The 576,716-nt window shown below is 41.0% G+C and overlaps 4 protein-coding genes across 16 annotated transcripts in view; 2 read left to right on the top strand and 2 right to left on the bottom strand.

Annotated features, from left to right (window-relative positions):
• Positions 1-173,406, top strand: part of LOC134357700 (cadherin-20-like) — a 196,663-nt gene extending 23,257 nt beyond the window's left edge. The window contains exons 2-12 of the mRNA XM_063069324.1: positions 99,640-100,073; positions 103,172-103,466; positions 109,728-109,847; positions 112,012-112,179; positions 122,368-122,555; positions 126,302-126,555; positions 143,738-143,874; positions 151,244-151,365; positions 157,799-157,916; positions 163,922-164,173; positions 171,165-173,406. Of these exons, the coding sequence (XP_062925394.1) occupies positions 99,852-100,073; positions 103,172-103,466; positions 109,728-109,847; positions 112,012-112,179; positions 122,368-122,555; positions 126,302-126,555; positions 143,738-143,874; positions 151,244-151,365; positions 157,799-157,916; positions 163,922-164,173; positions 171,165-171,661 (2,373 nt within the window). The 5' untranslated portion in view covers positions 99,640-99,851 and the 3' untranslated portion in view covers positions 171,662-173,406. The remainder of the gene's footprint in view (positions 1-99,639; positions 100,074-103,171; positions 103,467-109,727; positions 109,848-112,011; positions 112,180-122,367; positions 122,556-126,301; positions 126,556-143,737; positions 143,875-151,243; positions 151,366-157,798; positions 157,917-163,921; positions 164,174-171,164) is intronic.
• An 83,238-nt stretch (positions 173,407-256,644) lies between these two features.
• rnf152 (ring finger protein 152) lies at positions 256,645-265,475 on the bottom strand. 3 transcript variants are annotated; one of them, XM_063069657.1, is made up of 3 exons: positions 264,744-265,475; positions 261,006-261,073; positions 256,645-259,672 (listed from the first exon to the last, which is right to left on the bottom strand). In XM_063069657.1, the coding sequence occupies exon 3, from the start codon at positions 259,478-259,480 to the stop codon at positions 258,863-258,865; it is 618 nt and encodes a 205-aa protein (XP_062925727.1). In that variant the 5' UTR covers positions 259,481-259,672; positions 261,006-261,073; positions 264,744-265,475; the 3' UTR covers positions 256,645-258,862. The 3 variants fall into 3 exon arrangements, with proteins under 3 accessions (XP_062925727.1, XP_062925726.1, XP_062925725.1); XM_063069656.1 differs by lacking the exon at positions 264,744-265,475 and adding an exon at positions 264,077-264,373 and having other exon boundaries at positions 261,006-261,183; XM_063069655.1 differs by lacking the exon at positions 264,744-265,475 and adding an exon at positions 264,077-264,373.
• A 36,316-nt stretch (positions 265,476-301,791) lies between these two features.
• Positions 301,792-452,549, bottom strand: pign (phosphatidylinositol glycan anchor biosynthesis, class N). 4 transcript variants are annotated; one of them, XM_063069654.1, is made up of 29 exons: positions 427,198-427,270; positions 423,926-423,968; positions 422,980-423,101; positions 421,805-421,903; positions 419,503-419,609; positions 419,053-419,177; positions 411,982-412,112; positions 410,545-410,661; positions 407,607-407,647; positions 403,340-403,399; positions 398,278-398,370; positions 396,853-396,908; positions 368,625-368,703; positions 363,897-364,079; positions 363,513-363,655; positions 361,839-361,938; positions 358,820-358,912; positions 354,807-354,898; positions 350,824-350,938; positions 348,809-348,917; positions 344,571-344,673; positions 339,318-339,420; positions 332,450-332,536; positions 329,843-329,898; positions 329,483-329,558; positions 319,888-319,961; positions 319,734-319,776; positions 316,371-316,423; positions 301,792-303,195 (listed from the first exon to the last, which is right to left on the bottom strand). In XM_063069654.1, the coding sequence occupies exons 4-29, from the start codon at positions 421,815-421,817 to the stop codon at positions 303,072-303,074; spliced, it is 2,376 nt and encodes a 791-aa protein (XP_062925724.1). In that variant the 5' UTR covers positions 421,818-421,903; positions 422,980-423,101; positions 423,926-423,968; positions 427,198-427,270; the 3' UTR covers positions 301,792-303,071. The 4 variants fall into 4 exon arrangements, 3 of the variants coding, with proteins under 3 accessions (XP_062925724.1, XP_062925722.1, XP_062925723.1); XM_063069652.1 differs by lacking the exon at positions 423,926-423,968 and adding an exon at positions 452,414-452,549 and having other exon boundaries at positions 301,793-303,195; positions 427,198-427,458; XM_063069653.1 differs by lacking the exon at positions 423,926-423,968 and adding an exon at positions 433,143-433,224 and having other exon boundaries at positions 301,793-303,195; positions 427,198-427,458.
• A 359-nt stretch (positions 452,550-452,908) lies between these two features.
• Positions 452,909-556,685, top strand: relch (RAB11 binding and LisH domain, coiled-coil and HEAT repeat containing). 8 transcript variants are annotated; one of them, XM_063069649.1, is made up of 30 exons: positions 452,909-453,318; positions 466,484-466,573; positions 485,244-485,315; positions 485,411-485,475; positions 488,066-488,179; positions 492,077-492,274; positions 492,923-493,011; positions 493,480-493,809; positions 499,206-499,281; positions 502,575-502,670; positions 502,836-502,856; positions 514,834-514,946; positions 517,357-517,447; positions 526,159-526,230; positions 526,315-526,455; positions 526,578-526,742; positions 531,599-531,746; positions 532,482-532,638; positions 533,212-533,335; positions 536,201-536,249; positions 536,878-536,963; positions 537,060-537,166; positions 539,406-539,505; positions 540,567-540,649; positions 541,969-542,032; positions 542,839-542,977; positions 544,297-544,413; positions 552,001-552,089; positions 553,025-553,095; positions 555,510-556,685. In XM_063069649.1, the coding sequence occupies exons 1-30, from the start codon at positions 452,925-452,927 to the stop codon at positions 555,628-555,630; spliced, it is 3,582 nt and encodes a 1,193-aa protein (XP_062925719.1). In that variant the 5' UTR covers positions 452,909-452,924; the 3' UTR covers positions 555,631-556,685. The 8 variants fall into 8 exon arrangements, 7 of the variants coding, with proteins under 7 accessions (XP_062925719.1, XP_062925715.1, XP_062925714.1 ...); XM_063069645.1 differs by lacking the exon at positions 540,567-540,649 and adding an exon at positions 541,463-541,545 and having other exon boundaries at positions 492,920-493,011; XM_063069644.1 differs by having other exon boundaries at positions 492,920-493,011.
• The last annotated feature ends 20,031 nt before the right edge of the window (positions 556,686-576,716 follow it).

Here is a 576,716-nt window from a genome sequence, read left to right as displayed (position 1 = left end):
CAGTCATATTTTCCATCAAGTTTCACTTCAGGTCTTTCTTCTAGATTCCAGAATCCATCTTGCTCCTTAGCTGAGTTGTTGCGTGTTTTACAATCATCTTCCAAATCAAAATCTCAGCAGGAAACTTTAATGTGGAGTTGCGTTGTTTTTGATTAATCATGCACAACATATCAGAAATTCCAACCTACACACCCTTCTTGAAGGCAGTGGTGGAAAGTTAGTTCCTTTGCCTAAAATGTCATGATGCCCAATGATCAAAATGTAAACCCTATTCTCCTCCTTATTTTTATAAAGTCAAGCTAAAATCAGTCACAGATTACAGAAGCATAGCTGAAGTATTGCCAAGGGTTTCGTAAGCCAACATTTGCTGTTAATTTAAGTTGATTCATTGTTTGTGCTGTAAGCAAGAAATATCTCAAATTGATCTTTTATTCAAAACAAAATACTGTTTGCTTTAACAATGTGTATGCACCTTGGGCAAAAGCCAATTCCAATTGATCATTATTTAAATAAAATTTGATTGATCCTTTAAGTAGACTCAAATAAATTAGTTCAAAATGATCTCATCAAAAGATTGCATTAAATCTCAAACTCAAAACTGACTCTCAAAAAAGAGAAATAAAATTCGTTGTTCGTGATAACCTTCTGCCCTATTGTTTTACATCCCCTCAAAACAGATGACTTGGCTGCAGCACAGGCTTTGCCCCATTAGGTTTTACTGGGAAAAAAATTTGCTTTGTAATAATATCACTAATGATATTTTTGAAGCTTCTTGTCATGAATTTTAAATACCTTCTCTCCTATCATTTCTCTAATTCAGTCTCCTTCCATGAAAAACAATTTGATTCTCCAATTGACAGGAGGTTTCTTTATATTTATCATTAATGTCCAATCAATAACACTGAGCTAAGGGAGTAGTTGCCAGTTTATGATTTCTTTTGCATCTGGCAATTTGGAGTGGGTTTGATTTTTATACTGGGATTGTGGATCAAACTAATGGCATCAGATGAGGCCTCATGGACAGATACTATGCTACTGCTAAGGTTTAATTAGCACTGGAATTCATGATTTTGCCATGGGCAGATCTGTGTAGCCCTGATTACAAGCGAGAATGCTTCTCAGATCTATTTGTGTAGTCAGCAGGCTCAATTTTTCCTGGGCCATTTTCAAATGGTTTTCTGAGTGTGGTCAAAACCGAGGACTTCCATCCTTGAGTCTTATCGCAAAGCATGCTTTTTAGGACAGCATTTAACCAAGAGTGGGGTTATTTTGTTGAGGGTAAATTTATCTTTAGAAGAATATTGACTATGTTTCAGGAAGGTTTTACTGGATTCGAGAGACATTCATGGAGCGTTCCAACTAATTTGGCAAAGGGTTGGGAAACTGAGTGATAGGGCTGAGGATGGGGCAGTTGGCATACAAGCAGAGGCAGTGGGTAGTGAGGCCATCTGGAAGGACAGGCAGATGATAGAGCAAAATTACAGTAGGTGGGATGAGTAGCAGTGTATCGGGGGACAAAATTGAAAAGGGTGATGAACACAGATCTGAAGGTGTTACATTTGAATGCAAACAGTATACAGAATAAGGTAGATGACCTGGTAGTGCAGTTAGTGATCGGGAGACTTGACGTTGTGGGCATCACTGAGTCTTGGCTAAAGGAAAATTATAGTTGGAAGCTTAACATCCAAGGATACACATTGTATCAAAAAGACAGGCAGGTAGGCAGAGGGAGTGGTGTGGCTCTGTTGGTAAAATATGAAATCGAATCGTTAGAAAGTGATGCCATAGGGTTTGAAGATGTAGAATTGTTGTGGGTAGAGTTAAGGAAATACAAAGATAAAAAGACCCTGATGGGAGTTATATACAAGTCTCCGAATAATAACCAAGATGTGGGCTGCAAATTACAACAGGAGATAGAAAAGGCTTGTCATCTGTAAAGGGCAATGTTACAATAGTCATGGGGCATTTCAATATGCAGGTAGAATTGGAAAATCAGGTTGGTGTTAATTTTGGATCCCAAGAGAGAATTTGCAGAGTACCTACAAGATGGCTTTTTGGAGCAGCTTGTTGTTGAGACCACTAGTGGATCAGCTATTCTGGACTGGGTGTTGTGTAATGAACCAGATTTGTTTAGGGAACTTAAGGTAAAGAAGCACTTAGGTAACACTGATCATTATATGATAGAATTCACCCTGCAGTTCGAGAGGGAGTAGCTAAAGTCAGATGTTTCAGTACTAAACTGGAGTAAAGGGAATTAAATAGGCATGAGAGAGGAGCTGGCCAAAGATGATTGGAAGGGGACACTTTAGCAGGGATGATGGAAGATCAGCAGTGGCTGGAGTTTCTGGCAGCAATTCAGAGGGCACTGGATAGATACATCCCAAAGAGGAAAAAGTATTCTAAAGGCAGGATAATGCAACTGTGGCTGTCAAGGGAAGTCAAAACCAACAAAAAAGCAAAAGAGATATATAATAGAGAAAAAACTAGTGGGAAATTAGAGGATTAGAAAGCTTTAAAGCCAACAGAAGGCAACTAAAAACGCTATAGAGAGGGAAAAGACGAAATATGAAGATAAGCTAGCAAATAATATCAAAGAGGATACCAAAAGATTTTCTCAGATATATAAAGAGTAAAAAAGAGGTGAGTAGGTATTGGACTTCCAGAAAATGATGCTGGAGAGATGGCACTGGGGGACAAAAAATTGCAGATGAACTGAATAGATATTTTTCATCAGTATTCACTGTGGAAGCCATTAGCAATACAACAGAAATTCGAGAACAACAGGGGGCAGAAGTCAGTGCAGTTGCTATTACTAGGATAAAGGTGCTTAGGAAGTGGAAAAGTCTGAAGGTAGATAAGTTTCCTGGACCAGATGGACTACACTCCAGGGTTCTGAAAGAGGTAGCTGAAAAGTTTGTTGAAGTAATGATCTTTCAAGAATTAGTAGATTCTGGCATTGTTCCAGAGGACTGGAAAATTGCAAATTTCCACTCCATGAAGGAAGAAAGGCAGAAGAAAGGAAGCTTTAGGCCAGCTAGCCTGACCTCAGTGGTTGCACTCGATTGTTACGGGTGAGGTTTCACAACACTTAGAGGCACATGACAAAATAGGCTATAGTCAGTTTGGTTACCTTGAGGGAAAATTTGCATGAGAAATCTCTTGGAATTCTTTGAGGAAAGAACAAGCAAGATAGCGAAAGGAGAATCGGTCGATGTTGTGTACTTAGATTTTCAGAAGGCCTTTGACAAGGTACCGCATATGAGGCTGCTTAGTAAGATAAGAGCTCGTAGGAAAGATACTAGCATGGATATTGCATTGGTTGATTGGCAGGAGAAAAAGAACAGAAATAAATGGAGATTTTTCCGATTGGCTGCCGGTGGTGAGGGGTTTCTGTTGGGGTCAGTGTTGGGAATTCATCTTTTCATGGAATTGATTGCTTTATGGCCAAGTTTGCCATCAATATGAAGACAGGTAGAGGGGCAGGTCATGTGAGAAGGCAGGGAGGCTGCAGAAGGACTTGGACAGATTACGAGAATGAGCAAAAATGTGGCAGATGGAGTACAGTGTCAGGAAGTATATGGGCATGCACTTTGGTAGAAGGAATAGAAGTGTAGACTATTTTCTAAATGGGCAAAAATTCAAAAATCTGAGGTGCAGAAGGATTTGGAAGTCCATGTGCAGGATCTCCTAAAGATTCATTTGTAGATTGAGTCAATAGTGAAGAATGCCAGTGCAATGTTAACATACATTTCAAGAGGACTAGAATATAGAACGTAGAACATAGAAATTACAGCACATTACAGGCCTTTTGGCCCATAATGTTGAGCCGACCATGTAGCCTACTCTAGAAGCTGCCTAAAATTTCCCAACCACATAGCCCTCTATTTTTCTAAGCTCCATATATCTATCTAAGAGTCTCTTAAAATACCCTATTGTATCTGCCCCCACCACCGTTGCTGGCAGTGCATTCCACGCACCCACCACTCTCCGTGAAAAACTTAACTCTGACAACCCCACTGTACCTACTTCCAAGCATCTTAAAACTATGCCTCCTTGTGTTAACCATTTCAGCCCTGGGAAAAAGCCTCTGGCTATCTACGCGATCATTGCCTCTCATCATCTTATACACCTCAGGTCACCTCTCATCCTTGGTCACTCCAAGGAGAAAGGCCAAGTTCACTCAACCTATTCTCATAAGGCATGCTCTCCAATCCAGGCAACACCCTTGTAAATATCCTCTGCATTCTCTCTATAGTATCCACACCATTCCTGTAATGAGGTGACCAGAACTGAACACAGTCCTCCAAGTGGGATCTAACTAAGGTCTTGTATAGCTGTAACATTACCTCACGGCTCTTGAACTCAATCCTACAGTTGATGAATGCCAATGCACCGTATGCCTTCTTAACAATGCTGTCAACGTGCCTATGGACACAGACCCCAAGATCTCTCTGATCCTCCACACTGCCAAGAGTCTTACCATTAATTTTATATTCTCTCTTCAAATTTGACCTACCAATATGAATCACTTCACACTTATCTGGGTTGAAATCCATCCGCTACTTCTTAGCCCAGTTCTGCATCCTATTGATGTCCCACTGTAACCTCTGACATCCCTCCAGACTATCCACAACACCCATAGCTTTTGTGTCATCAACAAACTTACTAACCCACCCTTATACTTCCTCATCCTGGTCATTTATAAAAATCACAAAAGAGGAGGGGTCCCAGAATAGATCCCTGCGGAACACCACTGATCACCGACCTCCAAGCAGAATACAAACCATCTACAACCACTCTTTACCTTCTGTAGGCAAGGCAATTCTGGATCCACAAAACAAGGTTTCCTTGGATCCCATGCCTCCTTACTTTCTGAATGAGCCTGGCATGGGGAACCTTATCAAATACCCTACTGAAATCCTTATACACTACGTCCACTGCTCTACCTTCATCAATATGTTTTGTTACATCCTCAAAGAATTCTATCAGGCTCATAAGGCATGACCTGCTCTTGACAAAGCCATACTGACTATCCCTAATCAAATTGTGTCTCTCCAAATGCTTATAAATCCTGCCTCACATGATCTTCTCCAACAACTTGCCCACTACTGAAGTAAGACTCAGTGGTCTATAATTTCCTGAGTTATCTCTACTCCCTTTCTTGAGCAAGAGAACAATATTTGCAATCCTCCATTCCTCTGATGCTTCTCCCGTCCCTATTGATGATGCAAAGGTCATCGCTAGAGGCTAAGCAATCTCTTCCTTCATTTCCCACAGTAGCCTGGGGTTTATCTCATCCCGACCCAGCAATTTATCTAACTTGATGCTTTTCAAAAACTCCAGCACATCTCTTCCTTAATGTGTATAGGCTCAAGCATTTCAGTCCACTGTAAGTCATCCCCATAATTGCCAAGGTCCTTTTCCCTGGTAAATACTAAAGCAAAGTATTCAGTAAGTATCTCCGCTACCTCCTCCGACTCCATGCACACGTTTCCACTATCGCACCTGATTCGTGCTATTCTCACACGGTTCATCCTCTTGCTTTTCCCATACTTTTAGAAGGCCTTGGGGCTTTCCTTAATCCTACTCATGACCCCCTCTAGCTCCCCTAATTTCATTCTTAAGCTCCTTCCTGGCAGCCTTGTAATTTTCTAGCACTGTAACAGTACCTAGTTTCTTCAACCTTTCATAAGCTTTTCTTTTCTTATTAACCAGATTTTCGATGTTCTTTGTACACCATGGTTATTTTACCCTACCATCCTTCCCCGGCCTCAGTGGAACATACCTACGCAGAACACCATACAAATGTTCCCTGAACATTTGGCACATTTCTGCCATGCATTTCCTTGAGAACAGCTGCTCCCAATTTACATTCCCAAGTTCCTTCTTATTAGCATCATATTTCCCCCGACCCGAACTAAATGTTTTCCCAAATTGTTTGCTCCTATCCATATCCAGCTATGGTAAAGGAGATAGAGTTGTGATCACTACCTCCAAAATGCTCTCCCGAGAGATCTGACACCTGACCAGGTTCATTTCCCAGTACCAGATCAAGTACAGCCTCTTCTCTCGTTGGCTTATCTACATATTGTGTCAGGAAACCTTCCTGAACACACCTAAGAAACTCCATCCCATCCAAATTCCTTGCTCTAAGGGGATGCCAGTCAAAATTAGGAAAGTTAAAATCACCCATCACAACAACCTTATTATTATTGCACCATTCTAGAATCTGCCTCCTTATCTGCTCCTTGATGCCTCTGTTATTATTGGGGGGGGGGGGGAGGTCTATAAAAACACCTAGTCAAGTTATTGGCCCCTTCCTGTTCTGACTTCCTCCCACACTGACTCAGTAGGCACTTCCTCCTTTTCTGCAACCGCAATACTATCCCTGATTAGCAATGTCACACCCCCACCTCTCTTGCCTCCCTCCCTGTCCTTTTTGAAACGTCTAAAGCCCGGCACACTCAGCAGCCATTCCTGCCCCTGAGACATCCATATCTCTATAATGGCCACAATGTCATAGTTCCATGTATTGATCCACGCTCTAAATTCATCCGCCTTGTTTATGACACTCCTTGCATTTAAACAGTCATTGTCTCAAGCCATCTGGCTGAGTGCATCTTTGCTCTGTCATTTGCCTATCCTCCCTCACAAACTCCCTAAAAGCTGTCTCTACTAGTGCGCCAACCACCCCACCCTCTGCTTCTTCACTTTGGTTCTCACCACCCTGCAACTCTAGTTCAAACCTTCCCCAACAGCATGAGCAAACCTCCCCCCCCCGCCAGGATATTGGTTCCCCTCCAGTTCAGGTGCAACCTATCCCACTTGTACAGGTCACCCCTTCCCCAGAAAAGGTTGCAATGATCCAAGAACTTGAAACCCTGGCCCCTGCACCATCTCCTCAGCCACTCATTCGTCTGTGCTGCCTTGCTGTTCTGACCTTCCCTAGCTCCTTGCATCAGGAGTAATCTAGAATTATCACCTTGGAGGTCCTGCTCTTCAACCTCCCTCCTAACTCCCTAAACTTACTGTGTAAGAACTCTACCCCTCTCCTGCCTATGTCACTGATAATATAAATATAAAAACAAGTATGTAATGCTTAAGCTTTATAAGGCATTAGTGAGGCCTCACGTGGAGTATTGCGAGCAGTTTTGAGTCCCTTGTCTAAGAAAGGATGTGCTGATATTAGAGAGGATTCAAAGGAGGTTCATGAAAATTATTCTGAGAATAAAAGACTTATCAGACCACGAGTCCTTGAAGGCTGGCTCTAGACCTGTACTTGCTGACATTTAGAAGAATGAGGGGGAATTTCATTGAAACCTATCATATATTGAAAAGCCTAGATAGAATGATGTAGAGAGGATGCTTCCTGTAGTGGGGGAGCCTAGGACCAGAGGGCACAGCTTCAGAATAGAGAGATGCCCATCTAGAACAGAGATGCAGAGGAATTTCTTTAGCCGATGAATGGGGAATCTATGGAATTCATTGCCACAGGTGGCTGTGGAGGACAGGTCATTGGGTGTATGTAAGGTAGAGGTTGATAGATTCTTGATTAGTCAGGACATGAAAGGTTACGGGGAGAAGGCAGGTGAATGGGATTGAGAGGGCAATGGAACAGCCATGATGAAATGGTGGAGCAGACTCAATGGCCAAATAGCCCAATTCTGCTACTATGTCTTCCGGTCTTATGGTCTTATCATTTAAGCTGCTCTGACATATCAGAAGTGCCTCATTTACTCCTAGTTGGTGTTTGTGAAGCTTTGCTAGCAGCAAGAACACACAGTGTCTCAAGACTGTAAGACCTTGGAGCAGAATTAGACTATTAGGCCCATTATATCTGCTCTACCATTCGATTACGTCTCAAACCGATTCTCCTGCCTTCTCCCTGAAACGTTTGACACCCTTACTCATCAATAGCCTCTCAACCTTCAATTTAAATATACCCAATAACTTGGCCTCCACAACCATCTGTGACAACAAATTTCACAGATTAGCCACACTCTGGCTAAAGAAATTCCTCCTTATTTCATTTCTAAAATAATGTCCTTGTATTCTGAGGCTATGCCCTCTGGTTCTAGGCTTCCCCCCTATTGAAAACATCCCCTCAACATCCACTCTATCTAGGCCTTTCAATATTCCATAGGTTTCAATGAGATCCCCTTTCATTCTTCTATACTCCAGCAGGAACAGACCAAGATCCATTCATCACTCCTCATACATTAACCTTTTTTTTTCCTTGGATCATTCTCGTTAACATCCTCTGACTCTCCTAACTGGAATGGGCTGCCAGTGACGGTGGTGGAGGCAGATACAACAGGGTGTTTTAGGAGACTCCTGGACAGGTATATGGAGCTGAGAAAAATAGAGGGCGATGGGTAACCCTGGGTAGTTTCTAAGGTAAGGACATGTTTGGCACAGCTTTGTGGGCCAAAGGGCCCGTATTTTGCTGTAGGTTTTCTATGTTTCTATGTTTTATTGGCACAGCAGCAAGCATCTGGGGCCTAAATAGTGAAACTTTCTGAACTTTGTTAGGTGTCTTTTTTTTAACCAAACATCCAACAGCTATCCTGATGACAGCTTGGCCGAGTATTTAAAAATTCTCAGTGAGCAAACTAAACAAGAAAGAACATTTTAATTATCATTTTATATATTAACATATAAATTGAAATATTTTACATTTTGAAATATTTATCTGAGGGAGTAACTATTTGATATACAAAAATAGTTTTCAAGTCCAACAGTTTGCTAAGCAGTAATTATGGCCTAGTACACCATTTAAAAAAAAACTGACTTTGATCTCATGCAACAAAGGGAAGATTTTCAGTGCATTTTATAGAGGGCTTAAATTTACATTGTGTTGCAGGATGCTGCAGGAAGAACCACTTGCGGAGAGCATTGAACTGATGACAGTAATTTCAGGTTTTCCACATTAAACCACTCATGTACGTAATCCCAAAGTTAGATAGAGAGACTCGTATGGCATGGAAACTGTCTATTTGGCATATCAAGTCTTTGCCGAACATCAAACACCCATTTTAAATTAACTGGATACTAATCCCATTTTATTCTGCTTGCATTACTATCACTGCCCATCTGCCACCCATTTGCAGACAACCCGCAGAAGCCAAATATCAACCACATATCTCTGACTGTGGGAGAAGACTGGAGCACCCAGAGGAAACCCTCACAGCCACAGGGAGAAAAGGCAAACTCCGCGCAGAAGTGTTGTGACTATGAACTGAGTCACCTGGGAGAAACTGAATTGGGTTGATTCAAGGTTTTTATTCATCTGGACAACAGGTGTTCACTTGGTGACACTCTCAGTAGCTTCTCCTCAAACTAAAAGCATATCAAATTTTATATCCTAAAAATACAAAGGTAACAGCAGGTAATTCAGTAGTTATAATGGCATTCTTCACTTTCATATTTTGAATTTAACTATGCTTTCTTTGGATTACATATCTACAATGAGAGACACCTCTAAATGTTCAAACACATTTTCTGGGACAAAGTAATGTATATGGATAGTCTAACAGTCTCGGAGACAGAGATCCAAGATACGGAGAATTACTGCTGCGAGAGTTGACTCTGAGTAAACCAATATCACATCCACTGATAGAGCAAATGTGCCTGTAACTAATTTGATGTACTTGAATGGCAAAATCAGTCTGGTCTGGAAGCTTTCTTGAACTCAACCGCATTGGTGGAAAATAACTTGCCTGGTTTGATGTAGACTTGCGTCATTGTCCTGCATTTGGCTGATGCAGGCACTTAACAGATCATGGTCACTTCACTTTCCAAGCATGTCTCATTAGCTACCAGCATTCTGCTGTGGGCCTGTAGTCTGTGCTGTACAGACAATACTGTTTGTTTACAAAGCTGCCTTTTAAATTTCAAGCTGGATTACTGCTTTGCAATCTACATTAGGAACTAAAGACTAGTTCTTGTTTGATTTAATGCCTGGTATATACATATAATTCCACAACTGCGGAATCCCCAGCAGAAGGTACTGGAGGTCAGGGTTGAGCTGTCAGCTCTAGAGCAGTGAAGCAACAGCTTTAATAGCTGCGGCACTATGCCACTCATGTTGTCAGAATGGAGTGAGCATTTGCATCATTCATAATTCAATTCTGAGTTAAAGTCTTCAGAAGGATGCTATGTGGTTGCTTTGTCCAGAAAGTGTCACCAAATACAATCCTCAATCCTCTCCCCATTAAGATTTACTTCAGCGTTCGCGAGCTACTCTAAAATAATTCTAAAACGTACAAATTCTTTAATCACTGAAGGTGATTTCTTTTATTTGCTGCTTTTGTTTAACACAGGGAAATAAAAATAAATGCTAATTATCTTCAACAATGAACAAGCCAGCCTCGCTCAGTGACTATTGAAAACTGAAACCAAAGTACATTCATTACTCATTCTTATCATGAGATGCATTTTTAGTTACTATTTATGTGCAGTTTGGGCAATGTATCTAACTGATATGAGATATATGCCATTGATATGCATTCAAAATAATTCTTGCAATTTTTGTGGTAATTTTATTGTAATCTTCAACTTAATTCATTGTATCAGCTCCAAATTTAATATTTTTATATTTTAAAAGCAGCCAACAGCAACCAGGGACAACTTTGCAGCTGTTTGTAACCTTCTATTTCAAGTGCTTTAAGATCTGTTTCACCTATTTCCCAAAGTGTTTTTTTCATTCCCTTAGATAACATAAATCTGACCAAAGAGGTAAATACATGGTCGGGAACTAAACTCATAGATACTGAAGTAAACATATCAGTAATAATAACTTGAATTTCTGTTGTGCTTTTAATAACTGCTGTAAAACATTTCATAACAGCTCCTACCAAATAAAATTTGCCACTGAGGTGATAGAAGGTAAGTGACCATAGGCTTTATCAAAGTGTAAGATATTAAGGAACACTAATCAGAGAAAGAGGGATAGAGAGGCTCACAATCTAGAGCTTTGGCTGATGGCAGCTAACAGTGGATTAATTTCAGGATAAGTGGGGGCTTTTTAAAGTCAACTAGATTTCAGGATTTCTCCTCCATTAACGAGCATTTTAGCCAAAGCATTTGGTTCTGAAGAGGAAGCGATTATCTGAAATATCTTGGGACTGGGCTTGCAGTGTTAAAATCTACTACATTGTTTTCTCAACTGGAATCTGTGAAGATTCTCAGACTGAGGAAGAGTTAATTTAGAACTGTGAAATAACTCATTAAGAAGCTTCCAGCTGGACTGACATTTTGCCAGATAGTGCAACGATAACTGTCCCTTTGTGCGGTTCTGTCAATATTTTAGTGCCTACTCGGAACTCCTTTGAATTCTTAAATATCCTCCAGTCTCCAAGCCCCTTGTACTAAAGCCATTGTAAGATAAACATTTTTTTAAACCTTTCACCACTCTCAACACAGTCTTTATACCTACCTATCGGGAATTATGTTTTTCCAAAAATGTATATCCTAAAATGCATTATCCTAAAACTCAGCACTGAAGTCCTCAAAACCACAATTACATTGTCCACATCAAGGAAGAGGAGGATATTCTAAGAGACCTCAGAGATTCTGTAATCCTGACCATCTTCAAGATAGGAGATGAGTTTGACTGTGCTAAGTGCAAAGAGATCTCCTTGATGTTTGTCACAGAAAAAGTCACTTACAGGATCTTCTTTAACCGCCTCTTGCCAGTAACCAAAGAGCTGTTCCCTGCATCATAGTGTAGATTCCATCCATCTAGGTGCAGAGTGGGGTATGACCGTCACCATGCAACAACCTCAAGAAAAATACAGTGCCGGTCACTTTCCAACCACATAAATCTCTGACTCTATTAGTTGGGGAGGGGGACTATGGAACACCCTCCTCAAATCCAGCATCCCAAAGGAACTCATTCCATGGTAGTATACAAGCCATGTTACTAAACATTGACTCCACAATAGAACCAGCTTCACTGAAGACCTGCATTAAACAATGTAATTGTTGTTACTTTTCACTTGCAACAATGAGGTGCTGTAATTCACCTACATCAAACCTCTCAAGGCAGTGAAGCTTACAGTGACTACATTCCAGAACCGAGTCACTTAAACTTCAGTAGTTGTGCTGCAGTGTGCAGATAACACTTGTGTTTGTCCACACTCGAATACAGAGCTCCAAGACACTGCAAGCTCATTCACCAAAGCATACAAGTGGATAGATCTTACACTCAATATTCACAAGACCTCATCGTCTACAAATTTCATCTGTCCCTCATAAGACTGCCCTGCGGCAATAAAGCAGCAAAACGAGACCGCAGAAAACATGAACATCTCCCCACATCAACCTTACGCAAAGGCAGACTTTGTTGGTGAAACTCCCAACTACCTTCAGTGCTCCAACATAGCCTTTGGTCGTTTGTGGAATAGGGTACTGGAAGATCAGGAGCTTAGCACTAGCAGAAGACTTGTGATCTACTAGGCAGCAGTAAGCCCTGCCCTCCTCTACACTGCTGAGACCTGGACTCCCTACTGCAGGCAACTTAAGGCACTGGAAAAATACCAGCAAATACTCTTTCCTTAAAATCCTCCAAATACATTGGAAGAAGAAACAAGCCAACACCAGTGTTGTTTTCCAGGCCAATTTTCCCAATATTGAGGTTCTAATTAATCACTATTGGCAGCTCGAGACTGAACATGTCACCTGTATGCCCAAAACCAGACTCCAGAAACAGACCCTCTGTTCTTCCATTACAAGCTCTGTAATGGAAGAAGATTACCAGGGAGGCATGGGAGAAAAATGAAGGATGTACTCAAAGCCTTCCTGAAAAAAAAACAAAATCCCCACAGAGTTTCTAGGCTCTGACTGTTCAAAATAGAGAAGGGTATGTAGGGTGGTACTGAGAATCTCAACATTATGGATCAAGTGCACAGACAAGCCATGCATAAACAGTGAAGGACATCTACCCAACTGCCCATCCACTAGTCCCTCTCCTGCCCCACACTGGCCTCATCAGCACAAATGAAACTGGAAGCAAGTCATTCTCAATGCCGAAAAAAAAGATCTACTTTCATTTTGCATTCTTATTAGTGTCTGTTTTTATTTGACTCTTAGTAATCTCACTTTCAGTGTAAAATTGTCTCCTTGTTATTAGTTAGGAATTAGAATCAGGTTTTAATATTATTGACATACGTCATGAGATTTATTGGTAATCATCAACAACTCGCCTTCCTCAATAAAATAAATTTAAATGGCGATAATAAAATTCTGAGTCAAATCTAAAGAGAACACTTTATTACCAAAGTATCATGTGTTGGAATTTCAACTGCAACATACCACACAACATCCTACAGACAGACAGCTGCAGGTTTGGGTCATTAATAGATGAAGAAGACAGAGTCATCCAAGTTATGTTCCTGTGAAGAGTTCTGTCATATTTCCAGTGCAACTCCACCACCAGGTAGAGTACAGTATCAAGTCTGGCAAGCCTCCGCCCCCACCCTCTAATTTTGGATTGGTTAAAGTGTCAAAGTGGCATAGTGACTATTATTGGATATTAGTGATTATTATTGGTCTATTGATCCAGAAACAAAAGTTTGAATCCCACTTTGGCAGCTGGGGAATTTACTTTCAAGTAATTACAAGATCAAAGATTATCTCTATTTGTCACATGTACATCAAAACATCAAAACATCAAAACATCAAAACATTCAGTGATATGTGTTGTTTTGCATTAATGACCGGAAGAGTCCTAGATGTGTTGGAGGCAACCTACAAGTGTCACCATGCTTCTGGTGCCAACAGCGCATGCCCACAACTTACTCACCATAACTGTACTTCTGTGGTGTGTCAGAGGTGAACTGGAGCACCCAGAGGAAACTCGCGCAGTCACGAGGAGAACGTAAAGTAATCCTTCTGGACAGCAGCGGGAATTGAACCCTGAGCACTGTAAAGCATTATGCTAAATGGTTTAGCACTGTGCTGCCCAAATAAAATTAAATAAAAGTGAAACGATGGTATCAATGATGATCACCATGTCAGAGGCAGAGGCCTCCATCAGTCAGATTTGACCATGGATATTGCATTCTTGCTACCTAGATATGCAAGCCTGGGCAGTACAAAATGGAGAGCAAGCTGTTGCACATATAGTGACCCTCTCCCCACTCCTCCACGCATCTGATGAACCCAAACCCAAAGGAATGGCATAGACCGATACAGTTTGGTACCAGCAGCATCACAGGAGTTGTCAGCCAGCATTGAAACTCAATGTAGGACTGCCAGCTTTGGATCTTTCCTTCGGGGTTTGCTCCCAAAGCCTTCCCCTGGTATAGCCGCAAGGCAGTGGAGGTTTGAGATCAGAGTTTTCCTTCTCCTAGGTGAGCTGCTAACCACAGCTGACGAGCTCCATCTACCCGAAGCTATCAATTTATTACCAAAGTCTGTCTGGGTCACTGATAACCTCCAGAAGAAGGAACTGGTCCACCCTCACCTGGTCTGTTCTATGTAACCCCATCAATATGCATGACCCTTAAATGCCCTCTAACCTGTCAGCTCAGCAAATAATCAGGATTGCTGCGAAGCTCATAAAATTCATTGACTAATTATTTAAATGGGGAGAGAATTCAAAGTTCTGAGATGCAACGGGACTTGGGAGTCCTCGTGCAGGATACCCTTAAGTTTAACCTCCGGGTTGAGTCGGTGGTGAAGAAGGCGAATGCAATGTTGGCATTCATTTCTAAAGGAATAGAGAATAGGAGCAGGGATGCGATGTTAAGGCTCTATAAGGGACTGGTAAGACCTCACTTGGAGTACTGTGTGCAGTTATGGGCTCCTTATTTAAGAAAGGATGTGCTGACGTTGGAGAGGGTTCAGAGAAGATTCACTGGAATGATTCCAGGAATGAGAGGGTTAACATATGAGGAACATTTGACCGCCCTGGGACTGTACTCCTTGGAGTTTAGAAGAATGAGGAGGGACCTCATAGAAACATTTCGAATGTTGAAAGGCATGGATAGAGTGGATGTGGCAAAGTAGCTTCCCATGGTGAGGGAGTCTAGTAGGAGAGGGCATGACTTAAGGATTGAAGGGCGCCCATTCAGAACAGAGATGCGAAGAAATTTTTTTAGCCAGAGGGTGGTGAATTTGTTGCCACAGGCAGCAGTGGAGGTCAAGTCATTGGGTGTATTTAAGGCAGAGATTGACAGGTATCTGAGTAGCCAGGGCATCAAAGGTTATGGTGTGAAGGAGGGGGAGTGGGACTAAATGGGAGAATGGATCAGCTCATGATAAAATAGCGGAACAGACTCGATGGGCCGAATAGCCAACGCCTGCTCCTTTGTCTTATGGTCTTATGGTCTAAATTAAGAGAAAGTACTTTACGTCCATCTTGCTGGGCAATCCTATTCCAATAAATCCAGTCTTGACTTGGTGTTATTTTTTGGCTGGTAGTTCTCCTTGAAATGACTTGGGATACTTTACTGTATTAAAGGTGCTATATAAATGCAAGCTGCTGTTTCAATTTAGTTCCAAGTACCTGTTAAGCCATACTGTCACTTCAGCCCTTTAACAATTATCATTTGCTTCCCACAAGGGTTTAAAAAATCAGCTAGCAAATGATATTTCCTCTCAAGTAGGTTCTGCTATCTGGTAGATTTTTACAGAGAATTGAAAATCCTTTATACACAGGAATAAATTTTAACTAAATGGTTCCATAATGTGAAGCTGCCACATTCATGTCATACTGAGTGTCTATAATTCATCGTGGGGTAGCTGGCTGCAGCTCTTTGGAGAGTTGACGTCATTCCAATGCATATGCGCTGTGCACTCAAAAGTATAACTCATAGTTCATCATGGCTCCTCTGTGGGTTTGTAGATTAAACCCCTTAAAAATTTGACTTTGATACATAAGGTGGTTTATAGTGAATGAGAATGAGTCAGTAGTGTTATGTAGCGTGGGCCAATGTTCTAGGTCGATGAAGAGAACCTGGCCTCCAGGCAGTTGTCTCCCTTTCATTTGTAGGGTCTGTTCCAGCCAGGTGGTCAAAAGAAATTTACCAGATTATCGGACTTTTTTGTAAGATTATGAAGACACGTAGTCCCCTTTTATTGTCATTTAGTAATGCATGCATTAAGGAATGATACATTATTTCCTCCGGTGTGATATCACAAAAACAGGACAAACCAAGACTGAAAAAGCTGACAAAACCACATAATTATAACATATAGTTACAACAGTGCACAATACCATAACTTGATGAAGAAAATCCGTGAGCACAGTAAAGTTCAAAGTTTCTCAAATGTCCCACATCTCACGCAGACGGGAGAGGGAAGAAAAACTCTCCCTGCCATTGCTGACCACAATCCGACTCTTAGTCATCCGAAAACTTCGAGCTCTGGTCAGCTCTCCGACACCGAGTACTGAGCGCCATCTCTGTCGAACGATTCGACCTCCTTCTCGGTCGCCAAAAGCAGGCAAGGCCTGGGATTTTGAGGCCTACCCTCCGAAAGATTCCCGACCACACAGTAATGACAGCAGCAGGTGGGTGTTTCAGAAATTTCTCCAGATGTTCCTCTGTGATTTCACGTCCGTTCTCCATCAAATCAGAATTGCCCACGGCCCCTATTTAACAGATACGACATCATTTTTCACTGGAGAGCTGCGCACGCACGGCGTGCTGCCACCTTCTCCTCCCGCCTTTGAGGATGAGGACAACATCACTAGTGTCCAGGATCATAGCGGCATTAGGACAGCCTTCTCCTCCCGTGTGCACATCAAAACGAGAAATTATACAGTCAACACAATGAGGCACACTGCCCCATTTCTTGCTCTTTGCAAATACAATGTTGAACCCACTGAACCACTACAAGATGCTTTCTGACATGAAAGTGTCCCCCCGCCCTGACACCAGTTTTCTGAATGGACGACGAACCCATGTACCTCACTTTTTTCCCTTCTCTTTTTGCGTATACGATATTTTTCTCATTGTAATTTATAGTGTTTTTATTATGTACTGCAATGCACTGCTGCCACAAAACAACAAATTTCATGACATATGCCAGTGATATTAAACCTGATTCTGAAACTGATCCTGCCAGGATTATCATCTGAGGATCTTTGGCTCACCAGTACTTTCATATGTGAACTGACTGCAAAGACTGGTGGTTTGCTGAGTACCTTCAAAGCTTTTCAGAGTTCCCATCTCCGAGAATATGAATCCGACCTGAATTCCCAATGCCTCTTGAACAGCTGTAACCAATAGTAGCATGAATGGAAAACAATTAAAAATTAATATCTTACGTAACAAAAATGAATTAATTATCTATTTCATGTGATGTACTGGCAATGAATTTCAGAGCAGCATGGAGACTAAATATTCTATTGCAGGATTTTAGCAGTCTGTCCATCTCTGGCAAGGACTCTACTTGAATGAAATTGACCATCGTAAGCCAGTTACACTGGTACACCAACTTAGCACTGTGATCTGAAATCTAAACACTGGCATATGAATACTGCACCGTACTTTAAAAAAAAGGGATCCATTACTTGCAGCAAGTTGCTGTGCTGTGAACCAGGTACAAGCCCCTGTTTCATCCTCGCAGCAGTCAATCAGTGATCGCAGCTCAACGAGCCACCAAGGCCAAGTGCACTGGATGCCCCTGAGGCAAGTGCTACAGCAGCTTAGAGCTGAGGTGTGGGGCTCAAAAATGCACTCTGGCTAGTGCAGTGGGTGTGGAATACTGTTCGCAGCTGACAGTGGCTGCCCTGTGTGTAGGCTGACTGCCCAGATCCTACCGTCGCTGTCATTGCCTCCTGTTGGACATGATCAGAAGCAGCCCCCATCCCCGCTCTCCTTGCTTGGCTGAGCAATCCGCCCTGTTCCCAGCTTCTCTGGTCTGTCAGAGCCTTTTTAGGAGCCAGGACTCAGCTCTACGACACCTTGGGCCTAGTGATCATCCAACCTTGCTGCTGGACAGAGAAGGTCCAACTCTGCAGGCCCCTCTCTACATCTAGTCGAGGGACAATGGGATTCTGAGCACTGAGTTTCGTTCAACCGAACCCAGCCCACTGTGTTATGCTAAGAGTGGTTGTTACTGCCTGTTATGTTGCTGGCGTTTAGGGCAGCAAGAAGATCCTCCATTTCTGGTGGTATTCTAGGCTTCCTCCATCATGTCAGTAGCTTCCTCTCAGTTTTCACTACTGTCAGTCATGCAAATCCTGAGTGGAGACTCAGGAATACCATCGCACTCAGATGCTCTTCCCATAACAATTTTGTTTTACCAGCCAGGGTTGTTAGCCCTGAGCTGAACCACCACCCCACCCCACCCCCAGCCCAACCTGGAGGACCAGTGGATCACTCTTAGTCTGACCTCTACCCTTTGACCTGTTTGGCATGGGTGACCCTACCAAGAGCCAAAGCATAAAGCCCTGACTCCACCCAACACAGCTCCCCAGGTCATTGAGGCACACACAGGCCCCCAAACCATGACGGTCATGGTCCTTTTGGAGGGTTAAGAGTGGTAAATCATGCAATTTCTCTCTCACAGGTCAGATATTTTTTCACCCATCAGTATTATCATTTTATGATTTACTATAAGTTTCACTGCAGAATTCAGTGAAATACAAGAATACTGTCTATTATGCCAGCCAAAAATAGATATAGAATAATCTACACCTTCTGTCTCTTTATCTAATAACTGACTTAACTCCCTTAAATTATGAAGATACATTTTGCAGCACATAAAATGATTGAATGAAAAATAAGATAATGATAGGGAGCTGCCAGACTGCCTAGATACTTGTATTCATTATGTCATGTTTATTTGTATGCTTAAATAATGAAGCAAAGTCAATATTACTACTTTATGCTGCATCACTGCCACTGTTGCCTGGGGATATCATCACATCCGATCATTAAGGCTAATATGATCCTTTGTGCTGCACCTAAATAGCTTTTCTGCTGAATTTCCAACCCAAATCTCCCCCCTGCATTCCTTTTTCTTCAATTATGTGGTGTCAGTCCAGCCAGGAAAGGAAATTCATCACTGTTAGTCTTGGCGAGGCAGGCCAATTCAGAGTACCCACTGAAAGTGTTGCATTTTGTATCCTTGTTTGAATACAAATTCTGCCTTGCTCCCTTTGGGAGTTAGTTGAGTGAACTACGTATCAGTAAAAGATTTAGGGAATTCAAGCCAGAGAGGTGGGACTGCCTTTTGATCACTGGTGAGATCGCTCCACTGCCAGAGAGGGGAGAGCCTGCTGCTGTGCCCGGAGAATGTTACCTAGATTTTCTGCATTATGGATATGGACTTGGACCGTGGACCTTTCTTCAATCTTATAGCTATTTATATTGTGTGTATTTTGCCCATTCTCATTTTTTTCGTGTGTGGGGGAGGGGAATTTAGTGGTCAATGTGCCTGTTCCGTTTATGTTCATTTTTTTTTGTGCTGAGAGAGGGGATTTGTGGGTTGATGACCGTGCTAACGTTTCTTTGCTTTCTTGGTTTTGTGGCTATCTGGAGAAGAAGAATTTCAGAGTTGTATACTTTGATAATAAATGAACCCTTGAACAGTGAAAAAAACAGATAGTTATCTCTCTTCTGTGCAACTCTCATTAATACATTGACCTGGGTTCATTCTTATCTGCACAGCTGATATTTGCAAATTCTCCCTGACAGTAGGTGGCCCATTTTCTTCCCATGTACCAAAGATGTGCTCATTGGCCATAGAAAATTATTCCTCACGTAGGTGGTTAGTGGGAGAATCAGGGTGATGTTAATGGAAACATGAGAGAGAATGGATACTGGGGAATAATTGGAACAATGGGATAACTCTGAGAGCTAGCATCTCTCAGTGGGCTGAATTGTGAAAGGAAATGTGGAAACGTATGAATATTCTGAATTTTGTTATTGTTTTCCCTTGTACTACCTCAATATGCTCATGTAATGAAATGATCCGTATGGATGGCATACAAAACAGTTTTCACTGTACCTTCGTATATGTAACAACAATAAAGCAAATTTGTTAATTTATTTATTTTATTGAAATCAATGAGAATTATATTTATGAGATGTTTGAGTTTGATAACAGTTACACACACTGGATTCTTAGATGTTTGGAAGCCTCAAGAATGATCTTATTGAAACGTATAAGGTCCTAAGGGGGCATGGCAATATTGATGTCAAGATCTTCTCTTTATAGTGAGAGAACATAGAGCATAGACCATTACAGGACAGTACAGACTATTCAAACCACAATGTTATGCTTACCTCTTAATCTACTTTAAGATCAATCTAACCCTTCCCTTCAACATAGCCCTCCATGTTTCTATCATTTACCTGCCCATCTATATGTTTATTTTATGCCCCTGATGTATCTGCCCCTTACCACCACCCCTGGCAGCGCATTCTTCACACCCACCACTCTTTGTATAAAAGTCGGGCACAGATCTTGAACAGTAGGTCCTTCATTTAAAATCGATGTTTGGCCAAACTTCTTCTTGCAAAGGGTCACTGAATCGCTGAAACACGCTACCCAATGGGGTGAAAGGTGAAATATTTAAGGGGACATGAGGGGGAACTTCCTCACTCAGAGGGTGGTGAGAGTGTGGAATGAGCTGCTAGCGGAAATAGTGGACGCGGGTTCGATTTCAACCTTTAAGAGAAGAGTGGATGGCCGAGGTGTGGAGTGCTGTGGTCCCGGTGCAGGTTATTGGAACCAGGCAGAATAATAGTTTGGCATGGAATAGATGGGTTGAGCGGCCTTTTTCTGTGCTGTAGTATCCTATGACTCTGGAGATTTATAGGGCTACATCATTAGAAGTATGAAAAGTGGAGGCAGAGACCTCTTTTTTTATAAGATCAGTAAGTATGGGTATCTGGCACTGAAGAGTTGAGCCATGGTCATATTGAATGGCAGGGAAGGGTTGGAGAGAGCCAAGTAGTCTTCGCCTGCTTCTATTTTCATGTGCTAACATCCTGGGGCAGGGTTGATTTATCTCCAATAACCATACTCATCGTTCTTTGTGCAAGGCATTACTCCATCTGTTGAAGTGTTTTCCTCTTGATGCCCATTGATTTTGATTTAACTGGAGCTCTTTGATGCTCTACTCAGTCGATTTTTTATTTTCATATTAATTTTCTGGATCTGACTGTTGCTAGCAGAAGAAGCATTTATTGTCCATTGCCAAATACCCTTGGGAAGATGGTGAAGAGCTGCCTTTTTGAACCTCTGCAGTGCTTCCAGTGTAGATCCTCCCACACTATTGACAGTACAAGATCCAGCCTTGAGCAGAGTCAATTTGATGAAAGCATTTTGTTTTTATTTAGAGTGCGGAACAGTCTCTTCTCACCCTATAATCTCCGCTGCCCAGCAACCCACCTATTTAGCCCTAGACTAATCACAGGACAATTTACAATGACCAATTAACCTCTGGACTGCGGGTGGGACCTGGAGCCCTCTGTGGAAGCTCACACAGTCATGGGGAAAACGTACAAACGTCTTACAGATGGTACTGGGATTGAACACCGAACTCCCATGTCCTGAGTGTAATGATGCCACGCTAATCATTATGTTACCATGGCATCCTGGTAGTTCACTGTTAAATTCAGCAAATCCTTTTCACTTAGAGACACAGTATTTTTCAAGTCTTATATTTCCACTGCCACATTTATTACCAACTCATTGAAATCTGAAAAAAGAAATGAGGAACTTTAACCTGAAACACTGCTATCTACTAATTCAAAAGAGCAACTTATTTACACATAACTCATTTCTCAGAAATGACTGAGGAGATGCAATATATAATCCACTGCCCTGAACTCGACAGATATTATGAGTCAAGTGTCAACCAACAGGAGAAGATTTAATTTTGATTGGGGGTTGTCTGACCCCAAGACAACTAAACAGTGTCTTTATAATTTCACTCTTCTTCAGAAGACCTTTCGTGGTTGGTTTCTGCCCCTGCCATAATTTATCCTTTGTCCTATTTTATCATGCATGAATAGATTGAGAACTACAAAGAAAACAGCCATTCAATTTGAAATATCAAATTCTCCAATTTAGTTAATCCAGGGCAAAAAATGAAACTCTTTCTAAAATCAAAGAACTGCCCATTCCATCTTCCTGACATTACCATTAAGCATTTACATTCTGTGGCCACTTTATTGGGAACCTCCTGTACCTAATAAAATAGCCACTGAGTATATGTACAAGTTCTTCTGCTGCTATAGAACATCCACTTCAAGGTTTGACGTGCTGTGCATTCAAAGAAGCTCTTCTGCACACCATTAGTGTAATGTGGTTGTTTGAGCTACTGTCACCTTACTCTCAGCTTGTATCTGTCTGGCTATTCTCCTCTGCCCTCTCTCATTTACAAGGAGTTTTTGCCTACAGAACTGCTGCTCACAGGATGTTTTTATGTTTTTTGCACCCTTCTCTGTAAACTCTAGAGACTGGTGTGCATGAAAATCCCAGAAGACGAGCAATCTCAAACCATCCCATCTAGCACCAGCAATCATTCCAAGGCCAAGATCACTTAGGTCGCATTTTTTCCCCATTCTGATATTTGGTCGGAACAACTGAACCTCTTGACCATGTCTACATGCTTTTATGCATTGATTTGCTGCCACGTGATTGGCTAATTAGATATTTGTGTTAACGAACAGGTGTACAGGTATACATAATAAAGTGGCCACTCAGTCTATATTGAATATCCTTGATATGTGAGTGATAAAATCTCTGCTGTTTGTTGGTTACAGAATACACGAGCTCTTTGGAGTATCAATTCAATCACGTTAAACAGTTCCTCATAATGGGTTGAAGTAAGTGAAAAACACACCAGTAAAGCACTTCAATTAAATCTAAAAAAAAATAGACATTCTTGAAAAACTAAAAAAATTCATAGTGTTTTCACTGCAATCAGTACCGTCAATGTAAAGTTGCTGAATGGCATAAAACTGATTAAAGTTTATTTTCATTTTCCAATCTCTAGTGGTTCATTAGATTAAAGGCTTTTGATTAACATGTTGTCACTATCAGAAAACAGACTGTCAACCCAAGCGGAGACAGGTTTGGATATCCCTGACGAAATCATACAGGGAAAATTGAGAATATTGACTTTAATTATCATCATTTCTTTCTTCAAATGAGAAACAGTAACATCCTTGGAAAGGCTTTGTCAAGTGATTTCGCTGTTAATGAAGTTATTTAGCTGTCTCGTCACTTTGAAGGACTAACACTGGCAAGCTTTTGAATTTTTTTTAAATGTCTTCTTGAACTATTATATTGCAAGGGCCCAGAAATAAATCTTTATGATAAGAAGAGATTTACTTGAAGTTTAGAATGATCATTGATGAAAACAGATCTCTTAATTTCTCTTCTTGAAGTAGATTGAAATGTTGAAAGAAGCGACATCAAAAGTGTCCAACTTTAACCAATTGTTTGAAAAAATATTTGATTTTCCTAGGAACTGTATTGTAATTTTTGCATACAAATTTAAGAAGGACTCAACAAAGAGGTTCTTGAGTCATTGCAATATTTACATTCCAGTATTTTAAAAAATCATTCCGTTTTATCAAAACTGCCAAGTTTCTACATAATTAGCTTAAGGTTAACTTCCTTGGATATTTCATGTGTTGACACTTCAGATAATGGAATTTTAAATTTCTGTTAATCTTAATAATCTAATAATTCATAAGTAAACTCACCAAGTTAGTTCTTCATTTTACTATAAGCTGCACTCTGTATAATCACTTCTTTAAATGAGCTAATAGTGTGGATATGAAAAAACTATTTCTATCTGTGGCAGGGTCAAGAACCAAAACCATAGTCTGAATATTTGAACAGTCATTTCAATAATGCAGTCATGAAACATTTTGACATACAAAATGTGACAGTGATTTGGAATTCTCTCAAGTATGTGACAATCTATGCTCAGTCAATTGTTAAGTTTAAATCTGATGTTGCTAAGAGTTTTTGTTGTGCCAGATGTGGAAGCAGAGCTGTGATCTCACCTGAAAGCAGAGCAGGCATATAGGACTACATTTCTACAAAATTGTTTCTCCGTTTCTGTTTTCCTGTGTACCAATTCCTAAATAGTTTGTACCAAGAACTCCGTATATGATTTTGTTCTCAATACAAGATGCTGATGTACAAAGATATTTCAGTATTGCCACACATTAAATGCAGACATTTAATACACAAACCAAGAGAAAATCTGCAGGTGCTGGAAATCCGAGGAACACACACAAAATGCTGGAGGAACTCAGCAGGCCAGGCAGCATCTATGGAAAAAAAGTACAGTTGATGTTTTGGGGTAATATGCAGGTACAGGAAATACTTAGGAAGAAAAATGGATTATTGACCCTTATTGCCATGGGGTGGCTTATAAAAGTTGAGAAAACTTGTTTCAGCTATGCAAGGCTACACCTGGAATATAATAAACAAGAGAAAATCTTCAGATACTGGAAATCTGAGCAACACACACAAAATGCTGGAGGAACTCAGCAGGCCAGGCAGCATCTATGGAAAAAAGTATAGTCGACGTTTTGGCCTGAAACCCTTCAGCAAGACTGGAGAAAAAAGGCTGAGGAGTATATTTGAAAGGCGGAGGGAGGGGAGAAAGAAAAATGCCAGATGAGAGGTGAAACTTGGAGGGGGAGGGATGAAGCAAAGAGCTAGGAAGTTGATTGGTGAAAGAGTCAGAAGGCCAAGAAGCCACACCGGGAGCACCAAACACAGTATCTGACCCCAACAGACTCACAGGTAAAGTGTCGCCTCACCTGGAAGGCCTCTTGTGGATCGGGGAGACCCGATGTTGATTGGGAGGCCACTTTGTTGAGCATCTACACGCCGTCCGCCAGAACAAGCAGGATCTCCCAGTGGCCACCCATTTTAATTCGACTTCCTATTCCCATTCCAATTTGTTCATACTGTCAGGATAAGGCCACACTTAGACTGGAGGAACAACATCTCACATTCCATTTGGGTAGCCTCCAACCTGATGGCATGAACACCGATTTCTCAAACTTCCAGCATTGTCTCCCCCACCCTCCATCCGTTCACCATTTCCCATCCCCTTGTCCCTCTCTCATGTTACCTCCTTGCCCGCCCATCACCTTCCTCTGGTGCTCCTCCCCCCGCCCCCTTTTTTCTTTCTTCCATGGCCTTCTGTCTGTTTCACCAATCAACTTCCTAGTTCTTTGCTTCATCCCTTCCCCCTCCAAGTTTCACCTATCACCTGGCGTCTCTCTCTCTCTCTCTCCCCTCCCTCCACCTTTCAAATCTACTCCTCAGCTTTTTTTCTCCAGTCCTGCTGAAGGGTTTCAGTCCGAAATGTCGACTGTTTTGTTTTCCATAGATGCTGCCTAGCCTGCTGAGCTCCTCCAGCATTTTGTATGTGTTACCTGGAATATGAAGTTTTCGTTTTCGTCTCCATATTTAAGGTAGGAATATACCTGCATTGGAAGCAGTTCAGAGAAGGTTCACTAAGTTGATTCGTGAGGTAAATAGGTTAATATCAGGAAAGACTAAACAAGTTATGTGTGGACTCTTCGGAATGTATAAGAATAAAAGGTGATTTTATTAAAACAAAGTTCTGAAGGGACTGGACAGGGGAGATGTTGAGAGAATATTTCATTGAGTGTGGCGGAGTTTCAGAATTAGATCACCCACTTAAGAGAGAGAAGGAAGTATTTCTTCTCTTTACAAATTGTGAATCTTTGGAATTCTCTAACCCAGAGAGCTGTGGAGGTTTAATCACTAAATACTCACAAGGCCAAGATAGCTGCTTCATAGTGTGTAGGGGGGCAAGTGATCTGGTGAATGCATAGTAAATCAAAGTACAGACACATGGTAAACCATATATATGTTGTAACTGGGTTAACTGTCTGGACAGGCCCCTCTGCTGACTGCCCCTGTGGCTCCTCCCACAGATCCCTGAATAAAGGTGATTTCGCCTTGCCCCTCCCCCTCAGTCCAGGGGCGGACACTCATAATGGAAGTCGTGTCTTACTGCGAATAAAAGCCTTTCAGTATTTACCCCACTTCAGTCTTTTGGAGTTATTGAAGGTGCTTCAAGATAAAGGTCAAATCAAACATGGTTTGGCTGAATGGTGGAGAAGGCTTGAAAGGCCATGCGGCCTCTCCAGCACCTGTTGCTCCTATTCCTATACACATGTCAGGGGGCTCTCCGAGATTAATGGAGAATTAGATCATTAAGTATTGTTCAATTCTTTCTACACTGTACTTCAGTCCTGTGCTGATAATGACTGTGTGTTATTGTATAATGCTTCTGCATTCGGATGCAGTACTACCCAATGGGAAAAAGAAACAAATTATGGAATAATACAATAAAAAGGATGTTCAGCATGTAAGCTATGCCAATTATTTTCATTCATTCCATTCTACTGCCATGTCATTGAGTTTCGGAGTTTAGTTTTGCTCCAATTTCTCTCCAGATCCCTTGTTGAATCTGTTCCCATTTAATGCCTTTCAGGCCATACATTCCAGGCCACAATGGTCACTGAGCTACTAAAAAGCATCTCCTCGGACTAATTCCAATTCCTCTGTCAAATCACCCTAAATCTGGGTCTTTGCTACCATTGGAAACAGATTCTCCTTATTCTCTTTCAGAGCCATCCAAGATTTTACTTGCATATCAAAGCTTATCCTTGCCTCTATTTTCTGAAAGGGACACTTTCTTCTTTGAAGCAGAGTCACCTTCAGTATGTGTAGGCAGAGAAAGTAGACCTTACTTCTGTTGGATATCATGGGAGTAAATGAGGCAGAAGTTCCAGTTACTGTGGCCGAGCCTACTAGTCAATACACAGATTGGCCAGCAGTTCCAGAGAATGAAGAGTTACACCTCAGGTTATGAATCATCAGAATGTAGATGCTTTTCTGTACTTTGTGATTAGCTTTACATAAATGCTGTCTTGTCCACAACTTCTCCCTTGTTTTTGTCAACTTGCTGGAGATGTGCATCGTCATCAATGGGGCAGCAATCTCTTCCTTCACTTTCTGTAGCAACTCGGTGTATATCCCATCTGGCCCCAGGACGTATCTATCCTAATGTTTCTCAAAAAGTCCAACACATCCTGTTTCTTAACCTTAACATGTTGCAGCACATTAGCCTGTTCTATTCTGACCTCCAAATCATCAAGGTCCATCTCACTGGTGAATGGTGAAGCAAAGTGTTCATTAAGAAACTTTCCTCTGACTCCAGGCACGTTTCCTCTTTTATCTCTAATCTGTCCTACCCTCACTGTGGTTATCCTCTTGTTCTTCACTTACATGTAGAACACACTTAAGCTTTCCTTAACCCTACTCACTAAGGCCTTCTCTGGTCCTTTTTCACTCTCCTAATTCTTTCTTAAGCTTGTTTCTGTTTATCTAATAACTTTCAAGGCCCTGTCTTTACCTTGATTTTTAAACCTTAAGTATGCTTCCTTCCTGCTCCTGACTAAACGCTCCGCCTGTCCTGTCAACCATGGTTCCTTCACCCTACCATCCCTTGCCTGCCTCAATGGGACAAATATGTACAAAACCCTATTCAAGTGCTCCCTAAACAACCTCCATCTTTCCATGCAACACACACAAAAAATGCTGGTGAACGCAGCAGGCCAGGCAACATTTATAGAAAGAGTTACAGTCAACGTTTCAGGCCGAGACCCTTCGTCAGGACTAACTGAAAGAAGAGATAGTAAGAGATTTGAAAGTGGGAGGGAGAGGTCTAACCTAATAGTATGATAATTAGCCCTCACCCTAACTAAATATGTTCCAATACTGTCTGCCCCTTTCCTTATCCAAGTCTATGATAGGGATCAGGGAGTTGTGATCACTGTCTCCGAAATGCTCTCCCACCGAGAGATCTGATACCTAAGCATGTTCTTTGCCTTGCACTAAATCCAGTATGGCCTCTCCTCCAGTCAGCCTGTCCACGTATTGTGTTAAGAATCCTTCCTGGACACACCTACCGAATTCTGCCCCATCTAAACCTTTTGCACTGAGGAGGAGCCAATCAATATTAGGGAAGTTGAAGTCTTCCATAATGATCACACTGTTATTTTTTGCGCCTTTCCACAATCTGCCTACTGATCTGCTTCTCAGTGTGCCTGTTGCTACAAAATACTCCAAATAGAGTGCTTGCTGTCTTGAATCCACACTGACTCAGTGGACGTTCCGCCCACTCATCGCCCCTTTCTGCAGCTATAGTACTATGCTTGATTTGTAATGCCACTCCCCCACCTCTTTTACCTCCTTCCCTATCCCTTTTGAAATATTTAAACCCTGGAACATCCAGCAGCCATTCTCGCCCTTGTGACAGCCAAGTCTCTTTGTGACAGTGTTGTCATTCTATGTACTGATCCATGATTTAAGTTCATCACCCATGTTCCTTCTACTTCTCACATTAAACTGTGTGCTCCCAATGCATTATATGGAGGTTTTCAATGGTATCCTGAATGCTGCTTCGCAATTTGAGCAGACTTGATCAGAGCTTCCCAGGCGTCAGTGGAGGTGTTGCATTACTTTGAGGAAATTGAGCATATCCTTGATTCCTTTGTAATTTTCCACTGGTAATCTTGCCATGCCACAGGTTGGAATAGTTGGTCACTTTCAGGAATCTGTTCAGGCTTGTAAACAAATTAGCCTGTTGAATATAGCCAATGAGGATAAATAAGTCCTTGAAACTGGGAAGTAACACGGACAAAATGCTGCAGGGCTGATGAAAGCTCAAAACGATGATTGTTTATTCCTTACCATGGATGCTGCCTGACCTGCTGAATCTTCTCAGTGATTCCAGCATCTGCAGAATCTTTTGTGTTCTTGGTACGGGGGATGTTAACATGGGAGAGGATAGAGTCATTGGTTTATTTCTGCTTCCAACTTTGCAGAGGAAGTGTGGCTGGTACTTTTCTAGTGGCTTTAGTTGGCAGCTGTTAGTGGTCCAGATCTCAGAAGGATTGAGATCACGGCCTGGTAAACCATAATTTAGTGTCAGGTCAGTGCGATCATGTTTGCTGTTGTGTACTGGGGCAGCAGGCTGAGGGTAGCAGACACCAACAGAATCAACAAACCCATTCGTAAGGCCGGTGATGTTGTGGGGATGGAACTGGACTCTCTCACGGTGGTGTCTGAAAAGAGGATGCTGTCCAAGTTGCATGCTATCTTGGACAATGTCTCCCATCCACTACATAATGTACTGGTTGGGCACAGGAGTACATTCAGCCAGAGACTCATTCCACCGAGATGCAGCACTGAGCATCATAGGAAGTCATTCCTGCCTGTGGCCATCAAACTTTACAACTCCTCCCTTGGAGGGTCAGACACCCTGAGCCAATAGGCTGGTCCTGGTCTTATTTCCTGGCATAATTTACATATTACTATTTAATTATTTATGGTTTTATTACTATTTAATTATTTATGGTGCAACTGTAGCGAAAACCAATTTCCCCCAGGATCAATAAAGTATGACTATGACTATGACTATGAGATCTTTATCCGTGAGCGTTCCCCAGTAGAGTAAGGACTGCAATAATGCATAATATGAATTTCATCATCAATGTCTGCCTTCAGTGAAAGTTAACTCATGGGCTAAAAGAAAATGGTCCATGTTAGTACAAGTACCTTTTAAACAGAATAATAGTTGCCATTGCAATGTAAATCAGCCTCTTATGCTCTAAAGTGAACAGAGTATTCAACCTCATTCTTGCAAGTAGTAAATTGTTACCAGAGATCTTTTTAAATTCTTTCTCTCTGTCTTCTTGTCTCTTGGTCTCCAGGGATGTAGCCCTGAATCTTTACTGTTCACTGCTTAGAAGAGTAATTCTCCACAGGGACACAGCTGATTGAATATCTATGACAAAGCATTAAGTGGACACTGTCCTAGAACAGGCAGGCCATTGCTCATTCAGTTAATATGGGTAAATCTAATGTGCCTTAACTAATGGCTGGAACAACTATATCAGCATTCATAAACTGAAGAAACTCTGACTTCATCAGTCAAGATCAGACTTGCCTAAGATATACATTTTTAAATTCATTCATGGGATATGGGCATCTTGAAATCCATTTCAAATACATTCCACGAATTTGTCCTCCAGCATGTTATCAATACTTTGACTTGTGCAGTTCTATGATTACTGTTTCCCCTAGAAACTAAAGATTAGCTTTATTTATTTGTGCCATTGTGTCAGATCGAATCTGCGAGGATTGTGTTGCGCAGTCTGGCGCTGACATTGAACACCCAGAACTTACTAATCCTAATCATATGTCTTTAGAATGTGAGGGGAAACTAGAGCAACCAGAAGAAACTCATGGGGTTATGTGAACATAATAATACCTAATAGACAGCAGTGGGAATCAAACCCCCATCACCTTTACTTTCCTGATTTATGCTTACCCAATATAACAACCATCATTTGGTGGCCTATAAATGATCCCTACCAATGTTTTCTGCCCCTTGCTGTTTATTAGCTTCACCTAGACTGACCCTAATTTCACACTATGACCCACTGAAATCATTTCTCACCTCTAGACTGACCTTGTTCCTTAATGGCAGTGGTTCCCAACCTGGAATGCTCAAACCTTCAGAGTGAGGTTGGGAGGGAATGCTAAAGTTTACAACAGCTAAGTTAATGTAATAGTATTCAAACAATTTAATTTGCAAGTCCATTAAAAACTATCTTCTTAAACATACTAGTCCATGATGTCATTATAGAGAGGCACGAGAGACCAAGCTACTGAAGTGGTTCTATTTTACAACTTCCTGGCTTATCCGATTCCATCATCTGCAGCTTTTTGCTGTCTCTACCTATCACCTCTCAACCTCCCTCCCTCATCTGACTCCATCTACCTCGCCCCCACCTAGATCCCCACTTGCCCTACTTCTCCCTTTCACCTCTTTCTATTGGGCTATCTTCCTTCTACCTTTCAGTCCTGATACAGGGTCTCAACATAAAAGGTTGTCTTCCCATTTCCCTCCACAAAGCTGCTTGACCTGCTGAATTCCTCCAACACTTGTCTTTTTGCATGTCACTGTAGAGTATAGGATATTTTATGAGCATTATGAGTAGAAAGAAGTGGGGTTTTCATTAAAAACATTAGAACTGACTCCTCTCGCTGTTTTAGTGAAGGAAAGACCGTGGGTTTGGTAGGGGCTATTGAAAAAACTTTGGTAAGTAATACTAATTAGACTATAAGAAGTCAACTATTTCATCCTGGTGGCCTATGTTAACAATCAGCATGATTTTCTGATTCAGGAACTTTATAGTTTCCCTGGGTTGATTTCTATGAGAAAGAATGAAAATTATCCATTTTTGACTTTAAGAACAGTGTAAAACCCAAGGCAGTAGCACTTACTAATTCAACAATCTGCCAACTACTGTCAGTTTTATTGCACTTGGTAGAAACAGAATTTGCATCAGATAAATAGGGAAAATAACCGAAAGGAGTAATTTAATGAAGAGTAATGATAATCTGCCATCCTCAGGACTTTGGTGGTGGAGACAGATTAGCATCTTTTCAGCTATTAGATGCTATTCATATCAATACCCTAATAGGATTTTAAACCTTTTTTTAGATGTTTTCCAGTATTATATAAATTTCCCAAGTCAACCGGGTAAGTTTAAAGGAGGACAGGAAATGGGACTCTGGTCACTCAAAAAAAGGCCTGAAAGCTAATTGGGGCCTAGGCAAGTGGAAAGAAGCATGAGAGCCTGACATGACAATCTGTAAGGGAGAGTGGTGACTGGAGTGCCAGCAAACCGAAAGGAATTGTGGGAAACAGGTGCCACAACAAGTCAAAGACGTGCATAAGCACCAGGACCTGATGTGTACAGGAAGCTCGGAAGCATTACTTGGTGAGCCAAATGGTGAACCATTGGGGACCATTAGGGTGACACGGTAGCATAACGCTTTACACTGCCAGTCACCCAGTTTCAATTCTGCCTCTGCCTATAAGGAGTTTGCACGTTCTCCCCATGACTACAGGTTTTTCCAATGTCAGCTTCAATTCCAAAGACATACAGGTTAGGGTTAGTAAGTTGCGGGCTTGCTAAGTTGGCTCCGGAAGTATGGCGACACTTGCAGGCTGCTACCAGCACATCCTCGGACTGTGTTGGCTGCTGACACTGTCTGTTTCGATGTACATATGTTCAAAGTTCAAAGTAAATTTATTATCCAAGTACATATAGTATAGAGTGTGTCACCATATACACCCTGAGATTTACTTTCTTGCAGGCATTCACAGTAAGTACAAAGAAACATAACAGAATCACTGTAAACGTGCACCCAAACAACAACGGTCAAACAACCAATGTGCAAAAGACGACAAATCGTGCAACTACAAAAAGAAAAACAAAATAATGTAAATAAATAAATAATACACAGTACTGCGAACTTGAGCTGTAGAGTCCTTGAAAGTGAGTCCATAGGTTGTGGAATCAGTTCAGTGTCGGGGGTGAGTAAAGTGATCCACTCTGGTTTCAGGATCCTGATGGTTTAAGGGTAGTAACTGTTCCTGAACTTGGTGGTGTGGGAACTAAGGCTCCTGTGGCCCCTCCTCGATGGCAGCAGTGAGAAGGGAGCTGGATAGTGGAGGTCCTTGGTAATGGATGCTGCTTTCCTGTGACAGCGCTCCTTGTGCTCAATGATGGGGAGAGCTTTTCCTCTGAGCGACTCTGCAGCATCCACCACTTCCTGCAGGCTTTTCCATTCCTGGGCATTAGTGTTTCCGGAACAGGCCGTAATGCAAGTAGTCAATCTATTCTCCACTGTGCACCTGCAGAAGCTTGGCAAAGTTTGAAATGACACGCCGAGTCTTCGCAAACTTCTCCGAAAGTAGAAGTGCTGCTCTGCCTTTGGGGTGGCATTTACATACTAGACCCAGGACAGATCCCCTCAAATGATATCGCCAAGGAATTTAAAGTTACTGACTCCCTCTGGTGACAAGTAATGCTAATCTTTCATCTTTAATCTTTGGTTGAATATCAGATTATCAGAGTTCTACTGTAAGCACATGTTACAAGGCCAGCACTGCAGAAATGTGGAGGAGAAGTGGAATCTTGCTCTCCTCCATATTTAAGCTAATTAAACAAGTTGCAGTGGGAGCTGGATTCTGCTGTATATAAACAATTGTTAATTCTTCGCAACCTGCCAGATCACCCAGCCTGCCAAAGTGATAGATTGATGCATGTGCATGAATTGGATTGGTTCCAACATCACTGTTGTTGATTTCAGCATTTTCTGTGGCCAAGGATGAAAACTAGCCTAGGGTGTCAACAAAAGCAAAATTGAACATACAAATCCCTGAAGCAAAATTTGCGTATTCATACTGATACAATAACATTATTCAGGTTCAGACATCAATGCCCATCCTTAGGATTTTTGGTCTAATTATTTGCTTTATGTTATGACTGCTTACGGTTTAGATTTGGATGAGATGGTAATGAGGAAAAATTGCAAATTGATTTCAGTCTGAACTCATCAGGGACTGTCAGGACATCAGAAGAAATCAAGTTTGTGGAGACCAAACAGATGCTTCTTGATTTATTATTACCATTAAATGAAGGGTACATTTTTAATACATTTTAATTTATTTTCATTAGCTATTTGCATTTCTTTGGGGTTTCCAACAAGAGATCTGATTTGAACCATGAGAAATTCATAAGTTGCGGGGGTAGTTTTGACTGACAATGTCAATAAAGCTGCTCATTTAACACACCTCAGGTTCATTTTATCTTTTAAAAATTGGGACCGATGTAAAACAGAAAGCTGAATCAATATGGCTTGCTAGTCAAAATGAGTTTGTGTGGGACTCTGGATTTACTTTATGGCTCTTAGCTATTTGTTATACTCCTAAAGCAAGTGGCTCAGTTAGTAACTACTTTACAAATAAACTCCTCTTGGACTTTCAACTGGGTACAGGTATCGATTATAACCAATGTTTCGATGGCAAACTCTGCTTCTGGGATGACGCCTGGGCATGTCTAGTCTGGTGGTATTAAACCTGAATTCCATCCCTCCTGGTTGGTTAGTCCTCGTCCAATCAGGTTTCCACCCTCCCACATTGTATACAATCAAATTCCACTTCGTACTTAGAGCGTGACCTTCGTCCTTGTTAAAACTCTTTCCCTCCAGTTTTATTTCAATGGCTTCCTTTACTAGATGGTCCTAAAAGCCATTGGCGCAGCAAAGTAGTTTCGTACCATCAAAGTCAATCCTATGGCCATTGCAAATGTAGTGTTCTGCTACCACCGATTTCTTTGGATACACCTCCTGTGCTCCCTGATTTGGGTTTCCATTGTGTATCCCGTCTGGCTGATATACGCTGCTCCGCATTCACAGGGAATCCTGTAAACACCAGCCGACTTGAGTCCCAGGTCATCTTTGACCCACATAAGCTGTGACTTGAACTTCCCTATGGGTAAGCTCTAAGTAAGAACTGGAATTCAAGAAGGGTTTATTCGTTGGGAAAGCACTAGATCCTTTTTCAGTAATTGCATTGTTCATTGAGAACTCTCTTCTGTGTTTCATGATCAGTACTTCAAAAACTACAGTTATCAGGGTGACAGCACGTCAAAAACTAGTTAACTCACCCCATGTTCCTTCTCTCAGTTATTGTGCAATAGTGCTTCACCAAGAACATGTAAAACATAATGCAAAACATGCAGATACACTGTAAAAAATACAAGAAAAAAACTCCCAAGTAATCCATAAATTCAATAGGCCAGGTCTATTCTTTAGAAAAGGGAAGATCTTAACCTGGGCTTCCTGGGGCAGATTTCTGTCCAGGGGCTAAAAGGAAGGCACATTGGGATGTATAAAATTATGGATCAACTAAAGCGAGAAGTCCGATAATAAAACCTGTTACGTGTGGACTTATTTCTTTTAGAGCAATGACCACCTCTCCTTAGCACTATGTATTGATCTGTTGTCTGTGCATGTGCTGTTATCTACACATGGGCATTGTTCTCTCACTCTCACTGCAATGTGAATACACCAGTTAAAGCCATATCCCCAGTGTGTGTGTTTATTTAATTGATATGTAGTTGTGCACAAATTGGCGACAAGTACGAACCTGAATGTCAGAGAATATTACAAAACTGCACCGCCAGTTACAGGACAAAACAGCGAGAGTTAAGCAGCATGAGAAAGCTGGAGGACACATGAGTAGTAGTGAAAAACGCACTGAATTTAAAGTGAAAGTAACATGGCAATGGCTTCAGTCGGGGAAGTTGACAAATTTGATAGCATCAATGATGGTCGGGAATCCTATATCGAGAGTGTTGAATTGTATTGTTACACGAACAACATGGAGGAGCTAAAGAAAGTCTCTACACTTCTTAGCTTAATGGATGCAAGATGGTGCCAATCTCCTAGACAACCTAGAAACCCTGCAAAGTCAGCAAACAAGACGTTTGACGAAATTGTTACAATTTTGCAAAATCACTTGAGCCCTAAACTACTGACAATAGCTGAGAGATTTATATTTTACAAAAAGAATCAGTGAAAAGATGAAAGACTTTCTGAATAAATAGCAGAACTGCGCAAACTTTCCCAGTACTATGACCTTAGAGATGGACTTTCTGATGCGTTAAGGGACAGGCTTGTATGTGGCATGCATAGTCAAAGCACTCAAATGAGGCTACTGACAGAAAGAGATATTTTCCATTACAATATTGTTACGGACTGAAGCAAAGGATGCAGCAGAACTACAGAAAAGGATGTTAGAATGTGAAATGAACAAAATGTCCATGAAGTGAAAAGCCTCAAACACAAAACTAAGCAAATGCATAAAGTTACCGAATGTAAAGCAGAATCAGACAACACAGAGTCTACATAGTGAACTGTCATGCTTAGAACTGCACAGTATAACACTAAAATCATCTGGATCACAATAGATGTGTCTGGTGTAAAACTGAAAATAGAGCTGGATACAATCTCCCAAAGGCAAACTGAAAGTAACATGTGACATATGGAGACCAAACACAACAGTTAGCTCTCTATCTGTTGTAAAGTGGAGGGCCAGTGCTTTTCAGACATGAATGATTGAGAAAAATCCAACTAGGCTGGCACTCAATCAAAGTTCTCAGTGTGGCAATTGCAGCCCAAATGGTAGCACTAACCAGATGCTTGCATGGCTGGTTGACGCTAATCAGAAGATGTTTAAGAAGGGAATAGATAAACAGACCAAACACTTGGCCAAAAAGTTCAAAATTCATCCCCACAGGCAATGTTACACCCGTGGGAGTGCCCATCATCACCATGGCAAAGAATACATGTTAATTTTGCTGGGCCACTCATGGCCTCCATGTTTCTGATTGCTGTGGAAGCTCATTCGAAGTGGCCAGAGGTTATATCAAGAAGTCAGCCACCTCAACAAAGACTGTGTCTGTTCTGCGGATTGTCTTCACCAGAAACGGCTTACCAGAACAAATTGTGAGTGACAACGGGTCACAATACACTTCAGAAGAATTCCGACTGTTCATGAAGAAAGATTACGTCAGACATTTCAAGTCAGCTCCTCACCATCCAGCAGCAAATGGGGTAGCTGAAAGCTTTATCCAGACCTTCAAGAAGTCCATTAAATCAATGGATGAGGAGGACATTTTTCTACAGCACAAGGTGGAAACTTGCTTTTCATGAATCCGACCTCTGCTCATGCAACAACATATCAAACACCTGCATGGTATTCTTGAACAGAAATCTATATCTTGCATAAATCTCCTGAAACCAGATCAAGGGAGGGAAGTGCAGAATAAACAGTTCAGCTAGTTGCCAAGTGAAGCAGCAAGGAGCTTCGAGATTGGACAGGACGTCCTAGCACTTGATTACCAAGAAGACAAGTGGATATCTGGTAGGATAGCTACAAGAAACGGACCACTGATGTACACAGTGGATGTTGGAGATCAGACGTGGAACGTCTTGTGGACCAGCTCACTGGATGCTCAACAGAAGAACACACCTGAGTCGATTGTATCCGACAAGACGGACACATTACAGTCACCGGACTTGCCTCTCAGTGATGGTCATGTCACTGACAGCAACATGACACCAGAAACCAAGAACGTTGTCTTAGACAAGACACCTGCCAAACCTGATGCCACTCTACAAGTCCAGAGGCGCTATCCTAAAAGAAACAGAGCGCCACCCAAAAGACTGATTCTTTAGAACTGTGCAGTTAGTTATGGACAAATGTTGAGAAAGCATCTTAATTTGGAATATATATTTATGAAAGGGAAATTGAGTGTTTTGTACATATACAGTTTTATTTTGCACTGATCTAAAGAGGAAAGAAATGTAATGTATGGATCTATTTCTTTTAGAGCAATAACCCCCCCCATCACTGAATATTGACTTGCTGTCTGTGCATGTGCTGTTGTCTATGCATGTGCAATGTTCCTTTTCTCTCACTCTTGCTGCAGTATGAATACACCAGTTAAAGCCATATCCCATGTGTGCTTTTATTTAATTGTTATGTAGTTATGCACAGACCCAACAAAACCTGTACAAAATTTAACTGCCAACTGCTACTTTGTGGCCAGTAAAGCCAACCACTAGGTGTGAGGAACTCATCAAGTCAGGCAGCATCGATGGAAATGAATACAGTCGACTTTTCGGACCGAGACACTTCATCAGGACTGGAAAGGAAGGGAGAAGATGCCAGAATGAAAAGGTGGGGAGGGGAAGGAGAAAGAGCTAGAAGGTAATAGGTGAAGCCAGTTTTGGTGGGGGAGGAGGAGTTGAAGTAAGAAGCTGGTAGATGATCATAGTCATAGTCATAGTCATACTTTATTGATCCCAAGGGAAATTGTGTTTCGTTACAGTTGCACCAACCAAGAATAGAGTATAATATAGCAATATAAAACCATAAATAATTAAATAATAATATGTAAATTATGCCAGATGGAAATAAGTCCAGGACCAGCCTATTGGCTCAGGGTGTCTGACCCTCCAAGGGAAGAGTTGTAAAGTTTGACGGCCACAGGCAGGAATGACTTCCTATGACGCTCTGTGTTGCATCTCGGTGATAGGTGGAAAACACAAAGGGCTGGAGAAAAAGGAATCTGATAGGAGTGGAGACATGGGAGAAGGAGTGGACCATGGGAGAAAGAGGGGCGCCAGAGGGGAGGTGATAGGCAGGTGATACATAACTATGCTAGTGAATCTGGGTGAGCACATGCCCAAAGAGTTAGAGGGCAGCAAAGGGTCACAGAGTGGGCGCAGAGAGAAAAGGTCTCAACAAAATTCTGTCAAAGGGAAAATTTAAACTTCTTCAGGGTAGGCATACCTCAAAGAGTATTCAAGCTATGCCCAACCTGAAGAAGTTTACGCTGAAGACATTCTGATACCGTCTCATTAAAAGTACATAGGGAAAGACAAAAGAAACATGTTTCCATTGTTAAAAGTGTATCCCTGCTAGTCAAGATCTGTTCAGGCACTTAACCTTCTGGTTAGTTATATATTCATAGAACCATCCCTCAAAACTGTAACAAAAGGGATATATTTGGGTGCCGAGATTGTACTCACTGTTAAAATTAAATAGGGCATTATAGCAATTGGAACTCTAGTTAATCTTTTATTGTTGAAGAAGTATAAAACATCATGTCAGGAGAGTGGGGTTCTCTTGGACAGCCTGTCCTGAAGGTTTGCTGTGTGAATACAGAGTTTTATATTCTCCAGTTACAGCTTCTATACGGCTTGGTTTTAGTCAGTTACACCAGAGAAAATGGTTTGATGATCTAGACATTGTCCTTCATAGAGGAGAGCAGAACTAGGGGCTATTAACTAGGAACATCACTCGTGAATCCTGTTGACATCAGCAAAGAGTGATTACATTGCAGAAAGTGCTATCACAATTACTAATTCAGGTGGACAGAACAAAGACATTTAAGGGGATGTAGTTGAGACTTAACTAAAAAAGATTGAAATGCTGTTGTTAAGATTGGATAAAAAAGTATAGAAGGAGACCTGTGTGAAATATAAATATTGACACAAAGCTGGTTGACCGAATAGGCTGTTTTCTTTTCTGCTTTAAATACCATATTATACAATAGGTGTCAGGTGGAGACTAATAAGGTTTTAGCTATAATCAATAAACCCAGCACAGAATCTGGCATTCTAGTTTCAATTATTTAGTACTGCAACAGGTGCTGGCTTTAGCCTCTTCCCCTTTGGGAAAATTAAAACGTTTCCCTTGCCAAGTGTAATCTTTTACTCATGATCTCTTTTAGAGATTTTTGGCATTTTCCTTTGAGCTCAGCAGCCACGGGCTTGGCACACATCTCTCAGCCTCTGTTATTAAAATACAGAAACAAGAGAAAGCAAGCCTTGTTTTTGGATCAAATGCAAAATATAATTAAGCAGTTTTTGGTGTTTAAACTTGACCCGAACAAAGGGGGAGAAAGAAAATCCTCTGCAGAGAGAATTTAAAAAATCGCAGTATTGAGCATATTGGTAGAAATAGTCATTTTTAAACACCGGTATGTAAAAGCATCAACAGTCACTGTACTCTCGTGAGCCTAGGTGTGCAAAGGTAAATTGTACAGATTGCCAAAACATTCAATCCAATTTGGCATTATTCTTCTCATCACCTACCCATCAGATCCCTCTGAAACCCCTCCTCCTTCCATTCTTCTACTGTCCTCTCCGACTAGATTCCTTCTTCTTCAGCCCTTTACCTTTTCCAGCTATCACCTCCCAGCTTCTTTCCTCATCCCTTCTCCGCCCACCCACTTACCTAGCCTCTCACCTGGTCTCACCTATCACCTGCCAGCTTGTGCTCCTTCCCCTGCTCCCCACCCTTTCATTCCAGTTTCTTCCCCTTCCCTTTCCAGCAACGATGAAGGGCTTCAACCTGAAACTTCGACTGTTTACTCCCCTGCACAGATATTACCTACTTGTTGAGTTCCTCCAGAATTTTGCTTGTGTTGCTCAGGATTTCCGGCGTCTGCAGATTCTCTTGTATTTTACAATTTGCACAGTACCTTCTGACAGCCTCTGATCATTTCCAAGTGTTCTGTAGTCGATAGACTATTTTTAAAATACTATTGTTGTGGACACTAATAGCGGTACAATAATGCATTGTTTTGGTAATGTTGAGGGATAAATATTGAATAAGACAAATAGGATAGCTCCCCAGAATTTTCTCAAGAATCAAGGGAAATTTTACCTCCACCTAAGAAAACAGTTTAAGCCAATATTTGACATCATATCTGAATGTTGGTACTGCAGTCAGAACAGCATGTCTTCTCTTCTCAACCATGCTGCTTTCTTAGTGTTGAAATTTGTCTACCACTCTGGCTCATGAACACTGAGAAAGATTGTGATGTTCAAACTACAGACCAGTGAATACAAAGCAGGTCTCACTGAACAGTGCAGTTACCAATTTATGTATATAAAGAATATCTTGGACAGCCAACCACCATTTAAAAAAAAAATCAAGGAGTCCACACAAGTTTACACTTTGGGTGACACAGTGGCCAGAGATTATTACTGCTCCCGAACAGAAACAGATCCTAGGTTTGATCCTGACCTTGGGTGTTGACTGTGTAGAGTTTGAACTTCTTCTAGGGACTGTGTAGGCTTTCCCTGGCTGCTTCATTTCCCCCCCACATCCTACAGATATTTAAGTTGATTAATTAGTTCTGACATGTTGCTACTCATGTAGCTAGCTGGCAGGAGAATCAGGAGAAGTTGATAAACATGAGAAAGACAAAAAATAGCGGTGAAAATAAAAGTGGGTCATAGAAAAGATGGGAATTTTCCAAGAACCGACAAAAAAATCCTTAGACCAAACGGCCTCCTTTTATGTGATAAGAAAATATGAGATATGAGAAAAATCTCCAGAGAGTGACTTTGAATTCATTACCTTTTGACTTAAAGGCAGAGATGCAAAACAAATGAGTCTTATTTTATATGGTGTAACCTCTGGTTAATTGGATGCCCATGCAAGTCATCATCGGAATCTGTTGCGGTCATTTCAAATACAATGTTTTGCATTAGCTCTGTAGGGTTGCCGTTTGAATAATTGTTAAAACTCCAATTATCTGCTCTGAAAATAGATAATAGAAAAAGCAACACAGCAAATAGAAACGTAAAAACTTAATAGATAAATTATTGCAACACGTACAAAATGCTACAGGAACTCAGCAGGTCAGACAGCATCACCAAAACATCGCCTGTCTATTCATTTCCATAGATGTTGCCTGACACGCTGAGTTCCTCCACCATTTTGTGTATGTTGCTTTAGATTTTCACATCTGCAGGCTTTCTCATGTTTAAGATAAATTATTGGCCGGCCAGAGAGTGTCAAAACTTGTTGATTTCTTGTCAGTCATTGCCCCTCTGCCAAAATTTTCATATGAGGCCAAAGCCCAATCTTTGCATATTTTCAGAATCAACATAGCGCTGCTGTTGTGCTTTCCCCAGTTTCAGGGTGTTGGCATTGTCAAGAACCAATGTATGCTTTGCCATTGGAGATGGAGCAATGACTATGGAAGGGTTAGGATCGGAATCAAATCCAGTATTGGTGATGGTAAAATGATTTGGGTGGGAGAAATGTGATTCAGACAAATCAATGGTTCGGATTGGAGAAATGGTTGGAAGCGAGGATGACAGACGAAGACCTGAAATTTGAGTGATCAATGGAGTGCTGATGGAGGTAAGGGGCATTAGTGAAACCAAGATATTCACTCACGCTGCAGATATCCAGGTTCAATGCCGTACTCATAAAAGCATTGCCCTGGAAAGCTGTTTGCAAATACCTTCAGGGTCACAAGGGCGTGACCCACCTGAAGATGTCCTGTTGAAATTCCAGAATGATGCAAAAATGGTCATTATTGCGTATCACTCAGACATTAAAAAAAAACTTCTTTCAATTGCATAATGAGAAAAAAGTATTTACCCAGTTAAATTTCTTGTCATGGAGATTATAAGTAATCAGAATATTTTAAATCCAATCAAAAATGAGGAGATCATCATTCAAAGCAGAAGCAGTGTCCTGATGATGGATTCTCTTTGAAATACTGAGTAGCAGCTGCATGTATCCAACGAGAAGATCCAATGTATTTCATGTCAGGTCCCACGTGTTCCCTGCCGCCACCAGGTAGCAGTCGCAGGAGGTGCACACCAGGTCAGTTACCACCTGAATCCACCATTAAGGACCCCTCCCCCCACCCCACCCCCCTACCATCACCCAGGATGTTGCCTCTTCTCATTGCTACCATCATACCATCAGCGAAGGGGGTACAGAAGCCTGAAGGCACACACTCAACGATTCAGGAATAGCTTCTTCCCCTCTGCCATCAGATTTCTGAATGGACGTTGAGTCCATGAACACTACCTCACTACTTTTTTTGCACTCCTTAATTAAGTTAAATAGATACATCTACTGTAACTTACAGGTTTTATTATTATATATTGCAATGTACTGCTGCCACAAAACACAAATTTCATGACATATACCAGTGATATTGAACCTGATTCTGATTCTGATTGTGAATAACCCTTCATCAATGTTCTGACATAGCACTTAATTGATACTGAAAAGTTGGTTTAAAATTTAAGGGCCTGTCACCAAATTTTCAAAAACAGCTAGTTTCTTGATGTGATTCAAGTTGAAAGCAACGCCGTCAAGGCACAGTGGTAGTCGGTTGTTGCCTTGGCAACATTTGGAGTAATTTATGGGTCTGGCAAGGCCCAAAGGGTGCGATAACAGCAAAGTTTAGACTGAGTTCACGTTGGAGGACAACTTCAGCTCAGCCGATTACCGCACAGTCAGCTGAATTTCTATCATTAACAAAGTTAAAGAAGGAGTTACCAGTAATTATGACAATAAAATCGAGTCTGAATGTGTGAAAGAGGACATTTGGTTTGTAAGATTGAGAAGACATACTACAAGCACAATTTAATGGGATGCAAGGTTAGCAAGACCTGGAGAAGTTAATATGCAAATTCCTCAATGTGACACATCTTTAGTTGAGTCCTGACGAAGGGTCTCGGCCCGAAATGTCGACTGTACCTCTTCCTATAGATGCTGCCTGGCCTGCTGTGTTCTACCAGCATTTTGTGTGTGTGTTGCTTGAATTTCCAGCATCTGCAGATTTTCTCGTGTTTACATCTTTAGTTAGTAAGTTTCAGGATAGGGTAGTGACATTGTGGCTAAATTACCAGAATAATAATCTGGAAGATTTAATATTTGTAAATTCAACATCAGGTTGACCTATCACTAAGGTGCCAACCTAGCAAAGATGTAATATACAGCATGCTAAACAAGAGAAGTATCATCCATCTAAATCTATGGCCAGTGGGTTCCAATGAAGATCTGCAGTCCTGTCACATTGAGGTGTGAATGACGGCAGACACCAACAGGAGGTGGAGGTGGAGGCTCAAGAACACCTCTTTCAACATTAGTGTGGCCCAGCATGTGAGTGCTAAAGATGAGGCTGGTGCATTCACAACTATTTTCACACAGAAATGCCATCTCAGCTTCTTCCTGAGATTTTTTTTCCCCCTCATCACTGCAATCAGTTTTCAGCCAATTTGATTCATTCCATGAGACGTTAAGAAATGTCTGGAGCTGGTCCAAAAAAGAGTTTGTACTAAAGGCCCGCACTCCACAAGAGGTCATGTCTCTAACTAAGCTGTTCCAGTACATTTACAATACTGTCCAACTATGTGGAAAATTTCCCAGGCATACCCTATATATGAAAGCAGGGCAAATCAATCAGTTAATTACCAGTCCAAATCCCAAACATCAGCAATATGATGGAAAGTTTCTTAAACAATGCAATCAAACAGCATTTACTTGCTGATAACCTCTTCACTGATGTTCAGTTTAAGTTTCATCATTACAGTATATCACTGCCTTAGACTAAAATAGACCAAATTGCTGCATGTATTCCAAAAGTGAGAGTTACTGCCCATCATTGCAAGACTGCATTTGACAGAATGTAATATGAAGCAGCCTTGCTAAAACTGAGGTCACTGGGCATCAAAGGGGAAATATGCCAGTGCTGGGAGTCATATCTCCCACAAAGGAGGGTGCTTTTAGCTGTTAAGGTGAAGAATGTTCTCCCCCCACATTGGTTCCTCAGATCAGTGTTCTAGGTCCAACCATTTTCAGTCGGATCATCATTGATTTTGGGATGAAGCAGCTGTGGATAGTTATGAGTAGAATATGCACTTGAACAATGATTCCTTGAGCAAATTGGACTCCAACAATCTCATCCATCTTTCTTTGTCACAATAACTGTCCAACTTTCAGGTAATTGTCAGTGAATATTGCACAAAGTTTAATTCCATTCACAGTTCCTCATCAAATGAATTCCATACGAGCATGTTGCAAATTCTAGCTGGCATTGGGCTACTGGCTGTTAAGCAGCCAAGTGACAGAAATGTCCAACAGATTTCCCATGACAACAGCATCATAGAGGAACTAGATAAATACCTGAAAGCAAAAAAGAATGAGAGCACAGACTTAATGTGGCTCAAGCTATTCTTGTCAATAACCCACTCACCATCAATCATTTTGGGTTCTAATGTGACCATCTAGCTAAAGATTTCATTACAGCCTTAGTTCAAGGTTGATGAAGAAAGAGTGAAATTATCTGGTAGTTGGACCATTATTGTGACAAAGAAAGATGGATTAGATTGTGGGTGGCCACCATGCTGAAGATATTATTGCTCAAGTTTGTATTCTGGTCACAACTATCCACTGCTGCTTCATTATAGCATATGGTCAGGAGTGAGCTGGCTGCATGCTGGTGATTATATAGATAATGAAACAGCCCATAGCCAACTGCATCAAAGCTTGGAGAATATCCGCGCTAAGGTTGAAGAGTAGTGATCAGTATTCATGCCACAGAAGTGACAGAAAGAGACTTCCTAACCACCTTTCCTCGACTCTCTGTTGTGTTACCATTCAGGCAGCACAACGGCGTTAACAGTTAGCATGATGTTTTACAGCAGCGGTGACCCCGGTTTCATTCACGCCACTGTCTGTACGAGTTTGTATGTTTACCACATGACCACATGGGTTTCATTCACGCCACTGTCTGTATGAGTTTACGTTTACCACATGACCACATGGGTTTCATTCACGCCACAGTCTGTACGAGGATGTATGTTTACCACATGACCACATGGGTTTCATTCACACCACTGTCTGTATGAGTTTATGTTTACCACATGACCACATGGGTTTCATTCACACCACTGTCTGTACGAGGATGTATGTTTACCACATGACCACATGGGTTTCATTCACGCCACTGTCTGTACGAGGTTGTATGTTTTCCACATGAATACATGGGTTTCATTCATGCCACTGTCTGTACGAGGATGTATGTTTACCACATGACCACATGGGTTTCATTCACACCACTGTCTGTATGAGTTTATGTTTACCACATGACCACATGGGTTTCATTCACACCACTGTCTGTACGAGGATGTATGTTTACCACATGACCACATGGGTTTCATTCACGCCACTGTCTGTACGAGGTTGTATGTTTACCACATGAACACATGGGTTTCATTCACGCCACTGTCTGTACGAGGTTGTATGTTTTCCACATGAATACATGGGTTTCATTCACGCCACTGTCTGTACGAGGTTGTATGTTTTCCACATGACCACATGGGTTTCCTCCAGGTGCACCATTTCCTCTCGCATTCCAAAAGGCGTGCAGGCTAGTAAGTTGTGGGCAATCATGGCGACCCTTGTGGGCCAACCCCAGCAGATACTCAACCTCTGTTAGTCGTTGATGCAGAAGACACATTTCAGTGCATGTGACAAACAAAGCTAATCTCTGAAATCTCCCATCATCGGTATCTCCTAGGTCACCATTAACTGGACATACAACTGCCGACAGAAGGAGGGAACAGGTTTAGCTATTCCACAATTAGCTGCCCAGATAAGTTCAGTCACAGTAAGCTCGACACCATCCAGCATAGATCAGACAGTGCATTCAGCAACTTCCTCACCAGTCTATCTGCTTTACACCCGTCCAAAATGGCTGCAGCCTGTACCATCTATTACATGCATTACAGCAGCTACAGCTTCCTCACTCGCACCCCTCCAACTCCACGACATCCAACAACTAGGAAAATAATAATAACAGGATCAATTTGCATACAGAACACATTTTTAATGCAGGGAAATATTCCTAGCTGCTTCATAAGAGTGTTTACAAATCTTGACACTAAGCACATAAAACTTTCATTCATAAATACATTTTTCAGAAGGGGTTGGGTAGAGATTTAGAGAAGCAGAAATGTTTGGAAATGGAATTCCAAAGCTTTGAAAGCCAAAGGCGCAAGTGTCAGTGACGGACTGATTAAAATCAGGGGCGTAGAAAAGGTCATAATTGGGGGAGTGCAGAGACCTTGAAGAATTGTATAGTAGAAGACCTTACGGAGTTAAGAAAAGGTGAGACCATGAGGGAATATGAAAACAAGGAAGATAATTTTAGAATTGAGGTGTTGCTTAACTGGGAGCCAAGCTAAGTTCATAAGCCAAGCTAAGTTTATAAGCCTAGGATCATGACTTGGTAAAAGTGCAGCAGAGTTTTCAAAGTTCAAAGTAAATTTATAATCAAACTACATATATGTCACCATATACTACCTTGAGATTCATTTTCCTTCAGGTATTCTCAGTAGAACAAATAAATAAAGTACAATCAGTGAAAAACTACACACAAAGACTGATAACCAACCAATGTGCAAAATAAGACTATCTATGCAAATGTTAATAAGCAAGTAAATAAATAATATAGAGAACATGAGTTGTAGAGTCCTTGAAAGTAAATCCAACAGTTCATTGTTGAGGTGAATGAAGTTATCTATGACTTGACGAAAGATGGCGGCGCGAAGCAGTTCAAAGTGGCCACTCCGGTGGCGATGTCTGTTATTTGTCAAGTAGGGTGCCGTGCACAGTCCTGATTTGATGGAGACGGACGTGAGAGCACAGAGAAACATCTGGAGAAACTTCTGAAATGCCTGCTTCGCTGCTGCTGCTACTGTGTGGTCCAGAATCTCCGGAGGAGAAGGCCCCGAGTCCTCGGCTTTGCTTGTTGCTCGAAGGCCGGGGCGAGGATGGTGCTCAGAGAGGCTGTGTTAGAGGGACTGGTCGGAGGCTCAATGTTTTCGGACGGACTCAGAGTCCGCTGCGGTCGGGTGCTTCCAATGGTGCTGCATCGGCGAGTTGTCGGCGCTTGGAAGTTCATGGCGGAGAGAGTTCCTCCCTTCTGCCGCCTGCGTGGGATGATGAGTCTATCTGGACCTTGAGACTTTTTTTTAACCGTGCCCACGGTCTGCTCTTTATCAAATTATGGTATTGCTTTGCACTGTTGTAACTATATGTTATAATTATGTGGTTTTGTCAGTTTTAGTCTTGGTTTGCCCTGTGTTTTCTTGTGATATCATTCTGGAGGGACATTGTATCATTTTTTTAATGCATGCATTTCTAAATGACAATAATCGAAACTTGGTACTTGATTCAAGAGCCTGATGGTTGTAGGGTAACAACTGTTCCCAAACCTGGTGGTATGAGGCCAAGGGTTCCTGTACCTTCTTCCTGATGGCAGTTCTGAGAAAAGAGCATGGCCTGGATGGTGAGAGTCTAGATGATGGATGCTACTTTCGTGAGTCAGCACTCCTTGCAGATGTGCTCAATGGGGGTGGGGCTTTTCCTGTTTTGCACTGGGCTGTAGTTACCACTTTTTGTAGGTTTTCTGCTCTTAGGCATTGGTGTTCCTATACCAGTTTGTGATAAAACCAGCCAATGATTGGAAGGCAAGAACGACAGATGCATGAAGATACCACCATTTGCTAAGTCTTCCTTGAGATAAGAAAAAAAATCCAAACTTAGGTAAATTTTGGTCTTCCTCCACCAATGTCAAACCAGATCCCTTATCTCCCTGCCAGAAAGCACTACTGGAGTACTTTCACCATTCAGGATGCAGTGATTTCTGAGAAGATCCATCATCATATTGTCAAGAGAAATAAGTACTCACCTTGGCAATGCTGTCTGCATCTTAATAATTTACTAAAAAAAGACAGGCAATTGAATAGCTCATGACTCTTATTTGGCCCAGACAGTTATAAATGTTAATACTTGAATTTAAATTTGAAGTAGTGGCCCTAGATTTGGCTTCCACAACTGAGTGAAATCTAACTCTTAATAATATGTGGGTTTTCAGTTCTTTCGAAATGTTATTTCACTTTCTAGGCTTCTCAGCAGTTAATGAAATAACCACTGAATCAATTGATTCATATATTTTTTTAAAAAACCTGGAACATTAACCTTGATGTAATGTTGAGTGCAATGTATTAAAACACTTTATTGAAAAGAAACTTTGTGAATACACCCACAAACTTTTTGTGAAATATTATGAATGCACAATAATCAATTTTTAATTGAAGTTCACATTCCATTTGCCTTTTAATCCTACAATGGCCACCTCATCTAGAACCTCCTTTATACAGTTTAAATTAGTAGAGGGTTCCTCCTGCTGTTTCTAAGTAAAATATATTTCCTGCCCCGAGATCCTGTGTTCATTTTAATTAACTTCGGCACATTTTAACTAAGAGTTTTTCACAGGCATTAAAGACAGGTGCTTCTCACTAAGCATGCTACCAGGTGCAAAGACAATAAAGTGCATGCCTTACAGACTGCCTCTGATGTAACCTTTGCTTATGTGTTACTTTGACAAAACGCCAAATAACCTTGCCTGAAATACAGATGAAAGAATTAATTCTGACATATATTTATAAATGTAATTACTGCATTCTTTCTTCTGGAGCAATCAAAAGGGTGCATCTGCGCAAACTGGGCTGCAACCAACAGTAATTATTACTTCAAAACTGCCTTATACATAGAAATCAATTAAAAAGAAAACAATTACAGATGCTCACAGTAGGTTCTTGATAAAGCAATTGTAATAGTTAATTTGTGTGAGACATTTTGTTTCCAAGCTCTGTGAACCATTGAATGTAAAATATTTTTTGCTATAAATGAAAATATGAGATTATCAAAAACTCTGCTGTGTCCTAACTCACAGCAGCTCCTGAACCTCCAGTGTCCACTGACTTAAAATGGCTCCAAGTTAACCAGCACCTCCAATCTAAAATGTTCATGCTCATTTCTCTAATCCTCCATTTTCTTGTCCCTTTCCTTATAGTAACCTCCGGTGTTGTTATGCTCTGAAATTGTCATGTTTCTCCAATTCTGATCTCTGCTTATTTCTGAATGTAGATTAAGGCATCCGTTAGTCTTGCGAGACCATGGATCTGCACCTGGAAAGTCTTCACTCTCCAGGGCACAGGCCTGGGCAAGGTTGTATGGAAGACTAACAGTTGCCCATGTTGCAAGTCTCCCCTCTCCACGACACCAGTGTTGTCCAAGGGAAGGGCATTAGGACCCATACAGCTTGGCACCGGTGTCGTCACAGAGCAATGTGTGATTAAGTGCCTTGCTCAAGGACACAACATGTTCCCTCGGCTGGGGCTCGAACTCACGACCTTCAGGTTGCTAGTCCAATGCCTTAACCACTTGGCCACGTGCCCACACATCTGAATGTAATCACACTAATATTTGTGACTATAGTATCAACTGCATAGATCCTAAGCCTAATATTCTACACCAAACACTTTCCCTTATTTTTAACATTAAGATTCCCACAAAATCTATATTTTAGCCTGGACTTATAAGGCCCTAATATCCTTTTGTGGCTCAGTATTAATTTTTGCTCAATAATTTTTCTGTCAAGTATCAAATATTACTATGTAAGACTTAGAGTCTAGAATGACAGACGCTGGTCAGGATGATATTGATAAAGTCAAGGAGGGTGTTAACAAGGATGTGGATAAAGGTTTCTACAAACGATCACCTGAGGGACACTATTAGAGAAGTGAAAGTAAACAGCACTAATGAGGGCATGGGCATGCAGTGTGTTGAAATCCATGGAAAAACGTGCTGTGTCTGTGGTACATGTCACTCAAAGATCTCCAGCCTACTGCCTGGATGATATTATAAAAGCACAGTGAGTTCCATGATCATATTAGAATGCCTCAGGGTCAATGAATGACCTTTCAAATGTCACCACTGTCAATATGTATGGAAACACTGCGTTTATTTTAAAATACCTTATGTTGCAAATGACCTAATAACTAATAGGCTGCTTGATTGTAAACCTTTTTTTTTGAAAGACCTTTATTTAACAAGAAATAAATGATTTTGGAACAGTCTTTCATTCAAAGAGATTTCAATCAGCCCTTTTAGTGAGAAGAGTTATTGGAATACCTGCCAACATGGAAACATAACAAAATCTGACCAACATGTTGACAGCTCAAAAACTGTCTGAATAAAAGTTTGCAAGGTGCAAGAGTACAGTGAAAATGAGATTTTAAGTTAGTTGGATTGGACGCAGTGTTATTTAGATATAAGGAAACATGAAAGGGCTTACAAATGTGAATCTTTGAAATATATTTTCCTGATTCCCAAACATAACTTTAATAAAGGCTTTCATTTATAATATACAAATCAAAATCTCACAGACTACTCAGAACATAGAAGAGTACAGCACAGGAGCAGACTCTTCAGCCCATGATATCTTCACATTTTTATAACCAAAATTTGACTTCTTATTATGGCTTTTTGTAACATCTGACATAACAGGGCAATTGACAAACTTGGTTGAAGTGAAATGATTTTTTGCTGCATTTTAAAAGAGAGACATAAACCGACAAGAGCAACATTGATCAAACAACAAATGAGAAAGCTTTTGAAAGAACTGAAAGACAGAGGTTCAATGCACAAATGCCCCAGTATTGCATGTTTAGTACATGCAGTTAAAGGCATATCTTAACTTCAATGCTAGGAAATTAAATAATTAATTTCCTTCCCACCACATTCACAGCTATTGGAATTTGTATTTCTACATTTGTAAAAATGCCAATGATATTTTGAAAAAGTTGGATGGCAGGTTAAAGGAGAAGATAATAAAAATGACAGTCAGATTCAAGTGGAGGCACGAGAGACTGCAGAAGCTGGAAATTTGGGGTAACACGCAAAATGCTGAAGGAACTCAGGGGATCAGGCAGCATCTGTGGAGGGAAATGGAGAGTTGACTGATCCTGATCTAGAGTCTTGACTCTGGGTCACTGACTGTTCATTTCTTTCCATAGATGCTACCTGACCCACTGACCCCCTCCTGCAGTTTGTGTGCTGAACCATATTCAGGTACCAAATCTTATTAACGGTTTTAAAGGAAGAAACATGGGTCATTCCAGAACTTGGCCAAATTTATCATCATGCTTGCAGAATATTGACTGACAGCTTCTGCAAATAAGGGTCGTAAAGGTAACTTTGTTATTACTGCAGCATCAAGACAATAACCTCCAGCTGCATGCTTTACTGTACATAAGACCATAAGATAAGGAGCAAAAGTAGGCCATTCGGCCCATCGAGTCTGCTCTGCCATTCAATCATGGGCTGATCCAATCCTTCCAGTCATCCCAACTCCCCCACCTTCACCCCATACCCTTCGATGCCCTGGCTAATCAAGAACCTATCTATCTCTGCCTTAAGTACACCCAATGACTTAGCCTCCACAGCCACTCATAGCAACAAATTCCACAGGTTAAGAGGGAGTTAGGTATGGCCCTTGTGGCTACGGGGATCGGGGGTATGGAGGGAAGGCTGGTGCAAGGTTCTGAGTTGGATGATCAGCCATGATCATAATAAATGGTGGTGCAGGCTCGAAGGGCCGAATGGCCTACTCCTGCACCTATTTTCTATGTTTCTATGTAATCAGATGTTCATTATCTCATTGTCGAGGTGCTAGGATAATGAAAGATAGTGAGGGTGTAACAAACACCATCCTTATCTAGGCTAAATTACTTCAGATGCCCAGTATTTTTTCATCTTTTATTTTTTGGAATTGTTAGCATTTACCTAAGGGATAAGTATAGTCTCGGTTTAAGGTCTCATTCACAGGATGCAAAAGGGTAGCACCTGACTAGGTTCTTGAACTTTGGTCTCCAGAAGAGCCTGGGCCCTCTGACGCAGAAACAAGCGTTAGAAACAAGTGTGAATGTTAAACCACACTGACATTTAAAGGAACCGAAATCATTTTGAAGTTGCTAACATTGCGTGCAGTAGAATCTGACTGCTGCAGGCTTTGGTTGCTTCAGTTGTGGATTTCTGCATGAAACGAGATGACACCTCAGTGCAGTTCTGGGAGAGTGCTGAAATGGTGAACGTGCTGCTGTTCAGCTGCATGTTGAACCAAGTCCCCACCTGCTCTCCAAACGTTTTGTAGAATTATCAATGGAAAACAGTTTTTCCTTTGGAAATACACCGCAGTAACAGGCTCTTCTGGCACGACACGCGCACTCCGCCCAATTACGCCTATGTGACCAATTAACCTTCTAACACATACATCTTTTCATGGTGCCAACAGTCCTTCCAGGTGAGGCGACAATTCACCTGTGAGTCTGTTGCGGTCACATACTGTGTCAGGTGCTCCTGATGTGGCCTCCTGTGCATCAGTGAGACCGGACATAGATTGGGAGACCGTTTCGCCAAGCACCTACGTTCCAACCGCCAGAAGAAGTGGGATCTCACAATGGCACCCATTTTAATTCCACTTCCCATTCCCATTCCAATATGTCCACCATGATCTCCTCTTCTGTCCCAATGAGGCCACACTCAGGTCAGAGAAACACCACCTCATATTCTGTCAGAGTAGCCTCCACCCTGATGGCTTGAACATCAATTTCTCTAACTTCTGGTATTGTCCCCCCACCCATCCTTCACCATTTTCCATCCCAGTTTTATGCCACTTTTCACATAGCATTCAGCTGTATCCAAACCTCTTTTGGGAAAACAAATCTATTTCATCTGACGGAAAGATGCCACACTTGCAGGGAGCTGGTAGAAAAGCTACTCTTCCGTCTATTAACTACTTTGCTGTTGAAGTTACGAAGAAAGGCATTGATAATAAAGATATTCTTAGACACCACCTGCAATGTGCTGATCAAATCATTGCATACTGCAGGTGGCTTCCAAAAACATCTTTACTATCGATGTCCCTTAATATTAATGCAGCAATAAAAGCCCTAATCTATATTGACAGTCTGTGGACAAAAATACTTCCTGAAATTCAATTGAATGTAAATAGTAAGTGATGAATATTCAAAGCTGGCAAGAATACAGTGTTGCACACCTGTTAGAAAAGCCAATGTTTAATTCCTCTGGACAATTACTGTTTATATGTGGACTAATATAATCTGTCAGAAATTCAAATGGGTTGGTACTCCCTAGCGTCATTTTCGAGTGCTGACATTTCAAGGTTGATATTCACCCTGGTGCAGTCTCTGATGGATCTGTGGAACTCAATTTGAATATTTAAACACTAATTAGTGAGACATTTCGGAACATGTTTTCCCAGACTCTCATTTATATTTAAAACTTGGACACAAGGGTTGATTGAGAATGAAGGTTCTGCTTAGAAAAGGTAACAAGAGAAGAAATAATAGCCAGAGTCTGCTCTTCAAGCACGATTGCTGGAAATGCCGAGAAGGACAGAAAGATTCATTTGCCAAGTTTGCACTGCTACTGTGATATAAAACTGTGCTGCACAACTTGTAGTCTTCTTGCTCTGGGGACCAGCAAGACATGGTAATGCATTTATTAACATTATGTTCACCAAGAATGATGGCTGTAAGGTTGGAAAAAAGTTTTTAAAAAACGCACTAACAGCAGACAAAATTCTACAAACTCCAGCTTAGTTGGTCTTTCAGATTTGATCAGTCCAGTTAGCTCCTCACCTGTCGAACGTGTGAAGTTAGTGCTGACAAGAAGGAATGGTAATATACTGTATAGTGGCCTATTAGAATACGCCAGTTCTTTATGCATGTAGCTCAGCGGGGTACGCTGAGCGCATTAGGTTGTGGATTCATTTCAGGCACATGAGCAGAGGAAATTAGACAATACATCAGTGCTGTTCTGAGTGAATGCTAAACTGGTAAATATGCTGCTGTTTAGATGTAAAGCTACACTAAGCCCCATCTATTCTCTTCAATGTTTGTGAAAGATCGCATGGCACTGGTTCGGAAAAAGTGCAGACGAGATTTTTCCCAGTACGTCGACCAGGCCAGCAGAAACAAATTGTTGGAGGAACGCAGCAGGTCAGGCAACATTTATGAAGAGAATAAAGAGTCGATGTTTCAGGCCAACTTCCTTCATCTAGCCTGGCCTATTATTTATCCTACAATCAAAAGCATAAAAACACATTACCTCTCATTGTCATCTCACTGTAAGTGAAATTTTGGGCTCAAAATTCAACTGCCATGCAACTATCTTCCAATAGTGACTGCATAACGGAAGTAATTTATTACTATAGAGCACTCTGTTGGGGTGGTGGGGGGAGGTGATGCATGGCCTGAAATGACATCACAGGCACTATCTAAATGTACACCTCTCTCAATTTGTTTCAGTCTTTGCAGTCCAAAGTAAATACACTACTATACCATTTTTACATCAGGTTCATGCCTCAGGTTAGTGAAATTTCCTGCTAATCATTTTAATTCCAATTCTGACAAGTTGGTCCATGGCCACCTCTTCTGTCATGACAAGACCATGCTCAGGTTGGAGAAGCAACTTCACATTCCGTCTAGGTAGCCTCACCATGATGGTATAAATATCGACTTCTCTGAGTTCTGAAATTTTTATCCCCTCCACCTTCCCCCTCATCAATTTCCCACTCTGGCCTCTTACACATTCGCCTCACCCGCCTATCAACTCCCCCTGGCGCCCCTCCTTCATCCCATTCTCCCATGGTCCACACTGCTCTCCTGTCAGATTTCCCTTGTCTCCAGCCTTTTGTCTTTTCGACCTATGACCCCACAGCTTTTAGCTTCAAAACCCCTTCCCCACCCACCTGACTTCACCTATCACCTTCTAGCTTGCCCTCCTTCACTTGCCCCATGTTCTTATTCTGGCATCTTCTCCCTTCCTTTTCTGTCCTGTTGAAGGGCCTCAGCTTGAAACATCAAATGTTTATTAATTTCCATAGACACTGCCTGACCTGCTGAGTTACACACATCTTGTGTGTGTTGCTTGGATTTCTAGCATCTGCAGAACTGCTTGTGTTTATGTTGGCCGTGTTAGATTATTTGTTTAAACTTCATTTATCGTCTTGGAGAAAGAACTCCATTGTTAACATATAACCAACACAATGCATTAAATCTGTACAGATGAAAGAAGCATTAGAGGTGAGAAAGACTTTCACAGGCTGGGAATCGGAATGCATCTATTTGTGCTGACAGGCTTCATACTGAGAATTGCTTTCAGTGCTCTCCTGCCTATTCAACTGGGTGCGAATGACTTCATCACTCTCGTTGAAACAGAATAAGGTGTCAGTAGCAATAATCTCTGATCTGTTCTCCTTTATTGAATGCTGGAGTTTGAGTTGTCAGCTGACTCATTTAGATGCTGCTGAACACTAGTCAATCCTATTGCTCCATTGGCTCATGGACTGTATGAGTAAAAGATTGCACAATTTGACTTGTGCAATTGGAAAGTTAATGAGCAGAAAAACTGCTTCCAAAAACCATTGCTAACTCACTGTTAACCCCTAGAATGGGCAACAAATCAGACCCAACTATGGACTCATACTTTACTTCAACTTTACTTCAGTTATATGTGAACTAATGAAATCATCCTGGAAATGCAGGCTGTCAGGAGAACTTGCTAAACATACTTGGCTTCTTTGAAGAAGTGATTTTCCACATGAACCATGAGAGGTAAGACCTGCAAAGACTGAAAATGTTCCAAGCAAAATAATCCATTCGCCCTAAGTTTGTGACCAATGGCACCTAGCACTCATAGCCTGACCTTGAAAGAATCATTAATCTTCATGGCAAGAATTTCTGTGCTCCCAGAGCTTGATGCTGGCCAGCATCACTTCATTAGGACCATTGTCATGTTATTGAGCACATTAAAAAATTCTGATAGAGATCAAACCAGAAAGCGAACTATCAGTATTATAAAGATTGAAATGTGCACTTAAGTAGAAGCTGAAATATAATAAATAAGTTTTTAAAAATTAAAATCTGTTACATACTGAAATATTCATGTAGAGAAATTGCAAAGTTTGAAACTATATAATTTTAGGCCAGATATGTTACTAAATTCTGACTTGCAGACCTCAAATCATAAGCGCAGTATTTCAAAGGGAGTCACATTGAGAGGTAGACTGAGTGAGATAAATTTCTGAATCTGCTCTCTAAAAGCCTATCCTCGGTCTATTATAATTGATCTTAAGGCTAGTTATTGCAGATGTATATTGGTTCACACCAATTTGAATTTGTCACTAGTGTCTAATGCAGAAGGAACCCCAAGACACTTTGCACTTGTGAAATCAAACAAGTGTGCGTCAAAGACAGCAATATCTATTAGAATAAAGGTGTGTTTTTGTGTCAGAACTTAAAGGAGTGTGAGGGGGCAATCCTGAAGACATCAGTTCACCAAAGAGATTCAGAGCTTCAAGCTTAAGCAGATGCTGAATCAGCCCTTATTTGTTGCTTTATGAAATTAATTAGATATATTTTCACACATCCAGTATGATATTGGTGGTACAAAGGAAGGAAAAATGAGGGGATGAGATGCACAGGATTCAGACAAAGTTGAAGTTCTGAGCATTGTTGGGTAGGAGGAGGTGGATGAAGTGGAAAGTTGGGCAAAACCACGTAAGGGGTTACGTGTGTGGAACTGGATTTTAAATTGGAGTCGTTAAGAGAAGAGGAGACATTGAAGATCAGGGCGGTGGGTCATTAGGACTGAAACATAGGAGCACAGGCTTGCAATGATATAACTGGAGCAGGGAAATCCAGAGATAGCAAAAGCACAGAAGTTCCTGCTAGCTCAGCAGAAGCTCACTGCTTAAGATCAAAGAGGTGCAGAGACGTGCATTTTTGCACAAGTGGCTTAGACATCCATCAGCTAAATTGGCTAGACTACATCAAGCACCACCTGACCTAGAATAGGGGAACATTAGAAATTAAAAAAAGATTACATCATATGGTTCCTTAAGCCTGTTCCACAACTCAATAAAACCATGATAACTACTACATCAACTCCAATTTTCCAGTCAATCCCCAGTGCCTAGAATTCTGTTACTCTCAGTCTTGAATATGTTCATTTATACAGTAGTCTGGGATTGAGAATTTCAAAGATTCACAACCTTACTGATTGAGGAAGTCTCTTTTCATTCCACCATGAAATTGTCAGCCACTTATCCTGAGCCATTGCCTTAGCTGTAGCTTTCTGTCCACAAGGAACTTGAACACTGAACCATTTGGCTGTAGGACAGTATGACCAGCCCAGCCTCAGCTGACACCGTTAACCAGCCACCAGCTGGAGTATCATGGACAATTCCTGGCCCCCACTTCAAGAGTGGCTGGTAAAGGAGTTAACCACAATGTTAACAGGGTTGAAGGATTGTCATTGCAAGAAGAGGTTCAAAAAGTTAGAACTGTTCTTCCCTGGAGTACAGTGGTTAAGAGGTGACCTTATAAGATGATTTCAACATGATGAGCAATTTTGATAGAGAAAGGAATTCCCTCTGGGTCAGAAATGGCAGGTAATAAATTTTAAATCATTGGCAAAAGATCTAGAGGGGAGATGAAAAATTTCTTTACTCAGCAGGTTGTCATGATCTGCAGTGCTCGACATGGAAAGCTGATTCTGTGTCGCTCATTCCATAAATTATTTAAAAGGAGAGCCAGGCAGATACTTGAGGAACTTACAGGATTATGGCCAAAATCAAGGCAGTAAACAATTGCACTTTGAAGGCCTCCTCCTTTTCTGTGGCTTTCCTTGATGCCATGCCACAAAGTGTACCCTGAGACACCACCGCCCCCACCTATCCCCATCCTTCCTCCCACTGTCCCTCACCGCCATCATGTACAGCGATCAGCCATACAGGAAAAATCAAGTTTCCTGCCTTCTCTGATTGCAGCTTCTAATATGTAAACGACAGGCCCCTTTCAGGCTCTTGTGCAAGAACTGGAGATGGTTATATACCGTAAATTATGCATCACCTCACATGAGGCATGCTTGACAGAAGCGTGAACTTGGGTGCTCTCCTGCTAAATTGGATTGTTGTTTTATCCTGGCTGGGACTACTGCCAATTAATTTAACACCACTTGTCTTTTTTATATGTATGATATTAAGTACCATTGCAAAGTGTAAGCCTGTAGTTGATCATATACAGCACATACTTACTGGCCCAACTCTCACCTTTATGAATTGCACTTTGTTAATTCTCAGTAGACTGGCTCAATACTTCATTACCCTTTGAACATCAGAGTCTAGTAGATCTGAATGCCATACTTATAAATGGGCATCTCATCCTGAGAATAAAAACTATTAACAGGCACAAAGGGCTCCATCAATGCCACATGAATTATGGACACCACTGACAAGACGGTCACCATATTGTGGGGGCAAAGACAATCGCCCCGTAGAGGCCAGTAAGACTTCTCTGATAGGTGTATCCCCAAGAACCTTCAATCGAAGAGGGGACATTCATCCACCATCAGGTATCATTGATGCCTAGAAAGTGCCAAATATTTATTTGTTTTAAATATTACTTGTGTGAGAACATCCAGTGCTGATAGCTTCATCATTCAGATTCAGCTGCATCTTAAGGGGCTCCCAAGTTGTTGAATTGTGTGCACAGATACTATACATAAAGTAGGTTTGCATTCCTAGGGATATAAAAAGGTTAAAAGGTGATTATTTGAGGAATTGGGATTCAGGGAAAATATCTGTAGGAGAGGGAGAGAAAGACTGAGGGGGAGGGAGAGAGAGAGAAAATGAGAGAGAGGGAGGAGGGGAGAGACTGAGAAAGGGAGAAAGAGGAAGGGTGAAGATGGAGAGGGAAAGAGAAGGAGAGAGCAAGAGAGAGAGTAGAACTCCCTTCCACTAAACAAAAGGGTGATAATTTGATTACTAATTACAATAGTCTGTGGATTTTTTTCCCTAGGACAGGAATGCAATCGGCCAGATTACTGGAAGTGACAGTTGATTTGGGGATTGGGAGATGTAGCAGGTTAAATATTCACTGACACTTTCTTCAGAGCTGGAGTAGATCAGCAGCCTAACTAGTCTCAACTGAATCCCAGGTTCCTGGTATTCTTCGAGCCATAGTTTCATCTTTCCCCACCTCAGCCTATGAACTTCTTCCTCAGATCTATGGGACTAAGGGTCATGGAATTATGCAGCACAGAAACTGTCCCTTAGGCCTAACATAACCATGAAGACCATCAAGTACCTCAGAATCATAGAATGGCAGTGCCACACTGAAACTGGCCCCTTGGCCACCTCCTTGACATCGAGTACCTATCCATGCTAGGTGCAATTCAGCGGTTGAGAGAGCAAATACACTTCAGCCATTATTTAGCTTGAATGTTACTTGAAAAAGGAATTGCTTTTAATATGAAAAATAACTCCAATTAAAAAACTTTAGTTCCTGGGTGGAGACAGAGGTACACTGGTGGTATAACCAACCAACTTGCTAAGTTTTTGTACCAAACACAAACATAAGCCAATAGTTGTTCCAAGAAATAGTGTCGATGTTGTCTGCTACAAAATTGTGCTCTTATTAAGGAGCTAGATCTAGCCAAATTTTAACCCAGTTATAACATCAAAAATTGCCAACAAAATTAATAATAAATGATTATAGCCAACTCCCCGTGTGGTTTTCTGCCTCTTCATGAATTTCAGATTGGATCAGAAATGATCAAGTCAACTCATGCATCAGCAGAGGCTTAGCTGGCAACACTCGTTGAATCATGAAGCTGTGGGACGTGCGCCAAAAAATCTGACTAGCACTCTAGTACAATCCTGTAAGAATGCAGTACTGGCCAGAATATCTCTTACAACTGGGATGTCAAACTGATGGCCATTTTCTGCTCTCAATCAGATAGAAAAGATCACATGACAACATCTCGGAGAAGAGCAGGAGAGATATTCCCAATATGCTGACCAACACCTGCAGCAGCTCCTGAGGGCAGGTTATCAGATTATAAAAGTACTACTCGGTGGATAATTGTTAATTGATTTATTATTGTCATATGTAGCAAGGTACAGTGACAAACTTTCTTTTACATGCCACCTATGCAGATCATTTCACAGTATCAGTAGTCCAATGTAGAAATGATGTGAATTGATCTGTGCGGAGGGCGAGCAAAAGAAAGCTTTTCACTGTGTGAGAATAATAATACAAGTGCATGCTGTTTTTCCTGCAGAGGTAGGCTCGAGAAAAGACGTGTGCCGAGCTCTGAAAGATGCCATACAGATGTGAGTCTTTCTTTCCCACCTAGTGGAACAATGCAATCAAACCTCTGGATAGGGTGCAGGGACGATTACTGAGAATATCAACAAGAATTAGAGATTTCAATTACAAGGATAAACTGGAGAACCTGGAAGAGTCAGTTTGGATCAGGAAGGCTGAGAGCAGATTTCTTAGAGGTGACAAGATTCATGATAGGCTTTCAGAGGGTGGATAGAGGTAAACTGTTCTCATTAGCAGAGGACTGAGAACTGGAAGCCGCAGATCTTTATTTGCAAATCCAATGGTGACGAGGATTAGGTGGGCTTTTTTTTGCAGCAGGAAGCTGTGATGTCAAAAATGCATAGCCTGAAAGTGTGGTGCACATGAATTCAATTCCAACTTTCAGAATGACACTGGATAAATCATTGAAAATGAAAACAAAATTGCAAGACTGCAGGAAATGACGGGGAGTGGGACTGGCTGGATTACTCTGCAAAACCTGGCAGTTTACAGAAATTCATTCTATAGGACAGTGTCACCACAAATTAATCAGGCGCAGTCAGTACAGATTTGTTAAGGGCATGTGTTGTCTGACTAATTAGAACCTTTGAAGAGGAAACATGAAATGTTAATGAAGGCTGTGCATTTGACCACATGAAATTCAGCAAGGCTTCAGACAAGGTATCACATGGGAGCCTGATCCAAAAAAAAGGAAAGCCTAGGAAATGGCAAGCTGAGCGAATGAGAATCAACTCAATGGCAACAATCGATGTTTTTTTGTGGCTGGAGGAATTCTGTATTTAATGTCTCAGTAGTATAGTAAATATATTGTTTAATTAAGCATTCTTTCTTGCTTCTACAATTCATTACATGTTACACGTAAAAGTATGTGAATGGTGTATGTCACTGCACCACCACAAATTTCGCTAAAGTAGAAATGAAATATACACATTCTTCCGGGCTCCCGTCTTTTTCTTTCAATTAGCTTTGTGTTCCAGAAATATAAAACATAACAATTGCAACAAGAAAGTTTTAAACAAACCCGAGGCACAACCTAATTGTTGAAGAGCAGTGAGATGTTCAAGTAAAATAACCACAGCGAGTTTAAAAAAGGGGCAAAAAAAATGCATGGGTTCAAAAACAGTGAGTAACAAGTGATAATAATAAATTTTAAAAAAGCAGAAATAGCTGGCTACATCAAAAAGATAGATGCTTTGATTGCACAAGAAATAACTGGAAAATGTATACTGAGTGAATTGAGCAGTATTTTAAAGCAATTGGGATAGCTAATGAGAAATGAATGCCAGCTTTGCTGAGTGAGATTGATGGAAGAGCATACAGTTTATTTAGAAGTCTGACTGCTCCAACTAAACCACACATAATGAGTTTAGCTAATATCGTGAAAGAAATGCAGGAATATTTAGAACCAAAACCACAGTGGATTGATTGTAGACTGCTTCAAGTTTCATAGATGGAATCAAAAGGAAGGGGAGCCCATTTCAGCAAACGTGGCTGAGTTGAAGAAGTAGTCAGAGCATTGTCTGTACAGTAATGAATGACAGAGAGATCATTTAGTTTGTGGAATCTTTCAGGAAACGGTTCAAAAAATGGCTCCTGACATTTAAAAGAGCAGCTGATTGCACAATTGAGGTACAGTCAGGAATGAAAGTGAGTGTGAACAAAATTACAACATCCTGCCCGCTGCCTTATGGAATTTGTACGTTCACTCCATGATTCGTCTGGGTGCTCCGGTTTCTTCCCAAGATGTACCGGCGGGTAAGTTAATCGGTAATTGTAACTTGTCCTATGATTGGCCTAGGATTGAATCGGGGGTTGCTGGGCATTGTGGTTCAAAGGGCTGGTGGATTGTCCGGTTTACCCCGAGAAAAGGAAATACTGGAAAAAATTTACAAAAGAGGACCCTCCTCTTGATGTATTCTCCCGAATGCAAATTGAAAGGCTCCCTACTACAGGTCTACATGGCGATGCAAAATGGCTGGAGCATGCAGCAGAAATTCCAGTTCCCCATTTTTACCAGCAGCAGGATGAACTTGCCCTTCACAGGGGTTGCCTTATAGTGCGATAAAGGGTGTTTCACCACCATGCTGAGAGATGAAGTGTTGGAAAAGCTATATGCCAGTCATCTAGCTGTGGTCAAATTGAAAGCATTGGCTTAAAGCTCTGTCTGGTGGCCTAAGGTAGATCAGCAGATTGAGTACCTTGCCATGCACCATTCAGAATGTGGAGAGAATGTTTCCTATGGTGGGGGCATCCAGAACTAGAATGTACCACCTCAAAATTGATGGGCGACCCTTTAGAATAAAGGTAAGGAGGAATGTTTTTAGCCAGAGAGTACTAAACCTGTGGAATGCTCTGCCACAGTCTGCGGTGGAGGCCAAGGCCTTGCGTATATTTAAAGCAGAAGTTGATTGTTTCCTGATTGGTCAGGGCATCAAAGGCTATGGCAAGCAGGCAGGTGAATGGGGTTGAGTGGGATCCAGGATCAGCCATGATGGAATGGCAGAGCAAACTCGATGGGCTGAATGGCCTAATTCTGCTCCTATGGTCTTATGCTCTCAGGTAGTCCAGTAGGCAAGAGAATGTGTAAGGAATGTATGGCCACAAATCCTTAATAAGTGTCAGAAAGTTCAATAATCTAGTTGAATATGCATAACTGATACTTTCCTTTATTAACTAAGGCATAGACTCTCAGACCAGGGAGGTTATGCTAAAAATGTATTCAGCATCAGTCAAGCTGCAGCTTGAGTATGGCAGGTCACATTCCAGGAATGATGTGATTAAACTGGGCAGGGTGCAGAGGAGACTTACAAGACTTAGAAAATTACAAGTATGAGGAACACTTGATCGGCTGAGGTTTTTTTCTTTGCAACAGAATGTGTTGAGAGGGCTTAAATAAGCCATGTAGCATTATGAGATAAGTAAATGGGAAGAATTTATTTCCTTTTACAGAGGGGCAAAAACCAGAGGGCATCAATGGTGAAACAGACTCGATGGGCCATATGGCCTAATTCTACCCCTATGTCTAATGGTCTCAGCTCTAGTAATTGATAGGATTAGAAAGGAAAAAAGAAAACCTTTCTTCACCTTTAAGTTGGTAGGCACCTAAACCTCATTGCTTGGAAGGATTGTAGAAGCAGAAACCCTCAATCACATTTGAAAGGTACAAAAGAACCAGCAAGTTGGCGGTGCTGGAGGTTTACCATCTGCGTGAGATGATGGGACTTTCGAGAGACTTTGAGCTTTTTACTGTTCCATGGTCTGTTCTTATCAAATTACGGTATTGCTTTGCACTGTTGTAACTATATGTTATAATAATGTGGTTTTTGTTAGTTTTTAAGTCAGTTTGTCATGTGTTTTTGTGATATCGTTCTGGAAAAACGTTTTTATCATTTCTTAATGAGTGCGTTACTAAATGACAATAAAAGGGGACTGCATGTCCTCATAATCATATACTGAGGGAGAGTGAAAAGCTCATCTTGCAGGTCATTCATGCAGATCAATTCATTGGGCTAAATGTCAGTAAAACCAAAGAACTAATTATTGACTGCAGGAGTAGGAAAACGGAGGTCCATGAGTCAGTCCTCATCAGAGGATCCGAGGTGGAGAAGGTCAGCACCTTAAATTCCTCAGGGTTATCATTTCAGGGGATCTGACCTGTGTCCAGCATGTAAGTGCCATTACAAAGAAAAGCACAACTGCACCTCTACTTTCTTAGAAGTTTGCGAATGACATTGACAAACTTCTATGGATGGACAGTGGAGAGTATACTAACAGTTTGCATCACAGCCTGGTATAGAAACACCAATGCCCAAGAATGGAAAAGCTGACAAAAAGTCATGGATCGCCCAGTCCATCACGGGTGAAGCCCTCCCCACCACTGAGTACATCTGTAAGAAGCGCTGTCACAGGAAAGCAGCATCTATGATCAAGGACTCCACCACACAGGCCATGCTCTCTTCTCACTGCTGCCATCAGAAAGGAGATACAGGAGCCTTAGGACCCACTCCACCAGGTTCAGGAACAGTTATTATCCCTCAAACATTAGGCTCTTGACCCAGAGGGAATGACTTCACTCACTGTTTCCACTGTCAAGGGCACTCCATCTCATGTTCTCAATATTTATTGCTTTTTGTTTTTTTGTATTTGCATAGTTTGTTGTCCTTGCACACGGGTTTTTTGTCAGTGTTGTTGCACGTGGCTCTTCATTGATTCTATTGTGTTTCTTTGTACTTACTGTGAATTGCCCACAAGAAAAAGAATCTATGGTGACATATAAGTACTTTGATAATAAATTTACGTTGACCTTTGAACGTTGAACAGGTTAAAACAATAACAGAGAGCTGTATAAGGTGTTACAGTACAGAGGCAGATAGACAGTAAGGTTCAAGATCATAATAAGATAGGTTGCGGAGCTGTGTCCATAACTTTCTACAGGTCCTTGCAGTTGTGAGCAGAACAGTTGCTATTCCAAGCCATGATGCATCTGTGGTGTATCCAAAACGTTGGTGAGAGTCAAAGGGGACATGCCAAATTTCTTTAGCCACCTGAGGAAGCAGAGACATTGATGACTTTTCTTAGCGATGGAGTCAATGGGTTTGCAGCAGGATAGTCTAGGAAACTGAAACTCTCAATCATCTTGACCTCAGCACCATTAATGTAAAAAGGAGCATGTGCACTGAACACTACCACCTGCCCTTTCTGAAGTCATTGTCTGTTCGTCTGGTTGACATTGAGGAAAAGGGTGTTGTCATGGCGCCATGTCACTGGCTCTCTATTTCCTTTCTGTACTCCGACTCATCAGTATTTGAGATTTTGCCCACTATGGTGGTATCATTTGCAAACTTGATGAGCTGTGACCTGTAAAACTACAGACTAGGTGGGGTTAGGGTAGATACGTAGCCCTTTTGACGAGCATGGGCATGGCAGACTGAATGGCTTGCTTCAGTGTCATAACCTATTTCTGCTTTTAACTTTGATGTGCCAAACGTCTCCTTATGTGCATAAGTTATTTGATTCTAATCTTTTTAAATGTTGGTACTTCTCAGATTTCTGCCCAACCTTCCATTCTCTTTTGGTTTTAATATGTGAACTTACCTAAATTGTCTTTTACTATGGGCTTAAACAGCAATGATTTTCAGTCCATTCTTATACTACATTTGGTCTTGTTCTTCATTTGCCTCTCTTTTCATGGTGACAAGAGAAGGCTCGAAAGGGTCTTATTCAATTTGTTCTGGCAGTGATTAGTTTGCCTCCACCGTAAAGCAAGGAATGCCCTCTAGATCAGAAGGCCAATCAACCACACCATACAGAGCTGAGGAAGTTTGCTGGAGGGCGTGATTGAGAGGTAAAGGGACACAATCCATTCTGATGATTCAATCAAGCATATGGAGACAGATTGCCTGGATCAAAAAATCACTTGTTACTTCCCAAGAAAACAAAATTTGAGGAGTGAACAAGAGAGTCTACAGAATGAGATAAACTGTTCAAAGGAAAATATTTGATCAATAAAGAAGAATTGAAAAAATTAAAGCACTTGACCAACCATCACTCTCTGATTGCAAGGCAATTTGGAGGCCATTATCAGTGTTTTGACTTCTATGACATTCTAAATGACTACTTTGTGCAGCTCAAATTACTTTAGGAATAGAAGACCTATCGTTCTGGAAAAGGGAATTGTACTGTCTAACAGTTCAAAAAGGGTACTGTTTCTGACAAGATTGTGAGAAGATCGATATTTAGAATCTTAAAAGCAATTTTGTTCCAAAATGTTCAGCTTGTCAGAATACAGTTTCATTCATAAAGGCCAGTTATACATAATAAGAGTTATTTTGTTTTACTGCATACTAATGAAACACTGGAATAACTCACATCATTTCTCTGTGATGTGGCTTCTGAAATGAATGGACAGATAATGAAAGGGCTTTGAAATAGGATGGTTGGAAGATTAGAACATTCTTGTGATAAATGTTTGAAAACGTGACATGGTTGACAGGCTGATGTTTTTTTTTCTTTCTCATCTTTAAGTACTTTAAACAAAGGAATCAAATCAATGGACATTTCCTTCACTTGACTTGCAAACTCTTAAACATGGAATAGACTCTTTTGTTTCTTCTGACTTCCTAAGACACTGTTTTTTTTCTATCATTCTGCCTTTAGCTGCAATCCGTGCATCTCTGAATGTAGTTTGCATCTAAACTTTTCACTAATGAACCAAACTAAAACAGTTCCCTCCCCCTCCACCACCTCCCCAGCACCGCCCCCCCCCCCCAACTCTTCCTCTAACCTTAAAAATATAGCTTGTTCAGACTGGTTTTACTTCAGGGAACACTTGTCAAAGGAAGTCAATTTGATGATCAAATGATAGCAAATTATTTCAAAGGCAGCTGCATTAATGGTCTGCAGAGCAGCAGAATGCTCAGGGTAGTTGCTTCCAGCCAGAACCCAGTGATAAATGATGTGCTGCAGAGAAAGAGCCACTTGTTTTTGCTGAGTTCCTCCAGCATTTTGTGAGTGTTACTTGTTTTTGCAAGCATGATGGTAAAATGAAGGCTTTCTTACTTAACCCAAAATGAACGAATTTAAGATCTCCATCCGCTAATATCCCATGAGGTAAGAATTAGTTCTTGCATTTTAACAAAAAAAAAGCCGTAATATTGAACTGGGTCCTCAAGAGAGAACTTTGAAAGTTTCGTGATTGTTTTTATACCTTTATTGTCTTTTAATGGATTAATAGGATAATGTTATGAAATTGTAAAAATCGTAAATATTTCTCACAGTATTCTGAATAGGTAATTTGCAATTAAAGACTCTCTAAATGAGGATTGAAATTCACAGCTGACTGTTCAAAGCTTTTGACATTAAGAAAGGAAAGTGGAAAGGCAGAAATAAGGACCACATGCTGAACAGGGGTAGAATGAAATAAAAGGATGGAAGAAGGATAAAATTGGGATATTAGAGAAAGCAGAAAAAATGGTATTAATTGAAATGAAGAACAGAGATAACTTATTAATAGTAGCTATCTACACATCTGTGGTATCACACACTTGAGGTCTGCCTTACTGACCTGCTGTTGAAACCCCCACTTATGCTCCCATTATCCCTGGAATTGACCATTCTCATAAATTCTGTAAACTTGAAGCTGTCCAAAATATGCTTCTCATCTCCTAATTTGTATGTTAGAACACATCTATGTTCACTTCTGTTATAAGATTCTCACCATCTTTTCCGATCCTTTCCTACCTCGGTAATCACCTCCAGAGCCAAAACCCTAGAACATACCTGTACTCCTCCAACTCGAAGCTTTTCAGTGTACCTCAGCCTAATTGCCCCTCCATTGGTGGCCATGCCTTCTGTTTCCAATGCCCTAAACTGTGGAATCCCTCCCTGAAGATCTCTATCTCTCAAACTCGTTTCCCTCCTTTTAGGTTTTTCAAGATTGTTTAATGTTTAATGCTATTTCCAGTACACAAGTGTCAAGGAGAACGAAATAATTGTTACTCTGGATTCGATGCAGCACAAAATAAAACACACTAAGCTACAGAATATAATAATAGACACTACTCAAAGCCTGATCCCCGAAGAAGCTTTTTGTTATCGTCCCAATCCCTTCCTTCACTTGTCACTTTGGGGTCTTTGGTTTATTTATTATTGATTTATTGGTCTATTACTGTCACATTTGTCAAGATTCAGTGATAAGTTTTCATTTTACAGGCCATCCAGGCAGATAATGCCAAGCATCTTTACACTGAGATAGAAAAAAGAAAACAGGTACAGAATATAGTATCGCAGAGAAAGAGAAATGCAGACTGATAAATAAAGTGCAAGGGCCACAAGGAAGTAATTTGGGAGATTGTCTTTTAGCATATGAGAGGAATCTGTTCAATGTGAGATCAAAACTGTCCTCGAGTCTGGTGATACATGCTCTCAGCCTCTTATATCGTTTGCCCAAGGAGAAAGGGAAGAAGAGAGAATGGCGGGAGGGGGTCTTTGATTATGTTAGCTTCTTTCCCGAGTCAATGGAGGGGAGCCTGGTTTATGTGGTGGACTGTGCTGCATTCACAACTCCCTGCAGTTTCTTATGGTCTTGGGCAGAGCAGTTGTATACTAAGCTGTGGGATGCTTTCTATTGTGCATCTACAAAAACTGGATCCAAGTCATCAGAGATGTGTTAAATTCCATAGCCTTCCGAGGAAACAGAGGTGTTTAGATGTCTTCATGGCCACAGTGTTCAGATGGCTGGATCAGGACAAAGTCTTGTTGATAATTTAACACCTAGGAATTTGAAGTTCTCAGCCATCTCCATTTCAGCATGATTCTGCCATGCAAACCTCACTGTATATTGAGTGCCCTTTTTATTAGTCGCCTCCTGGACCTAATAAAGTGGACACTGATTGTATGCTTGTGGTCTTCTGCTGCTGTAGCCCATCCACTTCAAGGTTCAATGTGTTGTGTGTTCAGAGATGCTCTTCTGCACACCACTATTGTAACACATGGTTATTTGAGTTACTGTCGCCTTCCTCACAGCTTGAACCAGTCTGGACATTCTCCACTGACCCCACTCATTAACAGGGTGTTTTCACCCACAGAACTGCTGCAGATTGGATGTTTTTTGTTTTTCTCACCATTCTCTATAAATTTTAAATCCAGGAGATCAGCAGTTTCTGAGATACTCAAACCACCCCGAATGGCACCAACAATCATTCCAATATCAAAGTCACTTACATCACACTTCTCCCCAATTTTCATGCTTGATCTGAACAACAACTGAACCTCTTAACCATACCTGCATGATTTTATATATTGAGTTGCTGCTACATGATTGGCTGGTTAGATATTTGCAGGAGTACAGGTGTACCTAATAAAGTTGCCACTGAATATATAATTGAGCGCCATTTCTCACTAGATCACTGCAGGAAGGTGCTAACAAAATTGCTGTTCTTTAACTTGCTTACCCATCAACCCCTAAAACCCCTCTCCCTTCACTAAAGGCAACAAGACCATCAACCCCCAAACCCCGTCCCCTTGCACAAAAAAGTGGAAAGGGAACGGGCAAGAAACACAGAACATAAAAACCATAAGTCTGAAAAAGTCTATAGCTCATAAATGCAATAGTCCAATCCATAAACTGAGAACTACGGTAGCATCCTCTGACATCACCAACATCATCGAAAGAGAGTTCCTTCATTATTGGCATTAAGCAGAAGTGCTGTTGGAACCTCTCAGTATCTGTTCAATGGGAATATATAACTCCTTTAGGGGCTATCCTCTGGATAGTTTTATGCTAATAAATATTCTGGCTGACATCACTTTATGTGATTTATACAGTTGGCTCTAATCTGCTAAAGGCAGTGCCAGTCTTTTGACTTGTACTTCCTCATACTAGACAGAATTGTTGTGAACCGGAATCGTACCCTCTTTGCAAACTAAAACTATGGTATTCCTGCTATGATTTACTAAGGTTACAATCATATTAAATCTAAAAGTTAGCACTGTGTCTTATTTTGTTATCTTGCCAAGCTGGTTTGAACTTTGCATGAATACGGGTTAGGTGCGGTAATATTGTGGCTGCATCACTGGACTTGCAGTCCAGCGTCCTGTTATGGTTTCATCTCACTGCTGCTACACAGAGACCGAAAATCGTTCCATCAAATCAATTCTGAATTTTAAATATCAGTATCTGTAACCACAAAAGCACCAGCTTGCTATTAACATCCCACCTGCCACATTAATGTCCTTTACAGAATTAAATCTGCTGTCCTTATCCATGGAGATACAGCCTAGCAAGCCACGGTTATATTAACACATCACAGGAACATCTTCAAAACGTGGTTTACAGTGGTGCCAAAAGGCAGTTTACCATCAGGAAAGTAAGCTGCACTCATCTTGTAATTTTATAAAGAACCAAACTCCATTGATTTTCCATACTGCTGAAGTTTCCCTCATTCAAAGCTTCTATTTTGAGTCAGCAGATTTAACACCTGGAATGCCTGGATATTAAATCACACTATCAGTTTAACAGTGCGACCTTATCAATATTCTAAAGCACAGACTTAGCAAGAACCCACTTACTGTCTTATAAATAGTATCAATACATTACTGTACTATCAGTATCCCATTTGATCATTTTATCAATATCTACTTCCAACACTTTTTATATCAAATTGCACCATCTTATCAATACTCCACTTTTTTGGTATATCAACAAAAGCACTCACAAATTTCTACAAATGTATTGTGGAGAGCATTCTGACAGGCTGCATCACTGTCTGGTAAGGGAGGGTGGGGTGGTGATTGCTACTGCATAGGATCAAGTTAAGCTGCAGAGAGTTGTAAAATTAGTTCGCTCCGTCATGGGCACACATCTCCATAGTATCCAGGACATCTTCAAGGACCGGTGCCTCAAAAAGGCAGAGTCCTTTCTTAAGAAATCGATCAGCCAGACATGCCTTCTTCTCATTTCTATCATCAGGAATGAAGAACAGAAGCCTGAAGGCACACACTCAGTGATTCAGGATCAGCTTCTTCCCCTCTGCTATCTGATTTCTGAATGGACATTGAACCCATGAACGCTACCTCTTTACTTTTTTTATTTCTGTTTTTTTTGCACTGATTTAATTTAACTATTTAATATATATACTTACTGTAATTCAGTTTTTTCTCCCTATTATTATATATTTTATTGTACTACTGTCACAAAGTCAGCAAATTTCATGAGATATGCCGACGATATTAAACCAGATTTTGATTCTCTACCATCAATGATTTTGCACTGCCTTATCAATCTAATTATTATACAGTTGCAACACCCCTTATCACCGTGTTATTGATAGCCCACTGTACCTTCAGGTTACCATCACTGTGTGCCAGGTTATCATTACCCATTGCACCATCTTGTCAATATTCCACTGTGCTACCCTATTGAAATTGCATCGCATCATCTTATTGCCAGTTCTTTGCTGCTTCCTTCAGTCCTCAGCATTATTTGCTTTCTATTTTACTGCAGATTTTGTAACTCCTCTACCTGGCCATATGTCCAAGTTAATCTGAACAGACATGGCCCTGGAACTCATCCCTTTAGGACATCATAACCATCTTAGGAGTTACCTTTACTCTTGTATCTGCTGTTCTTGATTCTCACTACTTTCTAATCCTTTTGGCTTATTTTCTCTTTGTTGTGATATTTTTCTTTATTTAGTTATTTATTTATTGAGATACAGCATCAGCCCTTTACCATCTCCAACTTCTGATGCCATTTCCACTCTCTCCTTTATCTGCATATCACCCCTTCTCACCTGGATCCACCTATCACCTGCAAGCTCTTGCCCACCCCTTCACTCCTTTCCCTCACCTGTTTATGCTGGATACCTTCCCTCTATCTTTCAGTCTAGATGGAGGGTCTCAACCCAAAATGCCAGCTTCAAATTCCCTGTACAGTTGCTGCCTGACCCTTTAAGTTCCTCCAACAACTTGTCTTTTATTTTGTTCCAGCATATGTACAGTACTGAACAAAAGGCTTGGACACACACACACACACACACACACACACACACACACACACACATATATATATATATGTGTGTGTGTGTGTGTGTGTGTGTCCAAGGCCTAAGGCCTTTGCACAGTACTATATTTGTCACCGTGGAGTGGAGAGCAAGGTTGTAAATCTGGCAGGAGCAAAGGATGTTGGGAATGGTGAGGGTGGAGTGCCACATGAGGGGTGTGGGATAGGTGGCAGAGAAGGAGTGCCAGGGCGGAGGGTGGTGCATGTGCAGACACACCCAGCCCTAAGACACCAGGCAAGGTCATTTGACTCCGAACAATTGGCTTATTGGTCATTGCAGAATATCTCTCTGGTGTTTCCCACCCTCTCTCCTCTCCCTTGCCCTTTTCCCAACCATGATTCCCCTCTCCCTGCCCCATTCCCATTCCCACTCCCAGTCCACAACAGAGACCCATATCAGGAACAGGTTTATCATCACTCACGTGTCATGAAATTTGTTTTTTTTTAACAGCAGCAGTAAAGAACAATACATAAAATTACTACAGTGCTGTGCAAAAATCTTAGGCACCCTCACTATATATTTTTGAGCCTGAGACCTTTGGACAGTACTGTACAACCTGATCTCTATATAAGCATATTCTTGACTACCTTTCCTCTTGATTTCTCCTACCCCCACCCCCCCCCAGTTTATCAAACCCACCTCCTACTCCCCTGTTCCCATTCGTCCTGTCTGATGTGCCTATTGGAAGTATAATGATATGAACAGGAGTTTAAACTGGACTGGTTTTGGCACAGCATATTAAAAACACTTATTGCATATTTCACAGATACACATACCATCAAGAGAAACTCTTGCCTATTTCCTCCGGGGTGCCTGTCCTATGTGGGAGACATCTTGACTACACGTATTTAAATGGGATCTTTTCACTTTGTTACTGTTTGTGTCGGCATAGAATTCAAACGTGGCCAGGTTCGTTCTCCACTCAATGCTCGCTCGTGCTTTCCTGCTGCACGTCCATTAGATCACTCCTGTAATCTCTTGCTTCATCACAGGTTACTCGACTAGCCAACAAAAGCTCCTTATTTTGTGCGAGAGAAGAAATAGACATTACTTCCTAACATCCTTAATATATTGTCAATTCAACATCAAAACTAGAATTCTGCCTGCCTCTACACTGTACATTGCAATATTTTACAGAACTGTGTTACATTTCGTTCCATTCATACGAAATATTTCTAAACTAGAATAAGGAGCAAATTAATATTTATTTCTTCCATGCATTAGGAATATCATTCTGCAATCAAAATACCATCATCATCATCATTACATGTCGTGTCCTATGACGTGGGTGATCATGGTCAATGACCATGATTGTTCTTGGCAAATTATTCTCCAGAAGTGTTTTGCCATTGCCTTTACAAGATGGGTGACCCCAGCCATTATCAATGCTCGACATTACATGTCGTGTCCTATGACATGGGTGATCATGGTCAATGACCATGATTGTTCTTGGCAAATTATTCTCCAGAAGTGTTTTGCCATTGTCTTTACAAGATGGGTGACCCCAGCCATTATCAATGCTCTTCAGAGATTGTCTGTCCAGCGTCAGTGGTCGCATAATCAAGACTTGTTATATGCACCAGCTGCTCATACGACCATCCACCACCTGCTCCCGTGGTTACGTGACCATGATCGGGGGGGGGGTGTTTAGCAGGTGGTACACCTTGCCCAAGGGTCCCCTGCAGGCTAGCGGAGGGAAGGAGTGCTTACACTACTTTGGGGAAAACCTATCTCGATCCCACCACCCAAATCAAAATACATAATGAGGAAAAGGAAATGGTCTTAATTGTAGAATTTTAAAGTGCGGCGGGAACAGAGAAAAACTTGAAGGCATACATACTCAAGACTTTTAAGATAGCCGGACAATCTAAGAAAACTGTTAAAGGCATCCAAAAGATTTGGCTTTATAAATAAAAGTACTGAGTGCAAAAGCAAGAGAATTGTACAAAACCTTTACAAGCTAAAAAATAAGCCCCAGTTAATACCTGGACACCAGACTTTAGGAACCGCATCAAGGGCTTAGAGAGATTTATTATGAACGACTTTGGTTACATCAAGCAACAGTGGTAGCAGTCCTCAGAGTATAGACAGTTTATCAGAGATTTGATGTATTTGTTGTTTATGTTTCCTTAATCTTTATTCAAACTGTTTGAAATGAGCGAATAAGAAGGAACTATTTACAGTAGCAGCATGGTCAATAATCAGTGGAAACAAATATAACATAATTGGGGAAAGTTACCAAAGGCACCAAAAAGGAATGCTTCATACAACATTGTTGTGACTTGGGATGAAGATCATATAATAATTTGATAGAGAGATCTAGATGAATGCTTGAAAGGGAAGAATGATTTCAAAGAACATAGAGGGGTAGGGGGTCACTGAAAAGCTCTGTTGGAGCTGACATGGACATAAGATTGATTGTCCTTCTGTCCTGCACATCTGGGCCTGCATAGTGATTTAAATAAAGCTGGCTTCTGTAAAGCTACCTGCAACTTCCCCTAAATCAGCGTTTGAATCAAATCAAGTCAGCGCAGGTTTATGCTGGGGGCAGCCCACAAGCTTCACAATGCCTCCGGCGCCAACAGAGTGCCCGCGACTCACTAACCCTAATTGGGATATGGGAGGGAACCAGAGCACCTGGAGGAAACCCATGTGGTCACGGGGAGAACGTACAAACTCCTTGTGGACAGCGGTGGGAATCCTGTAGCTGGTACGAGAGAGCAATGTGCCAGCTCTAAGAGGAGTGGCAGAGCATTTCAGATCCATAGATTGCTGTAGTGTGACCTCTTGAGTTGAGTATGATGTTCTCCTGAGGGGCTGTCTATTGGTGGGTCCTCGGGTGGCTGTAGAGGTTGATCCAGGATCCACTATATTCTGGTGCAGAGTGGGCGAGAGTAAGTGGTGGCTGTGGTTCGTGGTTGTGTCTTTTCCATGGAATGCACTCTCTGCACCACAGGGAACTCCGGGGCTTCCTTTCTCCAGGGACAATAGTTGTTGGAAATGTTGTCGACTGGAAAGCTTCAGCACTGGGTTTTGGAGCTTGTTTCTGTCAGTAAAATTCATTCATAAAGTCAAATCAAGTCCAGTTTATTGTCATTTAATTATATAATCATGTATATAATGTATTTAACATATACTGTATCTAGAAATGAGGCATTTCTCCAAATCAGGGTGTAAAATACAGTAGTACACATAATATACAATAACTTTTGAAGGTAAGGATAAAATCTACAGAAGAAACACGCATAAATGACAAACTAAAGTGCATAAATTAAATACTGTAAGGTACGGAACAGGTTAACCAGTGACACTTCGAAGGCGATGCGGCAAGGAGTTCAGAAGCCTAATGGCCTGAGGGAAGAAACTGTTTCCAATCCTGACCTCTCTTGTTTTTATGCATCGGAGTCTCCTGCCTGATGGTCGGAAGTCAAAGAGGATGCTGGATGAATGGGTGGGATCCTTAATGATACTAAAAGCCCTGTGTATGCAGCGCTCCTAATAAATGTCCCCGATGGATGGTAGGGAGACCCCTATGGTCGTCACAGCTGTCCTCTGGTCTTCTGGTCCGCCGCTCGGCTGCTCCCATACCAGATGGAGGTGGACCAGGTAAAGTGAATCTTTCCCAAAGAGCATGGTTCAGGAAGTGGTTACCCTACACCTGAAGAGAATGCAGGCAGAGAGGAAATGGGTAACCACCAGACAGATGAAAAGAGGTGAGAAATAGCTAAAGAGACCCCTAAGGGTACTCTCAATGGTAGCGGTGAAAACATATCCAACTGTATTTAAAAGGGAGATGGATGACTATCTGAAAGGAAACAAGTTGCAGGGTTATGGGGAGGCAGAGATTTTTTGAAATTAAGGGAATTAAAAGATAATAGTAAGAAAGTGCTGCTAAATGATTAACAATGAAAATATTGACTGATGGAGAGCCAAAGGCACCACTGCTGCATCTAGTTTTTTTTAATCTACCGATTTTCCCTCATCTACATAATGTGTGTAGATGAGGGAAAAATAAGATAATTGGTAGAATAATGTATGTGCTTCAAACTCAGGACTAATACTTTAAAGGCTGATATAGCTTTGACAAGTCTTTATCACAGTAGGTAAAGTGGATAACCCTCAGAGCAATTGACCATGATCGATTTGTTGGCTTGGTAACATAATGATAGCCTCTGAGATCAATGTGGGAAGAAAAGGTAAAGGCCAGCTTCATAAAGTTCCAATAGTTACATTCATAATCAGTCACTGGAAACAATTAGGACAGCATTGAGAATGACTTGCCATTAAGCAGGGGCTGTATAGGTAATGCAAATGCTGAGAATATAATTGTCATCAAAGTACTGGAATGAAAAGAAAACACACTAATCTGTGATTGGAGAACAATATTTACTGTTTTGTGGGCATTGAGAGAGAAGGATTGCACATTGGTTTAATGGCTTCATGAACTTGCTGATGAAACATAATTGCTGTTAACAATGCAAACACTATGGAATTAGCCTAATATTGACTTAAGGCTGTATCACAGTTATTCCACATTGAATTCAAGTAGCATTAGGGTTACATATCAACTGTGGATCAATTGTAGTGATCTCACCATTGAATAGCAGGCCAGAAGTTCAAGTCACACGTAGGGAATCTGTGTTCAAGAATCTTTTCTACAATTCTGTCACTCTACTGAGAAAGTGCTCTGTTGTTGGATACTGAGATTGAAACTTGACAATTCACATATGTCCTCAACTCAATAGAATTAATCCTGGAGCTCTGATCAATATTTATCCATCACAATATTGCTAAACCACATAATTCGCTTCATGTCACACCTGCTCCTTGTGGGAGTTCCTTGTCTGCAAAGTGGTTGCTTCTTTGTATATTACACTTTTCAGTACTTCATTGGCTTCATTGACACTGGAAGCGAAATGAAAGTCATGAAAATGTAGGATTTTTTTTAATGTAACAGCTGTTCAGTAAAAAGATTAAATCTGTACAGGTGGTTATTTTTTAGATGATCCCTCGTGAAGGTGGCAGATATTCACACAAAAAGTGGAGCTAGTTACAGACAACAGAACAATTCATGTGTTTCCCTATCATTTGTGATTTATACAAACATTTGAAAATGTTCAATGGTAACATTTTTAACACTTTGTTCTGTGATTTTATTAATGATTCATTCAAATATTCATCATATTCCTATATCAACAATCCATAGCTTGTTCAGTGCTGAATATATATTTTGTCAGAATTGTTACTTCTCATTACCAACAACAATGAAATCCATGGTAATCTTTGTAAATATGGAAGTTATTTAATTTTATTTTACTTTGGACCAGTTTACCTGGAAGTGATTGCTCATTTTTGTGTTGCATCTCAGCTTGTGCCTTGCATTTTATGAATTTTATTTCCTTCATAATATCTTGATTTGAAAAGACTACCTCTGTGTGACACAGGAGGGAACTGCTTAGTTGTTATGGGTTCTAATCTGCCTTCACGCATCAGATGTAGAGATTCCTTGAGAATGAAATGCTTTATTAAAGAAAGAGAAGTAAGGTGTTGTTGCTTATCAATCATGGGTCTTTCAACAGTTACCAGGTTCAGTCCTACAAGATGAGGCATGCACGCATTATTATGATGACACATTTATAACTTGTCTTAGATCAGAAGCTTGTTGCTAAGATGGTTAACAGAATTCAAAGGTGTTAGTGTCCAATATTTATGGTGTACTTTGGATCTTTATTTTTCTTCACAGTCCCTTAACGTTTATTGTGAAATTGCACTGAGCTTTAAAACAGACCTTTGCTTTAAAGACAGACATCATATTTATTGCCATCTGGTGGTGTCTGCCAACTTCTTTATATCGAAAGGCCTAGAAAGAGCGGACATGGAAGGGATGGTTCCGCTACTGGGAGAGTCTAGAACCAGAGACCACAGCTTCAAAATGCAAGGGCATCCCTTGAGAACAGAGATAAGGATGAGTTTCTTTAGCAGAGGGTGGTGAATCAGTGGAATGCACTGCCACAAATGACTGTCAGTGAGCATATTTAAAGTGGAGGCAAAAAAGCTTCTTGATTCATAAGGACATCAAGGGTTATGAAGAGAAGGCAAGAGAATGGGGTTGAGAGGGATAATAAATCAGCCATGATGGAATGGTGGAGCAGTCACAGTGGGCTGCATGGCCTAATTCTGCTCCTATGTCTTATAGTCTGGTCTTCCTGGCACATAAAACAATTCATCTACTCACTTCATCTGATTTTCAATGGAAGCACAGAACCAAGCAATCTTGCCATCAGTAGCCCCACAACTATAGTGATTTGCCCATCACATCCATAGCAGCATTAGTAGTTAGCTGATGGACACACCTATTTTGGTTGGGTTAATTGAAGCATTTACATTTGCTGAGTTTGCCTTTGATTCGAGGTGATAATGGACCGACCACTGAATGGGGACCAGTGAAAAATACTTGTGTGTTGCGTGAAGCTCTGCAGGTACTGGGCATTCTTTCTATCTGTTGCCCCAGTCATGGATACACTGGGAATAATCAACAGGAATGGAAATTAGGTGGAATATGGGGTAAGTGGACAAATCCTTATTTGCATTTGCTGAAAACACCATTCCCAAAACCATTAATAAATCAGATAGAACTAACAGTTTTTAAAAATGCATAAAAAACATTTAAAATCAACCCTAGCAGATTTGGAAGCACAATGATCTCAATCAATTGTACACATCAGGACATGATGAATGAATAGCGTATTTGATATTTGTCGCTGCTTTTATTTTCTTTAACACTGATGGGAATAAACCTCAATGGAGACATTAGATAGATTTTCCATTGGAATCGAAAGGCACATCTGTTATGTTTTGTAACTCAAAAATGTAGAACTAATTTAAAGGAAAACAGAGAACCATGAATAACGTTTTAGTTTTGTTTTCACTTTAAATGAGGCACGCACATATCACGTGGTAGCGTCATGACGTATGCAATTCACGTATTTTTACATATATCCCATAATTATCTAAATAAATAAAGAATACATACTCAAACAATATACTTGCAATATTACTCAAATACGCGCTTTCCAGCTCAGGTATAAACTCCAACTGAATACAAAATGTATCTTGACTATACACACAGTAGACTATGTAATACAACTACTATACAGTCATCCACAGCATAGTAAATTTTAAATTGTCCCATTCAGGCCAAAAGATTTAATCACGGTTGAGAATTTCTTACTCTTGTGGGATAACTTCTTTCCTGACAAGGGGGATGACTCTGTTTCACAGGTGAGGCTAGTGGTTGTGAAAAAATCTCAGTTTCTGGGGTTCCTGCCTAGTTGTAGTAGCTGTTGTCTCTGAGACTGCAGCAAGTGGTTCTGACTGCTCTGGGCACCTTTCTTTTCCTTTTCTCTTCTTTCTCTCCAGATCTACTTCAATCCCTGCTTCTCTCCTGGTCCTGGTTTCTTTCTCTCCGTTTTTTTCTCTCTTTCTTTCTAGGATGTGCATCTTGATTTTGGGTAGGTGCATTTAGTTCACCGGAGTATTCTCTTATTAATCCTTCTATTTCTCCTTGAATAAACTTATCTCTCCTTTTGGTTTCCTCATCCACAACATCATCTGACGAACCCTTTGTTTTTGTATCTCCATTGACTCCTTTCTTTTTGGCCTTCCATACATCCAGCTGGGCTTTAGTCTTTGATATCTACTTTTACAAGCAGCTTTTTATCTCCCACTTGAAGTTCATGCAATAACCTTAATGAACGCAGAGCAGATTCTTAATACTCATGAAAGCCAAATGCTTGTAACTTTCTTGAAGTTCCTTGAACTCTCTTCCAGCTTAAACCATGCCACTTTTCAAATTAAGTGCCTGATTAACATATCAGAAGCTTTCTCAAATATATTGCCTCCAAAAACTGTTTTAGTCAGACTACTGCTTTCGTCACTTTCAAGATTTCTCTGAGCAGCATGGTCCTTCCTTGGTCCAATATGTTTTCCAACTAGAGGCACAGGGGTAGGCACTGACACCTGTTTGTTCACCGTTGGGCAATGGTTCATGGTGTACTGCATGGAGACAGCCGTGGCCTCATCCAGTACCTTTCCTAACTCACTTTCAGTTGATTCTTTTACAGGGGATGTGGCATGCAAATGGTGGATGGACCTCCAATCAAGTTGTAGTTGTCTCAGTCAATCATGTCCCCATAATGCTAACCCTCCTGTTTCTACCACATTCAAGCTCAAAATGGCTTATTGGTTGTTGTATTTCCCTGTTACAAATGTCATTCCCACAGGAGTCATCTTTTATCCAGTATGGGTTCTTAGTTGGATATCGCAGGCTTCAGCTTAGTATCATTAAAGTGCCACTCAAACTTATTTTGTGGAATGACTGAAGCAGCTGAGCCAGAGTCCAATTACATTTTAATTACTTTGCTGATGTAAGCCATATTGCTTGTATGTTGTTAGCTTTCACATTATAAATCTCAAGGGTACTCAGTCCTGTGTCACTCTCATCAGCCTTTTCATCAACAGAATGCAGATTAGTGCTCTTTTCCAAACTGTAACCTGAATTTTCATCTTTTTCTCTTGTACAGTCCATTTATTTTTGTCTGTCCAACATGGTCTTTGTATGTGTCCAACTTTGTTGCATTTTCTGCAAGCTTCACCTTTAAACCCCAATTGGTCTGGCGTATGTGAGCTCCTGCCACAACAGTAGTACAATTGGATCATTTAGACACTGCAACTTTGTTCATGCTCACTTTCATTCCTGACGGCAACTCAGTTGTGTCAGCTTCTGCTGTTCCTGCTGACACAGTTATTTCAATAGCTCTTTTAAGTGTAAGTTGTGCTTCAGTTAGGAGCCACTTTTGAATGCTTTCTTGTAAGATTCCGCAAACTAAACAAACTCTCAGTGCATCATTAATCCCATTTCTGAACTGACAATGCTCAGTCAACTTCTTCAATTCAACCATGTACATTGAAATGGACTCCTCTTTTCGAGTCCACTTATGAAATCTAAAGCATTCTGCAATCAACAATGGCTTCAGTTCTAAATGTTCCTACATTACTTCCATGATATCAGTGTTAAGAGACCCAACCACACCAGCTTCTGGGGTTTAGATGCTCTAACTCTCTGGAATATGAATAGCTGGCACAGTCCCTTTAAGGATTCAGGACCATCCCATTAATTGACAGCCATGTTTTGGCACCAGGATAGCAATACTTAAGGAGCACCTGAATGGAGGTTCAGTGCTCAATCATCAGCTCTACTTGGGTTATCGTCTAGTTTAGTACTCTGTTCTTGTTTTTGGTCTTGCAGCATACCTCAATTCCCATCTTGGATACTCCAGCTCTTGGGTCCATCCATCCTAGCCCAGGTCGCTCATCACAATCAACAAAACTCATTTCAGCTGGTTTAATTGGAGCAGCCAAACTTCCAAGCAAACTCAATGCGCTCAGCAAAACTGGCACACATTTCTCTTTGGCTATTTCATTTGCTTCAAATTACTGTTTAGAAACATAGAAAACCTACAGCACAATATGGGCCCTTCGGCCCACCAAGTTGTGCCAAACATGTCCCTACCTTAGAAATTACTAGGCTTAACTATAGCCCTCTATTTTGCTAAGCTCCATGTACCTATCCGAAAGTCTCTTAAAAGTCCCTATTGTAACCGCCTCCACCACCGTTACTGGCAGACCATTCCACGCACTCACCGCTCTCTGAGTAAAAACTTACCCCTGACATCTCTCTTCCATATTGTAAGTTGTGCGACTGGAAACTCCATCATAAAGAACACCCTGAAGAACACCATTAGCCACTGGCAGCCAACCAGAAAAGGCTTGTTTTATTTCCACTTGCTGCCTCCTGCCTGTCAGCCATTCCTCTCTCCTGCCAGTATCTTTCCTGTACTGCCATAGGATTTTATTCATTTGATTCACTCAGTATACAATATCCAGTTATCTCTCGTGTAATCAAACACGTCAATATTTCTAAGGTGGTCAGCCATTTCTGCTATTTTTCTATGATTATTATCACATGGTACTGTTTAAGAACCCATGAATTCTTCAGTTTTCTGCATTTTATTTAACTGGATCGTCTTTCCTTTCACAAAGAACGCTTGCTATTCCGAAAGAAAAAGAAGTGCCACCCTGCTTTTTTTTTAAATTAACCATTGCTTGCTGTGCTTTTTTTTAACTCTAATGTTTTGCTGCACTTCAATAGGTAGGTAGCCATCTTGGGTTTGTTTAACAAATGCCTGACCACCACTGTTATGTTTTTTTATCTCCAAAATATAGAACTAATCAAAAGGAAAACAAAGGAGCTGGGAATAACATCTTAATTTTGTTTTTACTTTAAGCAAGGTGCGCACGTATTACATGGTAGCGTCATGATGTATACAATTCATGTATTTTTACATATATCCCGTAATGAATTATTTAAACAAATAATGCTTATGATACATTTACAATATTACTCAAATATTACTGAAATATTAAATACACAACAATAAACATTATGAGCAACCAAGCCAATTTCACCATTTTACACTGTTGCCAAATAGCCTACATTGGCTAACTTGTGTAACTTCTTCATTGATGAGAAACATAGAAACATAGAAAATAGGTGCAGGAGTAGGCCATTCGGCCCTTCGAGCCTGCACCGCCATTTATTATGATCATGGCTGATCATCCAACTCAGAACCCTGCCCCAGCCTTCCCACCATACCCCCTGATCCCCGTAGCCACAACGGCCATATCTAACTCCCTCTTAAATATAGCCAATGAACTGGCCTCAACTGTTTCCTGTGGCAGAGAATTCCACAGATTCACCACTCTCTGTGTGAAGAAGTTTTCCTAATCTCAGTCCTAAAAGGCTTCCCCCTTATCCTCAAACTGTGACCCCTCATTCTGGACTTCCCCAACATCGGGAACAATCTTCCTGCATCTAGCCTGTCCAATCTCTTTAGGATTTTATACGTTTCAATCAGATCCCCCCTCAATCTTCTAAATTCCAACGAGTACAAGCCTAGTTCATCCAGTCTTTCTTCATATGAAAGTCCTGCCATCCCAGGAATCAATCTGGTGAACCTTCTTTGTACTCCCTCTATGGCAAGGATGTCTTTCCTCAGATTAGGGGACCAAAACTGCACACAATACTCCAGGTGTGGTCTCACCAAGGCCTTGTACAACTGCAGTAGTACCTCCCTGCTCCTGTACTCGAATCCTCTCGCTATAAATGCCAGCATACCATTCGCCTTTTTCACCGCCTGCTGTACCTGCATGCCCACTTTCAATGACTGGTGTATAATGACACCCAGGTCTCGTTGCACCTCCCCTTTTCCTAATCGGCCACTATTCAGATAATAATCTGTTTTCCTATTTTTGCCACCAAAGTGGATAACTTCACATTTATCCACATTAAATTGCATCTGCCATGAATTTGCCCACTCACCCAACCTATCCAAGTCACCCTGCATCCTCTTAGCATCCTCCTCACAGCTAACACTGCCGCCCAGCTTCGTGTCATCCGCAAACTTGGAGGAAAGGAGGATAACAATTAAATGCAAATAGTTTGACAAACAATTGTCAAACATTCCTTTAATCCAGAGCAAAATACAGAGAAAACAGGAGCAGGAGTGGTCTATTTGACCCTTCAAACCTGCTGCTCCATCCAATATATTAGTGGGTTATTACAATATTACTACCCTCTCCTCATTCCACTTACTTGTGTTTACCTCATTCATAAATATTTTCAGTAATTTGGTCTTTTCCATTGTCTGCACCAGTGAATTCTACAAGTCCATCATTCTCTTAATGAAGAAAATTATTGAGTCATAGAAGATTAGAGCACAGAAACAGGCCCGTTAGCCCATCAAGACCGTGCCAAGCTATTAATCTGCCTAAGCCCATCGACCTGCACCTGGGCCGTAGCCCTCCATATCCCACTCCCCCATCCAGGTACCCATCCAAAGTTCTCTTATAATTTGAAATCGACCCCCATGTCCACCACTTGCACTGGCAGCTCGCCCCTGTTTCCTCTCATATTCCCCTTAAACATTTCTCCTTTCACCCTTAACCAATAACTCTTGATTTTTTCCAACATCAGTGGAAAAAGCTTGCTTACATTTACCCTATATACCCCACATAATTTTGTATATCTCTATCAAATCTACCTTCATTCTCCTATGCTCCAGGGAATAAAATACTTACCTATTCAGTCTTTCCCTATAACTCAGGTTTTCAATTCCCGGAAACATCCTTGCAAATTTTCTCTGCGCTCTTTCAATCTTATTGATATCTTTCCTGTAAGTAGGTGACCAGAAATGGATGCAATACTCCAAATTAGGCCTTATGTCTCATACAACTTCCACAAAACATCCCACCCAATTCCTGTACCCAATACTTTGATTTATGAAGGCCAATGATCCAAAAGCATTCTTCGTGACCCTAGGTTCCATGCTCTGCCAATTCACTTTTTATTTGAATGCACTTTGAATTCCTTATTTCTGTTGTAAATATCTCGCCTTGGATCCTAAGGGATCCTAAGACATGGAATCCCTTGTTCTATACCCCCAGCGAAAGGAAACATCCTTCCCACATCCAGTCTGGTTATCCCTGTCAGAATTGTGTACATTTCAATGAGATCTCCAATATTCCTTTTAAAGGTCTAATCTCATCTCACTATTCCAGGAAGCAAACCGATAACCATTTGCTGCACTCCTCGATGGCAAGTTTATCCTTTCGGAGGCCAGGAAACAAAACCTGCGCAAAATATTCCGGATGCAGTCCGCTTGCATAATTGCAGGAAGATGTGCCCTGTACTCAAAACCTTTTTGTAGTGGAGCTCAGTTTGCTGCCTGAACTGTTTTTTGCATCTGCACATTTGCACTCAGAGACTGGAGAACAAGATCGAGTTTAACGTCCTGTGAGCATTTCTGCATAGATGCAATGAAAAAATTACTTGCAACAGCATCGCAGACATGCACACAAGGGCACCCAGCCCCTTGGTTTAATAATATTTTACAGTCTATCACCGTTTAAATAATACATGTCCTTCTATTTTTTTTCTGACTGAAATGGATAACTGTACATTTATTCACTTTATTCTGCATGTGCCCACTCACGCAACTTGTCTCAATCACCTTGAGGCCTCTTTTCAACCTCCTTACAACTCACAATCCTACACAGTTTCATGTTATCAGCAAAATTAGATGTACTGTACTCAGTTCCTTCAATTAAATCACTGATGCATAATGTATAATAGCTGAGGCCCTTGAACTGATCCCTGTGGTACCCGATTAGTTACCATTTGCCACTTCTAGTCAACTCCGTTTCTTGCCAGTTAACTAATTTTAAATTCATGCCAGTATGTTATACCCTATGCCACGTGTTTTAATTTTAAAAACTAACCTCTCATGGGAGATTTTATAAAGGCATTCTGAAAGTCCAAATACACAATGCTCATTGGTTCTGCCTTATCTATTCTACTAGTGACATCCTCAAAAACGTCCAGTAGTTTTCTCATATTGTTCGTCTTTCATAAATCACTGTTGACTTTATCAATATTTCTGTGCCCCTTTATCACATCCTTTATAATATTGTCTAGCGTTTCCCTACTAATAGGTTATATTAACTTGTTCGTAGCTTCCTACACACTCTCCCTGTAGTGGGGTTATATTTGCCATTCCCCTGCCCCTCTCCCTTCCTACTGCAAAATGGAGAAACCATTCCATTATCATGAAAACAAATGCATCCACTATTTCCATGGTTACCTCTGTTAATATTGTGAGATATAGATCATCCTCCCCTGGGAATATACTAGTTCTCAGTGCTATTAATTTCTCCAGCAACATTTCTTACAATTTCTCTTTCCCATTCAGCTCCTGTTTCCCCAGCACATCTAGGAAATTATTTATATCCTCTTTTGTGAAGTAAAAACCAAAGTACTTCTCTACCATTTCTTGCTCCCCTCTTTAAATTTCTTTGTCTTTTGATGTAAGAAATTTGTATTTGCCTTCATTATTCATTTTTGTTTTAAATGAGAGTTAAATAGCTAATAATTCTGTGTAGATCTACCAGCTATCAAACATTTCCTGTCCTAAGTGTGCCGGATATCAATCTGTGTAGGTGTTAAAATACAAAATCTGAGGTACCTTCATGCCAGGATTTTCAACTTGCAGCATCGCCACTGGACTCACTATAGAATCCAACATCAGAGCACAGAATCACAGAGCAGGGGCTCTGAAAGCACTTTCCATCTGGCCCTTGGTTTTACATTAGAGAGGTCTAATATGGAAACAGCAACCCCATTCATTTGAATGGATTGCCAACCATTGACAAGAAGTATGTGCTTTATTTATTTATACTATATTAATGTATTTAATTGTAAAATTAGTATTTAATTGTAAAATTAGTCTTTAAATGTGCTTAATTATTTTAATCATATTAATTACTTTAATCAATTGGAATACTTCTTAAATGCCTCTGAGAGACATTTAAAATTGCCACTGCCTCACTACTTTTTTTAATCTATGCCCTACTTATTTAATTTAACTATTTGATATACATCTACATACTTACTGTAATTCACATTTTTCCCTGTAAGAAATTTCACAACATATGCCAGTGATATTAAACCTGATTATGATTCTGATTGTTCAAAAGTCTTTATCAAGCACAAGTTTTCAAAGGCATGTCAGGGTTTTGGGGTGGGACCTAAATTTACACCAGCTCAGGTTTGGTTCATAGATCTCAGCAAGCATTAGATATTAAGGTCAAATCATTCAGCCCTCCGCATATGGGAAGGCTCTGGTGGGCAGGAACCATGGCAGCAAGTTTGGTTAGAGGGATGGGCCCAGCATACTGTGTGCTTCCTGTCTTTCTGTTTTGTCATGATTGGCATCTACTGTTCAATAACGTAATTTAGTTCTTAAAACACTAACCATAACCAAGTGTTGCAAGCTAGAAATAGAAGCTAAAAAACTTCTAAAGGCATCTGCTCAAAATACTCTTAAGAATGTAGGAATTTGGAAAAAGTATTGGCAAGAGTGTTCATCAAAGCTTCCAGTGACTTTTTCATTCTTTTTCCAGAATCCCTTCTTATGGCACTCTCAAAGGTTTACCTCCTGTCTGTGTTTAGGTCACCAATTCACACCGAAATTAACCCTCTACACAACTAGTTCAAGCAGCAGTCCCCCCCCCCCCCGCCTCCCACACTCAATGTTGCCTCAATATACCAGCAGTTTTCCCTCAACATACACAAGGGATGGTGATGAGACCCAAAGCACTTACAAAGCAATTAAATATATCAAGATATGTTTTTCCTTTATGATTTTCTTCTCAATTTAGCTGATCATAAAAGAATCTCTGACAACATATGACTATAGAAGGTCAGAATGCAGACATGATCATGGACATGAAATACATTTTGGGATTTTGTATCGCACCTTTCACAAAGCCAACACTTCACTCACTGAAGCAAGAACAGAAGGAAAACGAGCAGCTATATCCCACGAAAAGTAATGTTACCATGTCCAATGTTGAGGGATGAACAGTGACTATGCACCACAGGAAACTTCCCTTTTTCACAACATTCCCATATTATGCTTTGGATCATGGACGGGTAGACAGGGTCTCAGATCCAGACTGCCAACAAGTCAAAATATTGCAGAGAAGCTTTGGCTGGAGTTTTCTGCTCAAGTCTGAAGTGAAAGTGAAAGCCATAGGCTTCTGACTGAAATATGAGTGTGTTGCTCACCGAGATATTGATCAGAACAAACGGAAATAGTCGTATCTCCTTCATCTGTTCATGTTATGGTCTGTTCCTAGATTCTGGTTGCTCCCTTCTTAGTCGCTATTTTGGGCAATTTTGATCAGGGTGGCCTGCAGATAATGAACACTGAGCTGAATTGAATATACCTGGACTCCTTCAATTTTGTGTTTTATATTTTGTGCTTCTCATTTTTTTTTGTTGTCATTTGCGCAATTTGTTTTTTTACACATGGGGGGGGGGTTGGCATTTTCTTTGAGCTTTTTCCCCTCTGCTCTCTGATTTCCAAATGGACACTGAACCCATGAACACTATCTCACGACCTTTTTATTTATTTCTTTGTTTGCACTACTTAATTTAACGATTTAAAAGACATATACTGTATATACTTACTGTAGTTCAGTTTTTTTTCTATATTTATTTATCATGTATTGCATTGTACTGTTGCTGTAAAGTTAACAAATTTCATGACACATGCTGGCAATCTTAAACCTGATTCTGATTCCTGGTTCCATGGTTTTCTTTGTTTTATGGCTGTCCATGGGAAGACAAATCTCAGGGTTGTATACTGCATACATACTCTGATAATAAACGTACTTTGAATCTTTGAGTAATTTCATTCCAATGGGAAGATAACCTTGTGATATTTGATCGTTCACACTACTTAAATATCGTAAAAATCTTACCAACAAATTGTTCCAGAAATTTAACAATTCCAAATATTCTACTGCTTTTCAAACACTTAAACTTATTTAAAAATTGACAACCTCTGAAGATGGAAAAGGGTGAAAACAGATTTTTTGCACCTGAGGAAACTAGAAAGTTTTCAAGTAGAATATTGCTAAAGACTTGTGAAGAAATACGTTGTTTACAGGATTTGTGTTTAGAAAGAAAGGCTAGATGGCACCCCCTTGTGTTTAAGACGTGCAGATGACATCTCTGCATTGGCAGCCTGAATCAGTACTATGTGAGCACTATTTAAATATAATACACATGATTATATTTATATTATATCACCTATTTATATTATATAATATTTATATTATGTTATATTACATCACCTACTACTGTAGGTGAAATAATCATATTAATAAAGCTTTCTTCTGCTCACTATTTCATAAAATTTATTAACTTGTTTGTGTTAAATCGGTGACTATCTCCATTAAATTACAAGTAAAGAGATAAGAGTAAAGGCTGATTTATACTTCTGTGTCAAATCGACGCCGTAGGTACAGCGTTGCCACGAACCCTACACAGAGCCTACGCGGATCCCTACGCCGTAGCCTGACACGCACCTCTCCCAAAATGTAACTACGCGTCACGGCGATGCAGACCGCAACAACTGTGATTGGTCCACTTGGTAGCATCTCATTTCCTCCTACGCTGCAATAGCTTCCTGTTGGGCGACTGAGGGCAGGGAAGGAACTCTGGCTGCAATGCTTTCCAGAAAGCTTTACAGACCTCCGAAATTATGGAGGACACATTTCACTTTTACGAAAAAAGACACTCGCTTTAAACCTGTTTACCCCGAGAAAGACTACCATGACCACGAAGCCTTGCGTGGGCAGGTGTGTGCGCACGTGCGACGTGCCAGAATTGCAGAGCGACGTAGACACTCCAACGCACGAGTATAAATGCTCACAACGCGCGGAGGCCACTTGCATAGATTATGGCGTCCATTTGATGCAGAAGTATAAATCAGCCTTAAGGCTTGCAATTCAGAAAAGTCTAAAGTGCTACGTAGCTGCTTAAGTACATTTGAAGAGTAGCCACGTTAATAACACAGGAAAAGTGGAGCCAATTTTTACAGGTGCCTACACACAACTACATAATTTGTTTAAGAAACACTAATTCAAAACTAACTATTGGCTGTGGTGTTTAGGCTAACTCCCCAACTGTTATAAGTAGCACCATGAGATCTCACATCGCAGCCAAGACAGCAGATTGGGCTTCAGTGCAACATCTCACACCTCGAAAGCAACACCGCTAATAGTGTAACATTTCTTTAGTTCTACACTGGAGTTGAGTGCAGATTTTTGTGCTTGAGATAGCTTGAATCCACAACTTGATGACTCATAAGCAAAGGTGCTATCAAATGAGCCACACATTAAGGATCCAATTTACATCTTTATCTTGCATAGTTTCTCAGGTTACACCAGCTCGTCACTGGTACTGTGCCATTTTACTTTCTTTCCAAAATATTTTTAAAGATCTTTCAAACTCAATGCTGACTGTTTTACTTTCAGAACAAAATGTTAAGACTATTGTGCAGCTGTGGCTCAGAATTTGTTGGACATGGATGCCCTGTGGTATTCAATTGTACTAGATGGATTCATTTCTGCATCCTTCATATTTAATTTTTTGAACAGCAAATTATTGCAAAGCAGGTTTATAACGGTTTAGAGAGTGCAAAGAGCCACTCAAGGGCCCGTTGAACTTCCTCGACATAAGATTCACAGATGGTGAAAGATTTTGAAAATCATTTTGAGCGATCACCTGTAAAACTGTGGGTTCAATTTCAAAACTTAAGAGAAATTTGGGTAAGTACACGATTGAGAGGGATATGAAGGGCTATAATCCAAGTGCAGTTCGATGGGACTAGACAAAATAATAGTTTGGCATAGACTAGATGGGCCAAAGGGCCTGTTTCTGTACTGTGGTGTTCTATGACTCCAAAAGATAAAAGAAGTAAAGAATAAATGGATGAAGAAAGCACAAACTGGAGTTAGAAAGGAAAAGCAGAAAATAAAGTATGCAATCGCCCAAAATAATTTACTGTGTTTTCTTCTAAATATTCATAAGTTCTGGATGTTAGGACAAGGCTGACAATATAAGCCTATTTTGGAATGCTCTTTGAGCTGAATGAATTGCTAGATATTTTCAGATGGCAATTAAGTGTTAACAACATTGTGGGTCTGCATCACATTTAGGCTGTAAGTAGTAAGTATGGCCGATTTCCTTCTATAAGGTCACCAAGCAACCAGGTAGCTTTTTACAATGTCTAGTTTCCTGATCACTATTACCGATACATGCTTTTCACAATTCAAATTCTTTTACTGGAATTGCTCCCTGTTGATTGGGAAATTTGAATTCAAGTTTTTATCTTCAAATCCATAACATGAGCTTTTGGATACTTTCCCAGTAATCTAACCACTGTAGACCAGTAAGAAAAAAAGTCTACAAATCTCTAATTGTTGCCTCTCTGGACCTTCAATGTCGTGATATTTCAGTTCTAGATATCTAACTACTAAATACAAGATATGTTAATTTGTTTTAACTGTTCATAATACAGAAGAGGATAGAAAGCAAAGTATCATCTTGTGAGGCTACTAATGAAGCCACACACATTATTCAGTCACAAACAAGAGAAAATCTGCAGATGCTGGAAATCCATGTGTGTGTTGCTGACATTATTCAATTACTTGAGGGAATAGTTAGTTTACAGAGTATCTATTCTTGACCACAGATTCATGAGTTACCTACTCACTGAGATTTACAGGAAGATGCTTCCCACTCAGTGTCGCCTCCTGCCGCATCTCCAGCAGTGCCCTGAGGTCAGCTGCAGAGTCACCAGCCAGGGACCACCGCTCACAGACGTTTCGCTCCCTTAACCCTGGTACGTCTCCTTATGGCGGAGCGATGGCAGTGATGTCTCCTTGCCGCCCCCTGCCGCTTTCGATGGGTTAGTGGGTCCTCCAATTTCTGTCCTTCTTCCTCAGCCACAGCCAAAAGCTGCACTTCTCTGCCTCTTTGGCCAATTGTCCAGTGGCTCCCCTGAGCCTTGCTCCAGTCACCACCATATCACGGAGAAACCTTGTCCTCGATGTACCTTAAGCATGTCTCTTAGCTTCTACCGTCTTTTTTTTTGGAGAATTTTGGACCCATGATTCCGACATGCATGGTCACATGCCTCCTGACTGATCAATTCTGAATCCTGCTGAAGGGTCTTGGCCCAAAACGTTGACTGTACCTGTTTCCATGACCTGGCCTGCTGAGTTCCTCCAGCATTTTGTGTGTGTTTCTTGGATTTCCAGCATCTTCAGATTTTCTCTTGTCTTTAAAACCAATCACACTTAGCCCAGAGACCAGCATGAGGAGAAGAGAATCACAAACATTAATTTTAGTTATTCATTGTCATACTGCTAAATATTTCAGCTTATCTGACCTACAGTACTCTGCATTGCAGCGAATGGTAGGCAAGAGGTTTGTACTCAAGGTTCTAATGCTGATCTTGAATCCTACAAATCAAGAAGTGCAACTATCTGAGCTATGGCTGAAGCAGATGTTTTAATTCACCCATTTCAATTTGGCTTCACATTCCCATTCTGATTTGTCTGAACGTGGTGCCTTCAACTACTACAATGAGGCCACACTCAGGTTGGAGGAACAAAGTGTCATATTCCATCTAGATAACCTTCAACTTGATGGCACGAACAATGATTTCTTTAACTTCCATTAATTTCTTCCCCCCCTCCCCCTTCACTTCTTTTTTTCCGTTCCCCATTCTGGTTCCCCTCTCACCCCGTTTCTTCTCCTCACCTGCCCATCACCTCCCTCTGGCCCTCTCCACCTTCCCTTTCTTCCATGGTCCACTGTCCTCTCCTATCAGATTCCTTCTTCTTGAGCCCCTTACCTCTTCTACCTATCAACTCACAGCTTCTTACTTCGTCCCTCCTCCCCGTCACCCACCTACCTCCCTCAGCTGGTCTCACCTGTCACCTTTCTCCTCCCCACACTTTCTAATTCTGGCTTCTGCCCACTCCCTTTCCAGTCTCTTCTGCCTAAAACGCCAACTGCTTATTCACCTCCTCAGATGTTGCCTGACCTGCTGAGTTCCTAGCTCGTGTGTGCCACTTCTTGTCTTGTATTTACAGAAGCATTTCTCATAAAGTGAGGTACCAAAGCTACAATCAAGCAGAGTGCAAAAGTAGTACTTAGCAGGTGCCACAATTGTGCATTAAAATTCACTTGCTGGTGTACCAACTCATCGGTTGACAGAGTGGCTCTGGTTTCATCCATGTTTATCAGTACAGAAGAAAATCAAGTTCTTTCCAGTATATAAATTGAGGCGGATGTTCTCGTGAGGTGGGGTTTGCTTTGGTTTTCTTTTGCTCCAGTGACTCATCATGTGGGTCCCCATTCTTACACAGTCAGCAATAACCAATTGACCCAAGTGTGGTTTGCTTGTACAAAGCCTATTCAAATCCAAGGACATGCAGATAGAGGATGTTTTGTCTATGCTGAATGAATAATAAGTTTCACTGAGCAGAGCAACAACAAAACACAGAAGAAAAGATTGTGCCCAAACCAGCTAAAGTCTCAGGCTAATTTGAATTGATCTCAACAAAAGACTCTCAGCCATTGAGAAACTGTTCTTCTTGAGACTAGTATTGCTATCAGGTTAGAAAGTTGCTGAAGGAGAAATATGTTAATTTTCACAATGTATAACTATCAACCTCCTGGGGTGGTCATTATTCAGCGATTATTATGTATCGGCATGTACTTTCATAAAATTTTCCATGAATGCTATATTTCAAAGTGTGTTGCATTAAAGGAAAAAAACTTAATGAACGTTTCTTTTTACACAGAGCTATCACCAAATTGAAATGCATTACGCGATGTGGATAATTCCTCATTGACAAAAATGTTGTCCTCCCTTCCCAAAAAAAAGTTACCAAGGGAACTGCAAAACTGCACTTTTGATCAAATCAGGCTTTTGAAATAAAATGGATTAAAATATTTGTCAGATTTAGTACGTAAATCATCTTAAGTTCTTTCTTTCAGGTCCTCTTTATTTCATTAAATCCAAATTAAATCACAGACTAATGCCAGGAAAATATATCAGGCTTGCTAAACATTCTAGATAGCATATAGATTATTCAAGGAGAACAGTAAGTCCATTTTTTTCTGGTCTCTGCCTCTTTCATTTTGCTCTTTATTCAGCTCAGTGTTAAATTTTATTTGATATGGCTATGGAGAAACAGCATGTGGTCTTTTTACTGTATTGATGAAAAATATAATCCAAGCTGTTGTTGATGCAGTTGTACAAAAGACAGCCCAGCAGTGTGCTTTTCAGAGTAAAACAGTCAAATACTTCAAAGTGCAACAATCGGTATTAAACCTGGTCTACAGCTCATAAAAACACTCCTTAATTCAGAAGCTGGATTCTTTAAGGTAGGAACTGATCCTCATCTTCATCGTAAAATCCTACAGTCCATCACAGGTAAAACCCTCCCCACCATTGAGCACATTACACGGAGCTCTATCGCGGGAAACCAGCATCTATCATCAAGGACCGCCACCACCCGGGCCACGCTCTCTTCTCGCTGTGGCCATCAGGGGCAAGGTACAGAACCCACACCACCAGGTTCAGAATCAGATATTACCCCTCAACTATCAGGCTCTTGAACCAGTGGCGATAACTTCACTCACTTCATCAGTGAACTACCTCAAACTAAGGACACACTTTCAGGACGCTTCATCTCATGGTCCTGATATTTATTGCTTATTCTTTTCTCTTGTATTTGCAGTCTGTTGCCTTTTGCACATTGGTTGTCCATCCTGTTGGGTGTGGTCTCTTATTGATTCTATAAAAGTTCTTGTTTGTACTGAGTATGCCCACAAGAAAATGAATCTCAGGGTTGTACGTGGTGACATATATGCACCTTGATAATAAATTTACTTTGAACTTCGAATTTTGAACTTAAGTTTTCCACCATCAGCTCAAACAAAATTTGTTGCATTCAAGTAAAACAGAATTGCATTGTGAAAACTTAATCTGCCCCATTTTCCTTTATGACTGCCTTATTTAATATTCATTTCAAGGGAAAAGCAGTATAAGAACAGGGGAATCCTTCTGAAATTGTAGTGTGTTTTGGTGAGAATATACCTGGAATATTGTCTGCAGTTTTGTCCTTTGCACCTCAGAGAGAATATACTTGCTTGGAGTCAGTTGCCTCCTGAGGCAAAGGAGAAGCATACGAAGAGGGATTGAATAAGAGTAGCCTTTGCCCGCTGAGCAGGATTTACTGGGACTTGACGGGCATGCCTGGCACTACAGAGTTAGGGGGCATGGTCTCAAGATAAAGGATCAGCTAATTAGGACAGAATTAAGAAATTGATGTGCTGAGTTGATTTTCAATCCTTGGAATTTTCTACCTCAAAGGATTGCAGTTGTTAGTTTGTTGCGTATGTTCAAGGCCTTGATCAATACATTTACGAGCACTAAGGGAATCAGAGATGCAGGGAATGTGTGAGATATCAGACTAAGGTCCTAATGTTATCTCAGGTTAACCCAAGATATTCCACTGGGTACTGATCAATTCTTATCTATTTTTCAGCAAGACAAAACAGATTATCTGGACATAATCTCATTGCAGCGTGTGGAAACTCACTCTACACAGATAAACTGCCATATTTCATGTATTATAGCAGATGACCACATGTCAAAACAGTATTTTGTTGGCTGCTAGCTACTTTCAGACATCCGGAGGTTGTGAAATTCAACAGTTGAATTCAGGCAACACACATCAAATTTGCTGGTGAATGCAGCTGGCCAGGCAGCATCTATAGGAAGAAGTACAGTCGACATTTTGGGCCGAGAAGGGTCTCAGCCCGAAATGTCGACTGTACCTCTTCCTATAAATGCTGCCTGGCCTGCTGCGTTCACCAGCAATTTTTATGTGCGTTGCTTGAAATTCCAGCATCTGCAGATTTCTTCGTGTCTGAGTTGAATTCAGGGGCATGTCTGAGTGTGTAGGGCTGGGATGTTGTTTTGCAGATATGCCAACCTTTCCACAACAATCTGATGAGATTATAGATGCGCACATGGACTTTCACCCAATAATTTCTCCTCCAGTAACTTGCAATAAAGTTAAAAGTCCTGTAAACACCCTGTACAAGTGTAAATCTTTCTTTTTGCTACTCATGGAGACGTAAGAGAACTGCTCTGATATTGGCCATGTATATTCCAAAATCAAAATTACCTGCCCTCCCTCTTATAGTTGGTCATACAAAAGCTGCATTAGATGCACAAATTTCAACATGATTTTTCACTGTTAGGTCAATTCACAACACTTCTCCGAATTAAATTAAGATCACGTGAAGCATCCAAAGACACAATGCAGTGGTTCAAAGTTAATGTTGAGTCATCATGTGTGGCTCATTTTTGAACAATGAAGTATTTCTTCTATAGACATTCCCGTACAGTTTTCCATGCAAAAACATCAAATCCAACACTGCTGCTGTAGTCTGATATTCTCAGAAATGCTTAGTTGTAAGTTTAGTGGGGTTTTCAACTTGCTGCAACAACTTGCCTGAGACTTTCTATTCAATAAGCAGAGATCAGCCAAAAAAAAATTGACAAAATCATGGCTAGGCAAATTGAGCACTTCAATGCATTTTAAGTAGATTTAAAGCATAGACCAGTTACAGTATATTGGGCCACACTTCAGTGAAAAGAATTTAGTTGAAATATTGCATCCAAGCTGTGCACTCTAAATTCTTTAACCATTCCTTCAATTCTCTTAATGGCATGAGATTATTCAGAGGAGGCACTTGAAATGTAGCAAAGATAAGATTAACCTCCAGCTTTTTTTCTATTCATATCTGTCTCATTTTTGTTTAAATCCCGAAGGATTTTCTTGTATTTATCCACAAATGTGGTGCTGTTGGCATTTTCCACTCTCCATAATCATTCTTAAGCTGATTGGCTTGCAAGGCCATTTCAAGTCAATTGAAAGTCAAACACCTTGACCCAAGTTATATATAGGCCAGACCCAGACTCAACAAGGGCAACAAATTTCAATCCAAAAAGGGCGTTTTGAACTGAATTTATTTTTTTTACTTCTATAGCTTTGTGGTTGCCATTACTAGCGTAAGTTTTAAAAAATAACCTTAGCTCATTTAACTACTTAAATTGCCCAGCCACTATGGAGGGATTGGAAAACATGTCTAGCCCACAGGATTATTAACCCAGCAGCAGTAACTTGATTGGAGCAAAGTATGTAATCTATATTGGAGGAACCAAACAGACACTCAGTGGCTGCTAGCCCGACCAGCTCCATTCAGCTCACTAAAAAGTTTCAGTTACCCGTCATTTTAATCCATCGATCCACTGCCACTTTGAACTCTTTGTCTTCATCCTCCTATATTTCCCAAATGATACTCAACATAAACTGAAGAAATGTTAGCTCTTCTAATTAAATCACTCATTATAACAGTTGGGACTTAAAATTATATTTATCAACCCTAAATAACCACCTTTTTAATTTATCTTTAGTTGTGGCTGTATCTTGCAGCTTCATTTTGCCAGTGAATGCAGCTTTGGTCTGCACCCTATCACAAACATTTTCTCTTTTCTCTCCACCCCTACCCTTCTCTGCAACTTAAAGCACATTTGCTTTCTCCTTTTTCCAATGCCAATAATAGGTTCTTGGGCTGAAATATTGTCCCAAGGGCTCTTCCTGACCTGCTGAGTGCATCCAGCATTTTCTGCTTTTGTTTAGCATAACCGCACCCTAACTCATCATGGCTAAGGTGATACTGATCTTTAGGTTTGATTGGGTAAACAGGGCAAGGTGAAGGTTGGCAGCTGGTAGCCCATCTGTGCTTCCACTGAGAGGAGGCTGTGCATTGGGACTTGACTGGGAGAAGAACTCACGTGGAAGCGGCAAACAGAGCCTAGGCAGATGGCCATGGGGACTGAAGCTGAGGGAATGTGAGGCTCGATGGAGATGTTACTAGGTTGTGCATTCAATGCACGTGACAGATTATACATTTCCATCCCCATATTCTCTCACAAGACAACAATGAATTTACTTGTGGTGATAACTGCAAAGGTCACAATTGTTTACTGCTAGTCAGTAAATGGACAGACGAACCTCTGGTGGCTACTGAAACCTTTTGAGTCATTTGATCATGAGGTGTAACTGCTGAGTCAAGGTATTTAGAAAGGAAAAAATGTAACTGATTTGAGTTAACACAAATAATTAATCAGGATAAAATATAATAAGAAGGACTGCACACATTGACAACACCATAAGTATTCTTTCCTTAAACAGTGATAAGATTGCAAATGAGTACCGACCTCAATAGCAAGAGGGAACTAGGGGAACATTAGCACTGCTACCATCATTAACCTCAAAATGCTGCAGTATCATTAAGTATGTATGTTAATTAAGCTCCATCTAACCTTAAGTTAATCATATAAGACAGTCCTCACCTAATCCTGCTAGTTAAAAAATAGCAGAGTCATAAATCTTTTTAGTTTTTTTGTCTTTGTGAAAGTGATTTTGAAAGTGAGGCTTCCACTTGTAAGTGCCAGAATATGTGTCCTAGGAATTAATAGGCTATTTAATCAAAGTTGAGAAAAAGACATTCTATTAATTTATGTGAAATATTATTGTTACTCTCATGTGCCTATTGAGTTTAAGGAATGCAATAGAACACTATTTAAAGCATTTTTATGCATGTAAGAACAAAAAGGAATTGCACAGTATATTCTTCTAAATATTTTTATTATGAGTAACATTTATTTTGATATATAAAAAACAGCTTCAGAATTGCAAACAGAAAAGAAATGATTTCCTTCCTCAGTGGAAGAATTGAGGTAAAAAGGCAAATAAAGTAAGTAGACTCTCTAAGAGATACCGAACACAAACTACCAAGGTGTCACTTTTACAGTGAAGGTACACTTGTAGCCAATAGATAGCAATTTACCGCGAGTAAGAAATGTTGTTGGATTTAAGCACCTTTCCAAGACTTACTGACAACAACCTGACTGATGCACCAGTGCAGTACTGAGGGGGAATGTAAGACTCTCCAAGATGTGATCTTTTGGACAAGTTAAACCATCTGCCCTCTCAAGAATTGCACAAAGTACCATAGTCCTTTATTGAAGAGGAGTTTTTGGCTGGTAGTTATAGGCTGAAAAGGAATTGTTACATTGCTATCTGTGTGTAAATTGACTGTTGCAATTCCTGCATTACGATAATGACTATTTACAAATTATCAATGTTTTTAAATTTTATTAGGACATTTAAAAATTTCGCATGCAAGGGAAAATATAATAATTTTTGACTATATGAAACTATCAAAAAGTATATGGTTCTCAGCTGCATTTTCAATGGAAAGTCTAGGAGCTTCTCCCAAGTTAAGTCCACACAGATATGTAGCACTAGATGACTAAAGGAAAAATCATTTGCATTGCACTCAATACTGCCTTGCCTTTGTGAGATGCTCACGGCTCCAAGAGGATTTTGTGATTGTACAAAGAACATCCTCCTGACCTCACTGCCGTTGACCAGGTGCAACATGGTGCCACCTGTGAGCATCAACCATGCCATAGACAAGTATCAAGGCACTGCCCAATGACCACCCTGATAAGCTTCTGATGATACAAAACTGTCAAAATTCTCCACTATTTCAAGCGTTTCTGATGATGAGTCTTGCAAATAAATGAAGAGCATGAGGCAAAGAGTTCAGTGCACTGCGGAACCACTGATGGACATGGGCCTGAGTCCAGTGGCAATTCCATTGAGGTTAGGTTGTTTTTTTTTGTATTGGAACAAAGCCATTATATGCCAGAAGGTGAGAATAGATTCGAAAAAGGTGATGACAAACTCACTAGTTGTGCTTTATGAACCCACCTCTTATCTTGCTAAAAGACAGTGACCTAGATGGCACCATCAAGCATTTTGGGGCTTCCCTGCTGCAGTGACCAAGTGCAAATCTGGAATGCAAAGGGCCACTCAATGTAGTTAGCCATCAGTTCACTATGAAGCCACTGCCTAACAGATAGTGCAAACTGGCTTGGTACATTGTCCATGGCCAGCCAAGGTAGATTAAAAGGATATTCAACAGTCTTTTGTCTTTCTTGTTTCCACCATACATGTGTATTGTTGGGAATGCATGCTTGCTTTTCTTTATCATCCCCACAGATTCTTCACAACTACCTTGTGTTTTTTTTTGCAGGTCGAGGACTCCTTGCCATCAATTGGATGAACACCTTTAGCTTTTCCTGGCAACCAAGTGAAGAGTTCTTCTCTTATGAAAACCACCTCAACCCAGCACTCAATAGAGATATTATTTGACCAAAGACTGTTATGCCTAGTTTCCAAAAACAGTTTGCAAAGTCTGAGCTCCTTCCCTTTTAATCTTCACCAACTTTTCTTGTAACAATTGGCATGTTAATTTACAATATAATGGGTAGTAAGTATATACAAGGATCCTGCCTACTTCTCTGTCTAGTTGATTTAGTGCAAGTACTGAATGTTCAGCCAGCAACCACAGTAGGGAACAACCAACATGATAAGATGCTGCATCATCGTGTGAAGAGAGGGTGGGTATGGAACCAATTTTTTGTGTTGGAAGAATACACTGGAACAGAACCTTTATACGTTGGCAAGGTAAGAACAGGATATTGAAAGCACAAAGATTGATGTTAATTTCATTAGCTGCTTTTTCTGAGCCCATCTTTAACCTTCTAGAAAGACAGAGACCAAGATTTATGAAAAATCATTCGCTGCCTTCTGCACAGCTGCCAATAATTCCCTATGTATCTAATGGGGTCTTTGGGATTTTCAAGCAGATCCTGAAATCCTGAAAATTTTTGTTAGCTGTGTGAGGTATGTTTTCACAACAGAACTTGGACATTAATGACATTCAGTGCGGGAGCGCAAAACTGTGGCAATTTACCAGCTATTATAATGAGGCATCTATTTAAACAGTCTGTGTTAGGTAGGCAATGGAAGATGCAATGCAGATAGATTCTCCATGGATTTTAATGGAGACAAGTGCTAGTCGGCCACTAAAGAATTAGTATTTTCATAATATTTTTCCAATCAATTAAGCTTTGTTAAATGCTTGCCATATGGATTTTAGCAAGGCCTTTGATAAGGTTCCTCATTGCAGGCTGGTCCACCGGGTTAAATCCAGGGTGAATAAGCAAATTTGATACAAAATTGCCTTGGTGGTAGGAGGCAGAGGGCAGTTTTGGAGGGTTGCTTTTCAAATTGGAGATCTGTGACTAGTGGCGTGATGCAGAGGTCAGTGCTGGGTCCTCTATTGTTTGTCAGATATTTGATTTGGATGCCAATGTAGGTGAGAAGGTTAGAAAGTTTGCAGATAGTTCCAAAATTGGATAGGGAAGAAGTTTGTCTAAGGTTACAACAGGATATGGACCAACTGGGAAACTGAACAAAGGAATGGTAGATGGAACTTAATTCAGACAGGTACAGAGTGAAGTTAGAGTAAGGAACATCATACACCATGAAAAACAGAGCCTTCAGGGGTGTTGCTTCAAAGAGAGATCTATGGGCACAAGTACCTATTTCTCTGAAAGTAGCAACATAGATAGACAGGATACAAGGTGTATGGCAACTGTTGGTTAGGCAACACTTGGAGTATTGTGTGCATTTCTGGCCACCACTCTATAGGAAGGATGTGATTAAGCTAGAGAGGGTGTATAAAATATTCACAAGGAATGGAGATCTTGAGTTAACAGGAAAGATTGAATAGGCTGGATCTGGCTACCCAGGAGCAGAAGAGGACGAGAGGTAAATTGATAGATGTATTTCAAATTTTGAGAAACATAAATAAAATATACAGCCAATATCCATTTCTCATGGTGTGAGGATCCAACCAGAGGGCATAAGTCTAAGGTGAGGGGGAGGAAGTTTTCAGGAGCTATGAAGGGTCAGTTTTTCACACAAAGAGTACTTATTCTCCAGAATGAGTTGCCCGAGGAGATGGTGGAAACTGGAAGAGTAATAACATTTAAGAGGCATTTTGACGGTACTTGACTGAACAAGGTATAGAGGGATATAGAATGAATGAGGGCATAGGGACATAATGGGATTTTGTGTTTGGTGGGTCATATCTACACAGTCTTATAGAGTTTTTCGAGGAAGTTACCAGGAAACAATGAAGGCAAGGCAGTGGATGTTCCCTTTGACAAGGTTCTACATGGGAGGCTAGTCAAGAAGGTTCAGTCGCTTGGCATTCAGGATGCGAATTCAATTTCAACATTTAAGAGAAATTTGGATAGGTACATGGATGGGAGGGATCTGAATGGCTACATAATTAGGCAGATTAATAGTTCACCATAGACTAGATGGGCCAAGGTGCCTGTTTCTATGCTGTAGTGTTCTATGACGCTAAGAATGCAGACAAGGTGGATTGGTATAGCCAGGCCCAACGCTCAGCATAGAAGCCATGGGCCAAGAGCCTGTTTTGGTGTTGTATAAAACCAGAAAGCACTGAAAATGCTCAACAAGTCAGCATTTTTGTAAATTTATACATTTAAATGCATAAACTCAAGAGTTTCTGCAGATGCTGGAAATCCAGAGCAACACACACAAAATACTAGAGGAACTCAGCAGGTCAGGAAGAATCTATGGAAATGAATAAACAGTTGACAGTTTGAGCCGAGACCCTACATCAGGATTTCATGGATGCTGCCTGACCTGCTGAGTTCTTCCAGCATTCGGTGTTCATTTAATTGCATACCTCTGTTTTCCCTTCAAAGTCTCGGCACTACAATTCCTTCAATAATTTACCAAGATATCTTTTGAGCATCACAAGTGAACCTGCTTCCAAGTATTGCATTCCAGATCACAACTCAGCATGTCAAAAGATGTTCCTGTTGAGACCTCCAGTTGCCTCTTAATTACTTTAAAAACATGTCCTCTAGTCATCAATCCTACAGTCACCAGAAAGATTGCCGCCTTTTTTGACTCTATCAAAAAAATCTGATTCTAAAAATTTATCCTCTGAGGTATAAAAGGTGGGGGTCAAATTTTTGTACATTGAAGATCGTGAACACAGCGCAGCACATCACACAAACCAATCTTCCGTCCTTGGACACGAGGAATTCTGCAGATGCTGGAAATTCAAGCAACACACATCAAAGTTGCTTTGATGTGTGTTGCTTCCGTCTTTGGACTCACTTTACACCACACGCTGTCGGAGCAGTGCTGCCAGGATAATCAAGGACACGACCCACCCAGCCAACACACTTTTCGTTCCTCTTCCCTCCGGGAGAAGGCTCAGGAGCTTGAAGACTTGTACGGCCAGATTTGGGAACAGCTTCTTTCCAACTGTGATAAGACTGCTGAACGGATCCTGACCTGGATCTAGGCCGTACCCTCCAAATATCCGGACCTTTTTGCACCACCTTACTTTCCATTTTTCTATTTTCTATTTATGATTTATAATTTAAATTTTTAATATTTACTAATTTTTACTATTTTTAATTTTTTAATATTTAATGTTTGTAATCCAGGGAGCGGGAAGCACAGAATCAAATATCGCTGTGATGATTGTACGTTCTAGTACCAATTGTTTGGCAACAATGAAGTGTAAAGGAGCGAGGGACTCTGTTTCACAGCCTCCACTGATATACCTACTGAGAGTAAAAGGAAGACAGAGGGGTGGAAAATAATGAGGAGATAAAAAGTGAGGAAATCAGTTTTAATAAAACCAATCTATCATTGTGTACTTTCAGCTTCATTCAGACATGGACAAAGGAGAAGGGTCTGTCAGATACATCCTCTCTGGTGATGGAGCAGGTACTGTTTTCACCATTGATGACAACACTGGAGACATCCATGCGGTACAGAGATTGGATCGGGAAGAGAAATCTCACTATACTCTGCGTGCACAAGCCTTGGACAGATGGACTGGTCAACCAATGGAGCCAGAGTCTGAATTCATCATAAAGATCCAGGATATCAACGACAACGAACCAAAATTTCTTGATGGACCTTATGTAGCCAATGTTCCTGAAATGTCTCCAATAGGTAAGGAATCATTCGTAAAACAGCTTCTTTAATGGAAGTTCTAAGTTTAGGATGTTCCTGTAAGTGACCATATAAGCCAAAACAGAATTTCTATTCATGTTATTTTAACAATATTGCAAGTATAAGAGAGATAGCCAATGTAACTTGTAAAAGTTAATTGAGCCTGTATCATACATACAATAAAAAGAAGAAATTGCTGTAAATACTCAGCAGGCCAGGCAGTATTTGTGAAGAAAGGGAGTTAACTTTTCAGTTCAGTTACCTTTTAACAGGGCAAAGATAGAAATGAAACAGGCTTGAAGTTGCAGAGAATGTGGAAGGCATAGGTGGGAAAAAAGGAATGCTCTTTGACAGGGTGAGACCAAAAGAGATTGAATAATATAAAAGTGAGTGAATGATAAAAGGAATATCATTGGAAAGCAAAAATGGGAGGAGATGGATGAAATTTGAGATAATAAAAACTATAAATGCTGGAAATTTGGGGACAAAGTTGGAATGGCTGATGATTTGAAATCGTTGAATCAGTATTGAATCAGGTGCTACAATCAACTCTTGTTGAACAAGCAGGTACCTGAAAGTAGAGAGGGAATTGGTTCTGAAAGAAGAGTGAACTCGAGCTTCCAAGAAACAAGAGTCATGTGTCTGGTATTAAAATTTACAAAAGATATTCCTTTGAATATGAAGGCTGCTGAGTTGGAAGATGAGGACTAGGTCCTTCCTCTGGGTGTGAGTAAAGAGAGTAAGGGAAGAAGTACAGGAAATAGAGGGGATGTATCCAGAGCATCATCAATTACGGTAGAGGAAGAATGTCAGCTGGGGAAAATGGAAAGCATATTGCAAACACTGAAGTGGAAAGTTGTCGTTGGTAATTAAGTGAACACTAACAATTCATGTTGACTTGTCAATCACACTTCTTTTACTTGTTCACAAGGAGAACATTTCAGCCCCTCACCAAATCATTCTGAACTTTTTTGTGGAGGTGGGTGGGGTTGGGGGAGGATCATTGCTTGGTGGGTGCATGCGAGGAGGGGTGGGGGTCTTTAGGGTTGTAATGTTTTAACTATCATTCATTCTTCAGAGCACCCTTCTGTTTTTGTGGATGTCTGCAAAGAACAAAAATTTAAGGATGTATATTGCATACATTTAAACAAAGAAATGTCATTTTTATATAGAAATTGATGAGATAGATACCAATATTGATTAAATAGAAAATTTGTGCACTTCTGAATCTTAGCATTGCATATTTAAGTACCAATTACAACACATGTTTCAGGTGTTAATAACCAATTAAATCTATGTGTTAAAGGCCAATACCTCTTGAGAATTAGGAAGGTACTACCCAATAATAAGTGTGGCCTTGGAATCCTTCATTTACGTCTTTATCTTGTCTCAGTATGCTTGGTGACCTTGGTTCCCAGGTTTGAACAGAAAGGCTGTACAAAGGAGAGTATGGCTTTCGAGGGCCATGTTCAGACTGGATGAGGGCATTATGACTGCTCACTGTCTCTCTCAGCTTATCATCTTGACTCTTGCCTTACTGAACTTCCACACTATGCAAAGGGGAGTTCAACTCTCAAATGTTTAGTTTAGCTTGAGACTATACAGTGTCTGCACTCTATTCAGTCATCATACCATATTAACCCTTGCCTTGCTGCAACATCCAGAAGGTGACACCCAATAGAGGTGGGGAAACTGGGAGAATGCAATAGAGTTCTTGTCGGAAAGGTGGGGTGGGGGCGGGACATGTAGTGAATGCAGCTGTAATATTTTTATTTCTCTTTACAAACTAAACTTGGTGCACTCAAAAGAACTGTTGCCTTTTATAATGTTAACCCTTTCCTTCAGCTGCATATCACACAGTGCACCCTGTTTAAGAATGAAAGTACATTTGTGATTGGAGTCAAGCATTCCTCAGACCTAACATTCCTTTCAGTTGTATTTTGCCCAGTGTTCTGGCATTCCAAATTATAGCGTCACACTCACAATCAATGTTTCTGGTGGTATTTTAATCCTTTCAAGAGATGTACGTTTCATTGGCAAGGCTAGAATCTAATTGTTCTACGTTGCCTTAAAATTTGCTGCAGCATTTGCATCAAAGAGACTCTCACAATGCTATTGGGTGGAGAGCTCTGGGGTTTAGACCCCACAATGATGAAAGAGTGGAAAGGATGCATGGTTGTCCCAGAGATATAGGTATATAGTCCCAGAGAGCAGTTTTGGACCCTATATCTGAAAAAGGATGTGCTAGCATTGGAAAGCGACCACAGGAAGTTTACAAGAATGATCCTGGGAATGAAAGGGCCAACAATATTAGTGGTTAGTGCAACACTATTGCAGCTCAGGGTGTCAAAGTTCAGAGTTCATTTCTGATGTCCTCTGTAGGGAGTCTCTGTATGACCTCCAAATTGAATGCATGGGTTTTCCCTGGGTTTTACCGCTCATAGTCCAAAGACATACCAGGTAGGTTAATTGGTCATTGTGAATTGTCCTGCAATTAACTTAGGGTTAAATCAAAGTTGTAGGGGATTGCTCGGATGGTGCAGCTCAAAGAACCAAAAGGACATATTCTGCACTGTTTCCAAAATTTAAAAAAGTAAATAAATTATAGCGATACGTTATCAACATTCCATACAATTGATTGCATCTAAGGTTGAAAGTAGAAAGTAGAAAGAGATCAATAAATTCTCTTTATAAGATGTTTGCTACTGTTGTGGAATTAAACACAATCACACAATTCAGCTTCTCTTTGCTTCAAATATTGCAACATGTCATCCTTCTTCTCATTTGATGACCTATTCCATTTGTTGCAATGTGACTCGGTAGTGAAGTGGTTAGCACAATGCTTTACAGTACCAGCGACACAGGTTCAATTCCCACCACTGTCTGTAAGGAGTTTGTACGTTCTCCCTGTGACCGCGTGGGTTTCCTCCGGGTGCTCCGGTTTCCTCCCACAGTCCAAAGACGTGCCGGTTGGTGGGTTAATTAGGCATTGTAAGTTGTCCCATGAGTAGGCCAGGATTAAATTGGGGGATTACTGGGCGGCGTGGCTGGAAGGGCTGGAAGGGCCTGTTACACATTGTATTGCTAAGTAAATAAACAAATTATGGTTAGAGTTAATTCTATCTCTGGCCATCATGTTAGAACATAGAACAGTCCAGTACAGTAAAGGTGTTGCACCAACTTTTTAACCATTCTTTCACTTCACATGGGGTTGCTGAAAAGGCTTTTTCTATTATTTCAAAATATGTATACTTTTTATGAATTAAGCTATTCTTAAGTTCTGTTAATTACATTTTTGTAAAGCATGTAAAGTAGAAAACGTCAATATTTTCATTACAACTCATTAATGTTAACATTTTACTATTTAGCATTTGTTTAATTTGTGTGCACAGTCTGGAAGGCCTAGAATCTGGCCCTTCACTTTGCAGTAGCTGCACCGACCTTCAGTACATCCCTCAGCACATGGTCTTGTACCTGAGAACATGACAGTTTGCAGCACTCATTCATGGACAACATCTTGCTCTGGAAGGTGAAGAGTTTCAGATGGACCAGAGGGCATCTTCATTGCGATGATCGTTCCCTAGCAACTGATGAAATTTCAAAAAGCATACTTAACAGTGCAGGGTCCCGTGCCATTCTGGATAAATCTCCACAGACATCTCTATGCCTTTTCCCAGACCACCTGGACAAACTCAACTTCTCCAAGGAGCCAAGGCTGGCACTTATCACCCAACTCTAATTGCTCTTAAACTACAAGGCATGCTAGGCCTCTTCAGAGGGCACTTAGAACTGATCACATTATCATGCACATAGATCAAGTCTCAAATACACTGGGTGAAAATTATTGACTTTCATCTTCATAAGATATGATTAAACCAGACAGGTTTTATAGTAATCCACTAGTTTAATGGTCATTACTGATGTTAGCTTTGCATTTTCAATTAGTCAATCGCATCTGTAATTCTTTGTTATCCTAGTGAGATTTGAACTCTTCTCCAGATTCTCAGGTCAGGCTTCTGGAACAAAAATTGTAAATACTCTGGTCCCATTCATTGAAGGTCTAATGATCAGCAAGTGAGTTTAATTTCAAGGGTTACTATGCTATCAGTTAAAGGTCTGAGCTTTTGATGGTCATGTCTTCACCTATGCTAGTGAGCTTGGAGCAAGGGGTGTAAGAGCTCCTACTGTGGGCCAGGTTGTGCTAAGATTCAAGATTATTGGTGTGGGTGAGCAGGAAGAAACAAGAGAGGACAGGTGTGGTTCAGAATATTCCTGAAGTCAGAGACTTCATATTCCTCCTGAACTCACTGATGTCAGCTGTGGCTCAGTTGGTACACTCTTTTCCTCGAAACTAAAAGATTCCTGGTTTGAGTTAAACTTCAAGGTCTTGAGAAGAAAATAAAACCAACCTTGGACCTCAAGCCTAGAGACATGATAGTGTTACCCTTTTGGATAGGTTTCCTCAGAATAAGATTTAGGTTTATCTTTTTGATAGGCGTTCATAGTTCAATGAAGCTTGAATTTCAGCAGTAGATTTGCTAACACATATGCCACTGTTTCAATTAATTAGTACCTTTGATGCAGGACAGATTTTTGTCTTGAAGAGTTTGCATTAGAGGAAAGGCAAGCCCATGGAAGAATTTGAAAGGCAGGATGAAAAATTCAAACTTAAGACGTTGTCAGTATTAGTCAGAAGTGATGAGTGGGCAGGGGGCAAGGTGTCAACTTGTCGACAGAAAGCAGACATTCAATGTGACACAGCAGAGGGATTAAGGCTTCTCAAGGAAAGTACTGGACTAGTGAAGTCTGCAGGTCACCAAAGCATGGGCAAGGGTCATATTGAAACTGAGGTGTGGCATGGTTATGTTATCCAGATGGAAGAAGACAATATATCTGTTGGAACTGATAGGTGCCACAAATCATGTCTGCCTTGCTTATGAATTAGAGAATGATCACTGATGGCCATCACAGAATGCAGTACCCAGATAGGTAAATAACAAAAATGGAATAGGACTTATTAAGCCACCATGAAGATTTTTCATTTAATTCTTGTATCTCTTTGGACCCCGAGGTAGAAACTTGTTTTTGGTCACGTGTACTAAATGCCACGGCTTGATATTCATGAGAAGTAATAAGATGCCTGAAGTAATTATAATTGGTTTGACAAACACCGAAGAAATGTTCCATGGCTCCTGTCAGGGATAAGTGGATTGATACGTGATTTTTCATCCTGTTTCTGTTTTCCAAAACTATGTTGCTCACCTTAAGTACTTATTATCAATGTAAATCGTAAAAATCTACAAAGGTTCAGATTTATCACACGTACATCAAAATATATAGTGAAAGGCATCATTTGCATTAAGAGCAAAAAAGAAGTGATGGGCAAGCCACAAGTGTTACCACACATTCTGATGCCAATACAGCATGCCCAGGATACTCAGCAGAGCAACACAAGCAACAAAATAAAGCAAGACAACAGTAGCAAAACCTGCCCCTTTCTCACCCTCTCACCCAGTCACAGGCACAGATGGGACTCCAGCACAGGACAGCCCACCACTCAACCTGCAGTCCTTGGCCCCAGACTCTCAGACGCACATTCAGATGTCATAAGAATTAAGCTGCATCATTATTTGACGTTGTGATTGGGGCCAGAAAACCTTCTTTCCAAAACAGGCAATTAGCCTCTGCATTCTACAAAGATTTAGAGGATGAATTAATGAGAAGAAGCCCGAGGGCCAGATAAACTGTCTCGGTCTAAAATGTCGACTGTCCGTTTCCCTCTAAAGATGACGCCTGACCCATTGAGTTCTGCTGGCAGCTCATTCCTTTTGCTGCAGGGGAAATGATAACAATTCACCGCCGCCTGTTTTACAGGATAGTGTCATCGAAACGTCTCCAACAATTTCCTTATGCTAACCAAGCCAAATAAACTAACCAATAGAAGGATGTCAATTAGAACAAAGATGAGGAAGAATTTCTTTCGCCACAGAGTGGTGAATCTGAGAAACTCATTGCTACAGATGGCTGTGGAAGCCAAGTCATTAGGTATATTTAAAGGAGAGGTTGTGAGGTACTTAATTAGTAAGGATATCAAAAGTTATGATGAGAATAGAGTTGGAATGGAAAATAAATCAGCCATGTTGGAATGCTGGAGCAGACTTGAAAGGCTAGTTCTGCTCCTATGTCTTAAAGGAATTCTCCGGTACATATTCTTCCATTCCCAAGTTAACAAAACTGTGCCTGCCTTTCTTCTCTCCTTAGGTACGTCAGTAATACAACTGACAGCGAGTGATGCTGATGACCCCACATATGGAAACAGTGCACGAGTGGTTTACAGCATCCTTCAGGGACAGCCATATTTCTCAGTGGAAGCAAGGACAGGTATGCAATAACTCAGAGTTCAAGAGTAAAGAAATGTGCGGTGCTCTTCACAGGTCCGCTGTGCAAGCACATTAATAACCTTTTAAAAGGGATAATGAGTGTAAACTCCCAGAACAGGACTGACATGCGGAATGATTTTCGGTGCCATAAGATTATATACAAAGCACCGGTGCCTGTAAATGTTTGGTGTAGCGATGTTGCACCATCCATAACATGCAAAACATCATACGCAGTAGAATCAAACTGCCGAGGTTAATCGCAGACAAGATGCATGGCTCAAACCTTCTGCCACAGACTAGCCATGAGTCAGGTGTCAGACCAACGAAGCCTTAAGCACCAGCTTCCACAGTTGATAGGACATTGGCTGTTGGAGGTGAGCAACTGTGTCACAGGAACATAGAAAACCTGCAGCACAGTACAAGCTCTTCGGCCCACAAAGCCATGGCGAACATGTCCTTACCTTAGGAATTACCTAGGGTTACCCATAGCCCTCTGTTTTTCTAAAACCCACATTGTCAGGTACCACAATGGGTAGGGCCCCCTACCACTACCAACTACAGAGACTAGACGGAGGAACGTCCCCATCCAGCAGTTGTTGTCTGGGAGGAAGGTAAAGGAGACACTCAACAGTTCAGACACCTGTTCTGCCCTCTGCCATCAGATTTCGGAATGGCCCATGATCCATGAATACGATGTCCTTATTCCTTTTTGTTTGCATTATTCATTTAATTTGTAACTTATACTAATTTTATGTTTTTTGTACTTGACTGCGGCTGCAAAACAAATTTTACATCACCCTGATAATGGTAACAAACCTGACTCTGAGTGTTCGTAAGTTGTCAGATTCCTAACCTGGGATGAAGAGTGACCCCCCCGCCCCCCACCATGTGAGGACCAACGTTCCGGCCGGGACTTTGCTGAGTGTGGCCAGCTACCCATACGCTCTGCTGTGTTATTCTGTTTCCTGAATAGACCATCATCAACACCTCACCTCCTCAGGAGGCGAAGAAACTTCGCATATTTCCTTTGACCATCACCAATTTGTATTGAGGCACCATTGAAAGTATCAAATTTGGATGCATCACAGCATGGCATGGCAACTGCTCTGCCTGTGACCACCAGAGGCTGCAGAGAGGTACGGGCACAGCTCAGTACCTCACAGAACCCAGCCGCCCCTCCATGGACTCTGTCTATATGTCTCACTGCCTCAGTAAAGCAGCCAGCGTAATCAAAGACCCCACCCACCTGGGATGTTCCCTCTTCTCCCTTCCCAACAGGCAGAAGATACAAACAGCTGAAAGACACAAAGAAGATACAAAAGCATGTACAACTAGGATTAAGGGCAGCTTCTGTCCCACTGTAATCAGACTATTGAATGGACCTCTTGTACAATAAGATGGATTCTTGGCCCTCGCAATCTGACACATCATGAATGTACACTTTATCATTTACCTGCACTGCCTTTTTTTGAAAACTTTTGCCCTTTATTCTGCATTGTTACTGTTTTATCCTGTTCCAGCTCAATGCACGGTGTAATGATTTGATCTGGGTGAACAGTATGCAAGACAAGCTTTTCACTATACCTCGATACATGTGACAATAATAAACCATTTTCAGAGGTAAAAGTCAGCCACATTTCTGTGAGTCTGACGTTGTTTTAGCCAGACTAATAAAGAACAACAGGTTCTTTGCCTCAGTGGTTTTACCACAACAGGTTATTTCATGGTCAGTATTGCAGACACAAGCATTTTAATTCAAGATTGTTTAACTCAATGATTTTAAGTTCCCCAGGTGCTCTGGTGTGTGACATCTCATCATCAGTAATTCAAGTCTCCATATCATTACTCTAGCGATATAATCGATATGCTACCATGCTAACTGGACCATAAGGCAAACCAGCAAATCCCTCTCAGCAACGCAATAGCTCACATATTCGACACTTTTTAAAATTTTAAACACTTCTGAGACTTTTATCGCAGTTTTACTGAAAATTGTCAATTTGATAGCAGTTTTCAAGGTTTGCTGAACTAAATTGAAGTGAATTTATTCTCTGCACTGTTGTTAATCTACTACTTCCCTGAAGCAGTAAGGGCGCCCTCTGCTGGTTGGTTCTCAAAACAGACCTTGTTTTAGTAGAGAAACAATGTCTGTCTTTTTTCCCCAGGCATCATCAGGACAGCTTTACCATATATGGACAGAGAGATAAAGGATGAATACCTTGTGGTGGTGCAAGCCAAGGACATGGGTGGACAAATGGGCGGATTATCAGGCACAACAACTGTAAACATCACCCTGACAGATGTCAACGACAATCCTCCAAGATTCCCTCAAAGTAAGTACAGCTCTTATTTGGATCAATGGTTCTCTAATGAGAAAATGCTTATTGGTTCCATGCTGAATTTACAAAATCTTTTGTTGTTAATTGTAATCCACAAAAACTTTCATCCATAATATTTCACCCTATCAACACATCACTCTATTTCTTTTTGCCTTGCAGACACATTATTGTTCCTCATATCTTCTGAAGTAAATGATATTCGTACCATAAAGTCAGTTATTACAATCAGGCTGGTCAGTGAAGTCTTGTCCCAGCCCTTCTGACAACTAGCTGGCTACTTGTTATCAGTCTTCCTCTGCAATACGGCACAGTGCTACTTTATCAACACTGGTGATGCAAAAGGTCATTTCCCATAAGCTCGAGTCATAACTGATCTCTAGCTACTGACATCACATTCCCCCAACAGGATAAAGAACTTACCAAGTACAAAATACAAATAAACTATAAAGTAATTTATTATCAAAGAACATATATGTCACCATATACAACCCTGAGAATTGTTTTCTTGTGGGCATTCAGAGTAAATAAAATCAATGAAAGACCGTACCCAACAGGAAGGGCAAACAACTAATGTGCAAAAGACAACAAACTGTGCAAATACAAAAAAAAAGTAATAAATTGTAAAATTCCTGTAACATCTGAAGCAGCATTGGCACAAAAACCAAAAAAGGACAACCACTGTTATCAAAATAAACTGAGGTATTTTCCAGAGCAACTCTCTAAGTCCACTACGGCTTTGTTTAGCTTTAAACCCACTCTGTAGTTTACTGAATAGGATGAAAAAGCGTTATCAAATCAGAAACAATCAAATGAATTATACCTCGACACACTTTCTATACAAGGATGGTTTGAAATTATACGTGCCTTCATCAGCAAAGTTAAAGCAATTACTTTTTCTTTTTCAATCTTTTTATTAAGTTTCAAAATTAATAAACATATTAGTAGTAATGATACAAAGAGATTGGGATTACATTAATCCCGGGTTAACATGTACAAGCACAGATTCCAAGTAACAACTATAGTTTAGCCTCCTAGTCTCATAGTAACTAACCATGAAAAAGATATTTTATAAAGTGAAAAAAAAAACTCTAAACTAAAAGAAAACAACTAAACTAAAAAAAAACAAAGATTGGGCTGTCATATTACATCAGCTAAAATTATTATTTGTCGTTAACTCCGCTTCTCTATACATGAACAAAAAATTACTACAAAAGATTCAGAAAGGGTCAACTTACATCATATGAAAATATTGAATAAATGGCCTCCATGTTTCCTCAAATTTAACCGAAGGATCCATAGTACCGCTCCTAATTTTTTCCAAGTTTAGGCATGCTATCATTTGGGAAAACCATTGAAATGTAGTAGGGGGATTGGAATCTTTCCATTTAGGTAAAATGGATCTTCTGGCTATCAATGTAACAAATGCAATTAGACGACAAGCTGACAAGGATAAATGACTAGAGTCTATCACTGGTAGTCCAAAAATTGCAGTAATACGATGAGGTTGTAAATCAATATGCAGAACTACTGAAATAATATCAAAATTATCTTTCCAATATTTTTCTGGAAGAGGACAAGACCAGAACATATGTTCCAAGGAAGCTACCTCAGAATTACATCTATCACAAACAGGATTTGTATGGCAGTAAAAACGAGCTTGGACATAGGAGCTCTGTGAACCACCTTAAATTGTATCAAAGCATGTCTGGCACACATTGAAGAAGTATTAACCAGTTGAAGAATTTTCTCCCATTTCTCTGTAGGTAAGGTATCTGAAGTTCTCTTTCCCACTCATTCTTAATTTTATCGGAAGTACCTAAGCGTATTTTCATAATTAAATCATAAATAAATGATATTAAACTCTTCTGATAGGGATTTAAACTTAAAATTTTTTCTGTAACCTCGATTTGATGTGATATCAGAAAGGTAGGTAAAATAACATTCAGAAAGTTTCTAATCTGTAAATATCTGAAAAAGTGTGATCTAGACAAACTATATTTATTAGACAACTGTTCAAAAGACATAAGACAATCATCCATGAATAAATCATGAAAACATGTTATTCCCTTTGTTTTCCATAAAAGAAAAGCTTGATAGATTCTAGACGGTTGAAAGAAAAAAATAGATATAATAGAACCTGACAGGATAAATTTATTCAGTCCAAAAAATTTACGAAATTGAAACCATATTCGTATTATATGTTTAATTATTGGATTTATCATTTGTTTATTCAATTTAGTAAGTGCAAAGGGAAGCACTGCCCCTAAAATAGAAGCCAATGAAAACCCCTGTACAGACTCACGCTCAAGGTTAATCCATCATGGACATTGAGTTTCAACCAACTCTTGTGTCCAAAACATTAAATATCGAATATTAATTGACCAATAATAAAATCTAAGATTCAGCAAAGCCAAGCTGCCTTCCTTTTTTAATTTCTGTAAATATCTTTTACTTAACCTAGGAATTCTATTCTGCCATATATAAGAAGAAATTTTAGAATCAATAATATCAAAAAAAAGATTTAGGGATATAAATTGATACCACCTGAAATAGATACAGAAATTTAGGTAGAATAATCATCTTAATAGCATTAATTCAACCAATCAAGGATAAGGACAATGGGGACCATTCAGTAAACAGTTGTTTAACATGATCAATTAAGGGTAAAAAATTAATTTTAAGTAAATCCTTATGCTTCTTAGTAATTTTAACATCCAAATAAGTAAAATAATTAGTAACCAATCTAAATGGTGATTGTCTATAAATTGAGACTTGCATATTTAATGGGAAAAGCACACTCTTATTGAGATTCAATTTATAACCAGAAAAACTACTAAACTGAGCAAGTAGTGTTATTACTGCAGGAATGGATTTCTCTAGGTTAGAGATATATAGTAACAGGTCACCTGCATATAGTGATACTTTATGCATCCCATTCCCACGAATAATGCCAGATATATTGGGTGAATCACAAATAGCGATTGCCAAGGGCTCCAGGGCAATATCAAATAGTAAGGGGCTGAAAGGACAGCCCTGTCTAGTACCTGGGAAAAGCCTAAAGAAATGGGATCTCTGATTATTAGTGAATACAGAAGCCAAAGGTGTATGATATATCAATGGGAACCAAGGTATAAATTTTGGGCTAAAATTAAATTTCTCAAGTATATTAAATAAATATTCCCATTCAAGTCTATCAAACACCTTCTCGACGTCAAGCAAAATAACACATTCTGGAGTCTTAGGTAAAGTAGTGTATACAATGTTCATTAACCTCCTAACATTAAAATGTGGATAATGGTTTTTAATAAATCCTATCTGATCCTCGCAGACAATTTGTGGCAATACCTTCTCCAATCTAATTGCTAATATTTTAGAAAGGATTTTCGAATCCACATTCAACAAAGATATAGGTCTGTATGATGCACATTCAGTGGGATCTTTATCTTTTTTAGGAATTAAAGAAATAGATGCTTCATAAAAAGATTGTGGTAATTTACCTACAAATAAAGCATCTTTAAAAATTCTGCATAACCAGGGAGAAAGTAAATCTGAAAAAGATTTTAAAAATTCAGCCGTATACCCTTCCGGACCAGGTGCTTTACCAGAATTCATCAAAAAAATTGTAAAACAATTAATTCAAATAGTACAACTATTTTCTAAAGCTATAAACATGAACTTTGGACTGGATAAATGCAATAAGTGCAGAACATTAAACGTAAAGGAAGCTGCATTAGAGTTAATAGAATACAAAACGGAGCAGCGGGATATGACACAACCAATGGATAAACATGAAACACATAAGTTTCTGGGATATCAGCATGCAAAGAAAATAGATCATAGTGCAATAAAGGGAAAATTTACAACAGAATTTACTTCAAGGTTTAAGAAAATATGGCAAACAGAGCACAGTAGTAAAAATATTACAAAGACCAAAAACACTTTTGCTATACCCACGCTACCATATTCTTGTGGCATAATATCTTGGTCTGAAACTGATCTGGAAAATTTTCAAAAAAAAAAGAACTGAAATGACAAATTTTAGAGAACACTACGTACACTTAGATTAACACTACCAAGAACAGAAGGAGGAAGAGGAACAACAGACAAAAAACAATTTACACAACAGTCAGATAAAATTTCTAAGGATAGATTTTCATCAACAAAAACAGGATTTAGCACTCCACATAAGCAAACGCAATTCTGATCAGAAGTAAGCAACACTAAACTTAAATAAAAGCACAATCCAGAAAAATGAAGAATTTATCACTATTGAAGAAAGATTTAACTAAGGGAAGAGCATGACCCTTCATGGAAGACATCCCCACAATCTAAGGAGACTAGTTGTCAACTAGAAAGCGTCAAACACCTGGCTCACAGTTGGAGCCCTCTTCCCAGAAACGGTGGGTTTTCTTGTAACGACACAGGACCTGGTGGTTAACGCAAAAAAAAAAATTGTCTAAAGTACATAATAAAAGACCAACAAATTCAAGATGATAAATGTAGAAAATCCAAAGAAAAACCAGAAATAATCCAACATGTTACAGGATCCTGCAACAATTTAACTCAATCTGATTACTTACACAGGCACAATCAAATGACAAGCACCATTCACCAAATTCTTGCTTTAAAATACAAACCCATAAAAGACACCCTACCTTTCTATAAATACAAGCCTAATACAGTTTTAGTGTCAGAGTACTACAAATTATATTACAACCAATCCATTAATACAGATAGGACAATTCATAATAACTCTCTGAATATAATAATACAGGATAAACAAACAAGAACAACTTATTTAATAGATATAGCCAATCCAAACACACATAACATACAGAAATCAATAAGAGAAAGACACCAGAAATATGCAGAACTGAAAGAGGAACTTGAAAGACTACGGGACGTGAACAGGGTATCCCACTCGTAATTGGGATGATACCAATTGATATCATCCGAAAGTCACTACACAATAGCTTTCAACAATTAGGCCCAAACAGAAATATTTATGTAAATCTCTAGAAAGTGACAATAATAAGCACCACTTGAATAGTTCAAAAGTTCCTGGCAACTGAGGAATGAGTTTGCATGCTATGCCTGTACATCAGGTTTTACCAGCTTGAACTGAGAAAAAATTAAAGTACAATAATCATAATAATAATAATAATAAATAAGTGATAAAAATCAAGAACATGAGATGAAGAGTCCTTGAAAGCGAGTCTATAAGTTGTGGGAACAGTTCAGTAATGGGGTGAGTGAGGTTATCCCTTCTGATTCAAGAACATGATAGTTAAGAAGTAATAATTGTTCCTGAACCTGGTGGTTTGGGTCCTGAGGATTCTGTACTTCTTTCCCAATGGTAGCAGTGAGGACAGAGCCTGGCCTAGAGCGTGGGGGACCTTGAAGATGGATGCTGCTTTCCTGCAACAGTTCTCCATGTAGGTGTGGGGAGGGCTTTACCCTTGATGGACTGGGCTGTATCCACTATATTTTGTGGGCCTTTCTGTACAAGGGCATTTGTATTTCCATACCAGGCTGTGAGGCAATCAATCTATATACTCTCCACATTCATAGAAGTTTGTTAAAGTTTTAGATGACATACTGAGTCTTTGCAAACTTCTAAGAAAATGGAGGAACTGCCATGCTTTCTTTGTAATGGCACTTACGTGCTGGACCCAGGGCAGCTCCTCTGAAATGATAACATTAAGGAATTTAATATCCTTCAATGAGGACTGGCTCATGGGCCTCTGGTTTCCTTCTCCTGAAGCCAATAATCGGCTCTTTGGTCTTGCTGACATTGAGAAAGAGATTGTTATTATAGCACCACTCAATCAGATTTTCAATCCACTCTTATATGCTGATTCGTCACCACCTTTGATTTGGCCAACAACAGCGCTGTCATCAGTAAGCTTAAATATGGCATTGGAGCTGTGCTTGTCCTCACAGTCATAAGGATAGAGCAAGTAGAGCAGGAGACTAAGCACTCATAACCTGGACTGATGGCGATTGTGGACGAAATGTTGTTGGCAATCTGAATTGACTTGGGTCTGCAAGTGAGGAAATCGAGGATCTGTTTGCACAATGAGGTATTGAAGCCTTGGTCTTGTAGCTTATTGAATAGTTTTGAGGGGATAATTGTATTGAATGCTGTGCTGTAGTTAATGAAGAGCATCCTGATATATCCAACTTCACCGTTCAGATGTTCCAGGGTTAAGTGAAGAGTCAATAAAATGGTATTTATTGTTGACTTTGTGATGGTAGGCAAATTGGACTGGATCCAAGTCAATTCTCAGGCTCCATCACCAGTCTCTCAAAGCATTTTATCACAGTGGATGCAAGTGGATGCTAGCCACTGAGACAGATTACCATGTTCTTCTTAAGCACTGGTATAATTGAAGTCTGCCTGAAGTAGGTGGGTACCTCAGACTGCCAAAGTGAGAGGTTAAAGATATCTGTGAACTCTCCAACCAATTGATCAGCGCAGGTGTTTAGTACTTGGCCATATACCCCATCTGGGCCGGATGCTTTCCATGGATTCACCATCTGAAAGATGGTGTCACACCAGCCCCAGAGACTGAAATCACAAGGTCTTTGACGGCTGTGGGTGTTTGTGAAGGTGCCTCCACATTTTGACAGTCAAGGCAAACATAAAAGGCATCGAGCTCCTCTGGGAGTGAAACTTCATGGTCACCTTTGTCGCTTAGGTTCACTTTGTAGGAGGTGATAGCACTCAAGCCCTGGCCACAGCTATCGAGCAACCGTCAGTGATTCAGGTTTGGTCCGGAATTGCCATTTCGCTTCTGCGAAGGCTTTTGCATTTTACTTGGTCTCCTCTTGTATTTCACTTCCCCTTAATAAATTTTAAAGTGTCTTAAAATATAGTCCTAGAAAATGAGTTAATGGCAAATAAGGAAGGAGCTTTTAGCTTATATGAAGAACTTTGACTCTCTTCGTCAGGAGTATACAGATCTCCATGCTAATGTGCCACCTTTTAAACTGCCCACTCCCCTCCTATTGTGTTTGTTTATATCTATACTGTTAGTTGGTAAGCATTTTCAATCGTATTAAGTTCTGGATACTTATTTTCACTTTGGTCGAACTGTTTGGACAAAGCATATTCCTAATACTGTTCCTGTTACTTCTTGATGGAGGCAGGTCTAAATGTTATTTTATGCTCATTCTGATTTTGGTTTTCTGTATTTTCTAATTTGAAGAAAAAACTGCAAAATATAAGTTAAGAGCATAAGATATAGGAGAAGTACGCCATTCAGCCCATCAAGTCTGCTCCACCATTCAGTCATGGGCTGATCCAATTCTTCCAGTCATCCCCACTCCCCTGCCTTCCCTCCATACCCTTTGATGTCCTGGATAATCAAGAACCTATCTATCTCTGCCTTAAATAAATTCTCTGATGTTTTCTATTCCAAAAATTAATTTGTCCTGTCTCAGATTATAATAGGCCAACATTAAGGGGAACCAACCTTGTTCTTTTTAAATATCTCTGAAAAAGTTTACATCTGCTTTTATCATTCTCATTAAATCATTCTCCTATTCAACTTTCCATTCTCGTTGGTTATTCTTTCCCGAATTCTGATATATTCCAAATCCAAAGCTTTATTGCTTTTCTGGCAACGTCTTTTCTTTTTATCTATAGCTTGGTTTAACGTCCATTGAAAGTAGCTGCTGTATCACTGTTTTCAGCTTTTGTTTTTGCCTTAAAGGAATATGGATTAATTAAAAATCATATGCCGATGTTTTATGTGAAAATTACTTATTTTTTGTCACACCAATCTACCATAGCTGACTTGCATCTCTTTCCCTTACAGCTTGCTTTATTCATATTTTAGATCCTTGTTTCAAATTGACCTAAATTAGTTCCATATTTCATTTAAAATTCTATCATATTTTGGTAACTAGAAGGTCCCTCAGCTATCAGATCACCAATTAACATTTACTTATTACACAGTACTACAGCAAAAAGAATCATTTCTCCTACTTAGAGGACATGCTTTTTTTCCCAAAACAACAACAGCCAAAGTCATTTTGCAACTTGCATCCATAAGGGCTATTAGATCATTCTTATTTCCTTCTATTTGTACCATAATTCATCCATCTGGTTACAAGTGCTGACTGTACTGTATGTTCAGATAGAGCCCTTGGTTTGTCTTTCTACCATTTTTCCCCAACTCTGACTCTTAAGATTGGCCCTATCTCATCCCTCCTCATTCCCTGATTATCAAATCATCCATTTTTCTCTTATTCACTATAGCCTTGTCTTTTCTCTTTAACTTTCTCTGGATAAGAAAATACTTATTTTAAAATAAGAACACTTAATATTTATATTGGGCCAGAACTTTCTGGCAGCGACAAGCCACTGTTGCTCATCTTTGACCTAGGTTTTAAAAAATAATTACCTTTTCCAAAAATTGCAGTGCCAACTTGCTTCCCAGTCCTGTTCAGTTTCAAATGATGATACCAGAACAAGAACAAATTCCATTCAGGGAAAAAAAGTATGTCTGAAACCCAATGTACCATGATACCAGATGTGACATCGAATGTGCCAAATGTGTCTCAAAAATTTGAAAGAGCTTTAGGATCAGATGACCGAGGCAGAGCAGACTTAATGGGCCGAATGGGTTAATTTTGCTCTTATGTCTTATGACTAAGGAGGGCAGGTCTATATGGACTTTAGTAAGGACTTTTGTCAAAGTCCCTTGAGGTAGGCTAGTCTGAAAGATTGGAGTACGGGGTGAGTTGACAAAGTGGATACAAAATTGGCTTGGAGGCAGAGCGTATTAGTGAATAATTGCTTTTCATTCAAATACGTGAAAAATCTACTGAAGTTCAATAAAATAACTTTTTTTTTTAATTACCTTAAAGTAAAATACATGTAATCACATTCAATTAATTTTTTAAAATAGTAAATTATCTTATGGTAACTTTGCTCCCGAACAGTTGTTCCTCCACATTCAAATTAAAGCTCTTCCAGTGAACACACACAGAACGCTGGAGGAACTCAGCAGGTCAGCAAGAACTCAAACGGTGGGAGTGGAGAAGGAGGGCCTATTCCCCACTCTGGTTGCTTATCTCTTCTCCTCACCTGCATATTGCCTCCCTCTGGTGCCTCTCCTTCTCCCCTTTCTCCATGGTCTGCTCTCCTCTGCTATCGGATTCCTTCTTCTCCAGCCCCTTTACCCTTCCCATCCACCTGGCTTCATCTATCACCTTCTAGCAAGTCCTCCTTCCCCAACCCCCCACCCTTTTTATTCGGGAGTCTTATCCCTCCCTTTCCAGTCCAGAAGGAGGGTCTCGGCCTGAAACGCCGACTGTTTCTTCATTTACATGGATACTGCCTGACCTGCTGAGTTCCTCCAGCATTTTGTGCGCGTTGACTTCCAGCATCCACAGAATCTCTCGTGTTTATAAGGCTCTTCCAGTACCAGGTCTAACCTGCTGCAGTTACAGCAAGCCAATTCCCCAGTGCGTGTGCTGAGAAAATGCGGCATTAGTGCCGCAATGCTGAACTCCATCAGGAGTCCAGTGTCAGGATACAATCAGATCATCGCCAGTGGTTCTGTGTTCACATGGGAATTCTGTACTTTGTATCTCTCACAGCTTCCATGCGCAAGCTGTTTGTTATTTAACTGCCAGAAATTCCCAGCAAGTTTCGGCCTTAGAGTGTCTCTAAACATCCCAAAGTGCTTCAGGGAGATGCACAACAGTTGAAAGCAGTTTTTAAGAAGAAAATCACAGTACTTTAGAAAAGCTACCCTTTTGAAGTTTTAGATGTGGTGTTAATTTTTGGAGGGTGAAAATGATAAGAGATTTCCTCCAGTGCCACTGGGGGGAGATCTGCTACCATCACTGGCTCTGTTCCCCCAAATTAGGTTTCATTTCTATTATAAACATTGGCTTCCTGGAACCAACTGGGCAGAGGAACGGAGGTTCCCTCCATAAAGAAAACATGATTGCATCTCATCATTTAGTACCAAATGTTAATGGCCCATTATTTTAATGGGAACTTCCTCATAAAATAAGAAGCCCAAATTGTAGGCACAGAAATCTGCATCAAGCATTAAAGTGAAGCAAAGGATCCTTGACTGGACGATAAAGGTTTACAATATGAAGAGCAAATCCTTGACCATAACAATTTGCACCTATGTGTACCATTTTGCCCTGGCACAGAGCTATACCAGATGAACGTGATGGAGACAGCTTTGGTTGGCTCAGCGGTGGGAAGAATTCTAGCTAAGGACGCAGATGAGGGGCTAAATGCAGAATTGAGCTACAGCTTCATCAATGGCGATGGGATGAACGTATTTGAGATCATCACAGATGAAAGTAACCAAGTTGGGATCATCACCTTAAAGGAGGTAAGGATTTTGCCAAAGAGAGCTCAGTACATTACAGAGGGGTGGCAAAGTCTGGACCTCTGACGTGCTGTGCCTTTCATATTTACAAATTTATCCCCAATGACTTCTCATCTCATCTTGCTATCAGCAACTTGCACTGATGCGACACCTGTAACAGAGCGAATCATCTTAACCTGCTTCATAAGAATGAAATTTTAAAAATTTAGCATTGCAGTAGTGAGTTGCCATGTGCCCACTGGGGCTCGTGCAGTGGGGAGACTAGGGACTTGGACAAGGCATGGGGCAGTGATTCACGGTGGACGGAATCAGAAGAGTATGGCGATTTCTGAAGTTGATAGAGCCGGCAAAGTTTGCAGAGAAGGGTGATATAATGGAGATATCATGGGTGATACCATGGAGAACTGAAGTAAATAAATTGAGCCTCATGGGCAAAACATCTTTGTGAAATTGGGACATGGTAAGCAAGAATTAAAGAAAGTGAAGGAAGAATTAAAGAAGGGAACAATCTGCCGTCCTGAGAAAAAAAACACTGGCAGTCCAGTTTATCTATGTTTCTCATGATCTTATACACTTCCATCAAGTCACCACTCACCCTCTGTCGCTAGAAAAAGAAATGCCCTAACTCAGTTATACTAATGAGGAATGCAGGCTTGGAGATTTGCTCCCTGGGGGTGGTGGGGGAAGGAGGCACCAAGTGGAATTTATGAAGGACGTTAGTAGCTTCCTGTTGGAAGTGTGTTTAAGCCTTGTGAAAGTGAAGGGATCTGGCCATCAAACTGGGACATTGCGAGAAAGTGGTCCATAAATCACACCCTGGGTACAGAGATCAGGGCCTTCCACGACATGTCCAGGAATCAGCCTCTGGGTCTGGAGACAGGGATTTGGAAACCATGACTCAGTGAGGTTCTACAGAAAACACCTTCATTCCCGATGATAGATACTATAGAGAGAGTGCAGAGGAGATTTACAGGGATGGTTCCTGGATTGGAAACCATGCCTTATGAGAATAGGTTGAGTGAACTTGGCCTTTTCTCCTTGGAGCGATGGAGGATGAGAGGTGACCTGATAGAGGTGTATAAGATGATGAGAGGTATTGATCATGTGGATAGCCAGAAGCTTTTTCCCAGGGCTGAAATGGCTAACACGAGGGGGCATAATTTTAAGGTGCTTGGAAGTAGGTACAAGGGTGATGTCAGAGGTAAGAGTTTTACACAGAGAGTGGAGGGTGTGTGGAATGCACTGCCAGTGACAGCGGTAGAGGCGGATACAACAGGGTCTTTTAAGAGACTCCTGAATCGGTACAAGGAGCTTAGGAAAATAGAGGGCTATGCAGTAGGGTAATTCCAGGCAGTTTCTAGAGTAGGTTACATGGTCGGCACAACATTGTGGGCTGAAGGGCCTGTAATGTGCTGTAGATTTCTAAAAAAAAGATATCAGACCCTTGAATAGATCTCTCACGTTGCTGAAGGTAGATCCTTGATCGCCCTGTCCACTTTGTCATGGCCTTTGTACTCTGTTTATCTCCACAGCGCTTTCAATACAGCTGCAACACAGTATTCTACAGTCCCAATGATGGTTCTCACTCCACAAGTTTATTCCCTTTCATGGATGCTGCCTCAGCTGCTGAGTTCCTCCAGCATTTTGTGGGTGTTGCTCTAGATTTCCACCATCTGGCAAATCTCTTGTGTTACTGTATTCTACATTCTTTTTTTTCTTTTTGCTATCTCGATGCAGTTATGTATGGCGTGATGAGTTTGGATGGCATGCCAAGTTTTTCATTTTACCCGGTACACTTGCCAATAATAAACTAATAATGGTGAAGGGGCTTGTGGTGGGAGTAAGTGAGTTAAAGAAAATTAAAAGAGCTTACCTAGGGCATGTTGCCACTGCAGGGCTAGGACCTGCTCCAAGAAGCCCCCTTAAATGGTGTTGTTACAGTGAGTTGGTGACTTTCCTTGGAATGACCAATGATACTCGCTCCTTATAATCTGACTCAATTTTATGAGCAACAGGATATGATGTCATCACGTGTATATCTCAGGCCTCTTTGCTGCAAAGGTAATTTTGTGATTGGAGTTGACCAATCAAATTTCCACACTTGCATGATCCAACCCATCAATCCTCACAAGCATGTGCTGCTCAGAAATAAGTAATTTTCAGCACAGAGCACTGAAGAAACAGTGCAACCCACTTGAATTTCCCGGCCATGTAATAAATCAATGGCAAATTATAGAACATAGAATTTCTTAAAAATATTCTATCAATAAATTACCTCTGTGAGTTTGAAGTACTGGAGTCCAAATTATCTCAATGAAAATAGCACCTGTGTTTTTCCTGTTTTTTGAAATGCATCTTTAGATTTTAAGTCACCTCTCTATGTTGAAGGCAAATGGCTGCAATGTAATATCTAACACAGAGATGTATTCCTGGACCTCAGGGTTACATCCTTATGTTACCTGACTTTATAACCATTTGCCATCAGCTAGCTTACATGACTCAAATGCAAAATCCTGTCTATTATGTTTCTAACTCGAACTCCCAAATCTCATAAGCGTAACTAATACCTTACAACCCAGCTGTTTATAAAGTGAGAAAATAAACAAACGCAGGTCTGTGCACTTGTCAAGTTAAACAGACATGGGAATTTCACTAAAATCATTGACCCCTTCATTGCAAAGAGAAAACAAAGCAATATTATCACCTATCACATCTATGATCCACATCCAGAATACAGAATGGTATCGCATGGAGGAAGGTTATTCAGCTCAAGTCTTCTATAGCCCGTACAGAACAATGCAAAAATGGGCATCCAGGCCCTATTTCTGAAGGAGACCTTACTTGTTTATTGTGTACTTTAACAAGGAAAGGACAGAGGAGATTTATTAGAATGAGGGACTGGATAAGATATTAATATCTGAAAAGGTTGTAGAAAATTAGTGTTGTTCTCTTAAGAAAAGATTAGGGAGCATTTTAATCAACATGGATTCATTGAGACACACAGGACAGATTCAGTTTCTTTGGCCCACCATGTCATTGACAGCCGTCAAGGGACTACCCATATTCATGTCATCTACTGTCAACCTGTCCATAACCTTCAATGCCTTGGCACAAGTGTTTGTTTAGAGATTTCTTAAATATTGTGAAAGTATTTGCTTCTACCATGCACTTAGGCAATGCAGTCCAGATTGTAACCACCCTCTTGGTGAAAAAGTTCTTCAACTCCCCTCCAAACCTGTTGGCCCCTTAAACTACCCTTATAGTCTCTGGTTTTGCTATGTAAAAATGTTTCCTCTATCTACCCTATCTATGCTTCTTATAACTTTGTATATAAAAATTTGTATCTGAAATTATTTTGAGGTTTGCCAATTCTAACTCAGTGGCGTGAGTATTGATGATGAAGACCCAAGGTAATATGAAAAATTCTTGTCTCCTGCCAAAGGGTTTCGGCCCAAATCGTCGACTGTACTTTTTCCCATAGATGCTGCCTGGCTTGCTGAGTTCCTCCAGCATTTTGTGTGTGTTGCCAATGAAAGTGTATTCAAGGATAACTTCCAAGAATCAATTGGATAATAGCTGAAATGGAGAGGTTTATAGAGCTTTGGAGGATGAGAGAGAGGCCTTAATCGGATTGCACTTTCAAAGAGTTGGCATGATCACTATAGGCTGAATGAATTCCTTCCATATTGGGTGATGTCAGGATTTCAGTGGATGAATACCTAATGTGATTGCTTATCTCTTAATTCCAGCCATTAGATTTTGAAACCAAGGACAGCTACATGTTGGTTGTAGAGGGCACCAACACCCACCTAGATCTTCGCTTTCTGAACTTCGGTCCATTCCGAGATACAGCCAGGGTGCGTCTGACAGTTGAGGATATGGATGAGCCTCCACAGTTCGATTCTCCCTCCTACATGGTGGAGGTGTACGAAGATGTCACGGTCGGAACTACTATCCAAATCGTTTCAGCAAAAGACCCAGATGCAGCGAACAACTCCATCAGGTATGAAATGACTATAACAATAGGCTTGTACCCTAAGCTGATCACACGATGGTCAACATAAACCTAGCATCCCAATTAATAGATGTCCTTTCATTACAGCCCCACTGAGCTTTGACCAATTTTGTACATATTTTCCCACAAATGCAATGTACAAGCCATAAGGTACTGTGGTTTATGTTGCTCTTTGTGTGCAACATATAAAGATTAGCTTTATTTGTCACATGTTCATTGAAAATGACGGAACATAGCGGTATGCGTCGTTTTGCGTCAATGACCAACAAGGGCCAAAGATTGTACTTGGGGCAACCTGTAAGTGTCACCACACTTCCAGTGCTAACATAGAACAGTACAGCTCAGGAGCAGGCCTTTTGGCCCACAATGTTGTGTCAAACCAATTAAGTTAGTAATGGAAAGGCCAATTTAACTAATCCCTTCTGCCTTCAAAATGTCCATGACCTTCCATTTCCCTCATATTCATGTGCCTATGCAAACATCCCTTCAAAGCCTCTAATATGTCTGCTACTCCCATCACCTCAGGCACCCACCACTCTCTGTATAAAAAAAACTTGCACCTCACAACTCCTTTGAATTTACTCCCTTTCACCTTAAAAGCATGCCCTCTGGTATTAGACATCTTAACCCTGGCAAAAGATACTGCCTTTGTCCTTTATTTGAGCTGCTCATAATCTTATGTACCTCTATCAGATCTCTTCTCGGACTTCACTGCTCCAGGGAAAACAACCCAAGTTTGTCCAACCTCTCGCTATCAAATGCCCTCTAATCCAGGCAGCCCACATAGCATGCTTACAACTCACTAACCCAACTGTACACCTTTGGAATGTGGGAGGAAACGGGAGCACCCGGCACAAGACTACCCAGTCACAGGGAGAACGTACACACTCTTTACAGAGAGTGGCAGGGAATCGAACCCTGTAAAGCGATTGCGCTAACTGCTACAGTGCCATGCCGCACTGCACTTCCCATTTTTCTGCTTGGTCACAGACCTTAAATATCATTAGTGTGATCAATGCACAGATACGCTCAACAAGAAATTTTGGCTGCAGATTGTCAGATTCAGATTAAGTATAATGCGATCCCAGTTCCCACTGCCTCCTTTCTGGCCTTTCTCCAGATCCTCTGTAATTTATGACACATTGATATGTTTTGCTGCGGTGTCTTTCCGCTCTCTATTTACTCCCATGCGGCACAATACAGAGGATGTTAATAATGAGCTTTTCCAACACCTCTATCAGTGCTGTGCTGCAATCACTCCCTAGGGCTGTTACCACAGTGTCTCCAACAGCCTAACACTTGATAACGTGCTCCAGATTTGTCCTTCCGTTGTGTTAGTCTCTTTGTTTATATAACCTTTCAATTTGCGGTGTTCATGTAAATTAACTTGCCACCAATAAACCCAGGAAATATTCATTACTCTTCCTGTAGTAATCCCAGCATAAAATATATAACTGGTCAACAGCTCGAGATATTGTTAAGATCATATCTCGAAATAAGTGATCTGTTAGGCACAACTGATACCATGAACGGACTTGAATCTTTGCACAGAGAAAACAAAGCAGATTGCTTTGCGATAATGAAGGCTGACAAGATTGACCTGGGCATGTCTTGTCTTAGTAAAACCGACGCAAGTACTCTCTGCCCCTGGAGCATCAAAAAGGAAAAAAAGATTTGTAAATAATCTTGGCATTTGCAGTGATTACTCAAAGCCAGATACTTTATCTTTGTAAAGTGTTTGTGTATTTGTGGTGCGCAGTGTCCTCTGACCATTGATGAGGTAATTTCAATAAGAGAGTGAAGAAGAGTTTCAGACAGTTATTTGTATCTCTCACTTGCTGTCTGTCATTTTACGAAAGGATAGCCACCGCCAGCCTACCGCTCCTGAGAGTTCAACTAGCATGCCGTCCAGCACACTATACAATATGCTGACAGCTATTTCATCAATACAGACACTAGCCTTGTTCTTCATTGGAAAATCAGTGCCAGAACTTCAGAGCTGCGATGTAAACTAGCAGCTTTCCTATTCCCAGAGTGAGGTGTGTCAATTTTAAGACTACACATTGTGTAAAATCTAGAAGCTACCTGATGAATTTGCTGTTGATGTTCTGCCAGGATCTCACTACCATCGTTTTAATTCACTGTTCTCATCAGATGATGATATTTCTCTGCAGTAAGTGGGGGTGTGTTAAATAGTCAGCAGCAGGTGGCACACAAGCACAAACTACTACTACTACGTCGACTCAGGCCTAGGGGGCCGGCGTCGGGCACGATGACGGACTCTCCACTTCTCCCTCTCCCTCATCAGTGTGTTCAGTTCATCTACATTAGCTGCGCCGCTGTCTTCTAGGAGTGTGTTGACCATAGTCTTGGGAGGGCACTCAGGGTTCATCCTCCCATGCTTGGGCTCCCATATGATGACTAGGCTGGCAGGTAGCTCAGGGTGGCGTAGACAGTGCCCCGCTAGTTGCAGTCTTCTCAACTCGATTTTAGTGGTGAGCATCGGTAAGTCATTACAGAGCTCGATGTTCGTCAGGTACTGTTGCCAACTCACGTCAAGAGCCATCCAGAGCATTCGTGTATAGCAACCATCTAGAGACTTTCGCATAGTCTTGGTGAGTGTCCACGTCTCGCATCCGTACGTGAGAATGGACTCTATGACTGCTATGAAATCCTCTTTTTAAGCCCTCTGGTCAGGTTCGACTTCCAGATTCCATTCATGTCGTTCATAGCCCTCCACGCCAGCACCTTCTGTATCTTTATGTCCTTCTCCGAACTCATCATTCTTGACCCAAGGTACATGTAGTCAAAGACTTTCTTAATGGTATCATTCTCTACATCTTGAGAGTACCTCATAGGCATATGTAAACCATATGAATTAGATGTGGTCACCTCATCCCTCAAGCCCTCTAAGGTGCTTAACAAGATTATAGGTGATATGATTTTAAATTCAACTTTGCATTCTGACATACTAACCCGCCCCCGTTTATCATGTTTGTGTCTATTTTTGCTTTATCAATGTTCAAAAATTGTTTCCACTGCTGCTTGGGGAGCAAGATTGAGGGTTTAGTGGCCTTCTTCTGTCCTAGGTTATTTAATTGTATGTTCAATGACTTTATTGAGAGAAAGAATTCCAAAAATGGAACAATTATATCCACCTCCTTCAATCCCTCTGGTAGTTTGTTCCATATACCAACCAGCATCAGACCCCCTTTAAATTTTACTCCTCACACCTTAAACCCCTGCCCTCTTGATTTAGACTACCCTACTCTGGGAAAAAGACTGTCTTTCTATTCTGTCTATGCCCATCTTCATTTTACAAATTTCTATAATGTCACCATTTAGCACCCTTAGTTACAGGGAAATCAGTCCCAGCATATCCAATCTCTCCTTATAACTCAAGCCTTCCAGTCAAGGCAGCATTTTTGTGAATCTTTTCTGCACCTTTTCCACTTTAATCATATCTTTACTGGAGTGTGGTTACCAGAATTGCACTCAGTACTCCAAGTGTAGTCCAATAGAAACCATAGAACCATAGAAACTACAGCACAGAAACAGGCCCTTTGGCCCTTCTTGGCTGTGCCAAACCATTTTCTGCCTAGACCCACTGACCTGCACACGGACCATATCCCTCCATACACCTCCCATCCATGTATCTGTCCAATTTATTCTTAAATGTTAAAAAAGAACCCGCATTTACCACCTCATCTGGCAGCTCATTCCATACTCCCACCGCTCTCTATGTGGAGAAGCCCCCCCCCCAATGTTCCCTTTAAACTTTTCCCCCCTCACCCTTAACCCATGTCCTCTGGTTTTTTTCTCCCCTTGCCTCAGTGGAAAAAGCCTGCTTGCATTCACTCTATCTATACCCATCATAATTTTATATACCTCTATCAAATCTCCCCTCATTCTTCTACGCTCCAGGGAATAAAGTCCTAACCTATTCAACCTTTCTCTGTAACTGAGTTTCTCAAGTCCCGGCAACATCCTTGTAAACCTTCTCTGCACTCTCTCAACCTTATTTATATCCTTCCTGTAATTTGGTGACCAAAACTGAACACAATACTCCAGATTCGGCCTCACCAATGCTTATACAACCTCATCATAACATTCCAGCTCTTATACTCAATACTTTGATTAATAAAGGCCAATGTACCAAAAGCTCTCTTTACGACCCTATCTACCTGTGACGACACTTTTAGGGAATTTCGTATCTGTATTCCCAGATCCCTCTGTTCCACTGCACTCCTCAGTGCTTACCATTAACCCTGTATGTTCTACGTTGGTTTGTCCTTCCAACGTGCAATACCTCACACTTGTCAGTATTAAACTCCATCTGCCATTTTTCAGCCCATTTTTCCAGCTGGTCCAAGTCCCTCTGCAGGCTCTGAAAACCTTCCTCACTGTCTACTACACCTCCAATCTTTGTATCATCAGCAAACTTGCTGATCCAATTTATCACATTATCATCCAGATCATTGATATAGATGACAAATAACAATGGACCCAGCACTGATCCCTGTGGCACACCACTAGTCACAGGCCTCCACTCAGAGAAGCAATTCTCTACCACCACTCTCTGGCTTCTTCCATCGAGCCAATGTCTAATCCAATTTACCTCCTCTCCATGTATACCTAGCGACTGAATTTTCCTAACTAACCTCCCATGCGGGACTTTGTCAAAGGCCTTACTGAAGTCCATGTAAACAATATCCACCGCCTTCCCTTCATCCACTTTCCTGGTAACCTCCTCGAAAAACTCCAACAGATTGGTCAAACATGACCTACCACGCACAAAGCCATGTTGACTCTCCCTAATAAGCCCCTGTCTATCCAAATGCTTGTAGATTCTGTCTCTTAGTACTCCCTCCAATAACTTACCTACTACTGACGTTAAACTCACCGGCCTATAATTTCCCAGATTACATTTCGATCCTTTTTTAAACAACGGAACAACATGAGCCACTCTCCAATCCTCCGGCACTTCACCCGTAGACAGCGACATTTTAAATATTTCTGCCAGGGCCCCCGCAATTTCAACACTAGTCTCCTTCAAGGTCCGAGGGAACACCCTGTCAGGTCTCAGGGATTTATCCACTTTAATTTTCCTCAAGACAGCAAACACCTCCTCCTTTTCAATCTGTACCGTTTCCATGGTCTCACTACTTGATTCCCTCAATTCCATAGATTTCATGCCAGCTTCCTTAGTAAATACAGACGCAAAAAACCTATTTAAGATATCCCCCATTTTCTTTGGTTCCGCACAAAGCCGACCACTCTGATCTTCAAGAGGACCAATTTTATCCCTTACAATCCTTTTGTTCTTAATATACTTGTAAAAGCTCTTTGGATTATCCTTCACTTTGATTGCCAAGGCAACCTCATGTCTTCTTTTTGCCCTCCTGATTTCTTTCTTAAGTATTTTCTTGCACTTCTTATACTCCTCAAGCACCTGATTTACCCCCTGTTTCCTATACATTTCATACAACTCCCTCTTCTTCCTAATCAGAGTTGCAATATCCCTTGAGAACCAAGGTTCCTTATTCCTATTTAATTTGCCTTTAATCCTGACAGGAACATACAAACTCTGCACTCTCAAAATTTCCCCTTTGAAGGCTTTCCACCTACCAATCACATCTTTGCCAGAGAACAACCTGTCCCAATCCACGCTTTTTAGATCCTTTCTCATTTCTTCAAATTTGGCCTTCTTCCAGTTCAGAACCTCAACCCTAGGACCAGATCTATCCTTGTCCATGATCAAATTGAAACTAATGGCGTTATGATCACTGGAACCAAAGTGCTCCCCTACACAGACTTCCGTCACTTGCCCTAATTCGTTTCCTAACAGGAGATCCAATATTGCATCCCCTCTAGTTGGTCCCTCTATATACTGATTTAGAAAACTTTCCTGAACACATTTTACAAACTCTAAACCATCTAGACCCCTAACAGTATGGGAGTCCCAATCAATGTATGGAAAATTAAAATCCCCTACCACCACAACTTTATGTTTCCTGCAGTTGTCTGCTATCTCTCTGCAGATTTGCTCTTCCAAGTCTCGTTGACTATTGGGTGGTCTGTAATACAATCCCACTAATGTGGCCATACCATTCCTGTTTCTCAGCTCCACCCATAAGGACTCAGTAGACAAACCCTCTAATCTGTCCTGCCTGAGCACTGCTGTAATATTTTCCCTAACAAGGGAATCGATTTATCGAATGCTTACGTGACATCCCAACTCTCCTACTCAGTGTGTCAGCCAGTGAAGGAAATCATGCAATACACATTCTTCATCAGCTTGTCGACTGGCATTGTCAATTTCAGAGAACAATGTACTCACACCTCTATGTTTCATGGTGCAAAAACACTCGTCAGGGCCAAAATTTAACTTTCCAAAATGCACCATTTTGCACTTGTCTAAGTTCAATTCCAACAATTATTCTTTCCCCATCGTCCCAGTTGACCTAAATCCTGTTGCAGCATTAAACAACTTTCTGGCCACTATACAGCCAATTTTGGTGTTATCTGCAAACTTTCTTATCATACCGTCTATATTCTCATCCAAATTATTCATATAGATAACAAACAACAGGAACCTAGCACTGGTCCCTATGACACACAAGAATCAGTCTGGAAGAAACAACCAACCTCAACCACTTCCGCAAGCAAATTTTGTATCCAATTGGCGAGCTCACCCTGCATCCCACATGATCTCTCATACTCTGTCAGTCTGCCAGGAACAACTACGTCAAAGGCCTTGCTGAAGACTAGGTAGACAATGTGCACCATTGAGACCTCATCAGCCCTCTTAGACACCTTTTCAAAAAACTGGATCAAGCTTGTGGGATTTGATTTCCATAAACAGAGCCATGTTAACTATCCACTATCATTCCTTGCCTTTCCAAATGCAAGTAATTCCGATCTCTCAGAAACTCTTTTGGCACATTTTACCACCATTGATGTAAGGCTCCCTGGCTTGTCCTTAACAATATTAGCCACACTCCAATCTTTGGGTCCCTCACAAAGATACAACAATCTCTTCCAGGGCCCCAGCAAATTCTTCCCTGACTTTTCATAACATCCCAGGTCTGGCCCTATCCACCTTATGTTCCTTAAAGTTTGCCAACACATCCTCTTTCCTAATGTTGATAACTTCCAGGATATTACTATTCCTTGAACTCAGTAGTCTTCACGCCCTTCTCCATGGTGTGTACAGGTGAGAAGTATTAATTTAAGACCTTGCTCTTCCCCCACGGCTTCACACAAAGATTAGTAAACAAATCCTTAAGTGGAACACACAAAATGCTGGAGGAACTCAGTAGCTTGGGCAGCATCGATGGAGAGGAATAAACAATCGAAGTTCCAGGCCGAGACGGGTCTCAGCCTGAAATGTTGACTGTTTATTCCCCCAACAGATGCTGCCTGACCAGCATTCTGCATCTGTTACTTTGGATTTCCAACATCTGCAAGATCTCTTTTGTTTATGATCTTTATAATCCCTCTAGCTACCCTTTTAGGACTCTCTAGAAGGCATCCCACCAATGGGCTTTATAAATGGAGTATGACCTCTACACAAGCAATAACATCCTGTTAACCTCCTAATTACCCACTACACCTTCACACTACCTTTTGTCAGTGGTTGCATTCGATACAGATCCCTTTGTGTCTTTGAGCTCTTCAGTTACCCAATATTTACGTAATTTTGCCCTTTTATTTTTATGTCAATATGTTCCATTTTACATTGCAACACTATACTCTATTTACCAGACTTTTACTCAGTCACTTAGTTCATCTATATCCCTTTGCAGCCTCCCTGCATTCTCCTCACAATTTACATTTCTCTCTTCACAAATTCAGCAAACATTATCTTCCATTTCTTTATCCAAACCATTTTATCCAAATGGGTCCTCTTCCTCAGCATGCCACACTACACTTGTTCAAGACAAATTGAATTGAGTTGACTTTATTTCTAACATCCTTCACATAATAATAAAGGCACCCTTTAGTCTTGCGAGACCATGGACGTGCGCCTGGAAAGTCTTCACTCTCCAAGGCGCAGGCCTGGGCAAGATTGTATGGAAGACTAGCAGTTGCCCATGCTGCAAGACTCCCCTCTCCACGGCACCGATGTTGTCCAAGGGAAGGGCATTAGGACCCATACAGCTTGGCACCAGTGTCGTCGCAGAGCAATGTGTGATTAAGTGCCTTGCTCAAGGACACATCACGCTGCCTCAGCTGGGGCTTGAACTCACGACCTTCAGATCACTAGTTGAATGCCTTAACCACTTGGCCACATGCCCACACATAAGGAGTAAAAATCTTTATGTTACATCTCCGTCTAAATGTGCAATGTGCAATTTATAGTAATTTGTAATAAATAGTATGTACAACAGGACAGTCAATATAATATAGAAATATTGTATCAGCATGAATTAATCAGTCTGATGGCCTGTGGAAGAATCTTTCCTGGAGCGCGTTGGTCCCGGATTTAATGCTATGGTACCACTTCCTGGATGGTACCAGCTGGAACGGTTTGTGGTTGGGGTGACTCGTGTCCCCGCTGAGCCTTCTTTTTTCACATCTGTCTTTGTAAATGTCCTGAGTAGTGGGAAGTTCACATCTACAGATGCGCTGGGCTGTCCGCACCACTCTCTGCAGAGTCCTGCGGTTGAGGAGAGTACAGTTCCCATACCAGGCAGTAACACAGCCAGTCAGGATGCTTTTACTTGTGCCCCTGTAGAAAGTCCTTAGGATTTGGGGACTCATGCCAAACTTCTTCAACCGTCTGAGGTGAAAGAGGTGCTGTTGTGTTTTTCTCACCACACAGCTGGTATGTACAGACCACGTGAGATCCTCAGTGATTTGTATGCCAAGGAACTTAAAGCTATTCACCCTCTCAAGCCCTGATCCGCTGATGTCAATAGGGGTTAGCTGTCTCCATTCCTCCCATAGTCTACAACCAGCTCCCTTGTTTTCGCAACATTGAGGGAGAGATTGTTTTCTTGACACCACCGTGTCAGGGTGATGACTTCTTCTCTGTAGGCTGCCTCGTTATTATTTGACATAAGGCCAATCAATGTAGTATAGTCAGCAAATTTAATTAGCAGATTGAAGCTGTGGGTGGCAACACAGCCATGGGTATACAGAGAGTAAACGAAGGGGCTTAGGGCACAACCCTGAGGGGCACCTGTGTTGAGGGTCAGAGGGGCAGAGGTGAGGGAGCCCACTCTTACCACCTGCTGGCAATCTGACAGGAAGTCCAGATCCAGCTGCACAAGGCAGGCTGGAGGCCGAGGTTTCTGAACTTCTTGTCAAGCCTGAAGGGAATTATAGTGTCAATTGCTGAACTGTAGTCTAAGACAGCATTCTCACATAAGCATACTTTATACTTTATACTTTATTGTCGCCAAACAATTGATACTAGAACGTACAATCATCTGCGGTTGTACTGCTAACGGTATATGATTCTGCGCTTCCTGCTCCCGCGATTACAAATCGATAGCAAATATTAAAAATTTAAACTATAATTCATAAATAGAAAATAGAAAAATGGCAAGTAAGGTAGTGCAAAAAAACCGAGAGCCAGGTCCGGATATTTGGAGGGTACAGCCCAGATCCTTCTTTTCCAGATGTGTAAGGATGGTGTGTAGAGCTGTGGCTATTGTGTCATCTGTTGATCACAGGCAAATGCTATGAGCATAGGAAGCATAATAGACAATCCTCAGAAGGTAGTTTATTTAAAAAAAATAACAAGAGCGTAAACACTGTGCAGATCAGGTGCAATTTTGTGAAGAGAGAAATAGTGTTAACGGTTCATGTCCTTTCATTAGAATCTTTTACAGTGCTATTTCTGCAGACTAGCAGGGTTAATATCACCTCCGCTTCACCTTGTCAAAGCCAGGCAGGAAATTGAAACCACAGGTAAACATTATACCTGGCTGGGCAGAACTAAGGCCAAACCTGGTAAGACCTGGTAAGCTACAGAAGATGGGCATTGTTAAAGGAAGATGAAAATGGGTTTTGTGGTGATTCAACAATAGAAGTTAAGGGTTGGGCATTTGATATTTGATTAGCCTCGAATTTAAATGGGTAGAAAGAAGAAGATAGTTAAAGTACTCCAGTATAGTCAACTTGAGAGGTTTCTGAAGCAGGATGAGGGTTTCAGCAGCAGGTGAGCTGGGGCAGGATCGCTATCACATTGTTTTATGGAAGTGGCTCTTAGTGTAAATCTATGTGTAACCTAAGTGCATAATCTCGTTGGGTGACTGCGGTTGTACTGCTAACGGTATATTAGAATCAAAAGGATCTCTGGAGACAGCTTATCTACTGATGTCTACTTTAAGCATACTGACTCTCACAGCTATCTGGACTATTCCTCTTCTCACCCTGTCTCTTGCAAAAATGCCATCCCCTTCTCGCAATTCCTCCGTCTCCGCCACATCTGCTCTCAGGATGAGGCTTTTCATTCCAGGACGAGGGAGATGTCCTCCTTTTTTAAAGAAAGGGGCTTCCCTTCCTCCACCATCAACTCTGCTCTCAAACGCATCTCCCCCATTTCACGCACATCTCGTCTCACTCCATCCTCCCGCCACCCCACTAGGAATAGGGTTCCCCTGGTCCTCACTTACCACCCCACCAGCCTCCGGGTCCAACATATTATTCTCCGTAACTTCCGCCACCTCCAACGGGATCCCACCACTAAGCACATCTTTCCTTCTCCACCCCCCCCCCGCCTTTCGCAGGGATCGCTCCCTATGCGACTCCCTTGTCCATTCGTCCCCCCCATCCCTCCCCACTGATCTCCCTCCTGGCACTTATCCGTGTAAGCGGAACAAGTGCTACACTTGCCCTTACACTTCCTCCCTTACCACCATTCAGGGCCCCAAACAGTCCTTCCAGGTGAGGCGACACTTCACCTGTGAGTCGGCTGGGGTGATATACTGCATCCGGTGCTCTCAGTGTGGCCATCTATATATTGGCGAGACCCGACACAGACTGGGAGATTGTTTTGCTGAACACCAATGCTCTGTCCGCCAGGGAAAGTAGGATCTCCCAGGTGCCACACATTTTAATTCCACATCCCATTCCCATTCTGATATGTCTATCCACGGCCTCCTCCACTGTAAAGATGAAGCCACACTCAGGTTGGAGGAAGAACACCTTATATTCCGTCTGGGTAGCCTCCAACCTGATGGCATGAACATTGACTTCTCTAACTTCCGCTAATGCCCAACTTCCCCCTCGTACCCCATCCGTTATTTATTTATATACACACATTCTTTCTCTCTCTCTCCTTTTTCTCCCTCTGTCCCTCTGACTATACCCCTTGCCCATCCTCTGGGTTTTTCCCCCCTCCCCTTTTCCTTCTCCCTAGGCCTCCTGTCCCATGATCCTCTCATATCCCTTTTGCCAATCACCTGTCCAGCTCTTAGCTCCATCCCTTCCCCTCCTGCTTTCTCCTATCATTTCGGATCTCCCCCTTCCCCTCCCACTTTCAAATCTCTTACTAACTCTTCCTTCAGTTAGTCCTGACGAAGGGTCTCGGCCCGAAACGCCGACTGTACCTCTTCCTAGAGATGCTGCCTGGCCTGCTGCGTTCACCAGCAACTTTGATGTGTTTGTTCCTCGTGTCTGCTAACGATATATTAGAATCAAAAGGATGTTTCAAATGTTTTTTTTTAAACAAGGACTGTGGTTAGAATCATAAAATCTCTGCCAAAAACCGCTGTTGTTGCCGCAAACATAAATTATTTAAACAGGGAATTCAATAGCTGTTTGAAAAAGAAGGCATAATAAATAGTATCAGGAGCCAGCAGGGGTATGAAATGAGACTAGGCAGGACCCTTGGAGATAACACTTGATGTACTTGATTGGCTCAAAATGCTCCATGGAGTCAATTTTTTTTTAATGACTTTTGCCTCTGGGACTAATGGTTATTTCATATTGAAATTCGAAGTCTCTGTTCCTCTGGCATTTCAATTGGATGTTTTAGAGACGACACTTAGGGTTGAAGTAAGGGTCTCTGTCCAAAAGAGACAGTCCCAGCATTTCACTGACAGCAAGACTGGGGGATGAGTACAGTCCCAGACTTCCAGACACAATTTCCTGTGCTTTACAAGTCTACAGATCTCTCAAAGTTGGCACGCAAATAGACAGGGTTATTAAGCAGGTGTATGGATATAGGTCTTCATTAGATGGAGTCTGAGCTCATGAGCCACAGGGTAATGTTGCAGCTCCTTAAAACCCTGGTTAGACCACTCTTGGTGTATTGTGTTTAGATCTGGTCACCTCATTGTAGGAAGGATGTGGAAGCTTTAGAGATGGTGCAGTGGAGATTTACCAGGATGCTGCCTGGATTGGAGAGCATGTTTTATGAGGGTAGGGTGAGCAAGCTAGGGTTTTTCTCTTTGGAGTGAAGAAGGATGAGATATGACTTGATAGACATTTACAGGATAACAAGAGGCATGGATGGAGTCGATAGCCAGCGACTTTTACTCAGGCTGGAAATGGCCAATACAAGGGAGCATAATTTTAAGATAATTGGAGAAAAGTATAGGGAGGGATGTCAAAGGTAAGTTTTTTACACAGAGAGCGGTGGGTGTGTGGAGCGGCCTGCCAGGGGTGGTGGTAAAGGCAGATACATTAGGGACATCTATGAAATAGATGATAGAAATATTGAAGGCTATGTAGAAGGCAAGGGTTAGATTGATCTGAGAGTAGGTTACAAGGTCAGCACAATACCATGGGTCAAGAGACCTGTATGCTGCTTTGGTGTTCAATATTCTATGGTCTATGATAGGGATGCCAAAAGAAACTTCTAACTGTTCAACATCACCCCACCATGCCACATATCTTACTTTGATCAGGTTTAATCGTCGTTATACTCACATTATAATGAGGAGTGTATTGAGAACCAGGCAGAAACAGGCACCTCATAGAAAATTTTCCAGCAACATCACGGAAAATGATCTCCCCTGTACCTAACTGTTAGAAGATCTTGAGGTGACAAGACGAAATTTTAAAAAAGCATGCATCAAGCATACTCACTGCCTGAAGTGGGGGAGTGATGGCAGACTCAATCGTAAAAGATCGTCTCTGCTTCAGCAGCTCGGGGAAAGTATGTGAGGAGTTTGCAGCTTTCTCCCTGTCGGCCTATGTTTTCCCAGGCCAAAGATCAACACATTGTTAAGTGAGCCTATAAATTGCTCCAGTGTGGTTGGGATGGGGCAGAAGAATTGCGGGGAGGGGCTGACAGGAATGGGGAGGAACTATACAGAATGTGTGGAGAGGTGTTTAATAGTCAGCATACACATGATTGGCCAAAAGGACCAGCTTCTGTGCTGCATGATCCTACAACTCAATGACCATGACTTGGAAATAAATTACACGGTCGTGTGGAGAAGCAGGAGAGTTTTTTTTTATTAATTAATATTTCAGGATGAGTGCGTCCTTGAGAATGCCTGCTCTTGTTGCCCGTCATCAGTTGCCCATGAGAATGTTGTCGTGACACGACTTCTTAAATCACCACAATCCTCCTGGTCCAGTCGCTCTCACAGTACTGTTGAGGAGGGATTTCTCGGACTTAAACATGGAGAAGAGTAGGAATCTGGAAGCTCCTTCTTCAGGAGCAACAAACACCTGCTGGAGGAACTCAGCATCTATGCCGGAAGGGAATGGAACTGTCAACACTTCAGATCAAAACCCCACATTAGGACAGCTCAGAATGTTTCCAAGCTAGGACTGAGTTGTCAAGTTCCTTTGCCTTCTTGGTGAGAGAGATCACGGGTGGGCAGGAGTTAAGGGAGATGTCCATTTTGTAGATAATATAGGGCCAGCTCAACAACTCCTTCAAAGGGCCACCTATACCATGAAGGTCCAAATGTTCGGCTTCTGTAATATTCTGGAATTCTATGATAAAGGGACCATGAAAGGAGATGTTGCTACTCTGAGCCACATGGGGAAATTCAAGGTCCCAAGTGCCTCCCTCTCAGTTACCTGCTTATTGAAGAGGTCTACCTGCAGTGATGGTTGCTGGTTACTAAGTTCCTTGGCCTGCCTGCTGGACAATTGAATAATGGAATGTAGATAAAGCGTAAGCAGAATACGAGCTGCTGCTCTTCTAGTTTTTGTTTGACCTCACCCTGGCAGTGGAGGAGGCAGAGGACAGACAGGTCAGTGAGGAAAAGGGAAGAGAATTAAAATGGCCTCCAACCAGGAAGTTCCAGTTCGCCATTGCAGCCGGAACACAGGAGCTTGGCAGAGCAATCACCTAATCCGCACTTGGCCCCTCAAGACCACCAAAAGCAGTAAGTGAAGTTGGAGGAGACACACTGTTACAGTTGAAAGGGGAGGTGCTGAGGGAAGGATGAGATTAGATTAGCTTTATTTGTCACATGTACATTGAAACATTAAAACATACAGTGAAATGCATCGTTTGCATCAACGACCAACTCAGTCCAAAAATGAACTGGGAGCAAGTGTCACCCTGCTTCTGGTGCCAATAAAGCACGTCCACAATTTAAGTTACATCCTTGGAATGTGGGAGGGAACTGGAGCACCCTGATAAAACCCACATGGTCAGAACGGGCTGGGAGGGGAAAGATGTGACAGGTGGCGGGATCTTTTTGTAGCTGGTAGGAACATTGAGGAATGTGTAGTGGATGTGGAGGCTGGTGGGGTGAATGGTAAAGACCAAGGGAACTCTACCCCTGTTTCGTCTCTGGGGAGGCAAGATGAGAGTGGAATTATGGGTAATGAAGATGGGGGGTGAGGGTTTGTAATAACTGTCACTGAATGATTTGTCTCCTGAGCTGGGAACTGAAAGAGAAGAAAGGAGAGAGAGATGTCATAAATAGTCCAAATGTCAGGATACCTACATCAGACTGTTGTTTATCAATACAAGTACCTATGTCAGGGTGCTGTTTATTGACTGTAGCTCTGCATTTAACACCTGATCGAAAAGTTACAGATCTACACCTCCCTCCACAACTGGATCTTCCACTTCCTAACTGGAAGACCACAATCTGTACAGATTGGAAATAACATCTCCACCTCAGTGACCATCAACACTGGGATGTGTGCATAGCCCACTGCTCTACGCTCTCTATACCCATGACTGTGTAACTAGGCATATCTCAAGTGCCATCTATAAACTTGCTGATTATACAGCTATTGTTGGCAGAGTCTCAGATGGTGATGAAAGGGCGTACAGGAGTGAAATATACCAGCTAGCTGAATGGTGTCATAGCAAAAACTTTGCACTCATCGTTTGCAAGACCAAAGAGCTGATTGTGGACTTCAGGAAGGGTAGGACAAGGGAACACAGCCAGTCATCACAGAGGGATCGGAAGTGGAGAGAGTGAGCAATTTCAAGTTCCTGGATGTCGATATCTCTGAGGACCTAACCTAGTCCTAACATATTGATACAGCCATAAAAAAGGCAAGGTAATGGCTATATTTCATTGGGACTTTGAGGAGACCTGGTTTGTCACCTGAAACACTCGAAAACTTCTATTGATGTGCTGTGGAGAGCATTCTGACTGGCTGCATCACTGTCTGGCATGGGGGCCGGTGTTGGTGGGCCACTGCGGCGGATCAAAGTAAGTTGCAGAAAATTGTCAAATTAGTCATCTCCATCATGAGTACTAGCCCCTGTAGTATCCAAAGCATCTTCAAAGAGTGGTGCCTTAGGAAGGCGATGTCCATCATTAAGGGCCCCCACCACTCAGGACATGCCCCCTTCTTATTGATACCATCAGGAAGGAGGTACAGAAGCTTGAAGACATACTCAATGATTCAGAAATAGCTCCTTCCCCTCTGCCATCCAATTTCTGAATGGATATTGAACCCATGAATACTACATCACTATTTTTTTATTTCTGTTTTTTGCACTACTGATTTTAACATAACTATTTAATAGATATATACAGTACTTACTGTAATTCAGTTTTTTCCCATATTTATCATGTGTTACGTACCCCGTAACTGGGTTGCCAAACCAGCAGAAATGGATCACTCAGTTGGAGTCTGGATTACTAGAACTAAGAAAGTTTTATTAAAGAAACAAGCAACACAGTAATCGAAAGGATAATAAATGCAACAGTTCAGCAATGATAAACACACATGTGCGCAGAATTAAGATAACAGCATCAATCAAGCTCTATCATTGTCTAGGGGTAAATGACCAATTTCAAAGTGACACAAAGTTCAGTCCAATTTAGTTCAGTTCACAGTAATCGTTGCCATGGCGATGGACAACGTGGGGGGAGGGAGAGAGAGAGAACAAGAACGACTGATCATTCAGAACGGCTTCCACTCACAGACCGGCGATATTGCTCACAAGCAGCTTTCGGGCGGGTCCTTTGTGATGCCACCTGAGGTCACCGACTGTGACCCCTCCTCCAGATGCGGTCAATCCTCTGCAGTGAACCCGGCACCCAAGCGAGGGTGGACACACACCGGGTTCCCGCTGATCGTACCTTTCCACCCTGCGCGTTTAAGGCTGATCCCCCGATCAGCCGTCCAAGAGCTTCCCACCAACTCGTGAGAGGCGCACCGCTTCCAGGGTCTCATTACCTCGAGTGTCGTGTGTGTGTCCTGCCTTAGCGAACCTGTCCCTTTTTATCCCCCTGCTGGGGTATCGCCTGTCCATCACTTCAAACAGTTCAGGGTTCAAAGGGGGAGCTGCTCTAGGCAGCTCTCTCTCCCGTCCCTTCATTACACATCTCCAGATGCTGCTTCATTGTTCCTTATCTCTCCTTCCCCTGAGGACAGGTGGCAGACCAACTGCTGATGCCACTGATGCAAGCCCAGGCCAGCAAACATCTTAATTTATGTGTGTTCTCGTCACACATGTGAAATGAATTTGAGGAGAATTGAAGAATGTAAGTTTATCATAATCATGTAGTGCAGTTTATTGAGAGCAGTGAAAATAGGGAAGTTGATTGAAAGACATCAATCCTGTTCTTTTCATAATCTTTCTTAATATTTGCAAATGAACAACCCACTGACTTCGAAATGACAGGAAACAAAATTAGCATGAAGAAGTTTGGAAACAGTAGTGATTACCTAAGCTTCATTCTTAGTGACTTTTCTCTGCATTTTCATTTTTAAAAATTAAAGCATCTTATTAAGAAGGTATTTTCTTCCTTTTCTCACTTCTCATTGTAAGGTATTCAATTGAGCGATCCACTGATCCTACAAGATCCTTTTATATTGACATCGCCTCAGGAGCTCTAATGACTGCAAAGTCACTGGACCGAGAAGATCTTTCTTGGCATAATATCACAATCCTTGCAATGGAAATGAGTAAGTATCTGCTTGATGTCTGGTTCAGAATCATATGCTCTTTTCATTGCTGACATTCTGTTTAATTAAGTTGAACTTGCCAAATGGCAAGCAAGCCAATAAGGACAGATGGGGCAAAAAATGTATGAGAGTAGGTGAATTCTCAAGGAGACCTTCAAGTATTATCTCAGATTCAGATTCCAATTTATTTACCACATGAACATGGAAACACACAGTGAAATGTGCCGTTTGTGTTAACAACAAACATACCTAAGGATGATTTGTGGGAGTTTGCACGTGTCGCCACACATTCCAACATCAACGTAACATGCCCACAATGCACAGCAGAGCATCACAAGACACTGCAAGCAACAAAGCAACAGCAAGAAAACAACTTGCTTTCCTCCCTTGCACCCACCCACATGTACAATCTCTAGGCTTCGGGCTTCGGGCTTTGGGCTTTGACTTCCAGATTTCCAATTGACCTTCAGGCTTCAATCTTCGGTAAAGAACCAAACTCCAGGCACGCCACCTTACCGGCCCTCAGGCCTCCTCATCCCTCTTCTCGCACAGACATCCAATCCTGGGAGCCACTGACCTGGGAGAGCCTGACGGATGTCCTTCATCACCCGTCCATGTCACTGGAGCAGAGATGCCCACATCACTAGCCTTCAAGTGCTGAGCAAAGGCCCAGACTGTGGATAACTTCATCACCAGGACTTTGAATGTCGAGCAGAACCAGAAACCTGTCTTCCAGCTCCCTTGCTTCCCTGTCCCTTCTGTGCCCCAGAACCATCCCTACAAGCTTAAAAAAAAACAACAATCTTGACGTTCATGGAGTGTGAACATTGCTGATACATTATTGTTCGGTTAGAAACATTCTTGAATTGAGTGACTTGTTGACCAATTTTCGAGGGCAGTTTGAAGTCCGCCACATTGCTCAGCATCCAGAGTCAAGCGTCAAGCAGACCAAGCTGGGACTGCAGATTTCCATCCCTAAGAATGTGAATAAACCAAATGGGTTTTTGCAATGACCTGCAAGTTTTGTAATCATTATTGCTGTATTTTTTTAAATTCCAGATATAATTCATTGAATAAATTTAATTTCTCTAGGGACCGTGATATGATTTGAACTTCCCTCAATGGGTCATTCAGTCAATGCCACTAGTTTACTAATCCAGTTAATTAACTCCCTTTCTATTATAGCACAGAATTTGCAATAATTAACAATTATTCAATTTCATAAGTAAGGCACGGGTATGGATAGAGAGTTTTTGATTGACAGTTTGCAATCTGGCTGTGTTGAAATTAAAAGCCTGTGTACTTACAGTGTAATGTGCCTCTTGGGGGGGTACATTATATCCTTTTTAATGATCTTGTAAATTTCATGGATTTTCACAACATGGAAACAGTGCCCTCAGCCCACGAAATCTTCACCGATCATTAAGCACCCGTTTGTATTAATCCCAAATTATAATCTCCCCCTTTCCCATCAATTCCTGCCCTCCCCCCACCAGATTCCACCACTCACCTACACACTACAGATAATTTACAGAAGTCAGTTAACCCACCAACCAGGAGGAAACAGTAGCACCCAAAGGAAACCCAGAGAGTAGCAGGGAGAATATGCAAACGCCACAAAGACAGCTCCAACATCCAGTGCTGAATTAGATTACTGAAACTGGGAGGTAGCAGGGCTACGAGCAACACACAGAATGCTGGAGGAACTCAGCAGGTCAGGTAGCATCTATGGAAATGAATAAACAGTCAGCATTCTGGGCCGAGACCTTTCTACTATCTGTGTCACTGCACTATTCACGATGGTGTGAATCTACCACTACCACTTACTCAAACCTACTCTGTAAAAGCAACTGCAACGTTGAGAGCCTTCTCCATTAAGAATTTAGTGCAGATATTCCAATTGTTTACTTAGAGATACAACATGGCAACAGGCTCTTCCGGCCCAGCCAGCCTGTACCACCCCATGTGATCAATTAACCTACTAACCCATGTGTCTTCGCAATGTGGGAGGAAACCAGAGCACCAAGAGGAAACCCTTGCAGTCATGGGGAGAACATACCATACAAACTCCTTACAAGCAGCCATTTTGTTGTCAGTGATTAAGTGCCTTTCAAAAGCCTACACCAAACCTGTAACCTTCTCAGGGAGATTCCTGAACTGTCCATGAAGCCATGAACACTACCTCACTGTTCCTTTTTTACACTATTTATTTTGGTTTTTATTGTAACTGATAGTATTTTTTACTTTACTATCGTATGTGGTGCACTATACTGCTGCGGCAAAATATCAAACTTCAGTGATGATAAACCTGATTCTGATTCTGATGTGAATTTCAGCTATGCTCAAAGTAGGCATGGTGTAATGTTCTCTGGAAACATTTGTTTATATGAAATCATTCACTGAAAGAATTATTCTCCCATATGTGTATTATAATTTCCTGAGATGAATATCAATAAAGTAAAAGGTTTTTAATTTTTTTATTAATTATTTATAGTTATATACTTTAATCATTTGCATATGTCCCAATCTATACTTTACATTCTGCATAAAGTTTTAATATTCTTTGAATATTGAGGCTTTTTGCTTCCTAGTTTGCTGAATGTGAGGGTTCTTTAATGTGATCGGTCGTTGAGCCAGTTTGATAATGTCACTCTGCAGGGATGCTATTCAATGGACATCTGACAGAAGAATTAAAACAGGGGAAGCTCTCTTTATAGGAAAACTCTCTTCATTGGCTTTTAGTGCAAGTGATAATAAGGTCAAGATCACAAATGTAACCCCAGTGGAAAATTTTCTGTTTTAGAAACAATATGGTGAAATTTATAAAATAGTGTTCTGGCACACAGCTATGCACAGGTTTTGAGACTAGCACATTGCAGGTTATGCAATAGAAATCAGTAAGCCTTGCACTGGGAAAATTGATTCCTAAAATGTCCCCTTTAAGTGCTTCTGAAGCTGAAGGCTTCATTCCACAGCAAAAGCAATAGTTTTCTCTTGTTCCTTGTTACATAATATGTAAAACACAATGGTTCAATAAGCAAATGATCAAGCAGTATTTTGTAACTTCGGAGGACCAAGTCCTCATGTGCTTATCTCTGTTACGTGTAGAAAAGGTTCTTATTACCAGCACATAACAGGAATGGTCCAAGAACATCACCTCGCAATTTTGGTCTCTTTTTACACTACGTATTTATTTTTTATATATTTCTTCTTGTAGCTTACAATATTTTTAATGTATTCACTGCACTGTTGCCTCAAAACAGCAAATTTCATGACATCTGTCAGTGATTATAAACCTGATTCTCTGATTCAACTGCATGCTGAGGCCAGGCATGACCGTGCGCAGAGAATCCTGATTAGCATCTGTGTGGGTTTCCAATGCCTGCATGGAGAGCCAAGAGCATAATATTGAAATTATTTTGATCCCTGAGACAAGTTATTTGACCTGCTATACTTTAAAGACAAGATTGCAATTGGACAGCAGAAATACTTTGAAGCCAGAAGGTAGTGGATTCGATTCCAGCACTGAAGGCTTGAGCCTAGATTTAAGGCCTTCAATGCCAGGAAGATGTTATTGTTTAGAATAAATGTTAAAGATTTTAAATGACATCTGAGTTTGCAGAGGCAAAATTCTGGGCTCACAGGGATTGAACAGAAGTGTCTGCAAAGTGATTACTATATTTGGTCAACGCAGACGGGAATTAAACTCATCTGCTCTGGAGATTTCCTATCCAGTGCCACCAATCTCATGATTCCCTTGCCCTGCACTGATCTTTTCTACCTCCTACCCAGGATCCAGAAACCCAATTGTCTGGGTCCTTCTCCAGCCATACTGAGCTCGTGACTGCATACCTTGACTCCATTTTATCCCATTTGGTTCAATGCCTCCCGCCTGTATCCGCAACACTTCACACACTCTTAATCTCAACAACTTTCAACTCCCTGGCCCTGATTGCCTCATTTTCACCATGGATGTCTGGTCTCTATACACCAATATCCCCCATCAAGGAGGCACTATAGCTCTCCACTTCTTTCTCAAAAAGAGACCTGACCGGTTCCCTTCCACCACCATCCTGCTCAGTATGGCAGAACTAGTCCTCACCTTCAACAATTTCTCTTTCAGCTTCTCCCACTTTCTCCAAACTCTAGGTGGAGCCATGGACACCTGCATGGGTGGCAGCAATGTCTGGTTTTTTGTTTGCTACGTGGAATAGACCATGTCCCAAGCCATCCCTGGTAATGTGCCCCAACTGTTCCTTCATTACATTGATGACTGTATTGGTGCTGCTTCATGCACCCATGCTAAGCTCCGCAATTTCATCAACTTTACCACCAACTTCCACCCTACCCTTAAATTCACTTGGTCCATTTCTGATACCTCTCTCCCCTTTATTAATCTTTCTGTCTCCATCTCTGGAGAAAAACTGTCTACCTATATCTATTATAAACCTACAGATTCCCATGGCCATCTTGACTATAACTCTTCCCACGCTGTCTCCTGTAAAAATGCCATTCCCTTTTCTCAGTTCCTTCATCTTCTCTGCATCTGATCCCAGGATAAGGCTTTCCTTTTCACTCCTTCTTGACAGAATGGTGTTTCCCTTCCTCCACTGCAGAAGCTGCCCTTACCTGCATCTCCTCCATTTCATGGACATTTGCACGCAGCCCATCTTCCTGCCACCTCAACAGAGATAGAGTTCCTCTTGTCCTCCAATACATCCTATGAGCCTTTGTATCCAACACACCATGCTCCACAACTTCTGCCAACATCAATGGAACCCTACCACCAAACACACCTTTCCCACCCCCTCACTCTCTACTTTCCGCAGGTGGGTAAATTGTTGGAAAGAATTCTTAGAGATGGTATATATAATTATTTGGATAGACAGGGTCTGATTAGGAACAGTCAACATGGATCTGTGTGTGGAAGGTCATGTTTGACAAATCTTATTGAATTTTTTGATGAGGTTACTAAGAAAGTTGACGAGGGTAAAGCAGTGGATGTTGTCTATATGGACTTCAGTAAGGCCTTTGACAAGGTTCCACACGGAAGGTTAGTTAGGAAGGTTCAATCGTTAGGCATTAATATGGAAGTAGTAAAATGGATTCAGCAGTGGCTAGATGGGAGACGCCAGAGAGTAGTGGTGGATAACTGTGTGTCAGATTGGAGGACAGTGTGTAGCGGTGTACCTCAGGGATCTGTACTGGTCCAATGTTGTTTGTCATATATATTAGTGATCTGGATGATGGGGTGGTAAATTGGATTAGTAAGTATGCAGATGATACTAAGTTAGGAGGTGTTGTGGATGATGAGGTAGGTTTTCAAAGCTTGCAGAGAGATTTAGGACAGTTAGAAGAGTGGGCTAAAAGATGGCAGATGGAGTTTAATGCTGAAAAATGTGAGGTGCTACATTTTGGTAGGACTAATCAAAATAGGACATACATGGTAAATGGTAGGGCATTGAAGAATGCTGTAGAACAGAGGGATCTAGGAATAATGGTGCATAGTTCCCTGAAGGTGGAATCTCATGTGGATAGGGTGGTGAAGAAAGCTTTTGGTATGCTGGCCTTTATTAATCAGAGCATTGAGTATAGGAGTTGGGATGTAATGTTGAAATTGTACAAGGCATTGGTAAGGTCAAATTTGGAGTATTGTGTACAGTTCTGGTCACTGAATTATAGGAAAGATGTCAATAAAATTGAGATAGTACAGAGGAAGTTTACTAAAATGTTGCCTGGGTTTCATCTTCTAAGTTACAGAGAAAGGTTGAACAAGTTAGGTCTTTATTCTTTGGAGCGTAGAACATTGAGGGGGGACTTGATAGCGGTGTTTAAAATTATGAGGGAGATTGATAGAGTTGACGTGGATAGTCTTTTTCCATTGAGAGTGGGGAAGATTCAAACAAGAGGACATGAGTTGAGAGTTAAAGGACAAAAGTTTAGGGTAACATGAGGGGGAACTTCTTCACTCAGAGAGTGGTAGCTGTGTGGAACGAGCTTCCAGCAGAAGTGGTTGAGGCAGGTTTGATGTTGTCGTTTAAAGTTAAATTGGATAGATATATGGACACGAAAGGAATGGAGGGTTATGGGCTGAGTACAGCTCGGTGGGACTAGGTGAGAGTAAGAGTTCAGCACGGACTAGAAGGGCCAAGATGGCCTGTTTCCGTGCTGTAATTGTTATATGGTTATATGGATCACTCCCTTCATAATTCCCTTGTCCATTCATCCCGCCTGGCACTTATCCCTGCAAGCGGCAGAAGTGCTACACCTGCCCATTCACCTCCATCCAGGGCCACAAACAGTCTTTTCAGGTAAGTAGATTTCACCTGTGAACCTGCTGGGGTCTACTACTGTATCCGGTACTCTCGATGTGGCCTTCTCTGCATTGGTGAGATCCAACGTTGATTGAGGTACTGCTTTGTCGAGCACTTCCAATTCATTGGCAAAACTATGGCGAACCATTTTAATTCTTATCCCCATTCCCATTCTGACATGTCAGACCATGACCTCCTCTTCTGCCATGATGAGATCACCCTCGGGTTGGAGTTGTAATACTTCTTATTCCATCCAGGTAGCCTCCAGCCTGATGGCAGCAACATTGATTTCTCCATCTTTCAGCATTTTTCCCACATCCCCTTCGCCTTTCTTCAATTCCCCGCCCTGGCCTCTTTAGATAGCAGTTACCATGACACTATTACAGCTTGGGGTGTCGGAGTGTGTAGTTCAGTTCTGGTGCTGTCTGTAAGGAGTTTGTATGTTCTCCCCATGACTGCATGGGTTTCCTTCGGGTGCTGTGGCTTCCTCCCAAAGTCGTACCGGTCAGTAAGTTATTTGCTCATTATAAATTGTTCAATGATTAGGCTAGGGTTAACTAGGTGGGCTGCTGGGCCACGGTGCTCAAAGGGCAGGAAGGGACTAATCCTCACTGTTTTTCTAAATTACCTCTTCTCACCTGCCTGTCACCTCTCCCTAGTGCCCATCCTCTCTCCCCTTCTCCCATGGTGCACTCTCCTCTCCAGCCTTTTCCACCCATCATCCTCAGCTTCATTCTTCATCCTCCCCACCCCAGCCAGCTGGCTTCACCTAACACCTTCTAGCTTGTCCTCCTTCCCCTCCCCAACCTTACTATTCTGCCATCTTTCCCCTTTCCTTTCCTGTTCTGATGAAGGGTCTCGGCCTGAAACGTTATCGGTCTATTCATTTCCATAGATACTGCCTGACCGTCTGAGTTCCTCCAGCATTTTGTATGTGTTGCTCTGGATTTTCAGCATCTGCAGAATCTGTTCTGTTTATGAATCATGATCAGTTTTGTGAACTTAGTTAAATATTCCATTTGGATTCCCACTTGTAAAAGTTCGTTTCCTTTCAGAGAATCCCACACAAATTGGAAGTGTTTCAGTCTCAATTAAAGTCCTTGACATCAATGACAATCCACCAGAGTTTGTCAGGGATCATGAAGCCTACATCTGTGAAAATACCAAACCTGGACAGGTAAGCAAGGGGAAGGGTGTGTTTCTTACATATTCACAAACTTATAATTTGAATTATGCAACAGAGCTTATAAAACTGACGACAGGACTTTCTCACAAGGCAACATAATGAGGAGAGGTGGTTTGCAGATTTTGTATGCAGGATTAATTTTTTAAACTTCGTTTCTGGTACATAGAGCCTTTTCTCCCAGGAGCCCATACCTGGAAACTACACATTCACAAAGCAGTTCTGTCCTTGAACAGAGAGTTGTTGGCTGAGAGCCTTTAGCTAATGATTGGTGATTCTGTTGAATTCATTGCCACAGTCAACAGTGGAGGCAAAGTCACTGGATATATTTAAGTAGATAGATAGATATACTTTATTGATCCCGAGGGAAATTGGGTTTCGTTACAGCCGCACCAACCAAGAATAGAGCATAAATATAACAATACAAAAACCACAAACAATCAAACAACAAAATGCAAACTATGCCAGATGGAAAATAAGTCCAGGATCATTCTGTTGGCTCAGGGTGTCTGACCCTCCATGGGAGGAGCTGCAAGTTCAATGGCCACAGGCAGGAACGACCTCCTGTGCCACCCAGTGTTGTATCTCGGCGTAATATGGCCGAAGTGAGTTTGATAAGTTCTTGATTAGTAAGTGTGTCAAAGGTTATGGGGAGAAGGCAGGAGAATGGGGTTCAAGTCAAGTCAAGTCACTTATTATTGTCATCTCGACCATAACTGCTGGTACAGTACACAATAAAAATGAGACGACGTTTTTCAGGACCATGGTGCTACATGAACAATACAAGAACTACACTGAACTACGTAAAACAACACAAAACTACACTGGACTACAGACCTACCCAGGACTGCATAAAGTGCACAAAACAGTGCAGGCATTACAATAAATAATAAACAAGACAATAGGCACAGTAGAGAGCAGTAGGTTGGTGTCAGTCCAGGCTCTGGGTATTGAAGAGTCTGATGGCTTGGGAGAAGAAACTGTTACATAGTCTGGTCGTGAGAGCCCAAATACTTCGGAGTCTTTTGCCAGATGGCAAGAGGGAGAAGAGTTTGTATGAGGGGTGTGTGGGGTCCTTCATAATGCTGTTTGCTTTACGGAAGCAGCGTGTGGTGTAAATGTCTGTAATGGTGGGAAGAGAGACCCCGATGATCTTCACAGCTGACCTCACTATCTGCTGCAGGGTCTTGTGATCCGAGATGGTGCAATTTCTGAACCAGGCCGTGATGCAGTTGCTCAGGATGCTCTCAATACAACCTCTGTAGAATGTGGTGAGGATCGGGGGTGGGAGATGGACTTTTCTCAGCCTTCACAGAAAGTAGAGATGCTGCTGGGCTTTCTTTGCTATGGAGCTGGTGTTGAGGGACCAGGCGAGATTCTCTGCCAAGTGAACACCAAGAAATTTGAGAGGAATAATAAATCAGCCATAATTGAATGATAGAACAAAGTCAATGGACTAAATAGCCTAGTTCTGTTACTATTCTTATGGTCGTATAGCTGAGTGTTCACTATTTTCAAGTGTTGCATGTGACAGAGCTCCAATCACAATATCTTTTATAACTCAATCCCTGGATAAGACCCAATGTCACATTATCTTGAGTTTTCCTCAGGAAGAGAAAAAAAATGATCGAAGGGGAAAGGGGACTGGAGTGGAATTAATGGGATTGTTGTATGACAGAAGGCTGAGTGGCCTCTATTCATACGGAATCTTATTGTGTTTCAGTGAATCCCTTGATTCCAGCTTCCTCTTTCTTGCAGTTTAAAACTGAAATGCAACATATCTTGATTTAAATAAGAGCAAACATTAAAAACTACAGAGCAGAAATTTGCCCTCAGTGCCAGTAATATTTGAATGCAAAACAATGGGTCATCACATCCACTCACCTCCCTGCTTTAGTTTCTTAAACCTCAAAATGGCTGAATTTACACTGGGGAACATGATCAACATCTGGTACTTATAAGCCCAAAAAGCACTAGTGTCTGAACACTAGTGTATTTCACCTCTGATTTATGTAAAATATGTGTGAACTACTATGGAGGCATGTTGTTATCACAAATCCAATAGATTCTGATACTTATTGGCAGAAGAAATATTTGTTCAGCTCACCTGCTCTGACGGTCAGCTGTTGAGAAATAATTCCAAACCAAATTTTTTAGCATCTTTCACATTTGGTTGGAAGCCACCAAATCAGATGTGGCTCTATGTTTGACAAGCTGCCCAAGGGATTGAGTTTCTCTTCAACAAATATAATGCCTTCTTTATTCCGTTAATGAAATCGAAGGAGTAGGGATCTCACAAGTGTGCTATTGATCTGATAAAATAATCTAATTTCCTGCTTCTTTTGATTAATAGAAAGATTCCTTCCTTTAAGAACAATATGGTTACTTTCTTTGCTTTTCGAAGAAATTCAGAGAGGAATTTGAGACTTGCGTTAATTACATAATCTGGTAAGATACTTAGCTGCACAGAGCAGAAGACTAGAGTCAGTTCAGGAATTTCCTGCACTTGTTGAACCCAATCAACACAACAGTGGGGTTCAGTGCCACCCGATTGGAAAGTGGAAAGTGAGGAACATAAGCCACACGCTATTGGCCAGGCAGCAAGAAAGTGTGGGCATTGGGTCTGTTTAGGTTTAGGCCCAGTTCTAGCTCCATAACTGGTTGGTCAATCAATCCAGCAATCTCTTTCTGTATCTCAGCATGAAGAAGGAAAGCAAGCCAGAAGGACACAACCAGCAGTCATGCTGACACATCCTTGCAAGAAACGCTGCAGAATGCAAACTGGTCATTGGAAAAATGCGGCTGAATAGGGGTACAAATGAAATGGTAGTCCAGAGAATGGAGAAACTAGTAAATGAGTTCTACAACTTGAAATGTCCTGGCCTCCTGATTTTAATATTTCATTACTGGCACTTTATCATAAATTATACAAGAAATAGGAGCAGGAGTAGGCCATCCGGCCCATAGAGCCTGCCCCGCCATTCAATAAGATCATGGCTGATCTGTCCGTAAACTCAGCTCCATCTACCTGCCTTTTCCCCATAACCCTTAATTCCCTTACTAAGTAAAAACTTTTCTAATTGTTTCTTAAATATATTTAGTGAAGAAGCCTCAACTGCTTCCCTGGGCACAGAATTCCACAGATTTACCACTCTCTGGGAAAAACAGTTTCTTCTCATCTCCGTCCTAAGTCTTCTCCCCTGAATCTTGAGGCAATGTTCCCTTAGTTCTAGTCTCACCTACCAATGGAAACAACGTTCCTACTTCTGTCTTATCTATCCCTTTCAAAATTTTATATGTTTCTATAAGATCCCCTCTCAATCTTCTGAACTCCAGAGAGTATAGTCCCAGGCGACTCAATCTCTCCTCATAGGTTAACCCCTTCATCCCTGGAATCAACCTGGTGAACATCCTCTGCACTGCCTCCAAAGCCAATATATCCTTCCCCAAGTGTGGAGACCAGAACTGCACACAGTACTCCAGGTGCGGCCTCACTAGTACCCTGTCTAGTTGTAGCATGATCTCCCTGCTCTTGAATTCAATCCCTCTAGCAATGAAAGCCAACATTCTATTTGCCTTCTTAATAACCTGTTGTACCTGCAAGCCAACTTTTTGCGATTCATGCACAAGCACTCCCAAGTCCCTCTGCACAACAGCATGCTGCAATCTTTCACCATTTAAATAATAATCTGCTCGTCTATTATTCCTCCAAAGTGGATGATCTCGCATTTACCAATGTTGTATTCCAACTGCCAGACCTTGGCCCACTCACTTAACCTATCTATATCCTTCTGCAGACTCTCCACGTCCTCTGTACAATTTGCTTTTCCACTCAGTTTAGTGTCATCAGAAAATTTTGCTACACTACACTCAGTCCCCTCTTCCAAATCATCAATGTAAATGGTAAACAGCTGCGGGCCCAGCACCGACCCCTACGGCACCCCACTCACCACAGACTGCCAACCCGAGAAACACCCATTTATACCAACTCTCTGCCTTCTATCAGTTAACCAATCCACTATCCGTGCCAATACACTTCCTCCAACTCCCTACATCCATATCTTATTTATAAGTCTCTTGTGCGGCACCTTATCGAACGCCTTCTGGAAATTAAAAGCCAAGGTTGCTAAAACCTGGGAATCAAAACCAATTAAGATTAAATATTGAAGTAACATCAAAGATACACATATTTTTGTAATTGCTACACACATTTGGTATTTGATTTGAACACCATAAAGGTTTCCCATTCCACCAGGTAAAATATTCCAATGTGAAAAAGCTTTGGTGCATTGCAAATCTGGACAATGTATGTCTTATCCATAGTTCAGACCTGAGAGAGACAATGCAGTTTTTTTTGTGTTTAAATAAGCATTGTTAGAATGCTTCTGAAAGAAATGCCTAATGCGGGAGTTGTTACAGGAAAAACAGTAGCTAAAGATGGGAAAAATACAATTATTCCTCTCAAAAATTCTCTTCCATTTTTAGAATATTTTTCTTTCAAAGTCCTGAATTTTGAATATAGAAGACGTCAGTATCATCAAAACTTTAAATTGACAATACACTAGGTATTTATAGGTGCACTCTATATATTTAAGGTCATCCAAAATTCTGTTGTCTGGTCCCAGTTCATCCTAAAAAACCCCATTCACCCATCATAAGGCTTCTGGTCTCATTGACACCCATCAGGCAATATCTCAGTGGTAAAGTTCTAGCCCTTGTTTTTTGGACCTTTCCCCACACATAACACCCCCTCCTACCCTTCCCCCTCACACACACTCTTATTTCACTATCTTTGTAAACCTATCCAGTTCTACAACCATTTCTGATCCCTGTATTCTTCCTATTTGGCTTCTTGTTAATGTCCAAGTGTAATCTTTCCGCGACTGGCAGATGTGCCTTTAGCTGCTTAAACCTCCACACTGCAGAATTCCTTCCTTAAACTTCTCAGCCTCTCTGTCTTCCTTTCCTCTTATGGACAGTCCTTAGTGCTTATCCTTGACTAGCCATTTGGCTTATTCCCTCATATGGCTAGGATCAATGTTTTCTTTGATAACATTCCTATCATGTCCCTTGACGTGTTTTTGTTAAAAACACTTTTGATATGGAAGTTGTTGTTAGATGAGCGAGCTTTATAGGCTCTGTAAATGAAATGAAGCAGGTTAATCATATTTCATTTTTGAAATCAGATTTTTATGGAAACAATGCCATTTGATGAGAGACTGCTACTTTTATATGATACTGAGAATAAATGCCCAATGGCAGTGGATTGAGCTGATAGCTGGTTATGAGACACAGTTGGAATATCATTATCTTAGCTTCAAGAAGAATGATATGAAATTCTTTCTTGCAGTGATACCATACTGTCAGTTGCAGTAATAGACACTGTGTTATAGGCTCTGAGACACTCGACCAGCATACATAATTGCTTGGAGTGAATTAAAATCATTCCATTGTGAATAAAACAATATGCACAGAACTAAGCACAAAAATCTTGAAGAGTAATGAGGTGGTTCTGCACTAGGTGAGATGTTATATCAAGGACAATATCTACTCTGTAAGATATCGCAACACTAATTCGAAAAGGAAAGGATTTCTCACCAAAGTCCTGGTCAATGTTAATCCCTTATCGGGTTATGATCACATCAGTGTTTGCGGGAAATGTCTGTGTACATATTGCCACCAAACTGAATTACTACAGCAATTATATTTAGCACTCAATTCAAGAGTGTTTAATGCCATTTCCAGGACACAGGTGTAATGGAGAACAAAATAATTGTTACCCTGGATCTAATGCAGCACAAATAAACACAATAAGATAAAGAACACAATAATAGAAAGCAAAATAAGTATAAATACATAGGATAGCTTATATACATAGACTGTATGTCCATAAAATGAAGCTAGGCACATAAGTGTCTGTACGTAAGGAATTGATAAAATAGTGGTGGGGGGGATGGGTTAGCTGATTGATCTGCTGATGAGCCTTACAGCTTTTGGAAAATAATTGTTTATGAATTTAATTAATTGTGATTTTGGGATGAAGGGGCAAATTAGGGTCATTGTAGTGTAGCAATTAGCACAATTCTATTACAGCTCGGAGCGTCAGAGTTCGGAATTCAATTCAGACCTCATTGGTAAGGAGTATGTACGTTCTCCCCATGGAATGCATGGGTGTTCCCCAGCTGCTCCGGTTTCTTCCTACAATCCAAAGACGTCCCTGTTGTTGGTTAATTGTAAATTGTCCTATAATAAGGCAAGGGTTAAATTGTGGCGGCACGTCTCAAAGGGCTGGGAGGGCCTATTGCACACTTTATCTCAATAAGTAAATAATAAATAAATAAACTTCCTTTTCCTTTAGAGTGAGGTGTCTTATATTGATGCAGGAATGACAAATGAAGATCAGTTTTGGTTTGATTCCTTTCAACAGCTGATTCAAGTGGTCAGTGCCGTGGACCCAGATAACCCTCAAGAGGGTCATCACTTCTACTACAGTCTGGCTCCCGAGGCAGCAAACAATGCGAATTTCACCGTGCGGGACAATAAAGGTAAATCAAGATCCTCTGTCCATTTCATTCATAACATGTCATGGGTTAGCTGTTCAGTGAGTGATGAACGGAGGAGTCATACAAATATACAACATGGAGACTGACCGTGAATGCTGCACTGGCTGTCAAGAACCCATTCAACGCTAATCCTACAATAATCCCATTCTACTCCCTTATATATTCATCAGATTGTACCACCTGTCTATACACTAGAGACAATTTATTGTTGCCTGTGAACCTACCAATGACACATGGTTGGGACGTATAAAGAAACCAGATGACCTGCGGGACACCCATACTGAATTCAGAAATCAGATGTGCAAAGGGACTTGGGAGTCCTAGTGTATGATTCCCTAAAAGTTAACTTGCAGGCTGTTTCAGTACTAAAGAAAGCAAATGCAATGTTAGCATTCATTTCAAGAGGACTGGAATATAAAAGCAAGGATGTTATACTGAGGGTTTATGAGGCATTGGTCAGACTGCACTCGGAGTATTATGAACAGTTTTGGACACCATATCGAAGACAGGATGCGCTGGCATTGGAGATGGTCCTGAGGATGTTCCCAAGTATAATTCTGGAAATGAAAGGGTTAATATATGAGGAGCATTTCACGGCTCTGGACCTGTACTACTTGGAGTTTAGAAGAATGACGGGAGGATCTCATTGAAACCTACTGAATATTGAAAGGCCTGGATAGAGTGAGCATGGGGAGGATGTTTCATATAGTGGGCAAGTTCAGGACCAGAGGGTACAGCCTCAGAATGAAAGGATGTCCCTTTAGGACAGAGATGAGGAGGAATTTCTTCAGCCAAAGCGTGGTGAATCTGTGGAATTAATTGCCGCAGATGACTGTGGAGGCCAAGTCAATGGGTATATTTCACCAGCAACTTTGATAGGTATACTTAAAGTGGAGTTTGATAGGTTCTTGATTAGTGAGAGCTTCATAGGTTACAGGGAGAAGACAAGAGAACGGAGTTGAAGGGCAAAATAAATCAGTCAAGATTGAATGATAAGGTTCAATGGGCTGAATGGCCTAATTCTGCTCTTCTGTCTTATAGTCACAAGGAGAATATGCAAACTCCACACATTCAATGCCAGTGATCAAGAGTGAACCAGATCACTGGAGTTGTAAATCAATGGCTCTTCTAAGTTGTGCCAGTGTCAGCCCAGAGAGAAAAAAAAAATCGGCTGTGCATTGTATCCATTTTTGAAATTCACTTAATGAACAGTAGTTGTAGCTGGTGACACACAGCTCCAGTGACCTGAGTTGAATCCTGACCACAGGTACTGGTTGCGTAGGACCTGCATGTTCTCCTGTGATCCTGTGCATTCCCTCAGATGCCCCCGTTTCCTTCCGCATCCTAAAGACATACTGGAAGGTTAACTAACCTCTATTAGTTACCCTTGGAGTTGGTGGGTGACAGGACAACAGGGATTAGGAGTGGGGGTAAGACGGGGAGAGCCGATGTGCTTGTGAGAGAGAGTAGTCAAGGAAATAAATGGGGGTGTGGGTAAGGTCTGAGGGACAGCTTTGATTCGATGGGCAACATGGCTTCTTTGTAAGCTGTGGGTAAATATATAACCAGCCAGCATCTCTACTTAAGCTAAGCACAAGTTACCAAGCATGAATTTGTATCCAGACACAAGAGGCTTTACAGATGCTGGAAACCTTGGGTAACACAGACAAAATGCCGGAGGGACTCAGCTAGTCAAGCAGGGTGAAAATGGGCATTTGACGTTTCGGGCCAAGTCCCTTCATCAGTGCTGAAACATTGAATGTTTATTTCCCTCCGTAGATGCTGCCTGACTTTCTGAGTTCCTCCAGCACCTTGTGTGTGTGTTACTCATGAACTTCTATCCTTTTGTCACAACCTGAAATGCTGCCTCTGTGCTCCATCTCAAGATACTACCAAACCCATGGGATTTAGCATTTTCCGTTTTTATGACCTTGTTTGTGAAGTTCCTTTTGAAATATTTCTGATATTGTTGTTTCTTTGTCTCTTTTACTTGTTTTAGGAAAGGTGATGGAGACTATTTCTATTCTGTGGGGAATTATGCTTTTCCTTAAATCCTATATGGCATTTCCTCATGATTATCTGTATAGTTAAGACTGGCAATTTAAAGCAGAGTGTTATTCGAGAACTGAAGAGAAATATGAGTTTCTAAAGCATTGGCAGTTTATTTTGAATAAAATGAAGAGTGGGTAGAAGTGACCCAAAGGAAAATATTCAAGTTTTTTGTAGTGCCAAGGAACAAAAGTCATGCGTTCCTTATCACAGTACCGAGCACGCAATGGCATTTAATCACTGTCATCATCATACTGAGTTGGATTTCTCAACCTTCATTGTCAACTGACTTGCAGAATTGTGGCTGTATTTGGAATCGATATCTCACTACTTTTACTGTTACCAGAAGGGACTGGTAATCTCATTCTATAAACAAGTTAATGGCTGTTTACACAAAGCAATAGAGTAACCTTAAAATGAGCTTTTAGACATGCAGCATAAAGGTTATTTTGTGTAATATGTTTGCTTTAACTTTGATTTTTTTACTCTGCATTCATGTGCACATTCAGGTGGAAAAAGCTTGTTTTTTTTCAATCATCTACCCAACAGAGAACACAAACATTTGCATTACTGATCCATTGATAATCACTTTGTTGTCAGAGCAATACCACTGTGAGTTTTTGACAAAATGTTGGACCAACTAAAACAAGTCTTAATGATAGTTTTATTCCCAAGGCCCTCTAACCTAATTAAAGGCTCAGATCCAACTTATTTACGTCATTTATCTTGAAAAGGAGTCAGACCTTGCTAGAGAAAGCTTCAGCACCAACTTCAGTCAGAATAACTATCTGTGTTTATGTAATGGTTTTGGGATCCACCCTGTTGGATCACTGAAGTCAGCATTGTAGCCACTCCTGGTTCAACCCATACCCTACCTGGTATGGTCTCAAAGTCCAAAAACAACTGAAGCAAAACTACCATTGGAGCTGGAAATTTCACAGGGTAAGTGGTACAACCAGGGCTCCAATATTCAAGATCAAGATTCAAGTTTATTTGCCCCATGCACATCAAAACATACAGAGAAATGTGTCATTTGCGCTAACAACCAACACACCTCAGGGTGTGCTGGGGACAACCTCCATTCTAGTGCAAACATAGCATGCCCACAATGCCCAGCAGAACAATACAGAACACAATAAGCAATAAAACAACAACAGCAAAAAATGAACCCCGTTCCTCCCTCCCACCTGTGGTCCTTTAACCCCGGCCAGGCCTTCAGTGGACCTGGGCCTTCGGACATCAGGTTTTGACCTCCCCAGTTGCACACTTGGCTCTGGCCAACAGGCCTCAACTTCTATACATTCCATTTGACCCCCAGGCCTCAAACTTTGGCAACAATCCCAAGACATGCCAATCATCTAACACTAGGCCTCAAACTCCTAACTTGCCAATGATGGGACCCCGAACATTAGGCCTCGAACTCTGGTCTCAATGACTTGCATACCCTCGGGGGTCAGTGGAGCTTATTCCTTCTGCTCGCACAGATCTTTGTCTCTGAAACCCAACAACTGGAGGTGGGGCCCTCATCCACTCTCTGCTAGTTTGACAGCCAACACCTGAGCAGGAAATGTTCTATATCCACATTGCTGGTCTTTGAAAATGGAGACTCCAGCCTGACCCCTAGTTAGCCCCAACCCTGTCCCTAGATCCTAACTTGGTCGGTAACTCCACCCTTTGTCCCCAGAGCTATCATTATGAACCCCCCCCCAAAAAAAATTAAAAGAACAACTAAAGTTGAGCTACGACTCAACGGAGGTCACAGCTTGGTGACTTCTTGGATTTTCATGACTATGATGAACCGGGTTTGCAAAGGACACAAGAAATGAAAGTAGGAGTGGGCCTTGAGCTGTTCGTGCCCACTCCGCAATTCAATAACACCATAGCTGATCTTTTACCTTTGTGTCATAACTCTTGATTCACCTAATGTCCAAAACAGAAGAACCCAGCCAATGTGTACACCTCTATATATATGCTTAGATAGCTTCATTAAACCATCTCTGCATTTGGGTTGAGATACTTCAACCATATCACACTAAACACAGCTCCCAGTAGATGTCCCTGATACTTTGGAGTGGCCTAGTAGCATAACAGCATAACGCTGTTGCCACACCAGTGATTAGGGTTCATTTCCCGCCACTGTCTCTTTGGGCCGGAAGCACCTGTTGCTGTGCAGTATCTTGAGGTATATATAAAAAAAAAGTTCAGGGTGACTGTAGGCTGGCTTTTAACTCACTGCTACCATCTAACAGCCAATCTGGAATCCACTGCAACAAACGGTCTGCTAAAGCACTCAGTAAGACAAGCACTCTGATCAATTTGCAGTTGTCCTGCTGTAATATGAATAACAGTGAAAGAATAACGATTAATAAAATAAAATTCATATTGAAATTCAAATTGTTTTATTCAATAAAACAGTTTAACTCTTTTATTCACTACCTGGTTGCCAATGAAAGTCAAACCAGTTAGAGTTTGTGATTAGGTAAGGAAAACGTTAGCTCTTCCAATTAAAGTTTGGTTAATCAAGGTTGACTCTCCCCAGTAACACAACCCCAATATGTCAGTGCAATATTGAAATTGTTATACCTTGCAGTTTATTGTCAAAACTAATTCGCAGCATTACTGTAAACAATGAAGGCAAACTTTGTAATGTATCATCCAAAACAAACATAATATAGGCAAGGCTCATTGAAAAGCATAAAACAATCCTTATTTCCATCAGTTCTAATTTTGCAGATGCAAGATCTGCATTCAGCATGTAAGATATGATATGAAATGCTGAGTAGAGTACAGGAAAGCAATGAGAAAGGAAGCCTTAACTCTCATTTGGAGTTTAAACCAGGCCAGGCCAATGCTTTGAGTGTTCTCCTGTCATTGCCACCAGCAACAACAGCAATTTAAATTGACTCATCCAGTCACAGGTATGTATAGGTTTACAGAAGGACTGATCCTCAGTAGATAATTCCTTTGAGGGATGAGTCCTGCCTGATATCCTAAAATATTGCATTAGTGGGTCAAGGGGAGATACTCATCTGACAGGGACTGAGCTGTGTCAGTATTATTCCAGTCTTTCGCTGACCCTACAACAATCAGACTCATGAATCATCATGGACAACTTCACTCACCACAACTCTGAACTGATTCTATGGCCTACAGACTCACCTTCAAGGACCCTTCTCCACTCATGTTCTCAGGATTATGTTTCTTATTTACACAAGTCTTAGGTTTGTTAGTCTTGTATAGGAATGTTTTTTTCATTAATTTTATTGTACTTCATTATTTTTCTTGCAAATGCCTGGAAGAAAATGAATCTCAACTTAGTATATGGTAACATATTATGTACTCTGATAATCCATTTTCTTTGAACTTTAAACTTTGATGTAAGAGACTTGTGACTATTGAATGCTGAAAGTGAGGAAAGGACATCATACTGAACACAAAAACCCATTTTAAAGCAGGCAAGCATTTCAAAAATGAACTAAACCATTGTTAACTGAAAACAAATCTATATATTGACGGAGTTAGGTGAAGAGGTGAGCGGAAGCTGTGTAGGCTACAAACATAAGCCGTTCTGACCAAGTGAGTTCATACTCCCTTACTTCCACCTCTCTTCATGTATTCCTGTCAAAGGAACAAATTGTCTTCTTCAATTATTCATCCTGTAGTTCCCTAAATATATCCATCTTGCCTGCCTCAACAATTGGCTGATCTTGAGGTTCACATTCCAACTGCTCTCTAAGTTAATTCACTTTTGATAACATATTAATGGTTTCTAGTTCTGGTGTGGAGATGTCAGATCTTTGTCAACTCTGAATACCATGATAAACCTAACGAGTTAAGTGACCTCAATATGTGCTGCTAAAATGTAGTTACTTGCAGTGCTTTGTAAAACATTCATTATCTATATTAGATATTCCATACCATTTTCTTTCCTCTTTCAGATAACACTGCCTGGATCCTGACCAGAAGAGGAGGGTTCAACCACCAGGAACAGGGCACCTACTACCTGCCAATTCTCATTGCGGACGATGGACTTCCAATGCAGAGTGGCACCAGCACCCTGACAATTCGAATCTGTGGCTGTGATATAGATGGAAACGTTAGGTCCTGTAATGTCGAGGCCTACAGCCTTCCCATCAGCCTCAGCAGAGGAGCACTTATTGCAATTCTTGGGTGTATCTTCATCTTGTTGGGTAAGCATGTCGCTTTTATACCTGGATCCATGTTCAAGTTCAATTTTATATGTCATTCAACCATACACATGAACTCAGTCAAATGAAACATGGCCAAGATGCAAAACACAGTACCAACAGTCATACATAGTACAAAGTACATATAGCATATGTAATTACGATAGCAAAGAAACATGCAGTCCCAAAAAATAAAAATGCCCAAATCCCTGACTGCCATGGCCTGTAGATTAATGGGGTGTGGGATGTTGTCCTGGAACCACATTTCTGCAAGAACAAACACGCAGCACTTCTCATCACACACGAGTGCAGTCGCAGACAAACACAATCCAGCGTATCTTCCACCGAGTGAGCACTGGAGGGCAGCACTGATGGGAGAGTCCAGCCCCCAACCCAGCTCGGGCTCCAGCACGCCCACCACACCTCCACTCTCCCTTACATGTGTGTAAATTTCAATAACATATACATAGGTAACAGTGAGCAAAATTCAAAACTGCCTCCCAATTTATTGTCATCAAGTTGATAGCACAATGTAGGTTAATAGTGATCTACTAAAAGTTTTATGAAATTAAGGAGAATTCCTTAAAGAATCTATTTTCACTGTTGTGAAACTTCGGGCTTGGGAGATTGGTAGAAGTGATAGATGAGATGTTGTTTATTAGAGCTTGGCCTTTCAAGAGTGAAATTAGAAACCTCCTCCACAGAGGAAGGGTAGTGGTGCCTGGAAGGCCTCTTTCACAGATAACAATTTATGGTGGATCTAAATTTGATGAGTAGATTCTTTTATTGTTGCTTGTTGTAAATCCTGGCAAATCTGTCAGGATCGTACGAGTACCTTCACCATATACTGTTATTCAAGAAGGAAGCTGATCTCATCCTTTTCATAAGCAACAAGGAAATAAAAAAAAGTTTTGACCTTGCCAGAGAATACAAAAGACAAAAGTGTTAACCAATACAGGAGGAGAAGGGTTGTGGCAACCTGCTTTTACCACTATGTTTACTATTGCATTTGCAACTCCTGTAGGGATAAATGCAAATAAAACAAGATGCCATATTATTACAGTAGTTCAGTGGAATCTTTAAACCTGTATCTCACAAAATAATCCATGACTGATCTTCCAAATGGTCACAAGGGAGAGGATGCCCAATAGCAGCATCCAGAACCCAGTTAATATCACAAGAATATTAGAAACAGCATTGCAGTACTGATATTCTGGGATTAACTGTCAGTATTACATTAAGTAAAGTTTGAAACACATTATAAAGAGGGGAAGTATATAATTACTGGATCAGGACACCTCCACATTTGCTCTTCCTTCCAGTCTAATTGGATTTAGAACTCTGAATAAAGGAGTCTGGGAAGAATTGGGTGAAATGCTCTCTGAATTATTGCTTGTAGTTGTAGCTTTGTTCCTTCAGAAATGATATACTTTCCTTCCAGCGGCTAAAACAGAAATCTGCTAAATTCAGACCTGCAAATAAAAACTCATCCTTTGAGAAGAACTTGAGTAAGATTGGACCATGTAATGTAGTTTTAGAAGGATGAGAGATAATTTCATCAGAACATTGACAATTTATTGAGCTTGACTTGTTAAATATCCAGAATCTGCTTCATCCAGCTGGGGAGTGTGTAACCAGAGGTCATAATTTCAGAATAAGAGAGTTATGCCTCTAATACAGAGATATGCAGATGTGTCTTTGGTTATGAGCCTTCGGCATGCTCTACCCTAGAGGGAACTTCAGTATATTCAAAGATGAAATCAATCAAATTTTAAACACCAGAAGAATCAAGAGAGATGGGGGTAAATTGGGAAAACAGAACTGATTGGAAGTTCAGTGCAGATATTTCCAGTGACACTAGAAACCCAAGGGGCCATTTGGCCTATTCTGTCTCTATTTTCATAGGTCTTCTGATGAGTTAATTAGCCTTAGCAGATGTGAAAAATGAATGATATTGAATTTCTGCCTAACTTCTACTGACTTCACTTGTAATGAAGTGTTACATTCATACTTATTATGATGCAGAGGAACACCATCCAACACATCAGCTGAATATGTATTAGGTAGTGTTTGTCTACTTTACACTAACATATAAAGTGAATATATTTTCTTTAATCCAGAGTTTAATCCAGTCGAGTATAAAGTGATGAATTTAGGGGATCAAAAGCAGGAGCAAAATATACAGCAAACACTGGGCCTTTTGGAGCACTAATTACAGAGGGATCAAGGGATACAAGATCTTCATCAATGTTCCCTCTCATTTGTAATGAGCAGTGCGTGCAATTTTTGGCCAGTGACAACAACATGTGTGCACTGAATAATTTCTCCAATAAAAATAGTATAAATAAGCCAGTTATAAAATCTGCAGACAAATCATTGTCAATACCGTCTGCATCAGAAACCGGAAGAAGAAATGTGACTGTGTACAGCCTTGAACTACACTTAACATCGCAACGAGGTAGAGGGTGACAACCTTCTGTGTGCAGTTTAAATTCCTTTGTGTGCTAGTAGCAAAAGATTTGTGTGCGCGCAAATGGGCACACCTTAGAGGGAACATTGATCTTCATAGTTCCCTGAAAATGGCCATACAGGTGGATAGACTGGTAAAGAAGGCATGTGGCATTGTTACCTTCATCATTGTCATGTTGCAGCCTTATAAAACTTCAGTCAGGCCACATAAGACATAGAGTAGGAGCAGAATTAAGACATTTGGCCCATTGAGTCTACTCCGTAAAGCAAAATGTGGATCGAACCCATCACCTTTGCATTATTAGTACCACATTCTGACCAACAGAGCTAACCATCCTGCAATGTGGAATACCACGTTGTAGCAATCACTGTTGGAGTGGGCAGTGTTAGAGTGGTCCAGCTTTGGTTCAACAGGCCTGAGCGAGAACAGACAGAGGCTCTAAGTACATTTCCAGTAGGTGTTTTTTTTTCTTTTAGTACATAGCTAGTGCACAGAGAATGGGTTCAGAGTTCCTTGTGTGAGATGTAGGAACTTTGGGAGACCTCCGGTCTCCTGGGTAACTACATCAGTACAAAATGCACCAACCTGCAGCTCCTCAGAGACTGTGTGAAGGAGCTGGAGCTGCAGCTCAGTGACCTTTGGCTCATAAGGGAGAATGAGAAGGTGATAGATAGGAGCTACAAGGAGGTAATCACTCCTCAGTTGCAGGAGACAGATACCTGGGTGACTGTCAGAAGAGGGAAAAGGAATAGGCAGCCAGTGCAGAGTACTCCAGGGCCTGTTTCCCTCAATACTAAGTATACCGCTTTGGGTATTGTTTGGCGGAGGGGGAGAGGGGTTGGGATTGACCTAGCAGGGAGAAGCCATAGCGAGCAATCTCTGGCACTGAGTTTGGATCTGTGGCTCAGAAGGGAAGGCAGGAGAAGAGAAGAACTGCAGTGATAGAGGATTCATTGGTTAGGAAAACAGGAAGGAGGTTCTGTGGATGAGAACAAGATTCCCGGAAACTTTGTTGCCTCTGGGTGCCTAGGTCAGGGACATCTCAGATTGAGTCCACGGCATTCTAAATGGGAGGGAGAGCAGCCAGAAGTCATGGTCCACGTCAGTACCAATGACATGTTTAGGAGAGGTGACAAGGTCCTGCAAAGTGAGTTCAGGGAGTTAGGTGCTAAATTAAAGGACCTCCAGGGTTGTGCTCTCAGGACTCTACCCATGTCATGTGTTAGTGAGGCCAGAAGTAGGAAGATTGTACAGTTTAGCTCAAAGGAGTTTGTACACGAGAGTGGGCTTCAGGTTTTCATTTCATTGGGCTCTCTTCCAGGGAAGGTGGGACCTGTACAGAAGAGACAGTTTGCATCTAAGCTAGAGGGGGATTGATTCCCTAGAAGGAAATAGATGGGGGTATAGATAGGGTTAATGCAAGCAGGCTTTTTCTACTGAAGTTGGGTGGGACGACAACCAGAAGTCATGGGCTAAGGGTGAAAGGTGAAAAGTTTAAGGGGAACATGAGGGGAAACTTCTTCACTCAGAGGGTCATGAGAGTGTGAAATGAGCTGCCAGCACAGGTGGTACATGCGAACTCAATTTCAACATTTAAGAGAAGTTTGGATAGGTACATGGATGGCAGGGAGAGCTATGGAGAGTTATGATCCTTGCGCAGGACAGTGGGAGCAGGCAGTTTAAATGGATTCAGCATGGACTAGATGGGCTGAAGGGCCTGTTTCTGTTCTGTACTTCACTATGACTCTAAGGAAGGCTTGCTAGGATGGGGAGGGGAGTTAAACTAGAGTTGCAGGGAATGAGAATCAGAGCAACAGAACAGATAGTGGAGTGGTTGTGCAGAAAGATGTTGTTAAGCTGCCATACAAAGTCAAGAATCAAAAGGTTGTGCATGGTTGGGCGGATGTTCTAAGCTGCATATAGTTCAATGCAAGGAGTATTGTAGGAAAGGCAAATGAGGCCAGGGCATGGATCAGCACATGGAAATATGGCATTGTAGCCACTAGTGAGCCTTGCAGGAGGGGCAGATGTGGTAGCTCAGTATCCTGGGATTCCATTGTTTTAGATGTGATAGAGTGGGAGGGATTGAAGGGGGAGGGATGGAATTACTAGTCAGGGAAAATGTTATGGCAGTGCTCAATCAGGACAGATTGGAGAGCTCGTACAATGATGCTTTATGGGTAGAGGTGAAGAATAAGAAAGTTATGGCCATGTTAATGGGATTATGTATGTTACAGACCATCCAATAGTTTGCAGGATTTAGAGAAGCAAATTTGTACAGAAAGTGCAGACTGCTTAATGAAACATAAGGTTTTGATAGCAGGTGATCTTAACTTTCTGCATATTGACTGGGACTTCCATACTGTAAAAGGGCTGGATAGGAAATAGTTTGTCAAATGCAATCAGGAAAGTTTCCAAGTACATAGAAGTCTCAACTAGAGAGAGTGTGATACTAGCTCTCCTATTGAGGAATGAGACAGGACAGGTGACTGAAATTTGTGTAGGGAGACACTATGCATCTACCTTCAAGGTAAATATAGAAAAGGATAGGTCTGGTCCTCGAGTTGAGATCCTAAATTGGAGAAAGGCCAATTTTGAAAGGATCTTGCACACGTGGATTGGGATAGGTGTTTTCTGACCAAGCTGTACTAGGAGGCCTTCAAAAGTGAAATGTTGAGAGCACAGAGTTTGTACGTTTCTGTCAGAATAAAAGGCAAGCAAGCATAACAAGTTTATGGGACCTTGGTTTTTGAGAGATATTGAGGTGCTGGTTAAGAAAAAGAAGGAGGCAGATTGCAGATATCAGCAGGGAGGAACAAATGAGGTACTGGAGTATATGAAATGCAAGAGAACACTTAAGAAGGAAATCAGGAGGGCTGAAAGAAGACATGGGGTTGTCCTAGCAAACAAGATGAAGGAGAATCGTAAGGGCTTCTACAGATATATTAAGAGAAAAGTATAGCAAGGGACAACATTGGTTCTCTGGAAGATCAGTACAGGAATTGGAAAGTTATTTGAGACATTATTGAGGTGTTATTTGGAGTATTGTGTGCTGTTCTGGTCACCTAACTACAGGAAGGATGTAAATAATATTGAAAGAATGCAGAGAAAATTTACAAAGATGCTGCCAGAACTTGAGGTCATGAGTTTTAGGGAAAGATTTAATAGATTAGGACTTTATTCCCTGGAACGTAGAAGATTGAGGGAAATTTGGTAGAGATATACAAAATTATGAGGGGTACAGATAGAGCAAAAGCAAGCATGCTTTTTCACTGAGGTTGGGTAAGACTATAATTAGAGGTCATGGGTTAAGGGTGAAAAATGATGCTCAAGGGGAACTTGAGGGGAATCTTCTTCAGTGAAGCGGTGGTGAGAGTGTGGAATGAGCTGCCAGTGCAAGTGGTGGATGAGGAGTCAATTTTAACATCTAAGAGAAATTTGGATGAGAGGATGAGATTTTGGATGATTATGGTTTAGGTGCAGCTTGATGGGACTAGGTAGATTGATGGTTCAACACAGACTAGATGGGTTGAAGGGCCTGTTTCTGCACTATAGCGTTCTATGACTATGACTCAATGTGTATTTCTAGTCACCACCTGAAAGCAAGGATGTTGAGGCTTTGAAGAGGATGCAGAAGAGGCTTGTCAGGATGTTTCTGGGTTGGACTGTATCAGCTATTAGGAGAGGTTGAACAAACATGGGTTGTATTCTCTGGGGTGTCAGATGGATAGTCAGAGTCTTTTTCACAAGGTGGAAATGAGAGAAGCTACAGGACATGGGTTTAAGATAAGAAGAGGGAAGTTTGAAAACGTGCAAGGTCAGAAAGTTCTAGATAGCTAGGCCAATCAAAAGAGCATCAGACATTTAATCTGAGGATCCAGGGTTCATCTCCCTGTTCAGGTGCTATCTTTATGAGGCTGCAAGGTAGCATAGTAGTTAGCACAATGCTTTAAAATACAGGTGACACGGGTTCATTTACCATCACATCCTGTAAGGACCTTGTACTTTCTCCCTCTGACCATGTGGGTTTCTTCAGGGTGCCCTGGTTTCCTCCCACAGTCCACAGACCTAGTGGTTGATAGGTTAATTGGTCATTGTAAATCAGGGAAGGATTAAATCGGGAGATTGCTGTGCAGCATGGCTGGAGGACTGGAGGGGACTAATCCGCAATGAATCATAATAAAGTAAAGATAATTTACACTGAGTGCACTAGGTGCCTGGAATTCATTGCCAGGGAAGATGGTGCAACCAGAAATGTTAGCACCTTTTAAGAGGCTTTTAGACAGGTATGTGAACAGGTAAGAAACAAAGGGATACAAGCCATATGCAGGTAGATGAGAGCCAGATTAGCAACATGGTCAGTGCAGGCATTGTAGGCCGAAAGGCCTATCCTTGTGCTGTCAGTTCAGCGTCCTATGTTCTTTTTTGGATCCAGGGCAGTATTAATGTTTATTATTGTCCTTTTTTAAAATAATACAAAGGGCAGTCTCAGCTAACGTACCAATTCTTCTGCTTCCCTTTCAGTATTAATATTGTTAATTTTAACAATGAGAAAACACAAGAAACAATCCCTTATTGTTGACGAGGAGGAAAACGTCCATGAAAATATTGTAAGATACGACGATGAAGGCGGTGGCGAAGAGGACACAGAGGCCTTTGATATTGCTGCCCTGTGGAATCCCAGGGAAGCTCACTTGACAAAGTCCAGGAGGGACATGCTGCCAGAAATTGAAAGCCTGTCCAGGTATGTCTCGCAGTGCAGATCGGGTGACGACAGCATCAACAGCTACATTCTGACAAAGTTGCACGATGCCAACACGGACCCCTGTGCTCCCCCTTTTGATTCCTTGCAGACTTATGCATTTGAGGGGAATGGCTCTATAGCAGAATCACTGAGCTCCTTCGAGTCGACCACAACAGACTTGGACTTCAATTATGATTATCTCACCGAGTGGGGACCTCGGTTCAAGAAACTGGCAGACATGTACAGAGGCTCCGAGAGTGCTGAAGACTCATTGTAGCTGGTGGGGAGTGCTTCTTGATTAATGGCAGCCTCTGTTATCCGGCATGGATCTCTGCCTGTTTTGGTCAGAAAGCCCATCGTCAAGATGAAGCATCTTTGGGGTTTCAACTGGGATTGAGCAAACCATGTAGGAAATAGTGAATCTGCAGACTGGCGGCTCAGACAGGCAGAACACATGACAGACAGGACAGGGGAAAAAAAGCTTGAATCATTAAAGTCATTATCTGCCTGTATAGAAGGACAGAAAATAAAAAAAAATTAAGGTATCTCAGCCTCTGAGGATAAAAGTGATTATGTCTTGCCTCTGTAACACTGAAATCTATTCTAACACTGAGCAACGGCAGCTCACACACCATCCCAGCCCGCACTTCAGTAAATCAGAACGAGACTGACCTATATTTGAGACTTGCTTGTTCATTTTCAAAACTCACTGTAAATATCTAGGCAGGGACGTGGGTTATTAATCAGGCCACCGCCGCAGTCACAGTGTAAACAGGTTTACATTTTACTTGGAAGTTCATGCAGTGTCATTCTGTGACCCGGTGGATTGTTGAGCTATGAAGAGCTCTGCCTTTCTGGTTTAATCACGTCAAAAAAAAAGACGTCGTCTTTATCTGTGAAAGAATCCTATAAACTGATGAAGTGGCTATGCCTACGTCTGCTGAAAATCCAGCACGATTCCGGCTCTCCAACTGAATACACAAAGGAGGTTCATAACTTCAGCAAGAGAGCCCCTCCCCCCACAACTCACCCAACATCCATAGATGATGGCAAATCAGAAATTGCAAGGGAAGCAATTCTGGATCCTTCGCTTCCTTAAAATTTGCTTCGCATCCATAGTCAAACCCTCAGAATTCGCATTACTCAGCAGCAAGCCAGAGAATGGAACTGAGGAGTGGATTCATAGGCGGAGAATCGCAAGCCTCAGCCTCAGAGATAATCTGTTAAACAGCAGTTTACAGATGCACTGAATTCAAGACACTCAGACCTTGGCTGATTGTCTAATACGGAAAGGAAGTGCAGATCAAACAGATACACATTTTAAAATGTAACAGAATAGATTGTATTTAAAATAGGATGCAAAAATAATGACATTTAAGTCGGTGTGAAAAAATGTTAACCCATTATTTCCCTGACTGTGCATGCAGTTAAAACTATACTGGAATCAGATACCTGTAAATAGATGAGCAATGCTTTAATGAATTATTGATTCCATTGTCCTGAATACAGGATATGTGTCCAATGGTGGCCAATGCCTTTGAAAATGGCTACTAATCCATTCAATATGACTGGACCCGGTTACGTTTTGAAAACAAATTGATTTAGTCTGGATTTACAGTGCACATTGGAGACAAGAGATGTTTGGTAGACAGGGGCTGCTGCCTTTGGTTTTGTGTACTTGCTGCACAGAGACAGAACTTACCACTCACTGTGTTTTATCTGTCTTGTGACAGATGAGACTTGAAAAAGGTACTCTGATTTCAAGGACAAAATGGTGAAAATGTGCATCTTTAACAACAAAAACTGTATTTTCTTGTTTATGGAAATTTTTTGTACATTTGTTAATTTCTTAAAAAAAATGAATATTGATGTGCTGCTTGTCAGGACGTTAGCAGTTGTTTTAATAAAAGTAAATAAGTCATCATTATTCTTTCAATCATCCTCCATGAGAGTCAGCAATTGCCTCCGTTCAAATCCTACAATTACAGCTTTTGTCTTATTGAAATCAGTAACCTCCCCCTCCTCCCTTTCAGTCACCATTCTCACCCTCCCAAAACATTCAGTTCAAGTTTGATTGTCATTCAACCAAGCATGAATAACTGTGAATACAGCTAATCAAGACAGTGTTCCTCTGGAGTCAAGTTGCAAAACACAGTACCAACAGTCACCCACAGCACAAAGCACACATAGCACATACAAGATCACAACCACATGTAAGATATCAGTAAAGTATGGCTACGCAATAAAAATAGTCCAGACCCTGCCCATGAATGCCGCAGGAATCTGCAGTCGACCACAATACAGCTTGTCTTCTGCCAAGCAGACACTGGGGGGCAGCACCGACTCCAGCCTGGATACTGTACCACACCACCATTATATTCTAGCAATTGCATTGCTCATTTACCTGGACAATCCCTTTCATCCTTACATTCCTGCCACTGGGCACCTAACATTCCTGCCCTTGCATTGCTTCACATCAAGCTCCCTAAATTAAACAAAGTCACTGCCAGAACGTTCTTTATTAAGGGAATCCACCCTAAAAGCCTGGATATGCAGATCCCACATCAGCCTCTACAGCCAACCGAGGAACCACCAACAGACAACTGCTTCAGAGAACATCATACTCAACTCAAGCGATCGCACTTTTACTACTATGGCCTCACATTCCCAAAACCAACTGGGAAGCACAAAGGCTCTGTGATAGCTGCCTAATCCCTGCCTTGTCAGTCAACCAACTAACAAATTCCCCAAACAGTTTTTTTTAATAGCTAACAGAAATTTATAATCCCACAGTTTTTTTTTTAACATTACCTTGCATTATTTCCCTGTGTTGTTCAGAACAGGGTCCAAGACATTAAATATCTCTTCCTGGAAACCCTAGGCGAATCTCTGAGGGTTGGCAACACTCATCCAAGTATTTACTACAGGAAGGCTCCCATGGCAAGGGGAAGGAATTAAGGTCTGGATGTAACAGTAGCTTTTTTTAAAATACTTTTTTTTCAAAAATATAACAGTAGTTTTTAAGAGTAAATTCCATACATGGAACCCAGTCTGATTCAGAGGCTTGGTCTCTACCAGCAGGGAATGCTGCAGAAGTAGTCAGAATCTTCACTTATTTCTGGTAGCAGCAGAGAGGACGTAGAGGGAGAGGTTAATACACTGGAGTTTAGAGAGTCCGGGCCAGTGTCAGGGATTGCACAGGGGCATATCAGGGGGAAAAAAAAGTTTAATTATGGGATGATCTGTGATGAGCAGGGATCAAAGGGGCGGAGATATCAAGGAAACCGGAAGCAAAACCAGAAAATGTTGAGAGCACAGCAGTTCAAGCAGCATCTGTGGGAAGAAAAGCAGAGTTAGTCTTTCAGATCGATTACTTTTTTTTTGTCAGAACTGCGAAAGAGATGAGAAACAAATTAATTGTAAATTGGAGATAAGACAGGATAAAGTGAATAGAGTAGGGTCATGATAGACATGCGAATAAGCTGTAGACATGCAGAAATGAGAGCAGTTGGGGGGAGAGAGAGAGAGCACAAACAAAGGAACATTGCAGGAATGAAATGAGGCAAGTTAGAGAGCAAGAGCACAAATAAAGGAACATAAAACGTGTGAAACACCGAGCTCAGAAATAGCCAGAATGCTATGTCGGTGGAGAGAGTCAAGATTATAAACACAGGAGATTCTGCAGATGCTGGAAACCCAGAGCAACACGCACAAGATGCTGGAGGAAATCAGCAGGTCAGGCCGCATCTATGGAGAGGACTAAAGAGTTGATGGTCTGGGCTGAGACCTTTCATCGGGACCTTTCAGGACCATTCAGTCCTGATGAAAGGTCTCAGCCCAAAACATTGACTGATTATTTCTCACCATAGATGCTGACTTGACCCCCTGTGTTCCTCCAGCATTTTTGTGCGTGTTGAGCCAATATTGTGAATGAACAGCATACAGCAGAACCGAGCAGAAACAAGAAGTTACCTAAAGAATGAAGCCTACTAAAAGTGAAGGCGAGATGCTCTTCCTCAAGCTAACATTGATCCTTATTATAACAGTCGAGGAAGCCACAGACGCCTTTGACAAATTACTTGTCTCAACCCTGGCACCAGGCATAATCCTACACTAGACTGTTGAAGTGTTGTCTAGGCTTCCTTATTGGCTTCGATCAACCCTAATCTACATCACACCTAATCCTCTTCTGAGTCATCCATCATCCCAGTACTGATTGCTCTACCTGCAGTCCAGTAAAATGTAAGTTTAAAATCCCTATACCTAAGTAATATTTTTTTAAACAAAACTTCGAGAGTTAGAGAACAGGGAAAAACAACACGGAGGCCCACAAAAGAGCCATTCACAGAATAAATCTCCAGAGGATAATTTTGTGGAGCTTAAGATAGGGTACGTCAGCAGTCCCAACTTGCCTAAATGCATTCCCATGCACAGATCTTCCTTTAGATTCAACCAATATTAGACAGTTGATGTGACCTGGGATATTCTCAATGGGAGGGAAGCGACTGGGTGTTAGGAAGGAAAGGTGAGAGTCAGATTTACTCTATCATTACCTACTTCCATATTTCGTATGCAAAAGCCATCAGGTTTCCCGTGGAGTCAGGAGTTCGACCAATATTACGTGATATCACAGAATTGAAACCTTTGGCTTCTCCATCGGAGCAGTTCAGCAAGGTCGCTGTGATGAGCCCGATAAGTACATTTTACAATCTCGGTCTGAAATGGGTTGAAACTGATTGCAGGCAGAATAAGCTCAATAACAGGTGCACACGCACAAAAAGAAATCCCTGATGTTTATCAGGGACCGGATCATCCTGTAGATTAGGTGTACTCCTTTGCTCATCTTCGGCCTAAGGTTATAGCCCCCATCACCACCAGATTCCCCAGCTCTCATCTGCCAGGTCGCTAAGGAATGAACTTAAATAAACTCTTTATAAAAGGAGTACTTTTCCAATTCGTCAGCATGATGGAATTTTCAGGATATTTCTTAAAGATAGTGTGGACTTTCCTCAGGCTACTTAATTAAACTCAGTATCTTCATCCCAGAGATTTGCTGACTTAGGGCAGAAATAACTTGAAATGCCTCTTTTATCAATGAAATCAGAACATGCTACACAGATAGTGCTGTCTTATAATGATGCAAAAGCCCTTGGAGCTGGCTTGCAACTGATGTTGTAGCTTGGCGTATGTCGTGTTGTCAAATGAAACTCAAACTTGGGGAAGAGCACTGATCAGGACTGCTTCGAATACAATTTTATTTATTTAAAAATGTGATTTTTTTTTTCCCCCCTTCTTTGTCCTCAAATCATTCAAAAAGGTTTGTGGAACGAGAAACGGGGTTGATATTTCAGGTTGAAGACTCTTCATCAGGAATGTTCTTCAGCCTGAAGATATTAGCTGTGTTTTCTTCCCACAAATGCAGCCTGATCTGCTCGGCATTTCTAGCCCTTTTTATTTTTATTTTAAATTCCCAGCATCTACAGTCCTTTTAAAATTTTTCATCTGTTTTAATAATGTTGACCAAGGTGGTGAATATTTACCAGGATAATAGGAATTGCACTCATCTCTTGCTCAACAGAACACTATATGAACACCACTTACACCCATCAGTTAGGCAAGCTGGGATGTTCTGGAAATTAAACTTTAAAAATGTATAGGTGACACATTTAGATTCAACGTATTCTGATACTATCTTCTGCCCATAAAGAGCCAGAGAGACCAGATGAAGGCAAGAGAAAGGTTCATCAAGGAAAGTAGTGCACCCGTGGCTGACAAGAGAAATTAGGGATAGTATCAATTCCAAAGAAGAAGCATACAAATTAGCCAGAAAAAGTGGCTCACCTGAGGACTGGGAGAAATTCAGAGTTCAGCAGAGGAGGACAAAGGGCTTAATTAGGAAGGGGAAAAAAGATTATGAGAGAAAACTGGCAGGGAACATAAAAACTGACTGTAAAAGCTTTTATAGATATGTAAAAAGAAAAAGACTGGTAAAGACAAATGTAGGTCCCCTACAGACAGAAACAGGTGAATTGATTATGGGGAGCAAGGACGTGGCAGACCAATTGAATAATTACTTTGGTTCTGTCTTCACTAAGGAGGACATAAATAATCTTCCAGAAATAGTAGGGGACAGAGGGTCCAGTGAGATAGAGGAACTGAGAGAAATACATGTTAGTAGGGAAGTGGTGTTAGGTAAATTGAAGGGATTGAAGGCAGATAAATCCCCAGAGTGCTTAAAGAAGTAGCCCAAGAAATAGTGGATGCATTAGTGATAATTTTTCAAAACTCTTTAGATTCTGGACTAGTTCCTGAGGATTGGAGGGTGGCTAAAGTAACCCCACTTTTTAAAAAAGGAGGGAGAGAGAAACTGGGGAATTATAGACCAGTTAGCCTAACGTCGGTGGTGGGGAAACTTCTGGAGTCAGTTATCAAAGATGTGATAACAGCACATTTGGAAAGCGGTGAAATCATCGGACAAAGTCAGCATGGATTTGTGAAAGGAAGATCATGTCTGACGAATCTCATAGAATTTTTTGAGGATGTAACTAGTAGAGTGGATAGGGGAGAACCAGTGGATGTGGTATATTTGGATTTTCAAAAGGCTTTTGACAAGGTCCCACACAGGAGATTAGTGTGCAAACTTAAAGCACACGGTATTGGGGGTAAGGTATTGATGTGGATAGAGAATTGGTTAGCAGACAGGAAGCAAAGAGTGGGAATAAACAGGACCTTTTCAGAATGGCAGGCGGTGACTAGTGGGGTACCGCAAGGCTCAGTGCTGGGACCCCAGTTGTTTACAATATATATTAATGACTTGGATGAGGGAATTAAATGCAGCATCTCCAACTTTGCGGATGACACGAAGCTGGGTGGCAGTGTTAGCTGTGAGGAGGATGCTAAGAGGATGCAGAGTGACTTGGATAGGTTGGGTGAGTGGGCAAATTCATGGCAGATGCAATTTAATGTGGATAAGTCTAAAGTTATCCACTTTGGTGGCAAAAATAGGAAAACAGATTATTATCTGAATGGTGGCCCATTAGGAAAAGGGGAGGTGCAACGAGACCTGGGTGTCATTAAACACCAGTCATTGAAAGTGGGCATGCAGGTACAGCAGGCGGTGAAAAAGGCGAATGGTATGCTGGCATTTATAGCGAGAGGATTCGAGTACAGGAGCAGGGAGGTACTACTGCAGTTGTACAAGGCCTTGGTGAGACCACACCTGGAGTATTGTGTGCAGTTTTGGTCCCCTAATCTGAGGAAAGACATCCTTGCTATAGAGGGAGTACAAAGAAGGTTCACCAGATTGATTCCTGGGATGGCAGGACTTTCATATGAAGAAAGACTGGATGAACTGGGCTTGTACTCGTTGGAATTTAGAAGATTGAGGGGGGATCTGATTGAAACGTATAAAATCCTAAAGGGATTGGACAGGCTAGATGCAGGAAGATTGTTCCCGATGTTGGGGAAGTCCAGAACGAGGGGTCACAGTTTGAGGATAAAGGGGAAGCCATTTAGGACCGAGATTAGGAAAAATTTCTTCACACAGAGAGTGGTGAGTCTGTGGAATTCTCTGCCACAGGAAACAGTTGAGACCAGTTCATTGGTTATATTTAAGAGGGAGTTAGATATGGCCCTTGTGGCTACGGGGATCAGGGGGTATGGAGGGAAGGCTGGGGCAGGGTTCTGAGTTGGATGATCAGCCATGATCATAATAAATGGCGGTGCAGGTTCGAAGGGCCGAATGGCCTACTCCTGCACCTATTTTCTATGTTTCTATGTTTCTATATCAGCCTTGAATTTCAAGGACATTTGAGCCCTGGAAATACTACACGTCTAAACATTACCTCTAACCTATTCAATAAACTGGCTCTCTGATAGCATTAACCTGTCTAATCAATCTAATTCCCTAAATAAATCTCACTGATTGAGATCAATCTCACGCTTGAATTTGTAACAACAAATATTTGATGTCATTTGTGATAGATAAAGAATCTTTCTGTTGCTGAGGTGATGGGGACAGGCATTACTGTGGGAGTTTAAGTCAAAGGAACATAATGCTAAAGTCAACATTGATCTGTTTAGAAGTGTACTTAAGAGCAATTCTCCATACAAAGATTGGTTGACGTGTAGACCTGTATTGTAGAGAAAAAATAAACAGTAGTTACAAATGCAAGTGATAAAATTAAAACAGTGCTTAATGGATTTTACTCAACCTGTGAGCCAAGAATGCATACAGATTAAGCTTTGAGATGCAAAAAAACTGCAGATGGTGGAAAATCTGAAATAATCACTGCAAGTTAGCAGGTCAGGCAGCATCTCTGAAAATGAATAGACAGTCAACGTTTCGGACCGAGACCATTCATCAGTCCTGATGAGTTCCTCCACCATTTTGTATTTCTTGCTCTGGATTTCCAGCATCTGTAGAATCTCTTATGTTTATAATTACTACAAGCAATGGAAACACTCAGCAGGTCAGGAATTATCAGGGCACAATTGTTTCACATCAGAGGTGTGGAAGTGAGAAAATAATTTAGTTTTAAATTGCAGAGTGGGGTGGGGGGGACAAGGGAGTGGATAGGACAAAGCAAATATCTCTGATAGGCCAAGGCAGGGTTTGCCCAGGTGTTCCCAGTGTTTGCAGAGCACCTAGTTCATAGATTCAAGAAAAGTGTTAGAGAAGCAAAGCCCAAACTAAAGAAAGACGTTGAAGTGGTGATATACCATTTTGAAACTTGGCACACCAGTCCTCACAGAGGAATCAGAAGTGGAGGGTGTTGTGTCTATGCAATCACATATCAATTAAATAAAAGCACGCACATGAAGGTGAAGTTAACTCATGTATTCACTTTGCGACGAGAGACAGGGAGCCATAGATCAATGAGCATAGGTAAGTTATCAGTCAAAAAATAGTGCTAAGAGGAGTCATTGCACTAAAAGAAATAGATCCATACTTGCACTTCCTCCCCCATTAGATTACTGTAACATAAAACTGTATATGTACAAAACATTCAAATTTCCTTTAATAAACTATAACTAAGTTCACTATACTAAATATTCCATCTTTTGGGTGGTGCTCTGTTCTTTCAGGTTAGCACCTATGGACCTATGGAGTTGTATCAGGTTTGGCCAGTGTCTTGTCAAAAACAATTTTCTCTGTTACAGGTGTCACATTACTGCTAATGACATGATCATCACTGAAAGTCAAGTCTGGTGGCTGTAATGTGTCTGTCTTTTTGGATGCAATCGACTCAGGTGTGTTATTTGGCTGAGCATCCAGTATCTGGTCCACATGATGTCTCAATCTCCAACATCCACTGTGTACACCAGTAGTCCTGTTCCTGTAGCTATCCTACCAGTGTCTCTTCTTGGTAATCACACTTGTCTTCTTGGTAATTACATGCTAGGACTTCCTGTCCAACCATGAAGCTCCTTGTTGATTTACTTGGCAACTGGCTGAACTGCACTTCCCTACATAGATCTGGTCTCAGGAGGTTTATGCAAGGTATCAGATTCCTGCTCATGTATAGCATTTCAGGTGTTTGATTTGACGTCACGTGAATAGAGTTCTGATACATGAAAAGGAAGTTATGTCCTCCTTGTCCATCACTTTAATATACTTCTTGAAGGCTTGGATAAACCTTTCAGATAACCCATTCATTGCTGCGTGGTGAGGAGCTGACTTGAAATGTTTGATGCCATTTATTTTCGTGAGTAGTTTGAACTCTTCCGATGTGTATTGTGTTCTGTTGTCACTCGCAATTTGTTCTGGTAAGCTATTTCTGGAGAAGAGCGGAAACAGTCTTTTCTGATTGTGGTTGACTTTATTGGTGTGACCCCAGGCCACTTCAAATGAGCATTCACAGCAATCTGGAACATGGAGCCCATGAATGGCCCAGCAAAGTCAATATGTACTCTTTGCCATGGTGAAGATAGCCAATCCCATGTGTGTAATGGTGCCTGTGGGGGTGCATTTTGAACTTTGTGGCATCCCGAACAGCTTTTGGTCAAGTCATCAATCTATCTACCTTTTCCCAGCCACCACATGTAGCTCAAGGTGCGACTCTTCAAGTTGACTGTACCCAGGTGTTCTTCGTGCAGATTCTGTAAAGCTCTGGTGTGCAGCTTAGAGGGAACCACAACACAAGATCCACACATTAGCGTTCTTTGACATACTGACAGCTGGTCTCATCTCACTGAGAACTGTGGAAACATCAGTTTACCAAGGTCTAGCTATCGTTGCATGGTGATGTCACAGACTTTTGATAATGTTGGATCATTCCTTGCTTCTCTTCGTATTTTAGAATTTGTTACTGGCAGCTGGTCCACCAATGCTGTGTGAAACACTTCTGCTGGGTCACAGAATGAAGACTTTTCTTCAGTTGTCAATGGTGGAAGATGTGACAAGCCATCAGCTTTGATATGTTGTTTGGTACTCTTGGACTCTGTGTCATAAGAGTGGGCCCCTAGGAAACGTGCCCAACATTGCAACCGAGTAGCAGACTTCATTTGGATTCCCTTCCTGGGATTGAAAATGGTCACAAGGGGCTGGTGATCTGTCACTATTGATCTTTTGTCCTTAGAGGCAGTGGTAGAACTTCATTATTCCACATACTAGACTAAGGGCCTCCCGGTCAATTTGTGTGTAATTGTGTTCTGAGCTCATCAGTGATCTTGAAGCAAATGCAATCGGACGTTTAGATCCATTTTTCTTGGTGTGTGACAAACCCCCACCAATGCCATAAGGGGACACATCACATGCCAGTCTGATGGGCAGGGATGGGTCATAATGGGTGAGCAGTTCATATGATGTTATTAGTCTCTTTTGATTCCCTGAATGCCATTTCACATCTTTCTGACCACCTTGCTCCTGTCTGCAACAGTCTGCTCAATGGATGCAGCACTGTAGCAATGCTTGGGAGAAACCAGTGGTAGTAGCTAACAAGCCCAAGTATAACCTGAGTTATGACATGTTTTCTGCTTTAAGCACCTTAAGCACCTACAGCATTGCTTCACTCTTCTCTTGTGACTTATGCAAGCCAATCTTGTCAATGACATGTCCACAATGTAAGATTTTGTTCTGGAAAAACTTACATCTCTCTTTCTTTGCATGCAGATCATACTCACTTAGCCTGGGAAACACCTTCCCAAGGTTCTGGAGGTGCTCTTCATCATTCTTGCCTGTCACGATGATGTGCTCAAGGTGACGTTGTGTTCTGGGGATATTTTGGAGCACTTGGACCATTGCTCTTTGCCAAATTGCCACGTCAAAGACAAAACAAATATACTGGAACAGACCCTTGTGAGTGTTGATTGTGAGGAACTTCCTGCTTAACTCTGCAATCTCCATTGGCAGATAGGCTTCTGACAAGCCAATCTTTGAAAACCTCTCCCCGTCTACCAAACAAACATGCAAAAATGTCTTCTATTCGTGGCAGGGGATACTGCACAGGATGCAGCACCAGGTTAATTCTCACTTTGAAATCCTCGTATATGTGGCATTTGCCTTCCCTTTCTTGTTCGCTAGGACGAATTCAGTATCAACTTTAAGACAAGGTGCTTTATGGAATTTTGGTGTTGCTGCTTCATCCAGTTCAATTCTGGCCTTCATGCCTTTGAGTTTACTAATCCCCTTCTCAAACACCTGCTCACTAGCATTAAACAGCTGTGCCAGTCTCTGGTTAGTGTTACCATCTGGGTTCCAGGTATCTGTTGATGCCAGACTGAGAGCTTTGATTGAGTGCCAGTCTAGTGGGACTTTTCTCAACCATTCACGTCCGAAAAGTGCTGCCCTCCACTTTACAATACATAAAGCTCTAACTGCTGTGTTCGTCCTCCGTACATCACATTCACTTTCAGTTTGTCTTTAGGAGACACTTTTTCACCTGTATAGTCCTTTAGCATCACCGAGGTCATTTATAATGGTAGCTTAGAAAACAGACTGTTGTAGTCAGCCTCTGAAATTATGGACAAAGCTGACACTGTATCCAGCACCATTTTCAGTTTTACACCAGACACATCACTTGTGATCCATATGATTTTGCAATCTGCTTCTATAATGCTATACATTTCTAGGCATGACAGTTCACCTTTGTCAAACTCAGTGTTTATGTTTCAGCTTCACATTCAGTCACTTTATGCATCTGTTTAGTTTGGTGTTTGAAATTTTTCACTCTGTTTTTTCTCTTCAGTTGTGCTTTTTATCTGACTTGCACACTCTCTCTGTGTAGTCGTGCCTTTAACATCTTCTGCAAACTTTTTCTTTAAACCAACAGTTATTTGCATCATGGGAGAATTTGCAACATCAATAACATTTATGGCCTTCTGCATCTTTCAGGGACATTTTTTGTTCTTCACATTCTAAACTCTTTTTTCTTGTAGTTCTGTCGCATCCTTTGCTGCAGTCCCTAACAATATTGCAATGGTCAATGCCTGTTCTAAGGTTAGGTCTCTATCAGACAGTAGTTTCAAGTGCTTTGAATATGAATGCCACATACAAGTCTGTCCATTCATGATTCAGAAAGTCAATCTCTAAAGTCACAGTATTGGGAAAGTTGGTGCAATTCTGCAATGTATTCAGAAATGCTTTCATCCTTTGACTGGTTTCTTTTGTGAAATCTAAATCTCTCAGTTGTTTTGGGCTCAAGTGATTTTGCAAAATTGCAACAATTTCATCCATCATCTTGCTGGCTGGCTTTTCAGGAGTCACCAAGTTGCGTAATGGACTGTTCTTTCTAGCACCCATTAAACTAAGAAGTGTGGAGACTTTCTTTACCTCATCCACATCGTTGGCGTTATAATACATTTCAACCCTCTCAATATACGATTCCCAGTCCTCATTAGCACTATCAAATTTGTCAACTTTCTCGACTAAGGCCATCGCCACATTATTTTTACTTCAGCTTTGCTAGTTGCATTTCTCACTGTGTACTGTGCACTGTTATTCTCGAGCGCTTTGCTAGCATCCATGACCACCTTCTTTGTACTGGGTCAGTTCACTCTTTCCTCTAACTGTCTCTCTCCTTCCCTCTGAATTCTGTTGTCTCATAACTGTCGGTGTAGTTGGTCATATTCACTGATATTCAGGTTCAAATGGATGGACAATTTGTTGTGTCTGTACAACTACATATCAAATAAATAAAGGCACACACACACGGAGAAGAAGTTAACATGTATATTCGCTTCACAGAGAGAGCAGCAAATCAATGTGTATGCATAAGTTATCAGTCAATAATTAGTACTAAGAGGAGACATTGCGCTAAAAGATATAGATCCATACATTACACATTGCAATAGTTTAACTAAGCTGACAATGTTTTGTTGATGATTTTTGTTTGTACTCAGTGTCTGAGGCTTCTCACTTAAGTGTTCAACAATAATCAGCCAGCGTTGATGGATTCCTGTTGCCCTGATACCATTTCCTCATGACTACAATGTCCTGGTGAAACCTTTCACCATCCTCATCAGTGATTTGGAGAGAAGTCGTCAAAATAGGAATGCAGAAATGCACTTCACATGTTGCACTTCATGATTTTGTATGCTTGAAACATGTTGTCAACCAGATGCATGTAGTTTGGTGCTCTGTGGTTGCCAAGAAATTTTCAACAACATCCTTGAATGCCTTCCATGTAATTTTCTCCAGTCCCACTGGAAGTTCTTCGAGTCATTGATGTCCTGTTTGGTGAACCAACAAAAATGCTTTCCTTAATCTTGGCATCACTTATTCTGACATGAATTATGAATTGAAATCACAAATATCGGCAATTTCAAAAATGTGGTGCATGATGGGGATTTTCATGATCAGGTGCCCAAAATCCATAAGATACATCCAAAAGTATTCATGAAGTAAAATCTTTGTTGTCCAGTGTAATCTAACCAGACTACTTTTGCTAGCTGTTTTGCTGTTAATTAATTCCACCTGGTAATAATTTGTTGCTCATTGTCTAAGTTGAAATATCCCAACAGTGCTTCTAAGTATAACACAAAATAATCTATTGTATCCGGTGCTCCCGATGCAGCCTCCTCTACATCGGTGAAATCCGACGCAGATTAGGGGATCGCTTCGTCGAGCACCTCCACTCCATCCGCCACAACAGACAGGATCTCCCAGTTGCCACCCACTTCAACTCTGCTTCACATTCCCATTTGGATATGTCCATACATGGCCTCTTCTACCGCCATGATGAGGCTAAATTCAGATTGGAGAAGCAACACCTCAAATATCGTTTAGGTAGTCTCCAGCCACTTGGTATGAACATTGACTTCTCCAACTTCCGGTAATTCCCTCCCCCTCCCTTCCCCTATCCCAGTTTCACTCTGCCCCTCCCCTAGCTGCCTATCACCTCCCTCATGGTTCCGCCTCCTTCTACTACCCATTGTGTTTTCCCCTATTCCTTCTTCACCTTTCCTGCCTATCGCCTCCCTGCTTCCCCTCCCCCACCCCTTTATCTTTCCCCTTACTGGTTTTTCACCTGGAACCTACCAGCCTTCTCCTTCCCACCCTCCCCCCACCTTCTTTATAGGGCCTCTGCCCCTTCCCTCTTCAGTCCTGACAAAGGGTTCTGGCCTGAAATGTTGACTGATCGTTTCCACAGATGCAGCCCGAACTGCTGAGTTCCTCCAGCATGTTGTGAGTGTTGCTCTAAGTATAACAGACAACTGTTAGTTCAGTACTTTGCAGAGACTGCCATTTTGGAAACCAGGACATTATAACATCTTTAATTACTACTTTAATATCCATTTTGAAAAATAAGTAGGAAGTTCTGTTGATTTTTTTTCACAATTTAAAAAGGGAAGGTTTGACTTTCGTGTGATATCCAAAGAAGGATAAGATTTTCTGTTCAATGGAGTCAGCCAAACAAGTAACAGTTACATACTTCTGCCTCAGTTGCAATACCACGATGTTCTACAGTATTAATTCCTTGGATGAGAGGAGTGCTCCATGTGGAGAGATTGGGTGGAATGAAATTTAGGATCATTGTATTGTATATCATGTCAAGAGAAGAGACCACTGCCTTGTTCCAAAGCTATTATAGAATATTAAATCGAATCTGGAGGACCTCCATTGGTTGGGTTGACCATGGAAGTTGCATCCCAGTTGTCTATGTTGTTTTTAACAATGCCAGTAGTCAATACACAAGCCAGAGCAGTACGATATGGAGAGCAAGCTGTTGCCCATGCAGCAGGCTCCCCCTCTCCACACAGCTGCTGAATCCAAAGGAACGGCAGAGTTTGGGACCAGCAGCGTCACAGGAATTGCCAGTCAGCAATGAACAACACAGGATTGCCTTAGGGACTCCAGCTTCAGATTTTTCCACAAGGTTTATCCTGAAGCCTATCCCAAGAGTTGGTATATCCACAAGGCAGCAGAGGTTTGAGAACAGAGTTTTCCTTCTTCTAGATGAGCTGCCAGCCATGGCTGATAAAACCCACCTGCTCCAGTATCCCACCTTTTCCCCTTCACCTTCAGTAGAAACAGTTCTGCCAGGCTTCGTAGCTAAGCCACACATGAATGCGAGGAGCTGGACTTGGTTGTCAGAGGCTATTTGAGACATATGCCATTGGGAGCATTTAATAAGAAGTGGGAGCAAATCTCCACTACACCACCCTCCCCCCACCCCCAATTCCACCCCCTCCCCCAGCCATGACAACCTTAAAGAACCAAATCTGATACATACACAATGGACAGGTCGTTATAAATTACCCATTGCTAATTAAATACTGTTCCGTCATGTAAGCAATATGGAGACACAGGCTGTGAAATTCTTCTCAAACGATTGACTGACATGAGGGAAACTCCCCTGAAAAAGACCATAGATGCAAGTTTGATTAATAATTTAAAATCAGAGAATAATAATTGTGAAGACAAAATTAATTGTGATTTGGCTGTCTGCCACAAAGCAAGTGAAGCCCAGAGCCCTCCCTCCCAATCACCTCCTCCAAGTGGCTGTACCCTAAATCAAAGTGCAATTTTCATCCATGCAGAGACACGATGGATCTGGTCTTTACTGCACATCAACTCTGAAGAGGTTCTGGGAACAGCACTAAACATTCCATATGGCCATTTTCAACCTAACCGAAACTTTTTTCTTATTTTAACTGGGTGGGGGAGGAGAAAGGGAAAGGGTGGAGACACAAGGATTGTGGAGCATCCTCTTCAAGTTCAGCCATTGCAAATATTCATCTTCATGAAACCCTGGTTTCCTTGGGCTAGGTACGTCTCGGGAATACACATTCCAGTCCTGCCAACTCAGTGAGATTGAGATGGCTCTCCCACCCAAACCCTGGTTTGTGTGGATGCTGTGTGATTTGCTACCCTGTTACAACTCGGTGTCAAGAAAAATTTCAGACAGCACACTGCATACGATTAAAGGAATTATATTTATGAATGTTAACTTATCTGAAGGGTTAGTAAAGAAAAGAAAGAAAAAAAAAACAAAAAGGGTCCATTATAATTAAACAGTCAAACGTGCACAAGTTGGAGCACAACTCTTCCAAAAGTCATATTCACTGATCCTCAGTAGACCTCCGCACCTTGCTCCATCAAATCATGATCCCCCACTGGGTCGAATCCTATGACCGGTTCTCTCCAGCATCTTCTCTCTTCATCTCCCGCCGAACAAAGACCTCAGCTCACACTGGGGTCAGGCACACAAACAAAAAAAAAAGTTCCCCTGATTAGATGGCTCACATTCCCAATATCTCTAACCATAACCCTAACACTGCCTCTACAGAAAGACCATTACGTTAGCAGTGAAACCTTCACCAGGGTGTTACATTCATTTTATGTTTGCTCCAAGGTGACATGCAAGTCTGAATATACAGTAAACTCTTAGGTCTACAACAGAATCATTCTTGGTGAAGACTGGTGTCAAAGAAAGTTCTTATTATCCCATCACTTTCCTCAATCTTTCTTGCCACAACATTGCATCTCACCTCCAATGGACTCCCTGTACAGATGGAGTTAATCTTCAGAATTAATTTTCAGCCTTTGGGGTCTATAGTCCTGAGCCAAGGTTACGAATACTTCAAGAGTTGAGATGAAGTATGAAGACATTGGTTGAGCTGGCACACATACAAAGGTTGATCTCCAAGCCATTGTTGAAGCAGTTGAGACAATTGATCTAATACTAAATATCTCTAGCAACTTCCCTTTATGGCACCACAACACAGCTGGAAAATGTGGATCACTTCCCTTATCCCAAGTGTTACCTTTTGGTGAAAGCATATATCAGTAGCATCTCCACGGATTACAATGTATATGTGGAGCCTTTGGTTGGTTGAGGCAAAAAGTATTTGAAAATCAATACTGCATATGTGGCACTAAACTCATCATTTACCAGGCAGCAATGAACCCCCTGCCCTCCTATATGCTTCTGAGAGCTGGACTACATGCAGCAGGCATCTCAAGGCACTAAGAAATTATTACCATTGATGTCTCTGCACAATCCCCAAAATTTACTGATGGGAAAAGCCAATAGCCACAAGTACTGACTGCCTAGCCATACACAGTTGGCTCTGTTAGGCATGTCACTGTGTTTGCATACTGGCACCAGGTTGCCAGAACAGACCCTCTATTTCCTATTCTGACCAGCTGCATTAATGGATGATTTTAACTGCTCTAATATTGACTAAGACAACCATAGCGTAAAAAGTTTGAATGGAATGAAATTCATGAAATATGTCCAAAAAACACTTCCTTTATCGATATACAGAAGTTTCTACTAGAGATAGAGTAACACTGGACAGCCTGCTGGGAAATGAGGTGGGGCAAGTGGTGGAAGAGTTTGGCGCAAGCATTTTGGGTCCAGTGACCACAATTCTATTAGTTTTTAAATAGAATCATAGAGAAGTACAACACAGAAACAGGCTACTTGGCCCATCTAGTCCATGATGAAACCATTTAAACTGCCTACTCTCATCGACCTTTCACTATGTATTTACCCAAACTTCTCTTAAACATTGAAATCGAGGTCGCATGGCCACTTGTACTGGCAGCTCGCTCCACACTCTCATGACCCTCTGAGTGAAGAAGTTTCCCCTCATGTTCCCCTTAAACTTTTCACCTTTCACCCTTAACCCATAACCGCTAGTTGTCATCCAATCCAACCTCAGTAGAAAAAGCCTTCCTGCATTTACCCTATCTGTGCCTCTCATAATTTTGTCCTGTATACCTCTACCAAATCTTCTCCGTTTAAAATAATACAGTCCTAACTTATTCAATCTTTCCTTATAACTCAGTTCCTCCAGTTCCAGCAACATCCTTGTAAATTTTCTCTGCACTCTTTGAATCTTGTTTACATCTTTCCTGTGGGTAGGTAACCAAAACTGCACACAATACTCCAAATTAGCCTCACCAACATCTTATCCAATCTCAACATAACATTCCATCTTCTGTACTCTAGACATTGATTTATGAAGGCCAATGTGCCAAAAGCTAACTTTACGACCCCATCTACCTGTGTCACCACTTTCAATGAATTACGCACTTGTATTTCCAGATCCTTTTATTCTACCACACTCTTCAGTGCCCTACCATTCACTGTGTAATACCTAACCTGGCTGGTTCTACCAAAGTGCAAAACCTCACACTTGTCTGCATTAAATTCCATCTGCCATCTTTCAGCCCATTTTTTCAGCTGATGTAGATCCCTCTGCAAGCCATCATAGACTTCCTCATTGTCCACTGCACCCTGAATCTTGGTGTCATCTATAAATCTGCTGATCCAGTTAATCACATTATTATCTAGATCATTGATGTAGATGACAAACAACAAAGGACCCAGCACCAGTCCCTGCGGACACACCACTAGTCACAGGCAAAGTCACACACTAAGAGAGGCAACCTCCTACTAACTCTCTTTGGCTTCTCCCACAAAGCTGATGTCCAATCTAATTTACTACCTCATCCTCAATGTCGAGTGACTGAATATACTTGACAAGCCTTCCATGCGGGACCTTGTCAAATGTCTTGCTGAAGTTCATGTAGACAACATCTACTGCCTTGCCTTCATCAACTTTCCTGGTAACTTCCTCAAAATACTTTATAAGATCTGGAAAAGGGTATGACAGCTCATGGGTTAAGGTCATGACCTGGGGGAGAGCAATTTTTCAAACCATTAGACGGGATCTCGCAGTGGTTATTTGCAAGAGAAGGAGTGTTTGCCAAGTTGGAGGCCTTTAAGAGTGTGACGTCAGGAATTCAACACCTCTGTGTTGCTGTTAGGGTGAAGGATAAGACTGGCAGGTTTTTGGAACCCTGCTTGATGAGAGATGTTGAAACTATGGTTAAAGAAAAGAGAGAGGCCCGATACTGTGCATAAGTAATTGTGAACTAGTGAATCCTCTTGACGTCTACAAAAAGTGTAAGAGTGTACTTAAGAGGGAAGTTAAGGACAAGAAAATGAGGATTTGGCAGGCAAGATTATATATATAGAATCTCTTGGGATTTTGCCTATCCCTTTTACACTATATATATATATAGTGTAAAAGGGCGATAGGGAGTGAAGAGGCCCCCTTAGAAATCAACATGACCATCTATGTGTGAAACCAAAGGAAATGTGTGAGATTTTTAATATATATTTCTATTTAGTTTTTACTGTGGAGAAAATGATGCTAGCTTAAGGAAATGGGTACCATTGTTTTAAAATGGTGGCACAATTAAGCCAGTAAACTACAGGCCAGTGAGTTTGACATCGATGGTGTGTAAATTACTGAGAGTGGGATTCTGACAGACAGGATCTTCTAGCATCTGGAGAGAATGGGTCTAATTTGTGATAGCCGGCACAGCTTTGTGCGTGCAAAGACAAGGTCTGCAAATATTTTGTTCTTTGAGGAGGCAAATATTATGTTTCGTAACTCTAAAACATAAAAATAATTGGAAGAAAAACAAGGGGAGACAGGGACAAAGTGTACTCTGTTTTTACAAAGTGTACTTTTAGTGAGGCTCGCACTTAATACATGGTAACTTGATAACGTATGCCATTCACTTACTTTTACATACAATCCACAATGCATTATGTAAACAACAAAGAATGCTTAATCAAACAATATTACTCAAATATTACTGAAGTATTAAATGCACAACACTTGCTATAAATTCTAACTCAATATAGAATGTATCTCAACTGTATATAGTTATACTATGTATATAATACAATTACTATACAGACATCCACAGTCAATTTTAAATTGTCCCACTCAGGCCTGAAGATTTAATAGCTGTGGAGGATTTCTTACTCTTGTGGGATAACGTTTTTCCTAACGGGATAGGGGCAGGGCAGGGGTTTCACTGCGCTTGGCAGGTGAGACTTGTGGCAGTGAAATAATCTCAGATTCTGCAGCCTTCTCTGAAGTGGTCATACAAGTTGACCCTGGGACTGCAGGAAGTGGTTCTGGCAGCTGCAGACACTCTTCTTCTGTATGTGTTATCGTCCTGAACAGTGCATGGTAAGCTGCTCGATCTGCTGATCTATCCCAAGCCACCAGACAAAGCCTTGAGCCAATGCTTTCATTTTAATGACGCCTAGATGACCAGCATGCAGATCCTCCAACAGTGCAGCTTTAAGCTTGGTTGGTGTAACAACACTCAATCCCCAAATAAGGCAATCTCTGTCAAGGGCAAGTTCATCCCAGTGCTGGTAAAAATGGGGGAATTTGAATTTCTGCTGCATATTCCAGCCATTTTGGGTGACCGTGTAGACATGAGAGTGTGGAGTAGTTTCTGGTTTCCCCTTGAATCATCTCTTGCCATAATAGGGCGACGTTCAGTTTACATTAGGGAAAGGAATGTATTATTTGGTCAATTTTCAAGTATTTCCTTTTCCAAGGGCAAATGGCACAACCCATCAGCATTTCCATGATTAGTCATCCTCTTGAATTCAATCTTATAATTGTGGCCTCCAAGAAACAAAGGCTATCTTTGCATTTGTGCTGATGCTGTTAGTGGAACTCCTTTCTGTGGATTGAAAATGGACAATGGTGATTCATGATCAGTAGTGAGGTTAAACTCTCTCCCATACAAGTACTGGTTGAAATGTTTACACCCCAAACCAGACCTGAGGCTTCTCTGCAATCTGTGTATAATTTCTCTCTGCAGTGTGATGCAAAGGTTATGGGTGCATTTACATCCGTCATACATAACATGTGACGTGACCGCACCTACACCATAAGGTGAAGCATCACAGGCAAGCCTTACTGGACGATGTGGATCATAATGTGTGGGTCTGAGGTCACCGTTTCCTTTGCCTTTAAAAAGTCACCTCACACGGCTTTGCCTTTGCCAGTTCTTCCCAATCTGTAGTGCCATGAAGCTCACTAGCCAGGTCTGCCAGGAACCTGTTATAGTAATTGACAAATCCTAAAAAAGACCGCAACTGTGACACGTACTTCAGCGTTGGGGCATCCACTTGAATTTTTTCTGCACACATGTGTAATTCTTGTGTGAACACAGTAAGTGACACTTGGTTTAAAGAATTCACATTTGTTGCCTTGTGCTCTGAAACCATAATCTTCGAATCTACTTAACTTTGTTTTGAGATTTTGGAGGTGTTCTTTATCATCCTTATCAGTAACAATGATGTCATTCAGGTAACACTGAGTCCCTGGTAGCCTTTCAGCACCTGGTCCATAGCTTTCTGCCAGAGCGTAGATACAGATAGTACTCCAAAAATAAGCCTATTATAGTAATAAAGCCCTTTGTGAGTGTTTCTGGTGAGAAACACTTTGAACTCTTCCTCCATCTCCATCTGTAGGTAGCCCTCAGCTAAGTCAACTTTGCTGAAGTGATTCCCTCCAGAAGGCTTTGCAAAGATATCCTCTACCCCGAGCTGAGGTTATTGATCTACTTTCAGCAGTGGGTTGATAGTAACCTTAAAATCACCACGGATCCTGACACACCTATAGGGACAACTGATGTTGTCCATGGGCTCCACTCAACTTCGGAAAAAATTCCTTTAGTTTCCATGCAATCTAGCTCACTGGCCACATTATCATGGAAGGTATAAGGAACCCTCTGGGCTTTGTAAAACTTGGGCGTGGCATTTTCATTTTATACTATTTTGCCCTTGATATGTTTGAGTTTTCCAATGCCATCCTTGAACACTGCTGTGGCATTATCCAGTTCTTATTTGGCTTTCAGTCGACTCTTTTGCAGGCGGCATGGCATGCAAATTGTGAATAGATCTCCAATTAAGTTGTAGTTGCCTCAGCCAAGCACTGCCACGCAACACTGGCCCTCTTGTTTTTACCACATGCAAGCCCAATGTGGCTTGTTAGTTGCTGAATCTCACTTAATATAAATGTCATGCCCATAGGAGTTATCATTTCTCCGGTATAAGTTCTTAGTTGGATATCTGTAGTCCCCACTTCAGTATTTTTGAAATGCCATTCAAACTCATTTTGTGGAATGATTGAAACAGCTGAGCTAGTGTCCAACGCCATTTTAATTCATTTGCTGTTCACTCCTTGTGTACGCCACATTGCTGGTCTCAGTTTCCACACTGTAAATCTCAAAGCTACTCAGTTGTGTGTTACTCTCATCGTTTTCAAACTTTTCATCAACAGCCTGCAGATCAGTGCTGTTTTTGAAACTGCGATTTGACTTTCTATCTTGTTTCTCTTCCCTGTGCAGTCTATTTGTTTTTGTCTGCCCCTCATGCTCTTTGTATGTGTCCTATTGTGTTGCATTTTCTGTAAGATTTGCCTTTAAATCTGCGTTCCTCTGGATATGTGGGACCTTGCCACAATGGTAATGTAATTTATTTGGTCAGGCATGCTTCTGTTTAGACGTTTCACTCACTTTAATTCCTGACCTCAACTCAATTGTGTCTCTGTCTGCTGTTTCCATTTCTCTTCCAACTGTTCTTTTAAATGTAAGTCGTGCTCCAGTTTGGAGCTGACTTTGAATGCTTTCTTGCAAGATAACACAAACTAAGTAATCTCTCAATGAATCATTAAGCCCATCACTGAAATGAAAATGCTCAGACAATCTCTTTACTTCAGCCCCATGTGCTGAAATGGACTACCCTTCCTTTTAATTCTGCTTATGAAACCTAAAGCATTCCGCAATTAACAATAGTTTCAGTTCTAAATGTTCCTGCATCACTTTCACAATATTAACAAAGCTAATGAAATGCAACCACAGGTCTGCTGCAGATGCCATTTCTTTGGCTCTTCACTCAACCCTTGATTATCTGGACAGGAAAGATGAATACGTCAGAATGCTCTTTATTGACTGCAGCTCAGCATTCAATACCATCATCCCATCAAAACTAACCAATAAGCTTCAAGACCTTGGCCTCAGTGCCTCCTTGTGCAATTGGATTCTGGATTTCCTCACTTGCAGAAACCGAATTGAGATTGGCAACAACATGTCCCGCACAATCTCCATCAACACAGGTGCACCACAATGCTAGGTGCATAGCCTCCTGCTCTACACACATTACACTAATGACTGCATGGTTTAGCACAGTTCCAATGCCATACTTAAGTTTTCTGTTGACACTGCTGCTGTTGGCCGAATTATAGGTGGTGATGAATCAGTATATAGGAGGAAGATTGAAAATCTGGTTGAGTGGTGCCACAACAACCTCTCACTCAATGTCAACAAGACTAAGGAGCTGATTATTGACTTCAGGAGAAGGAAACCAGCGGTCCAGGAGCCAGTCTTCATTGGACGGTCAAAAGTGCAGAGGGTCAGCAACTTTAAACTCCTCTATGTTATAACTTCAGAGGACTTGTCCTGGGCCCAGCACCTTAGTGCAATTATGAAGAAAGCACGACACTGCCTCTGTTCCTTAGAAGTTTGTGAATGATTCGCATAACATCTAAACACTTCAGCAAACGCCTGTAGATAAGTGGTGGAGATAATATTGACTGGTTGCATCACAGCTTGGTATGGACACCTCACATCTTGGGAGAAGCTCTTCCCACTATTGAGCACATCCACATGGAGCAAAGTTGCAGGAGAGCAATATCCATCGTCAGGGATCCCCCACGAACCAGGTCATGCTCTCTTCTCACTGCTGTCATCAAGAAGAAGGTGCAGTTGCCTCAGGACTCACACGACCAGCTTCAGGAACAGTTATTACCCCTCAACCATCAGCCTCTTGAACCAGTGGGGATGACTTTGTTCAACATCACTTGCCCCGTCACTGAACTGTTCCCATGACCTATGGACTCCCTTTCAAGGACTCTTCTTCTCATGTTCTCAATATTCATTACTTAATTATTTATTAATTTTTTTTTTGGTCTTTTGCATTTGCTCAGTTTGTTGTCTTTTGCAGATTGGTAGTGGATCCGCTCTGTTGGGTGTATTCTTTCATTGTTTCTATTGGTTCCTAGATTTACTGAGTATGCTCACAGGAAAATGAATCTCAGGGTTGTATATGGTGACATGTATAGTTTTACCTTGAACTTTGAAATCTCATTTCAGATGGTTTGGTTGGGCAGTTAAACCTAAGCAAACTGTATGCCTTTACATCCAATCCACTTAGCAAAACAGGCACATACTTTTCATTGGCTATTTCATTTGCCTCAAAATACAGGTACTACTCAATTCACTAAATATACAATATCCAGTTACCTCTTGTGCAGTCGAACATGTCTATCTTTCAAATGTAGCCGGCCATTCCTGCTTCTTTTTTATTTTTGATTATTAAGACCCAGTAATCAGTTTATGAAAATATGAATTTGTCTATATTCTGCCTTTTTTTTTAAACTCGCTCATCTCTGTCCCTTCCAAAAGAAACACATGCTGCACTGTTTTTTTTACTCGACCATTTCTCACTGCATTTTTATAAACCTCAAACTCCTCGCAGTGCTTCAACAGGTAAGTAGTCATCTCAGATTCATTTAAAACTTTCTTGCCACCCCTGCTACGTTTTGTAACTTCAAAACATAAAATTAATTGAAGGAAAAACACAGGAAGACTGGGAGAACGTGTACGCTTCACTTCTTTACTTAAAAGCAAGACACGCACTAATGACATGGTGGAAGTATACCATTCACATACTTTTACATATAACCCACAATGCAGTATATAAACAACAAAGACTGCTTAATCAAACAATATATTTACAATATTGTTCAGATATCACTGAAATATTAAATACAAAAGAGTAACCATGAGGGTAGATGTGGGTAGGGTAGTGGATGTTATCAATATGGAGTTCAGCAAGGCCTTTGACGAGATCCTCCATGGCAGGCTGGGCAGGGAAGTTAGACTGCATGGCATCCAAGGAACATTACAGATTTGATTCATAAACAGCTCAGTAGTAGCAAGCAGAGAGTGTTGCTCAGAGGTTTATTCTCAGACTGGAGATTTTCTTGTTTGTAATTTATATAACTAATTTGGATGTGAATGTGCAATGTATGGTTAGTTAGAAACTGTAAAGTAAGTAAAGTAAAGGCATCCGTTAGTCTTGCGAGACCATGGATCTGCGCCTGGAAAGTCTTCACTCTCCAGGGCACAGGCCTGGGCAAGGTTGTATAGAAGACCAGCAGTTGCCCATGCTGCAAGTCTCCCCTCTCCACAACACCGATGTTGTCCAAGGGAAGGGCATTAGGACCCATACAGCTTGGCACCAGGGTCGTCGCAGAGCAATGTGTGATTAAGTGCCTTGCTCAAGGACACAACACGTTGCCTCAGCTGGGGCTCGAACTCACGACCTTCAGGTCGCTAGTCCAATGCCTTAACCACTTGACCATGTGCCCACACTTAGAAACTGTAGGTGGTGTTATAGAGAGTGTAGAAGATTATGACAAAATACGAGGTACCTTGATCAGCTGGGTAAGTGGGATAAGGACTGACAAATGGTGTTCAATCCAGATAAATGTGAGGTTATGCAATTTCGGGGTTCAAAGCAGCATAGGAATTATACAGTGAATGGTAGGGCCTGGAGAGTGTTGTGGAATAGAGGGAACTGGGAAAGCAAGTGCATAGTTTGCTGAAAGTGACATCACATGTAGATAGGGTAGTGAGGAAGGATTTCAGCATGCTGGCCTTCACCAGTCAGAAACAGAATCAGGTTTAAAATCATTGGCATGTGTTTAGAAATTTGTTAACTTTACGCAGCAGTACAATGAAAGATGTGAAATAAGTGATAAATGAACATTGATTTAAAAAACTGAATTGCATTAAGTGTATATATATATTAAAATGTAGTTAGGTAGCGTTCATGGGTTCAATATCCATTTAGGAATTGGATGGCAGAGGAGAAGAAGCTGTTCCTGAATCATTGAGTGAGTGCCTTCAGGCTTCTGTACCTCCTTCGCTATGGTAACAATGAGAAGAGGACATGTCCTGGGTGGAGGGGATCCTTAATTATGGATGCCACCTTCCTAAGGCACCATTCCTTGAAAATGCTTTGGTTACTATGGAGGCTATTACCCAGAATGGAGCTGACTAATTTATAAGTTTCTGAAAATTACTTTGATTTGTTCAGTAGCCCCCACTACCCCCTATACCCCCATACCAGTGGTGATGCAGCCAGTCAGAATGCTCTCCATGGTACATTTGTATAAGTTTTAGAGTGTTTTAGTTAACAAACCAAAACTCCTCAAACTCCTAATGAAATATAGTCACTGTCTTGCCTTCTTTATAACTATATCAATATGTTGCATACAGGTTAGGTCCTCAGAGGGTTTGACACCCAGGAACTTGAAATTGCTCACTTTCTCCACTTCTGATCCCTCTATGAGAATTGGTTTGTGTTCCCTTGTCTTAGTATTTCTGAAGTCCACAATCAGCTCTTCTGTATGCCCTTTCAGCACCATCTGAAATTCTGCCAACATTGGTGTATCATCAGCAAATTTCAGGGCACTGAGCATAGGAGTTCTGAAGTTATGTGGCCGTTACACAAGTCAGTGGAAAGTTTGCTGTTGGAGTATTCTGTGTAGTTTTGATCACCCTGTTGAGGAAAGATAATGGCGTCCATAATTAAGGATCCCCTCCACCCAGGACATGTCCTCTTCTCATTGTTACCATAGCGAAGGAGGTACAGAAGCCTGAAGGCACTCACTCAATGATTCAGGAACAGCTTCTTCCCCTCTGCCATCCAATTCCTAAATGGATATTGAACCCATGAACGCTATCTAACTACATTTTAATATATATATATACTTAATGCAATTCAGATTTTTAAATCAATGTTCATTTATCACGTATTTCACATCTTTCATTGTACTGCTGCGTAAAGTTAACAAATTTCTTAACACATGCCAGTGATTTTAAACTAGGAAAGGAGCAGAAAAGATTTACTAGGATATTACCTGGACTGGGGGCCCAAGTCACAAGGAGAGGGTGCATAGACTGTAACTTCATTCCCTGGAACACAGGAGATTGAGGGGTGACCTGATAGAGTCATATAGATCATGAGGGACATAGATTGTAAGCACCCCCTCTTTTTCCCTGGGAGGGAGTGCTAAAAACAAGACAGCATAGGTTTAAGATCAGAGACAAGAAATTTAAAAGGGACGTCAGGGGAAATTTCTTCTCCCAAAGGGTGGTGCACATTTGAAATGAGTTGCCAAGAATAATGGCTGAGGTGGGCACATTAACAATATTTAAAAGGCATCTAGATAAGTACATGGATAGGAGAGGTTTAGAGGTCTACATGCCAAATGGGGGTAGATGGGACAACACAGATAGCATAGGCCACTTGGGCCGAAGGGCCTATTTAAGTAGTATATGACTCTAACAGGTTACTTGGTAGACAGAGGATAAGGTTATACAATATCGCTGAAATCCTCCCTAGCGAAATGCAACATTTCCTCTGACTTTTGGAAAACTTAATGACCAGTCAAGGACATTGAGAATGTTATTGGCAACTTTGAGTCCATGCACTGGGTGGATACAAGGATGCTTTAACTGAAGGAGGCTTCATCCCATAAACTATCCAGTCACCATAGCCTATCAGACAACTCCTGCCTCTCTGTGAACTCCATGCAGTACCCAAACTGAGCTCGTTAGCTGCCTCAGAACCCATCAAAGGAATGGAAGTAAGTCATTGTCAATGCCAAGGGACCGCCTAAGAAAGCGAGCGCTTGGTAGACATTTATTACACCACCAATATAAAGAGGCATGAAGCCAATGGGAGAAAAGAGCCAGCTATAATTTTATTGATTGGTGAATCATGGTTAATCATCTGAACGGTCAGTGCCAGTGACATTTAATAGCTTGCAGTGTGTGTTTGTCTTTATTTATTATTTTCATTATAAACATATCAACCTTAGTTTAACTTGAATAAGCTCGCCCTATGGTATGATGTGGCTAATTATCCAAATTAAACTGTTAGATCATCATGCGCTATACCAGTAATCAATTTACAATGACTGAACAAATTATTAAACAACTTGCATTTAGAAAGTGCTTTTAATTCAGTAAGTTTTACACAGGGACATTGGTAAAATTTGATGCTGAGTTACTTAAGAAAAGTGGTCAGACAAGAATATGTTTCAATGTTAAGTCCGCAGTATGATGATGGTTGGTGACTTGGCACAGCCAAGTTGGTGATTGGGCTCGCTTATTGGTGATGGGTATTATTTGGCACTTCTGAGGCATGAATGTTACTTGCCACTTTTCAGCAAATGCCTGGATGTTCTCTAAGTCTTGCTACACAGAAGCATGTACTGCTTCATTTCCTGAGGGGTATCAAATGGAGATGAATGTTATGCAACCAATAGTGGATATCTCAATGCTTATATTAGCAGATCATAGAAGATCATAGACATAGGAGCAGAATTAGGCATCAAGTCTGCCCCGTCATTCAATCTTGGCTGATTTGTTATCATACTCAACCCCTTTCTCCTCCTGCCTTCTCCCTGTAACCTTTGACACCCTTACTAATCAAGAACCTATCACCTCCGCTTTAAATATACCCAATGTCTTGGCCTCCACAACCAAATCTGGCAATGAATTCCACAGATTCACCACCCTATAACTAAAGAAATTCCTCTTCAACTCTGTTCTAAAGGAATATCCTTCTATTCTAAAGCTGCACCCTCTGGAATGAATGTCATAGAGTCATAGAGTCACAGAAACAGGCCCTTTGGCCAAACTATTGACCTTACTAATCCCATCAACCTGCTCCCAGAACATAACCTTCCATATCTCTCCCATCCATGTACCCATCCAAATTTCACTTAAATGTTGAAATTGGATCTGAGTCCACAACTTCCACCGGCAGCTCATTCCACACCCTATATAAGAGAGTCACTACGATGAAAGAAAAGTTACTGATAAACCAGTGTCCTGAGGAAGTCTTGCAGTGAAATCCTGGTTGAGACATTGAATTTGCTGAAACCGCGCGATGTAATTCTCCGACTTGTGGAGGCAGATGACTATAGCAAAGAAACCGAAGCAGATAATTTATGACAGAGACACACAAGACTGCAATTGCTGGAAATCTGGAGCAACACACAAATTGCTGGAGGAACTCAGCAGGTCAGGCAGCATCCCTGGAGGAGAATGGAGTGTTTCCGGTTGAGATCCTTCATCAGGGCTAGCCTGACCTGCTGTGTTCCTCCAGCGCTTTCTGTGTTGACCAAATTATGCATTTCTCACAAGTGGCAGTGTGATAATAACAAACAGAGAAAGTTATCAAATAGAGGGATACAATTGGTCAATGAGGAATACATTGGAAAATATCCTATCTTCTAGCTCAGAAGATAATAGCATGTAAAGATTTAAGGGCTTCTCCTTCAACTACACTCAGACTATACTATGATCTCAGTCTCTGAAGCTGACGTTCCTCAGGAAGGTGAATCCATGGCAAACATTCAGACTGGATGGTGTACATGGCCACATACTAAAGACCCATGCTGACCATTTGGATAAGATCTTTAACCTTCCGTTTCAGCAGTGTGTGGTACCCACCTGCTTCGTGCAGGTTTCAATTATACCAGTACCTAAGGAGAAGATCGTGACCTGTCTCAATGACTATTGGCCAGTTGCACTTACATCCACAGTGATAAGGTATTTTTGAAAGGTTGGTGATGAAACATATCAGCTCCTGGCTGAGAGGCAATTTGGATGAGCTCCAATTTGCTACCAGAGCAACAGGTCCCACAGCAGATGCCATCCCATTGGCTTTTCACTCAATTCTGGAACATCTGGAGAGCAAAGATGCGTACATTAGCATGGTCTTTATTGACTACAGATCTGCATTCAATACCATCATCCCCTCCAAAGTAATCAATAAGCTTCAAGCCGTTGGCCTCAATACAACCTTGTGCATTTGGATCCAGCGTTTCCTCACTTGTAGACCCCAGTCAGTTCAGATTGGCAATAGCATCTCCTCCACGATCTCCATTAGCGCAGGTGCACCACAGGGCTGTGTGCTTAGCTCCCTGCTCTACTCACTTTACACTTATGACCGTGTGGCTAACCACAGCTCCATGCAATATTCAGGTTTGCTGATGACACCACTGTCATCGGCTGAATCAACAGTGGCGACAAATCAACATTTAGGAGGGAGATTGATCTGGCTGAATAGTGTCATAACAACAACCTCTCACTCAATGTCACCAAGACCAAATAACTGATTATAGACCAGGAGAGGGAAACCAGAGATCCATGGACTAGTCCTCAACAGAGGATCAGAGGTGGAGAGGGTTAGCAACTTTAGATTCCTACGTGTCACTTTTCAGAGGACTTGTCCCAGACCCAGCACTTAAGTACAATGACAAAGAAAGTACGGTAGTACCCTACTTCCTCAGGAGTTTGCGGAAATTTAGCATGACATCTAAAACTTTGACAAACTTCTTTAGATGTGAGTATATTGACTGGCTTCATCACGGCCTGGTATGGAAACACCAATGCCTTTGAATGGAAAATCCTACAAAAAGTAAAGGATTCAGCCTAGTACATCATTGTTAAAGCCCTCTCAACCATTCAGTACATGTACATGAAATGCTGTCGTAGGAAAGTAGCATCCTACCACTCAGGTCATGCTCCCTTCTCACTGTTGCCATCAGGCAGAAAGTGCAAGAGCACCAGGACTCACACCATCAGGTTCAAGAACAGTTGCAACCCCTCAACCATCAGGCTCTTGAATAAGAAGTTATAACTGTACTCAATTTCACTTGCCCCATCATTGAAATGTTCACACAACCAAATATCTCACTTTCAAGGATTCCTTATCTCATCATCTCAAGTTCTCATTATTTATCACTATTTATTTATATTGCATTTGCACATGTTGTTGTCTTCTGCACGCTGGCTGATCTTTCATTGATCCTGTTATAGTTACCATCCTACAGATTTGCTGAGTTTGCCCACAGGATGAATTTCACATATGTACACATATGTACTTTGCTAATAAAATTTACTTTGAACTTTGAACCTACCCAGTATGTCTTTGAAGTGTGGGAGGAGCCGGATCACAGGGAAAATCCACGCATGCGTCGGCAAGGACATACAGACTCCTTACAGATGGCGTCGGAATTGTACTCCAAACTCTGGAATGCTCTTAGCCATAATTGTGCTGTGCTAAACACTATGCTACTGTGGCACTATTCTTATTCATCGTAGTTAGTCCTCTCATAATTTTATACATCATATTTCAATTCACTTCAGCCTTGAAGAAACAATTTTTTCAGCCGAACTAATCTTCTTCACAGCTCAAGTTCCCCTTACTGGCAAGATTTTTGTGAGTTTCACAGACCAGGGTTTATTGCTCATCCCAAACTACCTCCAGCAATGAGGCATTCTAGACCACTTCAATGGATAATTAAAAGCAAATTACTTTTCTGTGTGTCTAGAATTACAGTACATATGGAATTGGTAAACTAAGAATTAAGGGGGTTGCTCTCTAATGTTGGTATTGCTCTGTGGATTATTGACCAAATATTGACTCTAAGTACCAATATTCCCTGTAATTTTTATTTCACGGGTGCATGGACCAACCATTGATCTGAGCAGGAAATTTCTACACAGCCTGAAAATTTAAATTCCAACTACGCAGCAACAAAGGCTATATGCGCAGGAGCAGGTAAGGGTTAATCTGATTTGTCAGGGTGTTACTGCATGGCCGTGCACCTGTGCAGCTTAGAGGGAACGGGTAAATCCTGTTATTAAACGCACAGAGCAAAATGGTGAAATAATACAAGAAGAACTGAAAAAATACTCTGCAGTAGAGCATGGAGAGAGATGCAGAGTTGATGAAGATACAGGTGACAATTTTTAAGATGCAGAGGGAAAAAACAGAAGTCCTGTAACAAGATGGAGGGTAGGAGGGATTAAATAGAAAAATGGAGGTGTTGTTCCACATTTATCCAGAAAGAGAGCACCTTGAAACCTCTTTCTCTTTCGACCTATCTTTTACCCACATGCTGAAGGGAGCATAATAAAGTATTAAAGAATCCCGCTAATGCCCAATGCATATATGGATTCTAATGGACTTTAATCAGATTATCAAAAAGGTCAAGAGTTGACCTTTCCCACATACATAATTAGAGCTTCCACTACATATTGGCCCTTGTACATCTTAATTCATGCAATTGAGAAAAAATACTTTATATTCCAAAAAGCAAATAAATTAATAGGCTTATACTCGTTGGAATTTAGAAGATTGAGGGGGGATCTGATTGAAACGTATAAAATCCTAAAGGGATTGGACAGGCTAGATGCAGGAAGATTGTTCCCGATGTTGGGGAAGTCTAGAACGAGGGGTCACAGTTTGAGGATAAAGGGGAAGCCTTTTAGGATCGAGATTAGGAAAAACTTCTTCACACAGAGAGTGGTGAATCTGTGGAATTCTCTGCCACAAGAAACAGTTGAGGCCAGTTCATTGGCTATATTTAAGAGGGAGTTAGATATGGCCCTTGTGGCTATGGGGATCAGGGGGTATGGAGGGAAGGCAGGGGGAGGGTTCTGAGTTGGATGATCAGCCATGATCATAATAAATGGCGGTGCAGGCTCGAAGGGCCGAATGGCCGAATGGCCTACTCCTGCACCTATTTTCTATGTTTCTATAAGTTATGACTGCCTTTCATTTTTTGCACGTGTGCAGTTCAAAGCTGTAAAAATTGAAATTACAGGCCATAAAAATTGTAATTCCAGGCTATTGCCTTGTTGGTTGGTTGGAAGAAGTGATTTGCTGTATGTTTTGACAACAAATGCACTATTACTGAAAGCTCATTTCACATACAACATGACCTTTCCCAGCATAAAGCATCAACAGCCAACTGCGAGAGCACAACATGAAGCAGGTCCTTAATTTCTGTCTTTCAAGGTGACAGGAACTGATACACATTATTCCACAATCTAACTCGCTGCATAATGACCATTATTTTAAATCAGTTAGCCATTGCATTCCAAAAATTTAATAATGAAAGATAAGTTAAATGCAAACATTTCTACTGACAACTGGAACTTAGTTTATGAATGAGTATCAACCAGATGGATTATTTTTTGCAAGATGGATTATTTTATTCAATTCCCATATGAGATATCAATTTTGGGACAATTGTGTAGCATGCCAAAATCACCAAACTGAGTTTAGCTGGTGGATTAAGCTGCAGGCATATCAACTATCTCTTATCCTGTGAGCAAATAAAAAGGAGAAAAGGAACATACTCCTCTTGATCCGTCCATCTCTCTTGATCACCCTAACCAGTGGCCTTGTTCACATTTCAGCTAATTGGCCTCTTAATTCCACTCTAGTTAATAAATGCAAACCACAGTAATTTGGTTCAAGTCCTTCATGCTATGCAGCTCACGGCCAATTTAGAACAGTTATTTACAAAAATTTTGATAAGCATGAAGTATAGGAACAAGAAATGGAAAATCAACAAACTCGCCAGGATTGAAAACGCAAAACCCATTAAAGTGTTATTACCAACCAAACTACAAATGATTTCAAGTGAAACTCATCCAAATTTGGAAATCCTACTGCATCAAACTGTATAGTATTTAATAAGGTAATAACATTTAACACTGAAAAGAGTTGGACAACTGATACTTTACAGTTGGGTTTGCTTTAGGAGTCATATTCATAAAATCTTCTGATCTGCAGAGTCATTAGGAAATGTTTGGCTGATCATTACTGAAACAGCCTAAAAGAAGAATGGGAAGGGGGAGGAACCTTATTAAAACCTATTGAATATTAACTCACAGAGTCAAAGTGGAGAGGGTGTTCCACTCTGCAATTCTGTCTCACTCAGGTCCCACCATCAGCTCTTAGGCCCCCTGGAGTCTTCATCTTCCTCTCACCACACCATCCCTGAACACCCCAAACCTCCCTTCCCCTCAGACACCACCAACCCCCTTCCCCCTTCGATCCCAGCTCTCATCTATGCCAGTTTTCACCATTTCCTCTGACCTTCCCCTCTCCGAAAGAGAATGTTCTGTCCTCAGTAAGGGCCTCACTTTTGTCCCCCTGTACCCACACCTCAGTGAGTTCTGCAGCTGCCATGATGCTGAGCTCTTCTTCCGCCATCTCAATCTCCCAGGCTACTTCTTTGGCAAGGTCTCTCCACCCCGCACCTACTGTCTTCAACCCTCCTCCTCTTCCTGGACACCCTGCCCTGGTCTTCTGCCTGCTCTGGACCTTTTTATTGCCACCTGTTGATGGGACATCAACCGTCTCGACTTCAACATTCCTCTCTCCAATTCCAAACTCACTCCTTCCGAATGCTCTGCTCTCCACTCCCTCCGCTCCAATCCTAACCTCACATCAAACCCGCAGATAAGCGAGGTGCTCTAGTACTCTGGCGTACTGACCTCTACCTTGCTGAGACCCAGCAATAACCCACAGACACCTCCTCTTACTTACCCCTGGAACAGGACCCCACTGGAGAGCACCATGGCATTATCTCCCACATCATTACACAACCATATTAACTCTGGGGATCTCCCATCCACAGCCACCACCCTCATAGTTCCTGCACCCTTCACCTCCCATTTCTATCTCCTACCCAATATCCACAAACCCGCTCGTCCTGGTAGACTCATTGTTTCAGCTTGTACCTGCCCCACTGAACTCATATCTGCATACCTCAACTCTGTTTTATCCCCCACTAATTCAGACCCTTCCTACCTACATCCATGACACTTCACATGCTCTGGAACTTTTCAATGATTTCAAGTTCCCTGGCCCCCATCATCTTATTTTTACTATTGATGTCTAGTCCCTACACACCTCCATTCCCTCACCAGGAAAGCCTCAAAGCTCTCCATTTCTTTCTGGACCACAGACACAACTAGTTCCCCACTACCACCACTCTCATCTGCCTAGCAGAACTTGCCCTCTCTGTTAATAATTTCTCCTTTGGCTCCTCCCACTTCCTTCAAACAAAAGGGCACTCGCATGGGCCCCAGCTATGCCTGCCTGTTTGTCGGCTACATGGAACAGTCTACGTTCCAAGCCTACACTGGTAGCCATCCCACACATTTCCTACACTACATCAATGACTGCATTGGTGCTACTTCCTCCTCTTTGCCTTCAACTTCCACCCTGCCCTCAAATTTACCTGACACCTCCCTCCCCTCTCTCGATCTCTCTGTTTCCATCTCTGGAGACAGCTTATCTACTGATGACTATTATAAACTCACAGACACTCACCGCTACCTCGACTATACCTCCTCCCACCCTGTTACTTGTAAATATGCCATCCCCTTCTCTCAATTCCTTCACCTCCACTGCTTCTGCTCTGCTTTCATTCCAGAACAAAGGAGATGTCCTCCTTCTTCAAAGGAAGGTGCTTCTCTTCCTCCACCATCAATGCTGCCCTCAACTATATCTCTTCCATTTCATTCACGTCTGCTCTCACCCCATCCTTTCGCCACCCTACCGGGGATAGGGTTCGTTTTGTCCTCACCTACCACCCCACTAGCCTCCGCGTCCCGCACATAACTCTCCGCAACTTCCGCCATCTCCAGTTGGATCCCACCACCAAGCATATCTTTCCCTTCCCCCCACTTTCCGCTTTCCGCAGGGATCGCTCCCTACGTGACTCCCTTGTCCATTCATCCCTCCCTGTTAATTGCCTCCATCACTACCATTCAGGGCCCCAAACAGTCCTTCCAAGTGAGGCAAAACTTCACCTATGAGTATGTTGGGGTCATCTACTCTGTCCGGTGCTCCCAGAATGGCCTCCTGTATATCAGTGACCATTAGACCATAAGACATAGGAGCAGAATTAGGCCACCTGGCCGATCAAGTCTGCTCTGCCATGACTGATCCCTTTTTTGCATTCCTCAACCCCGATCTCCGACCTTCTCCCTGTAACCTTTGATGCCGTGTCCAATCAATAACCTATCAAGCTCGGCCTTAAATATACCCAACAACCTTGTCTCCACAGTTGCTTGAGGTAACAAATTCCACAAATTCACCACGCTCTGGCTAAAAAAATTTCTTCGCATCTCTGCTTTAAATGATCGCCCATCTATCCTGAAACTGTGCCCTTTAGTCTAGACTCCCACACCATGGGAAGCATCCTTTCCACATCTACTCTGTTTTGGCCTTTCAATATTCAAAAGGTTTCAATGAGATCCCCTTCATCCTTCTAATTTCCAGCAAGTACAGACCCAGAGCCATCAAACCTTAGTCGTATGATAACCCTTTCATTCTCGAAATCATCCTTGTGAACTGCCTCTGGACCCTCTCCAATACCAGCACATCATTCCTGAGATGAGGGGCCCAAAACTGTTCACAATACTCAAGGTGGGGCCTCACTAGTGCCTTATAAAGCTTCAGCATCACATCCTTGTTCTTGTATTCTAGACCTCTTGAAATGAATGCTAACATAGCATTTGCCTTCCTCACCACGGACTCCACCTGCAAGTTTACCTTTAAAGTGTTCTGCACAAGGACTCCCAAGTCCTTTTGCACCTCAGATTTTGGACTTTCTTCCCGCTTAGAAAATAGTCTGCACGTTCATTTCTACTGCCAAAAAGCATGACCATGGACATCTTCCAACAATGTATTTCATTTGCCACTTTCTTGCCCATTCTCCTAATCAGTCTAAGTCCATCTGCAGCCTACCTGTTTCCTCAACAGAACCTGCCCCTCCACCAATCTTCATATCATCTGCAAACTTGGTAACAAAGCCATCTATTCTATCATCTAAATCATTGACATACAGCTTAAAAAGAAATGGTCTCAACACTCCTGCAGAACACCACTAGTCACTGGCAGTTGTTACGTACCCCGTAACTGGGTTGCCAAACCAGCAGAAATGGATCACTCAGTTGGAGTCTGGAGTACTAGAACTAAGAAAGTTTTATTAAAGAAACAAGCAACACAGTAATCGAAAGGATAATAAATGCAGCAATTCAACAATGATAACCACACATGTGCACAGAATTAAGATAACAGCATCAATCAAGCTCTATCGTTGTCTAGGGGTAAATGACCAATTTCAAAATGACTCAAAGTTCAGTCCAGTTTGTAGTTCAGTTCGCAGTAATCGTTGCCATGGCGATGGACAAGGTGGGGGAAGAGAGACATAGAATAGGAACAACTCATCATTCAGCACAGCTTCACTCACAGACCAGCGAGATGGCTCACAAACAGCATTTGGGCGGGTCCTTGGTGATGTCACCTGAGGTCACCGACTGTGACCCCTCCTCCAGATGCGGTCGATCCTCTGCAGTGAACCCGGCACCCAGGCAAGGGCGGACACACACCGGGTTCCCGCTGATCGTACCTTTCCACCCTGTGCGTTGTCCGGTACTTCTCACCACTCGTGAGAGGCGCACCACTTCCAGGGTCTCGTTACCTCGGGTGGCGTGTGTGTCTGTCTTAGCGAACCTGTCCCTTTTTATCCCCCTGCTGGGGTATCGCCTGTCCATCACTTCAAACAGTTCAGGGTTCAAAGGGGGGAGCCGCTCCAGACAGCTCTCTCTCCCACATCCCTTCATTACACATCTCCAGACGCTGCTCCATTGTTCCTTATCTCTCCTTCCCCTGAGGGCAGGTGGCAGACCAACTGCTGATGCCACTGATGCTAGCCCAGGCCAGCAAACATCTTAATTTTATGTGTATTCTCGTAACACTTCCCCCCTTTAAGGATTTTTACCGGGAGGTAAAAATTACAAACATGACTACATTATCTGATACATACACAATATACATCTTTAACAGTTATTTAGCTAATACAGAGAATTTGAAGCTGTCAACACCTTGACAGACAGTCATCACATTTTCTGTTCCTTTTACACGTGTTATTAATAATCCCTTAGACCAGGCTCCAACTCAGCAAACTTCATAGTGGCCAAAAACACTGATGAATTGCGACCAATGTAACCTCTCATTTGGTTTTGTCCCGGACCACAATAACAAGGGTCGTCCCATTCCGACTCAATTTTCTCTCGCAAGGGCTTAGTAGGAGGGGGACGGGTATTGACCGCAGAGTTATTGCAAAACTTCCTGCAGTACCCCACCATCTCCAAAAGCCTTCTGAGGGCCCTCTTGTCTGTCGGGGTTGGGAGGTCAGCGATAGCCTGCACTGTAGCTTGCATCACTGCCAGCTGCCCCTGTGTCACCACAATTCCCAGGTAAGTGACCTTCGTGTGGCCGAATTCATTTTTTCCAAGGTTCACTATCAAGCTGGCTTCAGACAGCTGTGTTAAATTGCCAATACACACCTCTGTGTTCATCAGCCCTTTAGTCACTGAATTACTCAAAAAATATGGGTGTTGTTTACTTGGCTGCCCTATTGTAACCACAATCACCCAACGTCCCAGTTCTTTGCATTTCCTCGGGACAATCAAACACATGGGTGCGAGTCGTTTAATTACTCCTTCGGGGATTAAGGGAGAGACCTTATCAGTAGACCTGGCCAAAACAATAGCCTTCTCCCCTCTGACCGATCCCATCCTAATCTTTTCAAAATGGTTTTTTCCTCTTATCAAGGGGCCCCTAGCTTCATTGATTTCCACGCTAACACCGACTAGGTTTGTTAGCATATCAAAAGCCGGTGACCGTCTCAGTTCGCGTCGGTCATGATCAATAACATTCTTCCCCCTGGGCAGCCGGTAAATCTCTTTCATGATTCCACCAACTGTTTCCTCCAGCACCGCAAAATGTCCACCGGGGGGTACCTCGTGGGCCATGTTAAAAACCTCATCCCCATAACTCTTTTGCACCACCCCCCACTCCTCATCTGCGGATGCTGTACTTGATTTCCCTTTCTTCCTTAGCACTTCCTCATCCGCACAATAGCTTGTCAAGGCTGTGTCAGAGAGAGCGGTCTCTGCCAAAACCATCAGCCCCTCGTCTCGCTCCTGCGTCTGCACAAATTCTTTCCTGGCTACTGCTACGTCCGTCCCAGCTCCCTCACTACCTCTTATCTCACTACACCCTGTCTCATACAAGGTTGGCAGAAATGTTTCAGCCAAATTCACCATCGCGGGCGGGGCCTCCATGCTGGCAGGCTGACCCGTCAATCTCACGACTGGGAACACGATTCCTCCGGCGATGTCATTACCGAGCAAGACTTCCACGTCTTTCATCGGTAATTCGGACCTCACCCCGATCGTGACTAGTCCAGAGACCAGGTTGCTCTGTAAATGTATCTGGTGCAAAGGGACTGACTCTGTCCCTTCCCCAACACCTTTGACCTCTACCTCCCCAGTCTGGGTCTCTGAGCTAAACTCTAATACACTCTTCAGTATTAGTGACTGACACGCTCCCGTGTCTCTCCAGATCCGCACTGGAACTGGTTTTAACCTCTCCTTCACTGACACCAGTCCGGCCGAGATAAACCTCTCGCGCCCTTCCTGGACTTTTTCAGACCTGTCCTTCCCTAGCGGTTCGCTTAACAGCTCAATACAGCCATTCAAAATTTCCGCTTTTCCTTTCCCCGTCTCCTTTCTTGGGGCAAAGCACCTGGACGCAAAGTGTCCGGCTTTCCCACAATTATAACAGACGACCCCAGGAGACTTCCTACCAGACTGCTCCCGGTCTACCTTATCCTTTTCACTAGTCCCCGGCTTACTTTCTGACTTTTCCGGTGGACTCTCCCCGCCGTCCTGACTACCCTTCTGGTAGCCTTTACTCGGGGCAACCTTCATTTTATGCGTCAACGCATACTCATCCGCTAACTTAGCAGTTGCGGCTAACGTGGCTGCCTCTTTCTCATCGAGGTAGGGTCTCATACCCTCAGGGACACAACCTTTAAACTGCTCAATCAGAATCAGCTGCAGCAGTCTGTCATAATCCCCCTCTACCCCTTTCGAGGCGCACCAACGCTCACAATATGTTTGCATCTCGCGAGCAAACTCCAAATACGTGCGTTCCCACCGCTTCCTCGCATTCCGGAACCTCTGCCGGTATGCCTCCGGGACCAACTCATAAATCCTGAGGATGGCCTCCTTCACCACCTCATACTTCTGGGCATCTTCCGCGGATAAAGCGGAGTAAGCTTGTTGGGCTTTCCCTTTCAGTACACTCTGAAGTAAAACAACCCACTTATCCCTCGGCCAGTCCTGACTTATAGCTACTTTTTCGAAGTGGAGAAAGTACCGATCCACATCGGTATCGTCAAATGGGGGAACCAGCCTAACCTCCTGGGTCGCCCGGAACCCTCCACCTTGGTTCGGCACGAGCCCCTGCTCGGCCCTTATCTTTAACTTCTCCAGCTCAAATTCCCTTTCCCTCTGTTTCTCCTCTCTCTCCAACTGTCTGTCCCTCTCTCTCTCTTCTCTCTCCAACTGTCTTTCTCTCTCTCGCCTTTCTACCTCTTTCTCTCTCTCCCGCCTTTCTAACTCTTTCTCTCTCTCCCGCCTTTCTAACTCTCTCTCTTTCTCCTGCCTTTCTAACTCTCTCTCCTGCCTTTGTAACTGCTTCTCTTCGTGTTCTAACTGCCGTACCCGGAACTCGTGCTCAAGTCTCAGTTTTTCAAGCTGTACCTGTACCGCGTCTCCAGCAGGTTTTTCAATAGACACCACCCCCAGCTCACCTTGGGGAAACACACCTTTAGATACATAGTGCTCTACAATAGCTCTGTGTATCTCCTCTCTCCTCATTGTCGACTTCACCTTAGCAAGATTCACCCGTTTGGCCACAGCTATCAATTCCGATTTCCTGGCATCCTCTAATGCCTCCAAGGTCGGCGCCTTTATAAATTCCTCAACCTCCATTTCTGCTGTTTGTCTTTTCTTTCTTTCGGGAATTTTAACCCAATCAATTTACTCCGTCCCAAATTTAGCGTTCAAAATCCCGGACGAGCCCCCACTTATGTTACGTACCCCGTAACTGGGTTGCCAAACCAGCAGAAATGGATCACTCAGTTGGAGTCTGGAGTACTAGAACTAAGAAAGTTTTATTAAAGAAACAAGCAACACAGTAATCGAAAGGATAATAAATGCAGCAATTCAACAATGATAACCACACATGTGCACAGAATTAAGATAACAGCATCAATCAAGCTCTATCGTTGTCTAGGGGTAAATGACCAATTTCAAAATGACTCAAAGTTCAGTCCAGTTTGTAGTTCAGTTCGCAGTAATCGTTGCCATGGCGATGGACAAGGTGGGGGAAGAGAGACATAGAATAGGAACAACTCATCATTCAGCACAGCTTCACTCACAGACCAGCGAGATGGCTCACAAACAGCATTTGGGCGGGTCCTTGGTGATGTCACCTGAGGTCACCGACTGTGACCCCTCCTCCAGATGCGGTCGATCCTCTGCAGTGAACCCGGCACCCAGGCAAGGGCGGACACACACCGGGTTCCCGCTGATCGTACCTTTCCACCCTGTGCGTTGTCCGGTACTTCTCACCACTCGTGAGAGGCGCACCACTTCCAGGGTCTCGTTACCTCGGGTGGCGTGTGTGTCTGTCTTAGCGAACCTGTCCCTTTTTATCCCCCTGCTGGGGTATCGCCTGTCCATCACTTCAAACAGTTCAGGGTTCAAAGGGGGGAGCCGCTCCAGACAGCTCTCTCTCCCACATCCCTTCATTACACATCTCCAGACGCTGCTCCATTGTTCCTTATCTCTCCTTCCCCTGAGGGCAGGTGGCAGACCAACTGCTGATGCCACTGATGCTAGCCCAGGCCAGCAAACATCTTAATTTTATGTGTATTCTCGTAACACAGTCAACCAGAAAAGAATCCCTTTATTCCCTCTTGCTGCCTCTTGCTGATCAGCCAATGTTCTAACCATGTTAGTAACTTTCCTGTAATACCATGGGCTCTTGACCTGGTAAGCAGCCTTATGTGTGGCACCTTGTCAAAGGCCTTCTGAAAATCCAAATGTACTACATCCACTACATCTCCTTTATCTATCCTACTTGTAATCACTTCAAAGAATTCCAACAGGTTTGTCAAGTAAGATCTTCCCCTAAGGAAAACATGTTAACTCCTATGTCACCACGTACTTCATAACTTCATCCTTAAACATTGATTCCAATATCTTCCCAACCACTGAGGTCAGCCTAACTGGTCTATAATTTCCTTTCTGCTGTCTTCCTCTTTTCTTAAAGAGTGGAGTGACATTTGCAATTTTCCAGTCCTCTGGCACCACGCCAAAGTCCAAAAATTTTTGAAAGATCATTGCTAATGCTTCCACAATCTCTACCGCTACCTCTTTCAGAACCAGAGGGTACAGTTCATATGGTCCGGGTGACTTATGGACCCTTGGGTCTTTTAGCTTTTTTGAGCACCTTCTCCCTTGTAATAGTAACTGCACCCACTTCTCTTCCTTCACACATTACAACATCTGGCACACTGCTAGTGTCTTCCACAGTGATGACTGATGCAAAATAATTATTTAGTTCATCTGCCATCTCCTTGCCCCCCATTATTATTTCTCCAGCCTCATTTTCTAGTGGTCATATATCCACTCTCATCTGTCTTTTTTTTACATACTTGAAAAAAGCTTTTACTGTTTGCTAACTTGCTTTCATATTTCATCTTTTAGTTGCTGATGATTCTAATGATTTTTTTAGTTTCTCTCAGTAGGTTTCTAAAAGCTTCCCAATCCTCTATCTTCCCACTAATTTTTGCATTTTTTTGTATGTCTTCTTTTTTGGTTTTACATTAGCCTTGACTTCCCTTGTACTATTTTGTACTCTAAAATACTCAAAATGTTGTACTATTTTGAGTATTTCTTCATTTTTGGAATACATCTGTCCTGCACCTATCTCATTTTCCCCAGAAACTCATGCCATTGCTGCTCTCCTGTCATGCCTGCCAGCAGTTCTTTCCAAATTACTTTGGCCAATCCTTCTCTCATACTATAGTAATTTCCTTTACAAAACTGAAGGCCTGCTACATCAGACTTTACTTTATCTCTATCAAATTTCAAATTGAATTCAATCATATTGTGATCACTGGCTCCTAAGGGCTCTTTTACCTTAAGCTCCCTGAACACCTCCATTCATTACATAACACCCAATCCAATATAGCTGATCCCCTAGGTAGGCTCAATGGCAAACTGTTCTAAAAAGTCAACTCATAGACGTTCAAAAAACTCACTTTCGTGAGATTCATTACCAACCTGATTTACTCAATCAACCTGCATGTTGAAATCTCCCATGACTATCATAACATTGCCCTTTTGACATGCCTTTTCTCTTTCCAGTTGGCAGTTGGCCTGTATATAACTGCCCTCTGGTTCCTTTTACCCTTGCAATTTCTTAACTCAACCCAAAAGGATTCATCTTCCGATCCTATGTCACATCTTTCTACTGATTTGATGCCATTCTTTACCAGCAGAGCCACACCATCCCTTCTGCCTACCTTCCTATCCCTCTAATACAACATATAACCTTGGACATTCAGCTCCCAGCTACAAACATCCTTCAGCCAGGATGCAGTGATGGCCACAATATCATACCTGACAATCTGTAATAGTGCAACAAGATTATCCACATTATTTCTTATACCCTGTGCATTGGGATATAACACTTTGAGTACTGTATTTGCTACATTTTTGATTTTGCATCCCTAATGCACTGATACTCACCCTGCTGGCTGCAATTTTGTCCTATCATCTGCCTGCCCTTCTTGACAGTCTGACTGCACGTTATCTTTGGTTTTTACCATCCATCCTATCCTGAGTCCCTTCACTCCGATTCCCACCCCCTGCCAAATTAGATTAAACCCTCCTCAACAGCTCTAACAAATCTGCTCATGAGAATATTGCACCCTCCCTCCCCAGGTTCAGGTCATACCCCCACCCCCGAAGCGATCCCAATCATCCAAGAACCAGAAGCTGAACCCTGCACCAGCTTGTCGGGCACATATTTATCTGCCAAATCATTCTGTTTCTACCTTCACTAGCACATGGCACAGGTAGCAATCCAAAAATTACTATCCTGGAGGTCCTGCTTATCAGCTTTGTGTCTAGCTCTTTAAATTCTCTCTTCAGCATCTCTTTGCTTTTCCTTCCCATGTCATTGGTGCCAATACGGACCAAAACATCTGGCTACTCTCCATTCCTCTCCAAAATGGTGTGGACGCAATCTGAGATGTCTCTGACCCTGGCACCTGGGAGGCAACATACCATCCGGGTGTCCTGTTTACACCCACAGAATCTTCTGTTTGTTCCCTTCACTATTGAGGCCCCTACCACTACCACTCCCCTCTTCTTCCTCTTTCCCTTCTGCACCACGGATCCATGCTGAGTGCCAGTAACCTGGTCTCCATGGCATTCCCCTGGGAGGTCATCCCCACAACAGCCTCCAAATCTGAATACTTATTATTGAGGGGAATGGCCACAGGGGAGCTCTGCACTAACTGCCTATTAACATTTCCATGTCTCCTGACAGTCACCCAGCTACTCGCCTCCTGCAACTTTGGGGTGATTACTTCCCTGTATCTCTGATTGAGTATGTCCTCACTCTCCCGTACAATCCGAATAGCCATCCAGCTGCGGATCCAGATCCCTAACATGGTCCTCAAGGAGCTGCAGCTGGATGCACTTCACGCAGATGTAGTTCCCAGGGAGACTCTGAGTCTCCCAGGACTCCAACAACCTGCATGAAGAACACACAACGACCATTTACTACACTAAATACAGCAAGAGAGAAAACAGAAAGGGAAGCTTAACAGAAACATAACCAGAGCCAATGCTTCTTTGGAGCCAAAGCCTGACACTCCTACTCTCACCACTGTCCGCCCTGCTTGTCTCTTCTGCACTTTTATTTAATTTGCTGTGCTCTGCGAGGAACCCTGACATTGTGCTCTGCTCCCCCTGCTGACCGGGCTTTCGGAGTGTCCAAACACTGCAAAGCTTTCCTTTTAGCCAAGCATCATCAACCTGTGAGAAAACTCATTGCTGTGCTCTGCTCCCACCACTGACTGGGCCTTCAGTGAGACCCGATGTAGATTGGGAGACCGCTTCGCCAAGCACCTTTGCCCCATCTGCCAGAAAATGCGGGATCTCCCAGGGGCTACCCATTTTAATTTCACTTCCCATTCCCATTCCGATATGTCTATCCATTGCCTCCTCCACTATCACACTCAAGTTGGAGGAACAATACCTTATATTCCATCTGGGTTGCCTCCAACCTGATGGCATGAACATCGGTTTCTCAAATTTCCGGTAATAGCGGCACCCCCCTCCCATTCACCATTTCCCATCCCCTTTTCCCTCTCTCATCTTATCTCCTTGCCAGCCTATCACCTCCCTCTGGTGCTCCTCCCCCTCCCCTTTTCTTTCTTCCATGGCCTTCTGTTCTCTCCTATCAGATTCCCTCGTCTCCAGCCCTGTATTTCTTTCACCAATCAACATCCTAGCTCTTCACTTCACCCCTCCCCCATCCGGTTTCATCTATCATCTTGTGTTTCTCCTTCCCATCCCCCCACCTTTTAACTCTCCTGCTCATCTTAATTTCTCCAGTCCTGCTGAAGGGTCTCAGCCCGAAACGTCGACTGTCGTCTTTTCCATAGATGCTGCCTGGCCTGCTGAGTTCCTCCAGCATTTTATGGGTGTGCCGAGGTTGTTTTCAAGAGTGGTGGTGTCCAGGACCAGTGGGCACAACCTTAGAACAGAATGATGTCCCTTTGGAATAGAGATGAGGAGGAATTTATTTAGTGAGGGGGAAGTGAATCTGTGGTACTCATTGCCAAAGACAGCAGTGAAGACCAAGTTATTAGGTATATTTAAAAGCAGAAGTTGATAGTGTTTGTGTCTGTGCACAACTACATATAAATTAAATAAAAGCACACGGATAAGGGATGGATTTAACCAGTGTATTCACATTGCAATGAGAGAGAGAATGCGCATGCATTGACAACAGCACATGCGCAGAGAACAGATCAATATGTAGTGCTGGGTGGGGTCATTACTCTAAGAGAAATAGATCAATACAATACAATTCCTCCCCCTTTAAAATAAAACTGTATGTGAACAAAACATTCATAACCCATATTCCAAATAAACATGCTTTCGTAATAACAATCCATAACAACTTCACAGTTCAGCCTTTTGGGTGGTACCCTGTTTCTTTCTGGATAGTGCCTCTGGACCTGTGGAGTGGAATCAGGTTTGGCAAGTGCTTTGTCAATGACAATGCTCTCGTCACGCCTCTGGACCTGTGGAGTGGAATCAGGTTTGGTAGGTGTCTTGTCTGAGACAACGTTCTTGGTTGCTGGTGTCACGTTGTTGTTAGTAACATCATCACTGAGAGGTAAGTCAAGTGACTGTAATGTGTCCGTCTTGTTGGATGCAATTGACTCAGATGTGTTCTTCAGTAGAGTACAATATCTGGTCCACTTAACATCTCCATGTCTGATCTCCAACATCCACTGTGTACATCAGTGGTCCAGTTCTTGTAGCTGTCCTACTGGGTGTCCACTTGTCTTCTTGGTAATCACATGCCAGGTCCAATCTGAAAGCTCTATGCTGTTTAACTTGGCAACTGGCTGAATTGTTTATTCTGCACTTTCCTCTGTAGATCTGGTTTCAGGAGGTCTATGTGAGATCTGATTCCAGTTCCTGAACGGCATTACAGGTGTTTGATTTGTCGTCACAAGAATAGGGTTCCGATGCACAAGAAGGAAGTTGTCCACCCTGTGCTGTAGAGGAATGTCCTTCTTGTCCATCGCCTTAATGGACTTCTCGAAGGTTTAGGTAAACCTTTCAGCTAACCCATTCGTTGCTGGGTGGTGAGGAACTGACTTAACATGTCTGATGCCATTTTTCTTCATGGACAGTCGGAATTCTTCTGACATGTATTGTTGTCCGTTGTCACTCACAATTTGTTCCGGTTTCTGGCGAAGACATTCCTCAAAGCAGAGACGGTCTTTCCGAGAAGGTTGACTTCATTGGTATAACCTCTGGCCACTTCGAATGAGCATCAACAGCAATCAGGAACATGGAGTCCTTCAGCCCGTAGAATGATTGCATTTCTCACTTTAATGGCGAAAAGATGTATCTTACAACATTGGAAAGAGCTTAATGCTCCAACTACCTTTTTTTGGTTTTCTCAGATGATATTATGCTTGAATTTGGAGAAAATTAGAAGCAATCTTTATGATTCCTCACTCAAATTTGAACAGACCTGGAGATCTTTTATTCAATATTTTCATTTAATGTAATTATTTTTTCTCCTCTTTTTTTTGCTCCATATTTATATACCCTTCTTGTTTCTTTTTACTGTTTTTAATGGAGGTTGGGATTGAGGACGTGATTTTAAGTTTTTTTTAACTCTGCTTGGTTCCAAGTTAGCCCATTGCTTTGCTTTGCTTTTAGTTAGTTGCACGGTGGTTTTTTTTGGGGTTTTTTTTTTCTTTTTCTCTATTGATATATATATATATATATATATAAATTAGTATACTATTATGTTACCTTAGGAGGTTATGTTTAAATTACATTGTTTGTATTTTTTTTGTATTAATATCTCCTGTAATTTTATTATATTCTAACAGTGTATTAGTGCTTATATGGCTTACCTTTTTGTATACTTATTCAATAAAAAGATTTAAAAAGAAAGGAACATGGAGTCCATGAATGGCCCAGCAGAGTCAATGTGTACTTTTTGCCATGGTGACGTCAGCCACTCCCACAGGTGTAATGAACGGTGCCTGTGGGGTGCGTTTGAACTTTTATGCATCCTGAACAGCTTTTGGCCAAATCTTCAATCTGTTAATTTATTCTTGGCCACCATATGTAGATCCAGGTGAGAATCTTCACTTTGACTGTACCCAGGTAGTATCCTTCATGCAGATTCTCTAACACTCTGGTGCACAGTTTAGAGGGAACCGCAATACAAGATCCACACACCAATGTTCTTTGACGTACCGACCGTTGGTCTCCTCTCGCTGCAAACTCTAGAAACATAGGATTACCATGAGCTGACCATCCTTGCATCAAGATTTTATAGATTTTTGACAACATTGGGTCATTCCTCATTTCACTTTGTATTTCAGAATTTGTTACCAGCAACTCGTCCACCAATGCAGTGTGGAACACTCCTGCTGGGTCACGATATGAAGAGTTTTCTTCTTCAGTTGCCAATACTGGAAGACCTGACAAGCCATCAACATTGCTATGTTGTTTGGTATCCTTGAACTCTATGTCATAAGAGCAGGCTCCTAGGCTCCTAGGAATGTTGTAACCAGGTAACAGTCATCACTGGAATTCCCTTCCTGGGAGTGAAAATAGACACAATGGGTGGTGATCCGTCACTAGCGGAAACTTTTGTCTGTTGAGGTAGTGGTGGAACTGTTTTATTCCCCATAATAGACTAAGGGCCTCTCGGTCAATCTGTGAGTAGTTGCATTCTGCACTTGCCGGTGATCTTGAAGCAAACACAATCGGACGTTCAGATCCATCTTTCATGGTGTGTGACAGAATGGCTCCATTGCCATAAGGGGTCACATTGCACACCAGTCTCATGAGGAGGAATGGGTCATAATGGGTGAACAATTCATTGGATGTTATTAGTCTTTGTTTCCTTGAATGATTTTTCACATCTTTCTGACCATTCCCACTTTGCTCCTGTCTATAACATTGCATTCAATGGGTGCAGCACTGTTGCAATGTTTGCGAGAAACCGGTGGTAGTAGTTTACAAGGCCCAATTATAACCTGGGTTATGTCACGTTTTCCAGTTTGGGTGCCTGTAGCTCTGCTTCAATATCCTCCTGTGACTCATAAGCCATGCTTGTCAATGACATGTCCACAATATGAGATTTCATTCTTGAAAAACTCACATTCCTTTGTGCACAGACCATACTCATTCAGTCTGGTAAGTACTTTACCAAGGTTCTGCAGGTGCTCTTCATTATTTTTGCCAGGTACAATAATGTCATCAAAGTAACATTGAGTTCCTGGGATATCTTGGAGCACTTGGTCCATTGCTGTTTGCCAAATTGCTGTCAAACACAAGATGATTATACTGGTAGTCCTTTGTGAATGTTGATTGTAAGGAACTTCCTGCTTGACTCCTCAATCTCCATTTGCAGATAGGCTTGTGACAAGCCAATCTTTGAAAACCTCTCCCCATCTGCCAAAGATGCAAAAATGTCTTCTATTCGTGGCAAAGGATACTGCACAGGATGCAACACCAGGTTTATGCTTACCTTGAATTCCCCACATATGTAAATGGCTCCAGACTTCCCTTTCTTGATTACCGAGACTATGGACATGGCCCAATCACACCATCCAACCTTGGCGAGAATTCCAAATGCCTCCAAGCTCTAAAGTTCAGCATCCACTTTAGGACGTAGTGCATAAGGCGCTGGATGCACATTATGGAATCTTAGTGTTGCTGTTTCATCCAATTCCATTCTGGCCTTCATGCCTTTGAGTTTACCAATCCTCTTCTCAAACACCTTCTCACTAGCATTAAGCAGCTGTGCCAGTCTCTGGTCAGTGCTACCGTTTGGGCTCCGGCTGCCTTTCGATGCCAGATTGAGAGCTTTGACTGAGTGCCAGTCTAGTTGGATTTTTCTCAACCACTCACATCTGAAAAGTGCTGACCCTCCACTTTTCAATACATAAAGCTCTAACTGTTGTGTTTGACCTCCATACATCACATTTACTTTCAGTTTGCCTTTGGGAGTCACTTTTTTGCCTGTGTAAGTCTTTAGCATCACTGAGGTCTTCTCTAATGGTATCTCAGAAAACAGTCTGTTGTAGTCAGCCTCTGGAATTATGGACAATGCTGACCCTATATCCAGCTCCATTTTCACTTTTATAAGGACGCATCTATTGTGACCCAGATGATTTTGTGATCTCCTTCAGTTATACTATGCAGATCTGGGCATGACAGTTCACCTTTGTCAGACTCTGTGTTGTCTGATTCTGTTTTACATTTGGTAACTTTATGCATTTGCTTAGTTTTGTTTAGGACTTTCCACTCAGCTCTGCTTTTTGTCTGCCTTGTATTTTCTCTCCATGTGACCTTATCTGTGATACTTTCTGCAAACTTTTCTTTGAACCTACAGTCATTTGCATCATGGGATGATTTGCCACAGCGATAACATTTTTGGCTCTTTGAACCTTTCAGGGACATTTTGTGCATTTCTCATTCTAACCTCCTTTTCTGTAGTTCTGCTGCATCCTTTGCTGCAGCCTCTAACAATATTGCAATGGTAAAAGCTCTCTTTCTGCCATTAGTCTCATTTGAGTGCTTTGCCTATGCATTCTATATACAAGCCTGTCCCTTAATGCATCAGAAAGTCCATCTCTAAGGTCACAGTACTGGGAAAGTTTGCACAGTTCTGCTATGTATTCAGAAAGGCTTTCATCTTTTCACTGGTTCTTTTTGTAAAATCTAAATCTCTCAGCTTCTACCAGCTTTTTAGGGCTCAAGTGATTTTGTAAAATTGTCACAATTTCTTCAAACGTCTTGCTTCCTGGCATTGCAAGTTTTACTAATTTGCGTAAGAGACTACATACTTGCACCCATTAAGCTAAGAAGCGTAGGGTCTTTCTTTTGCTCTTCCGCGATGTTCACTTTACCTTGTTTGTTCAACCCTCTCGATATACAACTCCCAGCCTTCAATAATGCTATCAAATTTGTCAACTTTCCCGACTGAAGGCATTGCCACATTATTTTCACTTTAAATTCAGTGCGTCTTTCACTGTTACTCAGGAGTCCTACGACTTTGCATGCTGTTTAACTCTTACTGTTTCATCCCGTAACTGTTGGTGCAGTTCGTGATGTTTTCTGACATTCAGGTTCGTGTTCATCGCCATTCGTTGTGTCTGTGCCCAAGTACATGTCAATTAAATAAAAGCACGCACATGGGAGATGGCTTGAACTGGTGCATTCGAGAAAGAGAGACAATGTGCATGTGTAGACAACAGCAATGCGCAGACAACAGATCAACACCTAGTGCTAAGCGGGGAGAGGGGGTCATTGCTCTAAAAGAAATAGATCCATACAATACAGATAGGTTCTTGATTAGTAAGGGTATCAAAGGTTACAGAGAGAAGGCAAGAGAACAGGGTTGAGCTGCCTAATAAATCAGCCATAATGTAATGGTAGAGCAGACTCGATGGCCGAATAGTCTAATTCTGCTCCTATGCTTTTTGATCTGATGATTCTGCACAAAGCCCATCCTCAGAAACAGGTTTTGTAATTTGTGGTCAGTGATAAAGTGATGTTACCCATGCAGAGTTCAAAGGAAGTTGACCCAACTTCCACCGCTTCGCCACTTTCTCTCAAACTCGGAGACAACAAACCAGGATGTTTAAAGCAATATCTATGAATTGCATGAAACACTTAACACAGTATTATATAGAGATGGGGATATTTACATAGCATTGAGGTAGAAACTGGAATAACAGAGATTTCAAAAGCATAAGCATCCGTTTGTCTCATGAGACCATGGATTTGCCCCTTGGAAAGTTTCCAGGGTGCAGGCCTGGGCAAGGTTGTATGGAAGACCTGCAGTTGCCCAGGCTGCAAGTCTCCCCTCTCCACACCACTGATGTTGTCCAAGGGAAGGGCATTAGGACCCATACAGCTTGGAACCGGTGTCGTCGCAGAGCAATGTGTGGTTAAGTGCCTTGCTCAAGGATACACGCGCTGCCTCAGCCAAGGCTCGAACTAGCAACCTTCAAATCACTAGACAAACGCCTTAACCACTTGGCCTTTAAAATAATTAACTGAAGAACTGAAAATCCATACTTAAAGTTTAGATTTTAGGTTTGAGAGATTTGTTAAATTGTTTAGTATACCTCTCAAAGCCCATTTAAAAATCAAATAACTGTAAGATAATCACACTGAATCAGATTTCCAAACAGTGCATCCTATGAGGTACAGGGAATCACTGGCAGTAATATTATTGTCCTCCCCATTTAATTGCACTGGTGTCTACTCAGGAAGTTTCACTCCATTTCATAATTTTGTAATAGAGATTGGTGGTTCAATCACAAAATATAGGTAAAAGTAATATCATTGAATAGCATATACCTTACCCTTCTGGCCAGATTACATCTTTGGCTTCAATGGCTGGCCGAGTTACATTTGTTAGAACAAAGGACAGTACAGCACAGGAGCAAGCCATTCGGCCCACACTGCTGTGTAGAAGCAGCTAAAAAGTAATCAAAAACACCCAAACACTCGTCCTTCCTACCCACACCATGTCCATAGCCCTCCATCTTCCTTACATCCACGTGCCTAACCAAACTTCTCTTAACAATCTGAAATGCATTTGCCTCTACCATCACACCAGGCAGTGCATTCCAGGCATCCATGACTCTCTGAGTAAAATACTCACCCCTCACATCCTCTTTGAATATACCTCCTCTCACCTCCAATTCATTCCCTCTGATATTAGACATTTCAACCCTGGGAAACAGATACTCTCTGTCCACTCTATCTATGCCTCTCATAATCTTATAAACCTCTATGAGATCTCCCCTCAGCCTCCTGTGCTCCAGAAAAATCAACTCAAGTGTATCCTCTTGTAATAGCACAAGTCCTCTAAACCAGGCAGCATCCTGGTAAACCTCTTCTGCACCTTTTCCAAAGCTTCAACATCCTTCCTATCATCGTCGTGGCTATCCCTCGAGGTCGAGGGTGATGGTCTTCGTTCTGAAGAAGTGGCCCACAGAGTGAAAACGCCTGTGCGTGTATTTGTTTAATGTGTACTTGATGTTGCACTCCAAGAAGCACACGATACTTCACAAATCAACCAACTGATCCCAATGGCATGGAAACCACGACGATTGGAACTGATGGATTTGTTGCAGCCTTCATCCGCCTTCACAGCCGTTGAGTTCAAAGTAACGTCTTCCGCCTGTTCCACCATTGAGGTCTTGGTTGGATTGTTCTTTGTCAGGGACCTCACCCTCGACCTTACCGCCATGGGTGACCCTACCAGGAGCATAGCTCCAGACGGCATTGCTCTCGGGATCACAGGATCACACAAGCTTCTCCACCAAGACAAGGTGACAATCCACGGAGAAGATCCTTCCTATAGTGGGGCAACCAGAGCTATAGGCAATTGTTAATCAGGCAGTTTTTATAACCATTGGAAATTCCGCTCCACGGTTATTTAGTGCACAATTGCAATAATAGGAGCACATTTGACCTCAGTTCAAATTGAAGCATTTCACCCGGCCATCTCTTTTTCATCTGATACTCCAGATAGAACAATAGATTACAAATTTTGAAAAGAAATTCATTTCCAATTCTATTGATTGGCCAGGTTCTCAATGTTTCACTGAAGGAAAACTGAGTACCTTCCAACCAAAGATTCTAAAAAATATGTTCAGTTTTCTTTAATCTCATTTGAAAATTAAGCTGTTTTAGCCTTAGGACTGATACACTTTGAGTTGTGGTATCAATTAACCAGAAGAGTCACTGTGAGGCCAACTGACAAATTCTCAGCAATGCAGATTGATATTTTGGGATTGAAGCACAGATATAGATAGAGCCTTATTCAACTGCTGAGTCATTCCCTCTGAGGAATCTTAGTTAAAACTATTTGTTTTTTCTGAAAGTCAGAAGTCTCTGAACAAAATTGTTAACTAAGAGACTCGAAGATGCAAAAGGTAAATTATACAAACTGCGTCCATTTTCACTAGTCAACAATGGGTCAAACAGCCTCTGATGCAAGAAATCAAACACTAGAAAAAGCTTAATATGACAGATGAGTGGAGAACTAAGGGAGCTCTGAACTCTCAGAGATGCCATCTTTCATATGAGACAGAAACTGAGAACCTACCTTACATTTCAAGTAGAAATAAAAATTCTTCTCCATGCTCTCAAAGAAAAACAGAGGAATATTAACCCACTCTTTATCAATATTTATCCTACAACAGTCAGTCCCTCTTACCATTACCTCATAGCACACACAAAATGCTGGAGGACCTGCTGAAGGGTCTCGGCCCAAAACGTCAATTGTACTCTTTTCCATAGATGCTGCCTGGCCCGCTGAGTTCCTCCAGCATTTTGTGAGTGTTGCTTGGATTTTCAGCATTGTTACTTGCTCAAGGAGATCTGTTTATTTTTGTGAGAATGATATAATGGTCTTTTGGAGGTCACCTGATGTGATATTCCCGCTGATGTGAGGTCATGGGATGACATGTGACCCATGACTATATATCAGGGTCGACCCAGGTGACACAGGGGTTTTTTTTAGTTTGTAGATTTCCAGGTAGAACGGGCTGTATCTCCGTCTCTGTTGCGTGTTTGTTTTTGGTGACTCAGTTTCATTTTTAAAACGGAGTGTGCGTTCTGTTGCAAAATACCATATTATTTGGATTGGAAATTTTTGCTAGATGTGTTGATTTACTCAATTCCAACATTAGAAAGGAGAGTGAAGAATTTATCGAAGTTACAGGATCGAAGGATCGAGAGGAGTCGGCATCGTTTGGCAGTTTAATAAAGGATCGACCTTATTGAGTCTTCATTAGAGGAGTAGCTACCTGCATCGAGATAACTCTTGCCAAAAAGAGCAAGGAGTTCATGCAAAAAGGTGCTCTCTCTCTCTAAAGGAATTTAAGGTCAGTTGATTTAAACTGTTTATTTTTGGCATTGTGAATCCTGTGGACAGAACCAGCAGTAAAGTTGCGTCTGTGAAGAAATTCTTCTCCAGAGAAGTCTCTCCCAATTGAACGTGTAAATCTGTTGGACTTTCGAAGTTATCACTTTAAGAACTAGATTTGACTTTATCGCTTTAAGAACTGTTTTCGCATTTAACGCTTTAAGAACCAGAGCCGAGTGGCAAGTTGGTGAACGGCTGCATATCTGTTAACTTCCGGTTAAAGTTTTGTTTGTTTTTTTTTCCTTATCGTTTATCCGTGTTTAATAAATGTTTGGTTGTTTTTATATAACCTGTCTCAATTGATATTCATTGTTGCCGTTTACGTAACAAGCATCTGCAGATTTTCTCTTTTTTTTTATCATTACCTCACTGCTGTTGGTAGGAAAAACTGCTTTGCTCAGATCTACTGCATGTTGCAAGAGTAGCCTCATCTCAAAAAATGTTTCATGTTCTACAAAATGATTTGGGGTGTCCTGAGCATGAAAGATACTATAGGAATTCTAGTCTTCATTCTAATTTTGCTGCTTTTCTTGACCTGGTAGTGAAATTGTTGAATAAAAATCTTTCTTGAATGTAATTGGAGTGAAATGTATTGACTGATGGAGTTGTTTTCACTGCTATTGTCAAAAGGGTTATGATTTGCTTTTCTCTTAGAAAATGCAGTTGAAATCAGAGAAGACACTGAGATTTGTATTTGATTCATTTTTGATTAATGAAACTTGGCCAGACATTGGTGCTTTTTTAAAAATTCTCTCTCTGCCAGGGAAAAAGCCAATATTTGTTTCCCACCCTACATGTTCCAGAGAAGATGCAACTTTCTTAACAACTGAGTGACTTTTGACATAGTTTCAGTGACCAATTAGGCATCAACTTCATTGCTGAGGGTCTGCATTTATGGGTAGGCCAGACTGAGTAAGAATGGCAATGTTTCTTCCTGAAGTGAAATTAATGATCCAGATCAAATTTTGCACATCAACCCAATATTTTCAGGATTACCAGAAATACAGTAAAGCAAACTTTATTTTCAGCACCTCAATGGGAATAGAACTTATGTAGCTGAAACATCAACCAAGATTTCTAATCACTGGTACAATTACTTTGTCAACCTATCCTAACATCTGAAGTCTGGGCAGAGACCAATTAAAAAAGATTTGTTTTATTTTTCTCTTTCAATTCATCCCCAGCTCATTGGCTAAGAAGGTCACTTGTGGGAATTTGGTTAAAGTGCATTCTGTACAGGTGGGCGTGCATATATATTCATCAGAACTGGAATCTAAATTTAGGCCTCTGATTGGAAGCAGAACACTGTTGTATTAGAATGATCAGCTGGAACGTTAACACATCATCACACCAATGCTCTTCTTTATAGCAAATTATTAGGTTGTTGCCCAGAGGTTATCCTCAGAAGTAGCAGAGGCAATTAATATGTTCTTCATGATGGTGTGTCAAGAGAATTATATTTCCAGGGAACATCTATCTGCAAGAAAAAAAGATATTCTTCCAGTTCCATTTCAGCTGTGATTTATATCATTTTGTCCCTCTGCTGTATTGTGTACAGTGCATGATAAGAGCAATTTTATATTAACAAATACTCACATTTTGTCAATTTCTAGGTATATGTTTCAAATATAAGCATGACAAACTAGATCTAAATAGTGTTACTCAACTGAAAACAACAGCAAAAATACGGATTTATCTATTTCATAGTATCAATACAATGAGAAATTCTTAACCCCATACATTTACTCTGCACAGTTACTATCTCACAACAGTTATGAAACTTGAACCCACAAAAGCTGTGGGTTCCAGTTTCATTTTGAAGATCTGAGCATAAAAATCTAGCCCTGTACATTATTAAGGAAGTCTTAGATTTTCAGTGATGCAATCTATCAGAAGAGACATTGAATCAAGATCTTGTCTGCAGTGTCTGATAAATGTAAAAGGCACTCTATAGGGACGTTCCATTCATATGGGAGCGAGGGATTTAACTCTCATTCTGCAATGGTGCCAAGAAAGGATGTTTGGTCATTCATCATGTGCCTGCTTGCACAGTTTGGCTGCTATGTTCATCTCATTGTAATAATGCCTACATTTTGAAAGTACTTTGTCATTTGTAAAATTGTTTAAGCATCATATGAGGAACGTGAAAGAAGCGACAGAAACTCAAGGCTTTTTTATAACTGTAATCATTATAATTTATAATTGGTAGACTTTCCTTCGCATTGCAGTTGTCTTTCTTCATTTCGCTATTATGTTCAGATAATAATCTGTTTTTAAGTGAATGAGCATGATCTCATAGCCCTATAGCAATGTTTATCCATCAATCAACACCACTAAATACAAGTTGCTGTTTTAGGGTAATTCCTAAGCACAGATTGGCTGATGTTACAAGACTGATTGCTATCCGATATTTCACACGCTGCAGAGCATGTTAGGACGTCCTGAGGCCAAGAAGGCTTGTGTGCACATTGCACCCTTAACATGTCTTTCAGTATGTACAAAAGGCTTTACAGCTAATAAAGTAACTTTAAAATTCACCTATCATTGTAAAAAACAAACAGGGAGATTCTTTTTTCAGGACTGTTGAGTGTCAACTTTAAGTTTTGATTTCAGGGTTTTGGTGTGAGACTTGATCTTTCAACTATCTGGTGCACATGAGATTGTTGATAATATAAGTTTAACTAAGAATGACAACAAGACATTAGAAACCACTTTACATCAGAAGCAGAGTGCAATTAAAGAAATGCTGTTTGGATAGTCTATAGATCCTAACTCCCAACTGTTATGATAGACTCCGCAGCATTGTGCCAATATAGCGACCTTAATTAAGAACATCAGATTTAAGGGTAGCATAGTTGGCCAGCTGGTAGAGCTGCTGCCCCACACTCCAGCAACCTGCTTTTGATCCTGACTTCCAGTGGTATCTGTGTGAAGTTGCGTGTTTATGAATTTCCTCCAAGTGTGCCAGTCTCCACCGAAGTACCTAAAGCATGTGTGCTGATAGATTAGCTCACCCCTATAAGTGATCACCAGTGTGTAGTTGAGTGGTAGAACATAGAACATAGAACAGTACAGAACAGGGATATGCCCTTTTGCCCACAATGTCTGTGCCAAATATGGTGCCAAATTAAACTAAACATACCTTCCTGTACATTAGGGATTCCCAATCTGTGGTTCACAGGCCCTTTGTTTAATAGCATTGGTCCATGGCATAAAAAAGGTTGGGACCCTCTGCTGTACATAATCCACATCCCTCCATTCTCTGCATATTTAGGTGCTTGTTTAAACACCTCTTAAACATCGCTATTGCACCTGTTTATCCTCCGGCCCTGGATACATGTTCCAGACCCCTACCACGTGTAAAAAGAACTTTCCACCTCTCACCTTAGAACTATGCCCTTTAGAACTTAACATTTATGTTGAGTTGTTGTAACTCCAAAAACTAATTGAAAGAAAAGCATAGGAGCTGGGATATTTGGGTACTCAGTGTTTCTTTAGTGAGGCACTCACATATGACATTCATGTGCTTACTACATATGACCTGTAATGAATTATGTAAACATCAAAGGATGCTTAATTAAACAATATATTTACAATATCACTCAACTATTACTGAAATGTTAAATGCACTACAAATTATACCCTGGGAAAAAAGACTGACCATCTACCCTATTGAGTCTCCCCTCAGCCTCTGACTTCCAGAGAAAACAGTTCACGTTTGTCCATCCTCTCCTTATAACTAATATGGCTCAAAGGCCATATTTAAGTTTGCTGATAGCATCTCTGTTGTTGGCCGAGTCGAAGGTGGTGATGAATCAGCATAAAGGAAAGAGATTGAAAATCTGGCTGAGTGGTGCCACAGCAACAACCACTCAGTCAACTTCAGCAAAAGCAAATAGATGATTATCGACTACAGGAGGAAGAAACCAGAGGTCCACGAGCCAATCCTCATCAGGGGACTGCGATGGAGAGGGTCCGTAACTTTAAATTTCTCGGTGTTGCCATTTCAGAGGATTGGCCCTGGATCCAGCACGTTAAGTGTCAATACAAAGAAAGCAAGGCAGCGTCTTGATTTTCATAGAAATTTGTTTAGATTCAGCATTTCATCTAAAACTTTGACAAACTTATATAGATTGTTGCGTACCCCGTAACTGGGTTGTCAAACCAGCAGAAATGGAACACTCGTTGGAGTCTGTGATTACTAGAAACTAATAAAGGTTTATTAACAAAAGTAAGTAATACAGTATACTAACCGCAAGGATATAAACGTAACAGGTTAGCAATGATAGTATACACATATACACAGAAATAGGGTAATAGGAATCAACCAAGCTCTATTGCAGTCTAGGGGTAAAATGATCAGTCTTAAGGTGAAGCAGAGTTCAGTTCAGTCTAGTGTAGGTCGAAGTAATCGCTGTTGTTGTACCGTTGGGGAGAGAGAGAGAGAGAGAGAGAGAGAGAGAGAGAGAGAGAGAGAGAGAGAGAGAGAGAGTGAGAGATACAGTTGAGGTTTCAGGCAAACCTTTCGATGTCTTCTGATCCCGCTGTGGTCACCGACTGTGACCCCTCTGTTCCGGATGCAACTGTTCTTCCGTGGTGAACCCAGCACCCAGGCAAGGGCGGACACACAACAGGTCCCCACTGGTCGTACCTTTACACCCTGGGAGCCTCTGGCCGATTCCCGAGAATCGGTCCTCCAAACTCCCACCAACTTGTGGGGCACAATGCTCTTTCCAGGGTCTCGTGGTGTGTGTGCTGTGCCTTAGCAAACCCACTATTTTTATCCCCCTGATGGGGTATCACCTGTCCATCAAACTTCACACTTCCTATTGTCTCAGCAGGATTGTTAATGAACAGTTCAGGTTCAAAGCAAACTGTCTGTGGCAGATGCCAACATACTGAATTATGTGTGTGTCTCTCTCTCTCTCTCTCTCTCTCTCTCTCTCTCATTATCTCTCTCTTCTCTCTTATTAGCATTTTGAATGGCTCTCTGTTGTCTCTCGTTATCTCTCTCATTAACATCATCCGTTCTGCAGCTCAGCTTGGCTTCACACATGACAAGATGCACATTGGAGAGTATACTGACTGGTTACATCACGGCCTACAAAAAGTAGTAGATACAGACCAATCCATCACAGATAAAGGCTTCCCTACTATAGAGTATATTTACAAAGAGCGCTGTTGCAGGAAAGCAGCATCCATCATCGAGGACCCCCACCATCCAAGGCCAAGTTCTCTTCTCAATACTGCCATCAGGAAAGAAGAACAGGAATTTTAGGTCCACACCACCAGATTCAGAATCTGAATCAGGTTTATTATGTGATGTGATGTGATGTGAAATTTGTTAACTTAGCAGCAACAGTTCAATACAATACATAATCTAGCAGAGAAAAAATAATAATAATAAATAAGTAAATCAATTACCATATATGTATATTGAATAAAATTTTAAATTTTGTTAAATGCAAAAAACAGAAATACTGTATATTTTTTTAAAAGTAGTGCCCAAAGATTTAATGTCCATTAAGGAATCGGATGGCAGAGGGGAAGAAGCTGTTCCTGAATCGCTGAGTGTGTGCCTTCAGGCTTCTGTACCTCCTACCTGATGGTAACAGTGAGAAAAGGGCATGCTAGCCCTACATCTAAATGGCTGCATCTCTGTCTGGTATGGTGGCGGGGGGTTGAGAGTATGCAGGCAGTAGGCGAATCATCCCTCTTGTGCTTCTTGATTTTGTTACTTGAGGTTCAGTGTCACGCAACCTTGCCACTTTGATCCGGCCCACGTCTTCATTAACCAGGTCCAACACTTGCCTTTATTGGATCTTGCTCCTCCTTACACAAGTTATCGGGTTTGTGGGGGTGTGGCCAGGGTTAACCAGGGTGCGCCTGGAGTTAGTGGGGGTGTGTGCCCCCTTGGACCTTAGGATTAGGTCTGAAGGTAGGGCTGGCGGTTGTATATGTGGGGCTGGGAGAGGTAAGGTTGTGGAGTTTTGTGTGGTGAGGTATGAGGTGCTATGGCGGATAGGGTAGTGTAGTGGAGCCACTTTTTGATCTGGCCCATGTCTTTCATTAGCGTGGTCCCACACCACTTGGCTTAATGAACCAAGTATGCATTGGGACACATCATCAGTAATGCGTCCTGGGGTCATTGGGTGTTTCTGGTCTTTAACCCAGGCGACCCAGCCATGGTTGATCAGGCCCGGCTTGTGTTTATCCCATGGACCAAGATACTGAGAGGCATGTAGTTCTGAGGGTAATGATATTTTTAAACCTCATTACCTGGCATCTGCATAGGTTAAACTGACAGTGTTTACTGGAGATTCAGTATCGCTCCACCCTGTGACTGAATTTAGTGGTGATTTGTTTTCTGTGGATCCAGCTTGGGTTTAACTTACTGGTTACAGGAATAGTTATTACCCCTCAGAGATCAGGCTCCTGAGCCAGAGCAGATAACCTCACCCACCCTAACGCTGAGCTGATTGCACAACCTATGGACTCACTTTAAAGGACTATACAACTCGTGTTTTCAATATTATTTGTTTATTTATTATCTCGTTTTACATTTTGTATTCGCACAATTTGTTTTCTCTTGCACATTGGTTATTTGTCTGTCTTTGTGTGTCGCTTTTCATTGATTCCATTATGTTTCTTTGTACCCTACTGTGAATGTCCACAACAAAATGAATCTCAGTCTAGTATATAGTGACATAAACATGCTTTGACAATAAATTTACTTTGAACTTTGAACTTGGAATACCGCTTGATCCCGGCAGCATCCTGGTGAACCTCTTCTGCACCCTCTCCAAATCCCTCCACATCCATCGTGTAATGGGGCAACCAGAATTCACACAATTTGAGGGAAAGCAATGGTGGGAATGTGAGGAGAATAAAAATAGGTTAGGGTAGGATTACTGCAAATATACTGTAGGTGCTCGATAATCAGTGCAGATGATGAGCCTGTTTCTATATTGTATTTCACTATGTTCCATTTTAAATATTTAGAAGAAACAAATTATCATATCAAAAATTTGTCTAAGATTAAATACATTTCTTTACATTATTACAGCCTAATAAGATCTGAAAAACAGATATATTTTATTTCAGTGAAAATAAAGGAGTACTGATGATTTCTGGGCACTAGTTTAAACTTTCCGGGAACATTTTTGTCCTCAGCTCTCAGCATTCCTTCCCTCCACTTCTGTAGCTCTGATGGCTCTGTGTACCATCTGCAAAATGCTCTCACTCGTCTTTGGTTTCGAAGTATAATACTATGTTCCTTCATCGCCTCTGGGTCAAATTCTGGGCTCTCTATCTCTCTCTCCCCCTCTCTCCCCAACAGCATTGTGAGAGTATCTTCACCGCAAGGTTAAAAGCCTGGCTCACCACCTCATAGTCAAGGGCAGCTGAGGATATGCAATGAATGCCAAATCTTTCTAGCAAAGATAAAAGATAAAAATTAGGTTTATTTGTCATCAAGGCATGCAATAAAAAAGCATTGTTTGCCTCAAATCAGATTAGCTCATGATTGCCGCCACTCTACCAATGCCAACATAACACGCACACAACTCATTAACCCTAACCTGTACATCTTTGGAATTTGGGAGGAATCAAGAGAACCTAGAAGAAAGAAGAAGAAGAAGAAGAATATATTTATCGTCATTGTTGTGGAGCAATGAAACACAGTTTAGCAGCTCAACGTTTTGCAGCATGACAAAGAATATATACATAAAATAAACTCTAAAACCTGAGGAGTGCCGTCCAAAATTAATTGGGGGGGGGGGGGTAGGACTATTGCACACCTGCCATTCCTGGAAGTGTGACGCATTTAGCTGCCGCCGTCTTAGGAGGGGGGCAGGAGAAGGGAAGGGGGTGTTATACATTTCACTGCTTGTGGGTAGAAGCTGTTAAGGAGTCTCTTTGTTTTCGTCCTTAATGCTCTGTATCTCTTCCCAGAAGGTAAAGGGGAAAACAGGTGATGTCCAGGATGAGTGGGATCCTTTGAAATACAAGTAGCCTTCTTTTGAAGTCTGCCAGTATAAATGTCTCTGAGGGAGGGTAATGTTGTGCCAATAACCCACTCTGCTACCCTCACCACCTGCTTCAAGTCCTTCCTGTTCTGTTCTGTGCAGCTGGCAAACCACACTGCCCAGCAATACGTCCGGAGGCTCTCTATAGTTGTCCGATAGAAGTTGATCAGCAGGTGATGAGGGAGGAGAGCATGCTTTAGCTTCCTTAGGAAGTAGAGCCTCTGTTGGGCCTTCCTCACCTGATAAGAGATATGGGCAGTCCAGGTGAGGCCAGCTGAGATGTGGATGCCGAGGAACTTGAAACTCTCTACTCTCCACCTCTTTCCCATATATGTGCAGAGCAGAGTGTTCGACGCGCTTTGATTTCCTGAAGTCTACTATCAGCTCCCTGGTTTTTGTGATGTTTAAGTCCAGGTTATTATGACAGCACCATTCTGTCAAATACTGTACCTCCTCCCTATAGGCTGTCTCATCACAGTCTGATATGATACCTATTAGGGTGGTATCGTCGGCAAATTTGACAATGGTGTTGGTGGAGTGAATGGTAGAGCAGTCATGGGTGAAAAGAGAATAGAGGATAGGGCTGAGAACACACCCCTGTGGTGTACCGGTGTTCAGGATGAGAGTAGATGATGTGTGTTCTCCCATCCTGACACTTTGGGGTCTGTTACTCAGAAAATCCAGTATCCCTGAGCACAGTGAACTGCCAAGGCCCAGGTTGCTCAATTTCTGCACCAGGGATAACGTACAAATTCCTACAGACTGTGGTGGGAAATCAAACCCTGATCTTACAGACAGTGTCGTTAAGCGTTGGGATAACCGCTACAGGACCTGAACACCCCGTATGTACTCAATCATACTCTGCACATGAATTAAGAGAAAAACACAGTGCCCATAGTAAAGGTGTGAAAATCAACCTACTTACGCTATTGATAATTGTTGAGCGTATTAAGAAGCAAATCTCCTTGTAGTAATTTATTTCAGGCATTTAGATTCTCATCCTGCTTCTAAAAAGCCTCCTTTAATTGTAGATCTTTAGCTCTCTTCTGCGTCCTTACACACAATCTGTTACATATCACATTAAGCAGCCTTTGTCCCTGATCCATTGCTCCATCAATGACAACATCTGCTCATGGCGTAACATCAGTAGTTGTTCTATATGAAATCTGCTGTCAGTTTGTTGGGCTATGAAGTCTTGCCATCTTTCATATCTGATGATGCACCTCACTCTGTTTCAGCAACTAAGCCTGTTGTGAGCACCTCGGGCTTCATGTTTTGATAATGTTTATCCTGTGACTGCAGGATCAGACTTACTATTCTTGACACATTCCCTATCATGCCCAGATCATCAGTGCTGTCACCTCATTCATGGCAATGAGATCATACGTGCCTTTTCCATTGCACTAATTGAATACAGGAAATCTCCAGGTAACAAATCAATTCCATTTTTACAGACGGCCCTTAATCAAATTTATCTATAGATCAGAATATAAACGCAGATCAGTACAGCACAGGAAGGAGACTTTCAGCCCACAATGTTGTGCCAAACTAATAAATGAGTAATCAATAACAATCCAACTAAACTAATCCCCTCTGCCTACATAATGTCCATATCCTTTCATTTTCTGCACATTCATCTGCCTATCTGAGAGCCAGATGAACAGCTCTGTAGGATTTGCCTCCAACATCAACCCAGGCTGTGCATTCTAGGCACTCACCACTCTCTGGGCAAACAAAAAACTTGCCCCACATACCTCCTGTGAACTTATCCCCTCTTACCTTAATTGCATGCCCTCTGATATTAGACAAAAGATACTGACTGTCGATCTATGCCTCTCATAATCTTATAACCTCTATCAGTCTCCCCTCAGCCTCCACTGCTACAGAGAAAACAACCCAAATTTGTCCAACTTCTCCTTATAGCCCATGCCTGCTAATCCATGCACTATGCTCTTCTACATCCTTTTCAAAGCCTTGACACCTTCCCAATAGTGAGGTGACCAATACCGAATGTGTACTGCAGATGCAGCCTAACCAGTGGATTCCAGTTAACTGGGCCATCAGTTATTTGGGGCAGCCGCTTATTTGGGACAAAATCTAATTGAGAAAATACCCAGGATTCTCTTTGTTTATTTGCACATTGTGCCTCTTATTTGGGACAGGAGACTGTTGCCGAACTGTTTCTAACTAATGTCAGTCGCGTCGCCCGTGTGGCCTTTAAGACACTACACCATGTTTAAAGTGAACAGTCTTTAACCAGTGTCAGTTGCGTGTGCTTGAGTTCAAGCAGCAGAGTTTTTTTGTCACTGATAGTTGGTAAGAAACAAGCAGTAAGATCATTCGGAACCGTTTTGCTCACTGCGGTTTCAAGCATTCAAGCTTGGAGACGCCAGCAATGGCCAGGAGTGAAAATGAAATGATTTCACTTCTTCAACAAGTTACGAGCTATGAAGAATTTGGAGATATCGACAATCATCATGAAGGTTACAATGAAAATGAAGATTTTGAGAATGCAAGCATCAAAAGCATTGTATATGAAGGCTATGCATTACCTGCACGAGGGGGTCTGTGTTGATTTTGTTTATTTACAGTCAAAGGACATGGTAGCATGCAGTGGATTAATTCCTCAGTTGCTAGGTATTAGGAACAAATACACAATTTTATAGCACTGTAGTAGTATTGTAATTTGTTCTGTATTTCATCTAAATACATAATTTGATACTCAGTTAAACGGTAATTTGTCTTTTTATACCTTTTTAACTATTTCTATTAATCTTCGGCTAATTGAGGCAGCTGCTTAATTGGGTCAAAATGTACTGGTCCTGATGTGTCCCAATTAACCGCAATCCACTCGATTTATATAGCCCACAAACAGCAGAGGTCCCAAGTCAATTCTAAATCCAAACAGTCAATTCACCACACATCCCATGCATTTTAATCTTCTGGATGAACCTCCCATGAGGGACCTTGTCAAGTGCATTACCAGAATCTCTGTAGGCAACCTCCGCAGCCCGACCTTCATCAGTCAGCAGTGTCACCTCCTGGAATAACTCAGCCAAATTAGTAAAATGTGAATTGCCCCACACAACGCTATGTTAACTGCCCTAATTAGGCCATGGTATTCCAATTTTTAATAAATCCTGTCCCTAGGAATCCTCTCCAGTAATTCTCCATCACTGATGTGAGACTCATCGGTCTAAATTTTCAGGATTATTCTTAATCCACTTTTTGAATATACAAAAATCAGTCGATATGGTAACCGTACTTCAATGCTATTATAATGGATGGCATGTAAAGCATACAAGACTGATAACAAAGAAAAAATACGAACAATGGAGAGAGAGAAAATAAGTTATGCCATTCATAGCAATGAATGAACATATATACATTGGGATTTTGAATTTAATAATATTATGAGAGCATAATTGTATGTAGGGATGTCCACAAATCAGGTGTCATAACCCAGTAATGTCTTTCTAAATTGGACATGAAATCTTATGCAAATTGTGACTTCGTCCCAACATTGCTTTGACATTATTTTTCTCTCTACCATATATCAACCCATAATTTGCTCCAGGAGTGAATTTAATGAGATCAGCCATTAGTTAAATTTGTCTTGTTTAATCGCAGCAACGTTTTGCAGACAGGCTGCTGTTAATAGCTGAGCAAAGAAAAGTCGGGCATCTGGAATCTGTGAGAGCAGGAAAAGACCATTGTAATATCTCAAGCATTCAGTAAGGGGGACTGTGACATAAATAGTTCAGATGCAGCACTAGGGAGACAATACTGAAATGACATCTTCACAATGCCAACAGTATGCCAGCGCATCTTCAGCAGGAGCTTTGAGATCTCGGTAGTTAATTGCTCACCTCCCATCACTGCAGCACTTACACAGAAACAACAGCGGTCACTATTATTTTGACAGGAAATTGTGGCTGTCGCTTTTTAGTTAGCAATTTGTTAAATTCCGAGGCTGATTTGACATGCAATTCACCCACACTAATTAATACTTCCTTCCCAGTCCTGCCCAGTCAATTTGCATATGATGCTAAACATTTTGTTTTTATAAAACAGCAACTACATTATAATAACTTTAAACATAAGATATTCCACAGATGCCGGAAATCCAGAGCAACACACACAAATTGCTGGACGAACTCAGCAGATCAGGCTGTATCTATAGAAAGGAAGAAGCATTCCTGGTGCTGAGGCCTGAGCCCCAGAAACCAAGATTTTTCATGCCTAGTTTCGATGAAGGGCCTCGTCCCAAAATGTCGACTGCTTATTCTAACGCAAACACGAGGAATTCTGCAGATGCTGGAATCTCAAGCAACACACATAAAAGTTGCTGGTGAACGCAGCAGGCCAGGCAGCATCTCTAGGAAGAGGTACAGTCGACGTTTCAGGCCGAGACTCTTCGTCAGGACTAACTGAAGGAAGAGCTAGTAAGAGATTTGAAAGTGGGAGGGGAGGGGAGGGGAGATCCGAAATGATAGGAGAAGACAGGAGGGGGAGGGATGGAGCCAAGAGCTGGACAGTTGATTGGCAAAAGGGATATGAGAGGATCATGGCACAGGAGGCCTAGGGAGAAAGAAAAGGGGGAGGGGGAAAAGCCCAGAGGATGGGCAAGGGGTATAGTGAGAGAGACAGAGGGAGAAAAAGGAGAGAGAGAAAAAAAGAATGTGTGTATATAAATAAATAACGAATGGGGTTCGAGGGGGAGGTGGGGCATTAGCAGAAGTTTGAGAAGTCAATGTTCATGCCATCAGGTTGGAGGCTACCCAGCCTCCAACCTGAGTGTGGCTTCATCTTTACAGTAGAGGAAGCCGTGGATAGACATATCAGAATGGGAATGGGACGTGGAATTAAAATGTGTGTTCCACTGGGAGATCCTGCTTTCTCTGGTGGATACAGCGTAGGTGTTCAGCGAAACAATCTCCCAGTCTGCGTCGGGTCTCGCCAATATATAGAAGGCTACATTGGGAGCACCGGACGCAGTATATCACCCCAGCCAACTCACAGGTGAAGTGTCGCCTCACCTGGAAGGACTGTTTGGGGCCCTGAATGGTGGTAAGGGAGGAAGTGTAAGGGCATGTGTAGCACTTGTTCCACTTACAAGGATAAGTGCCAGGAGGGAGATCAGTGGGGAGGGATGGGGGGGGATGAATGGACAAGGGAGTCGCATAGGGAGCGATCTCTTTGGAAAGCAGAGGGAGTGGGGGGGGGAGGGAAAGATGTGCTTTGTGGTGGGATCCCATTGGAGGTGGCAGAAGTTACGGAAAATAATTTGTTGGACCCGGAGGCTGGTGGGGTGGTAGGTCAGAACAAGGGGAACCCTATTCCTAGTGGGGTGGCGGGAGGATGGAGTGAGAGCACATGTGTGTGAAATGGGGGAGATGCGTTTGAGAGCAGAGTTGATGGTGGAGGAAGGGAAGCCCCTTTCTTTAAAAAAGGAGGACATCTCCCTCGTCCTGGAATGAAAAGCCTCATCCTGAGAGCAGATGCGGCGGAGACGGAGGAAATGCAAGAAGGGGATGGCATTTTTGTAAGAGACAGGGTGAGAAGAGGAATAGTCCAGATAGCTGTGAGAGTCAGTAGGCTTATACTAGACATCAGTAGATAAACTGTCTCCAGAGACAGAGACAGAAAGATCTAGAAAGGGGTGTCGGAAATGGACCAGGTAAACTTGAGGGCAAGGTGAAAGTTGGAGGCAAAGTTAATGAAGTCAATGAGCTCAGCATGCGTGCAGGAAGCAGCGCCAATGCAGTCGTCGATGTAGCGAAGGAAAAGTGGGGGGCAGATACCAGAATAGGTTTGGAACATACAAGCTTTGTAGATTGTTCCACAAAACCAACAAAAAGGCAGGCATAGCTAGGACCCATATGGGTGCCCATGGCTACACCTTTAGTTTGGAGGAACTGGGAGGAGCCAAAGGAGAAATTATTAATAGTGAGGTCTAATTCCGCTAGACGGAGCAGAGTGGTGGTAGAGGGGAACTGGTTGGGTCTGGAATCCAAAAAGAAGTGGAGAGCTTTGAGACCTCCCTGGTGGGGGATGGAAGTATACAGGGACTGGACATCCATGGTGAAAATAAAGCGGTGGGAGCCAGGGAACTTAAAATCATCGAAAAGTTTCAGAGCGTGAGAAGTGTCATGAACATAGGTATGAAGGGATTGAACAAGGGGGGGATAAAACAGTGTTGAGGTATGCAGAAATGAGTTCGGTGGGGCAGGAGCAAGCTGAGACAATAGGTCTACCTGGACAGGCAGGTTTGTGGATCTTGGGTAGGAGGTAGAAACGGGAAGGGCGGGGTGTGGGAACTATAAGGTTGGTAGCAGTGGATGGGAGATCCCCTGAGCGGATAAAGTCGGTGATGGTGTGGGAGACAATGGCCTGGTGCTCCTTAGTGGAGTCACGACCGAGGGGTAAATAAGAGGAGGAATCCGCGAGTTGTCGCTGTGCCCCAGCAAGGTAGAGGTCAGTGCGCCAGACTACAACAGCACCCCCCTTATTCTAATAACATTTTTCTCTTTCACTTATGTGTAATCAAAAATAGGTGGTATTGTAGTGTAGTGGTTAGCACAACGCTCTACAGCACAGGCGATCCAGATTCAATTCCTGCCACTCTCTGTAAGGAGTTTGTACATTCTCCCCGTGACTGCGTGGGTTTCCTCCCACAGTCCAAAAGGTATACCAGTTTGTAGGTTAATTGGTCATTGTTAACTGCCCCATGATGAGGCAAGGGTTAAATCAGGGGTTGCTCAGTGTATCTCGATAACATTTTTAAAGAATTTAAATGTTGTTTTTAGAAATTCTATCAAAATGATTAGAAAGGCTGTTACACACTTTTCTCATGATAAAGATTAGAAAGAAGGTCTTGCCTTCCACTAACTGCAACACCTTTCACAACCTCAGGACATGCCGTAGTCTTTATCTATCTTGCAGGATGTGGTCTTTGCTGGCAACGTTACCATTTATTGCTCATCCATTATTGTACTGAACAGATGGAGTTACTTCAAGAGTCATATGGTTCTGGAGTCACAAATAGGCAAAAACAGGTAAGGATTTTCTCCCAAGAGGGATTGCTGAATCAGACTTTTTTTAAACGATAATCTGATGGACTTGGGAACATCATTACAAAAACTATTTTATTTTGTTTTAAATCCAGACAAAGGTCTCGCTTTAAGTAACAACTGGAATTCCATTGTAAACAAGGTGGAAGAGGGAATACCTGATTGGATGAGGACTAACCCATCAGGAGGGATGAACTACAGGGGGTATGAATTCCACTGTACTTGACATGCCCAGGCACCAGCCCTGATGAAGATGGCACAGCTGGTCACTGAAACACGGATTATAATCGATACTTGTACCCTACTGGATGGCCGAGAAGAGTTTAAAAAGGCAGTGTATCATTTAAATGGTGCCAGCTTGAGAAGTGTTGATGTGGAAAGGAGCAGGCTATTCTGTCACACCAGTCACCAGAAACAAAATGTAGGTGGAGCAAGTCCAGGCCCAAATGCCTCAAACAACAAAGGCTCAGTATATAGAACTGAGATGAGGAGAAATTACTTCACTTGGAGGTGGTGAACCTGCACAATTTCCTATATCACAGGGCTATCACAATCCAGGCCATGCTCTCTTCTCGCTGCTATGATCAGCAAGAAGGCACAGGAGCCTCAGGACCCACACCAGCAGGTTCAGAAATTGTCATTACCCCTCAACCATCAGACTCTTGAAGAGAAGAGATTACATCACTCAACTTCCCTTACCTCAGTACTGAACTGTCCCGACAGTCTATGGACTCACTCACTTTCAAGGACTCTTTATCCCCTCATGTTGGTGAATTTTATTGTTTTGTTTTATATTTGCAGAGTTTGTTGTCTTTCACACATTGGTTGTTTGTCTGACTTGTCATGTGCAGTCTTTCATTGATTCTATTGTGTTCCATTTGTATTAACTGTGAATGCCCACAAGAAAACAAATCGCAGGGTTGTTTATGGTGACATAATTTTTGATAATTAATTTACTTTGGACATTGAACATTTGAACTATAAAGGCTAAACTACTAAACACACTTAAGAAGTTGTTTAGCTAAGTAATATAGGTAAGTTAGATAAGCCCAGAACAAATAGTATCAAGGGGAATGGGGAAGTGTTGTACTTCATTAGATGACATTCAGGACTAGTGATCCAGCACCTTGCAAAGTATGACCTATGGAAGGCTGTTTTAAGAGTGAGAAAAACAACTCTGATTGAAGTTAGAGATGTACGAAAGCTCTGGCAGTGTTTGCAGGCCAGTACTTCCTACGAGGCCAAACCTAATGTCATAAATGTCTGTGATGCTTCACTTCCAGATGAGTCAAGAAAGAATAAAACTACATCTGTGAGAATCCTTCCAACATCTGGTGACCCCGTGATCTCTGTCCCAGAAGGTGACGTCAGAACATGTTTCAACAGGATACTGAAAACCTGTGGCAACCAACTGGCGGGAGTGGTCAAGGACATCTTCAATCTTTCGCTGCCATCCGCTGTTGGAGATCCCCACCCGCTTCAAAAGGGTAACAATCACACCAAAGACAAAGAAGAGCAGGGTGAGCTGCCTCAATGACTATCGCCCAGTTGCACTCACATCTACTGTGATGAAGTGCTTTGAGTGGTTGGTCATGGCTAGAATCAACTCCTGTCTAAGCAAGCTGCAATTTGCCTACCGCCACAATAAGTCTACAGAGGATGAAATCTCACTGGCTCTCCACTTGACCTTAGAGCATCTGGACAATAGCAATACAGGTGTGCGCTACTTAACGTCCACGCAGACAACGTCCGATCGCATATATGTCCGTAGTCCCGATTGGAGAACGTGACGTGGCAGACGTAACCAATCTCATGTATCGCGCGTCTCTTGAGTGTAGTAGCGTTATCTCTCTGTTTAATTTTCTTTCGAAAATACTACCGTAAAGTGCATCATGGCTTCCAAACGCAGGTTATTCAACCTGATAGGTCAGTGGGACTAGGCAGAAAATGGTTCAGCACAGCCAAGAAGGGCCAAAAGGCCTGTTTCTGTGCTGTAGTTTCTATGATTCGATAGGTCAGTGGGACTAGACAGAAAATAGTTTGGCACAGCCAAGAAGGGCCAGAAGGCCTGTTTCTGTGCTGTAGTTTCTATGGTTCGATAGGTCAGTGGGACTAGGCAGAAAATGGTTTGGCACAGCCAAGAAGGGCCAAAAGGCCCTTTTCTGTGCTGTAGTTTCTATGGTTCTATGGTTTCTATGAAACTCTTCCAGTAGAACACCATGAGGAAGTTGAGAACAGTGACATGGATGATCCTGATCATCTTTGATAAATTGTGTGTGACACGGGCTAAGAATGTGTTTACATAAAAGTTTAAAAAGTGAAAAAAATTTAAAAGGTTAAAATGAAATAAAAAATTATAGTGTATGTATGTATTATAGTGTACAGCATAAAGTTTTAGTGTAAGTTCTTGGCTATTTAGTCAATACAGGTACACTACAGTACTCCATATAGGTTTGCTAAGAATATAATACGGTGTTCGCATAACGTCCAAATCACGTAACGTCCGATTTCACAGAACGTATCGTGGACATTAAGCAACGCATACCTGTATCTAAAGCAGGCTGCTGTTTACTGATTGTAGCTCAGCATTCAACACAATCATACCCTCAGTTCTAATCAACCAATTCCAAAACCTGGCCTTCTGTATCTCTCTCTGCAACTGGACCCTTGACTTCTCAGCAGGAGACCACAGTCAATGTAGATCAGAGGTAACATCTCCTCCTCGCTGACAATGAACACTGGTGCACCTCAAGGATGCATGCTTACCCCACTGCTCTACTCTCTCTACACCCACACCTGCACAGCTGGGCGCAGCTCAATGCCATCTATAAATTTGCCAATGACACCACTGTTGTTGACAGAATTTCAGATGGTGGCAAGGAGGCGTACAGGAGCGAGACAGATCAGCTGGTTGAGTGGTGTTACATCAACATCCTTGCACTCAACGTCAGAAAGACTGAGGAATTGACTGCGGACTTCAGAAAGGAGAACATAAGAAATAGGAGCGGGAGTCGGCCATCTGGCCCCTCAGACCTGCTCCAATATTCAATAAGATCATGGCTGATCTGGCCATAGACTCATCTCCACCTCACTGCCTTTTCCCCATAACCCTTCATTCCCCTACTATGCCAAACTCTATCCAACCTCATCTAAAATATATTTACTGAGGTAGCGTCCACTGGGAAGAGAATTCCACAGATTCACCACCCTCTGGGAAAAGCAGTTCCTCCTCATTTCTGTCCTAAATCTACTCCCCCCGAATCTTGAGGCTATGTCCACTAGTTCATGTCTCAACTATCAGTGGAAACAACATTCCTGCCTCTATCTTATCTATCCCTTTCATAATTTTATATGTTTCTATAAGATCTCCTCTCATTCCTCTGAATTCCAGCGAGTTCAGTCCCAGGTGACTCAATCCCTCCTCATAGTCTAACCCCCTCATTTCTGGAATCAACCTGATGAATTTCCTCCGCACCACCTCCAAAGCCAGTATATCCTTCTTCAAGTAAGGAGATCAGAACTGCACGCAGTACTCCAGGTGTGGCCTCACCAGTACCCTGTACAGTTGCAGCATAACCTCCTTGCTCTTAAATTCAATTCTTCTAACAATGAAGGTCAACATTCCATTCGCCTTCTTGATAGCCTGCTGCACCTGCAAACCAACCTTCTGCGATTCATGAACAAGCGCTCCCAAGTCCCTGCTGCAACTTTTTTACCATTTAAATAATAATCTGCTTTTTCATTTTTCCTTCCAAAGTGGGTGACCTTGCATTGACCAACATTGTAGACTCTCTGAATCTTCTGCATAATTTGTTTTTCCACTCAACTTAGTATCATCAGCAAACTTAGATACACGACACTCGGTCCCCTCTTCCAGATCCTTAACTTATGTTGTGAACAGATGTGGACCCAGCACCGAACCCTGCAGTACATCGCTCATCATTAATTGCGAATCAGAGTATCCCAGCTCTCTGCTTTCTATTAGTTAACCAATCCTATATCCACGCTGATACATCACCCCCAACTCTATGCAATCTATCTTATGGATGTCTTTTATGTGACATATTATCGAACGCCTTCTGGAAATCCAAGTAAATGATGTCCATCTGTTCCCCTCTATTCACTACGCTCATTATACCCTCAAAGAACTCCAGTAGAAGTCGAGGGAACACACACCAGTCATTACTGAAGGATTAGCAGTGGAAAAGGTAAGCCAGTTCAAGTTCCTCAGTGTCAGTATCTCTGAAGGTCCATCTCTGAAGTTCAACATATTGATGCAATCATACCACCACTGTTGTAGGCTAAATCAAAGGTGGTGACAAATCACTGTATAGAAGGTAGACTGAAAATCTGGCTGAGTATTGCCATAACAACTCTTTACTCAAAGTCAGAAAGATCAAGAAGCTGATTATTGACTTCAGGAGGAGGAAACCAGAGGTCCATGAGCCAGTCCTCATCAGAGGATCAGAAGTGGAGAAGGTCAGCAACTATAATTCCTCAATGTGATTATTTTGGAGGACCTGTCCTGGGCCCGCACATAAGTGTAATCATGAAGCATCTTTACTTCCTTAGGAGCTTACGTAGGTTGGGCGAATCAACGGTGGTAAAGAATCAGCATTTAGGAGGGACGTTGAAAATCAATGTCAGCAAGACCAAAAAGCTGATTATAGACTTCAGGAGAGGAAAACCAGCAATCCATGAACTAGTCCTCAATAGGGGATCAGAGGTGGAGAGGGTTAGCAACTTTAAATTCCTGGGTGTTACTTTTCAGAGGACTTGTCCCAGACCCAAAACATAAATACAATTGTAAAGAAAGCATGGCAGTACTCTACTTCCTCAGGAGTTTGCCGAGATTCAGCATGATATCTAAAACTTTGACTAACTTCTATAGATGTACAGTGGCGAGTATATTGACTGGCTGCATCACAGCCTGGTGTGTAAACACCAATGCCCTTGGACAGCCCAGTCCATCACAGGTAAAATCCTCCCCACCATTGTGCACATCCACACAAAGTGTTGTCACAGGAAAGCAGCATCCATCATCTGGGACCCCCATGACCCAGGTCATGCTCTTTTCTCACTGCTGCCTTCTGGAAGAGAGTACTGGAACTTCAGAACTCACACCACCAGGTTCAAGATCAGTTATTACCCCCCACTTCCGACTCTTGACTCTTCACTCAGTATCATTTTCCCCATCATTGAAATGTTCCCATAACTTTCAAGGACTCTTCATCTCATGTTCTCGATATTTATTGCTCATTTATTCCTTCTTGTATTTGCACAGTTTGCTGTCTTTTGCACACTGGTTGAGCGTCCCAGTTGGCGAGGTCTTGCATTGACTCTATTATGGCATTTATTCCATTATCGATTTATTCAGTATGCCCACGAGAAAGTGAATCTCAGGGTTGTATATGGCAACATATATGTACTTTGATAATAAATTTATTTTGAACTTTAAACTTTGAATTACAAAGATTGCAAGACAGTGTTGTACATTCTGTTCTGAGTATTGGTATGTCATCAAAGACTGTAGCAAATTTCTACAGGTGTACCATGGAGAGCATTCTAACTTGTTGCATCACCATCTGGTATGGAGGGACCACTACACAGGATCAGAAAAAAGCTGCAAAAAGTTGAAAACTCAGCCAGCTCCATCATGGGTAATAGCTTCCTCAGCATCCAGGATACCTTCAAAAGCCAAAACCTCAAAAAGACAGCATCCTTCATTAAGGACCCACATCTCCCAGGAAATGCCATTGCTACCATCATGGAGGAGATACAAGTGCCTAAAGACACATATGCAATGTTTCAGGAATGGCTTCTTCCTCACCACCATCACATTTCCTCAGTATTTTTCCCTCTTTTTTTGCAATACTTATTTAATTTAATTGAGTTTTATGCATATTTATTGTAATTGATTACTGTGTATTGCAATGTACTACTACTGCAAATCAAAAAAAAAATCACCACACATGCCAGTGATATTAAACCTGATTCTGAAAGGTGTCTGAAAATAGAAGGCAGTGGTGTAAGGTCAGGAGGAAGTATAAAGAGGATCTGAGAGGCAAATGTTTCATGCATAGAATGGCTGGTATCTGAAATGTGCTCATAAACACAAGAGATCCTGCAGATGCTGGAAATCCAGAGCACCATACACAAAAGGCTGGTTGGAACTTAGCAGGTCAAGCAACATCTGTGGAAATGAGTAAACAGTTGACATTTCGGGCTGAGACCCTTCATCAAGACTGGAAATGAAGGGGAACGGTGCCAGAATATAAGAGTGGGGAGAAGGGAGGGAGGACAATGTAGATTGTGCTAGATGAAGCCAGGTGGGTGGGGGAGGGGCATGAAGTAAAAGGCTGAGAGGCGATAAGTGGAATAAGAATTGAAATTTGTTGCTGGGAGCTGGACAAATTGATGTTTATGCAGTCAGGTTGGAGGCTACCTAGACTGCTTTATCAAGCACCTCAGCTCCATGCACAAAAAGCTGAATTTCCATTAATTCCTATCCCAATTCCCATTCCAACTTGACATTCCATAGTCTCCTCTTCTGCCACGATGAGGCCACTCTCAGGTTGGAGGAGCAACGCCTCATCTTCCAATCTGATGGCATGAACATCAATTTCTCCAACTTACAGTAATTCTTCCCCCTCCCCTGCCCTCTTCTTCATTTCCCCACTCTGGCCTCTTACCTCTTCTCCTCACCTGCCTATCACCTCTACTGGTGCTCCTCCTTGTTCCTTTTCTCCCATGATTCACTCTCCTCTCCTGTCAGGTTCCTTGTTCTCCACCCATTTGTCTTTTCCACTTATTCCCCCCCCCCCCAGCCCACTTGGTTTCATCTATCACCTTCTAGCTTGTACTCCTTCCCCTCCCCCAACATTCTTTCCCCCTTCTTTTCCAGTCCTGTTGAGGGGTCTCGGCCCTAAACATCGACTTTTATTCATCTGAAATGAGCTGCCAAAGGAGGTGATAGAGGCAAGAATGGTAACAACGTTTAGGAGGTGTCAGGACAGGAACTTGAATGAGCAGGGCACAGAGAGATAGAATTAATGCAGAGAAGTAGGATTAGTACAGGTAGGTATCAGGGTCGGCATTGAGATGATGGCAAGAACGGCCTGTTGCTGGCTGCACCCATAATGGGATATTGACTAGATAACTTGCTTCTGTAACTTTGATCTGGCTTTAAAAATTGACCAGGATTTGTGGATAGCTCCACCGTTCTTTTGTGTATTAATTCATTTTAACCCTTCTATTCCCTTTAGAAAGCAAACGGATATAGACCACATGCAAATAGATGCACAGTTTAAATTGGCATCAGGGAAGGGCCAATATTATTCTGCATCCTGATGCTATTTCCAAAATCCTCCACATTCATTGGGAGGAGACGGACCTAATATTAACTCCCCTCAGATCAAAATCTTCAGTATTGAGGCCCACTTGCAGTGAATTCTGTACAGGGTTGATTACAATTGTCTGTCTCCCTCAGTTCAGAACTCTGCCACAGGAAACAATCTACAGAAGGGCAGAACGAACACTTTAATGATATCCTCAAACCCCCTGCCCCCTTAAAAAATGCAACGAGTCCAGCTCTGAAGGCCATCAAACAGATGAGAAGCATTCAGGAAGATGCCACGTGTACTCTTTGAGTTAGTGTGATGGGAGCATACAGGAAATGAGAGCATATGCTGGAATCAACAGCCCAAATCACCTGTCGACCCATCTTGTCAATCATCACTTTTGCCAGATCTACAAGTTTCATCTGGTGCTCATTTGCCATCTCAGGACCAGCAGAACTCAGGTGGAAGCTGTTACTCCTGACCTCAGGAATCTGCCAGAGAGCAAGGAGCAGTGAACGCAAGTCTAAATGTTTGAATTTAAATCTCTGGAGCATGACCCAACCGACAACCTTGTGACTCGGCAATGAGTGATTGCTATCACTGATGGAATAAACTGCAATCAAGTAAGCCTCCCAGCCGTAGCGATAAAGTTAATAGCTTTTTTCCCCAGAAACACTGGACTTTTAAAAATAACAATCAAGGCAGCTCATAACATTGTATTCCTCTGATCAAAAGACTAGGAAGCATATATCTGATATTGCCCATGATCTTACAGTCACACTTTGAAAGACACTATCTTTTAGAAATCCTTTACAAAGCAGCGGTTCCAAACAATGAATTTGTGATGCATGTGACATTTACTTATGCTTTTTGTGCCCTAAAGAACAGAATGTTTTTGTCTTGCTTATCACACGAACTAGAAGATGTTATTACAGTTATTTCACTTTGTGAACTAACTGGTAATAATGCAGGCTTAGTGCTAGCAATGGCTTCGATAGAAGCTTTCTTCCCTCCAATTCAAAACATTGTGGGTTCATTATACACACCCGAGCACAAAAAGTTCTAATTTGACATTCCAGGGATAAGCAAGGGGGTGTTACATTAACAATGGCGTCATCTGTCAAATGCCCCATTAAGTTTTTGTTCAGGAAGCTAAACCTACTCACGTGGCTTGTTCTCAGGTGAATTGCAAAACAAAGTCTCGTCAAGACTTGCAGGTGATGCTGAAGAACTTAAGCTCAAAGCCTTGAACAAAATTTGGATAGTTCTTCAAATTAAAAAGATATTCCTATAAAGAATGCTGTTCAAATTACATTATTTGTCTTTGGCCAGCGGAGCACAAGAGAAGCTATTCATTATTATAACACCTTCCTGAGCCTGTGGATATCCAAGTGCTCAAAAGACAACGAATTTAAAGAGCAAACACGAGGAAATATGCAGATGCTGGAATTTCAAGCAACACACATCAAAGTTGCTGGTGAACGCAGCAGGCCAGGCGGTATCTCTAGAAAGAGGTACATTCGACGTTTCTGGCCGAGACCCTTCGTCAGGACTACCTGAAAGAAGAGCTAGTAAGAGATTTGAAAGTGGGAGGGGGAGGGGGAGATCCGAAATGATAGGAGAAGACAGGAGCGGGAGGGATGGAGCCAAGAGCTGGACAGTTGATTGGCTAAAAGGATCTTCGCCAATCAACCGTCCAGCTCTTGGCTCCATCCGTCCCCCTCCTGTCTTCTCCTATCATTTCAGATCTCCCCCTCCCACTTTCAAATCTCTTACTATCTCTTCTTTCAGTTAGTCCTGACGAAGGGTCTCGGCCAGAAACGTCGACTATACCTCTTCCTAGAGATGCTACCTGGCCTGCTGAATTTGAAGTGCAATATGTTTCGGGTAGTTTTCGCAGACAAATACAGTAGCAAATGTGCATGCAATGGTGATAACATTTCAGGTGTTTAAAGAAGAATGTCACTCAAAAATTCTCCTTATCCTTTGGAAAGACGCCTGGAGGCAATTTACTTTCTGACAAGCAGACAGGGTCAAAGTTTAGATTTGCTCCCAAGTCATATCACTCCACCCCTTCTCCAGTATTACATTAAAGCCTGGGTGGGGCGAAAACATTATTCTGATTGAAAGAGTATAATCATTGAACCACCCCAATACTTGATGTTGGCTCATACTTTAGGTCCTTTTCACAAATATATGTAGTGTTATTTCTATGCAGCTTCAGGACACCAAGTGAAATGTTAACATATTTTTGCAGAACTAGCAAAATCTTTGGACAGTTTCCCACCTGTTAATTAGGACTTGTTAATTAGAAGCAACAAGCTATGAGTGAGCTCAACAGTTTTGGTTAATTTTCAGCTGGGAGCTCTGACATCTTAAGCAACACACACAAAATGCTGGAGGAACTCAGCAGGGGAAAGATACCAGAATAAAAAGGTGGGAAGAGGGAGAGGGGAGGCGAAGGAGGATGGCTAGAAGGTGATAGGTGAAGCTAGGTGGGTCTGAAAGGTAAAGGACTGGAGGGGAAGGAATCTGATAGCAGATGAGAGTGAACCATAGGAGAAAGGGAAGGAGGGGACCCAGGGGGTGGTGATAGGCAGGTGAGAAGATATAAGAGGCCAGAGTCTGGAAAAGAAGATGAGGGGAGGGTTAAGGAATTTTTCTTAATCAGAAAGAGAAATCAATATTCATGCCATCAGGTTGGAGGGTACCCAGGTAAAATCTAGAGAATTTCTCATAGCTATGACATCTTGCTCTGCAACCAACAGGTTATCACTTGGATCAATGCTCCTCAAAGACGACTGAAATTTAAGAGGATTTCTACAGATTTCAATGTGGAAATGCTGGATTTCGTGTGCAAATCCTCACACACCTCACAGAGTGAGTTAAAAATAATCTGAGGAATTCTGAAGAAAACAGGCATCACATAGTTAATGTTAATGGCCTCTCTTCAGAGCAAGGAAATGGTAGAAAAACAAACATGTTTTGAGTTGCAGAGAAGAGGGAATGGAATAGAAAACAAGAGGGTTGCTTCTCATGGGGCAGGGATAAACAGAGACTGGATGAACAGGTGATATTGGTGAGACAGGGTGTTGAAAACACAATAACTACAGCTGATCTGCCCTGAGGAGGCAAGAAGACAGACGAACGAGAATAGAAGAGAGAAGAAAAACAAAACAAAATAATTGAATTATAAGATACAGAACATACAGCCAGATCTAATACAAACTGGAAAGGCTGAACATCTAAAATTATTGAATTCAGCTTTAAATCCTGAGTGCTATAGCATGCCAAGCAGAGAGTCCATGTCTCAACATGATTTTGGACTGTAATGAACAAGCTGAGAAACCAAATACAAACAGTGGAATGGAGAATTAAAGTGACAAGCAACTGAAAGCTCAGGCACATCCTTACAGACTGAATGGATACACTCTGGCTCACCACAGCATTAGATTGAAAAATGTACAAGCAAAATCACAGTATCACCAGGAATGATCACTCTCTGAACTGGGGGCGGGGTGGGTTGGGGGGTGGATTGAAGGAGGAGGAGGTGATTTATGGTGGAGGTAGAAGAAGAGGTAGGTGTATTTAATCTTCTACCATCACTGTATGAGGAGGAATGGGTGGAGATGGGAGAGTTGACCAGAGACTTTTACAGAGAATAGTCCCTTTGGACTTCTGAAAAGGCAGGGAAGCATCTCATTGAGGGTGATGAAAATTATAGAGGATAATTCATTAAAATTGAGTTTGATGGGTGGAAAGTGACGACAAAAAGGAATTCTGTCCTCACTCTGGAAGGAAAGAAAGTGGGTGAGAACAGAAATGCAGTCAATGGACTGAATACAGATAAGAACTTGAAACTATTATGGAGAAAACCCATAGCTAATGAAAAAGCAAAAGTGGGCATTACCCCATTTTATAACTCTTAAAAGAATGCACATATTGCATACTGTATTTATGCCATTTGATGTATATTCAAACCATTTGTGCACGAAGATGGAGAAATCAATAATGTATTTCAAAATAAGACTGAAAACTCTTGATTCACAGGGCATACTATAGAGAAAAAGATGTACCGTTAGAATTTTCCCATCCCTATTTTTAATTCAGCAGCTGTCGTGAGAGTTAGTGAAAATCATTATATTTATTCGCACACAATTAAATATGAAAAGATTCTGGCTCTTTTTAAAAATTTTCTTTCACCACTAAAATACACTACTGTGCAAAAGTCCATGTAGCTGGGTGTCTAAGACTTTTGCACAGTGCTGTGGCAATTTTATATATTGCACTGTACTGCTGCCACAAAAAAAACAAATTTCATGACATATGTGAGTGACGATAAACCCAATTCTGATTCTATTATGGACTGAGAGTGGAAAAGGGACAAGGAGAGGGGAATCATGGTGGGGAAAAGAGGAAAAAAGAAAGGGTAGGGAGCAGAAAGCACCAGAAAGACATTCTTTAATGATTAATAAACCAATTGTTTGGAATCAAATTACCTTACCTGGTGTCTCAGGGCTGGGAGTGTTTGCACCTGTGCCACCCCTCCTGCAGTGTTCCACCCTCACTATTCTAACATCCTTTGCTCCCACCAGATTTATAAACTTGCTTGTCACTCCATGTTGACAAATACAGTACTGTGCAAAAGTCTTAGGCACCTTAGCTATATATATGAGCCTAAGACCTTTGCACAGTACTGCAAACTCCACAAGAATAGGTACTCGAATTTGTTAAAATTTTTAGCATGATGCCTATAACAATCATAAAAGTAGGTAAAGAACCCATTGAATTTGCTTGCATTCCCCACTGTACAAAGACCAGTCATAATTTCCTTCTCAATATAGGCTGCGTGACTTTGTACTGTATGTTGAATAGTGAGTATGGAGGAAATAATGTATCATTTCTTAATGCATGCATTACTAAATGACAATAAAAGAGGACTACGTGTCTTCATAATAATTATAATTGTGTTCTGAACAAAAAAAGTAATGGATTTTGTACCTCAAAAATCTTCTTCCATCAAACACCTGATGGAGCTCCCTTCCACAGAATTGCAGTATACTAGAAACTGAATTTTGTGGTTGTAATGATGGAGAAGTTACTGTCTTCCTCACACCATATAAATGGTTCCTGAATGCTGTCACTGAAATAGAATGTGTTAGAAATTACCACATTATGAAGAAGTACTTCATTGGCCTTTATTACTCTTTGGGGCATTGTGATAAAATGCATTAAAGTCACTAAATGCAATACTTATTTTGCCCTCATCCACCTGATGCAAGTTGTGCACTCCTCTACTTTCCCGTTTCAAGCACAACTGTAAATTACTCTGAAAATAGCATCTTCACTGCGCAGTTTTTAATCCATTAACAAATGTTGGTAACATTGTCAAGGCCAGTATTTACACCTCATCCATGATTGCCTTTAAGGCAGAAGTGATCAACCACATTCAGCTTTCTAGTGCAAGTACAACCATAGTGACATTTGGTGTAGTTTCAGCATTTAGACTCAGCAATGACGAATGGATGGCAATGTTCTTCCAAGTCAAGTTGATGTGCAACTGGGAGAAGGATCTGCACATTACTCTGTTTCGTGATTTGGCTGTAGTCCTTCTTAGTAGTGGAAGTTACAGGTACATGAGGTGCTGTTAGAACAACATAGGTAGATAACAAAACACATCTTGAGGATATGCTTTTGGTGAAGAGCAAGATACAGTACTGTGCAAAAGTGTCAGACACATATATGTAGCTAACCTGCACAGGACTGTATTTGTCAACATGGAGCAGAAAGCATGTTTGTAAATCTGGCGGGAGCAAAGGATGTTGGGAATGGCGAGGGTGGAGCAATATGGGAGTGGTGCGGAACACACGGCTGAGGAGTGCCAGGGTTAGGGGGTGGCACGGGCACAGATACACCCAGCCCTGAGACACCAGAGAAGGTCATTTGATTCCAAACAATTAGTTTATCGATCATTCCAGAACACCCCTCTGGTGCTTCCCGCTCCCTTCCCTCTCCCTTGCTTTTCTCCCCCAACCATACTTCCCTCTCCCTTCCTCCTTCAACTCTCAGTCCACAATAACGACACATGTCAGAATCAAGTTTATCATCACTCATGTCATGAAAGTTGTTTTTTCCTATTGCAGCGGCAGTACAGTGAAATTGATAAAATTACGACTATACTATGCAAAGGTATTAGGCACCCTGGCTATAGGCACATATATACTGTATAAGATTTTTGCACAGTACTGTAGATTGGCTGGTTGAGTGGTGTTGCAACAACAACCTGCTATTCAACATCAGAAAGACCAAGGAATTGATTGCGGACGTCAGGACTGGGAAGTCTGAAAAAACACACCTCTAGGTATCAGCTGTGAAAAAGTTGAGCAATTTGAAGATCCTGAGCATCATTATGTCAGAGGATCGATCCAGAGTCCAATATATTGATGCAATTACGATGAAGGCATGCCAGCAGTTATACTTCATTAGGGGGTTGAGGTGTTTGGTCTGTCAATGATGATTCCGGCAAATCTCTACCCCGTCTGGTACGGAGGCTCCAATACACAGGATTGTGGACTCAGCTATCTCCATTCGGGACACTAGCCTCCACAACATCAAGGATATCTTCAAAAGATGATGCTTTAAGAAGGTGGCATCGATCATGAAGGGCCCTCACCATCCAGGACATGCTCTTTTCTCATTATGACCAGCAGGGAGGAGGGTACAGGAACCTGAAAACATGTTCTCAACATTTTAGGAATAGCTTCTTCTCCTGTGTCATTAGATTTCTGAACAGTCCGTTAACCCATGAACACTACCTCAATATTTTGCTCTCTATTTGCACTATATTTATTGTGTATATATTCTTAGTGTAACATTTTTATCCACTGTACTGCTGCCATAAAACAAGTTCTGCAACCTATGTCAGTGATAATAAACCTAATTCTGAATGTTCAGCATGACGAATGACTAATTCAAATATAGAACTTAATCATAATTACTGCTTAGTACGTTCTTTCACCCTCAAAAAAACAATTTATATGTGCAATGTAATTCCCTCATAAATAGTTTGAAATATATTAGACTTTAAAATAACTTTAAAGAAGCTAATTTATGATACTTCAGCTTGCAGATCTGAATGTCTGGCTATGTTTCAATTTTTATTCAACACCTTATAAAAATTCAAAAAATTATGACAAATTGAGTTTTATCCTTCAAGGCTTAGTCCCTGTTAAAATTCTTTAATGTGATTGGCAGCTCAGGGAATAGATGCCAGTGATCCTATTGAATAGCTGCCTGGCTGACAGACAGGCAGGGAGCAACAAACAATCTGCTGGAGAAATTCGGCCAACCAAGCAGCATCTGTGGGGTGGAGGGTCGAGGAAAGGAATTGTTGACATTTTGTGTGCAAGCACTGAATCAGAAACATGCTGCTCGACCTGCTGCATTCCATCAGCAGCTTGCTTGTTACTCCAGGTTCCAGCATCTGCATTCTCACATCTCTGTCAACAGAAAGCAACTTCGCTACTGGTCACAAGATCTCAGCCAATGAGAGGAAAGTAATAATCAACATCTTTTGCATAGCTGCAGAAGAATAGAATCAATTGGGCAATTATTATTGCTCAGAAATGGTCCTTAAGAGTCATAGAGAAGCAGGTCCTTTGGCCCATCTAGTCCATGCCAGAAACATTTAAACTGCCTACTCCCATCAACCTGCACTGGGACCATACCATAGCCCTCCATACCCCTGCCATCCATGTACCTATTCAAACTTCTCTTAAACATTGAAATTGAGCTCGCATGCACCATCTGTGCTGGCAGCTCATTCCACACTCTCATGACCCTCTGAGTGAAGAAGTTTCCCCTCAAGAGTATGTTTCTCAAATGAGCAACTTGGATAATATTTACGAAGTTTATTATAAACTGTTGAATAATGTTGTCAATACAACCAGAGTCACAGTACAGTGGTCCATTTCAAATTATAGGAATGAACGCCTTACAATCATCATTAAACTAACATGAACACATACAAACAACAGGCAGGTTCAGAACACTATCATAAAAATATCAGTGAGGAAAAAATACTCTATTGCAGCACCATGCAATATTTTATTCTACAAAAGAACAAGCACAAAGACAATGATCAGCAACTTATAAACAGCAGATTCACCATCTCTTCCAACTTCTACTTTTGTAGATTATCACAGGTATGTGCACACACCAACAGTTCAAATACCCCTATATACTTAGGCACAAAGATGGATCTGTAAATTAAATAATCTATGAAAAGACAAAACCATTTATTAGCATGTGTAGGCAACAGTGATCATGGGATATTAGTTGAGGCATGTTACCAGTCTATTAACTAGTGTTTGGAAACAGCAGGTCACCTAACACCTGTGAAAAGAGAAGCAATTTTTTTTTGTTCTGATACAAGAACATTGACATGAAATGTTAACTCTTTCTCTCTCCATAGATGCTGCCTGACCAGCAGAAAAGTGTGACATTATGTCAGATTTCCCAATAGTCATAGAATTATCCAGTGTTGCTTTCTAAGGGAAAAAGATATGTTCGACTTCTGTCAGCTGAACTGGTGTAAGCCCTGTTCCCTTTTGAGTCCATGATTAAAGCATTATGTTAAAACATTCACAAAAATAAACAGAAATAAAGTACAGAAATCACTTGATATTTGGTTAAAATACTTTTAAGTTCAGTATTTCATTTTCAGTATTTACAAAACTGGAAGGAGAAGCAAAGTAAAATGTTGGACAATAGTATTTCAATCTCTAGTTAAAAATAAGAAAAAAATGTACAATACAGGCAATTATACTCCACATAAAAATCAGAAGCAACTTTAACAATTATGCCATCATAGCTTATCCAAGCTCCATTCATAACTATTTTTTAAACAAGTATTTGTAAGCCATGAATGATTATTCTGCCTTCTCTACATTAACTATCACCAGACACTGTCATTATGATATTGCTTATCAAAGTCTGCCAGCATTTCACAATCCCATTAAGTTCAGTGCTTCCTCACCATGAAACGGTATGCAGCAGCTCATCACATCACATCATGAACTGTGAATTAATTTATACTTTCTCCTAATTTAAAGTGTTGCAATTTCATAGGTAAGTGCTTTTAATAAAATCTAGCTGAATGGTTTAAACAGCAAAATCAGCTTATGCCACATGGTGTAGTTGACACACTAAACTGAAAATTCAATGCACCACAAAGTTAACTATTCAAAACTGTCTCTATTTAATTAATATCCTACTGGGCACACCAAAACACCTTCTAAACAGCAGAACTATCATATAATGAGCTGGAAACTAAAGTACTCCACCAGTACAGTTCCAGCTAACAGTGTAGAAGTCTAATCACTTCTGTCAGCAACTGTGCACATGCAAGATAAACAGTCTCCAATGGTGACTGGCTTCAATAATTCTTTGATCCTTTTGTCACTGTAGATGTACATGTACTGGATTATAAAACCTCAAAGTACATTAAAAACTTCATTGCACAACTTGCCAAAAATCCATACAGTTTAGCCCCAATAAAATAATTACAATTCTATATGACAGCAGTTGCACACTTGTTTAAAATCTGTCCTCACTGCTCACAAGATGGTAGTAAAAATATAAACATGATTCTTTTAGAAGACTGTTGCAACTCAATTAACTACCATCATTTAAAGCCTTGGTTTTGACAGAGCAGCCTGGTTTACAGTGTATAAAATTATGCCTACCAATACTTAAATGAAATTGATTCAAGTTACACCATGAATAGTATTATTGCACTACCCTTTAAAAGGGAGATCATGGTTAATAATAATATAGAAAGACAATGTGATATTAAGAGAATGAATGGAAATTAATTCCATGTATGGACTAGGATACAAACCCCCTTCAAAATTCACCCGAAGTACAGTTTTCATTTAATCTCCCAAATTACACCATAGGTATTCATCACTTCCAAAATGAATCATTCCTTGTAGTTTTATGCATTTGCGTAGCTACCCGGCATGGCCCTGAAGCCTGGGCCACAAGAGACTAAATGCTCTGCACTCCTCATTCCATAGTCCAGGTTTCTTGCAAACTAGTAAATTCTGAAAGCCCATAATAGATTCGCACTTTTTATTTCAGCCACAGGAGATAGCAGTGAATCGCTTCGATATGCAAGACATGTTGTGCAGCACGATGCCAAGAAGGAACAGGAGGACACAAGCCACAAGAAGTACAGTGCAAACCCCTGAGCAAGTGGAGGTCTTCACAACTTCTCTGCTCTCCTCCTCTTCCTCATCCTCCCTTGGTCCACTTTGCAACGGATGCTGCTGGTGCTGCTGCTCGCCAGGGATCAAAACAGCAGTCACAGTCTTCCGCTGGTTTCCCGGCAACAGCCGACAACCCCCTTCGCCTGGCAACAGAGCGCTCTCCTTGGTAACAGTCAGGGGGACCATGTAGCAACCAGTGCTTGGGAGCTTGATGAAGACTGGGGTGCGGTCTGAGGCACTGGGGATGCTGATCACAGCAATTACATCCGGGTCGTCGGGCAGCTGAGACACAGACAGGCTGGGAGAGAGCTTGGTGATACTTCGACACCAGGGGCACGTCAGCTCTTTCTGACTGCTTCTCATCTGCTGAAGGCAGACAGAGCAGCAGGTGTGCTTGCAGTCGAGTAACTTGGGGCGACGGCATGGACTGTAGTAATTGAAGCAGATCTGGCATTCCATTTGGGAGTCTTGGGAAACGGTCTCCATTTCCACACTGACAAATGCCGACTTTTAGAAAACCTGGCTCTCCAGCAACCTTCTCTCTTGTGCCTTTTCCCCTACCCCTCTTCAGAAACTCTCAGTCACAGACTTCCAGTGGTTAGGGTCTCCCCCTGGAAGCAGCAAGTTCAGCAATGTGCTATCACTTCTGGTAAATGCCCAACTGCAGTCTTTCATTACCTACAAAACAAACGTAAGTTTGTAAATCTACATGTAAAAAGTCAATGCTCATAAATTTGATAGCTTACTTAAGTGATAAATTGTGGTGTTGGTCCCAGTTAACTTAGTATTACAGTCATGGCTGGGACAGAAGGTTGCAGTCTGAGATCCCACTTCAATGATCTGAGAACAATGTTCTATGCTCTAGTGTAGCTGCAAGACGATGCTGCACCAACAAAGGGGTGACTTTCAAATCAAATTTTAAAGGTCAAAAACGCTCTTTCTTTTGGAATAAAAGGTCCTGCTGTTTTGAAGGCGGCAAGACTATGGATCAAAAGCTGAAAATCCAGAATTACCTCATTCTTTTTTTTAAAAGATCAAATTGCCTCCTCCTGGACAGTAGGTACGTAGAACTCTAGTTATCTTTACTCAGCATTACTAAAATCTATCACTGAACAGAAGGCTCTCAGCCTTCTGTTCATGAAAATTGGCTGAAAACAAATTGTCTTCTGCATTTTCTTTATCACAAGTACTTTCCTACACTTGAAAAGTAGTTCAAATTGCAATTCACTTTAGGGCACACTCAAGGAAGTAAGTTTTATTTTTATTCACAAAATCACTACACACTACCAGTGTTTGAGGGTAGGAGATGATCCACATAAATGTTTATAATCGTTTTTGTTTATTTTTTTGAATAAAGATAAGCATTCATCTAGCACCTTTCACAAATGCCAAGATAAAAGCACAGCCAATGAACTACTTCCGAAATCTGAAATCCTGTGAAGAGCCTGCAGACAATGTGATTACAGAAAACAGCCACAAAGAGCAGCATTGGTGACGTTTCTTAAAGATATTAATTGGGGTAAATATTGGGTTAATCCCTTGGCTCTCCTTCAAAATAATGTTACCCAATCTCTTAAGTCCACTCGGGAGAGAAGACAAAGTCTTGAGGTCTTATCCGACAGGCAGCACCTTTGACAGTGGTGCACTCAGTCTTGAACTACAACGTCAGCCGGGATTTTTGTGGGACTTGAACCCAAAATTTTCAGACTATTTCCCACCCCCCGCCCCCAAATAAGCAGTCAGTTCTAGGCATGCCAACAATTATATATTCAGGTTTATTCTTCATCGCTTGCACAAAAATGTACTGCTGAAAATTATTTGTACCCTCAGCTGAGCAACCCATGTACTTCAAATGGATCATTTGCAACTACTTCATTAAACATGGAAAAGGCAATTCACTTCGTTGAATATAAACTACTGAATGAATTAGCAAAATCAAGAAAGGTTGCCAGCAGTATTGTCTGCATTTCAAAGAGGTAGGAAGTGAATTTGCACCCAAGGTCCTTCTTACCTTTTACAGTTGTTCCGAATTGGGGAAACAGATCAGTCATGCCTGGGATTCCCCAATAAGGCAAAATTCTGCAACAGAAATTGACGGATGGTCAGCCAGGTTCTTCCCATATACTTCCATAAACCCTAAACCCAGATGGCTGTAGACAGGCTGCTTACTCACTTTGTCATACAAAGCCCTGCAGAACAGTTAGGCAGTGTGATAATGAATTGGTGTTCCAAAACAAACAAAAGATATCAATGTGTATACTTGCAGACACACAGGAAGTTATCTGCGTCATCTTTGAGTCAGTAGAGGAATTACTCTTCAGATCAGATTGATTTTCATGTTTTCTGTTGGAGCAGACATAATTCAAAATACCTTCACAAACAAAGAAGATTATTTACCTTACAATCAGAATATCCTATCAAATTGCTTTCCCCTTTCTGAAGGAAAGCTAAAAGATTTTGAAAACATTATGCAGGGGGATACTGGATTGGTGGTTGGTCAGATGTGGCAGACAAACAGAATCATACTTGGAGACCCCATGCCCACCATATGTTCCCAAGTAACTTCCCAGCCACTATGGGCCAAACATTTCTAGATCCTCCAACCTGTAGCTTACTTTCCTTTTCACAGCAGATATTACATCAACAAATGTTGAAGTAAAAACAATACAATTTTTATATTGCTTCTTTTACATCACGTTTTTGAAGAGGCCAATATAAAAGGGTCTTTTGATCATGTTTGGTCACTCTTATAAACCAAGCAATTACAGCAGTCAATTCACACCCAGCAACTTCCCACATAAGACAATGAAATAAATCACTTTTGTTTCCATCTGTCAAAATTATTGACAGAGTAAAGCTATGCTCTCCTTCAAATAGTGGAAGTGAAGAGGTTTAATTTAGTAGTTCATTTGATGACAGCTCCTCTAAAGGAGCAGCATTCTCTCCATAGAGTGTTTAAGGATCTGGAGTGGTCTTGAACCATGTCTGTCTAACTCAGAGATAGCGATCATATCATTTGGGCAAGATTCAGTCCTAATGATTTCCTACTTTACTATTAATTCACACAGCCCATTAATATGCATCATGATTAATGTAACCAGCACATACGATGCTCTAAGAAAGGCAGAAAAAAAATCCTTTCTCATTGCTGAAGCACTTGACCTATTAAGCATTATGTTGATATTTGTTAAGCAGCACATGTGAAATTGGTTTGGTAATTAAATGGCTTCCCCCCAGGGAATGAACTGTTTACCAATATCATGTGCAAACCATTACCCAAGAGCTAGCTTCGAGTATTTTGTGTTTTTTATTTTAGATGAAAAATAGCCAGTGTGTGAGGAAGTGGAGGCCAGGCCATGTTCTTGATTATGAAATGTCCCAAGGCAGGATAAACAACAACTATAAAATCACACATTTTCTCCTTACAGATTTTTTTTTACAAGCAGTCAAACAATAATTAACAAATGAGTGGTGTACTGGGAAGGGCTGTCTTTCTGATGACATTTAAATCAAGGCCTCATCTGCTTGTCCAAGAAGACATTAAAAACAGATCTCATTTTGGAGGAAAGAAGGAGGAAGTTCTCCATGGTGTCCAGGGAATTCTGATCTCATTGAACATCATACAAACAGACAATATGGATATCATTTCACTATGCTGTAGTTAATTGAAGCTTTCTATGTGTAAATTGTTTTATGTTTTCTATAACCATGGCTAAATTCTGAAAATATTCCATTGTCTATAAAGATGTTTGGGACATCCTCAAAAGCACTATGTAAACAAAGTTTGTTTTAAATTCACAAATATGATTTATCTTACTCAAAATAAGGAATTGATAGAAAAAAATACAACTGTGTATCTGAAATAACTGTGTATCTCCATGCACAGATCCCTCCTACCCTCATTACCATAGCAATGGTACAATTTGTGTTACAAACGACCTCAATATATAGTCTCAGTTACAGACCCACATACACCTCCTACCTCCATTGAGAAACCCAGCCTCCTATATATTTACACCGGTATGAACCTTTTAGATCCAACATGGGAGCAGTAGGTAAGTAATTCCCTTCAAAACAATAGAATATCTGTATATCTAATTCATGAACATATACATTTCTATCATTCTCACAATTCTCATTCAAAAATCTATTACAATAGGCAACACACACACACACAATGCTGGAGGAACTCAGCAATTTGCTCAAGCAGGTTGCTCAGAATTTCCAAGATCTGCAGAATCACCCGTGTTAATTATTATAATAGACCAGACCTTGCAAAGTCCAGGCACCAACAAAAAATATTACACACAAAAAAAGGAAACTATTAATGTGGATAATGGGGCAACAGCCAAACACCTTCATTGATGCAGACTGAAAAATATGTTCGTCGCCCTTTGCAGCTGATCAGATCTCCAGGATGAAACTTAATTAAATACATATAAAATAGCAAAGATAGCACAATTGCGCACGACAATTTAAAAAAAAATAATTCGGATAAACTAACGCTGGCGGCAGCACCTGATACCCTCATATTTCTCTCGGTAGTCTATGACCTTCCACAGTCTGCACCGAATGTTACTGTACAGAATAAATAAAGAATTCTTTACTGGCACTGACTGCACTGTCCTCTGATATAAAGTGTATTATGTAGTCTCGCAACGGTCCAAAAACTGCCACCACAAATGTTATCTTTCATTTAACTGCATTTTCCCCAAGCAAGCTTAATAAAAAAAAATTGGAGATCCTTCGGCCCATCCTGTCCTTACTATCATTTCCAGCTCGTCATTATTTTGGCGTCACTAACACCCTCATTGTCTGTTCAGCCATCAAACAGCATACAACTCCAGCGAAGCGCATACGATACCCTGCATTCATAATTGAAAGTTGGCATTTCTATGTATGCTTAAGGTCCACACTGCACGGACACAATGTTAAAATTTCCACGCGAACCCTTAAACCAGTCAGTTAATGTGGCACGAACATACACCATTCGCTTTCAGAGAGTGAATTAGCACGGCATCAATGACAGCTCGTCTCTGTGTAGCCGCAATCGCGTAAAAAAAGACATAAAAATACAAATACCTTCAACAATCCCTGATACTACACTTGCAAGCTGCTTTTGCTTGCTGCAAAAGCTAATGGTACAAAGTCTATACTTTTCACTGCCGCAGTCTCTCGTTCACTGTTGCTTATTTTTTTTGCACTCTCTTGCGCAAAGCTGATGCTTCGCTTTCACTCTTGGAAAGTGTCTGTTGCTACCGCGGACACCACCCCATACTCAATAATTTCTGACTGACTGCCTCCTGCCCTGCGCTTCAGTACATGAGGCAAGCGGACTGGCAGCCAGTCAGGGAGGGAGCGGAAAGGCTGGTTCTGGGACGCACTGGGACTTGTAGTCTTTCAGGAGCAGTTCTCCACTCTACTTTCTCACACTAGGACTACGACTCCCAGAAGACAAAGCGCCCACCGATGGGCTCCACCTCTTCGCACTTGACAGCTGGCCCCGCGCGCGCAGGTGAAGGCCAGTCATTGTTTCTCTTTGATTGTCAGCGCCTTCAAGGCGGAGCTCAATTTGATTGACAGCTCCCTCAGTCAGGTAGCAGGCTTTTCCTTGAAGGAGACCAATATGCGCCTCAGTTGATACAATGAATGAGAAAATAGATACGTTCATTAATATATATTATGTATCATTGAGTTTTATTCAAACAAGCATTTTACTATAATTCTAGAAATGCAATTTCAGACTTACGTTTTATCCACAGCACTGACTCACCGTTCAGTGCTCGTATTTTGCAAATAATATAGATATCACCTACAAAATAATGTTAACGCTAGAATAATCGCTAGAAGGAAAGAAAATCACAGCACTGCAAAGCCGGCAGTGTCCATTCTTTTCTTCACCTCCAGTTCTCAGATAAAGATCACTGTCTGGCCAAAAGTGAGGCATCTATTTGTATTGTTCAGTTCATTTTGAACGGCGCTGTTTCATTCTTAAAATACAGAATCACGTTATATACAAAAATGCATTGTGAAAATTCTTTTAAAATTGCAGCAAAAATAAAGACGCTATCTTTGGGCGTGCAAGAATATTGCGTTAGTGAAAGCTCGATTAACAGTTTCTTCCTTCATATATAATATTTGAAACTCTGTAACAATACTGTGTTCTAAGGCATAATATGTTTGCAAATTTGCAAACGTTTTCGTTGTATATACAGGGAGGAAATAAGCTATATTTGTAACGCTGTGCATTTAACCAAGCAATTCTTTGTTTCCCTTTCTATGGTAGCCCTCTCTCTGCCTATACTGTTACATCCAATTTTCGGTCTCCTCCCCATTCGTCAAACGTCTTCATTCGTTCGGAGATACACATTTGCCACACACGTCCAGCATTCATTGCCTGTCCCTAACCGCCGTTGATCGCGACACCGTCTTCAACTTTGCGGTCCTTGCGAAGAATTCCACAGATCCAGTGGACGAGGAGTTCGCGGATTTTTGGCGCACGCATTCTCGCATCGGGATAGTGTGCGACTGGGGGACAACCCGCAGCATCTGAGTGGAATTTGAATGTTAGCAGTTCGCGTCAAAGGTCACATTTTAGCCAAATTGCCGCCAATCAGTATTTAAGCAACGTTAGCTTTCACAACTGGTGGTGCGAAAGGGGCTGCAAATGATTGGATGTTACAGCAGTGAAGGAGAGTTTCCAGTCCAGTTTGCTGTTTGCAGAGGGGTTTTGTTCTGAGCACAAACAAGAGCCGTTCACCATGTGTTGAAATTGCTTGCCTAGTGATCCTGACTGCACGGCAGCTCCCCTTCCACCCCATCTCTCCCTCCTCCCTCCCCCCTCCCCCCTCCCCCTTCCCCCCTATGAGCAGGACCTCAGAGCAATACATAAAAAGTTACAATAAGAATTATAAAAATAAATAAGTAGTGCAAAAATAGGGCATCATAAGTGGTGGCAGTGAACAAGGGTTCAATGTCCATTCAGAAATCTGATAGCATAGGGAAAGACAGTGTGCTCAAAACATTGCCTATGTGTCGTCAGGCTCCTGTACCTCCTCCCTGTGGTAGTAATGAGAAGAGGGCATATCCTGGTCAGTGAGGGGTCTTCGTGATGGATGCTGCCTCCTTGAGTCATCGCCTCCTGAAGATGAGAAAGCTAGTCCCCATGATAGAGCTGGCTAAGTTTACAACCCTCGGCAGCTTTTTTCCAATCCTGTGCATTGACACCTTCACGCCAGGCAGTCTTGCAACCAGTCAGGATGCTCTCCATGGTACATCTGTGGAGATTCCCCAGAGTCTTTGCTGGCGTACCAAAATCTGTAGTTACAAACAAGCTGCTCACTGATCAATCAATATCTGTGGGACTGAAGGAATTGTCGACCTTCCAGGCTGAAAATCTACATCAGGATCTGTTGTTGCATGTACTAAGATATAATAGCAATTTGTTCCTACATTTATTTCAAAGATTTTACAAAATATCCTTGCCCTGTCCTTTCTATAAGATGGAAGCAATAAAGTGCTTAAAAAGGTGCTATTGCTTTTAAGATAACCACCATTCTAAGTAATCATTATCATAATTTAGGGTGTGCATATCAGGACACTGTTCTGGAACTAAAGAGAGATTGGATTGAATCCTGGTCATTTTGGAACACATCATTATCGATTTTTACCGTTAAAAGGTAACAACTCATTATGCACAGAAATAGTCACACAGATGTTTACATCCCAAACAAGCCTCACTTCATAAAAGTTGCTGGTGAACGCAGCAGGCCAGGCAGCATCTCTAGGAAGAGGTACAGTCGACGTTTCGGGCCGAGACCCTTCGTCAGGACTAACTGAAGGAAGATTTAGTAAGAGATTTGAAAGTGGGAGGGGGAGGGGAGATCCAAAATGATAGGAGAAGACAGGATGGGGAGGGATGGAGCCAAGAGCTGGACAGGTGATTGGCAAAAGGGATATGAGAGGATCATGGGACAGGAGGCCCAGGGAAGGAAAAGGGAGAGTGGGGGAAAAAAACAGAGGATGGGCAAGGGGTATAGTGAAAGGGGCAGAGGGAGAAAAAGGAGAGAGAGAAAAAGAATGTGTGTATATAAATAAGTAAATAATGGATGGGGTACGAGGGGGAGGTGGGGCATTAGCGGAAGTTAGAGAAGTCAATGTTCATGCCATCAGGTTGGAGGCTACCCAGATGGAATATAAGGTGTTGTTCCTCCAACCTGAGTGTGGCTTCATCTTGGCATTAGAGGAGGCCGTGGATAGACATATCAGAATGGGAATGGGACGTGGAATTAAAATATGTTAACATTGACTTCTCAAACATCCGCTAATACCCCACCTCCCCCTCGTACCCCATCCGTTATTTATTTATTTATATACACACATTATTTTTCTCTCTCTCCTTTTTCTCCCTCTGTCCCTCTCACTATACCCCTTGCCCATCCTCTGGGCTTCCCACCCCGCCTCCTTTTCTTTCTCCTTAGGCCTCCTGTCCCATGATCCTCTCATATCCCTTTTGCCGATCAACTGTCCAGCTCTTGGCTCCATCCCCTCCCCCTCCTGTCTTCTCCTATCATTTTGGATCTCCCCCTCCCCCTCCCACTTTCAAATCTCTTACTAGATCTTCTTTCAGTTAGTTCTGACAAAGGGTCTCAGCCCGAAACGTCGACTGTATCTCTTCCTAGAGATGCTGCCTGGGCTGCTGTGTTCACCAGCAACTTTTATGTGTGTTGCTTGAATTTCCAGCATCTGCAGATTTCCTCGTGTAAGCCTCACTTCATCCTAATTCATCTCTTCCACTGATTTATCCAGCTTTCTGATCAACGTATCACTACTGTTCACCTAACCATCTCCTCTCAGAAGCACTTTCCACTTTTCAACCACACTCTTTATTTAAAATGTTGCCCTACATTAATTATTGGATTTATTAGTGACTCCTGCAACTGGAATCACTAAGTCTGCTCTGTCAAATTGTACAAGAATTTTTGAAGAACAGGATGAGATCCCTTCAGCATTTTTACAGAGAAACAGGTCTTAACTTGATCAGACTTCCCTCAAAGGAATAGCCTCCCCATTCACAGATCATCTGGGATCATCTTTGTGAACTTCTTTGGTTCCTCGTTAAAAGAATCATTAATTTCTATCAAACGGGTCAGGCTGTCTATGATCTATGAACCAGACGCAGTTACGCAGTTACAACAAAGCCCAATCATACACAATCATTTCACCTCCTGAGCACCTGGGGGCTGTGTCCGTGTTGAAAAAGTTGCCCTATCAGATTACAGAACTGACAGTCATATTCATGGAATATTTTTGTGGGCACAACATGCCAGGGCAATTTTCCTCCTTGTCTCATCACTAGCAATGTTTTACTTGAAATTTTTGCTGCAGATGTGGATACATTTAAGGACGTCATTGAGACCTAAAGCTTTTATTGTGTTCAGTGTCCAACAATGTTGCCAGGCTCTTAAACAAAAGGAAATATCTACACTCAATCTATTTCTGGTGTTCCCACAACTGATGGTCTCACTTTAACGACTCCTTATCTTGTTATTTCATGCTTGTTATTTATTGCTATTTACTTGTATTTGTATCTGCACAGTTTGTTGCTTATTGATCCTGTTTACAGTCACTGTTCTGTAGATTTGCCCAACATGCCCACAGGATGTGGTGACATGTGTACTCTGAAAATAAATTTTACTCAGACCTTTTCTGAACATTTTCTTAGTGTGACATAAGATGAGACACAATATAAATCATGTTGTTTGAGTATAGATTTTTGTGTTCATGGTGAACTTAGGATAAGCCAAAAAGTCAATCTCCCCCAATACAATCTCTAGGCATACCTGGATAAGCCTTTCAGTGGGGGGACGATATTGGAACTTCAGCAACAACTCCAGATCCAATGAACTCTCGTGGAATCGAGTTCAACAAGAGCGAGCAAAGCTCCTGTTGAGATTCATTTGTTATAGGAGGATGATACACCAAGTGCAGCAAATAGGATATTTTGAACTCTAGATGAGAGATGTCAATATCCACAACTAAGATTACTCAGTAACAACACTTCTGAGCAAGCTGGCCAAGTCCTGAAGAGCATAGTTGCCAGACTGGGTCCGTGTCAAATGGTCCCTAGTTGCCAGACTGGGTCCCTGGTCAGGCCCCACTTGGAGTACTGTGCTCAATTCTGATCGTCTCACCACAGGAATGATGTGGAAGCCATAGAAAGGGTGCAGAGGAGACTTACAAGGATGTTGCCTGGACTGGGGAGCATGCCTTATGAAAACAGGTTGAGTGAACTCAGCCTTTTCTTCTTCGAGTGATGGAGGACGAGAGGTGACACTCACAACACGCTGGAGGAACTCAGCAGGTCAGACAGCATCCGTGGAAACGATCAGTCAACATTTCGGGCCAGAATCCTTCATCGGGACTGAAGAGAGAAGGGACAGAGGCCCTATAAAGAAGGTGGGGGAGGGTGGGAAGGAGAAGGCTGGTAGGTGCCAGGTGAAAAACCAGTAAGGGGAAAGATCAAGGGGTGGGGGAGGAGAAGCAGGGAGGTGATAGGCAGGAAAGGTGAAGAAAGAATAGGGGAAAGCACAATGGGTAGTAGAAAGAGGCAGAACCATGAGGGAGGTGATAAGCAGCTGGGGGAGGGGCAGAGTGAAACTGGGATGGGGGAAGGGAGGGGGAGGGAATTACCGGAAGTTGGAGAATTCAGTGTTCATGCCCAGGGGTTGGAGACTACCTAGACGGTATATGAGGTGTTGCTCCTCCAATGCCTTATAAGAATAGGTTGAGTGAATGCGGCCTTTTCTCCTTGGAGTGACAGAGGATGAGAGGTGACCTGATAAAGGTGTATAAGATGATGAAAGGCATTGATCGTGTGGATACTCAGAGGCTTCTTCCCTGGGCTGAAATGGTTGCCACAAGAGGACAAAGGTTTAAGGTGCTGGGGAGCAGGTGTAGAGGAGATGTCAGGGGTAAGTTTTTTACTCAGAGAGTGGTGAGTGCATGGAATGGGCTGCCGGCAACGGTGGTGGAGGCGGATACGATAGGGTCTTTTAAGAGACTTCTAGATAGGTATATGGAGCTTAGTAAAATAGAGGGCTATGGGTAAGCCAAGTAATTTCTAAGGTAGGGACATGTTCGGCACAACTCTGTGGGCCGAAGGGCCTGTATTGTGCTGTAGGTTTTCTATGTCTCTATGTTTCTATGAAAGGTAAAAACACTATTTGACCTCATCTACAACAATTTAATTTTGCAAATCCAGCTACACATTACGATATTAGTAGAAGTGATCACAGCAGAGTTGCTGCAGAGACCAGAATCTGTACTGCAAAGATATTTTTCACCTTGATACATTGTACTATCACGGCCTTGGATAATTGAATAGATGACGAAGCGATCTAGCAACTTAATGCCTGGGAGGTTCTGGGGGCAACTAGCAATGCAGAATTGCACTGCACTACAGTCCTTCTCCGAAGGACCTGGCACTTACCATCAAGTCAGAGTAAAGCAGCCTTGCTTCAAAAGATGCCCATGTTATGAACATCATCAGATAAACCTACGATATATTCACCTTGTGCTGCTCCTAGTTCCAGCACAGATCTATGTGCATGGTCAATACTGGGAGCAGCCCAATACAGACAGAGTTAAGTTATGTAGACCTATCACATCCATTTGGGAACAGTGATAGAGAACGCTGGACAACAAAGATTTTACTTTCTGTATACATTTGGGTGTATATTATGGATTTTGAGCTGCTGATCATGAAAATCACCATGAAATATCCTTCTCAAACCATTTTCTGAAATTGCCTATATTTATTCTTTCAATTCAAGTCAGAATAACTGATGCCAAGGTTAAAAAAGGCAGCTTTTGTTGGTCCACAAATTAAACAGGTCATCAATAACAGGCAGTTCTAGTGGAACCAGAGAAAATCACATGGAAGGCATTGAAGGACGTTGTTGAAATTTTTCTTGGCAACTACAGAGCATCAAACAATGTGCAACTGGTTGACACCATGCTTCAAGCACACAAAGCCATGAAGTGCAACATGTCACTAAAGTTTCATTTGTTACATTCCCATTTAGACTTCTTCCCTGCAAATCTTGGTGCACTCAGTGACAAGCACGGTGAAAGTTTTCACCAGGACATTGCGGTCATGGAGAAACAGTACCAGGGCAACTAGGGTTCATCAATACTGGCTGATTATTATTGGATACTTAAGCGAGAAGCCTCAGACAATGAGTACAAACAAAAATAATCAACAAAACAGTTTTAGCTTAGTTCAGCTATTGCAGAGCAGCTTCGCAATTAAATGGATTATATTGATTAAAAGTTAATTTGTTGTTTCTCCAAATTCCTATGTAATACAAGTAGTCTGAAATTACATTTGTGTTCAGCTTCAAGCAGTCTATCATAAACTAAAAAAATTCTGAGGAAGCAACAGTTTTGAAAAAAAAATTGTTGTCCAGTGTAATTAAACAGCGAACTTGAGGAGACGGCATAAGCATCCCCAACACTGATGATGGACTGTGAATGTAACAGGCAAAGCTGAAGCAGTTGTAACCATCCTCAACCTTAAATGTTAAGTCTTGATCTCCTAATCTACTCTGCTCTGGCCCTAGTGCTTTAATTATGTGCTAGAATTGTACTTCCTCTGCAGCGACAGAACAACAAGAGTTAAAAATACACATGGTCTAAGATGTTAACTGTCCTGTGCTGTCACTAGTGGGATCATCAGCTGATCCGCCACCTGTCTTCAGGAGTTTCGGCACGTTTATGATCAAGACTCCCTCGAGGTGGTGGGCCAGCAGTGCTAAAGCACCACCTCTCAGTGGTGAGCTTAAAAACTTGGCATCTGCCTCTATCAGTTGTTGGTCACTTTCATCCAACAGACAGTCTGCTCTTCAGGTGTCCATGCAACTACTGAAGGGTTTGCAAGATATGTGTACACTGTCTGACTATCTGCCCCTCTGGACATACTTGGTCCACACCCATGCTGACCCTTTCTCTGCTGCCTCAGCTACAGCCCTGCTGGTTGACCTGATCTCTCTTCTAGTGAAGCCAAGGTCACGCAGCCACTTCTGGAAAGTGAACACAATAAACCCACGGCAGCCTACTTCGAATGGATAGCATGAGTCTGTGGTGGCCAGTGCTATCATGTTTGCTGTTGTGTGCTGGGGCAGCAGGCTGAGGGTAACAGACACCAACAGAATGAACAAACTCATTCGTAAGGCCAGTGATGTTGTGGGGATGGAACTGGACTCTCTCACGGTGGTGTCTGAAAAGAGGATGCTGTCCAAGTTGCATGCTATCTTGGACAATGTCTCCCATCCACTACATAATGTACTGGTTGGGCACAAGAGTACATTCAGCCAGAGACTCATTCCACTGAGGTGCAACACAGAGCGTCATGGGAAGTCATTCCTGCCTGTGGCCATCAAACTTTACAACTCCTCCCTTGGAGGGTCAGACACCCTGAGCCAATAGGCTGGACCTGGACTTATTTCCTGGCACAATTTACATAGAAACATAGAAACATAGAAAATAGGTGCAGGAGTAGGCCATTCAGCCCTTCGAGCCTGCACCGCCATTTATTATGATCATGGCTGATCATCCAACTCAGAACCCCGCCCCAGCCTTCCCTCCATACCCCCTGACCCCTGTAGCCACAAGGGCCATATCTAACTCGCTCTTAAACATAGCCAATGAACTGGCCTCAACAGTTTGCTGTGGCAGAGAATTCCACAGATTCACCACTCTCTGTGTGAAGAAGTTTTTCCTAATCTCGGTCCTAAAAGGCTTCCCCTCTATCCTCAAACTGTGACCCCTCGTTCTGGAAAACATATTAATATTTAACTATTTATGGTTTTATTACTATTTATTGTTTATGGTGCAACTGTAACAAAAACCAATTTCCCCCGGGATCAATAAAGTATGACTATGACTACTACTATGAGACCTTCCACCCTCCGTCTCTGCACTCTGATCTTAATTCTGCATACTTGGTTAACTTGCGCTCACGGGCTTCATCGATGTTGTCTATTCAGGGCACTTCCCAGTGACAGAACAACAATATATTCTGCATTCTCTTTTTCTTTTTACTACCTCTAAATACTTATGTATGGCATGGTCTGACTGGATGGCACACAAACAAAGGCTTTTCACTGTACCTCAGTGAAAATAAACAAATAACAATACAAATATCTATTTCAGTCTCATCCTAAGGTCACCATGATCACAAAAAACCTGCCCTTGTCTCTTAATGCCACAGTGAAATACACCAAACACAACAAAAGCGAGAGGTCTCAGTGACATCCTTGTAATGAACTTCAGTAGTAGCTGTATCTGCAGCTAACATTTCAACTAAAACACTGATGAAACAAGGTGGAAAATTGTCCTTGTATGCTGTGTCCACAAAAATAAAGCAGCAAAAATGATGTTTACAGAGTACAAGGAACAGTGCAGATGGTAATTAGCTTTATTTGTCACATACAGTATCTTAAATCTCATACTTTGACTATGACTGCTTAATCTTAACAGGAAGCAGATACTTTACACTGGAAACAAGGATGTTATGGCAAAGAATCAATCAGCAGAATTAATAAAATTGACAAACTCTCCAATTGATTGAATTTGTATGAATTTTGGACACGGTTAATCATGTTGAACCTGATATGGTCCAACTTAAACCAAAATAGATCAGAAATCTCCATTGTTATGACAAAATGCAGGAGTCTTTCATTTTGTACATGGTAAACATTGTAATGTTAACTGGAGTGAGTAACATTGTTGAAGCGCAGAAAGAGGAAAACGTATCCTCACTGACAGAACTGGGGTCAGTCATACACAAGGAATGTCGGCAAACTTAACTGTGTCTTGCAAATCAGTTAATATCTGTTGGTGAAGTAAAAGGAAAATTTAAAAACCATTTCAAGCCAGCACCACAGATACTGAAACATTTTAAGTTTGGCACCCAGAGATCCGGAAAGAAGCAATTAGAAAAAACTAAAGGAAGGGGAGCCAGTAAAGACCATCTGACCGCTAAAACCTGTTCCACCATTTGACACTGCCTGTCTGAATTTTTACCTCAGTGCCACTTTCTTGCACAAGTTCGAAATTCCTTCATTCTGCTAACATTTGGAAATCTTTTGACTTTATTGAATATATTTGCAGTCTAAGTTCTAGAGGAACTGCTGCAGTACGATGACTTCAGTGTCTCCCTGGACAACAGATAGACTGTTGAATGTGTGAGCTAACAGATGAGCCCATCTAGGCATAATAGTTAAACACATAAGATCTAACGTGAGAAAGAGCATGCAAGATGGTTAGTTTTATGTAAATAGCTTCTAGAAATGTAAAGGAACTCAAGTCAGTACAGAACCTTTGTATTACTGTGGTGAATATGTGTTATGTTTTGTAACTCCAGAAAATAATCAAAATAAGAACATGGGGAGACCAGAAAATAAATGTATAGTTCAATTTTACTTTAAGGGAGGAGCGCAATTATGGCACGGTAGTGTAATGACGAATGCCATTCGCATATTTTTATATATAACACATAATTAATTATGTAAACAACAAAGAATGTTTAATCAAACAATATATGTACAATATTACTCAAATATTATTGATATATTAAATATACAACAGGCAGGAGGTCCAACATCAAGCTTGAACAGTATAAGCAGCAAGAGTGTGAAAGCTCTTGTCACTGCTCTGGGAATTATAAAACACTAGTGTGTCAGTTCAATGCAGCATGATGTTTTAATTACAAAACACAAGGGCAGATAGCCTCTATATCCGAGACCTAAAATAAAATCCAGCAAACTCGCAATCAAGCAGTTTGTCGATGGTAACTAAATAATTACAGTAGAAAGCCACATAATAAGTGTTATTAAAAGGCTTGAGCAACACAAGGAGTGCATTTTAAACAGATGCACCACTAGAGGCCTGTGTAAAATGCAGAGTTTCAAAATGAAAATAATCAAGATATTCACATGGATATTGGTACATCTCAGTCATGAACAGTGACTTGTATATTAGTTTCTGTCATATGTCATTGGTAAAAAGCACATTGAAGTTGGCAATATTGTTCCAGAAAAACCTCATGATGTGTATAATATGTGGTCCTCCACCATGAGCAAAACAAACCACCAGTAATAGCAATTGGAAAAGACCATACGACATGGGAGCAGAATTAGGCCATTCAGCCCATCGAGTTCGCTCCACCATTCCATCTTGGCTGATTTATTATTCCTTTCAATCCCATTCTCCTGCCTTCCCCCCAAAACCCTTGATACCCTGATTAATCAAAAACCTACCAACTTCCACCTTAAATATACCCAATGACTTGCAGTGCTCAGCCACCTGTGTCAATAATTCCACAGATTCACCACGCTCTGGCTGAAGAAATATTTCCTCATCTCTGTTCTAAATTGACAGCCCTCTATTCTGAGGCTGTGTCCTCTGGTCTTAGACTCCCCCACTGTAGAAGATATCCTCTCCACATCCACTCTGTCCAGGCCTTTGAATATTCGATAGGTTTCAATGAGATTCTCTCCTCATTCTTCCAAACCCCAGTGAATACAGGCCCAGAGCCATCAAACTCTCCTCATATGTTAGCCCTTTCATTCCTGGGATTACTCTCATGAACCTCCTCTGGACTATCTAAAATGCCAGCATCTGTTTTTGTAGATCAGGAGCCCAAAACCGTTCACAATACTCCAAGTGCGATCTGACACTTGAAGTCTCAGCATTACTTGCTAACATTTTTGCTTTTGTATACTAGTCCTCTTGAAATGATTGTTAAGGTTGCATTTGCTTTCCTTACCACTGACTCAACCTGCAGATCAAAATCTTTAGAGGATCCTGCATGAAGACTCCCAAGTCTCTTTGCACCTCTGATTTTTGAATTTCCTCCCCATTTAGAAAAGTCAACACCTTTATTCCCTTTACCAATTCCCTACACTATATTCCATTTGCCCATTCTCCCAATCTGTCTAAGTCCTTTTAGCCCTTCCCCTATCCCTATGTCACTCTGCCCCCTCACCCAGCTGCCTACCACCTCCCTCTTGGTTCCGCCTCCTTCTGCTACCCATTGTGTTTTCCCCTATTCTTTCTTCACCTTTCCTGCCTATCACCTCCCTGTCTCCCTTCCCCCACCCCTTTATCTTTCCCCTTACTGGTTTTTCACCTGGAACCTACCAGCCTTCTCCTTTCCACCCTCCCCCCACCTTCCTTATAGGGCCTCTGCCCCTTCCCTCTTCAGTCCCGACGAAGGGTTCCGGCCCGAAACGTCGACCGATCTTTTCCATGGATGCTGCCCGACCTGCTGAGTTCCTCCAGCGTGTTGTGAGTGTTGCTCAACACTACTTGCCCCTCCACCTATTTTCATAACATTTGCAAACTGGGCCACAAAGCCATCAATTCTTTCATCCAAATCATTGACATATAATGTGAAAAGAAGCAATCCCAACATCAACCCCTGCAGAACACCAAAAAAGACCACCTTTATTCCTACTCTTTGCCTCCAGCCATTTAGCCAATCTTCTATCCATGCTTGTATCTTTCCTGTATTGCCATGGACTCCTAACTTGTTCAGTAGCTTCATGTGCGGCTAAGGATTGTTTAAGGATTTCTGAAAATCCAAACAAACATTCACTGACTCTCCTTAATATATCGTCCCTGTTATTTTCTCAAAGAATTTCCACAGAGACATCAAGCCAGATTTCCTCGTATTAACTATGTTGATTTTGGCCTATTTTGCCTTCTGCCTCAAAGTAACCCAAAAGCTTATCCTTTAAAATAGACTCCAATGACTTTACTACCACTGAAGTCAGGATAAGGGCCTATAACTTCCTTTCTTCTGCCTCCCTCCCTTCCTAAAGAGTTGAGTGACATTTGCAATTTTCCAGTCCTCCAGAATCATTCCAGAATCTAGTGATTGTTAGAAGATCATTACTAATGCCTCCATAATCTCTTCAACTACCACTTTTAGAATCTTGGGGTGTAGTCCATCTTGTTCAGGAGAATTATCTACCGTCAGACTTTTCAGTTTTCCAAGGGGAGGGTTTACTTGAGGGTCAATATTCTTGTTGTGTTTTGTGTGGGAGAGGGGGTTCGGGGGTTGATGATTGGGATGCCATTCTGTTTTGTGCAAGTAGGTAGGTTTGACATTTCTCTCTGAATGACTTTCATGTTCTTTCTTTGTTTCATGGCTGTCTGGAGAAGACAAATCTCAGAGTTGTATATGGATAGATGTGTTGACAACAAATGAACCTTTGAACCTTCTCCTTAGTAGTAGCAACTACACTCACTTCTGCCCCCTGACACTTTTCATTTCAGGCATTCTCCTCATCTCCTCCACAGTGAAGACTGTTGAAAAATACTTATTAAGTTCACCCACCATTTCTTTTCCCCCATTACTATCTCTCCAGCCTCAGTTTCCAGAGATCCAATATCCACTGTCACCGCAAACAAGAGAAAATCTGCAGAAGAGAAAATGCCCCACCTACCCCTCGTACCCCATCCATTATTTATTTTTATACACACATTCTTTCTCTCACTCTCCTTTTTCTCCCTCTGTCCCTCTCACTATACCCCTTGCCCATCCTCTGGTTCCCCCCCACCCCCTTGTCTTTCTCCCCGGACCTCCTGTCCCATGATCCTCTCATATCCCTTTGCCAATCAACTGTCCAGCTCTTGGCTCCATCCCTCCCCCTCCTGTCTTCTCCTATCATTTTGGATCTCCCCCTCCCCCTCCCACTTTCAAATCTCCTACTAACTCTTCCTTCAGTTAGTCCTGACGAAGGGTCTCGGCCTGAAACGTCGACTGTACCTCTTCCTAGAGATGCTGCCTGGCCTGCTGTGTTCACCAGCAACTTTGATGTGTATTGCTTGAATTTCCAGCAACTGCAGAATTCCTGTTGTTTGCGAAAATCTGCAGATGCTGGAAATCCAAGCAACACACACAAAATGCTGGAGGAACTCAACAAGCCCAGAAGCATCCATGGAAAAAAGTACAGTTGACATCTCAGCCTGAAACATTGACTGTACTTTTTTCCATAGATGCTGCCTGGCCTGCTGAGTTCCTCCTGCACTTTGTGTATGTTGCATCCACTCTCGTCTCTCTTTTATTCCTTATATATCTGAAAAAAAATTTTATATCCTCTTTTATATTATTGGCTAGCTTATCTTCATATTTAATCTTTTCTCTCTTTATGGACTTTTTAGTTGCCTTCTGTTAATTTCTGGAAGATTCTCTACCTTCTTGATAATTTTTGCAATATTATATGTCCTCTCTTTTTCTTTTATGCCATCATTGACTTCCCTTGTTAGCCATGGTTGCCTCATTCTCCTTTTAGAATACTTCTTCATCGTTGGGATGTATCTTTGCTGAGCACTCTGAATTGCTAAAAGAAACTCCAGCCATTGCCAATGTCCGCTTCCAATCGACTTTGGCCAGTTCCTCTCTCATGGTAACTCTCTTTTCTCCACTATAATGCTGACATATTGGATTTTAGCTTCACCTTCTCAATTTGCAGGGTAAATTCCATGATATTATGATCACTGGATTCTTTTACCTTAAGCTCCCTAATTAAATATGTGTCATTGCATAACACCCAATCTAGAATTGCCATTCCTGTAGTGGGCTCAACCACAAGCCAACAGTAGGCACTCTACAAACCCCCTCTCCTGGGATCCAACACCAGCCTCATTTTCCCAATCTACCTTCATATTGAAGTCCCCCATGATTATCACAACCCTGTCATTTTTACATGCCTTTTCTATCTCCTGTAGTAACTTTTAGCCTATGTCTTGGCTACAGTTCTGAGTCCTGTATATAACTCCCATCAGCGTCTTTTTATCCTTGCAGTTTCTTAATTCTACCCACAAGGATCCTACATCTTCCTATCCTATGTCAACTCTTTCTAATGATTTGAATTCATCCTTTACCATCGGGGTGATTACCGCCCCATCCTTCCCTCCGAAGGTCATTATTGGGAGATTAACATCAAAAGATATACTTTGTATTGAAAGGACAGGCAGGAAGTCATAGGCAGTGGTGTGGTTCTGTTGGTAAGAGATGGAATAACACTTTTAGAAAGAGGTGACATAGGGTCAGAGAATGTTGTATCTTTGTGGGTGGAGTTAAGAAAATGCAAGGGTGAAAAAACCATTATGAGAATCATATATAGGCCTTCAAATAGTCACCAAGATGTGGCATCGAGATTACAAAGGGAGCTGGAAAGGGCATGTAATAAGGGTAATGACACAATTGTAATGAGGGACTTCAATATGCAAGGGGATTGGGAAAATCAGGTTGCTGTCAAATTGCAAGAGAGGGGATTTGTTGAATGCCTGTGAGATGTCTTTTTAGGGCAGTTTGTGCTTGAGTCTACTCACAGAAAGGCTATCTTAGATTGGGTATTGTGTAATAACCCTGATCGTACTAGCAAGCTTAAGGTAAAGGAACCCTAAGAAAGCAGTGATCATAATATGATTGAATTCATACTGAAATTTGAGAGTGAAAAGCATAAGTCACATGCGTCAGTATCACAATGGAATAAAGGGAATTACAGAGGCATGAGAGAGGAAGGGTAATAACTGTTCCCACTCTGTTTACACCTTGTTTCTTTTTATTGGCCCTGCCGAGTGTAAGGATTGCAGAAATTTCCCTCCGGAGATTCTCGATCGCACAGTAGCAGCAGCAGCGAACCGAGCATTTCAGAAGGTTCTTCTGTGCTTCTCACGTCTGTCTCCATCAAATCAGAATTGTGCACGGCATCCTACTTACAAATACGATATCATTTCACCGGAGAGCTACGCACGCTGCGTCGTGCCTCCATCTTCTCCTCCCGCTGGGTAAGGGATCAAGAGAAAGAAGGAAGTTTCTCAATACTTTTCTCATTGTTTTTCAGAGATTGGGAATGAGTGAATCCTACATGACTATTAAATGATTAAGAATACTCTTAAGAGGGAAATCAGGAAGGCAAAGAGATGGATCTGGCAGGCAAGGTTAAAAAATCTACAGAAGATAATGGGTGGCTAGAGAGAGAATAGGTCCCCCTGGATATTGGCAGGGCCACCTATGTCTCGAGCAACAGGAGATGGTTGGGATTTTCAATGAACATTCCTCCTCTGTGTTTACTGTGCAAATAATGGATGCTTAAGAGAAGTAGGTCGAGCCTGCTCCACCATTCAGTATGATCATGACTGACCTAGCTACAGACTCAGTTCCAATGACCTACTATTTTCCTGCAACCCTTAATTCTTCTACTATACAAAAACCTGTCTGACTGATATACTTAATGAGGTAGCCTCTACTGCTTCCTTGGCCAGAAAATCCACAGATTCACAACTCTCTGGGACAAGCAGTTCCTCCTCAGCTCTGTCCTAAATCTACTCCCCTGAATCTTGAGGTGATTTCCCCCTTGATATAATCTCACGTAGCAGTAGAAACAATTTACTTTCCTCTATCTTATCTATCCCTTTCATAATTTTAAAAGTACAGTTGATGTTTCGGGCCGAGATCCTTCGCCAGCCCTGCATTTTGTGTGTGTTACTTGGATTTCCAGCATCGGCAGATTCTCTATTGCTTGTACCAATACATCAAGGCTTTTTTTAGCCATGCCTCCCAAATCCTTGAATATTACATCATTGAAGGACAAGGACAGGGAGGCAAGAGACTGCAAGCTTTCCTCCTAGTTCGCGTACTGCAGTGGCATGTGAATTCTTCAGTTCATTCACTTTCCTGGCTGCAATCACTGGAATGCCCCACCTAAAATCATTGTAGAAATACATTCACCAGAAAAAAACAGCGATAATTCAAGAAGCAGATCACTGCTACCCTCTCAAGGGCATTCGGGCTCGGACAATAAATCTCCAGCTACTCCCTAATGAATAACATTTTAAGATCCTAGATTAGCAACATAAATTAGTTGAGGGATTTGCATTTCCATATTTCAATTTAGAATAGCTTAGTCAGCACTGGGTATTGAAGAAGCATTTATATTTTAATTACCAGTTCAGTGATACAGAATGTTGCAACATGCCCACCTTTGAGCCCTCGTTCAGAAACAGTGAGTTGCTATTTCATTCTGGCAAGGGGACCTTGATTAGCAGGGCCTTTTTTTTTCCAGTATAGTTCTGTATGAACCAGAACTTAGGCTACTGGCAACAGGTTCATACTGAAAGTATGTTGCTAGCAAACTTCGGCTTACATGTGATTAAACACAAGGTGAAAAGGAATCTATCAATGTTAGCAAAGCAGTATGACCAGGGAGAGATCAAACCACAACACAGCTACCCTCTCACGTCAACACCTACAGTCTCGTGGAACTATTTTGAAGAAGAGTTCAACTTGGTGTCCTGGTCAGTCTTTTTCCCTCATGAATGTGATCATGATCAGTTAATATTTGTGAATGCTTGCTGAGGCAAGATTTAATGCTGCAATAACTATACTTGAAAAGTAGATCATTGATGTAAGCATTTTGGGATATTATAATATGATGAAAATGCTAACTTTCTTTTAAAAACATAGAAATTCTATTTAGGATTTTTTTGCCATTCCTGAACTCTGCAACTCAGACTGAGCATAGTTTACACAGAACACTAGTTCTCATTCGGTGAGTCTCATGCATCTGTACACAGGTATAGGCTACACTCCTCAAGGAAGTGTCCTTTGTGATACGTGGAGAATGTCTTAAAGAAGGGACTGGAATCCCTGATTCACTGACTGGGAACTGCTGGCAACCAGAAAAGAAAAGTTCAAAGTAAATTTATTATCAAAGTATGTCTATGCATTATATTTATTATGAAAGTACCATATACTACTTGAAATTAATTTTCTCGCGGGCATTCAGAGTAGTATAGACAAATACAATAGAATCAATAAATAAAACTGCACGCAGAGACTGACAAAGAACGTATGTGGAGTAGAATACCAATAGCCCAAAAATTAATTAATAAATAAGCAAAGAAATGAATGAACCAATCGATCAATCAATCAATAACTAAATAAATACAGAGAACATCAGTTGTAGAATCCTTGAAAGTGAGTACATAGGTTGTGGAATTAGTTCAGCAATGAGGAGAGCGAAGTTATCCAGTTCAGTTCAGGATCCTGATGCCTGAAGGGTGATAACTGCTCCCACACCACCAGGCTCAAGAACATTTATTACACTTCAGTCAGCAGGTTCCTGAAGTAGACTCACCTCAACTCTGAACTGATTCTACAATCAGTTCAAATGGACTCATTTTCAAGGACTCTAAAAATCATGTTTTTAGTATTATCTACTGTATCTCTCTATCCATCAATTTATCAGAAAGTTGACAAGAAGAGTTCTTGACTATTTATTATTGCAGAGTTTGTCTTCCTTTGCACATTGGTTGTATGTTGCTCTTTGTGTGTAGTTTTTCATTGATTCTATTGTAATTTTTTTGTTCTATTCTTAATGCCTGCAAGAAAATGACTCTCCAGATGGTTGAAGGATAATAACTGTTCCTAAACCTGGTGGTGTGGGACTTAAGGTTCTTGTATCTCTGATGGAAGGAGAGAGAGGAGAGCATGGCCTGGATGGTGGGGGCCCTTGAGGACATGTGGCTGTGGTCCTTGTAGGTGTGCTCAATGGCGAGGAGAGTCACTTGTTGTTTGCTAATCTTCCAACTGCTTGCTCAGGGGTGAAGCCAGTCCATCACTCCTTGCTGAGAACTGAAATCTCCCGCTGGCAACAGCTTCACTGTGACGTCACCTTAAATATGATAACACAGGAGGCCACTTGACCCACCTGGTTCATGACACCTCCCAGTCTCATTCCCCCTCTCCTTTCTATGTTATTCTGCATCTTATTATCTTCCACCCACTCTTCAACTCTCTTTCAATTCCTTTTGTCTATTACCTATTCTAATGGGTAATTTATAATAATCAATTACCCATTATTATGATCAAGGAAGGGGAAGTCAAGGGAACACACACCAGTCATTGCAGGATCAGCAGTGGAAAGGATGAGCAGTTTCAAGTTCCTGGGTGTGAACATTTTTCAAAGATCTATCCTGGGTCCAACATCTTGATGCAATTACCAAGAATGCAGGACAGCATCCATATTTCATCGGGACTGTGAGAATACTTGGTATGACACCACAGACTCTCGCAGATTTCTATATTTACCATGGAGAGCATTCTAACTGGTTGCATCGCTGCATGGAATGGGTGGGCCACTGCACAGGATCGGGAAAAAAGCAGCAGAAATCTGCAAACTCCGCCACGGGCACTAGCCTCCCCAACGTTGAAGACATTTTCAAAAGGTGATGCTTCTGAGAGGCAGCATCTAACAGTAAGAACCACCATCATCCAGGACATGTCCTCTTCTCATTGCTAAAATTAGGAGGTGGCACAGGAGCTTGCAAGCATACACTCAACATTTTAGGAGTGGCTTCTTCCTCACCACCATCAGATTTCTGAATGGACAATGAACCCATGTACACCACTGAGATCTTTTTGCTCTCTTTTCGCACGACTTATTTAATTTTAAAATTTTTTAAAATTGTAATTTATAGTTTCTTTATTACAGTGTTATGTATTGCTGCTGCAAAACAACAAATTTCACAATATATGCTAGTGGTATTACACCTGATTCTAATTCCGGTTATTAACCAGCTTAGAGAAGTGGGAAGAAACTAAAGCACAATGTGGTCATGGTGAGATTGTGTAGCAAGCCTGACTCCGCAAAACTGCTACATGATCATGCTGCCATTTGACTCAAAATCTGGACTGCCGCATCCTGTGATTATGCTGGTGAAGTGAGATCTGACTCAATCTAGGACTTTAGGGGTTGGAGAGAGTGTAGAAAACTGACTCTCAGTTTTCTGCTAGACACCCAGTAAAGGCATTGTTGAGAACTTCTTGTGGCCAAACACCAGTATTAAATGCAGCAAAAAAATACCCTTCTCCAGTCAGCTTTTCTCCAGGGATTTTGATACTTCACCCAGCAACTCTGACAACTCATCATTCACTGCTGGCTTCAAAAGAAAAAGCACTGCTATCATCTCTCTGCAGAATGGGAAGAGCGTTGGACTGTCTGTTTCAAGTCATTTGCTTAGTTGTTCAAAAGCACACAATTACATCAGATTTTATTTGGTACCATTTTCCCCATCTGAACTGATCAAGGGACCCTGCTATAATTATATGTAATTCGTTTTCAAATTAATGTTATGCGCTAATGGCCGTTTTATCAGGGCTAAGTTGATCCAAGTTACTTCTATTTTTGATTTCTGTTGTTGATGTATCAGATCAGATGGTGCATGAAATTCTCCCGGAACTCCACTAATCTTGTGTTACTTCATTGCGTTTTGCATGAGATAACTCGACAACGTGAACAGGTTTTAAAAGGAGTACCTTCCCAGAGACTGAGATAACTAGTGCATTTTGTTCCAATGTTAATCTTCAGTTAATTTGTGATCAAATAGGTCACCAATAAGTTAACTTTTCTAAAATCAATTTATAGTTAATATTAATATAAAGCTTGTGAAAAATAATCAAAATCTTCAAATTTTGTTTGGCAGGAAGAGTGATGGTTGTTTCATTAAATCTGGTTACAACAGCACAATCAAGTTCAAAGTAAATTTATCCTCGGAGTATGTATATGTTACCATATACTACCCAGAGATTCATTTTCTTGCAGGCATTTACAATAGATAGAAATACAATAGATACGCTGAGAGATTAGACACAAATAAAGATGAACAACAACTAATGTGCAAAAGAATACAAACTATGCAAATAGAAAAACAATAAATAGAGGGAGGGAGGAAGGAAGGAAGGAAAGAAAGAAAGAACATGAGCTGAAGAGTTCTTGAAAGTGAATCCATTGGTTGTGGAATCAGTTCAGTGTTGAGGAGTGAAGTTATCCATACTGGTTCAGGAGCCTGACTGTTGAAGACTAATAAGACAACAGGTCACATGACCAAGCAACACACATAAAAGTTGCTGGTGAACGCAGCAGGCCAGGCAGCATCTCTAGGAAGAGGTACAGTCGACGTTTCGGGCCGAGACCCTTCGTCAGGACTAACTGAAGGAAGAGCTAGTAAGAGATTTGAAAGTGGGAGGGGGAGGGAGAGATCCAAAATGATAGGAGAAGACAGGAGGGGGAGGGATGGAGCCAAGAGCTGGACGGTTGATTGGAAGTCAGTAGGCTTATAGTAGACATCAGTAGACCACATGACCACTCACCAGACAAAGAGACTATCACAGTGCAGGATTCAATGGTGGTAGGTCTGCTGAGATAGGCTTGGGGGGGGGGGCGGCGCGAGGGGGTGACCGTTTGTCCAAAATCACATGGTGAAGCAGCTAGTGATCAGTAAGTAAGACATTGTGGCTCTATGTCAGCCTTAAACTTCATCGTTTTGTAATCAAAAGCAACGGCTTTCAAAGCAATAGGTGACGGAAGGGAAGCAAAGAACAAATGGGGAAGCGTGTGATTGAAGCTGAAGAATTTATTGGGGGAGTGTTATTTCAATGATATACTTCATACCTAAACTGAGTCATCTTGCTTTACCTTGGAGCTTCAATTCTAACAAAATCAAATACGGAAGCACACTGAAGTACTGTAACCTAACACCATCAAGTATGACAAGTTATAGCATGCGTATTGTGAACTGGAGTTTGAGGTAAGACACAGCAATCCCTTGAAAGCTCTCTTTTAGGACCCCTATCCCAGCTGGATTGCTGCCCCTCCCTAATACCAAGCAGTCTTTTAAATAAATGGCCAGTCATGGAGCTATAGTAAACACTATTGAATGCAGAGGAAAATAAAACGTCATTAAAACTTTTGCAATGTCCCCAGTGGAACTAATGGCTTTGTGGCCAAGTTTGTGTACGACCGGTGGAGGGGCAATTGGTGTTGGGGAAGTACGGAATCTGTAGCAGGACTTAGATCAATTAGGAGAATGGTGAAACAAGTGGCAGAGGGAATATAGTGCAGGGAAGTGTTTGGTCATGCATTCTGGTAGAAGGAATTAAAGTGTGGACTATTTTATATACAGGGAGAATATTCAGAAATCAGAGGTGCAAAAGGGTTTGGGAGTCCTCATACTGTGGAGGCCTAGTCTTTATTTTTATTTAAGGCAGTGGTTGGTAGATTCTTGATTGGTCAACGCATGAAGAAGGAAGGAGATTGGGGCTGAGAGGAAAATTGGATCAGTCATGGTGAAAGGACAGAGCGGACTCAATGGGCCAAATGGTCTACTTCTGTTCCTTTATCTTATGATTCCCTAAAGGTTAACTTGCAGGTTGAGTTGGTGGTAAGGAAGGAAAATGCAATCCTAGCATTTATTTTGAGAGGACTAGAAAATAAAAGGCAGAATGTAATGACGAGGCTTTATAAGGCATTAGTCAGACTGCACGGGGTATTGTGAGCAGTTTTAGGTCCCTTATCTAAGAAAAGATGTGCTGGCATTGGAGAGGATCCAGAGGAGGCTCATGAGAATTATTCCATGAATGAACAGGTTAACGCATGAGGAATGTTTGATGATTCTCAGCGTGTACTCACTGGACGTTAGAAGAAAGGGTGGGGGGGTTGGAATCTCATTGAAATCTATACAATATTAAAAGGTCTAGATAGGATGGATGTAGAGAGGATGTTTCCTATAGTGGGGGAGTCTAGGGCCGGAGAGAAAAGCCTCAGAATAGAGGGATGTCCATTTAGAACAGAGATGAGCCAAAATGTATTTATCCAGAGTATAGTGAATTTGTGGAATTTATTGCCACAGCCAGGTTTGCAGGCCAGGTCATTGGACACATTTAAGGTGGAGGTTACTAGGTTCTTGATTAATCAGAGCGAGAGGGCAGGAGAATGGGGTTTGAAATGGATAATGACTCAGCCAAGATGGAATGGTGGAGGAAACTCAATGGGCCGAATGGCCTAATTCTGCTCCTATGTCTTATGGTCTGGCAGTCTAAAAGTTCAATTTACTTAACAAATGCATCATCTTAAACTTGAAAAGATTGTGAGCACAGAATCTAAATTGACATGCCAGTGCAATACTGGAAGATGCACAGTATCATCGAGCAAAATACTTAAAATATTTATTAATTTTTCCCAAACCTGGACATGTGTTCCTGATCCAGCAATCTAATGGCAGACATAAAACCTCACAAGTTAGACGTAACAAGGATAATTGTGTTTCCATGCTGTGACACTCCTAATCTTATCAGCTGAGCTTTATTAAAGCAATGATGTCTAAAGACCAATTTATAACACAATTACTGCTATCACTCAGTCAGCATTGTGCTTGTCCTTGACTCAAAGTTTGGTGGAATCAAGTGCCACTCGAGAACCTTAAGACTTCAAAAGGGTCCCTGTATCTTAAATCCATACACAAACTCTTGTTACATTTCAGCTGCAGAACTCCAGTATGTCTACACCTTCCGTGCAGATACGGAGAGTTGCCACCTCTCAAACCGAGCATTCAGCTTCGGCACAACCTTAGTGTAAAATATCTAATTCAACAAAAGAGTGCAGTAGTTCCTTTCAGGGACCAATCCATTCATTACCTCCCAATGGAAATCAATTGAATCTTGCTGAAGGATATTCTTATGCATGAATTGCCCACTATATTTGCCAGATTATCTCACCACTGCGGACTGTAAATGGCTTTGCAGCATCTGCAACAAAAAGGTACATCACAAATGGAAGGCTTAGGTTTTTTTATCTTCTAAAAAAAATCATAATTTTTTAACACAAAGTTTTGAAAACTTTCAATAAATGTTAACAATCTATTTGGTCAGGGATCATAACTTTCAATTTCCATCAGGCTTTTTAATACAAGTAACTGACTATAAATTTGTCTTAAAATCAGCAAAAATCAGTCTTTAAAGACTGCAGGGGATCTTGAGATTTTACTTATTGAAAAGAGGTAGAAGTAGATTAAATGTTCACTCCAATATTCACACCCATCAGCATTCTCCCTGCATGTTCATTGTGATGTATTTGGTGTCAGGATTTAATTAAAAATGCATACAAAGTCTGATCTCATGTAAGGTATCGTGGTACCCTTTTTAAATAACAGAAGGTTTCAAAGGAGATCCTGCTCTTTCATGGCCATATTTGCAAGCAAGTAAAATGAGAGCACCAGTATACTTTGTATGTGGCTTCCACTCTCACATGAAACTTAGAAGATGGTAGAAATCAAGAGAGAAACATTGTTTTTAATATGCATCCTCCCCCTTTACATTGATAAACTTCATGACAGGATTAGCTCATTGATATTTTTGCTAATTAGCAGAAGGGACTTTTTCTTTGCATTGTTCTGCAGCAGGAGGTACATTTCAAATGTGGAACATAGAACTGCATTGTACAGGAACAGGCCTTCCCACCCAATGTGCTGAACTAGTTAGTCAGTAATTAAATGGTCAAGTAAACTAATCCCTTCTGCCTACACAATGACTATATCCATTTCCTGCACTTTCACCTGCCTATCTAAGAGCCCCTTGAATGCCTCTATTGTATTTACCTTCACCACCACCCTAGGCAACGATTCCAGGCACACTCCAACCACTCTCTGTGTAAATAAACTTACACCACACATCTTCTTTGAATTTATCTTTTCTCATCTTAAATGCATGTCCTGTATTCTATCCTGGGGAAAAGATACAGACTGTCTACATTATCTTTGCCTCTCATAATCTTACAAACCTCTGTCAGTTCTTCTCTTAGCTTCCACAGCTCCAGAGAAAACAACTGAAATTTGTTCAGCATTAGCTCATGGCATATGTCCTCTAATCCAGACACCATCCCGGTAAACCTCCTCTGTATAGTTTTCAACATCCTTCCTGGAATAGGGCAACCAGAATTGAGTGCAATGCCCAAGATGCAGCCTAACCAGAGTTTTCAAAAGCAACAACATAACATCCCAATTTGAGCTCAGTTCCTCAAATAATAAAGGCAAGTTTGCCATCTGCTTTTCTTTAACACTTTAACAACTAGTGTAGCTACTTTCTGGGACTTTAAAAGTCTTCTTTGTGCCTGTTGGTCACAAACAGGGAGAGAAAACTGGCAATGTCTGTGAAATCTTTTGTTCAGGTGTATTTCATGTGGATTCTGTGAGGAAATAAGAAAATTTATGTGAAATCTAACCAAGATAGGGTGCATAAACATTTCTTTCCTAGTCAACTTCAAAGAGGCCAAAACAAAATTCAATCTATATTATAAAATTCTCCTAATATGCACAGACCAGGGGAAGAGGAAGCATTATTAAATTACAAATTTGATTACCCTATATTCAAAACTTCATATTTACAGCTCAGGGATCAATTAATCTTACTTTAAATCAAAGCCCACTGCTCTTATTTTTCTCTTGGAAGGCAGATATGGGCAACAGTGCTTGCAGTTCTTCTATACCCATTTTTGATCAATGTAATTGTCCAGCTTCTGTCTCACTTTGCCTTTGCATGACAATTCCTTTCGTCAATTAATCTCTCCTATCCTCCCTGCACTCACAGACCTTCCCTTTTTAATTCCTTTCTGCCGTATCCTCCTTACTCTTCCTGCCTTCATATTTGCTTCAAACATTTATAGTCTAGCATTACCCTTCAACTTGATAATGATCCTGAAATTAAAAGTCAGTGGTCTTTAAATTACTTGACAAATAGGTTAACATAGAAGCAGCTGATACGTTAACCGCAATGCTTCCTGTTGTTTCATTTGCTGCAAAAACTATCAAGACTTTTTCAACCACACTTCCAAATCTGGCTCCTGTGTACACACAGGGGGACAAATATGGTAAGCATTCGAGAACACCTTCAGTTTCCCTTTAAGTTAGACACCACTATGATTTTGAAATACGTTGCTGTTCTTTCAATTATCATGGAATCCATATCCTTGCAGGCCCTCCCCAACCACAATGAGGAAGAGCTTTCACCGCAATGTTTACAACAGTAAAAATTAAGATAAGGGGTTTCTGCTATTGACAACTGAGAAAGGAAGGAAGTTATTCACAGAGGCTTGCAGATCTTTGCAATGCTCCACTATAGATTGCAGGATGCTCATTCATTGTATTCAAAGCTGAATTAGTTAGATTTTTGGACAAGGGAATCAAGGGATGGGGGTGGGGTTGGAAGGGAATCAAGGAATATGAGGGATCAAGCTGTAAAGTGGAGTTGAAGTACAGGATTGTCCATAAGCTTGTGAATGGTGGGTCAGGCCCTAGAGACAGCAAGTCTTCTTTCTGCTTCTATTTCCTATATTCAAGAATATGACTCAAAAACATCCTTTCTTAGGGTAATTAAGGATGGGTATTAAATGCTGGGCTTGCCAGTGATGTTCGCATCTCCTGAAGGAATAAAACATGTAGAAGCTCATACCATATAGGGCAGAATAATTGCTTTGCAGAAGAGGCTGCAAAGGGAATTTCAAATACCTTTGTGTGTATAGATTGGCGTCTCACAGCTAACAAGGTTTCAAAGTGTGCGCGCATAAGAACGGGAACACCCATCACTGACTAATAATGTGGTGACAAAGTACAAGTAAAATGCTATAATTTGAAAAATGTATTGTCTGAAAAGATGCATTACTGATTAGTAGTAACTTGATTCAGTGTAATGCTTACCAAAGGGAAGACAGGCATATTGATTTAATGTGACAGATCTACTTGTAGCTAATTCCCAGCTGGGATTGCAAGTTGGGAAATTTCCATCAGATTTATCATCAGAGTATTGAGTGGCTATAAATGGTACCCATTCTACTCTAAAATAGAATTTCCTCCAGTTATTCCTGTTGTAAATTTTGGCTTGCAAGTCAAAGAATATAAACTTTCCACTAAAAAAATTATCTTGCTTTTCAACAAAAGAAGCAAACAAGAAATGCCACAAAAGATTGTGATCAGGAATTAGAATCAGTATTAGGTTTAATATCACTTGCATATGTCATGTAATTTATTTTGTGGCAGCAGTACATTGCAATACTTAATAATTTAAAAAAATTACAAAATACAGTAAGTATATGTATAAGAGTGTATATATATATATATATAAACCCTTCAAGAGAACCACAACCTTGAGTAGGGTTTGGAGGTTTGGGTGCCTCAGTGACCTGAAGAACTTTGTTAGCCACAGTCATGGTCTTGTGCTTTGGCTCTTGGTAGGGTCACTCACGCCAAACAGGTAAAGGGTAGAGGCCTGACTAAGAATAGTCCGCTGGTTGATTAGATCTGAGGGTATGATTGTCTTTAACGCTGAGCTGTAATCAATAAACAGCAGCCTGAAGTAGGTATTATTATTATACAGATGATTCAAGGCCAAGTGGAGAGCCAGTGAGATGGCATCTGCTGTAGACCTATTGTGGCAAGAGGCAAATTGCAGCGGGTCCAGATCCTGACTTAGGCAGGAGTTGATTCTAGCCATGACCAACCTCTCAAAGCACTTCATCAAAGTAGATGGAAATGTCATTGGGTGATAGTCACTGAGGCAGCTCACCCTGCTCTGCTTGGGTACTGGTATGATTGTCACCCTTTTACAGCAGTGACAAACTGAAACACGAGAAAATCTGCAGATGCCGGAAATCCGAGGCAAAACACACAAAATGCTGGAGGAACTCGGCAGATCAGGCCGCATCTGTGGAAATGAATCAACAATTGATGTTTCGGGCTGAGACCCTTTACAAGGACTGGGAAAAAAAAGATGAGGAGTGGGGCAGAACAAGCACAAGATGGCAGATGATAGGTGAAACCGGAAGAGGAGGGGGTGAAGTGAAGAACTGGGAAGTTGATTGGTGAAAAAGATAAAGGGCTAGAGGAGGGGGAATCTGACAGGGGAGGGTAGAAGATCATGGAAGAAAGGGAAGGAGAAGGAGGACCAGAGGGAGGTGATGGGCAAGAAAGGAGATAGGAGAGAGAGAAAGCAGGAATAGGAAAATGGTGAAGGGGGAACAGTTACTAGAAGTTCAAGATATCGATGTTTATGCCATCACGTTGGAGGCTACCCAGACAAAGTACAAAGTGATGCTCCTCCAACCTGAGTGTGGCCTCATCACGGCAGCAGAGGAGGCCATGGACTGACATATTGGAATGGGAATGGGAAGTAGAATTGAAATGGGTAGCTACCCGGAGGATCCCGCTTTTTCTGGCATAGGTGCCTGGCAAAGTGGACTTCCAACCTACATCGGGTCTCACCAATACACAGGAGGCCACACCAAGAGCACCGGATACGGAAGATGACCCGAACAGACTCACAGGTGAAATGTCGCCTCACCTGGAAGGACTGTTGGGGCCCTGCATCGTAATGAGGGAGGAGGTGTAGGGGCAGGTGTGGCACTTGTTCTGCTTGCAAGGACAGGTGACAGGAGGGAGATCAGTGGGGAGGGATGAGCAGACAAGGGAGTTGTTTAGGGAGTGATCCCTGTGGAAAAGGGAGGGGGGTGGGAAAGATGTGCTTGGTGGTGGGATCCCATTGGAGATGGTGGAAGTGATGGAAAATTGAAGATGTCGCCAGTTAGTTGGTCCGGGTTTTCAGGGCCCTCCCAGGTATAGTATGCCAGCAATGGTCTTATTGGTTGAATGGTCAGAAGCCTGGAGTAATAATCTAATGATGAATTCAAATACTGTCACAGTGGGTTTGCAATTTAAATTCAGTAAATTAAACTGGAATGAAAAGAAAATATCAGCGACAATGTCTGTGAAATCACTGGGTTGTTGTAAAAAGCCATCTGACTCCATATCCAATTCAGTTTGGTGGCATAAGGCTAAACATAGTCAAGGAAGAAAATCGTCTACTGTCCTTCAGCTTCCATGCTTTGTACCTCCATAGTGAAAAACAGCTCCATGTAGTACGTAATGTACTCAGAGTGGAGGATTTTACTGTCCATCGCCAGCAACGACCGAGCTGCTGGAGTCCTGGAGCATACCACTAACAGACTGGGTCTGCAGCAGGTATCAGGAGAAGCAACAGAAGGTTGAAATCCAGGCACACACACAATGCTGGAGAAATTCAGCAGGCCAGGCGGCATCTCTGGAGTAGAATAAACAGTCGACATTTCGGGAAATATTATCTGGCTGTATCATCACCAATCTACATGCAGATGCACGTACTCACAATGGCTTTGGTAAGTAGGACCACAGCAGAGCCCTTAGTGACACTAACCATCTTATTGTGTGATACCAGAACGTGCTAAATGGAATGGACACAGAAGGCATTTCCGACATCACAACAGTAAATGCACTTTGAAGGCACGTAGTGATGTCTTGAGCTTGTGAGGAGCTGTATACAAATTCCAATTTACCTTTAATTTGTCTCGAGCCATGTGACGCATAGCCATGAAGAGAAGCAGCAAGCAAGCAGCTGAGAAATACCTTTCTATGCTTAGTTTATCCTTTTCTTTTTCTGGCCTTTACATTAGAAAGGCAATTCAATCAGCACTGGAATCTAAAAACAATCACAGTTCACAGAACAAAGCACTACTTTCTCTCAATTCAGAATCCATTTCCATGATATAAATTCATTGCAATAATCTTTGCTCGGTTCTGACTCATTGTATATGGCTTCAACTTGTTATTTTTCGGGCACAGTGAGTACAGTTCTTATAACTCAATTGTCTATGAATAGTCCAAGGTTACTCTTTCAGTAAAATATTAACTTGTACAAAATGCATTTATGACCGTGTTAAACATAATTTTAGTTAAAGTAAATGTTAGGCCAGGAACTATGGAAATAAAAAAGCTCTCCATTGCATTTCAGTACAATATCATGTTTTTTTGTTTAATTTAAAGTAAACCAAGTCTTTAATCAGTAAGAGACAGTTTGTTTTAAAGCTACATGTGGACCTTCACAATCTCATGCTGCAAGCTTCCAGTGGGATTTCATTTGGTGTTATTCTTAAGTAGGACAGCTGCAGTCAAAGATGCAAAAGTTTCAGGATTGAGAACAACTTGAAGGAAGAAAGAAATAGTGGGATTAATGCCAGCTTTGGGTATAGATCTATCTATGCAATAAAATTATGGGAGACATCTGGAAGGGCTGGCGAGGTTGAACAGTCAGATGGTTGAGCGGTCACCAAGATTTAGTACCATTAAAAATGATGCTAGATTAATATGTCACAATTAAAATGACACTGAATTAATATGCTTCAGTTTAAAGTGCTTGGTGATAATAGATTGCAAAATTTTGGAGTTGTTAAATCCTGGTGTTTTTAACCATTGCAGGTGAGCTCATCATCCAGTCTTCTGCCTCAATGTCTGAAATCCAGAGTTTGATGCACAAATTACTTCAAAATGATGAAGTCCCTACTTTATTGAATCTGGAGCCAAGAATTTTCTATGTGCTTCAAATCCCTTTTGGGTTCCAGAGTATCATGGTAAAGAAAGCAGGCTTCACTCAACTGTCTCTTTGCAGGAAGCCGACCAATTTCATAGCTAAATGTGAAAAGAGGTATTTGAACACCTGCAATGGAGGGACATGGTGCAGAAGCAAGTACTGGATAGAAAAATGAATTAATACAGTCTATATCCTTGAGAAACCCTAGACACGAAGTCACTGCCACTGCGACATATGTACCCCCATTTTGTGGAGATGAATCTCTTTTGGCAGCTGAAAGAGAATGGTTAAAAAATATCAGACGTTATTAAGGAAAGTAAGCTGAGTAGTTGGCAACAGTTTGAGAAAATAGGATCTTTATTTGAAAAAGGATCTAGTGCTTTCCTGGCGTATCTGATGAATAAACTCTTCTCGGGCTTCCAGCACAGTACAGCTATCGATTCTATCCAACGTTCTGATGATAAATTCCGCCATCTTCATCAGGGATGATGCCTAGGTATGTCTAGTTTGGTGGTATTTATGCCCCCATCATTCGTCCCTCCTGATTGGTTAGTCCTCAACCAATCATGTTTCTGCTCTCCCACTTTGTCTATAATCAAATTCCAGTTCTTACTTAGAGTGAGACCATCTTCTTTGTTAAAATTCTTATTCTCTAGTCTGATCTATATTTATTCAGAAAATGTGCCCCAAATCAGTAGTAATGCAATGATGCCAGAGAAATTCAGGACTTGCTAGGACAGGTGCCATTAGATCTAACATTGAATGTAATCCTCAGTTACATTTATGAGCAGTATAAGCTCTTATCTTAACTTTTGTGCTGTCTTTTGCAACACCATCTTCTCAGTTAATCCTAAAAGGAAGAAATCTTTCTTGCTGGAAATACAACAGCATCATACAACACTAACACATTCAATTGTTTAATAATTGTCCTGTTCTACTTGTGGAAAATAAGATGCTAAAGAACAGTTTGGATATGAGGGCAAAGAGCAGTATGTAACTTAATTTTTGCATGCATAGTTGCAATAGGAAGAGTTTGCTTCAATCTATTAGTGTATTATATATGAAAAAACAAGTAATAATATTGAATTGGTAATGGTATTGACCTTGGAACACTGTATGGGTTACAATTTTGGGCACCAATCACAGAAAAGACATAAAGTGATGAGCTGTGCATAACATATTGTCTTATACTGTCAACAGCAACTGAGTGATTATAAGAAACTTGCAAGGTTATTCTTTCTTCTTGTGAGACCTGAAAATGTTGCACTATACATCAGAACTGATTGGATTTTGACATACATAGTGGTTGAAGCTACAGACCCCAATCAGTTAAGTTAGACAACCTCTCCTCCTCCACTCTCACCCTGAACCATGTCTCAAGGCTGTGTGCTGAGCCCTCTTCTGTACTGCTTTTCACCTATGACTGCGTTCCTGTACATGGTTCTAACACCATAATCAAGTTCGCAGACGACACCACGGTGATTGGCCTGAACAGAGGGGATGATAAGACTGCCTACAGGGACGAGGTCCAGCACCTGGCCACATGGTGTGCCAACAACAACCTGGCCCTTAACACCCAGAAGACCAAGGAGATCATTGTGGACTTCAGGCATGCTAGGAGCTACACTCACGCCCCCATCTACATCAACGGAGCTGTAGTGGAGCGTGTATCAAGCTTCAAATTCCTTGGTGTTCACATTTCTGACGATCTCACCTGGTCCCTGAACTGCTCCATCGTGGTCAAAAAGGTGCATCAGCGCCTTTATTTCCTGCAGAGCATCAAGAAAGCTCACCTCTGTCCCAGGATACTGACGGACTTTTACTGCTGTACCATTGAGTGCATATTCACCAACTGCATCTCAGTGTGGTATGACAATTGCCCGTATTGGACCGCAAAGCACTCCAGCGGGTGGTGAAAACTGCCCAGTGGATTATTGGCACCCAATTGCCCACCATTGAGAACATCTACCATAAATGCTGCCTGGGCAGGGCGAAAAGCATTATCAAGGATGCATCTCACCCTAACCATGGACATTTTACTCTCCCCCCATCCGGTAGGCACTACAGGAGCCTTCGCTCCTGCACCAGCAGGCACAGGAAGAGCTTCTTCCCTGAGGCTGTGACCCTGCTGAACCTCACATCACAGTGCTAAGCAGTATTGCATCAGCATTGCACTGTCTCAGTACTTCTATATTTGTGTGCTGTAGCACTTTTTATTCGCAGTTATTTTGTAAACAACACTATTCTTTGCATTTCTGGTCAGATGCTAACTGCATTTCATTGGCTTTGTATCTGTGCTCAGCACAATAACAATAAAGTTGAGTCTAATCTAATCTTACCAAGCTAACATTCTTCAGTCAAAATGGGACAAACTGTCATTGTCATATCACTGTTCTACAAAGCTTGAATTACATGTTTGTACAAGGTACACTGATAATACTCATAGTATACAGGCAGTAAAATTTTAAGCTAAAATATTTTTGATGCCATAGACATTGTGCAATGTAGATGTGACCAACATACATGGACTTTCCACTCAAGTAACAGTTATTGAAATCAAAGTTACATAAAAGCTATGACCACCTCAGAGAGGACGAAGTGCTTAACATTCAACGTTCTGCCATGCATTTCCTCAGGGTGCTTTGGCTTCCTCCCATAGTCCAAAGACATACCAGTTGGTAAGTTAATTGGACCTTGTAAATTGTGCTGTGACTAGGCTCGGGCTACATCAGGCGATTAGCAGGTACCACAGCTCGAAGGGCCTTTTCCGCTCTGTATCTCAATCAATAAATAAAATCATTTGGAAAAGCAAACCTTGATTGCTTATTCAAAGGTGTAATCAATCTCAACAGGGACAGGGCACAGTTGAAACTGGAACCTGGACATATGGCTTTTCAGATTTCTTGTCAAAAAACCTAACAATGCCACATTTAGAACAGATAGTTCCTTTACAAAGGGGGCGGGGAGAGGGGGAGAGGGGGAAGATTGCAGGAGGGACAGTGGCCAGGCTGGGGGAAAATCCCCCATTTTTCTTTGAATAGCCTCAAAGGACCGTTACCTCCGTCAGAAAGAGTAGACAGTGCCTAGAAGAGCATCACTTCCTCACTCTGAACCTGAGTAACAACCTGAACAGCATCCAAAATGGAGTTTGAATCCAAGATCTAAATGTGAGAAGAAAAAGTACTTGGTCAAGATTGACATTCATTGATGTATGGTAATATGAACGCCCAAGGCTCATATCAAACAGATTATTTTTCCCTTTGGCTTTTAAACTCTTTAAAAATATTATCTATTCTTGGTCATACAGTAATACAGCACAGAAACAGGCCCAATAGGCCAACTTGCCTATGCTAACTAAGATTCCCATTTGCCCATGTCTAGCCCATATCTCTCTAAACCTTTCCTATCCATTTACCTGTCCAAGTACCTTTTAAATGTTGTTAATGTACCTAGCTCAAACACTTCCTCTGGCAGCTCATTCTATATACTGACAACTCTTTGGTGAAAATGATGGCCCTCAGTTTCCTGCTAAATCTCTCCCCTCTCACCTAAACCTATGTTTTCAGATTATTCTCCAATCCTGGGGAAAAAGGCTACGTGTGCTCTCCTTGTCTATGCCCCCTCCCACACCCCTCATGCATCTGCACTCCAATGAAAAAACATCCCAGCTTTCTCTCAGTTCAAGCCCTGGAAAATCCCCACAAAGCTCCTTTGAACTGTTTCCTATAGCAGCATGACCATACCAAACACAGTGTTCCAAATGCAGCCTCACCAACTGCAACATAACATCACAACTCCTGTACCCAGTACCTTGACTGATAACATGCAGAAGGCTGAAAGCCTTCCTCACCTCCCTCTCCATGTGTGACACCACTTTCAGGGAACTGTGTTCTTCCACTCCTGGGTCTCTCAGCTCCACAACACTTCCCAGGCCCCCTACTGTTGGCGTATATATTCCAATCCCATCAAGGATTTTGTTCATTCCACAGTTTTCCTAATGAAGTAAGTATATAAAGAACTTCAAACTGCAGAAATCACAGGAAATAATGAGAGCCTGGGAGTGATAGAACTACCAACATTTGGATTAGTGGTGTGCAACTAGCCTTGGGGACCAGTCGAGATAAGTCAGCTGTTAAGTTTCCATAAACCATTGCCGTCCAATATGTCTTCTATTTATACAACAGATGCCTTCTGGTTATTGGAATATTTTGAGAGCATCTGCACCACCTCATTGTCAAATACCATAGTAAAAATAAAAGGGAAGTCTCTTTTTTTCCAGCCTGTAGCTTAAAATCTTTGAGCCAGACAACCTACATAATTCCCCCATCCCCCCAAGAGCCCATTGAACTCATCTTGGCCTCTTAAAATACATGCATTAAAGAGTAGAGCAATGGCCTGAAACAAATTGGCCGGTTTAATATCTGATCCAGACATATCGTCAGAAAGTCACTTATGTGTTTTAGTTTTATTTTGTGTTGGTGTTTGGGCGCATTTATAATCAGCAAACACCTCAAGTGATATTACATACTGATAAGTTTTGTTCTTAGCGGGATGATTACATGGTTGAAATTATTCCCTTGATTACCAACCGAAATTCTTTCCTAAGCCAGACCAGAAATAATTGAATCTATTCCACAATTTGCCTTTGTACGGACGGACTAACAATTTTGCTGCTGCTAGTCCATTGCTGTAACAATACTCTACATCCACTCAAAACCAGTTTAATGCCGTGAGCACGTTTGCTTTAAGGACTGCTTTGACAGTGCACGAATGTATTTCAGGTCAGGCACTTAACAGCTAGCAAATTGGGGAGCTTTAGATGTACAAGCCTAGGAGACATTTCAATGAATAGATGAGTGTGCCAACACACCCCAACAGTAATACAGCAGCAATATGAAATAAAACTTCATATGCAAAAATGCCCAGTCTATGTCGTTCCTGTGAAATGTAGAATGCATCCCCAAAAATAACCCTTGTCACTTTATCAGCAGCTGCCTGTTTGCCAATGTGGACATGGTAAGGATGTGTGTACTTCAGGGTTATTAGGGACTAACCTTGGTGCCAAGGATAGTTTAATTCTATTTTAAAGTAAGCGCTGCTGTTGTTGTGGACTGCAGTTCTGTTTTTGTAGGTCAAGCTAATAAATCGCTGTTGTTTTTGTTATGCTGATTCTCTGCAACGGTTCATGATGCTAACAGCTGTGCACTTGCTGATGCCGAGAAGCAGTGAGCACAGCTGTTCTATTTATTTTCAAAACCCTAACTGGTGCCTTCTCATAATTTAGTCTTGTTTGGGTTCTGTCACATTTTTTTTTTAAGAAAACAGGAAGCAAATCCTGCATTACAGTGACAATATGCTACATTTAAAGTAAAAAATCTATGCAAAATAAAAATTATAATTTCCATTTCCCCTCAATGTCATCAGCTCCCTGCACCTTGAGATGAGGTTGATTAAAAACTCGACACCGAGTTCAAACAGCTTCATGTGATGATCAATCCACACTTCTTCACTTGTCTTGTTACCATCTACTCTCACCTCGCTCAACCATCACTTTTGTCACTTAATCTCTGCTGTCATTTTTTATGTATGTTTTTTCCTTTTGGTACCCTCTGACCCCATCAACTCACCCCAACTCTACTTCATTGCCCAACACGTTCATCTCCGTCCCTCACGACCTATTTTATCACCAAACACACTTCCCGCTTTGATGAGCATCCACGGACCTAATACTTTAACTCCACTGACAGTATCTTGCCTCTACTTTCTTAGAAGTTTGCGCAGATTTGGCATGTCATCTAAAACTTTGACAGACTTCCATAGATGCCCACTGGAGAGTATTCTGACTGGCTGCATCACAGCCTGGTATGGAAACACTAACGCCCAAGAATGAAAAAAATCTGCACAAGGTGGTGGATACAGCCCAGTCCATCACAGGTAAACCCACCCCCATTTTTAAGCACATCAGCATTGCCACAGGAAAACAGCAGCCATCATCAAGTATCCCCACCATTCAGGCTGTGCTCTTTTCTGGCTGCTGCAATCGAGAAGGAGGTACAGGAGACTTAGGCCCAACACCACCAGGGTCAAAGTTCAAAGTAATATATTATCAAATATTTTCACAGGCAACTACAAAGAAACTATTAATAGAATCAGTGAGAAATCACACACAACAAAGACGGACAAACAACCAATGTGCAAAAGACAACAAATTGTGCAATTACAAAATGAGAAAAAAACAAAATGATAACTAATAATAAGTAACTAAGCAATAAGCTTTGAGAACACGTATTGTAGAGTCCATAGGCTCTGGAACCAGTTCAGTATTGGGGTGAGTGAAGTTGAATGAAGTTATGCACTCTGGGTTCAACAGTCTGACGGTTGAGGGGAAATAACTTTTCCTCAGCCTGGTGATGTGGAACCTGAGGTTCAGGAACAGTTATTACCCTTCAACCATCAGGCTCCTGAACCAGCATGGATAACTTCACTCACCTCAACTCTGTACTGATTCCACAACCTATATTATTTACTTTATTTGCAGTTTGTCTTCTTTTGCACATTGGTTGTTTGTCAGTCTCTATTTGTGTGTAGTTTTTCATTGATTCCATGTATTTCTTTGCCTTACTGTGAAAGTCTGTAAGAAAATGAATCTCAAAGTAGTAAATGGCGACACATACCTACTTTGATAATACATTTACTTTGAGCTTTAGAACTGCTGAATATTCCCAATAACTTCTACTTCTCTTTATACATTTCCGGTATTTGAAACATTAGGAGAATCAATACCATGACTCTAAAATACAGGACGGAAATACTTATTAATGGCCATCTGTCATATTAAAAATGTTTTTGTGAGAAACTACCCAAATTATACTCGTCTACTGTTATACAATGGTCATTCTAACACTAGCGGTCAATTCAGCACCAGCAAGATCTATTTGTATTAGATAAACCACAGAACGAGCAATGAGATTGACCCCCAACTAAAATCAGAACAAAAGACAAGTTTAAATTTCAGGATAAGAAATAGTCATAGTCATACTTTATTGATCCCGAGGGAAACTGGGTTTCGTTACAGTTGCACCATAAATAATTAAATAGTAATAAAACCATAAATAATTAAATAGTAATATGTAAATTATGCCAGGAAATAAGTCCAGGACCAGCCTATTGGCTCAGGGTGTCTGACCCTCTAAAGGAGGAGTTGTAAAGTTTGATGGCCACAGGAAGGAATGACTTCCTATGACGCTCTGTGTTGCATCTCGGTGGAATGAGTCTCTGGTTGAATGTACTCCTGTGCCCAACCAGTACATTATGTAGTGGATGGGAGACATTGTCCAAGATGGCATGCAACTTGGACAGCATCCTCTTTTCAGACACCACCGTGAGAGAGTCCAGTTCCATCCCCACAACATCACTGGCCTTACGAAATCAGTTACAGGATACTACATAAAATCTACATTGATAAGGTTAAATCGAAGTATGACATTAAAATATGGAAGGAAAGAATAACCAGCTGAAATAAATTGCTATGAAGAAGTACACTTAAAGTGGTTAGAGGGATAAAAATCTTTATTTAAAGAATTACAAATGTTTGAAACAACCCAAAACATTACACATAGGAATGAATGTTCTTGTGGCCTGAGATTCCAGGAACAACTAAAAATGTTTGAATTCTTTATATTCAAGTCAAATCACATAAGAATCCAGATCTTGTACAAGAAGTCTACAAGTATTCAAGTTGGGTGCAACATATTCAAATCAAGACCATTATAAATTTCAACCTTACTGAGAGGAATGAAAAAGGGCAGAGTTTCATTTTACAACTAATAACAGGCAATGCATAGCCATTACGATTTTCTCTCAGACAAAAATCCCAGAAACCACATGTGCCAGGCAAATACATATATTTACCCAAATTTAGAGTCTTGAACTCTATCTTGATCTAGTTATGTCTTAACAGCATCAACTTTAATACTATTTAATTAAAATTTGACACCAGACATGTCAAATCTGTGGTATGACTTACATTACCACTCCCCTGAAATTCACGACATAGCATGTTCAAATGCAGAGCAGCAGGTAGAACATGTCCCAATGTATCAAACCGAGTTCAAAAGAATCAAAATGCTTAATCAGATCAAATGCAGAAGATTTCCCATTTCAGCTTGGAATCTTTTCTCAATACACATTTCATTTTAGGCATTTCTTTTTTTAAAATTTGACATTCCTCTTCTTGAATAATCCCCCACAGACTTGCTACCTCCACTATTCCACCACATTGCCAATTCCACATTCTGGCTATTCAATAGAGCACAGAACCAATCCCTATCACCAAAATGTAATGATCACCAGCTGAAAATAGTTTGCCAATGCCTCCATAACCCAGACTGGTTGTAAATTTAGGTTATTATGAATGCAACTGTCCTTGCAAAATGCATAAAATTGCTTAATTTGGTTACAGACATTTCACCAGGTTAAAATTGTGGTTTTTTTTTACTGAATTTAACAGTTGTCTCAGTAATCCCAGAGCAATTGCATATTGCTTTTACATCATTTAATTCAAATCACGCCAATGTCAGTACAAACCTCTGGTCACTTAAAGTTTATGAAAATTGTTTCATGCATTCAGATGCTTATTGTCCCTATGAGGCAAATGATACAAGGACTGAGGCTGGCGTGATCAACTGCACACCATGTTACCCATTTTAATCCAATGCTAAATTCAGCTCCGCAGTTCAAATGGAGCATCAGATTCAATCCAAGTTGCTCAACAAGCTATGTGAAATGCTGCTTGAGTTTTCCTTGAAGCCTAATTCTCCGACTGGTCAGTGTCTCAGCCAACCGACTTAGGAGCAGGAGAAATATGGTCATGGACATCACGATGACATAATGACTGATACTGTAACAAAGAGAACAATTATTTTTAACAATATGAAAAAAGATGTTAATTTTGCACAACAATCCCCAAATTGAGTTAAGTATTTTTGCTGCCATGAGGTTTACAAGTGACCTAGAGAATTCAAAGTAACCAAACAAGGTCATATCTCTGCATCAGAATGGCCTATTCCTGTCCTACAGAAAGACATTGGAGCCTTATGCGCAAATATCAACACTGCGCCAGATTAAATAGTGACGTCCATGTTTTAAATGGTCTCCTTGAATGCCTTGCTGTCTGAAATGTTGTCTGCCATTACAGAACTGCTTTCATCAAAATTATTGTTTACATATTTTTGTGTTGGCTACAGCTGACAAGGTTTCTTCCAGCAGTGCAATACAGTACTTAAAGGCTAAACGATGGAGGAAAAACTGTGTAACTCCACTGTCTCCCTTATAAATAACGTGTGGAATATATATCTTCTCTTTTAACGCCTAAGGCATGCGACACAACCACCAGAGGTTTGGTACGTGAATATGACTATGTTTGGTCTTCACTTGGCTTTATTGTTAATAACTTCAGATCAAAAAGAAAATAGACTTTGAGATCACTTCAGGCAAGTGCTTACAACCCCACTATACTTTGCATCTTATTGTATCCATGTAATGTATGAATATATGTAAGTAAATTGCAGATCTATTAAACTATAGTCTCTATCTGGCATAAGTTCATGTGTTAGTTTCAGTGCAAAAACCAGAGTTGATAATGTCCTAAAATCCAAAACTATGATAAAAACAACAGTTAGTCACTGTCCACCAACTTTACTTTCATGCATTGGCAAACAGATATCAAGACCGTGCTGGGCTTCTTGTCACATTTACCAGCTAGGTCATCATCATTTGCTGAACTTCTGTAGTTAGATATAAAATTCCTTGACTATTTTGTGCTGATTGGCTGTAAATTACTTCAGAAGATGCTTTATAAATGGGTTTTGCACTAGTGATATCCATCAAGGAGGAGGTACAGTTCAAAGTTCATAATAAATTTATTAGCAAATGTGTAAACTGTATGTCACGATATACAACACTGAGATTCATTTTCTTGTGGGCAACTCCACAAATTTAATGTAGAATCAATATCTGACGAGGATGTCATGAACAGAGCAAACACAAAAAGAGAAATAATGTATGAGATCATGAAAAGGCAATGTAACTTCATTGGACATGTGATTAGGAAAGAGGAGTTAGAATGCACGGTAATTATGGGAAAGATTAAAGGGAAAAAAACAAGAGGAAGACAAAGACAAATGATGATGGAGACAGCAGCCAGAGAATTGGAAATGAATACCAGTGAATTGATCCACTTGACCTGAAACAGGAATGTGTGGGCCATGGCAGTCAAAGCTCAAACTGGGCATGGCACCTGATGATGATGATGATAGAATCAATGAAAGACTGCACCAACAGGGTAGATAATCAGTGTCCAATAGACAACAAACTGTGCAAACACAAAAATAAATAATAATAAATAATAAATAAGCAATAAATATAGAGAATATGAGATGAAGAATTCTAGAAAGTGAGTACATAGGTTGTGGGAACATTTCAGTGATAGGGCAGGTGAAGTTACCCCCTTTGGTTCAAGAGTTTGATGGTCGAGTGGAGCCTGAAGACCCACACTTGACAATTCAGAAACAGTTTTCTCTCTTCCACCATCAGATTTCTCAATAATCTATGAACCCAGATACTACCTCATTCTTCCTGTATTGTTTTGTAGTTTATAGTAATCGTACTGCTGCAATCTGCTGATGACACCACTGTTGTTGGCCACATCAAAGGTGGTGACAAATTGACATACAAGAGGGAGATTGAAAATCTGGTTGAATGTCCTCACAACAACCATCTGTCGCTCAACATCAGCAGAACCAGAAAGCTGATTATTGAATACAGGAGAATAAAACCAGAGGTCCATGAGAACGTCCTCATCAGGGGATTAGAGGTGGAGATGGTCAGTAACTTTAAATTCCCTGGCATTATCATATAAAAGGATCTGTCCTGGGACCAACACATAAGTACCATTACAAAGAAGGCACGGCAGTGCCTCTATTTTCTTAGAAGTTTGCTTAGGTTCGGCAAGTCATCGAAAACTCTGATAAACTTCTATAGATGCACAGTGGAGAGTATACTGCCTGGTTGCATCATAGTCTGGTATGGAAACACCAATGCTCAAGAACAGAAAAGCCTACAAAAACTGGTGGATACAGCATATCCATTACCGGCAAATCCCTTCCCATCACTGAGCACATCTACAAGGAGCACTGCCAAAAGAAAGCAGCATCTACTATCAGGGACCCCAACATCCGAGCCATAGTCTCTTCAGGCTGCTGTCGTCAGGCAGGAGGTACATGAGCCTATGGTCCCACACCACCAGGTTCAAGAACAGTTATTACCCTGTACAATCAGGCTCCTGAACCAGCGTGGATAATTTCACTCACCTCAACACTGAACTAATTTCACAACCTACAGACTCACTTTCAAGGCTCTACAACTCATGTTCTAGGTTACCTATCTATCTATTGTATTTGCACTGTCTGTCTTCTTTTGCACATTGACTGTTGGTCAGTTTCTGTGTAATTTTTCATTGATTCTATTGTATTTCTTTATTCTACTGCGAGTGCCTGCAAGAAGATGAATCTCAAGAGTAGCATATGGTGACATATATGTATTTTGATAATAAGTTGACTTGGTATTTTGTATGGTGCTACAAAACAACAAGTTTCACATCATACAGTGATAATAAACCTAATTCTGATGCTGAAATTAAGGGAGCTAGGGTTTTACTCTTTGGAGAGAAGGAGGATGAGAGGAGACATGATAGAGGTGTACAAGATAATAAGAGGAATAGATAGAGTGGATAGCCAGCGCCTCTTCCCCAGGGCACCACTGCTCGATAAAAGAAGACATAGCTCTAAGGTAAGGGGTGGGAAGTTCAAGGGGGATATTAGAGGAAGGTTTTTTTACTCACCGAGAGTGGTTGGTGCGTGGAATGCACTGCTTGAGTCAGTGGTGGAGGCAGATACACTCATGAAGTTTAAGAGACTACTAGACAGGTATATGGAGGAATTTAAGGTGGGCAGTTATATGGGAGGCAGGGTTTGAGGGTCGGCACAACATTGTGGGCCGAAGGGCCTGTAATGTGCTGTACTATTCTATGTTCTATGAAACAAGGTAAGGTATCAACCAGGATTCTCACTTCCAATTATGACACAAACTGACCTCTCATGTAATTAACAGTCAAAGACTGAAAGGCTAAAATTAATGGAACTATAGCCAACACTTATCAGGAGAACAATGGGGTTGTGTGTAGGGCAGGTAGAGATGGATGCAATTAATTAATATATAGGGTTGAGAAGATGTACCAAGTTCTATTCTCTTTTTTGCATATTCCAAAACCACAGTGCAGCGGTAAAAAGAGACTTACCACTGTGTACAGCTAACAATGCACAGGATTGGAGAACGTCAGTGTCAGATCGCAGGGGCCAGCATCATCTAGCTGACACTGTATTGGTTATTGCCTTACTTGTGACAACTAGGTAGGTGGGCAACATGTTCCTATTTGTTACAGCACCAGTGTGACAACTGTGAATTTCCCAGAGTTAAAAGAGATTAACAGATCAATTCTCACTTTGTACTTTGAACTTCATAGCATAGCATGGTAAACAAGGGAGTTAAGAAGATTGACAAACAGTAGATGAAAGAACAGCCATTAACAAAGACTGTCAGTGCTCATCTAGTTTCTTGGCACTCTTTATTTCTTGCCTAGCAAATACAAAAATAAAGAAGATTGAGAATCTATATTTGCAAAAGACCATTTTTAATTCAATCAAGTATTATGCAAAGCATTCAAATGCCCTAGCACCCACCATTTCAGGATTCTAGAGACTTTGCGTAATGTGAAAGTTTGAAGAGGTAATAAGTTATATAGATCAGGGCAGGATAGTAGATGCAATTTACACGGACTTCAGTCAGACCTTTGAGAGGAAGAAGTGGGCAAACTAAGCATCATCTCTGCCTGGCAATACAAGACAGAGAGTAATGATAGAGGTCTATGTTTGTGATTAGTTGCCTCTAACTAGTGGCATCCCATAAAGATCAAAGCGAGGACACTTGCTATCTATAGTCGACATGAATGACCCAGAGCTAGAATTGGGAGGCATGATCAGTACGTTTGTAACAACATGAAGACTGGTGGAGTTGTGGATGATGCAAAAGGGCAGTCCAAGTCTGTAAAGAGACATTCATGTGTTGTGAAATGGACTGAATAAGAGTTTAAACCAGGCAAGTGTAAGGTGATGCATTTTGAGAGCACAAAGAAGACAAGGAGATCGGCCGTGAATCACAGGGTTTACAGAATATTGAGGAACAAGCAGACCTTGCAGTACAAGTCCATTGATCCATGAAGGTGGCAAAACAGGTAGATAATGGGCAGCATGGTAGCATAGTGGTTAGCACAACGCTTTACAGTACAGGCGACCCAGGTTCAATTCCTGTTACTGCCTGTAAGACAGCGCTGTGTGGGGAGTCTGTACATTCTCCCTGTGACTGCATGGGTTGCCCCTGGGTGCTCTGGTTTCCTCCTACAGTCCAAAGACAAACCGGTTGTAGGTCAATTGGTCATTGTAAATTGTAAGGTTATTAGGCAAGGATTAAATCGGGGGCTGACAGGTGGCATTGTTCAATGGGCCAGAAGGGCCTATTCCTTGCCATATCTCAATAAAAAAAAATGATTAAGCAGGCTTATTGGATATTTGTCTTCATTATTCAAGGTAGTGAATACCAAAGGAGCGAATTTATGCTTCAACCTTATGAAGCCCTGCTCAGGTGGCAGATAGAGTAGTGTTTGTAATTCTGTCCCCAGGAAGGACGCAGTAGCGATGGAGAGGGTGCAGAGAATATATACAAAGAATTTGCGTTGTATGAAGAGGGTCACTTATGAGAAGAGGCTGGAGAAGCTGAAGTGGAGGAAATTGATAAGCGACATGTTTAAGGTATATAAAATTACAAGAGAGGATAGAATGTAGGAAATATTTCCCCATAGCAGTCATAGATACAACCAGATGACATAAATTTAGGGTAAAGGAGAAGAGAATTATAGGGGAGATACAGAGGACGTTCTTCACCCAGAGAGTGGTGAGTGCCTGGAATGTACTGCCAGAGAGTGGTTGAAGCTGCATCAGTGCCAGTAACGAAAACCAACTTCCCCCAGGATTAATAAAATATGACTATTTAGGAAGTATCTAGGTGAATCACTCTGGCGTTGAGGGCTATGGGCTGCTAGCTGGGATTAGTACTGAAGAAAGCTCACTGCCTGGCATGGACAAGTTTTGCTGAATGGTCTGCTTCCATGTTATATGATTCTATGACTTCAGTTAGCACCAGTGTTTATGTACACACAAGTAATGCAATGAGTTGGAGCTTTCCAGCTCTTTTTCCTTATGAGCTACTCAATGAATGGCCCAGTACAGAAGGACATCATGAATATTATTGTTATGGCTTTTTCACCTCGCAGTCAGTATCTCTAAGTAGAGTGGAGATTCAGAAGAAGTGAGGTGCAATAGTCTAAACTCAGTATTTCTTTTGCAGGCTCTGCTTCTTCCCCAACGATGGATGCCGTCCTGCATGTGAAATGCAAGTGACAGTTGTTCTTCTTAGCTGCACATATGGTGAGCATGCTATCGGAGCCCACTGACACCTTGCAAAGGATTCAATGAAGACAAACAGTTATTCCCTTGAACCTGCATTCAAGAATCCAATGGGGCAGATCTAGTAATACCTGCTGTAATAGTTTGCCTTCCAAACTCTCCAGAAATAAAACTGGCCGGGCGTGGGGCGGGAGAGTTTCCATGCTGATCAATATTAATAGCGTTAATGGAAGTAAAACCTGAGCAAAAACACATGGCAGGCATTTGTGACAATGATTGGGCTGCACAGTAGTGTAGCGATCAGAGTGGTGCTTTTACAGTGCCTGTGACCCAGTTTCAATTCTGCTGCTGTGTGAGGAGTTTGTACATTCTCCCTGTGGGCCGGAAACGCCTGTCACCACAGTGCATCGCTAAAAAAGAAACAAAACATAGCACAGGAACAGAGCCTAAATGACGTGACAAACTAATTAGATTGGTAGTCAAATGCCCAACTAAACTAAACACAATGTCTCTACCTTACCATTTCCTACACATTCATTTGCCTATGTAAAAGCCATCTTAACACTTCTTTTCTATTTCCCTCTACCACGCCAGACAGTGCAACCCATTCTCTGTTTTAAAAAAACTTGCCCTGCACACCCCACTTTGAACTTGTCCCCTCTTAGCTGAAATGCACGTCCCCTGGTATTAGACATTTCAACCCCTCCCCTCCTCCCACCCCCGGGAGAAAATATACTGGCTGTCTGCCTATGGCTCACTTAATCTTATAAACCTCTTTCAATCTCAGCCTCCACCGCTTCAGAGAAAACAGCTCAAGTTTGTCCAACCTCTCGTTATGGCACATGCTCTCTAATCCCGGGTAAACCTCTTCCGCGCCCTCTCCAAAGGGTCCACATAATGGGCTGACCAGAACTGAATGTAAAACTCCAGCTGAGATCTAACTGGATTTTTATAAAGCTGCAGTAAAACTACCTGACTCTTGAATTCAGCTCCTTGCCTAGCAAGGGCAAGCATGCCACATGCCTTCTTTACCACCTTATCATCCCCGTAAGCACTTTCAGGGAACTGTGTACTTGGATCTCAAGATCCCACTGCACATCAACACTGTTAACGGCCTTGCCATTAACAATGTACTGTCCCTTTACATTTGATTTCGCCAAGTGCAACGCTTCACATTTGGCCGGGCTAAACACCATCTGCCACTTCACTGCCCATATCTGCAACTGATCCATATCCCATTGCATCCCTTGCCAGTCTTCTGTGCTACCCACAAGACCACAATCTTTGCATTGCCTGCAATATTTATTTTTCTAACCATCTACTTTTTCATCCAGGTCATTTACATATATCACGACCACCAAAGGTAGACAAACTTGTCGTGGTTTGGAGGCTTGCGTGCATCAGGGCATTATGGTTTGGTTTTTGGTGGAGTCACCTATGCCAGACAGGTCAAAGGGTAGAGACCAGACTAAGAGTGTTCCACTGGTCCTCCAGGTTTAGGGGGTTCTGCTCAGGGCTACCAACCCTGACTGGTAAAACAAAATTGTTACAGAAACAGCAGTGAAGAATCCTACATCAGAGTGTGATGGTATTCCTGAGTCTCCACCCAGAACTTACATGACTGACAGTAGTGAAAACTGAGAGTGAGCTACTGACACGATGAAGGAAGCCCTGAACACTGCCAGAGATGGAGGACCGTCATTGCTTTTCTAAACGGCAGCAGTGTAACGAGCAAAGGAAGAGAGAGACCAGACGTCCCAGTGCAGATCCCTGCGGAACACCACTCTTCTCAGACCTCCAGCCAGAAAAAGTCCCATTGACCACTACCCTCTGTCTTGTATGGGCAAACTAATTCTGCATCCAAACAGCTACAAACACCATGGATCCCTTGCATCTTAATGCTCCCACGCATTTCACTCCATCACTCAAAGTCAATATTGCACAATGGTTTAAAATCTAATCTAAACTTTCCTCAAGCTTTGCTGATAAAGTTTAACAAGCTTACTGGGCTGAATTGACCTTGAAGATGTTATTAAGATACATGGTAGCTGTTAAACATGTCAACTTTTGATTCAGAAACTAAAAACAGCTTTTATTGCCAACTCCAAATGTGGTGGGGGGGCGGCGGGGGAACAATCTTGTTAGCATGCTAGGAGGACTTGATTACATCTATTAAGACAGAGTGTATTAAACAGGTGATAGTTCTGTATTCTGAAAATTGTAAAGTACAATATATTTTATTTTATTTTGCGACACAGCGGGAGGTAGGCCTTCCAGCCCTTCGAGCCACACCACCCCAGCAGCCCCTGACAAACCTGATTAACCCCAACCTAATCACGGGACAACTTACAATCACCAATTAACCTACGCGGTACGTCTTTGGTCAATGAGGGGAAACCAGAGCCCCTGGTGAAATCCCATGCATTCCATAGGGAGGAGATACAGCTACAGAATGGCGCCGGAATTGAACTTTGAACTCCAGAACGTCCTTAGCTGTAAGTGTTGCGCTAACCACTACGCTACCGATAAATTTGCAAAGATAAATACAAACGCTAACTAGGCAAAGTAGTTTATTAGTCAACAAAGCACATCGCTGTAACGCATATGAAAACAAAATTAAAAATGACCTTCAAATGAAGGGATAGGCCCTGACATTTTCCGCAAGCTCTTAAATCCATTTCTACCATATTATAGAACCTTTAGCCAGCCTTCACAGGAAACTACGTTGGACCACTGGGAGAATCTGCACGGGATTTCGGCATCACCTTCTTTTCCTGCCCCAGCATCGTGTTAAAATACTTAGCTTCAGTTGTTGTTTATATGATCGTATTGTTCAGTACTGAAATCTTGGCAATCCTCAATTAGAAACAAGGGAAGACCAACTCTAATCCTTTTCAACAAATCACTTCAACTCAGTTCCAGAATTTTACATCCTTCCACCCTACTCGTGCAGTGATTCCCACAATCAAATCTATTTTTTAAAATTAATTTATTCAATGCCATCTCTGGCATGATCATCACTTGTTTCCAGAACAAGAATTCACTGCCCATACTTGACTGCCCTTGAGAAGCTACTGGTGCATGTCTTCCAGAATGGCTGTAGTTCTGTAATTAACTTCAGTGGCTTGACAGAACTGACTGGGTTGCTGGCCACTTGCAGCGACTCTGGTGTCCTATACATGTCAGACCCAGTAAGAAAGGAGATCCCTTTCCCCACTCACAGTTCTCTTAATTTAGTAAACTGCAGATGATAACGTTATGTCCACCCAAAATGGATCTTTTTAAATCCATATTATTTAATTAACTGAATTTAAATACGCCAGGTGCCATGATTGAATTTGAACTCGGTGTCAGCTGATCATCAGTTCAGAGCTCCAGATTGCAGATCCAGTCACTCAACCCATTAGACAACTCATCCAGAATGCTGAATGTTGGGAATGAAACTGCTACCAAATTGCTTTTTAAATGATAGTAAATCTGGAACTGAATTTGTAAAAATGTGTTATCATTGGATTCCTGCGACAGAACCCAATCATGCTGAAATTTCAAACAAGTGAAAATCTGCAGATGCTTGAAATCCAGAGCAACGCACACAAAATACTGGAGGAACTAGGCAGGCCAGGCAGCATCTATGGAAAAGAGTACAGTCAATGATTCAGGCCTAGACGCTGATCACTTTCACTCTCTTGCCTTCTTCCACTGATTTGTTAAATTTAACCAATCTCCCTCAAAAAAAATGCCTAAAACTATAAGAAATGCAAACTCAGTTGCCACTTTGAAACACCAGCACAAAAGCTATTTAATTAACCTTGCTTTTAATAAACACCACTTTGTCTTTTATTTTTATGTCTACACTTTATCCCATTGTAAAACACTCTGAACTACGTCTTTTGTATTAAAAGTACTCTATAAATAAGTTATTATTTAAATATTTCTAAAGATAAAGATTAGCTTTATTTTTTGCACGTACATCGAAACATTGAAACATACAGTGAAATATATCACTTGTGTCAAAACAAATTAGTGAGAATTATACTGGACAGTCTGCAAGTGTTGCCACGTTACCGGGGCCAACGAAGTATGCCTATAATTCACTGACCCTAACACGTACACCTTCGGAATGTGGGAGGAAAGCCAAACGAACCCCTTACAGAAAGTGGTGGGAATTGAACTCCAATCCACGATCGTTGGCGCAATAATAGTATTACACCGACTGCTATACTACTGTGCTGTCCTAGTTCCAAAAATATTAAAAGATTCCTCACAACTTTTAATGCTTTCTGTTTAAACTGTGAATGACTGTGTGGTTGGGGGGGGGGGGAGGAGGAAATCAGGTCAGTAACATTTGGCTCCTTATTCTATAAAAAACGTCACAGTCGGCAGACAGGAGACAGCAGCCAGGGTGGCTCCCAGAAATGAGTATTTAGTGCTAAAATGCCACCTAGTCCCCAAATCCTGATCTCTTTTTAAACATAGCTCACTAAAGTGAATGAATTATAAATTACAAACATTCCTTACCAAGACTTTTATTTAACTTGTCAGAGTAACACAAAAGTCAGTGTTAACACTTTCAAAATATGAAAATTTGAACACAACTGTAATTACCAAGTCAGTATCACTTTTATCATTTGGCTGATAATACATTTTAAGTTTGGCTGTTATTTCCATCTGCAGTAGATGCTCATTTATTCCCAAACTTGCCACAAATGTGTCCGTAAGGCACTGCAAAATGCAAACTAAAACTCAGGTGAAAATGAGTAAGGACACTAATAGTCAACACTGATGTTTTCATTTCTTTGACAGGGTGACTGATATAAATGTCATGGCAAGGTATTTTTATAACTTGTAGCTCACTCACTTCATAATGGATCCAGTTTATACTGGTATACTGTTAATACAGAAGTGAAGGCAAATCATCTAAGTACACTTTCAATTCATCCACCACCCCCCACCATTCATCACCACAACAGCAACTGGGGAGTTTAAATTCAATCGATTATATAAACCTAAAAGACAGCTGGCATCAATACTAATGATCGTGAAACCATCTCCATCACAGGCATAACCTTCCCCGCCATCCAGGACATGATGAAGAGGCAGTGCCGCAAGATCTTTTCCCTTTGGCATTATTTTTTTATTTTGTAGTTTAAAGCAATGTTACGTCTTTGTACTTTACTGCTGCCTCAAAACAAAAAAATTCATGTCATATAAGGCTGTGACAATAAACCTGATTCCAATTCTGATTCACCAAATTAAAAATCTAATTGGTTCAATAATGGTCTTCAGAAGTGAATCAACCACTTACTTGTTCTGGCTTGCAAATGTCTCCACAACTATAGCGAAGTGATTGACTCTTACTGGCCCACTGAAATGGCAGAATGTGACTAAATTCATGGATAATTAAGGGTATACAGAACTCTATGGCTTTGGCAACAGAAACTTAAATTTAAAAAAGATGACAGCTATGTTAACACTCTCGCAAAATGTTTATGGATTATATCGAGTCTGGAACAAACAAATGTACAAGTCACTAGAAAATCTGTCTTCATTAAAATCACGGGCCACAATAAATGATCACCTCAAAACAGGGAGAGTGCAAAGGATGATTAATTGCAAGAGGAGAAGATGGGAAGAAACAGCTTTCATATTACTCAGTGGTAGAAGAGAATCCTTTGTTCACGAAGAAAGATGGCATCAATGTCAGAGAATGAACTCCTATCCTCAGGCTTTTAAGGAGCAAAGAATCATGGAACCTTATAGCACACGACACCTTTCAATGATCTCTCCCATCCATTCAACAATCTCTTTGACACCCTACCATCAGGCAGGAGGTACTGTAGTATTAGGACAAGAGGTTTTATGATGGGAAACAACTTCTTCCCCCAGGCCATAAGACTACTGAACTCCCTGCTACCAACCAGTTCTCAACACGTATGAAGCGCCAGTAGCGTTATACTGTTTACTTCTTAAACCTGCGTCGTAAATGCACCTTATTATTTGTTAATTTATTTGTGTTGTGTGTGAGAGTTACAGATATTGTGTTGTGCACTTTGATCAGGAGGAACGTTGTTTGCTTTGGCTGTATACACATGTACGTTGAATGACAATAAAGTGAACTTGAACTTATTCATGTGTCTACCTAAAAATCTTAAAATCCATCAAACTGCCTGATTCCACTACTACCCCTGGTATCCTATTCCAGACACCTAGCACATCCTGCATTTAAAAAAATATAACACTTATGTCACCTTTTAACTGCTCCCCTCTAAACTTCGTATCCTCTGGTGTTTGAAATTCATAACGTGGGGAAAAGGTTCTGACTGTCTAACCTGGCAATGTGTCTCATTATTTTAAAAACCTTTATCAGGTCTCCCTTCAGCCTCAAATGCTTTGGGGAGAACAACCAAATGCTAAAAGCCCTATACAAATGGAAGCTACTGATTAGGGTAATCCTACAAGGAGGCAGCCATTTTCATGCACCAAAACTAGAGTCATTACACTATAACGTATACAGTGGGTTGCAGTGGAGTGGGGTTAAATCAGAACATGTGGTAAGTGACAGCTGTATAGAGCAGGCAAAAGTCACAACGGTATTGTTTCTACCACAAACTGTTAACTATGCGATTAATTATATCTTTGTTGATGAATTATAGGCATCATGCCAACCATAGGTACATGCAGCATAACTCTCAGGTGGGGAAAGGGCCAGATCTTAACTCAAGGGTTTAATTAACTCGCTAAAACTACATATAGAGGGAAGACTCTTATTCAACCAAGTAAAATGTTTTCTGTATTTACTTATGTTTGGAAATATTATAACAAACCTCAGGCTCTGGGATGTTGGAAATAGAAAAATTAGTAAGATAGAAAAGTCATATCCAGCTAACCAAATCCAGTGCTTTATTTTATTGTATTAATAAGCTGTATTAGTTCTGTTAGGTGTCATGCTAAAATCACTGCCGAGTTTCTCAGTAAACTGCGCTAGACTAAATGTCACATAGCCATTTAATAAATCATCTGGAGCAACTCCAGATAAGCAGGTTTGAGGAGTGTAAGCTGAATTTCCTTCTCAAATCCTATAAACTGGTAGAATCAATTCAGACCTAATTCATATCAAAGCCAGTTTTAGATTCTATGACGAACAATCTAGTCCCCTTCCTGTTTTTAATCTAGCTCCACTTGTGCAAGTGCCAAATCTACATCATCTGCAATTTGTGCAAGCATTGCCACTGCAAAGATTGCTGCATGCTAAATTTTATAAAATAATCTGGCTTTTTACGTAGAGAAACAGACTTGCAAGACAATGAAATGCTTACTGACCCATATCCTCATGTTTACATTATCATGGTACATTACCTTGGTGAAAAGGGTCAGATGAAAATCAGGAGGGGTCAAGTACAAAAGATTTTATGATGAGCATCTTATAAAACATGATAGATATATATAGATATAAATCAAAAATCAGCAGGGCATTGAACTGATTCAAAAATTTACCTACCTGGTTCCAATGTCCAGCCAACTTCCATTGTCTTTAACCAGAAAGAAAAAATGCTGCAAATATATAACAACATTAAACGTCAGAAATGCTAGTGATTGGAAAAAGTAGATTATTTTTCATTCATTAAACTGTATTAAGAAAACCAGTGTCTTTTTAAAACTATCACAGCAACATAGTTTTCCCAGCCACATCTTCTTACATGTTTGAAAGCATTGGCAATGCTTTCAAACTCATGACCAGAAGGCCAGAGTATTCTGGGGTCAGTCATCTATCAGAGTTTTCCTGACTCAATGTGTCATTCTGCTCATAACAGAACCGCTCCTAATGGAGAACCTCAGCATGGTACTCCTGCCAGCTTAGGAGCTCTCTTCAAACTGCAACCAGATTTTCAGATGCAAGGGAGATACATTTGCATTTATTTGCTTGAAAACAGTTTTTAAAAACAAATTGAGGTTTCCTCTATATCCAATGTTTCACTGGATGTGTTTTTCTGTAGTCTGTTTCAGTCCCATTAAAAAATGAAAAGCACCTGATTACGCATGCTCAAATGTGTCATATACCAATCATACTACAGTTATTTTTTTAGATTAAAGTCTGTCACCAGTCTTGTGGCCCATCAGGCCGGTGCTTATGCCAGTTTCCATGGCGTGAAGTGACTGAGAGTACGAGACTCCTCCTCCAGATAGGACACCAGTCTATCGCGAGGTTAACCCCCAGCATTTTTGCTGGTACCCATTCTCAGCAGGGTAGACTGGAGCATTGTGTGGTTAATTGCCTTGCTCAAGGACACACACGCTGCCTCAGCTGAGGCTTGAACCCTCGACCTTCAGAGCGCTAGTCCAATGCCCTAACCACTTGGCCACGCGCCACACGCAAATGAAATAGTTATAGAAGTACATAAAATTATAAGAGGCATAGATAAGGTGGATAATAATAATTTTTCCCTCATGGTAGGGAAGTTGAAAACTTAGTTGAAAACATAGATTTAAGGTGAGAGGAGAAAGATTTAAGAGGGACTTGAGGGGCAACTTTTTCCACACACAGGGTGGTGAGTATATGGAATGAACTGCCAGAGGAAGTGCCTGAGGCAGGTACAGACAAACAAGAGAAAATGTGCAGATGCTGGAAATCCAAAATACTGGAGGAACTCAGCAGGTCAGGCAACATCTACGGAAAAGAGTACAGTCGACATTTCAGGCCGAGACCCTTCAGCAGGAGTGGAGAAAAAAAAATGTAAAAAAAAACACATACTCTACTCATCTTTTTTTCTCCAGTCCTGCTGAAGGGTCTTATCCTGAAGCGTCAACTGTACTCTTTTCCTTAGATGCTGCTGATACTGCTGAGCTCCTCCTGCATTTTGTGTGCGAGGCGGGTACAATAGTATATTTTCAGAAGCATCCCAATGGGCATGTGGTGGAGTCAGGCTTTGAGGGATATGGGTTGAATGCAGAAAACTGGGACTAACTGGCCAGCATGGAGTGGTTGGGCTGGAGGACCTGCATCCATGCTGCATTGCTCTTGGACTCTATACCTGATGGGCATGAACAATGTTTATTGAACTCTAACTTTATTTTTCATATGCTAAAGATGACAGTTTTAGTGCAGCATTATTTTGAGACCCAGATTGTAGCTCGTGAGATTCCAACCACATTGATTTCAGGGGTATGCTTCAATATAACCCACAAGAAAAACAATGATTATTTTACACTGAGATAAGTGAGGAACGTAATTGTCCAAAAAAGAAAGGACATTTAAGCCCTCTGTATCGTGCAATTCTGACCAAGAGTGGGACAGACCAAGTTTTCCTTCACTCTTAAGTAATCATAATAGTCATAGAAAAGTACAACACAGAAAAAGGCCTTAAAGCCCATGATAAACCATTTAAAATGCTTAATCCCATTGACTTACACTGGGACCTCAGCCCTCCTATCTCATTTTAATATTTGGAGTAGACTACAGACATTAGAACCCACTCTCAATGGGCCTTCTATGTTAATGGGGGAAGGGGTGAAAGAAAGGGCTTCAGTTGATTGAATAGACAAGGCACTGACTCAGTAGTACAATTAAAAGTACATTGGAAATGGGTAGACAGGGTATAGTGCCAAATCGTACAAATCATTTATGTTTACTCAATGCTGGAAAAAGTTAGATGATTTAATGAGGTCAAGTAAGATAAGAGGAGTGAGCCACTTCCTCTGAGAATGTATGGTACCATGTACTGTATGCATACCACTTAAGAGTATTGTGTGTTCTAGTGCTGTAATTGCTTGTCATTACTGCCCACACAATGCCCATTATATTCCTAGCTCCCTCTTTTGAATATTACTTTACTCACATTATTATAATTGCTTTTCAGGGAATGAAATTACATCTGTCATTCATCTGCCATCACATTCATTATGCGTTAACTTACATTTTCTCATAACCCCTTTCATTGTATACTTTTTCCAACAATTACAGGAATGGCAATGACACGGAGGAAAATTTTGATGGCTATTTGTAAAAATGTGTTACTCAAGGTACTGTGTATACCTGCACGAGGCTTGCAGTGGATCAGGATTTTGTGAATCCACAGTGGTAGTGGGAGTGGGGTGACTGTTCAAATCAAACACGGTAGTTCAAGTGAAGAAGCTCATCAGTAGAATGTCATTGCAGGGCAGAAGCTTCAATGAAAATGTCAGTCACCATGGATCAGGATGTGGATTAGAAGGCACCCCCATTTGAGGAAGCGAATATAGAAACAGTCTCCACTTTTTCTTAAAATGGTTGTGCTCCTACTGAGTTGTAGAATACCAGAATGGATCCCTTGGGCCTCTGAGTCACAGATATCTAGCCTAACACTGAGAAACCTGAGGAAGGATGGCACTGTTCAAGGTGCTTTCATTCAAATGAGGTATTGTACTGAGGCCTAGACTGTTCTCATAAATGGTTATAAATGATTCCGTCATTGTATTTCAGAAAAATTCCAAAGAAATTTTCCCTTCTGTTAAAACCAGCACCTGCCCTTCAATGAACGGAAGGAGGACTATTCATGATCACTTTACTGTTTGTGGGACCTTGCATACATCGTGATTCTTAATACTGCAGCAGTGCATGCTCTTCAATAAGAACATTCACTGCCTGTTTTGGGACGTAGGAAATGGATATAAAGCATTCTAAAAAAAATCCTCTTTATCACATGAATAACTTGACTACATTTATAAGGCTTTGGATCTGAATTTATTTGATGTTGAGCAAAACACAGCAAAATGTGCAAATATTATCTAAAATGGTAATTTTCTTTCACTCTCTTTCATCATATAATGTCAGTTGAAAATTAATTTATGAAGCCATCAGTTTATTTACATATTAACAGCAACTCACCAAAGCCATAATGTCGGAGATTAGAAGAACAATCAAGAAAAGGCTATTGGAAAAGATCACAAACGTGTGTTAAAGATTCACATATTATTTCGAGCAATAGATCAATATCTGTTGCAAAATCATCTTATATAACATACATAGTTACTAGTTGTACCTGTTTGATGACAACTGAGTTGAAACTTGAATACTTTCAAATGCACACATCACGATTACAAAAGGAATTAATATCTGAATAAAATAAAAAAATATGGGTTCATGATCTGTGAGGTAACCAACCATTGAATTATTTCATTTTCATTTTTTAAATCTTTTTTATTATTAAAGATCAAGAAAAAAAAACATTAGGGTAATCAAGTCAACATGTCAATACATACAATGAAGAATTAAATTACCAAATAACTGATGAACAAAGCTAAACAATATATCAATAATAAGAAGAAAAAAATGAATATTTTTTAAGGAAAAAAAGAACCCCTACTAACTAAAACAAAAAAAACCTGCTAACAAAAAAAAACGGAAAAAAAAAACCATTGGGAGCACATCACGATTACAAAAGGAATTAATATCTGAATAAAATAAAAAAAAATGGGTTCATGATCTGTGAGGTACCCAGTCATTTAATTATCACCTAGATAAATATAAATTAATTACAAAATATTTGGCATAATATGCAATGATCTCAATAAAGGTCTCAAGATGGCGTTGAGCTGTATAAGTGAATGAGTGGGAGGAACAAGTTTGTTCTGTTGTGTTCTATGTTGTTCTACCGAGCTACGTTGGCACCAAAATGAGTGGTGACACTTGCGGGCTGCTCCCAACACACCTTCCAGTGTTTTGGTTGTTAATGCAAACAACGCATTTCACTGTATGTTTCGATGTACACATGCTAAATAAACTTCAATCTTGAATGATCTTCAAATTAAGGTATATTTTTGATGAAAATGTAAAATACATAAATCAAGTCCTTGATGACACAGGACAAGATAGGACAAAGTCAACATGGTTTCCTTAGTGGTAGACCTGAGGAGAGCTAAGGTACCGGTGACCCCTGTTTCCATTCAGGGGGTCAGTGTGGACATGGTGGAGGATTACAAATACCTGGGGATACGAACTGACAATAAACTGGACTGGTCAAAGAACACTGAGGCTGTCTACAAGAAGGGTCAGAGCTGTCTCTATTTCCTGAAGAGACTGAGGTCCTTTAACATCTGCCGGACGATGCTGAGGATGTTCTACGAGTCTGTAGTGGCCAGTGCTATCATGTTTGCTGTTGTGTGCTGGGGCAGCAGGCTGAGGGTGGCAGACACCAACAGAATCAACAAACTCATTCGTAAGGCCAGTGATGTTGTGGGGATGGAACTGGACTCTCTCACCGTGGTGTCTGAAAAGAGGATGCTGTCTAAGTTGCATGCCGTCTTGATCAATGTCTCCCATCCACTACATAATGTACTGGGTGGGCACAGGAGTACACTCAGCCAGAGACTCATTCCACCGAGATGCAGCACAGAGTGTCATAGGAAGTCATTCCTGCCTGTGGCCATCAAACTTTACAACTCCTCCCTTGGAGGGTCAGACACCCTGAGCCGATAGGCTGGTCCTGGACTTATTTCATAATTTACTGGCATAATTTACGTATTACTATTTAACTATTTATGGTACTATTACTATTTATTATTTATGGTGCAACTGTAACAAAAACCAATTTCCCCCGGGATCAATAAAGTATGACTATGACTATTAAGGGGAAATCTTGCCTGACAGACCTGTTGGAATTCTTTGAGAAGATTACAAGTAGGATAGATAAAGGGGATGTTGTACATTTGGACTTTTAGAAGGCCTTTAACAAGGTACAACACATGAAACTACTTACCAAGTTAAGAGCCCATGGCATTACAGGAGAGTTACTGGCATGGTTAGAGGATTGGCTGATTGGTAGGAAGCAGCCAGTGGGAATAAAAGGATCCTTTTCTGGTTGGCTGCCAGTGACTAGTGGTGTTCCATAGGGATTGGTGTTGGAGCCACTTCTTTTTATGCTATCAATGATTTAGATGATGGAATAGATAGCTTTGTTGCCAAGTTTGCATATGATATAAAGATTGGTGGAGGGACAGGTAGTGTTGAGGAAACAGGTAGGATGCAGAAGGACTAAGATAGATTAGGAGAATGGGCAAGAAAGTGGCAAATGAGGGTGGTGAATTTGTGGAATTCATTACCACAGGCAGCTGTGGAGGCCAGGTCAATGGAGAAAGTTAAGGCAGAGCTCAATAGGTTCTTGATTGGACATGGCATCAAAGGTTACTGGGAGAAAACCAGGGAGTGGGGCTGAGGAGGGAAAAAAAGGATCAGCCATGATTGAATGGCAGAGCAGATTCGATGGGCCAAATGGCCTAATTCTGCTCCTATGTCTTAAGTCAGTGACCAGAAAATAATCTTGGGAATTGTGGCTGTTCCAAGCAAAGGTTCATGATAATTTTTGCTGCATTATGTAATGACATCAAAGGTTGCCCCATTCTCTTTTCAACAACTAGAAGCAAAGGCTGTATCAGCAGATAGCTCAAGAGAAATCATATGCCTTCTTAATTTAAGGTAACTTTCAGTGGAAAGAAAGAATAGTGGATGACAACTGATATCAACAATGCCTTTTAGGTAGTAATCTTGGTTACTGGCAACATTGCAGTCCCTGAGAGGAGTATGGTGCTAGGTAAATATTATGAAAATGTGAATACTATTTTTTAATGTTCCTGTAATTTGCACCTAAATGTTTCGTATATCTGCCTAACTTGGGTCTGGTTTACTGACTAAGATCGTTGGGTCTCTCAGCTCTTGGGTCATAAGTTTGTATGTTCAAGACACTTAAGCATAAAATCTAAACTGACTGTTATTTGGATGAGATACTAAGCTAAATCATTGTCTGTCCTCTCATTTGGGAGCTAAACAACCAATAACAATATTTAAAAAGTGCCACTTATGGCTTTGTCCATCCTTTTTATGGTTCTACACATGTTGCAGAAGACAAGACAGAGAAGTGCAGCCTTTCCACATGTTAAAATCATCACCCAGCTAAACTATGAGGGGCACATCAATGAACAAAGTGAAATTATGCAGTAAATAGATGATTACTAGAGAACAGGTAGATGCAAATGTCTCCAAACTAGATGGGAATATAATACATGCACAAAACAATGGTGAACAAAATTTAATGCAGACAGCACTGCACATGAAAAGAACATCAGACAATGCATATAGTCAGGATCAAGGATCTGAGAACCTGATTGGACATAATGCTGAATATAGAAGGTGCAAGCCATGAGCCTTACTGCTGAAGACTTAAGCATCTTATAAACATAGTCCAATGAATGGAATGGGTAAATCAGTTACATGGCAGATTTCTGTTTAAAAGTAAGCAGGTGAGTTTGAGCAACACACATAAAAGTTGCTGGTGAACGCAGCAGGCCAGGCAGCATCTCTAGGAAGAGGTACAGTCGATGTTTCGGGCCGAGACCCTTCGTCAGGACTAACTGAAGGAAGAGCTAGTAAGAGATTTGAAAGTGGAAGGGGGAGGGGGAGATCCAAAATGATAGGAGAAGACAGGAGGGGGAGGGATGGAGCCAAGAGCTGGACAGGTGATTGGCAAAAGGAATATGAGAGGATCATGGAACAGGAGGCCCAGGGAGAAGGAAAGTTGGGGGGGGAAACCCAGAGGATGGGCAAGGGGTATAGTCAGAGGGACAGAGGGAGAAAAAGGAGAGAGAGAGAAAGAATGTGTGTATATAAATAAATAATGGATGGGTACGAGGGGGAGGTGGGGCATCAGCGGAAGTTAGAGAAGTCAATGTTCATGCCATCAGGTTGGAGGCTACCCAGACAGAATATAAGGTGTTGTTCCTCCAACCTGAGTGTGGCTTCATCTTTACAGTAGCGGAGGCCGTGGATAGACATATCAGAATGGGAATGGGATGTGGAATTAAAATGTGTGGCCACTGGGAGATCCTGCTTTCTCTGGCGGACAGAGCGTAGGTGTTCAGCAAAACGATCTCCCAGTCTGCGTCAGGTCTCGCCAATATATAGAAGGCCACATCGGGAGCACCGGACACAGTATATCACCCCAGCCAACTCACAGGTGAAGTGTCGTCTCACCTGGAAGGACTGTCTGGGGCCCTGAATGGTGGTAAGGGAGGAGGTGTAAGGGTATGTGTAGCACTTGTTCTGCTTACAAGGATAAGTGCCAGGAGGGAGATCAGTGGGGAAGGATGGGGGGGACGAATGGACAAGAGAGTCGCGTAGGGAGCGATCACTGCGGAAAGTGGGGGGTGGGAGGGAAAGATGTGCTTAGTGGTGGGATCCCGTTGGAGGTGGCGGAAGTTACGGAGAGTAATATGTTGGACCAGGAGGCTGATGGGGTGGTAGGTGTGGACAAGGGGAACCCTATTCCTAATGGGGTGACGGGAGGATGGAATGAGAGCAGATGTGCGTGAAAGGGGGGAGATGCGTTTGAGAGCAGAGTTGATGGTGGAGGAAGGGAAGCCCCTTTCTTTAAAAAAGGAGGACATCTCCCTCGTCCTGGAATGGAAAGCCTCATCCTGACAGCAGATGCGGCGGAGACGGAGGAATTGCGAGAAGGGGATGGCATTTTTGCAAGAGACAAGGTGAGAAGAGGAATAGTCCAGATAGCTGTGAGAGTCAGTAGGCTTATAGTAGACATCAGTAGATAAACTGTCTCCAGAGATAGAGACAGAAAGATCTAGAAAGGGGAGGGAAGTGTCGGAAATGGACCAGGTAAGCTTGAGGGCAGGATGAAAGTTGGAGGCAAAGTTAATCAAGTCAACGAGCTCAGCATGCGTGCAGGAAGCAGCGCCAATCTGCTCTTTAAAAAAAGAAAATTCAGGACCTGCATGCAAATGCTGAAATCAACTGTCACAACATACAGAGAACGGACCATCTTGAAACTTAATTAACTTCTAACATTTCATGAAAGGTCATGGATCTGAAATGTTAACTTTGTTTCATTCGCTTTCTTCAGCTGAGTTATTTCCAGCATATTCTAATTTTATGCATTCCTATCTTACGCTTTTCAACTCTAGGATTTACAAAGCACTCCATAATGAAGTACTTTTGGTACACAATGGTGATTCTATAGGAAATGGCACATTCAATATGCACACAGGTTCACATGTGTCAGTTCTCCTTACCTTTCTCTATGAAAACGATCAATAATCTGCTTTAGTGATATCGACTGAGTCTAATTAAAAGGCAGATAACCGGGAATATTGCCTTGTAAGTGCCACTGGAGATGACAAAAAACATCTCACCAAACCAAGAATATTTCTAACAATGACAGAGCATCTCAGGACTGCTATGCACAGAGGTCTGTACCTAGAACAAAGAACACTACAGCACCATACAGGCCCTTCAGCCCATGATATTGAGCCAACTTCTAACATATTCTAAGATCAATCTAACTCCCCCCCCACCTACATAGTCCTCCATTTTTCTATCAACCATGAGCCCATGTAAGAGTTTCTTAATTGTCCCTAATCTACCTTTATCATCACCCCTGGCAGGGCATTCCACGCACCCACCACTCTCAGTGCAAAATGCTTATAGGACCATAGACCGTAAGACCATAAGAGCAGATTTAAGCCATCTGGCCCATCAAGTCTGCTCCACCATTCAATCATGGCTGATCCTTTTTCTTTCCCCTCCTCGGCCTTCTCCCTATAACCTTTGATGCCGTGTCCAATCAAAAACCTATCAATCTCTGTCCTAAATACACCCAATGACCTGGTCTCCACAGCTGCCTATGGTAACAAATTCATCACCCTCTGGCTAAAGAAATTTCTCTGCATCTCTGTTTTAAATGGATGCCCCTCTATCCGGAGTCTGTGCCCTCTTGTCCTAGATTCCCCCACCATGGGAAACATTCTTTCCACATCTATTCTGTCTGGGCCTTTCAACATTCAAAAGGTTTCAATGGGATCCCCCCCTCATCCTTCTAAATTCCAATGAGAACAGACCCAGAGCTTTCAAACGCTCCTCGTATCATAACCCTTTCATTCCTGGAATCATCCTTCTGAATCGCTTCTGAACCCTCTCCAATGCCAGCACATACTATCTTAGATGAGGAGCCCAAAACTGTTCACAATACTCAAGGTGAGGTTTCACCTGTGCCTTACAAAGCATCAGCATCACATCCATGCTCTTGTATTTCACACCTTTTGAGATGAATGCTAAATTTGCATTCGCCTTTCTCACCACCGATTCTACCTGCAGGTTAACCTTTAGCGCAACCTGTGCAAGGACTCCCAAGTCCTTTTGCATCTCCGATTTGTGGACTTTTTTTCCATTTAGAAAATTGTCTGCACATTTTTTTCTCTATGAAAGATCATGACCATTCATTTTCCAACAATGTATTTCATTTGCCACTTTCTTGCCCATTCTCGTAATCTGTCTATGTCCTTCTGCAGCCTACCTGTTTCCTCAACATTATCTGCCCCTCCACCAATCTTAGTATCATCTGCAAACTTGGCAGCAAAGCCATCTATTCCATCATCTAAATCATTGATATACAGCATAAAATGAAGTGGTCCCAATACCAACCCCTGCAGGACACCACTAGTCACTGTAGCCAACCAGAAAAGGACCCTTTTATTCCCACTCACTGCCTGTTACCAATCAGCCAATGCTCTAACCATGTTAGTAACTTTCATCTCATAACATGGGCTCTTAACTTGGTAAGCAGCCTAATGTGTGGCACCTTGTCAAAGGCCTTCTGAAAGTCCAAATATACAACATCAACTGCATCCCCTTCATCTATCCCACTTGTAATCTCCTCAAAGAATTCCAACAGGTTTGCCAGGCAAGATTTCCCCTGAAGGAAACCAAGCTGACTTTGTCCGATCTTGTACTGTGGCACCAAGTGCTCCATCACCTCATCCTTAACAATTGATTCCAACATTTTCCCAACCACTGAGGTCAGGTTAACTGACCTATAATTTCCTTTCTGCTGCCTTCTTCCTTTCTTAAAGACTGGAGTGCCATTTGCAATTTTCAAGTCCTCTGGCACAATACTAGAGTCCAGTGATTTTTGAAAGATCACTACTAATGTCTCCACAATCTCTACCGCTATGTCTTTCTGAACCCAAGGGTACAGTTCACCTGGTCTGGGTGACTTATGAACCCTTAGGTCCTTCAGCTTTTTAAGTACCTTCTCCCTTGTAATAGTAACTGCACTCACATCTCTTCCCTCACATCCTTCAACATCTGGCACACTGCTAGTGTCTTCCACAGTGAAGACTGATGCAAAATACTCATTTAGTTCTTCTGCCATCCTCTTGTCCCCCGTTATTATTTCTCCGGCCTCATTTTCTAGCGGTCCTATATCCACTCTCATCTCTTTCATTTATTTATTTATTTATTTATTTATACAGACTTGGAAAAAGCTTTTACTATCCACTTAGATAATGTTTGCTAACTTGCTTTCAGATTTCATCTTTTCCCTCCTAATGCTTCTTTTAGTTGTTCTCTATAGGTTTTAAAAGTTTCCCAATCCTCTATCTTTCTGCTAATTATTGCTTTTATATTAGCTTTGCCACCCATTATCAACCACTGTTATACTGTTTTGCCATTTGAGTATTTTTTTTTGTTTTTGGAATACATCTATCCTGCACCTTCTTCATTTTTTCCCAGAAACTCACACCATTGCTGCTCTGCAGTCATCCCTGCCAGCATCTTCTTCCAATTTACTTTGGCCAACTCCTCTCTCATACCACTGTAATTTCTTATACTCCACTAAAATACTACTACGTCAGACTTTACTTTCCCCCTAACAAACTTTGAGTTGTACTCAATCATATTGTGAACACTGCCTCCTAGGGTTCTTTCACCTTAAGCTCCCTAATCATCTCCAGTTTATTATGTAACATCTAATCCAGTATAGCTGATCCCCTAATAGGCTCAATGACAGACTGCTCTAAAAAGCCATCTTGTAGGCATTCAACAAACTCACTCTCTTGAAATCCACTACCAAACTGATTTTCCCTAATTGACCAGCATTTTAAAATCTCCCATGACTATTATAACACTGCCCTTTTGACACACCTTTTCTATTTCCATTGTAATCTGTGGTCCACAACCCAGCTACTGTTAGGAAGCCTGCATACAACTCCCCTCAGGGTCCGTTTACCTTGGCAGTTTCTTAATTCCACCCACAAAGATTCAACATCTTTTGATACTATGTCACATCTTTCTACTGATTTGATGCCATTCTTTACCAGCAGAACTACACCACCCCCTCTGCCTATCTTCCTATCCCTAATACAATGTGTAACCTTGGACATTCAGCTCCCATCTGTAACAGTCTTTCAGCCATGAGTCAATGATGGCTATAACATCATACCTAACAATCTGTAATAGTGCAACAAAATCATCCACCTTATTTCTTAGACTCTGTGCATTGAGAAAATAACATTTTAAGTACTGTTTTTGCTACCCTTTTTGATTCTGCATCCCTAATGCACTGATACTCACTCTGCTGGCTGCAATTTTGTTCTATCATCTGCCTGTCCTTCCTGACAGTCTGACTGCACGCTATTTTGGCTTTTTAAAAAAAAAACATCGGTCCTATCCCAAGTTCCTTCACTCCGGTTCCCCCCTCCTTACCAAATTAGTTTAAACCCTCCCCAACAGCTCTAGCAAACCTGTCCGCGAGAATATTGGTCCCCCTCAGGTTCAGGTGCAACCTGTCCCTTTTGTACAGGTCATACTCTGCAATGAGATTCCAATGATCCAATAAACTGAAGCCCAGCCCCCTGCACCAGCTTCTCAGACACATATTTATCTGCCAAATCACCTCAACGGTGGGTGGCACAGGTAGCAATCCAGAAATGACTACCCTGGAGGTCCTGCTTCTTAACTTTCTGCCTAGCCCTCTCCTATCACCTCTATACTTTCCTACCATCACCTTAAAATTATGTCCTCTGCTGTTAGCCATTTCCGTCCTGGGAAAAGGACTCTGGCTATTCACTCGATCTGTACCTCTTACCATCTTATCACCTCAATCAAGTGACCTTCTCTCCAAGGGAACAGCTCTAGCTCACTCAACCTATCCTTGTAAGATATGCTCTCTAGTCCAGGCAGCATCTTGGTAAATCCTTTCTGCATCCTCTCTAAAGCTTCCATGTCCTTCCTATAATGAGGTGGCCAGACCGAACACAATATTCTAAGCATGACCTAGCCAGGGTTTTATAGAACTGCTATATTACCTTGCCATTGCTGTACCTTCTGACAGAAGCAGGCTGGTGATCAACTGATACCATATGCCCACTTTTATAAAGGAAACCATTTGTGTAAACTTCTCAAGCTTTGTTAAAGATGGTGACGCCATATTTCAAGAAGGGGGAGCACCAGGAATATTGCAAGCCCCAGAGGCTACTTCCTTTATGGATAAAGGAATGCATTCATGGGAAAAAATGAAAATAAAATAGAAACACCGTCAAAATTACTAATAAATGACATAAATATCAGCAAGGCTTTTTCAGGTATTAAGGTATTTAATGAATCTGAAGCAGAGAAATACTGGTAAACTCAAAAAAATTTAAGAGATAAGTGGATTCTGCAATGGAGAAAGAGACACTGCTGGGTGAATTAAAACATTGATCCATCTGATATATTATTGTGGTCTATAAAAATTCAGTATGACTTTTAACACTGCACAAAAAAAGATTTCAGTACATTAGAATGACTATACTAACCTTCCACATCATTAATGCTCCCATTGTAAAAGGATTAAAAACTGTCAGGAAGCAGTAGACAGATGCAGGATCAAAACTGGAATGAGATGATGAAGAACTTAGCTATATTAGTAACCACATTCTTCTCAATTCCTCCCATCCCCTGCAGATGCAGTAGAGAGTTTTTACATTTGCTTTCTGTTTTTATTTTCCAGATATCTAATTCGACATGCTATGAATTAGGCAAGTAGATTCACTGCAATTTTGCTTTTCATTACATTTAAGAATTTTGTGATTATAGTATTAAACTAAATTTTTTAAAAAAAATCAACCTTTATTAACCACCCGCAGAAGCTCATTTAAAAAAATAACTTGGATTACCTGTTGATAGAGGCTATATTTCCAGTGCCAAAGAAAGCTGTCACAATGAAGAAAATCTGCAATTCCTTGGTTAAGGAAAACTCAAGAAAAATTACAATCCACATGGAGTAATTATGTTAGTCTTCATCTTTAAGCTAGAACTACATCACATTAATTAACTACAAGCCTTTGAATTATATCCAGAAAATGTGTTACCACAGACTGACGAATGGCATTTACACATCACTGGATCAATTCAAATGCAATCCGGAGTTCAAACAAGTGAAGTGGAGTGACTTGGAGTAGAAGAACTTCCACAAGGTTTAAACATACCATATCTAACCTACTGTACCACCTAAATATGATGAGACATGAACTAATATGTACTTTTTAGAACTAATTTGAGGAGTAGACCCAAGGTACAAAATTCTCCATTATCTTTACAATGATTATTATCTTTCTTGAAAGTATTATTTCCATTCCATTTTTAATGTGGAAGCCTCAAAAGCAAACTGATTACAGGACACCTCAAATTAGAACCTAATTTTGTGTTCAGAGAAAGTGCAGGTACTTCTAGTATATGTCTGGATACTGGTCACTGAGCAAAAGTATTGGCAGATTCTTTGAATGTCAACTGCAGCACAGACTGAACCAAGCAAAAGCAACACTAAGCCAGGTTATTTGTGATCCCTAGGGCTCAGTTATTGGAAAAGCAATCATGGTAAACTACAGGACATTCTTGTTCAATCTCTTCAGCAGAAACAAGAGCAAGTGGCAAATATCTTAGCAGCATGAAGGTGAGGCACATGACAAATTTCAGCCCCAAAATTCTGGGAACCTTCATCTCCATGGGTGACTGTGAGGCACCAGTTATGTCACTGGATGGAAGTTGAGCCACCTTCAAACTACATACAAGCTCCTTACTTAACGATGCTCAACAGGTATCTCACCTGCTCCATCAAGAAAAACAACAGAGTGATACCAAGCTTTTCTAAGCAAAAAAACAGGAGTTCTGTGGAAATTTCAGGAGTCCTAATCTTGCCTTAAAAACCGAAAAAAATAGACATTTTTGAAAAAGTCAATGATTATCTCCAGAAGTCATATTTATTCTGAGCCGCAAGTACAGCTGCCAGGTCTGGGCAGGCAAATATTTCATATGAATGTCAAAACCCTTATTGGAGGAATTTCAGAGATAGCCCATAAGCTGCACCAGAAATACCTACTCAATGGGGAGTTATCTTTTCCCTAAAATTATCTAAAGCAAATTTGCCAGAATCACAGTCTGCCCTAAATTCTAACTCCAGCTGGATTAGCATCAGAGAATACAACACATTAAAGTTCAATGTTCAAAGTAAATTTATTATCAAAGTACATATACACCTCACCATATACATCTCCTGAGATTCACTTTCTTGTGGGCGTATTCAGCAAATCCAATATCCATAATAAAATCAATGAAAGGCTGCACCCATCAGGGCAGACAACCAGTATGCAAAATACAACAAACTGCATATACAAAAGAAGAAAAAAAAGCAATAAGTATCAAGAACGTGAGAGGAAGAGTTCTTGAAAATGAGCTTATAGGTTATAGGAACAGGTCAATGATGGGGCAAGTGAAGTTATCCCCTCAGAGAAGAGGCTGATGGTTGAGTGATTATAACTGTTCCTGAGAAAGAGCCTGTCTAAGATGCTGGGTTACAGACTATAGATTTTGATGGACTCTTGACCAAAGTCTCTTTTAGGGCTTTTGCTATTGCTTTCATTGGGGGGGGGTATGGTGCTTCTGTTGGTGCACTGGGGGAGATGGTGGGAGGAGGAGGGGGAGGCCAATCTTCTGCTGCTTGTGTGTGGGGGTGGGGGGTCTTTGGGGTTCTGATGTTGCTATTCTTCATTCTTTGAGGTTTCTTGTTTCGTGGATGTCTGTGAAGAGTAAGAATTTCAGGTTCAATTTCAATGTATACAATATTAAATTGAACCATTTGAACATGGTGGTGTGAGTCCTGAGGGTCCTGATGACAGCAGTGAGAAGACAGCTTGACCTGGGTGGCGGGGTCCCTGACGATTGATACTGCTTTCCTTTGACAACACACCGTGTAGATGTGCTCAATAGTGGGGAGGGTTTTACCTGTGGTGGACTGGGCTGTCACCACTACCATTTGTAGGATTTTCCATTCAAGGGCATATGTGTTTGCATATCAGGCTGTGATACAGCCAGTCAATGTACTCTCCACCACACATCTACAGATATTTGTCAAGATTTTAGATGTTGAATCTTCGTAAAGAAGTAGAGGCGCTGCCATGCTTCATCATAATTGCACTTACGTGTTGGACAGGTCCTCTGAAATGCTAACACCGAGGAATTTAAAGTTGCTGATCCTCTCCACCTCTGATCCCCCAATGACTTCAGCTTCCTCCTCCTCAAGTCAATAATCAGCTTGGTCTTGCTAACATTGAGTAAGAAGTTGTTGTAGCCAGATTTTCAATCTCCCTCCTATAAGCTGATTCTTCACTACCTTTGATTCAGCCAACGACAGCTTCTTTCCAGTTACAATGGAAAATCAGATCAATTAGAAACAAATACCTCCAAACAACACCACAAAATCTAGAACATTAAAAGCTTAAGGATACAAAGAAATAAGAACGTCTTATATCATCTAGTCTGAGCAGTCGAATTTCAGTGCTGTCAGCCTTCTGGGTGAAATCCATCTGGGACAGCTGTTAGAATGAAAATACATTTTATGACAGGAGAAATCTTCAACTCTGTGTTAACTACTGCATATATGTGTCATTGTGGAGATATATAGTATAGTTCACATTATCAAAGGGATTTCATAAAGGAATGAAAAGTTGTCGTGTCTCTTTCAAACTGAACTACAGTTGAGGGAAACCACTCAATCCTTCTTGCATCCTTCACCCAGAATGGTTAAGGATTTGCTTCCCTTTCTGTCAGTGTAGTCAATACTCTCTTAAATGAATCTGAAATTTTAATCACCTCTTATCCTGCCTAGAAGTACATAATAAGTATAAAATGCAATTTGTTTGAAGAGTTTCTTTCCAAAACCTTCTCAAATTTTATATCTATGCACTTTGTTTTAGTAGTCTGATGGATCTGGACATCATGCACCAGTTTCACCTTTATCTGTGCCATTAAACACTTTAAGATCTTCTTTATACACAGGAGAAACACTCCAGTTTTAGTAGTCCTTCTTCATAGTTTAATTTTTTGACACCTGGATGCTCCTCTTCCCATTGTGTCCACATTTTCAAGCTCTATGTACTTCTTCAGAATCAGAATCAGGTTTATTATCACCTGCACGTGTTGCGAAATTTGTTAACTTCTTAATAACTAAAATAGAACAAATTACATAAACTGAAGGGAGGCTGGGTCAGGACACTGGCCAGATTTCCTGAGTAAACGCACTGTCCAAACTTACTGTAGTATCTTATAGTCCATGTCAGACTGCTACTGCACCGAAATTATAAATTTTGTTTGCTTTATTCTCTCTGTCTCTGAGACAAAATGTCGAGGCTTTAATCTTGATGTGTGAGGGACACCAAAACGGATGGAGTGTAAGGAGATTACCAGTTAAGTAGAAGGCTGTGAAGTAATAGTTTCTGAAGTTTAGCTTTAATTACATGTCAAAATCTGATCCTTATGATGCTGGTTTCTGAAACTAATCACACAGTAAGTGAACTGCAAGTTAGAACAGTAAGTTCAGAAGCAAATTTCCTCCAAAATTAGCAGATACAGATCAGTAATAATTCATTGTCCATAGCTATCATGTTAATAAGCTCAATGCTGACCATTTGGGAGCTGCTTAGTTCAACTTTTTGCTGCTCTGTGACCAACACCGCTTTGTTTTACTTTTGTACAGGCCTCCTGTTTATAGCAAATAAATTACTTTGGTATCTCTGCTCTACTGAATTTTTTTAAAACCACAGGGCAGATTTTATGAATTGATGTTTATGCCACAGATTCACTTGAGGTGCGGGACTGCATTTTGGAAAGTGAAGTGCGACAGTCAAAATGAATGCATTTTAATTAGATGAGATGCTGTGCTCACTTTCACACCTTAAAACAGGGCATGAGGGATCACAAATCAGTAAAGTGTTTAATTAAAGTCACTCAAATAAAACTGGGCAAATAGAGGTGTATAAAATGATAAGGGCATTGATAGAGTGGACAGGCCATTATGAGAGGGCATTATTTCAAAGTGACAGGAGGAAAAAGAAAGAGAAGGGATATCAGAGGTAGTTTTTTTTTAAACTCAGAAAAGGGGTAGGGGTGTGGAATGCACTGCCAGAAGTGGTACTGAGGCAGATATATTAGGGAAATTTATGAGACTCTTAGATAGGCAAACGGATGAAAGAAAAATGAAAGGCTATATGAGAGACAAGTGTTAGATTGATCTTGCAGAAGGTTAAAAGGTCAGCACTACATTGTGGGCCAAAGGACCTGTACTGTTCTATGTTCTATGTTCTAGAAAGCACATTTTTGCACCGAAACTGTGATATATTTTGTTTCTCTCATGGCATGGACTCTTCCTTTTCTTCTACAGCTTATGCACCTTCTGCATCACTGTCAATGTTATTACTTAGCTGCTAGAAGTCTGCTTTCTCAGGTTCCCGGCGGGGAGAGCATACAGCCACAATTTAAATCCTGAGGTTAGAAAGTTCAGATCATTGATAGAATTGAAACTGCATTCCATCTCTCCACGGTATTTGCCACTGCTGCAGCGTACTGTACTGTTTTGGAAACCAATCTTTAAGAATGCTGTAAACATGCAGAGATCTTGCCATTCATGTCCCCTTTACAAACTGAATATTTAGACCTAAAACTTAAGTTTCTGCATGTCTTTGGGGCTGATTTATGGCAGCTGAACACAGTGGTTCTAAAGAAGTATTGTAGAAGTATTTTGAAGTGCACTGTTAAAAGGCCCAACTAAAACCTAGTCAAAAGAGATCTCAACTTACTTTTTCCATAAGACATGGACACTACTGACTCACTCCAAATCGCTCTTGAACTAAATGGACTGCTTGGCCATTGAAGTCAAGTACTGACTTAGTAGCTGTGGGACAGAGACACTTTTAGCTTAGCCAGGTAGTTTTGTCCAGCAGTTGAGGATAAATATCAGAACCAGAATGAGGTTTAATATCGCATGTCATGAAATTTGTTAACTCAGTGGCAGCAGTATAATGCAATACATGACAATACGGAAAGAAAAAATAAGTACATCAATTACAGTAAATATGTTTACTAAATAGTTAAATTAAAACAGTGCAAAAACAGAAATAATATAAAAAAGTGAGGTGGTATTAATGGGTTCAACATCCATTTAGAAAGGGAATGGCAGAGGGGAAAAAGCTGTTCCTGAATTTCTGAGGGTATGCCTTCAGGCTTCTGTACATCTTCCCTGATGGTAAAAATGGGAAAAGAGCATGTTCTGAGTGATGGGGGTCCTTAATAATGGAAGCCGCCTTTCTGAGGCACTGCTTCTTAAAGATGTCTTGGATACCAGAGACTAGTACCCAAGATGAAGTTAACTAATTCTACAACTTTCTGTAGTTTATTTTATTCTCGTGCAGTAGCCCCCTTCCCCCATACCAGACAATGATGCGCACTATCAGAATGCTCTCCACAGTACACCTATAGAAGTGTTCAAGTGTTTTAATTGACAAATCAAATCTCTTCAAACTCCTAATGAAATATAGCTGCTGTCTTGCCTTCTTCATAGCTGTATTAATATGTTAGGACCAGGTTAGAACTTCAGAGATCTTGACACCCAGGAACTTGAAATTGCTCACTCTCTCCGCTTCTGATCCCTCTACAAGGATTGGTTCATGTTCCTTAGCTTTACCCTACCTGAAGTCCACAATCAGCTCTTTCGTCTCACTGACATTGAGTGCAAGGTTGTTGCTGTGACACCACTCAACTAGCTGGTACATCTTGCTCCTGTACGCCCTCTCATCTCCATCTGAGATTCTACCAACAATGGTGATATCATCAGTAAAATTATAGATGGCATTTGAGCTATACCAAGCCACACAGTCATAGGTACAGAGAGAGTACAATAGTGGGCTAAACACGCATCCCTGAGGTGCGTCAGCATTGATCAGCAGCGAGGAGGAGATATTATTACCAATCCACACAGATTGTGGTCTTCTGGTTAGGAAGTTGAGGATCCAATTGCAGAGGAAGGTACAGAGGCCCAGGTTCTGTAGCTTATCGATCAGGACTCTGATCCTGGTCATATTACAACCAAGGAACGTGTTTGTAGACCGGATATTGAACTTTTTGCTGTTGGACTCCAGCCATATTCCACCGAGATACAACACTGGGCATCACGGGAGGTTGTTCCTGCCTGTGGCCATCGAACTTTGCAGCTTCTCCCGTGCAGGGTCAGACACCCTGAGCCAATAAGCTGGTCCTGGACATATTTCCATCTGGCATAGTTTGCATATTGTTGTTTGATTGTTTGTGGTTTTTGTATTGCTATACTTATGCTCTATTCTTGGTGTAACGAAACCCAATTTCCCTCGGGATCAATAAAGTATATCTATCTATCTATCTGTGGGAATGATGGTGTTAAATGTTAAGCTATGGTCAACAAACAGCACCCTGATGTAATTATCAGTGTTGTCCAGGTGATCTAAGGCTGTGCGAAGAGAAATTGAGATTGCATCTGCCATAGACCTATTATAGTGACAGGCAAATTGTAGTGGGTCCAGGTCCTTGCTGAGGCAGGATCAATCTCTCAAAGCATTTCATCACTGCAGATCTGAGTCCTACTGGATGATAGTTATTAAGGCAGCTCACATTACTTTTCTTAGACACTGGTATAATTGTTGGCCTTTTGATGCAGGTGGGAACTTCCAACCATAGCAGTGAGAAGTTGAAAATATCCTTGAATACTCCCGCCAGTTGGTTGGCATAAGTTTTCAGAGCCTTACCAGGTACTGCATTGTGGCCTGCTGCCTTGTGTGGGTTCACACTCCTGAAAGACAGCCTAACATCGGCCTCTGAGACAGAGATCACAGGGTCACTGGGTGCAGCAGGGATCTTCACAGCTGTAGTTATATTCTCCCTTTCAAAGTGGCACAGAGTGTGTTAAATTCATCTGGTAGCCATTCATGCTATTAGGTTTTGCTTTGTAGGAAGTAATGTCTTGCAAACCTTCCCAGAGTTGTTGTATATCCGATGTCGCCTCCAACCTTGTTCAAAGTTGTCTCTTCGCCCTTGAATTAGCCCTCTGCAAGTCATACCTGGCTTCCTTGTACAGACCTGGGTCGTCAGACTTAAATGCCACAGATCTAGCCCTCAGAAGATGACGAACTTCCTGGTTCAGCTATGGTTTATGGTTTGGAAATGTACAGCAAGTTTTCATAGGCACACACTCATCCACACAGATTTTAATGAAGTTGGTAGTAACTGCAGCATACTCATCCAGATTCGAAGATAAATCCCTGAATCAAGTTTTTTTTCACAACAAAATTATTGATTCAATATTAGCCATAACCTATACTCCCTTGTTCCGCAGTCCTCTTTTATTGTCATTTAGTAATGCATGCATTAAGAAATGATAGTGTTTTTCCAGAATGATATCACAGAAACACATGACAAACCAAGACTGAAAAACTGACAAAACCACATAATTATAACATATAGTTACAACAGTGCAAAGCAATACCGTAATTTGATAAGAACAGACCATGGGCGTGGTAAAGTCTCAAAGTCTCTCGAAAGTCCCATCATCTCATGCAGACGGTAAACCTCCAGCGCTGCAAACTTGCCGATGCAGCATCCCGGAAGCATCCGACCACAGTCCGACTCCGAGTCCGTCCGAAAACTCCGAGCCTCCGACCAGCTCTCCAACACCCAGCACCGAGCACCATCTCTGCCGAGCGTTTTGACCCCAGCCCCGGCAACAGGCAATAGGCAAGGCTGAGGATTTGGGGCCTTCCCCTCCGGAGATTTTCAATTACGCAGTAGCAGCGGCAGCAAAGCAGGCATTTCAGAAGTGACTCCAGATGTTCCTCTGTGCTTCTTCACATCTGTCTCCATCAAATCAGGATTGTGCACGGCATCCTACTTCACAGATACGATATCATTCAGAATGGCCGCGCATGCTGCGTCACGCCGCCATCTTCTCCTCCCCTCCTATCTACTAGAATTTAACTTTCCCAGCTGCCATGGTAGAATATGAACCCAAAATGCTGCATCTTTCATCAAAACCCTGAACTATCAACCTGTGACATCAGAATGAGACTGCTCTATCCCTCATTCCTACATATCCGATTCAGTACAAAAGTTAAAGATCTAGATTGATCTGAACCTGAACTACAGAAATGATAATGTTTTTCATACCTGACCATTGCTGCAAATTTAACATCATATTGCTTTTGATCCATTTGTGGATGAAACACCAAATTCATTCAACTGAAACGCTGTTTTCTTACAATTATTTCCTAGCAAAGCAAACCACCCTGACCTGGGTGAAGTACAGTATGTAGCCAGCATGAAGCAGAACCCACCCTGGCCTTAATCCAGAACATACTGCCAACTCCTGCCGAGCAAGATTCTAGTGTACTTCAAGACAAGCAATGTTCACATTGACATAACAATGGTCCTGATTTGCTATGTGGGGCTCAGCAGCATTTGCCTCAGAGAAACAGCTTTCCTGAACTTAACTGGTGCCTGAAGAAGAACATGCTGACAGACAGGATCCTGGACCTAACCGTGGTCCCAAAGCCAATCAGGTTACATGTGCGAGCCAGAACAAGGCCTATACCCGAAACTGCTAAGACCTTTCAGATGGCAAGTCAGCCTAGATCTCTTCTATATATCAGAGCTGTCAAGGGTATTTTAATGATTGACTATGTTGGATGTTCAAAAGCAGTTAAAATGATTAAAAGTGAAATTAACAACCAAAATTCATGAATATAGAAATAAAATTACATGAAAATATTTAACACTTAATCAAAAACATTACAGTAATCACAAATACTTTTTTCTTCACAGCTATAAACTTTATAGCCGTGAAGAAGAAAGTATTTGTGATTACTGCAATGAAGTGAAGAGTCTCAGATCCTGCACTAGGTTTGGATCTGGAAGCAGCTACCTGAACAAATATGCTGGGGATTTCCAACAAGCTCTTGCTCCCCCATTGGACTCCATTAGTCCAGTATTGAAGGAAGATTGAAAAAGCACCAGCCCTGGTCAGTCAACAAGCCCCTGACCTTCACATCTACTTGGGAATCCTAAACGCACCGACACACACAAGGGCTAATTTAAGCCCAGTGTTGTAACAACATTGAATATTATTAAATAACAATATTTTTGTAACAGTATTATTTGTACTTTGTACAGCACATAAATCCCTGCTGGATCTATTTATAGAAATACTTTGCTATTATTTGCAATGGCAACGTCACAGTGAAACTTTTGTATTTAATTTTTGGCAAATGATTGATTTTAAAACATTTGGCATCTTATTACCTTTGGAACTGGAGAAACATGGTGAAGCTGGATTGTCTCTTGTTCCAGATGAATCCAGACAAATGTCAAGCACGACAGCAGGAGTGGAAATAAAGCTTCATATCTGATTAAAGCATGATCCTTGTTAAGGCAAAACCATCAATGAAATTATTCACCGTCCAAATGTTATACAAGGTTATTAATCATTCCTTTAAAATAACTAAAAGGAAAACCTACTATCTTCTGTTTTCCTTTAAAGATTATTTAAATTTATGGATCTTATGTCAAGCCAATGTGAAACATAGGGGGAAAACTTGATAGGTTCCAAGAACACACTGATCAAAGAAAAACTTCCTTTCTGATTTAGTAACAGGTATTTCGATCAGAGGAACTCCATTTCAGAGGAGCTGATTTAGGAACAGAAAAAAGCATGGACAGGCCAATTATTACCAACGTTCATCACCCTTCACCTGGACACGTCAGATAAAAACCTTTCAAGCCTCAAGATTTACCCTGCAAGCCTTGTGAGATTGATGATTATCCTCCTGAGATGAGCAATCCGAGGAGAAATTCAGAGGGGTATTAACATGTAGGGAAACGTGTCAATTGTGTCAACATCTAACACTGTGGTGGGGGCAGCCCACAAGTGTCGCTACACTTCCGGCACCAGCCTAACATGCCTACAATTCACTAAACCTAACTGTGTGTGGAAAGAGAGGGAAAAGTGTGGGAGGGAATTGGAACATATGGAAGAAGCTCATGCAGTCATGTGGAGACCATCCAAATTCCTTATACAGACAGTGGCAAGAATTGAACCCCTATCAGTGACTGCCTGCATTATAAAGCGTTGCACTAATTGCTACGCCACCGAGCCACTCATTTACTTCTACTCATCTTAATTCCCTAAAAAATATTAAAGCTTGAGTCAAAAGAAGCTAGATTTCATGAGGTGGTTGCAAGTAAAGAATCAAGTGATGGCACCTCCAAGAATGCATCCATTCAGAATTAGCATTCCACACTAGAAGCAAAGCAATGTGGTTTAAATCAGATGCAAAAGCTTCAGGTTCAGGAGAGAATTGCTGTTATCTACTAAAGCACTCAAAACAGAGTATCTCAGTATTACCTGATCAACGCAAAGAGAATGGAGATCCAGACTTAATGGGCTTTGCCTTTTTAATTCTCTGCTTACAGCCAGACAATGCAAGATCCCAGCAGAAGCTTTTACAGGTCATTTTCTTATCATTGTCTTTGAATTCTATCAGTCATTTCAGAATCAGAATCAGGTTTATTGTCACTGAGTGGATTATGAAATTTTGTTCTTTTGTGGCAGTAGTACAGTGCAGGCATAACAAATTACTGCAAATCACAAGTCGTGCAAAAGAGGAATAATGAGGTAGTGTTCATGAATCAGATGGCAGAGGGGAAGAAACTGTTCCTTAAACATTGAGTGCAGGTCTTCGTGCTCCTGTATCTCCTCCCTAATGCCAGTAAAAAGAGGAGGGCATGTCCCAGATGGTGAGGATCCTTCATGATGGATGGCGTCTTCTTGTGGCATCACCTTTTAAAGATGTCCTCGATGGAGGGGTAACTTGTGCCCGTGATGGAACTGGCTGCGTCCACAAACCTCCGCAGCCTCCTACGATCCTGCGCAATGAGCCTCCACACCAGAGGGTGATGCAACCAGTCAGGAAGGTCTCCGTAGTACAAATGTAGAAATTTGTCACAATCCTTGCTGGCATACCAAATCAACTCAAACTCACTTCATCATGCCTTCATCATGACTGCATCAATATGTTGGGTCTCTGCGATGTTGATCCCCAGGAGTTTGAAACTGCTCACCCTTTGAGATACTTGTACTGGTATTGATATTGGTTTATTATTGTCACAAGTACCTAGATACAGTGAAAAGTTGACATATAGGTCAAATCATTACACAGTGCATGTAAGAGCTACAGAGAAAGTGCATTGCAGGAAAACAATATTAAGTGCAAGATCATAACAAGGTACGTTGTGAGGTCAAGCGTCAATCTGCTCCGTCACCTGATAATGACAGGATAGCATCTTTCTGTGAGCCTGGTGGTACGTGCTTTCAGACTTTTGTATCTTCTGCTCAAATGAAGAGGAGAGAAGAGAGAAAACCCAGGGTGGGTGGGATTTGTGATCTTGATTATTTTCCTTTATCACTCTATATTATCAATTCACTAGATCATCAGCTCACCAACTGACCTCAAAAACTGATCTACATCTACCTCTCTGTACCCATAATCCAGACATCTATCGTCTCAAACCAATGAGTCATAAATAGTTTTGTCCCGATTACACAGGAATAAAACACTTATAAAATGTTGCATAAACTGTGAATACCACGCAGGCCTCTTCCAAATAGAATGAAGGGCAACATCTCAAATATTCCGGAGTGCAATTAGTTTTGATGGCTGAATCAATTACCACCATTTTCCAGTTTGGTTTTACAAAGGAAAGAATTTTCATTCATTTATTATTTGACTCCATTGCTCAGAATTGTCCCAAAGCATTCTTCTTGCAAGGAATTACTGTGAGGAACGAAGACTCCTACTCGGGGTATAACCTCAACAGTTGAATGATGCATAGCGTGATTCTCCCATGCAACAAATTAATGAATGGCCAGCTAATCTCCATTTAGTTGTGCCATAAGGCAGTTTACTACCTGTCCAAAGATGACCAGTCTCACCTGAACAGCACATCTAAAACTTGCAGTGTGCAAGCCTAGTGAGCAACAAACTAACAGCATTGTGAGTCAGACACAAAGATTATAGTAAATTAACTAATCTATAGCAAGACACAAAAATTGCTCCGTTTAATATTAACTACCCCCAAAATTCCATGAATTTTGTCTCTTCATCCAATCTGCTATTTATGTGAGAATTTGCAATATGATTGCTAGGCTGAGCCCAGAGATTTATAATCAGACTGGAGCTCATAGTTTATCTGCAATTAGTCAAAACAGAACTGGGAAGGTCTGTTTACTAACCGCAGTGTTAGAAGAGCAATAAACCACCAGAACAGTACATTTAAATGATAGAAAGATAAATTTAAGTATGTCTTCAGAATCATCTAGCACTTCCTCTAATATCACCATTAAGCCTGCTATCTGTGCTTGAGGTTGTTCCTGATTTCAGACATAAACCTGTGGTTTACAGAGAGCTTATGGTAGTGAAAATTAGTAATAAGTTTTATGACAGGAGACAGACTATGACAGTACATGCACAATGGGTTTAGCAATTTGAGAGTTCAATAGAATATTGTGATGATGAAAGTCAGCCATGATTTTATCCATCTGCCAGATAGTTTGCTGCCCTATTACATTCATAAAAAGACAATGATTGCAATTAAGATTTTACGCACATATAAAAAAATTCTAAAGGCAACTATTTTAATGTCAGAAGCAAGCTGTCCAAAATATTGTAAGAAAACCAAGGGCATTAAACATTTCTGAGAAGGAATTAAATATCACTGCCTTGAAATTCTAGTTTGGAGCCAATCACTGCAAATTTCTGGAGGGTTCAAAGTATGCTGCATGTTTTTAGCATCCCATCTTTTATTTGTTCCAGCACTGACAGGTGTTCTCCTTTAAAAACCAAAGACCTAAGACTCTAGAATTCCCATCCTGTACCTCCCTACCACAATTTCCTCCCTTAATACCTCTTTAAAACTCATTCTTTCACCAAACTTTTTGACCTTCAGTGACTTAGTCTAAGATATTGTTTAAAGAAATGTATTGGTACATTTTCCAAGTTCGAGTTGCTATATGAAGACAGCTTGTCGTTGATGTACCTACCAACCAAACATCCACTAAGAATGAAGCATTCATACAAATGATTAGTGTTCTGTATCTTACAATATCACTAGTGTATAAACTAAAACCATTAGTATTACAGATGGGAACACCCAAAAGGTTTTCTAGGCCTGATGTGTTTCTGCAATTACTACCATACTACAATAAAAGGGGTATTCATAATTTTATAGTAAAATTGTAGTTTGTAAGGCATCTGCTGCTTCAAGAAAATGTACACCTATGACGTAGGACCTTTCCATCTTGGTAGTCCTCAATCCATACCCACTTTTGCAGTCCAAAGAAGTACTAGAGTACTTATTAGTAGGTTAATTTGTTGTTGTTCCTTTTTGCACCTTGTGGTACATCAGGGAACATTTTCTTTGCTGTTTCCTCAGCAGTTGTTTTTTTACGAGGCTGAGTTGGTAGCTCGATGCTCGAAAGCGTGCAAGGGGGCGGCTGGATTAGAACCCAGGACCATTTGCCTCAAAGTCCGGTGCTGACGCCACTACACCACCAGCCAGCATTAACTGACTGTCCTATGATTAGGCTAGGTGTTAAATAGGTGAGTGCTCGATGGGCAGCAAGAGCTTGTTCCACACTGTATCTCTAAACACATACATACAAATACAACAAACTTCCACTCCTCCCACCCTTGAACAGAGTGAGATAATCTCTCTAACTTCACACACACAGCCCAACTTCCACGGATAAAACAATGTCTACTGTACTTCCATGCTAAAGAATTCCAAGAAAACAGAGCCTAGGGAAGTTGGTGTCTATTTTATTTGTTGAGATACAGTGTGAAATAAGTCCTTCCAGCTGCACCACCCAATTTAATCCTAGCCTAATCACAGGACAATTCCCCATGACTAATTAACCTACCAACCAGTATGTCGTTGGACTGTGGGAGGAAACAGCAGCACCCAGAGGAAACCCATATGGTCATGGGGAGAACATGCAATCCCCTTATAGGCAGAGGCGGGAATTGAACCTGGGTTGCTGGCACCACTAACCACTACGCCATTGTGCCGCCCATGTTATTCGTGAGGAGTGCATGTGATCATGATGTTCCCATTATATGTTTCAAAATATTGCCTATTTAATGTTTCAATACAGAAGCTACTTATGTGCCTTATTATGCTACATAACAAGTACAGATATTAGAGCATTACTTATGCTGCATTAACAAAATGATACTATGTCATTATGGAACATTATGGTGTCTCTTTGAAAATTGTGCAATAACCTTATACTTTTTTTGACCTGCAATTCTGTTTAAACTGAAAAAGCATGTAGAATATCCTTGGTTCAACATGCATTTGTTCAACAAGCGAGTGAAGAATGCATATATTATAGCACCTCTGGAATTGTGAAGCTTGGGGAAAAATTCTCCGAAAAATCTGAAAAAAAAATGTCATTAACATCAGCAATTTGTTTTAGATGGGAAAACAAAAGGATACCCCGTGCTGAGCAAGAGGTAGGTGGACATCAACGACAGATAAATGCTCAGCAGTCGTTGAAAGAGAAGTGTAGAACTAAGCAAAGGTATCAGTAAGGAGGAGGCTGCAAGAAAAAGTAAGGGATATCAGAAATGTAATAGCATTCAACGTCAATGTAAAATGTGAGATCTCATCACCAAAGGCAACAGAATTCATACTACTATAATAAAAAATTTTATGCTCAGTCAAGCCACATTTAATAATTAGCAATAGAAATATCTACTTCAATTCAGTAGAACTCATGCTAAGGAAAATCTTCAGTTTACATGATTGCCCTTTGAGATCTCTGAATACCCCAGAACACTTCTCATCGGAAGTGCTCTCTCACAGTTGCTGATAAATTCATATGCCGACCTTTAAGCTATTTGTGAAAAGCATGGTGTGGCAAACAACACTGCAAAGATTCTGTTTCTGGGATTTGGATTAAGTTGACTAGGTCACCAGACTTACAAAATCAGAATCAGGCTAATTAACACAGAACCTGGAGGACCAGTGGACCACTCTTAGTCTGGCACTACCTTTTGTCCTGTTTGGCATGGGTGAACCTACCAAGAGCCAAAGTATAAAGCCCCGACTCCGGCCAACAGAGCTCTCCAAGTCATTGAGGCATGCAGGCCTCTAAATCCTACGACGAGGTTGTGGTCCTCTTGGAGGCATGATGGAACTGAGTTCATACCCCTCTGCAGTCTTTTACAATCCTGCGCATTGGCGCTTCCATACCAGGCAGTCATGTAACCAGTCAGAATGCTCTTCAGGGTAGAAATTTGCTCAAGTATTTGGTGACAAAGAAAATCTCATCAAATCCCAATGAAGTTTAGTGCCATCTTTGTGATTGTATCAAGATAAGATCGATCCTCTGAGAGCTTGAACTATCCCACCACTAAGCACATCTTTCCCTCCCCCCTCTGCTTTCCGCAGGGATCGCTCCCTACACGACTCCCTTGTCCATTCATCCCCCCCATCCCTCCCCACCAATCTCCCTCCTGGCACTTATCCTTATAAGCGGAACAAGTGCTACACATGCCCTTACACTTCCTCCCTTACCACCATTCAGGGCCCCAGACAGTCCTTCCAGGTGAGGCGACACTTCACCTGTGAGTCGGCTGGGGTGATATACTGCGTCCGGTGCTCCCGATGTGGCCTTCTATATATTGGTGAGACCCAACGCAGACTGGGAGATCGTTTCACTGAACACCTACACTCTGTCAGCCAGAGAAAGCAGGATCTCCCAGTGGACACACATTTTAATTCCATGTCCCATTCCGATATGTCTGTGCACGGCCTCCTCTACTGTAAAGATGAAGCCACACTCAGGTTGGAAGAACAACACCTTATATTCCGTCTGGGTAGCCTCCAACCTGATGGCATGAACACTGACTTCTCAAACTTCCGCTAATGCCCCACCTCCCCCTCGTACCCCATCCGTTATTTATATACACACATTCTTTTTCTTTCTCTCCTTTTTCTCCCTCTGTCCCTCTCACTATACCCCTTGCCCATCTTCTGGGTTTTCCCCCCCTCCCCCTTTTCTTTCTCCCTGTGCCTCCTGTTCCATGATCCTCGATCCTCTCATATCCCTTTTGCCAATCAACTGTCCAGCTCTTGGCTCCATCCCTCCTCTTCCTGTCTTCTCCTATCATTTTGGATCTCCCCCTCCCCCTCCCACTTTCAAATCTCTTACTAACTCTTCTTTCAGTTAGTTCTGACGAAGGGTCTCGGCCTGAAACGTCGACTGTACCGCTTCCTAGAGATGCTGCCTGGCCTGCTGAGTTCACCAGCAACTTTGATGTGTGTTTCCTGAACTTGAAGCTGCTCACACTTTCTACTGCTGCCTTTCCAATGACGACTGGTATGTTTCCCCTTACTGAAGTCCACAATCAACTTCTTGATCTTATGATGTTAACTGCAAGGTTGTTGTTGTGAAAACACTCAACCAGCTGATCAATCTCACTCCTGCCACCGTTTGAGATTCTGCCAACAACAGTTGTGTCAGTGGTGAAATTATAGATGGCGTTTGAGCTGTGTATAGCCAAAGTCATAAATGTAGTGAGAGTCCAGCAGTAGGCTAAGCAAGTATCCTTGAAGCACACCGGTGCTCATTGTCAGTGAGGAAGAGATACTGTTTCTGATCCAAACTGATTGTGGGGGGTTTGGAGTGATAGGGATCAAATGCAAGTGGGACTAGTTTAAGTAAGAGCTTGGTTGGCAAGGACCAGATAGACCAAGAGGCCTGTTTCCATGGCCTATGAATCTATGACCCTGGAATCCATACAGTTCAGATTATACTGAATAACAAGGCTTAACAAATTTAGTAGCATATGTCATATCAATAAAGTATAAAACATAAGTAATTAGTATCCTATGAATATAGATGGTTGACACCTGAAATAATTGAGGAAGAAAACACCATAAAAGTATTTTATAGGGTCATTGTGACCAATTTCCAATGTTGGGAAAGTGAACAAAATATAATTATCATTAGATTATGAGCTAATTATAGTGGAAGGACTCATCACCAACAACAATCAGATGAATTACAGAGAGGAGATGAAAGAGTTCGAGGCCTGATGCTTGGCAAATAATCTCTTACTCAATGTCAACAAGACACAGGAGATGGATATCGACTTCAGGTTAACTTGCACCACTCACACCCCTCTTTACATTGGCAGTGCAGCAGTGGAAACTGCAAACAGTTTCAAACCCCTGGGAGTGCACATCCCGAACAAGCTCCAGAACACATGCAACATAATCAGAAATGCTCACCAACATCTCTGCTTTCTGAGGAGGCTGAGGAGAGCTGGACTATGCACATCTATACCCATGCCATTCTACAGATGCGCGGTAGAGAGCATCCTAACAAGCTACATCACTGCATGGTATGGAAACTGCACTGCCGCAGACAGGAAGGCTCTACAACGGGTGGTCAAAACTGTCCATTGCATCACCAACACCAGACAACCTCCCCTCCCCCCAGCTAGGATATAGATACACAAGTATGCAAGAAAAGTGTCAGTAACACCATGAAGGATCCCACCCACCCACCCTGCTCATAGACTATTTGTCCCACTCTCGTTAGAGAGGAGGCCGCAGAGCATTCATGCCAGGACCACTAGACTCAAAAACAGTTACTTTCCCCAAGCAGTAAGGCTGATCAACACCGCCACCTACTAACCCCCAACTCCCGCACCACCATCACCTTATCATTTCCTGTCAGTCACCTTATTAGATTAGATTCAACTTTATTGTCATTGTGTCAAGTACAGATACAAAGCCATTGACATGCATTTAGCATCTGACCAGAAATGCAAAGAATAGTGTTATTTACAAAATAACTGTGAATTTAAAAAAGTGCTTCAGCACACAAATATAAAAGTACTGAGACAGTACAATATGGATGCAATACTGCTTAGCGCTGTGATGAGAGGTTCAGCAGTGTCACAGCCTCAGGGAAGAAGCTCTTCCTGTGCCTGCTGGTGTGGGAGCGGAGGCTCCTGTAGCGCCTACCGGATGGGAGGAGAGTAAAAAGTCCATGGTTAGGGTGAGAGGCGTCCCTATGCACAGAAACTCCTGTGCCTAGCATCACTTTATGGACATGCAATCAATGCATATCAGCTATCTTGTGTATTTATAATTATTGTGTTTTATTTATTATTATTGTATTCTTTATCTTGTTGTGTTTTTTTTTGTGCTGCTTTGGATCTTGGATTCATTATTTCATTCTCCTTTACACTTGTGTCCCGGAAATGACATTAAACAATCTTAAATGTTGAAAGCAGAATCATTTTCCAGACAGTAGATAATGAAAACCAGAAGCTTAATCTCTCAGAATTTCTTGTGGTCATTTAAGACTCTTAAAGTTTGTTTGGTAAGTGAATAAAATGTATAAACCAAACAGACAGCTAATTAAATCACAGCAGATCTGTACCACTCACATTAATGCCCTCATCTCTCTGGACTGCATTTGAACAATGGTTTCTAAAGCAAGAATGATTGTTCTACCACTGAGCTATGGCTGACACCCTTTTCCTACTTGGTTTCCATTAATGTCACATTTATGAACCACTCAAACAGACTGAAGTCTGTTTCTGCTCTGCTCTGCTCTTTCAGAATGTAGTTCTCACAACACTTCAGTGTGTCTCACCAATCTTAAAAGCTGAAGACTACAGGAGTTTGGAAAAACTCACACAGGACATTCTTACCTAGAGTTGCCCAACTGATAATCTGGTTGACTAAAGGCACTCCATGTTTAAGAACCAAGCTGGAGTATGTGCTGTTCACAATATAGATTGACAGAACAATGAGCAGGATCTGCAAAAAAAGGGTCTTGCATTAGATTTTTTAAAACAATACCAAATATTGGAAAAGCAGCACTAATTAACATTAAAACCAAGTTATCCAGAAAATATGGCGCTAAACCACTTTGCCAGCTTAAAGCAGAAGTGAAAGCAAATTTTAATGACATCTTTAACAAACTTAAGGAAAATTAAAAAAAAACTGCAGATGTTGGAAAATTGAAACAAAGGCAGAAAATGCTGGAAAAAAATTCAACAAGCCAGGCAGCATCTGTGGAAAGAGAAACAGTCAGAATGAAGGGTTGTCAACAGAAAACATTGTTTCTCTTTCTACAGATACTGCTTAATCCATTGTTTTTTTCCCCCCAAAATTTTCTGATTCTTGACTTCAGGATGTTCCAAAGCACTTTATAGGTGATGTAGTACTTTTGAAGGGCAGTCATTGTTGTAACTTAGATATGTGCCCAACAAACTCCCACAAACAAAACTGTGAAAATGGACAGATAGCCTGTTCTAGTAATGTGGAGAGAACACCAGGAATAGATCCCCTCTTCTTTTTTGAAGTAACATTGTTCTTTTCTTCTTCTACCCAGCAAAGCATCCAGTCAATTGCATCTCTGACAAAACAGCACACTCTCACTATTGCACAATACACCAGTTTTTTGTTTAATTCTCTAGGAAAGTGACACAGACCCCTCATTTAGAGCTGCAATACTATAACCTGATCATACCTCTCTGCTATAATTCATCAAAAGGATACTTAGCGCAACTGAGCATTGGAAGAGATGCTTAGCACAATCTGTCCAATTAGTATTTATCCTTGGGATGGTCAGCATTAGGTGGCTGGAGGATGTTTTAGGTAACGAAGCAGCAGAGGACTCCAACTACCACTGACTATTTTAGTGCACTTACCAAAAACGATTATTAAGCAAACTGCTGAAGCGTAGCAGCATAGAAATATAGATATGGGAAAAAAAATCATTTAGTTCAAGGTTGTTGCGCCATTCAATGTCAAAAGTGAATCATCTTTTTCCCCATAACATTCAATGCTACTTGCTGATAATTTGCCTACCCGGTCAAGTCGACAGCAAAAATAAATAGTGTTAGCATATCCTACTGGAAAGAAATAATGAACAATTTATACATTATTCTGACTTGCAGATGTTTGAAATGGGTGTAAGTATTATTGTACTGTATTCTTAAGTGAAAATGGCATTCAATTAATCATAGGCTGAGGGTCTGAAGAATATGGGATTTTCCCCTTCACCCCGACAACCCCTCTTCTCACTTCTCTCATCCCCAAAACTGAAACCTTTAGATACAGCCAATATTAGAAGGAGAAAGCACTCAGTGCATTTATCAGAAGAAAAAATACACACAGTGTCAGTGCTTCCATCAAAATGCACTGGCTCATAGTGGAGGTGCATGCAGGTGCATGTCAAATTATAGCAAGGATATGACATTCATTGCTCAAGTTAATCCACAAGACTGGCGGTTTGAGTTACCGACAACTTGACAGGTCTGAACAGAAGATTTGTCAAAGAAAACATCTGTGTATGTTTAAAGCATTTCCAAGGACTAACAAAAGACAGAGACTTTGTTTGGCAGGGCTGTAGTTGCTGTGGTTCAATAACTGTTTTTTCCCTATATTTTCATCTGGATGTCATTGAGCCATTTAAAACAATAGATTTGTGCACAATTTATATATTAAATTTGTATTAAACAAACCACTAATGAAATTTGAAGGTATTTCAGAATATCAGAAATGTGAGTATCACCTACTTGGTATTTACCTCGCAGCAATGATGAAGAGCTTTATTGCACACCTTATGTAAATGCATGCTGCTCAAGATAATTAAATGTACAAGAATTAATCCTGCATAATTATGACAAGCACATACAGAAATGATATTAACACAAACCTGTACAATGTATACACTTTTGGTCACTGTAGCCTCAACTGTTTGTTGCTTTTCCATCTTGATTGAAGTGAAAAAGACAAAAGTGCAGATGACAGTGAGTAATCCAGCTCCTGTTCTGTTTCCACAAAAAGATGTCTAATTAAATCATATAAAAGCTGACTGGGTATTACCAGCATATTCTTGTTTTATCTAAAACACACATGTTAATCTCCAATCAATTTGCCACAGTCCTTTAAAATGCACAGAATCATGGAGTACAAAAGGAGGCGTGACTTGCTTGAAAAATTATCAATTACAATTCTCTGTCCTCTTCCTTACGGGCTGCACTTTTCCTCCTGTTCCAATATACCTTCAGATTAAAGTTCTAATGTATTCGGAACATTATAAACAGAAGTTAATCACAGGAAATCATCCAGCTTCAATTTTATGAAAGAGCAATGTGATGTCAAACTGTCTATTTTTGCTGCTTTATGAGATAGAGCCACAGAATCATAGATCACTATAGCACATAAACAGGCCCTTCAGCACATCTCGTCCATGCTAAGTTATTAATCTGCCTAGTCCCATCAACCAGTACCCAGACCATACCCCTCCAATCCTTTCTCATGCATGTATTCATCCATATTTCTCTTAAATGTTAAAAATGAACTCGAATCCACCATTTCTGCTGGCAGCTCAATCCACACTCTTACCATGTTTCCCCTTAACTTCTCTTCAAACATTTCACCTTTCAACCTCAACCCATAACCTTTAAATTCACTCAACCTCAGTGGAAAAAGACCTGCTTGCATTTACCCTATCTATACCCCTCATAATTTTGTATACCTCTACTAAATCTCCCTTCAATCTCCTACGGTCCAGAGATAATATCCTTCCCTATAACTCAAGTCCTCAATTCCTGAAAATACCCTTGTAAATTTTCTCTGCACTCTTTCAATTTTATCGATATCTTTCCTTCAGTTATGTGACCAGAAGAGCACATAATACCCCAAATTAGACCTTACCAAAAAGTTCAAACTTTTAATTCTCAAACTTCGAAGTTCAAAGTAAATTTATTATCAAAGTACAGTACATAAATGTCAGCATACAACTATAAGATTCATTTCCTTGCTGGCAATCACAGTAAATACAAGAAACACCTTAGAATCAAGGAAGGACCACGCCCAACAGGATGGACAAGCTATGTGCAGAAAAAATATACCAATAAACTTTGCAAATATAAAATTTTTTAAAAGAAAATAATAAATACATAAGCAATAAATATTGAGAACATGACAACATTGTGTAGATGTGTTCAGTGGTGGGGTGGGTTTTTACCTACGATGGACTGGGCTGTATCCACTACTTTTTGTAGGATTTTCCATTCAAAGGCATTGGTGTTTCTATACAAGGCCATGATGCAACCACTCAATATCCTCTCCACCACATATCAATAGACATTTGTCAAAAATTGAGATAAGGAAGTAGAGGCACTGCCATGATTTCTTCATAATGTCATTTATGTGCAAGACGCAGGGCAGATCCTTTGAAAAGATAACACTGAGGAATTTAAAGTTGTTGACCCTCTCCACCTCTGAACCTACAATTACGACTTGCTCATTCACCTCTAGTTTCCTCCACCTGAAGTCAATAATCATCTCCTTAAGTCTTGCTAACATTGAGTAAGAGGCTGTTGTTGTGGCACCACTCAGCCAGATTTTCAATCTCCCTCCTATATGCTTATTCATCGCCACCCTTGATTCCGCCTACGACCATGGTGACGTTGGATAACTCAAACATGGCATTGGAGCTGTGCTCAGCCTTACAGTCATAAGTATAAAATGAGTAGAGGAGGGGGCTAAGCACTCAGCCTTGTGGTACACCTCTGCTGAGGGAGATTGTGGAGGAAATGGTCATGCCGATCCAAATTGCCTGGGGTCTGCAAATGAGGAAATTGAGTATCCAGTTGCACAATGAGGTGGTGAGGCCTAGGGTGCGAAGCTTAATGAAAAGGCATCTTCTGTTGAGCTGTTGTGATGGGAGGCAAATTGGAGTGGATCCAGGTTACTTCTAAGGCAGGAACTGATATGTTTTCTCATCAGCTTCTCAAAGCACTTCATCACCATGGATGTAAGTGCAACTGGCCAACAGTCATTGAATTTAACATGGTCATCAGACTTGAATGCCACTAATCTGGCCCTCAGCAGATTGTGGATCTCATGGTTCACCCAGAGCTTCTGGTTAGTGAAAATTCGGAATGATTTTGTGGGGACAAACTTATCTATGACTGTTTTTATAAAGTCCATGACAACCGTGGTGCATTCATATCCACTGATGAGTCCTTGAACACAGCCCAGTTTACTGACTCGAAACAATCCCATATCCGCTCCTCTGCCTCCCACGACCACTCCTTTATTGTTCTCATCTCTGGAGCCTTACTCTTTGGCCTCTGCCCGTATGCAGGTGTAAGGAGGCCAGCTAAGTGATCAGATTTCCCAAAATGTGGTCTAGGTATGGAATGGTAGGCATTCCTAATGGTAATGTAACAGTGGTTAAGTGTGTTTGGACCCCTGGTGCTTCAGGTGATATCTTGATGATAACTTGGCAGAGTTTTCTTCAAACAAGCCTGACTGAGGTCACTGACAAGTATTTGAAAGATGTCAGGGTAGTCTGTTTCACTTGCTAATTGTGACATTCAATACATCGAGTGCTTTTTTAATATCTGTTTTTGGCAGTACATAAACTGATCAGGATCATGGAGGAGATCTCTTCGTTAATAGAACAGTCAGCACTTAATCAGCAGATGTTCCAGATTTGGGGAACAAGAGTGCGACAACAGTGGTTCAAGCACCACAAAGAGTTGATCATGAAACACAGACCTCCACTTTTTGCCTTCTCTGAATCAGTAGTCCAGTCTAAAAAGAAAGAAGTCTTTGGTTTTTACCAACATATCTGGAGTGAGCCACGTCTCTGTGAAACACAGAATGCAGCATTTCCTCATTTCCCACTGACACAGCAATCTTGCCTTTAGGTCTTCAATTTTGTTCTCCAGCGACTGTACACTTACTAACAAGATACTGGGTAGAGAGGATTTCATTCCCCTGCATTTCAACCTGCCTTGGAGTCCACCCCTCCTCCCTCTCCTCCAGCCATATTGATGTACCTTTGGCTATTTAAGTGTACCACACCTGTATGCTTCAGTGTCAAGTCCACTGAGTACTTCAGAAGATAGTGAAATTACAAGTTCCTTAAGACAGTTCGAAAGCACATTGCTTAAAGGGAAATTATAGGCTGCAGATTTCAGTAGTAGGAGAAATTCAGGAGATGTATATTTATAAGTATTGTAAGCATCTGCAACATGTTGTCGTGATTCACCAGCGCTATCTTGGCGAAGGGTCGTGAACACCTTCACATGACATCCAAGCTCCTGCTCTCAATATAGTTAATTATGACACAACTGGACCAGTACATTTTCGCCCAATTAAACAGCCGCCCCAATTAGCTGAAGTTTAACCGATTAACCGATGGCCCAATTAACCGGAATCCACTGTACTTTGATTTATGAAGACCAATGTGCCAAAAGCTTTCTTTATGACCCTAGCTACTCGTGATGCCACTTTCAAGGAATTGTAGGTCTGTATTCCAAGATCCACCCCCTGTTCTACCACACTCCCTAGTGCCCTACCATTTGCAGTGTAAGTCCTATTCAGGTTTATCCTCCCAAAGTGCAACAACTCACATTTGTCTGCATTAAATTTCATCTGCTATTTTTCAGCCCATTTATGCAACTGGTCCAACTGCACATTGTGCATGAATATTACACAGTGTCAAAATAAACTTCTGATAACATATTTTCTCTATTAATTACATACTTATTTTCCTTTAAACGTTATCTCAAGATACCATTATACTTTATTATTAGAATCAGTTTTCTGATGTGTTAAATTTCAAAATAAACAATTAAACCTTTTTAATTTTTTTTATAAAGAGATGAGCAAACTTACACAAGAGTAATATTAGGACTTCTTCCAAGAACTGGCATCAATGGAAATACAGCCAGGACTAAGCAGAAAAATATCCAGCTTAAAGACATGGCCTACAGAAAATAAAAACATGATCATAATAAAACAAAAAATAACACATATACCATTTAGATCAGATGCAAGTTTATCATTTCCAGTCACAACATGCTGGAGGAACTCAGTAGGTCGGGCAGCATCCGTGGAAAAGATCGGTCGACGTTTCAGGCCAGAACCCTTCGTCGGGACTGTAGAGGGAAGGGGCAGAGGCCCGATAAAGAAGGTGGGGGGAGGGTGGGAAGGACAAGACTGGTACCTGGAACCTACCAGCCTTCTCCTTCGCACCCTCCCCCCCACCTTCTTATAGGGCCTCTGCCCCTTCCCTCTACAGTCCTGACGAAGGGTTCCGGCCCGAGACGTCGACCGATCTTTTCCACGGATACTGCCTGACCTACTGGGTTCCTCCAGCATGTTGTGAGTGTTGGTTTGATCCCAGCTCTGCAGATTATTTTGTGTTTATCATTTCCAGTTCAAGCTAGCTATAATCCATTTATCTGTGTGTTAAAAACCTGTTGAGCAATTGATGCATGTAATCTGCATAGTCCGTCCCAGTTCACGGGATGATGGTCAGGGCTGCTAAACTATAAAGAAAGAAGAACTACGACAGATCCCAATCCCATCTTTGGATTTACATTGCTTACATAAAGCAAAATATTTCCTTCACCCAAACTTATAATTTCATTTGCATTAAATTATAAGCTTCCAAAGGATAAGATATATTTTTTAACATGAAGATTAGTTCATAACAGCAACAAGAAATCTTGCCTACTAAAACCAAATCCGAAAATACAGGTTGCATCAGCAACTTGAACACACAATCTGGGAATACTTAACATTGGGAAGATATCCGTGTGATCCACGCTGATAGCTATGAGATTAGGGAACAAACTTTCAAGTTTAAAAGTATATTTATTATCAAAGTATGTATAAATTATACAACCTTGAGATTTGTTTGCTAACAGTCAGCCACATAGCATGAAACTCATACGAAACCAATTTAAAAAATAAAGACCAACACATGATGCGCAAAGAAAGGGGGAAAAAAAGCACAAATGATGCAAACAATAGAAGCAAGCAACAACATTCCGAACCAAAATGGGAAAATTATTGTAAGGTACTCTAAGGGTCCAGATATATAAGTATTTGGATAGACAGGGAGAGATTAGGGATAGTCAACATAGCTCAGTACGTGGCAGGTCACGTCTAACCAATCTTATAGTGATTTTCTAGGAGGTTATCAGGAAAGTGGAAGGAAAGACAGTGGATGTAGTCTACCTGGACTTTAACAAGGCCTCTGACAAGATCCCACTTGGGAGATTGGTCAAGCTGGTTCAGTCACATGAGCGAGAAGTTGCAAACTGGATTCGTGATCGGCTTTGTGGGGAAAGCCAGACAGTGGTCATAGATAGTTGTCTCTCCAACTGGAGGTCTGTGACTAACGGTATTCCACAAGGATTGGCGCTTGTTCTGTTGTTGTCATCTACAGTTATCAACAATCTGGATGATAATGTGGTAAACTGTGTCTGCAGAGTTATGGATGACACCAAGACTGGGGGTGTAATGGACAGACAGGATGACTATTAAAGCTTGCAGGGAGATCTGGACAAGCTGGAAAAATGGATTGACAAAATGGCAAATAGAATCTAATGCAGACAAGTGTGAGGCGTTGCACTCTGGGAGGACAAAGCAGGGTAATACTTACATGGTGAATGGTAGGGCACTGAGGAGTGTGGTATAACAGAGGGATCTGGGATCTGGAAATATAAATCTATAATTCCTTGAAAGTGCCATCACAAGTAGATAAAGTCATAAAGAGAGCTTTTGGCACACTGGCCTTTGTAATTCAAAGTACAGTGGATTCCCATTAATCGGGCCATCAGTTAATCAGGGCGGCCACTTATTTGAGATAACTCTAAGAAAACAAAAACTAATCAAGAAAAGCCAGAATTCCCTTCATTTATTTGAGACAGGAGACACTTGCTGAAGTTTCTAACTACTGTCAGTTGCATGACTGTAAGACACTACACCATGCTTAAAACATTAAGTTTTTAAGTAGTGTCAGTTGCATGTGTTTCAGTTCAAAAAGCAGCAATTTTTCTCATTTGCGAATGACACTAAGATTGCAGGCATAGTGGACAGAGAGAGGAAGGCGATCAAAGTTTGCAGAAGGGTTTAGACCAGCAGTAACAACTGACTGTCAAAAATGGTAGACAGAATTTAATGCAGACTAGTGTGAGGTGTTGCACTTTGGGAGCACAAACAAGAGTAGGATTCACACAGTAAATGGCAGGGCATTGAGCCGTGTAGATCTGGGAATACAGATCCATAATTCCCTGAAAGTGGCTTTACAGGTACAAAGGGTCATACAAAGAGCTTTTGGCACATTGGCCTACATAAATCTAAGTATTGATTACAGGAGTTGGGACATTATAATGAAGTTTTATAAGACGTTGGTGAGGCCTGATTTGGAGTATTGTGTGCATTTCTGGTCACCTAGCTACAAGAAGGATATTAATAAGATTGAAAGAGAACAGAAAATATTTATAAGGATCTTGTCAGGACTTGAGAACCTCAGTTGTAGAGAAAGATTGAATAAGTATTGACTTTATTCCCTAGACTGTAAGAGAATGAGGGGAGATTTGATAGAGGTATACAAAATTATGAGGGATCTAGATAGGGTAAATGCAGGTAGGCCTTTTCCACAGAGGTTGGGTGAGACTAGAACTAGAGGTCATAGGTTACGGGTGAAAGGGGAAATGTTTAAGGGGAACATGAAGGGGAGTTTCTTCACTCAGAGAGTGGAGAGAGTGAGGAACAAGCTGCCAGCTGAAGTGGTAGATGCGGGTTTGATTTCAACATTTAAGAGAAATGTGGATAAGTATGTGGATGGGAAGGGTATGAAGGGCTATGGTCTAGGTGCAGGTCAACGGAATTAGGTAGAATAATAGTTCAGCATGGACTAGATGGACAGAATGGCCTGTTTCCAGGTTGTAGTGTTCTATGACTCTATGTACAAATTATGCTTGAAATACTCACAACCATTAAAATGGAAAACATAAAGGTAATTGAGTGTATACAATTTGAGATACTAATGTACGTCTTGAAGAATTAATGTTTATTTTAATACATCTTTCATTGATGTATATTCATCACAAAGAATTGACAGGGTAATGAGCCAATCATTTCTACTGGCTGGCTTTAGTGTTGAATATGTGCTAAATCTGTTGTGTAATGAATGAGCGATTCATTACGTACCAGATTTAGCTGCAGTGATTTGCAAGTGAACCTCTGCCTGCTGTAAACTGATACTAATTTCATGCATGTAATTTGCAATGCATTCAACGTATTTTTCAGGAGCAATTGCTCTGCTTTTATTGAAAGCAGTTTGTGTAGTATCTGTTTTCTCTGTTCTCTGAACAGAGTGGCTGAGCAATTTAACTTTGTTTGATGTGTAATTGACTACTGTTAGCCATATGTCCCACTGCCAATTCATTGGCTTGATGCAGTGTTGTCAAAAGGTACACTGATGTACAGAAGGCTTTCTAGTCATGCTTAATTTCATAGAATATTACAGTTATATAAATAGAAGTGCTCTTTAAAGGAAGTACTAGTGTCTTAAAATTCACCATGATTTCAGTTTCTGTAAACGAAGGGAAAACATAAATCAGTATTCTATTTAAAATCTTACAGAATTAGTATATTCAATCTAAGCCATGCACAGATTTTGAGTTTAATTCTATTTCCTTTTGTTACAGAATCTCCTAAAGCAAGAAAAGTTTTTCTCTACTCATTTCAAATACCTAGCAACCTCAAATTGCAATTTAGTTTGCAAGCAAAATTAGGTTAAAAGATGACAAATGGTAAATTTATCAATTGAAAGTGAAGTAGCATTATCTTTCAAACAAAAGGAATGTTTTCCGGTGCAAGTGCAGTGTCACCTTATTGTGATAAAACAGCTTGGATTGTAGAGGCCAGCCAGCAAAGGCAATCAGACCAAGTGTAAGAACTTCACGGTAGAAGAAACTCGCAATCTAGAAAAAAAAAATTCTATTATTAGATATGGGCACAGAAGAATTGAATGTCATTAAAACACAGCCACACAAGTGCAAGTATGTCAGCACCACAAAGCAACAGTTTTACAAAACTCAGTGTTTACAGATACTAGAGCGGTGCCCAGCTCTTCCAACAGAACACCTGAGAGAATAGCAAGGATGAAGTTGGTCTTGTTAGACATCTTTAGGATATCTTCTCCACAGGCAGATCAATGTGTGCCTTCCTTACTTTCAATTGATAAAAGGGAGCTGCAGAAATATTCAGGACAGAGCCACAGTTGCAAGAATTATTACAGAAATTAGTTGTGAACATTAAAGAAATGATTTCAACTGCAGTTAAATACAAAAGTATTAACCATTATAGAGTATTCTAGTTCAAATGGGAAAGATTGTGAGATGCTCATGAATGGTTGCTATGTTCATATCAATCTCCCTTTAGAAGATAAATAGACAAAAAAGAATAAAAGTAGACATGCTCAGTTGTTTATACTTGAAAGACTGATGTCTATAGATCTCAAGAAAACAGTAAAGCTGTCTGATGTGAAATGCAACCAGTTTCAACATAAAGCTCACAACACAAATACTTTTTCCTTATCAGCCATCGAAATCAGACCAGTAGGTGACTCCAGGCTGGCAAGCTCATGGCTAATTAGTGGTGGACAATAAATTTTACCAGATTATTTATGCTGCATTTCATTGCTTAATATATAAAAAAAAACAATCTTCAAATGTTTTCACCTGCTATTATTGACTAAATCCTAAGGATGTTCTACAGGGGCACAATTGAGAGCATCCTGACTGGCTATATCACTACCTGGTATGGGAACTGTACTTCCCTCAATTGCAGGACTCTGCAGAGAGTGGTGTGGACAGCCCAGCACATCTGTGAATGTGAACTTCCCGCTATTCAGGACATTTACAGTGACAGGTGCGAAAAAAGAGCCCGAAAGATCCAGGAAACGGTACCGCAGCATTAAAGCCAGGACCAACAGGCTCCAGGACAGCTTCTTCCACCAGACCATCAGACTGATTAATTCACGCTGATATGATTGTACTTCGGTGCTACATTGGCTGTCCTGTTGTACATACGATCTATTACAAATTACTAGAAATTGCATATTCAGACGGAGACGTAACGTAAAGATTTTTACTCCTCGTGTACGTGAAGGATGTAAGAACCAAAGTCAATTCAATTCACAACCAGGTTCAGGAACAGTTGTTAAATCTCAACCATCAGGCTCTTGAACCAGAGAGGATAACTTCACTCACCCCAACACTGAACTGTTCCCACAACCTATGAACGCACTTTCTAGGACTTCATTTTATGTTCTTCATATTTATTGCTTATTCACTTATAATAATTTTTTTTGTAGTTGCACAGTTTGTTGTCTTTTGCACATTGGGTAGTTTCTCTGCCTTGCTTTGTGTAGTTTTTCACTGATTCTATGGTGTTTCTTTATATCTGCTGTGAATGTCCGCAAGAAAACAAATCTGAGGATTGTAAATGGTGGCAATTATGGACTTTGATAATAAATTTACTTTGAACTTTATTGGAAAGTCATTATTGACTTTTAACATTGGACAAGTGCATTAAGAGTCATAGAACTACGACAGGCAGATCAAATTAAAGTACAGATTAGCCATGATCTAATTGAACGGAGAAACAGAATTAAGAGCACAAACAGACTGACCTAATGTAGCTTTCAATGTTTACTGTACCCTGATTAAATTAACAATAGTATGTGCCCAAAACATTGATGTTTGCATTCACATAGCCATTAGTATTTTGCAGAGCATCTGGGAAATAATAAATTTCTTCTGCTGTGTTGCTATCTACTACAATTCCAAAGACAGCACTGTATTTAAAAGCACACAGCAAGGTCCCTCAAATGAAAAATGAATGCCTAAATAATTTTTTATGGTGGGATTCACAGAGAAGCTTAAGGGACATTTAGGCAGACATAAGAACAGTCAGGGAATGGATGAGCAGGAAGATGTGCAGTTTAAAGTGGCAATGTGGTTGGCGTAGTCATTGTGAGTCAAAGGGCCTGTTCCTGCATTCTGTGAGTGTAAGCCAAGAGACTGGATGAACTCACTACTCCAAAGAGCTGTTTACATCTCTTTGAAACTGAGGGCTTATCTTCATACACAAATTAGAAATTAGAAGCAGAAGGTAGAAACTGATCAATATAATTATGAAATTTGCAAAGCAAAATGTCAACAAAGAAGAACTCCCCTTGCTTTGATATTTGAACATCAGAGTAAACTCTCAGAGGCTGGAGAGGTGTTTGAACCCACAACACTCTGAGGCAAATTCAAGAGCAAAGGTGTTACTTCCGGGTATGGACAAAACTATTAACTTTCTCTCAATTGTGTTAAATGTAAACTTCTGCAGGGTGTTTGATTGCGAGACTCTCTGCCAGTGCCATCTTTATTTATTTAACAATTAAGCGCAGAGCGGGCTATTCTGGCCTTTTGTGCCACACTGCCCCAACGACCCCACAACCCCTGTTAACCCTAACCTAATCACAGAACAATTTACAAAGACCAATTAATAGTGGTGTGGGTCTTGGGCTGTGGGAGGAAACTGGAGCACCTAGGGAAAACCCCTCACATTCCTTGGGAAGGACAGAGACTCCTTTCCGAACAGTGCCGGAATTGAAATCCAATCTCTGGAACGCCCTGAGTTGTAATAGCTTCGCATTAACTGCTACACTACTGTGACGCTTCCTGCACAAGTAAATGTCAGGTAATCCCACATCACACTTTCTGAGAACTTGTATGCCAAACTATGACATGTATTGATCGGTGAACTCCCCAGCTGCCAGAATTTCCATTTGCTGGAACTTCACCTCTGATTTTCAAAACCAAATCTAAAAATAGAAGAATAGTTTGCAATGCTTACCAAAGTTTCAATCCCCAGAATAAAAAGCAGTGAACAGCCAAGGGATTTTATAGGGTGATGTGTTGAAAATGAATTGATTACATCACAAATGACTCTAAACCTGTTAAACAAGAAGACTAATGTTATTTTGGATGAATCTTGCCCACAGGAAGTTAAGTTTCAGTCCTATCAAAAATACCATTTGTAAAGTAAGCACGAGAATTGGTGCAGATGCCGGGAATCCAAAGCAACACACGCAAAATGCTGGAGGAACTCAACAGGTCCTAGAGCATCTATGGAAATGAATAAACAATCTACGTTTTAGGCCGAGACCCTTCCTCAGGGCTGAAATAGAAGGGGGAGGATGCCAAAATAAAAAGGTAGTGGAAGGGGAAGGAGGCTAGCTAGAAAGTGATAGATGAAGTCAAGTGGATGGGAAAGGTAAAGGGCTGGAGAAGAAGAAATCTGATAGATGAAAGTGGAACATAAGAGAAAGGGAACGAAAAGAGGACCCAGGAGGAAATGATAGGCAGGTGAGAAGAGGGGAGGGGACGGGGGAGGGAAAGATCTTATTACTGGAAGGAGAAATCGATATTCATGCCATCAGGTTGGAAGCCACCCAGACGGAATATAAGGTGTTGCTCCTCCACCCTGAGGGTGGCCTCATCCTGGCACACAAGGAGGCCGTGGACCGACATGTCGGAATGGGAATTAAAGTGTTTGGCCAGTGGGGAGCTCTGCTTTTGGCGGATGGAGCCAAGGTGCTCAATGAAGTAGTCCCCCAATTTTCAACGGGTCTCACCGATGTAGAGGAGGCTGCATTGGGAGAACTGAACACAACAGTCTTGAAGGTGAAGTGTTGCCTCACCTAGAAGGACGGTTTGTGGCCCTGAATGGAGGGTGACGGAGGTGGTGAATGGGCAGGTGTAACAATTGGGCCACTTGCAGGGATAAGCGCTAGGAGGTGTAATTTTCTTTAAAGAAGTTAACAACTCTAATTAATCACATTTACCAAAACAGAAAAAATTACAAATTAGAAATGCAGAGAGCAATGGCAACTTTCAGTTACAATGCAGCTTCAAAAATGGCAAAAATGTTCCCAAGGCTTTTATTTAAAAAGAAAATGGCAAGCCTTGCAAAACTGTTGTTAAGTTCCTCACAACAGTTGCCCCTAAAACTGGTACTCCAAATTATTTTCACATTTCAGAGAAATATTTGCATGTATGACCAAAATTTGTGTAGTAGAATTGCTGTTAAAAGCAACAGCATAAAATGTTTTAAACTCTTAATCTACACAACATAAAGGTGGTGATGCAGTGGCCTCAGCACTAGACTTCGAGGCCAATAGCCCCAGGTTCAAATCCGGCTGGGTCCTTGCACACTTTCCATCCGTGCTGGATTGAGCATCGAGCTAGCAACTCGGCCTTGTAAAATCAGACAAATGCTAAAGGAACAAGAAAAAAAAAGCCGCCAAATGCACCACAAGGCGCAAGAAGGAGCAACAACAACACAGCATAAGCAGAGGACCAGTGAGTGGTCAACCCCTAAATGGTCCCCCCAAAACATTTTGAAAGACTTTTACAACTCTGTTTTGCATCCTTCAACACAATTTTTTCTATTAACAAACTGTACTGAAGTCCACTGTAATGAAGTACAACAAGTTTGACAAGTCGATCTAAATAATTTACCACTTACTCCTTTATGACTGCATACCAGACTGCGACTGGCAGCAGGCAATAAATAAAATATGTCCATGGACAGCTCTGAATCAGCAGAAACGACGTTATGATAACACCAGCTCCAATGAATATCACAGGAAGGTGATTGCCAGTCGACAGCTGTGAAATACATGAAATTCAGCAGAAGTTCACATTACTACCAGAACAGTCTTTGAAATTGCATAAACAATCGAGAATGGAAGAAGTAGTCAGGGAAACATTTATGGTGATTACAGTTAATGATTTCAAGCTGCAAGGCATTATTGTTAGCTTCAGAATTATGCATACAATTTTACTATTTGATGCCTACTCAGACCAGACTGGGGAGCAATTTTAAAAGTTCATTTTTTTTTCCACCTACCTTGTCCAGTTTGGAGATTGGTTTAGATAATCTTGTGTGGAATTTGACAATTAGCACAAAAACAAAGGATATCCAGCCCAAAAATCCAAGAGCTACACTAATCCCCAAGAATATACGATCGTAAGTATGATAATAAGAGAGTCCTTCCAGACCAAGTTTTATTAGAGACGTGCAAAGTTTGATCTGCAAAAGAAAACAATGTTACTAATGAAAAGTGCTCTACTGTTAAAATTGTTTAGACCATCAAAATGGAAATCAACTGGCTCCCTTCTGTAAAATTATCACTAGTTATTGTTTCTATTATATTAATTGTACTTCTCAGACATACTTTTGGGCACTTAAAGGATCAGAGAACAGAAGGATTTTGTGGAAAAGTGATGCTGAAATATATCAACTATGAAGGGCGGAGCAGGCTCAGGAGCCTATACATAGCAAAATTCTTTGAGTACGTAATTCAGGGGCGAGAAGATGGGAATGCAGGGAGGATAAAAACAGGATTAATGAAGGATTAGTGTAAATGGGTGGTGATGATCTGCATAGGCTTGGAGAGCTGAAGGGTCTGTTTCCACATTATGACTTAAGTTATTATTATAGATATGGCAGAGGAAAATATTAATTTTCTCATCACAGAATTCTGGGTCCCAATTTGATCATTTATTAATTTCCAACACATTTTTCTTCTAAAATACCTTATTTCTAAATACATTATCTCAAGGTAGAGCAGAAATTCGTGCTTCATTAATGAATAGGCACTACGATTATTTTGTTTGCATACATTACTTAATATATTTTTTCCAAAATTCTTAATTGTCTAAACTGTAAGTAATAGTCACATCATTATATTTGTTTAGGAACATACAATCAAAACAGGACACTGTCACAAGCCTCTACACAAAGGCAAATAAACCTGATTTTTGAGTGATATGGAAGTTCCATGTTGCTTGCAGTGACCATAACCTATCCACTAGACTTGAAGGCGTTTTGCCAAAATGCAACACATCTTTGGACAAGTTTAAAAGGATGTGTTATGGCCATTATTTTGTGAGAATGTTTAAGAAACTCCATCCTACAACAGCCATTTTAAGCAAATATGCCTCTTTTTTTTTCTCTCTGCACTTGCAGAAATAAAGCAGCTAATTGTCCTGCTGTGACATCTCTAATCCACTGGTGCATAGCCTATGCAGCATTAGGAGCAAGTATGAAAACAAAAAAACTCGGGAAACTTTTAGCACACAAAAAATTCTGAAGAACTCAGCAGGTCAGGCAGAATCTATGAAGGGAAATAAACAGTTGATATTTTGGACTGAGAACCTTCACTAGGCCTGGAAAGACAGAATAAGGTGGTGGGTGGAGAAGGAGGAAGAATATAAGCTGGCAAGTGATAAGTGGGTCCAGGTGAGGGGAAAGCGTTTGGTGGATGGGTGGGGGGGAAGGGTAAGTGGGAATGAAGTGCGAAGTTGGGATGTGATAGATGAAAAAGGTGAAGGGCTGAAGAAGAAAATATCTGATAAAAGAGGACAATGGACCATGGACCATGGAATAAAGGGAAGGGGAAGGGGATGGGTAGGTCCACCATTCTTTGGGGTGTATCCATGGAGCTCAAAGGAAGGAACACGATGATGATGAATGGACAGTGTTTTCAGCCTTCTTAATAATAGGAAAAATATTAAGTCAGTGATGCTTCTCTCTTTTAGACAGAATACATCTGCCATATATTTTTTATTTATTTATTGTTTTTATTTAGAGACATAGTGTGGGTCAGGCCCTTCCAGCCCAACGAGCCACACTGCCCAGCAACCCACCGATTTAACCCCTAGCCTAATCACAGGCAAATTTACAGTAATCAATTAACCTACTAACCGGTACGTCTTTGAACTGTGGGAGGAAACGCGTGCAAACGGGTAGAAGAATGTACCAACCTTAAGCACGAGTTAGTTTCTTTGCTTTGTGAGCAGGCAAGTGTTTCAAAACAGGCAAGTTCAGATTAAATTGCAAGAACCTTGTTTTATCCATTGATACAGTGGAAACTTCAGTCATGTGCTGCAGCTTTACATTTTCACTATATCTACATATTCTGCAGACAACCACATTCACTTATCACTGATTCCACTTCTGTCAAATGCCTCATTAAGTGGACAATGACACAGAATAGAGAAGGATAGAGAATCTAAGGGTCAGCAAATTAAAGATTCACCTCTCGGCCTCTAATATTGAATATTTTTAAAGCCTTATTTTGTCCCATGAGAAGCACCATGGGATGCAAGGAAGCTAAAATATGTTAAATTATGAAGGACGGTGGTGTATTAATCCAATTGGGACCTCAGAATTATGAAAACATGGTATAAACTTCAAATTAGAGCTAAACCACTGTAGGACGATGTCCAGGAGCACGCAACAAAAAGTATGAAATTCCCCTCCTGATGTGACATTAGGTGGGGTGGGATTGGATCACTTGCAAATAACATCTTGACTTTTAAGATACATAAGCAACTAAGGTTGGTAAATTGTCCATTCACTTGTATTTCTCCATTAATTTATAGCCTATGGAACTAACTGTACCTCTAATCTTGGAATTCGAATTGGTATTGGATTATTATTGTCACATGTGCTGAGATACAGTGAAAAGCTTGTCACTATGCGGTACAACAAGATAAGACAATAATAATGCAAAATAAAGTGCAACAGCTACAGAGAAAGAGCTGTGTTCTTTCTTTTTGTCCTGTAAGCAATGTGGTGCAAGATCACAATGAGGTAGATTGCGAGGTCAAGAGTCCATTTTATCTTACTAGAGAACCGTTCAATAGTCTTTTTCATACTTGGGTAGAAGCTTTCATTGAGTCTGGCTTTCAGGCTTTTGTACCCTCTGTCCGATGAAAAAGGGGGCAAAGAAAGAGAATGTTTGGGGTGGGTGGAGTCTTTGATTATGCTGTTTGCTTTATAGAGGCAGCGAGAATTACAGACAGAGCCCAGAGGTGGAGGCTGGTTTCCCTGACGTGCAGAACTGTGTTTACAAAGCTCTGCACTTTCTTTTGATCTCATGCAGAGCAGTTGCCATACCTAGCAGTTATGTATCCAGATAGTATCTTAAAAATTCTAACTTCGGTTTTCTTTTTGTAAAATCATAAGACCATCAGATATAGGAGCAGAATTAGGCCATTTGGCCCATTGAATCTGCTCCACCATTTCATCACGGCTGATCCAATTTTCCTCTCAACCTGCCTTCTCCCCACATCCCTTAAATCCTGACCAATCGAGAATCCATCAACCTCTGCCTTAAACATATATAAAGATTTGTCCTCCACAGCTCCCTGTGGCAAAGAATTCCACAGATTCTGTACAGGTCCCACTTTCCCTGGAACAGAGCCCAGAGATCCAAAAATGTTGTGCCCTTCCACTTACATGAACTCCTTAGCCACGAATTAAACTGTATAATCTTCCTAGTGATGGTCTCACTAGCACGTGGCATGGTTAGCAATCCTGAGATCACAACCCTGGATGTCCTGTCCTTTAACTTAGCACCTAACTCCCTGAACTCCCTTTGGAGAACCCTGTCACTCATCCTAGCCATGTTATCGGTACCTACATGGACCATGACTTCTGGCTGTTCACCCTCTCACTTAAGAATGCCGAGGACTCGATCCGAGATATCCTGGACCCTGGCAGCTGGGAGGCAACATACCATCTGGGAATCTTGTTCTTGCTCACAGAACTTCCTGTCCATTCCCCTAACTAATAAATCACCAAACCAATCACCACAGCGTGCCTCTTCTTCCCCCTTCCCTTCTGAGTGACATCATGTATAAATTAATGTTTAACTTTTTAAGTATTTCTTGTCAATGCTACTTACTGTAATGATGCATGTGTGTGTGATGTTGCTGCAAGAAAGTTTTTCAAAGTGCCTGTGCATGCATGTACCTTTGCATATGACAATAAATTCAGCTTTGACTTTGCCTCATTTGCAGGGTATTTACAGCATTCCCTTATTTCCAGTTTCTAGCCTTTTTCCCTACCTCACAATTTCAGCCCCCTTTTATTCCCTCCTCCTTTATCCTCATTCACTTTCTTCTATTTCAATCTCCTCCAGATAGATCCGGCTCTGTAATCAACAAGCCTCCCAACCACCACGGGCACTGGCCAATCTGCAATTGTCTGCATTTTGATTTCCAGTTTCTAAAGGTCTTATCAAATGAAGAGACATGTGATAAAAATGGAAATACAGCAGAAAGCTTACCAGACTGTAACATTTTGTATGAACAGTAACATTAGAAGATAAACACATTAATCTTTTTGAATCTCAATGTATAGAGGTTCATTACTCAATTATAATCTGTATTTTAAGATCAATATTTAAGCACGGATGGTTTTGTGATTATTCTCTTCTTAAGCGCCTTCGACAAAAACAGAGTAAAATACATTATTGTTTAATATTAAAAATAAATCAAGATTCTATTGCTTGCTTAAATTGTTTACTATGTGAATTTAATTTAATAACCTAAATAACTAGTTTCAATAGAATACTCAAACAACAGGAATTCTGCAGATGCTGGAAATTCAAGCAACAGACATCAAAGTTGCTGGTGAACGCAGCAGGCCAGGTAGCATCTCTAGGAAGAGGTCAGACGAAGGGTCTCGGCCTGAAACGTCGACTGTACCTCTTCCTAGAGATGCTGCCTGGCCTGCTGCGTTCACCAGCAACTTTGATGTGTCTTGCTTCAATAGAATACTTACTGCTTTATCATACTGATGTTGCTGTATGTACAATCTCACTGTTCGAAGCATGTCCTGTTCTTTAGAAAGCGGAAGGGGTCTAATGAAAGAAAATATTAATTACTGAAACATTCGAATGCTCAATAAGCTAGCCCTTCCTGGATACAAACCCCTGTGACACGCACCATTCCATGGCTACTGACTCTGTCTTGCTCTTTGGCAAAAGTCTAAGGCGCAGGCAGACTCTCTGTAACCTTGGACTTGTCTTCACACAAAAGTGAGACATAAAGAGTGACCCCCATATTAAGGAGGGGTTGCTTCCTAGAAAACTTGGCATATCGCGGGTTTCCACTTGTCACTTGTGCAAGCGTCAAGAAACACAGGTTGAAAGAAATTGTGTTGACTCATGTACTTATATCTTCCCCCCCACCACACCCACACAAATCTTGTGATAGCAATTTTTATTCCATATCTCAAATTGCTAGGCAAAGATTTGTGAATTCCATAAAGGTGAATTTCCGTAACACTGGGGCTGCCTGTATCCACATAGTCATAAAGGGTGCTTATTCTATCTCTGCAACTGACCACTGCTCCTCCTTTATTCTATCTGCGATTGATGGGTCATTCCAAAACACTGTTGTCAAAATGCCAGTTCATACCAAATCCTATTCACCCATTTACCCCTGACCCACATTAGCTCCCAGCAGGAATTTAAAGACTTACTTTAAAATTCGTCATTGTTTTTTTTTCAAATTCCTCGAATTACCTTGTTTCTTTCTACTACAGCTATAAACTCTTGAACCCGATAAATCTCCACAGTACATGTCCAATTTTAGTTGCTTCACCACTGGTATTCATGCCTTCATAGGATTATGTATTAAAATCTGAGATTCCCCTTCCTAAACCTTTCCAGCCATCTCCCACACTTTCTTCATTCAAAATGCTTGTTAAACTCCACCACTTGAATCAAATTTTGCTCACCTGCTCTGAAGTCCCCCATGTGGTTACGTAGCAAATTGCATCAAAAGACACCCCCAACAAACCAACTGGAAGGTTTCACTACTTAAGTCAGTAGCCTTGACTTTATGCTCAAAAGTCAGCATTCACTGAGACCCCACTAGGTTTTACCAACTCATCTTAGAGAAAGTTCAGGGCTCCAGGGCACAGGCTTTCGTCCAACCTTCTGTCTGAATCACGTAGTCACCTGGAATGAGCCATCATGAAGTTCAAAGAGGGAGTGGGGAATTCCTCAGATTTCTCAGCATTTTTACTGAGAAATGTGCCTGTTTTGGGAAGTGTGCTAGTGATTTCAATGGGAAGAAAAATGCCACTGGGAAGAATGCATAGTTAAGTTAATTTTCTTATTGAAATGCTGTTCTAAGTGTATTGTTTTGTTGCTGGATAGTACGATAATTGCATAATGAATGGTCAATTCTATCTGCACTTTCACAGATGATGAAGCTACCACACCTGTCACAGTGCAACAAGATCTGCACAATATTCAAGTAGAGGCTCCTGGCTGTTTATTCTCTGTATGTTTAGGACTGGGTTCAACTAGCTACCCTTGACATCCAACTGCATTAACATTGCAAAATCCCCTAACAGTAACTATCCTGGGACTGATCAGAATCTTGATCAGTCCCAGACAGATATATCATGTGGTTACAAGACAGGATCAAAAGTTAGGTGTTTTTCAGAGACTGACCCAATTCCTGACTTTCACAAACTTTTTTTTTTACCAGCAACAAAGTATAATTTAGAAAAGCAATGGTTCTTGAATACTGTTCGGCAAATCACAGTAGCTTGGATGTCTGCATCACGGTCAAAAACTCGCCATCATTTAGTACAGGCAGTTTGTTTGTTTCTCCCTCATCAACTCATCACTCTTAGCATTCAGTCCTCTGCCACAGGTGCACTGTGCCACAGTACGCGCAATACACTGCAACAAATCACTAATGCTTATTTTTGACAGCACTCCTCAAAAAAAGCGACCTCTATGATGCAGAAGGACAAGAACAGCAAGCACTTGGGAACACTGCCTCATACAAATTCCTTTCCAGGCTATGCATATGGCACTGAGTTTCTTGACTGCTGATTAGAATAAGATAAGATTAGCTTTACATCACAAGCACGTTGAAACATCGAAACATACAGCGAAATGCATCTTTTGTGTCGATAACCAACACAGTCTTGAGAACGTGCTGGAAGCAGTCCCCAAGTGTCGCTATGTTTCTGACGTCAATATACCTTCTGTTGCCAACAACTTACTAACCCCAACCTGTATGTCTTACTGGAATGTGTGAGGAATCCAGAGTACTCAGAGGAAATGCATTCCGTCACTGGGAGGATGTACAAACCCCTTACAGACAGCAGTGTGAATTGAACTCCGATTGACTTTACAGATGGTGCTGTAAAGTGTTGCGTTAACTACCACGCTACCCTACCACATGGTGCATTCATGCCAAGATTGGTGTACTAAAATTACAAGGATAAATATATGCTGTTACAATCTAATAGCCATAAGGGACATGAAGAACTAATTGCTTTAATGGCAAGAAATTATTTCCACTGCTTGATTAATCAAAGACTGAGGGATATCATCTCAACATTAAATCAAAAACAAAGCAACTGCTGGTTGATGCAATGTCTGTTGGAAGTCTGAAACTCTCTTACACCAGAGACACTTAATGTTAGATCCAATAACAATCCTTGGCACGTGTGGATGGGCATAAAGGGTATTACTGACTATGCAAGGAAAAGTAACTCATGACGCCTCCAAACAACCCCTTGACGCTCTAAACAACTTTTAAGGAGGCTTCAAGGCATGCAACACAATACCGGCCAAACATGCCTGCTCACCCTCCCAAGTGTGCGGCCACTGTCTGTAACAGCAGTAGACATGAGAAGGACTCTGCAGGGAGTCAACCCCCAAAGGCAGCCGGGCCAGAGAACATCTCAGGGAGTGTGCACACTAGCTCACTGATGTCTACATGGACATCTTCAACTCTGAACTCATCCAGACTGCTGTCCCCACATGCTTCGAATCAGCCACCATCATCCCCGCCTTCAGAACTAAACTACTACCACACAGTGACACTGACTCCAATCATCATGAAGTGCTTTGAACGGGTAAAGGCACACATCAAAAACTCCATTCCTGCCACACTGGACACTCATCAATATGCTTAATAGAAATGCTCTATGACAGATGCCATAGCATCAGTCATGCACCTGACCCTGACACACCTAGAAGACAAACACACTTATGGCAGGATGCTGTTTCTGGATTCCAGTTCGGCATTCAACACCATTGTCCCACAGACCTCGGTGATCAAACTCCTATTCCTCAGTCTAAATACACAACTGTGCAACCGCGTGTTGGACTTCCTAACCGGCAGAACTCAGATAGTTAGCATGCACAACCGCTCCTGTCTACTCCTGGCTGAGCCCAATGTTGTACATTCTGCTCACACATGACTGCATGGTTAAATACCCAAGTAATCACATTGTCAAGTTCACTGATGACACGACAGTGTGGTGGGACTCATCACCAACAGCGACGAGATGGCCTACAGAGAGGAGGTGGGAGAGTTCCAGTCCTGATGTCAGGGGAATAACCTCTTCCACAGTGTCAACAAGACAAAGTAGGTGGTTATCAACCTTAGAAGAACCCAAACACCTCTTTATATCAGCGTCACAGCACTGGGAACTGCAAACAGTTTAAAACTCTTTGAAGTGCACTTCTCGCCCAACCTCTCGAGGTCCCAAAATACATTCTTCACAATCGGAAAAGCTCACCAACACCTCTGCTTTCTGAGGAGGCTGAAGAGAGTGAGACTACGCACATCAAGACTCATGTCCTTCTACTGATTCACATCAGAGAGCATCCTAACAAGCTACACCCCTGCACGGTACGAGAACTACACTGCAGCGGACAGGAAGGCTCCACAGCAGGTAGTCAAAACTGCCTAATGCGTCACCAGCAACATCACGAAGCATTCCACCCACTCTGCTTGTGAACTGCTTGTCCCCTCCCATTAGGGAGGAAGCTACGTAGCATCCACACCAGGACCACCAGACTCAGAAACAGTTACTTTCCCCAAGCATTAAGGCTGATTAACACTTCCACCCACTAACCCAACCATCCACCCCCCCAACGCCACTAATTTATCATTTCCTGTCATTCAACTTATGACATTCCTGTGCCTAACGTCACTTTATGGATGAACATGTTTTTTTTTATTATTGTATTCTTTATCGTAATCTGTTATTTTTCTGTTGCATTGTATCCAGAGCAACAATACTTTCAATCTCCTTTACATTTGCATTCTGGAAATAGCATAAAATTAACTTGAACCTTGAATAATTACAAATCTGAGAATGATTTATCTCTGTTAAATATATTTCAGGATTTGGAACAATTGCAATTTTTGGGAGGTAATTCATCGCCATTAAGTGATAGTCGTGCTTGATAAGGGTGAGTGAAATGGCTCCCCTGTCACAATGTTCTTCTACAGCAGAGGTTCCCAACCGTTTTTATGCTATGGAACCCAGGTTGAGAACACTTATTCAAAAAGAAGCAAAGTGAGAGATACAAATACTTCACAAATAGTGTGAAGCAGCTTTTGGAGGTGAGAATCATAGACAATTTATGAGCTACAAGGGACTTTACCATAAACAATTTCATCCAACGGCGAGCAGCTGACAAGAAAAACAATCTATGTGGTGCAAACAGTAAAATGTCATAGCAGGTAATGACTAAATTTAATAGTGCTTTATAGATCCACTGAGCCTGCACTATTACCAGGTTGACTGATTGTCGGCAATGGAATAATATCATGGGAGGTTACCAGGCAGACACAGAGAAAGTTTCAAGGATGTTCTCAAAGCTTCCTTCCCACTGACACTTAGGGATCCATGAACCAGGACCATTCAAAGTGGAAAAGGAGCATTTGGGATGGTATTGAGAACCAGAAGGTCGTGCATCTGAACCATTAAGAAGTCCTGCTTGTAAGGCAGGAGGAGTTTACTGGCTCCTGTTGGTCACTTTCTGACTACACAGGTCCTGTCTTCTTCTCGCTACAACCATTGGGTAGGTGGTACAGGAGATTTAAGTCCCACACCACCAGGTTCAGGAACAGTTATTACTCTACAACCATCAGGCTTCTGTAGAGGCATGAATAACTTCACTCACCACAACACTGAACTGATTCTACGGCCTACAGACTCACTTTCATGGACTCTTCACAACTCATGTTCTCATGTTTTTATTTGCACAGAGTAACTTCTTTTGCTGTTGTTGTTGTTTGTCAGTCTTTGTTTATGTATAGTTTTTCATAAAATTCTATTTTTATTTCTTTTTTGCTATAAATGCCTGCAAGAACATGGATTTCAAGGTGAAGTATGTGGTAACATATATGTACTTCGATAATAAATTTACTATGGACGAACTTCCTGTGCCACCTGAGAAAGAGTCTGCAGTTTCCACACAGGCCTTGTAGATCATCTCTGAAGCAGTCAAACAAGAGTGGAATTTAAGAACGCAAACACGAGGAATTCTGCAGATGCTGGGAATTCAAGCAACACACATCAAAGTTGCTGGTGAACGCAGCAGGCCAGGCAGCATCTCTAGGAAGAGGTACAGTCAACATTTCGGGCCGAGACCCTTCGTCAGGACTAACTGAAGGAAGAGCTAGTAAGAGATTTGAAAGTGGGAGGGGGGAGGGGGAGATCCAAAATGATAGGAGAAGACAGGAGGGGGAGGAATGGAGACAAGAGCTGGACAGGTGATTGGCAAAAGGGATATGAGAGGATCATGGGACAGGAGGCCGAGGGAGAAAGAAAAGGGAGAGGGGGGAAGCCCAGAGGATGGGCAAGGGGTATAGTGAGAGGGACAGAGGGAGAAAAAGGAGAGAGAGAGAGAAAAAGAATGTGTGTATATAAATAAATAACGGATGGGGTACAAGGGGGAGGTGGGGCATTAGCGGAAGTTAGAGAAGTCAATGTTCATGCCATCAGGTTGGAGGCTACCCAGATGGAATATAAGGTGTTGTTCCTCCAACCTGAGTGTGGCTTCATCTTTACAGTAGAGGAGGCCGTGGATAGACATATCAGAATGGGAATGGGACGTGGAATTAAAATGTGTGGGCACTGGGAGATCCTGCTTTCTCTGGTGGACAGAGCGTAGGTGTTCAGCAAAACGATCTCCCAGTCTGTGTCAGGTCTCGCCAATACATAGAAGGCCGCATCGGGAGCAAATAAGAGTGGAAGCAAGTCAACCTTAACCTTGAGGGACTGCTGAAGAATATTTAGTCACATCACAGAGCCACACTCATCAACGCATCGTGACCATGTCAATTATCAAGTAACTATCTATGATGGTCCCAGACACCAGCACTTGGTCCATCGCAAATCCATGCCTTAGCGACTCTAGTGCTTGTCTAGGTATTCTACTCTAGGGAAATATTTTCTTCCATCTATCCCTCAGATCGTTATGTATACATCAATAAAATTCTCCTCTTTACTCCATGGAAAATAAAGACAGCCTATCCAGCCTCTCCTCCTAGATAAAGCTTCTCAACAGAGGCGCCAACCTTAAAATCTCTATTACATTCTCTACAGAGCCACTTGTGCCCTGTCTATAGTGTGGGAACCAGAACTATGACCTATGGATCTATCCTAAATTTGAAAGGTTGTTTCATAATCACCCGACTGTTGTATTCTATGCTCCAGCTCATAAAGGTAAGTTTAACTTACATTTAACTTCTTCATCATTTTATTCACCTGTAACCTACAGTGATACTTGGACTTACACCATGATCCCTCTATTCCCTAATACTCCCCAGGGCCTTTCAATTCATTATATGTTTCCTATATTTATTAGTCCTCCAAATGAGCATTACCTTGCACTTACACACCATATTTGTCATGTTTCCAAGTACACTTATCTGGTATGCTACTTCCTAATGGCATTTCATTTTAAATTCTTGTCCAAGTGTTAAGTTCAGCCTTTAACTCTAATTTTTAAATGATTTTAAAATCTACTTCCATATTTTGGCTGGCCACAAGTGATTGAGTGTGAAGTCAATGAGATGAACAAACTTTCAAGAGAAGTGACAGCTTTGGCAGCTTAATGAGCCCTGGGCAAGGCATTATTTGTTGTCAAAGCTGTTCCATAATAGCAGCCGGGTGAGTGTGCTAAGAATTTTCCACTGCACGACATGATGTCAAAAAATGCAAGAAGGTTGAGTTCCCATTGGGGGCATGCTAGAATAAACAACGTGCCCTTGGTGTCAAGCAATCACAAGCCAGTAGCAGATCTGCTCAATTTGTTGTGTTGAAGGAAAACAATGGCACAATTCAAGCCAACTGGTATAAAGGGAGACATACACTCAGTGGCCACTTTATTGGGTACCTCCTGAACTTAATAAAATGGCCACTGAGTGTATGTTTGTGGTCTTCTTTCACTGGAACCTATCCACTTCAAGATTCGACGTGTTGTGTGTTCACAGATGCTCTTCTGCACACCTCTGTTGTAGTATGTGGTTATTTGAGTTATTATAGCCTTCCTGTCGGCTTGAACCAGTATGACCATTCTCTGGCCTCTCTCGTGAACAAGGCATTTGCACCCACAAAAATGCTGCTCACTGGATTTTCATTTTGCTTTTTGCACCATTCTCTGTGAACTCCAGATACTGTTGTGTATGAAAATCCCAGGCAACAATTATTCCAAGGTCTAAGTCACATAGATCACATTTCTTCCCCCATTTTGATGGTCTGAACAACAACTGAACCTCTTGACCCTCTGTCAGCATGCTTTTATGTATTGATTGGCTGATTAGATATTTGCATTAGTGAGCTGGTATATCTAATAAAGTGGCCACTGACTGTACAAAAATGCAACAAATGCATTATAGCACTAAAAATAAACAAAATTCAAAGGGTTTATTGTGCTAACAATCTTCATTTCTTGAGGACATTTCTTGCTTAAATATTGTGAAGATGAAAATATTTATGAAAATAATAATATAAAAATAATATTTTCATCTATTATTTCCTCATTGTTTATATCCAATATCACTCAATTCTGTAAACAAGAGGCCAAGCAGGAAATCCTCTTGCCATATTTCTGCCAGTACTCATCTCCCTGTTTTAATTTTGACTGATTTCTTAAAAAACAAAATTGCTTCTAGGCTTGACCACACTACAATAACTATGTTTTTAGGGTTAAGGAAAGACAGTGAGTAAAAGCTGAAGCAATTCCTGATAGATTTACATGCAATGAAATACTACAGCAATGCTAGTCCACTTGATATAAAGATTTTTAAAACATGGATGCTTGCTGTGGGATAAAAGGCACACTTGCAAGATTGATTTAAGTGGTTTTCCCTCAGGGGTCTCTGAGAATCTGAAAGGATTTTTTTAAAGATAAAAAAGGTTCAACATGGACCACATTTTTAGAAATCTATCATTTATCAAATAGTTTGAAGAGCAAAAGGGGGTTACTGCTTAACAGATCACTGATTGTTAAACCTTCCCTGAATAAAAATTACCTTGGGCAGAATTTAAATACTTTTGTCAATTCATCTAAAGCACCTACCATGCAAGACTTTGCTTAAAAAGCTGTTTAAATGACACAATGTTTGCATAGTTTACTATATTTTTTTATAAATAAGGCATCTTTAGTGAAAAGAATAAGAACTGACATTTCCAAAGCAATTTCTCGGGAGCATTGCGAATATGGGCACATGGTAGGGATAGCATTATTTTTTTCTTCTTCATAATCCACTGAATGCTATGGCTTCTAAATTTTCTCCTTAATGTGGACTTTCACTGCATCTTCCTGGAGGGTACTCTGATTTTCAGGGAATTCCTACAACAATGATGGGTGAAGGATTAAAAAAAAAGCATGCCTTTCAGGTCCTCAGGATGTCCCCCACTGCTTAACAAGCAATGAAGTGTTGCACCATAGGAAATTCAGCAGCCGTCCTTGCAACAGCAAACTCTCACAAACGAGGATGTGGAAATGATGAGGACAAAATTCTACAACATATGAACATACACAAAAGGTCGTAGATGCTGGTAATTAAAAATAAAAGCAGGAAATTTGAAAATAATTAACAGGCTTGGCAGCATTTGTGAAGAGGGAGAAAAAATACTTAACAGTTCTGCTTCAGCAGCAAACAACCTATCAACATTTCAGGTCGAGACCCTGCATCAGTAGAGGGGGAAGTAGCCAATATAAAGGTAGTGTGGGAGGGGGGGGTCAGTAAGTGAGATGTGGACTGAGGAGGAATGAAGGCGCCAGGTGGAGGAGTGGAATTGGGAGACAGAGGCAGGTGGATGTAAATAAAGAGCAGCAGAGAGCATCTATCCATTGTCTCCTCCTCTGTCACGGTGAAGACCAACACAAACTATATACCACACCTCATATTCTACCTGTGTGGTCTACAACTCAAGGGTTTGAACATTAAATTTTGAATTTCAGGAAACCTTTGCTCATTGTTTTGCCCCTCTCCCCCTTCTTCAGATCCATTTCTGATCCATGTTGTTCCTTCTCCCATACCCCTCAACCAATGCCCATTAACTATTTTTGCCCCCAATCCATCCACTGACCACACACCACTGGATCTCTTCCCCCATTTGCCCTTTATCGCTCTTTTAATGCCTCCCATCATCACCTTCCCATTGTCTCAGATTCCAGCACCTGTAGATTTTGTGTTCTGCTTATCATTCTCCAGCATTCTCGACCTTCATATTCTATCTTCCCTCGCCTTGCTCCATCTGCCCTTCCTTTCTTGTCTGCTTCTATCTACCACCTACCTGCTTCTGCCTCGCAGCCTAACCCTCCCCAATTGGGTTCTCTCCACCCATCATCCCTCACACCTCCTCTGAACACCCACCGCTCACTGTCTCCACCCCCTCTCCTCATTATATCAGCTATCTTCCTTCTCTACTCTCAGACCCAGTGGAAGGTCTTAACCAGAAATGTTCAAGTTTAATTGTCAATCAACCATACATAAATTCAGCCAAATGAAACAGCATTCCTCTGGAGCCAAGGTAGGAAGCACTGCACCAACATTTAGCAGAAAAACATGAAGTCGCAATAATAATACAGCCCAGGTTCCTGAGTGGCATGGCCTGTAGATTGATGGCGCATGGTATGTTGTCCTGGTCCAGCTTGTCTTCCACCGAGCGAACACTAGAAGACAGCAGTGAAGGGCAGCATTGATGGGAGGGGCCAGCCCCGACCCAGGGCAGGGTTCAGCACACCCACAGAGGCCTCTGCTCCCTCCCACACCACCTCGGTGGCCGCAACAGGCAACACCACAGTATGAAGGCCTGGTCCGCGCAACAACCAAGGAAATGCAGCTACCCTGCCATTGATCTCACCAATGAGCCAGTAAACCAAATTTTCAGTTTTCTGCATTACCAATGTCCAACAGAGTCTTGCGATCACAGTAAAAACATCCAAGGCAATCATTTGCACCGTTTCTTGGACTGTGCATCTTCAAACAACAATGGTATGCAGCAAGTCGAGGCAAGAAGGTACGTAGCTCCATTGCTACTGAGCAACCCACTAATGTGGAAGACCTGCATTACTTGACAATCAATGACACCGTTGGTTGGACCATGGAGAAAGAGTCAAGTAGACTTTGACAATTTCTCTCCCCCACTAACCTACCGACAGAAACTGCTCAATCTAATGAGTTCCTCCAGAGCTCTCTTTTTTGCACCAGATAACAGCATCTGCAGTGTCTCGTGTCAAAACCTTAGATCAATTTCTTAAATGTGGCCTTTGCGTAGAGGCCAGATGGAGACTCAATTTAACATCTCAAGTGAATCATGGCACCTTTCACAGATTCAGATCCTCTCAGTACTGCAACAGGATGTTAGCCCAAACTTTTATGCTCAAGAATCCCAAGTGAAATTTCAACCGACTATCTGAAGGCTTAGACATAGGGGTGTCATCAAATTGAAGCATAACTGAAGTTGGCCAGAGTTTTGCTTATTGAATATTCTTAATATATTTTGTCAAATAAGAGAACAAAAGGCCAAACTTCGCCAAATGACAACTGAATGACGGTAACTACTCATTTCAATGGTTCACAGAGTTGACACTGGAAATATTCTGTAAAATAAGACAATTATTTTTCTAACATCTTTCATCAAGCACCTGGGAAAACGTTAATAAAAAGCTCAAATACATTTTCCTTCAGCCAACTGTATCAAAGAATCATTAATGAGCAGCAGTGTAAATCCAGGAAGGGCTCATTAGAGAGGTAATTCAGTGTGACAATGTGAAGTATTATACAGAAAGAAAAATTAGCCGGCCGGTGATGTAGAGGCATTCACACACTTCGGGGCGAATGGTCTCAGATTCAAGTCCGGCCAGCTCCTTGCACACTTTCCACCCGTGCTGGGGTGAGCATCGAGCTATCAACTTGGCCTCATAAAAAAACAGACAAAACGCTAAAGAAACGGCTAGGTTGCTGCCCGATGTGCAGAAAGGAACAACAAATGAAATTTAATGTAACACAAAATGGGATTATAACAGAGAAATAAAAATAAAATTATTTTAAAAACTTAGAAAACTGGAAAATTCAGATATAAAAACTATACATCAAGCCGGTAGTTGTTTGGCGATGTCCTGGAGTGGGAGGGAGAACAGCCAGAGGTCGTGGTACATATTGGTAACAATGACATAGGTAGGAAAAGGGAAAACGTCCTGAAAACAGACTACAGGGAGTTAGGAAGGAAGTTGAGAAGCAGGACTGCAAAGGTAGTAATCTCAGGATTACTGCCTATGCCACGTGAGAGTGCGTATAGGAATAGAATAAGGTGGAGAATAAATGCATGGCTGAGGGATTGGAGTAGGGGGCAGGGATTCAGATTTCTGGATCATTGGGACCTCTTTTGGGGCAGGTGTGACCTGTACAAAAAGTACAGATTGCACTTGAATCCCAGGGGGACCAATATCCTGGCGGGGAGGTTTGCTAAGGCTACTGGGGAGAGTTTAAACTAGAATTGTTGGGGGGTGGGAACTGAACTGAAGAGACTGGGGAAGAGCTGGTTGGCTCACAAATAGAGAAAGCTAGGAGACAGTGCGAGAGGGAGGATAGGCAGGTGATAGAGAAGGGTCACGCTCAGACCGACGGTTTGAGATGTGTCTATTTTAACAGAAGGAGATTGTGAACAAAGCAGATGAGCTTAGAGCGTGGATCAGTACTTGGAGCTTGATGTGGTGGCCATTACAGAGACTTAGATGGCTCAGGGACAGGAATGGTTACTTCAAGTGCTGGGTTTTAGATGTTTCAGAAAGGACAGGGAGGGAAGCAAAGGAGGTGGGGGCATGGCACTGTTGATCAGAGATAGTGTCACGGCTGCAGAAAAGGTGGACATCATGGAGGGATTGTCTACGGAGTCTCTGTGGGTGGAGGTTAGGAACAGGAAGGGGTCAATAACTCTACTGGGTGTTTTTTATAGGCTGCCCAATAGTAACAGGGATATCGAGGAGCAGATAGGGAAACAGATCCTGGAAAGGTGTAATAAAGTGGTCGTTGAGGGAGATTTTAATTTCCCAAATATCGATTGGCATCTCCCTAGAGCAAGGGGTTTAGATGGGGTGGAGTTTGTTAGGTGTGTTCAGTAAGGTTTCTTGACACAATATGTAGATAAGCCTGATCTGGTATTGGGAAATCAACCTGGTCAGGTGTTAGATCTCTCAGTGGGAGAGCATTTTGGAGATAGTGATCATAATTCTATCTCCTTTACAATAGCATTGGAGAGGGATAGGAACAGACAAGTTAGAAAAGTGTTTAATTGGAGTAAGGGGAATTGTGAGGCTATCATGCAGGAACTTGGAAGCTTAAATTGGAAACAGATATTCTCAGGGAAAGATACGGAAGAAATGTGACAAATGTTCAGGGCATATTTGTGTGGAGTTCTGCATAGGTACGTTTCAATGAGACAGGGAAGTTATGGTAGGGTACAGGAACCGTGGTGTACAAAGGCTGAAGTAAATCTAGTCAAGGAGAAAAGAAAAGCTTATGAAAGGTTCAGAGAGCTAGGTAATGTTAGAGATCTAGAAGATTATAAGGCTAACAGGAAGGAGCTTAAGAAAGAAATTAGGAGAGCCAGAAGGGGCCATGAGAAGGCCTTGGCAGGCAGGATTAAGGAAAACCCCAAGACATTGAAGAGCAAGAGGATAAGACGTGAAAGAATAGGACTTATCAAGTATAACAGTGGGAGAGTGTGTATGGAACCGGAGGAAAAAGCAGAGGTACTTAATAAATACTTTACTTCAGTATTCACTATGGAAAAGGATCTTGGTGATTGTAGTGATGACTTGCAGCAGACTGAAAAGCTTGAGCATGCAGATAGTAAGAAAGAGGATGTGCTGGAGCTTTTGGAAAGCATCAAGTTGGATAAGTTGCTGGGACCGGACGAGATGTACCCCCAGGCTACTGTAGGAGGCAAGGGAGGAGATTGCTGAGCCTCTGGCAATGATCTTTGCATCATCAATGGGTATGGGAGAGGTTCCAGAGGATTGGAGGGTTGTGGATGTTTTTCCCTTATTCAAGAAAGGGAGTAGAGATAGCCCAGGAAATTATAGACCAGTGAGTCTTACTTCAGTGGTTGGTAAGTTGATGGAGAAGATCCAAAGCAGCAGGATTTATGAACACTTGGAGAGGTATAATATGATTAGAAATAGTCAGCATGGCTTTGTCAAGGGCAGATCGTACCTTACGAGCCTGATTGAATTTTTTTGAGGATGTGACTAAACACATTGATGAAGGAAGAGCAATAGGTGTAGTGTGTATAGATTTCAGCAAGGCATTTGATAAGGTACCCCATGCAAGGCTTATTGAGAAAGCAAGGAGGCAAGGGATCCAAGGGGATATTGCTTTGTGGATCCAGAACTGGCTTGCCCACAGAAGGCAAGGAGTGGTTGTAGACGAGTCATATTCTGCATGGAGGTCGGTGACAAGTGATGTGCCTCAGGGATCTGTTCTGGGACCCCTACTCTTCGTGATTTTTATGTGACCTGGATGAGGAAGTGGAGGGATGGGTTAGTAAGTTTGCTGATGACGCAAAGGTTGGGGGTGTTGTGGATAGTGTAGAGGGCTGTCAGAGGTTACAGCAGGACATTGATAGGATGCAAAACTGGGCTGGGAAGTGGCAGATGGAGTTCAACCCAGATAAGTGTGAAGTGGTTCATTTTTGGTAGGTCAAATATAATGGCAGAATATAGTATTAATGGTAAGACTCTTGGCAGTGTGGAGGATCAGAGGGATCTTGGGGTCCGAGTCCATAAGACACTCAAAGCAGCTGTGCAGGTTGACTCTGTGGTTAACAAGGCATACAGTATATTGGCCTTCATCAATCGTGGAATTGAATTTAGGAGCCGAGAGGTAATGTTGCAGCTACATAGGACCCCAGTCAGACCCAACTTGGAATACTGTGCTCAGTTCTGGTCGCCTCACTACAGGAAGGATTTGAAAACCATAGAAAGGGTGCAGAGGAGATTTACAAGGATGTTGCCTGGATTGGGGAGCATGCCTTATGAAAACAGGTTGAGTGAACTCGGCCTTTTCTGCTTGGAGCGACAGAGGATGAAAGGTGACCATATAGAGGTATATAATAAACTGAATAAACTGGACTGGTCAAAGAATACTGAGGCTGTCTACAAGAAGGGACAGAGCCATCTCTATTTCCTGAGGAGACTGAGGTCCTTTATCATCTGCAGGACGATGCTGAGGATGTTCTACGAGTCTGCGGTGGCTAGTGCTATCATGTTTGCTGTTGTGTGCTGGGGCAGCAGGCTGAGGGTAGCAGACACCAACAGAATCAACAAGCTCATTCGTAAGGCCAGTGATGTTGTGGGGATGGAACTGGACTCTCTCATGGTGGTGTCTGAAAAGAGGATGCTGTCCAAGTTGCATGCTATCTTGGACAACGTCTCCCATCCACTACATAATGTACTGGTTGGGAACAGGAGTGCATTCAGCCAGAGACTCATTCCACTGAGATGCAACACAGACCGTCACAGGAAGTCATTCCTGCCTGTGTCCATCAAACTTTACAACTCCTCCCTTGGAGGGTCAGACATCCTGAGCCAATAGGCTGGCCCTGGACTTATTTCATAATTTACTGGCATAATTTACATATTACTATTTAACTATTTATGGTTCTATTACTATTTATTATTTATGGTGCAACTGTAATGAAAACCAATTTCCTCCGGGATCAATAAATTATGACTATGACTATGACTATGACCATAAGATGATGAGAGGCATTGATTGAGTGGATAGTCAGAGGCTTTTTCCCAGGGCTGAAATGGCTGCCACAAGAGGGTACAGGATTAAGGTGCTTGGGAGTAGGTACAGAGGAGATGTCGGGGGTAAGTTTTTTTTTGTGTAGAGAGTGGTGAATGCATGGAATGGGCTGCCGGCAACGGTGGTGGAGGCAGATACGATAGGGTCTTTTAAGAGACTGCTGGATAGGTACACGGAGTTTAGAAAAATAGAGAGCTATAGGTAACCCTAGTAATTTCTAAGGTAGGGACATGTTTGGCAAAACTTTGTGGGCCGAAGGGCCTGTATTGTGCTGTAGGTTTTCTATGTTTTATGTTCTATGTTCTATTAAGACAGATCAACCATTCAAGTTCTGTTTACATCAGTATGGTCATGTCCTAACTTGCTCTCATATAAAAAATACAAACGATGCAACAATCAATCAACAGACCAGGTAGCAGCAAAAGAAACGATTTAACATTTCAGATCAAAGACTCCTTGCTGGAACTGAAAAAGGTGAGTGAAGGTTGTATAGGACAAAGGGAATATTTTTGATAAACTAAGGCCGGGCGACTACAATGTTTACAGAGCTATCAGATATATACTGTAGATTAATGAGGAAAGCTGAAGAAAGAAAACAGTATGGATATGTAGAAAGGTGTGAAATGCAGCTCAGAGAAATGCAAGAAAATAGGAGCAGGGGTAGGGATTGGTCACCTGGACCCTCACAACCGCCCTGCCATTCAGTATCACCATGGCTGATCTATGTTGGTCTCAACTCCTCTTCTGTGCCAATACCCCATGACCTTTAATTTCTTGATCTTAAAAATAGATGACAATCTTCACCTTAAATACGTCTAATGATCTCTCCCATCCCACCCCCATAACCAGAGAATTCCCAAGATTTTTTACCCTTTGAGTGATGAAATTTTGATGCATCTCTACGTTAAGTGACTAGTCCCTAATTTTACCGCGATTCTCCCACTCGTGAATCAACTCAACATCTATCCTACCCTTAGAATCTTATATGTTTGAATCAGGTCAACCCTCATTCTTCTAAGCTTTAAAGAATGTAGATCCAAATTGAACTGCTTCTCTTCAAAGAACAACTCTCTCAAAGGAATTAGCCGAGTAAATCTCCTTTGTATTGCCTCCAATGCTACTATATCCTTCTTTTGGGAGGAAAAGGAGACCAAAGCTCCACAGTATTCTAAGTGCGGTGTCATCAACAGCCTGTAAAACCCATTAGAGAACCAAAGCTCCACTAGGCATTCCAGAGGCTTCAACACCCTGTACAAATAACACAACCTCCCTATTCCTGAACCTGAAGCTCTTCAGAATAAAGGCCAACACAGCAGTAGCCTTTTTAAGTATTTTAGGAACCAGTTTGCTATTGTTTTGTGATGCATGCACTAGAACACATGGATCCTTCTGAATTTCACCCATTTGCAGTCTCACTGCTTTTAGATAATAACCTCCATTTTGATTCCTCTTATTGATGCAAGTGACCCTATATTATACTCCATTTGCCCACGTATGAACAAGGCAGTTAAATTTTCCAATCTTCTGCAATCCTCCTGGAATTTAGCAAGTACTGAAATCTTTCAAACAACTCGCTCCAATCTCAACAGCAACTTCTTTTAAAAGATTTGAGTGCAGGTCATCAGGCCCCAGCAGTTTGCTTGCCTTTATCCCTCACCCTCAAAATTTGCACCCTTGTGAGTTTCCTTGAGCTCCTTATCCATTGTGGTTGAGATTTATTTAAAATTCTCCTTATTTTAATTTAGCTTGTTTTTATCTTGGGGATAAAAACAGTGTCCTCAACACTGAAGATACAGAAAATGGATTGACCATATCTATGCAAACACAAGGAATTCTGCAGATGCTGGAAATTCAAGCAACACACATCAAAGTTGCTGGTGAACGCAGCAGGCCAGGCAGCATCTCTAGGAAGAGGTACAGTCGACATTTCAGGCCGAGACCCTTTGTCAGGACTAACTTCTAACAGGATCTTACTAGCTCTTCTTTCAGTTAGTCCTGATGAAGGGTCTCGGCCCGAAATGTCGACTGTACTTCTTCCTAGAGATGCCGCCTGGCCTGCTGCGTTCACCAGCAACTTTGATGTGTGTTGCTTGACCATATCTACCATTTATGCTGTGATTAATTCAACAGCTGCATTCTCTAGAAGTCCCACACCTTCCTTAGCCTTTTCTTGCTGCTTATATATTCACAGAAACTCTTATCATATGTTATGATAAGCATTCTTCCTTTTTTTAATCAAATTTTTAGTCTTCTGATGCTGGATCCTAAAAACCCCAGTTCCCTGGCCTACCACCAGCCCTTGCCACTTTCTATGTCCTACTTTCAGCTGTTACTGAACTCAAACCAAAAAGAGATTATCAACAGATCAGGCAGTTTCAGGAGTGAGGGGAAAAAAAGTAAGTTAATATAGATGGATAACCTTACAGTGAACTGGCCTAACCTTCTTTGCTGTCTCTTCACCAGAGGCTTCCCCGCTTATTACAATACTGACTTTCTTAGCCAAATACCAATATTACAAAACTAATGGTGGTGTTGGGTAACATTAAGAGCAGAGCTGCAATTTCTGCACTTAATTATAGCTATGCATTCATGCAAGGTTGCTGTTTGGTTACACTGCACAGTGATTTTGTCATTCATCTCAACCGCAAAATCAGAGAGCTCCGTGGTTAAGAAATTGTGGCCTACTAAGAGCTTCAACCAGACACTAATCATAAAAAAGCATTGGAACTCACCAAGTTAAATGAAATACATATACAGACAGGGATTGTACAAAATAGATGTTATAGAAACAGTAAGCAAGCCAAGCTTTTCACTGTATCTTGGTACATGCAACAATAATTCACACACACACACATATATATATGGTACAAACCCAAAACAAGTATGCTCTTAAACGCATCTCCTCCATTTCACGTAAACTCTGCTCTTAAACGCATCTCCTCCATTTCACGTACATCTGCTCTCACTCCATCCTCCCACCACCCCACTAGGAATAGGGTTCCCCTGGTCCTCACCTACCACCCCACCAGCCTCCGGGTCCAACATATTATTCTCCGTAACTTCCGCCACCTCCAACGGGATTCCACCACTAAGCACATCTTTCCCTCCCCCCCTCTCTCTGCATTCTGCAGGGATCGCTCCCTACACAACTCCCTTGTCCATTCGTCCCCCCCATCCCTCCCCACTGATCTCCCTCCTGGCACTTATCCGTGTAAGCGGAACAAGTGCTACACATGCCCTTACACTTCCTCCCTTACCACCATTCAGGGCCCCAAACAGTCCTTCCAGGTGAGGCATCACTTCACCTGTGAGTCGACTGGGGTGATATACTGCGTCCGGTGCTCCCGATGTGGCCTTTTATATATTGGTGAGACCCGACGCAGACTGGGAGACCGCTTTGCTGAACATCTACGCTCTGTCCGCCAGAGAAAGCAGGATCTCCCAGTGGCCACACATTTTAATTCCACATCCCATTCCCATTCTGACATGTCTATCCACGGCCTCCTCTACTGTAAAGATGAAGCCACACTCAGGTTGGAGGAACAACACCTTATATTCCGTCTGGGTAGCCTCCAACCTGATGGCATGAACATTGACTTCTCTAACTTCCGCTAGGCCCCACCTCCCCCTCGTACCCCAGCTGTTACTCCTTTTTATGCACACATTCTTTCTCTCACTCTCCTTTTTCTCCCTCTGTCCCTCTGAATATACCTCTTGCCCATCCTCTGGGTCACCCCCCCCCCCGTCTTTCTCCCTAGGCCTCCTGTCCCATGATCCTCTCGTATCCCCTTCTGCCTATCACCTGTCCAGCTCTCGGCTCTATCCCTCCCCCTCCTGTCTTCTCCTATCATTTTGCATCTCCCCCTCCCCCTCCAGCTTTCAAATCCCTTACTCACTCTTCCTTCAGTTAGTCCTGACGAAGGGTCTCGGCCTGAAACGTCGACTGTGCCTCTTCCTATAGATGCTGCTTGGCCTGCTGCGTTCACCAGCAACTTTGATGTATGATGCATCTTTTATAATCCTATTAATTCTCTTACCGAGCATTTTATAGTATTCACTGTTTTAGCAAATACAAGAAATACAGACAGATAAAAATCAAAAATGATTGAAATCTGTGGCAAACGCACACTAGACAGGCACAGTAAGAGCATCAGCAGATTGCTGAACAATGATGCATAACAAAATGCTCATCAGTTCCTCTCTTTCATCCAAAGATAAACAAAAGGAACATAGTAAGGATGTTGGAAATTGGGAATAGTAATAATCAATGTGTAAAGAAAAAAATTTATGGAGAGACTGTTAAACAGTAAATGCTCAATGACTGAAAGAAAAAGATAAAGATGGGATTTATTTGTCACATGTTCATCGAAATGTGTTTGCTTGTGCTAATGACCAACACAGTCCAAGGATGTGCTGAGGGCAGCCTGCAAGTGTCCCCATGTTTCCAGCACCAAAATAACAAGCACGGAACTTACTGATGCTAACCCGTACGCCCTTGCAATCTGAGAGGAAAATGGAACAGTTGGAAGAAACCACGCTGTCACAGGGAGAAGGTACAAACTCCCACAGCCAGCAGTGGGAACTGAACTCCAATCTTACAGCTGGCACTTTGAAGTATTACACTAACCACTACACTACAGTGCTATCAAATTTCATCTGAACTGACAGAAGTTTACAGTTTGTAAACTGATCAAAGTTTGTTCATATTTTGTTTTCATGGTGACTTGATCCCAATATTACCAGTTCCATTGAAGTCTAGCTCTTACATCCAACACTGGCAAAAAACATGTCAAAAATATTTGCAACACACATCGAAGTTGCTGGTGAACGCAGCAGGCCAAGCAGCATCTGTAGGAAGAGGTGCAGTCGACGTTTCAGGCCGAGACCCTTCGTCAGGACTAACTGAAGGAAGAGTGAGTAAGGGATTTGAAAGTTGGAGGGGGAGGGGGAGATCCGAAATGATAGGAGAAGACAGGAGGGGGAGGGATAGAGCCAAGAGCTGGACAGGTGATAGGCAAAAGGGGATATGAGAGGATCATGGGACAGGAGGTCCGGGAAGAAAGACGCGGGGGGGGACCCAGAGGATGGGCAAGAGGTATATTCAGAGGGACAGAGGGAGAAAAAGGAGAGTGAGAGAAAGAACGTGTGCATAAAAATGAGTAACAGATGGGGTACGAGGGGGAGGTGAGGCTTTAGCGGAAGTTAGAGAAGTCGATGTTCATGCCATCAGGTTGGAGGCTACCCAGACGGAATATAAGGTGTTGTTCCTCCAACCTGAGTGTGGCTTATCTTTACAGTAGAGGAGGCCGTGGATAGACATGTCAGAATGGGAATGGGATGTGGAGTTAAAGTGTGTGGCCACTGGGAGATCCTGCTTTCTCTGGCGGACAGAGCGTAGATGTTCAGCAAAGCGGTCTCCCAGTCTGCGTCAGGTCTCGCCAATATATAAAAGGCCACATCGGGAGCACCGGACGCAGTATATCACCCCAGTCGACTCACAGGTGAAGTGTTGCCTCACCTGGAAGGACTGTTTGGGGCCCTGAATGGTGGTAAGGGAGGAAGTGTAAGGGCATGTGTAGCACTTGTTCCGCTTACACGAATAAGTGCCAGGAGGGAGATCAGTGGGGAGGGATGGGGGGTACGAATGGACAAGGGAGATGTGTAGAGAGCGATCCCTGCGGAATGCAGAGAGAGGCGGGGAGGGAAAGATGTGCTTAGTGGTGGGATCCCGTTGGAGGTGGCGGAAGTTACGGAGAATAATATGTTGGACCCGGAGGCTGGTGGGGTGGTAGGTGAGGACCAGGGGAACCCTATTCCTAGTGGGGTGGCGGAAGGATGGAGTGAGAGCAGATGTACGTGAAATGGGGGAGATGCGTTTAAGAGCAGAGTTGATAGTAGAGGAAGGGAAGCCCCTTTCTTTAAAAAAGGAAGACATCTCCCTCGTCCTAGAATGAAAAGCCTCATCCTGAGAGCAGATGCGGCGGAGACGGAGGAATTGCAAGAAGGGGATGGCGTTTTTGCAAGAGACAGGGTGAGAAGAGGAATAGTCCAGATAGCTGTGAGAGTCAGTAGGCTTATAGTAGACATCAGTGGATAAGCTGTCTCCAGAGGCAGAGACAGAAAGATCTAGAAAGGGGAGGGAGGTGTCGGAAATGGACCAGGTAAACTTGAGGGCAGGGTGAAAGTTGGAGGCAAAGTTAATAAAGTCAACGAGTTCTGCATGCGTGCAGGAAGCAGCGCCAATGCAGTCGTCGATGTGGCAAAAAATATTTGTTTGGCTCTGAAGCAGTTTGGGCATCATGGAGCTGTCAACAGCTCCTGAACACTCCCCTTTTCTTTTCCAATTTCCTTCAGAGCTTCAGTAGGTGCCTTGCTCCAGTAGAAGCTTCATAGATGTTCTGGAAGGCTCAAGGACAACAGAGGTGACCTTTAGACAGTCACTCAAAACCTAGTAACATGGAGTAATGTAATACAAAATGCTGGAGGAACTCAACAAGTCAGGCAGCATCTATGGAAATGAATAAACTGTCGACATTTCAGGTTGAGACCCTTCTTCAGGACTGGAAAGGAAGGGGGAAGACACTAGAATGAAAAGGTGAGGAGAGGGGAAGGAGGACAGCTAGAAGGTGATAGGTGAAGTCAGGCAGGTGGAAAAGCTAAAGGGCTGGAGTAGAAGGAATCTGTTAGGAGAGAAGAATGGACCATCGGAGAAAGAGAAGGACGAGCACTAGGGGGAGTGATAGGCAGGTGAGAAGAGATAAAGGGTAAAGCGGGGACTAGAAAAAAAGGGAAGATGGAAGGAAAAAAATTATTTTACCCAAAGGAGAAATCCTACCACCAAACACATCTTTACCTCCCCACCAATCTCTGCTTTCCACAGGGATCACTCCCTCCATGATTCCCTTGTCCATTCATCCCTCTCCACTATCTCCCTCCTGGCACTTCCCCTGCAAGCCGCCAAACTGCTACACCTGCCCATTCACCTCCTCACTCACCTCCATTCAGGGCCCCAAACAGTTTTTCCAGATGAGGCACCACTTCACCTGCAAATCTGATAGGGTCGTCTTTGTACCCGGTGCTCCCGATGCGGCCTCCTCTACATTGGTGAGACCTATCGTAAATTAGGGGACCACTTTGAATAGCACCTCCGCTCTATCTGTCAAAAGCAGAATTTCCTGGTAGCCAACCATTTTAATTCCAATTTCCATTCTGACTTGGTCCATGGCCTTCTCTTGAGCCGTGATGAGGCCACTCTCAGGGTGGAGGAGCAACACCTCATATTCTGTCTGGGTAGACTCCAATCTGATGGCATGAACATTGATTTCTTCTTCCAGTGAAGAAATTTCCCCACCCCACCCCCCCTCTTCTATTCCCCACTTTGGCCTCTTACCTCTTCTCATCTGCCTGTCACCTCCCCCTGGTGCCCCTCCTTCTTCGCTTTCTCCTTTTGACTTTCCCACCCACTTGGCTTCACCTATCATCTTCTGGCGAGCCTCCTTCCCTTCCCCTACCTCTTCATTCTGCTGTCTTCCCACTTCCTTTCCTGTCCCGCAGAAGGGTCTCAGCCTGAAACGGCAACCGTTTATTCTGGATGCTGCTCTGGATTTCCAGCATCTGCAGATTTCTTACATTGCTAACCTGGAGTAATGTGACTTAATTTGAAGAACCTCACCGACACAAACGGCAAGGCTTGTATCAAGCTCAGCTTGGCGAGTGCGAGGGAATCCCACAGAATGTGGCGTCTCACCAGTGGATCATGTGGAAGATAAACTTCAATACTTTAACCAAAAGCAATATCAGGCTTTGTGTATGAAATGGGAGACCGAAACTACAGTCCCCAAAATTCCTTTTTCTATTTACATACTCAGAGAATGGGAAAGGGAGCAATAAGTGCAGAAATTCTAAAACATTTAAGGAATGATGCTGTTTTCATAATATACTTTATATAAGAGTGTGTGTGAAATCCAGTTCTTTGCCTAGGTCAGTAGGTCAGTCAGGAAACAAACAAAGGAAGGAATAATTGAAACCTCAAACAAGCTTACATTCTTGATGATGGCAACACTGTGATGCTGGCTTTCAACAGCACCAGCTGCATTCATGATGTTTTCATTTCACATGTATGTCTCAAGCTCCGACCACACAATGGCTGATTGTTTTCCTTCAGGTGAAATAGCAGGCACATGACTGCTACAGTAATAGGGTTCTGGTTCTGGCTTGTATTTAACAGAAACACAGGCTCTGTAGCTGCTTGCAATCTGGCGCTTAGGTCACCATACTGATATTTGTGCAATGTTAGCTAACAATTTAAATAAGAATTGACAATTAGACTTGTCAATTTGCAGAAAAGCAAATTCTATTAATATTTTCAAATGTAAACCTTCACAGACATCTTTTGTTCAGCTGCTGGCACTCCCGCCACAAGGTTCAAGACCCACTCCAGAAATTAGATCACAAAAACAAGCTTTTGCTCAGGGCTGCACGGCCGGAAGAATCGTTTTTTTGACTGAGCTATTAAACTGAGGCCCCACCATTTCAGGCATAAGGAATCCCATGGCACTATTTTGAAAGAGATCAAGTTGTATCAAAATTTACCCCTCAATCAATACCTACAATAGATCAGCTGGCCATTTCCATTTTAGCAACTGTGGAAGCTCGCCAAGTACAATTTGGCTGCTATGCCTCTCTGTCAACTCCAGTAAGTACCTCTTTTTGGCCATTAACTGTACTGAAATATCAAAGCCTATGAAGGACAAGAAAATATGTATTTTTTAATAATTTGTAAAATGTGTCACTCTTTATAAAAAGTTACAGCTGTTCAGAGTTTGACATTTCCATAAAATGAAAAGTAACACTAATCTTTCATTCTTTTCCATATGACATTTTGATGTCATTGCAACATGCTTGAGACACTGATGCTCGGGGCACCAAAAGAACCTTTATATTTAATGAAAAGGACTTCTTGATTGGTCTGAAATTACTGTTATTGGGGTTATGAATCCATGGCTTTCTTCATGCCAGAATTTGAGTTGGTCTGATCTGAAATTATGGCACCATCAATGTCCAGCCCAAAGTTGGCAAATAGAAGAATACTACAAAAACTATTGTATACAGCCCAGTCTATCATGGGTAAAGCCCTCCCAACCATTTAGCACGTCTGCATGATACGCTGTCGCAGGAAAGCAGCAGCCATCATCAGGACCACCACCTAGGGACCTAGGGCATGCTCTCTTCTCACTGCTGTCATCAGGGAGGTGGCACAGAAGCCTCAGAACTCACACCACCAGGTTCAGGAACATTTATTACCCCTCAACCATCAGGCTCTTGAATCAAAGATGATAGCTTCATTTAATCATTCTCACAAGCTATATGGACTCCTCACCTCATAGAAACACAGAAAACATACAGCACAATACAGGCCCTTCGGCCCACAAAGCTGTGCCAAACATGTCCTTACCTTCGAACTACCTAGGCTTTATCCATAGTCCTCTATTCTTCTAAGCTCCATGTCGCCATCCAGGAGTCTCTTAAAAGACCCTATCGTTTCCGCCTCCACCACCGCTGCTGGCAGCCCATTCCACGCACTCACCAACCTCTGTGTAAAAAACTTACCCCTGACATCTCCTCTGTACCTGCTTCCAAGCACCTATTTATTTATTATTATTTTTTTCTTTTTGTATTTGCACAGCCTGTGTCTTTTACACACTAGTTGAAACCCCAAGTTGGTGCAGTCTTTCATCAATTCTATTATGGTTATTATTATATTACGGATTTATTGAGTACGCTCAAGAAAGTAATCTCCGGGTTGTATATAGTGACATTTATGAACTTCAATAATAAATTTACATTAAACCAGAGGTTCCAAACAATGCAGCCATTTAGCTGGAGCGCTCTCGCCCTGAAGGCTGCAGGCTGAGGTGCACAAATCCCAATTCAAAGGCTCATGCAGAAGATCTTGGCTCATAGTTCAATGGGGAATTGAACCAATGCACTTTCATAAGTGACTCCTGTCAGATAACAAGTTAGACAAAGGCTCTTTCTAATGCACAACCCGATAGCACTTCTGCAGTTGTACAGGGCCCTGGTGAGACCACACATGGAATATTATGTACAGTTTTGGTCTCCAAATTTGAGGAAGGACATTCTAGCTATTGAGGGAATGCAGCGTAGGTTCACGAGGTTAATTCCCGGGATGGCGGGACTGTCATATGTTGAAAGATTGGAGCAACTGGGCCTGTATACACTGGAATTTAGAAGGAGGAGAGGGGATCTGATTGAAACATGTAAGATTATTAAGGGATTGGACACGCTGGAGGCAGGAAACATGTTCCCAATGTTGGGGGAGTCCAGAACCAGAGGCCACAGTTTAAGAATAAGGGGTAGACAATTTAGAACGGAGTTGAGGAAAAACTTTTTCACACAGAGGGTTGTGGTTCTGTGGAATGCTCTGCCTCGGAAGGCAGTGGAGGCCAATTCTCTGGATTGTTTCAAGAAACAGTTAGATAGAGCTCTTAAAGATAGCAGAGTCAAGGGATATGGGGAGAAGGTAGGAAAAGGGTACTGATTGTGGATGATCAGCCATGATCACAGTAAATGGCAGTGCTGGCTCGAAGGGCTGAATGGCCGACTCCTGCACCTATTGTCTATTGTGCACTCAGAGATGCTTTTCTGCAAGCCACTGTTGTAATGCATGTTTTTTTTTGAGTTACTGTTGCCTTCCTGTCAGCTTGAACCAGACTAGCCATTCTCCTCTGACCTCTCACATTAACAAGAGATTTTCGCACACAGAACTGTTACTAATTGGATGTTTTTTTTTGTTTTTCCTCATCATTCTCTGTAAACTTCGGAACCTAGTGTGTGTGAAAATCCCAGGAGATCAGCAAGTTCTATGACAGTTAAATCACTCCGACTGGCACTTACAATCGTTCCGCAGTCAAACTCACTGAGATGACATTTCTTCTCCATTCTGCTGTTTGGTCTGAACAACAACTGAACCTCTTGACCATGTCTGAATGTTTTTATGCATTAAGTTGCTGCCACATAATTAGCTGATTAGATATTTGCATTAACGAGGTGAGCAGGTGTACCTAATAAAGAGGCCACTGAGTATATAACTATGATAATAAGCATAACTAAGAAACTAGGTATAAAATAGAATAGCTGACAGCATTAAAAAGTGACTACTTGAACTCTTGCAAATGAAACCTAACAATTAAATGGATTACGGAATTTAGCCAGTTCATTTATTTGTTCCAAAAATGGGGAATACAAATGCCAGAAGATATAAAACTGAGCAGTATTTCAATAATAATCTAAAAACTTGCTGACTTCATAATTCCAAACATAAAACAAAACAGTATGATATTTGCATTTTGAAATATGGCAACCAAATCATTACCTTACAAATTATTATTCCCATATTCTAGTGGCTCCATCCTACAAGGTTCAAAGAGATACTCGACTCATTCCAACCTCCAACTTTGTGTTGCAAATATGATTTCACTTTCAAATCACCTAGTTAATACTCAAATTAAGTCTGCCACATTTCTCCCCTTCCAGCTCAGTCAAGCTGATCTTCCATCTATTCTAAAGGGCCTAGCATTCACAACCGCACTCCCACTCTGACACCAAGTCAACCAGCTAATCTTGCCTCTCCAGTTCGAATGCTGGTGATATCCTCTCCCACAATCAACAGGCTCACACTTATTAGTACTTCAGTGAATATGCTGACTTTCACATAACTCTTAGCCTCTCCCTTCTTCAACTTCTTTCCGATTTCATGTATCATTTATTGCCAGTCATTTTACTGTCCCATACACTTACGTCCATTCACTTCCCTCTTCATTCCCATTGTCAGCTGTTCCTTTCACAATTACGAAGGCGGCACACCAGTGCCTATATTTCATTAGGAGTTTGAGGAGATTTAGTATGTCTCCAAAGACTTCAGCAAATTTCTACAGATGTACTGTGGAAAGCATTTTGACTGATTGCATCACTGCCTGTTACGGAAGCTTCAATGCACAGGATTGGAAAATGTTGCAGAGGGTAAATGATTCAGCCTGCTCCATCGTGGGCACCAGCCTCCCACTATTGGCGACGTCTTCGAAAGGCAATGCCTTAAGAAGGCAACATGCATCATGAAGGAGCTTCACCACCCAGAACATGCCCTCTTCTCATTACTGCCATCAGAGAGGAGGTACAGGACCTGGGGACCCACACTCAATGTTTTCAGACCAGCTTCTTTACCTCCACTATCAGATTTCAGAATGGACCATGAATCCTTTTGCTCTCTTTGTACTACTTATTTCTAGACATTTCTTACGTAGCTCAGTTTTTGTTTACTGTACTGTGCTGCTGTTGCAAAATAAATTTCAAGACATAAGTCAGTGATAATAAACCTGATTCTAATTCTGCCTTGACCACTTCCTTTACTGATTCTATTGTCCTCTTTCATTGCTGCCCACATCCTTCATCTATCAGTTGTTCAGCCTCACTCCTCCCCTTCCCCTTCCTGACCGTTCATACTCATCAAGTGTCTACACCGTCAGAGAAATCCTGCTCAGTTCTTGGCTTCATCCCCTTCCGTTGTCACAATACCTCCAACCAACCCTGCCTACTCCAAATGGCAACTCATGCCCAAAGTCTATCCAGACAAAAGTTCTATTCATTACCGCCACACACTGGGAAAATAACTGGGCAGATCCTGTGTCTGAGCCAGAAAGAATGGGACTGATGGCTGGTGATAAAGAATGCCTGCTCCTAAGGCTGGCCACCAAATGTTATCAAAATGGTGTGAACGTGGAATGGAAAATATAACTGAAGGACACACTCCACAAGTGGTTCATTCTTATCGCTCATACAACAGAAGTAGTAACTTTGGTTTAGCAACCTTAAAAAGGAAATTGACTTACTTGAAGGGGCTAAACAAGAAGGACAGAGTGGTCTCTTTCTTGTGAGTCATCTTAACCTAGAAAAAGGAAATAAGAACCTTCAGCCTACATGGCTCCACATCCAAAGATTTTCTGGCATTCACTCAATATATGGTTGTAAAATCCCAATAATAACACAGTAATACCCTGCCTAAATTCCTCCACAGGTTGCAGCTTGCACTGTCAATTTATCTGCCTGAATCTCTGTCTCGCTTGCTAATTCACCATCTTCTATCCCCTCTAACGAGCCCAACTTATTGCAGACACTTTTCATTATATCCTACCAGGTTTATTTATTTTTCCCTCTACTGAAATGATAGGGGATAATAAATGATATTATTTGCTGCACGTTGTTACCAAGAACTTTATATTTTTAAAACGTGGCATTAAGGGGCCATTTGGACAAAAAAAAACACACAGCATATTAATATGCTCAGGTAATTAGAAATGCAAATGGCACACAGAGTATAAAAGTAAGTCTTACTGCAACTAGGTAGGGTTAGAGTACTACACAATGCTCCGATCTCCTTCCCCAAGGAAAGATAGAATTATCCAAGAGTGGAACAAAGCTGAAGCGTATAACTAGACTGATTTGTAAGATATGCGGGTATCCACCAACGAACAGAAATTAAGTGCAAAATGCCAATATTTCCTGAAGTTTTAAAAAATGACAGGAGACCTTCCTGAAAACAAATTAAAATTTGAGTGGCTTGACATGCATGATGCCGGGGGGCTGTTTCTGTTAGCTGAATAGGATAATATTAGGGTCAATGTCTCAGGCTGAGAGTCAAATCACCTGACTAAGATGTAACACACATAAAAACTGCTGGTGAACGCAGCAGGCCAGGCAGCATCTCTAGGAAGAGGTACAGTCGACGTTTCGGGCCAAGACCCTTCACCAGCAATTTTTATGTGTGTTGCTTGAAATTCCAGCATCTGCAGATTTCCTCATGTTTGCGTTTTTACATATGACCAAGATGTATTTTTTTCATGCAGAATTGTGAACCTTTGAAGTTGAGAGCAATTAATGCCTCATCTTTATGTTTTCAAGACCAAAACTGATAGATATTTAGGCATTAAGGAAATTAACAGATCTGAGTATTGGGCAGGAAAAAGCATGCATGTTATTTCTACTTTGCTGACCCAACATAAAGTATGCACACAGATCTATTAGTTAATTCCAGTCCACCAGTCATTTTGACCAAGGAACAAATGACTGGTTACCTTTCAAGTTCTGCAGAAATTGAAATTAAGTGATATTGATTTTCATAATTTCAGCTCATCAACATGAATTAAAGTATCCAGAAAGAATGGGGGTGTCTAAGGCACACATTAGAGGCAACCCATTAAGCTTAATGTAACACTAAATCCTTTAAGAATGCTAACTAAAAATAATGATTTTTGTACCTTAAATTGTTCCAGTACTTGCAAGGCATTTGTCAGCATGCATTCAGCTTTAAACTGATCACTGTTGTTTAAATATTCCAAAGGTAAAATGCCCTATCAAAAAATGTACAAAAATTAATTTGTGAGACATATGACATTTGCAAAAGAGTTGCATTTGGCTTTTTTTAAAAACATATTTTCTCGTTGAAGATTATTCAGGATACATTTTTCAGAATAACAAATAAATTAATAAGATCAGAATACAAACAGACATTAATACGACGTTTGAGCACTGTATGGACTGTTCAGGGTTTCAGTTAATGCATACCAAATAGGACAAAACTAAAGCAGGTCAGTAAGTAGAACTCACATAATGAAAAAAAAGCATTGAGTCTCCTATTACAAATCACAGAGTGAGTTTATATTAAGCTTCAGAATTCCAACTGTTCAGAATTAATAAACAGTACTATGCAAAAGTCTTAGGCACACACACATACACACACATATAGGGTGCCTAAGACTTCTGCTCACATTGTATTTGTCAATGTGTTCTCAGCCCTGAGACACAAGGCAATGTCACTTGATTCCAAACAGCAGGTTTATTGTTCATTACAGAATGTCTCTCTGGTGCTTCCCACTTGCCCCCCTTGCCCTTCCCCTTTTCCCAATCACGATTACCCTCTCCCTGCCGCCTTCCCACTCTCAGTCCTCAATAGAGATCCATATCAGAATCAAGTTTATTATCACTCACATGCATCATGAAATTTGTTTTCTTTTGCAGGAACAATACAATGTAATATGTAAAATTACTGCAGTACTATGCAAAGTCACAGGCACCCTAGATAGATATATCTATTTCTATACATCTCTCTCTCATATATAATAGCTATATAAGACTTTTGCACAGTACTGCATATTTTTTCTGCAAAACAGTAGTTAATTGATTAGGAAAAATTTGTCCCTCATTTGTGAGAATAAAGATGTGAAGCTCAGTATTTTGGAGCAGGTTTGGTGTACCAGCTGGACTTTTCGTGGTTGTCAACTTTATGCAGTTATAAATTTAATACAAAATTAATTTGACATGGCCTTCCATAGTTAAATGTTGCATTGCCTCCCCTCTAAGGTATTCTTGAAATTTTGAATGACAGTGCCCTGGCATGCTGAAGAAGTCAAGGTTGATGGCATGTAAAGCAAGTCACAACAAATAAGAAACAAAAACTGCAGATGCTGGAAATTTGAAATAATATGAGAAAGTGCTGGAAATATTCAGCAGGCCAGATCACATCTGTGAGAAGAGAAGCATGACTTCAGATTGAAGATCCCGTGTCAGAACTGTGTAGAAGCAACAGAAACTTGTTGTATCCAGGCAGAGTGAGGGAGAGAGAATGTCTTCAGTAGCATAAAATCAGGTGGCCATGGGAATAATGTGTAAACAAGATTCTCTGGTCAATGGTGCAATGAGAGCAGACAAAAGGATGCAGGCGTGCAAAGGACAGGACAAGAAGATGTGTTCGGTGCATCAGGCTGGTAATGTCTTCCAATCCCGGTAGGGGGAGGAAGGGAATGAAGGAGGAGAAAAATAAAATAGTAATGACTTACTTAGAGGAAGTTGATATTTTATTCCATTTCCTGAGTAGGGGAGGGAGAGGGGTGGAGCAGAGAGAGGGAGGGAGATAGGGGGAGGGAAGGGGAAGTACACAAGGTGGGGAGGGGAGGGAGAGCAGAGGAGGAGAGAGATGGGGAGAGAGAGAGAGACAGACAGACAGAGAGAGACAGAAAAAGAAAGAAAAAAGAATGAGAATTGTGGAGGGCGAGGTTTCAAATAGTATTGGCAGGCCACTAATGCTGATGCACAGGTACAAATGTCAAAAGTTGATCATGATGCCAAAGAGGCCAGAATACAAAATCAAGAAACCTCAGCCACCGGGATTGTTCCCCAATAACAAAGGCGAACATCCAATGGATACAGTGAGCAAAGATGCTGGTGGAAATATGTTATTTGGAGGTTGAGTATGGATACCACAGGATTATAGATGCAGGGTGTGATCCATCTCTTGTTGACAAAATTGCAATAAGGAAGCTTTGCTAATGACAACTGTCAATTAAGCTGATGATGAGGAAAACCAAGAATATTCCCTTTAAGTTGAGCAGTAGACCACAGGCTTATAAACATGCGGTCCTTCTTATTCTCCCTTACAGAGTTGTGGGATGGCTAGGAGGGCAGGGCACTCAGGTAGGCATGCAGAGAGGCAGCATGCTACAGAAATGTGAAATATAGTAGTTTCTGCAAAGTGTGTACATTTGGGGCAAGGTTCTGTTTTCTCCATTTAAACATTAGTATGTCGCTTTTGTGGGGATTAGCTGGCAGCTTTATACAGTGCACAAGTTCTGAACATACCGGCTGGACTTCACCTATGGCTTTGCCTCACTGCTGGATTCTGCACAGAGGTCATCTGGTGAAGCCTGATGAAATTGCCCAAAGCTACTCTGTGGAATTGGCTATGATATCTTGTGCCAATTAAGACCTGATACAGAATCTGAGAGCCTATTTAACTCACACTGGGAATTTTACTGTTGCCATTAAAAAAGACAAACACAAGAAAAATGGTTCGGCACAGCCAAGAAGGGCTAAAAGGCCTGTTTCTGTGCTGAAATGTTCTATGGTTCTATAAAATAATTGTGTCAGTAATATTTTTAATTACTGTATGTAAATGTGTTTTGCTGTGGCTTTGTTAAAAAACTGCAGGTTTTAATTATTTCATTTTCTACCTTTTTTAAATATATTTCTAATATCAACAGCATTGAAAACCATTTGAAACAGTAAAACAGGGTAAAAGGATTAGTTAACAACAGGAATTCTGCAGATGCTGGAAATTCAAGCAACATACATCAAATTTGCTGGTGAACGCAGCAGGCCAAGCAGCATCTATAGGAAGAGGCGCAGTCGACGTTTCAGGCCGAGACCCTTCGTCAGGACTAACTGAAGGAAGAGTGAGTAAGGGATTTGAAAGCTGGAGGGGGAGGGGGAGATGCAAAATGATAGGAGAAGACAGGATGGGGAGGGATAGAGCCGAGAGCTGGACAGGTGATAGGCAAAAGGGGATACGAGAGGATCATGGGACAGGAGGTCCGGGAAGAAAGACAAGGGGGGGGGTGACCCAGAGGATGGGCAAGAGGTATATTCAGAGGGACAGAGGGAGAAAAAGGAGAGTGAGAGAAAGAATGTGTACATAAAAATGAGTAACAGATGGGGTACGAGGGGGAGGTGGGGCCTTAGCGGAAGCTAGAGAAGTCAATGTTCATGCCATCAGGTTGGAGGCTACCCAGACGGAATATAAGGTGTTGTTCCTCCAACCTGAGTGTGGCTTCATCTTTACAGTAGAGGAGGCCGTGGATAGACATGTCAGAATGGGAGTGGGATGTGGAATTAAAATGTGTGGCCACTGGGAGATCCTGCTTTCTCTGGCGGACAGAGCGTAGATGTTCAGCGAAGCGGTCTCCCAGTCTGCGTCGGGTCTCACCAATATATAAAAGGCCACATCGGGAGCACCGGACGCAGTATATCACCCCAGTCGACTCACAGGTGAAGTGATGCCTCACCTGGAAGGACTGTTTGGGGCCCTGAATGGTGGTAAGGGAGGAAGTGTAAGGGCATGTGTAGCACTTGTTCCGCTTACACGGATAAGTGCCAGGAGGGAGATCAGTAGGGAGGGATGGGGGGGACGAATGGACAAGGGAGTTGTGTAGGGAGCGATCCCTGCGGAATGCAGAGAGAGGCGGGGAGGGAAAGATGTGCTTAGTGGTGGGATCCCGTTGGAGGTGGCGGAAGTTACGGAGAATAATATGTTGGACCCGGAGGCTGGTGGGGTGGTAGGTGAGGACCAGGGGAACCCTATTCCTAGTGGGGTGGTGGGAGGATGGAGTGAGAGCAGATGTACGTGAAATGGGGGAGATGCGTTTAAGAGCAGAGTTGATAGTGGAGGAAGGGAAGCCCCTTTCTTTAAAAAATGAAGACATCTCCCTCGTCCTAGAATGAAAAGCCTCATCCTGAGAGCAGATGCGGCGGAGACGGAGGAATTGCGAGAAGGGGATGGTGTTTTTGCAAGAGACAGGGTGAGAAGAGGAATAGTCCAGATAGCTGTGAGAGTCAGTAGGCTTATAGTAGACATCAGTGGATAAGCTGTCTCCAGAGACAGAGACAGGATTAGTTGTTAGGTAAAGTTTTCCCTCAAGGGCTTCAGTGCCTATTTGAGATGATCCATATGACCCTATTACATGGTTCAAGACTTTGCCGTTGCTCATGATCTACTACTTCATTCCAGAAAGCAGTGGAGGCTACCTCAGTAAATATATTTAAGACAAGGTTGGATAGGTTTTTGCATAGTAGGGGAATTAAGGGTTATGGGGAAAAGGTTGGTGGGTGGAGATGAGTCCATGGCCAGATCAGCCGTGATCTGATTGAATGGCGGAGCAGGCTCGACAGGCCTAATGGCCGACTCCTGCTCCTATTTCTTGTGTTTTACCTTTCTAGTTTTAAACAAGGGAATTGCACAATTACAATGTAGTTCAGTTATATTGCAATCCACTCAGCAAAGTCCAGGCTATGAGACTACAACAACTTTTTTTAAAAAACTTTCTCACTGAGCAAAATAAAAATATACACTGTGCCATTTTGAGAAATTTCTTAAATCTTAATTTGCCTGTCAAAAAGCTTAAATTATTTTTTCTTCCTTAGATCTTTGATCAACAATTGAAAATCCTCTTTGAGGCAGAGTTCTATCAGAACTGCAATGGAGGATCAGAGACAATACAAGTTACAATTCACTTCAATGAGACTTTAAAAATTGTCAGTTCTCATTTGGCTCTCAGGATGTACTTTAGAAAGCTGGACATCTGAGGTTCCAAACCAGATTTTACTTTTTTCCACCATCATCAGCAAGGTTCTTACTGAAAAAAAATTACCATTATTGTCACAGTTAATACCCATCATAAAACACCGAAGCAATTCACAAGTTATTAATTAAAGCCAAATTAAATACCAACTGCCTTATGAATTAAATAATAATATAAAGCATTTGCTTACCACAGAATTTAGAGGGAAGGGGACTCCGATGAGAGAAGCCATCAATGGAGCAATATCAGCCTATACAATATAAAACAGAATTAATTCAGAGTAATTAAAATCAAAGTAGATGCTTCTTAACTCAGAATTCCTCCAGCAGTTTCTTTTTGCTTTAATATATAACATGCTTCTGCAAAAATGGTCAGATTTTAATTCCTGTACACACCCAAGTGCGACTCAGTATATGCAGACAACATTCAGGTTCAGAAGTACAGCACGTTCCATAGGTTAGAAAGTGAATGGGCAAAACTGAAAAAAGGACTGCAGTGCTAGACACATAGCAATTAATTTATTTTGGCTGTGACATGGATAAACTTTAATGGTGTCATGTCAGCAGTACACTATTAAATTGTAAGATAGAACAAAATTACACAACGCTGAATAAGGCCATCTCACTCATAATATCTGTCCCAGCACATTGAAAAAGCCACCCCATTAGTGCTTTCTACCCTGCTTGTTCTCTACATCATTACAAATATTTGCTCAACTTCCCTTTGAAAATTAACTGTTGAACCTTTTTCCAGTACTCTTTCAGGGAATCACAAGCTGTGATGTAAAAAAATGACTTCATCCACAAAATTGCTGATTTTTTTCCCCCCAATTCCATACAGTTTCTGCATCAATGGTTAACAATTAAGTACCCAAGTTACATACTAAGCATCAGAAAGTAATGTGTTCGTAAAATGAAAAAGATTGACAATGTTTCATCTTTTCTAAATTTGTAAATTGAAAATGTCAAAACATTCTTTTACCTCTTCAACTACCAATTACTGGCATGGAATGGTGATGCCCAGTTTCCTTAAGATGAATTTTAGTACCCCATTTTACAGTGGAGTAGATCTTGGAAATATATAGCATAGAAATGGACACTAGCCCACCACATTCATGCCCCAACCTTTTTGCTCATCTATATTAATCCTATTTGCCTGCATTTGCACAGTATCCTTAAATGCCCTGTCCATTTAAGTGTCTGTCTAAATGGCTCTTAAATATAGTGATGGTATCTGGTTCCGCACAGCAGTGTGACCCAATGCTGTCAACCACTATCTGTGTAAAATCAAAATTTACCCCTCCTACCCCTTTAAAATTTCTTTCTCTCACATTAAACCGATGCTCCTTTGTTTCTGATACCTCTACCAGAGGGAAAAAGATTTGACCATCTACCCTATCATTATATTACATATTTCTATCCCACCTCAACCTCCTATACTCCAGGAAAAGTAAATCCAGTTTATACAACCTCTTCCCATAACTAAATTTTTCCAATCCAGACAAAATCCTTGTGAATATCCTTCCTGCTCTCTCCTGCCAAATTACATCCTTCATATTGTGTGGTGATTACCCGTGAATTTGTGGATGTGAATTGATTATGGTTTAAATGGTGCAGAGCCCAGGACTATCAGGCAGACAATGCACCTATCAATGAGGCAGTATTTACATGAGGTTATGACTTGTGTATCACTGCTCTCCAATAAGACATATATATAAATAAAAGAACTGTGGTCTTGATCAGAAAAAAACAAAAAGCAACACTGCAGGATGAAAAAGGAAATAAAGAGAAACTTAAAAGCTTTAAACATTCAAGTGCAATTACACTAATAAGAATACTCTTAGCTATCAATATTTTAAATATTTACATTCTGCCTATATTTACATGGGAAAAACTATACTAAACTTACATTTTTAAGTTGTTACATTTTTAAGTTGTTACATTTTTGTTTCCAACAAGTGGTGCCTAAAAAACATTTGTCATGTGCATATATGCATGTAATATACCTTTAACCTGTGCAAGGTATTGTCCATATAACTGGTTAATTTGAAAAATGACAAATCTGTCACATAGTTTTCTAATTAATTTCAGGAGCAATTAAATATGCTTCATGTCAGATAAAAGCTACTATACCTACAATGTCTCAAACACCCTCTGTTAAAAATGTGCTGTAATCAAAGCACAATTCGCTCCATTTCTGAATTTTTGCTCTACTGTTACCAATGAAACCAAATTTCAGAAAAACTTCAACACAAGCATTATTACAGTATTAGAAGGCACATATGAAAGACAAAGGCAAACTTATAACACAGAGTCCCATATCCAGTCATGAAACTGACACTTATGAGTAAATTAATGGGAAGAGAAATATTATAGCTTTAAATTAATTATGATAGATAAATCTGAAATTTCTGGTTTTAAGATTTATTATGGCAGAGCTTTGTTCATTGTTGAACTAATGTGGTTGTCAATTACCAAAACTGATAGCTGTTAAAGGAAAAAAAAATATTTACCACAGATTTACAGTTTCTTCATAACTACATCCTCCATTAGAGAGCTTTGAGAAATTATCTGGGTAGCAGACTAGTCCTGACAAATGAGGAAGTGAGGAAGATCATAAATCAGACTGTCACCCTGCTCACCAAATCAACCGTAACACGCTGCTCAATACATCATGTGAAATTTGTTTCATAGGAGAAACTTATCTGATAATGATTGAAAAATCAGCTGTTTTATATGTTGGTAGCTGAGAGACGAATGTCATCAAAGGCACTTCCGCTGGTCTTTGAAAAGTGTTTTAGGTTCATTTAAAAGAGCCTTAATTTAAATATCTCATCTGGAGGAACAATTGACTTAGATTTATCTATATGTTTGAAAACATTAAAAATTAATTGTAAATTGGTTTGGGGCTTATTAAATACAACGACTAAAGAAATAGAATGAGACAGAAAAATAGAAAGAAACAGAATGCAAGTGCCAGAAAATTCACAATTGCAAAGCAAAGTTTTCAATGGGTAATAAGAGGGCTCATCTCTGCATAGGGAAAACCAAATTTAATATGAAATAGTGATCAGCCAGAGATTTGATGAGTAGGATGTCAAGTCAAACAAGATGATCCTCAACAGTCTCTTGAAATCTGGAATTAACATGCCGAGAGTATCTAGTAAGGAAAAATAGAATCAATGCTGCAGCAGCCACGGGTAAGAATCACCACCAGTGGATGCAGAATGAACTTTGTACGCGAGTCTTGAGATACATTGCACTTCCCTAGTCTCATGGATAGCAATGGCAATTCCTGGAGTAGCCTCTTCTCAGATACCAGAACTTGGTATGGCAGACCAACTGCTGTCATTTTCTCATTATCTGTTAAATTGTGATACAAGTATGTATAATGCAAAACTTTCAAATTATTTTTCATGAAAGGACTGTTAGTTTAAAACTGAAAGATTAGCTTAGTATTGTTATTGATCTGAAATGAGTTTTGCTAATGAAGAAACAAAATTGTATTTTTACTTCAATAAAGGCAGATTGTTTTCTCCAAACCGAAATATTGTGCTTGCTAGGCTGTGTTCAAATCACTCCATGGTCTCATCATTTCCTACAGCAATATAAGACAGTTGTGCATGTCCTTCCAACTCTAGCGATTTGACCCACCATTTAATCATTCCACCATTAATAGCCAATCTTCCAGCTGCTAAGACTCTAAGCTTTACAATTCCTTCCACGAACTGCTCTAGCTGCGTTCCCAACCCCCTCAAAGCACTTGTGAAAAATTCTGATTGAGTGTTTGGTCATTGGTCTTGATACTTCCATTGGTGGGCAATATGCCTTGGAATATTGGAGACACCACCCTAGTGCAGTCACAGAAAAAAAATGAGAAGCACTTTACCTTTACAGGGGCACAACTGAGAGCACCCTGACTGGCTGCATCACTGCCTAGTTTGGGAACTGTACCTCCCTTACTCGCAGGACTCTGCAGAGAGTGGTGTGGACAGCCCAGCACATCGGTTGTTGTGAACTTTCCATGATTCAGGACACTTACAAGGACAGGTGTGTAAAAAGGGCTCGAAGGGTCATTGGGGACCCAAGCCACCCCAACCATAATCTATTCCAGCTGCTACCATCCAGGAAGCGCTACAGCAGCATAAAAGCCAGGACCAACAGGCTCCGGGACAGCTTCTTCCACCAGGCCATCAGACTGATTAACTCATGCTGACTTAAGTAGTTACATTGACTCTATATTACATTGACTGTTCTATTTATTGTAAATTACTATAATTGCACATTGTACATTCAGATGGAGACGTAACATGAAGATTTTTACTCCTCATGTATGTGAAGGATGTAAGAAATGAAGTCAATTCAATTCAATTGACTTGAAAATATTATTAACATACAGCAGATCATCATTCGCTAAGTGTGACAAAACAAAGCTTCAATTCTTAATGACTGTTTTACCTGGTTTACATCTAATCTTCTTCTATCAGCCAGTTTCCATTCTGAAAGAAAGAGAAAAAAAAATTTAAGATATTATAAGATAACCCTTGGCCAAATGCTGGCATGAGAGTCCTAAAGGGCAAGTACATGGATCTCTGAAATTACAATACAGGTAGACAAAGTGGTGAAGGAGGAGTTCCGCACACTTGTCTTCGTCAGGGTACTATGGGACACAATACTACGGCTGTACAAGATGTTGGTAAGACCACGTGATATATTGTATGCATTTTTAGTTGCCTATCTATAGGGAGGATGTCATTAAACTAGATAGAACAACAAGCTGGTTACCAGGGCCTGAGTATCGATGTTACAAGGAAAGTCTACGTAGGCTGGGGCTTTTTGTCCTTGGTCCTTGAGAGGCTGAGGGGTGATCTCGTACAGCTATATGGAGAACCTTTTCGAAATGCATTTTTCTGGCGAACTGAACAATATTCATTTAAACTTCTGCCTTCTTTCTTGTAAATGGTGGAAAGGCACTGGGACGCTTGCTAAACATCACCCAGCTTCAGACTTGTTTTTATCTGTGCTATTGATTGATGCTCTTTCAAACACTGACCAGAAATCTGTGAAAACTCTAAGATGAGTTTTGCTTCGTTAATATTCATTTGGCCTGTGATCTCACACATTAAAATCATAGAATTTTCCAGCACAGATGGCACCTGGCCCATCGTGTCTTTGATAAATCCCGTTAATAAAGGCTTTCTCATAACCTACTAACTTTTTATTCCTTCCCGACTTACACTCAATTGTAAGTTATTGTTGAACCTGCTTCCACTAGTATTTCAGAACGAAGTTCACTACATAATATAAAAAATTCTCAACTCTTCCTTAACATTTTCTGGTTATCGATAGTTCCCATATTAAAGGCTATTTCTCCTTACTTTCTTCATCAAACTTTCACATAATCTTGAACATTATAACTGATTTTCTCTGCCTTTATGGAAAAACATCACTTATGATCCATTCATCGCCCAGACAGTCCTTCCAAGTGAGGTGACACTTCACTCGTGAGTCGGCTGGGGTGATATACTGCGTCCGGTGCTCCCGATGCGGCCTTCTATATATTGGCGAGACCCGACGCAGACTGGAAGATCGTTTTGCTGAACACTAACGCTCTGTCCACCAGAGAAAGCAGGATCTCCCAGTGGCCACACATTTTAATTCCACATCCCATTCCCATTCTGATATGTCTATCCACGGCCTCCTCTACTGTAAAGACTCAGGTTAGAGGAGCAACACCTTATATTCCCTCTGGGTAGCCTCCAACCTGATGGCATGAAAACTGACTTCTCTAACTTCCGCTAATGCCCCACCTCCCCCTCGTACCCTATCCATTATTTACTTATATACACACACACTCTTTCTCTCTCTCTCCTTTTTCTCCCTCTGTCCCTCTGACTATACCCCTTGCCCATCCTCTGGGATTTTCCCCCCCTGCCCCTTTTCCTTCTTCCTGGACCTCCTGTCCCATGATCCTCTCATATCCCCTTTGCCAATCAACTGTCCAGCTATTGGCTCCATCCCTCCCCCTCCTATCTTCTCCAATCATTTTGGATCTCCCCCTCCCCCTCCCATTTTCAAATCTCTTACTAGCTCTTCCTTCAGTTAGTCCTGACGAAGGGTCTCGGCCCAAAACGTCGACTGTACCTCTTCCTAGAGATGCTGCCTGGCCTGCTGCGTTCACCAGCAATTTTGATGTGTGTTGCTTCAGATACATCATACTATTTACATCTGCTGCTATAAAGTGAGCCAATATCTGATTACTTCATTAATTTTGAGCATTCGAACCCAACTTTCATGGTGGTGTTTGCCAATTGATAAAGGAAATAATTATCTGTGACACTGAGAACATAAAAAACCCCAGAAGCAGAAATAAACCATTTAGCCTCTAGCGCCTGCTCTATCATTTAATAAGATCGTGGCTGGTCTCCTACCTCACTGACGCCTACATGTACTGAACACATATCCAACCAAGGCAAAGGTCTTCATCACTTCAGTTTATATTATCGTCTCATCTTATTATTTCCCCAGTACATACACGCAAAATGTTATTCTGATTTCATATCAGTTTTTCATTACAATGACCTAATCCCACTAAACCAAAGCATTTCTAAAGTTAACACTTTGTGAAGTGAAACGGAGACACTTCTTTTTCCCTTATTAGGGAGAGAGAGAGCCTGTGATATCACGAATACTGGGTGAACGAGTAGTCTTTGAGTTATCTTTATTAATGCTTTGCTGCATGCTTGAGTGCTCGGTGGGGGGGGGGCACCAATGCTTTTCTTTTTGCTGGTGGGGGAGGGAGGATTGTTGCTTTGCAGCTACTTACACGTGGGAGGGGGAAACTGGGGGGACTTTGGGGTTCTAATACTTAGCCGTCATTCATTCTTTGGGGCACTCCTGTTTTCTTGGGTGGCTGCATAGAAAAAGAATTTCAGGATGTAATTGTATACATTTCTCTGATATTAAGTGTAACTTTGAAACCTTTGAAACTTTTCCACCATGTTGTTCTTCTTTTCATCCCCTAAATTTTAGCTCAGATCAGTATGAAAAGATTTGCAATAATTACATGGTCCCAACACATTAAAGTGCCAATGCAATACTTTTAAAGTGGTTTCAATGTTGGTAACGATGGTATCACAACAGCAATATTGCCCAAAACCTGTAAGCAGGAAGTTGTGAATATTTCACAATTCTTCACCATGTACACTGATTGTTTAAAAGCAGACAGCACTCAGTAAAATTTTTCATATTGCAGTATTGACTAAACTGGGTCTTGAGCATTTACAGGCTGAGCGTCAAGTATTTGCAGGCATCTTTGGCATAATTCAAATGCAGATTTTTCTTTTATCAAGAAGACCAGCTTATAAATACTAACATTAAATGAAACTAACCATACCTTGTAGAAAATTATCCTGAAACTGTTGGTTTGAACCTGGCTGAGGCCCATTTATTCCAGCTCCCCATGTAACAAGTGGGGTGAGGGTTTCTGAAGGGTGCCCTGCACCGTGGGAACCTACATCAACAAAGAAATCAGGAATTAAGACATTTTTCTGATGACCAAGATGTATTGTCATAAGGGACTCGGCTCTGGCTAACTTATAAAGACACTGAGCATATCTTTTTCCCCCATCTGATCTTTGGCAATTTTTCACACACACGAGAACGTCTTCAGAACGAAAAGTTCTTTCTTCCACACAGTGACGTGAAATGGCTTTCATTGATAGCACCCAAGCTCATTTTATTTTGCTGTCTCCAATTTACACCTATAGGTGCGGGGATAGGGAGCGAAAGCTGTGATAGAAGGTCAGAACAGCACTGGAATCAGTCTAAACGTTTTGTTGAAGCCCCCAGTAGTGTCACAACTGAACCACAGCGCAGATGTGAATAAATGCAAATCATTGTAAATGGGCAGGACGAGGTCACTCAATGCTGTTTACATATTAAGCCCCTCTGCCCACCCACCCTATTGTACATACACTACAAATAGTAGTTTTGATAACTGGTTGATCCTAACTGTTTGCTGAATGTCAGTCCTGGGAGAACTTTAATTCCAGACATTATTCGCTTTAATCTTCCTCCAAAAGTATAATAAGTAAAATAGAGTAATTAAAATATTCAACTGGTATGGGATTTTGTCTGCTGGTTAATGTATTCCTCATCCTTTACAAAGGTAGCCATCATTCTCCAAAAAAACCATGCACACACATGGGTGTATCACCACCTGGTGGTGAATGCAAACCGCTACTCTAAAAATTCTGAAAAATAGTTTAAAATCAGCTGACTGGTGATCACATTGCATTAAATGCTGAGCAAGAGTGAGCCATTGCTATTGCAACAGCAAGCTGTCAGGATCACCTGCAGGTGCAGTTTCTTGAAAAAAACTGATATCACCCACCTATGATAGATTAAATCCCCATCCAGCCAAATCTTGCCACCTTCTCGTCATCATCAAGCAAGAGGTACAGTAGCCTAAAGTCCCTCACCACAAGGTCCAGGAACAGCTACAATTCCTACAACCATCAGGCTCTTAAACAGACCTGCACATTGTTAACACCCTACCTCAACAATGGAACACTGCCTCTGCACTATCATCGTCCCTGGGGTTTTCTTTGCACTATTCTCTTGCTTTGCCATCTTTTTCTTCACTGTTCAGAAACTTACATATAATTTATATTTCATATGTCATTTGAATTATGTGCCTCTGATTCTGCTGTAAACAAACTTTTAAATTGTGTCTGCATCTCACTGTAGTTGTGCAAATAAACTAGATGTAAATAAATTTAATTTTGCTGTAATAAAAATATCATTAACCAAGACACATCAATGCTCTTACCCCATTCTGTCATCCCATGATCAGATGTGTAGATAAAGGCAGTTTTCTTATCATTTTCATAGAAATCTTCAATGACAGATACAACTTCTTGGATACCTTTATCTACTGTTCGAATATTTTCCTTGTATTCACTGTATAATCAAACGATCAGATTCAGCAGTTAGGAACAGCAAATTGTCAATAGCCTTAAAAAAGTAGATAAGCACAGCAGAGTCCTCCGTAAGTGCCTTATCAATATAATTTAACAAGGAGTCACATGAAGTAACATTAGGGCGGATAGCAAAAGGTTGGTCAAAGTTCCTCTTACTTAAAGCTTAAACCATCATTGGAGACTCCAAAAGAGATTCACTGGGTTAATTCCTGAGATAAGAGTTTCCTATCAATTTAAAATAGTTGGATCAGTATCCCTTGTTCAGAAGAACAACTGGTGATCTTATTGAAACATAAAATTCTAATAAGGCATGACAAGGTCATTGTCAACATGTGTCCACCAGTGGAGGGTCTTGAATGAGGGGACATGGTACAAGGGGGAAATTGATCAAAACTGTGGTGAGTAGGAATTTCTTTTCATGAATGGTGGTCTACCTCCTGAATTCTCTACCCCAGAGGATTGTGAAGGCAAGATCACTGGGGGTATTTAAAGAGTAAATAGATATGTTTTTGAAAAGATCAAGGAATTAAGAGACATGTGGAATGGGCAGAAAAGTTCACCATGAAGCTTAACAGGTTTGAGGGGCTATGTGGCCAACTCATGTTTTTTTTTTAAAAGGAAAGAGAGAAAGAGTGAGTGGAAGAGATAGAGTGGTTTCAGAATGGAATTCCAGAGCTAGGATTTTTGGCCGTCAAAGACATGGTCATCAGCGGTGGAACGATTGAAATCAGAGTGACAAAAAGACCAAAAGTGAGGAGCATTGAGATCTTGAAGGGATGCAGGAGATCTGCATTGATATCTTGATACAGACTGAAAAGATAGGGAAACATGCCAACGTTAGTCAGAAAGCACATGGGTATTGGCTGAGCTGGACAAAGAAATCAGGATACTGGCGGCAGAGTTTTGGAGTTTATGGAAGGAAGAATAGGAACGCCAACCAAAATTACATTGGAAATGTCAATCTTCAGCAAATGAGCTGAGGCTAGGAGGAGCTGAACGATACTGGGAGGTGGAAGGAGAAAGTAGCGGTGGCAGCTCAGTAATGTATCGGTAATGTAATGCTTTACAGTGCCAGTGATCGGGGTTCAATTCTCACCACTGCCTGTAAAATATTTGTACATACTCATATTTGTATGTGACCCCTGAGTGCTCCAGATCTCCCCCCCCCCCCACCGCCCCACAAACATCACAAAGACATACAGGTTAGTGAGGGTCAGTAAGTTGTGGGCATGTTAGCTCTGAAAGCACGGCAACACTTGCAGGCTGCCCCCAGCACATCCTCGGACTGTATTGGTCATTGACACAAATAATGCGTTTTATTGTATATTTCAATGTTTCAATGTACTTGCGTCAAATAAAGCTTTAAGGTAGCACAAATATGTGATCGATAGTTAGAGAGGAGAATATGTAACAGGACCTGACAACAGCAGAATGGAAAAGCAATTGGCTTCTTAAAAAACAAACCTGTTAGCCAAATGTCTTTTGTCAATGTATTCAGATGAATAAAAATCCAGAAAGTACAACAAAAGCTAGCATAGCGTATAAAAATTCTGAATAGCAATCTGATATTCTGTAAATTACAGAACAGTAGTTCTATTGCACAACTTCAAATGCTCGAGTACAGGAACTAGATGATACATGCAGTTTGAAATGGAATTTTCAACTTTAACAACACAAGCTTTGGTTCAGTCGGAATAAAACATCTACTAGATTTTAGACCAGGGGTTCCCAACCTTTTTAGTGTTATGGACCCCTACTATAAACCAAGAGGACAGTGAACTCCAGGTTGGGAAACCCTGTTTTAGACAGTTCAGTAGGAGCATGCAGCCTTAAATAATAATAGAGCAGACACTCAAACAGAGCCAAAAAGAACTAATGAACACTTGATCCCACTGTAGCTTTGATGAATATAATGCGGGGAAAGACAACTTAACCTTCCAGTAAAATCACACCTACTAACACTTTTCCAGTAAATCAGATTCAAGAAACCTATTAATCACAAACACTTTATGGACTGGCATGTGGTGTCCTAATTTACAAAATTATGTGCGCTACAAAAAAAAAATCAGTTGGATTTTGAGTTCTTTAATCAGTATCCCCAGCAACGGAGAAACTGCTGTACCAGGTATACAGAGCTGTCAATGCTTTCAAATTACAGGACAAGGGTACAATGCAAAGAGCTCCATATGTCACAGACATTTCAGGTTACTGATCCACCATTAGAAGTAACTTACCATATCACTTCAACCCACTAATAATACTTGAAATTTATATCTCAAAATTTTCCTGAAATATTCCATTAAGTACATATTATAGCTTTTCCTCCTCTACTGATCAGAATGACAGTATTTCAGGTGAATGTGTTGCCAATTTCCGAGTTGCACTTCACCCTCACTGACCTCAGACTTTGCATAAACAGTGTGACACAGAAGGAGCTACAGTACAATACCACAAACACTAGAAAGAACCTGGATTATTCCTGTTTGGATTCCACTCCCTCAATGGGAAAGCAGCAACTAAAAACTAAATGTGCTCAGAAAAATAAAATGCTTTTCCAAAACCATCTCTTCAGCAAATGCCAACGTTCACCGGTGTTGTAGTTACTTTCAAATTCCAAAGTTGCATTTCATTTCGAATGAGGAAGTAGAAAGGAAAAGGATGAAAATCCTGCGTAGTAGTGCAACATCCACAAATATGATGCTCAGAAATGGTAACAATGATAGCACAAAAGACAGCACTGAAATAATCTGCAAAGATACTGCTGATTAGCCAAGTGGGAGGAGAGATCAGCTCAGCTGGGGAAGCTTTCTTTGGAACCCAGAAACAACAAGGAGTAATGTGGAACTTGGTAACTAAAAACTCACTATATTTAAATAAAAAACAATAAGAGTTAGAAACTACAAAAATACTGCCCGAGAAACAGGAATTGGGGTTAACGACAGAGGATGCACTTCATTCTGTATCATAAATTTTCACAATTCTGTGAACATCAGGTTTGCTCATTAGCTGGAACAATGGACTGCCACCAAAGCAGCTTTCTCACAACAGCCTCTTCATCACTGATCTGCTCTCAGAAACACTGGGAAGGTGACTGCTTTTTCCATCATTTAACTTCTACTGGAAAGCTGGAAAACATTTTTTCCACAATGAAGGATAAAGGTAAAACCGTCCCTTGATGCTTATTATAAGGAAGTGCTTCAGCATTTTGCACTGCAATTCATACCCATAAAGAACAGGCAAAATCATCACGGAAATGCAAATGAAAAACTCAACACCATGCATTGGCTGCTCGGGAAAGTTAAATCGCATGAAATCAGGAGAGCTGTTTGATTGGAAAGGGAACAGTCTTGATGACAGAAAGCAGAGGGTGACAGTGGAAGGTCGTTCCTTGGTGGTGAGCCTCTGTGGTCACTGCTAGGAGACGAAACATGTGGTATAGTGGACACTGAAGAAAGTTAACAAGAATTACAGGGGGATAATGATCAGCTTTATAAGTGGGCCAAAGGGTTTAGTTTGAGTAAGTGCAAGGTGTGACATTTTGAGAAGTCAAATCCAGGTAGGGCTTTCATGGTGAATAGTAGGGCCCTGAGGAGTAACACAGGGGGACCTTACAGTGCATGACTCGGTGAAAATGGACTCACGGGTAGAGAAGATGGCCAAAAAGGCTTTTGAGATGCTGATCTTCATAAGTCAGGTCATTGAGTAGTAAGGTGATATTCAGTTGTACAGGACATTGGTGAGGCTGCAATTGGGAGTCTTGGGTCACCCTGCTATAGAAAATATGCTTTTAAATTAGAAAGAGAGCAGAAAAAATATAAAAGGATGTTGCCAGAATTTGAGGGATAGAGATAAAGGGAAAGATCTGACAGATTAAGCCTTTATTCCTTGGACTGCAAGAAAACGAAAGATAATATTACAGTATAAAATCATGTGGGGCATAGATAAAGTCGATGCGCTCAGTTGTTTTCCCAGGCTTAGGGAACCAAGGACAGAGGACATGATTTTAAGGAAAGAAGGAAACATTTAATAGGAACTTGAGGGGCAACGTTTTGGTTTTACACTAAGAGTGGTTTCAATAGGTTAAAGCAAGCGCAACACCAACTTTTAAAAGACATTTGGACAGGTTCACAGATTGGATAGGTTTAGAAAATGTTGGCAAATGGGACTAGCATGGATGGAGCATCTTGGTCAGCAAGGACCAGTTGGGCTGAAGGGTCTGTTTCCATGTTAAATAACTCCATGATCATTCTATAAAGTAATATTAGAGTTAAGACCATAAGACACAGGAACAGAATTAGGCTGTTCAACCTATTGTGTCTGCTCCGCCATTGCATCATGGATGATCCCCTATACCTGCCGTCTTGCCATAACCTTTGATGCCCTGACCCATCAGGAAACTGTCAATTTTCACTTTAAATATCCCCACGGTCTAGGCCTCCACAACTGTCTGTGGCAGAGCACTCCACAGATTCACTACCCTCTGACTGAAAAAAATTCCACCTTACCTCTGTTCTAAAGGGTCGCCCCTCAGTTTTGAGGCTGTGCCCTCTAGTTCTGGACACCCCCACCACGGGAAACATCCTCTCCACATCCACCCTGTATATTCCTTTCAACATTTGGTAGGGTTCTATGAGATCCTCCCGCATTCTTCTAAATTCCAGTGAGTTCAGGCTCAAAGCTGCCAAACAATCCTCATATGTTAACCCCTTCATTCCCAGAATCATCCTCGTGAACCTCCTCTGGACCCTCTCCAATGACAACACATCCTTTCTGAGATATGGGGCCCAAAACTGTTGACAGTACTCCAAGTGTGGCCTGACTAGTGTCTTATAAAACCTCAGCATTATCTCCTTGCTTTTATATTCTATTCCCCTTGAAAGGAAGGCAAATAAACATGCATTATAGCAGTGGTGTGCCAAAGAGCATCTCTGAATGCAAAATACGTCGAACCTTGAAGTGGCTGGGCTGTATCAGTGGAAGATCACACCAGATTCCACTCCTGCAAGTAATGATGTGCCACTGAGTGCACAGTCTATCACAGTGGTGACAAACAGTCTTGAGAACATGTGCCCAAATTGGTGATAACCTTCTAAACATTTCTCTCATGTTCCCTGATAAATTTGAGCAAAGATGATTATTAGTTAATGAATTAGCAACAATAATTATGGACATTGATGAAAAGGGATGAGTCCTGTTGCTTACTTATGCACATTCATTATTTTGTTAATAATAAAAATAGTGTTGTTATTGTAACTATTTACTATCCAAATACTGATGTGTACATTAGGTCTAGGAGTACTTCAAAATTCATCATCCAGTGTCAAGTGTTCTCGCAACCATCTAGCTAGTTGCAAATATGAGGCTTTTCCTGTGAAAATAACTCACTACCCTCAGGGTGTAAAAACTCATACGCTGATTCATTTGGCAGTGAAGATATTCATTCTGTATCCTTTTACTATTGGTGGGGCTTAAAGATTTGAAAGGTGGCACTGCATGACATGTTTCAACAAAATGTTTGCACATGTCATCATGAGAACGTGAGCTATGGCTTTGCCAGCCATGGAAGTAGGCAGACAGCACCTAGTGCTTATCATCTTATCAAAGGTGCTGAGTAAAGTTGATAGGCTGTAACAAAATCCAACATCTGTCCATTCGCTAACAATAACATTCAACTAATAGCTTTGGACATTCAAGACCAATAGGTTTTTTTCTAAAGTGTCGCATGGCACAGAAAAACATCGGGTGACAACCTTGCCTTTCCTTTCGCACTTTTGACTTTTTTTTTTACGAGGCCCAGTTGCTAGCTCAATGCTCAACCCAGCACAGATGGAAAGCGTGGAAGCAGTCAGCTGGATTTGAAACCAGGACCACTCGCCTGGAAGTCTGCTGCAGATGCCACTACATCACAGTCAGCTATATAGTCACGATTGCTGCTCTGTATTTTATTGCCGGTAGATTGTATCGTACTTATGATGAAAACCAGACTTTTTTTGAGGAGACATAATAATTGGGGTAAATATCATGGATCTGTTGCATGGGGGAAATTTCTTCCTATTTGCAGATGGAACAGCCATAAAAACAAAATGACAGCGCATTCTGCTTCGACAAGGGCACAGCAGTACATTTTGGCTGAAAAAGTCATTGCAATCCTTAGTACTGATGGAAGTTAAACTACAGTATTTGTGAGTTTGAGTTCTCCCCGCGTGGATAAGATTATAAAACAAAATAAATTGAATATCTTGCTTTCAGGACATGAGATGCACTCAGTAGCCAGATTATTATGTACACATGCTCGTTAATGCAAATAGCTAATCAGCCAGTTAAGTGGCAGCAACACAATGCGGAAAAGCATGCAGATATGGCCAAGAGGTTCAGCTGTTGTTCAGAGCAAACATCAGAATGGGGAAGAAATATGATCCAAGTGATCTTGACTTCAAATGACTGCTGATCACATCTCTTCCCCATTCTGATGTTTGTTGGAACAACAACTGAACCTTTTGACCATGTCTGCATTGAGTTGCTACCACATGATTGCCTGATTAGATAATGGCATTAACGAGGTGTACGGGTGTACCTAATAAAGTGGCCACTGAGAGTATTTTGTGTAATGATATATTTTGAATACATATATAGCAAAACACCCACACTCTGTTCTGAACATCAAATCATAAACCATATTACCATGGTAGGTGATACTTATCCTTGCAATAGCTTCCAGCTATTTTTATGTTATTAAATTTCAGCTCAGTTTTATACTCTCTGTTTTGTACTTTTTGTACAATTTTTGAGGTATAATAAAATATTTGCAGCCTTTCAAGCAGGTAACAATATATGAATCTAACAAGCTGTGAAAGCTGAAAAAAATAAAAGGCCAGAAATGGAAGCAAGCAATTTCATTTGAAAAAGATTAAGATAATTACCTTGACTTTGGCCTATGAGCATGTCCATTGGTGTCCAGGCCAAGTAAGTGTAAGAAATAAATAACCTGATTTTCTTTCATTTTCTTTGAAAGTGTTTCATTACTCTTGGCATATTGAAAGAAGTTCTGTTGCAGAAAAAATAGAAAATTGTGGAATTTGTGACAAATTTTAGCCTGCACAATTCAGCAATATTTCTTCTACTGTGACCCTAAAGCATGCTTAAGCCTAGCCCCAGCTTCAGAGAAATACCCAACACCAAGGCCAACTTATCTCATTTTTACAACTTGTGGGACCAAAATCACTGTTAAAAAAATATGCTGTCACTTTATCCTGAAAATTAGATGCAGAAGAGATCAAAAATTATTAAGAAGATAATAAATATTTCCTGGGAAATCCTCAGGAACTCCACACTTATTGTTGATGTGTGTCTGGCCAGAACATTGTGCATACCTTCACTTCATTAAATACCCAAGTGTCTAGTCTTGATGCATCTTCAGCAGCAAAATCCTCTTTTTCAGCTGGGTACATGTGAGTATAAATATGGTCACCACTGGCACCTATATCACAAGAAATTGAAGTCTTCATTTCAGTGAAATAAAGATAACTTACCACCTGGACATTGGATACACAAAATGCATCATGAATCACAACTTTTATGAGAGTCAAAGGCTGGTATTTCAACATTCTGGCAGATTTTTCCCTTGAGGTTGTAAATGTAAGTGAATGTTGCTTGCAACACCATGGTGAATGTTAACAGAGTGTTTGTTTAGGCATCAGTAAAGCAACAAGGGGGCATTAAAATAAGTTTCACTCACTTCCACTGATGACATACACGGTTTTATTTCCACTTATTTGCAGATTTTACAGAATTGTGCATTATTAGAAAATCTATCTCCTTATGTAATTTGAGATGGTGGCGGGGGAATAGCGGAAATTAAGACAGCACAGTCTGAAATTGGCTCTTGATTTCTATATTAAAATCTAGTCCAGAAATGCATGTGTATTAAACCTGTGTGAACATTACATGGTGCAGGCAACGCATTGACACGATTCACTCCCTCTCTGAACCTTATTTTCAACTGACAAAGCAAAAAAGATGTAGTTTGGAACTGATAATAGGGAGCACAAAGTCTTATCACTGAGAGAGCAATATTCATACCATATTTATCAGTTTTCTGCAGGAGTTATTCATCCAAAGGTATAGTGGTCATTTACTACAATGGAACAAGGTTTAAGGTTTGAAAGACTTCAGTTACATAGGGTGGGTGGATAAAAATGAATTATTCTCCTTCAAATAAATGAAGCTTTAAACAAAAATTAAACTGAGCTGTTCAAAATTACGGAAGTTTTGACTGAACAACAAGCAATAATGTTTTCCAGTAACAGACTTGTTGGTACTAACAGACATGTAAGAAAGGGAACTGGCAAAACAAACAACTGTGGTACGATTTCCAGCATCTGCAGATTTTCTCTTCTTTGTGAAAATTCGCACATCATGCTTTTGTGATCTAAAAGGCACTATTAAAGAGGGGAGGTGCAATTTGTTTCAATAACTTTCAAGAAGGACTTGTATAAATTGAGGAAGATGTACTAGGGTAGGGGCCACGAGCTGAATAATCAGACCAATCAGATAGTACTTTCAATGAGCCTCCATGGAGTGTTGTGCTGTAACATCCTACTTCACAATGCAAGAAGAAAGGTTGCTAAAATGATACTATATTGATAACCAGCTTTCTCAACAGAGACATAAACTGAAGCATAAACAGCTTCGTGTCATTGTCCCACCGTTCGATATGATCATGGCAGAAGCTATGCCTTATCCATTTTCCAGTTGCTTGTCAATCCCCACAGCTCTCTGATTCCTTGTCTAGTCCTTATCCTAAGACTACGCCCCTATTTCTGGAACTGCAGTGAAAGGAAACAGCTTGTGAGCATCCACCCTATCAGTCTCTTTCAGAATGCTGGAAAGGCAGAAAACTGCTTTTCCTACCACAAACTCCGTTCTTCTCCCAGTCTTTGTGTGTATTCAATCTCAAGATCAGCTTCCAACCACCTTCTGATCCTTACTTGGACTGTCTCCATCTACCCACCCCTTTAAGGTCACCTACCTGTTAGTTGATCTGGGGTGAAACCTTCATCTACATTTTCATTACTTCCAGACAACTAGTCAAGATTCTCTTGCCTTTCCTTCCATTTCCCATTCTCTATAAAGAAAAACTCCACTGTCATATCACACTACACACCAATTCACCCATCACACTGTGCCAATTCCCAAACGACACCTTGATTTTTAACATTTTCTTCTTGGTTTTCATATCTCTCCACAGATCAACTCATCCTTTTCTCTGAAAGCCCCTTCTGCTCTACAAGCATTCTGGAACTCTTCCAATTCTGAACTCATGAATGTTCTTGAATGTAACCACTCTACATCTGGCAAGGGAGCCTTCAGTGGCCAAGGCACGAAACTTTGGAATAAAAGATGAAAATACTGGAAACACTCAGCAGGTCATGCTGAGAAACCAATATGAAGTGTTTACTTGGTTTTGCTTTCCACAGATTCTCCCTGATCTGCAAAGCGCTGTCATTATCTTCTGCTGTTATTTCAGAATACTAACATCTAAAGTATTGTTTAAAAAATGACTAAACTCTGGAATTGGATCCCAAAACCTCCCACCTCTCCTCCTTCCCTGTAACTTACCTGTTTAAAAGGAAATAATTTTTTTTTTTACAGTTTGCATTGAGGTTTACCTACCTTTTGCAAACATTGGTAAAATGTCAGGGCTTCCCCAGCACCAGGTGTGTCTGCTCTCATTAAAAACAGAATCAAATTCAACTGGGTTCTCTTTCCAACCTGCAGGAATTTAAAAAAAGTGTTTGCAAAAAGCCATATTTGATTAGAAGCTAAATATAGCAAAATAACTTTATTAATCCAGCAGGTCTGAATATCAGAAGTTAAATCAGTAAATTTTCTAAATGCTCAGCTGAAGATCTTTAATCCAAGACCCTTGCTTTTTCCTTCTCATTCAGAGATTTTCCAACATGTACTGATGTTGCTTCCGAAATTCACAGTTTAGATATCAACCCTTTCTGAATTGCAGCCATAATAAAAAGCTAGCAACCTTACATATTATTTATTTTTGGTTATGCTTAACTATTTGTTGCAAAATGTTTGTTTATGTATTTATTTATTGAGACACAACATGGGAGTAGGCCCTTCTGGACCTTCGAGCCACGCCACCCATCAATCCGCCAATTTCATCCTAGCCTACTCATGGGACAATTTACAATACTAATTAACTTACGAACCAGTACGTCTTTGGACTGTGGGAGGAAGCCGAAGTACCCAGAGGAAACCCACGCGGTCACTCAGAAAACGTACAAACTTCTTACAGGCAGCGTCAGGAATTGAACTCAGGCTGCCTGTACTGTGAAGTGTTGTGCTAACCACTACGCTATCGTGCCGAACTTCTGCTTTGATAAGATATTATAAACAATGTCACCTGCATCAGCACTAAAATCACTGACAAAATAATACTACTAACCTATATTTGTGGGTAAAAAAAATAAAAACTATACCCAAGTTGAAACAAAATGTTTAAAATAATGATTATCTTTCTGCAAAACAGATTTAAGGTCATTGAAATAAACTGCATGGAATCTTGTTAAAACAAAAAGCAAAATGTGTGGTTCTGACAAAAATTTGGGCAATGAATATTAAACTGCACAGTGAAATGCTAAGTAAACTTTAATTTGCCATCTCACAAAACAAAAAGGGCAGAAATCTCTCCCTGGTGTTAAGCAGTTACAAAAGATAATCATTCCTAGGAGAAAATATTGTGTTTTAAATTTTTTTATACGTCCTCATTTCTTTCTTATAGCACATGATTTGATTCAGTAAAATATAAGAACTAATTAAGTACTGCATACCTTTAGCAACAGCACTGACATCTTCATAAAACCCTGCAATCAAAGCCACATGACCAGGCCTGGATTCAGTGGGAACCCTTGTGTGAGACACACCCCAACTTCCTCTCTCCTTGATCACATCCCTGAATGGAGAATATAATATGCTTTTAATATTCTAATAATGCTTTTAATGTTGACAATGAAAATAAAAACCTAACAGAACTTTATTGATCCTGAACTTGAGTAGATTACATGCCAATTTGTTACCGAATTCTCCTTATGACATAGAAGGAACCATTCAGCCTCTCAAATCTATACTAGCTGTCAGAGCCATCCCATCAATCATATCCACCCACTTATTTTCCTGTAAACTATTCTCCCTCAAGTGCTCATTAACTACATCCCAATTCACCTATCCCCAGCTTACACTCAGGGTAATTTTCAACCATCTTTGGGACATGGTGGTGGGGAGCAATTGGAACAGCTGGGGGTGGGGAGGTTTTGGGGGGAAACACAAGGTTGAACATGAAGAGTCCATGCAGAGAGCAACTGGATGTCAGAATGGAGCAGGGGCTGCTGAAGCTGAGAGGCAGTGGTACGACCTGCTGCACCACTATACTACCATGGTACAAGCTTTCCCTCCTCCTCCCCTAGTTATAAAGGCCTCGGAACTAGAGTGCAAATTCGTCATTTCTGAGCCTGATCATGAAGAAAAATTAATTAAGTCAAATTAATTATAACAAACTTCTGGGAACTGACAGGCAAGTGATGAGCACTGCTTTTAGCAGAATTTAAGCAGACCTTTCTTTTTTATGAATTAGTAAAGCAAACACTTGTGCCAGGGGAGGAAAAGTGTTTTGGACATGTTTTGAATGGCTGGTCTCCACTGCAGAATGAGCAGGTCGTCAAGGCTGTCCTTTTTGAATCGTACTGAGAGAGCACGACATTCTCAGAGGTGTAGACATACCCACAAGGTACTAGTCAAATCTCCATCTGCTTGCTGTGCTGAACTGAAAAAAAAATGGAATGATGGGCCTCAGGCAAAATGAATCCTTCAGTCATCATCTGTCATTTATCATACCTGTTACTTGTTGAGTCCTAATGTGATTTTACAGAGAGAATAACAAAGTCCCAATATGTGCATAATCTGATGGTATTTTTCAAGACATAAAGATATAAACAAACTGTTATCTTCATCAGCAGAAAAAGATTATGTGCTTTTCTCCATTATGCTTAACCTACTGCAATATTCCACCCCAAACCATCCACCTTTTTGCTTAATATCATGGGTGGGGGAAGTCAGTGTTTGGCTTTTAGAAGCAACTTTAATTCATAACATAGCCTGGATAATATGAGCTTGCTGCTCTATATTGTAAAACTTCCAAGGGCTTATAAGTGCCTTGAGATATTTTAATATACACCTGACCATTAAACATACGAACGAACACACACACACACACACACACAGATATATATATGGAGGAAGAAGTATATTTTTTGTGTGTTATTAGTTTAGGCAGTTTGGGTTTGTCTATTATTGTAACTTAGAAGATCAGACCACACTTTATGAGTAACTAATGCAGAAAACCAGGTAATTGCAAAGGGTTCACAAACTTTTTCTTGTGTGTACTTATAAAATGTGGTCTGATCTTCATCCAAGTCACAATAATAGACAAACACAATCCATCTAAACTAATAACACACAAAAAATTGTACTTCTTCTCTTCAATACTGAGTAAACCATTTAAACAATCACAGTCTAGGTTTTAAAAAAGTATCTGAACCTCTGGGGTAATGCCTTCTATAAAAGCTATTTGGAGTCAGGTGTTTCAATCAATGAGATGAGATTGGAGGTGTGGGTTGTACAGGTGCCCTGCCCTATAAAAAAAGACACACAAAGCCAGGTTACTGACAGACCTTGCTCTTCTTAAGAAAGATCTGTTTATGTGCACCATGCCTTGATGAAAACAACTTTCAGAGGATCTTAGAAGAATTATGGAGATGCATGAAGCTGGAAAAGGCTAGAAAAGCATTTCTAAAGATCTGAGTGTTCATCAGTCCACAGTAAGTGAAATTGTCTGCAAATGGAGGAAATTCAGAACAGTTGTTACTCTCCCTAGGAGTGGATGTCCTGCAAAGCTCACAATGTGCAATGCTGGAGGTGAAAGAGAAGCCAAGGGTAACAGCATAAGACCTGCAGAAATCTCTAGGACTTGCTAGTTCACGTGTCCACTATAAGAAAAACGTTGAACAAGCATAGTGTTCATGGAAGGACACCACGGAGGAAACTACTGCTCTCCAAATAAAACACTGCTACAAGTCTCAAGTTTGCAAAAGACCACCTGGATGTTCCACAGTCCTTCTGGGACAGTGTTTTGTGGAGAGATGAGACAAAAGTTGAATGTTTTGGCAGAATTGCACACTGATATGTTTGGACGAAAACAGGCACTGCACACCAATACCAAAATTTCATTCCAACTGTGAAGAATGGTAGAAGGAGCATCATGGTTTGGGGTGACTTTGCTGCCTCAGGGCCTGGACAACTTGCATTTGTTGAGGGAACAATGAATTAAAAATTGTATCAAGATAATTTACAGGAAAATGTCAGGGTAGCCATCCGTCACCTGATGATTAATAGTTGGATGATCAGCAAGGCAATGATCCGAAACACAAGAGTAAATCAACAACAGAAAATGTTCAAAAAGAAGAAAATTTGTGTTTTGGAATGGCCAAGTCAGGGTCTAGACCTTAACCCAATTGAAATGCTGCGGCATGACTGAACAGGGCTGTCCCAGAGTATCCCAGAAATATTGATGAACTGTTTTGTATGGAGCAATGATCTAAAACTCCTCCCCAGTGTGCAAGTCTGATCAGCAGCTACAGGAAAAGTTTGGTGGAGGTTGTTGCTGCTAAAGGAGGTTTTACTAGTTATTAAATACAAGGGTTCACATACTTTTCCAAGCCTGGACGGTAAATGATTCAATAATGTGTTCAATAAAGACATGAAAAGTACCATTGTTTGTGTGTTATTAGTTTAGGCAGATTCTGTTTGTCTATTATTGTGACTTAGATGACGACCAGACCACATTTTATGAGTAATTAATGCAGAAAACCAGGTAATTGCAAATGGTCCACAAACTTTTTCTTGCAACTGTATATAATTTCCTATCTATCTATTTATTGAGATACAGCGTGGGACAGATCCTTCTAGCCCTTCGAGCCACGCTGCCTAGCAATCCCCCGATTTAATCCTAGCCTTATCAAGGGACAATTTACAGTGACCAATTAACATACCAACCAGTATGTCTTTGGACAGTGGGAGGAAACCAGAGCACCCGGAGGAAAGCCACATGGTCACGGGGAGAACGTGGAACTCCTTACGGGCAGTGGCAGGAACTGAACATGTGTCGCCTGTACTGTAGAGCGTTGCACTAACCACTGCACGACCATTAATCTTAAAATTGATCGATAGCGATAGACTATTTTTATAGATTTTTACAGTTTATTAATTTTCTCCACTTTTAACAATGTTTGAATTTCGTGCACTGGTGTTGTCCAAACATTTATACCTCATTTTTTTAAAAAATGATCTACTTATTTGGATCCAGCACAGAATAGGCCCTTTTGATCCAGCAGCAAACTGAATTTTCATTATTGCTTTTTGAAGCTTTGCCAGTAACTGCTTTGTTTTTCAAAAATAAAACACTGGAGATGTCATAAATGAGCACCACTCAAGGACCAACACTAGGGAGAAAACAGCAATTTTCTGGCATATACTGTACCAAGGGCAATGATGCTCACAATGAACAGCAAAAACAAAAACAGCCTATAAAAAACTAGCAAGTCTACAGGGCAGATCTTTCCTTTTCAAATGTCAGTTCAAAAGGATTCCTCATTTCAGGCAACTATAAAGTCATCAAGCTCACAGAGCTCCTCATCATGTTAGAGAAGTTAGATCCACAGCAAACCAGGAAGGCAAAAGGATGCCAAATGGAAACTTTATAAGGGATGGATTGTACACAAATAATATGCTCTCAAATATATATATTCTATTCATCTAAACTACTCAATCATTGGTAAGTTCTACATTATAGGCAAGTTTTTTCTGCATTCCCTTTGAATAATTCAATTAATGTCATATATTATGGTGGCAATTTTCATTCTCCAAAACATGTAAAAATCATATTCTCTACACACTAACTTAAGATCTGTGTTTTCTCTGATCTTCACGATTCATACCGGAGAAATGGTGAACGCGTCTGGCCATTCATATCCAGCTCAAAAAATGTATCCGCCCGCAATCCATCAGCAACAAAGAGGACAAGGCGCTTTGCCGGTGGAGAATGTGGCACTCGATGTGGAGTAGTTCCATGGACCAGTGGTGAGGTAAAGTAGATGTCAAAAATGGAGGCAAAGAAAACAAGATGCACAAGAAAGCCAATCAGGAAAAATGCCAGCATCTCTTCAGGTGTAAAACCACACACTTCATTCAAAGCGAAACTGAAAAACAAAAGGGAAGTATTTCACAAGAAAGTTTGAACACAGTAACACTATATGGATTTATTTGTATTTTTTTATAACGCATGCTTAAGCATTAAGAGATATAAAATAGAAATAATCACTTCACTGTTCTTTTTAAGACAAAAGTAAATTAAATAAGGAGAATGATATTTATTCTACACTCCTGCAAAATGTGGGCAAATAGGACCAGCTTAGATCAGCATCTTGGCCAGCATAGATCATTTGGGCTGAAGGATACGTTTACACACTGTATGAGCTATGACTCTACGACTTTGAAAGTAATGGCTTTCAAAGCTGCAGAAAGATGTAAACTCCAACAGCTCCATCATGATGCCTCCCAGCATTGAAGACACTTTCAAAAGGTGATGCCTGAAGAAGGTATCATTCATCATTAAGGACCCCCAACACCCTTTTCTTATTACTACCATTCAGGAGTAGATTGAGGAGCTTGAAAACACGCACTCAACGTTTCAGGACTAGCTTCTTCCACTCCGCATCAGATTTCTGAATGAACGACAAACTCGCAAAATAACAAATTTTACACACAACATATACCAGTGATATTAAAACTGATACTGATTCCAACTGTGGCTTTATAACTTGTGTGTAATTTTAAAGTCAATATAACCATAGAAAGTAAATGAGAAAGAAGAAATAACTTAATTCATCAAGTTAAGCCTGCACCACCACCCAATTCTTAATATGTATCTTTGCAGCTCTGAGACACTAAATTGCAAATCAAGCCAAGTCAACTCATCAGCCAAGTTCAGCTGGTTATTCAGTAATAAATGAGTGACCTTACCCTTTTGTAGCCCAAGGTTACAGGGTCAACTGCAGTTCAACTGCTACTGTTTCAGCTAATTTCAACTATCACTCCATGGAGAGATCTGATAGGCATGAAATACTGGCAAACAAATCTAGAAATGTTTACTTTTAAGATGTGCTTCATTTCTTCCAATAAATGGAATGAGCTGTCCACTGCCAAGTAAACACGAAGAAGGTTCCAATCTCCTCTTTAGATTTCAGTGCCAGCTGAAATCCCCAACCTATGACATCTGTCACGAAGGAGCCTTCCCAAAGTCAGTGTATCCCAAGCTAATTAAAAGCAGTAGAACTACTTCTTAGAGTACACAATTCTACAGTGGCAACAAAAAGACATGAGGGATGTGGGTGGAGAGCCATACCAACAAATTTTCAAAGATAGTAATGATGGACAAACTAAGCCCACATTAAGTGACAAGCACAGAGGATATCTAAATGAGGGAAGCAAAGTTTATATGGAAGCAGAGTTTAAGAGAGAAACAGGGACAATAAGCACAATGAAGAGAGCAAGGAATTGAGCAAAAGAAGCAGAAGGAAGCAGTTGGCATATTTTGCGTACCACAGTACTGAGGGGACATTGGATTGCGTACAATCAGGCACTTAGCCAGGGCCAATAAAAAAAATATTTTGTGTGTGTTGCTCCAATCAAAAGACGTTACAGTAAGTGGAGTGGCCACGTGGGATCAGCCATTGTGTAAGTGGGGCAGTGTTTGGAGTGGGGAGTTGAGACATTGGTTTAGCGAAACTTCAGTGAGGAGAGGCGCAGGACATAATGAAAAACAAATCTACCTTCCTTTCTTATTGCACATTCAGAGCAGTGGAGATGCCAAACAGGACACTGGAATGGCCCCTGTGCGGGATGTGGGAAGGCAGCGTCCCTGAAGATGACACCTGCAAGAAGTACATCCAGCCGCAGCTTCTGACAGATCGCTTTAAAGAGCTGGAGCTGGAGCTGGAACTGGACAAACTCCAGATGACTCAGGAGGATGAGGGGTTGATAGACAGGACGTACAGAGAGATAGTTAAACTCAAAGTGCAGGACACAGTAACTGGGTGACCGCCAGGAGGGGGGAAGGGGAGAGGCAGCCAGTGTAGAGTATTCCTGTGGCCGTTCCCCTCCACAACAGGTACACTGTTTTGGAGAGTGTTGGGCGGGATGACCTAGCAGAGGAAAGCAGCAATGGTCAGGTCTTTAGCACTGAGTCTGGCTCTGTGGCTCAGAAGGGAAGTGGGAAGAAGAGGCAAGCTGTAGTGATAAGGGATTCAATGGTTAGTAGACCAGAAAGGATGCTCTGTGGATGAGAATGAGATTCCTAGATGATTTTTTTGCCTCCCGGGTGCCAGAATCAGAGACATCTCAGATCAGGTCCACTGCATTCTACATAGGGAGGGTGAGCAGCCAGAGGTCGTGGCTCACATTGGTACCAATGACATGGGCAGGATGGGTGATGAGGTGCTGCAGGGAGTTAAGTGCTAAGTTACCAGATAGGACCTCTAGGGTTGTGATTTCAGGATTGCTGTCCATACCATGTGCTACCGAGGTCAGAAGTAAGAAGATCATACAGTTTAACACATGGCTATGGATTTGGTGAAGGAGGAAGGGCCTCAGATTTTTGCATCAGGCAAGGTGGAACATATACAGAAGGGATGGTTTGTACCTGATCTGGAAGGGGGCTGCTATCCTAGCAGGAAAGTTTGCTAGTGCTTCACTGGGTGATTTAAACTAGGGTTGCTGGGTTGTGAACCAGAGCACCAGAACAGATATTGAAGCGGTTGTGGAGGAAGATGTTGTTAAAACCACATGCAAGGTCAGGAATGAAAATGTCGAGCAGGGTGGGAGTAATGTTCTGAGCTGCATACATTTCAATGCAGGGAAGATTGTATGAAAGATGGTTGAGCTTAGGGCATGGATCAGCACATGGAATTATAATATTGTAGCCATTAGTGAGACTTGGTTGCAGTACAATATTCTGGGGTTTCATTGTTTTAGATGTGATAGAGCAGAGGGATTGAAAGAAGAGAGTGGCATTAGTAGTCAGGGAAAATGTCATGGTAGTGCTCAGTCAGGACAGACTGGAGAGCCTGTCGAGTGAAGTTTATGGGTAGAACTGACGAACAGGAAAGATATGACCACGCTAATGGGATTATATAATAGGCCACAGGCTTTTACAAGAAACATAATGTTTGTGATGGTACATATTTGCTGGGAATACCATACTGCAAAAAGACTAGATGGGAAAAAGTTTGTCAAATGTGTTCAGGAAAGTATCCTTCATCTGTACGTAGAAGTCTAAACTAGAGAGTGCCATACTAGATTCCTACTGCGGAATGAGACAGGGCAGGTGACAGAAGTTTGTAGGGGAACACAGTGCATCTAGTGATCAAAATGTCATTTTTGTAATGATGTAACGAAAATGTAATGACGTTAAAGGATACATCAGATCTTTAGGTTGAGATTCTAAATTGGAGAAAGGCCAATTTTGATAGTATCAGAATAGATCTGGCAAGTGTGGATTGGGCCAGGCTGTTTTCTGGCAAAAAATATACTTGGTAAATGTACTTTTTAAGAGTACAGAGTTTGTATATAGTGTATTTCTTTCAGAATTAAAGGCAAGGGTAACAGATTTATGGAACACACATCAAAGTGTCCTGATGAAGGGTCTCAGCCTGAAACGTCGACTGTACCTCTTCCTAGAGATGCTGCCTGGCCTGCTGCGTACACCAGCAACTTTGATGTGTGTTGCTTGAATTTCCAGTATCTGCAGAATTCCTGTTGTTTGAGATTTATGGAACCTTGGTTTTCAAGAGATATTGAGGCCCTGGTTAAGAAAAAGGAGAGGCATCGCAGGTAAAGGCAAGCAGGAACAAAGGAGGTATTGAGGAGTATAAGAAATGCAAGAGAACACAAGAAGGAAATCAAGAGGGCTAAAAGAAGACAGGGTGAAAGAGAATCCTAAGGGCATGTGCAGAGATATTAAGAACAAAAAGATGGCAAGGGACCAAATTGGTCCTCTGGAAGAGCAGAGTAGTAATCTATGCTTGGAGCCAAGAGATGGGAGAAGATCTTAAATAGAATTTTTTTTGCATCTGTATTTATTCAGGAGATGGACACAAAGTTTATAGAAGTGAGGCAATGCGAATGTGAGGTTATGGACCTTATACAGATTACGGAGAAGGAGGTTTGCCGTCTTGAGACAAATTAGGGTGGATAAACCCCGAGTGTCCAACAATGTAGTCTCTCAGACCCTGTGGGAGGTTAGTGCAGAAACTGCAGGGGCCCTAGCAGAGATATCTAAAATATTCTTAGCCACTGGTAAGGTGCCAGAGGATCGGAGGACAGCTTACATTCTTCTGTTGTTTAAGAAAGTCTCTAAGGATAAGCCAGGAAATTATAGTCCAGCGAGCCTGACATCAGCAGTGGGAAAGTATTCTAATGGACCGGATATATAAGTATTTGGATGGACAGGGAATGATTCGGGATGGCCAACGTGGCTTTGTGTGTGGTTAAGTTGTTTTTAACCAATTTTACAGATATTTTCGAGGAAATTACCAGCTAAGTTGATGAAGGCAAGGAAATGGATGTGTCTACACGGACTTTAACAAGACCTTTGCCAGGGTCTCGGATGGAAGTTCATCAAGAAGGCTCAGTCGCTTGGCATTCAAATGAGGTGGTAAATTGGAATAGACACTGGCTTTGTGGGAAAAGTCGGAGCCTTTGTAGATGGTTGCTCCTCTGACTGGAGGCCTGTGACTAATGGTGTATTGGATTGGTGCTGGGTCTGTTGTTGTTTGTCACCTATATAAACGATCTGGATGACAATGTAATACACAGTACCTGCAGAAGACACCAGAATTGGGGTTTAGTGGTCAGCAAGGAAGAGTATCAAAGCTTGCAGTGGGATCTGGACCAGCTGAAAAAAAAATCGGCTGATAAATGGCAGATTAATTTAATGCAGACAAGTGCGAGGTGTTGCACTTTGGGAGGACCAACCATGACAGGACTTACTCAATGAAAATAGGGCACTGAGGAGTGTGGTAGAGCAGAGGGATCTGGGAAGTCAGATCCGTAATTCCTTGAAAGTGGCATCACAGGTAGATGGGGTTGTAAAGAAAGCTTTTAGAACATTGGCATTCATAAATCAATGTATTTATGAAGCAAGGATCGCTCCCTACGCAGTTCCCTTGTCCGTTCGTCCCTCCCCACTGATCTTCCTCCTGCACTCATCCTCGCAAGCACAACAAGTGCTGCACCTGCCCCTACACCTCCTCCCTCAATACCATTCAGGGTCACAAACAGTCCTTTCAGTTGAGGCGACACTTCAATTGTGAGTCTGTTGGGCTTGTATACCATGTCCAGTGCTCCCGGTGTGGCCTTCTGTATGAGACCGACGTAGTTTGGGAGACTGCTTTGCCAAGAATCTACGTTCCATCTGCCAGAGAAAGCAGGATCTCCCAGTGGCCACCCATTTTAATTCCACTTTGCATTCCCATTCCTATATGTCCGTCCATGGCCACCTCCACTGTCGTGATGAGGCCACACTTAGGTTGGAGGAACACCACCTTTTATTCTGTTAGGGTAGCCTCCAACCTGAACATCGATTTCTCAAACTACCGACAATGTGCCACACACCTCGCCCCTCTCCTTCACCATTTCCCATCCCCTTTTCCCTCTCTCACCTTATCGCCTTGCCCACTCATTACCTCCCTCAGATGTTCCTCCCCCTTTTTCATTCTTCCATGGCGTTCTGACTCTTGCACCAATCAATTTCCCAGCTCTTTACTTCATCCCTCCATCTTCCAGTTTCACCTATCACCTTCTGTTGCTCTCTCCCCTCCCTCACCATTTAAATCTACTCCTCAGCTTTTTTTCTCCAGTCCTGCCAAAGGGTTTTGGCCTGAAACGTCAGCTGTACTCTTTTCCATAGATGCTGCCTGGCCTGCTGAGTTCCTCCAGCATTTTGTGTATGTTGCTCAGATTTCCAGCATCTGCAGATTTTCTCTTGTCTACAGGAGTTGGGACGTTATGTTGAGATTGTGTAAGATGTTGGTGAGGCCTAAACTGGAGTATTGTGTCCAGTTTTGGTCACCTACCTACAAAAAAGATATAAATATCATTGAAAGAGTGCCTTTAAAACTGTAGAAAGCTGTTGCCAAGAATTGAGGACCTGAGTTATAAGGAAAGGTTGAATAGGTTAGGACTTTATACTACAGAACATAGAAGATTGAGGCTGGATTTAATCGAGGATTATGGATGGTGGGGTGGAGATTCGTCTCTACCAAAGGAGGTGTAAGGTGCTCCTTCCCTCCTCTCGGCCCCCCTCCCCCACCGATCAGGGTCATGAGAAACAACAGGAGCAGGTGGTGGACGGTCGTATGAGCAGCTCTGCAAATCACAAGTCCCTTTTATGTGACAACTGACACCAGGCAGATAATTTCTAAAGGATATTGATAAGGACTGAGGCCATCCACCTTGTAAAGACACTGCCCAGAGAAGGCGATGGCAAACAACTTCAGTAAAAAAATTTGCCAAGAACAATCATAGTCACGGAAAGGCCATGATCACCTACATCATATAACATGGCACAGAATGAACGAATGATACAGAATTATGAGAGGTTTTGACAGGTTAAGTGCAATCAGGCTTTTTGCACCGAGGTTGGATGAAACTACAACTAGAGGTCATGGGTTAAGTGTGAAAGGTGAAATATTTAATGGGCATATAAAGGAGAACATCTCCACTCAAGAGGATAATGAGAGTGTGGAACAAGTTGCTCATGCAATTTGTGGATGTGAGGTCAATTTCAACATTTAAGAAAAGTTTGGATAGGTACATGTACAGAAGTATGCAGGGCTATTGTCGGTTACAAGTTGATGGGACTAGGCAGATTTATGGTTCGGCATGGACTAGATGGGCTAAATGGCCTCTTTGTGCACTGTTATGTTCCACAACTATAAGACAATGGTCAAAACTGCTAAAGACAAGCAGTCATAGTGCATCAGAACACAAGAATCAGACGTAGGAGGAGAATATTTGGTTCCTTATGCCTAATTCTCAATTATCAATTTCTGACTTGAATATATTCCATTGCTTTTCTGTACAGCAATATCTATCCCCTGGATGAAAAAAAGATTCTTCTCAACTTTGTCCTGAATGGGTAACCCCTTACTGAAGTTGTGATACCCTGCAGTGGACACCCCAGCCACTGGTAACATTGAACCTGCATCCTCTATCATAACTCCAAAAGAATTTTAGATATTTCAACAGAATATTAGGAATTCTTCTCAACTTCTTCACAAACAAGAAATACAACGATCCAAGAATTATACTGGAGAATCTTTGTTGCGCTCCGTCTACACCTCTCCTCTCGGAGGCAGAGGAGACCAAAACAACATGCTCAAAATTCACAATGTGCTCTCACCAGAACGCCATATAATTGGTTTAAGAAGTCTCTATTATCATACCCAAATCCTCTTACATGAGCCTTTACAAAGACTGAATGAGAAAATCCGAATTTTGCTTTGAAAGGTTGTTCTGGATTCTCCTGCTGAAGAAAATCATTTCTCCGTTTTTCTCATCAACTTCTTTAATCTACAGAAATTTGCAATTTGATGAGGGATACTAAGTGTTAGTAAAAAAAAACTTCATTTTCGGAAGTTAAATACTGTATTTCTGCACGTTTTCATATATCTTAAGTTTTGCAAACCCATTTACAAATAGCCTTCTCTGTGTGAAGACAAATGTTTCTACTTGTCTATATGCCTATCCATGACTGATCACTCAATTATTTCAATAAACTGCACACCCAAAGAGCAGTAAAGGCAGAAGCTTAACACCTTACAGTCCATTTGTTGTTGCTTTCCTCATGGATCATAGATTTTTGAAATTTTCGTTATTTTTTTTTCTCCAACGGCTTTCTGAGAGGTGGGACTGCGCAGGCGTGTGACGTCGGGCAGTGCAGCGCGGCAGATTTAAAAGGAACAAAGCCTCATAGAGCTGGCAGCGTAGTTTGCGGGTGGCAGAGTGAGCCGGGAGCAGAGTGAAGACTTAAGGGCTTCGGCTCACCGGGCTTAGGCGGAAGCGGGCGAGGCAAGGAAGGTTTGACATTAATTTTCTGTTGCTATTTGAGGAGAGGGGCATTATGACTGTGAGGGCAGTTTGCTGTTCTCGGTGTCGGATGTGGAAGGCCCTGGAGTCTCCAAGCCTCCCGGACGTCTACATCTGCGCCAAGTGCATCGAGATGCAGCTCCTAAGGGACCGCGTTACGGAACTGGAGCTGCAGCTCGATGACCTTCGTCTGGTCAGGGAGAGCGAGGAGGTGATAGAGAGGAGTGGAAGGCAGGTGGTCACGCCGGGGCCACGGGAGGCAGACAAGTGGGTCACGGTTAGGAGGGGGAAGGGGAAAAGGCAGGTGATGGGGAGTACCCCGGTGGCTGTGCCCCTTAACAACAGGTACTCCTGTTTGAGTACTGTTGGGGGGGACAGCTTACCCGGGGGAAGCAACAGTGGCCGTGCCTCCGGCACAGAGTCTGGCCCTGTAGCTCAGAAGGGTAGGGCAAGGAAGAGGAGGGCAGTTATGATAGGGGACTCGATAGTAAGGGGGTCAGATAGGCGATTCTGTGGACGCAGTCCAGAGACCCGGATGGTAGTTTGCCTCCCTGGTGCCAGGGTCCGGGATATTTCTGATCGTGTCCAAGATATCCTGAAGTGGGAGGGTGAGGAGCCAAAGGTCGTGGTACACATAGGTACCAATGACATAGGTAGGAAAAGGGATGAGGTCCTGAAAGGAGAATATAGGGAGCTAGGAAGGGAGTTGAGAAAAAGGACCGCAAAGGTAGTAATCTCGGGATTACTGCCTGTGCCACGCGACAGTGAGAGTAGGAATGTGATGAGGTGGAGGATAAATGCGTGGCTGAGGGATTGGAGCAGGGGGCAGGGATTCAAGTTTTTGGATCATTGGGACCTCTTTTGGCGCAGGCGTGACCTGTACAAAAAGGACGGGTTACACTTGAATCCTAGGGGGACCAATATCCTGGCGGGGAGATTAGCGGGGGCTACTGAGGTGACTTTAAACTAGAATGGTTGGGGGGTGGGAATCAAATTAAAGAGGCTAGGCGTCAGGAGGTTAGTTCACAACAGAGGGATGGGAACCAGTGCAGAGAGACAGAGGGGTGTAAAGTGAGCATAGAAGCAAAAAGTACAAAGGAGAAAAGTAAAAGTGGCAGGCCGACAAATCCAGGGCAAGCATTAAAAAGGGCCACTTTTCAACATAATTGTACAAGGGCTAAGAGAGTTGTAAAAGAGCGCCTGAAGGCTTTATGTGTCAATGCAAGGAGCATTCGTAATAAGGTGGATGAATTGAAAGTGCAGATTGTTATTAATGATTATGATATAGTTGGGATCACAGAGACATGGCTCCAGGGTGACCAGGGATGGGAGATCAACGTTCAGGGATATTCAATATTCAGGAGGGATAGACATGAAGGAAGGGGAGGTGGGGTGGCGTTGCTGGTTAAAGAAGAGATTAACGCAATAGAAAGGAAGGACATAAGCCGGGAAGATGTGGAATCGATATGGGTAGAGCCGCGCAACACTAAGGGGCAGAAGACGCTGGTGGGAGTTGTGTACAGGCCACCTAACAGCAGTAATGAGGTCGGAGATGGTATTAAACAGGAAATTAGAAATGTGTGCAATAAAGGAACAGCAGTTATAATGGGTGACTTCAATCTACATGTAGACTGGGTGAACCAAATTGGTGAAGGTGCTGAGGAAGAGGATTTCTTGGAATGTATGCGGGATGGTTTTTTGAACCAACATGTCGAGGAACCAACTAGAGAGCAGGCTATTCTGGACTGGGTTTTGAGCAATGAGGAAGGGTTAATTAGCGATCTTGTCGTGAGAGGCCCCTTGGGTAAGAGTGACCATAATATGGTGGAATTCTTCATTAATATGGAGAGTGACATAGTTAATTCAGAAACAAAGGTTCTGAACTTAAAGAAGGGGAACTTTGAAGGTATGAGACGTGAATTAGCTAAGATAGACTGGCAAATGACACTTAAAGGATTGACGGTGGATATGCAATGGCAAGCATTTATAGGTTGCATGGATGAACTACAACAATTGTTCATCCCAGTTTGGCAAAAGAATAAATCAAGGAAGGTAGTGCACCCGTGGCTGACAAGAGAAATTAGGGATAGTATCAATTCCAAAGAAGTAGCATACAAATTAGCCAGAGAAAGTGGCTCACCTGAGGACTGGGAGAAATTCAGAGTTCAGCAGAGGAGGACAAAGGGCTTAATTAGGAAGGGGAAAAAAGATTATGAGAGAAAACTGGCAGAGAACATAAAAACGGACTGTAAAAGCTTTTATAGATATGTAAAAAGGAAAAGACTGGTAAAGACAAATGTAGGTCCCCTGCAGACAGAAACAGGTGAATTGATTATGGGGAGCAAGGACATGGCAGACCAATTGAATAATTACTTTGGTTCTGTCTTCACTAAGGAGGACATAAATAATCTTCCAGAAATAGTAAGGGACAGAGGGTCCAGTGAGATGGAGGAACTGAGTGAAATACATGTTAGTAGGGAAGTGGTGTTAGGTAAATTGAAGGGATTGAAGGCAGATAAATCCCCAGGGCCAGATGGTCTGCATCCTAGAGTGCTTAAGGAAGTAGCCCAAGAAATAGTGGATGCATTAGTGATAATTTTTCAAAACTCGTTAGATTCTGGACTAGTTCCTGAGGATTGGAGGGTGGCTAATGTAACCCCAATTTTTAAAAAAGGAGGGAGAGAGAAACCGGGGAATTATAGACCGGTTAGCCTAACGTCGGTGGTGGGGAAACTGCTGGAGTCAGTGATCAAGGATGTGATAACAGCACATTTGGAAAGCGGAGAAATGATCGGACAAAGTCAGCATGGATTTGTGAAAGGAAAATCATGTCTGACGAATCTCATAGAATTTTTTGAGGATGTAACTAGTAGAGTGGATAGGGGAGAACCAGTGGATGTGGTATATTTGGATTTTCAAAAGGCTTTTGACAAGGTCCCACACAGGAGATTAGTGTGCAAACTTAAAGCACACGGTATTGGGGGTAAGGTATTGGTGTGGGTGGAGAATTGGTTAGCAGACAGGAAGCAAAGAGTGGGAATAAACGGGACCTTTTCAGAATGGCAGGCGGTGACTAGTGGGGTACCGCAAGGCTCAGTGCTGGGACCCCAGTTGTTTACAATATATATTAATGACTTGGATGAGGGAATTAAATGCAGCATCTCCAAGTTTGCGGATGACACGAAGCTGGGCGGCAGTGTTAGCAGTGAGGAGGATGCTAAGAGGATGCAGGGTGACTTGGATAGGTTGGGTGAGTGGGCAAACTCATGGCAGATGCAATTTAAAGTGGATAAATGTGAAGTTATCCACTTTGGTGGCAAAAATAGGAAAACAGATTATTATCTGAATGGTGGCCGATTAGGAAAAGGGGAGGTGCAACGAGACCTGGGTGTCATTATACACCAGTCATTGAAAGTGGGCATGCAGGTACAGCAGGCGGTGAAAAAGGCGAATGGTATGCTGGCATTTATAGCGAGAGGATTCGAGTACAGGAGCAGAGAGGTACTACTGCAGTTGGACAAGGCCTTGGTGAGACCACACCTGGAGTATTGTGTGAGTTTTGGTCCCCTAATCTGAGGAAAGACATCTTTGCCATAGAGGGAGTACAAAGAAGGCTCACCAGATTGATTCCTGGGATGGCAGGACTTTCATATGAAGAAAGACTGGATGAACTGGGCTTGTACTCGTTGGAATTTAGAAGATTGAGGGGGGATCTGATTGAAACGTATAAGATCCTAAAGGGATTGGACAGGCTAGATGCAGGAAGATTGTTCCCGATGTTGGGGAAGTCCAGAACGAGGGGTCACAGTTTGAGGATAGAGGGGAAGCCTTTTAGGACCGAGATTAGGAAAAACTTCTTCACACAGAGAGTGGTGAATCTGTGGAATTCTCTGCCACAGCAAACTGTTGAGGCCAGTTCATTGGCTATGTTTAAGAGGGAGTTAGATATGGCCCTTGTGGCTACAGGGGTCAGGGGGTATGGAGGGAAGGCTGGGGCGGGGTTCTGAGTTGGATGATCAGCCATGATCATAATAAATGGCGGTGCAGGCTCGAAGGGCCGAATGGCCTACTCCTGCACCTATTTTCTATGTTTCTATGTTTCTATGATCCAATAGAGAGGCAAATTAATAAAAGTCACAGTGTATTACATCAAATAGTCCACAGTGGTGTTGGATTTTGATGAAAGATTAATAATCTCCCTCAACTGAAAATAAATGAATTTTGCTTGTGATTATTTTCAGCAATATAATATTCCATAACAATGCTTTGTTTTTGAATGCAGTAGTTTTAAATAATTTCTTGAAAATAAGTCATTTAAGGAATTTAGTTTAATGGGCACATGAAAGAGAACATCTCCATTCTGAGGGTAGTGAGAGTGTGGAATGAGCTGCCAGTTTCAGGATTTTATATCAAACACAGTTTGATAATTTAATTTTTGATACCTTTTACACTATAATGCTATTAAAACAATTCGTGTTGTATGGTCCTCAGCCCTTATTCCCTCTAAAGGTGTTAGTTCCTTGTTAGGTGATTCATATACTCTCAGCAGAACATTAATTTCTTGAGAAATCCAGGCTTGAAAGCAACTCTGCTTTGTGCCCTGCCCAGAAACTTTCAAAGAATTCATTTCAATTTAAAGGCATTGTTTCAACTCTTTTTCTTTAGATTATTTAACCCGCACAGTTATCAATTATTGCCAGCTGAGAGAGCACCACTTATTTTGATAAAAAGGTGGCACAAAAGTTAATGAAGGGCGAAGAAAGTTGTTTGCTACTACTGCCCAGATCTTGGTTTGGAAATTTTTATTTAGAGATACAGCACAGTAACAAGCCAAGGAGCCCATACTGCCCAATTATGCTCATGTGATGAATTAACCCGTACATCTTTGGACGTGGGAGGAAATTGGAGCACAATGAGGGAACACACATGGTCACAAGGAGAACGTACAAACTCCTTACAGACAGTGGTGGAATTGAACCTGGGTTGCTGGCACTGTTATGGTAAAACACTATACTACCATGCCGCTCTTGTGTCTTCGAGAACTTACCAACTTTCAGCCAGCAAGTACCAGACACCATACACCAAACACTATCTGGGTAAAAGTTTTTGTTTTCAACTTCTCTGAAATCCATCTACCCGTTGTTTATATCTGTACCCACTGGTTAGCAACCTTTCTACAAAGGGAAATGGGTTCCTCCTGTCCTCTGCTTCCTGGCCCTCCATAATGTTAAATGGTTTTACTAAATGACTTTTGATTGGTTTGTTGTACCAGTAGTTGGAATAGTAAAAAAAAACTGTCATATCTAAATACTTAAAACTTCTGGTAAACATTATTTTACTGCAATTAATGCAGTAACAGGAAAGGAAGGGCAAATTATCTGACTTTATGAACTTACAACATTGAAAAAGGCCATTCAGTCCATCACATCCATGCTGATGTTCATATTTCACAAACCATTTCTCAACGTTTCTTCAACTGACTTGATCTCCACATCCTTCTATTCCTTTTACCTCTCATATTCTGACTTCACTTCACTTAAATTCATCCATGTTATTAACTTTAACCACAGCTTGCCTCCATCACTCAGAGTATTCAGTATAAAAGTAGGTAAGTCACATTCAGCTGTATGAAATACATTGGTCACATTCAAAAGTATTGAATCCAGATCTGGTCGCTGAATAAAAGGAAGCATGAGGCGGCTTTGGAGATGGTGCAGAAGACATTTGCTGCAATGTTGGCAAGATTGGAAAGTATTAGCTAGGAAGGAAGAATTGGACAAACTCGGATTGTTTTCTCTGGGTTATCAGAGATTGTGGGGCAACTTGAGGGAAGTATAGAAAATAATGAGAGTATAGACAGAGTTGATAGTCTCTGTTGACAGAGTTGATAGTCCAGGGTGGAAAAAGACCCTACTAAAGTGGGATTGAGTTCAAGAGCTGAGAGGTACTGTTACAGCTTTATAGGACCCTGGTCAGACCCCACTTGGAGTACTGTGCTCAGTTCTGGTCACCTCACTACAGGAAGGATGTGAAAACTATAGAAAATGTGCAGAGGAGATTTACAAGGATGTTGCCTGGATTGGAGAGCATGCCTTACGAGAATAGGTTGAGTGAACTTGGCCTTTTCTCCTTGGAGCGACAGAGGATGAGGGGTGACCTGATAGAGGTGTATTAGATAATGAGAGGCTTTTTTCCAGGGCTGAAATGGCTAACATGAGAGGGCACAGTTTTAAGGTCCTTAGAAGTAGGTACAGAGGGGATGTCAGGGGTAAGTTTTCTGTTTTTACGTAAAGAGTGGTGAGTGCGTGGAATGGGCTGCCGGCGACTGTGGTGGAGGTGAACACAATAGGGTCTTTTAAGAGTCTCCTGGATAGGTACATGGAGCTTAGAAAAATAGAGGGCTGTGGGTAACCCTAGTTAATTTCTAAAGTAAGTACTTGTTCAGCACAGCATTGTGGGCCGAAGGGCCTGTATTGCACTGTTGGTTTTCTATGTTTCTATGTAAAGAGCATAACTTTAAAGTGGAAAGGGGAAAATTCAGAAGAAATCTCTGAGGCAAGTTTTATTTTACATAGAGGCTGATAGGTGCTGAAACACACTGCTAGGGACAGTTGTAGATGAAGACATGATAGGAACATTTAATAATTATTTCAACAGACCCATGAGCAGGAAGGGAATGGAGGGATATGAACCTTTTGCAGGCAGATCGGATTAGTTTTAGATTTACATCGTGATTGGCACAGACATTGTGAGCCAAAGGACCTGTTCCATGATGTACTATCTATCATCCATGTTCTCTACATTGTAAATCCATATTCTCATCAGTAACTTGGGAAAAGAATGTTTTCTTCAATTCTCTGTTAGAATTATGAGTAACTCTGTTATGCATATGGCCCTAACTTGATATCTCTCAGCAACAGAAACACTTTCTTGGCATCTACCCTATCCATAAAGCATGTGTTTATCAGTCCACCCTTAGGACTACTTTTTCTAAGAGATGATACACTATCAATTCAGTCTTTCCTGACAGTTATACTTAAAGAGAGCTTGCAGACTTTTATCAATCTTCTCACATGGAGATCATACTCAAGCAGGGATTGTTCTGCCTACTGAAGCTCTCCAGGTTTAACCTGCACATTTCAAGACAAAAAAAAGTTTGTCTATGAAAATGATACTCAGCAAAAGGATGCTAAATATATCCACCAGCTTGTTTTCAAATCATTTGGAAAACAAAGAATGAAAGACAGAAGTTCCCAGGAGGAGTCGATATGATTGATGTTGAGACTACTTTCGGTAACTGGAGAATTAGAACTAGTACCAGCATGATCGTAGGATGAAGGGTCAGCAATTCAAGTCACAGTAGGGAATTTTCTCTTCGAATTCTCAATCTCAAGGCCTACAGATTGTCAATCTTTGATTATGAGAGTGCAAGATTGAAATGTTTTTAGACATTAAGGCAGAGGTCCCCAACCTTTTTTATGCCATGGACCCCAACCACTGACCAAGTGACCCATGGACCCCAGGTTGGGAACCCTAGCACTAGAGAAATCAAAGCCTGTGGAAAGAAGTTGCCTTTTAAACTGACGAGAGAGCATAGGCCATCAACTTTTTGCTGTTGATGTTTCTTTAGCAGGCAATTTTGTTTTTATGAGGTCAAGTTGCTAGCTCGATGCTCAACCCAGCACGGATGGAAAGCGTGCCAGGGGAGCTGGCTGGGTTCGAACTCAGGAGCCTTCGCTCTGAAGTCCGGCGCTGATGCCACTACGTCACCAGCCGGCCAAAAAGCCTATGGGGATTGGTTAACAATTTGCATGAACTATATATTCAGCATGATCTTTCTAAATGCTGAAAAATGTTCTAACAGCATAAACTACACTTCCTCTATTTCTCATGTAAAATTCAAAAGTATTATTTACAGACCTGCTTTATAATAAAGTCCTGGCTGGTGGCATAGTGGCATCAGCGTCAGACTTCGGGACGAAAGGTCTCAAGTTCGAATCCAGCCGGCTCCCCTGCACACTTTCCATCCGTGCTGGGTTACGAGCTGGAAACTCACCCGGCAGAAGGCAATGGCAAACTACTGCTGTAACTTGCCTCGTACGCGGTTCCCCACTATATCAGAGAGGCATGGAGAGAAATCGTCCGCTAACCAGAGAACCTCCGGATGCGACGTACCTTTCCTTTCCTTTATAATAAATAAATAGGAACCTAATATATAGCAGGACCGGGCTTTCCTATCCTACTCCATCACTCTATAAGATCATGACTGATCGATAACCTCAGTAGCATTTTCCCATACTAAACCCATATCTCTTGATTCCTTTAAGCCATCTAAGTCGCCTACCTAAGCTAGTCCCATTTGCCTGATTGGCCCATACTCCTCCACACCTTGTTATCTATAGGCCTGTCCAAATATACGTTAAACACTCCAACCGACACGGGTCTACCATTTTCTCTATTTATCTATATATCCGCATCCTCTGTATGAAAAGCTTGCCTTTCAGTTCCATTTTAATTCTTTCTCTTCTTACCTTAAACCTCAGCCCTCGAGTTTTAGACTCCCCTTTCATGCAAAAAAGACTGTGACCATCGAACTTGTCGATGCCCCTCGTGATATTATCTACCTCTGTAAGGACACCCCTAATTTTCTTTTTCACTCCAGGGAAACAGATCTAGGCATCCAGTCTCTCTCCCCATGTAACTTCAGCCCTCCAGTCCTGACAACATCCTTGTTAATCTTTTCTGCAATCTTTCTAAATTAATCACATCCTTCCTGAAGAGCAGTGACCAGAACTGCAGACAATATTCCACGTGCAATCTCATCAATGTCCCATACAGCTTAAACATGACCGTAATAGTTCAAGATCCAGCAATCTTGAACTAAAGGTGATTTATGTCCCAGCCCCTCATCAAAAATTCCACTGATTCACGTCACTGTAAGTGAGAAATTTCCACTTCCTTATATCTTTAATAGCCAACTTCTCACTTTGACACTATGGTTCTTGATTTTACAGATTCCAGTCAGCAGAAACATCTGCATCTATCCTGTCAACTCCACTAAGAATTTTGTACATTTCAATGAACACCATTCTTGTGAACAAAAGATTATCAGTAATTTGGTTAATCACTCTCATTCAAAATTCTGCAGCAGAAATGAACGTAATTGACCTTTGCTCCACTTGCCCGACCACAGGTATATCCCTCCTTCTGTAAGAAGACCAAACCTTTAGATTTTAGATTATGAGAACACTCAGTCCTCTTTTATTGTCATTTAGAAATGCATACATGCATTAAGAAATGATACAATGTTTCTCCGGAATGGTATCACAGAAAACAGGACAAACCAAAGACTAACACTGACAGAACCACATAATTATAACATATAGTTACAGCAGTGCAAAGCAATACCATAATTTGATGAAGAACAAACCATGGGCACGGTAAATAAAGTCTCAAAGGTCCCCGAGTCCCCGATAGCGGGCAGCAACAGGGAGAAACTCCCTGCCATAAACCTCCAGACACCATCAACTTGCCGATGCCTTGGAAGCAGCCGACCACAGCCGACACTGAGTCCATCCGTCCAAAAACTTCGAGCTTCCGACCAACCTCTCCAATACAGCCTCGCGAGTGCCATCCCCTGCCGAGCGCCTTCGACCTCGCCCCGGCCGCTGAAACACGCAAAGCCAAGGATTTCGGGACCTTCTGCTCCGGAGATTCCGGTTACCACACAGTAGCAGCGGCATAATATTCCAGATGATGTCACACCATAGTTTTACATAATTGGAAAAGGACATCTCTGGTTTTATACTGGAATCCTCTGACCAAAAAATGGACAATGTACTTACTATTTGTCTTCTTAGTTTCTGGCTGCAACCATGGACTAATTTGTAGCAATTCATATATAGGTACATCCAGATCCCATGACACTGAGTAACTTTCAAACTATCAACATTCAAAAAAAGTTGTTATTTTTTCTTCCAAAGGTGGTGACTTTACGTTTTTCCTCACACTGTACTCCATCTACCACAACATTGTCCATTTACTTTTCCTTCAAAGCCTCTTTATATTCTCCTCAGCCCACAATGTCTCCTGACTTCGGATCATCATCAAACTGGGATATGTTACACTCAAGTGGCTTATCCTGGTCCTTGAACAGTTCTGGCCCTAGCAGCAATGCACCAAGCTCCCCAACCCCCAAATATGACCTTTTTAAGCCGACTATTTTCTATCCATTGAACAATTCTCCATTCAAATCAGTATTTGACCCCAATACAAAGTACCCTAATTTCATTGAATAACCATATATATGGCAACTAGCCTTCAGAAAGTCCACATACATCATATAAATACACACAAAATGCTGAAGGAACTCAGTAAGTCAGGCAGCATCTATGCAGGGGAATAAACAGCTGCCATTTCTCAAGCCCAAAACTTCAACTGTTTATTTTCTACAGAGATGCTGCCTGACTCGCAGAGTTCCTCCAGCATTTTACATGTGTTGCTGATGATTTCCAGCATCTCCAGAATCCGTGTTCATGATGTGTATCATATCAATCAGTTTGTTCTCATCTGCTCTTGATAGGTACAATTTCCAAAAATTCAAATCAGATATGCATGTAATAAATCAATGGCAATTTTACCCCATCTTATTATCCATGATCTTCTTTACCATTTCATTAATAAAGCATTCCAGCAGTTTTCTGTGGGAACGCTTCAAGAACCAATGGAATATTGAATGATGATAATCAATGTATTTATCCTTTCCATTTGTCATCTACCTCAAAACCCAGGAACGCAGATCATCAGATTCTGGGTTTTTTTTCCCCCCTTTTCATTCCTGTTAATTTCTCCTCTACAGACCCTCCCCAGATTACAAACGCCTTTCTGTCTTATTTAGAGACATACAGCACAGACTTTTTAGGCCCAGTGAGCCTAATTATACCCATGTGGCCAATTAACCTACTAATCCATACATCTTTGGAATGTGGGAGGAAACTGAAGCACGTTGGGGAAAATCATTTTCCACAACTTCTGCCATCTTCAATGGGACCCTACCACAAAACACTTCTTTGTCTCCACTTTACAATCCACCTTCCACAAGAATCGCTCGGTCTGCGATTCCCTTGTCCATTTGCCCACTGATCTCCCTCCTGGCACTTATCCCTGCAAGAGGCAGAAGTGTCACCTCCTCCTTCTCCTCCTCCATTCAGGGCACCAAGCAGTCCTTCCAGCTGGGGCAGCACTTCACCTGCGAATCTGCTGGGGTTGTCTACAGTACCCAGTGCTCCTGATAACGGCCTCCTCTGTATTGGTGAGGCATGATGTAGATTGGGGGACCGCTTCGAGCACCCCCTCTGCATCAGCAAAAGGCAGGATTTCTCAGTGTATAGCCATTTAATTCATATCCCCATTTCTTTTCTGACATGTCATTCAATAGCTTCCTCTTCTGCTATGATGAGGCCACCTCAGGTTGAAGGAGGAACGCCTCATATTCTATCTAGGTAGCCTCCAACCTGAAGGCATGGACATTGATTTCTCCAACTGCCAGTATTTTTTTCTCCCTTTCCCCTTCCCTTTTATTCAATTCCCCACTCTGGCCTTCTACCTCTTCTCCTCACCTGCCTGTCAATTCCCCCGCTCCTCCTCCTCCTTCCCTTTATCCCCACTGCCCACTCTCCTCTATCAGATTTTTTCTTCTGCAGCCCTTTATCTTCTCCACCTATCACCTCCCAGCTTCTTACTTCATCCGCCACCCCCTGCCCCACTTACCTGGCTTCACATATCACCTTCCAGATTGTCCTCCTTCCCCCTCCCCCCACTGGCATCTTCCCCCTCCCTTTCCAATCCTAAAGAAGGATCTCGGCGCAAAATGTACACTGTTTATTCATTTCCATAGACGTTGCCTGACCCACTGAGTTCCTCCCGCATTCTGTGTGTGTTGCAGAAGAAACCCGCGTGGTCGCAGGGAGAACGTACAAATTCCTTACAGACGGCAGCAGAAATTGAAACCATTTGCTGGTGCTGAAATTGCATTACACTAACATGCTGCCCCAATCTTATGTGCTTATGAAAACCTGTACATGCAAATAAACTTCCATAGATATTATCAGATTCAAATGAGACCCAGTCTTGGAAAAATAATCCTGGATTATGTACCCGCTAGTAATCAAATATTATTGTCTCTTAAGAACATAGCCTGCCAGTTTAACAAAGAGGTTGCTTTGGAAACTGGCAAACACTTCCATTGATACTTGTTTAATAGAGTATCATTGCACAATGTAAAATGCATGAACACTTCAAGCCCACTGAGCGTGGGACATCCTGACTCTGCACCATCGTAACCAGGCAGGGGAAGATAATTGTTAATTTACTCTCTTCAACACCATTGATTACAACACTGTGGAGATATGGCTATTGTATCAACGCCACAAATCACTGCAGAAGGGAAGCACTGCTTGACCTGGCTGGCCTACAGCAAGTTCTCACAGGCAGCTCCTCCACACAGACCCGTTGGCGATTTATTGGTGCAGAAGTGCTAACTGAGATCACAGGTAGTGTATATTCCACTGAGTCAGGAGATTATGGATCCAAAACCTATTCCAAAATCTCAAGCACAAATTCTGAGCTGACACGCCCAGTGTAGCAATGAGGAAACACCTTATTGTCTCCCGGAAAACATGAGACGTAAACTGCCTTCTCGGGCAAATGTTAAAGATTACCTAATGCCACTTAAAGAGTAGGAGAGTACTCCCTGACGTTCTGGCCAATACTTTTCTCCCCCCTCAATCAACTAGCTGTAAAAGATAAGACCTGGATATGCTCATTCCTCTTTGTGACAGTTTGCTCGAGGGAAATTGATGTACTTCTTATATTACAGCAATGATTAGTTATCCTTCAAAAATAGCTCATTAGCTGTAAAGTGCTTGGGGCATCCTTAGTTAACCCAAAGAGGAAAAGCTCCCTTCTCCTCCCTGCTGTAGTATCATTCATGTAACCTCAATCCTTTATCATTCTTCTTCCAGACCTCGACCCCCCCCTGTAGTTAAGACCATACTGCTTCTATTAGATTTTGCCTCCAGGACCATACATTCATATCCTTCCATGTCACCAGTGTCACCACCAATTGAGCTGTCCAGGAAGACGAACCAGGTCCTTAGGTGGACAACTCAGATCAACCCTTAAATTAATTTCGGTAACCTTTGAAAAAGCAAAGGTATGAAATATTTTGGTGCGATAAAAATTAAAGAAATACTGTACTTCAAAAGAAGTTAATGCTATTTCACTTGTTAATTTTTAGAGTCAGGATCGATGTGACGAAAATGGAAGGGAAAATGTGGCAAAGGCAATAGTGTGGACTTAAGTCACAGATCAGTCACGATATCACTGGTGGAACAGGATCAAAGGGCAGCAATATTTGATTCTTTTTCACAAATGTTAATATTCCACAACCTGAAATGTTAACTCTGTTTCTCTCACTCCACCGATGCTGCCTGACCAAAGCTGTTTCTCCAGCACTTTCTGTTGTCCATTTCAGATTTCCAGCATCTGCAGATGCTTGTGTTTCATTTAGTTGCAACATTCACTCAGTAAATTGCTTTGAGTAGATGTCATTTTATATTTTGTAAAATGCAACACCCTTTGTTAACTATTTAAATAAGTTTAGAGAATTAGTTTTACTTTATGCTTTACATTAGTCTACAAATACTTATGGAAAACACACACATTATTGTATCACCCACGTATAAAAGAAATAAGGCTATAAGCATTATCTAATGTTTAGTCACTGCATAACACTAAGGGGCAAAAAACGCTGGTGGGAGTTGTGTACAGGCCACCTAACAGTAATAGTGATAGTATTAAACAGGAAATTAGAACTGTGTGCAATAAAGGAACAGCAGTTATAATGGGTGAATTCAATCTACATGTAGATTGGGTGAACCAAATTGGTAAGGGTGCTGAGGAAGAGGATTTCTTGGAATGTATGCGGGATGGTTTTTTGAACCAATATGTCGAGGAACCAACTAGAGAGCAGGCTATTCTAGACTGGGTATTGAGCAATGAGGAAGGGTTAATTAGCAATCTTGTCGTGAGAGGCCCCTTGGGTAAGAGTGACCATAATATGGTGGAATTCTTCATTAAGATGGAGAGTGACATAGTTAATTCAGAAACAAAGGTTCTGAATTTAAAGAAGGGGAACTTTGAAGGTATGAGATGTGAATTAGCTAAGATAGACTGACAAATGACACTTAAAGGGTTGATGGTGGATATGCAATGGCAAGCATTTAAAGATCGCATGGATGAACTACAACAATTGTTCATCCCAGTTTGGCAAAAGAATAAATCAAGGAAGGTAGTGCACCCATGGCTGACAAGGGAAATTAGGGATAGTATCAATTCCAAAGAAGAAGCATACAAATTAGCCGGAAAAAGTGGCTTACCTGAGGACTGGGAGAAATTCAGAGTTCAGCAGAGGAGGGCAAAGGGCTTAATTAGGAAGGGGAAAAAAGATCATGAGAGAAAACTGGCAGGGAACATAAAAACTGACTGTAAAAGCTTTTATAGATATGTGAAAAGAAAAAGATCGGTTAAGACAAATGTAGGTCCCCTACAGACAGAAACAGGTGAATTGATTATGGGGAGCAAGGACATGGCAGACCAATTGAATAATTACTTTGGTCCTGTCTTCACTAAGGTGGACATAAATAATCTTCCGGAAATAGTAGGGGACAGAGGGTCCAGTGAGATGGAGGAACTGAGGGAAATACACGTTAGTAGGGAAGTGGTGTTATGTAAATTGAAGGGATTACAGGCGGATAAATCCCCGGGGCCAGATGGTCTACATCCTAGAGTGCTTAAGGAAGTAGCCCAAGAAATAGTGGATGCATTAGTGATAATTTTTCAAAACTCTTTAGATTCTGGACTAGTTCCTGAGGATTGGAGGGTGGCTAATGTAACCCCACCTTTTAAAAAAGGAGGGAGAGAGAAACCAGGGAATTATAGACCGGTTAGTCTAACATCGGTGGTGGGGAAACTGCTAGAGTCAGTTATCAAAGATGTGATAACAGCACATTTGGAAAGCGGTGAAATCATCGGACAAAGTCAGCATGGATTTGTGAAAGGAAAATCATGTCTGACGAATCTCATAGAATTTTTTGAGGATGTAACTAGTAGAATGGATAGGGGAGAACCAGTGGATATGGTATATTTGGATTTTCAAAAGGCCTTTGACAAGGTCCCACACAGGAGATTAGTGTGCAAACTTAAAGCACACGATATTGGGGGTAAGGTATTGATGTGGATAGAGAATTGGTTGGCAGACAGGAAGCAAAGAGTGGGAATAAACGGGACCTTTTCAGAATGGCAGGCAGTGACTAGTTGGGTGCCGCAAGGCTCAGTGCTGGGACCCCAGTTGTTCACAATATATATTAATGACTTGGATGAGGGAATTAAATGCAGCATCTCCAAGTTTGCGGATAACACAAAGCTGGGCGGCAGTGTTAGCTGTGAGGAGGATGCTAAGAGGATGCAGGGTGACTTGGATAGGTTAGGTGAGTGGGCAAATTCATGGCAGATGCAATTTAATGTGGATAAATGTGAGGTTATCCACTTTGGTGGCAAAAACAGGAAAACAGTTTATTATCTGAATGGTGGCCGATTAGGAAAGGGGGAGGTGCAATGAGACCTGGGTGTCATTAAACACCAGTCATTGCAAGTGGGCATGCAGGTACAGCAGGCGGTGAAAAAGGCGAATGGTATACTGGCATTTATAGCAAGAGGATTCGAGTACAGGAGCAGAGAGGTACTACTGCAGTTGTACAAGGCCTTGGTGAGACCACACCTGGAGTATTGTGTGCAGTTTTGGTCCCCTAATCTGAGGAAAGACATTCTTGCCATAGAGGGAGTACAAAGAAGGATTGATTCCTGGGATGGCAGGACTTTCATACGATGAAAGACTGGATCAACTAGGCTTATACTCGTTGGAATTTAGAAGATTGAGGGGGGATTTGATTGAAACGTATAAAATCCTAAAGGGATTGGACAGGCTAGATGCAGGACGATTGTTCCCGATGTTGGGGAAGTCCAGAACGAGGGGTCACAGTTTGAGGATAAAGGGGAAGCCTTTTAGGACCGAGATTAGGAAAAACTTCTTCACACAGAGAGTGGTGAATCTGTGGAATTCTCTGCCACAGGAAACAGTTGAGGCCAGTTCATTGGCTATATTTAAAAGGGAGTTAGATATGGCCCTTGTGGCTAAAGGGATCAGGGGGTATGGAGGGAAGGCTGGTACAGGGTTCTGAGTTGGATGATTAGCCATGATCATACTGAATGGTGGTGCAGGCTCGAAGGGCCTACTCCTGCACCTATTTTCTATGTTTCTATGTTTCTAAGACACTTGTGCTCAAGACTAGGCTACAGAATTACTGTGCAGACAGAAGGGATACAAAAATTTCTTATATTTTACTCATGACGGAGAAGAGGTGATATGACCCATCAAGTTTCTGCTGTTTCTCAAAGCATTATCATCAATGCCATTCACCCACTTTTTCCCTGTGGCCCATCCTTTGATAACATGGTCAAAGTTTCCAGTTCAATGAATTACAATACGAGTTCACAAAATAATACAGTACAAGAGGAAGCTATCCTTGCCATCATCTCTATGCCCGCGCCCAGTTCATTCCAATGTCCTAATATATACAAAAGTAATCGTACAAATCTTTGGTGAATTTTTTTTCTGATGAGTCTGCTTTCACTATCCTTAACGGAAGTGTATACATACCTGATCATAACAATTTACTCCATAAAACAAAAAATGATTTCATCGACTGTCTCTTTTGGCAATACTTTAAATGTTCGCATTCTGATTTCTTTACGATGGTTTAACATTTATAATAATGACTAGCACATCTAGTCTACCCTTCTGATTTAAATCTGAAGCATGCGTAGTGTTTGAAAATGAACACATCATCATCGAATTGCAGACTCCTGATGTGGAAACAGTAAACTTACCTCGTTAAGCTTTTGATACCTCCACAGGCACTTTACTGTATAATGTACCATTAAATGTCATTCAGAACCTCTCACACCGGACTGCGCTTGCGCATAGCTCTGTGCATCCTTTGACCCCTGACAGCGGAAAAGCCCATCAGTACGCATGTGTAAACTTAACCTAAAGGACTGAATGGGCTCAAATATTTTTTTTCTCAAATCTCGAATGACTTTATGAATAAAAATAAAAATGTCCTTTTGCAAGCTGTATAAGACATTAGCCGTTCATTTGATTGAATGTCTAATGCTCTATAATTGCAAGTCCTTTGACCACCATAAACACACACAGTTGCTTCCCGACGGGAGATCCATGAGATTGACAGCCTTAGGTTGATGACGAATGGTTAAATCCGCTGTCGATCAAGTGATGCAACTGTCCAATCGGCTTTCGGGTAGTTCGGTCCAAGAGGACGGGCCGGGCAGACGAGGAGAAACACTCCGCGAGAGTTAAACCAGGAAGACGAGAAGTAAGATGGCGGCGTCTAGTGTTAATCCGTTCCTTAGCGACTCGGATGAAGAATCGGAGAGAAAGATGGGGCGGAATAGGGAGGCTGGCGCCCCGGGCCCGGCAGGTCCTGAACACGTCCCTCCTTCGCTGCCGCTGTCACCTCAGCAGGAGGCGGGTTACGGGTGCGGAGGCGGCACGGGAGTGTTGAAGGCTGAGGCGCAGCGGGTACCCCTGGACACAATTGCGGCTCAGCTGCTGAGGGATCAGTACATCCTGACCGCGCTCGAGTTCCATACCGAGCTGCAGGAGGCCGGCAGGGAGCTTCCCCGGCTCCGGGATTACTTCTCCAACCCTGGGAATTTCGAGAGGCAAACGTCCACTCCCCCCAAGGACCTGGCGCCCATTCCCGGACAGCTCAGTAAGTGTGGCGATGACACGGAACGAGTTGGGTGATTGGTCCGTTCCCCGGGAGGACGCCCAGTATATACAGTATGCCTTTATTTACAGAGAGATCGAGGGGTAGCACGCTGAATGAAGTTGATAAATGATTGGATTGGTTTCTAGGAGTGACATGGTACTGAGGGAAAAGAATGAAAACCAAAGTGTTTCCTCTTTGGTTATCCAGTGAATGAATGTACGAGGCCCTCATGGGGAGGAGGAGGGTGGGGAGGGATATAAATTTTAATGTGGGGAAAGACCGATACCAAATCGTAGATGGGTCCAAAGGTCTGATTTAGAATTGGAGAATTGCAACACAAATAGTGTATTTTCACTTGCGTTACCGGTTTCATTTTGTGAGATATTTTGCCCACTGCATTTCTTTGTAAAAGTCTCGAGGATACCGAGTCATATGGCACATTGGTATTTGTTTTGCCTTCGTGGTCTTAATACAAGAGGAGTGTAGTGTGGTGAACATTCCTATTTACCCCACTCTGCAAGAATCACTCATATGCTTAATTTGATAATAAGATGGATCTGAATGGAACCATCTTTTTTAGGCTACTTATTTTCACTCTTCCGAGGTTTGCACCTCACTTTCAACTAGTCAATTGAGCAGGGTTCAGCGGATATCGCATCAGCTCATTACAACTGAATAAATTCATGACCTAAGTTCGAGCCCTATCACCTGAATCAAAAACAAGCTGGTGGAGGCTCTGCTGGTCGGGCATCATCAGTGGAGGTAAAGAAATAGTTGGAGTTTCTAGTGGAGTCCCTGCATCAGGACACGTGCTGCATGTCCACCTTATATTTTAGAACCATTGGCTGCATTGTCCATTGCCCGTCCAAGAGTTGTTTTGCTAGCTTTGGATCTGCAGGATATTATTACAAAACTGTGGAAAAAGAAGTTATGTGATGCCTGATAAGGTAAATGGAAGTGAAAGAGATGAGGAGAGCCAGTGAAAATGCATGCGTCTCAAGCGTCTCATTGGAAGTTAGTAAATATTGCATGTAGGATTGGAAATAATATGCAGATGGATTAATTAGTTAATAGGCAGAATTTAGAAAGAAAGGATAAATAGAGACATGTTCAGCATAGAAGACTGGCTAATGTTGTTTGATGTTGATGATATAGATATCATTTGAATAGTGGGACCTAGGTTAACACCCAAATATGCTCATGTTTCTAAAACCATGTGATGTTGGCTGTGAGGGGACAGGGGTTTCGGGGTGATATGGGTTGAATATTGCATAGACTTTGCAGATTGCAATTTGTCATCGTCAATTTATGTGATGGCTTTCTCATTTGAGACAAGAATGTCGCAATCAGGGCACATTACAGGAACTCTGCCTTATCTGATTAATGCTGTCAAATATACTGAGAGAATTCTAAGCTATCTGCTGTGCCATCTTCCAAATTACATCCTAAAGGGAGGTGTTACTTGCTATCTTAACTGATGCAAAGATCTGTGTTATTTTTGGTTTGAGACCTTTTTATGTCATTTATCATTTATTTCTTTATCAACTCCACAGAAAAAATAGTCACTTATTTCACAAGTGTGGCAAGTTGTACACCAATCGGTAACCATGGTTGTACATGTCACAAATGATTGCCAGTGAAAGAATTTGGAGCAGTCATAAGAAAAGAAAAATGCTTTAAAATTGCAAGTTTCCAATTTATTCTGTTGTCCTAACGTAAGTTTTGAATGTAATTGAATCAGGTCTGTGAAGGAAAATAAAGCCCATCCCCATCATCAGTTAATAGAACGGGAAGTTCAACTGGTCTATTCATTATTAGAAAGAATAATATGAATGATAAATTTGTGCTTTTGTGAACTGCTCTATTTCACATTGCACTTTCCCAGTGATTCTAAAACTGACATGGCCGTAGAATGAAGCATTAAAGAGTGTTCCATCTGAATTGACCTGTGTTTGACATTGCAAACAGTTTGGCCCATATTACCCTGATTGTATAAAATAGTGACAGTAAGAATGCTCACATTTTATTGTTTACAGTAAATGAGTTTCAGTAAAAAAAAGCTTCTGATTTTTCTATCACTTATTGGGTAACATGATCAAAACCTGAACTCTTGTCTTTTTAATAAGGAGCTTCAAAGGAATTGACAGAGAGAAGCAGACAGATTGCAAGTTCTTTGTAAAGCATTTTTAAAATCTGTCCAGTGTTGAGAAATGCTGATAAATCAGTTCCAGAAATCCAGAGATTTCTACTGTCTTCTGCAGATTTGTATACCTTGAAGATGCTCAGTTTGGGTTCCGTCAAGGCCACTCAGCTCCTGACCTCATCACCTCCTTGGTCCAAACACGGACCGAAGAGCTAAACACCAGTGAGGGTGTTAGCCCTTGACATCAAGGCAGCATTTGACCGAGTGTGGCATCAAGGTGCCCTAGCTAAAATGGAGTCAATGGGAATTAGGGGGAAACCCCTCTGCTAGTTAGAATCATACCTGACATGAAGAAAGATGGTTGTTGTAGTTGAAGGTCAATCATCTCATCCTCAGGACATCACTGCAGGAGTTCCTCAGGGAAGTGTCCTAGGACCAACCATCTTCAGCTGCTTCATCAATGACTTTCCTTCTGTCATAAGGTCAGAAGTGGAGATGTTTGCAGATCACTGCACAATGTTCTGCACCATTTGTGACTCCTCAGATGGTGAGGCAGTTCATACCCAAATGCAGCAGGACCTGGACAATATCCAGGCTTGGGCTGACAAGGGACAAGTAACATTAGAGCCACGCAAATGCCAGGCAATGACCATCTCGTACAAGAGAGGCCCTAACCATCGTCCCTTGACATTCACTGGCATCACCATCACTGAATTCCCTACTATCAACATCCTGGGGGTTACAATTGACAGGAAACTGAGCTGGTACCGTGGCTACCAGAACAGGTCAAAGGCTAGGAATCTGTGGCATGTAACTCACCTTCTGGCTCCCCAAAGCCTGTCCATCCTGTACAAGGCTCAGGTCAGGAGTGTAATGGAATACTCACCACATGATTGGTACTCCTTCCACAAGCATCTAATCCCTCCACCATTGATGAACCATTGCAGCAGTGTGTACCATCTACAAGATGCCTGGGAACAACACCACTTGGAAATCCACCTCCTCGTCACTCACCATCCTGACTTGGAAACGTATTGCTGTTCCTTCATTGTCGCGGGGTCAGAATCATGGAATTCCCTCCCTAACAGCACTGTGGGTGTACCTACACCTCAGGGACTGCAGCGATTCATGAAGGTCGCTCATCACCAGCTTCTCAAGGGCAACTAGGGATGGGCAATAAGTGCTAGTTTAGTTGGCGACACCCACATCCCAAAAATGGATAAATTTAAAAAAATACCTTGAAGAGCAGCACTATTGCTAACCTTAAATACCCATCCTAGTGCTCTAATGCAAGTCATGGCTAAATTAATTACAGGTGCCAAAGTTGCTTGACAATGTGTTACAAAAAAATGCTGACATGACTGATTTAAACATAATGAAAAATAATTAATGGAAGTTCACAGTGACTGAATTTGACACTAAAGTAGCATGCATGTATGTTTTCAAAGCATTTGTTTGATTTAATGTTTTACCCGAAAGTACTTTTCTTTAGATAAATTGAGTATCATTCTCAACCACGCTGAAAATTTCTTTTTAATGAAAGGATTGCCAATATTTTTTTTCTGTTTTATCCTCAATGGCCATTGCAAGCCAGGATCTAAACTTGGCTCTAGATTTTGCAGCCAGCTTAAGATCAACATTGTTTTTCATTATTAAGTGGCTATACCCAACTGCTACATGCAGTGACCTTGGTTGCATCACAGTCTGGTAGAGAAACACCAATCATCAAGAGCAGAGTAGTCTACAGAATGTGGTGGATACAATGCAGCCCAGTCCATCATAACCCATGGGGCACTGCCACAAGAAAGAACCCCCACCATTCAGGCCATGCTCTCTTTTCACTCGTACCATCGGGCAAGAGGTACAGGACTACCATCAACACTTCCAAGGACTCTTTGTTCTCAGTATTTTTTTTATTTGCACAATTTGCCTCTTCTCGGTGGATGTAGGCTCACGGAAGGATTGAATACGAACAGTTGCTCTCATTGATGCTGATGGACGATGTTTTCCAAATTCCAAGACGTGATTATTGGTGTGGACTGTAGTTTCTACTAGTTTCCTTCAGTTTTTCTGTGTTTTCTTTCTTGTTGTTGATTGGCGAGTAGGTGATGTGTAACTTTTTTTGGGTAAGGGAGGGGTTGGGTGTTTGATGTTATTGTGACTTTTTTTGCGTGGGAGGAGCTTGGGGCTTAGGAGTTTGATGCTTTAGCTGCCGTGTGCATGTCTGGGAGGATGATCTGTTAATTTTGTGCAAGGGAGAGGTTGGGAGGTTTGGGGTTTGCAAGTTTTGTTTATTTTTCTTTTCCATGCAGGAGGGGGCCTCTATGATTTCCATGGTTTTTCTGTATTTTATTGCTATCAGGAAAAGACTAATCTCAGAGTTGTATTCTACAAGCATACTTTGATAATAAAATGGATGTTTAAACCTTTTGTCGTCTTTAGTGCGTTGGTCATTTGTCAGTCTTTGTTACATGTAGATTTTTTTTGTAAATTCAGTTGTATTTCTTATTATCCTATAAACTCCTGCAAGGCAATGGATCTCAGTGTAATGAATGGTAACATATATGTACTTTGATAATAAATTTTACTTTGACTTTGACATGAATTCTCTGTAGTGTTATGTAGCTCAATTAACAAATTGTGTCCTTTTTTTGTTTCTGTTATTTCTGATCCCATTTTATCTTATTTTTTGAATTTCAGCACCTTCCTGTGGTCTGCTTATTAATCAGTTGCAATACTATCCTGGTGAAATGATGTCAGTAGTTTGTTAATTTCAGTGGCATTGGTTCTGACTTTAAGCATAAATGTTGCTCATTCACATTTTGCACGTTTTCAGCAAGGCCAAATACTTTGCCCAGATATGCTTTATCTCTTACCACCTCAAAATATAAACACAATTAAGCAATGGTCTTGCAGACTAAGATAATTGTTGATGATAATTGCAGGACTGAAAGAATGTGCAGATCTTTTGTAGGATAGAACAACATTTTACATTTAACAACACTCACAACACGCTGGAGGAACTCAGCAGGTCGGGCAGCATCCGTGGGAACACACTTGTCTTAATTATTCATTACTCCTGGCACATAGGCCGAGACTGCGAACTGCAACAGTCTGGTCAAAGGAGGCAGGAGAGCATTTACAGGACTGCTTTAAAACAGCGACTAGACCATATGCAGGAATTCATTTTCAGGTCTTAACAAATTTGCCACAGTCATCACCATCTTCATTGAGACCTTCATGGAATAGTGTATGCCTTTGAGAACATGCAGTTTTCCTGAATCAGGAGATTTGGAGATGGCTGAGGGGTGTAAATCTGCAGCTTTTAAGGCTGGCATTCCAGAACCCTACAAGAAGTCCTGGTACAACCTACGTTCGGCCATCATGAGAGCAAAAGGGCAATTTTGTGTGAAATTAGAGATACAATCATGACAGTTGTGGCAGAGTTTGCATGACACACCTTTCTTTAAGGTGTAATCTAATGACCCAATAGCAGTGATGCTTAACTTCCCAGTGGACTCAACGTCATTTTATACACACTTTGAAAGAGAGAATGACACTATGCTTGTGTGACTTCCCACAGCAGCTGGTGATCCTGTGACCTCTGTCTTGGTGGCTGATGTCAGAATATCCTTCAATAGGGTGAACACTTGCAAGGTGTCCGGCTCCAACAGTGACATCTTCAACCTCCCACCTGCTTCAAAAGGGCAGCAGTGATACGCGTGCCCAAGAAGAGTAGGCTGAGTTCTTCAACCTTTGTTTCTTTTGGTAACACTCACATCAACTGTGATGAAGCACTTTGAGAGTTCGATCATGGCTGGAATTACTTCTTGCTTGAGCAAGGTCCTGGACCTGCTGTAGCTCGCCTACCGCCACAACAGATCTACAGCCAAAGCAATCTCACTGGCTATCCATTTGGCTTTACCTAGTCAGCAGCACAACATACATTAGGCTGCTGTTTATTGATTACATCTTGGCGTTCAACACTATCATCACCTCAGTATTATCAGCAAGCTTCAAAATCTGAGCCTTTGTACCTCTCTTTTCAACTGGATCCTCAACTTGCTCATTGGGAGACCAGAGTCAGTGTGGATCAGTAATAACTTTCCTTCCCAATAATAACATCTTCTCACTGAAAATCAACACAGGCACACCTTAAAGCATGTAGGCTTAGCCCAGTGCTCAACTTTCTCTGCACCCATGACTGTATGTCTTGGCACAGCTCAAATGGCATCTATAAATTCACTGTTGTTGGCAGAATCTCAGACAGTGACAAAGAGGTGTAAAGAAGTGAGAGAGATTGGCCAGTTGAGTGGCATTGTAAAAACAACCTTGCACTCAATGTCAACAAGGGATTGTGAACTTCAGGAAATGGAAGTTGGAAGAACACACCAGTCTTCGTTGTGGAGTCAGTGGTGGGAAGGATGTGCTCGAGTTCCTAGGCTTCAAAGTCTTAGAGGTTCTATCTGGGGCCCAACACATTAATGCATTCACTAAGAAGGCACACGAGAAGCTCTACTTCATTAGGGTTTTGAAGAGACATGATATGTTACCAAAGATTCTTGCAAATTTCAACACATGTACAATGGAGGACATTTTGTCTGTTTGCTTCACAGCCTAGTATAGAGTTCCAATGTGCAAGATCAAAAAAGGATTGGAGCCTCAGCCAGCTCTATCATGGGTCAACCTTCCTCACCAATGGGGACATCTTCAAGAGGCAGTGCCTCAAGAAGGCGGCATCCCTCTTCTTGATACCCATTTGGGAGAAGGTACAGGAGCCTGATAACTCCACTTAACATTTTAGGAGCAGCATGTTCCCCTCTGCCATCAGATTTCCAAACAGTCCATGAACCCATAAACACTACCTTGCTTTTTATTTATTTTGTAACTTATTGTAACTTTTTTTTGCTCTGTACTACTGCTGCAAATCAACAAATTTCATGACGTGTCAGTGATAATAAACTTGATTCTTATAGTTACTGTAGTACACAGGAATTGAACTTGATGCCGTCTTATTCAATATGATGGTGTATATTTTCCCATCACCTCAAGGGGAGGGACATAAACAGCAAGACTTCATTGATCCTTTGGCACATTCCAGTCTTCTATCATTACAGTTTTTTAATAAGACAAGAAATGTGAACAAAGCTTTTCAAAACAGGGCAACGATAGCTAACACTGCTTTTCATTTATGTTATACAATAAATATATTGTATAGTGGATGCTTTCTGCAGATGTATCACAGATAAATGAGGACACAAGATATTTTCGGCTTCATGAGCCAAAACATTTTTCTTGCCTTGTTTTAAAAAAACTTAGAACATCTTTTGATTTTTGCCTGCAGTCTCAGTGTAGTGCTATTAGGTTTTCATTAGTATTAAGAAATAGTACCTGCAAACTAGGTTGAAAGCAAGATCCATTTAGCAACTAATTACAGTAATTGTGATATTTTGTGGTCTAACATCAAGACTAGTTGTATTATAAATTGATGTTATATGCAAAAAAAAATGCTTTTGCTTTAAGTAAGCAACAGATCAGATGACAAAAGTAGTTGTCTTGAGCAATTTGTGAGATGAATACCTTTTAGTCGCGTGTGCTCTGAAAAGTAGCTGCAATTTTATTTGTATTTGGATGGCACAAATCTTCTAGCAAGTGGCAATTCACTTTTTACTCGCTTAAGAGAAAGCATTATCTGAAATTTCAAATGAGAACACCATGGTAGAAATTTAAATTATAGGTGAAATCTCAGTCAGAAAATGCATTACCTTCACACCATTGATAATATCGAAAGCATTTAAAGTCCATGTATCTGTGAAAGAGCTTTCACCTTGGCTGCATTTGATAAAGTACGAAAATGTTTCAGTTTGAAAGACATGGTTTCATTAGAGTGCTTCCATTTTACCTCACCTCTATTTTGTGCAGTTGATTATATTTTTATGGGACAGCATTGTTGCTTTGGCAACATGAAGGTTGCTGGGAAACTAATGGAAGATGATCTTCACTTGCATCCTCATGGAGTGCCTCAATTTGACAGATGTCACACCTGAATCTGTGAACAACTATGCTTGTATGAAAGAATTCAGTCCAATTTTGTATTTAGATGGATTGTTTCCTAATGAGCCAGACAGGTTGCATAACCACTCTTTGTTGCTGTGCCAATTAGCATTTTTTTCCCTATGGGTGACAATTAAATTCTGTTGTGGCATTGAGTAATGAATTGCAAGTTTAATGCAACCTGCTGTAACTGTAACTATTCACCACATAAGACAGTAGCATCAGGATTGGCCTCTGCTGAGAGTCAAACAATGGAGAAACTGTCATTCCCCAGGTCATCTTGTGCAAAGTCATTGTTGTGGGTAGAGGTTTGGAAGTTGCATTTGGCAGAATGAGTAAGTGCAGACTTCAGCAGTAGAAGTGTTTTTTTTAACGAAAAAAAACAATGGTGAGGGTTTGTCTTTGAGAAGCTCGGTAAACCTTTTAATTTGTTGGTGCATTTTTAGAAATATCTGAAGTAGGTAATCATACTTCTGAAGTGGTATCCAGCACAACAAACTTAATTGGTACATATCAGTTTTCCCAAGCACGTTGGTAACCAACAGGATTGATGAGAGCAGGATGGTAGATATTTTCTGTATGACTGTAGGAAGGTCTTTGACAAGATCCTGCAAGAAAGACTAGATTGCATAGGATTCAGGGTTTATTGCCATGTGCACATACAGTGGTGCTAGAAAGTTTGTGAACTCTTTAAAATTTTCTGTTTCTGCATAAATATGACCCAAGATGTGATCAGATTTTCATGTAAAGCCCAATTTATACTTCTGCGTGAAATGTACGCCGTAGGTACGGTGTAGCCGCGTACTCTACGCTGTACTCTACACCGAACCCTACACTGTAGTCTAACGTGCACCTCTCCCAAAATGTAACTACGCGTCCGAGCGACGCAGACTGCAACAACTCTGATTGGTCGGCTGGGTAGCATTTCCTCCTACGCATTTCCGGTTGCTGCTGCTTCTCCGCCATTTCAGAATTGAGAGAGAAGAAACTCTTGTTCAACATGTATTAGCTGCAACTCCAACATGATGCGCTCAGTTTCAATCGCCATTGTTTGAAGTACAGGAGGAAACTCAACACAGTGGCATAGAAACCCCACCGCCAACTGGCGTTTTGGTGGTGAATTGCAGAGCGACGCAGACACACCAACGCACAAGTATAAATGCTCACAACGGCGTAGGCCACTTGCATAGGCTACAGCGTAAGCTACGCCATAGCCCGTACACACAAGTATAAATCAGCCTTAAGTCCTAAAACTAGATAAAGAGAACCCAGTTAAATAGCGCAAAAAATCATATTGTTCATGTATTTATTGAGAAAAATGATCCAATATTACGTGTATTTGTTGGAAAAAAATCTGAACCTAATTAAGTGGTGTGACACCCTTGCACAGCAATAACTTCAAACAAACGTTTCCCATAACTATTGATCAATCCTACACGTTGGCTTGGAGGAATTTTAGGCCGTTCATTCCTCCTTACAAAACTGCTTCAACTCTGGGATGTTGGTGGGCTTCCTTGCATGAACTGCTTGCTTCAGGTTCTTTCACAACATCTCTGTAGGATAAGGTCAGGACTTTGACTCAGTCATTCCAAAATGTGAAATATCTTCTGCTTTAGCCATTCTTTGGTAGACTGACTTGAGTGTTTAGAGTCATTGTCTTGCTGCATAACCCACTGTCTCTTGAGCTTCAGTTCATGGACAGATACCTTGACAATTTCCTGTACAATTTGCTAGTACAATTCAGAATTCATTGTTCCATTATTGATGGCAAGCAGTTCTGGTCCCAAAGTAGCAAAGGAGGCCTAAATCGTGACACTGCAACCACCATGTTTCACAGATGGGATGAGGTTCTTGTGCTGGAATACAGTGTTGGCTTTTCTCGAAACATAATGTTTCTCGTTAAAGCCAAAAGTTCTATTTTGGACTCATCCGTCCACAGAACATTCTTCCAATAGCCTTCTGGCTTATTCACATAGTCTTTAGCAAAGTTTAGATAGGCAGCAATGTTCTTGAAGAGTAGTGGCTTCCTGTTTATAATCCTGCCATGCACACCATTGTTCAGTGTTTGCCTGATGGTAGGCTCATCAACACTGACATTAGCCAATGCAAGAGAGTCCTGTAGCTTCTTAGATGTTACCCTGGGGTGTTGAATTTCCAACATTTGTACACCATTTGCCTGATTGTGGATTGGTGGAGCCCAAACTCTTTTGAAATGGTTTTGTATCCTACCTGGTGAGCATCAACAACTTATTTTTCCTGCGGTCCTCGTAAATTTCCTATGATTGAGGCATGGCACACTTCCAAAAACCTGTGTGGTGAAGATTAGACTTCGATAGTGAAGGCCTGGGTTTATGTTCTTTAAATAGAGCAGGACCTCCCATACTCACATCTGATTGTTATCCCATTGATTGAAACATCTAACTCTAATTTGCTCTTTAAATCAACTGATAATCCTTGAGGTTCACATACTTTTTCCAACAATTACATGTAATATTGGTAATTTTTCTTATAAATAAATGAAAAAGTATATTTATTTATTTGGGTTCTCTATCTAATTTTAGGACTCGTGTGAAGATCTAATCACATTTTAGGTCATATTTCTGCAGAAGCAGAGAAAATTCTAAAGGTTTCACAAACTTTCTAGTACCACTGTACAAAGCAAACTTACTTGCAGCATCACAGTCCTATAGCATCAGAGGCACAACATTCAGAGCAAAAATATAAATTATATAAGATTATACAAGATCACCCAATTAGAACAAAAATCTGTCCATTGTAATGCAAACTGGTTATTGTGTTACACTGAGGTATTGATTAGGGTTGTGAAGGTTGGTTCAGGGAAGTAGCTGTTCTTGAACCTGGTGGTGTGGGATTTCAGGCTTCTGTGCCTCCTTCCCATTGGTACAGTTGAGAAGATGGGATGGCAGGAGGGCATCCTACCATCCCATTAGAGATGCAAACACGAGGAAATCTGCAGATGCTGGAAATTCAAGCAACACACACAAAAAATGCTGGTGAACGCAGCAGGCCAGGCAGCATCTATAGGAAGAGGTGCAGTCAATGTTTCGGGCCGAGACCCTTCGTCAGGACTAACTGAAGGAAGACCTAGTAAGAGATTTGAAAGTGGGAGGGGGAGGGGGAGATCCAAAATGGTAGGAGAAGACGAGGGGGAGGGATGAAGCCAACAGCTGGGAAGTTGATTGGCAAAAGGCTGGAGAAGGGAGAGGATCATGGGACGGGAAGCCTAGGGAGAAAGAAAGCAGGAAGGGAGCCCAGAGGATGGATTTTGCCAATCAACTTTTCAGCTCTTAGCTTCTTCCCTCACCCTCCTGTCTTCTCCTATCATTTCGGATCTCTCTCTCCCCCTCCTACTTTCAAATCTCTTACTATCTCTTCTTTCAGTTAGTCCTGACAAAGGGTCTCAGCCCGAAACGTCGACTGTACTTCTTCCTATAGATGCTGCCTGGCCTGCTGCATTCACCAGCATTTTTTGTGTGTGTTGCTTTAATTAGAGATGTTGCCCTGAGCAGGCACCTCGTGTAGATATTTCCAATGGTGGGGAGGGATGTGCCCTTGTATATTGATCTGAGTTCATTACTATATGTGGTTTTTGGTGTTCCTGTGTATTGGAAATGCTGTACCAGACAATGATGCAACCAGTATGGATGCTTTCAGCAGTCTATCTGTAGAAGTTAGTGTTCAGCGAATGATACAGCAGTAGTGAATTTTACGGAACAAGGACCTCTGATTATAAATAAATCTATGGTTCATTGAAAGTACAGCCACAAATAGACAATGGTGAAGAAGGCTTTAAGTCTGGGTATTGAATATAAAAGTTGAGAGGTACAGAACATTGATGAGACCACACATGGAGTATTGTGTTCTGATTTGGTTGTCCTGCTATAGGAAAGATGTTCATAAACTGGCAAGAATGCAGAAAAGTTTTTGAAGTATACAATCAGGACTAGAGGTACTGAGTTGTAGGGAGAAGTTGGACAGACTTGGACTTACTTCTTGGAGCATAGGAGACAGAGGTGTAGAAAATCATAAAGTACATTGATAAGGTGAATGTACTCTGTCCTTTTCCCAAAGTTGGGGACAAGAACTGGATAGTGTAGATTTTAGATGAGAAGGGAAATATTTAATAGGAACCTGAGGGGAGACTTATTTACACAAAGGGTCATGTGTATGTGGAATGAGCTGACAGAGGAAGTGGTAGGGACAGGTAAAATAACAGCTTTTAAAAGACATCTGTGCAAGTACTTGCATTGATTGGATAGGTTTATAAGGTTGCAGGACAATGCTGGCAAATGAGACTAGCTTTAATGGATATCTTGTTCAGCATGGACCCCTTTGGCTAAAGGCCCTGTTTCTGTTCTGTATGACTACCTACAGTATGGCATGCCGAACCTCCTTAACCTCCTACGAAAGTAAAGACACTAGAGTGCTATACTTGTGCTGGGTGAAGAGCAAGTTATCGGATATGCTAATGCCCAGGAATTTAAAACTGATAATCCCCTCAACCCATGGTCCATTAATGCAGATTGATCCATTTTTGCTCTCCTTTCCCTTCCTGAAGTCAACCAGCAGATTTTTTAGTTCCACTGGCATTGAGAGAGTAGTTGTTGTTGTTGTTACAGTACCACTTTACCAAGTAATATATCTCACTCATGTACCTATAGAGGGAAATGAGCCATATGTTGGCAAATGGGACTAACTTAGATGAGCATGGGCAGTGGGCTGAAGGGCCTGTTTCTGTACTGCATTACTTGATTCAATGAAAAATGAAATATCAGGCTTTTTCTAATTAGTAGTAAAAATTAATATATCTTGAATAGTAGTGATTATTAGCACCTTCACAAACATCCATCCACAGAAGAGAATGAATACCTGGATGTAGCTATTAAGTTTTATGAAGAAAACCAAAAACAGTGGTATTGAATCTAACGTCTTCTTTCCCTTTAATAGATCGAGCTGGCAGCATAAGCACTTTAGATTCTTTGGATTTTGCTCGGTATTCTGATGATGGGAACAGGGAGACAGATGAACGTTTGGCAGGTAAACGCTATTTTACTAACCCTGATATAAACTTGCAGAATCACTTCAGCATTTATATCTGTCTTTTTATCTAAACAAGCCTCTTCAGCATTTTATACCTTTTAAAATCTGGATCAAAGTAAACAACAATTTGTACAATAAAAATTGGTAGTATACAAATAGCAAGGAATCATTGGGACATGATATTAAAATCAAGTGTATTTATATTTTGCATATGCACACATAATTCGTAAAAGCTATTGTCTGTTTGGGAAACTAATATTGCTCTGCTCCATGTAATGAATTGAATTTAGTGAACTATCTAGTTCTGGATTTGCTAAATTATGTAACTTACATTTTACATAGCAGGGTCAGTCAGTTAAGACCCTCTCTGACAAGTATTGTGATTTTTAAACAAAGCATAATTTGAGACCAATGAGCATAATGTACTCGAGTTTTGAAAGCTCCCAAACATCATTATCCAAAATTACATAAATGAAGTTTCTACTGCTTTTTTTTTTACTTTGCCTTTCTGTATAGCAGGCACTGCATGGTTTACGAGTGACATTGGAGCAGCTGTTTATGTTGACTTACTCAAACTTGAAATTATTTTCTTCCTTTCCTCATTTTAGTGCATTTAGACTTCTTTAAAATGCTTTTCATTTCACAGCAGAGCTCATTTTGATGTGGAACAAATTTTATGTTGCATCTACAGACATGTAGATATATCTAGGGTGCCTAAGACTTTTGCACTGAGCTGTATATTGATTACATTAAGAAGGTTAGTAAACTGGCAGAAAGTTTGTGATTTTGTGGGTAGTGTAGAAGGGTGTCATAGGTTATAATGCAATATAGGCAGGATGCAGAATTGAGTGTAGAAGTGGCAGTTGATGTTGATATGGGAAAAGTGTGAAGTGATGTTTGATCTTCCAAATTACTTGAAGGCAGAAGTTAATAGCATGAATTTTAGTGTTTAGGAACAGGGTGAACTTGGGGCCCAAGTCTATAAAACCCTTAAAGTTGCTGCGCAAGTGGATAAAAATGGTTTAGAAGGCATATGGTATGCTGGCCCTCATTAATCGGGGGAATGAGCTCAAGAACTATGAGGTAATGTTGCAGGTCTATAAAACTGGTTAGAACACTCTTGATGTTCAGTTCTGGTCATTTCATTATAGGAAGAATGGGGAAGCTTTGAAGAGGGTGCAGAGCTGATTTACCAGGATGCTGCCTGGATTAGAGAACATGCCTTTATTTTTTCCAAATTGATTTTCAATCCAATTTGCCAATTTATACTGAATCCATTAGTTCTAACATCTGAATTCAATGTATTCCACCAATATCCAAACTGTACTGAACATTGTTTTGAATGCAACCAGTCTGAACCTCCAGTTTCCCCAATTAACTGGCCTCTTGGACTTCCAACTGTTTTCCAGAGTTTTAGAATGGTTGGCCGTAACTGAACTCTAGCAACTTTTTTCAGAGACTAATCCCTCTGGTGCTGTCTCTTGAAGGATGAGCCTTCTGTAATGCAAAGCAAATTCATTCATATTGTTAAATAAATCCTAATACTCTCAATGCTGGGATAAAGAATACAAATGTCAACAGCAAGCAAATTTAGAGATCTGTTAAGGCACACACAGTGTGTGTGCCAGAATTGCTCATGATTTATTCTAGACTTTTCTTCAGATTGTCTGGTAATCTAGGATAACTCATCTAACTTGGTAAAGGAAGGCATGCAGTGTGGATAAACAATGTGCAATGAAGTAGGGAATTGTACTAATGAAGGTTTTCCATCTAATATCCTTGAAACTTATTCAAGTAACATTGTACTTTTGTAATCTTGGGAAGGGGACAGAGGTAGGGGAGAAAAATTAAAATGCTGCAATGAAAACTCAAATTTCTTTTTCAGTGATATGTAACTGTTATGTATTTCTGGAGGAAAAAATGTCTTTAACCATTGTTTAAAATTAGGACAAATAATAAAAGTATATGGGAGTTTCCTGGAATGCAACTCATTTTAAGCTCATAAATCACTAAATTTAAGCCAATCCATGGAACAGATGCAAGTCTATAATTTAGAATGAGAGTTAACGATTACATTTCTTAATTGACGGTCTTTTTTAAACATAAATGACAGGTACTTTTTTTCTAGAATCTGTATAAAGTTATCTACTTTAGACATGTTAATAGTGCATGTGCAAAGAAATACAGCAGAATATTTTATGGTTGAATGGCTGAAACCAGACTAATGGAACCCTGTTCAAGCCAACCAAATGTACATTAAAATGCTGATTCCATTTACTTGTACTCATCTCATTATGTGCCAGGGTTATGTACTTACGTAGTTGTAGTCCTCTCATGCTGAAACTTACTGTTTTGTACGTCTGTGAAATTCTGTAATTCTTTTGTTTTCATCTATTTAAATCCATTGTTCTGCACTGTTGATCTGCATGGGGGGGGGGTGGAATATAGAAATTCTTAATAAGACTTATTTAAAAATTTCCTGCTTAATATTGTAGGATTATACAAGGGTCTTGAACTGTATGTAAACCTGACCAATTAAGTCCGATAGATTTCCTTTCCTGAAGAGTACAAGAAAAGCAAATGAGTTTTTAAAACATTCTAGTGATTACATGGTAATCGTTAAGCAAACCACTTGTATTCTCAATTCTAGATTGTTAAATGTACTTGGGTTCCTTGGTTACTGGTCCAGCCATTATGTTCTTATGTGGTCGAGTTACTTCTAATTGTTTTTTTTTGGGTGGTGTGGTTTTCAAGTGGCTCATGAGCCCATTGTGGGAACTGCAGACTCTGCCATAGATGGTGCAGGCAAATGTGTGGTTTATAATGTAGTCTGTATCATCTGCTTGAGTGGGACTTCTTGTCCCCATGTGTGGTGTGGCCTCTGTTCTCAATTCCATCCTAAATGTTCCTTCTGCACTTCAAGCAGTTATGGGCCAAAGGTTACTAAGTGACATTAGAGGTGTTGTAAATCTTCAGGAGATTCTGAGCACATCCTTACTCTGTTCCTCCATCCAGCTGGTAATCTCTATTCTTAAATTTTGAGGAATGGAACATGCTTCAGGAGTCTGGTGTCATCTGCACAAAATGATGCAAGCTGCTTAGGAAATGTGATGATCAAGTATAGTTTTGCCTTGAAAATGAGTTAATGTAATAACTCTTTTCCCATCTAGGACAAGATAGGGTAAATGCAAGTAAGTTTTTTCCACTGAGGTTGGGTGGCACTAGAGATACAGAGTTCAGGGTACATTTATTATCAAAGTATGTATACCATATACAACCTTGAGATTCATCTTCTTGCAGACCCCCACAAAACAAAGAAACACAATAGAATTCATGAAAAACCTCATACCATAAAGACAGTCAAACCTGTAATGTGCGAAAAAGAAAGAACAAATCGTGCAAGCAATAACAAAAAAGCAAACAAACAATCCACAGGGCATGAACTGCAAAGCCAGTCCAGAAGCCCAATAGCTGCAGGCCCCAGCTACAGAGTCAAGTTCAGTACTGATAGCCGCAGGCCATGGATGTAGGCTACAGCTGCGGAGGCTGTTCGGTGCTGAGGTGAGTAAAGCCTAACAGAGTAGTGCGCTGAACACCTGTTCGTCCTTTACCCTCTGCCTCAACACCTTAATCTTTTTAATCTGGCTCGGCGCTTAAATCGGCCAAACATCGGTTCATTATCTGCTCGAGTTTGGGCCCCACTGCATTAATCTGGCCCAAAGTTTCAGTTTGGCTCCAACTCTGCTCCAGTCAAGGCTGAAACATCTGTACCTGAAGTCTTGACAGTCCAGTTCATTAAATCCTTCAGAGTATTATTAAAACGCCAATTCATACAGTGGTTCAACAGAAAATTACAGGCTGTGGCTTGCAGTAATTGTAGTCCTGATGAAGTATATTTAGTAGAATTGTTAGTAATTTTGTTAGCTGTCTGCAAAGCATCTCAACACGTGCCACAATTTATTAAATCTGAATCAATTTTGTAATACCTAGGAAATACAGTCAAAGTTTTATTGATCTCTCACTGGTGAGTTTGAAATCATTGAAATGCAAGTGCAATTTGCCAAATAGATTCAATACTTCTTACAAGATCTGTACAGTGGTACTAGAAAGTTTGTGAACCCTGTAGAATGTTCTGTACTTCTGTATAAATATGACCTAAAATGTGATCAGATCTTCACATTAGTCCTAAAACTAGATAAAGAGAACCCAATTAAATAAATAACATGAAAAAACACATTATGCTTGTTCATTTATTTATTGAGAAAAATGATCCAATATTGCATGCGTTTATTGGAAAAAGTATGTGAACCTTTGCTTTCAGTAACTAGTGTAACTACCCTCTCCGGTATAGCAATAACTTCAACCAAATGTTTGCAGTAACTGTTGATCAGTCGTGCACATTGGCTTGGAGGAATTTTAGGCCATTCCTCCTTACAAAACTGCTTCAATTCTGGGATGCTGGTGGACTTTTTTTGCATGAACTGCTTGCTTCAGGTCCTTCCACAACATTGCTATAGTGTTAAGGTCAGAACCTTGACCAGCCATTCCAAAACACAGATTTTCTTCATTTTAAACCATTCTGTTGTTGACTCACTCTTGTCTTTCAGATCATTGTCTTATTGCATTATCCAATTTATTTTAAGCTTCAAGTGACAAACTGCTCCCCTGTCATTTTCCTGTAAACTGTCTTGATACAATTTTGAATTCGTTGTTCCTTCCACGATTGCAAGCTGTCCAGGCCCTGAGGCGGCAAAGCAATCCCAAACCATGATGCTCCTTCCACCATGCTTCACAGTTGGGATGAGGTTTTGGTGTTGGTATGCAGTGTCCTTCTTCCTCCAAACATGGTAATGTGTATTTCTGCCAAAAAGTTCAACTTTTGTTTCAACTGTCCACAGAACATTGTCCCAGAAGCATTGTTGAATATCCAAGTGGTCTTTTGCTAACTTGAGATGTGCAGCAATGTTTTTTTTGGAGAGCAGTGGTTTCCTCTGTGATGTCCTTTCATGAACACCATTCTTGTTCCGTGTTTTTCTTATAGTGGCACGTGAACTAGCAAGTTCTAGAGATTTCTGCAGGTCTTTTGCTGTTAGTCTTGGGTTCCTTCTCTATAATTCTTCTAAGGTCCTCTGACAGTTGTTTTGATCAAGGTTTGGTGCACATAATGAGAGAAGCTCTTCTTGAGAAGAGAGGAGGCTCTGTCAGTAACCTGATTTTGGACTGGTCACCTCTATAATCCACACCTCTAATCTCATCTCATTGATTGGAACACTTGACTCCAAATAGCTTTTGCAGAAGGCATTGCCCCCGAGGTTCACATACTTTCTTCCAATACATGTAATATTGAAATATTTTTCTCAATAAATAAATAAATGAACAAGTATAATGTTTTTGTGTTAATTCTTTATCTAGTTTTTGGACTTACATGAAAATCTTATCGTATTTTAGGTCATTTTTATGCAGAGATGTAGAATTTTCTCTAAGGTTCACAAGCTTTCTAGCACCATTGTATATAGTTGGACGTGAAGCTTGGCACAGCTCGCTTTGATCCTGTGCCCTAATAATGCCTTGTATAATGGGAGCATAGTACAGTGGGTTCTGGGTAATAGGGACACATCTGGCCCAGTACATTTTGGCCCAATTAAGCGGCTGTGCCAAATCGTCGAAGTTTCATGGAAATAGTTTAAAATGTATAAAAAAGATAAACTACCATTTAACCAAGTAACAAATTACCTATTTAAATAAAATACAGAACAAATTAGAACACCAACAATACTACTCCAGTACTACAAAACTGTAGTTCATAATAGTTGTCGAAGGACAAATTCATCCACAATGTTCGCTAGCATGTTCTTTTAATTGATTGTGAACATATCAGTGCTGACACCTTGTGCACATAATGGGTTGCCTTCACACAATGTGTTTGACGATTGCATCCTACAAATCTTCATTTTAATTTTAACGTGCAAGATGATTATCGATATCTTCAAATTCTTTGTAGTTCCTAACTTGTGAGTGAAATTGTTTCATTTTCACTCCCAGCTGTTTCTGATGTCTCCAAGTCTATGTACTTGAAACCACAGTAAGCAAAACAGTTCGAAATTGTTTTACTGCATATTTCTCCTCTACTATCAGTGACAGACATCATTGCTTTTCGAACGGAAACATGTGCAACTGACTGTTTAAAAACTGTTTACTCTAAGCACGGTGTAGTATCTGATAGCCACACAAATACAATGACTGACACTTGTTAGAAACTTCGACAACAGTCTCCTGGCTTAATTAGGTAAGATTCTGTCCCAACGAGAATCCCAGCTATTTTCTCAATTAGTTTTTGTTCTTTAAGAATTGTCCCAAATAAGTGGCTGCCCCAATTACCTGTTGACCCAGTTAGCTCTATTTACATTTTGGTGTACAAGACTTGTGGTTTTATCAGGACACTACTCCATTAGTCTTCGTAATTAGCTGTGACATTTTGCATTCATTAATCATAAGTCTGTTTTGTGGTCTGTTGTTTCTAGCATTTTATTAGTTAAAAGTGCAGCTTTTGATTTGAGCATTTGCTTCATGTTGAAAAACATTCCCACAATATTGCACACCAAATTTCCATGATTAAGTACTTCTAAGTACATGATTTATTATGACATTTGTCTTTGCATTACTTACAAATGTGGTTTCCTGTTGCAACTTTAAGTTACTTAAATGGTTGCTGTCTCAACGAAGATGCTTCATTGATGAAGTGACTTAAGATATCTGCTAGTATCTCTGCTGTTGACTGCCACAACCAATTCCCTACAACACCCATCAAAGTTGCTGGTGAACGCAGCAGGCCAGGCAGCATCTCTAGTCATAGTCATAGTCATACTTTATTAATCCCGGGGAAAATTGGTTTTCGTTACAGTTGCTCCATAAATAATAAATAGTAATAGAACCATAAATAGTTAAATAGTAATATGTAAATTATGCCAGTAAATTATGAAATAAATCCAGGACCAGCCTATTGGCTCAGGGTGTCTGACCCTCCAAGGGAGGAGTTGTAAAGTTTGATGGCCACAGGCAGGAATGACTTCCCATGACGCTCAGTGCTGCATCTCGGTGGAATGAGTCTCTGGCTGAATGTTCTCCTGTGCCCAACCAGTACATTATGTAGTGGATGGGAGACATTGACCAAGATGGCATGCCACTTAGACAGCATCCTCTTTTCAGACACTACCGTGAGAGAGTCCAGTTCCATCCCCACAACATCACTGGCCTTACGAATGAGTTTGTTGATTCTGTTGGTGTCTGCCACCCTCAGCCTGTTGCCCCAGCACACAACAGCAAACATGATAGCACTGGCCACCACAGACTCGTAGAACATCCTCAGCATCGTCCGGCAGATGTTAAAGGACCTCAGTCTCCTCAGGAAATAGAGACGGCTCTGACCCTTCTTGTAGACAGCCTCAATGTTCTTTGACCAGTCCAGTTTATTGTCAATTCGTATCCCCAGGTATTTGTAATCCTCCACCATGTCCACACTGACCCCCCTGGATGGAAACGGGTCACCGGTACCTTAGCTCTCCTCAGGTCTACCACCAGCTCCTTAGTCTTTTTCACATTAAGCTGCAGATAATTCTGCTCACACCATGTGACAAAGTTTCCTACCGTAGCCCTGTACCCAGCCTCATCTCCCTTGCTGATGCATCCAACTATGGCAGAGTCATCAGAAAACTTCTGAAGATGACAAGACTGTTCAGTAGTTGAAGTCCGAGGTGTCAATGGTGAAGAGAAAGGGAGACGAGACAGTCCCCTGTGGAGGTACAGTCAGTCCTGACAAAGGGTCTCGGCCTGAAACGTCAACTGTACCTCTTCCTAGAGATGCTGCGTTCACCAGCAACTTTGTGTGTTGCTTGAATTTCCAGCATCTGCAGAATTCCTGTTGTTAGCCAATTCCCTAATTGGGTCAATCTATTTCACCAATTGCCTTAATAAAGTCCATAGACATGTACTTGTCGCTGTATTTTTTTTAGGAACTTATCCAGTTCCTTAGGCATGACCTATGTCTTGCAAATCTATACTGACTCTCTCCAAAGCAGTGGCTGAAAATTTTGCAGGTTCGGTCAAACCATCTTCTTTTAAATTCACGATTGTAATTGTCAGCATAACTGAGTTATTATTTCTGTTTTCCCATACTCCTTTCTTAGAAAATGCAGTAATATTCAGTTTCCCAATCAGTGACAATGATTGTGCAGTGAGAATATTGGAAGTTACTGTAAGAGAATTTATTATCAAAGTTAAAAAGTTCAAAGTACATTTGTTATCGAAGTTTGTACACTTGATACAACCTTGAGATTTGTCATCTTAAATGCAGCATGAAACACAGCAACCCAATAGAACCCATTTTAAAAAGTCCATCTAACACCAAATATGAAAAAAAGAATGAACCGTGCAAATAATAATAAAAAGTAAGCAAATAACATTCAGAACTTAAGTTCATGAAAGTAAGTTCACAACCAAAAAGGTGTTCATCACTGCAGCCTGTCGCGGAGCCAGTTTATTGCAGACCACAACCTCAGTTCTTCGCAGAGATAAGTAAACCTCACCGAGCAGCGAGCTAAACTCTGGCCTGATGCTCACCACTAGACCTGACACCCTGATCTTTTCAATCTGGCTTGGCGTTTTAAATCGGTCAAGCATTGACTCATTCCTCGCTCACAGAACATTATTACCTTTAAAACACTGGAATGGGAATCTTTGATTATTGCAATCCTTTGGCAATAATCAGCAACAAATGCAATGTTTTATTCATTACTTTTCCATTATTTTGATTCTTGTCTGGATTGGTATCTTCTTCCTCAACTTCAAAATTTAATATGCTTCATTTAGTCTGCTCTCTGCTTTTATGCATTCTAGCATTGCATAGCTGCTACCATGGAGAGAGACACTGAACTCCCAGTGGAACTTTAAATGCATTTGTATTTTTAATTTGCCTATTAACGTCTCATTGCTTGCTCATTTCCCATTAGGTTCTTACAATGTTAAACAATTAACTGTTCCCTCTATCATTTTCCCCACAAACCTCAAAACTTCCTAGTTTGTTGCCACTTCTATACCCTTGTCTCAGTATTGTCCATGCATCTTTGTTTACGACTTTTTAAAAAATGTGTTTGTGTATTTGATGCAAATATCCCAATCTGTTTCTCAGTTCTAATTTTGTAGGTTGTCCCCAAAGAATTTTAAACTTATGGACACTTCTACATATGAACGAATGAGTACCCATAATATTAAGTTCAAATGTTCAAAAGGGGTGTACATTACTTCTTGGAGCTTGGTCTCTCTTCACTTATGGAAATTGTTTTGTTTCTTATCAGTCTTAGGTTGTGTTGATTGATGTCATTCAATACAAGCCTGTGGAGGTAAGGTGTTTCTATATCCAGCTTTCAAATCCCTTACTCACTCTTCCTTCAGTTAGTCCTGACGAAGGGTCTCGGCCTGAAACGTCGACTGCGCCTCTTCCTGTAGATGCTGCCTGGCCTGCTGCGTTCACCAGCAACTTTGATGTGTGTTGCTTGAATTTCCAGCATCTGCAGAATTCCTGTTGTTTGCGTTTAAATTCACTACTGCGAAGCCTCTTCCGGTGATGCCTACACCGAAGAAGTTTAGATCCTCTCTTCGACGGGAGTTCAGTGAAACCATCTCTCACTGCTCCCCATCTGTGATTTCTTCGGCTCTTCAACTTTTCGACCAGACTTTGACTCAAACTCGCTATCACAGCCATGTATCCTTTCTTGGAACATGCCTCCGTCGCCAACTTACTCCAGTTGGCTTTAGGATTCGTTTCCAAGCCTCTCAATTTGGACCTTCTGAGGATCCCAGGTACTCACATTTCATTGACTCTGCCTCTCGCCGCTTCTCCCGTCAAGCTCTGAAGGCGACGCTCTCCGCCATGAGGAGGTACTTGGTGTCCCTATCCCAGACCCTTCCACACCTTCGGGACACTTTCTTCGTCGTCTGTAATGGTCCTACCCGCTATTTCATCCTCCGTCGGATCCACGCCTGCAATCGCCGTTTCTTTGACTTTGTCATGTTAGGCAAAGATCGCAAGATCTTACATCTACGGACTTCAGAGCCTGCCGGCCCCGACGCTAGCAGGCATGAACTTTCGGTTGCGGCCCCTGCCGTTGATCTCGGCGGCTCCAACACCTCAGGACATATTCAAAACCCGGACTCCAGCAACGACCATGGAGACATTCAAAGCGATCGCGCAACCACCAACTGCGACTCCAGCCTTGAACTCCAGGCCGGGTCTTTATGTGCTGCTGTTGTGACTCCCGTCTCCCCTTCCCCCACCACCACTCCGCAGCCCCGTCTTCCTCAGATCCCACCGTCAACTCCTGGGCCCTCAGAGGCTCCATCTTCCTCTCACCCCAACCCTCCCCTCTCCACTGACACCCCCAGCCTACCCCCTCCCCCCTCTGATCCCAGCTCTCATCCGTGCCGGGTCTTTACCATCCCCTCCGACCTTCAACTGTCGGAGGCAGAATGCTCTGTTCTCAGTAAGGGCCTCACGTTTGTCCCCCTTCGCCCACACCTCAGCGAGTTCCGTGTTCGCCATGATGCGGAACTTTTCTTCCGCCGTCTCCGTCTCCGAGCCTACTTCTTCGGCAAGGACTCTTCCACCCCCACCGATGACCCCTTCTCCCGTCTTCAACCCTCCTGTTCTTCATGGACACCCCGCTCTGGTCTTCTGCCTGCTCTGGATCTCTTTATTGCCAACTGCCGACGGGACATCAACCGTCTCGACTTCACCGCACCTTGTCCCCATTCCAACCTCACTCCTTCGGAACGCTCTGCTCTCCACTCCCTCCGCACTAATCCTAACATTATTATTAAACCCGCTGATAAAGGGGGTGCTGTCGTAGTCTGGCGTACTGACCTCTACCTTGCCGAGGCACAGCGACAACTCGCAGATACCTCCTCTTATTTACCCCTCGATCGTGACCCCACTAAGGAGCACCAGGCCATTGTCTCCCACACTATCAACGACTTTATCCGCTCAGGGGATCTCCCATCCACTGCTACCAACCTTATAGTTCCCACACCCCGCACTTCCCGTTTCTACCTCCTACCCAAGATCCACAAACCTGCCTGTCCTGGCCGACCTATTGTCTCAGCTTGCTCCTGCCCCACCGAACTCGTTTCTGCATACCTCGACACTGTTTTATCACCCCTTGTTCAATCCCTTCCGACCTATGTTCGTGACACTTCTCACGCTCTTAAACTTTTCGATGATTTTAAGTTCCCTGGCCCCCACCGCTTTATTTTCACTATGGATGTCCAGTCCCTATATACTTCCATCCCCCATCAGGAAGGTCTCAAAGCTCTACGCTTCTTTTTGGATTCCAGACCTAATCAGTTCCCCTCTACCACCACTCTGCTCCGTCTAGCAGAATTAGTCCTTACTCTTAATAATTTCTCCTTTTGCTCCTCCCATTTCCTCCAAACTAAAGGTGTAGCTATGGGCACCCGTATGGGTCCTAGCTATGCCTGCCTTTTTGTTGGGTTTGTGGAACAATCTATGTTCCGTGCCTATTCTGGTATCTGTCCCCCACTTTTCCTTCGCTACATCGACGACTGCATTGGCGCTGCTTCCTGTACGCATGCAGAACTCGTTGACTTTATTAACTTTGCCTCCAACTTTCACCCTGCCCTCAAGTTTACCTGGTCCATTTCCGACACCTCCCTCCCCTTTCTAGATCTTTCTGTCTCTGTCTCTGGAGACAGCTTATCCACTGATGTCTACTATAAGCCTACTGACTCTCACAGCTATCTGGACTATTCCTCTTCTCACCCTGTCTCTTGCAAAAACGCCATCCCCTTCTCGCAATTCCTCCGTCTCCGCCGCATCTGCTCTCAGGATGAGGCTTTTCATTCTAGGACGAGGGAGATGTCTTCCTTTTTTAAAGAAAGGGGCTTCCCTTCCTCCACTATCAACTCTGCTCTTAAACGCATCTCCCCCATTTCACGTACATCTGCTCTCACTCCATCCTCCCACCACCCCACTAGGAATAGGGTTCCCCTGGTCCTCACCTACCACCCCACCAGCCTCCGGGTCCAACATATTATTCTCCGTAACTTCCGCCACCTCCAACGGGATCCCACCACTAAGCATATCTTTCCCTCCCCCCCCTCTCTGCATTCCGCACTACACAACTCCCTTGTCCATTCGTCCCCCCCATCCCTCCCCACTGATCTCCCTCCTGGCACTTATCCGTGTAAGCGGAACAAGTGCTACACATGCCCTTACACTTCCTCCCTTACCACCATTCAGGGCCCCAAACAGTCCTTCCAGGTGAGGCATCACTTCACCTGTGAGTCGACTGGGGTGATATACTGCGTCCGGTGCTCCCGATGTGGCCTTTTATATATTGGTGAGACCCGACGCAGACTGGGAGATCGCTTTGCTGAACATCTACGCCCTGTCCGCCAGAGAAAGCAGGATCTCCCAGTGGCCACACATTTTAATTCCACATCCCATTCCCATTCTGACATGTCTATCCACGGCCTCCTCTACTGTAAAGATGAAGCCACACTCAGGTTGGAGGAACAACACCTTATATTCCGTATGGGTAGCCTCCAACCTGATGGCATGAACATTGACTTCTCTAACTTCCGCTAGGCCCCACCTCCCCCTCGTACCCCATCTGTTACTCTTTTTTATGCACACATTCTTTCTCTCACTCTCCTTTTTCTCCCTCTGTCCCTCTGAATATACCTCTTGCCCATCCTCTGGGTCACCCCCCCCCCCCCGTCTTTCTTCCCGGACCTCCTGTCCCATGATCCTCTCGTATCCCCTTCTGCCTATCACCTGTCCAGCTCTCGGCTCAATCCCTCCCCCTCCTGTCTTCTCCTATCATTTTGCATCTCCCCCTCCGCCTCCAGCTTTCAAATCCCTTACTCACTCTTCCTTCAGTTAGTCCTGACGAAGGGTCTCGGCCTGAAACGTCGACTGCGCCTCTTCCTATAGATGCTGCCTGGCCTGCTGCGTTCACCAGCAACTTTGATGTGTGTTGCTTGAATTTCCAGCATCTGCAGAATTCCTGTTGTTTCTATATTGAGTGGGTTGTTATTTTCCAACTTAGGAGCAAGATCAACTTATTCAGAGTCAAATTGTAATGAATGGCATCAATAAAACCATTCGTTACATTTATTCATTAAGTGCATTTTCTAACAATTCTGCTCCCTTCCCTTGCATTTAAGACTAACATGCTTTGTCCTTGCAACATCCTTCTCAATACCACCTAAGCACCCTAATTCAATTTGGACCTAAGAAGTTCGTGTAAGTCCTGAGTTGCCTTGAGGGGAAATATCCATAAATGCCATGGTTTAATTATCATGATGTACAGTTGTGTTCAGTAGTGATGGTTAGGACTGCCAGCAATTTTGCTGCTATGCATTATTATTTCAAAAGTCTATTGCTCATCTATTGAAAAACTTCCAATATTCATTCCATTCAAATTGTAGGGCAATTGTAGGATAAAAGTAGGGCAATTTCTATGAAAAACAAGTTGTAGTATATTGTGTTTATAGCACCTGTTGACAATATAAAATGCCAGTTATGGCAATTTACAAGATGTGTGGTCAAAGATGCATTTTAAAGTTGAGTCTGGGACTTAGCGAGGATATTGAAGAGTTTTTGACTTTGGCAGTTGACAATTGTCAGTAGTGGAATAATCACATTCAGTTTAATCAAGAGGCTACATTATTATCCTCATTTAAAAATTACTCATTTTCTGAAGTTTACTTTATGTAATCCAGGTGCCAATGTTTCGGAGATTTTGAATGTTAAATTGTCGTGCTTCATATCCACTCAATTACAGTCATCGCTTCTGATGGACTTGGGGTCGGATGGTCAAAACCATTCTTTGGACTTGACTGGATGCAAACACTGTGACAGCTCCTATGTTGTGCTATGCCATGCCTGTGTGCCTGGGCTGTCAATGAAATACTCCCCAGAGCCATGCTAAAAGAACCTACAGGCCCCAAAGACAGATGGTCAGAAATTTCAGGTGTACAACAATTTGGACTGATAACTTTTATTCTGGTTGGTGTAGCTTCCAGTTAAGAACTATTTTGTAAAATTTTGTAAATTTATGCCTTGTTTATAATTCTGCCTTTGGTAGACTTGATTGAATGGGCAAACATGATACACGTGATCAAGGGCATAATAGTATAATCCATTGACAATCGACCATTTCAGAAGTGAATGGACTTAGCTGTCCAAATTTTTACTTGTTATTTGTATACACCTGCAGATCAACAATGCATTATAATTTTATTCATGCTTCATATCTGTGTGTTAGCTCAATTTTTTCATGAATGACATTATCAGACACATTTATGTCAGTCACCTTAAACCACATTATTTTGTGCTTTATTTATTAAAACATTTTATTATCATTGACTCATACAGAAACTCAAACATTTACTTTGATGCTGTGAATTTTTTCCATACTATTTTCTTTGAGCAGCAGGTTTTTGTTTTAATTTTTGATAACATGTTAGAAAAGCCGTATTTGAAAGTGGTATATCATTAGTTGAGTATGTAGCCTAGCAGCTGGTTTATTTTATTAAATTTAGGGAAGGCAGTCTTAGTATTCATACTGCTCCTTGCTTGAATTCTGGTTCTGAGTGAACTGGGCGATGCACCTGTTCCCATTCTTTGTTAATGCAACATGATTCATAATGCTCTATTAAGTACGACCTGTCTAATTGCTTATTTCTCACTAACTATCAGTGACAAAATTCACTGCTTTTTGATCACAAATACACATAACTGATGCTATTTCAAAACTGTTCACTTTAAGCACGGTGTGGTGTCTAACATCCACACAAATGATGTGGTTGACGCTAGTTAGAAACAGTAGGCAATGGTCTCCTGGCCCAATTAAGTGGCATAGTGTCCTAAGTAAATGAAGGCAATCCCAGCTATTTCATGATTTAGTTTTTGTTCTTTAAGCATTGTCCCAAATAAGTGGTAGCCCATTTAACCGTTGGCTCAGTTAACAGGAATCCACAGTGTATAATAGTTATAACTTATCATCTTAAGTGACGTTGCTTCATCCATAAGGAAACTTCCAGCAAAAAGTTGGTAAACATTTTTTTTATTGTCACTTGACCCAGGGTACAGTGAAAATTGTGTTTTGCATACAGTTAATGCAGATCAATTCATTATGTTGAAGTAGTGCAAGGCAAAATAATGAGTGCAGAATAGAGTATCACAGAAATGCAATGCAGATAGACAATAAGGTGCAAAGTTATTGTGAGCTCAAGAATCCATTTTTTTCATACAAAGGAATTGTTCAATAGTCTTATAACAGTGGATAGAAGCTCTTCTTGAGCCTGGTAGTGTATGCTTTCAAGCTTGTTTTTTTTCTACCTGATGGAAGGGGAGCAGAATAGAGTACGCCAGGAGTGAATTAATCTTTGATTATGCTGGCTGCTTTACTTGGCCAGTAAGAAGTGTAGACGAGGCTGGTTTCTGTGAAATGCTAAGTTGCGTTCACAGCTCCACAGTGTCCTGTGGTCACATGCAAAGCAAATGTCATATCAAGCCGTGATGCATCTGGATAGGATGCTTTCTATGGTGCATTGTTCAAATATTGGTGAGAGTCAAACGCAGGATGCAAAATTACTTTAGCCTCCTGAGGAAGCAGAGGTGTTGATGAATTTTCCTGTCTGTGGTATCTATGTGGTAGGGCCATGACAGGTGTGGTATGGATTTCACATCTAGGAACTTGAGCTCTGAATCCTCTTGACCTCAGCACCACTAATGTTATCAGGACCATGTGCATTATCCTCCTTTCTGAAGTCAGTGATCAACTCTATTGTTTGCCAACATTGCTGTTGTTCTTTACTGCGCTTTGTGACGCATTGGTTGGCAATCTTGCCATTTCTTTTGCATTTTTGTCTTTTTTTTAAACAAAGCTGAGTTGCTAGCTCAGCGATCAACCCAGCATAGATGGAAAGTGTGCAAGGAGCTAGATTCAGATCTGGGCCACTCGCCTCGAAGTCCATTGCAGATACCACTACACAACCGGCCGGCATTGCCAACATAGATGGAAAGTGTGCAAAGAGCCTGCTAGATTCAAACCCGGGCCATTGCAGATACCATTACACAACCAACTGGCATTGCCAGCATTGAGGGAAAGTGTGCAAAGAGCCTGCTAGATTCAGATCCGGGCCATTGCGGATACCATTACACAACCAACCGGCATTGCCAGCATTGAGGGAAAGGTTATTATCAGATACTTCCTGTATTTGTATGAACATTTTTCAGAAAATGTTCTGTTTTGTGGGATGGGAGATAATGGTTACTTAATACTTATAGCGTGCAAAAGAGAACAAGTCAAAGCAATCTAGATAGTGTAGATTAGTATGTAGTTAACATCAATTGGTTCTGAAGCTAACAGTAAAAGAGGAAAGGTTAAAGGAAATCAGTGGGGACAAAGATTGAAAACTGAAATCTCTTTCCTTTTTGTTCCAAAAGTGAAGCAAGCCCATGTAACTGTAACCTAAAATCATACATAGTTGTCCCAGATAATGAAAACAAATTCAAATACATGCTTAAAAGACATGGTTTAAGTACACCTGCTTGATCTCTTGGTATCATCAACATCTTAAGTTACTCTTTCCACTAGTGTGTCAAATCTATCCAGTTGTTGGGTAGATTAGCATACAGCAATCTGAAATAATTTCTACAAGTTTTTGAAGGTTTTCGTTTTTGGAATTGTGGAGAAAGCTGAAATTTCCAAATCGCAATGCAGCAAATTATATCAAACACAATAAACAGGATTTTGCAGGGAAATGCTGCAGTTCCATGTGCAACTGTGACACTTCCTCATAAGATTCCAGTATGTTTTGGATTTCTGCATGTGTTTGAACCTGGTACTTTGCTGCTTGCTAGCTGTTTGCTGGAGGAGAGCAGCTAGAAGGGATTAAGGTAAGTGTTTATTATTAGATTTTTTTAATTGCTTATTTGAATGTTTGGTGGAGGGAGGTTGTCTGATAATTTATAGAAGAATAGCAAGCACCTAAAAAGCATTGTTGTCCTGGTGTAACATGGGATACAAGTCCATAGCTGCCTGAAAATAGCAACAGTTGAATAAGGTAGTGGAAAAAAAGCACTTACTCTACTTGCCTTCTTAGACTGAGGCATTGACTGTAAGGGCTGAGATCTTGTGTTGCATTTCTATGATTCATTGGTTAGACTACACTTACAGTTTTGGTTACCACTCTGTAGGAAGGATGTGTTAGCAACAGAGGACTCAGAAGCGATTCACAAAAGTTTTCAATCGGTTTGAATGTAGATATAAGGAAAATCGGAGAGACATTTTTCACTGGAATATAGAAAGCTGATAGGTTACTTTATAAAGCTTTAAAAAGAAATTGAGGGGCAGAGTTAGAATGGATAATCAGAATCGCTTGTTTCCAGCGCAGTAGACTCTAGTATGATGTCACTGGATTAAGGTGAGGAGAAAAATTTCAAGTAGTTTGGAGGGATAAGTAATTCACACAGAAGATAATGAGCATCTGGAACAAATGGCAGAGGTGATAGTGGAGGCAGATGCAATTACAACAGAAATTCCTTTTAATAGGAATTTGGGTAGGAAAGTGGTAGAGGGATGTGGCATGATGGGATTAGTATAGATAGGCATCAAGGTAGACATGGGCAAGGTGAGTTGAAAGGGTTCATTTCTCCTCTGTGCATTTGTATGAGTTTTGTTAACAACTTTCAAATGTTTTTGAATGTCTCTGTATTTTAAGCAAAACATACAAGAACAGTCCTTTGCTTCGAGAGGTGGCTAGGCCAGGAAACATGGTTAACTGCTTATCAGGTTTAATTGACAGTGTCTAGTGTGCAGTTACTTCTTGTTCCTCCACTTGATGTGCCACAGCACATGACATTGTGGCCAAGATTAGAGCCAATTTTATTTGAAAAGTTTCTATGGGAAATCTGCACAGTGTAGAATTGTTGTTTAGGCCAGTGGCAAGCATTGCATGCTCTCCAGTTAATACAAAATTCAGACCATTTCATTGGATCTGATCCATCTATAAATATAACTTGTTCAGTGCAAGAGAGAACAGGTCCATTGTCATCAAACTCAACTAATAAATTTCATCACCAGTTTTTGATAATAGACATAAACAGAGCCCCACGTATGGCAAAGAAAGAGGTTTATTAAATGCTTTCATGCTGAATATCTTTTTAGTTTAAATGTGATGTATTATTTATTTCACAGTACATATACATTTGCACATGGACTCTTCAGTACAATTGCCAGTGATGATTTTATATCCTCAACATCTTTATCTATCTTATCAAATTTAAAGCAGGAAATATGTTTTTGAAAGAGGCATAAGCAATAGTTCTAGAGATGCAGTAAACTTCATCATTTGAGCCATTCGGTATATTTTCAGCTGCCTATACTGAGATTCTATTACATATGCAAAAGTGTGGAAAAAATTTCACCAAACTAGTAAACTTTGCATGTATTCACAAATTCCATAAGTTGCATGCATTCTGTTTTCAAACTGTTTTTTCTTTTATTTTCACACCCATCCTTGTTTTTATTTTCCCTTTTTCTTGGTTGGATTCCTCTGTGTGTTTAATACAATCCCTATCCAGTCCTGGAATTTGAACTGCGGAAAGCCAAGGAGACCATTCAGTCCCTTCGTGCCAACCTGACACAAGCTGCAGGTGGTGTACATTATACTTTCTTCATTTTCTGCTTTGTTAATGCATAAACAGACCTGGAATGTTTGAGACATGTAAATCTATTTTTGCTTTTTCAGCTTTCACAGAAAGTGATGTTCCTTTACAGGAACGGAAACATTATAAATCCAGCCCTGAAATTCAGGTAAGGTTTGATCAGAACAAATCACATAAAGCAAAATATGTCTAGCATTCATCATCCCTCCCCCATGGAGTGAGGAGATAGTTATTTGGAGCAAATTCTTTGCTTCATTAATTGGACTTTACATTACAGGGATTTTTTTTTTCTAGTTGCAAGTGTTTTGGCAAAATAAGAAATTTAAATACTGCATATTCTCCACAAATTAGTCTGTAGAAGCAAGTTTTGAATGTGCTTTGTCTATCCCATTGTCTATTTTTGATAAAAGCAAAGATGGTCTTCTTTCCAACTATATCAGTAACATCTTTTTGTTTAAATCACAGTGATGTAGACTTAGTTTTTAACCTTCAGGTTGACTTATTAACTTGAAATTGTAATTAGATCTTCTATCTGACCTATCTCCTTTGTTGATCTTTCAGTATATTTTGATACTGACTTTCACATTAATGAGTATCCTTTGAATTGGTATAACGGAGATGGAAATTAGACCACGTAAGAGAAGTGTCAGTTCTATGGAGAACCTATAGTGAGGTGATGGGGCTCCTTTGAACAGAAAAGGTTCAGAGGATATTGTGTTCAGAATTGAAAGGTTTATTGAAATGAAAAAGGCAATGGTAGGAGGGTACCCAAATATAGGGTATGAGTTTAGCATATTCAGCATACAAATACAATAAGTGTCTTGGAATTGGAGAATGATGAAAGCAGATTTAACAACAACGTTCAAAGAACAATTGTATAAATACATGAGAAGGAATTTTTTTGTTAGGGAGAAAGCACCAGAGATTGCGGCTAATTGGATAACTCTTTCAAAGAGCCAAATACATCATAGTTTCAGTGGTTATATGTTATTAACATGGTGGCAGCGGTCATGTCTGCAACACTTTCTACCATGCTGCAGCCTGGATTGATTATCTTGCCAAGCATTATCTTGCATGTAAAATAGTATTTTGTGTCCATTTTGCAATATGTCAAAGGACAGCTTTTGATCTTTCAACCAGTCATTGTAATGTAGGCAACGCAGCAACCATTTTGTTCACAGCAAATCCTCTGGAGCAGCATTGCAGTTATGACTAAATAATCATTGTTTAGCAGACAGATAAATATTGGAAGACACACACATAAACACACCCCTGTTTTTTGATGATAGTGCCATGGTTTTTATTTGTGTCCATGCAAAAAAGCGGTCAGGGCATCTGTTTAATGTCTTATCTGAACACTCCAGGAATAGAACAGTTGCTCAATACTTCACTGAAGGACCAACATAATTTCTTGTGCTTTTGACCTGGAAGTGTGTCTTGTGTGTCGAATAGCTTAATCGTGTGCTATCGATGTAGATACAGATGATGTATAATAGATGCAAAAATATATTTTCACCAAAATGTGTGATATGATTAAAAGAACTAAAATTGTGATATTCTGTGCTAAAATAGAATGCATCTGTCATGAAAAATGTTTTGTACTTTGCCTTGCTCAACAGTAATGTGAAGTCAAAATCTTCAGGGAGATGATATAATTTCAGTGAGGTGACAAATCAGTGTATAGGAGGGAGATTAAACATCTGGCTGAGTGATGCCACAGCAACCAATGACTTGGTGTCGGCAAGAGTGACTTCAGGAGGAGGAAACTGGAAGTCCATGAGCCAATCCTCATCGGAGGATCAGAGATGGAGAGGGTCAGCAACTTTAAATTCCCTGGTATTATCATTTCAGAGGAGCTGTACTGGGTCCAGGACATAAGTGACATTACAAAGAAAACACAACAGTGCCTCTACTTCCTTAGAAGTTTGCATAGATTCAGCATGTCATCTAAAAACTTTGACAAACTTCTATAGATATGTGTTTGAGAGTAAACTGGCTGGTTATGTCATGGCCCGGTATGGAAACAGCAATGTCCTTGAATGGAAAGGCCTACCTAAAGTAGTGGATACAGCCTAGTCCATTATGGTAAAGCCCTCCCCACCATTGAGCACATCTATGCAGAGTGCTGTCACAGGAAAGCAGCATTCATCATCACGGACCCTCATCATTCAGGCCATGCTCTCTTCTCTCTGCTGACATCAGGAATGAGGTACAGTATCCTCAGGAGCCACACCACTAGGTTCAGGAACAGTTATTACCTGTCAACCATCAGGCTCTTGGATCAGAGGTGATAACTTCACTCACTCCGTCACTAAACTGCCCCCACAAGCTGTGGATTCACTTCCAAGAACTCTGCATCTCACATTCTTAATATTTATTGTTTTTGCGTACATTCGTCCATCTTGTTACGTGTGGCCTTTCATTGATTCTATTGTGTTTCTTTGTATTTACTGTGCATACCCACAAGAAAATGAATCTTAGGGTTGTATATGGTGACTTGTATGTTGATAATAAATTTACTTTTGAATTCTGAATTTTTTTGATAGCTTTGCTGTAACTTGGCATTTTGTTATCTTCAATAACTGTCGGCAAGTGCTGCATTTTAATGATCACAGGAGAAAAAGTTTCTTTGGGCCTCGACACATGACACCTTTGACAGAGTACTTTAAGTTCAATGAATATTTATTGTTATTTTGTCTGTTTTACCTTGCAAACAAAGAATTTGGTTCTTTTTATAGGAGGCTGTTAAACCTCTTGAGAAAAGAGCATTAAATTTCCTAGTGAATGAATATTTACTGAAGATTAATTACAAACTCACCTCGATAACCTTTTCGGATGAAAATGATGACCAGGTAATGTTTAGAATATTTGTTACCAAATATGTGGAGTGACTAAATTTTATCTTTCTTAGGATTTTTTTTGTGATGTAAAGTACAATTACGTGACAATGTAGCCCTTAAGTTGTGTTTCTTAATGGCACAGTTTAGAGAATAACAAGTGAATTTAAAGCTGCTTCATGTAAAAATGAGTCAATCCACAATGACTTTGTATTGAGGGAATTGAAGGTGAGCCCAGGAAGCAGAAAACAATTTCACCCATTATGTATATTCCAGGTTTCATTTTAAAGTTAGGAGTGAATTTGATTTTGATTTGAGTCTTTGATTTTTATTTGAAAAGCCTTATTTAGAGCAAAATAAGATCAAGAGAATTCCTCTAGATGTTGGTTTAAGGAATGGAGACACATAATTCAGGGTGTTAGGCCCTCTGCTGTTAGGAAGATATTTTACCAGTAATGAATATGTAGTTGCCATTAAAATTGTGCTCTTAGAATTTTTCAACATAAAAATGTGACTGGAAGAAATGTCAAACTGTGATTTCCATGTTTTATGTGGGTACAGCTGCAGGAATCCAATTGTCCAAAGGAGACAGCTATGCACAGTTGACACATTGAAGGATGGGATAGCAGAGAGATTATTTATTGCATGAGTAATTTGAAGAACACATGACTTATGGACGCGTGCATACAAATTAGCATTTGGGAGACCAGGATGAAAGGGAATGGAGTCTACTGATGGCTGCAGGCGTCTTCTGCTGGATGGACAATGGACTTTCCTGCTGTCTTTTTTTTGTCCCCATGCCTAAGCTGCAGTAATCAGGGGCTGAGCAGATTCCCTCCCTCACTCAGTGAGACTGACCGGCACCCTCACATCCTGTACCTGCTCACTCTGTGGCATTCTTGGAATTTGAATTGAGTTTGAACTTACAACCTGTAATGAAGAACTAGTTTTTGTACTGGCAGTATCCTGGTTATAACAGGATTTTGTTCCTGAGAAATATTCGCAGAAACAACTGTGACATGAGAGCAAGCAGGCATGGGAGGAGTGTCTGCCAGCTTCCTCACTGACTCATTGAGTGAATGACTGAGTCAGCCCACTTCTCTCAGCTCTTCTGAACCCAGTCCAACATGAGTATGGCTTGAGGGAAGGGCATTGGATGGTAAGAAGAGAAGTCAGGCAGGAGTGCCTTATTTTGACCTGATAGAAAATCCCTGCAGCTGCTAGCAAATCCATCCCCACCTATCCCACCAGTCTCCCAAATGCTTGTCTGCAATGGATGTCAATATGTTAGATATTTATAATCTGGGGAGGACCTACATATGAAGGGATTGTAGATATAATTGTGTTTCATCAGAACAAATAAAAGTTCCTTTGGTAACTTCAACATTAACCAGGGGTCACATGTACTAACTAATTGGGAGAATAACTTGAGCAGAGATGGGGCATTCAGGAAACAATTGAAAGAACTATATTGCTTGGACTTAATATAAAAAAATGAATAGGAGGTGACATGATAACTAGTGTTATCTTTGGCACTTAAAGTGACAGATGTGAAGGGTATTAAGCTGTTTCAAACCACACCAAAAAATGACTAATTGACATAGAGTGCAAATTAAACAGTGCCCTGTGGGGAGTGGGGAGTGGGCCAATTAAGGGAACCACAAAAGTCCATGTTTTTGGCCCCATGGTAAAATATGGACATGACTGCTTCCTTGTGTTTAAAATTGTCTTCTCAACTGACATACCAATGTGGCTGTGTGTCGGAAAGGTTGACGAGAAACTGCAATAGCCAACACAAGCAGGAGTACCTTCAGAAACTACTGAACAAGGCTTCTGGTGGGAGAGCCACATTGAGGCAATAACATAATTGATCTAATTAGTTTTCTTGTCATGGTTGTCCATGAGGATCTGGAAGAAATACCTGGATTTACTATCTTCTTCAAATAGACTCCATCCTGCACTGCTACCACGCAAACTGTAATGGTTTAAACCAGATCTCTCAGAGACAATCATTCGAAAAATTGAATTCCTTTGTAACTCGTACCCTGTTGGCCACATATTTCCAGAAATATGTAATAAGAAACCAAGCATTTGCTGGTATTTCATGATGCCACAGAAGCAGGCCATTGAGCCCTCTGAGTTATCAAAGCAATTCCACCCCCTCTCCGATTTCCATGCCATCTATTATTCCTCTGAGACCTTCCCTCCCAACTCCCCCATTCTTAAACTACCCACCCATGAGTTAATTATTGTGGCCGGTTAACGTAACATCTGGTGCATCTTCAAAATGTGGAAAGAAACCCGAGCAGTCACAGGAAGAATAATTGGGTTGTGTACACGGTGTGTGACCAAAAGTAGCATCAGAGGACAGATAGATTTCCCAGTTTAGTGAAGGTACTACACAGCGTATCTACATAAGTAACAGCTGATGCAATACAGCAATAATGAGACAACCGACAATCAGGTCAAAGCTATACATTTCTATTGCATTTTATTTCACAATTGAATGTGGTAGATTTTGGACCCAAAAGTGGGAAGGAAAGACTCCAAGAAGTTTCCACCCACAATTTTTAGAGTGGATCCCACAAGAACAAAGAAAGCATTTTTTTTGGAAAGTACAGAAATCACTGTCATTTCCAATTCTTGCATTGCAATTCTGAACTAGAATATACTGTATACAATTTTGCTCTTGGGTTGTTAATTTTTAAAGCATAGGCTTGAACCATGACTCTTTAGACTTGAAATCTTTAGAATTAAACATATTAATTTCTTAAGGCAACATTGTTGCTCCATTACTCAGGAGGTGGTTCTCAAAAAGATTATTTTAAAATGAATATTATAAATGTTAACAGTGCTGGTGAAACCTGAATGATGCCAACACTAAATAAAATAAACTGCTTTATTGAGTGAGCTGTACTTAAAATCTGACCTCAGCAGAATAACCCATTTTTCTCATTCAATTAAATTTCCTTGTATGTTCCATTTATGAGATAGCATGTGCAGATTTAAAAGTTACAATTGCACAGGATCTGATAGTTCAAGAAACCTATCACATTCTTGGAAAATTCATTGGCTTAATAACAATAGGCATGAATTAAAATGTAATGGCCTGTCCAAGATGCCAAATGGACAAAATCTGAATGTCAACATATTTGTGGAAGTACTTAAGCTTTTGTTCTGATGCTTGATAGACATGTATTATTTTTCTCCATATCCACGTAAAATTGATTTACTCTGTCTAGACATGGACTGCTAATTTTCTGTTAGGAAACGTTAGAGAATCCCATTACATGAAATCCTAAAGTTTCTGTCAGTATGTGTTAATCATCTCTAATCAAAGGCACCCTAGGGTTCACCTTTTAATAGGATACTAATGAGCAAGTATTTCATGATCTGCTAATGTTGTCTCATGTGATTTAGTTGGTGCCTGGAACAAACCACTACAGTGAATCTAATCTGATTGTTCATTCTGAGGTTTTTATTTTAAAATTAAGATAAAATGGCTCTGTATCTCCTAACATTAGAGAAGAGGTACAGGAGCCTGAAGATGCACACTCAATGCTTTAGGAACAGCTTCTTCCTCTCCAAAATCAGATTTTTGAATGAACCATCAACACTGCCTCATTTTCTTTGCTCTTTTTTTTTGTACTACTTACTTTTTTTCTTATTGTAACTTATAGTTATATTTTGGGTATTGCATTACACAGCTGTTGCAAAACAAGAAATTGCACAACATGTCAGTGATAATAAACCTGGTTCTGATTTCACCCCTCCCAGCTATTAAAGAACCAAGAGATCATATACCAGCATATTCCCTACTTTGTTGCAAAGCTTTTATGTGTATTCTGAATTGTACTTGATATTTTGTTTTGTTTTTAACTAGTAGTGGATAAACTTATTTCAACCCTTCAGGACTTTGAATTGTGGGACGATGTTGGATTGAACATTCCAAAGCCTCCAGACTTGCTGCAAATGTATAGGGAGTACGGAAGCCATGCAAATGCATCAAAAGAAATGAGAGATGTAGCAGTTGGAGTGGTGCCAAAGGACTTGGAACCAATCCCTGATGGCAAAGAATTAACTGCTTTACAGCAACCGCAGCCACAAGAGGTACGAGATAAGGAAAAGTGTGATAACAGTCTAATATGAAAATAGCTGTTGAGATTGAGTTAATTAGTACTTTTTAGCAACACAGATTCAAATACATGAATCTTTCACAAGCCTTGTATAATTACCATTTACCTTTGGGGTTTGTAAGCATAATAAAAAATAGTAACTTACTTGTAGACTTATTTTAAAAATGATTATTTCATATTTTCTTTTTAGTGCAATTATAGCTAATAATGTTTTGCATTTCCATTTTTTTCCTCAAGAGGTAGCAGAATTTATACAGACCAAAACTGTTATAGGCTCAATTAGTGATCGAAATTTGACTTGGCAAGTGCTATTTGAAGCAACCTTAGTAAAGTACAAGGGACTATTAATGTGACAGATGTCCTTTTTCACAATATACATAATTACGAAAAAAAAATATTGTATTATGGATCGTTCAAACCTAATATGAAGCTTTTACTTTAGCTGAGATCTCCTTGAAAGGATTCCTGCAACTCCCACTGTGTCCTCATGGGTGATGGTGATGTCCTATTTCTATGCTCAGCATGACAGTAGTTCCTTAAAGCAGATATTTTACTATAGGTTCTTTCCAAAGTGTAAATCAATTAATTCTGCATGTATGTTCTGTAAACTTACCTCCAGCAGGCAAAAATAATGCAAGAACTCCAAGATCAACTCAGTATATTAAATAATGAGAAACTCTTCCTTGCATCACAAATCAGACAACTTCAGAGGTATGTAATTCTTTTTAAAAAGTGTAACATTTACATTGCTCAATTTATTGTCAGTCTACCCCAGTTGTTTACGGTGATAATATTACAAAAAAAAATCAACAGTGAAAATCTGACCTCTGTTGAATTGTTGAATTCTTCTCAGTATCTTAAACTGGTAATCTATTAATCAACATATCAGATTTAATGGAATAAAATTTGCTTCAAAACAAATAAAACCCATTTGAGTCTTTTAGCAGTTGCTGTTTCAATTTGTCTCTGTCTAAATTTTTCATTTTTATCCTCATTATACCAGTTGAATTCAAATATCTGTTGAGGTTCAGCGTATGTTTCTGCCATGAGCGAAGAGCATTTAATCCTCGCGCTATTATATGTCCATTTTTATAATGGTGGCTAACATTAGAAGTAATTTGAAATAGAAAGGGAGATAAAGTATTGTGAATTTAACTGAATTTCTTTTACTTGTAACAGTGAAATAAAAGCGCTCAAGCAGCAGAATTTGACTGCTGTAGCAGCTGCACCTGAAAGGACAACAGTTCCACCCAGTACATTAGAGCAAGTGCCTCAGGTTAAACCAACAGATAGTGGGGAGTATCTGGATGTACGAAGCTTTGAAAACGATCTCTGCAATCCGGAGAAGGAGGACATGAACACTTCTTGCCCGATGAACACTAACAAAGATTCTAAAGTTCACTCTGTCGCTCCAAGTATGATGACAACACTAACCCCACATGACAAAAAAGAAACTGAATTAACTACAGTCCATTCACATGAACCTATACAGTTCAATAAGCCAAACAGGTTAGTCACTGTTGTATATGTTGAGTAATTAGAAAGTAATAGGAGGTAGCAGAGATCAATTATTATTCCCAAGTCAAAGTGGATTTTCATACGACCACTTGCTTTTATTCTAGCATGAATGAAGTGGTGGCTGATTGGCAGGAGGCAAAGAGTGGGAATAAAGGGAGCTTTTTCTGGTTGACAGGGGTCTGTGGTGGGACCACTTCTTTTTAGGTTGTATGTCAATAATTTGGATGATGTAAATGGCTTGTTGCAAAGTTTGTAAATGATATGAAGATAGGTGGAGGGGCAGGCAGTTTTGATAAAGTAGAGAGGCTACAGAAGGACTTGGACAGATCAGGAGAATGGGCAGAGAAATAGATGGAATACAATGTTGGGAAGTGTATGGTCATGCACTTCGATAGGAACAAATGAAAGGGTTAACTATTTTCCAAATTAAGAGAAAATACAAAAAAAAAACTGAGGTGCAAAGGGACTTGGGAGTCCTTGGGCAGGATTCCCTAATGGGTAATTTGCAGGTTGAATCTGTGGTGAGGAAGGCAAATATTAGCACTTATTTCAAGAGGACTAAAATATAAATGCAAGGATGTAATGTTGAGACTTTACAAAGCATTGGTGGGGCCTCACTTGAGGTATGGTGAGCAATTTTGGGCCTCTTAGAAAGGATGTGCTGGAAACTGGAGAGGGTTCAAAGGAGGTTTGTGAAAATTATTCCAGGATTGAATGGCCTGTTATATGAAGAGCATGGTGATGGCTCTGGGCCTATATTCACCAGAATTATTTAACTATTTATGGTGCTATTACTATTTATTATTTATGGAGCTACTGTAATGAAAACCAATTTCCCCCAGAATTAATAAAGTATGACTATAATTCAGAAGAATGAGGGGTGACCTCATTAAAACCCATTGAATGGTGGAAGTTCTTAATAGAGAGGATGTGGAGCGTCTAAAACCAGAGGACACAGCCTCAGAATAGGGGGACATCCTTTTAGAATGGAGATGAGGATGAATTTCTTTAGCCAGAGAATGATGAATCTGTGGAAGTGTTTTTGCAACAGGCAGCTGTGTAGGCCAAGTCTTCACGTATATTTAAGGCAGAGGTTGATAGATTCTTGATTGGTCAGCGCATGAAGGGATGCAGGGGGGAGGCAGGAGATGGGGCTTAGAGGAAAATTGGATCAGCCATGATGAAATAGTGGAGCAGATTCGATAGGCCCAATGGCCTAATTCTGCTCGGTCATATGAGCATGACTTTTTTTATAAAAATAGGTTTTATGTTGATTCGTTTTCTATGGCAAATTACCACATATTTATTGGTTTACCACCTGTTATTAGATAAGGCTTCTTATAAAGCACTTAATCAAGTTTAATTTGAAGCTGAACTATAAATCTGTTCTTTCTGAATGTCATCACAAAATTTTGCATGTATTGTTTGTATTTGAAGTCTACTTTTGAGTTTTATTCTGACTCTTTTCCAACAATTTCTACAAAATATGCAAGATTTTATAGATTGAATCAATAAGAGATCATCGGTCTTAAATTTGTATTGTGACTAGTAGAGTGGATAGGGGAGAACCAGTGGATGTGGTATATTTGGATTTTCAAAAGGCTTTTGACAAGGTCGCACGCAGGAGATTTAGTGTACAAACTTAAAGCACACGGTATTGAGGGGTAAGGTATTGTTGTGGATAGAGAATTGGTTGGCAGACAGGAAGCAAAGAGTGTGAATAAACGGGACCTTTTCAGAATGGCAGGCAGTGACTAGTGGGGTACCGTAAGGCTCAGTGCTGGGACCCCAGTTGTTTACAATATATATTAATGACTTAGATCAGGGAATTAAATGCAGCATCTCCAACTTTGCGGATGACACGAAGCTGGGTGGCAGTGTTAGCTGTGGCGAGGATGCTAAGAGGATGCAGGGTGACTTGGATAGGTTAGATGAGTGGGCACATTCATGGCAGATGCAATTTAATGTGGATAAATGTGAGGTTATCTACTTTGGTGGCAAAAACAGGAAAACAGATTATGGTGGCAAAAACAGGAAAACAGATTATTATCTGAATGGTGGCCGATTAGGAAAAGGGGAGGTGCAACGAGACCTGGGTGTCATTATACACCAGTCATCGAAAGTGGGCATGCAGATGCAGCAGGCGGTGAAAAAGGCGAATGGTATGCTGGCATTCATAGCAAGAGGATTCGAGTACAGGAGCAGGGAGGTACTACTGCAGTTGTACAAGGCCTTGGTGAGACCACACCTGGAATATTGTGTGCAGTTTTGGTCCCCTAATCTGAGGAAAGACATCCTTGCCATAGAGGGAGTACAAAGAAGGATTGATTCCTGGGATGGCAGGACTTTCATATGATGAAAGACTGTATCAGCTAGGCTTATACTCGTTGGAATTTAGAAGATTGAGGGGGGGATCTTATTGAAACATATAAAATCCTAAAGGGATTGGACAGGCTAGATGCAGGAAGATTGTTCCCGATGTTGGAGAAATCCAGAACGAGGGGTCACAGTTTGAGGATAAAGGGGAAGCCTTTTGGGACCGAGATTAGGAAAAACTTCTTCACACAGAGAGTGGTGAATTTGTGGAATTCTCTGACACAGGAAACAGTTGAGGCCAGTTCATTGGCCATATTTAAGAGGGAGTTAGATATGGCCCTTGTGGCTAAAGGGATGAGGGGGTATGGAGGGAAGTCAGGTACAGGGTTCTGAGTTGGATGATCAGCCATGATCATAATAAATGGCGGTGCAGGCTCGAAGGGCCGAATGGCCTACTCCTGCACCTATTTTCTATGTTTCTAATACTTCAGTATGGCACTGGGCTTTTTCGAGAGGTGTATCAATAGAAGGGTGGTGATAGGAAAAGTGAAATTTTGTTTTTTAGCCATGCATTAGCCACTTGGCCTGTTGGATTGTAATTAGATTATCTTTCATAGTGAGTGAAGTACAGAGCCAAGTTGATTTGAGGAAGAGAAGTGGGATTTTGTTTTGCTTCCATTTGTAATATAATTGAAAGTGAAAATCAGTAAATTTCATGAGGCCCAAATGAGCTTTCATCATTATCAGAAAGAAACGTTTATGGACTGAATTATTTTGGTCTGAAGTTTTATATAAAATAAATAAATAAACTTTTTTTAAGGATATTTAGCACTATTTAGAGGTATAAATAGTGCTAACATGCTTTTCCAATTTTAAAAAAAGTCATTGAGGCCCCAAGGAAGAAGAAGAATACATCATCCTCCCTTTAATTGTGTGTTGAGTGCAATGATTTTTGAAAATGTACCTCGATTTTTGCAACTTGTAGTTGGCTGGTAGAAATAACCTTATGTTAATGTGGTTTGCTTTGAATTCTCAGGTTCAGTGAACATTTTAATGTGGTCAGCAAAACTATTGCCTTTAAATATATTATTCTTGTGCAGAATAATTTGTAGGCTTGGATTTCAAACAATCAAATGATGCTGCAAATGCACATTAAGCAATTACAGTAGCAGATGATGAACATCTTGTATGTAGACCCACAGCTTGCAAATTCAGTGGTGTACAAAACCTAAGTTGTTATGTGAATTCACATTTGTTTTAAAGATCAACCATTGGCAAATAAACCACAGTATGTGGTTTCCTTGAAATTCCAAATCAAGGCACTGAGTGATCAGTCTCAGACAGATTTGTGGCTTCCCTTTGTTGTTTTTTTTTAGTACCAGATTTTGATCACTTCTATGACTTTCAGTAGTCCCAGGTTCTTGTGCTATTCCAGGGTTTGGTAAGGAATTAAATTTCCACTTCACTTATTGTGTGGCATCCCAGTTATTGGTACTGATCCTATTAAGTATAGGGGAATATGGAATTGCCTGCATTTGACTTAACTCCCCATGGGTCAAATCACTAGGATATTTCATTGTCTTAAACTAAACTTCTAATTATTAGATTCTGTAATGACCAGATCCTGTTCTGTTGAGCTCTTAGATGCCATTGAAGATTCTTTATTTCCTGTGTTACTATCATCACATAGTCACTCATTTGTTGCCTCCTTCTCATAAGGTCTTTAAGATTTTTGGATTGGAGTAAAACAAGCTTTCTTTCCAGTTCACCAGTGTTGTTAAGAGAATGTTGTAGTGGGGTATTGTACCTTGTCTTCTGTTAATCTACTTCATCATGCTCAGTCAGTACTGGAGGTTTACTCCTTTGATTAAGATGCCATTAATCTCCTTATGATTTCTTAATGTGCCTAGGGAACTTCACAGACAATTAGCCATACAGATCGACCTTCACTAATCCGGCAGTATTGGGACCTGAGGAGTACCGGATTAGTGAAAATGCCAAATTACAGAAGGATCACACTAAGCAATAGCTAATTGCCTCATCATACCTTTAAGATATCATGTAAATCAGTACAAGTTAGATAATAATGAAACAGAAATATTGAATGAGTAGCAAGTGTAATTTTAATAAGGTAATATACTGTACAGGCACAGATAAAATAAAGGGTACAGGTAAATGTACAGGAATTAATTTATACAGAAAAGTTGAGCACTTCCACTTCTAAAGTGAGATATTTAAAATGTAGCAGTTTTTCATTCTGGTTTCTTTATATGGTCACAAGCTTTTCACCAATGCACCACTGTCCAGTTTTTTCAAGAGTTCAACCTTATCTTTAATGAATAATGTGTGGTACTTTCGCTTCACAGCACAAGGTGCATTTCCTTTACTCACTGGACCCATAATTGGGGTTAAAAAAAGGGCCAATGATATTAAATACAGGAAAACAAGCAGGAATCGCCTGTCTGTACTTACAAGAGCGCGCCAACACATGAACAGATCTAGCGCAACCAAAACAATGCGCAGCAGATTGGTACGGTGGCCCGAGAAATTTGAAATTACAGTTGTGTGGAAAATTTGAAATCTGTGCCAGATTATCGAAGGAACCGGATTACAGGTAGTCGGGTTAGTGAAGGCCGACTGTACTTGTATATTACAAGCTCCCGACATTGGTTCAAATTGACAACAATGTCCATTTTTCCTCATTTCAATGGTTATTTTAATCCTTTGGTGACCAGAAAGGCATATGTTAATAAATTGTCTAACATGCGGTAAAGCCTTTGAGCAGGGTAAGCAAACGAAAAATAATTTTGGAAAGGGATTGTACTGTCATAATATAAACAAGCGTAAAGAACATTTCATTTTTTTGCTAAGTAGTTTTTTCATGACAACTGGATTCTCTTCCATCACATTGCCATCTCTACCTCTAAGGTTTTGGTTGTTCTTCAGTTGTGGTGCTTCAGAGTTGGGAGGTGTACAAAATATAGACAGCATATTTGTCTACATAAAATGTTTAAGTTGAACAGAAAACTGTAATACTATTTAATTTCAAAATGTTTCTGATCTCTTTATAGGGCATTATCACCTGCATTTCATCAAGCACTGCTATCTTTTTGTCGGATGGCCACTGACAGTCGTTTAGGTGCAGAGGTAACCTCCTGAATAAAATTGGCACACCTAGTATAAACCTAAACTGAATTTCCTTCTGTTTTAGATTTTTTTATGATGCAGTCAGTCAACATGTGAATGTAACCCAATGCCCTAAAATTGTGCATGCCTACTTTTAATGTTTGTTTTTTTTTCTTCCACATTGCATGTAGTTTCATCTCTGCTTCAGGCTCCGAACTAGCAGAAGTTATTCAAATGATGTAAAAATCCCACAAGCTGCCTTCTATAACTATTGAGTGATGAGGAAAGTGGGGTCAGGGTTATCCATATGGCTACTTGTTCCTTTCACCAATTTTCTTCAGCTGACTTTCCTATTTGCTCATCTTGGCTCTCTGAAAATAAGATACAAGATGGCTCCTGAGTGAATCATCTGATCAGTATTTTAAAATGTAGATATTACTTTGAATCTAAAACTACACGGCCTATAAAGGTTTGTAGATGCCAAAAAGAAAGCATTGCTTCATTGTGGATTATCAATTTGAAATAACAATAGCACAGTGAGGAGAGTCACTGCCTCACAACACCTGTATTCAATCCTGACTTTAGGTACAGTTTGGGAAGTTTGCATGTTTTCCCTGCGACAGCGTGGGTTGCCTCCAGCTGCTTGAGTTACTTGACAGATTCCAAAGATGTGGATTGATAGTTTAATTGTCCAGTGTGAATTGTTACGATGTGTAAGTGAGGGATAAAATTTTGGGAGGGGGAGTTGACATTGTCAGGACAATGTAAATAAGATTATCATAAATGGCTGTTTAGTTGGCGTTGAATTTATAAACCAAGGGCCAATTTCTGTGCTGTATCTCTCTCCAGCTGTGCGTGCATTATGTACAATATGTTGTCTTCCTTTTTTTTCAGCCAGTTTTCTAATTTTAAGCATCTTTTGTTGGTAACTCTCCTTGACAGTTACTAAGGGAATCTGCTGTATCACATTTTGGGGCTAACTCAAGCTGGATTTAGCCTGAAGACTGTCACCCTCTCCTCCTCTCATTAGTGGCTATGGTGCAACACTACTTTTGTCAAGCCTCAAAGTGCTTTATAACATTGTTCAATGTCTTATTCAGAAACATTAATTAGGCTGATTTAAATAATTCGTAAACATTAAATAAACTTAAAGCTGCAACAAGTAATAAGTTAAAATACTAAGAGATAATGAACAGGAAACAAATGACAACTTGATTCATGATTTCCATCCAGTCTAAAGGCAATCCCGTAAATAGTCACAAGTCCAGAAGCAGGTAAGGTAAGATAACACTGAAACAATAGAGATGACCCATCCAGTGAGCAGAATTACCACAAGGCATAGAAACAGAATTAGGCCAGTTGGCCCATTGAGTCTTCACCATTCGATCTTGACATTTGTTTTACCTCTCAACCCTGTTCTCCTGCCTTCTTCCTGTAACCTTTGACACCTTTACTAATGAAAACTTATCAACCTCCACTCTAAATATACCTAATGACTTGTCCTCCCTGAAACTACTCACAACAGGCCTACTGTGCTCTTGCCAGTGTCTTAAAAGTCCTCTTGAAATGAATGCTAACATTGCATTTTCCTCCTTTAATATTGACTCAACCTGCAAGTTAACCTTGAGGGAATCTTGCACTTGGATTCCGAAGTCCCTTGGCACCTCCAATTTCTACATTTGCTCCGCATTCAGAAGGTAATCTATGCCTTCATTCCTTCAACTAAAGTGCATGACCATACACTTCCCTACACTATTCATCTGCTGCTACTTTGCTCAGTGGTCTTTTTAAAGCATGTTAGAATTGTGGATTGGAATAGGAAGAGGCTAAAGATGTCAGTAAGTACCATGGCCAGCTGATCTGCACAGAATCTGAGCCAATGACTTGCTGGATCTGGACAAGACCATGACAGAATGAATGCAATTGATGCCCTTCAACTCTGATCACAGTCTGTTTTATTTGACATTTTGTCCTTGCATGCAGGAAATTTGATTTTCATTGATTGCAAGGAAGATTGTGCAAAGTTAAGCTTCCATGCAAAATAATCATTTTTCCCCCCCATTTCCATTGCATGGTCTACCCATGTAGTTGATTGAGCGAAAGTATAGTAGACGCAGAATCTCTGCTACTATGCAGATCTAATTTACATGCAAACAGCAGGAATTCTGCAGATGCTGGAAATTCAAGCAACACACATCAAAGTTGCTGGTGAACGCAGCAGGCAGCATCTGTAGGAAGAGAATATACCTCTTGCCCATCCTCTGGGTCCCCCCCCCCCACCTTGTCTTTCTTCCCAGACCTCCTGTCCCATGATCCTCTCATATCCCTTTTGCCAATCACCTGTCCAGCTCTTGGCTCCATCCCTCCCCCTCCTGTCTTCTCCTATCACTTTGGATCTCCCCCTCCCCCTCCAACTTTCAAATCCCTTACTCACTCTTCCTTCAGTTAGTCCTGACGAAGGGTCTCGGCCTGAAACATCGACTGCACCTCTTCCTACAGATGCTAATTTACATGCATGTTAATTTTCGAGCTGATCAGTAATCTATATGTAAATTGCACCCTATGCCGAGTTTTCACTGAACATTAATCTTGACATTAAGGGGAATTTTCAATTAATGTTAACTTTGAAAATTTGTCATAGCTTTTTAACTTTCATAATCCAGTTATAAATTTGCAGATCAATGCAGTCGATTTAGAATTCCAAGATCATTTTCTCAATATACTGAAGAAATATCTTCGCGTTACAACTCTTGTATCTAGTACTTAATGTTGATCGTTTCCCAAACTAAAAGAGCTGAAGAAGCAATCATTCTTGTGAATGTGCACACAGCCAATGGTGATTTCCACATTTGCTCTACCTAGACAGGGGAACTTGTCTCAGTTGTAAACTGAATCAGAATAACTTCTCCTTTAGACTGCTGCAAGACCTCATTCAGTGGGAGAAGTTGGTTTATGTCTTAGCTATGATACCACTGAGTGTAGCCAACAAGCTCTACTATTGGATTGTATTATGTACACTAAAAGTAAATGGAGGTTCTAACAATTTCTAATTGTGAAAAAGAAGGTACTTGAAGCATGTTAAACAAACTGATTTTTATATGCATTTAATCGATGAGTACATAGTTCATAGAGCTTTAATTGGGAGCTTAATGTCACAAATAGTTAGTGTTAATTGGAAATTGAGAAGTGGATGAGTGGAACTGAAAATGTAATTTAAAATGTCTTTGTTTATGATAGTGGCCATTATTTATTTTTATTTTCAGGAACTTGGTATTAGGACTGTGGTGATAGTAAAATGTGTTTTCTGTATCTAGGTTTCACGAATAGCAGATAGTGAACAGTGTGTGATGCTAATGTTGGGACGCTGTCTTCCACACATAGTACCAAATGTACTTCTGGCAAAACGAGAAGTAAGATGCACTTTATCATATTTCTGGAAAATTTTGGTACACTATAATTTTCTTTTTCAGTTTAATTATTTCAAATTTTAGAGTACATCTTATTTTTTGTTGAAACAATACATTTAGTCATTTTCTGCAATATTCTTACGTTTATACTTGCATCTCTGATCCTAGAGAGTGGTGCATCTGTGCCAGGTGAGTGGATAAGACCACAAGGTATTAAAAAGATTTCATCTGATGTTGCTGCTGTTTTGTGTTGCTATAACTCTTAAAGCAGGCTAACCTATTTAATTTTATTAATATTGTGATGTTTGCAATTGAAAGCATAAATTCATTTCACTGTCTTTAGCCTTTTAATAGATTGCTTTACTTAAAAAAAAAAACAAATCTAACTTCTAGAATAAAATGCATTTACCAGTTAAGTCATTTTGTGTGATAAAAATTAATCAGACAATATTAAATGTGCACAAAAATATAGTTATCTACAATGGATAACAAATAGTTGGGAAAGATGTATTTAGCCAGTATCTGGAATGAATCAGAAATGGTCTTGGTTAATAATGTTGTAAGAGCAAGAAATGATCCCCTTTGATTTATTTCAGTCACCTTTATCCTTCTTGTTTTCCTAGCATTGCATCCATATCATTACAACCCTTAATTAGCCTAAATAACTTGAGCGCCCTGTTCAACCTCAAATTGCAATTGTACACCTTTGTTTTATCCATCATTGTCTGCTTTCACTTTAACAATTAACTTCTATCTATAGAGTTACAACTATTATTCAACAAGTTACTCTACTTGTTTAGATGGATATGGCAAGAAAATTTTAAGGGTTTAAAAATAGAAGCCGTGCTATTCTTTTTACCTGTCGAAGATTGTGACTTAGTTCACCTGTGCAGGCCGACAAACTGCATGCTCAGCATAAATATAGAAGTGTCAGATCATTGCATCTGGACAGTGCTCCATTGTTCCTATCCTTGTGTACAAACGTGTATTTCTAAACAAGCTTTTGTTCCTTTCAGTTAAGATTTTTAAATATAACCTGGTCTAAAGCTCTTCAAAAGAAGCATAGCTTAGTGTATAACATATTACAGAAATGTCTTTAGAGGTAATACTAAATAGCTCTCTTGATGAGTGGTTCCCAACCTGGAGTCCACAGAACCCTTGCTTGATGGTGTAGGTCCATGGCATAAAAATGGCTGGGAACCCCTGCTCTGGATTGAACACTTTTTTTTTGTAAGTGGCTTTTTTGCCTCATGATTTTCCTTGGAGCTTTAGTGTGTTGGTACTTGTTAATGCCAAGTGACAAAGCAAAAACATTAACTGGGTTGGTGTATCATCAATAATCCAGGAAAGTTACAAAATAAGCGGTCAAACAGTTAAAACTGAAAGTGTACAGAAATTTCTTTTTTCAGAGGATAGTAAACCTCAGGAATTCTCTGCCCTAGTGCTAGTGGATGTAGATCATTAGGAACATTTAAGGAGGAGATAGATTAGTATCTGAAAGGTCAAGAATTTGAAGAATGTGAGTAAATGGCACAAAAAAGTACTTGGGCCAGCATAGATTGGCCTTGATCATCACAATTGGCAGGGCAGGCAAGAGGAGGCCTAATGGCCTACTAATGTTCCATCTCCTACTTGTGTTCCATCATGTGATCATGAGAAAACCAAATTAAAGCAAGAGGAAAAAATAAGCAAAAACAATAAAGGGTATAGTGCTCTACAGAGACACATTTCATAATGAGATAAAAAGAATTTGAGAGAAGTTGGAGCACTTGAATGTGATAACTAAAGCCAAGGCACTGGTAGTACATAAAAGGTTCAAAATAACCTGAAAAGACAATGGACACAGTTGATGTGCATTCCAGATTTCTAATGGTATTAAGAATTATAGTTGCAGAGGCTCTCGCAGCAGTCTTCAAGTTACCTTGGATCTAGAAATAGTTATGCAGAACTTAATGGTGTTAAATGTCATGAAAAGAGGAAAATGAATCAAGTGGAGGCCAAATGCCCAAATATTTGTCTGTGGAATGGCTTTCTTGGAGAAATCAAATGATTTAATAAAAGAAATGTAAATGTATGCAAAAGCATATGTACATTTTCAACATGTTTGTTTCCTCCACAAGAAGTTTGTTAGTAACATTTATGAGAAAGAAAATGTAAAGCTCGGCTAGAAGTTGGTTGTAAGGCAAAAAGTAACAGATATGATTATATTCTGTAGTAGTGCTGACTGCTTTTAATGCAGGTAAATGATCTGTCTTGTCATAGACCACAAATTGAATTACAGACTACTCTAAATTAAGAAGTGTAGTTTAACCAAAATAAGGACTGTCAACAAAGCATGTGAATTCCTAACGATAATCCAGTATTTGAAGTCAAAGAGCAAAAGAAAACAGATGCTAGAAATGCGAAATGAAAATTAAAAAAATGCTGAAACTACTCAGCAAGACTGGCAGCATCTGTGAAGAAACAGTTAAGGTTTCATATTGCCCTGAAACTTTAACTCTGTTTCTCCCTCCACAGATGCTGCCTTCAGTTGCTGCCAACAATCAGTTGGTTTAATTTGGACAAATGAGGTGATTTGCTTTGTGGGGAGGAATATGAAGATGAAATTCACCAAATGGTAAGACTTGGCAAAGAGGAACTGAAAGGGTGAGCATGCTGAGATATCATGCATTAATTGAAATGCTGGTCTTAAATGTGTTTGTCTTTATAGGACTGAGGCTGCACAGTATGATCAATGACACTGGTTTTGCCTGTAGTTAGTAATAACCAAATAAATGCAAGTTACTCAAAGTTAAATTGACATGTTTGCAGTAAAAGATTTTAAAAACTATGAATGTAGTATTGGAGGCCATTCATTCAGCATTTTCATTTGATGTAATTTGATCATTTCCAAACTTGTTTTATCTCCCTGTACTGTTGTTGGAGGGGATTGGAGTCGTCGACACTAAGGTTTTCTTCTTTTCCATTTTTAAGTTGTTAGTTTTGCCCAAGTCTTTTAGGTTAGTTGATTAATTTTGTTTTTCTTTGGGGATGGGTTTTTTTTTGTTTTGTTTTTTTTTCATTTTTTTTAGTTTTTTTTTATTTTTATCCGTGGTTAGTTCTACATGTTTGGGAGCTTTGTTAATTTCCACTACTTGGTTTTGCAATTAATTTTTTTAAGTGTAACATTACATCTCCTTCTATTTGTGTTATGGCTATGTTCTGTTTCTGTATTTTGAAATTAATAAAAAGATTGAAAAAGAAAGAATGTAGTATCCACTCTTGCTGAAATGCTCACACAGTATTGTGATTTTCTGCATCTTCTGGTTCCAAAGATGAGGATTTCATCCTGTTGCCCGTTCTTTGAATAGAAGCAAAAAACATTAATGAAGCACAACCACTGTCAACTGATCAGTAACCATAAACTGAAGCTGTATTAGCTTTGTGTGCAGTGGACAACTGGACAGCAGTTAGAGACTGACTGTAGCCAATAACGGAACTCATCAGTGCACAATAATGAAGATCCCAGTGCAAATTGTAGGAATTTTTAGCTGTAACTTTACCAATACATTCTGACATAAGGTTAAAACTAATTCTCTCTGAGTTTATGAAGCTATTTCAATTTTTGTTTTGCAGCCTCTTTTTTTTAATTGCTTAGTGTAATATCACTGGATAGTGTGCGAGTGGTACATAATGATGGCTTTGATTCTCAATAGGGACCTTAGTTTATCTAGATTAACATGACTTAACTAGCACAATACATGATCATCAGAAGCAGCGCTCATCATTTGCTGCATGGGCACGTGCACACAGAGAGACATTTCATGGAATTATTCAGTGCAGATCACTGACTCCCATTGCAGGTTTTCTTTTGTTCACCTTATAGAGGGAGACATGCATGAGCCACAATTGGAGATAGCAAGTTACTTCAATAGTCAGGAAAATAATTTAATAAATATGAATGCAGTTGTAAGAGAGCCCTAATTCTTTTTTCAGAAATCTGTCTATAACATCAAGAGCTAGAGTTATAGAGCAATACCACACAAGTTAAGACCCTTTGGCCCAACCAATCTAGTGCTGACCACAGTGCCCACCCAACGAATCCCAATTGCCTTTGCTCAGCCAATATCCATGTAAGCCTGCTCCTCAATGTACGTATCCAAGTGTTGCTTAAATGATATTATTGTACCTACCTCAACCACTTTGTCTGGCAGCTCGCTCCATATGAAGTTGTCCCTCAGGTTGCTTTTACAGTACTATGCAAAAATCTTGGGCAACCTGGCTATATACAGTGTCTTGAAAAAGTATTCAGCCCCAACCGTTTGTTCACATAAATGAGCATTACAACCGGGGTTTTGTGATCAATTTAACTGAGAAATCTTATTTGTGAATCGCATGCTTCTTTTTTTTCCCCACAGTAGAGCCCAAAAACAGGGAAAACTGTAAAACATGAAAAACTAAAAATTCAAAAACTGCTATGTCACCAGCTCAAAAGTTTTCATTCCCCTTTGCTCAGTACTCACTTGAACCACTTCTCCCAGCTATTTCAGCCAGTAGTCTTTTAGGATAAATCTCATAAAAGATCTCTGGCAAGATCTCAAGATTTGCTCATTCCAATTTGCAAAATTACTCAACCTGTGCTAAATCATTTGGCAGCAACGGTGGACAGCAATCCTGAGGGCTTGCCAGAGATGTTCGATCAGGTTATGATTAGGACTTTGGGCCACTCAAGGACATCAATTTTCTTCATTTGAAGCCACTCCATAGTCGTTCTGACAGTGTGCTTTGGGTTGTTCTGAAAGATGAACTTTTTCCCCAGCTTAATGGTAGAGGCTAGCAGGTTTTTATCCAGGATCTCTCAGTATTCATCTTCCTATCAATCCTGACCGGATTTCTAGTCCCTACTGCTGAAAAGCATCTCCACAGCATGATGCTGTCTCCACTATGTTCTACAGTATGGATGGTGTTACCTAGCCTATGCACAGTATTAGATTTACACCACACGTACTGCCTAGTGTTGAGGTCAAAAATTCCACTTCATTCTCATCCAACCACAAGACCTTCCACATTTTGCAATATTTTCTAAGTGATGCTTTACAAAGTCTTTAAGGACAAGGATTTTTTTTTAGTGGTACTTGTGGCATAAATGTAATACTGTGCATCAACCAGGTAACACCATCCCTACTGTAAGGTACGGTAGAAGTAGTATCATGCTGTGGGGTTACTTTTCAGCAGCAGAGACTGGAAATCTGGTCAAGGTTGACAGGAAGATGAATGTTGCTAAATACGAGGGATCCTGGATAAAAACCTGCTAGCTTCTGCCAGAAAGCTTAAACTGGAATAGAAGTTTGTCTTTCAGCAGGACAACGACCCAAAGGACACTGCCAGAGCAAACAGGGGGTAGCTTTGAATAAAGAAAATTGATGTACTTGAGTGACCCAGTCAGAGTCCTGACCTTAACCCGATCGAACATCTCTGGCAAGACCTCAGGATTGCTATCCACCACTGCTCCTCAACTAACCTGGCACAGCTTGAGCAATTGTACAAGTAGAAATAGGCAAATCTTGCAAAGCTAATAGAGACTTATCCAAAAAAACTACTGGCTGTAATAGTTGCAAGAAGTGGTTCAACTACGTGCTGAGCAAAGGGAGATGAATATTTTTGATCTGCTGAAATTTCAGTTTTTGAATTTTTAATTTCTAATGCTTTACAATTTTCCCTGTATTTTGGGGTCTACTGTGGGGGAAAAAAAGAGCATATCATTCACAAATAACAATTCCTCAGTTACATTGATCAAAATCTCTGGCTGTAATACTCATTCATGTGAATAAAGGGCTAGGGGCTGAATATTTTTTAAGGCACTGCATATGTGCCCAAGACTTTTGTACATTTTGTAAATTTTCCTTTCTCACCCTAAATCTATACCCAGTGGTTTTGGACTCCCCTGCGGAAAAGATTGTTACCTTATCCACCTTATCTCTGCTCCTCATAACTTTCGACGTGTCTATAAGGTCATTGGTGGGTTGGGGTTAGGAACACGTTCACAGTGCTCTGTAAAGTACAAGAGAATTTGAATTTTTCTTTGATTTGAAAGGTGATAGAGTGAAGCTCTGATAAGCCTGCATACTTAGAACTTCAGTGGTGCCAGCCTGACGGACTTTCCCATCTATTGGATGTTATTTCTATTAATACACCAACACTCTTTCAATTGACTTTTTTTTAAAGTTACTGCTCAGAAGTATTTTCTCTATTCATGTGGCTATGATGTTTACCACCAGATGGCACCAGTACTAATGGTTTTGGCCAAGTTTTGCACACTTCTAACACCACAAAATCCAACTGGTGGAAAATAAATGGGAGCAATTTCTCCTTTTTTACATTTATACCTCTAAAACATTGACCACCAACCGTAGAAGAAAAAAAAACAGATAGTTATGGAGAATATGTAAAGCTTACACTGAAAGTATCAGGACTGAACTGGGATCATTGGAGGTAGTAACTCTACTAGTGTGCCATTGCACCACCTTGAATTGCAGTAAATATGTGCATCCTGGCTTAACCTTATCAACTATTCACAGAGCCACGAAATCAATTTCAGGATTCCCAGAATTTAAATAAGTAACTTCCATTTGTTTAGATTGGGAGCTGATTAGATCATTAGTTTGACTTGAATGGTAAATAAAATAATGAAACCAGTCAAATCCTAAATATAATAAAATACTTATTTGGCTAAGCCTAATAAAGCTTTATACAAAATCCCTGTCCACTATTCCACCATTGAATAGTTTCTTGCACAGTATCAGCTCTACCAGTACTTACTTTCAGCTTCATCTGGAAATCTGGTGATTTGGAATAATTAGCTTAAGAAAAAGAGGTAGGAGTGGAGATCAGAAGTGAAAAGCACTAAATAATATGGGATTTAAAAACCTAATTTTGAATGTGAAAAGGATGGCTAAGGGGTGTGTAGGGATCAGGTGAGGTGATGATGTATATCCAACTAAATTACTGAGTAAAAGGGACTTTGTCCTGCCAAGAATGAAAGAAGACCAATAAGCTGAACAGATGGTTAAAAGGGGCTCCAGGATGAGAATTGTTAATGTATTTGAAATAACTGGGGTTGATTGGTGAGGATGTTTTTTTCTTCCTCTTGAAAAGAACCAGGCTTCATAATTCCTATCATTGACTTAAATGGAGCTTGTTTGGGCATGATTACATTATTGAGCTGCAGGCATATTGGAATTGTGCCTGCATTATTGCCTGGGTAATTGAGGTTTACGGCTTGAGCATCAAACTGTTTCAAAACGTGGTCAATATCGGTAAATTGGACATCTTGATTCTATTTTTTGTTAATTTCAATGCTCTGCACCACACATCTGTTCAAAGTGGAAAAATGTGGATCACTTCAAGTATCGAGGCAGTATCATCTCCAGTGATGGTTCCCTGTATAAAGTTTGAAGTTCTAAAACTAGTCAGACTCTTGGCTGAATTCAAACACAGAAATCCTCATCCTCACCTGTGTCTACAACAAGCTGAAAACCTGTAGTGCCAAGCCTTAACATTTTTTTATATATAGGTGTGAAGCAAATACTCTCTATGGAAGGCCTGCCAAGCACTAGGCAGTTTGCTGAGCAAGACAGAGACACTTCTGCTGAGGTCCTTCAACATGCAAACTGTTTTGAGGGAATGCTGCTTAAAATGATTTGCGTGCACTTGACTGGTCGATGGCTCCCAAGCAGGTCTTGCATGGGCCAGAAAAGAGACTGGTTGTTTCTTTTGCACTAATTATTTTTCGTAACTTGTAGTAACTTTTATGTCTTGCACTGCACTGCTGCAAAACAACAACAAATTTTAACATGACCCTCAGTGATAATAAACCTAATTCTGATTTAAAAGACCACATGTAAAATAATCTTTTGTGGACCAATATCACACTCTAAAATATTACACAGATGACTTGATTTTAGATTTGCATATCTTTTGAAGATGCTGTATAATTTTCTGGAGAGAAATTGATAAAATTGCTTCTGGGCCACACACCAAAATTATCAAAGCTGCAAAGACAGACAAGTTCAAATTTTCAGAGTATACCCAGCTTTGTGCATTTACAAATTCGATGCATATCCAAATGTAAGATTTACAACAACATTTGCTTCTTAGGAAGCAATACACTACCAACATGAAGAAAAAATAGGGTCCTCGGCTATAAGAAGTCTCAGGATAAATTGATTGCCTTTTAATTAGATTGCAATTTACAGTTTAACCACATTTAGAAATTTTTCAAGTTTTAAGTGAATAGCAGATTGCTACGAGGTTATACATTTTTTATCTTGCAATAGAAATAAGTCAAATCATTTTCTGGGTCAAGTTGTTGATTCAGATATAAAGAATAAGCATCATTTGTTTCCATGCTATCAAATTTGTAATTGGTGGTACCTTTATAAAACAAAAGTGTGCTAGTTCTTGTTGCCTCCCAAAACAAAAAATATGCCTCTTCCTTTCAGTGTCATTTTCAAGAACAGAACTATCAGTTTAAAAATCTTGTTTTGAGTGTCTTTTGGGAAATGGTGAGAGAACATCTTGGGAGAGTGACTGTTGACTATCCGTTGATTTCGACGACAACGATTGTGTTTATGCAGCTCATCTGATATGTGTTTGGAGGTGACTGTAGAGGCTAATTCTTGAACAGTATCGACATTCACTGTGAGCACAAGGGAGTTGTCCTGATTACGTGGGCATAACTTTTGCTTCTGCTTTCCTTTCCTGTTGGGCAGTCTCCAGGTCCATATGGTGCCTATCTTCCAAGTTGCTGTGAGCAAGTTTAATCAAGGTGCACCAACCAGCTCTGTCTCGTGCTCTATGTTCCAGATACCAGGGAACAAGCCCACTAAAAGCAGCGCTAGCTTTCACAATCTTTCTTTCTCTTACGAGGTTTACCACGGTTTCTGCTTCTCCGTGATAACTGACCATAGAGCAGCTGCTGGGAGTCTGGAATCCTCCATATGTATAACTTGTCCAGTTCAAAGAAGTTGTGCTTTCAGGATCATGACTTCAATACTGTAGTCTTTGCCCTGTTGAGGAGTTCCAGGTTTGTGATACAGTCATGCCAGTAAATGCACATGTGGAAGCACTCCAGTTTGAATTGCCTTTTGTACACGGTTCACATTTCATGACCATTTGGTAAGCTAGTGAGGACAACATTCTTGTACAGGTTGATCTGAGTGGACACCCGGATATTGTGCTGGCTTAGTACATGTGATCACAGGCAGCCTAGGCTCTGACTAGCCTTGCAGGTCGTGGTGTTGATTTCTTTATCCAAGGAATATCGTGATAGGGCAGGTGTATGAGATTGAGTGGGGTCTGGGATCAGCCATGAGATGATGGAATGTTGGAGCAGACTCGATGGGCTGAATGGCCTAATTCTGCTTTTATGTGTTATGGTCTTATGGAATCATCACTGGAGATGACACTGCTGGGGTACTTAAATTCCTTTCCTGCCCTCAGTGTTGTGCCTTCGATGGTGATGAAAGCTGGCACAACAGCGGATGCAAGAGCAGGCTGAAATAAGGCCTCTGTTTTGTCCAGACTGGTGATGAAGCCGAACAGACGTAAGCGAGGCTTCTGCAAACTTGGAAGACTGTTAGATTTGTTAAGTACGTAGTTTGTATGAAAAGTGCTCTCTAAATAAGTTACTATTGTTAAATGTTTGAAGCAGCAGCTATGCTTAACGAACAGTGCCTTTGCAAGAAATCACCCATAGTTTTGTGACAAGTTGATGTATTGGGGTTATCAAATTTGACAACTGGTTGAGTAACTGCCAAGTCATTTTATTGTACTGACTTAGCAGCAACACACTTCAGAAGCAGTTGAATTAAAAGGTCAATAGAAGTATATTTTATACAAATTAGTTTTGCTTCAGTTAAATGTGGTCGTGATATGCAGCCCTTAATCATTCCTTTTTTTTTGGAAGTATGAATGAGGAAGCTAATTGTATTGATTTTAATAGTGGCCATTAGTTAAAACTTTGAAGACTCATATAAAGTTCTTCTTTTCTCAAGATCTAAACATTGAAGGGTTACTTGTTGAAAACCATGATTACAAAAACAAATTTGCTTTTGGCCTCTACACCATGGGAGGAGGGAGAAGAGGAGGAAGTGGGGAAATATTGTGTTATTTAGGCAAGTATAATGCAGTGCCACTACAATAGCAGCAAAGCTAAAAGCATTAAGAGCCCCTTGTATTAACAAAGCAAATGTTGAATAGAAAATTAAGCTTTTAAGATTTCAATGGTTTGAGAACCGACCCTGGCTAGGGTAAATGGGAATTAAAGTTTGGCAGGCAAATCTGCATTTGAACAATGGGAGACATTTACGATGGAGATGGTTTTTTTTTAGTTACAGTCAACATACATTCCCATGTAGGAGAAAGGTAGGGAAATTCTAATGATAGATGTACAGTTCAGCTGCTTAATACAGACTGAGATAGAATGCTGAATTATTTGCCATCATATTTATAGCCTTGATCATGCTCACATGCTGTGAAATGTGTGATTTGAGCTGTGGCAACTAAAACCATAGGTTTAAGCCTATGTTATTCATAAAGTCTACAATAAACATTCTATTCCAAACTTAATTTAAATACACTTTTATTATTGGGCAGTGTGTGGTTTGCGAATTTTGGAAGCTATTTTGCTTCTAGAAATGTGTTGGTGCTCCTCTGTTGCTTAGCATGTGTGATTCAAATTGCCTCAGATGTTCTGCACTTTCCAATATGTCCTTTTTTGCATATTTCTTTTAAGATGTCTGTCTAAAAGTCCACTCTAGAACTGCTCACTACTTTCAAAGAGAAGCAAGGCATATATAGTGATATTTGGAGATTGGAAAGAACTCTAGAGTAAAGAAACAGAAGCTGATAGTTATGCCTGGGACCAAGCAACCTGTGAAAATGTTATTATTGCAGCCTGCCTCAGAATGGAATGGTGCTGGGAAAAGCTTCCCATGGTGAAACACTGCTCCAACACAGCAGAGCATGTAGCTTCTATTTGCTTAGTATGATTCCCATAAACCATGTGAAGTAGATGGATTGTAAATCTGTTATGCTGATCTTGGTTGAGGAAAATGTCTATCGATCAGGAGAAATTTTACAAGTTATGGAGGAATACCACAGTGGCATTCTTTGCACCTATTTGGGCCTGATGAATTTTAACATCTTGTTCAACAGTCAAAACAGCAGTCTCTCATTACTACAGCAAAGTGGCCCTGGAGCCCATTAAGTCTGATGAAAGTAATACATTTCAAAAAAGGCTGATGGAGACAAAAACCTTAATTGTATGGATAATCTGTTCATATACATGACCTTAGATAAACCATAAGACAGAGGAGCAGAATAAGGCCTTATGGCCCATCAAGTCTTCTCCAACATTTCATCATGGTTGACTCCTCTCTAACCTTTGGCGCCCATACTAATCAAGAACCTATCAACTTCCGCTTTGAATATGCCTAGTGTCTTAGCTTCCACAGTTGTCTGTGGTAATTTCACTGATTCACCACTCTCTGGCTAAAGAAATTCAGACTTATTTCTGTTCTAAGGGAATTGTTATGGCTAAAATTATGAGTTGTAACTTTTTTAGAAAACCAATTTGGAGTTGGGATGAGTGAATAGATTGAATAGGAGGAAATATCAGAAGTGCACTCTTTGTGGACTATGGGATGCCATTGTAGTGTTACTGGAACTCAGAAGACAGAGAAATAAGTGGATGCTGCAGGGATTTAATAAGGTATAATAGTAATGCTTCAGCAAACTCCGTTGTAAGGGTAAGTGAATAAAAGAGAGCAACTAATAATATGCCAGCCAGTGGTGCAGTGGTTTAAAAAACAAACAAAAATGCTAAAGAAATGGCAAGATTGCCGCTCGATGTGCCACAAGTTGTGGAAAGGAACAACAATAATTAATATAAACAATTGTAGTGCACGTAGAAAGATCAGTCACTCCTATGCATAGACACCTCATTGCTGCAACTGATAATATTCAGAATAATTTTAATAAGTTGCAAGAACTCTACAACCCAAACACTGTACATAGAGGACCTGCAGACTGAACTAATGGCAATATTTCTGTAAAGTTTTTAACAATACATATGCTATATTGCCCACTATTTATCATTTCTTTTTGTTCCCCCTCCCCAATTTAGGAGTTAATTCCCCTAATCCTGTGTACTGCTTGCCTCCATCCGGAACCCAAAGAAAGAGACCAGCTTCTGCATATTCTTTTCAACTTGATTAAGCGTCCAGATGATGAACAAAGGTACAAACTATTGCCATATATTTCAATAACCCATTCTTTACCTTTAAGCAAACGTGTCTTTAACTCACTTATACTCCTAACCCGAATTAAATTGCAACTTTTAGAACAGCAATCCAGACAAAACCCTGGCACTCCATTGATACAATTTTCCTGCTGTCATCGTTGTCATTGCATGCTGTGTCGTATTACGTGGGCAATCATGGTTTTTCCATGACCATGACTGTTCTTGGCAAATTCCTCTTCAGAAGTGGTTTGCCATTGCCACTTTCTGGGTAGAGTCTTTAGGAGACAGGTGACCCCAGCCATTAGCGATGCTCTTCAGAGATGGTTTGGTGTCAGTAGTGGCATCACCAGGACTTGTGATATGCGCCAACTGCTGATATGACCATCCACCACCTGCTGTGGCTTCATGTGATCCTGATCGTGGGTGGGGGGGGGAGCTAAGTAGGTGGTACACCTACCCAAGGGTGACCAGCAGGCTAGCAGAAGGAAGGAGGGCTGTACACCTCTTTGATAGACATTTCTCCACCCCACAACTCCTGTATTTGTTAAAAAAAAATAGAAGACCACATCATGTTATATGATTTGTCGGGAACACAGTTACTGCTGATCACGGGTGCCCTATTTAATTCTTGTTCAAAGTATATGTACTTTGATAATAAATGTAACCATAAACAACCCTCAGATTTGTTTTCTTGTGGGCATACACAGTAAATCCGTGAAACCCAATAGAATCAGTGAAAGACCACACCCAACAGGACGGACAAAATACCAATGTGCAAAAGATAAACTGTGTAAATCCAAAAGAGAAAAACAAAATAATAATAATAAATAAGCAATAGATATCGAAAACATAAGATGAAGTGTCCTTGAAAATGAGTTTATATGTTGTGGGATGTGTTCAGTAATGGGGCGAGTGAAATTGAGTGAAGTTATCCCCTCTGTACCACCTTCCTAATGGCAGCAGTGAGAATAGAGTATGGCCTGGATGGTGGGGGTCCTTGATGATCAATGTTGCTGTCCTGTGACGATGCAATGTGTAGATCTGCTCAGTGCTGGGGAGGGCTTTACCCATGACAGACTATGCTGTATCAACTTTTTTGTGTCGGATTTTCCATTCAAGTGCATTTGTATTTCCACACCAGGCCATGATGCAACCAGATAATATACTCTCCACCACACATAAACAGAAATTTGTCAAAGTTTTAGATGAGATGCCGAATCTTCACGAATTTCTAAGAAAGTAGCGGCACCACCATATGTTGTAATGACACTTAAACGTGTTGGGCCTAGGACAGATCCTATGAAATGATAACACAGAGGAATTTAACATTGCTGACCCGCTCCACTTCTGATCCCCCAATGAGAACTGGCTCATGGACCTCCAGTTTCCTCCTCTTGAAGTCAATAATCAGTTCCTTGGTCTTGCTGACATTGAGTAAGAGGTTGTTATTGTGGTACCATTCAGCCAGATTGAGGAAGATTACCACATTCTTTTTAGTCATTAGTAGAATTGAAGCCTGCATGGGATCTCAGACTGCGGAAGTGTGAAGTTAAAGATATCACTGAACACTCCAGACAGTTGATCAGCACAGGTTTTTAGTACTCGGCCAGGTACCCCATCTGTGGGTTCACACTCCTAAAGAATGCTCTCATATCGGCTCAGTGACTGGAATCGTAGACTCATTGGGGTTTGAGGGTTTATGAAGCTTCCTCCATGTTTTGACTGTCAATGCGAGCGTAGATAGCATTGAGCCTATCTGCCAGCGAAGCCTTGTTGTCATCTATCTTGCTTGGTTTCACTTTGTAAGTGGTAATACCATCTTTTTGTCTTTATTAACTTTAAAATAATTGGGCTTGTAATAATTGAATCGAAAATAATGACGCCACCACTTTTTACTGTCTCATTTTCCATTCTTGATCACAAAATTCACAAAGAGAAGTTATTAATCAGAATAATTCAACTTTATGCTCGAAATAAGAAAAAAAATGGCTTATGGATGATACGTGGTCAAGAAATTGATTGGAAAAAGTAATAATGTTTACCTGAAATATGCATGTAAATACTAAAAATTAAGATTTAAGATGAACATCAGTTTTGGATTGTTTAATTGTTTTTAATGTCTTGAATTCATTGACAATCTGATATTAGTTTGTGTTTTTTCTTTTAAGCCGTACATTGTGTTGCACCTGGCTCTATTGAAAACTTGACTAAAAAGGAATGTATGTGTTTTGAAATGAAATGGTTGAGTCAATCACCATTCACCATGACATGGTTATGTCAATGAAATGGGAAACATTCAAAAGTCACTAGGTCAAATGGAAAGAAAATTTGGTGGGATGTAATGTCGAAAAATTCTCGTGAGTGATTAGGTTCACTATTAATTTACTTTCCTTTTTCTGGTTTTAGACAGATGATTCTCACTGGCTGTGTTGCATTTGCTCGGCATGTTGGTCCAACACGTGTTGAGGCTGAACTACTGCCACAGTGCTGGGAGCAGGTAAAGCAAGATTTTAATCAAACAAGCAACACACACAAAAGTTGCTGGTGAACGCAGCAGGCCAGGCAGCATCTCTAGGAAGAGGTACAGTCGACGTTTCAGGCCGAGACCCTTCGTCAGGACTAACTGAAGGACGAGTTAGTAAGAGATTTGAAAGTGGGAGGGGGAGGGGGAGATCCAAAATGATAGGAGAAGACAGGAGGGGGAGGGATGGAGCCAAGAGCTGGACAGGTGATTGGCAAAGGGGATATGAGAGGATCATGGGACAGGAGGTCCGGGGAGAAAGACGGTGGGGGGGGGGGGAACCAGAGGATGGGCAAGGGGTATAGTCAGAGGGACAGAGGGAGAAAAAGGAGAGTGAGAGAAAGAATGTGTGTATAAAAAATAAATAACGGATGGGGTACGAGGGGGAGGTGGGGCATTAGCGGAAGTTAGAGATGTCGATGTTCATGCCATCAGGTTGGAGGCTACCCAGACGGAATATAAGGTGTTGTTCCTCCAACCTGAGTGTAGCTTCATCTTTACAGTAGAGGAGGCCGTGGATAGACATGTCAGAATGGGAATGGGATGTGGAATTAAAATGTGTGGCCACTGGGAGATCCTGCTTTCTCTGGCAGACAGAGCATAGATGTTCAGCAAAGCGGTCTCCCAGTCTGCGTCGGGTCTCCGCAATATATAGAAGGCCACATCGGGAGCACCGGACGCAGTACATCAACCCAGCCGACTCACAGGTGAAGTGTCGCCTCACCTGGAAGGACTGTTTGGGGCCCTGAATGGTGGTAAGGGAGGAAGTGTAAGGGCATGTGTAGCACTTGTTCCGCTTACAAGGATAAGTGCCAGGAGGGAGATCAGTGGGGAGAGATGGGGGGGACGAATGGACAAGGGAGTCACGTAGGGAGCGATCCCTGCGGAAAGCAGAGAGAGGAGGGGAGGGAAAGATGTGCTTAGTGGTGGGATCCCGTTGGAGGTGGCAGAAGTTACGGAGAATAATATGTTGGACCCAGAAGCTGGTGGGGTGGTAGGTGAGGACCGGGGGAACCCTATTCCTAGTGGGGTGGCGGGAGGTTGGAGTGAGAGCAGATCAGACAACTTAACTTTGGAATTAGTTATCAGTTATAACAAAATCGTTTTGATTTTCTAAGTAAAACTTGATGCATATAAGTTTTACTTAAAAATCTATTAACATTTAGCAACTAATTCGTGTCAAATACTTCATAAAACACCACATCACATCAAACACCACATAAAATATATTTTGTGAATGTTGCAGATTGCAATTGAATAAATTTGATACACGTTTGGGATCGGTTTTAAAACTATTCAGTGCCATAGATAATTACTGCAAAACTGTCTTGTTGATTATCACAACTTTATTACGTTCAAATAAAAAGTTTACTTAACCAATTAAACTTTGGCAGTTCACAGCTGGATGCTGTAATTATACTAGACAAATGTCTGCAAAGAAAGAAAAGGATAAGATTGTTTCTTTGTGCATACTGCTGTAAACAGACAAGCAGAATTTAACTTTCATTGTCACTTGCATCTGCTATTTGAAAGGGTTAAAATTTTCTGAAACCAAGGTGTCATCCAGCCTCCTGCAAGGTCACCCATGGTTCTTGTATAACTGAGGATACAACTGTTCTTTGGAACCATGAGGAGAAAGACCCATCTTCGATTCTCCCTTGAAAGGTTATTTGGCAAACTGCTGTATGTGTTCCTTGCTGATATCTGAAAGAGCGCACATACTCCATGTAACACAAGTGATCCCTGGCAGGCCATAGTCATAAAAGCAGTCCAAATGCTTTTATTTGGACTCTGTCTGACTCAATTTGGTTGAAGTTTTAAAAATAACTTAATAAACATATAGCAATTTTTAAAGTCTGTCTTTCTATGAGAACTTAAAAGCCAAATTCCTTAAAGGTGTTTTTTTTTTAATCACTGCATGGAACTGTAGTTGGTTTCCACTGAAAGCAGGACCTGAGAGTGCAGGTTTACACTACTGATTGCACAGTTTCTCCAGTCTAAGCATGACCTACTTCCATTAAGGTCCCATCAGTCACCTTAGAACCCCCCAAAAAACAGTACAGTAGGAACTGCACACTGTTTCACAGATGGGGCAGGAGGTGCTTGCAGAGGAAAAGGCAGAGGCAGATAGCTAGATTGTGTGCTGGTATATTTCTTCTGCCATTTAAACACGGCTCCATTGATCAGTATCTCAATACGCTTCTTCTCCACCTGTATGTTTACAGGCTAGGGATTTAAGAGTTAGTGAGAATTTTGCACTGTTTCATGGAGTCTTTGAACACAATAATGATGCCAATGTTTATATATAATGTGGAATGACAGAACAGACTGTATGGTCCATACAACCAGCCACTATTTCTTTGATTCAGACCAATCCCATTGAGACCCATGCAGCTAAAGTTGTTGGCATCCTTTAGCTTGTGATCCATTTTTGTCTAACTGTAGCATCCCGAATTATACTATTTCTAAGTATGGAAGCTGTTAAAAGTACCATTTTGGATAACCATATAACATTTTGGTAACACATACAAAATTCTTGAGGAACTCAGCAGGCTGGGCAGCATCTATGGAAAAGAGTACAGTCAAGGTTTTGGGCTGAATCCCTTTGACAAGACCTGAGCAACACACACAAAATGCTGGAGGGACTCAGCATTTTGTGTGTTGCTTGGATTTCCAGCATTTGCAGATTTTCTCTTGTCTGTAACATTTTAAATCAAGACAATACCTCACGCCAAGTAAAGTGGAAACGATAGTATTTTTCTTTTGAGTCAACTATACTTCCAACAACTATCTTGTTGGAGGGCAGGGAAGAACAGGGCGAGTAAGTGCAAAAGATGTCTTGGTATGCAAATCTGTCTAATTTGCATGTGTTGAAAGACAGCTAGCTTCGATCAAATTTGTGCTGTTGTTGAAAGGATTCCCGTTGTAAATACAGAGCTCCTTTGTGGCCTCCTTTGTTTGTATTTTCTCACATGTTTTACTCTGCAATTTTTTTATTCAAGTTCTTTCTTATCATTCTCCTTTGTTTAATTTATAAACCCTTCCCCAACATCCTCCATCAGCTTCACCCTTTATTTCTTTCTCCCCCTTGCCCATTGTATTAGTTCCCCCATTTTCTGCATGTGCCTGTTATATGTAATAATCCTCAATTGCAATGTGAAATTATTTCTTTCTAAGCTTGAATACGAGCAGCTAGGATTATGAACTTAGCAATTTTTTTGTGAACTATTTAAAATGAAATGAACATGATTATCCCCAGTCTTCTGGTCACATTCTATTAGAGCACCATCAGGTAGCAGGTACCACAATATAAGAACAAGGACTGTTAGGTTGGATAATAGCTTCTTCCCCCAGGCTGTGAGACTTCTGAACACCCTGCTACCACCTAGTACACATTATTTATGACAGTGCCAGTGGCATTAAACTGCTGTATATTTAACTATTTGTTCTATATGCACTCTGTCAGCTTGTACATCTACAAAATACTTGTCTGTTAATATTGTGTTAATTTTATTTTATGTGCTATATATGTGTAATAACCTATAATATACCGATAGCGAGGTTTCCAAGAAAGAAGATAAGTGACCAGGGTTAAGTAGAAGAATTCAAGCCCAATTTGTGCTGAAGAACACAATTTTTAGTTGTCTCATTTGTAGTCTTTTTAGCCCCTTTGTTACATTAACCCCATATTCCTTGATTCCCTTAAGTTGTTGATTTATGACTTGAACATGCTGAGCAACTGAGCTTATATGCCTATCACAGGTATATTAACAGCCTTCTAGATGAAGATGCTACTACACAGCTCTGACCAGTCCCTTATTTTTTGAGTGACTCCTGGTTCTAGACATGCCAGCCATTACATTGTAATCTATAAAACTCATTAATTTTGTGAAGTTTAATGAGATCACCACACATTTTCTTGATCTCTTGACTGTGACCCCAGTTTGCTTAATTTCTCCTTGTACCACATATCTGCAGTACAGAGAATCAATCTCATTAACCACTGCTCCAAGTATCTCCCTCCTGGGGATGGAAGACCAGACCTCTGCATAACTTTCTAGATTTAGAGTATTTTCTACCAATCTGGGCTACCAACCCAAGGAGGATCAACTTTTAAACACAAGAGATTGTGCAGATGCTGGAAATCCAGTATAACACACAAAATGCTGGAGGAAATCAGCAGATCATACAGCATTACAGAAAGGAATAAGAGTCAAAGTTTCAGGCCAAGACCGTTCGTCAGGACTTTGACCATCAGGACATCAGAAGATCTACTTAATTGCCTGCTAAACCATGATTCTGCTTTAAATATGTTCTGTCATAATTCCAGATACGGTACCTTCACAATGTTGGCTCCTTGAGCAAGCACTTGCAATCACACTGGAGATGAGGAAATGCATTAAGATTGTATTGAAGATGAGAAAATGGCAGAGGAAGTAATCATATTTTTGTGTCCACCTTCCCAGAGGCGCAGAAAATGTGGAAAATGGCAGAGAACTAAATGTTAAGTTAATGAACAAATCAGCAATTATTAGGAATTAAATTTGAAGACAAATGAAACTTTGAAGAAGTTTCAAGAATTGTCCCTTTTATGCAAATAGAATGTTAGCAGATGTTTAAGAAGGTTTTTCAGTTTGGGGCTTTGGAAAAAGCCAGGTGGAAAGTTGTGATAAGTAACTGCTAAGTGCAACAGTCAGCAATACAGAACAGGCTTATCCTCGTTCATTTATGTATTTACTTAAAATAGGTTAGTTCAAGTCAACAAAACTGGAGGTGCCAAAACCTGAAAGAAAAATTAAATGATGTAGTAACTCAGCAAGTCAGACAGCATCTGTGGAAAGAAAACAGTTAGCATTTCAGGTGTAAGACCTTCATCAGAGCAGCCCCAGACCTAACACACAAACATCGGTGGATGTTGTGCTCTTGGATTTTCAAAAGGCCTGAAGCTGCTTAACAGGATAAGAGCCTGTGATATTACAGGAAAGATGCTGGCTGGTGCATTGGCTGATTAGCAGGAGGCAAAGTGTGGGAATAAAGGGAGCCTTTTCTGATTGCCTGCCAGTGACTAGTGGTGTTCTGTAGAGTTCCTTATGGGAACCACTTTTCTAATGTTGTATGTCAATGATTTGGACGATGAAGTTACTGGCTTTGTGGCCAAGGTTGCAAATGATGCAAAGATAGGTGGAGGTGCAGGTAGTATTGAGGAAGCTGGGAGGCTGCAGAAAGATTAGGAGAATGGGCAAATGGAATACAGTGTCAGGAAATGTCATCTACTTTGGTAGAAGGAATAAAGTATAGAGTATTTTCTAAACAGGACGAAAATTCAAGGTGCAAAAGGACTTTGGAGTCCTTGTTAGGACTCCTTAAAGTACAAACATAGTTTGTAAATTTGCAAGCCAAGTCAATGGTGAAGAAGAAAAATGCAATGTTGGCATTCATTTCAAGAGTACTAGAATATAAAAGCGGAGACGCTGTATAAGTCACTGATGAAGCCTGACAGAGTATTGTGAGTAGTTTTGGGACTCCATTTTTAAGAAAGAATGTGCTAACATTGGAGAGGGTTCAGAGGAGGTTCACAGAAATGATTCCGGAATTGAAAGCTTGTTAAATGAGGAGCGTTTGATAGCTCTGGCCCTCTACTCACTGGAATTCAGAAGAATAAGGTGTGACCTCATTGAAACCTATCAGATCTCAAAAGGCTGAGATAATGTGGATATGTAGCGGACGTTTTGTATGTTCAGGGAGCATAGGACCAGGGGCACAGCCTCAGAATAAAGGGATGTCCATTTAGAACAGAGATAAGGAGGAGTCTCTTTAGCTGGAGGATGGTGAATCTGTGGAGGTCAAGCCAGGTCAGGTCACTGGATGTATCTAAGGCAGAGGTTGATAGTCTCTTGATCAGTCAGGGCATGAAAAGTTACAGGGAGAAGGCAGGTGAATATCATTGAGAGGGAAGGGGATCCACCATGATGAAATGGTGAAGCAGACTCAATGGGCCAAATAGCCTGGTTCTGTTCCTCTGTCTTATGGTCTAATTCCTGTATCAGACAGTGATGTAGCTGGTCAGGACACTCTCAATGGTGCTACTGAAAAAATTGGTTAAATGTCTGGGAGGGAGCCTCAATCTCAATCCCCTCCATGAAGTGGAGATGCTGCTGTGCTTTCTTGACTAAAGAGGTGGCATGGATGAGCTGATCCATTATGTACACTCTCAGAAACTTGGTGCTCCTAACTCTGTCCATGTAGGAGCCATGTATGGTATGTACAATAAAGAGTGGTCAGTGTGCACCTTCCTGAGAACCCACTCATCACTTGTCACAGGGACATCTAAATATGTAGTGAAATGTATCATCTTTGTCAAATCAAATCAGCAAGGATTGTGCTGGGGACATCCCGCGAGTGTTGCCAAATTTCCAGCATCAACGCAGTATCGCCACAACTCACAAACCCTCACCCGTATGCCTTTGGAATGTGGGAAGAATCCGGAGCACCTGGGAGAAACCCGTGTGGACAAGGAGAACATTTAAACTTTTATAGGCCGCAGCAGGAATTGAACACCAACCTGTGAACATTGTAAAACATTGGCGCTAACCACGAAGCTTCTCTGCCACCCCAAGGATATAAATCATGTTTTGTAAAACAACCAGAAGCTCTATGTGTGCTGTCTAAAATGGTTTTCTGGATGGAATATCAGTGTGCATTGTTACTTGATTGTAGGCTTGCTTAACTATTGCAAAGGGAAAAACATGGGAATTCCCCACCTTTGAACCAGGAGAAACCCTTTGTGTAGCTGTTTAAATTGAGTGAATGATCCAGTTAGCAATGCAAGTTTAAGGCAAATTTCTTCTCCGTTGAGCTTGGTATAATTTGATATTTTGCATATTATTTAACTTCCAGGTAGGAAAAGACACTTGCACTGTGGAGGCAGAAGGATGACCTGTTTATCAAAATCCATTCAGATTTTGAGAATTATGCTATAATGTATGAACATACAGTTTCAAGAAAGTTGAATGGTTTGCTCTCCTGTTGAATCTCAAAATTGTGCTGCATTATATTACTCTAATTGAAACAAAATGAGCAAGTATATAAAAGCTACAGTACAGCATATGGTAGCATTGACTGTAAAGCATTGCTTTACAATTGAAAATTTCAAAACGATAGCTGTTATGGTGGATGACAGGAAGAGTAGCAAACTGGAAGATTAGGTGCTGCCTCAAACTTTGTATTTTTAAATATTCTTAAAAAGTTCAATGATAAGTAAACAAAGGAGCATTACAAAATACTAATTTAAAAATGTATATAAATAATCCTGACGCTTCTAGCTGAGCAGCATGCGTGCTTCTAAAAAAATTGCACGACAGTTTTAATCTTCTTGAACTAATGTGAAAACTGCAGTTTTCATAGACTCGGTGGTTAGTGTTCTGTGTATTATTTGTTTACTTTTTCATAGTTTACACAATTTGTTCTTGTTGCACACATTGAGTGTTTGATGATCTTTGCTGTGTGGGGGTTTTATAAGGGATTCTACTATGTTTTTTCTTGTGGCTGCCTGCAAGAAAACAAATCTCAAGGTGTATACAGTATGCATAATTTGATAATGTATTTTGAACCTAAAGCAAAGTTAATCAAAAAAATCATAGGCAAACTGTAAACTGGCGAAGAAGAAAGGAAAAGCTGCAGATCAGGCTATGGAAGGTGCCAGGAGAAACTCGGGCAGTGGACCTTCATCTGAAGGATTACTTTTTCTACAAGTGAAGTCAGATTTGAGTGTTTCCAGTGCTGTTTGTATTACTATTAGTTAACGATGTACAGTGGATTCCAGTTAATTGGGACACATTTTAATCCAGTTAAGCAGCTGCCCCAATTAGCCGAATGTTCATGGAAGTAGTTTTTAAAAAAGTTTAAAAATTACACACTACCATTTGACGGGGTAAGAAATTATATATTTAAATTAATTACTGAACTAATTAGAACACTACCAATATTAGTGGTGGTTGTTCATCATATCCGACGATGACAGGAAACTTGTGCGGGAGAGTTTTTAAAGTGGAAAAGGCATTTCACTGGATGCAGTGACTGTCAGACACTTGACCTCTCTGGTTTTGCTGCTTTTAGGGTTGCGTCTACTTGTCAAGCTGGAGTTCAGTCACTGCCGTCTGACCTTTGGGTTTCTTTATGACTTCTGTATTGCTAGACCACCAGTCAAATATTAGTATTTTTAACCCATTGTACTTGAAGCAAAGTGAACAAGGACTTATTGATAACTTTGTATCAAAACAGATAGCCAGGAACCAAGTGGGTGTATTTTGTGAATTTAGTTTATACACTGATGTTGAAATTATGAAATTTGTTGCCATGCTTCCTCTATACTGATTAGTCCAAGATGGGTATTTCATTATTTAGACAATATTTAAATTCACTATCAGTGAAATTATTGCTTTAAACATGGATATTAGTGTCACTTTTGTGTCCGTAGGTTACTGAAATGTACCTGATAAGTTGAGTATTTGAGTTTGTATTTATCCTTGGTATGTTTGTGACATATAAATGCAATTTTCTCAGTAGAAATGCTTCTAAATTGATTTCTGTGGTGTTCCTTTTCAACCATTTACCTGCAGTTATGACATGAACTTGAACTAAGTTAACATAAAAGTAAAAAACATTTTATTCATTTATTCTTTCCCCAGATCAATCACAAGTATCCAGAACGAAGGTTACTGGTGGCCGAAGCCTGTGGAGCACTAGCACCTTATTTGCCTGTAAGAAAAATTCATGTCTTTCTATTCAAAGCCAAACAAGCAAATCCTTTACCAGGCTAAACATATTGTTTTATTTCCTCATAGAAGGAGATTCGCAGTTCATTGGTGCTTTCAATGCTGCAGCAAATGTTGACAGAAGATAAGGCAGACCTAGTGCGAGAGGCAGTCATTAAAAGTCTGGGTATTATTATGGCATACATTGATGATCCTGATAAGTATTTGCAGGTATGGTATTACACCAAGAACCAATGGTTATAGTATTTCCTTTCTATTCAGGTGAAATATCTTTTTGGAAATTCCCACTTTTGTCCTTTGATATATTAGTAAAGCTTTATTTTCCACCACAGGGTTTTGAACTGCAAATGTCAGCCTTAAGTGATCCCTCCGAGAGGGTGATTAATGCTACACATCAAGTTTTCCTGCCAGCCTTTGCAGCATGGACTACAGAATTGGGTAAACTCCAGTCGCATCTCATTCCAACTCTACTAAGCAACATTGATAAAATACTCAGGGTAGGTTAGAAGAATGCAAATGTATTTCTTTTCAATTGGTGCAAAGTCCTGTCTACCAATCATTACCCCTATACCTGCCAACCTGGATTGTCTCTTGCTTGAGCAACACCTCAGTTTTAAAATTGTCATCCCTTTAAATTATGTTCATTGGTCTTGACCCTTAAACTGCCTGTTATCTGCTGCAATTCAATAATCCTTGGATTATGTCCTTTTTTGTCATCCTCAAATTTAGTTGTTCAATTTTGCTCTTATCTCAATATCAAACTCTAAGCTCTTTCAAAATGTGAAGTTCTGGAATTTCCTTCAGTGAATTTTTCTTTCCTTTACAATTAGCTGAAGCTCTTTGATTATTCATACTAATAATTTCATGGCTATATTAATTTTTTTATTCTGTTATTGGCATTTTGTCTATTTTTAAGGCTCGGAATAAATCAAACAAGTGTACATAATATAATAGTGCATTGTGTTCTGTCCAGTTACAGCTTAAAATGTTGACAAACTGGCTTTCAGTAGTTTTGTGGCATACCAACTCATGGACTCAAAATACATTCAATGTCAGAGAAATGTATACAATATTTTTTTTAGATTAAAGTCTGTCACGAGCCTTGTGGCCTATCAGGCCGGTGCTCATGCCGGTTTCCGTGGCGTGAAGGAACTGAGAGTATGAGATTCCCCCCCCCCCCCGCCAGTCTATCGCGAGGTTAACCCCCAGCATTTTGCCAGTACCCATTCTCAGCTGGGTAGACTGGAGCATTGTGTGGTTAAGTGCCTTGCTCAAGGACACACATGCTGCCCCGGCTGAGGCTGAAACCCATGACCTTCAGATCGCTAGTCCAACGCCCTAACCACTTGGCCACGCGCCACACATGTATACAATATACATCCTGAAATTCTTTTTCTTCACAAACATCCATGAGGAGGAGTGCCCCAAAGAATGAATGACAAAAGTTAAGTGTTAGAACCCAAAGCTCCCGCCTCCCTCATCAGCAAAAAAGCATCTGCATCCTCCACCGATCACTCAAGCGTGAAGCAAAGACTGCAGGCACAGACTTGCAGTAACCCAAAGTCTACTCGTTCACCCGGTAATTCGACATTCCACAGGCGCGCCCCCTCTTCCCCCCCTCTCCCCCCCAATATGGGGAAAAAGGTGTCCCCGTCTCACAGCAAGAGGGTAGACATAACAAAACAACTCATCGATTTATGGTGTTAAAAGTCTGTTGCTTCGCTTTTTCCGAGCTCTGTGCCCAATGATCTCGGGTCTCTGAACATAGAGCCAGCAGCCAGCTTGCTGCTTTTGAACTTCGGTGTACTCCCACGACACACCAGTTTTCTGCAGCGGCACTGACCTCTAACCTGCCCACCTCCAGAGCCATGAAAATCCGGCACCCTGTAGGCATCCTTGACATACCAAAAAGCGGCCAGTTGTGAGGCCCTGATAGTGGGTCTCATTCCCACAAAGAACCGATATCAGCATGTAACTCCAGGCCAGGGTCTTCAAAAGAACCCTGAAAAGGAAAGAAAAAAGGGATATTAAAGATAGAAATAGAGCTGTTTCCGAAGATGCAAGCAGAGGAGTCACTGTTAGGTGCCATCATCCTAAGCTCTGTCCTCCGGATAAGCAAATTGTTTGGTACTACTTCACCTTAGTGAATGATGTGTTCAGGGAAGCATTGTGGAAAAACTTCAGGAAGAATGAGACCACAGAGATTGATTTCTGGTTAAGTGCTTTATATCTGTGGTAGAAATAAAAATGATTTTGTTCAAGAGAAAAGACCTCCTGACTTACAAGCCAGATCAGTAACACACAAAATACTGGAGGATCTCAGGCCAGGCAGCATCTATAGGAAAAAAAAAGAATGATTGACGTTTTGGGCACGAGACCCTTCAGCAGGACTGAAGAGAAAAAGATATGAGGAATATATTTAAAAGGTGGGGGAGGGGAGAGAGAAACAGAAGTTGAGAGGTGAAAACGGAAGGGGGAGGGATGAAGCACATAGCTGGGAAGTTGATTGGTGAAAGAGAGAGGGCAGGAGGAGGGGGAGTCTGATAGGTGAGGATTGAAGGCCATGGAAGAAAGAAAAGAGGGGAGGACCACCCACTGGGAGGTGATGGCCAAGCAAGGAGATAAGGTGAGAGAGGGAAAACGGAATGGGGAATCATGAAGGGGGCAGGGAGGCCATTACTGGAAGTTCGAGAAATTGATGTTCATGCCATCAGGTCGGAGGCAGATTATAAGGTGTTGTTCCTGCAACCTGAGTATGGCCTCTTCGCAACAGTATAGGAAACCATGGATTAACATATCAGAATGGAAAGTGGAATTAAAATAGGTGGCTTCCGGGAGATCTGCTTATAGATCAGTAGTTAAGTTTTAGACGGGCTTCAATTTTGCAACAGAACAAATTGGGTGTTTGTGTTACCAAGCTATATTTTTCATGTGTGTTATTACCAGTAAGAATTTCCTACTGAATTTTTGTGTAATGGATTAGATCACATTTGGCTTGTTCTGCCTCTTGCTGTCATCTGTTTGAATCCTCATGCAATGACTGTAAATGTGCCATTTGACTGCTGTACTTGCATTGTCAACTTACAATAATTAGTGTACAAAGGCAATAGGTCCCTCTCAGAACCTAGACCATTCAGTCTCCTATTATCATTAAAAAATTCTCCAACTTTTCTGTTATTTTACCATACACATATCTAGCTGAGGGCACCTGAGATTTTTGCGCAGTACTGTAGTAATTTTGTCTTGCACTGTACTGCTGCTGCAAACTAAAACAAATTTCATGACGTATGTCAGTGATGATAAACCTTTATTCTGATATGGGTCACTATTGTGTACTGAGAATGGAGAGAGGGAAATCATGGTTGGGAAAAGGGGGAAGGGAGAGGAGAGGGAGTGGGAAGCACCAGAGAGAGACATTCTGTAATGATCAATAAACCAATTGTTTGGAATCAAATGACCTTGCCTGGTGTCTTAGGGCTGGGCATGTCTGCAACCATACCAACACACCCTCCCCCCCACCCCAGCACTTTTTTTTCTGCCAGCTGTCCCACATCACTCCCATGGTGCTCCACCCTCGCCATTTCCAACATCCTTTCCTCCCGCCTGATTTTTGCTCTCTGATCCATGTTGACAAATACAGTACTGTGAAAAGGTCTTCAGCACCCTAGCTATACATAGGTGTCTAATACCTTTGCACAGTACTGTATTCTGTTCCATCTGCTGCCACCTCACCTATTCACTTAGGCCTTGCACATCCCCTTGAAGCCTTACTGCATCCCGCTCCCAGCCCACACTGCCAACCACTTGTATCATCAGCAAATTTGAATTTATAGCATTAAATCCCCTCATTATAAATAATGAATGTACAATATAAATGGCCAGGGCTGTAATGTGAAAAGTGTGCCACCCTTCCAATAATGACCTTCCAAATTTACAATGTTATTTATTGCTTCTGTCCCTGCCTTTTACTAATCTTCAATTATGCTTACAAATTAACCCCCAGTTCCACTTTTCTGTTTCATATTTAATGAGTGGCAACTTACTGAAAGTTTTCCATTGAAACAGTATTGACTTCATCGTGCAAAAAAGTAACAAGTTCATCAAAATTGACTTCTCTTTCATAAACCTGCATTACCTTGCCTCAGTTTTCTTCAGTTATTCAGTGCTCTGTTGCCACTTCCTTAGTAGATTCCTACGTTTTCCTAACTGCTGATTTCAGATTTTTTTCTCTTCAGTTTCCTGCCTATCATGTAACTTGCTGGGGGGGTGGGGGGAGGGAGCAGGTGTACTCTGATCAGAGTACCCTTTGTCCCTGGATTTCAGACTGTGAATGATTATTAAAATGCACCTGAACCCCAGTGCATTCCACACCTTGCCACATGCAGGCCTGGAAGCCTTTTAACTCACTGGTACATCCTCTCAAGTTCTCAATGGACTGGCAGGTTATCAGTTGGTGTTATCCAATCCAATATGTTTCTGCCCTGGGTCTTGCACAAAGTTGTGAACTTCTGTAGGAGTCATGAGCTTCAACCATGTTGGTTTACTTGACACATCAGGCAGTCCAACCTGTATCTAATGAGTCTTATCCTCAGGAACACTGCATTTGAGGATATCATTCTTGTACCAACTTCATTTCTGCTGTTTCCATCACCCTCTCAGGCACTAGTTTCCAAATCTAAACTTGGCAAGGTGAGGTTTGTTTGACAAGGATAGTATCAGAAGTAACAGATAAATGTATGCACTATTATCCATTTGTATGAAGACAGATGGTAAAAGGTTTTCTACCTCAGCTCCCCTCTGATCGGTGAATAACTGATTAACAGGTGACAATCAGTCAAATAAGTGATTCCAAACAACTTCATCTCAAGCTGCTTATCAAACTGCTGCTTCTTTAGCAGTGCCTTTATTTTTAAACAAATAAAGGATTTTTACCAGTAAAGAATCTTGTTCTGTATCTTCTAAAGCCAGACAGGTGAAAATGGCTGGTGATCTTTTTCATGTATTCTGTAATAGTTTCATCATTAATCACATATCAACATAGGCAGAAATGGACATCAATGTCTTTGCGTTATTGCCTATAAGGTTATAAGGCAGTCAGTTTTGGCCAGGTGTGTGAAGTGGGCATACGTGAATGTTTGAATAGTTACTTTGGGATTCGTTGATGGTCAAAATTGTTCAAAAACTTTGTATTTGTGAGTACTTTCTTGTAGACTTTAATTTTGATATTGAATTAAGGTTAAGATTTTATTTTTGTTAGGTGGTTGTCTTGAAAGTGTATTTAGCTTTTCAATTTGCAATCAATGTATAATTTTTGAAATCCTAACACCTGTGTTTCTGCATATTCCCCATTTAGGACGGAGAGCATGGGCTCGATGAACACAAGCTACATCTGCATCTTTCAGCCATGCAGTCACTGATTCCACCATTATTTGCCGTGGTGCTGAAAAATGCTCCTTTTGCAAGCAAAGCAAAACTTCAAGGAGAAGTACCACAGATAGAAGGTATTGCATTGTACATTGATCTGATCTTTTGTAAACAAAATAACAAGTAAATGCAATTTTCACATTATTAAATCATTGCATTCTGGATGTTGGAAGTTAATTTGCTTTCTTGTTGCACCCATTTATGACCTTTGAAAGGTCATGCATACAGTTTGGGATTAATTGGTCACATGGGTGTAATTAGGTGGCAAAGACTTGATGGGCTGGAGGGGTTTGTTGCTGTGCTGTATCTCTAATTAAAAATAATAAATAAAAGCCTGGAACTACTGTTGAACCCATCCATGCAAACCCTTTTCCCATTAGATTACATTTGTTTCATTGGTGGGGGGAGGAGGAGTTGAAGAATAAGCAGCAATAGATATTCTGCAACTTTACTTGCTTGGAAGGACTGGTCATAGATTGAGAAGTATTTGGCATGATATTTCCCAGTGAGATTATTTGATAGGTATGGTCTTTGACTAGGTGAATTATCAACTTTGGTTAGCTCGGAAGGTGACCAAATGTCACTTCACATACCCTAGATCAGTGATGAGACTAAACTAGAGAGGACTTTTCTCGTTAGAGTTAAATTACATAGCTAAATTCAGTAAGCTCCAGAAACACCAAATTTCCTTTGTTATATTTTGTAGGAGACAACAAAAGTGAAAATTGCTTCCATTATTGAAAATATAACCATGGACATAATGTATATGTGTGCATCTATGACCTCAATTTTCATTTTAAAAATGTCTTTAGTGACCAGGTTCCCTCGACCAGCCTCCCCACTTCAGGATTTGGCAACAATTATTGGAAGTAGAGAACAATTATCGGTGCTATTGCAATTGTATGATAACCAACTGGAACACGAGGGCACCACTGGCTGGGAGAACCTATTATGGGTCGTTAATCAATTGTAAGTTGATTTCATTCTACTAATTGTTGACTTTAATGCTCATTACCCCAGACCATACTTTTGAATTACAAACATGTTGAATGTTTTCACATGCAACTTTTAAAGCTTTTTAAAAATGTGTGAGACCATAAGATATAGGAGAAGAATTAGGCCATTCATCCCATCAAGTCTGCCCTGCTGTTCCATCATGGCTGATTTATTATTCCATTCAACTCAATGCGCTGCCTTTTTCCTGTAACCTTTGATGTTCCTACTAATCAAGAACCTATCAACCTGTTTTAAATATACCCCATGTTAAATATTTAACATGGCAATGAAAGCATTCTTGAATTTGAAGCCATTTGGTTTAATTTTCAGGTTTTAAGAGGCTTATTATTTACACAATTTCTTTTATTGTATTCAGAGTACTCATCTATGATTTGTTTGGCTAAGCTTACTAAAGAAATTGTGTTGCTGGAAACATTTTCTTGGGCTAATCATTATTAGTAATTATTACTTTGGTCATTTATCAATTATTATGGATCTGGTCACAGTGTGAATCCTAAATTATAAGAGTTTCTCCTTTCTTTGCAGATTACCACATCTAATCGAAACTGTTGGTAACATTAATGTTACCTCAACGTCCTGTGTTCATGACTTCTCCCGGTATTTTTGGAGGCTATGTAGAACATTTGGTAAAATTTTTACAAATACAAAGGTGAGTTAATAATTTTGCCGGTGATCTTGTTTATATATAGAAGAGAACTTGAATACATACAACATTTATTTGTGTACTGCATATCAACTGGTTTCATTATCCAAATGTTCGTATATTCTGACTGTATTCAATTTTATCCATTGTACACAAAAGCAAAAGAGGGGTTTCTACTAAGTTGTCCTGATTTTGCAATATTTGGATTTCTTGTAAATTTAAATGAAGTTTAAATCAAATTAGATTTAATACAATATCATAATTTTCATTATAGATGAAGTGTAAAATAGGACATATTGTTGCAGTTGTTCAAAATGAGTTTCCAGTTAGGTCACACTCAATAATTTGACCACACCTTGCCGAAATGAAGTGATAACAATTAGAAAAACTCAAATATAATCTTCAATGTATCCATATCTTGTGACTTCCAGTTTAGTGCAACGTAATATGCTGATATCACCATAGACTGAAATTTTTATTTTATTGCTGCATTAACCTTTAAATCTGCCTAAACTGTCAATCTATGGTGGGTTTTTTTTTTGGAGTTTATCAATTGAGAATCTAAAAGAAGTTTTGTAAAATGTTACCCAAGGTAATGAAATGGTAGGTTAGAATCCACATTACAATATGTGTCTTTTCCTGCCAAGCAAACCCTTCTTCTTTAGAATTATACTTGTTTACCCAGTTTTAATATACTTTTATTTCAGAGCCAAAATCCAGAGGCTCTTTCCCAAGAGAAATGGCAGAGGGTACCTGAAACCCATGCCTCTTCTCAGTGGGTTATTAAATGTTTCAGCATTATGGAGATCGGGGGGTGGGGGTGGCAGGAGGACGGTGGTGAAATTTGTTCTTTTATTTCACATACTCTCTGCATGTGAAGGTAAGGTCATTACATAAGGTGAAACGCAAAGTGACAGGTAGCAGGCACTGTTTTATAACATTATGGTTTATTTTGTCATTGAATGCTATTATTATATATTGGAATGCTCACTGGTGGGTTATTGTGGCTTCGGTCATTGTGAAATTTTCAGTACTGATAGATGTGATCCTTATTGAATTAAGTACTGTAATAATATGAAATATCCCAAAAGTCCTTGCTGCAAACATTAACAGTATAGCATAATCATTCAAACGTGCTGGCCTATGGGTCACTTTAATTTTGTTCCATTGGATTTTTGTTGCTCCTCTTGTTTTCAGATAATGACTCCTGCAATCAATTTGATAGTTTAGTTCTTTTTTTCGGGTACTTGTTTGCCATTAAACAATTAATATATGCACAGTTTTGCTACCTATGAGAGCCCTGTACTTATCCCTTGATTTGCATTGGCTTCATGTCAATGAATTATAGGGCTCAGCAAAAAGTAAGAAAAATATTGTTTGCTATTGATTTAGTCTAAAATAGAACAATTTTTACAATTATGTTGCCATTACTAATTCTGTTGAGTTGCATTACATTTCACTTCAGGAAGTCCTGTGTTACTTCTGCATGGAAATTGGTGTAAAGTAACTTGCACTCCCATTGGTTCTGATCCTGAAACCGCTGCTGTGGTCATTGGAAAATACAGTGGCTATTAAATAATAATGAAAGAATATTGAGTTGGAACTCTAGTTGCGCACCCTCGAGACCTACCAGTTCAAAGAAATTGCCCCCTATCGTCATCTTCCAAGCAGAACTGTTCTTTATAACATTGTTCTTTTTCCTTCTGGACACTCCCTGTGTTATGTAGGGGTTCGAAGCACGATCTGTAACCCACAGTCAGAAACTCTGGCTGAATTTGCAAAAATTGTACTGGTAGATTACTTACCTACAAATTAGTTCAGATCTTGGTTAATTTTGAACCTCAGTTAGATCTTAGTTAGAGTTAGTTAATGAGTATACATCTGTACTACAGTTTCAAAACATAATGGACCACAGGAATCAGCCGATCACAGCACACCAGATTAGTGAGTTGTAATCAGTACTGTCAGAGTTTATTTTTCAAAATGCAAAAAGTCACTCATAATATGGTTTGAAATGGATCACTGCAATGTTCAATGGAGTTGTTGAATCAGTAGAATTGTTCGTTATTCAGCAAAGTAGTATTTTGCATTGTAATCTTTCCTCTAGCCATGTTTTCTTCAGTCTCTCTCAGCCTATAAACTATCACCCATTTGGGAATTATTTAACTATACCATTGAAAATGTTCAAGGATTCTACCTCGTTGAATCTAATTTGGCTCCTCAAATACACCCAAGTCTAATTATCTTGCTGTAACCCATTTTTTCCATGTTGCTATCAACATGTCATGCGGTACACTTGTCATAATTTACCAATTAATTTTCCAACATGTCATTGGGATATAGCAGGGAATTGGATCACCTGCAGAAAACCCTTGCTGGCACGTGGAGAATGTGCAAACTTTGCACAGACAACATCTTTGAGACTAGTTAGAAGATTATTCTTCTAATACTTTGCACTTGTTATTTTTAAAAATATATTTAGATCCAAATTGGCAATCCCAGTCAAATTAGTCCTCTATATGCACGTCAAGATTGTATGGTACTCCACACATTTAATCTCTCAAGTAGCAGTTCTTCTGGAGCAGACTCGGGTATATCGGCACAGATGACGAGACCAACAGGGAAAATTGGTTAACAAATTTCAGTAGCATCTTAGGGCTTCTTTCTTAACTGTACCAATTTTACTTTTAAAACAATTCTTGAAAATTGTGTTTTCAGTATTCGAGTTTCAAGAGATAATATTCCGGTATTTAATTTTTAATATGTTGCTTATTTTTATATGCAGAGGCCATCATTTGGAAAGTAATTCAATGTGATTCTATAACTTCCTGTCTTTCCTGCAATCTAATGTAATAACTTGTACACTCTTAGGTAAAACCACAGTTTCAAGAAATACTGAGACTATCAGAAGAAGCTGTTGGTAAGCCACAACTTAAGTTTTATATTTTGTTATAGTTATTGAAAATTTAATTTGCACTTTTGGGCAAAAGAATATAATAACTTCAGCTACCATAAAATGAGTTAGCTCTGTATAATTTGTTTTTTTTTAACTCAGTAAAAGACAACCCTTAAAATATGTAATTTTTTTTGTAGGGATATTATCAGTACAGCTTACACAATATATTTTGCTTCGCTAAGTGTGACCATGCTTGGTTACCAAAAGACTTGTTTTATTGTTGGTACTTTTACTGTTCATGACACATCGTTTTGGCATCCAAACTCTTCAGCAGCTATTGAGGAGCAGCTGTCAGGTTTAATGCTCATTACAAAACAAATTAAGTATCATTGTTGGGACCAAAAATTAGATTTAGCTTTCCTGTAGAAAATAGCAGTATAAGCCTTGGTGAGTTTTGCTTCAGATTTGGTATAGCAAGGAAATTATTCTTATTCTAATGATAGTATGATATAATATTTCTGGAAATGATTACTGTACGTTTCTAAAATTGGCCTCTGTATGCTAAATTAATCATGAGATAAATGTTTCCTGCAAAAATAGATTAAATTCGGCAGTGTAGTAACTTTGTCCATTTAATCTTTGTTTTGAAAAGATGTCTCTGCTACAGCTGGCAATGGAGTGCTAACAAAGGCTACTGTTCCCATTTACGCAACTGGAGTACTTACTTGTTACAATCAGGTAATAAAATTGTAAATATCAACTTCCATCTTCAACAATCAATTTCTTGCTCTGATAGTGTTTTTGCAAGTTCTATGCTCTGTAATTTTCTGCTAGGAAGAAGACAGGAAACTCTTGGTTGGGTTTTTGGAAGATGTAATGACCACACTTTCATTATCACATGCACCACTTGATAGTCTGAAGGCCTCATTTGTGGAATTGGGGTAGGTTATTCGACAATTTCTGAACGTTCTATATCATTTAATACTGTACTTAATCCTACATTTCTACAGTTGTGTCTATCTACTGTTAAGTAACCAACCTGGTTAGTCATGTTTCTTGCACAGTGTTTTTTTATTGCTCGCTGCTCCCCAATTTTATTGCCAAAGTCTTCTTTCAAATGTGAGGGTGTTATTTTGAACCTTATTCCGAATGGATCCTTGCAAGGCCAGAATATGGGCATCTCATAGTGTTTCTAGTTAATTAAAAATTTACTTGCACCTTAGGCTGGGGTCTTCTACATGCAATTTACTTGAAGTGTAAGGCTGATGGTGATGCAAGAGCAAGAGGGTATCTAAAAACTTGGTGAATAAGATTCAGGTTTATTATCACTGACATGTTATTAAATGGGTTCTTTTGTGGCAGCAGTACCGTGCAAGACATAAAAATGGCAGGAGGAACAATTTGTTTCCTTAATGATTTTTGTGATTTCTACTGAAACTTAAAAGAAGTAAAAATGGACAAAAAAAATTTTGCACAGGGAAAGGAAGATCATATATAAAATCTCCAATGATGATTGGGTAATGTGAATGAGTTTGAATGCTTGAAATTATCCTTATTCTGTGATTCTGTATTGGAGGTAATTGGAAATGCAATAACAATTGACAGATTGCTGTGAGGTATCTGCATTGTAATTGCCAAAATTAAGCATCTGTGGCAAGTGTAATGAACAGTTACTGTGCAAATGCAGCCATACCTATGGATACAAGGGAGGCTAGGAGTGATTTGTAACCATGATAATAAATAAGTTGATTAACCAGCTTTTAAAGTAAGCAAGCTATGGCGTATCCTTCAATCTTCCTATACTAGGTAATTTATACATTAATGAGAATGCCTTCATAGCACATTATTTCTCCCTGCAAGCTCTGCATCATTATTCCTTATAGTAGAATCTTTTTCCAGTCACCTGTAACATGTACTGATCCAACATCCAAAGAGACAATTTGCACTCTAAACATATGACCCCTGAGGCCAAAAAGGCCATAATTTTTACTCATTGAAAATAACCACAGTTTCCTTGTTTTTCAAGCCTGTTTGTGAAAATGCTCGCAGTTTTTAAAAGTCCCATTGACCCTTTGCATTTCAAGGCTGGTGATAAGTATTTTGATGTAATCATTTCAGTCTTTAGTGATGCCTACTTTTATTCCCTTATTTTTGTTCATGCTTATAGGTTCCTTCCCTGTATAGTTACAAACCTTGAACTGTAACCATATTTAATTGATTTTTTTAAGAAAATTGTGGCTATCCCAAGCAAGCACATTTAATAGCTTCTAGCTTTCGTTCAGTTCACTGAGCACTTCACCTTTAATCTTTGTTTCCTCGTGGCTGAATTCCTCTAAACATATTATTCTCCAGTTTTCTGCATTTCTTTTCATCTGTTTTCTGAATCTCAATTTGTTAAATTTGTCACCATATTCCAGTCGTCTTTTAATCTTTAAAGATACATCCTGTAATATTTAAGGATTCTGTCTCATTCCAGTGATCCTCTTTTGATTCTCAATATTTTCCTTCCAAATCAGTTTTTCGTGTTTCTGCTCTTAATACTGAATTTCTTTAGGTGTGTTCTCAATTTCTTTTCCTCCTTTCTTTATGATGGGTTTGAAACATCTGTGCCATTTTTTTCCAACTTTGAAGGAGTTCTTTCAATGCTGCAAGTTCTTTTTGTAAAATATGTTTAGCTCTGAAGAATGCATCATCTGTTTATTTGATTCTTGTTTTCGATATACAGTACATTTTGATACTTTGGCTTTGTATTTGAGATTGGAGGAAATGCAGACCTGCCAGTCAGCAGAAATCAAGAGCTAAAGTTATTATTCTGTTATGGTTAAAGCTCACAAGTGCTTAATTATTCATGACATCAGAAAACCTTCAATTGTAGGATTTTGTTTTGCCATTTTTTTTGGTCATTTACTTTCCTATTTTGAATATTATCAATCAACTTTAGTGATTACTGTAATATGGATGCCAAGGGGTTTAGTGTTGGTACATAGCTGAAGTGTAACTCTTTCTGGTTAAGCTGCTTCTCCACTTTGAAATCAATATGTGCATCACTGTGTGTTGAAGGTGAGACCTTAAAGAATTTGAAAGGCTTCTACATAAAAGGGTTAACCATTTTCAAAAAGAACAGCTCTTTGTTGATGCTCCAAATTTGATTTATTAAGTCCCTATTTTCTGTTTTAATAGTGCAAACCCAGCATACCATGAGTTGCTTTTAACAGTGCTATGGTATGGAGTTGTACATACTTCAGCGCTTGTAAGGTGCACTGCTGCTAGAATGTTTGAGGTAAGATTTTCAGTTGTATTTTGATGGTATTCATATTTTTGGAACCTAGCTCCCTTTAAAGCATTGTTCAAATTCTGTGTAATAAATATTCCTGGAACATCTTTTACCCTTATGACTAAGTAAATTACTGAAGCACAATGTATATCAATACAGAGATGTGATGTATGTAGTTATCCCATTTGAGATCAGTTATGCTTTAGCCATTAAAGCAATGTAATTAGATTCTTGCATGCTTCAAAACGTAAGCTGCTTATGTAGGGTGAGATATTTTGTTGCCTCTGTGCCCACCCAAAGCTGCCAGACCTGATTGGTCAAGGGAAGGAAAATTGCTCCTTTTTCTTTCTCTCTATGAGATGAATATTGGGCAAATGTTGAAATACATTATGTGCTGATGGTGCTATTAAAAATGGCATCCTGCTACTGGTATTATGAGCTAATGAATATTTGATGGAATAGAATATTCTGTGATTTGCAAAGTCGTCTTCATTTCGATGAGTTTCAGAACTACAGGATTCCTAGCATGCTTGGGATTATTCATTTTTGACCCTGCCAGGCTTAAGATAGTTTGTTTAATGCAGATACTTGTTTCCTGCAGTTATTGTTCTGAAGAGATGTTTATAAGCACAAGCAGGGAGAAGATTTAAATTGGTATCTGCTTTCAAAAATATAATTCCCCATTTGGTGTGCACAAAAGGAATTAAATATAAACTCTGAATTACCTATGCTTGTAACTTAAAGTGGAAATTGGATAACTTTACCTGTCATAGTGATAAGAAAATTAAAAGTAATTCCACTAATGATGGACATGTCAGTTGAAATTGTTGTATTGTGTTCTATCAACATTTTAAGATCTGACCAGCTTTGGTATGTGGCATTGTTTTAGAGCTGTTATTAGTGTTTCAAGCTCTGTAAATGTTGAGCTGTTTGTAGAAATTGTTGCTTGGCATCTAATTTTGTTTGCTCTTTTGTCCCTTCTCTCTTCAATGTACATGCTGCTTCCATGATACTCTGCTCACTCTTCCCACGTTATCACATGTGACACCCTTGTTCTGCCCAATCAGCTGTTGGTGAAGGGGGTGAATGAAACTCTAGTAGCTCAGAGAGTTGTCCCTGCTCTTATCACTCTCTCCAGTGACCCTGAAATGTAAGTTTCTTCCTCGCCAGGTGAAGCACTTCACTTTTTTTTTATTAACTTGCTGAGAAATCACCCTTTGATTTGTTCCTTTACACTTGCAAATAACTTGGCTGATTCTCTGTCAGGTTGTGCAGGAATTAAATATACAATCCATATTGGAATTGATAACTTAAAAGCTATCATTTTGTGCTTAGTTGAAAGGGATTGGTTGGTTCCTGGACTTAGAAGTGCACTATTTTAAAGTTGAAACTAAACAGTATATTGAGAAATGGAAACGAGCTTGGACATTATTCATTTCCAGGCCTCAAATGTTTATAAATCTATATTGTCAATATATTTATATTCTTGGTTTCCATTATTTTATGTGTTAATAAAGATGTTTTGATTATGCAAAACAAAATTTGTTGTAGTTCCCTCCTCCTGAGAGGTTTTGTTTTCCCTGATTGTTTGTACAGTTAGACCTAAAATTTGGTGTTGTATCCTACCCAAACATCTTTTAAACCTCAAATTTGGAAAATATTAACTAAAACTCTACACTTCAAGTCTGACTCATCAATAACTAGCCTGTCAGATCAAATTAAATGGGTGATTTTTCAGAGTGAAAGGGACGCATGGCTTTGTTTAACCTACTAAGTTCCACAGGTTGATGACTAGCTTTTAAGCATGTGCAAGTACCTCATTTTTGTGAACCTTATGTTGAGTAGTTGGATGCTTCCTTGAATGGAACATGTCCGAGTGCTCCCCTGTGAACTAATCATTTTTGTTTTTCATTAATTTTTTTTTTGTTTTTGTTGGCACTTGTTTTTCTTTGACTGGTTACAGCTCATCGTGCGAGGCATGAATGAAGCCTTAATTGACAAGCGGGTTGCTCCGGCCCTTGTTACCTTATCCAGTGACCCAGAATTGTGAGTTGTTCAGACTGAGTCCATAGACTTAAAAAAAACACAACATAAAAAAAAATAACTGTCTGGTGTAACATTTGCACTGATCTCTGTTCGATAGCATTACAGTCTTTTCTCCAGGCTCCATGGCTGACTAACAATATTTTTGATGAACAAAGATGTTGAACTATCAGAATAGGTTTATTCCAAATTTAGTTCTTGCAGCACATTTTGCAATATCTCTTGAACTGTAAAACTATGACATACCCTGCTATTGCCAGTTTAGTCACCTAGAAAGCACTGGTGAAGAAGCTGTAAGATTTATGTCTATTGTTTTACTAACAGTCTAACAAAACTTACCTACTAACTTGTGCAGTAAAATATGTACATTATGTCCGAAGTACTTTGATACACTGTAATACCAAATGGTTTTTTTTCATTTTCCAGCTCTGTCCGAATAGCTACAATCCCTGCCTTTGGCACCATTATGGAAACAGTAACTCAAAGAGAGGTACAGTAGTGGGCAAACTGATTTCATTCGTTCTGGTTGTTCAAATTTGTGGCTAAAATAATAAAATGGAGTTGTGTGTGTTACCTGATCAAAAGGTCATAATAAAAGAACGAAACAAAAAAAAAACCCCTGGTTGACTTTGAGGTATTAAAGGGTAGCAGAAGCAAAGTTCTTGAATATTTTTAGGGCATAGGTGGATTCTTCACAAGTAAGGGGATGAGAGGTTCATGGGATTATGGAGCAGTGATTACAGACAGATCAACCATGATGTTATTAAATGGTAGAGCATAGCTGAGGGGCAGAAAGGAATCCTCCTGATCCTGATTTTTATGGTGAATGTATCTATTGCATTGCTTCATGACATGCTAGCAATCCTGGCTGACTGGCCAGGGAGTATTGTTCAACTGTTAATTTAGAAATTAAAGGAAATAAAAGTTAAATGCAAACAAAATTGCTGAAAGGTAGGTAATCAAAAACTAAAATATGGGGTGCTATTTTGAGCAGAGATACTGTTATAATTGGGATGAAGGAGAGTTGCTTCAGTCTAAGTAAGATAAAGGGGAAGTGTACAGAAGAGTAGTTTGTTTAGCTTATGGTTACTCTCCAGGTTCTGATTTTGTGAACCTCTATCTGTTTTCAGTGCTGACTGGCCTGTTCACAGCAAACTGAAAATCGTTCAGAATGAATGTAAATGCAATATTTTGCTGTCACTTTTTTGGAAGTCTTTTCCTTTTACTGATTGAGAAGTGATTAGAGTGGGTGCCTATGCTTCATAATGTTAATGCCCTATTACTTGTACTCAACAGCTGTTGGAAAGAGTCAAGATGCAGTTGGCTTCCTTTCTTGAAGATCCACAGTACCATGATCAGCATTCTTTGCACATGGAGATTATAAAAACTTTTGGAAGAGTTGGCCCCAATGCAGAACCAAGATTCAGGGATGAATGTATGTATCTTTATTTATTTCCATAAATTTAAGTTCTTCCCCCCCCCCCCCCGCAAATCCACTATAATTCAAGCACTTATGCTATTGTCAACAGTGCCTTTTTATATTTCATCTTGATTCTTTCATTTAATTCCCCTTTAAGCAAGTGTAGGATGATTTGCATTTAATTCCCCTTTAAGTATGTGTAGGATAATCTGCCTTATTAGTTATGTGTTCCCTAGATGAGCTCTGGTTTTCCTGTACATGTATGACACATGTTATTGTTGTTATTTTGTTAATGTCTGAAATCACACATTTCAAAGATTGAATGCTGCCCATCTCAGAATGATTATTATCCTAACAAAAAAGTTATTTGCTATTTCCTATTCCTAAGCCTGGTGTACATTTATTTTGTTGGAATTTGGATTACTGACATTGAAGAAAGTTATTTTTGTTAATTTAACAAATGGAATCTTTTTCCGAATTACTTAAAAGCAAACATTTTAAAGGGAAATATTTGAGGAGAAACGTTTAAAGAACTTGATATTTTCACCTACCGTTAACAAATGGGGAACCCTTCATGTCTTTAATTTATGGAATATGAATAAATTGTATCAATTACAATATAATTATACCTTCCCTGAAATTTGATATCTGTTCCTGTCTCAGTGTTCATGGTGGTTCAGTAATAGGATACATTGCCCTCTGTACACCTAACTGAATCACTTGTTACTTGGGAATTTCCAGTTTCGTTCAGATAAATGAATATATTTATGTAAGTGTTGCTTTGATCAGCGGGATCTTTGAAGTTCTGAGTGATCTTGAGTGTTCGCATTCTAGATGCCTGATGTTTCTAGTTATGGTACTATAAATTAATCAGGTTTACCAATTATCTTGTATACCAGGTTTCTCAGTTTGTTCCTAACTTAATCATCTTCACTTTCCCCTCACCTGGCTCATCTCCACATCATCTGCCTGTCACCTACCTGACCTTTGACTCACCTGTCACGCTTACATATTTGTACTGATCATGTCCCCTCTCCATTCTTGATACTGAGATTTTCACTACTTGGATTATGGCATTTTTGATAGCAATCTGCTGCCTTTTTTCTTCCCTTTTTCTTTGTTCATACTTGTTCTGTAAGGACCTAATATTTCTCTATGCTTAGAACAAATGAGTTGATATATGAAAATGGATGTTTTTATTGGTTAAGGGAGTTTCTTGACATAGATTTTGATGAAGAAGTTAAAAGACTACAAGTTGAGTGTAAAACGAACACTTTCAGCCTCACTGGAATTGTCATTATTGTCAACCATGTGTTATTTTTTTTTCTGTACAGTTGTTCTTCCAAATCTACACAAGTTGGCTATCTCAAACAACCAACAAGCAATAGACACGAAAAGATTGGATATTGCCATTCAGCTCTTTGAGGCTTACAGTGCTCTGTCCTGTTGCTGTATCCTTTACTGCATTCAATGCACCACATAACAGTTATTACCCCTCAGCCATTAGGCTCTTGAATAAAAGGGGATAACTACTATTCTGTAGATTTGTTGAGTATGTCTACAAGAAAATTGAATCTCAGGGTTGTATGTGGTGCAATATATGTACTTTGATAATAAAATTTACTTTGAACTTTGAAAAGGAAAATGCATTACTTTTAACATTATCTTGACTGTTTAGCGGATAGAGAAGGATGCAAACAACAATTCCATTGTTCCCAAATTGGGGATATTTCTGCTTCAAATTTTAAGTAGTAATCATTATGGATCTGTTTGATTAAAGCATGTGTAATCTAACATCCCAAGTTTCTTGGGTCCAAGCCACCACTTTTTAAACTTCTCTATCATTTTTAAGTGCTATATTATAGTCTGTAAGCATACTTACTTTCTGCCAGAAAATATTTATGTTCCTCTTTTTAAAACTTCCCTTTGCTTGTATTTTAGCATTCTTTGAATACAAATGGACTGGATTACCTTGGTAACCCTAATGGTTGTTTATCAGCCAGCTTTTGCCTCCTAAAGGGTGACATTGAAGCATTGCCTGTGATTTGGAGAAATCTAAATCTAAAGTTTACTTTAGCTTAAAATATCTTAGTTACATAAGTTAATTTAAAAGCTTTATCTTTATTCTCACAGTAGAGGAAGAATATATGATGGGGGTGGGAGTAAGCAGCAGGAACTTAATTTTCTGTGACTTCTCCAAATTGCTGCAAGTTATTAAAAGATTATCTTCCCCCTTTAACCTACAAATTCTTCCCTTTTATACAAATGGCTTTATCCTGTTTATAAACTGTTATTGCTGTGCCTTCTCCTACAAATGCTTACACTTTTTATTGCAGTAATAATCCTCATGAATCCCATGTATGTATTTCGGAAATACCTTTAAGTGTGTGGAAACAAAATCAATAAATGAAAGGAATAATTTGGTGATAAACATGGCATCCACCCAAATCCTTGGAATGCCCTCTTCAGCACTGCACTTCTTTTGTCAAGATGCTCCTTGGTCATTTGTACAAACATGCTTCAGTGTCTGTGTATTTTAGCAATGCTCTGATGAACTTCCTTAGTTGTGAATTAATAAAATCTTAGTTCATGGGACAGTTTAACCTGCAGGAGGGGCTTTTTTGCAGCATTGGATTGTATTTTGATTAACTAATTTGAAATTGCACTTTTGCATTCTTTTGTAGTACTTGTTCCACAAGCTGGCAATGAATTACATTTGCCAATAACACAAATTTTCTTAGCATTCAGTATATGAGACTGGAGCAGTTGTTGAGCAAGACAAAATGAGCAGTACCCAGTAATTTGTGTGAAAGACCAAGAGTTTATTGAGTACCACATTCTATACTTTTCAACGGGTGATGCTTTGCAAGTAGAGCAGCTAAGATCGTGTTGCCTTTACTCATTTTCTTGTCCTGTCTTCCCAAATAATTTTTGAGCCTATGTGAAACAGTTTTCAATCTCTTGTTTGTTAAGGATCACTCAACCACTGCCCATTGGTTTCACCTGATTTGAAAAAGAAAATAAACTGCTGATGCTGGATAGCTCAGTAAGCAACATCTTGGGAGCGTAAGTTGCAATGAGCATTGTCACATCACCAGCTCTACCTGTGTCTGTCAGAACTGGTCATTTTTGGTGTAAAAACAGGGAAAACTGAAAGTATTCAGCCATTGGACAAGTTAGAGTAAAAGGGAGCAAAGTTGGCGTTTACTGTTGATCTGTGAGAAGGAGGAAGATGTTGGACTCGTGAGTTAAGTCTGCAGCTACTGAGTACTTCCAATAGTTCTGTATTTTCACACTTCCAGCTGCTTTTCAATTCCAGGCCAGTTCTAATGTAATTCGAGAGCAAAAGTGACATTAGTCACTTCCTCCTCCTCCCAATTTTGCTTTGATTACTAAGCCTTCAACATCCTATCATCTCTACATGAGTCTGTATCATCTGCCTTTTGTTGGTCCCAAACCAAATCGTGAACATTCTCCTTATTCTTAGTATCCTTCCTCCTCCGACATTCAAATGAGTCTTGTATTAAGTGGTCCTTGACCTTGATGCTGTTTTTCACCTTTGCTGTTGCCTGGCCTGAGTTTTTGAGCCTACACCCATTTGGATAAGCAGGTCAGCACTGTCAGGATCATGTTTTTAGATTTCTCAAGTGCCTTCAATACCATACAGCCCTCATTGCTGGGGGGAAAGCTCCATTCAGTGCCTGCTGGTACTTCCATTGTATCCTGGATAATGGACTACCTGCCTGGCAGACTGCAGTTTGTGCAGCTTCAGAGCTGTGTGTCAGACATGGCTATAAGCAGCACTGGAGCCCTACAGGGGACTGTATTGGCTCCCTTCCTGTTTACTCTGTATACTTTGGACTTTAGATACAACACTGAGTAATGTCATCTGCAGAAATTCTCTGCTGATTCAGCAATAGTCAGATGTATAAAGGGAGGACGGGAGGATGAATACGGGGCCGCTGGTGGAGGACTTTGTCAGATGGTGAAAGCTGAATCATCTGCGGCACAACATCAGTAAGACAAAGGAGATGGTGATCCACTTTAGGAAGATTAAGCCTACACTGCTCCCCAATACTATTGATGGTGAGGATGTGGTGAGCACCTACAAGTACCTGGGGGAATGACAGACTTGAGTAGAGCACCAACACAAAGGATGTGTACAAGAAGGGCCAGAGTCTCCTCTACTTCCTGCGGAGACTGAGGTCCTTTTGAGTATGCACGTTCTGCCATATTCGACAAGATTGTTGTCGCCCATGCAATCTTCTATGCGGTGGTGTGCTGGGGCATTGGTATCAACATGGGTGATGCCAACAGGCTCAGTAAACTGATTAGAAAGGCTGGCTCTGTTATAGGAGTCAAACTAGACACACTGGAGGCTGTGGTAGACCGAAGGACCCTATGGAAAATCTGGCAATTCGGACAATGTTTCTCACCCTCTGCATGCCACCTTGGCTGAACAGGAGACACTTTTAGTAATAGACTAAGACAACTACGCTACTCCAAAGATGCTACATGGGTCATTTTTACCTTCGGCCATTAGGTTCTATAATGAATCAACCTATAGCTGGGGAAGTGATGACCCCTTCCTGTTAGACTGTTTGAGGTAACTTATTTTTTATTGTTTCTACTTCTCTTCTAATATTTATATATCTGTCTACTTGTAATGCTACTTTGACACTGTAATTTCCTTTGAGGTCAGTAGAGTATAAATCTATTTATCTATTCAACCTGACTTCTAGTGTGACACACACAAAATGCTGAAGGAACTCTGCAGGTCATCAGCATTTATAGAAAGGAATAAAGAATCGACTTTTGGGCTGAGACCCTTCATCAGGACTGGAAAGGAAGGGAGAAGAAGACCAAATAAAAAGGTGGGGGGATGAAGGGATGGAGTACAAGCTAGAAGATGGGTGAAGCTAGTGGAGGGAGAAGGTGGGTGGATTGGGGGGAGGGTGAAGTTAGAGTCTGGGAAGTGATGGGTGGAAAAAGTAAATGGCTGAAGGAGGATTCTGACAGGAGGAGGAGAGTGGACTGTGGGAAAAAGGCAAGGAGGAGAGGCACCGGGGGAAGTGGTAGGCAGGTGAAGAAAAGAGAAGAGGTAAGGGGGGACCCAGAATGGGAAATAGAAGAAGAAGGAAAGGAGAAGAGGGACAGAAATCGGTGTTCATGCCTTCAGGTTGCAGGCTACCCAGAGAGAATATGAGCTGTGCCCTCAACCCAAAAGTGGCCTCTTCATGGCAGTAGAGGATACCATGGGCCAACATATCAGAATGGGGTTGGCTACCAGAAACTCACTGATGTAGAGGAGGCCACTCCAGATATACAGTAGTCAGCCTGAGAGAATCGCAGGTGAAGTATTAGCTCACCTGGAAGGACTATTTGGGACCCTCAATGGCGCTTGAGGGAGCGGGTGAACAGGCAGGTGTGTCATTTCTTCCGTTTGCAGGAATAAGTGTCAGGTGGGAGATCGGTGGGGAGGAATGAACGGAGAAAGCAATCCCGGTGCAAAGCAGAAGGTGGGTGGTAGGATCCCATTGAAAATGGCGAAAAGTTGCAGAGAATGGTGTGTTGGATGCGGAACATTGTGATGCAGTAGGTAATCAGTGTTAGTATGAAAAATGATACTGAATTCGGTCACTGATGATACATGTGGCATTTAAGCTTCACCCCAATTGGCACCTCATGCAAGTCTAGCCATTGTTTACCCTCATGCCAGTATTTCCTGCCATTGCTCCTCTATTCTTCTATTCATCGCTCTCTTATCATTTTGTTTTTTTCAACTTGGTGACCCCACAGGTTTGTTCTGCTTTTCCAGTCTGTCTAAATAACAAACTGACAACTGATTTCACCAACTGTTACTGTATGGAAAAGCTATTTTAGGGCATCATTTACATTTCATCTTAGTTATGCAATGTCTTGAGTCATTTAGTGCAGTTAACAGAATCCACCTTGTGTAAGGTTTACATATTAGCTACCTTGTTCTTTAACCCTTAACTAAGTCTTACGTCCTACCTTATTATATTTTGGAACTACTCATAAATAAAAATCGAGGTTTGTATAATTCTACAGGATTTTGTATGTAACAGACTTGAATATTTTTATCGTGTAGATAATTTTTAGAAAGTAGGAGGTTGCAAAATGTAGGATTTTCTAAAAAATATTTATTCTATACTTTAATGAAGTTTAAGTTTTTGTAGTATAGTTCAAATTCTTCAAAGCCTTTACTGGGTGTATTGTGTATTTAGAATGCTCATCTGAGCTACTAACTTCAAAGAAATTTACCTTAGTGCTGAGTGCTGCCAAAGGAAGTCTTTAGCGATAGACCAAATTAACATTAATTGCAATTAATGCCTATTTGTAACCCACAAGTCAAGTGCAGTTTTTTTGTCATTTAACTACATACGTGTATATAACTTATAATGTATATGGAAATGAGATGATGTTTCTTCAAGCCAGGGTGTAAGGCACATAACACACAATAACTTATGAAGGTATGGATAAAATCTATAGATGAATCGCACAAATAACAAACTAAAGTACAGTAATATTAAATATTTTACAGTACAGAACAGATTAACCAGTGACACTTTGAATATGATGCGGCTGGCAATTCAGAAGCCTAATGGCATGGGACAAGAAATTGTTCCTCATCCTGACCATTGTTGGTTTTATGCATCGTAGTCTCCTGCCTGATGGTAGAAAGTGAAAGAGGATGCTGGATGGATAAGTGGGATCCTTAATAATACTAAGGGCCCTGTGTATTCATCGCTCCTGATAAATGTCCCTGATGGATGGTAGTGAGACCCCTATGATCCTCTCAGCTATTCTCACAGTCCTTTATAGGGTCTTTTGGTCCAATACTTCACTGCTGCAATACCAGATGGAGATGCGACTTGTCCTTAATGGTGCTACTGTAAAACGCATTTAAGATGGGGAGTGGAAGCCTTGCTTGCCTAAATCTTCTTAGGAAGTGGAGCTGATGCTGTGCCGCCTTGTTCATGGAGGTGATATTAAGGGACCAGGTGAGGTCACCTGTAATGTGAACTCCCAGGAACTTGGTGCACTTAATTCTCTCTATGGAGGAGCCATTATTTGCAGAGGAGATGGTTTGTCTGCACCTTCCTGAAGTCCACAATGATTTCCTTTGTCTTTTCCACATTCAAGCATAGGTTGTTCTTCTTACACCAATACCCCCACCAGCCTCTCCACTTCCTCTCTATACTCCACCTCATCACAGTTCTTGATAAGACCAACCACCGTTGTGTCATTCGCAAACTTGATGACAGGATTTGAGCTTGATCCTGCAACACAGTCATACGTCAGCAGTGTGAACAGTGGCAGGCTGAGCACACAGCCTCGGGGAGCCCTCGTGCTCAGGGTGATGGGACTAGAGATGTCGCTGCCCACACAGACTGACTGTGGCCTTAATCTTAATAAGTCCAGTATCCAATTGCAGAGGGAGGTGTTGCGACCCTGCAAGGACAGGTTCCCCACCATTTTCTGGCGTACGATGGTGTTGAATGTTGAACTGAAGTCTATAAACAGCAGTCTGGCATATGAGAACCAATTTTCCAGGTGGGACGGGACATAGTGGAGGTAGAGGCTATTGCATCAGCAGTGAATTGATTTGAATGATAAGCGAACTGGAAAGGGTCCAGCGTATCCGGGAGAAAGGCTTTAATGTGCTCCATGACCAGCCTCACAAAGCATTTCATAATGGTTGATGTTAATGCCACCGGATGATAGTCATTTAGGTAGGTCACTGTTGCCTCCTTTGGCACCTGAATGATGGTTGCCACCTTGAAAACTGAGGAGACAATGGATTGTTCCTGAGAGATGTTAAATATATCTGTCAGGACCTTTGTCAGCTGGGCTGTGCAGTCTTTCAGAACCTGACCTGGTATATTATCTGACCCCACAGCTTTGTGTGGGTTGACTCTAGCCAGGGTCTTCCACACCTCTGCTTCGGCCTGATCGAGTGTCTGCTCCCCTCTGGGGAGAGGTGCCCTCCTCGCCAGCACTTTATCCTGCATATCAAACTGGGCATAGAAGACATTCAGCCTCTCAGTGAGTGAAGCATCCTGGTCATTGATGCACAGGGTAAACTTGTAGTCTGTAATCCTCTGAATTCCCTGCCACATGCACCTCTTGTCTCTGGTATCACAGAAGTGACTGGAAATTCTCTGAGAATGCTCCCATTTTGCCTTCCTGATGGAGCGGGAAAGCACAGTTCTTGCTTCCCTGAGAGCTGTCACATCTCCTGATCTAAAAGGAGCATCACAATCCCTCAACTTGGTACAGACCTCTGCAGTAAGCCATGGCTTCTGACTCGCCCTCACCCTCACCCGGATGTGTTTTGTGATGGTAACATCCTCAGTACACTTCTTTATGGAGCTGGTCACAGAATCCACATCTTCCTCAACGTTAACATGGTTGCTATAGGTAGCAGCCTCCCTGAACATTCTCCAGTTCGTATTATCAAAGGAATGCTGCAGTGCAGAGATTGCACCCTCAGTCCAGGTTTTTCACCACCTTTAGAAAACGGGTTTGACCCATTTGATCACTGGTTTGTATGCTGGAATTAACATTACAGATAAGTGATCAGAGAGTCCAATGTGGGTTTGAGGGACTACTTTATAAGCACCTGGTATGTTAGTGTAAACCAGGTCTAGTGTATTTTCACCTCTGGTAGTAAAATCAGCATGCTGGTGGAATTTAGACAGGACTGTCTTTAGGTTCACATGGTTAAAATCGCCTGTGATAATGAATATACCATTGGGGTGTTCGGTTTGCAAGTCACCGGCACTGTAGAGTTCAAGCAGTGCCTCATTGGCATTAGTGGGGGTGGGATATATACAGCTACCAATACAATGTACTGATGTACTTTTAATACATTCTTATCAGAACTAGTGCTTGGCTAACTGCTGTCATAGTGCTAAACTTCCCAAGTTGCTCTCTGAATTATAAAATGATCAGCATTTGGTTAAAACGTTTTGAACTCGATGGTGAATATTCCTTAATAGTTTTATCTCCAGTTATTTCAGAGGAACTAATGGTGAATCATTTCCTACCTGGCTTAAAGTGTTTGCGAATAGATATGGAACACCTTTCACCAGAGCATGAGGTTTGTAACTGTGAAACTTGGAGATCTCCAGTTTTCTTTGAATAGAACTTGAGACGTGCTAACTTGTGTAACATTTGAGTTTTGATGGAATGTTTAGTACTGGAAGGATTTTACTAGTGAGTTTTCTTCCTCCTGGATCTAATCTCTGTGTCTTCTCTCTTAAAGTACAAACTGAGCAAAAGGAAGAGTAAATTTCCCTCTAGTCCATAAATAAGCTTGACCCCATTTCTGATGATCACACCATCTCAAACTGTCTAATGCAGATTTTATCCAAACTTTTCAAGAAGTGAGTGAATATAAAGGTACAGGTGGGGCAATAATTTGATGAATTGGATTTTGACTGCCTCCTGTGGGCAAGGTATACCTGTGTAATTTTGCATATGTAGATGCTGCCATTGTTATATATCAATTGTGGAGTAGTTTCTTCAACTAATATTTTCATTCAAAGCCTTCACCAGTGTACATTCTTGCTATTCTGCTGCTTAATGCTTATATCTAACATAACTATTTAACCTTTCTCCCAGGAACTGGTTAATCCTATTCATTTGAAAGGGAGCTACTGTGGTTGTGCCGGGCTTAACCCAGACTGGGGCTCAGCAAGCAGTTTTCCCAGCCTATGACCTGGCACAGCTGTGGAAAATCTTGATGGGCTAGGTGAGATAGAGCTTGTGGAGGGCGGTGGGGGGGGGCATTGCTAAGTAGAATATACTGTCATGGATTAGAACGATTTCCAGGTCTCATTGGAATGAAAGAAATAGACTTACACAGGGGTATACAGTTAATTCCCATCACTGAGTTAATAGGTCTGCCACAAATTAAAATTATTAGTGTACTGGAGAATAAAAAGTTATTTCAGCTGAAATTAAGTATTTCATTGCAATCATATACCACTTGCAAGGATATAACAGATGCCTATTCACTGTATATCATTTCAGGTTATTCTGAACTCTATGATTAAGGAATGTGAATTGAAGGTGGAGAACAGGACTGTCCAGGAACCTCCGAGGTAACTTATTAAATTACATGCATTGATTATGTTGTGATTGTGAGGCAAACAACTTGCATTTTGACATATTTCATCCTCTAAACAAGAACTGGATGGAAAAAGAAAAATGAGAGATCATCTTAAGTCTGTCACTTTAAAAGCTTGTCTTTTAACTGGGCACATTCACAACTCATATTATAGCTGTATTCAGGCTTATCATTTAGGCTTGGGTTTATTACATTCAATAACTTCAGTAGGGGGCAGAGCAGCTGGCGTAATGCTATTACAGCGCCAGTGACCTGGATTCAGTTCCTCAGCTGTCTAAAGGAGTTTGTATGTTCTCCTCATGACTGCATGGATTTTCTGTGGTTTCCTCCCACATTTCAAAAGATGTATGAGTTAGTAGGTCAATTGGGTGTTATCGTGTGGCATAGGTTCATTGGGCCAGATGGGCCTGTTACTGTGCTGTTTTTCTAAATAAATAAACTTGATTCCTTTTTGTGGGCCTGTATAGAGAGAATGAGCAAGATAAGCCTGCAACTCATTGGAGTTCAGGAGGAAACAATCTATAAAACTAGGGTACTTACATGCCAGGGTATAGAGCTAGTCACCTGGGGACGATTGAGAAATTTCTTTGTGTAGAAGGTTGTAAATCTTCGAAATATTCTGAGAACTCTGGTCGGTCATTGACTATATTTTAAGCTGGCACTGCTGAGCACAACATTAACCCAAGGACGAGAGATTTTGTGGGAATGTGGACTTGAGGTACCAGCTGAGTCATGATCTCACTGAATGGTCAAGCTTGCTCACCTCAAAAGGTATTTTTGCTCTCTCTCTATATTAATATCAGCAGAGAAATATTAGACAAAGAAAGATCAACATCTTTATAGAAAAACAGCAGATACTGGAAATCTGAAATAAAGCAATGCCGGGAAGTCTCAGGTTAGAGGAATTGTGGAGAAAGTTAATGTTTCTGATCAAAAACACTTCATCAGCCATAAGGTCATCAGTCTAAAGCCTCCACTCTTTTCTCTCTCTACATGACTGATGCCTCACCTTGTGTGTTGTTCCAACACACTCTATAGTATTTCAACATTCATGTGTTTGTCTTAAGCTTTTGATTTTCAGTATGTTAAATCAAAAGTGCTTTACTTGGAATATTCCTACTGTAAACTGCAGAAGTCAGTTTGAATGTTTGATTTGGGGACAGAGTTTAAAGTCAGAAATTTCACTCTAAAAATCAACAGCCTATTTTATAATCTTTACCTGAGTGACTACCAAGTTAAAAAAGCAGATAAAGGCTATAATGATTTTCTTTTGCCTGCATTACAATCCAGTTGAAAACAGCCATGCCTCTGCAAAAGATCAGGGATTTCTGAGATCTTGTTATAATTGTGTCTAATTTCTTTTGCCTCTTGAGTGCTCTAAAAATTATTTTGCCTGAAGCATCTCTGCCCATAAATCTGCCAATATTTGCAAATGGCCAGTTTCTGTTGATTCCTACTCCCAGCCTTACGAAGAGTTTGTTCAGTTGTTGATTCTCTTGTCCAAATATGTACTCCTTTCACATTTGTAATCATTGGAAATATTAGCCTGTGAATAAACCTGCATGGGTAGAAAAGTACACTTTTCTGTCATTTTCAATGATTTAAAGCCAGGTTGCTCACAAACACAAGAATAACTATTTTTTGGTGATTCTCATTTTCACCAGGATTAATTAGTCTAAAATCCACATTGAAAATATAATGTTTAAGACACAAACAACAGGAATTCTGCAGATGCTGGAAATTCAAGCAACTTTGATGTGTGATGTTTAAGACACAGTTTTGTTGACTGCTTGACACTACAGAGGGTTTTGCTATTTCGTTTTAATTTTGGGCTATCGTCTAACCAGGGCAATTTGTGTGTGATTTCCTGAATTGCACCCAAAGCGTAAATTCATCTACCCTTCTCACTCTAATATTGCATATTTAAAGATGTATCATAATATAAATTTACAATTTATGCATAAATGTACAACATTATTTTACAGCAATAAAAATCTGAGCAACCCATCTTGGATTGTGGGGGGTGGTGAGTAGAGGGTGCCATTTGTGGTGAATCTGTGGAGGCCAAGTCTTTATGTATAGTTAAGGCAGAGGTTGATAGATTCTTAATTGGTTAGTGCAGGAAGGGATACAGGGTGATGGCAAGAGACGGGCTGAGAGGAAAATTGGATCAGCTCTGATGAAATGGAGCAGACTCGATGGGCCAAATAGCTTAATTCTGCTCCTATTTCTTAAACCTCATGTTTCTCTGCATTTTAAAAATAATTGACTGTAAATTTATTTGAACTGTTCCTTTACCTTTTAATGATTACTGACATCTTGCATATTTGAGAGCTAAATTAAACATGACACTTCATCTTAGTCACAAATTGTTTTTATTGTTTTAAGTTCTATGTCTATTGCTGCAAGTCTTGTAAGTGAAGATACAAAGACGAGATTCTTGAACAAAATGGGTCAGCTCTCCACTTCAGGTGCAATGTTGGCGAACGTATTCCAGCGGAAGAAATGAATTGATTAAAGTTCATAAACACTAAACTGACTTCTTATGAGTCACATATCTTGTACTTGAAGTAAATTATCTGCCTTTTTTAAAAACATGTTTGTTTTAGTAATTATTTTGTTCTAACTTCCAAAGATATTTGCACTTAATATTTTTGTGTGTATGTTGCTATTTCTTGTATGCAGGGTGCAAAGATAACTGTGTTGGTGTCAATGTATTTGTTCTTTGCTGTATTCAGTATTTTCTTCTGTATGGGCAGTTTATTCTCTTTATTCTGTAATTAGACTTTGAATAGTAAAATCTTGTATTATACACTGAAGCACTATCTTTAATTTAGATATAATGTAAATTTCACATTGGTGTCAAAATAATGAAGTTGAACCATTTATGTATTTAATTATGTGGGATCCATTCAGACTACTTTTATTGCCTGGATTCTTGACTGATTTTAAAAAGTCACCAGCATATTCCTGTGCCTTCCGACCAGAAGAAAGCAAGACTACAGCATAATACATGACTTTCGAAATTGCCGTAGGACGCTATTATATCATGTGATGTTTCTTTTAAATTGGAGATATCTTCTGTTGTGTTGTGGTAAAAATGACTTTTACTTTGCAATAAGCAGTTAAGTAATTTGTGTTAATAAAGAAGCCACAATATTTCTGTTTTAACCTTAAATTTGTAAAATCAAGAATGTGAATTAGAGTGTCTGTTTGTGATGTTCATATAAAAAGACATTGCAGAAAGGCTGTGTATATTAAATTGCTGCATTGCTTTTAATTCAGCTTGGTTTTAATTGTGACCAAGAGATGGTGGTTACATTTAACTGGAAAAAAATGTACCAAACATAAATTGCATGAGTGTGCTGTTTACCCACAGTGCAATGCATTTCTTTCTGTGTACAGTTTGGAGATAATTATATTTCACTAGCTGGAATAATATAAATCTACAATGTTTGTTTGCGCTGGTTATGAAGAAATTCATGCAAGACATAGGCTAGACATTCAATAATGTAATTTTAAATAGTTTCTGTAAATGGTGATTGAAACAATTAAAGTATTTCTGTGCCACTTTACTCGTGTAACCGTTCTACTCTGAGGGATGGGAAACTAATCAACACACATTTCAATTAAATGTAAGACATTGGGTTTTTGAGTTTATTGTCACAGTTGAGCTGAATTTATTAAGGCAGTCTTAAGAACATTAGGATGAAGAAGTCTGGTCTATGGTTTCATCAACATCACGGCTAATCACTAACCTCTGTATCCTTTATCTACACTGTTCACGTGAACCTTGATTTCTTCAGCACCTAACAATCTAGTGTTGTTTGATTTGAAAAATTCAACAACAGCTCCCACAGTACTCTGGGGTAGAGAATGCTAAAGTCTTGTCACCATCTGCATGAAAGAAACTTCTCCAGTTACAGTATATCAGTTCTGAGACTGAATCCTGTCTCTAAATCCATCAGCCAAGGAAACATACACCGGGTAAAAATTGTTTAAGTTTCAAATGAGATCTCATTTAAACTGATCAGGGACAGTCAGCATGGCTTTGTGAAGGGCGGATCATGTCTAACAAGCCTGATAGAGTTCTTTGAGGAGGTGACCAGGCATATAGATGAGGGTAGTGCAGTGGATGTGATCTATATGGATTTTAGTAAGGCATTTGACAAGGTTCCACATGGTAGGCTTATTCAGAAAGTCAGAAGGCATGGGATCCAGGGAAGTTTGGCCAGGTGGATTCAGAATTGGCTTGCCTGCAGAAGGCAGAGGGTCGGAGTGGAGGGAATATATTCAGATTGGAGGATTGTGACTAGTGGTGTCCCACAAGGATCTGTTCTGGGACCTCTACTTTTCGTGATTTTTATTAACGACCTGGATGTGAGGTTAGAAGGGTGGGTTGGTAAGTTTGCAGATGACACAAAGATTGGTGGTGTTGTAGATAGTGTAGAGGATTGTCAAAGATTGCAGAGAGAGATTGATAGGATGCAGAAGTGGCAGATGGAGTTCAACCTGGAGAAGTGTGAGGTGGTACACCTTGAAACCATAGAAAAAATACAGCACAGAAACAGGCCTTTTGGCCCTTCTTGGCTGTGCCAAACCATTTTCTGCTTAGTCCCACTGACCTGCACACGGACCATATCCCTCCATACACCTCCCATCCATGTATCTGTCCAATTTATTCTTAATAGAAGAACAAACTCCAAGGTAGAGTACAAAGTAAATGGTAGGATACTTGGTAGTGTGGAGGAGCAGAGGGATCTGGGGGTACATGTCCACAGATCCCTGAAAGTTGCCTCACAGGTGGGTAGGGTAGTTAAGAAAGCTTATGGGGTGTTAGCTTTCTTAAGTCGAGGGACAGAGTTTAAGAGTCGCGATGTAATGATACAGCTCTATAAAACTCTGGTTAGGCCACACTTGGAGTACTGTGTCCAATTCTGGTTGCCTCACTATAGGAAGGATGTGGAAGCATTGGAAAGGGTACAGAGGAGATTTACCAGGACGCTGCCTGGCTTCGAGAGTATGCATTATGATTAAAGATTAAAGGAACTAGGGCTTTACTCTTTGGAGAGAAGGAGGATGAGAGGAGACATGATAGAGGTGTACAAGATAATAAGAGGAATTGTTAGTGGATAGCCAGCGCCTCTTCCCCAGGGCACTACTGCTCAATACAAGAGGACATGGCTTTAAGGTAAGGGGTGGGAAGTTCAAGGGGGATATTAGAGGAAGGTTTTTTAACTCAGAGAGTGGTTGGTGCGTGGAATGCACTGCCTGAGTCAGTGGTGGAAGCAGATACACTAGTGAAGTTTAAGAGACTACTAGACAGGTATATGGAGGAATTTAAGGTGGGGGGTTAAATGGGAGGCAGGGTTTGAGGGTTGGCACAGCATTGTGGGTTGAAGGGCCTGTACTGTGCTGTACTATTCTATGTTCTATGAATCCAGGCTGAGACTATCCCATCTCTCTTCACAAGGCAGATCAGTCACTGCACCAACTGGTCAGATAGTTCTTCAGTACACCCCGTGGTAAGTATATTCATTGTTTTTGAAACAGTCAAAGACTAAAAATTCTGGTGTGGGCATTCTGAATTTCCATACGATTACAGTAAGACTTCAATCTCATGGTAAAGGCTGCTATATCGTTTGCCAATTCATACCTGTTAGCTGCACTTGATCATTGGCTTTGAGGCATGTTATAAGACACCCAGGTTCATTTGAACAGTAGCATTTCTTAATCATTGCTTTTTCAAAATTTCATCTTTCTTTTCTAATTTGTACACTGAATTGGATACCTCTTTTTTCTGATATTTTTCCATGTTTTCAACCATGTACGTGTTCATATCTTTTAGAAAGCTCTTTACATCATCCACTTTTAATTGTGACATTTTGTCTTGTAGAAGACCTATGAACTAAAGTCAAACCTTCTCTAATAACCTGAAAAGTCATTGTGGCAAAGTTGAATGATGCCTATCTAATGACAGAAAGATGTCCATGTATACACCGTACTGTGCAAAAGTTTTAGGCACATGTAAAAAAAACACACTCAGTAAAGTTAAGATGAATTCAAAAATAATGTGAAAAGTTTCTAAATATCAAAAAAATTGTAAAGAGCAGGGAATAATAAAAATTAAATCAAGTCAATATTTGATGTGATCACCCTTTGCCTTTAAAACTGCATCAGATCTCTTGAGTACACTGTCAGCAGTTTTATAAGAAAATCAGCTGGTAGGTTGTTCCAAGCATCTTGAAAAACTTGCCACTGTTCCTCTGCAGACTTTGGCTGTCTCATTTGCTTGTCTCCAGATAATCCCGGACAGCCTCAAGGATGTCGAGATCAGGGCTCTGTGGAAGCCATATCATCTGTGGCAGAACTCCTTGTTTTTTTCATTGAATATAGGTCTTTATGACCTTAGTCTTGTGTTAGGGTTCATTGTCCTGCTGCAGAATGTAGTTGGGACCTGATTGAATTGTATGGTGGATGAGAATCTGCTTGTACTTCTCTGTATTGAGGATTCTATTAATTCTGACCTGATGACCAGATCACCAACTCCATTTGAAGAAATGCAGTCTCAAACCTGGGAAAACACCACCTTGGTTAGCTGCAGCTGCTCATCCATGTAGCAGTCTCCAGCTCTTCTACGGACAAACTGCCTCCTGTTTGATCCACGAATTTCAAATTTTGACTCGTCAGTCCAGAGCACTTGCTGCGATTGTCCAACACCCCAGTCTTTGTGTTTTTGTGCATAGGTGAGTCTCTTGGCTTTGTTTCCACTTAAGAGGAATGGCTTTTCAGCAACAACTCTTTCATGAAGACCACTTCTGACAAGACTTCTAAGAACTGTACTTGGCTTCCAGTGATCTCTGTGAGTTCAGAGCTGATGGCGTTGCTGGATGACTTCTGATTTAGAAGAGATGTCAGTTTCATATATTGCTAGTCTGCTACGCTTAGTTTCTGTGGCTACTACCTTTCTGATCTTCAACCTCGCCTGTTTTTTTCGTGCTTCCTCAGAAGAGCTTGGACAGCTCATCTTGAAACACCTGTCAGCCATGAAATTTCTGCTTGGGTGAGATCTTGCTGATGCAAAATGACCACCTTGTGTCTTGTTGCTATGCTCACACTTGCCATGGTGTAAGAATTGATGATTTCAAGGTTAAACTGTCACATTTACTACATACTCACCTTTTAGTTTGGTTGTCCTCTGCCCAGTTTGATTCCTTCTACACCCGTTTCTGATTCAGTTAGTCAGTTTAGCTCATTCAATGCATAATGGCATTGATGATTAGCATCTGTTTGTTATCTTTGTTCAATCATGCACTGGGCTGTATACCTACAAAGTAATCATTTTCATTTAAAAAGTGGTCCATTACTTAATATGATATTTTCTTTAACAAAGTATAAAAAATGTCTCTACATTTTAATTTTTTGGAAAATGTATGTTTGGAAATCTAAAATTTGCTCTTTTCTACGGGCACACTAATGCAAAAGACAAAAAATAAACATCCAAAACAAAATTTATATAAAATATCTAGGGTGCCAAAGACTTTTGCACAGTACTATTACCACTCACAGCAAACAGGATATATCTAAGTTTTGAAAAGATAAATCAGCTCTGGCAAAATCTGCAGGTCTTATATGGGGTCTGTTACTTATCTTAGTACTAAAAAGTTTATTTTATTCCCAAAGCATTAAAACAGTGGCAAACTCTTGGCTCTGGTTAACAGATCAACAAGATGTTTATCTGCCTTTCTGATAGGACCATTCTGTTTAGAATTTACTTGTTTGTACTTGCAGCAGGCTTGGGATAAAATATGTAAAACGTACCCACTCGCCTGTGACCCTTAATGAAACGCCATTTTCTTTAATAGTGAGAAATACACAATATTTCTAGGCTCATTTTCACATCTTTGCAATGTTGAACCTAATATCTCCATTCTGTTTGCAGTTTTAGCTGTGTCAGCAAAATGACATCCCAGAACTAGATGTGAAGTGCTTCGGGGAAATTCCAAAAATATAACATTCAATGGAGAAAATTGTAAAAACTCAGTATCAGCTTGGTTGGATTGCAATTGCCAGTGGTGGACACTTAGAAGAGAAAATAATAAAGGCATGACTGGAGGTATCGCACAATGTAGATTACAACAGAGCAGGTGTGAGTTGCAAATCACACAGGTAAGCAGTGATCTGAAGTTTGAGAATTCAGTATAACACTAACAATACTCTTAAAGCAATATTCAACCCTAAGGGAAAAGCAATTTGCCATTAGATCAATAGTAAACATTTCAGAATGTTTAACACCATAAGTTGATTGAAAGATTATTAGATGCTACATTGGACATCTTTAATAACCATGTAACGTTAAGCAGTGGCTATATTTGTTTTGTTTAAATGTTAGGACTAGTTCCCTACTTTAATAGAACTTTTCATGCTCTATATTTCATTATAGAATAAATTTAGAATGATATTAAAGTTCTGTATATCCTACTGTCTGACTATGCATATTCAGTATTGGATTTTTTTAATATCATAATATACTATTGTTGCAATTCACACAATTTATTGTCGAGGATATTTTTGAAACTTTATTTAGAGATACAGGCCCTTCAAGCTGTGCCACCCAGCAACCCTCAATTTAACCCTGGCCTAATCATGGGACAATTTACAATGACCAATTAACCTGTCAACCGGTAAATCTTTGGACTATGGGAGGAACCTGGAGCACCTAAAGAAACTCGTGGTCACGGGGAGAATGTACAAACTCCTTACAGCAGCAGGAAATGAACCCGGGTCACTGGTACTGTAAAGTGTTGTGCTAACCACTACACTACCGTACCACCCAAAGGTGGCCAACTGCAAAGAAGAAACACTTCGATGGGTCCCTATGCTGCCTTCCTGAAAAATCTATGATCTATTGTCATCCTATCTCCTCACTTTTACCACTTGTCCTGTTTTTCATGGTGGTGCACTGCATTTAGTGTTGGCAAAGTAATTTCTGCTACATCAGAGAAGCAAAATGCAAACCAGAGGCTGCTTTGCAGAACACAAGTTCATTTTACGGATGTGAAAAAGAGTTTTTCTTTCCCTGCCTCCTCATCCTTTTTTCTAGTCATGAAGGGTCTCAGCCCGAAATGTTGACTGCACTCTTTTCCATAGATGCTGCCTGGCCTGCTGAGTTCCAACAGCATTTTGTGTGTGTTATCTATGATGCTTACACTTTCCTCTTTCCATTAGCACAGGCCAAGCTAGTAGTGAAGTTCAATGGCCAAGCTTTTTAACATTTTACACTCCTTTTCATTATGACTCTCTGTGTTGCTATTAATCCATCAAAAATTATTTATCCCATGGACTTGTTCTATCACAGATTTTCACTATCTTTACCACCTCACATGCCTGCAACTGATTTATTTTTCTCTTAGAATCATAGTATCATGCCATAGTGAGCACCTTTCCATGTTAATCCCATCACTCAGCAGTCTGTCTACAGCGTCCGGATGCTTCAGCGATGCCAGCAAACCTACTTCAACTATTCCTTCAGGAAGTGTATCCCAAGTACTTGCCACTCTCTGGAAAGAGATAGTTTCCCTTTTATGTCCTTTTAAATCTCTTGCCTCTTTATCCTAAACCTCTGTGTTTTAATTTTATCTACCTCTGATATTGTGAAAATGTTCTTGCAGTCTTCCCTAGCTGTACACCATCATAATTTTATATACATTGATTATATCCCCTCTTAACCACTTCTGCTCTAGGGAGAACAGACTTAGCTTCTCTAGTCTCTCCTTATAACTGAATGTGTTGCTCTTCCACCCTGAGGGTGCCCCATATGCTTTCCATTCTATTCTCATCTTCAAAGATCTATAGACCTTCTGAAACTGGAGAAACTTCTGAAATGCCCGCTTCGCTGCCACTGCTACTGTGCGATCAAGAATCTCTGGAGGGGAAGGCCCCAAATCCTTGGCTTTGCCTATTGCCTGTCGGGGCCGGGGTCGAAGCGTTCGGCAGAGATGGTGCTCGGTGTCGGAGGGCTGGTCGGAGGCTCGAAGTTTTCCGACGGACTCAAGAGTCGGCTGTGGTCGGGTGCTTCCAGGGTGCTGCATCAGTAAGTTTGCGGTGCTGGAAGCTCATGGCAGGGAGAGTTTTTCTTCCTTCTACCGTCTGCGTGAGATGATGGGACTTTCGAGAGACTTTGAGACTTTTTTTTACCGTGCCCATGGTCTGTTCTTTATCAAATTACAGTATTGCTTTGCACTGTTGTAACTATATGTTATAATTATGTGGGTTTTGTCAGTTTTTCAGTCTTGGTTTGTCTTGTGTTTCCGTGATATCATTCTGGAGGAACATTGTATCATTTCTTAATGCATGCATTACTAAATGACAATAAAAGAGGACTGTGTGTCTTCATAATCTAATCCATTTACCTCACATTTATTCTAGATTAAAACTCCATCTGCTATTTTTCAGCTCGTTTCACCGACAAACTGACACCTGCAGCCAAAAACTACTTTCCACTCTATCAACAACTCTGCCAAACCTGTGTCATCTGCAAAACTTACTGCTTTTGTCTCCCAGATCCACATTCAGGGCATTCACATATATTAATAACAGCCAGGGTGCCAGCATTGATCTTGGTATGACACCACTATTCACAGGGCTCTACCACCACACCCTGTCTCCTGTTGCCAAGCCAAGTTTGAATCCAATTTGTTAGCTTGCCCTGGGCCCTAAATTTCAGAACCAGTCTTCAATGTGGGACCTTGTCAAAGGCTTTACTAAAGTCAAAGTAAATCACATGTACTGCTTGCCCTTATTGATATGCTTTGTCACTTCTGAAAAATTCAGTCAGATTGGTTAGACAGGATCAGCCCTTATCAAAGCAATACTGGCTGTCTCTGATCAGTCTCTACCTTTCCAAGTGTTTGTGAATCTTCTGTCTCAGAACATTTTCCAGTATCTTCACACCAATGTTGTTAGGCTCATTACCAAGCTTATTGGGATTGGTTTATTATTGTCACTTGTACCAAGGTGCAATGAAAAACTTGTCTTGCATACTGTTCATGCAGTTCAAATCATTACACAGTGCACTGAAGTAATGGGCTACAAAAATTTAGCATCATCTACATCCACTTCTTTCTTTTTAAATCTTTTTATTGAATAAGTATACCAAAAGGTAAGCCATATAAACATTAATACAATGTTAAAATATAATAAAATTACAGAAGGTATCAATACCGAAAAAAAATACTACAAACAATGTAATTTAAACATAAGAAACCAAGATAACATAATAGTATACTAAATTTTATATATATATCGATAGAAAAAAAGAAAAAAAAAACCCAAAAAAACAACCCACCGTGCAACTAACTAAAAGCAAAGCAAAGCAATGGGCTAACTTGAAACCAAACAGAGTTAAACTTAAAATCACGTCCTCAATCCCGACCTCCATTAAAAACAGTGAAAAAAAAACAAGAAGGGTCATCTACATCCACTTCTGATGAGTGTAATGCACTCTATGCATGTTTTGAACAGAAAGAGATTGGTACGTTACTACCTACTCCGACAGCCTCCAATGCACCCGAACCCACAGTCACCACTCACCAAACGGACATAGGACTAGTTATCCAGAGAGTGAACCCATGGAAAGCATCTGGGCATAGTCGCGTTCTTCGATCTTGTGCAGATCAGCCAGCGAGGATACTTGCAGATATTTTTAACTTATCTGAGGTTTCCACCTGCTTTAACAAGACCACTAACTCCAGCCTCCCAGCAACCTTAACCCTCTGCAATTCATCAACTGCCAAAACAGGTCTACAATAGATGCTGTCTTGGTTGTACACTCATCTCTGGAGCATCTGGACAGTAAAGAATCAGAATCAGGTTTATTATCAGCGGCCTGTGACATGAAATTTGTTAGCTTACCAGAGCAGTTTAATGCAATACATAATATAGAAGAGAAAAAAAAAATAAAATAAATCAATTACAGTATATGTATATTGAATAGATTAAAAAACGTGCAAAAGTCAGAAATACTGTTCAAAGCATGCATAGAGTGCATTACACTCATCAGAAATGGATGTAGATGATGCTAAATTTTTGTAGCCCATTACTTCAGTGCACTGTGTAATGATTTGAACTGCATTTTTTAAAAAGTGAGGTAGTGTCCAAGGGTTCAATGTCCATTTAAGAATCGGATGGCAGGGGGGAAGAAGCTGCTCTTGAATCACTGAGTGTGTACCTTCAGACTTATGGACCTCCTACCTGATGGTAACAGTGAGAAAAAGACACCTATGTCTAACTATTGTCTATTGATTGAAGATTCCTTCAGTACTCTAATTCCAAGCAAACATTACCAAACTCCGAGATCTGGGACTCAACATCACCTTCTGCAACTATATCCTCAACTTCCTGACCAAAAGACAACAATTAGTAAAGATTAGGTATCAATACTTTATACTTCATTGTTGCCAAACAATTGATCCTAGAATGTACAATGATCACAGTGATATTTGATTCCACACTTCGCGCTCCCTGGAGTACAGATCGATAGTAAATATTAAAAATTCAAATTATAAATCATAAATAGAAAATAGAAAAGGGAAAGTAAGGTAGTGCAAAAAAAACCGAGAGGCAGGTCCGGATATTTGGAGGGTACGACCCAGATCTGGGTCAGGATCCATTCAGCAGTCTTGTCACAGTTGGAAAGAAGCTGTTCCCAAATCTGGCCATACGAGTCTTCAAGCTCCTGAGCCTTCTCCCGGAGGGAAGAGGGACGAAAAGTGTGTTGGCTGGGTGGATCGTGTCCTTGATTATCCTGGCAGCACTGCTCCAACAGCGTGCGGTGTAAAGTGGGTCCAAGGACGGAAGCTTGGGTTGTGTGATGTGCTGGGCTGTGTTCACTTCTGCTATACTATACAGAATACCATACAGAATACTTCTGCCATAATTATTCTAAACATTGGTGTAAAGCAAGGTTGCATCCTTGCCCCCATACTCTACTCCCTGTTCACTCATGACCTCATCAACTCCATCTACAAATTTGCAGATTATAGCACCGTAGTGGGCCATAGCGCAACCAACAATGAGTAGGGAGTACAACAGGAAGGAGAAAGATAGAGAGTTGAGTAACATGGAATCATGACAACAACACTTCCCCGCAGCCTGCTTTGAAAAGGGGGAACACATGTACTGTTTGCAGGTTTTAACACCATAGTGGGCCATATCTCAAACAATGATGAGTTGGAGTACAACAGGAAGTAGAAAGAGAGAGAGTTTAGGAACATGACAACAACCTTTCCCTGCAGTTTTTCTTGAAAAGGGGGAACACAGTTGCCATCCTCCAGTCATTGGCATTTCTACTTGTTTAAATTCTCAGCCAGAGCCCCAGTAAATTCTTCCCTTGCCTCTGACAGCTGCCTAAGATACATCCCCATCTTATCCTGTAGACTATCCACCTTTAAGTCCAGCAAAACACCTTTTTTATGGAGACGTATGAGTTTTTCTTCTACCATTTCACTGAATTTCCCAACTACAAATTGTTTCATTTATGAATGTTAATGATATCTATTCATTTGAGACTCACTTTTACTTTCTGCTCCACGCACCATTTGCCAATGTTGCCCATAATGGTGCGTATATTTCCCTAGTTTTTCTTTTACTATTTCTTAACAAATTTAACAATTCTGACTGCCAGTGATTTATCAGGGACCTTCTTTGCCTTCCAAATTTTCTTTTTAAGCATCTCCCTACATTTTTTTATACTTTTAACATGTCTTGCTCGTCACTTGTTCCCAAAACCTGTCCTTGTGGTTTTTTCCCTCTATATCCAACCCACAATAACCTTCCATGTCTACGATTCCCTATATTTGTCACCCCTAACTTTTACCCTTACAGGAACATGTTAGCCTTGAACTCTTGTAATTTGCTTCCCACTATGCAAATGCAGACTTACCTGCTAATAGATGTTCCTAATCTATCTTTGCTCGGTTCTCTCTTAAATTAATGAAATTGGTCTCCCTTCCCACTATCCCCTCCCTCCACTTTAATTCAAAGTTCTAAGTAAATTTATTTTCGAAGTACATATTTGTCACCATATACAATCCTGAGATTCATTTTCTAGCAGGCTTACTCAAAAAATTCCTAATTGAATCAATGAAAGATCACAAGATTTTTATTACTGGTTCATTCCTATCCTTTTCCATAACCACATTAAAGTATACAGAGTTATGATCACTACCTCAAAAATGATACCAACTGATGCTCTCTCCATATACCCAGGTAAATTATCCACAATAAAGTCCAGTAATGCTCCTTCCCTCCTTCCCTTGTTGGTCTGTTTACTATTGTGTTGTAAAGCTCTGCTGGCCATAACTCAAAAATTCCACCTCCCCCCCCCACCTGCCCCGAGCCTTTGAAGCTAAGGCAATCCCAGTTAATATTTGGGAGATGTAAATACCCTGGTATAATACTCCCCTTTATATTGCATGTTCCTGATATCAGTCTGCATATTTGTTCCTCCTTTTCCTGCTGAGATCTGCAATACATCCCACCCTATAAATTGTGAAAACCCTTTTTTGTTTCTATTCTCTACCGTTTCTCTTTCCCAATTCTGATTAGGAGGCCGTCATACAGGAATATTAGTTATTTTTCCCCTTACACGGATGATGTCTGGACAACTGAAGTGTTTCCAGCATTTTCATTTACTTTATTTTTATTTTAAGTCTCCAGTGGAATTCTACCCTTAATTTGCACAGATTAGCAAATAAATATCATTTGTATGTGTCTAGATCTGTCAAACCAAAATGGGAATATTTGAAACCAATTTCCATTATTATGATCCAGACAAGACAACATAAACTTCACAGTAAAGTGGATATAATTATGATTATGATTATGAGGACACGCAGTCCCCTTTTATTATCATTTAATAATGCATGCATTAAGAAATGATAAAATGTTTTTCCAGAATGGTATCATGAAAACACATGACAAACCGACTTAAAAACTAACAAAAACCACATAATTATAACATAACATAGTTACAACAGTGCAAAGCAATACTGTAATTTGATAAGAACAGACCATGGCACAGCAAAAGTCTCAAAGTCTCTCGAAAGTCCCATCATCTCACGCAGATGGGAAACCTCCAGCACCGCCAACTTGCCGATGCAGCATCCTGGAAGCATCCGACCACAGTCCGACTCCGAGTCCGTCTGAAAAACTCCGAGCCTCCGACCAGCTCTCCGACACCAAGCACCGAGCACCATCTCTGCCGAGTGTTTCGACCCTGGCCCCGGCAACAGGTGATACGCAAAGCCGACGATTTGGGTCCTTCATCTCCGGAGATTCTCGATCGCACAGTAGCAGCGGCAGCAAAGCAGGCATTTCAGAAGTTACTCCAGATGTTCCTCTGCACTTCTTAAGGCTGTCTCCATCAAATCCGGATTGTGCACGGTACCCCTAGTTACACATATCGATATCAATATGATGATCTATACCAATATGATTGGTATTTACCTATATTATTAAGTGGAATTTGTTTTCTATTGTACACATTTAACACCTATGATAGTAAAAATGTGGCGAAAATTGTTGCACTTAATTTGTTTGTAATGTATGACAGAGTTCACAAAAGTTGGAGTCATAGATAGCAAAGAAAATAGTGGGAGATAAATCAGCTGGAGAGTTGGGCGGAGTGGGACTTAATGCACTTTGGTAAGTCAAATTCTGGTAGGTCATAGAGACCTGAGCAGCATTGATATATGGAGAGATCTTTGGTATTAGTCCATAGCACCCTGAAACTGAGGTAAGGGCGACATAGTTAGCATGGATAAGTTGTAGCAAAGAGCCTGTTTATGTCTCTAAGATACAGAAAAATGCATTGGGTATGCTTGCCTTCATAGGCTGAGGCACTGAGTATAACAGCTCTACAAAATGTTGGCTGGGCAACACTTGGGTTATTGTAAACAGTTCTGGTTGCCACACTACAGGAAGTATATGACGGCAATGCAGAGAGTGCATAGGAGGTTCACCAGGATGTCGCTGGAATAGAGGACTGTAGTTGTAAAGAGATATAGGATAGGATTGAGTTTATTCTCACAGAAACAGGAGGTTGAGTGGAGACCTTGAAGATATTTATAAAATAATGAGGTTCATTCATAGGATGAAGAGAGTCTTTTCCCCAGGGCAGGGGAATCCACAAGTAGATGGCACAGGTTTAAAGTGAGAGGGAATATTTAAAGAGATGTTGAGGGATACAGAAGGTGGTGATTATTTGGAACGAGCTGCCGGAGGAGGTGGTGCAACATAGAACCAGTTTCCAGGTTGTAAGATTTTATGATTCTTAAATCTGACTAAGTCTTTTGCCGCCCATCGTCTAGTTGAATTTTGGTGGTAAACCGCCTATCCAAACTGGGGATTAAGTACACAAAACTGATTCAACAATGTCAAATAAATCTAAGGTAATGGATCTATTATTGGAGCAGGGGTAGGACACAAAGCCTTTCAAGCTGATGGGTACCTCCTGGATTAAAATTGAGGAGCAAAAGTCAACTTTCCCAACAGACTTTGCAATTTTTAATGTAAAAGTGGAACATTTTCATAGTATCATACTCACGCATTAATTTCCTCCTGAATTATCTGTCAAAACATATGTGTAAAAAAGCAAATAGGTACAAGGATAGAAATAGCTCATCTCGAAAATTTCAAAACATTTTTTTCTTAAATGGAAAAAATAAGGAAAATCATACTTTCTCAAGAGGGGGGAGTGAGGGGGAATAATATGAGCTATGAGCTAGATCATACTCTAGAACATTCTGAAGGGACTGAATGGCCCTCCCTCTATTTTCCCATTTTACTTCACTCAGCATTCATATCAGGCAAGCATTATTGGAATTAGAAGGAAATTTTCACATGGTTATAGCCTTGAGGTGAAAGCCATCACAAATTATTTTGAATATCAACTGAAATATTGTAGCCTAGAGTTGAATTTCATTATGTACGGTTTCATGAACATTGCTTTCCATACCTCAGCACTGGGTTCAGAATAATGAGGTAACTTAATTAGTTCAGCTTTGTTTACAGACATGTCCAAAGGATACCATCCTGCCTCTCAGTCAAACACAAAAACATTGGTTGGAGGGGCAACACCTCATATTCCATCCAGGTAGCCTCCAAACTGATGCAATGAACATCGATTTCTCTAACTTCCAGTAAATTCTCCCCCTTCCCCCTTTCTCTTTTTCCATTCCCCATTCTGGCTCCCTTCTTACCTCTTCTCACCTGCTCATCATCTTTTATGGTGCTCCTCCTCCTTCACCTTCTCCCATGATCCAATGCCCTTTCCTATCAGGTTCCTTCTTCTTCACCCCTTTACCACTTCCACCAATCACCTCCCAGCTTCTCACATCATTCCTCCTCCCCCACCACCCCCCTTCCGTTCACCTGGTCTCACCCATCACCAGCTAGCTTGTAGTCATTCCCCTCCCCCTCCCAATCTCTTATTCTGACTTCTTGCCCCTTCCTTTTCAGCCCCGACAAAGGGTCTTGGCGCAACACGTCTATCACTTAGCCCCCTCCATAGATGCTGCCTGACCTACTGAGTTTCTCTAGCATTTTGTATGTGTTCCTCTGGATTTCCCGCATCAGCGGAATCTTTTGTGTTTACAGAGATGTATTTTTGCTAGCTTACTTTGTTTCAGAGACAATTTCGTTTCTCCTCCACGCTAGCAATATTGGCACACTCATTGCTACATTTAAATTACTATTTTGACATTACTTAATTTCTGTATTATATCTCACCATATTTTTTGTGATATGTAGAAGACCACAGCTAACTTAACAATATATTCCTGTGTTAATAGCAACATTCGACCTTATGCTTCCACAGAAATCATACTTTTTTTTATAGCGTGAGATTTTCACTGGCAAAGGCAGTATTCACTGATATTCCTTTGATGTCCAGGGGAACCTGCTGGTGAGTTGACTTGAATCACCTTAGTCTAAAATTGGTCTTATAGTATTCCACTTGTACAGTGATTTTGTGAGGCTTGCTGGGTGATTTCAGAGGGAAGCTGGATGTCAATATATCACTCAGACTCTAGGAATACTGATCACCCAAGTGTGTTTTCACAAGAGTTTCAGAATTATCATTGCTGCTACTGGTTTCTCATACTTCAGGTATTTATTAATAATTTTTGATGAACTGAATGACTGCAGTTTTGTAATGTAGTTAAAATCAATTAAAGTTTAATTCCAAGTGCCACAGTGGGTTTTGAACATGCAACTTAAATTAAAAGAAAGAAAAACACACAAAATGCTGTTTTCTTCAAACTACAATAAATTGCATTAGAAAAGTAAATGTCATAGTTCCATAACGCAGTTATCACCTGACACTGATCCTCCAGCCATATAAATGATGCAAGTTACATTCAGTTTCTTTTTTCAAGTAACTTGGTTAACTTCTGGATACTAGCAGAAGGTTCTTTAAGGTTGTCATAGCCGGAGGGGGATGGGGGTGTTGTATTTGGGATAAGCTCCTACTACCTCTCAAATGCTCCAAATGGTGTGAGTCCCAAATACGAGGGGTGATTGATAAGTTCGTGGCCTAAAATAGAAGGAGTCAATTTTAGAAAGCCTAGCACATTTATTTTTCCTACATTTACACACTTAGTCCAGCGGTCGTGGAGCATACGGATCCCTTCCTTGTAGAAGTCGGTGTCTTGGACCTCCAGAAGTGGTCCACAGCAGGAGTGATTGATAAGTTTGTGGCCTAAGGTTAGAAGGAGATGAGTTATTAACTTCAAACTTTCTACATTTTCACTCAAAGAGCTGAACTGCATTTGCATGTAACGAGAGCTGTATAACTCATCTCCTTCTACCTTAGGCCAGAAACTTATCAATTACCCCTGCTGTGGACCACCTTGAGGTCCAAGACGCTCTCGTTACATATATGTGCATTTCAACTCTTTGAGTGATAATGCAGAAAGTTTGAGGTTAATAACTCATCTCCTTCTACCTTAGACCATGAACTTATCAGTCACCCCTGCTGTGGACCACTTCTACAAAGAAGGGATCTATATGCTCCATGACCGCTGGACTAAGTGTGTACATGTAGGAGGGGACTATGTTGAAAAATAATTGTGCTAGGTTTTCTAAAATTGACTCCTTCTACCTTAGGCCACAAATTTATCAATCACCCCTCATAGCCTCTGACAACCAAGTCCAGTTCCCGGGCTTCTTGTGTGGTTTAGCTACCACGCCTGACCGGACCTTTTCAATAATGGCAGGAGAAGGGGCAAAGGTGGGTTACTGGTGCCTTAAAGCCAGTCACTTCGGGCAGTTGGGGCTTGTCAGCCGTGGTTGGCAGCTCATCTAAGAGAAGGAAAGCTCTGATATTAAACCTCTGCTGCCTTGCGGCTATACTGACTCATGGGGCAGGCTTTGGGAGTAAACCCCAAAGGAAAAATCCAGAGCTGGAGACCCTAAGGCTGTTCTACGTTGAGTTCAACACTGACTGGCAACTCCTGCAACACTGTTGGTGCCGAAGTGTATTGGTCCCTGCTGTTCCTTTGGGTTCATCAGATGCGTGGAGAGGAGGAGCCTGATACTTGGGCAACAGCTTACTCTCCACGGGCTTGGCTTGCATGTCATGTAATCAGCTGGGATGCAAAATCGATGGTCGACCCCGACCCTGACCATCGGAGGGCCTCAACTAGCCAAAAGTTGCTTGCTTGTTTAAAAAGCACACTTCTTATAGTGGAAGTAACTACATTTGCCACCTTTCAAGGTTGCATTGATCTGAAGTAAGCTACAGTCAACTGTTTCTTTTTCCACAGATTCTGCCTTTGGAATTCTTCCAGCACTTTATGTTTTTGTTTCAAATTATAAACTAGCCTTGCTTATCCATCTCTTGGTTCTGAATCAGAATTTTGCCTTCAGTTTCAAAAATACATAGTTCCATTTTCCTTAACAGTCAAATATGCCTCTTGGCATCAAGACTACATCAGTTTCAAAAGGAACTATTGCATTTTATCTCAGTCCTCAATTACAGGATGTGAGCACTGCCAGCACCCACACACACATTCATCCTTGAGAAAATGGTAGAGAGCCAACCCTTCAACCGCTACTGTTTCTGTGGTAAAAGTACTTCCACATTTTTGTTGGGAGGGAGATATTATCAGTCAGTGTAGACGGAATAGCAATGTATATCTGAGTGAGGCCAGCTAGAGTTTGGTGGTATTTCAAAAAACCTGTGACAATTGACTGTTTTAGTGGTACAGGCTGTGTTTTAAGGAGGTGCCGTCAGATTAAACTTGGCAAGTTGCTGTCATGTATTTTATAGATAGTAATAGAGTAGTAATATATATTTATTTTCTTTTTCCAAATCATGGTATATGTTGCTTTGTAATTAGTTCAAATATTTGCCATTTTGCACTATTAGCTGAAGTCAAAACAACATGCTCTATAGCTGTTTCAGTAAGATACAGCAGTATTAGGCCTTACTCCAGTGATTTACCCAGTATAGCAAAACCTTTAACACTATAAAAGCAACCTAGATGTTTGACAGGAGAATAATATCTGCAAAGTGACATATAAGGGCAAGTAACTGCTGTGTACATACATCTATTGATGCTTCTGGACACATCTTCAGTGATGTTCCTGGAATCATCGGGTGTTTCGGGTCTTTCAACATCATACACCCTCCTCCAGGTGACCCAGCCGGGGCTGATCAGACCCCAACTTGTGTCCAGATGGCTAGCTACTTATGACTCCATGGCTCCCCTCTTTCGAGCCACAGCCATCTTGAGGCCCTCTCTGCCGCATCGGTGGTACTGCGGATGGCTCTCCTCGTCCTCTCTCCCTCGATGCCCAAAATGCTGAAGGCTCTAACTAAAGAACAGGCTACAAATCCCCTACAACCAACCTCCACTGGGAGACACCTCGCTCTCCATCCAGCCTGCTGACAGTTGCAGACCAGTCCTGAGTACTTGGAGAGCTTCCTTTCAAAGGCCTCTTCCAAGCTATCTTTCCATGGGACTGTCAGCTCCAGCAGCACCACAGTCAAAAAAGTACAATTTTTTTTTCTGTCAAAAAAGTACAATTTCAGGACCACCTTAAATTAGAATGGAGAACAGAGCCGGTTTCAAAGGCAATTAGAGAACTCAGGACTTTGTTAGCTGCAAGTAATAGCCACGAGTGGTGGTTCACTGGAAACCAGGGATGATTTGGAGGTTAGAATTGGAGGGGCAGAGATATTTAGGAGGATTTTAGGGTTGGAAGAAGCCGGAGAAATAAGAATGGCGTGAGACATAAAGGATTTGAAATTCAGGATGTGATTTTTACATTGGATTTTTGAGAAACTATAAGCAAATATATTCAATATTACGAATAATACAGGGGTGATGTAGGAATGGAACCTGTTTCTGGGTGATAAGCAGACAGTAGAATTTTGCACGATCTCAGAAAGCTTTGGAATCATGTGCCGAATAAACATTGTGATTTCTCTTTATTAGTCAACTTCACAACAGTTCTAATATTACTTTTGCTGGTATGAGTTTTCAGTGATGTATATGTATTTTTAGGCACAGTTGGATATTCTCACAAGTAAAATGGTTGTAGTTTAAGATTACAGTAGCACAGCTCAATAAGGACCTGTGGTCCTGTTTATGTGGAGTTTGCAGGCTCTCCCCGTGACTGTAGAAGTTTCCTAAAAAAGTCAAAGTCCTACATCATAAAGTCATAGATTCATACAGCATGGCCACAGGTTATTCAGCCCATCACACTTATGCTAACCAGAAGGTACCCTTCAATATTAATCCCATCTTCCAGCAATTAACCTTCAGCCTTCAATGCTTAAGTGATTCAAAATGGCCATCCAGTCACCTGTCAAATTGTATTATTCCTCCAGCAGTGTATTCCAGATACTCATCACTCTCTGGGTGAAAGAAGGTTCCCCTCAAATCCCCTCTAAATCTCTTATAACTTACTCAAAAACCGTTTGCCTCTTTTATCCAGATGTGATAAGGATTGTCACCTTGTCGTGGTGGAGAAGCTTGTGTGGTCCTGTGATCCCGAGAGCGATGCCATCTGGAGCTATGCTCCTGGTAGGGTCACCCATGGCGGTAAGGTCGAGGGCGAGGTCCCTGACAAAGAACAATCCAGCCAAGACCTCAGCGGTGGAACTGGCGGACAAAGTTACTTCGAACTCAACGGCTGTGAAGACTGATGGAGGCTGCAACAAATCCATCAGCTCCAATCGTCGTGGTTTCCATGCCATTGGAATCAGTTGGTTGATTTGTGAGGTATCGTGTGCTTCTTGGAGTGCAACATCATGTACACGTTAAACAAATACACACACAGGCGTCTTCACTCTGTGGGCCATTTCTTCAGAACGAAGACCATCATCCTCGACCTCGAGGGATAGCCACGACGATAAGGGTAAAAGATCCCTGTGGTATACCCCATCTATACCCATAATAACTTTACAAACTACAACTGTATGTACCTCTTAACCTCCTCTGCTTCCAGAAAAAAAAACTGACCTAGTTTCTCAAGTCTCTCCTCTTAACAAAAATGATCCATCCGAAGCAAAATACAGGTGAATCGCCTCAGCACTCTCTCCAGCACTATCACATCCTTCCTATGATGTGGTGACCAGAAATGCACACAGTGCTCCAGCTGAGGTCTTATCAATGTTTTATAAAGTGGGGCATAATATCCCTTCTCTTGTATTCAGTGCCCTGACGAATGAAGCCAGCATCCCATTTGCCTTTATAACCATGTTATCTATCTCTTCCTCAGTATCCCAAGTAGTATCCCTTTCAAAGATTCAAAGTACATTTACTATCAAAGAATGTGTAAATTATACAACTTGAGATTTGTCTGCTTACAGGCAGATACAAAGCAAGAAACCCGGAAGAACCCATTAAAAAAAAAGACAACACCCAATGCACAGGGAAAGAGAAAAACATACAAATCATGCAAGGAATAGAAGGAAGCAACAGCATTCTGAACCAGATTGAGTCCTTAGATCCATATATCCCTGGAGCAGCCGAAGCAGGCCCAAAGCCTCAGTTTCAGTTCATCATTTTAGGGGGGCAAACTGCTACGAAGCTTGCAGACACAAAGCACAGCAGCTAGGGCAGTCTCACAGCCTCAGTGCCATGGACAGGCAAGTGAACATCACAGGAGACTGAACAAGATTGGACCAACTCTCGCCTGCGGTCCTGACACGGTCTATCTGGGCCGGCGTTTAACAGCGGATCGTTCTGCGCATCAGGACCCAGGCCCCGTCACAGTGAAGCACTCCAGGCCTGCACCACGCTGCCCAGTGATTTGCTCTGGGCCTAGATCTCGCCGCCCAGCCCGAAGTCGTTCTCAACCTCTCCAAGTCCGCTCAGCACTTAGAGCAATCCAACCTCGCACCTGGGTTAGTTGGATGGGCATTGAAACTCCTCTGACTCGACGACTCCTCTCCAAATCGCTCACTCCGACTCCATCTGCATCGATATTGCAACACACCAGCATGACTCTTCTCTCGAATTCACTTCGCCTTCTCTCCCTTCTTCATTGTTTGGGGTGATAGTTTACCACAATTTGGCGCGT

The sequence above is a fragment of the Mobula hypostoma genome, chromosome 17, assembly GCF_963921235.1.
Source record: "Mobula hypostoma chromosome 17, sMobHyp1.1, whole genome shotgun sequence".
Lineage (NCBI taxonomy): Eukaryota > Metazoa > Chordata > Chondrichthyes > Myliobatiformes > Myliobatidae > Mobula > Mobula hypostoma.
Note: the sequence above shows the minus strand (reverse complement) of the source record. Positions and strands in the feature narration are given on the sequence as shown.

Bases quoted from the DNA above. Each gene is read 5' to 3' on its own strand.
- relch (XM_063069645.1), top strand. From the start codon at position 452,925: ATGGCGGCGTCTAGTGTTAATCCGTTCCTTAGCGACTCGGATGAAGAA. The intron at 485,316-485,410 runs GTGGTGTACATT...TTGCTTTTTCAG, and splicing joins CAACCTGACACAAGCTGCAG to CTTTCACAGAAAGTGATGTT. The intron at 493,810-499,205 runs GTTAGTCACTGT...ATCTCTTTATAG, and splicing joins CAGTTCAATAAGCCAAACAG to GGCATTATCACCTGCATTTC.
- pign (XM_063069652.1), bottom strand. From the start codon at position 427,418: ATGCTGGCATTTTTCCTGATTGGCTTTCTTGTGCATCTTGTTTTCTTT. The intron at 398,371-403,339 runs GTAAGCAAATGC...ATTTTTTGATAG, and splicing joins CCTTCCCTCTAAATTCTGTG to GGCATTTTACCTTTGGAATA. The intron at 303,196-316,370 runs GTAGGTAAATTT...TCTTTGTTACAG, and splicing joins TGGCTGGACATTGGAACCAG to TATCAGTCATTATGTCATCG.
- rnf152 (XM_063069657.1), bottom strand. From the start codon at position 259,480: ATGGAGACCGTTTCCCAAGACTCCCAAATGGAATGCCAGATCTGCTTC.